This window comes from Rattus rattus, chromosome 10, assembly GCF_011064425.1.
Source record: "Rattus rattus isolate New Zealand chromosome 10, Rrattus_CSIRO_v1, whole genome shotgun sequence".
Taxonomy (NCBI): Eukaryota; Metazoa; Chordata; class Mammalia; order Rodentia; family Muridae; genus Rattus; species Rattus rattus.
This window is the reverse complement of record NC_046163.1, coordinates 36,448,767-36,958,766: the sequence shown is the minus strand read 5'-3', so window position 1 is coordinate 36,958,766 and position 510,000 is coordinate 36,448,767. Positions and strand designations below refer to the sequence as shown.

Here is a 510,000-nt window from a genome sequence, read left to right as displayed (position 1 = left end):
ACTTCACTGAAATATAAAACCACTAGAATTTGACTGCTTTCCCTGGTACATAAGGGATATAATTTATTCCAGTCTTTTGAATGGTAGGTCCTACACAGGCATGCTAAGACTAACCAGGCAAAAATACCTCATCAGGTTCACAGGGAATCGGAGTCATGTAGAATCATGTAGGTAAAAGAGAATTCTCCAACACTAATGAAGGAAGATAAGACATCGGAATCTCAAGTCTCCAGAAGTAAGGGTGACTAGTCTGACAGACCTCCCCTTTCCTCATGATCACTAAGGAAGGAAGGAAGGAAGGAAGGAAGGAAGGAAGGAAGGAAGGAAGGAAGGAAGGAAGTTAGTGGGGACATTCCAGGGCAAAAATGCAAAGAATACATGAAAGACATTACAATATATGTTTCTTTTGTCTTACAGAGAGGCAGTAATATATCTGTTTGACACGGCTCTCTGTACCCAGATCCACCCAGGAAAAGCTGGTCTCTAGGAGCTCTGACACACCTGAGAGCAGAGGTAAGATCACCACTTCTGCTTCAAGGGACCCACCTGGAGCCCTCAGGACACAGGAACCAAGGATCAGTCTGGGACAGGATTCTTCTGGTTTCTGCCCATACCTGGAGCTGACCCAGTGCCACAACTCTCTGTACACAGATCCCCCTGGGAGAAAGCTGGTCTCCAGGAGTGCTGACCCACATAGGCTTACAGGAGGGTCAAGCCACTGTCAGAGACAGCAAGATCACCTAACACCAGAGATAAGCAAATGGTACCTAAGCAACAGAAACCAAGGCCACCTGGTATCATCAGAGCCCAGTTCCCCCACCGCAGCAAGCCTGGGATACACCTACAACCAGAAAAGCAAGATTTGGACTTAATATCAGAACTCATGATGATGAATTTAAGAAGAACATAAATAACTCCCTTAAAGAAATACAGGACAGCATAGGTAAACAGGTAGAAAGAAGCCCTTAAAGAGGAAACACACACACATACACACACACACACACACACACACACACACACACACACACACACACACACAAATCCCTTAAAGAGTTACAGGAAAACACAACCAAACAGATGAAATAACTGAACAAAACCATCCAGGATCTAAAAATGAAAATAAAATCAATAAAGAAATTGCAAAGGGAGACAACCCTGGAGATAGAAAACCTAGGAAAGCTATCAGGAGCCGTAGACGCAAGCATCACTAACAGAATACAAGAGACAGAAGAGAGAATCTCAGGGGCAGAAGACACCATAGAAAACATTGACACAACTGTCAAAGAAAATGCAAAATGCAAAAACCCAAAACATCCAGGAAATCCAGGACACAATGAGAAGATCAAACCAAAGGATAATAGGAATATAGAGCTAAGATTCCCAACTTAAAGGGCCGGTAAATATCTTCAAAAAATTATAGAAGAAAACTTCCCTAACCTAAAGAAAGATATGCCCATAAACATACAAGAAGCCTACAGAACTCCAAATAGATTGGGCCAGAAAAGAAATTCCTCCCATCACATAAAAGTCAAAACGCCACATGAACAAAACAAAGAGAGAATATTAAAAGCAGTAAGACAAAAAGGTCAAGTAACATACAAAAGCAGACTTATCAGAATTATACCAGACTTCTCAGCAGAGACTATAAAAGCCAGAAGATTCTGGGCAGATGTCAAACAGATCCTAAGAGAACACAAATGCCAGCCCAGGTTACTATATCAAGCAAAACTCTGTTCAAAGGATAAACAGGCTGAGAAAGAAATTCGGAAACGAAACCCTTCACAATAGTCACAAATAATATAAAATACCTCGGTGTGACTCTAATAAAGCAAGTGAAAGATCTGTATGACAAGAACTTCAAGTCTCTGAAGAAAGGAATTGAAGATCTCAGAAGATGGAAAGATCTTCCATGCTTATGTATTGGCAAGATCAATATAGTAAAAATGGTTATCTTACCAAAAGCAATCTACAGATTCAGTGTAATCCCCATCAAAATTCCAACTCAATTCTTCATAGAGTTAGAAAGAGCAACTTGCAAATTGATTTGGAATACCAAAAAATACCAGGATAGCAAAAACTATTCTCAACAATAAAAGAACTTCTGGCAGAATCACCATCCCTGACCTCAAGCTGTATTACAGAGCAATAGTGATTAAAAAACCTGTATGCTATTGGTACAGAGACAGGCAGATAGATGAATGGAATAGAATTGAAGACACAGAAATGAACCCACACACCTATCTTCACTTGATCTTTGACAAAAGAGCTAAAACCGTCCAGTGGGAAAAAAAGATAGCATTTTCAACAAATACTGCTGGTTCAACTGGAGGTCAGCATGTAAAAAAATGCAAATTGATCCATTCTTATCGCTCTGCATAAAGCTCAAGTCCAAGTAGACCAGAGACCTCCACATCAAACCAGATACATTCAAACTAATAGGAAAAAAAAGAGGAGAAGAGCCTCAAATACATGGGCACTGGGAAATTTTCCAGAACAGAACACCAAAGGCTTATGCTCTAAGATCAAGAATGGATAAACGGGACTTCATAAAATTGCAAAGCTTCTGTAAGGTAAAGGACACTGCCATTAGGACAAAACAACAACCAACAGATTGGGAAAAGCTCTTTATTAATCCTATATCCAATAGAGGGCTAATATCCAATATATACAAAGAACTCAAGAAGATAGACTCCAGAGAACCAAATAACCTTATTAAAAATGGGGTATAGAGATAAACAAAGAATTCTTAGCTGAGGAATACTGAATGGCCACAGCGCCTAAAGAAATGTTCAACATCCTTAGTCAACAGGAAAATGCAAATCAAAACAACCCTGAGATTCCACCTTACACCAGTCAGAATGGCTAAGATAAAAATCTCAGGTGACAGCAGATGCTGGCGAGGGTATAGAGAAAGAGGAACACTCCTTCACTGTTTGTGTGGATTGCAAGCTGGTACAACCACTCTGGAAATCAGTCTGGAGGTTCCTCAGAAAACTGGACATTGCACTACCTGAGGACCCAGATATACCACTCCTGGGCATATACCCTAAAAATGCTCTAACATATAACAAGGACACATGCTCCACTATGTTCATAGCAGCCTTATTTATAATAACCAGAAGCTGGAAAGAACCCAGATGCCTCTCAACAGAGGAATGGATACAGAAAATGTGGTACAGTTATGCAATGGAGTACTACTCAGCTATTAAAAGCAATGACTTCATGAAATTCACAGGCAAATGAACAGAACTAAAAAATATCACCCTAAGTGAAATAACGCAATCACAAAAAAACACGCACGGTATGCACTCACTGATAAGTGATTATTAGCCCAAAACTCGGATTACCCAAAATACAATCCACAGACCACATGAAGTTCAAAAAGAAGGTTGACCAAAGTGTGGATGTTCCAGTTCTTCTTAGAAGGTGAAACAAAAATATTCATAGGAGGAAATACAGAGACAAATTTTGGAGCAGAGACTGAAGGAAAGGCCATCCAGAGACTGCCCCACATGTGACCCATATATATACACCCACCAAAACTAGATAAGATTGATGAAGCTAAGAAGTGCATGCTGACAGGAGCCGGATGTAGATGTCTCCTGAGAGATACAGCCAGAGCATGTCAAATACAGAGGCGAATGCCAGCAGCAAACCATTGAACTGATAATGGGACCCCCATTGAAGGAGTTAGAGAAAGGATTGAAGGAGCTGAAGGGGCTTGCAACCCCATAAGAACAACAATGCCAACCAACCAGAGCTCCCAGGGACTAATCCAATACCCAAAGAGTACACATGGACAAACCATGGCTCCAACTGCATATGTAGCAGAGGATGGCCTTGTTGGGCACTAATGGAAAGATAAGCCCTTGGTCCTGCCAAGCTTGGACCCCCAGTGTAGGGGAATGTCAGGGGGGAACCAGAAGGGGGAATGGAGAGGAGAACACCCTTATAAAGGAAGAGGAGGGGGATGGGATAGGGGGCTTATGTCCCAGAAAGGGAATAACATTTGAAATGTAAATAAAAAAATATCCATTTAAAAAAAAAGGAGGAGCTCTGAAATGATATAATGAGACAAGGAATTTCCAAAGAAGCCATAAAGTTCATTTCCTGATGACCATCTGCCATTGGGCATGCAGCCTACCCTTATGAGTACTCAAGCCTCTACTTAAATCAATGGAGTTCTCTTAAGTTATTGAATGCTTCTTGGGAATAGTTACATGTATTATCTTAAAAAAACAAAATATAGGTCTAATAAAGATTTATCTTAAACTGTTTGTGTTTTGCTCAAGCTTTGCCTAAATACTACACAATACTAAAACTACCAGGCTACTATGCCTGACCTGAGTGGTCAATGCCATACTTAAAGGCCTGCCTATACAATGTGGTCAAGGGGACTGAAAAGGACAGTATTTTGCCCCTTGACCTCTAAAATTAACTCAGTCCCCAAGGACTACAGAAATATGTCTTGAAGTGTCCTCTATTCTTAATGGTTTATCTGTCCTCTTGTTCAGAGAAGCCATGAATTTTACTAGGTAGACTTTAACCAATGTCCAGTCTACAAAGAAGTTCAAGACAGAGGAAGTTTTCTTCAATGCTTCCAAGAAAAGCCACAGCCAAGCAATGTTTTTGACTTATTCCCAAAAGAAAGAACAACTGATAAAACAGTCTAGAGGAGCCAGAGTTCCTTGCAAATCCAAGTGACATAAAGATCAGATCCTCTACTGTCTTTGACAGTACAAAATTAAATGGACAGTTTGGCCACTGCATGATCTTAAACCCAACAGAAAACCATAACCAAAGACTAAAATAATTGGAATTTTTAATAGTTCAAGAGATTGCAATGCCCAGCCATTAGACTTAAATCCATAAGAGATCTTATTTAGATATTAACTATCTCTCACTAATTATTTCCTTCTTGAAAAGGGCAATGCTGTCCAGACATAAGACACCATGACTTTGGCTCAATTCAACAGTACAGCACTTACCTGAAGTTAAGAGAAATAGGTCCTCTATAGTTTTAAGATAAAAATCAAATTGTGGTTATATGATTATATTTCTTCTCTCTCCCTCTCTAGTACTCACTCAAGTTCAACCTTGAAGGCCAAAAAAACCTATAAAGTAGATAGATGGTCTTATGAGATCATCCAGTAGATATAAGCACTTTAAAAATGTCTTCTGCTATGGGCTTTCCTTGTTCCCTGCCTACGGTTTGTGATGCTGATAACTCTTGCCCTCACTTCTCACTCGTATCTCTAGCCAGGCACCAGTCAAGGACTTCCTTTCCTTACTACGTAACTGACTGTTATAAAAATGTAACAACCGGTGTACTTTTGGGGTCCTTTAGATAGGCCTCTTGGATAGACTACCCCAACTGTCATACCCAGTGCCTCCATTCAACTCAAAGAAGTCAGATTTGTCTTTGCTCCAGTTCCCTCATAGCAATTTGGGTTACCTCATCAGAGGGCAGAATGATGAAAACAGGTTATAGAAATTGACAGCTCAGTGCAGGGACCCTGAAAACAACAGGTTCAGAAATGCCATTAGGGGGCTGGTGAGATGGCTCAGTGGTTAAGAGCACTGGCTGTTCTTCTAGAGGTCCTGAGTTCAATTCCTAGCAAGTGCATAGTGGCTCACAACCATCTATAAAGATATCTGATGCCCTTTTCTGGCATGACTCCTACATTTAAAAAAAACTACATAAGTAAATAAAATAAATAAAAAAGAAGACTCCTAAAGAAAGAGGGGGGAGGAAGGAAGGAAGGAAGGTTGGTTCTTAGGTCTTACTTGGTGACATATGCCTTTAACCCCAGAACTCAGGAGGCAGAAGCTAGAGTATTTCTGATATCTAGTCCATCCTGGTCTACAGAGTGAATTTCAGGACAGACAGGACTATTTAGAGATATCCTGCCCTAAAAAACAAAAGGATGGAGAGAGGGAGGGAGGAAGAGAGGGAAGGAGGGAGGGAAAGAAGAAGAGAAGAAGAGAAAAGAAGAGAAGAGGAGAGGAGAGGAGAGGAGAGAAGAGAAGAGAAGAGAAGAGAAGAGAAGAGAAGAGAAGAGAAGAGAAGAGAAGAGAAGAGAAGGAAGAGGAGAGGAGAGGAGAGAAGAGAAGAGAAGAGAAGGAAGAGAAGAGAAGAGAAGGAAGAGGAGAGAAGAGAAGAGAAGGGAGAGAAAAGAGAAGAGAAGAGAAGAGAAGAGAACAGAACAGAACAGAACAGAACAGAACAGAAAACAGAACAGAACAGAACAGAAAACAGAACAGAACAGAACAGAACAGAACAGAACAGAACAGAACAGAACAGAACAGAACAGAACAGAACAGAACAGAACAGAACAGAACAGAACAGAACAGAACAGAACAGAACAGAAGCAATGGTTCTCTCTGGCCAGGAATGCCAGGATTGAAGTTCTGAGTGAGTTGTTTGATTGCTTGCTGTCTAGCTTGTTGGGGGGGGTGTGGCGTTTTGTTATTAGTTCTTTGAAATTTTCATATAAGAAGTATTGAGCAACTTTTCCAAGATTCACCAGCTCTTCCCTACCCACCCAACTTTCTTTCTTTCTTTTATTCTTAAGGTCATCAATACCAATTTGTGTTGCCCAAATATTCTTGGATGTGGCATTCAGTTGGAGCATGATTAGGAACTACATACACTCTTTGAGAAAACTGAGAGTCCTCAATGAGAACCTCTGCCTGGAAACCATACATGAAGGTGAAAATTAAACTCCACCAAGACATTAATCCCTCTGGTGAACAGTTTTAGAGCTGTATCTCTAGATTACATGGTGACCATAGATAGATAGATGATAGATAGATAGATAGATAGATAGATAGATAGATAGATAGATAGATAGATGATAGATAGATAATTGATAGGTAGACAAACAGATGAGAGAGAGAGAGAGAGAGAGAGAGAGAGAGAGAGAGAGAGAGATTCCACCTTCAACCCATCTCCTAAATGAGTTCAGAGTTACCTCTTGAGAGGCAAGAATGAAATAGCATCAGTAAAGGCCCATTAGGAAAAAATTACTTCTCTCTAGTCAAGAAAATAAGAGAACGAACATTCCAGTTGGGCAGGTCAATGATGTGGCTAAGGGACTACCCATGAAGAAAGTGGGGCCATCCCTAGGAAAGGTAGGTTTACTTAAGCCATGTTAAAAAGAATAACTACTGCTTTAATGGGATAATATACCCTTTTCCCAGAATTCCCTCCCACCCTTGGCACAGTAGTTTACGGAGCTCTATCCATGTAGTTTCACGAGTCTTTCCACTTTCTGGAACTACTCAGAAAAGCATGCTTGCTTTTATAGCTCTATCCTACACAACCTTTCCAGGTACTTCAGACTTCTAAATCCTCTCTCCATACCCACCATGTGGCTGCCTGTCCTCCACATGGCTAGCAGACCTCAGCCCAGCTTAACTCAAATGATGTAGCTTCTATTTACTTTTTCTTCTCCGTTCTCCTCTTCTGGGAAGCTGCTAAGCTTTACAACATGCCTGCTCTGGGGCTGTTCTTTTAAGCACTAATAAAAATCTCTGTGCATTTGAAAGCAAAATAAGAATAAAATTAAAATTAATGAGCAGATAAAGGTATTCATAGACATATACTACTTCAGAACACTTACTCCATGGAACCCATCACTAAAAAACATTTCTTAATTCTAAAGAGAAGATTTTAGTGCAGATAGGTACCATGGGATGGATGTGCAGAGCGATTTAAGATCTTAGTAGTTGTCCAAAGTGAGGCAGGAAAAGAAAAATGACCAAAAATTGATAGTAAACAGGAAACATAGGCTAAAATGGTAAAAGTAAATCTTCATGTTACAGTAGCAGGAAAAACGAGTGCATTCAACTCACTGAATAAAAGGAAAGATTCCAAATTGGGCAAAAACACAATCGCCATAGAATGGCATATTTTAAGGACTACATACAAGTTTTCTTTCTTTTTTTAAAGATTTATTTAATTATTTGTTTTATGTATGTGAGTACATTATTGCTGTCTTCAGACACACCAGCAGAGGTCATCTGCTCCCATTGCAGATGGTTGGGAGCCACCATGTAGTTGCTGTGAATTGAAATCAGGGCCTCTGGAAGAGCAATCAGTACTCTTAACCCCATACAAGTTTCCTAAAAGCATTCTTTATAAAAATATAACAGGTAGCTATGCATAAAGAGACACAGAGTAGCAATATACATCTCAGATGAGTTAGAAAGCAGTGTACAAGACACAAGAGCCAAAGAGAGTATACACTGGCAAAATAAGCAATGAGTCAAATGCTATAACAATAGAATTGCCGCAATTAACTATTACTGCTCATTGACCACCATGCGAGCCCTAATTTAAGATCTTTTCACTTACTAACTCATTTAATCTTCACCACAAGTCAGTGAGACATCACTGCTACTAGCGATCACGGTATCACCAGTTTACATGAAGCAACTAAGACACAATGTATTCCAGAATTATAAATGTAAATGTCACTGATAATATCAGGCGATGACTAATAAAACTAAGGGCAGAAACAAAGAAATCAACAAAATGCAGGTAAAATTTTTAATTGCACCTTCCAAAAATCTATTAAGTCAAGACTGTGCTTAAAGGATCCCTGAGTTCACAATTAGACTAAAAAAGAGACAAAAAGCTCTTGTTTTCAGAACAATACTACCTAATAAATGCAGAAGAAAATAAGCACCATCCACAGCTAATAATAGAATTCTTCAGGTGAAGATCGCTAGTCTATAATAAAACAATTGCTCAAGAAAAAGGAGGGTGAGAAATTGAATAGCTAATGAGCTTAAAGTAAAATCCCACAGCTTTGACTTTAAGGTAGAAATGGCTAATTTATTTCAAAAGAAAGAAAGCACACAACTTCATGATAAAAACAGTGCAGGAGTACATGCCATGTAAATGAAGTTACCAGGGAAGAGACGAACTGGCACCCCATGCCCCTTCATGTGGTGCAATGGAAAGAACACAAGTTTTACCAGAACACAGAGAAATTGTGTGGAATGTGAGAAAGTTGAGCTGCAGTGTCTACAAACCAAAATATGATCCCTGTGGTGGTTTGAATATGCTTGGCCTAGGAAGCAGCATATTAGGAAGTGTGGCCTTGTTGGAGGAAGTGTGTCACTGAATGGATGGACTTTGAGACCCTCCTCCTATCTGCCTGAGGAAAGTTTGCTCCTGGCTTCCTTTGGATAAAGATGTAGAACTCAGTTCCTCCAGTCAACATGTCTGCCTGGGCACTGCTGTGATTCCTGCCAGAATGATAACGGACTGAACCTCTGAACCTGTAGGCCAGCCCCAATGAAATGTTGTCCTTTATAAGAGTTGCCTTGGTCATGGTGTCTTTTTACAGCAGTGGAAACCCTAACTAAGACAATCACTTACAGGGCCCTAGATAAAAATTTAAAGTAGAATAGATATCAATGTACTAAGGAAGAAAATACTGATTGATTGCCTTAATTGGTAATGTTCAGTTCTATTTATAACTTATACATCAGAAAACCAGAAATAAGAAGACACCTTAAGTCAATGAAAGGGTCAACTAAAAAGACTCAAAAGAAACACTTTACTGAATTTCCTTACAACAGAAATATAACAAAGATGCTCACTATTTCTGAAACCACTTTACAGAGTTTCTCGATGTTTTGGCCAATGGTAAATGAAGGTTGCAAGGGAAAAATCAAAACTGTCATTGTTTTCAAATAACAAACAATGGAGGCTAATTTCATAAAGAAAATCTTAAAACCCATTAAGCCATAAATTACAAATGATGAATAAAACCCCAATGCATGTGGGTGATTTAGCATTGTGTAGATAAACTCTCGAACAAATTAACATAAATTTAATGGAATTACAAACAAAATTTCAGCAGAATTTTTAACATCTCATCAAACTAACTCTAAAATAAGGAGAGAAAACAAACATCATGAGTAATGCAGATTACTTTGAAGAAAAAAAAAAAAGAACAGAAGCAGTCATCTTCTAGAATCGATTTAGGGCTGCTGTAACAAATTGTCGCAACAAGATGACCTAAAACAACAGGCCTTTAGTCTCTCACAGTTCTGCAAACTTTACATCCAAACTCAAGATGTTGGCAGGACCACAGTCCATCTGGAAGCACTGTGGGAGAATCCATGCCCTGACTCTTCCAGGGTCTGTGGAGTGCTGATATGTCTTAGCTTTCTTTGACTTGTGGCTACTTCCCTTCAGTCTTGGCCTCCGTCTTCTCATTGCCTCTTCTGTATGGCCACATTGTCACCTCTTCCCTCTTATAAAGGCTCTTGTCATTATAGTTAATATTTACCCAGATAATCCAGGATAAGACCCTTTGTTTAATTACATCTATAAAGACTCTTCTCCATGTAACATGACATTTACAGGAGTCAAAGACTTGAATGTGTACATGTTTTTCAAGGGAGACCAACATTTAACACAGTATACTCTCTCTAACATCTATAAGACATAGTGTGAATTCTATGCTCTAGTTCTGTTATACTCTGCAACCATTCCAAGAGTACAACAGAACAAAATAAAATCCAGAGAGTTCCAAACTAGAAATTGAACGGATGTGCTAACTGATGTCATACCTGGATTTCTGTTGCTCTAATAAACACTATGTCCAATAACAACTTGAGGATGAGAGGTTTTATTTCAGCCTATGCTTCCATATTTATCAAGGGAAACCAGAGCAAGAACCGAAGTCAGAACTGAAGAAGAGATCATGGAGGAATGCTGCTTACTGGCTTGCTCCCTCTGGCTTGCTCAAACTTTCTTATACAACCCATGCCTACCTGCCTGGAGATAGGACCTCCCACAGTATGCTGGGCCCTCCCTCATAAACCAGCAATCCTTAACATGCCCACAGACATTCCCTGATGGCTGGTGTTTCTTGATTGAGACTCTGCCTCTCCAGATATGCCTAGGTTTGTGTCAAGTTGACAAGAACTAACCAGCACAACTGACATGACAAACCAGCTAAATCAAAAAGTAAAACAGTTTAGGAAACAAATTTGAAGAACAAACTATGGGGACATCTGTGTAACTCAGACCTTATTTCATAAATAATGTCAAGCTAAAACTGTAAGTAGATTAAAAACCTAAAGATTAAAAAAAAGATTAAAAATATGTGAGAAGAGACAGAAGCCATAAGGTTAGAAGTTGGCACCTTTTATTACAATGAAGTTAAAATTGTCTTCTTCCTTACAGAATTCCAAACAATATATTTCTGGAAAGTAAAGTTTGATTAACCTTCCTTAACTGTGGGGCAGAATCTAATGATTCATGTTCAATATAAATAAATAAACCATACAAAAGAAATAAAAATTAACTCCATTTGGCCAGGCAGTGGTGGCACATGCCTTTAATCTCAGCACTTGGGAGGCAGAGGCAGGTGGATCTCTAAGTTCAAGGCCAGCCTGGTCTGCAGAGTGACTTCCAGGACAGCCAGGACTACACAGAGAAACCCTGTCTCAAAAAACCAAATAAATAAAGATAGATAAATAACTCCATTATAGGGAAAGCCTAGGACATATCGTATAAAACAAGAATGATACCACCACTGATAAATTTTCTTTATATTACATACCCTTTGGTGTTATCTGATGAGTGGATACATTGGATTTTTTTTTCAGAAAATTCCCAAATCAGAGCCATTCTACAAACTATTTGACCAATTCTCTTTAAAACTCCAAAGATTATTAAACACATGAACACACCCTGAGAAACTGCCTTAGATAAAAAGAGACCAAGGCAACATGGCAGCCGAATGTAATATAGTATTAGACCAATCCAGGAAACTGATGTGAAAACTGGATAGATCAGGATGTCTGTGGTCTAGTTAATAATGTTAAACTACATAACTGCCTTGCTTTTTTGACTAACGTGCCAACTTACATGAAGGTTAGCAACTAGTGAGAGCTTGGAGAAACTAATAAAATTACTCTGTAATTTCTTTATAACTTTTCTGTAAATCCAAATTATTCTAAATTAAAATATTTTGCCATATATAAAAGATTTTCTTCTCAACAAAAAAGGAGATGATTGTATGAGGTAAACAAAATTCTAAAATATACAGAACTCCAGTAAGTTAATGAGAAAGTCAAGAAACTCATCAGAAAAAATTGGGTAAAGCTATGAATAGATGAGTACTGGACTAGAAATCTAAATGATGAATAAATGTATAAAGAGATGCTCTACCTCAGAATTAACCAGAAATGCTCTAAATGGCATCAAAATGCATCTACATCGGTTTGGGAAACTATGTGGGTGAGGATGTGGAAACAGGGAGGCTAACACACTTCTCACAAGACAGGAAGATGGAGCGTCCGAAAGGGTTCTGGGGAGCAACAGTAGCATGCGCAGTGAAGCAGGTGCTCTCCTGTTACCCGTGATCCCATTCGACCGTTAATAACCCAGACGCACTCACCGTGGACTAAGAGAAACAGAAAAGAATGCTCCTCACAGCACGGCGTGTAGATTAGGTCAACAGTGGTGTCTCGAAGTGGGATGGTAAGCAGACCATGGTGGATACACACTCTAGAACATGAGTCAACAGCATTGACTAGATGAGCATTCCTCCACATAGACAAATCCTACAAAGCCGTGCCAAGCGAATACCATCAATGTAAAGACAAATGTAGATGGTACCCATTTATTTAAACGGCATGTTCTAAACTCCTAGTGCATGGCTTTAAGGTATTTCAAAGAACTCAACAGTCATCAAGATGAATCATAATAGAGGGAAACACTACATAAACTAGCAAGTGGGAGGAGGCCAGGCACAGGCAGTCACGGGTGGGGCTGAGATGATGATTTCCAATTTCAGCTAAGATCAAAACCAGGATAAATAATAAATAAATAAATAAATAAATAAATAAATAAATAAATAAATAAATAACAGGGTGAGGTGCTCTGGCAAAGGCTGAAGAGCTTACCCCTGAGCTGAGCACATGAGGTTTATGTGGGTAAACACTGGGATATCTATATTGTGTGTTCAACAGCAGCACTTTTTCTCTCTGTACTGATTACAGAATAAGTCATTTGTTAATGGCCAGATAAATCACCCTCAGATAAGGGAGGCACTGTGGTATTGGATTTCATTACAGTAAGAAACACTGGGAATACAGTCTGATGCTTATGAGTAATTCTTTCTAAGACCTTTATGAATCCCTCAGTTCACAAATAGCCACTATGTCACACATTTTACACACACACACACACACACACACACACACACACACACACACACACATATATATATATATATATATATATATATATATATATAATGAGTAAGGACAATTCTTCTCTAGGGATCTAGGGGCAGGGTATCCAATTCATTTACTAATCATGTAACCCGCCACTAAACTCCAGCATCCCAGCCAGCAAGCATAATTCTAATTCATGCTTCAGTAAAAATACAAATTATAATACAAATTTTGGACCCAGAGGGTCATTTGCAAATAATGAGAAATGCAAATTCTAAATCAATGAAAGTCCAGGGAGAACCTTGGCATGATGACCACTCCGGTTCCCTGGAAGAGCTACTGCAGCCTTTTAAAGTGTTTACTGTGATCTCTGGAACAACGGAGGCCATGAACAAGCCCTGCTCATTTTGAGTGACAATTTAGCCTGTGGCTCAGACCTCTATCGACTCACAGCAAATCAGAGATTGAAATTCTAAAAGAAGCTGCCGGTTCCGAAGCTTTTAATGATTCAAATTTTCAATCAGACGGGTCTTTTTTTTTTTCCCAGTTCATTACCCACAGATTCTATGGATCAGCCAATGGGTGTAGCCCATCTCGCCTTTCCTTCCTCTAGTATACAATCCTGTCCATCATTTTACCGAGCCCTGGAAAACAAAGCCCGAATATACACGTTCGCTTCTCCTTCATTTACCTTGGCAGGATTCCAAAGGCCCAAGAAACAAAGTTGGGGGAAGGGGAGGAAATCCCAACATTTTAGAAAGCTTCTAAAATGAAGCTGACTAAACTGATGGTTCCTTAACGCAGCCGAACTGATGGGAGATTGGGCTGGCAGCCCTGGGACAAAGGAGAGTTGGGTGAAGGAACGGGGGAAGAGGAGAGCGTCTCAGCCTCGAGTCAGAACTGTGTCCATCTCACAGCACCAGTCCGCCTCAGGTTCCTGAAGATGAAAATAACTCCGAAACACACAAGGCTATTGAGGAAAGCAGCTACCAATTACAAGTACGAGGAGGGAAACGGGAATAGGCTCCCACGGTGTAAAATTGCATGTTATTGAATTGATTGAGTTGTCATTCAGAAAAGGTGATTTTTAGAAATGAAGCCAGCAGGCAAATAAATAGAGTAGAAATTCAGATAAAACTCATTCAAGTATCACGGCTGGAATATGTAAAATGAAAGGACTGTGGCTAGTAGAGGTAATGTCATTAAACAATGATCGTGAAGGTCACTTCTTATACCATTTCTTCTTTGACTTATGGGCTATCATTCAGAAAGGCCACTGGCATATTGACTTATCAAGAGTCAGGGCCAGTAAGACCTTGGTAATATTAACAAAATCCCATGTGCCATCCACGACATAACCCAGCCTCACCTCTAGCCTCTTCTGTGTAACACTCCCACTAAGACAGTTCCTGTGGTCGACCAGTGGGAGGCGCTATACAGAACTGGCTCTGTTTCCCTGCTTCTCATCACGCAGAGCCCACTACTAAGTATACATTCTTTCTACTAGCATAAAGAATTAGGTTTCATCAAGGGTGTTTTCCCCCAAAACTACTCCAAGTACACTTTCTATAGATATAGTGCAGATTTATGCTTTGTCAGAGTTAACTGCTATTCAAGGGAGATCAGCCTGGTGTATTGTTTCTGTGTTGTTCCAACCAAAGTGCCCAAAAAAAACTACTTACGTGGGGAAAGGTTCTGGCTTAACAGGTTCAGAGAGATTTCAGTCCGTCCAGCAGAGCAGAGAAGGCACTCAGTCGAACGAAACCTGTGTTGTGTGTATGGTTTGTAGTAGGTTGTCAACAACAAATGCTCTCAGTGAACGAAGAAATGGTGAACCTTGGGCATCTCCCGGAAGGAGCGGGAGTCTGGAGGTGGTGGAATGAAATCCCAGTAATACACACAAATTTGGGATGAGGTCAACTCAGCAAGCTTAGAGGACATATGTGTGCTCAGTGCTCAGAGACTGTGAGCGCTATCACCTGGAGTGGACAGGAAATACTGCAGAGCCGGAAATCCAGGGCCTATCCTGGATAGGCAGAGCCAAAGAGGACTGATGAGCCCGCTCTCCAGGACACGTTTACTCCTTATCCAAACCAGCGCCTGAACGACGAACCTGAGAGTCAGCTGAAGTAGAAAGATTACAGACAAGGATGTTCATTTGAAACCCAGGGTTCCAGCCCCTGCATAACTGGACTGTGCCCTCAAACAACTCGTTTAACTTTTCTAAGTCACAGGTCCCTCCTCATAATTGAGGGCAGCGGTAAGACTGATTGGAGCGTTTGAGAAGAAAAGAGCCTACCCGGATGAAAGCATTCCGCGGCACACTCAATGTGGCTGTTTGTACATTAAGCAGTATTCTATGTGAATCCTAGGCTAAATTTATCGACTCAAATTGTAATTATAGAGCTTCAGCCTTAGTTTCTTGTTAAAATTTTAAACATCAAGCAGGCAAATTGAGTTTTGGAGGAGGCCAGAGAGACTTTCCCTAGACCCCTGAAATTATGCCATCAACTTGGTGCATTGCCTCTTAGCAGAGCAGGGGAGCAGCAGCCTCCGTGCACAGAACATTTAACTGTCTGCTGGAGGGCATGCAAATAAAACCTTCACTAAGGTAAACACTTGTTCAGTTTTACAGCCTACTCACACGTAACTTTTATGCCCCGTTATGATAGATGACTTATATGTGTTGGGAAGTCCTGGAACGTCATTCAATTGCAGAGTCCTCTAAGTGACTGGCCGATAAACAGTTATTTACTCACTAGCTTTCACAGCCCATGAAAGCCTTTAAACCGGAACACTGTCCCTAACTACCCATTAGTGATCATGGTAATTCTCCCTAACGACATGTGAGCCAGCTCATCTTGACAGCCTTAGTGGCATGGGGCAGCAGGTTGGATGGAATGCGGGAAGACCTATGTTCAGCCCAGGGGACTCAGTACATTGTCTAGACCAAAGGTACAAGTGTGCCATGTGCCTGTAATCCCATGCCATGAGAGGTTTAAGCAGGAGTTCCAAACCAGCTTGTGTTCAGCATACAGTCTGTGTCATTAATGTGGGGCCGGTCCAAGAAAGAATGTGAGCGTTAAATGCAGCATCTGCTCCTGGATTAAGTCACCAAGTCCTCAATACCTACTTGCTGGTCTCACACTAAAATAACTGTTCAGCTGCTTGATGGGATCTCCAGGTACAAAAGAGACATGTGCACAGGGAATCCCTTCCCTACATGCACCTGTAATGCTCTGAAATAGGAAGTCAGATCATTGTAGGGCAGAAAAGTCATCCTCGGACTGGTGGCCAAAGGGATCCAGATTTTTACTTGCAGGATTTGTTTTGCAAGACATTTGTACAGTGTTATAATAGAAATTTGGGGGTTAAAATGGTTTTTAATATAACAGTGGTTATTCCCACAGTAACCATAGTGTAATAGTTATTATAACAAAAAGATATCGACTGTTGTTTATTTTTTCCAGGAAATGTGCTAATGTTTCATATAAGCTTTTCACATAGAGCACTCACATGATATAGCAATCCCCTTAAAAATGTATATCATCTGAGACTCAGAAAGACTAAGTAAGTCTCTCCAGTGTTGCAAAGCACTCAGACCAGGGAATGGTTCCACCCACATTTAGGGTGGCCCTCCTCACCTCAGTAAAACTGATGTACGTGTTCTCTCCCATCACAGAAAAGGTTTGTCAGGGACTCCAGGCCAGTGCTTCTCAACCTGTGGGTCATGACATATATGTCAGCTATCCTGAACATCAGAAATTTATGTTATGATTTGTAATAGTAGCAAAATTACAGTTAGGAAGTAGCAACAAAATGATTTTATGGTTGGGGGTCAGCACGACATGAGGAACTGCGTTCAAGGGTCGCAGCATTGGGAAGGTTGAAAACCACTGCCCTGGATCCTGTTTTCAAACCAATGTTAACCATTTCAAAGTGTAACGGTAAACGCTTTGGAGTGTCTAATTAAAGGCTGTGGGCTCAATTCTATCTACTAAAACAATACCACTTTTCACCTCGTGGATTTCATAACATAAAACTGTAATAAATACTAAAATAGCTATCCATCAACTAGAAAAGAAGAGAAGTAATTGTTGGTGACTACAAAGAGCAATTTTTTTAAAGAAATGAGACTATTTAAGTGTCATATTTATAATAAGAATCATCTCTTCCTTTGAAGTAATGAAACGCGATTTTTCACATTTTCAAAATACTAATGATAATTCAGATGCTAAAGTATTGAGAACGCTTAATGGGTGTGAGCAGGGGCCATGTCTCTCACCCTCCCCACCCACCCTGCCTTCTCTGGTTCAGTTCTTACCTTTACACTGGGCTTACAGTAATCCCTAGGAGGGCCTCCAGCCTCAGTTATCATCACTAGGATATTAAAACAGGGAAACGGAGTCAGCAGCTTAATCTGAGGCGTTCTAGAACACTGCCTTTTGGAGACTTCTTGGGTATTCAGGGCTCAGCCACCAGGGAAAAAAGAAAGGTTAAATACCAGGCCCCTCCCCTCTCTCTGGTCATAGCAAGATACTTCCTCACTGAGTACCCTAAGTGTTAGGTACTGTGTTGAAACTGGGGAAACACAAACAGGGCAGATGGGCTCTGTGAAGGTAAATTTTAATATAAATGAATGTAGTAAATTAATAGGGCAGCTGTATTTCTTTATCCTAGCTAGTTCGCCAATAACAACACAGAGAGACCAAGATTTATTTTGAAGCTTCATTTCAATACCTGGGCAGTCTATCTTAATTCCCTAATCTGGCTACCTCCTAGCCAAAATCCCCATAAAATGGCATTTGGGACCTTCCATTCTCCAGCAGCACTCGGTGAACTTCTTCCTCCTTCCTCCTTCCTCCTTCCTCCTTCTTCCTTCCTCCTTCCTCCTTCCTCCTTCCTCCGTCAATCCCTACCCCCCTTTCCCATCCCCCAACTTCCCCTGTCTGATGGAAGTACCGCCCTATTCCCTATTCTGCCCAGCCATTGGGTGCCCAGCTTTTATTGACAAGACAGAATATATGGTTAAGAATGGTTTACACAAACTCGAGACAGCAGGTTCTTGACATACGCATTACAATGCGGTGTCCAGATTGAAACAGGATACGAGGGCAGAGAAATCAGCATTTGGATAGCACAAGGATGATCTGTACACAGAGCACAAAAGCATCATACCTACGGACTCCCACCCTGGTAGAACTTTCCTAGTCCCCGGGGACAGCTGGAGCAGAGCATCTGTGAGTCCTGAGCTGGGACACCTCCATCTTCACACCTTATCCGTACCCAGGCAAGGAAAAGGCCTCCTCTCCTACACCTAACAATGGTAAAGATGTTCCTTTATCTTGGATTTGTTTGTGTCCTGGGGTCACATGCTAATATCCAGTTCATCAAAGGCCTGGCCCCTTGGGCTCATTTCCATCCCCCCTGCAGACATCACAGACATTTACCATAGTACCACGTTCCAACTGCTCGCCCACCCTTCCAGTCTCTTCCTTCCAACAGGCATTTCCTCGTCTCCCCCCCCCCAGGCCCTGACCTCCAGGGTTCTACATTCAAGTGTTCACTTAACCATCACTTCTGAGGGGGTGGATCTTCTCCCCCACAGCAGACTGCACATCTGGCAATACAGCCCCTTAGTGTGGCCTTGTCCCCTTTTCATAGCTCTTACCACACTGGTAAAAATGCACCTGTTGTCTCCTACCCTTCTAGACCATAAACTTTAGAAAAACAAGACTTCACCTGTCTCTCTCCCCACCATACCCCAATCATCCTAGAGCAGGTGCACACTAAGTATTTGTTTCATGAGTGGTAAGCAAGCCACAAGTCAAGTCTTCAGGGAAGAATGAGTCCCATATTAGTCTCCAGTGAGTTTATGGTTAGACACAAGGACCGTGCCTGCTTTATCTCTGTAGCTGTGATGCCTGACATTGTGCTAAAATAATTTAGTTATAGAAGAAGGAAAGGCACAATGCAGGATTTCCTGGCTCTAGATTTCCCTTCCAACTCACTTCAAAAGACCAATTTTATTTCTCCAACCACACTAAACCTTTCTTCTCGCTCCCGCCACAGCTTCCTCGGCTCTCTGCCCATATAACACTTGTCAGCTGCTGTCTTTTCACTGGTTCCTGAAAGGAAAAAAGACATGTCTTCCTTCCTCCAGTCTCTGGGTTCCGAATTCCTCATGCAGAGTTGAGGCTCAAGAAATGTTGACTGATGCTGGTCCTTTACCTTTAATCCCAGCACTTGGGAGGCAGAGTCAGGTGAATCTCTGAGTTCAAGGCCAGCCAGTTCTTCGGAGTGAGTTCCAGAATAATCAGGGCTACATAAAGAAACCCTGTCTCCAGAGAGAGAGAGAGAGAGAGAGAGAGAGAGAGAGAGAGAGAGAGAGAGAGAGAGAAGAAAGAAAGAGAAAAAAGAAAGAATAAAAGAAATGTCAGCTGAGAGCTAACAAGAAGCTAAATTTGTTTCCATATGATTAACTACCTGGTAGATTTTTAAAACAAAGGGTAGATTTCTAGGCATAGTGGTTTGAATATGCTTGGCCGAGGGAGTGACACTATTTGGAAGTGGGGCCTTGTTGGAGTAGGTGTGACCTGGTTGGAGGAAGTGTGTCACTGTGGGAGTGGGCTTTGAGAGACAATCTTCTCCTGTCTGCCTTTGAATCAACTTTCGGCTCCTCCAAGCCCACATCTGCCTGTCTGGATGCTGCCACACTCCACCCTTGATGATAATGGGCTGAACCTCTGAACCTGTAAGCCAGCCCCAATAAAATGTTGTGCTTTATAAGAGTTGCTTGGGTCATGGTGTCTTTTCACAGCAATGGGAACTCTAAGACACCAGGTGTGTGGAAATCTGAGTAGGAGCCTTTCTGCAAACAGTAAACTCTGTGAGTCCCAATCCAAGCCTCAGAGTCTGAAAATACGTATATTGTTGTCACTGAAAAAAAATATTCTTTTTGTCTTCCTTGATCACAGATAAAACCTGGTCCTGCCCGATATAATCATGTTTTAGAAGGCTCTGAAATAAGTGGCAATGCCTACTCTGACATAAGTCAACAGACTACCTTTCTCCCGTTGGGACTACAAGAAGCACCTGAGTGTGGAGCTCGAAGACAAGAGTCTCAGCGTTGGTAGGGAGGATTCATAGCGCTGCAAATGCAACCCTATTGTTTGCTAGGCGGGTCCAGCCTCCATAAGGGTCCCTCAGTAAAGCCCCCATCTCCATACTGACGGGCACGCTGTCATAACCACAGAGAATCTGTGTCATCTTGCCTGGCTTTTGAACCAGCATCGGCCTCTCGGGAAGAGCTCTGCTCTGCTAAGCCTCTTGCCTACTTTTCTCCTGGGCAGAGACAGGAAAGGCCCCCACGCAGAGACCCCTGGGTATGACACTAATCCATTCGCCTGCTTCTATGTCACATTTAATTACTCACTCGATACAGAATTATCCGTACTGAAACTCCAAACTAATGAGATGCTGTGAAGCCTTTGAATTGGGGATTACAAACCGCCGCGTGTCGTACCAAGGTCAGTTTAGATTGTTCTGAAGCCGATTAGTACGTGATCACCTTCTCTTTAACCTGAAACCCCTTTAGTTTTCATTTTTCAAAAAAAAAAAGAAAAAGAGGAAATATCAGAGTGTTTTGGAGGAGGCAAAGGGCGGCGTTTCGTTGTTTGCTTCAGCCATCAATATCTCAATCCTCAGAGCAGCGGCGTTGAAGTTTTCTCTCATAAGCTTCCCAACGGGGTATGTTGACCTTCGCCTCCGGGGGATCGGAAAGCACAACCTCTTGATAGCATTTTTCAGGGAAATGATGCGAAAGATGCATAGACATGGTTTCAGCTAAAGCCATATTCCTGTTTCATAATTCACCACGGCTCCAAGCAGTCTTTCCGTTCAGTTCCTCAGCACGTGCGTGCCTCTTTAAAAGGTAGGATGAGTACATCTCGTCGCGTCTGTTCCTCAGTAGACACGACTTTGACTATGCACTCTGTACACATTGCTATCTACTGCAGCAGCTCGAGCCCACGTGTGACAACTAAGCAGCTGGAACATGGCTAAGCCGAGCTGAGACGCGCTATAACTGTAAAAATAACCACCAGAGTTAAGGTTCAGACTGGAGACAAAACTGAAATAATCAGGTTGGTAATTTTTGCATTTGGCTACACATTGAAGCCCTGGTTTGGATATATTAACAGAATTTCTCAAGCTCAGTTCTATTGATGTTTTGGGTGAGATATTCTCATTATTTGAATCTGTGCCCCACCTCCGCCCCATCCTCTTAATACTCTTGAGTGTTTAACAGCATCCCCAACTTCCACTCACTAAATGTCCTAGCACCTCCTAGTTCTGACAACCAAGAGTTAACTGCCAAGCAACATAGTTACACACAGGCGAAAGCCCCTTGAGGGACAGAATTTTGCTGGCTTGGGGCCCCTGGAATGGGGAAAATATGCTGCTGCAACTATTTGAAAAATTCTAATGCTAAAATTATTAAAACAGTATTAAAATTAGCATCATTGGACTGGAGAGATGGCTCAGCAATTAAGAGCAATGACTGCTCTTCCAGAGGTCCTGAGTTCAATTCCCAGCAACCACATGGTGGCTCACGACCATCTGTAATGGGATCCAATACCCTCCTCCAATACCAGTCTGTCTGAAGACAGTGACAGTGTACTCGAGTGCATAAAATAAACAAGCAAATAAATGACATTAGCATCATTTCATTCATCTATTTTTTAAATATTTATGTATTTATGTGCGTGAGTGCTTGGTCTGCATGACAGAAGAGGGTCTCAGATCCATTATAAATGGTTGTGAGCCACCATGTGGTTCCTGGGAATTGAACTCAGGACCTCTAGAAGAGCAGCCAGTACTCTTAACTTTAAAGTTAAGAATAGCCAGAGAAGTTCTACTTTATCCATGCAGCCTGTATTGGTGGCTTTGTGCTGTACCTTTCTGCTGAATGGTGCTGGCACATACTGTGAACATCTTGCCATTGGGAGACCCCTGACTTTCATGATTACATCTTTAATGCCAAAAACAGAGCCGTTTAGGACCCAGCACCAGGGAAAGTGGTGGACTGCACATTAAGCAATGCTCTCTGGAAGGGTTATTAGGGAGTAGCCCACCGGAGATGTTCAGGAATCTAAGAGGAGGAAATGGGGTAGATACCAGAGGTCACAGATCAAAGTCATGCACAATAGAAGAAAACACTTGCACCAAGTCTTAGAGTTAGAGGAAAAGCAAATTATTAGTAATTATTACAAAGCCACACACTGCCCTTGAAGACACACGGGGCTGTAAATAAGATCACCTCAGCCTCGTCTTGTCTCTTAAGTAAGAATAATTTTATCAGTGTCAAGCAGTAGAGTATCGTGTGTATCATCTGGAGACAGAATGATCACCATCAGAGCACAAGCTCCCAAGTCCACTTGCCATTTTTATATTGCACTTTCCCCTTCTGACTCCCTTGTCCTGCCTCTCCCCAGCCATTCTTCCCAATCCTGACGTTACTTTCCACACATCATGCCCGAATCACAGAACCTCAGAGGTGTGGTATCTTCCTGCTACCCTGATGTCTCCTACCTGCACTAACCTCAGTGCATCTCTCGTGCTGGGAACTCTTACTCATATTTCCACTCCACACCACCAACAGCTCTTCCCAAGTGAACCCCGTTTCCTGGTTCTTCTCTTGGTAGTTAAGTCTCAGCTCTGGTTCATAACTTAACGCACAGCCAACCTCCAAGTTCTCATGAAGAAAAAGACCCTTGGGCATTTTTCCTTTCTCCGTTAAGTTCCCTTTGCCTGAAAGAAACTGAGAGCTCAACCAATCCAATAGATAAGGGGTGGAAAGTCCCAGAGTTAATTAGGAAACTTGAAAAGCTCTTCACTTTACTTGACATTCTCTTTATCTTGAGCATTACTCTCTCCTCTTCTCAAAATGCGAGCAGCAGTTCCAGTGTCCCATATACATTGGATGCCAGAGATAGTCGGGGCAGGATGGGGTTATCATTTCCCCACATCTCTCTATATAAAAAATAAATAAATAAATAAGTTTATTTTATTTTTAAATCCTCTCTCTCGTGTGTGTGTATCTGTGTGTGTGTCTGTGTGTGTATCTGTGTCTGCCTGTACCTAGGTTACGTGTACATGTGATGTGTGTTACCCACAGAAGCCAGAAGGGGACATCCAATTGGATGGAGCTGGAGTCACAATCTGTTGTGAGCTGCCAGATGTGGGTGCTGGGAACAAGCCATAGGTCCTCTGGAAGAGCAGCAAGCGCTCCTAATGGCTGATCTGCCCCACCCCCGCCCCACGTGTCTTCTGAGAAAACCTTTCCTGTAAGCTTTCAATATGTGTTTATATCTAATTGACAAGGAGAAGGGAATCTGCATGATTGGCTTAGAGAAACTGTATTTAAAGAGTAATCCTCAGACCAACAGCATCAGTTACACAATTGGAAATGCATAGTCTCTAACCCATTGCACACCTATGAAATCAGAAACCAGAAGCAGACTTCGTCAGCTGGTGCTGTAAGATGATTTTGTTGTGAGCATTAGAAGTGAAGAAAGAGCCTAATGTAAATAAATAAATTAATAAAAAAATAATAATAATAAAATAATTAATAAAAATGGTGGGCCAGTCAGATCCTCTTTCTTATTTAAAGGTTCGTTCTCCTGAAAGATGCAGTCAGGGATGACTCTTAAGGAAAAAGAGTCACAGTTCTTTCATAAAGCAGAAAGGGGTGATGGAGAGCATGTGCAGTTTAACAGAGAGACAAATTTGTCTCATAACCGGCAAGTCAATTGTTTTCCCTTTTTGACTAGAAAGAGCTCTGGTGCTTCTCTATTGCGCATGCTCCGTATCCAGTAACGTAAGAGGATATTTACAGGGGATATTTTTCAAACAATGTTTTGGATGCCCTTAGAAAAAGTTTGACTATCACCATGCACTACTCAAATAAAACACCAACCCTTAGCCATGCCCGCAAACTCTTTAAAAGAAGTTCTCGTAAAGGGTTTCATAACATCCCCCAGGACGATTCTTTATGATAGATAGATGAATTATTGTTTTTAATTTTCATTTTACAGATGGGAAAACTGAAGCTTAAAGGGAGAAGAATCACACAGCTAGCAACTTCGCGTGCCAAAGCTCACCATGCAGAACTGCCTGAGAGCTTTCTGGAGCGTCTTCCATTAGATTCTGCTGGTGGAAGGAAATGGCCCCCTGCAAAAAAAAAAAAAAAAAAAAAAAAAAAAGTCTTCCATGGAGAAAACCATGAAGATTTCAGCAGCTTTATCTGCATAGCCTGGCCAACTGCAAGACTCTAGAATTCCAACTACAGTACAAGAGAAGTTGACGGTTAAAACGAATGGTAAAGATTTCCCCCACCACTGCTAATTGCATGGCAGAGGAATTGTGCATGCTGCTGCCCTAGAAAACGAACATTTTCATTACCTACTGTAGCTTTAATGAATGCCCTAAGATATAGTTGCAGATCTGCTACCTCGATCACATTGCATTGCCTAACTGCCCATTTTTCTCCAGAAAAATCCAAGAGTTTTTTGTGATTTTATTTTCTTGTGAGCGACAGGTATGAATATTTTTTTAAGTCTTAAAGGAAAAAAAATACATATGGCATGTTGTCTGCTAAAGTAGATTTCAACTGCGACTTTTCAGCTAGGGAGGATGAAAACCAAATCAGATCTCAGTCCCCAGAAGACCACAGAGGGTCATTAGAGCAAAATAGCCCAAGGTACAGAGTTTTCCATCCCAGGTACCTGCTCTGTGCTGCCAGGGATGCTCTTCAGGCCCTGGAGCAGCGGCTCAAATAGCTCTGCCGGGGGATGGACAGATTGCTTGGTGATTACAAGAACTTGCTGTTTTTCCCCCCGAGGACCAGCATTCAGATCCCAGGACTCATGGCAAACAGCTCACAAACACCTAGAACTCCACCTTCCAGGGGAATCCGGTGTCCTCTGAAGCACACCTATGCCCACACACACCAACACACTGAAATAAAAACAGTTTTATAATTGCTCTGCTGAGAATCCTAAGAGGCTCCAATCACTATCACCGCCTGGGTCAACACTGTACGATCCTGAGTCCAGCAAGCAGTAAATGCTATTGGGTGGGAGGTGGCCAGGAGCGAATAAAGGGCAGATGTCAGTGGGGAGGCTCTGAATAAAGGGCAAAGGCAGCATGGTCCTCGTGCCCTTTGCCCTAAACGTCCATATTCTCTAGTTCTAGCCTTCTTGTGGCCTAGTCCTTGCACATCTCCCAGGCCTGCTGCTGTCTTTGTCTGAAAGTTAAACATCTTCCTGTTTCCACCCAGGTGGAGGAAAGCACATTCCTACCTCAGCCCTGCAGGAGCACTGATGTTCAAAGCCCCAGGCAGAGCTCCGCCTAAGCTGGCTTCATGAATGCTGTATTATTGCTCTGCTGAGCAGTTACCCCCATGCCAAGTAAGTCAGAACAAGTCTTCTAAGCTGTGCTGATGGATGTTTGCAGGGAACCCGTGGGAGTTATTAATATTCATGTTCCTGTCACACTTTCCACAAGTAAAGGAAGGTTGTTTTCTGTAACACATCATTAGGTGAGGGAGACAAGTGACCTCCTAGGGTTTTGAGGCAAAACGGGTGGTCACTCCAGAACCAGAGGAGCCGAAAGAGGAACAGACAAGGTGAACCGGTCATAGGCGGTAAACTATCTCCTTCTGGAGATACACCAAAGATCCTTTTCATCACGTGTAGACATTTATAGTCCTCTGCAAAGAGAGGCCATGATGGGATCTGGGGCTGTTGACAGTCTTCCCTCTGAGAGGGACAGCGGGACACGCAGGCTGTGTCTGAGAACACAGCTTTGAGAGTACAGAGTAGGGACTTGGGGACTCTGAGCTGAGCCCCCCTGCTTGCCTGTATAACACAGAAGGGTCTTCAGATTTGGTAACAAAATAGCAGGGAATCTAGTTAGAATGACTGTCATCAAGAAGACAAAAACATAACGAATGCTGACAGTGATGCAGAGAATGGGGAACCTTGGTACACTAGCCATGGGAATGCAAATTAGTACAGCCATTATGGAAAACAGCACGGAGTTTCCTCAGACCGTTAAAAATGGGGCAACCATATGATCTAGTAATCCCACTACTGGGAATATATCCAAAGGAAATGAACTCAGTATGTCAACAAAATATCTATACTCCCGTGCTAATTGAAGCAATATTGACAATACTCAAGCTATAGAATGTCTATCAACAGATGGAGATAATGAAAACATAGTATGCATACTCAATGGAATACTATTCAGTCATTAAGAAAAATCCTGTCATATGTGGCTGCATGAATGATGGGTGGCACTGGGGGACATAGTGTTAAGAGAAGTAGGTCAGGCTCACAAAGTTGAGTGCTACATGATCTTGGCAGTGTGTAGAAAATAAACATATTGATCATATAAAAAGAATATCAGAGGTCAGCAGCTAGGAAGGCCAAGAGAGAGAAGCAATAAAAAGAGAAAAGATAATAGTTATCAAATAGATCATGGTTGTTAGCAAAATTGTCAGATAGTAAAGAATTCTCCTGCCCACAGCACAGTAGCAGGATTCCATTAGCAATTTCCTGTATATTCCAAAATAGCCAGAATAGAGGATTTTAAGTGTTCCCAACACAAAGGAAGGATAAACGTTTGAGGTGATAGAAATGCTGATTACACTAATCATTACATTTGATCATTACACATTGTGCACACATACTCTCAGATTTCAGAATAGCACCTGTCTCAGACCACATGGCCACTGTGTGTTGAACGAATTAATAATCTAATGCTTCGAGGAAGAAATGGAATCTGTATTCCCCAAGGGTGGCAGCACACCTCAACAGATGAAGTTCAAAGCTCGTTCACGGGCACCAATTCTCGATTTTCACGACCAAGCGAGCTTTTGCCTTCTGTTCATTTTATAGCTGAGGAAGTAGGCTCAGAGAAGCGACACGCCTACTTACAGTGCAGCGTGAGAAGTGTTCTGCAGAGTGTGAAAGTGTGAACAAACACAGTAGATCTAGTAAGGTAAATAGTCTCGGGCCTTCTGAAGATTACCTTCCAGGAGTGTTAGGGGAAAGGAGGCTATAAAATAATAAACAAATTAAGAAATAAAAGGTATTGTCGAGCTAGATTAAGAGATGGTGAGTGGGGACCTGGGCCCGTAGAGTAATAAGGAAAGGTCGGCCTGAGAGAGACGCTTTCCTGAGAAGGGGCATTTGCAGAGAGCATGGAGGGTTGAGCTGGGTGACCACAAGGCTGTGAAAAAAAAAGGGTCTGCCAGTGAGAGAGAGCAGGAAGTGTGAAGACTCACACGTTTTTACTGTACCCAGCAGGCACTCACCTCACTGAAATGGAGAGTGTTTCCTTCATCCCAAGATCAGCTTATGAAATGGATTCTCCCACAAAATCGAACTACAACAAAGTAACAACAGTCCTTACTTATCTTGGATCTTGGCTTCCACCTGCTCAAAAAGGACACCCAAGATCTGTTTCTACGCATACATCACTGACCTCTTTCCCTCCTACATACACCAGCAAGACAACATGAGTGAGAGCCTCGCCCTGCGCCTGTCGCGCTGGAAGCAGCTATAGCAAGCACGTGCACTGTATTTGCAGTGTGCAGGAGGCATGACTACGCTGTCATTCTAAGCTTGTCCCCTCGCCCTCCCAACTTTCCAAAGTCCTACAAAAGACAGAAGATGCTGGAAGGGACTGATGCCGTTACTACATGGGAAGAATGAGTAGTGAGGGGGAGGAAAGTTATAATTGATTATTAATGAATTCTTTCCACACCATGCTGAGAACAGTGTGACTTCGGCGATCTCCAGCCTTCTGACTCTGCGCAGTGCCCAGTGGAGGACCTGGCACATAGTAGCTATTCAATAAATGCTTGACAAGAGAAGAAATGGGAGCTAATATCCAGTAGCATACGCCGAGGTTCAGCACAGGCACTCTCCTGGTCTCGTTTCCATGAACCCAGCTCTGCCTTTCAGCCAGGAGGAGCTGGGGACACCCACAGAGCCAGCTTGACAGAGCCCTGGCATCTCGGAAGGGAGACACAGCTCTCTCCTCCCGAGCGCACTCCCTCATGTCCCCCTCACCCCTGTGTCTGTCTGTGGGTGCAGCTGCGTGGCAGCCCGCAGAGGAAGTTGGGGTGATTTTACTGCAGGTTAGCTTCGTTGGCATTTACATCAATCACCCCTCTCTGTAATTTTAAACTCTAGCTCAGCGATCTCAGAGAGGACATAAATTATTAAACAAAAGAAAGCAACCCTGGCTTCAGATCAGAGGGTAATAAGAATCACCTGGTGCGCTCAACGTCCCTTCGTGTGGCCCGTGTGGCAGCAGAACCAGCTTAAGATTTGGCAACGCTGCTCAAGTTCTGGCTGGTGTTAACTGCGGATGTGTCTGGAGCTCACAAGGATTATTGGAGACAATGGCGCTTCTCCCCATGCCTGAGGAAAGAGGAGGGCGGGAGAGGAAGGAGAAGTAAACCTTCACATCGAAACAAAGTAACTCGCACTGGCTGCACGTCTTCTATGTCCTTTGTACGCTATATCTGTGGGGCTATGCTACTGTCTGCATCACGAAGTAGGTGTCCCAGTCTGTTCTGCAGGTGAAGACATCGGGGCACAAAGACATTAAGTGGCTTACCTGAAAGCACGCAATAGATGGAAGAGCTGGAACTGGAGCCTATCCCGTGTCAGCTGTCCCCTCACCACAGGTGGCACCAGGCCCTGTGGGCAGCCATGAAGCCCGTCCTAAAGGATGAGCCCTGGCGTTAGCTTTGTTGTGCGATGCAAGCTTCGAATGACACACTGGGCGAGGATGAGATCATGTACATTCTATAGCATGAGAATCATGTCCTTCCTGTGCAGAAGGGAAAGATGGCATGGTGACAGACAGCAAAAGTCATATGTCCCTAGAGCAGTGCTTTCTGCATGTCCTCTACTGTGGCTCTTGCAAAGCAGTCCCTTAGACATGTTCTTCTGTGAAAACCATGCAAGTTTAACGCCACATATAGTACATATGAGGTATATAGATATAGATATAGATAGATAGATATTGTGTGTGTGACAGAGAGAGACAGAGAGAGAGAGAGAGAGAGAGAGAGAGAGAGAGAGAGAGGGAGGGAGAGAGAGAGAGAGAGAGAGAGAGAGAGAGAGAGAGAGAGAGAGAGAGAGAGATCATGCTTGGTGAACAAGTAATCCAAAACCAATTTCTGTTCCCCTTGGGAATCTACCCTCTAAGCAAGTCAGAGTTGCCATTCTGTGCTTTATTCAACAGGCTCCGGAAACAAGCCCCAGGCTGCATCATCTCCCACACATTCTCCCTCCCGCAATTGAAGAGGAAAGGCTCAGTGAAGTAGGGAGCTTCTGAAAGCTGAGAGAAAGATAAATAGAAGACGTTGTGTCCACCAGGGTGAAGGATCCAACAGGAGCTGGGCCAGAACCCATTCGAATCCCCCAGAACCCTCATTTCCAGATAGGTATCTGCAACACACACCAGAGGAGCACAGGACACCCAGGAGGATTGGTCCAATGTGCCCATCCCCAGGAGCCTGTTAAGTCCATGCTTGTGTTAGACAGCTCCGGGGGATTGGGGCAAGTATTGGTGAAGGGTTGTCTTTGATCGCTTCTAACAGACCTGACCATTTTACAAAGAAGAAACTGACATGCAGAAGGAGATCACTTCACCAAGGTCATAATGACCTCATAGTGATAAAGGAACAAGAAGCCGAACATCCTGGTACCCTTCCCAGGATGTTGCTGCAATTCAACTCTGGCATAGCTCAGCATAAGATGCTGATTGGCCCCAGAGAGAGCCAGGCAGAGATTTAATCGTGCAAATAAAGACCAATACACTGGATTCCACTCTGGAAGGCCACACCCAGTGATCTGACATATTATTTAGACAATACCCAAAGCAGCTTGTGTAGAGTCTCCAATAAATAAATAAATAAATCATAAATACATACATACATACAGTACCCAAGAAGCTTCAAGAAGACTTATCCCTCAAGCATCATTGAAAAATCCCACTTCTTCCAGAAAGCTTCCAATTCTCACTCCCACTCAATTCCAAATACATTCTCCTATCTCTCAAAATCTTCTGGCTTTATTGATTCTGTGGTACCATAAGGTTTGTCAGATAGTTGCTATTGAGTTCTCTTTCAGAAACCAGGTCTCTTTGTTATGGTATTTTATGAGTTCATGCAGCTTAGAGATATATTGTGGAATTCCCCTCCAATACCTAGCACTGAGCCTTGTCCACAATACACACTTAGTAAATATTTGTTGAATGAATATTCTTATGCAAAATCCATCGTGGGAAATAGAAGATTATAGCTGATCCAACCAAACAGGGTTCAAAGAAGAGAAGGCTTTAGGCATAGATATTTCTTCTAATTCCAAAAGCAAATCTCCCTCTTGGAATTCAGAAAGAGATAGGGGTTGTTGACACTGGAATATGGGAGAAGACGTTGAATTAATCAGGTGTTAAACCAGAAATCTTTGTTTGCTGAAGAGCCCTCAGCCTGAGCTGACTCAGCCTGTTGAGATGGAGTGACTTCCCTTCTCAGAGATGTTCCTCATAGGAATGAGGGGGTGGGGGGCTGAAAACGTCCATTTAAAAGACACCACTAGAAAGATGTATTCAGTATAACTGGTCTCGGGAAGGGTCAAGAAAAGAGCAAGAGGCTACATTGAAATGACCCTTGGCTGCCAAAGCAAAACAGACACTCTAAGCAAGAGAGCTGGGTGAGTTAGGAAGAAAATCCAGCCTCCAGGGAACCTAGGAAGTGGCGCTTCCTACCTTTTCTGGAAAGACCACACACTTGTAACTGATGAGAAGGCTCTTGGGCCTGGTAACCTTCCAACAACCCTCGTTGCCAACTGCCTTGCCCTTTGGTTCCCAAGCCACCTGCCTAGCATGGCACAAGCCAGAAATTCCAGCTGTGCATCCCAGAACCGTGGAAGTCCACACTAGCCGGGTGACTTCAGAGCCTGGAGGACGAAGCCAGCTCCAATATTTCTTTTGGGAATCACGCCAAAAAGCAGCTGACTAAATAACAAGCCCCACAACCAGCTCCAGAAAGACCTTCCCTCTCGATGCCAAGGGTCACCTCCACTGCCAGGGAACAGACTACAAAGCAGGAAGAACCGCTCAGACAAAAGAAGCTAAGAATGTTATTAAAGCTATACATTTTCTCCTTGGGAGTTTCAAACTTTCTTGGCTACACCGTCCTAAAGATGTCCTCAGGCACGGCTTCTCTCTGCCATTCCGTAGCCCTCTCATGTTTGCCAAGTAGCTAGAGTTTACCCAACAATCTTATTCACCCAATACTATTCTGGGCATTTGCAAGACTCACTCACTGAATCAAAACAAAAATGAACGTCCTTTAAGGTAAGTAAAAGTATCACTTCTCTATTACGGATGAAGAGATTGAAATCTAGAAGATGAAGTCACCCAAGACCACATGGCTACGGAGGGGTTCAAGCTTATCCACAACTCCTGGATTTTTGTTTTGTTTTGTTTTTTGTTTTCCTTTCTCTGTTGCTGCCACTGATGCAGAACAATCCCTCAGTCTTTACAATGGGGAGCTATGCGAGTTCCTAAGGATTTATACAATTCACACATGCTTTGTGAAAGTCGGAGAAGGGGGAGGGGACAGAGGGACGAGTGGTCTGGAGGAGGGAGTCAGGACCCACTGTATTTCTCTCCGGGGAGGAGATACCTATGGAACAAAGACTGAGAAAGTCCTCAGCCACAGAACGCAGTACAGTGTTCAGTACAGTGAAAGAGTAGCTAAGCACCCATGCCCCTTGAGCGGCTCTCTTCTTGCTTGATCACCATGCCTGATTTTATTTCCAGATTATGTTCCTTACATCTGGATAGCATGGTAAATGAAGCCTTTGGCTTCCTGCTAAGGCCTGTATTCAGAGTCTAAGAAGGAGGACATGACCCATCTATTCTCCAATGGTCCCCTACACTGGCTGGCTCACTGGTGGATTCATTTGCCCTTGAACCAGAGATCAGTAGCTAGGTGCAGCCCTCAGAGACAGGGTCCAAAGAAGCTGCACTTCAGTCTTTGGAACACAAAGTGCTGTGGCTCGTGCATAGTGAAACCAACTCACTTAGACTATGGGGTACACAGGAGGGGGTCCAGCACCCTGTGGTAAGAAAGAGTATGCTCATGTCTGGCCTTGCCCTTGTGTATTCCTGCATCCAAACAACAAGTGTGAACTGTGGCTGAGGGGGGGATCTAGTTTCTAGCACCCTGGGCATATCTATGTCCATCTTTCTTAGGGATACAAAAACCAATGAGATGTGGTCCTGTTTTGGCAGTCCAGGAGAGATAGGCATTCACAGTAGTCAGGAAGAAGGTAGACTGTGCTCTGAAGACAGGGAGACCTCGTGATAGCTTACAACTAAAATAAATCAGAAAAGGTGGAGGGAGGGAAAATAATATATATATATATATGAAAATAATGAAGACCAGTGTTTCTTATACTAAAATAATTGTTTTTAATCAGAAAAGGTTTGGCATGCCTTGGAGGAGGGGCAGAACCCTAGCTGCACAGGAAGGAAACACATCACAAGTCAGAGGAGCATCACAAGCAGAGATGCGGAAGATGTTGTGATTAAAGTGTGAGTGTGGGAGAGGCCTCCTGAGAGGTGAGGCGGAAAGCAGCCCAAACCTTTCATGTATGGAATGGCTTAGCCTTGTCTCTTAACAGATAAGTGAGCATTCGGGTTACAAACACTTGCTTCCGAAGGCTTTCCCTTCTCTTCCCTTGAATCCTAGACTAATAAACCCAATCATATGGGTTTGCCATAACTCGACTTGTTATCAACATACACACACACACACGCACACACACACACATACACATGCACACACACACACACACATACACAAACACACACACACACACACATCTGCGGCCTGATCCGTCCAAGCCAAATGGATGTGTCTTGATTTTTCTCACATGTGCCTTGCTCACCTTTTGCTGCTCGAGCCAGTCACCTGTCAATCATGTTTGACTTCCTTCATTCTCTCACGTCTCACAGTCATGAGCAAATTCAAACAGCTGTAATATAAAAATACATCCAGAATTCAGCCACTTAGCACCACTATTTCCACGGCAACCTCATATACTGTATGATCTTTTACATGCTGGATCATTGAGAGATCTTTATCTCCAAGTACAGTCCAACCCAGAAGTCACGGTGACCTTGAAAACTGTAAGCCTGGACACTCTTCTACAGAAAGCCTCTAAATAGTTTCCCTCTCATTGGGAGGAAAAGCCAGACTCCTTCCCCTGACCTGAGCTCTGCATTCTCCTTTGCTGCCTGCTACCTCTGCATCACCACCAGCATGTTGGCCTCTTTGCTGTCACTCACACACCAGGAACATTCCACCTCCAGACACTACACTTGTGGTTGTCTTGGCCAGGTTTGTTTCTCTCCATGTGCTCACATGGCTTGCCTATAGCTCTCCTCAGGTCTGTACTCACTTCCTGGGCACCAATCTACATCTGACTTCCTTTTAAAGAACAGCAACCCTGTGCTTCTGATCATTTTACTTTCTGATTTATTATGCCTTATTTCTTTGCATGACCACATAGCCACTTTCATCAGACTACCATTCCGCGACAGTGAAGACTTGTCTGTTTTACTCACAGATGACTCTTGATGGCAGGAGAAGTAGCATGTATGGAGTACACAGTGTGCTTTTTTATTTTTATTATTATTATCATCACCACCATCATCACCATCATTCAATGTCTAACTTAAGTAGATGAGTTTCTCAAGTCAGCACGCCCCACCAAAGACCACCAAAGAGGTGCTTATTAAAACGGTCCAAGACAACACTGCTAGGGTCCAGAGCACGGTCAGATCCTAAACAAACACACTCTCGTGTTATAAGAAGTATAAGCTTAGAATGACAGGTGATGTCTTCAAGTCACAGAGGCCCCAGATTAAAGGGAGCAGAGCTTTAACGGAGCTCTATCTTCATAGCAAGCACAGACACAAAGGCTGTAAGGATGGTTGGTTCAATAATCCAACAATGACATCAAGGGCCAGGTTTCTTTTCCATCTTTCCAATTCACATGTAAAGCTAGCTTCACAAAGATCATAGAGCAGATTTCTCCTCATGTACCCTTGGCAGAGCTGGATCCCAGGCCCATTTTTAATCAGTAGTTGGCAAGAGGAATACAACCAGAGCTTAGGTACCTAAACAGAATTGTTTTATTTGGGTTTGGGGGGAATGCTTTTTTTGTTTTGTTTTGTTTTGTTTTGTTTTTTCAAGGAAAAGGGGGGGAGTGGTGCTCTTGTCTATTGTGAGAAGCGGAATAAAAGTCCTGAAAGGTGTGGCTAGATAAAAGAGCATGTACTGCTCTTCCACAAGACCAGAGTTCAGTTCCTGACATCCACATCAGGTAGTTCACAATCTCCTGTAACTCAAACTCCACGGGGGTCTACAAAGATCTGATGTCCTCTGCCTCTGTGGACAGACACATACATATACAAATAATTAAAGTAATAAACTTGCCATGGTAGCCCACTCCTTTAATTTAGGAGGCAGAAACAGGTAGATCTCTGTGAGTTCAAGGCCAGCCTGGTCTACATAGACAATTCAGGCCAACCAGGGCTACACAGTGAGACCCTGTCTCAGATAGATAGATAGATAGATAGATAGATAGATAGATAGATAGATAGACAGACAGACAGACAGACAGACAGACAGACAGACAGACAGACAGAATATTTTTTAATCCTGAGATGTTCAACTCTTAATTCCTAGAACTTACAAAGGTGGTCTTAGATGGCAAACATGAATCAACAGAAATTTCTAAATTAATTACAGTGGACTTGGATGTAATTGGTAAAAAGCTTGTCTAGAATGCACACAGCCCTGGGCTTGATCTCAGTACCACATGAAACCTTGCACAGTGGCACAGGCCTTTCATCCCAGCTCTTAGGAGATAGAAGCAGGAAAATCAGAAGCTCAAGGTAATCGTGAGCTTCACAGCAACTTTGACTCAACTGGGCTACATGAAACCCTGCCTCAAAATAATGAATTAGTTGATTAATTAGTTAATTAAAATAATTTAGAATTATGATGTGGCTTATAAAGGAAGGACGAAGGGAGAATTGATAGAGAGGAAGACAACATGGTGGGAAGCAGTGCTGGTGAACAGGGCAGGGAGCAAACTCTCCTGAGGTCTCGAGCAAGACCCTCCTCACCAATGCCTTGATCTCAGCTCCTCATGAATGGGACTGTGAGATAACAAATGTGTGCTTTATGACAAACACAGAGACAGATGCTCACAGCCAATGATTGAACCGAGAACAGGGTCCCCATTGGAGGAGTTAGAGAAAGGATTGAAGAAGCTGAAGGGGCTTGCAACCCCGTAAGAACAATACCAACCAGCCAGAGCTCCCAGGGACTAAACCACCAATCAAAGACTATACATGGACAGATCCATGGCCCAGCTGCATATGTAGCAGAGGATGGCCTTTGTTGTGCACCAATGAGAGGAGAAGCCTTTGGTCCTGCTAAGGCTCAATCCCCAGTGTAGGGCAATGTCAGGGTGGGGAGGCTGGAGGGTGTGGGTGGATGGGTGGGAGAGCACCTTCACAGAAGAAGGGAGAGTGGGGTGGGTTAGGGGGGTTATGGACAGGAAACCAGAAAAGGGGATAACATTTGAAAAGTAAATAAAAAGTATCCCCCCCCCAAAAAAACAAAAACAAATGTGTGCTTAGAAGTTACAAAGTTTATGGTCACTTGTTCCCACAGCGAATGGAAACTAATACAGCTATGACGCCTCACACACACAGCCAAAGAAAGCCCTGCGGTCCCCTGTACCCCTTACTCTGAAGGTTCCAACAAGCAAAGCGGGGGCGGGAGTGACTTTTCAAAAATCAGCACATGTATGTACGAAATTATCAAACCGTTTTAAAAGTCCTTGCAGCCCCCACCCAACTAGAAATGCTTGGTTTCTCCCACAGCACAGCACCAGGAGACAAGGCCAGGACGTTCCACTCTACTCCATGGGTCATCTTTGTAACAGCTGCTTCAGGAAATACTATTATCAGCCCTGATATACAGAAATCATCTTGGTTTCTCTCCTTTTTTAAAAAAAAGAGCATTAACTTTCTTTCTTTCTTTCCTCCAATGGGAGGAGGAGAAAGAGAAAACTTCATGCCCTGGAGTCAAAATAATTACCTTCAGGACTTTAAGACCGCATCCCCGCTGCTTACTCTGGTCTGATCAAAGCCAGTCATGAATTAAGAATAAACCATAGCCCTCTATTCACTACTTCTTTAAATAATCTTTCTGCCTCTCTTCTTGGAGGAAGAAAAATAACATTAAAGCGAAGACTGGTATTAACCGTAATGATAATGTTTCACATTTATATTCTCAAAGAGGGTTGCTGGTATCATTAGACAACTAATGCATGTGATTCTGTCTCGCCGATGCAGGTCAATACTGTTATATTCTCTCCTAGGCAACAGGGATCCAGGTGCAGCAAGATGCAGCAGTTACAGAGCCAACACTGAAAGCGTTGACGGATAGACAGAATCTTAGATCCTTCCAACATATGTAGACCCAGGTTAGACCAATGCCCTGTGCAAAAGACTAGCAACATTAATCGATTAGTGACAGAATTCAGACAGAGCACTCCCATTCTTTATTCATGATAAGATCGTGACTGATAAACAGGGCACAGAAGACAATGCAAGAATCCAATGCTGATCTGTACACAGTGACAGCAAGAGCTGCAGGAACAGAAGAGGAGTCAGTCTATGCAGAGCCTTGTGCCGATTTAGGGATGGGGAAGGGTTGTTTCTTTCCAGATTTCACACTGACCTGGGCTCTCATAGATTGGAAAAGTACTCTAGAATACACAGAGTGCATATGGGGTCTACCTAAAGACAGACTATAACTACATGCTCAGCAGAGCAGAACGCATTAGATAGTGGCAAATTGGGCCCCTGGGCTTCTCTGGTACTGTGACTGACCTGAATTTAAGAATGTTCTAGGCACTACTACAAGCCTATGACTCAGCCTGGATCCTGCTGTCCATAAACAACACTGACAAGCACTTGTTATCCTTGGAGTATCTTATTTACTGAACCAGGTAAATCCATTTAAGCAGTCCAGTGACTCAATTTGGACCAACCTGTGATTTCAGTGACATTTTTCATAAAGATAGACACAAGTTAATTCAGTGGTCTAGACTTCGGGATTCAGAGACCACCGAAAGGTCATCTGCCTCCTACCACAGGGGAAAAAGTTTCAGGGAATCAACAGGATTCTAGGAATGTGTTGTTTTACTATGTGAGGGCGCATGAGGAAAGAAAATGCAAGCTTCTGTCTACTGGTACCCCCGTTCTTTAAAAGGAAGGTGTTCAAATAGAAGAACCCAATCTCAGAGTTCTGACAAAGTGTGCTCAGCTCTACATAAACATCACATCCTGTTCTTATTCTTATCCTATTACAGCAGATAGTGAAGCCTTCGCTACAGCCTGAGGTCAACAGCAGGCCTGCACTTGTGACCTCTGAACCACACGATTCCTGCTGTCTTCCCAGCAATCCGTGCACCACATCCTGCCCTCCATGTAACCTGCATGCACCGATTCAAGGAAAGCTAGGTGACCTGCCTGCTCTGAGGCCACACTGGCTGTGTCTAAGGGAATATTTCCTCTCTCTTCTCTCTCTCTCTCTCTCTCTCTCTCTCTCTCTCTCTCTCTCTCTCTCTCTCTCTCTCTCTCTCCCCTCATTCAGTCACTCAGTCAGTCAGTCGTTCGGTACTTGAGAAGTACCTGCTCAATACTAGAAAGAGGAATTCAGAAGCAAGCCCCCACTAACGTACAAAGTATTAAACAAAGAACCAAATTGCAGGAAGACATGCAAATTATAGTGACAACATCACCGGACAGGGAGGAAGCATGGGGGGGGTGTGTTCTGGGGGTGGGTAAGGGAAGGATTGAACAGTGCACAGGCTGTGCCTACCGAAATGCTCATCTTTCATTGTACGTCCCCTGGTAGAGACGCTGACAGCCGGCATATCTTGGGATAAGGCAGACAATGATACATCCCACTGTTCTAATTCTGGAGTTGCTGTGCCACCTCATTAATATGAGGAAATGTGTTAAAAAGCTGCTGATAAACAGCTGCACAGAGGCAGAAACAGTGAGTCCCAGCACATGTGCAGCCTTATTGGCTCTCTAACATGGCATGAGAGGCGAGGTTTTGCCTGCATGTATAAACGGAGTAATTCGCTGTAATGTTCCAGTTTATTGGTAGACATTTTGCCATATCATGTCTCCCCAACCACAGTTTAAGGACACTTCTGGTTTACACAGTTCTGTAAACGGCCTCTTTCTTAGAACTGTCATGCCGACTAGCGCAGCTATTCTTACGTTCCAATCTCTCGATAAAGCAGAAGACCGTCTGACTGGCTTCCATGCACCCCGCAAGCTCTAATAAGTAAATTCCTCCTTGCTCAAAGGATATTTGATTAAGAAATTAGCTGGGAGTTGTGTATAAGTCACGGCAAGTTGAATGAAGCGACAGGAAAGGGCATTGTCTTGCGCGAGGGAAGTTAGGTCTCATCCTAATCCAAGACCAGATCCGGAATTGCAAAAGAGGTTTGAACAAAATGCTGCAGCCAAGACAGGTATTCAAACCTGGTGGGCACAAATCCCCAATAACAAAAGCAAAAGTCCCAATTTCCCTTACCTGGGGAAGGCTCTGCTTTGTATTCCTCCAGCTACGGAGGGAAAGTCCCACGGAAGCTGAATTCCAATGACCTCCCTTCTCCTCAGCCCCTCCTTTCTGATGACAGATTGATGGCCTCCTCAGGTGCCTCCTAGGTGCAACCCACGACAGGGGCCAGCAACATTGAACTCACAGAATTGATTTCCACTGGGTCCCTGTTTAGTCCAGGCCCTGTGGAGGTGATTTTCATTACTGACCTCCCCTTGACCCCTCCCCCTGAGGAATTATAGCCCATCGGAGAGCCTTCCCGGCTAGATAAATATTAAACTGTTTTCTCTCTGGCACCAGGTGGCAGCTGCTCCCTTTCTTCTGGGTTGGGGATTATGTATTTGTGTAATTTTTATATTATGTTTGTTTTGTTGGCAGATGGCTTATTATTGGGGTTGCATGGGAAGAGGGGAAGGTGTAACTCCAGGGGCACGTTCTGCTAAATTAGAGGCAGGTAGGGCAGAAAAGTGGGGATTCTTTTTAACAAATAAAATCCAAAACTGTATAATTTAACTAAATGTGAAGAGCCTTAGAGCCTACAATTATCCAAATGATGCTTCGAAAGGGTGGCTTCGAGACAAGAGGGTCCCTGTAGACACGTTTAGGCAATTCTCTCGGTGGCTATTCCTCCTTGTGCCTAGGACCTCTGCTCTGACCTCACCCCACCGTCTTAGAAGAACAGCCAAACAAATTCTGTGTCTGTGTCTCTATCTCCTGGAAATGTGACTGTCTCCTGGCAGCACCAGAGTATGGGGTCTTAGAACTGCCAATATAGCATCAAGTTAGAGCCCTTGATATAAAATTTGACCTAATTAAGACACTACGGGCAAAGCATTCCAACAGCAATTACACGGGTTGTAAAGGGGTAAAGTACCTTTTAAAACCAAGAAATGCTTCTGCCAGAAATAAGTGCCCTGGGGGGTGGGGGTCAAATGAGGAGCTGTAAGAGCAGGACATTGCTTGCCTTGACCTTAAACAGGACACTTCTATCACCTGCCCTGGAAGCTGTCAGCTGGAGACAAAAAAAGAAAAAGAAAAAAAAAAAAGCCAACACAGGGCTCCCACATCCCAGGACCACTCCCATCTCGTTCAAGGACTCTTCCTGAGGATCCGCCACAGCCCTCTGCTCTGTAGTCCTGGCCTCTTACAAAACCATTCATTCATTCATTCATTCTTGTATTCTGTGGCAGACTTCTTGTATCTTTCAGAGATTCAGAGAAGAGTGAAAATGCAGTCACAGGAGGGTCCCACAAGATCATCTTAGACTAGATGTAAGTTGTGGTTATTTTCCCACAAACATTCAGAAGGTTCTAGTTTGGGAAAATGACTCGTCCTTGACTGTTTTGAACACTGGGCTGGTATAAGATACAGGAACTCTGTCAGATGCTGCATTTGCCATATGTCCTTGCCCCTGATAGATCTCAAAGTGGAAAATACATCCATCCACGTGAACACTTGAGATAATGAGGAACATCCCTCATCACAGACGGGTCCAGAGAATCACTTCACCTGAGACAGAGCAAAACTAGGGACAGAGAGACGACTGGTCCTGCTCTGATGTACAGAGCAGATACATGACCCTCAAAATAAGAGGGAAGGTATGGGCTGTGCAAGTGGACTGCACAAGCTGACTCCTAGGTCCTCCACTTACTGGGTGATCTTGGAGAAGATCTTGAAGCTCTCTGAGCCTGTGCCACGAGGCTCCAACACTGAGCTGTCTTAAGGACCAAGGAAGAGGCATCTACAGTGCCCCAAACATATGCCTGCCCAGCTCCATTGCTAGCTCTGGCATGTTGTGCAAGTTACCTGAACTACATGCCCTAGCTTCTTCACAATACCTCATCCCTCCCTAAAGAGATTTAAAGAATGGACACATATAAAAAAATGTTCAGTGTAATATCCAGCAATGTGTAGTGTAATATCTTAGTTATTAGTGTTGTCGTTTTATTACCACAAATATACCCCTCAGTAGTGTAATGAAACAATTCAAATGATGCTCTCACATTCACAGGGAAAAGCCATCAGTTAGGAAATCAAAACTTTAATTAAGAAGATTTAGGAAAATTGATTAACCTCTCCAGGCCATGGGGGGTTTTCATCAATAAAACTGCATCCTCTAGAACCTTCCTGATAAATGCATGTCTGGCAGGTGGAGTCAGGAGTGCCCATGCCACACAGTCCCTGGAGCAACACATCTTGACTGGAACCTGGTCACTTAGTCTCCAGTTCGACTGTGTTTTTCACCTCCCTGCTGGGGACAACACTCAGGAGGCAAAACATAGTCTAAGATAAAGGGTCCCAGCCCATGTTTCTCCAGATGAGGAATAGCAGGGAGCTGGGATGGAGGTTGTGGGATGGGACTGTGGTTCTCAAACTCCTGGAAACCCAGACACCACTGGGAACTGCAAAGAGTTGAGAACAAAGGCTCCCAATCTCCTGTGTACCCAAATGCCACTGGGGACCATGGGGAGGGAATAGGCCCTGGGCCTGAGGGCCAGTAGTACGGATTCTGGTAGAGACTTAGGCATGGCTCTGTATAATGAAGGCCAACCTGTGGGCACTTCTTGATGAAGCAGGCAGCCCTTGCTTGTCCAAACTGCATTCTTTACTCATGGTGAATGAGAATGCGCACGATCTATTCAGGGTGAACCAGAAGCTAGATACCTTTCGCAGGAAGGGATGCCAAGGAAGGGAAACTCATTGACTAAACACTCAGGCCTAACCAGATACCTCATTAGTATGGAGATCTCTAAATTTTGTGCTATGTGCCTGGTTGTCCTGGTCTTCTTAGTGGGGTGTAGTGGTCGCGTGCTCCAGGACAGGACTCTGCTGGGGACTTAGTCTGAACTCCTGCCATTCTCAATCGTGAGCTTTGTCAGGGTTCTGAACTCTGTTACTACCTTACCAGTTCTTCTGTCTGGTGGCCCGGTCCACTGTCCCACAGGTGTGGAGGCCAGAAAATATTGAATATGAGTCGAGCCTGAACAACATAGCAAGTTCAAGAACAACTGGACTAAATAATGAGATCCTGCCTCAAGCATAAATAAATGCATGAAATAAAATAAGAAGTATCAAGAACCCTTATTAGAGAGTAATGCTGGCCCCTCTTCCAGCTGCATGCTATTTCTTATCATGTGCCCCCTCCATGATACATACACTATAGCCCAACCCCATCTGCCACCCAATGACCCAAACATGGCCCTCATTAAGGGACCACCTGACCGCTTTCTTTTCTTTGTGTATCATCCATCTTCAAATAGTTTATTACAGAAATGGAAAACAAAGAAATACAGGCATCCCCATTATAGCAGACACTTGGAAGAAGCCTCAGGTAGCAGCTCATCTATCTTAAGAATGAAACATATAAAGATGGTGCCTACAAATCAGCATCGACCCAAAAAGCCACTGCTAATATTAGCTTCATCCCTAAAGAGGAGCTCCACAGCCAAACTCATGACCTCTGAACTCTGTATAGGACAGAGCGAAGCAGGGACAGAGCCTATGATAGCAGCTTAGCAAGTCTATATCAGGTTGTCAAAGCTCTATCTGTACTGAGAAAACCATGGGATGCTTGACACACCACGGACCTGACTTCATTGACAACATCACCGAACTTGATGAATACGTGGGAAACGTGTGTTCTTCCAGAGACAACATGGCTAAAAGCCCAGGCTCCTGTCACACTACCTGGATTCTAATTACAGCTCCACCCTTTCCAGCAGCATCAACTTGGACATGATGCTACCCTCAGCTTTTGATTCTCTATATCTTGTATGATAGCCTCAATAAATGTTAGTATATTTATTGTTGAAATTCAGAATACCTGACCACCATAGACTCCACCAAAAGACTCCAAGAGTCTAGTTTGATCCTCACTGCTGTGAGGAAAATCCCATTTTGTAAGGTTTCCGTTCCCAAGCAGGAATGTGATCTGTGGCCATTTGGCATGTGACAGAATTCCCGGTGTAAGTGTCTGTTTCCTGTTTTCAAACGTTACGTATTAGTTACTTCTCCATTATTATGACCAAAGATCTGACAAGAATCGACCTGAGGGAAGAAAGACTCATTGGGACTTACAGTTTGAGGAAGGATCTAGTCAGTCATGGCGAGGAAAGCAGGGTCGCTGGAGCTTAAGGCAATTTACTGGTCACACTGGGTCTGCCGTCAGGAGGAAGAGAACAGACAGGACACGGAGTCAGGTTATAAAACCTCAAGGCTTTCCCTGCAGTGGTCTGCTTCCTCCAGCAAGGATCCACCCATTAAAGGTCCTGCAACCTTCAAAAACAGCACGGCCAGCTAGGGGTCAAATGTTCAAGCACACGAACCCATGGGGGCCATTTCATATTCAAAGCACATTGAAACCTTAATGAAAGCTGTGGAACTCCCCTTAAGATTCTTTTTAAATGGCATAGGCACACTCCACAATGGGCAGAAGCCAGGAAACCATCTCATGTTAAAGTAACAAACAGTTTTCACAGGTCAATAAAGTTGACTTAACTGCTGTTATCTCGATCCGAAGAAGTGCTGTTACCTGGAGATGGGAATGTATAGAAAGGAAGAAAGTGTAGGAGGCAGATTCTTCCACTTAGTGGGGTTGTGATGAGAGCATCTTAAACGTGCTATTAATCTTCTTCCAAAATAACTTTCACTCTCATTAAGAAGCCATTTCGGAAGGACCTGAATGAGTGATGGCCAGGTATAAGTACATCCTGAGCATGGGTGAGCATCGAGGGCATGCTTAGGGGCAAGCTCAGTCAAGCACCCACATCCTGCTGCTATTGCTTCCAGACGCATACTGCTGCTTGGGCAAGTTCCAGCTGAAAACAAAAGGCAGATGAGGTAGAAAATGACTTCCACAACTCTCTCGGGGTGGAAGGGTTAGAAACACGTTCTAAGAATAGTGAGAACCAAATCTCATTGTTCTCACCCCCTCTCGAGTGAAAAACGGGGGTTTGCACATTCCCTCTAGGTAGAAAGCACTCTGATTTTGGTCGTGTCTTTTGCCCCTCTTTTGGGTTGCTCAGAATAGAAACCCTCTCCCTCCAAAGTGAAGCTGTCTTGGAGAAATAAAACTCTAACAGAGGCTTTGATCATGGGCAAGCTGAAGCCCAAATTGCATTAGAAGGGGAGTGTACGCGGGGCACGGAGGTGGCAAGCTCCTTCACAGTTTCAGAGCCACATATGAGGATTCCACGGAGGGGTAGGAGGGTGATGAGATGCTGGAAAGACACTTAAATGGAATTTAACGGTTTGTTCTCTTTCAAATTACTGAACATTAAGTTTAAATGTTTCCATATAAGTATTAAATTATATATATACATATATCTGAATCTCGAATTTGCACTTACGACTCAGTTTCACAAGGAAAACATGGCTTTATTTTCCTTCACTAATTTATCCTCCCTCTGAGCTTGTACTCCACTGAGGAACAGGGGAAAAACAAACTTGCCTATTAATACTGTCTCAAGTGCTTCCTTTTAAATGGTGTCTTTTGGCCATTATTTTGTTTAAACATAGAACTCCATTTATAGTCTCTCTCCTCAGATGGCCCTGTGGTGATGCAAAAGAAGGTCTGTGACCCAGTCTCTCTTGCGTTTTTCTCTGTTCCTGTCTAAACCTGACCTATTGTCTTCTGAATACCACTGGTCCCCTCTGGCCTTTTGGGACACAGGGCAATTGTTCCCTTCTAGATTATTCTCTTTTGTGTGGAGCTCTACCTCCCATCACTAACCTGGACATCCCCAGGATCAAGGAACTATGGCCCCAACACACTAGACACAGTAACAAGACAGTCTTTCAGGTCTGCTTCTCATCACTGTCCTGGCCATCCCCAGGATCAAGCCTCTATGCCCCAACACATTAGACACAGTACCAAGCCAGTCTTGCAGGCCCTCCTGGGCTGTGGGGGAGGAAAGGGTCTCCAATACCATTGCTTTCCCATTTGCATGCTACCCTCCCAGCCTGCAAAAGGAAGGGAGAAATATTGTCCTGTTACAGCTGCATTCTGTCTTTCACCACAACTGGTTTCTACCAGCTAGAGCTGTTAAATGACTGTGACCTTCAAGCCACACAGCCACTGCCACACATCCAACGCTGATAAACAATGAAGAACTTTGAGTGACCCCGGTTCATCAGACCTTTACTGAACCTACCTTTCCTGATCAATGAGCAATGGATTTGTTCTAATCAAGGCTATACAGACTGATGGACGCAGTCTGACTCTGCCACAGTGAACACTTTCAATCATGAATTAGCAAACGTATCGTGACCCTCCTCCTTCTCTGGTACATAAAGCATCCTGTCAGTCCCTCCTGGGAAGACGCAGTCAGAGCTGTGTGCTCTTCTGCTGAGAACCTTTTTTTTTTTAATTGGATTTTTTTAATTTATATTTCAAATGTTATCCCATTTCCAGGTTTCCATCCATAAACCCCCTATTCCATCCTGTACTCCTTCTTTTATAAGGGTGTTCCCCCACCCACCCACCCATCCCTTCCCACCTCCCCACCCTGACATTCCCCTGCACTGGGTGGGGTCCAGCCTTGGCAGGACTAAGGGCTTCTCCTCCCATTGGTGCCCAACAAGGCCATCCTCTGCCACATATGCAGTTGAACCCATGGGTCTGTTCATGTGTACTCTTCGGAAGGTAGTTTTAGTTCTTAGGAGCTCTGGTTGGTTGGCATTGTTGTTCTTATGGGGTTGCAAGGCCCTTCAGCTCCTTCAGTCCTTTCTCTAACTCCTCCATTGAGGAGTGTTCTGCTGGGAACTTAAGGCGGCCCAGTGCTTGCTTTCTTGAGCACTGTAGTCACTTCTTTTCTGTGAATGCCCGCACAGAGAAGTAAGGACTTAGGCATAGAAGTTCTTGGCCCTCTTCTTCAGCCTTCAGGTCACTCCACTGACATCTCTTTCATTGGGTAGGACAGTCCCTCTGTTGTTGTTCCAAGGGAACTATGTCTCTGGCCTAGCAAGGTGGCAGATTGGATGCCGAGGGGAAGTGGTTTTACAAGTAAGACCCATCTTGAGAAGTGCTTTAAAACTATCATTCCCACCAGATACATAGATCAAAAATGACACAAGAAATCAGACAGGCATAGGCTGAAGTCCAGTGGTTTGCTTACTAGCCATACACCAATAACTCGAAACACAGTTCTTAGCACGAGCCATTCATACTTCATTTACTTCTAGCACTTTCCCTGTAAGGTAGGTACTATGACTGTTGTGATCATTTCATAGATGAGAAAATTGGCGCCCAGGACAGCCAAGCAACCTTGTCTGTAGCTGCAAGGTGAACTGGGTATGAGCAGAGGATGAGTTTAGACAATGTAGCACCTGGGATACTCACTAGGATAGCTAGGTGTCAGCATACCAAACCTAAGAAACAGCCATCCTCAGAAGGAAAGCTGCACACAGTGGGGACTTTCCAAGTACCAAATGCTTACGTATTCAGTTTCTAATGTCATCTAGGATGAAAAGAACAGGAGACAGAATATGCCACGTTCATCCAGTGAACTGACGAGTTGGTTAGGGGAGCTTTTGTCCGTATTTCTTAAATTGAAAAAAAGATAGCATTAGAGTAGACCTGGAAGTGAAGAAGACCAGTCTTTGATTCTCCATTAACAAAGGGCTCTTTCTAGCTATTCACACCCGATCACACAATGGAACCGTTATTAGAAAGACTTCAGGGAAGAGACCATCAATGTATTTTCTCCCCCTGCAGAAACCAGCCACAGACAAGCATTTGCTATAAAATTATCTGGATTTAATCGCTATCAACATCAGAACCATAGTACATTAAAGTACAAAACTTTTATGTACAATTACACATACAAAAAAATGTTCTTTGTGACGAGCAATTTTAAGCAAATCTGACAAACAGCAAGAAGCATTTCTATTTGAGGTTTGAAAGGAAAAAATGGAAATTTCCAAGACATCTTTCTCCTCCATGGGGCCCCGGTGACCCTCACAGAACATCGATTTGCAAAGGCCTGAGGTAGGAAGGCAGGTATTAGCAATATGAAGCTCCCATTCCTCCCCTCTTATGGAAAGGATGACGTTTTAGGAAACATTTTCCACTATTTATTATACTGATGTTCCATCCATCTGCATCATTAGGTTCAGTAGTTACCATGACAATATGATGCCTACAGCAATCTAACTTGATAGCCAGATGTCAGAATGTGAAAAAAATAGGACCGGCTAAGAAAGTGAGAGAAATATAATTAGTCTGAACCACACAGAAAATGCGCGCAAAACTAGGACCAGGAGGAAAATTGCTGAAATGTCATTGAAAAGGGAATCACTGAAGGGCAGCGATAATCAAATTCAATGTAAAAACTTCACTAACAAGAGCCATAAACTGGTCTTTAAGCGGATCTATGGAGGGAGTCCGAGTTATTCTGGGACGTTGCTCTGAGCTCCTACTGTACAGCCAGGTAGTGTCATCTCCGGTTTTCACCTGGGATTCTCGGGGCCCTCGCTTTCCCAAGGTGCTCAAGCTTCTACCTCAAGTCTGCTGCCATGACACTCTACCATAGACATGGCCCCCATTCCTCCATCTAATGAGACAATTTCCATCACTCTCAAACTAAGCTGAAGACTGGACCAAGTTGTTGTCTAGGATATCCTGTCTCCAATCTCCAGGTATGCCCGTGCAGCAGGCTCACGACACGGGCCTGAGCGTGACGAGGTGAGGTGACACTGAGAAGTAGAAAGCAACAGGAAAGCTGTGCTCCAGAAGAGGAGCCCAGGATGGGTAGGTGGTCATCCTCACGGCCCTGGGACAGACGGTCACTCTCAGCATGGTTGGCTTGGGTAGCGGCGCTGGGCTAGGCGGTTTGGCCGGTTCAGGCTACTAGCAGTGGGAAGCTGGAAAAGAAGAAAAGAGACTACACTGGAGTACAACTACAAGCATGGCTCCTCTTGGGGACTAGTGGGAATAGCAAGGGTACCCTTTCCAACACTGTATTCTAATGGCCAGCCTTCGCCTCTGAAAGATGGTGAAAGGAAGTTTGATTTGATAAAGGTCAAAGGCCAAAGGATGCATCTGCAGAGTCATCTCTAGGTTACTGAGGGGCAGAGACCTAGTTTGCAGGAACCTCGTCACCCCAAGACAGGAGAAGGCACCCACACTAAAATATCTGCATTGTGTCTTTTATATCTCAGGACCAATTACAGGCCAAGAGTAATGTTTGGGGGTGTGATATTTCAGATAGAGAGATAGATAGATAGATAGATAGATAGATAGATAGATAGATAGATAGATGATAGATAGATAGATAGATAGATAGATAGATAGATAGATAGATAGAGATAGCTGCTGTAAGCTTCTACAGATGTAGAAACAATGACTTAAGAGAGACTCAGTAATTGCTCAGAAACTTGCATTCAGTGAGTGGGAAATTGGAACTATGCACTGCCCTCCTTAATCTATAACCTGAACTCCTAGCTCCTCCCCATAAGGCTGGTCCTTACCTGAGGGACCTGAGATGGATTGTAGAGAGGAACAGCACCTTGCAAGGTAGGTGGAGGAGGCAGGGCACCAGGCTGGGAGTAGAACTCAGAAGAAACGCCCTGTGGATGCAAACAACAGAGAATCTGACCCCTGGCCACCTCCTGGTATGCTAAACCCTGCCACAAGGATCACTGTTAGCCAACAAATGGGCTTCTTATCAACCTCAGGCAGGCATAGCCAATGCCGGGACCAGGGATGGCTAAACAGAAGCAAAAGTTCTTACACCCAAAGAAAATAGGAAGAAAAAGTCACAAGAAATTATACCAGATCATAAAAATCACTATTAAACTCTTCAGAAGGCCTCAGATGCTACAAGAGCACTCCAGCCAGGCTTGAAGAAATGGAAACATTTCCCTAGCAATAGACAGGATATCCCTAGCTATATAGACAATTTGTGAAGAATTTATGATAGTCCCAGCCAAGTGCACACGAGTGAACTCCACTGCCTACTAAGACTGAAGAAGAGGCCCTTCCCTGGACTCCATCTAAGCTATACAAGCTGGAGTGTGATTCTCCAATGCATCTGATAAAGCCCCAGTATCTCAGCACGAAAGATAATCCTCAAAGAGGCTTTACAGGGCCCTGCACAACATGTATGATACCATTACAAAAGGAGGAGAGTTAACCCAGACGCATTCAGAGGGAAGACCGGATGATGAAGACACGGGGGAAGGCAGACAGCTGCAAACCCAAGAGAAAACCCTCAGGAGAAATCAGATCAGCCAGCACTGTGACCATGCACTTTTATGCCCCAGACTTGTGAAAAACCACCCTTCCATTGGCTAGGCCCTCCAGGCTGAGGTACTCTGTAGGCCGCTGGAGCCAAGTCATACAGAAGCTTTTTCCGTATCCTGAAGCCATCCTTTGCAGGGATGCTTCTCCAGCCCACTGAAGACATACACACACACACACACACACACACACACACACACACACACACACACACACACATACATATCGTCTGGAGTCCCAGCCCCACGCCCACAGCCTGCTCACCTGTGGCCCCGAGAACCCTCCAATTCCCACGCCTTCAGCCATTCCACTGCTGTTTGAGGATCCCTGGAGACTATTCCCACCTAGAAGGCAAGGAATCCAAGCTGCTTCACGTGCCCAGAGCCGAGGAGTTCCCACTTTCCAAGAGGGTACCCCCCAGCTAAGAGTACCAACAGCACCCAGAAGACTGGAGGCTGGCAGTACCTGTGCCTCTCGGGAAGGTGCTGGCACCTGGCAGAGATGGGGATGAGAGAGGAGGTGTTGGTGAGAGGCCCAGGCTGGCATGGTGAGGTGGTGATGCTCTGGGAGACTCCTGCTTGGTGAGAAAGAGGCAGGAAAGGTGACATTAGTGCTCAGCAAAGTCATGGCAGCCTACATGCGTTCTAGCATCCACAATAGTAAACTCCATGTAGACAACTTCCACTAATACCATTTTGTTCTGTGAGGCCTCTACTAAGGAGGCTGGTCAGCTTCCTGTTGCTGAACCTCTGAAGTAAAAATTCCTCATCTTAATTTTCTAATGTTTCTGCCCACCTCATATCTATCAATCTACCTATCTTCCTCCCTCTCCCTCTCATTCTCCTTCTCTCTCTCCCTCTGTCTTTCCCTCTCTCCCTCCCCCTCTGTCTCCCTCTCCCTCTTTCCCTCTCCCTATCTCCCTCTCCCTTCCTCTCCCCCTCTCTCTGTCTCCCTCTGTCTCTGTCTCTGTCTCTCTCTCTGTCTCTGTCTCTGTCTGTCTCTCTGTCTCTCTTCTGTCTCTCTCTCTCTCTCTCTCTCTCTCTCTCTCTCTCTCTCTCTCTCTCTCTCTCTCTCTCTCTCTCTCTCTCTGGTGTATAGGCATAGCTGCTGTTTTGTCTTATTTTGGTTTTTTTTTTTTTTTTTTTTTTTTTTTTTTTTTTTTTTTTTTTTTTTGGTTCTTTTTTTTTGGAGCTGGGGACCCGAACCCAGGGCCTTGCGCTTCCTAGGCAAGCGCTCTACCCACTGAGCTAAATCCCCAACCCCTTTTGTTTTGATTTTAATGAAGCCAATTTGTATAGCCCTGGCTGGCCTAGAACTCACAGCACTCCTCCTGCCTCAGCATCCCAAATGCTGATTATAGGCATGAGCCAACACGTCTGACTTCTAAGGCCTGTCTGACTCTGCCTTTTGTCTTTACAAAAAGACTTATTTCCAGTGCTCTCCCAGCACAGAGCCTCCCTTTCCTTCAGCCCAAGGTAGAGCATGATGCCAGGGTTGTGTCGTGACTGGATTCCCTCTGGAGTCCACAGGAAGGGTTACCAGTCCATCTGTGGAGGTTACCTCTGAGTCAGAACTGTCCACAGAGTCTTCATCTCCAGAGGTGGACACACTGCTGGCAGGCTTTGATCGAAACCAGCTGAACCAGCCGAATCCAGAGCTCTGAGGGGAAAGGGGAACTGTTAAGGCCAGTGGACTTGTTTCTCTCACCCGCTGTGAGAGCTGTCAGCCAGGCATGAGGTAAGCGTGGAGGGACCAAGGCTTTGGACTGCTCTGCTGTTTGAAGCAGGATTGAAAGGGGGAAAACACAGAGAACAAGTTTCCAACCTTTGTATTCTTCCCATCTCTCGGCTTTTCTTTCTGTGAAGCATCAGGGTGAGGTGGTTTGTCGGCTCCATCAGAAGAGCCCTCCTCATCCTCCTTGGCTGAAATGGCAGAATCCTCAGAAAAACTTCGATCCCTGGGAGCCGGTGGTGTCTGAGATAAAACAACAGAGAATCACATGGTGTTTAACAGGTTACAGACCTCGTTTCCATATGACGTATGACGGCTCACCCATAACCAGGGCTAGCCTCAGAAGAGCTTAATATACTGGGAAGGGAGTCAGGTTTACCCATGAAAATGTTGGTCACAGGAGAGGAGACAAGCCAGGACCTACCCACTCTCCATCTTCTCCCTAACATTAGGTGGGTTGTCAACCATATAACCTCTCTAGGTCATAGTCTCGGAAACCGGGCCGAGATCTAGAGAAGGGTGCATGGAAGTTGCTGCTGGAGATGAGGTTCTGAAAGCAACCTCTGAGAGATCCTCACACTCCAATGCCAGAGAACTTAGCAGCCAGTGACTCTAACCTTAGAGCTCATATCCTAACAGGCTCGCCTAAGAACATAGATGCCATAGGGGAGCCAAATACACCCACACCCGCTTCCCACTAACTTTTCCTTATCGCAGTAAAATATGCACAGCCTGAAGCTCCCTTTAGCCACTTATAGCACGATGTCATTGAGAGTACACACAATGTTGTCCAGCCAGCAGCAGCAGCAGCACCCATCCCAGGTATCTTCTCACCAGAAACACCTATCTCTACTCCCCATCTCCAGACCCTGGTCACCCCTGCCCCATTGTGTGATGTCTTGTTGAGTCTGTCTACACGGTACCTCATGTGAGTGTGATCCTTATATTGTATTTTCATCTCATACTCAAAACAGAACATAATTAATAAAAGCTTTGCAAAAACACTACAGCAAAATACAGAAAAGGCTTCTTTTTTCTTTCTTTCTTTTCTTTTTTTGGGGCTGGGTATAATATTTTCAGTGTAACAGGCACTGTTCTAAGAGCTTCCTATATCATGATCCACTGAATCCTTGCAACAGTACAGTGAGAAATATACTATTATTATACTCTGGCTCTAAATATGAAAAAAAAAGTGTAACAAGGTCCAAATCCGCTCAGCTAGTAAAATGCAGAGAAGGGATGCTAGCCCGGCTTTCCACCTAGGCATTTCTCCTGGCTCCATAAGTCAAGACCTAGGCACGAGCCTGTGCTCTGGATGACCACCAGAGCAATAGTGAAAGAAAGGTGAAAGCACACTGTAGGAGAAGAGGGGGATTGGAAAAGAGAAGGCAGAGAAGAAAGGGCCTGTTTCTAAGTCCTCTCCCCTGTGCACCCTGCTGCCTAACACAGGAACCTCCCTCCATTAATCCAAATGTGTCCACTCAGGGCTCTCTCTACATTGACACCTGTGCCCTTGTCACATGGTTCATTTCCATGTTACCCTCTCATCTCTGCTCAAAGACCTCCACAGAGACACGGCCCTGAGCCATCCCTGCCCAGTGCCCAGTGCTGGTCTGCTCTAGTCACCCCCACCAGTCACAGATGCACAGCCAGCCCCACGACACTGCCCAGCACACTCAGGAGCTTGACAGACACTCAGGAGGGAAAGGAGTACTGACACACAAAGGATCTTGTCATACCATTTCTTAGAAAATATAAATACCAGAAAAAAAATCTTGTATGGTGTTAAATAATGAGTAGGAAATAAACACACCTGTTTTAATTTAAATATATATATATTATATATATATATCCAGAAAAAAAATATATATATATAGAAAAATAATGAAAGAACCAAAACATTTACCATGGAATTCTGCATAGTATTTATTTGGTTCTTCATTTTAGTTTTTCTAGAACAATAATGTACTATTTTTTCTGCAAAAGAAAAATACATTATTTTTAAAGATCCACGGCCCTGGGGCTGGAGAGATGGCTCAGTGGTTAAGAGCACTGGCTGTTCTCCTAGAAGACCTGGGTTCAGCTGCCAGCACCCACATGGTGACTCACAATTATGCGTAAGTTCCAGTTCCAGGAGATCTGGTTTTTTTTTTCTTCTGGCCTCTGTGGACACCAGACATACACATAGAATACAGAAAGACATGCAGACAAAACACACAGACACATAAAAATAAATAAATCTAAATTTAAAAACAAAAGACCTGTACAGCCTGTTACTACTTGAGAAAACTACACGATGCAATCACTTAACCAACGCAGAGCTGCAGAACATCTTGCTTGGCATCCAAGTTAAGGGCTGTGCTGTCTGTCAGCAACTAGACACAATGACCAGACAGCTAGGAGAAAAGCAGAAGAAAAAGACATAAGCCCACACTCTTACCACTGCCAGAGAGATCTGACATTAACCAAGGCAAATGTTAAACCAACACCGATGCTCTTCCTCAATGCGGAAGAAGAGGAAGCAAAAAGAGAGACCCATCCATGCACCAGCTCTACTGCTCTGTCCCTCAGCAGCACAGGTGAAGGGACAGGCGGGGCTAAGCAGACATGAGAACTCAGTCTCCTTCCTGACTCTTGGGGTTTCACATGGAAAGAAAGGAGGATGGGCTTGCGCGAGGCAGAGGAAGGAGTTGCCAGTGCCGGAGAGGAGCTTGGGTGTGACTGAGACACCAGGAGCAGATAGCAAAACGCACACCCATTGGAGTAGTCACCAGTGTTCCTCCTACCTCGTCTGCTCACCTGAGGACTGGAAATGGCTGCTAGACCATCAGGATCCTGCACGGCTTCTTGAGGCACTGTGTTCTCTCCTGAAGCACCAAAGAAAAATGGAGACAAGAACCTCGACTTGGGCCCTTTCTACCCACCTGGCAGAGAGGGAAACAGGGGGCCCAGTGGCCCGAGTGGCCAGAGTTTATACCACAAGCAGGTCACAGCAAAAGCAATGTCCACTTGCTCGGTTCTACTCGATCTATGCTAACTCACGACACACGAGTCAATCCAGTTCTGCCTGCTAAACACCACGACTGTTCCTTAGGTGTGGAGGAAACTACAGCAGTGTGGAGCTAGACCTCAGGGATTCTCCCACCTGAGTGCTGTCTGTCCTACTCTGCTTGCCCCAGTAGAGAGGGCTGGAAGAGAACATGCTCCTTCAGGCTAAAAGAGCAGCCCACAAGTGCCTTCATCAGTCCCAGGCCCAAGTCTTCCAGCAGGTCCAAGTGCCACCCTCACCTGCTTCTTGACCACTAAGACTCCACCCTCCGAGGTACCCAGCCTGGCTGGCAGGTCTTACCAAGGGCAGGATGTTTCTGCAGCATCTCCTCTCCAACCCCTCCTCCAGGAGCCCCTGTCACTGCCACACCGCTGCCACCACTGGAGCCACTAGTCACTGTCAGGTGGGTTGCAGGAACTGAGTAAAGAGGCACTGGGGTCCCCGTGTGTACTGGGCCGTCTCTCTCTGAGTAGGTATCTCGCTGCAGGGGGAAAGGCTGCTGTGGGGTGGGATTGGTCAGGCTTGTCTGCTCAGATGTTGGCCACAAGGCTGAGCTGTACTCAGAGTTTTCTGAGTAGTTTTGCTGGCCGTAAAGATCGAGGTAGGGAGTGTCTAAGGAAGAAGAAGCAGCAGTTACAGACAAATCATTCTTAAACATTCCTGCTCTTGTCTTCTCTAGAAAGCAATCCCACGGGCTGGCTGTTCCATGTGGCTTCCGTTAATTTGCTAGCAAGCACAGCACTGACTAGCTATATAACACCTCTCTGTTGTCTGCAGAATTACGCATTCACTTCTTGGATAATCTCTGAGCCCTTCTCCTGTGAGTGGAGAGGACAGAAAAGACATCCAACTGAACTCTACTCCTTTTAATATTGGATAAACACTTTCTCCTTTAAGGGGACTTTGTTAGACTTTAAAGGCTTACAGTTTTTAACTGTTTTTTTTAAACTCAAATGACACTTTAGAGATGATGGCTTCACTTGGGGAGAGTGAGGATTCATTTGCCCTGGAGGCGGCCTGGCTGATGCTTCAACTAAGGTGTGGGTATATGAAATGCTTGGCCCCGGGGCACAGGAATGTTGTGAGCTGCCAGCCTTCCTGCCAGGGCTGGAAGAACATCATGAGGTAGAGACGCCCAGCCAGGCTCTCACAAAGCCAAGAATCAGAGGCCAAAGCTTCACTCAGCCCATCCAGGAAGTACTAAAGGCTGCAAGGCAAGAGACGGGGGTACCTTGTCTGAACTTCACCCCCAGAGGGGGTGGCTTTGACAAAATATATGGAGGTAATTTGGAATATAATTCCTGCTGACCAGACACTTGGAGGCATTCTGAGGGAGGAGGCTGGGAAAACACTTTAAAATTGATTTCAACTATATGGCCAATTGATAGCTCAAAAGCTTCACAACTCCAATGTCTAGAACACCACGAGAGATACTAATAGTGTGTGATCTCTGGCCTCAAGAAGTATAACTCGCTGGGACAATTAGCTAGCAGTAAAAAGAAACTGAGAAATGATCAAGTGTTTGGGAATTCTGACCTGCGAAGCAGGAAGCCTCATGCTACGGACATTTGGATGTTTCCAGGGTCTGTGAGACCAGCAAGGGCCTATCCAAAGAGGCAGCCTGGATCAACAGGTCTGATTTCCAGAAGAAGAAGGCGCCAAGGCAAAGGAAGTGCGGGTATAGCTGAAAATATTTTAATCAGATAATGGTAGTCAGATCTTACGGTGGGTACCTGTTGTTCCTCTGGCTCCGTAAATATCTGAAGGAGTCAGATCAGGATCTCTGAGGTCTCCGGTTCTACTTTGCTGTTTAAAATAAAGTAAAATCCCTTTAAACAGTATAAAGGAAAATAAGGGCAGAAGACAAGGTAGTGAAAAAATTGAGTCACTAAGAAATGTCTCGGGGGAATGACCAGACACAGGGACCTCCACTGAATGCTCGGAATCATGCAGATGAGATACTGTTTCCTGGGTCTCTCAGCTCTATTCAGAGCCAGGACATAAACAGCCAGGGTCACCATCCTCCCCAAAGTGAGGGTTACCATCCTCCCCAAAGTGAGGGTTACCATCCTCCCCAAACTGAGAGTTATCATCCTCCCCAAAGTGAGAATCACCCTCCTCCCCAAACTGAGGGTCATCGTCCTCCCCAAAGTGAGGGTCACCATCCTCCCCAAACTGAGGGTCACCATCCTCCCCAAAGTGAGAATCACCCTCCTCCCCAAACTGAGGGTTACCATCCTCCCCAAAGTGAGAATCACCATCCTCCCCAAACTGAGGGTCACCATCCTCCCCAAAGTGAGAATCACCATCCTCCCCAAAGTGAGGGTCACCATCCTCCCCAAACTGAGGGTCACCATCCTCCCCAAAGTGAGAATCACCCTCCTCCCCAAAGTGAGGGTCACCATCCTCCCCAAACTGAGGGTCACCATCCTCCCCAAACTGAGGGTCACCATCCTCCCCAAACTGAGGGTCACCATCCTCCCCAAACTGAGGGTCATCATCCTCCCCAAACTGAGGGTCACCATCCTCCCCAAACTGAGGGTCACCATCCTCCCCAAACTGAGGGTCACCATCCTCCCCAAACTGAGGGTCACCATCCTCCCCAAAGTGAAAGTCAAAGGAAGGAACTAAACTGCGGGCCTCAGAGTTTGCTATCCAGGAAGGGAGAAAAGGCGGTGTGCATTTAAAGATCCACTTTGTCCGGCCTTCACAGCAGAGTAGAAGAAAGAAAATGGGGGAGGCCCTGCTCCAATTACTCTTCTGATTATGACCAGCAGCTTTTGCAATTGTCAGAACAAAAAGGAAAGGCCCGGAAGTCCTTTAAGCAATTGCCCTACATTACATGAAAGTGACACAGGTCCACTGTGATCCATTGTTCCTAACAGAGATGAGGGAGCTTTGATGCTCATGAAACACTCTGGGACCTCAGAGACAGGGAGGTGGGCAAGAGTGGTTGGGAAGAGCACCCCCCTGTGGCACTAGGCAAACATAGGAAAATGTTTGCACAGGGCAAAGACACAAGGAACAAAATGTTCTGAATCCCAACATTCAGGGACGCATACCATGCCTCAAAGGCGATAGGAGACACCCACAGTGGGAATTAGCACCTCTATGTCTATCCTATGTCTGGGAATGAAAAGGGGAACACGGGGTACCCAGTGACCCTGGTACCACTGGCCTCACCTCCAGTTCCTTGTGCTTCCTCCGCAGTTGCACAAGCCAATCCGGTTCCAGGACCCTGTCCCCACGGCGGCTTTCTAAAACCAGGGGATCCGACAGCTTCAGTTTCTCTGCAAGCTGAGCCGAGTTTCCAGGCGGGTCAGGGTCAGAAAGTGAGAGAAGAGAAAGAACCGGGCACATGGAAAGACAACAGGGGAGAGAGGCAATAAGAAGGGAGGAGGAGGAGCCATAATTCACTCAAACATCACATAACAAAGAATAATTGAGAAATAACAAATTCAGCAGATCTCCCAAAATTGCAGCATAAATAAATAAGCAACCCATTCTGGCATTATTTCTCCCCAAAATATGAGAGGAAAAAAATAGCTCTTCGGCTTTTGTGTCCCTGCAAAGCTGCCTTCTCTGCAAGAAGCTTCTAGAATAGGAATTCGGGGAAAACTCAAGGACCTTGTTAATATTAATTCTGTGTCTGGTCTGGATGGGGTTCAGATCTACATTGCCCACAACCTGATGCAGCTTTCTGCTTCAAGGGGTCATTATGTTCCCTATCTGGAAACTCTAATCACTCAACCTAGGCCAGCAACCCACTCGCAGTGTGTGCAGGGGCGGGGGCGGGGCGGGGGCGGGGCAGGGGCGGGGCTTGCAGCACGGATTTTATTGGTTCTAGAATCCAGCACTTGGGCCTCATGTAAAGCAATACAGAAATTGAAGCGCATGCTGCCTTTTACTCTCTAACTAATGGAGGGTTTTTTTGTTTTTTTTCCCTTCAATTAATTGGAACAACTATTTGGCCGCCGATTGTTGTTTCTTCCCAAGAAACTATGGGTATGTATGGCTTTTGTTTTCTTTTTTAAATGTCTCCCACACGTGATAAAATATTCCATGCATTTAAAAGTATTTTAATAAGGATCATTTCCTGTTTTAATCACTAAAATCTATTTTCAAAGGCTCGCTCTTGTAATTAGAACAGCTCACCGTAGCTTGCAGTTTAACTGTACCCAGAAAAGGAGATGAGCAGAGCTTTTCAAGCGGAGCGTGTGGTGCCTGCTCTCCAGTCCCCCAGCCCCACTGCCCCCTGCCCAGCCAGTTGTGCTCTGTGCAAACAGGACCTCTGCTTATCACATCGGGGCATGCATACATGGTCAAAGACAGCCGTGGGCTCCAATTTTGCCGTGCGTTCAAAGAGGATGAAATGTGGACTTTAAGCCTCTCTAGAATGGCTCCTCTGAACACTGAAGATAAAACACCTACAGAGACCTCTTTGAGACGCTCACCTTGATGAGCTCCGCTAATAGCACGGGGTGACTGCTCCCTCCCTCGCTCAGGACAGCTGCACCAATGGCTTCACAGTAATGCAAGGCTTGGGATGCCAGGCCGTAATCTGCCAGACGGGAAGCATAAAGGAGCTTATACACCTGTGAAGAGGAGCAGGGCCAGCGATGAGTCCATCCAGGCAGGAGACGGGTAGAAATGCAGATAAGACTTCTTGGAAGTCAGCTGAGTGCCAGTTTCCCTTCACTCTGGCACCCGAACAGCAAGGGCCCTGTGCCACTTGGGGCCATTTATCTGCGTGCGGGCACAACTCCAAATCCAGCCTACATATAGGAACCGCATTATGGAGAAGAGGATTCAGGGATCGCATCAACTCATCTTCCCGGTCTTGGGTCTCCATTGGAAAGGCAGCAGGCAGCCCTTTTATCCAACAGCCCACCTCACAGGGAGCCTGAGCTTGTGAAGTGCAGCCCTGGGGCGGGAGAGCTCACGTGAAGATACAGAACCACACCCTTTGCAGAGGCTGTGAAACCCTGAAGAAAATGCAGACAAACGCAGGACTGGGGAGGAGTTTTCAGAGCAGGAGCTATAGGATGAGTTCAAGCTCATGCTGGGTGTGGGACACTTGGACCCCTTTGTCTCTCTGTGCCTGTTTCCCCCATATAGCCCAGACAAGGCCTCCTATTCCACTAGAAGCTATAAAGATAAAAGTGGGTGATTCACACAAAGCACTTCGAACAAACAGTATGCACACGTGAGCTGGTAACGTGTGGCCAGTCCTTCAAGCCATGCTTACATCATCTGTGAAAGGGGAAACCCCCACAGGACTTAGAAGTGATATTGAAGAAGCATGGTGGCACCGTGTGGGAAACAGTCGGTAAGAATAGCCATGCTATGACTATCAGCCCAGAACAGCGGCTACAAAACATGTGGGTGGGATGAATAATGAAGGGAAAGAAAAGCAACCAAAGTGCCTATGCTGGAGCCCTGTGGAGGAGCAGCTAGTCAGGGCAACGCTCTCAGAGAGGAGAGCCTACATGGGCCATGTGTTCCACAATACAGGGATTCATTCCCACGAAAGGAAAGAAAATCCAATCCAGAGCGGTGAATGGGAGATGGGGGTCTTGGAGCCTGTGCCATGGCTGGAATACTCAGCACAGAGACAAACTACCTCAGTTTTAAGCCAGTTTGCTGCAGGGCTCCACTGAACGTCACACTCCACACCAGCAAGAGACGAGAGAAAAGGCCACGGGGTACCAGGTCTCAAAACACATGGGGGACTAGACTGGAGGAGGACACCACGCCAGCATCGATGGACATAAGGCAGCAATGAGATGCCAAACAGAGGGGCTGAGGGGAGAGAAGAGAGACTGGCAGTGTGGTTACCACCTACCCAGTTGAAACCCTGAGAGGAAAGAGGGAATAGATGAAAGACAGAGCAGGAGGGAAGCTCCTTGAGAAAAGGGGCGTGGTCAGAGGTGAGCAGTCCGTGGGACGGAGGACTGTGGGAGCTGAGGAGGAGCTGAGTGGAAGTGCGGGAGAGAAGAGCCCAGGGCTACAGAAGCAAGGTAAGGGGGGAGGGGGGCGAGGGCAGAACTGCAGCAAGATTTTTCCCTATGGAGTAAGGGAAGAGCCTCCAGCAAATCCTCTGAACCATTTTGCTTTTATATTGTAAAATTCTGACCTTCCGGGAACATAAAAAGAAACCCTAAGCCTTCCCAAACTCCCACTGAAGAGGACAAACGCAGGGGATGACTTGGCCAGTTGTACCAGGGGCCAAACAACAAGGCTAAGAACGTGGCTCCCCACAACCTAAACACAGCATCGCCGGTGCCCCACCCACACCCACACACACCCGGGGTCAGTTACCTGGAAGGACGGGATGAAGGATTTGGGGCGGCCCAGCATCTGGCAGTACTCGAAGATTTCCGTCCGCTGGATAGCCTCAACTGTTGCAAATTTCAAAAACTCTTGACTAAAAGCAGAGAATGACAAGAGCAGAGGTGAGGCGGGCATGCTGCCCGCAGGCAACTCTGCAAGAGGAAAGAGATGGTGGGCCCAAGATGGATGCACTTCCTCCTTGCCCTCCATCTTCTTGGGTTTGGGAACTAAATGAAAGTGCCAGCCATTCTGGAAGAGCCAGCTTGTGAGGAGGAAGTTCTACGCCTCCTTTAAAGTAATATGAGGCACTGCAACTCTCCCTCTTCCACATCCTGAAAACTAGCCCCCAGCCCTCAGCCCTCCCGCCTGGCATGCCCCAAGAAAGGCAGAGCAGCCTTGCCAAGAGCAAAAGATTCGGAAGCTGGAAGCTGTGTAGTCCAGGGGCACCGCAGATGGCCTGGCAGAGAATGGGGAGGACAATCGAGCCAGAAAGAAATGACAGACGGCACAGGAAGTTCAGTCAGTCAGTGAGGAAGAAAACCAGGTGAATGAGATCTCTTTCTCTCTCTCTCTCTCTCTCTCTCTCTCTCTCTCTCTCTCTCTCTCTCTCTCTCTCTCTCTTCCTCTCCCTCTCTCCCTCTCCCCCTCCCTTCCTCTCCCCCTCCCCTCTCCCTCTCCCCTTCCTCTCTCTCTCTCTCTCTCTCTCTCTCTCTCTCTCTCTCTCTCTCTCCTCTCTCCCTCTCTCCCTCTCCCCCTCCCCTCTCCCCTCTCCCCTTCCCTCCTCTCCTTCTCTCTCTTTTCCCCCCTCTCCTCTCCCCTCTCTCCCTCTCTCCCTCTTCCCCTCCCCTCTCTTCCTCTCCCCTTCCCCCCCCTCTCTCTCTCTCTCTCTTTTTCTCAGTCTCCCGCCACAGCTCGCCAAGTGTCCTACATCCCAGTCACCAGAATATTTCCAGAAGCTAACATAAACATGGGAGAGGAGGCATATTAACCTAGGTACCTTTATGGTCATATTTGGCCCGGATAGGCTTCCTTGAGAAGATTGTTATTCTGTCTGAGCCCAGGCTCTCAAGAGAAGAGTCCATGAACTCCCATATAGCTACAGTGGCAGAGGGCTGGGGACATCAGCTACAACTTTGGCTCCTGCAACCTTGCCATCTAGACTCCAAGTCCATCCTGATGGTACACCTGAGATGCTACCTTAGACAAGGCTTTCAATCCCTCTATACCTGGCTTCCCCTGGTGCATTTACCTTTTTATAAGGCAAATCTGTAACAAAGCAAACAGTGCAAAGGCCCTGGAGCTCTGCATCTCAGAAATGTTTTCTTTCTCTCTACTGAAACATGTCAGTAGCCCTGGCTGGCTGGTTGGCTGGCTGGCTGGCTGGTTGGCTGACTGGCTGGCTGGTTGGCTGGCTGGCTGGCTGTCGGGTGGGCGGGCTAGCCTAGAACTCAATGTGCTGCCCAGGCTAGCACTGATCTTGCTACAATCCTCCTATCTATCCCACTTGGCTGCTGGAATTCTAGGAGCACAATATCGTGACTGCTCAGAAATCATAACTATTAAGGAGAAAGGCATAGAAAGATTCAGAACAGTGAGGATCACCCAGGGCAAGCTTATCTGCTTCAGCTCACTCCTCCAGGGTTCTGAGGTTCTTGGGGAATAAAAGGCCAGATATGTGACTACCAGAAAACAAGTGACCAATGTTGAAGGTTCCGAGGAGCTTGTGCCCCAAATTAATGTACTGAGGTAGTATGGAGGGCCCAAAAAGTAGGCTCCTAGAATAAGCTTAGGGCTGCCCAAAATACAGTATTTGCAAACTTCCTCTTTTCGGTTTTCTTTCTGTTATTTCTCGTTGTGGAGCTATGCTGCCACCCGGTGGCCATAAGAGTGCAGTGCATACCAAAGTCACCTATAGCACCAAAGGCCCTCTGGTGGCGTGATGTGGCACCCTCTGGTCACCTTGCCTAGACCAATGCAGAGCAGGAGCCAGTGGTGGCTCCCAGCAAGGGCTAAAGCAACCCATGGAAATCATCTTTGCAGATGTGGCATACCTGTGGTTACTGCCCACCAAGGCCAGATGGTCTGTCTTCACCGTATAGTGGCCGAAGGGCACGTGAGCCATGAGGTAGCAGAAGTGAGATGCCTCCACAAGCCCTTTTCCAGCTGCAGGAGGAGAACAAGAGCCCAGACGTGAAACACAGCCTGTGGGACCCACCGTCTGAGTAGAGCAGATAAATAGTGGAGCCCAGGTTCAAAGAGCAGAAACCTCGTGAGAATAAGCCAGGGGAGTGCTCATGGTACCTCCATCTCCCTCCCCCTGCATCAGCTTTTTTGACCTCAGATACCACAGTTCAGTTCTAACCAGCCTCAACCAGGATACTGTGAGCTTTATCACATCCCCCTGGTGGGCTTTTCATTTGGGGATTTTCTAAAAGTCGCCGTCCTTCCTGAGGCTGAGAAGCAGAAGAGACCCCTGTGCCTAAGTAAAGGGTGACATCACAAATGGATTTCAAACATTCTCGTGGGGTGTGGCTGCTTCCTCCACTGCGGTTGGATAATTGAAGGCTTTTCCTGGGCTCATGAAAAATCGCATCAATTACCAAATTGTTCCTGGTTTTTAAATGTTCTCCGAACATTTTCCACTACCTTAAACTTGAATTAAGTGGGTGTGACTGTTAATTTTCATTGTGAACTTGAATAGAGTATCTTAGGAAATACCGCTGGGCTGGGTGTGGCCTTCAGGGTGTTTCCAGAGAGGTTTAACTGAACTGGGAAGACTCTTTTGGAGTGTGGGAGGCACTATCCTCTGGGGTAGGATCTGGGAGTGAATGAAAAGACGGGGAAGGAGGGAACAAGCTGAGCCCATCACGCATCTCTGCTCCCTGACAGTGAATACCAGGCTTCCGGTCACATCTCACCCTCCTACCCTGATAGACTGTGTTTCCTGTACCTGTGAACCAAAGAAACCCCCATTGCTTAAGTTGGTTTTGTCGGCCATTTTGTCACAGCACAGCTAATACAGTGGGTGAAGTACCGAGCACAGAGTCTGATGCTAAATAAACAGGGATTCCCTCTCAGGCAGGCAGCTGGGTGCCTGCCATCCCTCGTCACAACCCTACACATGTCTACTTCATAGGCCCAGACCACACTTGTGGAGTAGCGATCTGGATAGCCCTACAACGTTACGTACTGGTAAGGCCCTCTTCCCAGATAGATCATAGAAATAAAGACAGAGAGTCACCAAGGTGGCTTAGGCAAAAATGGCATTTCCCATCTGATGGTATACAGCCACTGAAGGCCCCAAGGCAACAGGAAGTGGCCTGCCCCTGTGTTAGCTCTAGGTACAGGAGTCTCACCTGTAAGTAGAAAATGAAGAGGAAGCTAGACAGCAATGGAAACACAAAACTCCCAGAGGGAATTCTGGGAAATAGATGTGGAAAAGCAAACAAACAAAGATAGCAAAGGGAACTCTGGGAAACTGGAGTTGCAAGATCCATGTGCCTTTCCCTGGAGTTTCTTAACCAGGAGGCTAACAGTGTCAAAATATAGTTATGAAGTAACAACTAAATCATTTTATGGTGAAGGGTGGGGGTGGGGGGTCACTACAGCATGAGGAACTGAATCAAATGGTCCCAGCATTAGGAAGGTTGAGAAACACTAGAAACACTAGACTAACGGGTCAGTCATGGAAAGTTGCCGTAGGGAAGGCATGAGCTGATTTCTGCTTACCCAGGGTGTCCCCCATGCTGACAATCGCTCGCTGGTACAACTCCGCGTCTCCGGCCTGATTTGACAGGATCACAGCCAAATGGGGCCGCCAGTCTCCCCACTGTTTGTCTCCACAACACTGAAAAATAATGAGGAATTACAGAACCATTTAGCACAGCCCAGGGTGTAGTTAAGAAGGCTGCTGTTTATAGGTTGGTCTGGAGTTCAGGGAATGTCTGTTATGCTACTGGTGCTATTCACATTCATACTGGTGCTGCCTCACATTGTGTGTGAGGCCATTACTCACTGATTCTGAGTTCACTCTGCCTGAAGCAGCAGCTGTGTGGCCCAGAACAAGTTGGTGACCCACACCTGCAAACCTAGCACTCAGGAGGCTAAGAGAGCATCAGGAGTTTGGGACCTGCTTGGCCCAGAGTAAGACCCTGTCTCAAAATAAAACTAAAAAGAAGGAAAACAACATAAACATACACATACATGCACATACAGATACACACAGAGTCACCCGCACATACAGACACACACAAAAATACATACACATACACACATACACACACTCACACACAGAGACGTAGAAACATAGACACAAAGACACATACACACAGAGACGCAAAAACATACACACAGACATAAGAACACACATATAAAAAACACAGACACACACATATACCCATATACGCATAAACACACATACACACAGACAGACACACAGACACATACACACAGAGATACACATACCTAGACACAAACATACTCATACATACAGAAACACATACACAAAAGCACACAGACACATACAAACCCATACACACATGTACATCACACACAGATACATACTAGTTATAAAGGTGATTTTTTTTAAAAAGATGGCATTATTATCTTACTAATTTTGCAGTTTCGTCCCTGTGCCTTCACTTCAAACATCTAGAGACAACCTCCTCCCCATATCCTGCTGCCCCCTCCCAACACTGCAAAACAACTCTGGTGTTTTAGCGAGAAAGGGAAAATGAAAGATCGATCATCCTTGCCCAGGCTAACCCGGCACAAAGGTCAGGGACTCTGGTTGCTCACAGGATCTTACAAGTGGCTAGTGCTTCCTGGCCCTTCCATACATGGCAACCTTCACAGCGATGCTGTAAAATTACTTCCTATTGCCACTTAAGGAATGAGATGATCAAGCCAGCTTTCAAATGCAGTGGCCGTGGACCCCACCAGGCAGCAGGAGAAAGTCATCAGATCTGTAGAATTTCAAAGCAACCCAGACACATGGCTCTTTCCTCGTGTTCAGATTTCACCTGTCTTTGACCTGTCTGGAGTTAGTTTTTGTGTAAGGAGTTAGACGCTGGTCCAGTTTCATTCTTCTGCATGTGGACATCCAGTTTCCCAGCACCATTTGTTGACAATGCTTCCTTTTCTCGGGCTTATGTTTTTGGCATTTGTGTCAAAATTAATAACTGTGGTTTCCTGTGCTCGTGTGAGGGTCTTTGATCTTGTTCCATTGTCCTACATGTCTGCTTTTGAGCCAGTACCGTATTCTTTGTACTACTGTGACTCTGCAACATACCTTAATATCTGGAAAGATGATCCCTTCAACATTGGTTTTTTGTTTTTTTTTTTTTTTTTTTTTTTGGACCTGGGGACCGAACCCAGGGCCTTGTGCTCGCTAGGCGAGCACTCTACCGCTGAGCTAAATCCCCAACCCCTCAACATTGTTTTTATGCTCAGATGGTTTTGCCTATCTGGGGTCTTTTGTGTTTCCATATGAATTTTAGGATAGTGTTTTCTATTTTTGCCAAGAATGAGGTGGGGATTTTGATGTGGATTGAATTAAAATGTAAACAGCTTTTGGTAAATTGGTTATTTTCCTGACATTAGTTCTATTAATCCATGAACATGGAACATATCCCCACTTTTAATGTCTTTTTCTTCGGAGGTTTTAAGTTACTCCACCCAAGTCCTGCCTCACAGTAGCGGTGTCTTTAATTTCACTGAACCTTGGTTTCTTTGTCTCTAGACAAGAAAGCATCATTTCTACCTGAGAAGATTCCCCATGACAATACAATGAGACCGTTATATGAAGCACACAGCACAGTTCTTCACACTTGGTTTGCACTTTACAAATTTCCCAATAGGCATGAACACACACTTGTGTGTACACACTTACAGATGAACACAGCACAACCTCGGGAGAGGAAAGGTAATTTGTAAACAGTCTACATCAATCCTGTTACACAGAGAGAGAATGAAATTGACGGTAATTGCTAACACTTAGAGTTCCCAACTACTTGTAATTATTGAATGTTTATAATCATCATAAGGAACAAGGGACGCTTTATCCATGTGATATTTGCTCCCTATCTATCTCAACAACACACGTATGGTATATAGATATAGATACAGATATAGATATAGATATAGATATAGATGTAGATAGATGATATAGATACAGATATAGATAGATATAGATATAGATGATATAGATAGATACAGATACAGAGATATCATAAGGTGGTCATAAGAAGTCATCAGACTAATGGTGGTTTCACTTTATTTTATGACAACAGCTTAGAACTTGAGCCACACCCTAGGCTAAACATTTCTTCTGCCAACAACAGCAGACCACAAGGACGTTGCTACTCTCACTTAAACACAGAAGCCAGGCCTCTTCTTGCCCGATCTTCAAAAATATAACAGAAGGGGAAGTTTTTCTACAAAAAGGAAATAATCTTGGAAGTCGTCCTCTGTTTCCTCTCTGGTTTGGAGAAAGACAAGGGTAGTCTCAAGTGTAAAACTAATTGAGGAAGAGAGAGGGACAGAGGGAGAGAGACAGAGACAGAGGCAGGCAGGCAGATAGACATGACAGACAGACATGACAGACAGGGACAGCAGAGAGACAGTCAAAGTCAGAGAGAGAGAATTCATTAACTAATTTTCCTGATGGGATAGAAATGCAAGCATGGGGGCTGGTGGGTTCAGATATTCTCTCCCATAATTCTATTGGCTGGCCATCAAAATCTCCACAAAGAGAAAAACTATCATTAAGTAGCAGCCAAGTCTGCCCAGCAATAATGAGCAACGTCAAACCTAGACATGGAAGGAAACCCACATCTGTTGCTTCTTCCATGACACTACCCGTGTAGAAGAAGGGTGGCCTTGTATTCATTGTGAGAGTTCTCACACTCTAGGATCAAATACTGGCACACTGCCTGCAGAGCCTTGGTCTCTCATCGCAGAGCAGGGGAAATTAGCTAACACTGCCTCGACACTGAGGTCCAATGGACCGCAGGCTGATTATATCACTTCCTCCATTAGGTGCTTCGTGACATGACGCAGTTTCATTGCAGTGCTGAAGCTTCCATTCAGCTGAATTGTGAAGCATACCCTGTCTTCCAAAATAGCCCATTGGTTTAATGATGGGGGACAGAAGGCATCATTTCTCTTTGCTTTGCTTTTCTTAGAATTATCTACAGTAAGAGGAGGGTCAAAGGGGGGGAAATGAGACATTCGTTTTCATTAAAACCAGTTGCTAGCAAAAGCCCAAGCTTTAAATATAAGCTACAGCTGACAAAAGTCAACAGAGATTGAATGGAGATGCATTGAGTGGGAACCGGGATAACGAAGCAGTACTTCTGTGAGGCAAGAACATAGACTGAACATAAAGGAGCTCAGGAGAGAGATGGCACCGAACAGGAAGAGACAAATGTGACCTGCAGAGCTTAGGAAAGGAATGGGGAAACATTAAAGAAACAAAGACAGAAGTGTTAGACCACAAGAGCCAGAGACCCTGGGAGAAAGACCATGAAGGACAGAGACTGGGGCAAGAAAAGGAAAGACAGGAGTGGGCAGAGAAAACAATGAGGTGGAAAAGAACAAGAATATTTTTAATTTAAGGAAAAAGGAAAGGCTTGGTATGGTGGCACATGCTTGGAATCCTAACACTTGCCGGGAGATGCCAACAGGAAGACAGGAGTTCAAGATTATCCTTAGCTACATACTGAGTTTGACGCCAGCATGGATCTCAAAAAGGAGATACCTATATTTCTATAATTCACATGTTTACCTATAGTTTATATGTATGAAATATACATATTCATGGAACTCCTAGAAATGAAACCAAAATAAATACTGGAAAATATAATCCAAGAAAATGTTCCTGAATTCTAAGATATGAATGCGTACATTCAAAAGGCAAGCTATTCTGTACTCCCAGAAAAACAAACAAACAAAAAACCAACCCTAGTAAAGCTATTGGGGAAAAAAAGAATACATTTGAGCAAAAAGATAAGGTCTGTCCTAGTAGAGAAGCTCTCAAGTTTTCCTCAGCCATATTCAACTCCAAAAACACAAAGCCTAACGTGTCCAGCTCTGGAGGACTGATGTACAATGGGTACACTTCCCTCCAGGAACAGAAGGGCAGCCCAGCTGTGGGAAGTCTGAGCAACAACAGCTCTTGTCAATCAGGCACTGTGGGAGAGGCAAGGTCTTTGGAGCCAGACAGACCCGAGCCAGTCATGACCTTACTCCACACTGAGCCATTGTGCATCTTGGCACCTCCATTTCTGTGTCTGCAAAGCAGGGATAATAACTTCCATCTCCATTCATGAAATCAAATACTGTGTATCAAATCATATGTGGGCCAAGCACATTGTAGATAATTAATAAACTATCATTCATGCTTCCTCTTGAAAGGTGTCGCTACCTTCCCAAGCCGTCCCCAACACCCTACTCCCAACCCTTAGGAATCTGTGGTAGAGAAGGAAGCCTGCGACGGAGAGTACCATGGCTGCTTGTGGAATCCTTCCTGACATGAGCTGGAAGAGGGTCTGCAGAGGGTCATTGAGCGCCAGCGTACTGGTGAAGCTGTGAGAAGAAAGGAAGAGTCAGTGGAGACCAAGCCCAGAGGAGACCCGTCAGCAGCACACAGGCCTTGAATATTCCACTTGAGAGGAGCTTCTGTTTTGAAACAAGGCTTCTCTCTGCTCTATTGTGCCTTCGTGGCCTTTGGGGGAAGATCAGCTGCACCTTGACTGAATCACACACCCTGAACAGACTTCATTGGTCAAGGGTATTTTTCTGTATTTTTGCCCTAATGCCTTAACTCTTGGGTAGTCCCTTCTAAACGCCTTCTGTTGGTGAGCTGTCTACCCACAGCTCCAGGTTGTCTGCGTAGCCCAGCAGGAAACCTAGAAGCTCTTCTTTCTGGGCCCCTCCTTCCCAGCTTCCTTCAGTTCCTCCCCACCAAATCCATCCACCAAGCATCATTTTTCTGGCTCATCTCAAGCTGGGTCTGTAGAGCTTTGACTCACAAGCACTAAATAGCCATTTTCAATAACCAAGGAGGTGTGGAAGAGGGACCAGAAATGATCCTGCTGATGACAAACTATGGGATATGCTTAACAAGGATATAATAAGCTCTACAGCTGATTTGAGATTTAAGCATACTCAGTAAGAGATATTTTTCACAATTCACTGAGCCCCATCAAAAATCAATGGCCCAAGGCAAAAATCTGTAGCAGAGATGTAGCAGGGATGTGGGAAGTTCATTTCCAAAACCCAAAGGGAAAATCGTCCCTCAGATCACCATCTTTTGCTTAATAGCACCCTTGCCACGGGAGCTCTGCACACTCAGAATCACAGACAGCAGCATGCCCACCACTCCAGCCCAGGGCCACAATGGTTGGAAGACCGAATTGCTTGTCCCTGGGAAGATGGAGCTGAAGTAATACAGAGTCTCACTGAGACCATCATGAAGAACACACCACAGAGAGCGTGGCAGCCAATAGGAACACAGACAGAACTTAAAGCAGAGAGTATGGCTCCTTATCCAACGGCCCAACAGGACTCAGGGCCAATTCAACCTAAGTTAAGCTGAGAGAGTTGCCTCCGGAACATCTGCGAGCCCTGAAAGATAAACACGCACACACAGCGTCTTTCTCACACTCTGACCCAATCATGCTCCCACAGGAGACCTCCACCTCACGCCTGTCAGCTCTGACGTGCACAGGAGTGTAGAGGACTCATATGGAGACTCTTCTACAGTGTCCATCTAGACCCAACACCTCCTCTTCACATTGGTTCCCCACCGCCATCTTTCACCCCACTTACTCCAGGCTGCTGGTCATGTGCCTTGCTTCTCTCCCTATCTCATTCTGACTTGGTCGTCCTCCCTGGTCTGCCATGGCTCTTGGTTCACTGTCCAGTGTGAGTCCTTACTAAGTATACATCTACCAATATTCCCAATCAATGCCTCTTCTACCACAGCTCATGGTTCTACCAGATCACGTCCCTGTCGGCCTCTCAGTAGCCCCAGCCTCATTGCAAGACCAAGCCCTGGACACTTTCCTAGATCAAAATCCCTTACTTAGCCTTCAGGCTCCCTCAGCTACACTTCATTCCTCCTTCACTAGTGGAACCGTCTAAACCATCCCCCCACACACACACTCACACACCTACACACACACACACACACACACACTCACACCCACAGAGGACACCTACACTGTAGAATATTCTCAATTCTTGGAAACTCTGGTCCTGGGAAGTATTGCCCAACTGTTTCATTCCATTTAAACGGGCTGAAAGGATGCTTCTTTGCCTAAATTATAATAATCTAGGGACCGTAAGATTGCACAGCAGGTAAAGCCATTCGCTGCCAAGTTTAGGTGCCCTGGATCTACAGGAAGGAAGAAGAGAACTGACTCCCACAAATTGTCCTCTGGCCTTCACGGACCACTCTATGACACATGCATACACACAGGCAGAGAGACATACACAATGAATAAGTAAGTAAGTAAATAAACAAATGTTTTCAAATGAAGAACCTTGAGAGCTGAACATGTTTATAATCCCAGTACTCAGTATGCCGAGGACAAGGAGAATAAGAAGGAAGAAAATAGGAGAGAAGGGGAGAGGAAGGTGGAGAGGGGATGAGAGGAAGGAGGGGAGAGGAATCGAGAATGCTATACCCATCTCAATAAAGAGAAACATGGGCAACTGTGTGGAACTTCTCAATGCATTTTCACTTCTCCCCACACACACACACACACACACACACACACACACACACACACACACACACACACACATACACACACACACACACACACATATACACACACACACACCACACACACACACACACACACACACACACACACACACACACACACACACACACACCCACACACACACACACATACCCACACACACATATACACTCACACACACATATACACACACACACACTCACACACCTATACACACACTCACACACCTATACACACACACACACACACACACGCGCGCGCGCGCGCATTGCCTTTGCAAGGGAGGTTTATCTGCTCTTCTGGTCTTCGTAAGCTGGACTCACCCACTCATGACCCAGTTGTAGGTCCTTGGATCCATCTTACTGGCTAGGAACAAGGCATGGCCCCACAAGTGGTTCTTCATAGCCCATTCCAAGGCCTCCTGAGAAGCAAAACACGGCATTCAATAGTACCTTGACCATTTTACCAAGTCAAAACAACCAGTTTCCATACATAGGCATTTCTGTATCCCAAGCCATAGAAAATCCCAGAGAAACGTAGAAAATGAAGAAGGGAGGATGGGAGCATGGGCTCCCCTCAGCGTGCTGCTGTCTCTGCATTGTCCACTCCTCCAGCCATCACCCATGAGGACATCGCATTAGCTTTTCCTCAAACATGGCCACCAAGTAGTCTCATCCCTTCGGTCTAAGTTACAGAATACTTTAAGAACCTATCTACCAAATGTGAGGAAATGAGTTCACCCCAGAGATGGAGTCTCAAGATACAAGTAGTAAAAAAAAAACTGTATTTTTGTAGCCCTACTAAAGGACAGTGCCCTTCTTAACAGATGCAGCAGAGGCAACATTTCCCTTCCTAGGCACCAAACTGGACATTCCCCCCCACACTGCCTGTGAGCTTGCCTGAGTCCAGGGCTGTGGACACCCCATAAATCCATCACACTCATTCCTAAAGTGCCTCACCCCATCAGGTTTCTGGAATGGAAAGGACTCCTGGAGAACCTTGGAAATCCTAAGCTAGAGATGGTGAAGGTCACAGCATCCTCAGTCTGGTGATGTAGAAGAGGGATTACCTACGGCTCATCTGTGTACTCAAGTGATCAACTACTACTGAGCTCCAGCCTGTGCACGCGGGAGCTAACCTGAGAACCTAAGGCAGAGACTGCTCGTTAACGATCAGGCGCTCTCACGGGATAAATTGGTAGCATCGTTGAGTAAGGTGGGTTAAAATTGCAAACTTCAAAGCACACACATAGCTTTGCTTGTTTAATTCAACTTATAGTTGAGGGTTAGAACTGATATTACTAGGTTCTTTGGTAGAAAATAAAAATGATATCTGGCAGAAAGTTGCTAATGGGCTAATTCTACCTCCATGTAGCAAATATCTTTATTACCCCAACACCCCATGTAAGCTTATTGGATAGAGAAGGCAAATTTAATACTCATAATTTGGGAATTCAGCCTCAGATTCAAAGCAAGTGAGAAGATGGCATTAAAATAGTTCTTCAGCTTGCTTTAACTATTTCATAATTCTTTTTAATTTGTTTTTAAAAGAAGTGATTGGTTTGGAATTGTCAGTTGACTCAAAACTCTGCCCGACTCAAAAATATAATTTATGAACAAGAACTTGAGACCTTATATCAAGGTTGGCAGGATTATTAAATCCCAGAAACAATACCTGAGTCAAATATGAATAAAGGTATCTCGATACCCAGTGCCTCATCCATCACCGGCAGTCACCCCACCGCTCCCTCACTCCCTCACTGACTCTCATCTGTCTCTCAGTGTGGTGAGGCTCCCAGAAGCCTGCTCCAGCTCACGCTACCCAGACTCAAGCCCCACACCTAAATCTAACTGCCCAACCTGTAAATCTGTAAAACAAAAATAGAAACACACGTTTCCATGGAGATAAGTCAGATAATGCACAGAAGAGATTGAGTTAGTGCCTGACAGGTAGAAAATAATTTTTTAATCTCTGCTTTTGTTATTGTTGTTGTTATAAGCATTCTTCATCTTTCTTGAAGGAAAAGCTCAAGACTTATTTATCCTCTGTATGCCACACTGGGTGAGAAGTAGTTCTGTGGATAGTTCATTTTATTACTCGCTTTTATTTTTTTTATTGTGCACTCTTTCTGAGGGTGTCAGGTTAGAAGTGGAGTTACAGGCGATTGGAAGCTGCCCTCAGGGTACTGAGAATCGAACCTGGATCCTCTGGAAGAGAAGCTAATGCTCTTAACCATTGAGTTATCTCTCCAGCCCTCTATAGATATTGTTTTAACCGAATAAACGAATCACTGGCAAAATCAAAATTCTCTGCTATATAATCACTGTATAGAAAATGTCTGTAATCTGATATCACCACCATGTCATGTTAAATACAGAAAAAAGTATCCTTTATAAAAACTAAGATAAAAGATTAAAATATCAAAATAGGGACAAGAGAGATGGCTCAGCAGTTAAGAGAACTTGCTGCTCTTGCAGAAGATTCTAGTTCAATTCCCAGCATTCATATGGTGGCATATATATCTATATATGTGTGTGTGTGTATGCATATATATGCACACACATGTGGCACTCATGCATGCATATACAATAAAAATAAATAAATATTTTAAAATGTCAAAGTAAAGTCCCAAAAGTAATTCAACCTCACTTTTATAAATTATTTTAAAAATAGGGGAAAGCTAACTACGACACACCCTGGAAAAGAAAGACTTGCGGTCTGGAATAGAACATATTAAAGATATAAAGGGTGCAAGCAGTTCAGCGTGCGCTGACAAAAGGTTCTACAGGAAAAGGTGGGAAAGGCCACGACAAGAGCTGTTGCAGGTGAAAAGGTAATTTCGTTCATAGTAACGGAAGTGCGATTGTATACACTGAATGGTACCTTTTCACCTCTCAGATCATCACAGATCGCAAGTGTGCAGACACATTGGTGAGGACGTAAAGTAAACGGTTTCACCCTTTGCTCGTGGAGCTAATTGATACATCTAAAGAGGTGACTTTTCAATATCTATCAAAACTATAAACCACACACCCTTTGACCACACTTCTGCTTCTAGAAATGTATCTTACATACGTTATTTTGCAGTGAACAAAAGGACAGGTGATGCCCTGGCTCAGGGATAAAAACACTGTGTGTTCTGCACAAAGCCCCATGGCTTGGTCTCCAGCTACTGGGAGGTAAATGGAGCGTGAGGACTCTAATTTCACAAGATGGGAGGCAATGTATATCTTGAAATATAGCAAGTATAACAAAGAGCGGGTACAGCAAAATATTCCTAAAGCCAGATCCAGAATACTGCCTGTTTGGATACAGTGCACAAGCTCAGAACACTTGCTACATTTTTAATGATCAGAAAAGATTTAAAAAAAACATTTCACTACACAGGTAGTTTGAATGCATGTACCCTGTCGACCTCAAAGTTTACCATCTAAGATATCTTGTTAAATGAAAACTAGGAAATCTATGAAGAAAATGGAATGGGGCCATAAGAAAATAATTATACATCCAAACTATATCCTCTGATACTTTTTAAAGACTTTGCTTTTAGCCGTGTGTGTGTGTGTGTGTGTGTGTGTGTGTGTGTGTGTGTGTGTGTGAGTGGATACAGTTTGTAAACTCACGGAAGCCAGAAGCCAGAGGTGTCTAAGTCTGGAACTTGAGTTACAGGAAGTTTTGAGCTGCCTGACATGTGTGCTGGAAATTGAACTCGGGATCTTTGGAAGAACAATACACATTTTTAACCACAGAGCCATCTTTCTAGCCCCTCCAGCTATTTTAAAGAGACAAATATAGTAGCTGGGGTTGGAAATCGTCCTCTGTTATATTCCTAGCACCTTCTAGTTTTTTTAACTAAAAATTTTAATTGATTTGATTTTAATCGTAATTTTTAAATACTCCAATTTACTTTATGACTTTTATAAAACATGAGCACAACTTCAAAGTAAACAAGGCAACGGCCTCCAAACATTCAGTGTTGACAGGCTCCAGTGACAGGGATATTATTTATAGACAAGATTTCCATAAACTAAGCTGTTGTATATGTGAAGATACACAAATGCAGTATTTAGCCTGTTAATTCCTAGCAAAATGTTCAGTCACATAACTTATAATGAGTAACAAAAATATAAATTGTCTTAGTGTCCAGTAATAGTGAATTTTTCACTATTTTTTATATTTTTTTAGAATTATTTATTTTTCATACGTATGGGTCGCTGTAGCTTTCTTCATGTATGTGAGTACACTATAGCTGTCTTCAGACACACCAGAAGAGGGCATCGGATGCCATTACAGATGGTTGTGAGCCACCATGTGGTTGCTGAGAATTGAACTCAGGACCTCTGTAAGAGCAGTCAGTGCTCTTAAGCACTGAGCCATCTCTCTGGCCTCGTTTTTTTCTTTATTTTTAAATTATGTGTATGGGAGGGGGGTACATCCACAATGATTCCAGGTGCCCATTTAGGATAGAGGCTGGGTTCTCATGGAACTGGAGTCATAGTTGATTGTAAGTTGACCAACATGGGCACTGGGAACTGAACCCAGATCCCTCTAGAAGGATAGAGACATGTGAACTACTGAGCTACCTGTCCAGCCCTAGAATGTTTGCCTGCTTGACTGTAGAGCACTTTGTCTAGCATGTGCAAGGCACTGTGTTAACTCTTCAGTGCTATAAAAATAATAAAATTTCACCACTTGGACATATTTAATGCTATTAGGGTATTTTACCATGTGATATGAAATGTAAAAAGAAATCAGCAATTATCTATGTATTCTTTAGAGTTGTTTGTTTGTTTTGATACAGGGTATCCCTTTATGGTTAGGCTGGCCTCCTACTCAGTCTTACTTCAGCCAAATGAGTGTACCTCCATACCTGGCATATTTATGAAACTTAAACTGATTCTTAATGGGGAAATTCTAGGAGTGAACATATTAAATATAACAGGTGTTGTCTTTTAAAGGTAGGGCAACGTGAACACTGCAGGTGGGAAGAGCGTACACCTATGTATTTTTATTTTTCTTGCTTTAACTTTCTGATCTTTTCACATGATCTGAAAGAAGTTGTATTCTGGCCGTATCGTTGGAGGAGCGGGAGACGGGGTGAGGGATGGTGGTCTCTCATCTGAAGGAAGCCTGAGGGAAAGGCTTTCTCACCTTCTTCCTTCCATAGTAGAGCAGCTTGGTGAATTTCTCCACGATCTGTGCTGGCGTATCCACGTTGGGGGGAATCTCCCCAGTGAGCAGGTTGCGAGTCCCAGAGCTCAGCACCGGCCAGTCCTCGTCAGTCAGGTTGATGAGGTTGGCTACAGGGGGCTGCCTCTTGTACTTCTCCAGCTTCTTGCAGTCTTGCATCAGCAGCTCGGCAATGTCAGACCCCACCATGGACTGCAGGATAAAGAGAATCACCCTGGGGGATGCTCCAACTGCTCCCCAGGCAGGGCCCAGGCTGAAGAAGGAAAGTCAGCAGGGCCTCTGCCTTGTTCCTGAGGCAGTCATGCAAATACACGAGAGATCTTTTATGAGTGACTGAGTTTCAAACATCAGCTTCACTATCATGGGTACTCTCTGCCTATCGGCAGCCATAAAGCTCTTTGGAACCTCTCGCGACTCCGCAGGCTGGTGCAATAATTCAAGGACTGTAAAACAAACCCCAGCCAGCAGGGGGCACTCTCCAAAAAAAGGTTAGCATTGGCACACCAGCGTCGGCACTGGAGCACACCTTACCTCGGGGCAACAGTGCTATGAAGAGACTGCTTTTCTAATTGTGCTATACACCAACTCCCACGAAGACTAAAACTTCAGCCCAGCCTCCATCGGCCCCCTATATCAAAGCAGTGACTCACCCCATTCTGTCGACAAAGGAGAACCAGCAGTTGCCAAAGCAGAGCTGAGTCCCTGCTCCCTGGCGTCTCGGATTTGAGACACTGAGCCGCTTTCTTCTGACAAAATGTCATGATATCCACCTTGTGTATGTCCTCCCTGTGGGGCGATTCAAGAAGTAAGGCCCGAGCAGCCTGACTCTCCCTGTACAGGAGCCCAGGCTCCCGGTACAATGAAGTAGCTAACACGGCAGCAGCATGACGACCCAGGACTGAAGTGTGGAATCACAAGATCATTTTTCTCCCTGCTGAACAGGAAGGAGTTTCAGAGATTCTCTTGTGCATCCTTCTATCTTTTAAACGAGGGGAGTAAGCCCAAAGACCTTAAGCGACTTCTCGGAATGGCACGTAAGGACTCTGTTTAAAGTCAGACAAGACCGGGTCCATGTCTGGATTACACAGACATCTTACTTGTGCCTTGGCGTCATCACTACCTTAAGACAGGACTTTTTTTAAAAGCTGCCTGCATACGAAAAGGGATAAACAAACTGTATGGCATCTATTAAATAAGTGCTCGTTAAATGGATGTTATATTTTGCTCAGAAACATTCACCAAATCAGTGCCAAGTGGGACCAGTGTCATACTATTAATATATAACTTAGTTCCTTGCAAACCTGTAAGACGTAGAGGGTTGGGGGTGGGAGGTTGGTACCTAAGGCATGATCCTTGAGATTGTCCTCTGGTCTCTACATTTGCACACACATACATGTGTGAGCACGTGTGCACCGGGACAAGCTTCAGAATAAGATTGATTGTACAAAGTAGTCATGACATTTAGTGGCCTTCGTATGAATAAAGTCTCTCGGCCTTTGGAGTGGGCATAGCGAGTGCTATGTCACTTCTCAAGGGAAAAACTTAAAGAGGGCTGAAAGCCACTACTTAGTAGGATACCCAGCACGCTGGACGTCTGACACCCACGTCTGGACTCATCACAGCTAAAGCCCACTAAAATGTGGCTGAAATGCTAAAGCAGTTCCAGTTCATTCCTGCAGAGGGCAGACGTTCACAGTGTCAGGGAACTGGAAAACTCCGCTCGGGAAAAGCAGTTTGAAGACAGTTTTCCCAGGCTGTGTTCCATTTCCCCACTAATCTCTAACAAGCACTTGGAACACTGAAGCTTCCTACCGGCTAACCTCTACAAAATGGAACTGTTTTTAGACGTTAACTTGTTAAGCTTACTTTCCTTTCTGCCCTTCAAATATGAACGAGCAGGCCAAAAGGACTCAACTCACCTCTTTTTCTACCTACTGGCAAAGAGAAATCTGTTTCGAATAAAATAGATGTTTTCTTCCCTGGAAACCAAGACCTGGGCAGGAAGATCCCTCAGCTTTCAAAAGCCTTTATTTGGGAGTTGTTGACATAACTTAGCAGCATCAGAGCAGTTGCTCTGAAAGCAAGAGGACATGAAATCAAATTCCAAACACCCACATAAAAGCCAGGCATGGATGCCTGTGTCCTTAAGGCCAGGGTTTGGGGGACAGACAGGCATATCCTGGGAGCTCAGTGGCCAGACAGCCTAGCCAAAATGGCAAACTTTAGGTTCAGTGAGAGACCCTGTCTCAAAAACTAAGAGAACAAAAGAAGAAGATGAGGAGAGAAAAAGAAAACAGTAGATGGGTTTTACAGGTGTATGCATGTGTGCACCTTCACATATGTGTGCATATGACACACACACACACACACACACACACACACACTCATGCACACACCGCACATGCACATGCACACACCCTTAACAATGCTTTCAGTACTTTACCTGATGAGGGGCCCTGGGAAAGCTCTCATCTCCTCTTGATCCTCAAAATCATTAAGTATAACCTGGAGTAGAAAATAAAATTAGGACCTCAAGATTCTTCCAGCCAGTACCCACCAGTCAAATGGAGTCTCACATCCAGGGCTTTGGTCTTATGGTGTGGCTCAGTGCCTTGTGGGGACAGTTATCCTGTTGAAAGATGAGTCACTAGCATCTCAGGGAAAATGTAAATGTAGCATCATCGCTTCCTTCAGAGAAAAGCCCACCCATTCTTGCCCACAATCTAGGGCACGCGTAATTCAATTCCCCCTCCTGGAGACGCCCAGCCTCAAGCAAAGTAAGTGAAAGCCTGAGCGAGTGAGCTGAGCAGTTGAATTGAGCAGAGGACTTGCATCTCCCGGGCCCACCATATTGATTACCTCCATGCTATGCACTTCCACAAGGGCCGTTTGTCCGTCGGCAGGAGAGTTGGGGGACACGCATACCAGCTGGCCTCCTGGCCCAAAGCTCACAGACACGTGGGGAACGTAGAACCTCATGGGTGCCTTAGGAACGGTCGCTGAGGCGTCATCTGGCCATCAGACACACGTAGACATTGTTAGGTTTATTTTCAGTGCTTTTTTACACTGATACATTTTACAGTTGATACATTTCTGTTCAAATTCCACCTGGGCCAAGGTGAGACGCTGGGTGGGATACTTAGTTAGAAAAAGTCACACTCAAGTCCGATTTTACCCTCTAAGAGCAGGTTAGATTATAACGCAAATGGCCTGAATGCTAATGCGCTCGCCTCAGATGATTCTCAAAGGCAGCCAGAGAATGAGCAGCCTCTGCAGCCAGTATTCCCCTGCATGCAGCAAGCCTCCAGACCAGCATTCACACTTGCTGCCTCACCCCACTCCACCCAGTCCTCCCTGGTCCTCATTCCCCTCACGTGTTGCCTGAAACCACTCCAGAGTGCCTCCTGGCCCAACCTAATGATGACTAGGAGCAGTGTTCCTTCTAAGAGCCAGCTATCGGATGCATGCACCATTACTAAAGACAAGGCGGGAAAACGATCCAAAGTTGGCCTCTCTGCCTGAGAGACCTGCGTAAGCCAATAAGGCAGATGTACACCCATTCCTGGTAACACAGAAGGGTGACTTCCCACGTGGCCCAGCCTTTCCTTATCCGAGTTAACCAGCTCCCACGGCCACTTGGTACCCACCAGCTTGAATAGGCCTCCAGGCTGCTGACACCATAGGTTCGTACTGCTCAGGGGCCTCGGACATGTACTGACTGAGCTCGTAGCTACTAGAGCTGAGCCCAGACTCATGCTGTTGGAGAAGGTTGGATTTGCTGGTGAGCGATGGCTGAAGGGGGAGAAAGGAAAATGAAATTACGGAGGAAGGAGTTCCAGAGAGCTTGCTGGTCCTCCCACCTCCAAGTGTTCCTTCGAAGACACAAAGTCCGAACTTCCCACTAAGCACAGTGACGGTGGATTCACAGAGAGAAGAAAGCATTCTTTCCACTCTATCCGGTGGAGCATGGCCCAGTGGGCTCAAGGGACCTAGAATCTGAATTTCAATTTCTATTTCTGTCCCCCTCTGCTAGGACCTTAAACAGGTGACTTGGGCTTCCCTGCTCCAATACCTCCATCTGCAATATAAATTTAAGGTATCTGTCCCATACGTATTACTTATTAATGCACTAGCTACTATGTAATCACATGTACACTCTGGATCATAGCCCGCAGATATGTATGCAAAAATGTTTCATTGCAGGAGAGATGAATGAAACAGGACATTAGAAAGCTTTTGTACGTAGTAAAGTGCTGTTTACACACTGGGGTTTCAGTATCAGTCACCATGACCTATGCCCTATATTATTAAGTAGTAGATAGAGAAAAACTGACGAAAAATAAATCACACAAATCTAATCAGGGAGAAAAAAACTAACCCAAGCCTGCCAAAAAATTAAAAGCTCATCTCTACGACATTCTTGCAACTTTTCTATAAATCTAAAATTATCTCATAATAAAACATTTATATCAATACTATTAAGAGCTCTCTATTTTGTGACCTAGATGTGTGCATTAGGATTTAAAGAAACGAGATTAAAGAGTCAGGAAAGATTTCAAGGCTGCTTTTCAAACCTAAGTTAAAACATTCTAACAACCTTTTATTTCCTAAACCTCTAGTCCCCTGGGGCGCCCTGACACCTAAAACTCGGTGGCAGCCTCTTCACTTTCCAAGCACCTCACAGTAAAGTAAGTCCTTCCCCCTTGACAGAGGGGCAGGGCAGGCCAGGGCCTTGGACTGGTAAGACAGAAGAGGGAAAGCAGGGGAAGGAGGTGTGAGTGGGAACTCTGCTGGCAGCTGCAGAGCCCCATCCCCACCGGCCACTGCTGACAAGGTGGCTTAGTGCCTGGCCACAGGCCTCCAGTCCCCTGCCACTTTAGGTTACCTTTTGTTTCTGGGCTTCACTCTCTGGAAAGAACTCCCCAGGCTGCTCCTGTCCAAACGTGGAAGCAGGGCTGTCTTTGTATGGATTCTTACTGGCAAATCTGCAGCGAAATGACAACAGTGTTGAGACAGGTCCTGGGCAAGCCAACAAGGCTGAAATGCTCTCTGCCAGAGGCAGGCCCGGTGCTAAGTGTGAGCCAGTGTCAGTGCCCCAGCAAAAAGTAGTTCCTCTCTCCCCCACCTCAGTGCATGGACTCTTTGGGTTCCACACACAGAAGAGACCCAGACCTTACGGAGAATGACCAGTCACTTTGGTGACCAGTACAAATGCTTCAGTAATGTCTAGTCCTTCTGTGTCATATGCTAGGAGATGGTTATATTCTTATGACCAGAAAGAGGGGATGGAGAAACACTCCAGCACCAGGAAGACGCCAGCCATAACAATCACTGGGAGACCACATTATTTCTGAGGCCAATATAGGACTTGACTTTTAGATGGGCCTCAAGTAATTTTTTCTTTGTTTATTTATTCGCTTTATAACCCAGTCATATTCCCCCTCCCTCCTCTCCTCCTGGTCCCACCCTCACAAATTCCCCCCTTACTCCCTCACTTCCTCAGAGAAGGGGAATCCCCTTTGGGGTACCCATCAGCCCATCAAGTCACAGCAGAACTAAATGCCTCCTCTCCCACTGAGAGCCTAAAGTAATCTTACAGGGTCTAGACAAATCCTGAATGGGAACAGCACAGCTCTTAGAAATGAAGACAGGCCTGGGCCACCAAGGATTATCCCTATTTCTCTGTGGCTGGAACAAAAGCAAACTGTGTCTTCCACAGGCCTGGGTCCACTACCAGATGTCCTAAGATTGTTCAACGGAGTCTAACGAAATCTTGGCAGCGTGGCTTGCGTTTCCATACTTACTGGAATTGGGTGTCACTGTTTGCTTCAAATGTACTATTGTGCTTTTCCCAATGATGCTCACTGAAGTGCCTTTGGTCTCTGTGATCTTCATGCCAGATATAAGGACTCCCTTGCCTTGCCACTGCACCCTCAGAGGAAACAAAACAGAGACAGGTCACTTGCTGCGTCTGCAAGTCCTTTTGGAAGGATACTAGAGCGCTGTGAGGCTGGGGTATTGCAATACAGTAAGTATGAGAGTGTATTTGCCACACTGAGTCAGTTGATGGGTGAGGGCTAACAATGAGGACCCCCAAGATGCTCTGAACCAGTTTACTTGGCTTTAGATAGTTTCACAACAGTGTGTGTGTACATGCACATGTGTGTGTGTGTGTGTGTGTTGTGTTTTCAATGATGAATCAGTTTCACTATGCTAGCTAGTCATAAACTGTCATAGCACAATACCATATTATGTGGGGATCTCCGGTATGGAACTCCCATTGGTGTTCACCTGCCGCCCCCAGGATAAAATGATCATTGCCTTCCTATTACAGCTCAGCATACTTGAAAGGCTTAAGAACTGACCTTTCAGTTACTTAAACAGTAAATATAACCTTTGCTACGGGAAGGAATCAGAGGAAAATGTGGATGAAGTGTACACTAACCACAGAGCAAGTATCATGGGGGTAGTCTCAGTGTTACCAAAGGACAGGGTCTCCGAACATGATGTTAGTGGCCCTGTCAGTAGGCCACCCATGCATCTCTGGTCCCCAAAGGCTTCTGGAGGTTACTTCATACCTCTTTCTCCTTGCGGCAGCTGTGGATGCCCGTGGTAGTAGTAATTTCCATAAGCGTACTCATCCCTCGGTGTTGGAGTGTGGTACCTCTGATAGGGGTCCTCGTAGCCTGACCTGAGATATGACAAAGACAGCCAGTCATCCACTACTAAAGGGAGAAACCAAAGGCAGACCAGTTGAGCCAGACAACTTCAGAAGACAGAACAACTTCCTAGTTTAGAATCTGCCTACTTAGGTCAGAAATCTGCCACATTAGGCCAGAAAACCCAAAATCAGAACAGGGGCAGCAGCCCTTTGCTTTACAAAAAAAAAGGATATGTCTTTTATAATAAAGCTCTTTTTCACTTTTTTAATTTTTTAAATTAATTTTTATTTATAGGAGTACACTGTTGCTGTCTTCAGACACACCAGAAGAGGGCATAAGATCTCATTACAGATGGCTATGAGCCACCATGTGGTTGCTGGGAATTGAACTCAGGACCTCTGGAAGAGCGGTCAGCATTCTTAACCGCTGGGCCATCTCTCCAGCCCCTCTTTTTCACTGTTTAAATGCTCTTGTTAAAAGGGATTTGTTTACAATTATTCTTATAGCAATATTCTCATCCCCCAAGTATGCGTGTGCAATGCCATCAAAGCTGTTATCTTGGAGACCCAGGTGCTACCTGGGAAAACCCCTTCCTGAGGAAAGCATGTCCATAAATGTCATGACCACTGGAATTCTGACACATAGTATAGACTAAAGGAATGCTATCACCAGCAGGACAGTTTTTATTATCTCTCTCCTTGACATACTCAATTCCTCTTGAGAACTCAACAGTCCAAAAGGGTTGGGGGAAGGAGCATTATTAGTGTTTCTGTCAATTAATAACAACCTCAGAGGAAAATTTCTTTACAATGGTTGCTATAACTTTTGCCTTCAAACCATAGGGCAGATAGACATAATCCCAACCGGAGAGATGGAGAAAAGCGTATACCGCTTCTAATATTCTGTGAAATATTTGGATCAATACTATGAGCCTGGGGGAGCAGGAGTCCGAGATTCTCCAACACAGAATTACCTCTGTGGTCTCCTCCTCCTCACGTTATAGCCTGAAAATCTGTATTTGCCATCTCTGAAATTGAGTTCTCTTAAAGTTCTTATGTATTTTGATCTTTGCATATCTGTCACCCTCCGGGCATAGTACAAGACACTGGGGCTGTTGGTCCTGTTGGTGTCCAGCTATGATCTGAGGAAAATGTGACGCCTTTCACAGAGTCCTAGGGAAAGCTTTTCCACAGCCCACAAATACTGCCTCTCACAGTCCCAAAGCATGGAGGTCCCGTCTGCTCTCTTATATCGCTATCATCCATCCGTCCCTCCATCACAATCACTCTGTGATGGCAGCTATATGAAGTTCTGCTTGGGATATGAAAAACAGAGGGAAACACTGTCACCAGTCACCAAGAAACAAACCAGGCAAGGCAGATTTCATCTAAGCCAATGAAGAAGAATGGGTGCCTCGGTGGTTGTCAAACTTGACCCAAATCTAGACATTTCTGGAAGGACAGAATATCAATTCAGAAAACCCTCCGTTAGATCACCCTGTAGGCAAGTCTGTAGAGCATTTTCTTGACTGATGGTTGATGTAAGAAGACCCAACCCACTGGGGGTGGTGCCACTCGCTGGCAGATGGTTCTGGGTTGGATAAGAAAGAAAAGTGAGCAATTCAGGGCTAACAAGCAAGGAAGGGTCATTCCTTCATGGTCTGCTTCTGTTTCTGCCTCCAGATTCCTGACTTTATGTTCTGCCCTGACTTCTTTCAGTGGTGGATTGTGAAGTGAAAGTGCAAAATGGAATAACCCTTTAACCTTTCCTCCCCAAGCTGGTTTTCAGTCATGGTGTTTTATCGTAGCAATAAAAACCCTAAAACTAAAACAGTTAGGAAGAGGAGGAGGAAGAGGAGGGGAGATAAGAGAAGGGAAGAGATAGAAGAAGAAGAAGAAGAAGAAGAAGAAGAAGAAGAAGAAGAAGAAGAAGAAGAAGAAGAAGAAGAAGAAGAGGAGGAGGAGGAGGAGGAGGAGGAGGAGGAGGAGGAGGAGGAGGAGGAGGAGGAGGAGGAGGAGGAGGAAGAAGAAGAAGAAAGGAAGAGAAATATAAGGATGCAGGAAGAGCCACACAGGATGATTAGTGTGCATGAGAGGCTGTGTGAGGCAGGAGGATCCTAAGTTTGAGGACAACCTGTTCTGTGTATCAAATTCCAGGAAAGGGGGAGGGGCAGGGAGGAAGAAGGAAATGGACAAGAAACAAGAACAGTTCATAATCTAGTCACATGTACTTCGGAGAGATAGGTCCACTGTAACTGTAAACATCATACCTTGAGTATGGGTGACTGGGATAAGATCCTTTCAAGTAGTCAGCTCCAGACACAGGCTGGGACCACTCCCCACTCCTGGGTACATAGTGTGGCTGTTGGTGGTCATCCCTGGGGTTCTGCTGTGGCTTTGAGTTCTTGTGGGCATCCTGCCATTGGTGGTAGTTATCTCCGCTGTACTGAGGGTGAGGACGGGGTCTATAATGTCCACTCTGAAGTCTTCTATTTGCATCCCTTGATGGTCCCGTGGTCCTTCCTTGTGTCTGGGGAACCCAAAGTTCCATCTCTGACCCTTTGATTTTTTTCCCTTTGGGTCTTGAGGTTGTTATGTAATTATTTAATTTCCTGCACACAAAAAGAAAAAAATCATTCTGGAGAGGTGGGGACATAGCTCTGTTAGTAAAATGTGTTTGCTTTTCAACCACCAACATGTAAATTTGATTTTGAACAGTTAAACAGAAAGCCAGAAGACGTAGTAGTGCACACTTGTAATCCCAGCACTGGGCAGGTAGAAATGGAAAGGTCCCTGGGGTTCACTGCACAGCCAACCAAGCCTAACCAGTGAACCCTAGGTCCCAGTGGAAGATCCTGTCTCAAAAAACAAAGTGTATGGCTCCTGAAGAATGCCACTCAAAGTCAACCTCCAGCCTACATGTACACACACACACACACACACATCATATCACACACACACACATCATATCACACACACACACATCATATCACACACACACACACATCATATCACACACATACCGCACACATCACACACATACACACACTCCATACATTTACATATCACACATACATCACATACATACAACACACCATATGTCATACACATACACATCACACACACATGCTATACGCATATATCACATAGCACACACACCCAGCATTTTAAGCCTTTATTCTAACATAGTAGTTGATGAGATTCTGTGAAAAGAGCAACTATGGTTTTCAAAACTGTCTAAAACAAACCATATGAGCACAGACAGAGAGGAATATTTTTTCAAAAACCCCAAACAGATACATTAAATAAATATCAGCCTAGACAATTAGACTGATGCTGACTAAAAAATAAGAAAGTACATATGGAACAACAGCTGTGGGTGGCATGGGAGGCAGATAAGCCCTTGATGCAGCTTCAGAATGCTATCAAGAACTCCCAATTAATGTTTCCTCGTTTATCCCACAGGCAAATATTTATACAACACTTAAAACGGACGTGCTGAGGTACCAGAAATAAAGTAAGCCTCCTGGGGAGCTAGTGAGGGTTCAAATTGCTAATATGTCTCTTACCAGACAGATAATTTGTTTACCCCTCAATGTCCTTTCCCGTGGAGATGTAGATACTATGGGCTAGTGCTTCAGGGTTAGTGTCAGCGTTAAACATGACAGGGAAAGTGCCTAGAACTGCCTAGAACATAGTGATCGTTCAATACATTACAGCGAGTATCTTTGGAAACCAAGGTTAGGACAGTGTGAGTGACTGAAGGCTCTGTAGGTCTAGGGAGATGTGTCACTGGGTTAACCAAGTGTTTGGTGCATAAGTATAAGAACCTGAGTTTGGATCCCTCTCACACACATGAAAAGCCAAGCGTGATGCTGCTGGAACCATCAGTGAGCTTCAGATTTAGTGAGAGACACTGTTGCAAAAAATAAGATGGAGTGCAATAGAGGAAGACACTCAAGGTTGACCTCTGTCTACCCTACACACACACACACACACACACACACACACACACACACACACACACACACACACACACACACACACACATGCACATGCACACACACACATGCACACACACATACATACATCTTACATCACACATGTGCACCCCACACACATGCACACATACATACACACACAATCATGCACATACACATGCACACATACCACACACATGCACACATCAGACACATACACACATCAGATACATACACACATCATGCACATATACACACATCACATATGCACACAACACACACATGCGCACACACACATGCACACACATGCACACATGTATACATACATCTTATACACATCACACATGTGCATCCCACACATATGCACACATGCATACACACATCTTACATACATCACACATGTGCACCCCACACACATGCACACATACATACACACACAATCATGCACATACACATGCACACATACCACACATATGCACACATCAGACACATACACACATCATGCACATATACACACATCACATATGCACACAAGACACACACGCACACACACACACACTGTTTCAATTGATCCCTTAACAGACTTCTCTTCCAAATGCTTTCTTTAATATCTTCTAACTCTTCCTCTGGGAGAATCAACAAATACAGTTTGTGGCAGTTGATATGGGAAAATGGAGAGCTAGGTCTCCCAGATCTTTCTGACTGAAGCTGTGTAGACCTAGAAGTTCCCCTCATACCTGACTAGCATTCTTGACACATTCCTTAAGATAAGAACTAGCTCCAGACACTGGTGTCCTTTCCCAGATCTTCTGCTTGCATGGCAGAGGTGCACACGGCAGAGGGAAAGCCCAGGCAGGCCCTGCTCCTGTTCCCAGAGCCTGCTGGATCAGCGGCATACCCAGACAAGGACAGCCACCACCACCACCACCCTCTCACTTCCCCTTGGGAATGTTGAAAGCAATGTGATCCTAATCGAACTTGTTTGCCTGTTCTTAGACTGGAAGCTTCCAAGTTACCTGAAACTCTTATCAGGTCAAAAGGGCATGTGGTGAAACCCTGTTTGAATACCACAGTGCCAGGGTCCAGAGGAATGAGCCCGGAAGTATGAGACAGCAGAAGAGCAGGCAAGAGGAGGGCCTTCTGCTTTCAAGGCAGACATAACACAGGACTTTGGGACTTCCTCTCTATGCCAGTTTACTTCCTCGAAAAACTCAGTCATATTGAAGTTTGCCAGCAATTCCAGGAAGGGCTCAATACCCCTAGTACCACACAAGGCTCCTTTGCTAAAGGCCCATGAAGCACAACAGTCCTTGAACACAAGTAGGAGAACTTGGAAAGTAACTGATTCACTTGTTCCCAGACTTTGTACTAAGCATCCTGGCCCCGACTACAAAGGCGCAATACACGATCGTTCTGTCACCAAGAGTCACCAACTTCAGCAGGTTAAACCTTGAGTTACAATTAAGGACACTTGTTTTCAAACCTTTAAGAGTCTCCGAATGAAGTAACTCAGAATAACAGTCACGGTTTTGTGTGCACAAAAGTGAACCCCCTGACTCCACAAGGGCAATAGCGCCCTTCCCACCCTGACAGCCCAGCAAACCCAAGGCAAGGGAAAGAAGGGTGTCAGTGCCCCCACGCACCTGCTTTGCTGACTCTCCACCTTCCTTCAGCGCTGCTCCAGGGACCTGCTGAGGACTGCTTTCTCCCCTCTTAGAGACTGACAAAGTCCAGGTGCCACATCTACCGCGACTCACCTGGCCTTCAAATCTACAGCCAATTACTTACCTTTGCAACTGCCCGGCCTCCACAGAGCTGATTCATTAGGGCAAAGTACAGTATAGCTACCACGGGCTGGAACAGTCCCGGCTGGGCATGTAGGGGCTGGTGCTTTTGTTTACCTGGTCATAGACTGAGCCAGCCACACTCCTATGAGAATACATCCAACCCCCTACACACAGCAAATACGGAAGAGGGACACTAGGGAGAGGAAGCCCAGAATGGCCTGAGGCAGCCCGATGTGTAGGGGCAGGGCACCACTTTGGAACTGAGGCTCTGCCAGTGGCTGGCTCTGTCACTCAATGTTCTCTGAGCCTCAATTTCTTTTTCTAACGCTTAGCTGACAAGACTCACCTAAAGGAGCGGTAAAGAGCATGAGCTACAAGCGAGTAGACACTAAGAGAGAGCACGGTCTTTCCAGCCAATCAGAACTGACTACACAAACTGAGGTGGGGGGTGGGGTAACTATTACCTGGATTGTCCGGTCTGGGTTTCCCTCACCCATGCTTTTCACCCCCACTTGGTTCTTGTCATGCAGTCGACTCTGTTTTCTAGCTGAGGGGAATTTGAGTCCCAGTGTTGAACTGAAGGCACTGAAAAGTTTTCTCTCACAAGGAAGGAATTTCTCACATTTGAAAAATACATTTCTCCATGCTACTAAAGTAAGCATAGAGTGCGCTTTATCCTCTGGGATGTGCATTTTACATTTTAAATCCTCCCCTAGACGAGTTGTGTTCTTTCAACAAACGAGTTTGTTTTGTCACACTACATATTAAACCCAGCGATCGAGCTAAGACAGAGCCTTCCCACCGAGCTACATCCTCAGCCCTGTTTTTTTAGGCGGCAATCTCACTAAGTTTCCCTGCCTGGCTTTGAACTCACTCTATAAACAAAGGTAGACCTTGAAGTTACCATCCCCTACCTCACCCCCCTGAAGGGCTACAATTAGAGCCCTCACCAGCAGCCCCAAATCAACAAACTCTTATCTGAGTTCCTGTTAAGTGCCAGCATTTGCCACATATAAATATGAAAAGGTATTGTCCTCACTGGCAGCCCGTTAGAACAAATTAGCCTTTCATGTAGTTCCTGGTCCAGGGGAAAATTCCATTATCAGTTCTTGTGGTCAGATAGCTAACGCTTCTCAGCCTTTCTTTCCCGGCATCTAGCAAGCCTCAGACTGTAGACATTGGTTCCTTACCATGCTAGGCCGTGAGATCTGGCTCACCAGTGGCTGCACTGATGCTTTTGATCTCTCTGGGAAGAGGCACTGGAGAAGGGCACAGACATTGAAGGCAGGAATCAGAACGCTGTTAATGATCAAACAGACTCCACAACGGATTATGTTTTTCTACATCAGAATTCCAGTCATAAAACTCTGACGTAATTCTCGTTGCTTAAAGACGACAGCATTAGACTCAGCTTATCACAGTGGCTGCGTTCCTGGGGTGCTAACAATAAAAAGAATCTGAAGAGATCATCTAAGTAAACTTTACTTTACAAAAAAAAATGATAAAACTAAGAGCTACGGAATAGTGACTTACCCAAAATTTTGCAAAGAAGACCAGCGAAGAAGTGTGTTAGTACTCTAGCTATAGCTAGCTCCCTAATGCAGGGCTTCCCAGAGCTGATTATGAAATAGTCAAGAGTTTTGTGAACTGGTCATTAAGCCAGAGGTAATTTCAAAAGTCACTCTGCTGTGGGTGTCCACACCACAGAAACTGGTGACTGCTGCTCTAAAGGATTGTTTGTTTGGTTTTCAATGAACAAGTTCACCAGCAGACTGAATTAGGCCCAGACTCTTAGCTCTTAATTCCCCATTCCTTCGTTTTTAGAGTTGTCATCCCACAGCTAGCCTTAACTGCACATTTCCGGCTTAAACATCTAGTTCGGTTACTCCAAATGCTCCTTTTGTGGCATCCCAAAGCATCTCTAATTATCTCAAGAGTTATTATGAAACTCTTCAAATACTCACCAACCAAAATTAATTTTAATTAGCTTTAATTATTTTGTATAGACATATGGCATACAACAGTTAAATGGGTCACAGAAGGAAATAGATTGTAGTGGGAATCTCACTGCTCCCAAGCATTTGGGATTTCTCAATCCCTGATTTCTCCAGCCCCAAATACCTACAGTTACTTAGTCTTTCTACCTGGCAGCTAAATTCTTCCTGGTTTCCAGACAAAATTTATCCAGCTCCACAAGGCTTTAGGATCTCAGTCTCTCTACTAAGGGGTGATCTGAATTAGTCCTGACACTCTAGACTCCAGTTGCAATGCCCCTGCATGAACCCATAGATTCCCTCATGCCCAAACAGCTATTTTCTTTACACCGTCCTTGCCTGGTGTCCTGCCCTTGTACCTGATTCTTGTTCTGCTTCCCAGTTATTCACCACGAGGACCTTGCTAACCTGGATGAATTTCCCACAGTCCCTGACCCCTTTTCCAAAGGCTACCCTCTAGGGTCTTGGTTCAAACAAGAGTAGCTACCCAGTATATAGACTGAATGTGGTTTTCTCCAAATATTTGCAAGTTGGAATGCTAAATTCTAATGCGATAGTCAGGAGGTGAGGCAAACAATCATGTTAGTGGAGCCCTTAAATGGCATTAATGCCCTTATGCAAAGGCCCACGGGAACTTTCTCCCTCTCTGCTGTTATGGAAGGATATCATCGGGAAACAGGTCTCTATGAACCTAAAAGGAGGACCTCATCGGACAGCAGATCCGCCAACAAATTGATCCTGGACTTCCGAGGCTCTAGAAATGTGGGAAATAGCATTTGTGTCACTTAAGCCACCAAATCTGGGGAACTGTGTTTCAGCCCCTTGAGCTGGCTAAGACGCTGCCCTGGTGTAAGTGTGTCTGCCAAGAAGGTCATGCCTGCTGACAGTGCTACAGTCTCTGGCCATCTGATGAAGCTGAGAAGAGCAATGGACAGCATGACCAAGAAAAACTGATAATGAGAAACAAGCCTGGGGGACAACGACATGTAGAACCCGGACACAGGAAAGGAGCCTGTGCAAGTGGCGGAAGTTGCGAACGGATACCTTGAGAACTGGAGGAAGCAAGTAGCGGATGGATACCCTGAGAGCTGGAGGAAGCAAGTGGCGGATGGATACCCTGAGAGCTGGAGGAAGCAAGTGGCGGATGGATACCGAGAACTGAAAGGAAGCAGTGCTCCGTAAACCCAAAGAGGGGGTGGCTGCAAAAATAGGCACATCGACAATTCCAAACTGCCGGGAATGTTGAGAAAGGCAACGAGTGAAAGATGTTCTCTGCTGCGTCACTGGATTGGACTATTAGGAGCACTGAAGGTCTTAGCATGCACCATTTCAGTGGAGCTATATTCAAGACAGAGAATTAGAAATGGTGTCATAACAAAAGCAAGACAAAAGAGACAGCAAGCAAACGGCTGTTTGTCCAGGACTAGATGGGCGGAACAGTGCTGGGTGTACAACTGGCATTCAGGTTTTAGATTGGACACGACAATACATATGAGTGTGCTGGATCACGTGGAAGAACCTAGACACTGAAGAGAAGCTGAGGGGAAGAATCTCAGACCCACATGTGGAACCCAGGATAAGGGAGCACACAATTGAACCTCACTAAGGGAAAAAACACATTCCTCTAAGAGAGGGATACAGAAGGTAAAGACCAGTATAGTGTATATACACGTGAGTATATACACATGAGGCTTGAGAAAGAACACTCTTCCTGGAGCAGACTGACCAGTTCTACTGGCTGCCTCTACAGAAACCATCTGGGAAGGGACTTGAGAGATACCACAAGGTTTAAAATGGCCAGTGTGGAAAACATAAGGGGGCTACAACTAAGAACACACCCTCAAGTAGAAAGTGGACTGGAAATACCCCAATATTCGACAGAGAGTCTAGCTTTAACTTCCATAAGGGCATGGGCTTTCTGTGCATACTCCCATATCCCGTGCCAGGCATGTAGTAGCAGCTCATTTAAGTTTTATTTATAAACATCTCGAATGTAGAGCAGCGTTAGCTTCGCCACGATTTCATCCGACCGTTTGCGCAACAAATACAGTTACACTTCTAGACAGAAATTCAAAAACAGTGAAGAGTGTTGCGGCTATGAGTGAAGGGATTTGGCCAAAGAGTGAGTAAATTCTGTCATAGAGACACAAATGAGCAAAGACAGGCCTACATTTTGTACATGTCTTGTTAAACTAGGGTCGCTGGCTATAGTTGGAAGGCACATTCCAAAACAAGAGTAAAAGAAAAACATTAAGCTTCAATAATAATTTTTAAAATTCACTCCAGGTGGGGGAGACTTGATAGCCCCCTAATGTGTTTTTCCAGCGATGTCTGGGGCTCTTTCTAGTGAGCAAGCATCCTACAGTCTCTGACTCCAAGAATGAATCAAAGGGTACAAGGCTCGTGGAGAGCAGCCTCCTGACTCCAGCGAGGCCACCCCCAAATCCGATCTTACTGCTAAGAGTCTTGTAGTCTTCCACTTATTAATCACCAAAGTCCTCATCCTTCCTTTGGGTGAAGCTGGGTGTCAGGAAAGACACAGAAGTATGCTCTGACCAAGAGTTCCAATTATGGAGAGGTGGGGTGCCAGGAAAACGTGGTGCCTGCGCCAAAGTCGATTAGCCTGGCACAGATACTCTAAGTCACCAGTACCAACTCTGGGACTTCCTGAAGCCTTAGAAACAAAAGTTGGCACAATCTGTATTCCACTAAACCATAGAGCCCTATAGATAATCCTTGACAATGGGTTCCTTTTGTTGCCACTTGTCTGGCCTCCCTCAGACCTGTTCTGCCTGTATCCCGCTCTGCCACCAAGCACTAAAGAGACACCCCACCATTCAAGAAGGACTCTAAGCTTCCTTGGCAGCCCTGGGCTGGCAGAGGGGCCCTACTTCTCAGCCACCTAGCCCCCCATTTAACTGGTGCTCTCGGAGTCAGGATGAGTGCCCTGGTAGAGGGATGTATCCGTGACTTTAGACCCTGTGTCAAGTGCCAAGAGGCAGAGAAGATTCACACAGCAGCTAAGGGGAAATAAAAGTCTTTAGTGCTCTCAGAGTACTTTCTCTGCTATAGATCAATGGCTGCAGAAGAGGAGTACACCTCAGTCCTGGAATAATTGAACATGAGACCCTGTTCTACCATCTGCTGACTATATAAACCTGTCAGTAATAGCTATATCATAACGTTCTCTTCATCTGCAGAGATGATCACAGAACCCTACCTTACAGAATTATGATGAAGATAAAAAAATCAGTTCTAAACCCTACAAATAATTTAAATATAGTAAATACACAATAGGTGTTAATAATTGCTATTTCTCTAGATGTGCTAGAAAATGTCCCCACAAAATATTCTACACACATCACCAGTAAGAGATTGAATATTCATTACTGCTGTGAAATCAACAAATCCTCCTTGACACTTAATGTAGTGCCTGCATTGATCCAGGACTTAGAGGAAACAGAGAAACAGTATCACTTGGCTACACAGGGGGAAAAGTGAATGGATTAAGGTGAGACTATCAGCATTCACGACTTTAAGAAGTATGGCCCGGTGCTTCCCGCACAGGAGGCTGGTCGCTCCAGGAACAGGGCAGGATGCCATAGGATGAGTGCGAAGCATTCATTTTCTTTTATAAGCTATTTTCAATAGAAATTTTAATTTAACATCAATATAAACATTTTGAAGGGAAGTTTAAATTTGCAGTGATTTTTTTTTTTTTAGACAAGCATGAGATGTCAAAAAAAAAATATTCCACATTGGCTATGAGTCAGATAAACAGATACATATTCTGCACCCCCAGACTGAGTCATGCCCCGCCACTCAGTGGGGAAGTCTGAGAGACATATTCTGAACAACAGCAGACATTCAGACACACAGAGCCAATGAGCTGGAAAGAGCCTCTGGAAGGAATCCAGCCCTGCAGGTGAAGCCATGACGGTGCCAGTGAGGCTCATGCCAAGGCCCCCGCTGATATAAAGTTCTTTCATTTACAGACCTAAAGCTCTCAATTGCTGGATAAAAATTCTGTATTATATAAGACCTTGAGCACTCAGCCACTGCAGTGTACCAACTCACTAACCATGTTTGAAGAGTCTTAAAGTCTAGGGCTGTTTTGGTTTTCCCGGAACACGTGGTATTTCTTCTCTGAGGAAAGGAGGTCCTCCAGGACCTCACAGAAGAAGATACCAATATTCTAAAGCTCAGATGCCCTGCCTAATGGGTGTCACACAAATGTGTCTCAGAATCCCATCTCAGTTGTTCTAAGACAGGGAGTGCCCACCATGCAGTCAGCAGCCTTCTCCAAATCACACAGCCCTAACCTCGTTCATCAAATTTCCCCTCTTAATCTTTGTGGAGAGTATCAAAGTTCCAAAGAACTGGAGGTTGATGGGACTAGAGAGATGGCCCAGTAACTCAGGCCACTTGAAGAGGGCTGGAATTTAGCTGCTAGCACCCTTGTTGAGCAGCTCACAATCACCCTCAACTCCAGGACATCCGGCATACTTTTCTAGCTTCCATGGGCCCTTGCACACAAGGGTAGGTTGCAAGCGTGCACACACAGAGACAAACACACATGTTCATATGCACATAAATCTTTCAAAAGGGGGAATTGAAACTAAGCTTTAATTGTTTCACTCAGTTACTTCCCAGACATGTACATTTTGGGGGGGAGGGGTATCACTCAATTGTTACAATGTTCCAGATCCTTCATCTTGAAAATGAAATCTTTAAAACGCTACTTTAAAGGGCTGTTATGTGAATGAAATGAAATACCATGTGGATAAGTGTTGAAGGAAGTGCTTGTTAAGTATGAGGGTGAATTTGGAATAAAGGTTTGCCTTTTGTCCAGGTTCTTTATATTCTATAAAGATGTGACAACCTAAGCTATACACATAGGTGATACTTGGTTGGGCCTCATGGCAGAGAGCTCTTCGAACTGTGAGACAAGTAACTTAACATCCCAGGCAAAGTAGCCTTGTTCAAGGATACTGTATCTTGTTCCAGATACCCTTGTAAGACCATGGGAGGCTAAGGGAGAGAAAGCATTGTTTGTGGCATAGACCTAAGGTTTAACTAATATTTTAATAAACAAAGATAAGGTCTAACAGGTGTAGCCAAGCTATTGACCACAAGCCACTTGAGCCCAAGAGTGGTGATTAACCCAGTGTGTAGCAACTGTTAAAAAGTTAGACTCCCCTTGCTAGAAGCACTTAGAGAAATAACTATCACTATCGTAAGTGTTCAGCAAAAGTTGTTATTAAAAGAGTGCAGCAGCCAACAATTGACAGATGAGACTTCATGATGTTGAAAAGCTTCTACGGTGTCAGCAAGACATGGCCAAGTGGGCCAAGGTGCACACCGTGAAGCATAATGATCTGAGTTCAGTCCCCAGACAGGGCAGAAGGAAAGAACTGACTCCCACAAGTTGTCCTCTGACCACTACACAATCACTGTGGCACACACACACACACACACACACACACACACACACACACACACACACTAAAGTGATTTTTTTTTAATTTTTAAAACTTTTATAGAGCGAAAGAAGCTGTGAAGTGAGGAGGCAGCCTCACAAGATGGAAGAAAGTCCTTGCCAACTGTACCTCCAACAGTGGACTGATATCCAGAATAAGAGCTCTAAAAAAAGTAAACAAACAAATAAACAAAAAAAGGATAATTGAAGAATGTGCCATAGTCGTAAACAGATATTTTTTTAAAAAGAAATGGCTAATAAGACTTTAAAAGGCATTCAACATCATTAGCAACGAATTGATCAATCGATAAGATTCCCTCTCACTCCAATGACAATGACTGCCATCATGAACTCAAATTGTCATTGCTAGAAAGAATGTGGGGAAACAGGGAACCTCACTCACTACTGATGGGAGTGGGAATGGGGCACAGTTACTGTGCAAATCAGTCTGGAGGGTCCTCAAAGAGCTAGAAACAGAACTACAAGGCTCACCATACATCTCATAGACACATACTCAAAGGACTCTATATCTTACTACAGAGACACCCATTCAAATGTAGTTGTTGCCTGTCTATTCACAACAGTCAGAAAAGAAAATCAGCCTAGATGTCTGTCAACAGATGAATGAATAATGAAATGGCGATACATTTATACAGAGGAATTTTCATAGCTGTGACTAAAAATGAAACTGCAAGTGAATGGATGGTACTGGAGTGAGGTAACCCAGGACCCAGAAAAACAAACTCTACATGTTCTCTCTTGTGCATGAATCCTAACTTTAGGATCTGTGTGCTTTCCTTGTAGAGGCCAGGAAACTAGAAAAGGGTGATTGGGTCAAGGGCCACCTCAAAGGATGGTGAGGAGCAGAAAATAGGCAATATGAAAACAAAGAGGGAGGGGTTGCTAAAACAGAGATGGAGAAGGAAGAAGAGAGGAGAAGAGGAGGGGGTCAACCAAACTGGAGTATATGGAAAAGCCGTATGGAAACCTACTATTTGTAAACCAATTTTAACATACAGTTTTAAGGATGGTCAGCCTGCGAGCTGGATACTGAACCTAATAGCCATCGTTAGTCACTTAACCAAATCCCAATGGCAGGTGTACCTCCTTATGAGGTCTCCCAAAACAATACAAGCTCTTGTCATTCCTTTTGGTTGCCCATCAGAACTAATTGATAAGATCCTATCGCTGAAGAAATCACATGTCTTGGTGGAAAGATGGAAAGATTTGAGCTGGAACTGGGCTGAAGGCTTCCTCCATGCTGGCTGGTTTTCATAGTTCAGGAAGTTACATAGTGCAGGCTTCAAGGGGTGGGGCAAGAAAAGAGAACAGTGGTCTTACCCAGATGAAAACTCTGTGAATTATAATACCTAGCCAAGTAAGATGTGTCTACTGGCACAATGGTGCTATGATTGTTATGGGGGTAACCATCACTTAACTTGGTTTGGGGACCCAAAGGAGAAATGCATGCCTGGTACTGTAAGCCCGATTTAAAAACCCATGGCTGAAGAGGTCTTGGATATGGGGAAGGGGAACTTGCCACTACTGTTTAGCTAAATTGATACGGTGCCTAACTGCCTTCTAAATATTTATGTCTATACTCTCAGACAAGTGCTATTTTCAGCCTTAATCAGAGAAGTTTCTCTTTCCAATGAATGGTGGTGAATACAGAAACTCAAGGCTGCTCAAGGTGCAGAAAACACAGAATGGTTGAGTGCTTGGCCCTAAAGAAGACATTTACACCACACACTCTTAAGGCTCAGAAAAGGAGAAAAAGGAAGGAATGGAAAAAAATAAAATAGTCAAAAGATAAGGGGAAAGGCAGAGAAATGTTTCTTCTGGGAATAACATAACCAATGCAATCTTGACCTCCCAGCAACCACAGCTGCCTGCAATACGCCTGCATAAGAGTCAACCTGTCTCTACCCTGGGAGCAGCTCTCCTGCCTTGGCTCCTCACCCCTGAAAATGTATGCCTGCCCCAAGTTCGTCTCTACCCGCTCCCTGATCTCTCAGCTCCCGAGACGTCCTCTGTCTACAGTGGAGTTGAAGTGACCATAGATGCCAACAGATGAGGGCCTCAGCAGCTTGGCGGTCCGGCTGCCTCTGACCTTACTTATGCCTAGCCAAAGCTTCCAAACCAGCATCATTTCAAGGGACATCGACACAGCTGCCAAGTTCATTGGATCTGGGGCTGCTACGGTTGGGGTGCTGGCTCTGGGGCAGGGATTGGGACTGTTTTGGGGCATCTCATCATTGACTATGCCAAGGACCCTTCTCTGAAGCAGCAACTCTTCTCCTACACGATTCTAGGCTTTGTCTTTTCTGAGGCCATGGGGCTCTCTTGCCTAATGGTGGTCTTCCTCATCCTCTTCGCCTTGTGAAGCAGCTGTGTCCACCTCCAACTCCCATGGTTCTTCCGTGTCTCCTCTGCCCTATGTGTTCCTTTTCCCGAGCCCTACCAAGAAGTCTGGGGAAAGTGCTTGACTCAGGGTTTGACAGAGAGAAGACAAACAAATACTGTACTAGTAAGATGGGGAAAAAAGATTCAACCTGTCAATAGTCAACTGTGGATCAGAGAGGGACCCTCGAGGCTCTATGCCTCCTGATGGATCCTGAAGGAAAGCAGTCAGTCGTGTATCTAACGATAATGACTCCATCAGATTCCAGTGAGAAACTCTAAACATGTAGCCACACATACGGCCCTGGTTAAACTCAGTAGGGAACAAAACCAAAAGATGTAAATGTGGAAAAGAAACTTATAGAGGGGAAGGGGATCATTAGAGGTAGGAAATAAGAGGGAGACAGAATAAAGAGGGGAGAGTGGCAGTAATTAGAATGGTGTTTGTGTGTGTGTGTGTGTGTGTGTGTGTGTGTGTGTGTGTGTGTGCGCGCGCGCGCGCGCGCGCGCGAGTCAAAGAGCCAATTCAATAAAAGATTTTTTTGAATAAGTTCACCATTTTGCACCAATGGAATTACTTATAAGCTGGCAGTATGACACTCAAATCTCATTTTTTAAAGAAGTGCATGTTTAAAGTTTAAGTCTTACTCAGTGACATCTTAGGATAAACCCAAAATAATCTTCATGATTTTCCTGAAATACAAAATTCTTATTATTGCTTTCCTCAGCAAAATGCTAGAATTGCTTTCTGAACTGTTTAGAGTGTCTTTTTTTATTTAGCTTTTCTCTTTTATTCATAATGAACTTTTCACAGTTTTACTTTATTATTGACTGATAATCTAACCCGGAGTTAACTATTTCCAATAGTCGTTCTGCCCTTTCTCTCATCATAATAACCCCCTGGTACCATATCTTGTCTTCCCCAGAAGTACCCGTGCCTTCTTACTTCATCCTCTAGTGGCATCCGTGGGACTGTTCATGTAAGAAACAATAGAGAAGACCAGAAAGGGTCAGAGATTTTGCCAGGCTCATCCGGTACATCTGCATTAGTCACCGAATGAAGAACTTCACAGCAAATCAATCAGAGGATTTCTAGCCCGATGTTTATGTCCAAAAAAAGAAAAAGAAAAAAGAAAGCACAGTGCTTAGCAATAGGCATGGAATATATTCAATACAAAAAACGCAATTATGTAAAAACTCATTTCATGTGAATACAATGATTACAACCTTCAAAGTCATCAAGCCTGTATAAATAGGCTCATTCAGCCTAATGATAGATTGGTAGGTAGGTAGACAGCTATTCAATGATAAAAATAAGATCTCCAAGATTCATTTCTGTATTTTCTCCTCATCCAATTTGTCAGCCAACAAAGTTCCATTCCACTCTCTGGTGTTCCACTCCTCTGCCCACCGTTCATGTACAGAAATAGTCGGTGAATGCATACACGTGTCTCAGTGGCACTTATGTCCCTTGTTCTCTCGGTCTGGAATTAGTGCCTGCAGATAGAGCTGATCCCCAGGAGAGCTGCTCTGGTACTGAATTTAGCACATTAGGGCGATTTCTGTAGGAACCACTTACGCTGCCAGAAAACAAAGTTCAAACTTCAGTTCTCGAGGACATCGAAGGGCGTGTCAATACGATAGAGTGTTCTTTTCTGAGCACGAAGTCTGCAGCCATCACAGCACAGTTGCCTAGGCTTGTTGTTTGCTGGGGACAGCTTATATATGGCTGCTGCAGATTCTCCATGCGCTGAGCGAACACTACCCTTCCTGACATTGCTTCTGTTTCTCTACAAGATTGCTACCACTGTTTTCTTTAACACTAAGGATACACTTTGTATTCCTCGCGGCATGAAAGACATCGTGTGCTCCTGCTGAACCGGATGTTATTCATCAAATACATGATATCATTAACTGACTCCAACTGGGGTCTAACTCATCTATGGAGAATGAAAAAAAAAAGTAGTTCTTTCATTCAACAAGTAATTATTTTACACAAATATAAATTCATCTGTTAATCGAAATAAAATTATTTCTCTCCCATAGAAGCTGATTCTCCATAGCTCCTATAGTGAAGAAGGTAAGTCCCAAAACTGTATAGAAAGAATCCACAGTTCATGTTCTTACCTAATAACTAGGGAATGCGTGCCTATTACATGCCAAGTTAGGCCATATACAGAGAACAAGGTAAACTTAGTCCCTGCACTCTTGGAGTTTACTTATGTCTGAGGGGTTCTGTTGCTATAATGAAACACCATGACCAAAAGCTGTCTGGGGAAGGAAGTGTTTATTTGACTTATACTTCCACATCATAGTCCATCATTGAAAGAAGTCAGGACGGGAACTCAAATAGGACAGGAACCTGGAGGCCGGAGCTGAGGCAGTGCCCAGGAGGTGAGGGGTGCTTCTTACTGGCTTGCTCCTCATGGCTTTACTCGGCATTTCTTATAGAACCCAGGACCACCAGCGCAGGGACAGTACTACCCACAAAGGGCTGGGCCCTCCCCCATCCATCACTAATTAAGAAAATGTCTTACAGCTGGATCTTACAGAGGCATTTTCTCTACTGAGGCTCTCTCCCCTCTGAGGTAGCTTGTGTAGCTTGTGTCAAGTTGACATAAAACTAGCCAAGACATCTATCTACTGGAAACACAGACAAACTATGACATGAGAGTATGAAGCAAGAGAAATCCATTATGAAGGTGCCACACCCAGTCAAAGAAAGCTTCTCAAAAGAAAAGTGACTGCAGCTGAGACCTGCAAGATCAGGGTGCATGATCCTGGAAGCGGGTGACAGAGAGCAGTGTGCTCTGAAAAGAAGGGTACGCACTGGAAAAAGACTCGAGCAAAGGAAGGCCTAGGGCACACAGCAGCCATGGTCAGTGCTGGGGCTCATAGGCTTGGTGGTTTGAGAGCCTAGGACATGAAGAGCAGCACTGACAGTTAAGACAGCTGAGCCCATCCTAGCTGCCTCACTCAGCTTTGGAGAAAGGCAGGTAGCCCCACCTCTCCTAAGACCTGGTTTTGGTTTGTGTTTGTTGTTTTGTTTTCATTTTTAAGGGGTTTGGTTTTGCTGGGGTGTTTTAATTTTGTTGTTGTTTTGTTTTGAGTGTTTTGTTTGTTTGTTTGTTTGTTTTTGAGACAGCATTTCTCTTTGTAGCCTTGGCTGTCCAGGAACTCACTCCCACTTCATAGACAAGGCTGTCCTCCAACTGCCTTTGCCTGTTGAGTGCCGGGATTAAAAGCATGTGCTGCCAACTCATAGCTAAGACCTGGGGTTCTTTACTTAAAAAACATATGTGCGGGGTTGGGGGTTTAGCTCAGTGGTAGAGCGCTTGCCTAGGAAGCTCAAGGCCCTGGGTTCGGTCCCAGCTCGGAAAAAAAAAAACCAAAAAAAAAAAAAAAAAAAACATATGTGCTCTTTCTGCCTGCCCAACATCCCGTCATTTCTGACAATAATTCATCAGTTTTCCTTTTAAAAAAAACCTCCCTGTCTGTTCTTAACTTATATACCACATATGAGACATAGCCTATCTTTTTTATCTAAGAGTGGGCACAAATATGCAAGCATAAATATAAGAATTTTATATCTCCCTAACCACAGAGACTAATTCAACATCCAGCACATGTCCAAGGACATATCATTCTGAACTGGACCTTGGAGATGGTGATGTCTCCAACCTACAGAAGTTATCCTGAAACCACTGAAGAAGAAACAAATACACCTCCTACTGGGTTAGCTGGGATAGCACGACGCCAATATGGGTGGAGCAGGTAGCCATCTGCTCCCCCATCTATCCACTCGATAATAGTCTATTAAGTAGCGGCTTTGTGCCTTATGATGTTGTAAGCATTAGTATTACAAAGTAAAACACAATTCTGTCTCATACCTTTATAACACCAGGTGGTCAGGCAAATAAAGTAATTCTGGCATTTTGTGAAAGGAATGGTTCCAGAATTCTATACAACAGGCAAGGCTTCAAAGTCAATCAGTAATGCCCTCCTTAAATCAGGACAAACTAAGGGACTGGTGGAAAGGAAGACTGATCTAGGCATGGGCGTCAGATTCAAGAGAGAGTAAGGAGGCAGAATAAGCAGGATCTGGAGGTTGGGTTTCTACAGTCCTGGATTGGTGACTGTGAATACTGATGTCCTAATCAAGAATGTTACTGGGAGAAGTATGCTGGACCATGGGGAGTTTAGTTGCCTTTGGGAATGCTTGCTGGAGGAGTCTGAGGCAGTAAAATGAGTCAGGAGGAGCTCCTAAGAGAAGTCTAAGGAGACATGAGTTTGAGGTGGATGATATTCATCTGTTTGTGGTGCTCCTTGTTTCCCCTGAAGATTCTGTGCTTTAATTTAGGCAGTATCAACACCCACGTCATAATTAAAATCACAGCTATAAATGAGACTGTCAAAGGTGAACACAGGCTTCAAAATAACAGTTTAGGTGAGAAGGGAAGAAAGAAGAGTTGATTACACTGAGAACACAGGGTCAGAACAGCATGGAGGGAGAGGTCTGCAGGAAGGCCAGTAAGTGAGCCTTACTCCAGAGTAACTCAGGAGCAACCTGGGCTACATGAGCTCCTATACCAAACAAAAGGAGAGAGAGGGAGAGAGTCAGAGGAAGAGGAGAGAAAACCATGTAGAAGACCAAGTCCTGTACAAATTTGAGACTGTATCAACTCAATTACATGGGGTTGTTGGGAAGATCAGGACGGAGAGAAGAGAGCAGATGCTGGGACGGAGCGGTGCATTTTCATTGGCTGGTTTGATGATCAGTGAGATGATGTAAAATGGAAGGCACATGAGTTTTTAACTCAAAATGGAAAACCAATGAAAGGAGAGGCTGAAGGAGCAGATAAATAAAGGACTGAGAGATGGACATGGTAGTCCCTGGGGAGGGGACTTGTCCAAGTCAAAAGGACACTTTAGCTTGGTGTAGTATCAAGTACCTATAGACCCAGCACTCGAGAGTCTAAAGTAGGAGTTTAAGGAGTTCAAGGCCAGCCTAGATCATACAGTAAGTTGCAGGCAGGCCTGAGCCATGTAAGGCCTTGTCTCAAACAACAACAAACAACCAAAACCCATGAAGAACCACAATAAATGCGAAAGTACAGACAACAAGAGATGTATGCAGACCTGTGTAGATAGTTTTGTGAGCTAGGCTAGGCAAGGTTGATGGGGGAAAATATGTGTGTAATAATTACGTTAAAGAAATGTATTTCACCTATCATTTCTACTTAAACATCTTATGAATTTCCCCTAATTTCCAGTGTAATCAGTTGATCTATGGTGGTGAGTTTCTGGAAGCCAGGAAACCCCACACAGTCACTAATGTCAGGTATTCTGTATTCTAGTTGAAGCCACAGGCGGTTTGGTTTGGTTTGGTTTGGTTTGGTTTGGTTTGGTTTGACTCAGTCAAATTTTGTTCAGGCCATCTTAAGAATTTTCATTTTGTCCCTCTGTCCCTCAAAAGTCATCAGTAGTAAAGGCTCTTATTCCAAGCACCAGCCACCTGAAAATCGACACCCGGACATCTAAGATGAGGTGGAATAGAATCACTACTGGTCAGGCCTTTCTCTTGAAAGCAAAGCTTGTTCCTAACAATAGCATACTTCGAGTGGGCCCCCTCTAGGAGGATCTTTCCAGACTGTTCCAGAATATCACAGTGTCCTAATTGGTGATGGGTGAGATGCATTCATAAGGAAAATATCCACCCTTTTAGCTGTGGATAAAATCCAGAGCTGTGTGAGAAACTGTTTGGCAAGTGAGAAACTCACACTAGGTGAGAATCAGTCACTGAGGAGCTCATCGATCCCAATGCAGTCACTTCGCAGCACATAAGCGGCAGCCCAGAATGCCATATGGTTCACCAGGACCTGTGCCAGGACCCAGATCTCTCTTCTCCCAGCCCAGTGGTCACTCCTCCTCTCCTAACATCTGTTTTTCCAACTGAGCTGCAAATTCCACCGTGGCCACCACTTCTTCCCCCTTGTTTGCCTAGGTTTTCCCAGCAGAGAGGTTGGAATTAAAAATATCCATTGGCCAATTCATTAACTACGCTCCGGGTAGACAACAGGTAGTCCCTTTTGAGGTTTCCTGCAAAGCTGGTTAGCAGAGAAAAGAGTCTCCATAAAAAAGAAAGAGAGAGAGAGAGAGAGAGAGAGAGAGAGAGAGAGAGAGAAGAGAAGAGGAGGAGAGGAGGAGAAAGAGAAGAAGAAGAGGAGGAGAGGAGGAGAAAGAAAGAAAGAAAGAAAGAAAGAAAGAAAGAAAGAAAGAAAGAGAGAGAGAGAGAGAGAAGAGAGGAGAAGAGAAGAGAAGAGAAGAGAAGAAAAGAAAAGAAAAGAAAAGAAAAGAAAAGAAAAGAAAAGAAAAAAAAGAAAAGAAAAGAAAAGGAGAAAACACCAACCTGTAAACACATGGTTTAGGAACGCTGCAAACACCGGGAACTCTGGACTCGACTTCAGGATATAAACCTTAGGAGCAGAAGCCTCACAGCCACCGCTTGCTCACTGCTCTGTGCCAAGTCCTCATTTGTCACCGTTGGCAGGCACCATGCCCCTAGTCATCTGTATAGCCTGAGAGCAGAAGTTTCCACACTGTCTCTAAGTCGGCTTTAACCAGCTCGAATCCTCCTTAAAATATTTAACAGGCTCCATCTTCTCCCCAAACACTGTAATTGCCAAGACTCCCTTCATCTCGCCATAATCAAACTTGCCTAAATTCCTATGAAAGTTGAAATTACATGCACATTAGCCACGCATTCCATCCAACAAGGGAAGGTCCCTGCCAGGGTATGCAGTACAAAGTGAGGGTCTAAACCAGCCTTAGCCACCATTGAACTTGAGGGTTTTTGGTTTTGTTTTGTTTTTTGTTTTTTGTTTTTTCAAACAGGAGCCTGTCAAGTTCTTCGCTCTGATGAAACCATGTGCTGGCCTGAACGCCTGTCTTCTCTGGTACAAGCTAAATGCTTTTCAACTGAATCTGTTAGAAGGGTCTCTAGTGAAAATTGCATTTCCTCTTAGTTTTCTTCCGCTTGGCTTTGGTTTGGGAGAAGTTGTTAGCGGTGAAAATAAGTACTTACATCTTTGCTCCTAAATCAGGAGCTGCTGCAGCGGCTTCTGCTACATCCCATCCTGACAGCCTGCTGTTACTCACAGCTGGCAGACACTGCAAGCTGCCGTGCCACGTCAGCCACACGGAACCTTTCTGCTTCAGCAACAGTTTCCCCACGGAATAATTTAGTAGCAGCTCCTGAGGCTGGAAACATGATCTGATCACCTCATGGAGACGGTCCCACTAAAAGGGGCACAACTTCAAAGTACAGAGGGCAACCACACAGCCCTCTGAACACCCCCGATGGAAATTCCAGAAGACACTAAACATCACACTGGCTTTCTTAGCAATCATGACAGCAACTTAGTAAGCGGCCCACCTCAAAACTGTATCAGGATTAATGGTAACTCATATTTTAAAAAAAAATCAATGAGTTTAGAATGGCAAAATATTGAAAAGTTTTTGGCTTAAAAATAGGGGCACGATTGAGTAAATTACTATGACTACGTTGTAAGGCAAGTCTAATAATAACGAACATTTCAGAGCTGACCCCATTAACATATGGCATTTTCTGAGTTGTGACATAGAAAAATTGTATCATCCCTTTTCCCATGTTACACACATATACAATTATGTACGATTATGTAAAAATTACATATCAGTTATGTGCACCTACATTGAAAAAGGTCATAAAAGGTGTGTGGTGGCAGCTGCTAATATTTCCTTCCTTTAAGAAAGCATTGGCAAAAGAGAAGCTACTTTTTCAAAGGCTCCAGCGAAATGGCATCTATTATGTCCTGTTTCTATAAAATAGTCTCTTTGTGAGTAGTGTGTGTGCTTAAAAGAATGTACGTTTATGAAGTGCTAACTAGATACCTTAAAGCAGTGGGATTCTAGACGATTTTTCTTTTACTGTATAGTTTTAAGTGTGTTTCAATTCTGCTCCCTCAGGGGAAACTATTTAGGTAATTGGAAAAGAAAAAAATAATAACGGTGTTTTTATTAAGTGAAAACCATTGGCAAGTGGTAGCTTGCCGGAACCCTTATGCTTCTGAAGCTTTTGCTGAATCTTAAATAGGCTTGGGGATGGGGAGGGGCGCTAGCAGTCGTGTTTGTGGGTTCTTTCCTGTTCCAGACACACTCACAAACGCTAAAGACCTTCTGAGACTTTTCTGGGACAGACAAGTCACACCAGGAAGAATGAAAAACACTGATCTAGTCCTGAGCTCTACAACCCTCCCCTTCAGAAAGGAGTTTATCAGAAGCAAGCTATATCCCCTTGCTCTGAGAAGTGAAAAAGGAACCCCAGACCACAGGCCTACACAGGGATAATGCTGGAAGCGGTGTTCAGCCCAGACTACTTCAAATAATGCTGCCAGGGATGGCGGCAGAATCATTTATGGAAATGCCTGATTCAAAATGATGTTTGGCAGGCCATGAACCAAGCCGTCCTCTATTCCAACAGCAAGAAACTGGACAATGTAAATTCTTACTGATAAATAACCAAATAACAAACAAATGTTTCACAACTAGAACACAGGAGAGAGCCCCCCCCCTTTTTTTTAATGAAACCAAACTGGAAGGCTGGAGAGATGGCTCAGTGGTTAAGAGCATTGACTGCTCTTCCAGAGGTCCTGAGTTCAATTCCCAGCACTCACATGGTGGCTCACAACCATCTGTAATGAGACCTGATGCCCTCTTCTGGTGTTTCTGACACCAGAAGTGGTATGCAACACTGTACTCATATAAATAAATAAATCTTTTTTTTTTAAGTGGGGAGGAATTGAGGAAGCAGAAAAACATGATCAAAATGTATTTATGAGAAAAATTGATCGGTAAGTCAAAGGAAGTATGTGGATAGACAAAATTAAATGAATAACAAATTTCTAACGTGGAAAGTTTAGAAAATTCAAGATGTTCAATCACCATAAGGCCGTGTATCCGATATATCAAGTAAACATATGTGTGACTCAGAAGGCACATGTCACATGCGTGTATTGGCTGGACCAGAAAAGGCTCTCTGTGTCAGACCTGCATAAGGAAGAGCTGCAGCTTCAGGAAAATTGATGAGTTATAGAATTCTTCTAAGATTTATTTTTTTAAAAAAAACTTGTGTCCATTATGAAAGAAAATATAACTTATTCACAGTAGTAGCTTACTCTTTTTTTATTCCTAAAAATAACCCTAGCTGACTGACTTATAAACAGAAATTTATTTTTTTCTAGTTATGGAGACTGGGAAGGCCATAGATATAACTTTTTTCTAGTTCTAATTCTGTCGTGGATTTTTTTTCCTTTGGTTGCATAAAATAAACTCCATACTAAAAGTGTAGAGTCTGATAGAAATCATCACAGCTTCTGCCCATCCTGGGTGCCTATCCTAGCCCGTACAGACACTCATTAGGTTGCACAGACTTTGTTTCTAGTTAATTTTGGTGTGTGATATTCATATTTATTTACAAGTCTTTTATAATAAAAATTTATAATGTAAGGTTTTTTTAATGTTCTGTTACTTTCAACTACAAAAATAACCCAAATAAGTGTGAGATGTGGTGACCACACAACTGTCTTTCTAGCAGAGGTAGGAGGACCCAGAGTTGAAAGCTACCCTGGGATACATAGCAAAATGTTGTCTTAAAAAAAAGCAAACAACATCAAAAAACAACAAAAAGGTATTTTAAGTAGTGATGTTTCGGGTGACTTTTACTTTACTCTCTATATTTGAAAGTAAATTTCTTATTTTTCCCTATGAAAAACTAAGTAATCAGAAAGAAATATAAAGATGTTTGTCTTATGTAAAACTAAATAATAAATAATTATTCACACTAGTGATTTGCTTCTTTTTAAAATCCTAAAAATAACCCTAGCTGACTGGCTTATGAACAAAAATTTATTTTTTTCTAGTTATGGAGACTGGGAAAGCCAGGGTGAAGACACCAGCAGATTTGGTGTGTGTGTGTGTGTGTGTGTGTGTGTGTGTGTGTGTGTGTGTGTGTGTTTTATGAAGCACACTTTCCTCTAGTTGGTTGTCTAAACCATAACTTCATACATGTTGGAATGGTGGGATGATAAAGGCTCCCTCTTCCCCCCTTTAAAAGTACATGAATCTCATTCATGAAACCTTTACCCTCAAGTCCTGATCATGCCCCTGCTGCTGAGGTCACCACGTAGGATGTCAGGATTGTTAACACATGAATTTGGGGGTGACATTTATCCACTAAGGTGTCCTATCATTCTAGATGGAAAGAACTGAAGGTTCAGAGAGGTTAAATAACGTGCCCAAGTCCATACAGTAAAACTCAGGGCCTCGAGATCTGAGATCAAGCCATATTTGCTTTTATTATTAAAAGCGAATGTTACTGTGCGGGTATGGCACTGCCACTGTGATGTGGGCCCTCACACATCACTCATTAATCAAAGAAACGCCTGGTGGAGGCATTGCTAAATCAAGACCTAGCAATTCCTGACCAAAACTGGCTGTCACATGCATATTCTCGCTTTGTATGCAAAAAACACTTCCTTAGATTTATGCAGAGAATACTTAAATCTGACTTATATTTGCATCTTGTCTTGCAATCAACTAACTCTTATTTTGTTAATAACCACTCAACTAAATAACATGTATGATACAAGTAAATACCCATGGAAATCAAGAGGTCCGTCAATGTCCCCGGTATATATGCAGCAAAGATGCACCCAGACATTAATGGCCCTGCATTCCCTGGCTCGGATACCTCAGAGGAATTGACGAAGTTATTCAATCTATCCGCTTATTGCTAAACAACTGAGTAAAGACGGAAATGCTATAGCCGATGTTTTTGGAGTGTGCTGCTTGCCCATGTGTTTGCCAGCATCTTGAGCAGTCTGAAATAAAACTCACAACAGAAAATAAAAATAAACATTTCTCCTCAAAAAGAACTCTAAACTCTATCCCCTAGTGTAAGTTCCTAGTTTATAATGTATTAAAAATTCTCACATTTATCCATGACACTGAGGCAAGTGGTGAATACAAGTCCTGACCTCCCTGGGAGCAATGGTATGTGAGAAGCCCAGGTTTAGAGTCGAGGCAGCAAGTGTGGTGGCCCTGTGTAGCTGTGAAGACATGTGACTAGGCAGGGTGCCTGACTCTGACTACCACTCTCCAACTCCATTTAACTAAATCACTGGGTCTCTCTGAGCCTCAGTTTTCTTATCTATTAAATGGGGTTAACAATAGCCACCCCAAGAGGTACTGTGAAATATACTTGAGTAACTTCAGGCAAAACACTCAGAAACCTGTTGCCGTCTGTGGCTCATGCCTGTCACATAGTATTAGGTTACTTAGTGTTTATCTAATGTTTAGTGTGGACAGCTCTGCGCTATATTTTCTATACAGGTTTATGTCATCAATCCAGCAGTGTTGTGTCGTCTGTCTTCTCTATGACAGGTGAGAAAGGAAAACACAATCTTCACTCAGAAGCTAAGTGCTTGGTTCAAAGTCCCACAGCTAGCCAGCAGAGAACCGGATTTCAAATCCAGTAAAGATCAAGAACTGGAAACCTCAATGTCCTAGCTGACAGCTCAAAACTACAGCTCATAGATTCGTTCCCCTGTTTTCCACTGACTCCCTGAAGGCTTTTTGTGTGCCAGGCACTGTGCTGGTATTGAGCCTTGAGAGATGAACCAGGCAGACCGATGGGAAGCCCTTGCAGAACCTATTCACTATAGAAGGAGATAGGAACCCCGACTACAAAAAAGTAAATGAGTAAAAATGATCATCGAATGTCAGATGATGAGAGTGTTAAAAGACTGTGAGGAAGAGTCAGAAGAGGAACGGCCAGGGCGGGGTTGCCAGCCTCCCTTGGGTAGAAGCCTCAGAGAATACTTCTCCTAGGGGAGATGTAGCCCGTGAGGGGTTTCCATGGTGATGAATGGGTGGAAGTGTCCACAGAGAGTGACTGTGAGTGCAAATGTCTGGAAATGGCGTGGAGTTATCACCATGGTGGAGTGAGAAGCCCAGAGACAGCAGAGGGAGTTGTTTGGTAGCCACAAGTTGTAAAACAGCCCCTCAAAGAATGGGACAGCGACTTAGGTGCAGAGAGAGGATCAGCTGGAGCTCTGGGTCATCTCTAGAGTATGATTGTGACAATGTGTGACTGCGACAGTGCACGAGTGCAACAGTGTGTGAGTGTGACAGTGTATGAGTGTGACAGTATAACAATATGAGACTGTGACAGTGTATGAGTGTGACTGTGTATGACTGCAATGGTGTGAGTGTGACTGTGTGTCACAATGTGTGAGTGTCACAGTGTGTGTGACAGCAATGGTGTGAGTATGACAGTGTGTGAGTGTGACAGTGTGTGAGTGTCATGGTGTATGAGTGTCAGAGTGTGTACAACAGTGTGTGAGTATGACCCGTGTGAGTATAACAGTGTGAGTGTGACAGTGCATGAGTGTGACAGTATGTGAGTATGGCAGTATGTGAATGTGACAGTGTGTGTGTGTCACAAATGTGTGAGTACGACAGTGTGGGTGGGAGAAAAGATGACTAGGAACTAAGCAGGTTGGAGATCTGAGAGCCCCAGCAGAGTTGGCTGGGAAGGAAGGATACAGGCTGGCACTTGCTAGCTGGTCAGCATAGCTGGATAGTGAGGTCAATGTGAGGATATGTCTCAAAAAAAGAAAGAGAGAGAGAGAAGAGGGAGGGGGAAGGAGGGAGGGAGAGAAGGGAGAGAAGGGAGTGGGGAGAGAAAAAAGAAAGGAAAGGTGGACAGGGCTGGAGACGGCCCAGCAGTTGAAATGCTTACAGAGGACCCAGCTTCTGTTCCCAGCATCCACATGATGGCTCACAATCATCTGAAACTCTATTCCAGATAACCAGGCACTTCCTCTGACCTCCACAGGCACCAGGCACATATTGTGCACATCCATAGATGCTGGCAAAATACTCATACACATAAAATAAAATAAATAAACCTTTAAAAATTAAGGAAGAGAGCAATCAAAGAAGACACAGGATGTTAGTCTCTGGCCTCTACATGTATATACACACATACACCAGTGCATAAACCACACATGCCCAATACATACACAGAAGATACACACAGAATTGTGTAGGAATCAGAGGCTTGAAGTCTTTTACTTAGGTAATCACCAATAAAGCATGGCAGGATTGTGACTATAGCCCTTCTGGAGACAGGGATAATCAATTGTATTTCTCCCTTGTGTAGACACAATCACATGTCACTTTATGACAAGGCTACATCCTGAAATGTGCTTTGTGAAGTGACAGTGACCACGCAGACACCAAAGGGCAAACACTCAAACCTACATTGTGTAAGTCAATCACTCACTGCGGTTTCTGCCGCAATCAAGAGCTGTGGTAAGGCCTGAGATGTCTGGTAGGAGGCTGCTGCCTACTGTTTACAGAAAACTCTATCCTAAGTGGAAGGAGGACATTCTAGCATAACACTAAGAAGTACGTGTGGTAGACTGACATGAACCAGAAGCAGTCATGTGTCATTGGCCTGTATGACTGTTGTGTGCTGTACTCTATTCAGCTGACATCACAGTGGGCTTGTTTAAACCATCATCACCACGAGCATGTGAGTGACGCGTCATACTATGATGATCATTCCCTGGCCACAAAGTCACTAGGCAGAAACTTTCAATTCCGTTCCAATATTACAGGACGACTCTGACATCTGTGGTCCACTGTGGGCTGGAGGATGTTATGTGAAGCATGGTTGTGTTTTATTTAGAATCCTAGGCATCATGTTAATTTCCTACAGCTTCCATAAACAAAGTACCATAAACACAGAGACGTAAAACCGTAAGAACTGATTTTCTCATTGTTCCAGAGCCAGAAGTTCAAAACCAAACGTTAACCTTGCCTATTCTCCATGCCGGCTGGCTTCCAACCATCCTGACTGTTTTTGGTTCATGGCTGCAACACTCCACTTTCTGTCTCTGTCTTCATGTGGCAATCTTCGCTCTATGAGCATTCTGTGAGAGCATATGTGCGTGCATGTGTGTGTATTAATTACTTTTCTCATCAATGAGACAAAATACCTGACACAGACATAGGTGGCAGTGTTTATGGCAGTGGGGACATGAGGTGGTCCCCTCACATCTCTAGTGGTGGCTAACTGGGAAACAGAAAAGGCTAGACCAGAAGCAAGGTTGGACCATTGTCCTTAAAAATCTGTTCCTATGGCCCTATCTCCATCAGCAAGGTCCCATATCCAAAGAGGTTTCACAACCTCACAAAACAGTGCTGCCCCCTGAGGACTTCAAACTCAGACGTATGAGGCTGTGGAATACATCTGAACCATTACTGCATAAACGTCTCTTTCCCTAGAATACCTAATCTTTACTGGATTATATATGCAAATATACATGTCCAAAATAATGTTATATTCACAGGTTATAAAGTCCTACAACATCCACATATTCTTTGTATGGAACAATTCAACAAAGGGTTCATGACTTAGAGGCAGTTAGGATCATTCTTACAAGAAGAACACGGGCTCCTTGGGCCACAGTGAAATCTCTCTGCCCCCACAGCTAGAAGAGGGTCAGCAGTGGACTCCTTTGCCAAGCAGAGGAAAGAGTGCTCTAGAAGGGAAGCATGGGGGTGGGAGCGGGGGTCCTTAAACACGCCTGAGGGAAAGAATGGCTGATTCAGGGAAAACCCATCCATAGGATCAATGTAAAGTTCCCATTCAGGACAGGTCAGCGATACCTTCAAATACACAAAGAGCTCATATTTGACGTGAAGCCACGAATTGACAAGGTAATGAGAGTCTTAAAGGACTCCCGCTATCTGCCCATTAGCAGAGCATAGTCAGTGCACATGGAGAGTTAAAGGCAGAGGAAATGGCCTGTGTTGTGGACAAATCCCAAGTTTAGTTAAATGGGATGTGAAGTAGAAACTTAAGGGTTCTTTGTAGAGTCAGTTGTGCTGGATGGTGTTTTGCTGGGGCAAACACATGAAAGAGTATTTTCTTGAAGTGGACACAGGTAAAAGACTAAGACTCGTAAAGAAAAGCTTAGCTAAAGCAGACACAGGAGAGAGGACGTTCTGCTAAAACAAACATGTGAAAGAACACATGATAAATGATTCTTTGCTAACAACATGCATGTATCAGTCTGCTTTACATTGTGTCGTCGAGCTCCATTTGTCCGGACTCAGCAGACTTGAGCTGATTGAATACACATGCTGAGACAAGACCCATGCTAAGGCAAGACCTGTGCAGAGGCAAGGCATGGAGGATCCGTGACGTTTGGAGGGCATAAATAGGACTCAACAGAGGGAGAGAGCTTGGCTTGCTGGTACAGCTAGCCGTGCAATGCTTGTGAGTCTCTTTGCTTCCCTGAGGAAGGTACAGGAGAACTTCTCCTGGTGTTCCTATTGGTCTCTCCTGCTGACTTGAACCGAGGCTGTCTCTACTAGGTGATGTCACCGTTGTTGCTAGCCTAACTCTACTGAACTGAACTGACGTGTTTGTGAGTGGATCAAGCTGCCGCTGCCTGCTAACCTGTGAACTGAACTGCCGACTTCCAGACAACGCAGACGAGATTTACTCCAAAAAAAACCTTTCTAAACAAGTCCACTTCCCCTCTATCCTTTCTTTTCCACTGCCTCTGTTGGTGGTAGGCTACAAGAGAGGTTAAAGCATTTAAGAACCATCGTTAAAAATAAGATTAAAAAAAATTAAAGTTACGGCAATGGGCTCCAGCAACCAATTACCAGGGATTAAGTACCTATTCCTGCAACACTGACATAGAAAAAAAAAAAATGCATAGCCCCAGCCTGCAAGGAATTTATGTACCAGATGGGAATGTGAGCAAATTACAGCCAATATCAAAAGTTCAACTGCGGCTGGCCATGGTGGCTCAGTCTCTTAGTTCCAGCCCTCTGGAGGCAGAGGCTGGTGGGTCTCTATGAGTTCGAGGCCAGCCAGTGCTCCACAGAGAGACCCTGTCTCGAAAAATCGACTAAAATAAAAATCCATCTGTATTATGTAGATAGACCAATATAGAAGCTCAAAAATAGAGATTATTGACCCCATGGTTATCCAATTGGACTATCTGGAGTTTGGTACTTCTTTGGGTCCTTCTCTACCAACCAACTTGTCTAGGCAATGTCCCTTGGCCCCCTCACTGTAAGACTCTAGCGTCTCTGTTTTATGGATGGGAAAACCAAGATTCACAGGTGTGAAGTGATTCACCCAAGATCAGATAACTCTTAACTCAGGAGACTCTTGCCCTGAAATCCAGAGCTTCTCCTACGTTACCCTGAAGGATAAGGGGGGATTAGGGAGGAAGAGAGCACAAGAGGAGCGCTTCGCATACGGGAAATAGGATTAATATTTTATTATTGCATTGAGCTCCTTGGCTCCTGAGAGCCAGCCTGTGTCCCCAGATGAGAAGCCGCTGCCAGTCTCTTAAAATACCTGCTCTTAAACTATCTGGGTCAGTGAAGGGGAGCACTGCAGGCTCTCCTTGTGGATATTTTTAACATTTTAAAAAGAACCTCTAAAAGAGAAGATAGAGCTTAAGTCAGAAAGTTTGTCGTCTGAAAAGGAAACTGTGGAGTAAGAAGTGATGGGTGAGCCGTCCTGACATGGGGCCTAGGGCCAGGGTCCCCACACAGTCACAGAGGAGGCAGACACAGGTCTATAGGCTCACTGGTCAACCAGTCTAGCCTAATCAGAAGGGCCGAGATCCCAGAGACAGCCTGTCTCAAAAATCAAGGCAGATAGCTCGCAAAGGACCCCCACAGTTGACCTCTGGTCTTCACATGCATGTGCACATCTGTGCATGCACACCTGCACACACACATGAAAATTAAAAAAAAAAAGCAAGTTAAATTAAGAAGTGACTCCAGAAGGCCAGGGAGGTCATATTTGCAAGTAGGTTCTCTCATTTTCTCTGTACCTGCTACTCTCAGCATGCCCACTTAGAATCCTTCTTTGAATCAGACAGAGACAGGAAGCCCAATGGCCACCCAATCCCCATGACTTTTTCCTTCAAGACACGGACAATTTTACCACATTATTTTAGGTTACTTTTATGATTCCCCCATGAATCTGACCTGTAATATTGTAAATCTCTCTTTGATTTGATTTGAGTCCTGGCAAACTTTGAGAGTAATAAGATCTTTGTGCTCACCATTCCTGTGTAAAAAGAACTACTATTTTTACTTTGCCCTAAAACTATTTCTTTAAAATGATTTTTAAAAAAAATTTTGTCTTCTTAGTTTTATCCACTGGGACTTAATAAGTTCATATTTTTATCCTATGATTTTCATTATTTCATAAATTTCAATCATGCTCTTTTCTTAGCCTGTGGCTTTCCAGAATGAAGAGCCCTAATTCTTTTTATCACCCCTTCCTTTTTAAAAATATGCTTTTTGCACTCTTGATCAAGTGAGATGTCCTTCTCTAGACCTTGACTGGCTCTGGGTATCTTTGAAGTACATCAAATCACCAGCCCCCATCACTTTGTCTATTATTCTGTATAAAGGGGCACAATGACTTCAGCTACAATGTAAAAGCCTTTTTAGAGACATTTTTTAAAAAAATCAAACAGTCCCTTTGCTCTGTGTCGATTCAACATATGCTGAAAAGGCATGCCTTTTCCTTTGATTCTGAAGTGAAGTTAAACGCACAGATACAAGGCAGTTTGCAAAGCCCTTTCCCTACAGCATCTCCTCTGACCCTCACCTGAACCACAAGATGCAGAAGAATACACACCATTATCCTTACAGGCAAAAGGGAAGATGAGTCTAGCCCAAGAGCAAAGAGCTGGGGCTAGAGCTCCAGCCCCTGGCCCTCCCCGCAGGAGATGGTGCTTCAGTCACTACATGGAACAACCGTCCTTATAACTGCTTGTCACTCATTTTAAATCCCAAGCTGTCCCTCTACAGCTTCTGTCAGTGGTCTTCAAAAGGTCCTCAGAGTCTACACACTCCCCCTTTCTCACATGATAGGGCCATCTCAACCACACCGTGTGTACTCAAGACCACCTGCAGGCAAAAGACTCCCACACGCCTCTCTTCAGAGCACCAAGCAGATACCTAACACTCTTGGAGATCTCAATATGTAAGGAACTCCATCTCTTTAATTATGCCCCTCTCCGTTGCCAAAACCCAACTCTTTCATGGTGAAATGTATGTCCAGAAAGTTGGTGTCACCTTGACACGTTTTCCTCCATTCTGTACCTATATCCAATCCAAGGGCAAGTCCCTTCACCTTCAGCCCCTGCACAGCTCTACACTCCTCCCTGATCTGCTCCCTTCACCCACCCCCCAATAGATGGTGGAAATCTAAAAGGCTATTCTGATCACATCCAATTCCTGCTAAAATACTTCATGGGCCTCCCATTGCTCAAAGTCAAAGTCAAAGTCCTCATTAATTGCCTTCAAACCAATATGTGCCCTGGTCTCTATTTCTAGAACCATCTCGCCATGCTCACTGACCCTGCCCCCATTTTACCTCGCCTGACTCCAGGTTAGCTTTGTTGTGTTTTCTTTTGTTTGCTTGAGACAGAGTCTCGTTCTATAGACCAGGTTGGTCTCGAACTTGGGATGATCATCCTGTTTCTGCCTTCCAAGAGTACCACATCTGGCTTGGGTTTTTTTGCTGTGCTTTACTTAGCTATCTCCTTGCTGAGATTTGTAGCTTCTGTCCACCACAGTCCTTCCTGTGCAGTGCTCGGTACTTCGTACTTGATTCCCCAGCAATGAGAGAGCTCCAGAAAGCAGTGTGTGTCCCATGCAGGCCAGCATCGAAGCAATAAGCTCTGAGATAAAAAAGAACTGGAAAAATCAGAATCCAGCACAAAGAGGACTTTGAAAAAAATCACTTTTATTTGATTCCCTTATATAATCCTTGAAGGAAAATGTAAGAAAGAACAGCCTATTTTTCCTCTAATTTAATAAACTTTTTTAAATGAAATCCAGGCGAGTGGATGAAGACATCTCTATTCCTTCACTTGTTAACAACACATTTGTTATCTTTATCATAGATCAAGTAGAAAAGATTGTTTTCTAGCCTCACACATGTGCATAGGAAGGAATATTACCGAGCACACTGGTAGGAAGCAGATAGTAACAGTCCTCGGATCCGAGAGAAAACTTCACTTTGGTTGCTGACCGTTTGTGGGAGTCAGTGTTGGGGATTGAACCCAAGATCTGACAAGTGCCAAGCAATTGCTCTGCCATGGAGCTATACCCCTCTCCCCAGCCTTTTACACCAGTTTGGAGAAAGAGACATGTGCAAGTGGACCAGGAGACCATTGCTGAAAGGAGAGGCAGGGCCATCGGAGTGATTTCTGCAGCAGCCAGTATCTGAGGAAGAATCGAGAAGTCTGTGAATACAGAATAAACACTGTCACTCGGAGACATATTGATTCCTTTTTCATTCTAATGGCTCAGACGGTAGAACCAGCAGACAATGACTAAAATATGAGTCAGATGCTTTGAAGTCAAATCATTTCACAACAGCAGGAAGATGCAGCAGAGAGATCATTAGAGGGTCTAACCAATACCTGCTAACTCTGAAATCCTTAACGACTGCCTCTCCCATCCACCAGGCTGTTCTGAGGTTAGCAGGCTGGGGACATTCAGTCTTGGCTGTCATGGCACCCACTGGTCAGCCATGCTCCATGGAAAGGCAATCCTGGCTAGAATGTACATTCTTCCCCAATTCTGATTCGTCTTCCTTCTCTTCCATGCACCATCCAGTGGGAATATGTCACACACAGCGACACGTGGCAGAGCCTATGGAAGTACCTTGTAGACCCACAGCAGCCATGTGACAAATTTCCACAGCATCCTTTCCACTTGGCCCTCCTGTTATTTTCTAGGTTTCAAATTCTTTCTTTTAAGCAGTCATCCTTACATTGTTCTTTCAAAACTTGTGTGAAAACAATTTTTGCATATGCATGCGTATGTGGTATATGTGTGTGTGTGTGTAGCATTTGTATTCACATGGGGGGTACACATGTAGTATATGTCATGAGTACGGAAGCCCAATGTCAATGTCAGATGGCTTCCCCAATAACTCTCCACTTTACATGTTGAGGCAGCATCTCTCACTGAACCTGGAGCTTTAGCAATCACTGGTCTCTACCTCCCTAGCACCAGGATTACAGGTCAACTACCACAAATGGCTAGTTTCTGTATAAGGATCTGAACCACAAACCCCCAAAAGGTTTTGTCCACTGAGCCATCCTCCTTCCCCCAAAGATGGCTGTTTTTAAGTGATCTAAGGTACCATACAACAAAACCTCTTGCCACATTTCTTGGCAAAGGACCCAATCAATATACAAAAGGACACACGTGTTGTGTCGAGTACCAGTTTATACTCCATCACACCCACTCCTTTTGGATAATTATCATTCAAGTCCTGGGAGAAACCATCTAGCTGTTTCTCCTTCTACAATGAAGTCATGTCTTGATCAACCCGCTGTAAGTTGAAAGTCACACAACTTAGAATTGCGTTTACTACTTCTGACTTACAGATCATCATAGTTCAGCAACAGGACACAGGGGACTGCCTGGGAGCTGCAGGAGCTGCTGTCCAACATGAAGTAACAAGCGTATTGTAACACAGTGTGTATGGCCAGCATGAGAGCAGGTCAAAAGTCAACATTTCAAGTAAGGCGTCTACTCAACACCTACTGCTTTGAAAGCTGTTGTTCTAGGTTCAGTGAGAGACCCTGCTTCACCACGTGGATAGTGATTAAGGAAGACACTTGACATTGACCTTGGCCTTCCATACCCCCCATACCTATGCCCACACACATGGGAATATAAACGCACACACAATAACCACATACGCCACACACATACATATGCAAAAGGTATATAAGTATATAGTGGGGAAATCACAAATCAAACCATCATAAATCAAGGGGTGTCTGCAGAATGTTCAGCACCTAATGGGTAGGTCTCTCCCGGCAGGCCAGAAAGTACATAGAGCAGTGGCTCCCACCCACTGAGCTTGGCACTCTACACAGGCTGCTCTCTCCCCTGAATCTATCCATTTACTTAAAAGTAATAGTAACACATCATTTTATAAAAAGTTTTATTGTGGCAAAACTTGCCGAACACTTACCATTGAACGCTGTTTAAAACAATTGAACGCGCATACTTCAGTAGTTCGTTATGGCAATCACTCACGACTACCACCCATTTCCACTGATTTTCCATCTTCCCATCTTGAAAGTCCACATGACTTAAGTAACTCCATATCTACCCCCAAAGGGGTGTCACATTTACCAGGATATACTCCAAGGGTGCCCCTGATGACCACCATTCCCCTTTATCGCTTGTCGAACTTGATGGGTGACAGAATCTGATATAAGTGGACTTACAGAAGACATGTCTTTTTCTTTTTTTAATATGTTCTATTTCGTGTAGAATGGCCTTAAAGTTGATACATATTGTAGCAAATCTGTGAATGATGTTCCTCTTTAAGGCTAAAAATATTCTGATGTATGCATATTATACAATACCTATGCAAAGTGTGCATATTTATACATTCACCCGTCAAAGGGCATTGGGGTTGTTTCCAGGGCAACATGTTCTTCATTTAATCCCACAATTTAAGATTCCAGATAAATTAAATTGAATAGCAGAAGGTATAGGAAGTCAGCAGGTGATCCAGACACAGTACCTACTTCTCAAGGAACTCACAGTACCTTTTGCTCACAGATAGGGTTGAGTTTAGGCAAGAACCTCTGTGGTCACACTGATTATGGGCAGCAAGAAAGTGGAAGCAAAGGGAACTGACACCAAGACGTGGCACTTGAGTCACTAAGGATGAGCCCTTTAAAACTTGGGAAGGAGGTCAGACTTGGGAGTCTGCCCAGGTCAGGATTTACTTGAGGGACAGGAGCACCTTGCCCGTGGATTTGCGCTGCATCACATGAAGGAAGGCATCGTTGACCTAAAAGAAATCCAAAATGGAATGTGGTCAGACTTATGCACATTTCAGCAGATATCTGACAGATGATCAATTTTTAAATACTGCTATTGAAGTAGCATGGAAGTAGTAAGTTGCATCTCTATGAACTGTATATAGCCACGCAATGCTAATAAGGTCACCATAAATACGAAGGAATACAATATTTAAGAATAACTGATCTACAGAATTTCTCCTCATCTAAGCTTATGATTTTCAGTGTTGTCAGATAAGTGGCAGCAGGCAGAAAGTCCATGAGCCAGTCCTTATTCTCCTGGAAGATTTTGTACCAGCTTTTGAAAGAATGATATGCTTGAAAGAAGAATCAATAATTTTTAAAATTTTTATCATCTTATTATATCAGTTCTTCTACACCTAAAATTGCAATATATTACAAATCTTTTTTTTAGAAATTTAAGGATGTTGTGTATTTTTTTACTATGTTATTGGGTTCTTATACCTCTACCTCCCTTTCAACACTTACCCCATCCTTTCCAAGCCCCGACATTAGATAGGAGAGAAAGAAAGTTGGAGGGAAAGGGGGTGTAGGCCTCTGTAGGCTACTTCCTGCTGATTAGGGACATCGGGTTCCTAGAGACGAGTCTGATCTTTGTCCTCAGAATATCCAGTAGTCTAGCAAACCAGCTAACCAGCTAACCAGCAATCCATCAATTCATCAATTCATCAATCCAGCAATTCATCAATCCAGCAATCCAGCAATTCATCAATCCAGCAATCCAGCAATTCATCAATCCAGCAAACCAGCAATAGCAAATGCAGAGCAGGAGCCAACATACAGTTACAAGGCCAATTATAAGGCAGCTATAGGAGTGAAAGCAGTGTGGCATTGGTAGAAAAACAGAAAAGTAGATCCATGGAATGGGACAGAGGGCCCCAAAGCAGAACCACACATAGTCAACCAATCTTTAACAGGCGTGACGACGGCTCCATGGAGAAGGGAGAGTGCTTTCAGCAAACAGCACTGGGAACACTGCAGACCCGCACTTGAAATCCAAGTGTGTTTCATTCACGAAATTCACAGAAAGCGTTTAAATTCACAAAAATCACCTCAAACCAGGTGATTTCATAAATCTAAATGTAAAACACAAAACTACACAGCTTCCAAAGACAACACTGGAAAAGAAGTCAGGTTCACTTCGGGTTTCACAGTGAGATTTTGGAGAGAGCACTGAAAGCACAACCATGGGGGACCAATTAGTAAATAAACGTCAGCAGAGCTGCCGACCTTGAGGCTGGTGGGACGACTCAACAGGTAGTGGTGCTTACTGTGCACGCTTGCTGAGCTGAGCTGGGTCCTCAGAACCCACATAAAAGTAGGAGATAACTGACCCTGCAAAGTTGTCCTCTGATCTGCCCATGTGCACTGGGACACATGCATCCACACACACATATAATAATTTTTTCAATTAAAATATTTGGGACGCAGAGATGTCTCAGTCAAGTACTTGCCACAGAAGCATGTAGACTTGAATTAGACCCCGGGACCCACATAAAGAATCTAGCATGTACTTATGATCCCAGATGGTGAGGCAGAGTCATTCTAGCCACAGTGAGCTCCAGGTTCAGTACGGGACTCTGTCTCAAAAGCCAAGGTAGACAGTGATACAGGAAGTCACCAGGCATCCACCTTTTATCTCCACATGCATGCACATATGTGTATATGCACCTACATATATACATGCACACATGCACACATGCACATACACACAAAAAAAGAAAATTAAAAATGTCTACACTAAAGAAGACATTCTTAAACACATAAAAAGACAAGGCATATGTGGCCTTGGAGAAAATCATTGCAAAACATTCACCTAACAAAGGGAATAAATAAAGAGAGAGGTGGGGGCAAGCAGACATTAGATAGAAAGAGAATACTTAAAACTCAAAAGTGAGCAAAAGATCTGAGCAGACATCTTACCAAGGAAGCACACAGATATCAAATAAGCACTAAGACACTCAGTAGGCAGAGATTAGAAGCAAGACGAGACCCACTATACACCGATTAGGATGCTAAGAACCAAGACACTACACCAATAGTGTTGAGAGAGTAGAACAGCAGGGCCTCACTTGCTCTTACTGGGTAAGCAAGGTGCAGACACTGTGGAAGGCTGTGTGGCAGTTTCCCACCAACTCAATCATGCACTCACCCAGCAGTCACATTCCTGGGTCTTCACTCACATGAACTGAAAACTAAGTTAACACGAGCGCACACATGAATGCTCTTAACAATCTCACTCACACCTGGGAAAACCTGGGAGCAACTATGCCCTTCAACAGAGAGTTGGATAGGCAACTTGGAAGACAGGGGTAGGCGAGTCTTAGAGGCCAGCCTGATCTGTGGAGTGCATTCCAAGGCAGCCAGGGATACACAGTGTGACAGAAATACCCTGTCTCAAAGGAAGGACTATCAAGACACAGGAGGCGTTGAAGAACTTTAAATGAATATTGCTAGTATAACAAGAACAGCCTGAAGATGGCTCCAATTACATGACACTCTGAAGATGGCCAAAGCTATAGAGACACCAGGAAGATCGGTGGCTGCCAAAGATACAGGATAAGGGGCTGAACCTGAAGATGTGGATCCCAGAGGATTGTTTAAGGAAGCTATTCTAAGGCTATGCAATAGTGGTTACATCATATTGAACATTTAGCAAACCCACAGAGCTGTACCACACAGAAAGCGCAACTTAATGTGCACTCCCCATTGCAATCAAGACCCTTGGTGTGTAACCGTTGGCTCACTGGTTGTAACAAACACACGAAACCATTGCAAGGTGCTAAGTAAAAGTGGGAGCTTCTGACTGAAAATGGATTGTGAACACTCTCTACTTCCTCTTGAACTTTTCTGTACAACTAAACCCACTTTTGAAATGGTCTACAGATAATGATAAATGCAAGGAATAAAATCAAAAAGCAAAGAATGAAATGAATAACACCATCACTTCTGCAGACAGTATAATAATCTACGTAGGAGGGTTGGGGATTTAGCTCAGTGGTAGAGCGCTTGCCTAGCAAGCACAAGGCCCTGGGTTCAGTCCCCAGCTCCGAAAAAAAGAAAAAAGAAGAAGAAGAAGAAAAAAATAATCTACGTAGGAAAATGAATCAAAGCAACAAAAATAGGAAGACCATCAAACCAATGAAATAAAAGCCACCACTGATATTTCTGTCTCTATAGCAGAAATATCAACGAGCAAATGTAGCAGAAGTAAACTATGTTATCAAAAATCAAGAATAGTGACATTTGTGGAAAACTGGAAAAAATACCCCATAAGATCTTACAGAAAATACTTTAAGCTCTCCTAAAAGACATAAAAGATCTGGCTATATAGTTCTACTTACAGATAGGACAACTTAACAAATATGAAAAGCAAGAACAAAGGTATAAGACACATTTCTATACATTAAAACATACCTCAGTGCTCACACATAAGGGCTATAGGATACTAATATACAAACGAGTATTATATTTGAACCAAGAGAAGACAGAGAGCAGATCTGTGTGTCCTGAAACTTGATGAAAATAGCATTGTGAATCATAGAAAAAGACTGAAGGCTGAGAAAGCTTGCTTGCTACAAATAGGAAGGTAAAAATTAGTTAGTTGGATACTTATAGATTGGTGCCTAGCCCAGTTGTCATCGGAGGCTTCCTCTAGGAGCAGATGCAGAGACGCACAGGCAAACATTAGGGAGAGGGAGAGAGGGAGAGAGGGGAGAGAGGGAGAGAAAGAGAGAGAGAGAGAGAGAGAGAGAGAGAGAGAGAGAGAGAGAGAGAGAGAGAGAGAGAGAAATGGAGGTCTCCATCAGGTACCTCCTCTTGTAATTTGGGAAACCCTGTGGAAGAAGAATTGAAGGAGCCGGAGGAATTGAGAACATTAGGATGGCATAGCCCATAGAATCAACTAACCAGGGCTCCTAGGGGCTCACAGAGACTGAAGCAGCAATCACAGAGCCTGCATTGGTCTGTGCTAAGTCCTCTGCATACATTCTGTGGTTGTTTAGCCTGGGGACTTTTGTGAGATTCATAGCAGCGAGAGTAGGGGTGTCTCTGACTCTTTTGCCTGCTCTTGAGGCCCCTTTCCTCCTACTGGCTTGCTTCGTCCAGCCCTGATATGAGGGTTTGTGCCTGGTCTCATTGTGACTTATTGTGCCATGTTCAGTTGATATCCCTGGGAGGCCTGCTTTGTTCTGAAGGAAAACAGAAGAATGGATCTGGGAGAGAGGGAAAGTGAAGAGGGGGGTGGGGTCTGGGAGGAGTAAAGGGAGGGAAATCTGCAGTCGGGATGGACTGTATGAAGGCAGAATAAATAAATAAGAAAAAAAGGAAACAGTTAGCTGAGATACACACATAAGTAACTTCAGATACAGTTAGTCCTTAAGTGAGGCATAGCACTCTAAATGTGCTGGACCCTGCGTGCTATGCCTACTGTCCCAGTGATTCTGGGGGTTGAGACAGGAAGATAGCTTGAGCACAGTTGTCCAAGGCCAGCCTGGGTAACACCAGCTCTATCTCAGTGGTTCCCAACCTTCCTACCACTGTGACCCTTTACTACAGTTCCGCTATGCTCTGGTGACCCCTTGTTGCTACTTCATAACTAGAATTTTGCTACTGTTATGAGTCATAATGTAAATATCTCATATGCAGGATATCTGAGACTCATAGCAGTGAGAGTAGGGTAATCGTTCACAACCCACAGGATGAAACTATCCTACCTCAACAACTCGAACCTATAAAATTAATAAGCGAGAAAATCATTTTGACCCTGATAAGGAAGGACTTCTAAAACAAGTCTTCCAATCGCAACCATGAAACAAAATATGTTAGAGTAGACTAAATGTAGACAGAGGTAGCAAAGTATGACAGACCAGGAGTTTTCTTGAAACTTATCTGCTCAAAGACTACTTCAGGGATCACACCCTTCTGCAATCATGAGACTGGCTCCTGTGTTTATAAGTGCCAACCTGAATGCTAACAGGATTGCCAGGTGGCCATCTGCATGAGAAATACTGACAAGTATGGAGATGCTTGGTCCCCAACTGGTGGCAATACTTGGGGAAATTATTAAACCTTTTGAGGTGGTACCTTGCTGAGGGAAGTGCGTCACTGGGAAAGGGCTCAGAGGGTTTGTAACCTCACCATGACTCTGGTTCCCTCTCTCTGCTCTGTGTTGGCTATTGGATATGCAACCTCTTAGCTTCCTGTTCCGGTCATGTGCTGCTAAGACTCCCTGCCATCACAGACTCTCTCCATCTGGAGCCAGAAGCTAAATAAATTCATTCTTCCATCAATCACTTTTGGTTGTGGTCTTTATCACAGCAACATAAAGGTGACTGATACACTAGATGACTAACACATCAAATTCCAGAAGCACAGATCACACAAAGAATCACACACATTGGAAAGGAGACAGGAGCCATAACAGAAAGAACTAGAAACCTGAACACCCTCTAAATATAGATCGTGTGGGTCTGAAGTTTGTGAAGTGTTTCTCCTGGGTGAGGGGACACAGAGTTGAGGACAAGTAGGGCCACTATGTTATATCCCTATCCCAGTCAGACAGCAAACATACAGAAATATGCCTAAATGCATTAAAGTTAAGAAATACACATTAAAATCATAAGATGCCTCTTTATGCCTTGTTATTTGGGTGAATATCAGAAATATAGACATTGCTGCATAGCAATAAAATGACAAGTAGACAAGAACTGTCACGCATTTCTGGGAGGGACAAAAAACTCACAGGGTCATTCTAAAGAGTGACCAGCCATCAGGATGAGTAAACATGTGGAACGTAACCCAGCAGTCCTGCTCCTAGGAAAACAGTCCCCACAAAATAATTGCACAAGTCCTTAAGTTTAGACCTATGAAGCTGCCTATTATCACACCTACTATGATGTCATGACATCACCCTGAAGGTTTATCGTGAATGTGTCTACAAACCATGGTGGGTGTGCACCACATGCGTACCACTGCCAAGTTCTGGGAGACAATGGAGGACACAGAGAAGCAATGGTGGCAAAATGGAGGTCTTAAGACAGCATGGCCTCCGAAAGTAAGAAGCAGATCAAGAGCACAGCAGCAGTTGCGTATGTTAAAGATAATGCACAAGTGCGGCCATGTGCTTTATAAGGAAACACAAACCCACAGAAATACATCAGGCCTGCTGCAGAGAAGTGCTTGGGAGGAGGGGAAGAGTGAGGATGGGCAGTGGGGGGGGGGGAAGCACACGGGACCAGAGAAGGTAAACATCTATAGGTATACGGATATAACAGCAGAAGATGAGCCTTGCACAGTCCAACAATGAGTATGTGCTTTGAGAAGAGTCTGCTGGTTAAACAACCCTTCCCATTTGAGATTCTCCCCAAAAACGCACACACAAAATAAATAACTAAAAATAAGCAGAGAAATCAATCAATCATGTCACTCTCTGGGCCGAGTGTAATCTCTGCTTTCAAAAACATCTGCACTGTGGGGCTTTGCGCCTTAGGAGACCTTTCCCCTGTGCAGACAGGCTCCCTGGGAGGAGGCGGAGGAAGTGGAAGACAGATGTTGGGACACTCGTTCCCCATGGCTATCTCCAGGTGACTCACGGCTGCATGGCTCTCTCCCTGTCAGGTAGAGCTGCTCATTCCCCACGATTTGTCAGAGCCTCACAGTAGAAAGCAGATGAGAAAAATAAGCATTGTTTGAGGTCGTGGCATTTCATCACTCAGCATCCTAGGGAAAGAAAGACTCCCTGCAAATGAATGTTAACATACAAGAAAGCTGTGGCTTCAAATGCTAAGTCTTGTTTTTAACCATTTTGCATATAAATAAACCTTTTGTAGAAATGAATCCCATATTTACCTGGCTTGCTAAAGAGATAAAAACTATGTGGAAAGTTTAATCTCATTCATCTGTTTTTCAGAGGTGCCATGGCTTTCCATGCCCGGTTGCCACTTCTGTTATGATAGCAATTGCTTCTAGGTTCCCATCCAGAGCTGGGAACCAGAGAAGCCCTGGAGTCTGGGACCGAAAGGGAAGTGAAGGCAATGAAGTTGTCAGTGTGGCAAAGTTGCAAACCCTCCCTTGGAGGTCCGCTGCAGGGGTCCAGGGACACTGCCTACAGGCGGCTACAAACAAGTACAACTACCAGAGTCAGGGCATACCGAGATGCAAAGAGTACCCAGAACATTGGTTCTCTGCCTTGAGGGGGATGAAGCGGTAATTAAATGTCTGGAGAGACACGCAACCTGGAATTTGAGGAAGGGAAAGATAATGCTTTTGTTTTAAGGTGAAGGTTCTGCTTTTGGAATTTTTAATTAGCTCATCAAGTAGGAATAATCAGAGTACTTACAGTTCCCCCAAATATATCATGCTGATTCATGCCTCCCATTAGCACTCCACTCTTCCCTCCCAGCACTCTCCTGAGGTCTTTCCAACTGAAAAATAAACTCAAGGGCAGGACCAAGTCCGACATTTTTATAGACTGTCATACGGAATGTTCTCAGCAAACGATGAATAAAACAAACTCATGAATAAGTGGATGAATGTTCCCGAGACTGAGTGGGACTTTCCGTTAAAAGGCGAAGAGTTTGGCTAATGACACTGCTAAATTATATTCATCATGTCCTTACTCTGATACAAAATTATCTGACTCTTCTTTTTTTTTTTTTTTTTTTTTTTTCTTTTTTTTTTTTGAGTTGGGGACAAACCCAGGGCCTTTGTGCTTAGCTAGGCAAGCGCTCTACCACTGAGCTAAATCCCCAACCCCTGACTCTTCTTTTAAAAAGTCTTTCAATGATAGAGATACAGCCAGTGGAAGGGGTGAATTTCCTAGCATGTGAGAAGTCCCAGGTTCAAGTCCCATGGTATCAAAAAAAAAAAAAAAAAAAGGTTAATCATCACGTTTCACCAAAAAAAGAGATGCAGACCTCATATAAACTCATGAAAAGATACTCAAGGTCACTGATCATTAGGGGAATATAAGTTATGCTCACAAACAGGTAACCTTATACATTTACTATGAAAGTCTCTAAAATTAAACAACTGATACTAATGTTAAGTGTCAGCAAATACAAAACAACTCCAACCCTTGGGCATTATTGGTAGAGAACACAAAATGGCCCAGACACTCTGGAAAATGGTTGGTTTAAAAGTCCAACATAGTATTAGGAAATAGGTAGAAGCAAAATCCCAAAATGTTAGAACAGACATCTCAACTTCCAGCCCACATATCTACCCAAGCACTATTTTCTAGTCCAGAATGCCCTGATCTCAGGAAACCTACAGGCCATGTGGCCTTAATAGGAATGGTGTAAGGTGGCTTTGTCTTCAAAAATCCTGGGAGATGGAGGCTGAAGCAGAATTGCTTCTGAATAACAGAAACAAAGAGAAAGAGATTCTGGGGTCCTCAAGCCTGTTCTTTTCTTAAAGGCATCACACAGCTGCTCCTTTTAGAATTAGGCATAAGTTTCTTTAGAAGCAACTGAAATCAAATCCTGTCCCTATGTCATTCTTGCTTAACAGCATTATTTGGATACCAGTGGAGATGAGGAGAAATAGCAAAGCCAATTAAGTATCTATGTAAATGTTTTAACATTAAAGGTAGACTTAGCATATATCCTAGAAAATTCTACCCTAAAATAAATAAAGTCATATTTCTACATGTACATGAATATTAGTCAAACCTGAAAACAATCCCGTGTCCATTGATTGACAACTGAATAAACAGGCTGTGATATATCCATCCAACGAAACATCACTTGGCTTCTTTATAATAAAGTTTCCACTTAAAAAGAGAAAGAAATATCAGTCCATGACAAAAGGGACTGAACTGCTGATGCATTTAGTCTGGATGAACTTCCAAAGAATTATACAAAGTTAAAGAAATTATGGGGCCTGGAGAGAGGGCTGGGCAATTAAGGGCACTGGCTGCTCTTCCAGAGGTCCTGGGTTCAACATCTAGAACCCACATGGTACCCTAAAACCAACTGTGATGACTCTAGTCACAGGGGATCTGATGCCCTCTGTTCTCTGAGGGCACAAAGCATACATGTGATGCACAGACATACATGTACTTTGTGGTAGTTTGGATAGATTTGGCCTCCCATAGACACATGTGTTTGAATGCTTAGCCCATGAGGGGTGGCACTGTTAGGATATGTAGCCTTAATGGAGGAAATGGGAACTATGGGGTTGGGATTTAAGGCCTCCTCCTATGCTCAAGCTCCACCCAGCATGGAAGATAGTCCCCCCCTGGCTGCCTGCAGAACACAGTCTCCTTCTGTTGCCTTTGAATTAAGATGTAGAATTCTTGACTCCTCTACCACCATGTCTGCCCAAACATTGTCATGCTTCCTGCCATGGTGATAGTGGACTGAACCCCTGAAACTGTAAGCCAACCCCAATTAAATGTTTTATGGATAAAAGTTGCCTTGGTCACAGCAACAAAATCCAATAAAACCCAAACTAAGACACAGTTAAAATATCTGCACACATAAAACATAAATTTAAAAGTAAAATATATGAATAAACAAAAAATAATCCAACAGCAAAAGGTCATGGACTACGTGGCTCATTGATATGATATTCTAGAAAAGCCCAAATTGTAGGGAGAGAAAACAGATGAGTGATTGCTAGGGGCTATGGAGGGTGGATTACAAGGGGGCACATGAAACAAACTGTATCTTGATTTTATGGGTGGCTACATGACTGTATTTGTTCATGAGACTCAGAGAATTATCTGGATATGGTAACATTCACCTATAATCCCAGCTGCTAGGGAGACTGTGGCAGGAGGGTCTCTTCAACTGAAGAGCTCAAAGTCAGACTGGGTGACACAGCAACCGAGCCTAATTCCTTAGAAATGAAGCCTTGTTAAGACACTTCTCTCAATCATGCCATCCTTCTGAGATTCGGAGATCCTTGGAGAAGAGGGGGCAGAAAGACTGTAAGAGGGGTTAGGGGATGTTGGCCTGGAAACCAGGAAAGGGAATAACATTTGAAATGTAAATAAGAAATACCCAATTTAATAAAGATGGAAGAAAAAAAAAAGAGACTGTAAGAGGCAGAGGGAATAAAGGGAATAACATCAAGGAGACACAACAGAACAGATGCACTGATGAACTCACAGAAATGGGGACAGTGTGCACAAGACCTGCACAGGCTGAAGCCAGACACAATTTCAGAATGGAGGAGGGACTGTGGGCTTTAAGTCCCTCCCCTAGCTGAGAAGTTATTTGCACTGTATTGCTGCTGGGAGAAGGAAAGTCCGTTTTCTTCTACTGAGTGATAGATACCTGGTGTATACTACAAGGCCAGCCCCACTCCCAGGAGTAGTCAGCTAACACGAACTGGACTCAATGGGTGTTAAAGGGGTAGGGAGCAGAGGATAAGAGTGAATATGAAGTTGGGTAGGTGGAAAGGTGGGGGAAGATCTGGGAGGAGTTGGGGGAAAGGGAGATAAATAGGATCTAATATATATTTATGAAATTCTCAAAGACTAAATAAAGAAGACATTACTTAAAAAAATAAAATGCTCTCTTTTGCGTGACGCTATCCAGGCAGTTAACCACGTCGAGATGAAGCTGAAAGTCTCTTCCCCAGTCACTAGTCACAGAAACCCATTGAAATGGATGGCGAACATAAACTTCATTCTCTCCACCAGAGGCACGGCCACAGAAGTAGCTGCTGATGCTCTGGGTGAAGGGCGAAAGAAACAGTTGGGTATGTGTCCAAATCAGTGGTGGGAACGACAAACATGGTTCTCCCATTAAAGCAGGGTGTCCTGACCCATGGCAGTGTGCACCTGCTGTCGAGTAAGGACATTCTCGTTATAGATCAGGATAACTAGAGAAAGGAAGCACAAGACTGCTCAGGAGTGCACTGTGGATGCCAAGCTGAGTGTTCTCAACTTGGTTATTATTTTTAAAGGGGGGGTGGATATTCCTGGACTGACAGACACTGCTGTGCCTCAAGGGTGGAGGCCCAAAAGAGCCAGCAGCATTCCAAAGCTTTTCAGTCCCTCTACAATAGATGGCGTCCACCAACATGTTGTCAGAAAGCCCTTAAACAAAGACGGTAAGGAGCCCAGGACTCAATCCCCCAAGATTCAGCATCTTGTCACTCCACGTGTCCTGCAGCACAAGTGCCCTGAGGAAACAACACACTAAGAAGAATGAGGAGGAGGCTGAAAAATGTGCTAAACTTTTAGCCAAGAGGATGAAAAACGCCAAAGAAAAATGCCAGGGACAGATTGCCAAGAGACGTAGGCCGTCTTCACTGAGAGCTTCTACTTATAAGTCTGAGTCCAGTCAAAAATAAGTCTGTAAGGGTAACAAATGATCAGAGCTTGAAACACACACACACACACACACACACACACACACACACACACACACACACTAATACTGCACTAAGGATTGCAATTCCAGGGCTTCAAGGTCAAGGGGAAAGTGAGACTGACCAAGGAAGATGGAAATGGCATGGGGCTGTGTTACAAATCCTCGACTCCAGAGAGATACAGAGCACTGCTCATGTGGGACCTCGACAAAGAAGTCATGCAAAACAATCAGTGGGAAGAAAATAAAGCAATCTACCTCGTCTTCCATTCCTCAAAGCTTGCCCTACAATCTCCATTCCTCACTGCGGTACCAGGCCTCACGCTGTTCCTGGGAAAACAGAGGCTTCTCTGAGTCCATTAGCTCAAGGGTCTGCTCCATAGCTGCAGCAGCTATAATAAGTACATGGAGGCCTTGGCTCTGAGAACCACCTCACTCCAGGGAACGAGGGACTGTCAGTGCTCTAAGGAGAGGAATCCTGGGAATAGCCATCAAGGCTATATGACTGCAGACCCCCTCCCCCCCCCCGGAGACATCCCAGAGAAGTGTGATGAGCAGTCAAGTGGCCAGGGGCTAGGGTGGGTGTGAGGGTATACTGGAGGTGGGGACAGCAGATCTGAGACTCTCCACAAACTGCGTCTGGATCAATGAAATAATCACTACCAAGTCTGAAGTCTGTTTTTAAGAATATTCCACCTGTACAGAGGAACCCTGAAGCAAACAATGTCTACTCATTCATTCTACTCACCTGGTGGCCTCACTTGACCTTTACCTAGGAACACTCTCAGATCTGTTAGATATATTTCAGGTCAGGATATATGTACTCCAGTTTCATAAAGACAACAGACTGCACACCTCAGCAGTGCTATTCTCTGAACGGATCATAGGCCAACATATATGTAATCCACCCAGCACGGCACGGATGTCAACCTACAGTAAATAGTTAAGTTCCAGCTTAAATGTAAAATCTGAAGACTGTGGTTCTAATCCTGCTCTCTGAGATCCTTCATAGGGACAGGAAAAGCTCCGTTCTGTATTTTATAACAGTGCTCTCTTGGGCATTTGGAAGTTAGTAAATTTACTGTTTTTTCCCCCGTAGGTATTATTTTATTTAATTTTCACAACCAGCAGAGCACATAAAGTATATTACTGCCCCACTGTAAATGAGGACGACAGAGCAGAAGATGTCTAATTTCCTCACAGCCAACATCTGGACTCTGGGGCTCTGGCCTCAATAAGTCAGTCAACATAGACATGAGTGGATGACAGCAGCTGGAGTCTCTAGCTACAGACGTCACAATAGCACACAGCCCTACGTGGAGGCTGTGCGCTGCGGGAAGGATGGCATTGAGCAAGTAATTATAGTAAAGGGGAAAGGTATAAGGGTTCAGCCTACTGAACGACCGACAGTGCAAAGGTTATTGGCATATTAATATGAGCTATCAGGTCAACACTGTAAAAGCACCAAGCATTCTGACACTGTATAGATTTTATAAGTTCGGTGGTTATTTTTTAATCCCAACAGGTTTTGACAAATGCTGTTTAAATCAAAAATAAAGTTCAGTAAGACCAATTATCTATTTACTTACTCTTGTGGTTTTAGGCAAACAAAATGTATAAATTGTCATTGCTTAAGTAAATGAAAGAGTCCTGGTCATTTTGATTACAAGATAGTTCTCGCAGTCCTTGCAGATATTTCTGATAGATAATTGTCATATTATAGAATACAGCATGCTCTGGCTGTGGTGGCGCACACCTTTGATCTCGGCACTTTTGAGGCAGGAATGGCAGATGGCTCTGAATTCGAAGACAGCCTGGTATACATGGGAGTTCCAGGCAAGCCAGAGAGAGCTACATAGTGAGACCCTGTCTTAAAAAAATAATAATTTTCTTTAAAAAAAATACAGTATGTACAAAGCCTCTTCTTAGTTCATTTCGAGAGAGTCTGACACGGTCATAAGCAGAGGGATTCCGGTCCCACCGGCTATCTCTGCTTATCAGCTCTGACACAACACATCACTTAGGCAGCTTTCTTGGCTTCTAAGCCCAAGTTCTTCGCCAGTAAAAACTGATTAAACAATGGGTAGAGCACAAAAGAGCTTCTTGGAAGATTAAATCAATTAATATATACAAAGTGCTTAGCCTCTGGTATCTCTCTAAACTGTCTGCCCGGTCGCAGACACAGACACCGAAGAGACAGCAAGCATGTAGATGGGCTTGGTGTTGGTGAGCCTGGCTTGGAAGGCCACTCAAGAGCACCCACAGCAGCAGAGGGGGCAGATCCGGGCAATCCTTGTGAAGGCTTCCTGGGAGGCAGAAGGCAAACGGAAGCTGACAGACAGTAATTAGAGCTAATTCGTGTTTTCAAGGAAAGAGCAGCATGTGGACAACTAAAGTGATTCTTTTTTCCATGCCTCAGCAACACCGAAATCACATTACTGGAGGGAAGAGACCTTCAACTATCACCTGTCTCCCCGATCACACTCTCCCTCTGGGTGTCAGAAAGCCAAAGCCAGAAAGGGACTGGGAAGCTACCAAACTGGTGGTTTTCAACTCTTTAAGCCACAAAACCTTTTCTTAAAAGAGAAGAATGAATAAAAAAAGTGAAAGCAAGCAGCTACTCAGACTTCTGAAGAAACGTGGTCCCAGAGGTGAGCTGCTGTGGTCTCCACCACCCACCCACATCCCTACCACAGCTCCTGAAGCATCGTCTGAGAGCCTCATACAATGACGGTCTCCTTGGTAGAAACTGAACTTCCACATCCTACCGAGGAAGGGCTATTACTGAAGACAGCCAGCCCTCTATCAACAGTCTGCTGCTTTCTTTCTTTTCTTTTTTTTTAAGATTTATTTATTTTATTTATATGAGTGCACTGTAGCTGTCATCAGACACACCAGAAGAGGGCATCAGTTCTCATTACAGATGGTTGTGAGCCACCATGTAGTTGCTGGGATTTGAACTCAGGACCTCTGGAAGAGCAGTCGATGCTCTTAACCACTGAGCCATCTCTCCAGCCCAGTCTGCTGCTTTCTTGATGCACGCACCAGAGAGATAAAGGGCACGCGCTGCTTCACACACAGGTGGGAGGTTGGTGATTCATGAAGTGGGGCACGGAGGGCCTAGCCTCTGCTAATCCACGTGTGAACAGGACATGGCATTTTTTTTTTACATTAAAACAAATTAAGGGGGAAAGTCCTTAGAAAAAGAGAAAGGCCGGCATCACAGGAAACGCCTCACAGAGGCACTCACAGCCGAGCTGCATATGAATGTATGCAGTCCTGCTGGAGAGGAAGCTTGAGCCACAGTTATGAGACTGTGGGGGATGAAAACAGGGAGTGAATAACCACCAGAATTAACTACGGTGACTAACGGATGGATTCGTGTCTTCTAAGGCCCAGCACAATTCATGTTCTGGTCACAGTACTGAGCCGCGCTCATCAGGCTATACTTTGAGACATCTATATTTGAAAAACCAAAGGTCAGGTCAAGAGCTCCCTTCTTGGGACTCTGTGTTGCAAAGTTCAAGGTTCAAGTCAACACTTGTAAATTATTTTCTAAAGCACTGTAACTTCTCTCCATCTGAGTCACCAGTGATTGACAGAGCCCTCAAATTCAGCTTAATCCTGCATCCTTACTGAAAGCCAGGAGAATGGCAGGAGTTGGGACACACGGAAGCCTGTGACACTCCACTTAGCATGGACGTCCCAGCACTCGGGATAGCATGTTGACCTTTTCAGTCCATAAAAGGAGGGTTTACGGGGCTGGAGAGATGGCTCAGTGGTTAAGAGCACTGACTGCTCTTCCAGAGGTCCTGAGTTCAATTCCCAGCAACCACATGGTGGCTCACAACCATCTGTAAAGAGATCCGATGCCCTCTTCTGGTGCGTCTGAAGACAGCTACAGTGTACTCATATACAAAATAAATAAATAAATCTTTATAAAAAAAAAAAAAAAGGAGGGTTTACGGGTCTCAGAGATAAGGCTGCCAGATTCGACACATTCCTTAAGTGTTGTCTCACCTTCTCCAGCTTGAAGACAGCACCAGTGTGTGGGTGGATGAGCCCTTGCTGGCAGTACTGCAGGGCTGTGGACATGCTCTTGGAAAACACTGCAAAGTCCTGGTGTTGGTAGCGACCCCAGTACAGGCCCATGGCAGAGATGTTCTTCAGGAGCAGCAGGTTGCTGGGCACGGATGCGATGTTTCCTCCGGCGAATCCCAACACTACAATCCTGCCCTCCCACGCCAGGCTGAGGACCAGGAGGAAACAGAAAGGTTATGGGAAGCAACAGACAGGGCTGGGAAGACGGCTCAGCCTGTAAAGTGCAAGCCTAAGAACCTGCATTCCCATCCCCAGCACTCATACAAAAGGCCAAGCGCGGCGGTGTGCACCCATAGTCCCAGCACTGATAACAGGGCCCCTAGGCAGCCAGGCTGAGGTGGTGACGTGGTGAATTCTGGGTTCAGTGAGAGACCCTGTGCCCAAAAGAATCAGGTGGAGAGCAACAGAGGAAGAGACCCAATCTCAACCTCTGGCCTCCACACAAGCAACACAGGCAAGTACACAGCCCCCAGTGTGTACACATGCATACACATACATCCTAGAGAGAGAGAGAGAGAGAGAGAGAGAGAGAGAGAGAGAGGAGAGAGAGAGAGAGAAGGAGAGAGAGAGAGAGAGAGAGAGAGAGAGAGAGAGAGAGAGAGAGAGAGAGAGAGAGAGAGAGAAGGGGAGAGAGAGAGAGAGAGAGCGCAATAGGTGTTTATATCCATCAAGATGGCTACTATAGTAAAAAAGAAAGAAAACACTTATTAGTAAATATGTGGAGAAATTAAGATCCTCATGCTTTGTAGGTAGGATATATTTCAAAGTGGGGGGCTTACTATTATGGAGAACAGTATGAATTTTCCTCAAAAATATAAAAATATATTCATTAAAAAATATTCCTAGTATATTTGAGAGAACAGAAAACACACTGTGAGCTCTCTATGCACATCTCTGTCCATGACAGCATCACTTCCAAATAGCCAAAAGCTAAAAACAAGCCCAGAGTCCTCACCAGATGAAAGGATAACACACTCTCTCTCTCTCTCTCTCTCTCTCTCTCTCACACACACACACACACACACACACACACACACACACACACGGAATGGTATTCAGCCTCTGCAAGGAAATAAATCCTGTCACCCATTGTCACAGAAGTGTCCTTTGGGACAGGGTGCTTTAGAGTCGAGGCTGACTCTTCAAATGTGGAAGGATATTGGGTATCAACCAATGTCACTCCATGGGCTGTATGTCAAGACAAGTCAGCTTGAAGATTTGGAACTTAGGCAGCAAAAATAAGGCAGATGATGGAAACAAGGACACTTTAGGACTCCTTAAGGCATGGGATTTCTTTTGAGAATTCTGAATAATCTACAAAACCTCCGGAGGTTTCTGCAGCCCATTGTGAAAAGTTCCAGAGAGCACGACACACGTGAGTCATAAACAACACCTTTGCGTGGGGCTTTGACAGAAGAGGTGTGCATAGTTGTTCCTCTCAGGGTTTGGGGGTTTTGTTTTTCTTCTTCAGAAAGGAAATGAGAAGCTGTTTACAAAACCAGAAGGCAAGATGGGAGGATCGAGAGTAGGTCCACTCGTTCTCCGCTTCCTCCTCTGTGTCTTCTCTGAGCGTAGGACCAGCGTCCTGAGTGATACCACACTCCTCCTCCCCGATCAGGGATCCCTTCTGGATTCTACCCGGTGCTGACTGGATTCCTTCTGTGGGTAGGCAGCTCTTGCTGCTCTGGTTTTTCTTCTTCAAATTGAGATAAATTACAATGTGCAGATGCGAAAAAATGAAAGCAGGCCAGGTGTAGTGACTCATGTGTGCTTACAAACTCAGCACTCAGAGGCAGCGGGATCAGGAGTTCAAGGCCAGCCTTAGCTACAGAGTGAGCTTCAAAACAGCATAGCAAATACCCTGTTTTAAGAAACCCAGGAGGAGAGGAAAGGGGGAGGGGGAAAGAGCAGGTGGGAATGAGGCTTGCAGAGCACACCAGAAACCCTGGGGGAAATACAGAGACTGGTAAGGTAGAACAGTCCCACCAAGTCTCCAGCGACACAGAGTTAATCAGACAAACCAAGGAAGCACACAGCTACTGCAGGACCAGCGCCATCAAATGAGCTTGTACCTTGGTGCATAATCAGCTGGGGAATGAGGAACTACCACCCCAGCCATTCTAGCATCTGAACAATGATCTCCCCGGGACCCCACACCCCCATATATTTAATGCAGCCTAGTGGAGGGCCAGAGAGCTAGATTTAACACATGGATGATTTCTAAAGTCTCCAGTGTTGCCAACTAGAGAGTCTGGAGTCATTTTTTGAATATTTTCCAGTTGGATATTTTGTTTTTACTATATTTAAGCATTTCCTGATTTTCTCTGCTTCTGTTCCTTGTCACCCACCCACTCAGCTATTCTCGTTGACGCTGATGCCTACAGGAGACGTGAGCTGCAAAGACAGAGAGAAACCAAGCTGGGAGTCAGAGCTGTAGGAAGGTTCTGTGGAGCCCCAGCTCTACCCGTTCTGGACAGAGCAGCACACGCACCTGCGGAGAGACTCCAGGAAGACTTCTCCTCCCACCATGTCAATGGCTACATTCACCCCACTGCTGCCCACCAGCTTCTTCACCGCATCCTTCAGGCTGCCCTGGCTGTAGTTCACGCTGGACTGTGCTCCCCTCTGCATCGCCAGCTTGCATTTCTCATCGCTCCCAGCTGCAGCTATGACCTGAGTGAAGACAAGGTTCCCAATGAACCAAATCATGTGGTAGGAGGGGCACATCCCACCAAACTAGACTCCAGTGAAAGCGTCTCTCCAGGAGCTCTTCCTGCTCAAGCATTGGCCTTGATCCCAACACGCCCTCCGTGTACCCTAAGTTCTGAAGCGCACAGTTGGAAAGCAATGGAAGTTTTCTACCATGTAATGAGCACCCCACCATGAGCCACACAGTAAGGACACAAGCTGGACATCACACTTGGAGTCAAGAAAGCAAGATGAGTGTGGCCACAAGCAGGAACCAGAGAGATCCTGGTCTAGATCTTAAAGATCAGGAAAGGTTCCCCAGAGAGTGGGCATAGGCTAGGGGGAAATTCCTGAAGTCAGATAGACCCGGGGTCAAAGCCCGGCTCTTCTACTCACCCGTTGCATCCCACTGTGGCAACTAAAGTTAAGTAAATTGTACAAGGGAGACCACGCAGTCGAGGCTCCCTTAACCCAGACTCCATACACTTAACCTCTGCATAGCCAGACAGTGGCCCTGGGTCTCGGCTACCTCATCCGTCAAAAAAAAAAAAGTCCTTCTAAAGTGAAATGGAACATGTGGAACACTGAATACGAACTTCCTGGGAGGTGAGGGTGGAGTCAGATAAGTTGCAGCTCTTGTCAGACAAGTTGCAGCTCTTGTCAGACATATGCAATCACTCATCCGATTTAAGTGTCAGAGGAACATCACAGGGAAGGCAGAGTAACTGCCACTCCATTAGTGCAGAGGTACAGACTCAGGGAGACGAAGCAACAGAGCCAGGGTCCCCCAAGTAGTGGCAGAACAGCTCTCAAAGCCAGCAGTATCGCCTTACTCCAAAGCACGTGTCTGACTTTTCTCCTCTGTCTTCCTTGGGGGAAAACCATGCCTCAGGCCAAAGGCATATGACACAGACGTGTGGCAAGTTCAGGATCTAGAAAGTTCCAAAGCTGCCAGCACTGAAGCATCATCTAGAGTCTCCTTGTCAGTGAGAACGTCCACCACAAACCTGCACTCACGTAGCCGAAGGCGATTTTGGTTTGACTGTTAGTTGAGGGCCTTTTCTTGTTGTTTTGAGGAGGGTCCCTTGCATGGCTTCTTTGGGACAGGATATTGCTATGCAGTGCAGGCTGGCCCCTAGCTTCCTGTTCTTCCCCAGCCTTCTCATGCTTAAGGTAACAGGAGTGTATTACATACCAGCCTGGAGATACAGAAGCTTAATTTTCTTTCTTTTCCATTTTGTTTGTTTGTTGTTTGTTTGCTTTTTACGGTGCTGAGAACTGAACCCAGGGCCTTGCACGTGCCAACCAATTAACTGCTCTACCACTAAGTTATGCCTGCTAAGCCATGCCTGCGTTTTTACTACAACCTGTCTCACAAGCACAGGTGTGGAACTATCTATCCTCACAGCACTCAAAAGAATTTGAAATTTAAGTACTGCAAAGTAGAGATGTTTGGATTAGGGATATTCCACCTGCACTGCACAAGAGTCTGACCCAGGGCTGGAGAGATGGCTCAGAGATTAAGAGCACTGACTGCTCTTCCAGAGGTCCTGAGTTCAATTCCCAGCAACCACATGGTGGCTCACAACCATCTATAAGAGATTCTGGTATATCCGAAGACAGCTACAATGTACTCATATATACTAAAGAAAAAAAAAAGAGTCTGACCCATAAGAATGCAGTGCCGAGCCAGTCACAGTGGTATAGGCCTATAAATCCATCTGTCTACAAGGCTGAAGTGGGGGATCCAAGAGTCTGGAGGTGGCCTAGACAATGGAGTAAGGCCCAGCCTCGTTACTATTACCCCATCCTTCTGACCATTTTCAACAATCTGTAAACTCATTTCAGCATGGCTCTGTACAAGTGATGGCTAAATTCTCCTTGAGTTAGACATACTTGCTTCTCTGTTAATTGGTTATTAAATAAACTCTTTGGAATGTTTTTTTTTAAAAAAATGTATTCCGATCCTGAAGAACATCAGTGCCCATAAAAGATTTCAACTCACCCATAACAACTTGGAACTGAAAGCTACTTTCAAATGCTCGCTAGTGCACTGCTTAGCACAGCATAGCATACTGGAGGCTATTCCCACAGAGGGCCATGGCGAGCAAACAACAGACGAGGACCAACTACCTGACCCAATGTCACCAGATCCCAGCAAGACCTGCATGAATTACTTTCTCTCCTGATGCTTCACTTTCTTGATCTGTGAAGTCCAGGCAATAAACACTTAGAGGACTCATCTCCCAGGGGCAGAGTGAGGGTAAAGTTAAGATAATTGCTTCGAAAGTACTCCGGAAGCAGCGGGCAACACCATGCCGCGCAGGTGTGACCAAATGACCTTTGCCGTGTAGGGGGCATGGAGACATTTTTAATTTTTATTTTTTGTTGACTTATACTTAAAAGACTTTTTGCTTCAAAAGAAGTTTTAGCTCAGATGAATCTTAACATCCGAATTGAAGCAAATTTTTCTATTTAATCTCTGAGAACTAAATAAATAGTATGATTTTTATCTCCTTTCAAAAATGCTAACTAGACGTGAAGACTAACTGTGATCTCTCTCCCTGAGAGCTAAAAAAAAAACCCTTCCTGATCACATGAAATGTGTTAATATTCCACAAGAAACCTGGTAGTCCCCGAAGTCGTTCTCAAACCTCACGTCTCCTTCGCCAAGGAGACTGAGGTGAGAGAAGAAAGGACAATCAACAACTTCTACTTCTAGGTGCTGTCTCTCCGTCCCAGCCTAATGCACCACAGGAACTCTGCACTCAATGTGGCCAAAACAGCTCTCCTTGTCCGCCTGTGCGCTCAGTCTCAATAAACGGCAACTCCGAAAGTTAACTTCGCTTCTTCCCACTCAGTGTCTAACAATAGCGGGACTTGTTAAAGACACGTACTGACACGCCATACCTCTGATAGGCACATCGCACATAGAATCTCAATATTCCCAGCAGCTCTACAGAAGCCACATTTTACAAATAAGGCAATGGATGCTCTAAGCTGGAAGCAGAGCTGGGATGTGAACCTCCCTCCTGTACCTTTAAGGTCGTCCTCTGACTCATAGGATGCTCTTCCTCAGAGTTTTTCTCTGACCCCTGCAGTCCCAGAGATGCCCCCCACCCCTTTGACCTGCAAAGACTTGGCTCACCTTCCATTCATTTATTCATCACTCATCATTGATTCAGAAAGTATCTGAATAGTATATACTATGTTCCAGGTACCATGGCAGCCCCTGGCACTAGTCATGAGCCATGTAGACATTCCCCTTGCCTTTGTGAGGAACAAGAGGGGGAGACATTGACCCACAGTGGTGGCCCAAATAAGGAGCAATCGCACAGTGAGGCACTGAGACGGAGAAGCATAGGGTGTTATGAGATCACATGTAAAATGTAGGTAGAGGAGACTGACCTAGCCTGAGGACAGAGAGACCTGAAACGGGGACATGAGTTTAAATCTAAATCAGAGCATGGAGGTAGAGAAAAGACCATGTGCAGAGGCCAAGGTGAGGAGGCAGCCCTTGCCAGATTCCAGTACCTGAAGAGCCAAGCCACCCCCTGTAAGGTCTCTGTTTAGCAGGAAAGCAGGCAGGCTGCAAGACGACATTCTAAGTGTTGTATGCCCCCAATGCCCTTCCCATGATACACGATGAGTGAATCCATATATTTTATGCCTAAACACTGGAGTTAGTTTTTAACGGAGAGTCTACAGTCAAATACCTTGGCACGGAATACGTTTGTCGCCACGTCTATCACTGCGAGGCCTGTGGCTCCGGCAGCTGCTGTCACTAAAACAGTCTCTCTGTGCCAAGGGAAGATAAATGTTACTGCAGAAACCTTCAAAGCTCACCCAGGGTTAAGATTCCAGGGACACAGACTAGTGCGTCTGACAGCAAGAACACAAGAGACCCTTTCATTTAAACCTTCATGTAAATCCGTTCTCCAGGCTTGAGGGGCGGGACATGCATATGACTTCCAGATCAGGGCTAATCTAGTCCAGTTCTGGAGCCTTCCTAAGAAGAAAGGACTCTTAAGCTGTCTAGATAGCCTCTCTTTCAAGGCAGTAGCAACAGTTCATCTGGGCAAGCATACCAATGCATGCTTCAGAAATTTCACCCATAGCCACTCTCATACTCAACACTGCCTGATTTAAGAAGGTAGTAATCCTGGAATAGCCACTATTCAAATAACCCTACCAGTGGGGAAGAACTCTGAAAGCCAGCTCTCTGAAGAGATCGAGAGCCAGTTTCCCAAGTACAGGGAAGATCTCAGAACTTTTAAGTTTAAAACATCCATAGTCAGGAGGTGCTAACACACGCCTTTAATCCCAGCATTTAGGAAGTAGAGACAAGCAGATCTCTGTGAGTTCAATATACAGCCAGGGTTAGACAGAGAAACACCGTCTCAAATAAAAGGTACAAACAAACAATCCTATTTGGTACAACCAAGCAAGCCTCACAGAAACACATACGGTAAGTCTCTGGTAAGCCCATGGGGCTTCAGTTTAAATAAACCAACCTCCACCTAGGAAGGATGGTACATGCCTATAATCTCAGCATTCACAAGGTTAAGAATGAAGCTCTTGAGTTTGAAGTTAACCTGGGCTGTATGTGGTGTCTCAGGTCAGCCTGGGCTACAGAGCCAGACCCTGTCTCAAAAAATAAAATAAAATAAAATAAAATAAAATAAAATAAAATAAAAATAAACCAAGTCTGTAAACACGAACTATTCCTATGAATGATCCCCAAAGTGGTCAGATTCAAGAGAACTGCTTTTCCAAATTCATATTCCAAGTTCTACCATTCAGAGGCAAAAAGGATGGCCTATATATACTCAGTCTCCAGTATCCAAAGGTACCTTTCTTTTGCCATTCCTCAATTTAAAGGAACTTGCACAGGGCAAGGCAAGAGAAAAAGAACAGAGAGAGAGAGAGAGAGAGAGATGGAGGGGAGGGGAGGGGAGAGGGGGAGGGAGGGAAAGGAAGAGGGAGAGGGGAGGGGAAGGAGAAAGGAAGAGGGAGGGGAGGGGAAGGGGAATGGGGAGAGGGAGAGGGGGAGGGGAGGGGGCATGCTCTTGTTTGTGGTTTGCTTTTGGCTCCTGTAGCTCGTATTGACATCTAACTCATTATTTGCCAAGGATGGCCTTGGGTTCCTGACCCTCCTGCCTCTCTTTCCAAATGCTAGGAATACCAAGTTCACCATGGTGCTGGGCTTCAGGCAAGGTCCTGTCAGACATTTCTAATATCAGAAAAAAAATGCCACCTAATCCTCTGCTCCTATGTAGTCCTTACCCAGGCTGGATACGGGCCCGATGATCTACAGCCAAAATAGCTGTGCCATAAGATACTGGTAGGACTGCAGCATCTTGCAAAGAGACGTTTTCTGGAATCCGCCACAGGGTCTGTACAAAGAAATAACAGCAATTGGCGGTAAACACGTGTAGCTAGTTACACAGGCTGCCCAGCAAACCTGATGATTTGATTGAGTGAGTGGTTTGCAATGGGAAGCAAACATCTATCATCACCCTATTAAAGAATACAAGTCAGGACCAAGAGAGCCAAGGTAGGGTTTAGGACCTGGGTGTGTCAGACTTCAAACCCATGAGGCTGGCATCTGCTCAAAGAGGAGTTAATTGATGGAGAATAGACTCTGGGTTACCATGCTGTCACAGGTGAATTGTGTGTTATGTAAAACTTATCCCAGGAAAGTCGGATGGGATCCATATAACATGCCCCACTAGGGGGCACCATTCACATCCTGCTCAACCCAGCACAGACCATTTCTACAAGCTTTATAGGAAAATAAGTCCATGATATCCAGTGTGCTAAACCAGGTCTTCAGCCATAACTCACTAAACATGGTCCAAATGGATGGCCAACGAAGAAAAAGAAAACCACTCTACACAAACAAAACTCTCGTGCAAAGGCTGTCAAGAAGTTTAGCATTGGAAGGAAAAATAAAAACCTGCTTAGTCAAGAAACACGGTGAAATGTAACAAATGCAAAAGGAGGAGAGGACGGTGTGAGGAAGAGAGATGAGGAAACTAGAGAGAACAGAGGAGAAAAAGAAATGTCTGTGTGTCCATCAGTGCCGAGAGTCGGAGATACCTTCTGGTCAGTGATGCACTGTTCGGCCATCGCATGGAAGTTACTCACTCCAATAACACGATCTCCCTGGAGGGAAGAGAATGTATGTTCAAATGCATGCATGGCCTTGCATCCCGAACACACATCTCTGACCCATAAGACGCAGCTTGGCCTTAATATCTAATCAGAACTCACTTGGAGTTTATAACCAAATCAGCAATTCTCTCAGTACTGCCAACAAGCTACCAAGCCAACATAAGCACATTTTTCACAACAAGCAAGCCAAGGAAGGAAAAGATAGTAGGAATCAGAAGTCCTGTGACTACTTACTTTCACTTGAGATTCAAACTTAATAGTCCTTTATCTTTTCAGTAACTGAAGACCAAGTATTATCTTATATCCATCATAAAGAGTTTAATGAGATCAGAAACTTCCAAGACCCCCCCATCTCCTCACTCAGAATTCACTCTTTCTCTTCTGATTTGGTCACATGGCAAAAGCCAGGAGAAGCTAGACTTTCTGGGTATAAAGGAGATTAGCACATCTCTCCCAGCTACACACACATTCTGGGGTTTTAACCAATTTACCTTTTTCACGGTGCTGACATCTGCTCCTGCCTCTAAGACAACCCCAGAAAACTCCATTCCTAAAACATTCAAAGATTAGGTTACCAACCAGGCTGTGGTGGCACACATCTTTCATCTCAACCCTCAGGAGTTCAAGGCCAGCCTGGTCCACAGAGCTAGTTCCAGAATGGCAAGGGATACACAGCGAAAACCATCTCAAACAAACAAACAAAACAAAACAAAACAAAAACTGGGTAGTGGTTGAGAGCACTGACTGCTCTTCAAGAGGTCCTGAGTTCAATTCCCAGCAACCACATGGTGGCTCACAACCATCTGTAATGGGATCCGATGCCACTGAAGACAGCTACAGTGTACTCGAAGACATAAAATAAATAAATCTTTTAAAAATCAAAAGAGGTTGGGATTTAGCTCAGTGGTAGGCCTGCCTAGGCGCAAAGGCCCTGTTCAGTCCTCAGCTCAAAAAAAAAAAGACAAAACAAAACAACAACAAAAAAAAAAGAAATGTAGGTTATCTTTGTTTTTTTTTTTTTTTTTTTTTTTTTTTTTTTTTTTTTTTTTGAGCTGGGGACCTAACCAGGGCCTTGCGCCTTCCAGGCAAGCGCTCTACCACTGAGCTAAATCCCCAACCCTGTAGGTTATCTTTGGAACCTGGCAACCTGTACATAGGAAACATGACTGGCAGGCCACCTCCGCTTTTGGGAGCTGTTAACATTTTCGGTGCCCATCATTTTAACTAAGTGTAAAAGGTGGTGCTAAAAAACCCAAAAAATGAGCATAAGATTTCGGGCTGGAGAGATGGCTCAGCGGTTAAGAGCACCCGACTACTCTTCCAGAGGTCCTGAGTTCAATTCCCAGCAACCACATGGTGGCTGACAACCATCTGTAAGGAGATCTGATGCCCTCTTCTGGTGTATCTGAAGACAGCTACAGTGTACTTATATATAATAAAATGAATAAATCTTTAAAAAAAAAAGATTTCATGATCACAAGATGTAAGTTATGGTTGTCCCACTCTTGACCTAGATCATTTCAAGAATGTGTACATAGACTCGCTGGTACACAGGTACTTTTTTTTTTTTTTTTTTTTTTCTGGGGCTGGGGACCCAACCCAGGACCTTGTGCTTCCTAGGTAAGCGCTCTACCACTGAGCCAAATCCCCAACCCCACACAGGTACTTTTGATCCTGAGTACTGGGCCACTGGCCAGTTGGGCCACCCCAACTACCATGATCACCAGATTATATTTATGCCTCCCAAGTGCTAGGGATGTTGCCATGTGTCCTTTGCTGAACTGTGAGGAGGTTCTCAAGGACATGACCTGAGTTTCTGCAGACAGTGTTCAGCTCAACAGGATGCATTACTGTCATCTGCCCTTTCTTCATCCACCTCTGAAATTTATGACCATAATAGCTATACATTTCCTACTTGCTCTGCCAGGGGAATAACTTAATTGTGACATCGTCTGCTGGTCTATTCTTACAGCAAACACAAACAAAGGGAACTGGGTCCTAGTATTAACACACAACCAAAAACCTCAAGCATGACAGCTATGTTGCAATCACGCAATCACTATAATCTTTATATTTATCCCTATAAAATATTCATGTACTATAAACACACTAAGCTCTACTTAAATCTCCTTAAATAAACTTCAACAACAAAAATCAGTCATTCATCCAGGTACTAAAGGTCTAGAAGTAGCTAGGGGTTGGGGGATAGCTCATGCCTTTAATCCTAGCACTTGGGAGGCAGAGGTGGGTGGATCTCTGTGAGTTTGAAGTCAGCCTGGTCTACAGAGTGAGTTCTAGGACAGTCAGGACTACACAGAGAAATCCTGTCCTCGAGAAACCAAAAATGGTCCAAAAGTAACTAAACAGAGCACAATAAAATTCAGACAGTGGGCTGCTAAGACATGTCTAAATGTTTTCCTTCCTCCTCTCCCTTTTGGACCTTTTGCATTGAGCTTCTTAAGGTCTGTGCTGATGAGGCTACAGATAGTAGCTGCAAGCATGTTTGAGATCCTTCGGAGAAAAGCTGACACTGAGGCAACACTGAGAAGGGAAAGGACTGACTAGGGTTAACAGAAAAGAATTCTGGAGAACACAACACTGTGTAAACAGTTGCCCATCTATTCATTTTAAAGTAGTTAGTGAATGTCCTCTTAGCACTGGCTGTCAACGTGACACAGCCCAGAAGTATCTGAGGGAGTGTCAATTATGGGGTTGCCTCGGTCAGATTGGCCTGTGGGCATGTCTGTGGGGCGTGTTCTTGATTGCTCATTGATGTAGAAGGGTCCAGCCCACTGGGAGTGGCACCATCTCCGGGCACAGGGCCCTGGGCAGTAGAAGGATAGCTGAACACAAGCCCAAGAGCAAGCCTCGGTCCTCCACAGTTTCTGCTTGGGTCAAACAAACCCTTTCTTTCTCAAGTTGATTTAGGTCAGTGTAGTTTATTTATCCCAGCAACAGAAAATCAAACCAGACCACTGAGCGTCATCTATGGATGGTACAATGCTAAACTGGGGACAAAACAGGCCTGCACGGGGAAGGTCATGAGGTAGTTACTGTAACAATGATGACGACATAAATAACGGAAACCTCACTGGTCGAGCCTGGCAGAGAGTGAGGAGCAGTGTCTGTGAAGATGCATGTGGCTGTGGAGTCCTCAGAATTCTTCTCTTCCTGAGGTAGTTCCTTGGTCCCCCATACTCACCAGGTGTAAAGGGAAGAGGAGGCTTTTCCTGATACTGACCACGACAGACCAAATTATCAGCAAAGTTAATGCCACAGAAATGAACATCGACTCTGACCTGCATAAGAAACACAGCACAACAAAACATAGAAGTCTACACCCTAGAGACAATGTTCACTCTACAATAATTCATTTTAAAAGGGCTACTGAGTAAATGAATGACAACCATATGCCAGGAAAATGAAGCATGAGCCAGATTATCAGAAGGTGAAATGGACTAAGTTTCTGCCTTTATGGACCTGGAAGTACAACAGAAAAGGCACCAACTAAATAATAATGAAGCTTTAAAAAAAAAAAGCCATATGTTGTTGAGTCAGAATCTCACTATGTAGCCCAGGCTGGCCTCAAACTCACTATGTAGCCCAGGCTAGCTTCAAACTTGTAGCCTCTCAGAATTATAAACCTGAACCACCATGCTTGGCTCATATGTGTTAAATTATAACCCAACATAAAAGTCTTTTTTTTTTTCATCTTTTTTCATCTTTATTAAATTGGGTATTTCTTATTTACATTTAGATTGTTATTCCCTTTCCCAGTTTCCAGGCCAACATCCCCAACCCTCCCCCTCCCTTCTCTATGGGTGTCCCCTCCCATCCTCCCCATTACCGCCCCCCCCCAACAATCACGTTCACTGGGGGTTCAGTCTTGCAGGACCAAGGGCTTCCCTTCCACTGGTGCTCTTACTAGGCTATTCATTGCTACCTATGCAGTTGGAGCCCAGGGTCAGTCCATGTATAGTCTTTGGGTAGTGGCTTAGTCCCTGGAAGCTCTGGTTGGTTGGCATTGTTGTTCATATGGGATCTCGAGCCTCTTCAAGCTCTTCCAGTCCTTTCTAAGATTCCTTCAATATAAAGTCTTAAAGACAGGAGAAAGCACATGATGAGGGTATGTGAGTGAAGAAATAAAAAATTCAATAATAAGTAATAAGCCGCCTAGCTACCCAAAAAGAAGAAATAGGGTCTGTGAGGACATGAACTTTTCACCCTCCCTTGCTATACAATAGTTCCCGAAACATTCTTGCATGAAAAGTTTCCTGGAACAACCATTAATGACCCATAGCCTCCGGGCCAAATGACCCCACGGCCCTGTAAAATGTCACTACCCCTAATCACAATGTCACAATGCCCTGGGTGTGTTTGCTTAGTGTTGTACATGACTAGCATGTGATCTAACTGTATGGGCTGTTTATGGTTTTAGAATTCCCCTCCTCCCTCCCTCTTGCTCCCCCTGGTTTGTGGTTTTTTCCTTTATAAGCTCTGTGAAAATTCAGGTCGTGGTCGAACTCCACTGCCCCTGCGTGGGATACGAGTCTCGACCCCAGTGCACTGGTTGCTATCGATAAACCTCATGTAATTACAGCAAGGACGGTCTTGTGTGAGTTCTTGGGGGGTTGCGTCATCCCGAGACTTGAGTGAGGGTCTCCCCGCTCTGGGGGTCTTACATTGGGGGCTCGTCCGGGATGGGTGACCACCCTCGTCTCCAAAGACCCACTTGGAGGTGAGATAGCATCTGTGTCTTTGTCTGTGTCTGTGTTTTGTGCCGCTATACTCTGGGTCTGTATTTGCTACTCTGGGTCTGTATTTGCTCATGAGTTCTGAAGTTCTGGTTTCTGCAGTCACTCCCATCTCGGGCTGAGAGGGGAGGCTCGTTTCTCAGGAGAGAGAAGCGAGTGTGGCGGTAGACGTGCCTGGGGCTCACTGATTGCACTGCCCTGGGAGACGTCCCAGGAGGTGAGGAGGGACCCCAGGGACGCCTGGGAGATTCCCATCTGGGTGCTTGTGAGGATTCAGTGATTCTCCTGGGTTGGAGAAAAGACCTGCCCTCCTGGCCATCTGTATTTCCAGAGTGGTTTTTGTCTGTTGTGTCTTGTCCTGTGAACGATCGATCAATAGGCTCAGATCTGGGGACTATCTGGGCGGGCCAGAGAAGGAGCTGACGAGCTCGGACTTCTCCCCCGCAGCCCTGGAAGACGTTCCAAGGGTGGTTGGAGGAGAGGGAGATCCGGATCCGTGGCACCTCCGTCCGTTTTCGGAGGGATCCGCACCCTTGATGACTCCGTCTGAATTTTATTGGAGTAGAGGATCCAAGACCCTCGCTGACTCCGTCTGAATTTTTGGTTTCAGTTTGGTACCGAAGCCGCGCGGCGCGTCTGCTTGTTACTTGTTTGACTGTTGGAATTGTTTGTCTTCTTTGTGACCTGACTGTGGTTTTCTGGACGTGTTGGTGTCTGTTAGTGTCTTTTTGACTTTCGTTTCGTGTTTGAATTTGGACTGACGACTGTATTTAAAATCTTGGACCGACGACTGTGTTTGAAATCATGAAACTGTTTGCTTTGTTCGTCGAAGAGTTTTACTTGGTCTCCTTAATGCTTAGTGAGTAAGAAACTTAATCTTGTGGACCCCGCTCTAGTGGCGGTGTGTTGGTTGATAGCCAAAGTTAATTTTTAATACCAGCACCTGTGGGGGTTGGGGATTTAGCTCAGTGGTAGAGCTCTTGCCTAGCAAGCGCAAAGCCCTGGGTTCGGTCCCCAGCTCTGAAAAAAGGAAAGAAAAAACAAAACAAAAACATAGTGTTTTATCTGTGCTTGTGCTCGCAGCCAGCTGTGATTTAAATTTTGCTTGGGAGTAAGGAATCTTAAAAGCGGAGTTTCAGCCGGTATGGCACTTAGTGCGTAGCTGCCTAAAAGATCAGAAATGCTGTCAACAGGCTATAAAAAAAGGGACAGGCGGTGTTAGAAATGCTGCGGGAAGAACGATCTAAAAAGGCTGAGAGCGAGGTGGGAGAGGACTATAAGGAAAACAAGAAAGGAATTTCTGACATTTGCTCACAGAAGGAGAGCACTTATTAAGAGAAGTTCTTTAAGGAAGCCTGCCTTATCTGCTGTCCTTATTCCAAGGGAGGAGTCAGTCTCCAACATTAAATTACTTTTATCGCTGATCATCATTAACATGGAGAGTGCCTTTGGTCCTATCCCCACAGCAGCCAGTACCTGCCCCTATGGTTAAAATGCCCCAGGTTGGGGGACAAAAAGAGCCCCTAAAATAGTTTCAAAGAATCTACAACAAGCTGTAAAGAACTTTGTTTTGTTTTGCCAGTCAAAATTTAGAATTCAGGCTTTGGCGGTGGTCAAGGTCAGAATTAATGTGTTCTTTTCCATGGGCCTTTAAACCCAGTGAGACAGTTTGGTAAAGGGCTGCTACTGAGGTCCTGATAGCCCCAGGTGAACTGGTTACAATTCTTTTGTCAGCTGCTTAGTATCTAGCACGCAGGTTCTAACCATCTCTCCATCCTTTTGTTATTAGTTGTTACTAGAAGCCTAGTGTCATTTGGAGGCTGGTTCTCTTGAGAGGCAAAGCCACCAAGCTGACACTGAAGAGAGGTACTCCTTAAGGGAAAATCTAAGTCCAGAGAGACAGCCGGTAACAGATAGGCTGCCCCTCTGCTCGCCTTTCTGTTTCATAGACAAAGTTGTGCTTATATTTACAATGGCCTTTTTGTCCCAAGAGAGCCTCCTGGTTTAGCTGTGTGACTAAATGCTGTTTGCCCTCTTCAATAGACCTCTATTCTCAAGATTCTCTTGTTTTCTCACCATCCCATTTGAGATGCTTGTTAGTAGCTGTTACAGGTCTTCTTTACCACTGAGGAAAGACGGAATCCTACTAGAGGCCAGAAAAAAATGTTCCAGACACGGATAGAAGGCCCTCACTTCTGCCTGCTCTCTTCAGACGCCTGAAGGTAGGGAGTGCTCCAGGTCTGCCGCCAGGCTCCAAGGGTGGGTCTCTGAGGGGCTGGAAAGTGCCCCACCAATCTGGCCAAGATAAGGAAAGGATATGAAGAGAATGTTACAGAAACTTGAAGGGTTAAGTTAAGTTGCTGAGAGTTAGTATAAGTTACAGAGAAAGTAAGGTTAAACAAAGAGAAAGAGAAAGAGAAAAGAAGGTAAAAAGAGCAGAAAGCTAGGGAAGAAAGGAGACAAAAAGAAGAGGAAGTTAGAGAGCTAAAGAGAGATAAAAGACGGGAGAGGAACATATACTGGCCACAGTAGTTAGGGAACCTAGGAAGATAGTACCTGGCAACAGAAGAGAATTACTGGCTAAAGATCAGTGTGCCTAATGCAAAGAAAAAGGACACTGGGTCAGGGACTGTCCAAGAAAGAACAAGAGGGGCCACTGGAGAGCTTCTTGGTCCTAGAGTGCTGGCTATGTACAGAGATAGAAGGGAAGTGTGGATACAGGGACCCAATGCTCTGTGCTCCTATGCCCCCCAGTGGGCCAATATCCAAAGACCTTGAGTGCAAGGGGCTACTGGCAACAAACAATACTTATGGACTGCCCGAAGAACAGTGGACCTTGGCGTGGGCCGGGTAACCCACTAGTTCATAGTCATCCCTGACTGCCCCCATCCCTTGCTCATGAGAAAATTGCTCCCCAAAATGGCTTGCGTGGGCTGAAATGGCTGGGTGAGGCCATGTGTATGCATATCTACAGACTGTGTATGTGGAGCTTAAGACCTGTCTCAGTGCACCAGAACCTGATGCTGGGAGATGAATGGCTTAGTGCTTTTCTGCCTGGAACACACCGTTCCTGCCAGCCGGGCACTAACAATTATCACCCAATCCAGGACTTAAACTGTGATAGAGTGGCTGAGAGTGTCCCAAAAGATGGGACCACTGGTCAGCTGCCATGGACTAGATTCTCCACTGGTTGGGGACAATCTGGTCACCTTGCTGCCCAGTCCGGACCTGGAGCCACCACAGCATGAGTGTCAAGCACTGACAGAAGCCCATGGGTGGAGGAAAGACCTCTGCGACTGGCTGATTGACCGCTTCTGAAAGCCGAGGACCTTGTCACAGACGGGAACAGTTCTCTTCATGAATGAAGGTCAGAGATAAGTGGGTGCTGCCATGGTGGACAAAACGATGTCATCTGGGATGGCTGAACTTCTACACCCCCAGCACATCAGCACTGCAGATGCCTTTGCCATCTCTTGGATGCCCTGGTGAAGCCAACAACTGTGAGTACTATTCATTGCCCCGGAAAACAGGAGGGAAGAGATTCAGTGACATGGGGCAGTAACAAAGCAGATAAAGTGGCTCGAGAAATGGCTATGCAGGAGCCTATCCTGGTTACAGGCCTGCAAGAGACAGCCACTGAGAACTAGGATCGGACTAAGGGATGGCCTCACTTAGAAAAGGCCCAAATTGCTTAAAAGATAAAGGACAATGAATGGCACACTTGAGGGGAAAGCTATACTCCCCAGAGAACAAAGAAAAAACTCACTTTGCCAAATACAGATATGGACACACTTAGATAAAAAGTTTGTCCAAATAGTTAAGGTGTATGTAATAGACTTTAAGATTTTAGCCAGAGAGACAGTAGAAAGTATAAGGTATGTCAATAAGTGAATGCTTAGCAAGCAAACAGGGCAAAGAGACCTAGAGAGTTTAGTGAAAAGTTGAAGTGAACTTCACTGAGATAAAACCAGAAAAATATAATCACAAGTATCTCCTAGTGCTTGTAGATACTTTTTCAGGAATAGATAGAAGCTTTCCTCACCAAACGAGAGACGGCCTCTGCAATCATCAAGAAGATACTGGAAGAAATCTTTCCCCAATTTGGAATGCCTAAGGTAATCTGGTCAGACAACAGCCCTACTTTCGTTGCCAAGGTAAGCCAGGGTGTGGCCAAGTATTTAGAGGTCGATTGGAAATCACATTGTATTTACAGACCTCAAAGTTCAGGACAGGTAGAGTAAATAAATAGAACTCTAAAAGAGACCCTGACCAAATTGACCATGGAGACTGGCACAGACTGGGTGATACTCCTTCCTTCTTGCTCTCTTCAGAGTAAATACCCTTCCAGATTCAGCCTTACCCCTTTGAGATCTTAAATGGGGCCTCAGCTCCCCTGACTGTATTAGTTGATGTTACTGAACCAACATGTCATAGTGCCATAGTAATAATGATTTGTGTGCCAGGCTAAAAGACCTACAGGTGATACAGAAAGAAATCTGCTCACAGCTGACAGCAGCCTATGCCCCGGAGACCCCTGAGACATCCCATCAGTTCCAGGTCGGAGACTGCAGCTACACTAAGCCCAGACATTCGAGCCTCGCTGGAAAGGACTGTACCTGGTGCTGCTGACCACCCTGACAGCTGTCAATTCTCAGCCCTCACCAGCCGTGTACTAGCTGTTGGGGCTGAGAGCTGGGACCTAGAGGGAAATTCAGTCATGTTTGTCCTGGGTTCTATCAAGATAGGTGTGGGATAGGCTTGATTTCCATTACAAATGATATAACATTGCATATGTTAGTACTCTTAACACTTCTTGGGACTGTGCCTCAGGGATCACAATCTATATAAGTTTAGAAGTTCTAAAAGCTAGTCATGACCTTGGTGTATAGGTTTAGATAGTGTCCAGATTGGAATCCTGATGCTAAAGACTTAGTAAGACAAAAAAAAAAAAGGAGTTGAAAATTACTTAGGGCTAAGGCTATCGAGGTGCTGCAAGGGCAGCACAAGGACATCTGCTGTTACAATACAAGGCTTATAGAGAATTCAGAACTGCCATTCAGGAGTAATTAAAGACTCCATGAATAAACTTAGAAAAAGGTTAGACAAAAGGCAGACAGAGAAGCACATCAGGGATGGTTTGAAAGTTGGTTTAATAAGTCCCCATGGTTAACCACTCTCCTCTCTACTTTGGTTGGGCCCATTATAATTCTCATGCTTCTACTTACTTTCGGGCCATGTATACTCAATAGGCTGGTGGCTTTTACAATGGCTCTAAGATTAGAGCCAATAAAAAAGAAGAAGTGGGGAATGAAGAAATAAAAAATTCAATAATAAGTAATAAGCCGCCTAGCTACCCAAAAAGAAGAAATAGGGTCTGTGAGGACATGAACTTTTCACCCTCCCTTGCTATACAATAGTTCCCGAAACATTCTTGCATGAAAAGTTTCCTGGAACAACCACAATGACCCATAGCCTCCGGCCACAATGACCCCACGGCCCTGTAAAATGTCACTACCCCTAATCACAATGTCACAATGCCCTGGGTGTGTTTGCTTAGTGTTGTACATGACTAGCATGTGATCTAACTGTATGGGCTGTTTATGGTTTTAGAATTCCCCTCCTCCCTCCCTCTTGCTCCCCCTGGTTTGTGGTTTTTTCCTTTATAAGCTCTGTGAAAATTCAGGTCGTGGTCGAACTCCACTGCCCCTGCGTGGGATACGAGTCTCGACCCCAGTGCACTGGTTGCTATCGATAAACCTCATGTAATTACAGCAAGGACGGTCTTGTGTGAGTTCTTGGGGGGTTGCGTCATCCCGAGACTTGAGTGAGGGTCTCCCCGCTCTGGGGGTCTTACATGAGCTCTTGAGGAATGCCAAGAAAACCAGGAAAGTAATCCTTGTACTAGGAGGTGAGAGCTTGGCATGGACAAAAGCAAAGGTGGGTGCAAATGCCCTGCATGAGGGACAAAAGGAAACCGAGCAAGCCTGGGGCAGGAAGAGGAGACAGACAAGGAGGGAGAGCTCTACACTACACTGAGATTTGTAGGTCTGAACTGAGGATCTTGGCTCCACGCTGGGAACAACAGACTGTCGGTCACTAAGCAGGGTGTCGGGGCATTATCTAAGCAAGGGCAACTATGCTTGTAACTTGAGTAGCTGGGATCCAGGAAGAGAGCCTAGATCCCTGTCTTCTGTGCTCTTGGCAAAGCCATCACTGAGGAAGAATTGCAACCACAGGGCCAGTAGTTTCTCTAGAGCAGGGTTCCCAACCCCCTTCATGCTGCGACCATTTCATACAGTTCCTCATGTTGTGGTGACCCCCCCCCATAAAATTATTTTCATTGCTACTTCATAATCGTAATTTGTTATTATTATGAATCATAATGTAAATGCTTGATATGCAGGAAATCTGATATGGGACCCCTGTGAAAGGGTCATTCAACCCCCCAGAGGGGTCACAACCCACAGGCTGAGAACCACTGCTCTAGACGTTTCGAGGAGCCAGTGAGCTTCAAAAGCTGGTTGGTCCTGGACCATCACTGGCATCCTCTGGGATTTGGTTAGAAACTCAAACTTCCCCATGTATGGAGGCATACGCCTTCATGACAACACTGAGAAGACAGAGAAGAGCGGGTTTCTGTGAGTTCCAAGCCAGCTGGGGATACATAACGAGACTCTTGTCTAAAAAAAAAAAAAAAAAAGGTAAGAAATTCAATCGTTCAGGCCACACGCCATACTGAATCATACATGGGAAGGCTCGGCTTGGCAATCTGTCTGAACAGGCCCAGATGACTGTGGTGCTCAACAGAGAACACATCCCAGCAAGGGGTGGAATCCTAAAAGATGCCAGTGGGGATACCAAGTCAACGTTCTTTACTTGTTTAAGGTTAGTGTAGCGGTGGAAGGTTGGTGAGACGCCATTTTCTAATCTATCAGAATCATTCATTTCTCCGTTCTTTAAGTATGTGCCACATGCTGGGGCCCTTTCCAAACTCCAGGGATTTAAAGGCCCATAAAAATAACATAAACACAGCTTGCACGAGCTCACCCCTTACAATACAAAAAGCAAAACGTTGGAGCCCTCAGCATCCAAAACCTGGAGTAGTTATTGCCTGGTGGATAGCATGTCCACTGTCCTCAAGTCACCCCATCTTGGTTTAAGAACCAACTTAGGCAAGAGTGGTGAGGCATTTTTGCACTCTGGAGACTTGATGTAAGAAGATCGTAAGTTCAAGGCCAGCCTGGATGACACGGTGTCCTCAAAACAGCACCGATTTCCCAGAAATGAATGACTCGAGATGGGAGAAGCTGAGTGGCTGCGATCACGTGCTCTTCCAATAATCTGTTTTAACCACAGGCCCCATTCGGGTGACCTTTAGGCTGTAGCTGCATCTCCGTCTGTCATTCATGAGCAATTCCTAACATCAAGATACTCTTGCCTACTCCACTCAGTTTCAAATTCTCGGTCTGTACTACCCATGTGTCACACACTGTCACCAGAGTGGTCAACAGGCAAAAGGCAAGGTGACTTTCACATTTCCTGGCAGAAGCCACAAAAGAATCCCATCCCAAATTACTGCAGGACACCAGAGCCCCCCCCCCCGCCCCCGCAGGTATTCTCATGAGATAGAGTGGGACAGGGGCAATGGCCTAGGGGAGAGGGAACCGCAGATAACTTGATACTGACACTGAAGGGGGCTAAGCAAAGAATAAGGGTCCTTTTATCTGTATTGTTATGCAAAGTCTTGTGTAAATCAGATGCTGTTTCTAAGGCAACGTCTCTGGAGCTTTCTAAAGAGGCCCATACTTTAGTTTTGAGGGAGGGCTTCCTTAATGCTTCTGGCCTTTCCATGAACCTTGAAAGGGCTTGACCTTCCAGCCTAAAGTGGGTGCGCTCCAGCCTCTGGGTCGCCCCCTAGGCTTGGGAACTAGGATCTTGATTGAAGCAGGAAGCAGTGCTTGGCTAAGAAAGGCAGAGGTTCTGAACTATACAAGGAGGCATCCCGGGGTCAAGCTTGTCACCCTACCTCCTGTGGCCCGATAGGGCGAGGAGCCACCTCTTGAATGGTCAGGGGCTGCTTCAACTCGGTGCAGACTGCAGCTCGGTAGTGCCGGCTTTGGCCCTGCCCGGCTTGCCTGCAACAAAGAAAAGGGAGCTGGTTTGCTCGGGTGTACCCCGGGGCCTGCGCGGGGGAACTTGGGGAACAGTCGGGCTTGCACCTGCAGAGCCACGCCGGAGGGAGGCACCGCGCACACAGCCGCGCCGCCATGACCAGCCGATGTCGCGAGGGGCGTGGCCAGCGGGTGGCAGGAAGAGCCCAGGGGAGAGCGGAAAGGCGTCCGAGGACGCGCCCGCTCTGACCCCTTAACCCGATAGGCAGGCGGAGTCAGTCTGTCTGTGCTGGGGACTGTCAGCCCCACCCTGCTTCTAGGGCTAGATCACGGGATATACAATCCTTGAGCCCTTCTTTGGTTCTAGAAAGCAAAAGGGAAGCATGAGGAAAATGATTCGATTGCTCCAGATTAAGACAGAGTCTTCTGAGACAGTGTCTCACCACGTAGCTCTCACTGACCTGGAGCTCACTGGATTGACCAAGCTAGCCCTAGAACCTGTGATCTTCCTGCCTCTGTTTCAGGAGCGCTGGGACTACAGGGTGTGTCTGGAAGACATTTAAATCTGTTTGGCAACATTTCAGTAGTAAGTCTGAGGTTCTCTCTAAGAAAGGAGTCCTAAATGCATAGGTGAATCCTTTGATGTCTACATTTGAACATCTTGCTAGAGTTTTCTTGCTACTAATTTTCTCACACAGGATTAATTATGATTAAAAAAAAAAAAACTAAACTGTTACTAATGGTTTGGTGTTAACTGATCCTAAGCAAATCCGAAGAGAATGTCCAATTAAAGACAAGCCAGCTGGGCACACGTCTGTAATTCCAGGACCCAGGAGACAGAGGCAAGAAAATTGAACATTCGAGTCAACCAGAGCGACATAGTAGACCCTGTCTCTGATAAAAATAAAAATAAATTAACATGATGACACATGCCTTTAATCCCATTACTCAGAAGGCAAAAAAAAAAAAATAAATAGGTGAATCTCTATAAGGTTAAGGTCAGCCTGGTCTATATAACCAGTTCCTGGCTAGCCAGGACTACACAGAGAAACCCTGTCTTAAAATATTAGTTAATGAAAAAAAAGTCAGGCCAAAACTTAATGATTCTCGTATTCCACAGGCCTGCCTATGTTAGGGCTGACACTTAATAAATGTGATCCAGTGACTACATAATCCCTAGTTGCACAGGTACACCCTAGAAGAACCAAAAACAACACTATTGTCCATATGACATATTATATAAAATTGCTCAGGAGTTGGCAAGATGACTGAGAAGGTAAGGGTGCTTGCTACCAAGCCTGACAAACTAAATTCAATTTCCAGAACCCACATAGTAGAAAGAGAGAATCTATTCTCCAAAACTGACCCTTAACCTCCAAATGCTGACCTCATGACACATCATGTACCATGCACACACACACACACACACACACACACACACACACACATTAGCACACATAGATATATTTGACTATTTAAAACAGCAGTGAACATGCACCAGCTTTGTATGTGAGGCTTGTGCTATGCTGGGAAGAATGGAAGACTGTATCATTGGATAAATAGCATTTAATAACTGCATAGTGTCTTTAGAAGACATCTGGTCACAGAGTACAGGTCCCAGGTTGAAATCCAGCTCTAGGGGTTGGGGATTTAGCTCAGTGGTTAGAGCGCTTGCCTAGGGCAAGCGCAAGGCCCTGGGTTGGGTCCCCAGCTCGAAAAAAAAAAAAAAAAAAAAAAAAAAAAAAAATCCAGCTCTACTGTCTCTTTGACCACCTCCATTAACTCTTCCATAAAGAGAAGGCATTGAGCAGGAGGGACAAACAGCCACTAATGAAGGGACACTGTAGAGCAAACATGAAGTAAGGATGCATTTCTGAGTTCATGACCTAAGAGGCCTTGATGGCTGAGGAACCCAAGAGCAAATGACCCCCTCAGGTGTGCAGCAGGCACTGTCTTCATAATAACACCCGCTGGGCATTTTTAGCTCCACATACATACAACTGAAGGGAAGCAATGTCTACAATGGGGGGTGATTTTTAAAGACCCCTGCTTCCGATGAGACAGGCATGAAAGCCCTTTGTAAACTGCATATACACCAAGCATGTAAGAGGAACTCGGGACCTGGAGATGTAGCTCTGTGCTATGGTGCTCACCTAGTAAGCTAGAGGCCCTGGGTTCGATCCTCGGCCATGTGAAAAAAAGGAAAGACAGGAATAGTGGAGAAACCCATGTCGCCACCAAATGGTCATTCTTAGGCCTGTAGTGTAACTCCAGAGTAGAGCACCAGCCTAGTCTGTGAGGCCCTGAGTTCGAGCCATAGCACGGGGGTGGGGGAGGGGGTTCCTGGTCGCCAGGAAAGTCAACAACAATAAATCTCTAACTTATGAAGTACTTAGTGAAGATTGTTCTGAGTATTAATTGTTATTGCTATGTAGACCAGGCTGGCCTCGAACTTAGAAGAGCTCCAACTGGTACCTCCAGAGTGTTGGGATTAAAGGTATCCACCACCAGGCCTAGCAACCATTTCTTAATCTTGTTTCATTTTCAGAATCTGTATAATGCATGACACTTTTCAGTATTTAATAGATAATGTATCTAATAAATTATTGAATGAGAGCTCAGTTACCTAGTATTAATCTTCCAGACAATTGGAAATAACTCTAGGTATTAAATCTTTTATTTGTAATTAAGTGCTGTTATGGAAAGTTTTTCATATGCAAGCATATGGGCCAGCAATGTATGTGTGGTATAAGTTCATTTATGTATAAGGGCGAACATGTCTATACTCACACAGAGAGCACAGGAGGCTGTTGGTTGCTCTCCATTCTCTGCCTTTTTCCTTCAGGATAGGGTCTCTCATTGGACCTGGAGCAAGGCTGGCATTAAGCAAGCCCCAGGGATTCTCCTGTCTTCAACACCCCTCCCCCAAAACACACACAGTTCTGGGGGTGGAGTCATGCACACAACCACTTCTAGCTTTTGAGGAAGATGCTGGGATTGAACCCTGGTCCTCCTGCTTGTACAGCAAGCACTCTTACTCACCAAGATGCCTCTCTGGCCGCAGAAAAATGTGCTATTAATGTTTTCACAATATTCTGCCATTCTCAGAGAATATGAAGATCAAGGAGTGTAAAGAAGGAAATCTTTCAATACTGCATTTAACATTTATGAAAAAAATCTGAAAAAGAAAAAATAGTAGAAATCTATTTAAGAAGAATCTTGAGAGCTGGAGAGATGGCTCAGCGGTTAAGAGCAGTTAAGAGCACGGACTGCTCTTCCAGAAGACCTGAGTTCAATTCCCAGCAACCACATGGTGGCTCATGACCATCTGTAGTGCGATCTGAGGCCCTCTTCTGGTGTGTCTGAAGAGAGCTAGCTACAGTGTACTCAAATAAATAAAATAAATAAATCTTTTTTAAAAAGACAGAGAATCATGAAAGGTGTTGAAAATATTTTAGGTAACTGAGGTGATTTGAGCACTTATATGTAAAGTAAGTTTGGCATTTACAGAGAGCAGTCAAAAGATGTGACAGGGTGTTTAATAGTTACCATAGTAGCAAGAAAAACAGCGAGCCTGGCCATCAGGCATTGCCACCACACCTTGCTGTCTGCGTTAGGCTATTGTTTCTTGTTCCCCTGGTTATTTAGTTTTATTTGGGAGTGAGGTGGCAAGAAGAAACAAGAAGAATAAAAGGTGAGTCCTGCAGGAGATTAACATCAACCAGCTAAATCTGAACAATCAGTCCTCTCTAAAGGAGGCAGGAGATCGATCACTGCCCCCTAAACCAGCTTGAACCAGCTTGAGGCTCATTAGGGAAGTAAAAGAGTAACAGATGAGTCTTCCTTCTGGTGCAAACCACATGGAGAGATAATATTTAACATCCAGAAGCTGCTGGAGGGCTGGGGGGTGAAGAAGCAAGCCAAAGCCTGATACACAAACCTCTCTGTTTTCACAGAAGAGTGGAAAACAGTATAAGCTCAGCCTAGGACGAGGCTGGGAATGTACAAGAATCCTCCAGAGTAAAAATGCACTATCCAATAACACGGCTTAAGAGGAAAGGCTGTTGCTGCTGCCTCCAAGTTTACCTCCGCGTCTAGCACATAGCAAGTACTCAGTGAATGCAAGGGGGTGAAGAGCAAGGAGCTCTACCAGCTGTATAGGAGAGCTGCTGGCCCTACACAACTGAAGCCACAAATCCCAAAGGTTTATCAATCATATGTCTATCCATTGATCCATCTATCTATCTACCTACCCATCTATCTATGTATCCATCCATCTATCTATTTATCTATCTACCTATCCATCTATCTATCTATGTATCCATCCATCTATCTATCTATATATATATATATATTCACCTATCCATCTATCTATCTACCTATCCATCTATCTATCTATCCATTTATCCATCTACCTATCTACCTACCTACCCATCTGTTTTGTGTGTGTGTGTGTGTGTGTGTGTGTGTGTGTGTGTGTGTGTGTGTGTGTTCATTCATAAGTTCATGTGCAGGAAATCATGGAGACCAGAAGAAGGAGTCAGATGCCCTAGAACTGGAGTTCCAGGCAGTCGTGAACCCTGTGGTGGCTGTGGATGGACTTCTGGACGAGCAGTAAGTGCTCTTAACTGCTGAAACATCATCCTTCTGGCCCCATTTTAAGGGCTCTTGCACATGCTTTCTTACCTGAGTTTGTGGCTACTGGGCATAATTTGGTCTTCATGTAGATCAGTTACTGTAGATATCAGTTGTCATTGTGTGACATCCTCCAAAATCCCCACGATGTGTAGGAAGGGTTTGCCTCCTCAGTAATCCCCCCTGAACATTACTACCGATCACTACAGTGGAGTTAGCTTTTATCTGCTCCAGAGATGCTCTTGCCGTTGATCTGTGTAATGGCCAGTAACTACTTCTCCATCCCAGGAGTAATCTAAGGTTGGCTATGCAAGTTATTTTTCCGACACCCATAGAATCAGGGTTTCTGATCTGAGATGGAATTCTGGGCAATCTTATCATCAATCCCAGTACTTGGGAGGCACAGGCAGGAGTTCAAGGCTAACCCGGACAGCCAGGGATATATAACCAGGCAGTCTCTCCAAATAGAATGACAACAAAAAGGGGGCATCAAACTGGCACCTTTGTAAGAAACAGAGTCAGTGGGGGTCTAGCTCAAAGTCACATTGCTGGGTTGTGGTAGGAACAGCATTAAGATCAGATTTCCTGTCTGCTACTCTTTCTATCATACTAGGTGAATCTCATTTCTCCACGTATCATCATCTACATCATCACCACCGCCGCCACCGCCACCATCATCACCATCATCCTTACTTCACTTCCTCATGGTGCTTCATAAGTTTTAAAGCACTGTCACCCAAACAGCTTCATTATCAATAGTGAGAGTCATGACGATTAGCATTAGAATGAGCAATTGTTGGTTTCTCAGAGCAGAGCAGTTTCTACGAGCTTTTGCACGGTTTCATTAGCCCTCACGGCGGTTCTGTATATCAGAATAGTAGCATACTATTTTTTCCCACACTTTTATGGATCCGGAATATAGGCTGAAGAGGGTTAAGGAACTTGCCCAAGGCCACACATCTAGGAAATGGAGCAGTTCAGCATCGTCCTAATTGCCTGCTGCCAGAGACCCCCTAACAGTCTCCAACCACCCACTGCGCTTCCCCCCAAATGCCCTTTGGAGTAGACAAAGAAGGTATTATACAATGCATTGTGAACCCAGGCTTCGCTGGGAGTTTTAAGCTTGGTTTTATAGGAATTTTACAGTCTCTCAGGCCCAGAAAAGAGAATAATTCCCCCAAAGAAAAGGATATAGTGAAAGCAGCCTCCAGGGACGCCTGCAGTTAAAGGAGAAGAGCAGGAAAAAAAAAAAAATGCTAGCATATAATTAGGAGATACTTCCCTGTTCCAATAGCCATGAGCTTGAAAACGCACTGGTTTCATTCAAAAGTGTACTGTGAAAGACGTAAAACTGTGACTATGTAAAGCAGTGTTCACACACACCCAGGGATGCACAATGTGATTAAGGAAACAATGTTCTGACTGGGTTGCCCGGTTACAAGTTGTTACTTCAGCGGGTACCAGCAGGCCTTTGGGCTAAGTTCTTGGCATCTAGATGGAACCACTCCGAAGCAGGGATGACCCAGGGTATGGCACTAAAACCGAACCCAAGTATTTGACGAAAACAGCTATTTCCCACCTTAAACCATCATTATGGAACTGGGGAACAAATCCCCAAACATCCTAGAAATATTATGTAAACTTTTTAGTTCCCACCTTCCCCTGGGGGTGGGGGGGGAGAAGTCCTCTCCTCCCAACGCCCCCCCCAAAAGAAAAACCTTTATACAAACGTTCATTAGTTCTCCAGTCTCTGTGCTCGGGTTGGCGTGCATTGCTTTATCTGCACTGCCAAGCTGTGAGCAACACAGATAATTCCAAGAATAGCGCAGTGACAGGAAAGGAGTTTGGACTTTGGAATTTCTCACACCTGCACTTGGTTCCTGGTTTAGCTACTTCCTCATTGTAATCTTGGGGAAATTGTTTAAATTCTCAAAACTTCCACTTCCTCATAGGTAAAAGCAGGCTTAAGTATGGTTGTGAGGATTAACTCAGGTAAGCAAATAAACAGGGATGTTCAACAAGGAGTTGTCACTAAGAAGACACACTCTCTGCCCTTAAGAATCTCACCATCTGGGGTTGGAGATTTAGCTCAGTGTTAGAGCGCTTGCCTAGCAAGCGCAAGGCCCTGGTTCGGTCCCCAGCTCCGGGAAAAAAAAAAAAAAAAAAAACAAAGAATCTCACCATCTAGCTAGTGTGAGTTCAAGGCCAGCCGAGTCTACAGATTGAGTTCCAGGACAGAGAAACCCTGCCTCAAAAAAAAAAAAAAAAAAAAAAAAAAAAAAAAAGTCTCACCATCTAACGAAGTGGAGCACAGCCCATCCTTTGCGCTTTGTTCTGTGATAGAGGGGTACAATGAGGGTTGTGGGATCACAAAGGAAGATTAGCCCACCCCAGCCTCATAGATTTTTTTTTTTAACTGTATTAACCAGCCAGAAGGCACAGCCAGCATTGTCCTAGGTAAAGTATGGCACACAGGAGAATATGGTAAGTTCAAGGTGGTCCAGTTCTGGTTTGAGCCAACGAACCGGGAAAGATGGGGTTGAGACAGAAAGAGCGGACGCTTTAGAGTCAAGCCGTGAAGAGCGCCAGCTCAGTCACTTTCCAGCCCCACGTTCTCAACCAAATGACTTCTTCCTGGATCTCAGTCTCCCCATTTATAAAATGACTGGGATCACAGATACCACGTATGCCAGATGCCTGACACGGGATATGCTTCCTAAAATCATGTTGATTGCTCTCTATCACTCTCTACAAAAAATCTTCATGGCCTATATAGTACACCCGCCTTTTCTTTCAAATCAATGGAAACATAAACGGATGAATTGATTCGCTTAACACGTATTTATTAAACACCGCCATGTGCCAGACAGACGCTGGTCCTGGGAATGCAACACGGAGCAAAACAGACAAAACCCTGCCCCGGTGGGACTTACAGTTCCTAAATAGAGATGGGCGGGTGGCTCACACGTCTGCGAGAGGACAGCCCACTCCGTGGCCCTCAAGGCTCTCCAGTTCCGTGATTTAAAAAAAGAGTTAATAAACCGGGAAAGCAGAGTTCCCAGGAGGTCTAGATGTTAATCCCACTTCCTAACAACAACGGGGAGCCTCCTGCCCTCCCCCTTAATCGCTTCTTGCTTATCAAGCTCCGGCATCCTGTTGTGACCCAGGGGAACGGGTGAGTTGTGTTGTTTGGCAGGAAGAAATGTCAAGGAGGGCTAAAGCGGTTCGTGGGCTCCAGGGCCTGAAGTGGTGGCTGGAGGAAATGGAAAACAGCACACACACACACACACACACAAAGGCTAGCCAGGCTGCGAGTTGCCTATCTCGGCTGCCGAGCGATAAGCCAGCTCACATGCCTTGTGAGGGCGCAGAGGGCCTGTTATTTCAACAGCAGGATAATCATACTTCACAGGTATGACTATCTTTAAGAAAGGCCTCACGACAGGAATCTCACATAATCCTCAGATTCTGTGGGGTAGGAATTAACCCCATTAATCCCACCTTGCCCTTGCAAGTTAACTTTTCCCTCTCCACTGCCTCCTTCCACATGGCATATGACTACCTACATAATTAAGTCATACACGAGGAGGAGGAGGGAGCTCGAGGAGTGGGGGGGATTCTTACCTCATTCCTTATCCCTCCCTACGAATCAGTCAGCCCCTCACAGCTGAGTCCACTAAACTTTTCAGATAAGTTTATTAGCTTCCCTTCCATCCACCCATCCCATTGTGCACCAAGCCCAAGTGCCACTGTCCCCAGTGACCTGTTGTCCCAGTCTCAGACACTTGTCAGTCTCTATCAGGGCTGGCTTGTTACAGTTTCTGAAGCCAGTCCTCTGCTTGTTCTCCTTATCCTGTTCCCGTCCTGTTTTCTGAGTCTCCTCTGCCACCTCAATGCTTTTAACCACATCTGCACACCTGTCTGTCGTCTGTCTCTCCCTTTCCTTAAGGGAATTCTTGTTCCTCAAAATCCTATTGCAGCTTCTGATTCCAGGCCCTGCTTCCTAACTTGGTCTCGCCACCTGTGACTTCTCACCCTCCTCCTCAACCTTAAAGACACGCTCTAGCCTGGCCCCCTGCTCTCATGTGACCCGATAGGTGGAGTCCATAAAGCACTTAGCATCTGGTTTTATGACGTTCTCTTCGCTCTGAATGAAGCATGAAGAACTTCAGCATAGAGGTGCTGACTTCTCAGGGTCTGCCTTCTGAGTGCCTGGCTCTGTGCCTGGGACATGGCAGACACTAAACTTAGAGGTGTTTGGCAAATTCTCCAGAGTCAAGCAATTGGAGGGTGTAGCTAATTTGGTCTTCTCTGACTGTCAGCCTCAGCACCAAACACAACAAGGTTACAAGAATTTTATTCTAAATACCTAAAACACTTGTAAGTCAAGGGGCAAGATATCGGGGAGGATTTCCTTTTCCACAAGCGCGTGGCTCATTTACCAGACGTGGAAGGTTTAGTATTTGTGTAGCCTTCCTTCCACACTCCCCAGGATAAGAGAGGAAAAGGAAAGAAAACAAAAAAGAAAAGAGAGAAAGACCCACCTCCCATCTCTTCCTCCCAATGGACAGCACCGCCATCACTTCCTTTCGAGCCAGGAGACAGGAAGCCTAGATTAGCTCATGAAACTCCCAGTTAGCCTTAGGTTTCCTCACAGATGAACGTGTTAGGGGATGATCTAAGAAGACAGTTCACAGGATTAGCCATGAAGATATACTGTCTACTACCCTCCTGAAGTAACATTCCCAGAGATGCCCCCTACCCCGCAAGGAAAAGGAAACTTTGATTTCCCTGGGATAAACAAGCTTTCTAGAGAGAGGTTCTGTCGCAGACAATGTGTGCACTTGCCAAATTACAAGCTCAAGTTCCACCCAAGTACACACAATCAAAGGCTTTACCAAGGCCATCATTACACAGACACGGGTTTCCTGCTGTTTGGGTAACATTTTAGCGCTGCAGCGATGCAGGAAAAATGTCATCAAAGCATCGAGGTAGAGATGGCTTGTTTGGAGTGGCAGGGTCTTTTTTTTTTCCACCCGATGGCTTACTTCACCTTGTCCTTTTAACGCCACAGCCTGGGAGGGAGCGAAGGAAACCAAGAGGAAAAGAGTGGGCTGCGTTGTGCATGTAATTTGTCTCACCATTTTAGATGGCTTTTTAATGAGCTTTCTCATTAAGGGCTCTGTGAGTCTATGCTTAAAGTTTTCCGGAAAAGCCGATTAGCAGGCTGAAATCGGATGGCACCTTCCCAGCCAGTGGCTTGTTTTCCAGGGACTGTAAGGGAGGGAGACTATGTAAGAAGAGAGACCTGACCTAGCAAACATGAAAGCAAATGGTGTGACGTTAACCAATCCCTACGAAAATACTAATGGTCATCAATTATTAGAATATCGGAGGCATCTGTGATAGCTTTGCTCCGTTCAACTTGTTCCTGAGAACAGAGAGGATAATTGTCTTGTGCTATCCTAGCCCTGAGCTCGTATTTCCTGTAGGGCACGCATTATATTGCATCAAAGATAAAGTGCTCTCTGGGCTCTGACCCCTGAGAGATGGCACTAAGTCTTACCCAGTCCTCCTTCCCATTTCCAGGGCCCAGCGCAGCAGCGTGCAGCTCCAGTGTTGTATCCAAACCCACTAAACGTGGCTCGCCGTTACACCGCCTCGGTGAAGCGCCACCAGCACATGAACGAGCGCATCAATGATTTAGGCGAGTGCCAGGCTGCACATCAGAGTACTTGATCGAGTTGCAGGACTCCGCAAACATTTTAATGTACTGACAGTCCCTAAGTAGGGCGACAGCCTTCAGTTAAGTTTGTCCAGAGGGAGAAACGTATTGAGAGCCAGAGAGACAACTGCTTTGTTGCTATGAGCATCCTCTGTTGGGCTTCTGAGTATGAATGGCTCCTTTTCAGAAGGGAGAGATGGATGTGGTTTTTGCTTTGTTTGCCTTGCCAGTGAGTTTACTTAGCAGAATCCAAGCACAGATGCATGAAAGTGAATCCTAGCTGTTGCCTATGCTTGAACCGACTGTCCAGTGCGCCCCCACCTCAGCTTGGATGGTACAAAGAATGCCTTACTCCCAGTGCCTCTAGAGAATTCAGGGTGTGATATATTTGCACAGCCTGACACAATGTTGGCCATGAGGATATGTATCATGGGGTAAAAAACAAGGAGAGGGGCTGAGGCTGCCCCTCATTACTGATTCACTAGACTGGGTATAAACATCAAGAGAGGGTGATACAATCCTTCCCAAAATGTTTGCTGAATGATCCAGAGCCCCATTCCATCCCTTTATAAGGCTGGTGAAGAATAGTCTTGTGTCTATGCCAGAGATGCTCACTCTCTCTGACTCTCCCCATCTCCTCTCTTCTCTTCTCTTCTCTTCTCTTCTCTTCTCTTCTCTTCTCTTCTCTTCTCTTCTCTCTCTCTCTCTCTTTCTCTCTCTCTCTCTCTCTCTCTGTCTCTCTCTCTCTGTCTCTCTCTCTACACACACACACACACACACACACACACACACACACACACCTTCATACACAGGCACTGAGGAATGAATGATCCAAGCCCAGGGACATCAGAATGAGCGTGAATGTTCTCAGATCAACTATGTAAGCCCTTTGCAGTGCGATCAAGGACAGCAGATCCCTGAAGGTGCTGATGAAGAAAAGAGTTGATCTTCCAACTGGTGTGGCATCCTATTGGATGGCATTTATAGTTTAGGCAAACTCCCCTGAGATTCCACTTCCTGCTGAAGTTCAAGGACTTCTGGCCTAGCGGAGTCTCGGGTCACTAGAGGGCAGCCTGGAACAGCCTTTTCTCATCACTCCTCTCTTGCCTACTGACAGAGCTGCGGCGCCCACGTTGTTCTGGGCAGTAAGTAGCTTGCCAGCCCATCCTGGAACCGGTTTCCTTTCAGAAACTTGTCTCGTTGCCACATCACCGAATATATCCTGCATGCATTTCACAGTGTCACTATAAGAAATCTGATTCCCAGAGAAAAATAAATCCTTAAAGGTGTACAGATTATATGCCCTCGAACATTAGATATTGAAAGAATCGAAGACATTCTTCCTATTCCCAAAAAGTTCAAAGATAAGGCAAAACTATAAAGAAACCTCTTTAAAAACCAAAATTAGTAGCAGTTTTCAAATTAGTAGAATAAAGTAGTAAGTTAGATATAGACAGATGCTTGTCTGTTCATCAAGGAGCCCCAGGTCCAAACGGAAGGGGATCACTGTAGGCTAAGATGTTTGTAAATTATTGTGGGGAGGGGAGGGTAAAAAGGGGCCTCAGAACAAAGTGAGCCAAAGAGATCAGGGCAGCCTAGTGTCTAACTCAGGGCCCTTTCCTGGTGCCTCAGCAGGTACTTTAAATATCATCAGCCATCAACTTTCATATTGGCACAGCGTCCATGTATTCAATACAAGCTTGCACAGCACTACTGGGTGCCAAGCCCTGGGAATACAACGGCAGACAAGACAAAGACCTTCATACTGGCCTCAGCTATTTACGAATGTGCAATTACGAAGCAGCAGACTGAGTGACAGGCAAGGTAGGGTCTGTGGATGTGCATAGGAGAGAAGCCTAACCCAGGGTACAGGTGAAGAAAGAAGGAAGGCTTCCTGGAGGTAGACTCCTCCAGTGGGAGCATTCAATACAGGAGTTAGAAGCAGAGAGAGAGAGAGAGAGAGAGAGAGAGAGAGAGAGAGAGAGAGAGAGAGAGAGAGAGAGAGAGAGAGAAAACTGGCATGGTTGAAGGTCAGTGGAGAGAGGAAGCAAGGCCTATTTAAGGAACTGAAAGAAAAGCAGTGACTCGGGTTAAATGAGCGAGAGGGAGCCCATGATGCAGAGCCCAGCATTTAAGAAGCCTGTTCTAATGGGGATGTTCAGTAATAACCCTTGGGGCTCTGGGGAGTCACCAAAGGCTCAGGCGTAGTGGTGGTAATCAGGTCCCCCTCTTAGGAGGGCCTGCTGATGCAGGGTCAATGCTACCTCGGAACATTAGTAAAATAAGTCTGAAGGAATCTGCCTTTCCCTTTAACTGGACCTTTCCAGTTTCCTTCCTCTGTCCGATTCACCAATTTTTCCTGAAACACTTACAAAACAGAGTTCTATTTTAAGGTCATCTTCACTGGAAAGGAAGCAAGAAGAACCTAGAAATGTGACTGCCACACTTGCTGCACTGCCTGTCCTTTAGTCCCTGTGTTCCTCGCAGCAGGTAATCACTAAGGAGGTCCCTGGACAGAGGGAGGCAGGGGGATGCCAAGTCCCAAACCTGGTTTTTTTTTTTTTTTTTTTTTTTATCATTCATGCAAGACACAGAAGAAAACACAGAATCTTTTTGGGTCCCTGCTGAGAACATATGCAAAATGTACAGAGAGGCCTTATCTCCTGCGTAGTTAAAAACCCCTAATCAAGCCCCCTGTTCTGGTTTACAGGTTGCCAAGAGGCAGGTGGTAACAGTAAACTTTAATGGCCAGCAGGAGCGCCTTGTGGCACAGCTGCGTAAGCCTTATTTAATTAAAGTCTAATTCCAGACTTGTTTGCCTAAAGACTGATATAAGAAAGCACCCACCACCGCCATATTTAATGGACTCCACCCCACGTCTATCCCACCGTAGCCTACACTCTATTCTTATCTCCCAAAAATGGAGAATAAGCCCCTGGGACAGGAGGCTCACGCCCAGTTTTCTTTCCTTCAGAGCAAGGAAGAGTCTGTGCTGTGTGCAGGGCCTGGAGCCTCTGGTCACAAAAATAAACCGCTGGAGTGCGTGGACTTTCCTTTTCTGACAGTGAGCCTACTCAGGAAAAGGCACTTGCACAAGATATTTTCCCCTGTTTTTCAAAAGGCATTCAATGGATAAACAAAAGGGTGGAAAGAAGCCTTCTCAAACCATCTTCCTTATTCCCCAACACAGGCTCTGGTGAAGCCATCCCTACCCCCACCCCCGTAGCTCCCTTTTTGGTGTACACCCACCCCTTCCCACCCCAGCATACTTCCAGATTCCTTTTGCACAGTGCTCCGTCGAGTCTTAAAAGAACCACGGTCTCTCTGATTGTTGGGCTCATAACTGAAACTTCCCACACAGCAATATGAAGAGACGTTATGATTCAAACCTCTCCATTCCAGAAATATTATTAGTCTCGGGGAAAAAAAAAAATAGGGGCCTGCTCTATGTCTGTCACCTGAAATAAACTCCCAGTTTCTTCCCCTGCTTCCCAGATGCTCGATTCTAAAGATTATTCAAGCTTCTTTTACCACCCCCAGGTTCTTTACCGCAACAGTTCCAAAGAGAGGGAGGAGGAAGGTGAAGCCCTCAGACATTGCCCCCCCACAGGGGGGGCTGTTTGGGGGGTGGAATGTGGTCACATGGAATGAAAATGCACTGGCCTAACCTCTGAGACTCCCTAGAGAATCCAGTTTGTGTCTCTTTGCAGAGCTCAGAACAGCCTGTATGTTCTCCTCTCCCTGTTGTGTGCTTGGCGCTTCCCCAGTGAGATATCTCCTGTAGAAGCTTTTCCTGTGAGGGGTGGGGAGCTTTTGTTCTCGTCAAAATCTGGTGCAGCTAATTAAAAGCATTGTCCTGAGAGGCGGGAAGTGGAGGGCTTCCAGGGACCTGTGTTTTTACACAGGGAAGAGTGGCTGCTGTGTGCTATTGAAACGTTCTTGATCTCTTGGCCCTGCTGGGCCAGCCACTTCAGGGGGAGATTTCGATAAAGCCCAGTAAGGTAAAAATAGACTCGTGAAGCCACGCTCTCCCTTTCTTCCTTTAGCTTGTGTTCTGAGACGAGCCGGGTTGCAATTACAAACCATTTCAGAGAAAGACCCTCTAATAGTTGGGCTTTTGACTCCTATTGACCCGGAGTATTTTGGAGGTCATGGGACCGGTTGCCTTCTTCTGTTTCACCCATTTCCCGACCAATTGCATACAGGCATGTTGCTGAAGTAAAATTTCTAGCAACGTTTAGCAATTGGTTGACAGTGGTTAAACAGTTCTTGGTTATTGATCTTTAAAAACGTAAGTGGTTGGAGCTGTAGAAATGGCTCGGCAGCTAGGAACACTGGCTGCTCTCCCAGAAGAACTGAGTTCAATTCCCAGCACTCATGCGGCAAGCTCTCAACCATCTGTAACCCAAGTTCCAGGAGGTCAGATTCCCTCTTTTGACCTCCAAAGGTACCAGGAATGCATGTGGTACACAGGCATACATGCAGGCAAATGCTCACACACATGAACTAAAATAACAACAAAAATTAATAAAATGGGAACGTGGTATTATCAAAGATAGCATCATACAAGTCTTAAATTATATAATCTAGGACGGTCCCCACAGTGGCAAACCCAACTAAGACCAAAGTTTCGGTTTTTTTTTTTTTTTTTTTTTGTAAAGATTTTTTTATTTATTTCATGTATGTGAGTACACTGTTGCTCACTTCAGACATGCCCATTACAGATGGTTGTGAGCCACCATGTGGTTTCTGGGAATTGAACTCAAGACCTCTGGAAGAGCAGTCACTGCTCTTAACCACTGAGCCATCTCTCCAGCCCCAAGACCAAAGTTTGATGAGGCAACATTCATTCATTTGAGGAGTACCACTCCCCTGGTTTGTGCTCTCTAGAATCAAGAAGCTTCATTCGTTCAGCAAATGCTACAAATATGTGCTGGGCATGGACTATATGCCCGGCAGTACTCTGGACCCCTGGTATGAAGAATTGATCAAGACAAATACAGACCATATGGTGCCTGTGGCCAGGGAAAATGAATAATAAACAATGTCCAATAAGGAGATTATAAAGTATATTACATAGTGATAAGGGCCTGGAGTTGGGGAGTAGATTAAAGTAAGGCCACCTGGGAGAGTTATGATGCAATTGAACAGAGATGTGGGAGTGATAGAGTTTGCTTGTGGTTCCCGATGGAGAAAAACTTAAAGAAAGGAAGAAAGAAAGAAAGAAAACAGAAAAAAAAAGGAGGCGCTGCCAAGGACCCGCCGGAGATGAGACCATTCCGACAAGGGGGCCTCTGTGAATGCAGTAGTGAGAGACAAGAGGAGAAAGGAAGAGGGGAATGTTCTAGGTCAGCAGAGTCCAGGTTAGCATTATAAGGATGAGGGAGCAGCTGGGGGTTTTGAAGCCCAGGCATGAAACTATCTGATTCATGTTTTAACAGAATCATCCTGGCTGCTGTGAAGAAAATACCCTGTGAGGAAAAAATCAGCATCAGAGATGGATGAATCCTTAGTGTAAACAATCCCCCATCCCCACCCCTTCCCCGGGTAGATTTTGAAAGCAGAGCCTACCAGATCGAGGATAGATTAGATATGGAGTGTGAGAATAAGAGTCAAGTTCAGGCCAAGGCCATGACTCCGGGCATGCAACCGGGAAGAAGGAAAAAGCGTCAACCGAGACAGGGAAGGCTATGCCAGGTCAGTTTGCATCAATCTAATAGGAGTAACTTTATCTGTGTTTCTCATCCAGTGTGCTCATGATTGTCATAAGGGGCACCCACACCAGTGACATCAGAGACTCTGCACACCAGTGACCTAAGAGACTCTGCTTAATAGACCTGGAGTGAGGTCCAACAATATACATTTACTGTACCTATTAAATAGTGAACCACTGAGTTGTTAACAAAAATGCTGAGAGTCTATGTGCTTAAAATTCTGGATTTCCAGCTGGAGAGGTGGCTCAGCGGTTAAGAGCACTGACTGCTCTTCCAGAAGTCCTGAGTTTGGGTTGGGGATTTGGCTCAGTGGTAGAGCACTTGCCAAACAAGCGCAAGGCCCTGGGTTCGGAACCCAACCCCAAAAAAAAAAAACAAAAAAAAAAAAAAAAAGAAGTCCTGAGTTCAATTCCCAGCAACCACATGGTGGCTCACAACCATCTGTAATGGGATCCGATGCCCTCTTCTGGTGTGTCTGAAAAGAGTGACGGTGTACTCACATACACAAAATAAACAAATCTTTTAAAAAGGGACATTCTGCACTTCCTAATGAAACACATGAGAGGATTTAGAGACAATTCTCCACTCTATGATGAACTATAGCTGTGGGTCCTCCTTCGAAAATATATTCTAAGTGAATTGTTTAGCTTATTACAAGTTAAGGCCAAAGCAATTAAAACATGCATGATCGTGCGTGCACACCAACAGAGAGAGAGAGAGAGAGAGAGAGAGAGAAGAAGAAGAAGAAGAAGAAGAAGAAGAAGAAGAAGAAGAAGAAGAAGAAGAAGAAGAAGAAGAAGAAGAAGAAGCAGCAGCAGCAGCAGCAGCAGCAGCTGGGAAGATGTGAGGTTAACTTTCTCTTTCTCTCTCTTTCGCGCTCTCTCTCTCTCTCTCTCTCTCTCTTTGGATATTTTCTTTGTTTACATTTCAATCCCCATCAAAATTCCAACTCAATTCTTCATAGAGTTAGAAAGAGCAATTTGCAAATTCATTTGGAATAACAAAAACAAACAAATGAACCCAGGATAGAGAAAACTATCCTCAACAATAAAAGGACTTCTGGGGGAATCACTATCCCTGACCTCAAGCAGTATTACAGAGCAATAGTGATAAAAACTGCATGGTATTGGTACAGAGACAGACAGATAGACCAATGGAACAGAATTGATGACCCAGAAATGAACCCACACACCTATGGTCACTTGATCTTTGACAAAGGAGCTAAAACCATCCACCGGAAAAAAGATAGCATTTTCAACAAATGGTGCTGGTTCAACTGGAGGTCAGCATGTAGAAGAACGTAAATTGATCCATTCTTATCACCCTATACAAAGCTTAAGTCCAAGTGGATCAAGGACCTCCACATAAACCAGATACACTCAAACTAATAGAAGAAAAAGTGGGGAAGAGCCTCGAACACATGGGTACTGGAGAAAGTTTCCTGAACAAAACACCAATGGCTTACACTCCAAGATAAGAATTGACAAATGGGACCTCATAAAACTGCAAAGCTTCTGAAAGGCAAAGGACACTGTCATTAGCACAAAACGGCAGCCAACAGATTGGGGAAAGATCTTTACCAATCCTACATCCAATAGAGGGCTAATATTCAATATATACGAGGTTAATTTTCAATCTCCTCTTGTGGGAAATTAATATACTGGTTACAGGACAGTAATTTGACTAGTAAATTAAGGTAGTTTTGGCATCATGTAGTTTGACCTATCTGAACATCAAGCCGATCACCATACTTCCAGCAGCGATGGGAAAAGAATGGGGAAAAAAAAACGTTTCATTGGAAACAAAATGGAAAGACAGGGTGAGCGTCTCCAGAGAGCCGAGTATAGTGGTGTACATTTGTAATGCTGACCCACCGGAGGCAGAAATAAGAGGACCACTGTATGCCAGAGGCGAGCCTCCTCTACCCAGCAAGTTCCGGACCAGCCAGTACTACACAGTGAGACCCTATCTCAAAAAACAAAACCAGTAACAGAAAGATAATCATCTCTAAGGACATTGCTAGCCATACTTCAAAGGGGTTATAATGTTCTAACTGAAGCTAATCTAAGAGACTTCCTCTAAAGATCCCAGTTTCCAGATTTGAAAACTGAGACTCAAAGAAGCCAATCACATTCGTTCTTACATTCAGCAAGCAAGTCTGGAGATGGGACTGGGTTTCTGAGCGGCAATCAAAGGCCAGCAAGGCTGGTTCCCAGGGCTGTCAGCACTTGCTCGTCACAATTGGTTCCACCAGGGGTTGGAATCCCCTGGTGAAAAGAGAGATTGCATAATGAAGCCACATTCAATAGGGGCTCGCTATTCAGTGTGCCTCCTGACTGGATCGCTCTTTTATCCTGGATCATTTTCTCCAGCTATTTATTTCTGTGCGGTGGTGGAAACATTGACGACAAAATGGCACCTTCTTACCCTCTTGCCTGTGCTTCTGACTCACACCTGCTGACAGGACCAAGCCAGTCAGCGGCGTGGTTCCCCGGGGAGCCGGAGGTGGGTATTAACTCACCCTTACCCTCCCCATCACCGTCATCAAGACTGTCAGCTGAGTTCTGGTTTTTAAAAAAAAAACAACAAGAAAAGAGAAAGAAACAAAGCAACTGGGCAAACCTTTATTACTCAGTGGGTCACTGCAGGGAGAGAGAGCAGCTCAATTTTCCAGTCTCACGTGGGAGCTGCAGGCTGGCAGTTGAAAGGCCAGCTTTTGACTTGTAAAACAGCAGCTAACTTGGCCAATAGAGGCACTTCTGCAGAGGGAACAAGGTGCCCGCTTCTCCATCCGACGAGAAGCGGCAAACAGTCTCTTCAGCAGGTGGAGCATCTGACGGAGGAAATTTATTTGGGGGAGTATTTAGAATGCTTGTCCTTTCAAAATCAAGCATCTGTTTGATCTAAACAACAACAACTATGATCATGACGATGACGACGACGTTCACATCCATTGGAAGGAGAAGACAAATTGAAGCATTGTCCCTTTCTCATTTCCAGGAGGCTGTGACATTGACTAATACTTTGTTCCTTATTAACGACAATAGACAGGCTGGTACTCAGTTCCCATTTTTTTTTCCCTGCCCCACAGTCTCTAGACCACAACTCTTGCAAGGCAGCTGTCCCATGAGTAGAGATCGCGTTATTACAAAGAGCAGAGGTGTCTAGTTATTTATGGATTAAGCCCCTGACCTTATCTTCCTTAGCCTTGCTCAATGTCACCCACACAGAGATCATCTGCCTGTGGGATCTACTCGGATTTAGCTGACCTAAGGAAGCAACTTAAGGCACAAGACTTGGAGTACTTTTTATTATTGTCGTTTTGAAATATATGGGTCTTTGCTTGGATACTCATTAAACGGCTAGCGGTGGTGCGGATTTTTTTTTTTTTTTTTTTTGCCTCTCCTGAGGTTGTTTTGGGATATTGGGAAAGGGGAACAATGAAGAACAAACTGCTCTGATTAATAATGTATTTATAGTTCAGTCTGCCGGGTGATTTCCCAGAGTGCCAGCTTTTCTTTAGGAGGCTAGAAATACTGTATCTGTGACTGTCTATCCCTACAATAGGCAGCAGCCAGAGGCGAATACAGGAGTGGGATGCCCTTTTATTTACATGCATATTTATATATTTGCCAGGATGGCGATATAAATACACCCAGTCCAGCTTTCCCTCCTACTCTAAAACTTGCCTCAGGTCATCCCAGTTCCCCCTAGACGGTGCCCTTAGAAACATATCCACGCTTGTTAAGCAACTTTATTCTACTTCCCCCAACACACACACACACACACACACACACACACACACACACCACCACCACCACCACCACCACCACCACACATAGGGAGCACCTGGTGGCATGGTTTCATTATGAAAACTTTAACTTTTAAATCACACAATCTGTCCAAGTTTTGAACCAAGGTCTGGCTTCCGTGACACTCTAGAAATAGAAAGCACCTTTGGAACCGGGGGAGATGTCAGGTGCTCGTCACGGTGGGATTCAGGGAGGGCCCAATGGTCTTTAAAAAAATTGGAAAACAGGTTGGCACCGTCGCTGTATTGTTTACATGACTTTAATAGTCATCTTTATGTCAAGAAGACATTACCTCAGACTCAGTCATGATGCCTTCAGGAACCTTGAGGTGCCCTGTTTGCTTCAGACCTCCTTCGTACAGGGAGGATAATTCCCAGAGTCCTTGGGTAGAAATCAAATGACCTCATTTCCAAGAGCTCCTTGTGACCAGTGACTAACTTTGTAATCGCTCCTGCTCTCTCTCTGTTAGTCTCTCTCTCTCTCTCTCTCTCTCTCTCTCTCTCTCTCTCTCTCTCTCTCTCCCTCCTTCCCTCTCTCCCTTTTGCCTTTCCATTTTCCTTCCTTTTTACTTTTTCCTTCCTCTTGTGGTTCTGGGGGTTGAACCCAGGGCTTCATGTACACCAAGCTTACCTTTTACCACTGAGACAGACTTCCCACACTGGCCCCCAACGTGGAATGTTTCTTCAAGGTGCTTAACGTAATTTACGTCATACTTGCATATAGGCTAATGTTAATAATTTTGTGGTTACTTTCAGAAGCAACGATTTATTTGTGAGGTCATTTCACAGCTATGGAGTGAGTAGCTACTGGGCTATACCTGCCTTTACAAGTTGTAACAACCAGAATGCATGGAGAATGCTACATTCTAGTTTATGGGTTTAACATAGCTTCTCTCACTGCAGTCTCATGCCATGCCGGGAAGAAAGCATCCTTACAATCTCTGTTTGGAAGGTAAGAAAACTGAGGCACAAGTCAGCAACCTTTCTAAGGTGGCAGACCTGGGATGTTGCTGAGCCCGGATTTTTTTTTTTTTTTTTTTTTTTTTTTTATTTTTTTATGTTAGCAACTCTTGTTTATTATTTTTTTCTTCCATCTTTATTAACTTGGGTATTTCTTATTTACATTTCAATTGTTATTCCCTTTCCCGGTTTCCAGGCCAACATCCTCCTAACCCCTCCCCTTCCCCTTTCTATATGGGTGTTCCCCTCCCCATCCCCCCCCCATTACCACCCTCCTCCCAACAATCACGTTCACTGGGGGTTCAGTCTTAGCAGGACCAAGGGCTTCCCCTTCCACTGGTGCTCTTACTAGGCTATTCATTGCTACCTATGAGGTCAGAGTCCAGGGTCAGTCCATGTATAGTCTTTAGGTAGTGGCTTAGTCCCTGGAAGCTCTGGTTGGTTGGCATTGTTGTTCATATGGGGTCTCAAGTCCCTTCAAGCTCTTCCAGTCCTTTCTAAGATTCCTTCAACGAGGGTCCCGTTCTCAGTTCAGTGGTTTGCTGCTGGCATTCGCCTATGTATTTGCCATATTCTGGCTGTGTCTCTCAGGAGAGATCTACATCCAGTTCCTGTCAGCCTGCACTTCTTTGCTTCATCCATCTTATCTAGTTTGGTGGCTGTATATGTATGGGCCACATGTGGGGCAGGCTCTGAATGGGCGTTCCTTCTGCCTTTGTTCTAAACTTTGGCTCCCTATTCCCTCCCAAGGGTATTCTTGTTCCCCTTTTAAAGAAGGAGTGAAGCATTCACATTTTGGTCATCCTTCTTGAATTTCATGTGTTCTGTGCATCTAGGGTAATTCAAGCATTTGGGCTAATAGCCACTTATCAATGAGTGCATATACCACGTGTGTTTTTCTGTGATTGGGTTACCTGAGCCTGGATTTTAACCCAGGTGATTCTATACCAGAAACAGAGTTCTCGACCAGTTATGCAGATTCACCTGCTTTGGGCTCTAAAGAGAGAAGACAGATGTAATATGGTTGTAGGGTGTGTGGGAAGTTAAGAGAACTTCCAAGAGGTATGTCGAGCCAAGCTCTCCACCACCTAGCATATAGCTTTAGCCAAATTCCCGTTCATCAGGAGAATGCTTCATTTCCATAGTAGATAAAATCATATCACAGAGACATGGATTAAGTAACCTTTTTGCCAAAATTCTTGGTAACACAAGTATTTTATAGTTCATCCTTTTCTATTTGGTTTGGGAATATTTGCATAGATACAATTTGATATGTGGGGATGGACATAGGGCTAAACACAAAATATTCCTTTATCATAGATAAACCTTTTATATTCAGGGCCTGATGGTAATTTAGTATTTACTGGCTTAAAATAATTTTAAAAAATTATTTTGTGCAAGTAAAACAAGTTTCTAAGGTTTAGAATTTTCCATGGTGGCATCTCGCTGATACTCAAAAAAAAGTTTTGGATTTTGGAATATTTTGGATTTTCAATGTTCAGATTAGGCATAGCCAGCCTATATGTGGATAGTTGGAGGGGAAGAGGTCTCCCAGAGCCGTTATCTAGGCTTCATTTTGTTGGGACTAAGAAAAGTTCTTTACCAAAGAATCCAGAATCAGCTGACTGAGGTTGACTGGGAGATTTCAGGCTAGAGTTGTGAAGAAAACCATGGTAAGAGTGGCTAGGCCACAGTAAGCCAGCCACTCACACTATGCCAAGGGTTATGGATCTATCCTAAGGGATTTGTTTTTTTAAAAGATCACTCTGACTCCAGGATGGAGACTAGGTTAGAGAAGAACAACGTTAGAAACAAGACCAGCCAGAAGACTCTTGGGATAATCCTGCGTGTGAAAAGTAGACTTTTTGATATGAGAGAGAAGAATTTAAGAATTAAGACTAACATTACCAGGGCTGATGGCTCAACGATTGAGAGCACTCATTGCTCTTCCAGAGGTCCTGAGTTCAATTCCCAGCAATCACATGGTGGCTCACAACCATCTGGGATCCGATGTCTTCTTCTGGTGCATGTGACAACTACAGTGTACTCATATAAATAAATTAAATAAATTTTTAAAAAAGAAGAATACAGAAAAAGTAATCCTTTAAAAAGCTAAAAAAAGAATAACATTCCCATTTCTGACTTGGACAACTAGTCATATAAAAATGTCACAGAGGTTGAACCACTCATGAGTGTGTGCTCAAAGGACATTAAGTCAACACACTACAGAGATACTTACACATCTATGTTTATGGCTGCCCCATTCATAACAGCCAGAAAGTGGAGCTGGCCTAAGTGTCAATCGATAAACGACTAGAGGAAGAAAATGTAGGACAATGGATTTTTATGTAGCCACGAAGAGAAAGGAAATCATGACATTTGCTTGCCAATAGGTGCAACTAGAGATCGTGGTGAGCAAAATAAGACAGACTCAGACATACCGAATTTTCTTTCATATGCAGAACCTAGATTTGTGTGTGTGTACGTATGCGTGTAGGTAGGTAGGTAGGTATATGTATAAACGGACTCTTGAAGGGGAGAGAGAATTCTTAAAGGAGGTAGAAAACAAGGTAATTGATTGCATGTGGCCATAAAGCTGAGGACAGAAGGCTGAAGAGATGAAGCCATCAAGTGTAAGCCCTTGATACCTAGGTCTGAGGACCGAAGTTCAAATCCACAGAATCAGCCCCTGGTGCAGGGCCTTGCGAAAAGCCAGACACAGTACTCCACACATCTATAATCATGGTGTTCCTGTTGGGGGATGACAGACACGACACAGGAGAATCCCCAGAAGCTCATGGGCCAGCTATCTTGGCATACACAGCAAGAAAAACCAAAACAAGAGAACCTGTCCAAACAAGGTAAGGACTGACACCCAAGGTGGTCTTCTGATCTCCATACACCAGCTATGTGACAGAAACACATCCATATTCACACCCACAAACACCCATGTATGTGCACACACTCACACACAAGCAGTAAATAAATACAAAAGAAAGCCAAGGTGAGAAGTAACTGGGAGGAGAAATGGCATGAGATGGGAAGGAGCAGCAGGCAGAGAGAAAGGCAGTGGGGGGAGGGGAACAGATGAGAATAAAGCATAGGACACACTTATACGAGGACGTCATGATGAAATCCATTACTTCAAATGTTAACCTAAGTAAAAACCTTTAAAACAGGGCAGGAGAAAGAGCGACCTGAGAGGGAGAAGCAGGAGGGTTTGGAAAGATTCTGCTGACATGACATCCAAGTAGAAACAGCCGGGAGACAGGTTGGTATATTCAGTTGGGAGTTACAGGCTTGGAAGTATCAGGGAGAGGGATGGTAACTAAAGCCAAGGGAGTGTATGCGCCCACTTGAAAGTGTGGACACTGAGAAAGGAGGAGGCCAGGGCCTGGTACAGGGCCTCAAGGAAAGGGATAGCCAGTTGTTGGAGACATCAAAAGAAGCAGACTGAGGAGGCAATTCAGTTGGTCCAGTGCTTGCTTAGCATGCTCAAAGCTCTGGGCTGGATCCCCCATCATGATCATTTGGGTGTGGTCACAAACACCATCCTTCAGGAGATGGTGAATGCAAGGGGATCTGAGATTCAAGGTCATCTTTGGCTGTGAACTGAGTTCAAGGCCAGCTTGGGATGCAGGAGCCATTGTTGAAAACAGAAAAGGAAAACACAGAAGGAAAGAAAAACTCAGTCAAACAAAGGCAGTATTTCAAGAGACTGAAAAACAGTGTCAAACCCCAACATGTGAAGAAATCAATGGAGCGAGGGCCCTGCATTATCCCGAGAGTTTGTGTTAAGGATGTTACTGTTGCCCTTGGTGATAGATGATTGACAGAGGTATAGGTGGCATGATCCAAGATGTGGTAGAGAGGACCACGTGGGAGACTGAGGAAGTATGATGCCAGGTATAGACGATTCTGTGACTGACAAGCAAAGTAAAAACAAGGGCAGGGATCTGGGAGAGTTTGGGTTGTTTGTTTGCTTGTTTGTTTACCTTTGGTTCCATAAACACAGACTTGGATATTTTAGATATTAATGAAAAGACTTAGTAGGGGAGGGAAGAGAAAGTTACAAATGAAGATAGAGAAGGCTAGCTGGGCGGTGATGGTACACAAGTTTAATCTTAGCATTTAGAAGGCAGAAGGATCTCTGTGAGTTCCAGGCCAGCCTGGTCTACACAGACAAACTCTGTTTAAGGGAAACAAAAGAATAAATAAATTTAACTGGGAGGGTTGGGGATGCAAAGGAGAGGCCCAGGTGTAGCTATAGCCAAGAGGAATGCAATGGGTACGGAGGGAAGTTAGGCTTTGGGCTGTGGCAGTGGGAAGTCTGGGAAGTTGAGGTTACCACAGGGCGGCAAGTGCTTTCCCTGCCAGTGGGTGTTGAGCCATTTGCTGAGAGTGAGGAGGAAGGGACGGTGTGGGTGGGAGACATGGATGTCTGAAGATTAGCCGAGTGGAGAATGCAGTATAGCTGCTTCGCAGAACGGAAGGGAACACGGTACAGAGTCCCAGCAGGGGCTGGAGAAAAGTCAGAGAACATCCCCCACTGTGGTGAATGCTTTGAGCCAAACCTCCTGCTGAAACCCAGAAGCTTGCCTGGAAAGTACCTTATTCTATTCCACAGAGACATCAGGGGGTGGAGGAGCTGTATTCACATATAGAGCAGTTATTTGACTGAAGAGAGCATAAATAAGTATTTTTTACAGTGAATATTCATTGATACTCCATTATAACTGCTATGTTTACCAGGAGCACACAGTCTACACATCTCTTCAGTATGGTCTACGGTCGAATCAATTTAGTTGTCAGAAAAAAGCATGAAAGGGTAGATTTGCCAAAAAGAAGCAGACTCTGGAGCTAGCCAAACATGGGGTTTGGTCCTGCTTGGAACATCCAGCAGCTGTGTGATCTGAGGCAAGAGAACCTCTTGTTTGTAAAATGGGAATACCAATAACTGCTGCTTGGAAATGGTCTATTTGGTAGAATATCATCTTTTTTAAATGTATTTATTTGTTTTAAATATGTGAGTACATTGTAGCTGTCTTGAGACACTCCAAAAGAGGGCATCAGATCCCATTACAGATGGTTGTGAGCCACCATGTGGTTGCTAGGAACTGAACTCAGGACCTCTGGAAGAACGGTCAGTGCTCTTAACCACTGAGCCATCCAGCCCGAATAGTATCTTTACAATATTAACTCTTTTTCTTTATTTTTGAGATTGAATCTTGCGACGTTGTTTAGATTGGCTTCGAACTCCTGGGTTCAAGTGATCATGCCTCGGTCTTCCTAGTACTTGGGATATAGGAAACTTACTCAGCTGGATCTCTTCCTGGAAGAGAAATTGGGGTAAAAAGGCAAAGAGGAACAGAGTGTTAAGGCCTAGGTAAAACAGTAAGGCCTAGGTTAAATCTTAAAGCCTAACTGTTACCTGGTTAGCTTGCCATTTTGTGCTGTAACTAATATTATAAGGAAACTTTCTCATATGTTGTTTCTGCTGTTACTAGGAAACTTTCTTGTGTCCAAGTTGATTACATGTTTCTGCTATGTTCTGTGCCCTTCAAAACCAATCACGATAGAAGTCAGTAGAACTGCTTTGTATAGAAACCCATAATAAACTTGGACCGGAACCAACCACCCAGTAGCACATCCTGCACCTGTGTATAAGCTTTTATGGTATTTTGTGGTATTTTATGGTATTTTGTAAGCTACCCCTAGGATGAACCCCAACATAAGAGAGACAGACACCTGCATCAATGTAAGAAACTACTTGAAATATGGCTTCCATTTTGAATAGGAGTCAAGTAAAGTTTAAGTTCCCAAGATCTTCCTGGGAAGTGACATCCTACTGGGAAGAAACAGATATGTATGTGGGTAACTGACATTTTGGTTGGCAAGCTAAGACCTGAATGTTAGACAAGGCATGTCCCCTGCCACAGTTGAATATCCCAACCATTGGAAGCAGGATAAGTGTACAACAATGACACGTTCCTAAGAAAATCCCCTATCCCTCAGTCCTGATGGGTGGAATAACTTGACACAGATGTTCGGAGATCTCAGGCTTGTGAAGCCCCATAGCATCTTCATTCAACATCATGATTTAGCTCCTGAGCCTGGAACTCCGTCTTAATAGATCAGTCTTGGGGTGTTTGTTCAATAAACCCTGGCTTTGTGACTGAGATTGGTGTTTGAGTGGTTTGAGGGGTGATTCCCAGACACCAACGTAGAGCAGAGGGGCTGAGTAGGACAACTGAGACAAAAAGGTGCGTCTACAAAGTCACCCTAGTGAGAACAGCCCCTCACCCCACAGAGACTGAGCCAGGCAGTGGATCTCAAGCCAATCCTAAGAGGGAATCCCTTTGGGACAATAGATTATTTGTTAAAAAAAAAATAGAGAGAAAAGAAAGAAGCTGAGGGGTGGAGGTCAGTGTGTGTGTGTGTGTGTGTGTGTGTGTGTGTTGGGGGTAGAGTCATTGAAGGGATGTCCAGATTCATCAGAACTAAGCCTGCAGGGTAAGTAACAGTTTATAGAAGACACTGCTACTTATTTCTCAGGAAGAACTCACTCCACGACTTCATAGTCAAAACAAATACCATGTTCCCAAATTTAGGAGGTCAGAATCCGGGAGTAGTTTTAGCTCTAGGTCTTTGATAAATTGAAACAAACCAAAGGCTGATCCTAGACATCTGCAGACTTTATTATAGCCAAAGTCTCTTCTTCCACACTGGCATACATGGCTGTAGGCCTCCGTTTCCATTCACATGGATCTCTCTGTAGGAGTGCACAGAGCATGTACATTCCATCCCATAGAAGATCTAAGGAAAGAAAAGAAAACAGAAGAAGGGAGAAGAGAGAGGGAAAACGAATAACTGGATCCTTCTAACATAGTTCTGTATCTATGATTTTGGGCCAGTGAGATGTCTTAGTAAAAACACCTGAATGACTTGTGTTTAACGCCCAGAACTAACTCTACATGAATATAAAGTATATGTATTTAGTATAGATCTCAGATCTGGTAAAAGTACAATCAATGTTATAATTACTAATTTTTCTACTTTGAAGAAAAAGTGCATTTCTAGATTCAGGACCTAAAAGAGTAGGCACAGTCATTTTGAGAGCACACAATTATGATTGGTGACATTTATTACAACCTGACAACCATTATGACACACAAGCCCACTCTGTTACTTAGTGATTGGCTATGACCATTTGTTTTGCATTCTCTTTGTAAAGTCCTTTAACTAAGGTTATTCTTTTTTTTTAAAGATTTATTTACTTATTATATATAAGTACACTGTTGCTGTCTTCAGACACACCAGAAGAGGGCATCAGATGTCATTACAGATGGTTGTGAACCTTCATGTGGTTGCTGGGAATTGAACTCAGGACCTTTGGAAGAGCAGTCAGTGCTCTTAACCACTGAGCCATCTCTCCAATGCCACCCTAAAGTTACTCTTTATAACATAAGCTACCTTTGTATCTGAGCTGTAGCCCATACAACTGTCTTCCTAGAGGGGATGAGACAGAGTGGCTTCTGCTGGAATTCTGTTTAGACTCCATGCCCAAATCGAGCTGAATGACCTTGGGCAAGAACTCAATGTCCTAAGAGGCTGTCTTCCTTTATCTGGTCTCATGGGAGGATTAAATGAGATAAGACATAGTGAAACATTTAGTACAGTGTTTATCCTGAGAAGGCTACCCATGGTTAAATGTCATTTTCCTTTTCCTTTTCCTTTTTTTTTTTTTTTGTAGGATTTGATTTCTCAGTCACTGTTGGGTTAAATAACTCTTGATCATACAGATTTATGGCACCTGCTATCTACCATGTGATACTTATTTTTGTCCAAGGTGTTGAGGGTTGAATGGAGGGCTTTGCTCATGTTAGAACAAATTACTGCTGGGTGTCATTCGAGTAATTCTACTTTGTTTCGTTTGAGATAGAGTTTCCTTGTGTAGTCCAGACTGGCCTAGGATCACATAATCCCCCTGCCTCAATATCCTGTTCACTGGAATTATAGGCACATACTGCCATGATCAGCATGCTCTATAGTTGGGTTTTATTTAGTATTTTTAAAAAATAATTGTATTTATTTAACAGGGACCTGTGTGTCTCTCTCTGTGTGTGTGTGTGTGTGTGTGTGTGTGTGTGTGTGTGTGTAAGGACAACTTGCAGAACTGACTGCTGTCCTACTATGTGGGTCTTAGAGAGAGAACTCAGGTTGCCAGTCTTACCAGCAAGCACCTGCTGAGCCATCCTTCTAGGTAGTTTTGCTCTTTTATGTGATGCTTAGTTTGAATCCAGGATCTTGTGCATGATACCCACATGATTTGCCACTAAGCTGCACCCATAGCCCTATGAGATGATAGGTAGCCTTCTCAGTTGCCAAGTCAGTCTTCCTGGACATATTTCTTAATGGCAAGAGCCATTTCTTGTTTATATTTTTTGTTCCCTATAGTGCATAGCAAAGGGATGATGCACAGCGATTGGTACTTTTGTCTTTAGTTGCTGACCAAACTAAAATCAGAAGGGGTTGAGATTAAAACAACATAGGAAGACTTTACAGTGGAAAATGAAGTAAATTTTTTTTAAAGATTTATTTATTCATTATATATAAGTACACAACACTGTAGCTGTCTTCAGACACACCAGAAGAGGGCATCAGATCCCATTACAGATGGTTGAGAGCCACTATGTGGGTGCTGGGAATTGAACTCAGGACCTCTGGAAGAGCAACCAGTGCTCTTAACCGCTGAGCCAACTCTCCAGCCCGAAGTAAATTATTTTGAGGAAGAAAAACTGGTGTTTCCAGGTGACAAATTGTGTGAATCGATTAGACTTTTATATTGTATTATATAATGCTCTGTATGAATATATTAAAAATTAAATGATATTTCAAATCTTTAACAAGATAACAGTGACATAAATACATGTTTGTAAAACATTTAATATTTTATTTTATGAGTATAAATATTAGAGCATTAATCAAACAAATGATTTATCTGGCCTCCCAGGGTGTTTAAGCTCATTGTTGCTTAGAGAAATATTAGAGATAAGAAGGACTTTCTATGAAGGAAATGAGTTTATATTTTCTCTTCAACCATGGGGAGCAATGAGATAGAACATTTAGACCCCTGATAATATCAGTGCGAGAAAAAAATGCAAGCAATTTAATATCCTTGTTCCAGTCACATCTGGATGACAAAATATCACTGTTGGATCAATTCAAAAGTTAGCCAGTTGGGGTTGGGGATTTAGCTCAGTGGTAGAGCGCTTACCTAGGAAGCGCAAGGCCCTGGGTTCGATCCCCAGCTCCGAAAAAAAAAAACCAAAAAAAAAAAAAAAAAAAAAAAAGTTAGCCAGTTAATTTCTCCATGTCTACACCTGTCACTTGGCAGCCCGGGGTGACTACTTCTTGTTTGAGTGAGCAGTACTGTGACTCTATTAACATTTGTGCCCACTGGCACTGCTCCAGTGCCATTCAAAGGCCCATGGCCTGTGTCTTACTTTTCTATTGCTGTGATAAGACACCATGACCAAGGCAACTTACTGAAGGAAAGGTTTATCTGGGCTTATGGTCCCGGAGGGGTAAACGTCCTTCCTGGTGAGTAATTGGCAGGCTTGGTAGCTGGAACAGCAAGGTGAAAGCTCACATCTTAAACCAGAAGCAGGAAGCAGAGAGAGCATACCGTGGTTGGCACCGTGGCTCTCAAAACCTGCCCCCAGTGACACAATTTCTCCAGTAAGGCCATACTTCCTAAAACTCTCCAAATAGCACCACCAACTAGGGACTAAGTATCCAAATATCTAAGCTCAAGAGGGACATCGTCTTTTAAATCACCCTGTCACAGAAATGCCTGGTCACACACAGCTGTGACAGGTTGTGACCCATAGCAGGACTCCTGCTCTAAAGATGTGTACTCTATCTCAGTGAGAGATCCTCCAACATTCTTCAAGAGGCTGGAGATTCTGGATAATTCAAGCATAGTCAGTTTTTTTTCTAGAATCATTTTTGTCTCTTCAAGTTGTGTTAGTGAGTTGGGTCCACCCTTCCAATTTCTCCTCTCCTTGACAGGGATATTTTCTTCGATGACACTATCTTCTCTGCAGCCTGGCTTCCAGTATAAGGAACAGATAATTAAGAAGTCATCTTCTAGACTTACCCACTAGGATGAGCTGGGTGGGGGCTCAGGGAGTGGGTCGGGAGTTCTGACATGTATGTTACTTGTCACTTTTATTTTCTCTTTGTACGTCAAACGTTTATTGGTTTGTTTTTCGGCAGAGTCAAAAAGTTCCCATATCAAAAGAGCCACATCAAGGCAGCCACATGAAGATGTTTCTGGCATCGAAATGACTGTATCAAAGTCGCATGTCGGCAAACTAACTACGACAGAACAGCACGCGTCAAAACAGATGACTTCCCAAATCAAGATGACTGTGACTTTCATTGGTATAGCCTGAATTCACCATCAAGGGAAATGTGCTTGAATATCACTGCTGTCTATGGTAGTCGAGATAAAAACAAAAGGCTGCCTTTCTTAGCACCAGTCCTTCTGGTTTCAGCTAGAAACGAGACTTACTCACCAGGTGCTGTGTGACAAAGGCATCGTTCCTTATTCCTAATGAACAACACATATCATTAAAAAGAAACCAGGGGCTGGTAGGATGGCTCAGTAGATAAAGGTATTTGCTGTATAAGCCTGTTGACCTGACTTCTACTACCCAGAGCCCTCATAGAGGTGGAAGGAGAGAACTGGCACCACAAAGCTGTTCTCTGACCTCAACATATGCACCATGGTACACCCACCCCCAAAGAGGCATATGTGCACATCATACTAATAACACATTAAAAAACCCCCTAAAAGTAGGTACGAATTTGCAGGGCTGATCCTGCTTAGCATAGGAATTGTGAAACTCCCATACTAATTTTATAATCAGGCTTTTACACTTTGTTCTCATCACAAAAGCTCTTCTGGAATCATCTACTCAGAATCAGCCAACAAAATTGATGCCAACCTCGAGGCAGCCCAGAGCCGCTCACTCACTGCCTCCAGCTTCGTGTTCAGTCACAAGCCTGGAAGAACCATTACACATGCTAAATGCCTTGATCTGATTTTTTTTTTTTAATCAGATACCCAGTTAGCTTGCAAAATCTTCCCCGAAAGGTTTGATGCAGGAAGCCATTCTCTCTCTGTTCCTCCAGCTAAGGAAGCTTAGAGACTGGGGAGAATCTCGCGCCGGACAGGTGATGAACAGTGGGCACGGATTCCTGGCCCTCACTTAGTTGTTGAGCAACCCTTTCCTGGTTTTTGAGGTGTCACTGTTTCTTAGTTTTAATCCTGCCTCGCTGGCTGCTTCAACGCCGGGCCTTTTTAAGTCTTGTATTTCTGTCTGACCTTTAAATGTTGGAGTACTTTGCTTCTCAATCCCCAGTCTTCTTTAAGCATAACTTTTCATAACAGCTCAGGGTTCAGAGACGGTCTCCCAAGATGCCTGCAGAGCATCGCCTCTGTCCCAGTTTGTTCATTATGTTGAGCTTCTCCGTCGAGTTCACTACAGTGTGTAATGCTCTAGTTCGCTCTTATCAGCTCTGCTCCCTGCTAGGATATCCTCCACAAGAGCTCTTCTCCATTTAGCCTCCAGGGACTAACGCGGCACCTGACTCAAAGTCAGCTCTTGACAAATATTTGCCAGAGAGAATGAATTCAGGCTTTTAAAAGAGGAACTCCATTAAGGAGCCTAGAAATTTCTAAACCATTAGAATACGCCGCTGTTTAGAAACATTCCATTCACAATGATCACACACATGTATATAAACTCAAAGGAATGCTATGTAAAGGTAATAATTTGGGAACATTTTGAGGCTTCACTTAAATATAATTGTATCCGATTTACTACTTAGATTGCTTCAGTCCGAGCATCTGAACTCTGGAGTGACTGTCCATCTGGTTCAGGGATTGGTCATCAAAACCAAAGGTGTTCTTTTATATACAACTCGCTCATAAAACAAATGGTTTAGTTGAGAAGAAATAATCGTGTGGAGTGAAATGATCAGGATCAAGGAAAGAAGCAGTATAAAGATCACGAAACCGGGGCTGGGGATTTAGCTCAGTGGTAGAGCGCTTGCCTAGCAAGCACAAGGCCCTGGGTTCGGTCCCCAGCTCCGAAAAAAAGAAAAAAAAAAAAAAAAAAAAAAAAAGATCACGAAATCCTTCTACCTAAGGCATGATTGGGCAATCTGGGAAGAAAACAGACCAGGAAGTGTGGGAGAAAAGGCTGAGCAAAATGCCAGGAGGCTTTCACTTAGCTCGGTGGGGACAGAACGAGAAAATCATGTGTTCAGTTTTGAATTGGAGGCTGAAGAGCCTTGCACATTTGCCACAGAGCTCCTGTCACCGCTGAATGGCAAACACTATCTTTGAATTTCCAGGAAGTGCCTACCACACACAGCTGCCGCTCCTGCATTTGGGGTGGGAAATCAAGGAGGGGCTGAAACTCAACCTTGGGTCAGCGCCAAAAGAAGATAAAGGAACAGCTGCAAGACACCGAGCGAGGAATGGGAGCTCCGCAGAGGCAGACCTCACATCCCGAGCCTGCCATGGCACGGTCACCTCGGAAGCACTGCCTGGAGTTTGTGGGGGAGAGCATTGGCTTTCCCCGGAGACATGCAACGGGTTTTCTAGATAAGTTCATGTAAACTTTACAGCTAATCCTCTGACAGTCTGAGTCTGCTGCTGCTCTCAATCCCTCCTGAACAGAGCACTAGCGAAGACTCTGCAGGAGGAAGGCGTGTGCAGTAGAATACATTGCTATCTATCCATTGAAATCCAATCCCCTCTGTGTATTAGGAACTCGTTTGGGGGAGGTAATCAGGTCATGAGAGAGCAGCCCTCATAAATGACATTCGGGTCCCTGTAAAAAGGATTCAAGAAGCCCTCCTGCCATGTGTGGATACAGTACCACAGAGTAATCAGTAACCAGTAGGACAGTCCCAGCCCGGCCAGACTGAAACAGGCTGACATCCTCCTTCAGGACCTCATGCCTCCAGACTTGGGAAAACTCAATTTCTGTTGTTTATGTTATCCAGTCCACAGTACTTTGGTATAGCAACATGAATTGGCTCTCTCCTATCCACACTGTACCTTGCTTTCCATTTTCCTATATGATCCTTAGTCTTACCCTAGACTTTGCTACCTGTGGTGGTTTGAATATTCATGGTCCCCATAGGCTCAGATGTTTGAATATTTGATCCCAGTTAGTGGCACTGTTTGGGTAGGCTTAGGAAGTTTGGCCTTGCAAGATGTTGTGGGAAGGAGAGGGGGGTGGCTTTGAGCTTTCATAGCCATATGCTATTCCCAGTTCTTTCTCTGTGCTACATGCTTGAGGTTGCAGATGGGGTCTTCTCTGCTTTTTTGTTCCAGGCACCATACCTGCTACTTGCTACTGTCATTTTCTATTAATGGTCTCTTACCACCCTGGAACCATAACCTCTCCTTCTATATGTTGTCTTGATCGTAAAAAGTTAGTAATATACAACTCGTATTAATAGATCACTTTTTGGCATTTTAAAAATTACACTTTATTCTGTGTTTGTATGTGTAGGTATATGTGCATACCATGGCACATGCATGGTGGTCAAAGGACGGCTTGCAGGAGACTCCTCCGTCAGGTGGGTCCCCAGGGATGGAACTCAGATCATCCAGACTTAGCAGCAAGCTTCTTTACCCACTGAGTCCTGTCTTCAGGACCTAGGTTCTAGATGTAAGCATGAATAAACTCAACTTCTCCTTTTGCTGAGTTACAGTTCAGTGGGGATATACAGACAATTACAGCCGAATACAGTGAGTGCAAACTATAAAAATAATCACGGCTTTTATGAGATCATTAAAGGGAAGCACTTAGCGAAGTCCTCAGAAGCGGGTCAGTTTCTAAATAAACTGACAGGTGAGTCAGATCTTAAAGGACGTGAAGAGTTAAGCAGAGAGAGGGAGGCAAGCTAGAATGGTGTTGGAGACGGGAGGAGGAAATGAAAGGGGAGACATACCTAGAAAGGACAGATTTCTATGCAAATGAGTGGAAAGGAAAACAGACAGACTAGTGGGCACCGGAAGGCTTGAGTTGTTAGAAGGTTTAGCTAGCAATAAGAGCAGGTTAGATGATGGCAGACTCAGTCTAATATTAAAGGCGCCCACCATCTTGTCTGGGGAAGGGGTTTAGGTCAGAAAGGAGCATGGCAAGACCAGAATTTAAATAAGTTACTTCTTTGTGGAAAGAAGAGCATCCACTAGCAGGTTATAGCTGCACCCGTACTTCATGAAGAAAACAGAGGAACTTTGTTAGCTCATTGCTCTAGTCCAGGTGAAAGCTGAAGAAAGCATTAACTGTGGCATGGACAGTGAAGGACAGAGACAGGGGCAGCTTTGTCACTGGCAACGGGCTGGGATGGAGGAAACTATCATAGAGTTCCTTCCTGGATCACAAGAATGAGTAACGGAATCATGGGTTAAGATTTTGTTAATAGGAGGAAGGTGTGTGTTCAGTGGAGAAAATGATGAATTCCATTCTAAATTAGCCAGAACAAGGTAGAAAAATCTAGAACGGAGAGGAGAGATGCAGACTAAAGGCATAGCACTGGAATTCGTCTTCATACAGGTTAAGTACTGAAATACCAAGGGCACCTCAAATCACGTGGGGGACATCCGTGAGGTGAGAAGAGTGGTCAAGAATTCCAGGGTGAAGGTAAGAACACAAAGAACTTAGAGATATATGAAAGAATGCTAGAAGTATGGTGTTGTTAAAATAAAGAATGCTGAGAGAAAGAGAGGGGGTGGAGAGAGAGAGAGAGAGAGAGAGAGAGAGAGAGAGAGAGAGAGAGAAGGAGGGAGGAGGACAGAGAAGGGGGGAGGGAGGGAGGGTGGGAGGGAGAGAGAGAGAGAGAGAGAGAGAGAGAGAGAGGGAGAGAAGGAGGGAGAGAGAGAGAATATATCTCCCCTACATTGTTCAGGCATCCCTCAAATTCCTGGCCTCAAGCAAACCTGGCACCAACCTCCTCCACTGTGGCCATAGGAGCACAGCTATATCTACCTTTGTCTTAGTTAAGGTTTCTATTGCTGTGGCTTTTTTATGACCAAAAAAGCAACTTGGGGAGGAGAGGTTTATTTGGTTTATGTTTCTACAGCAGCTCATCACAGAAGGAAGCCAGGGCAGAAACTCAAACGGGGCAGGAACCTGGAGGCAGGAGCTGATGCAGAGGCCATGAAGGGATGCTGCTTACTGGCTTGCTTCCCCTGACTTGTTCAACCTGTTTTATTCTAGATCTCAGGACCGCCAGCCGAGGATGGCACCACCCACCATAGGCTGAGCCTTCCCTCATCAATCACTAATTAAGGAAATGCCTTACAGCAGGAGCTGATGGAGGCATTTTTTTCAGTTGAGGCCCCCTCCTTTTGCATAACTCTAGTTCTTGTGCCTAGTTGACATGACTAGCCGGCACAAGCTTCAAGAATACACTTTAAGGAGATGATCAATTATGCTAAATGTAATGCAGGGTGTGGTGATTTAGAGCTGAAAGACTTTAAATGTATCTACTTAAATATCATTTTGACAGCTGGAGGCAACTCCCTTGACTCCTAGGAAGAATATTCAAACAAAATAAGGGCAGTGCCTGAAGAGAAAATCATTGACCACTCACTCACACATATAAATATAGAGACATAAAAGCTAAATAAAGTACTCATTGACAATACAATATTATTAAGGAGGGTTTAAATTCCGGAAGTGAATGACATTTATTTTTGACATCTATCAATGTCATTCACTGACAGTAAATTAGGGGAGAAAATTAAATGATTATCTTATCAAATACGGGGTGGGGGGGGAGGAACCCAGTAATAGTTAACACTCATTTTATGATTTTAAATGTTTTTTAGGAATCTAGAAATATAGTGGACCATCTGAATATACTTAAAAGCCTAGAGCAAATATTGCAAAATAAAAAAAAATTCTCTGCTCAAAGCCAGGAACAAGATATAGATGTAATTCTTCAACATTGTTTTGGACTTCCTGACCAATGCAGCAAGACAAGAAACAAGATGTACAGACATTGAAACTAAGCAACAAAAATAAACATTATATGCAGATAATAAAAATTTCTCAGGCTGGAGAGATGGCTCAGCGGTTAAGAGCACTGACTGCTCTTCCAGAGGTCCTGAGTTCAATTCCCAGCACTACACGGTGGCTCACAACCATCAATAGTGGGATCAGATGCCCTCTTCTCGTGTGTCTGAAGACAGTGACACCGTACTTATATATATAAAATAAATCTTTAAAAAATTCTCTATATAGTATATTTGAGATAATCCTTTGATATTGCATACTTACAAGTTTTTCAATGTTGATGGACCCATAATCAATAATCAAAAATCACGTTTCAGCACAACTGCAATAAACAATTTCAAAGTACAAGAACATCATCTAGTTATAACAAAACCAATAATGTACCCAGAAACAAATTTAGCAAAAATGTTGGCACACACACCCCCACACTAGGAATATTTAGTCAAAATAAAAAAACTTTGGTTTGAAAGAAAATTGATAGAACTGGAGACCATTGTATGCAGAATATAGATTTTTTTTTTTTTTTAGAGAGACATGAAAGACGAAAGGAAGAGCAGCAAAAAGTAGAGGGAGACAAGAACATATTACATACGCTTGTGAAAATATAATGAAGTATATTATTTTGTACCACATTACCTGGTGATAAAAAAAACTGAAGAGATGAGGCCACAGTCAGTATATAGGGGAATTTTGTTTTTATATATAAATCACAGAAAAAGACAAAATTGAAGTTGAAAAAAAAATCAGCAAAGAATGCAATTAGGTAATTCAGACAAGTAAATATTGAATAGACAAGAGCACATCAAAAGGAAAATGTAAAGTAAGTTGAATTGCTTTTCATGTATATTAATTTTAAGACCTATTTGTGTGTGAGAACTCTGTTTGTAAGCTACACATCAGATGATTCCATTACATTGATCCCATTACAGATGGTTGTGAGCCACCATGTGGTTGCTGGGAATTGAACTCAGGACCTCTGGAAGAGCAGCCAGTGCTCTTAACTGCTGAGCCATCTCTCCAGCCATTCATAAGAATCTCAAAAAAAAAAAAATTGAAAAAAAAAAAAACCCCAAAAAAAAAACAAAAAACAAAAAACATGGATAATGCTAAATATTGATATGATATGAAGAAGAAGAAACTCAGCTCCTGTAACTTGAGATAGCTATGCCCATCAGTATTTTCTGGCATTGGATATAGGAAACTGTATATTATGTCAATTCATTTGAAACATATGGTAATGTCAATCTATGAATAATGAGAAGTGGTTTAATGCTACTGTGATAGAAAGTGGAAACTCAGTAGCAGACTGCATAAGTGAATGGTAGATTCTTCTATGATTATATATAAAAATATATGTAATACTGTTAAAATTAATACTGCACACAAAAGGTAACTACCAGGACGTGTGAAATGCACGCCAACATTAGAACATCAGTGCTATCTTGGTCGCTAGAAGAAAAAGGGGTTGGCTGGAGTGTTAAGGGGATTTCAACTAGAACAGCTTATTTCTTTCTTAAATATTTGAAGAGAGAGAGATACCAGAAGGGAAGGAGGTAGTGGAGCCAATGAACACGGTCTGGTCTTTCAAAAGTTAGGAGAGAGAGAGAGAAAAAAAAAGAGGGATTGATGGAAGCTTCAGGAAGATACTGGGCCAGAAGGGTTACTCAACCAACACTTTTTATTATAATTTTGTCATAGGAATGACTCATTTACTGGAGGCCAGGGCTGCTCAGACGGTAGCACTTCTGTGGTCTTTCATTTCCTTCAGCCTCCTGATGGCCAGTTTGACTGACAGCAGAAGTGGTGTAGTAAACCCCGGACCCACCAGCCATTGTTGTCATGAAGGAACCACAGTGCCAGATGACAGTGGCCCACATTATCTTGGTCTTGCCACAGAGGATCCTGGCGTGCTGGTTGATTTTAATTTTTGTCACCATTTTTTGGAGCGAGGCAGCACAATGATCCAGACCTTCTTGGTGCTTTTAGCCATGTCAGTGACTGACCTAGGTCTGATCTTGGAGAGCTATAATGACAATTTAAACAGAAAGTTAAAACAATTATATTGTGGATACCCATGGACCTGCCACCTACATTCTCCAAATAGCATTTGACTTTATTTGGTTTATTACATATCCATCCATTCATCCATCCATCCATCCATCCATCCATCCATCCATCCATCCATCCATCCATCCAGCCTGTGTTTTGGGTACACTTCAAGTACAGTTTTGAACATTGGTGGACTGCATTAGTACAGAGCTTTTTGGTAAGACGGAAGAGAAGGACACATGGACTCAAAGAAGGAGCCGTTATTGAAAGCGCAAGTGAAAAGAAATACTAATTTAACACTTGAGAGAAGTAGGAGGATCCAGCCTCTGAGGGAAAAAAAAAGGAAACAAAAGATGGGAGAGCTATGGGGAGACTTAAGGAGATCTTGCTTGGTGACCTAGTTTTTATTCCAGAAGTAGGAGGTAGAAACGTTTGTTGAAGACGAGAGTTGGGTAGGTCTAGAAGGCAGAGGCATATACGAGGTATATCCACTGGGAAAAACTGGATGGTGACTATCACTGAGAATGAAAGGACTGGTGGGAGGTTGAGCTTGAACCTACAGCATCCATTCTTGAGTTGTCAATTCATTCAATTTGTAATATTTGTGTACGTCCCTGCCCCCACCCATGACCTACTCCAATCTGCTTCAGTTATCTGTTGCTTTCTAGACTATACTGTCTGGCCATAACATCTCGGTAGAGTCAAATTCCAAAGTCATTTTTCTGACAACTTGCTTCTAAACTCTTCTTGTGTTGCAGAGGATGTCTTTTTGAGACCAAAACACCACTACCAAGAACTCTTTAGACTTACAGATAATATATTGGCACTTTTCTACAAGAGCCAGAGGGAATTATAAACTACATATACTGGCCAGTTAATACGATATTGTTCTCAAGGGTACCAAAAAGACAATGGAATCATGTTTAAACCTCTCCTTTAGTGTCACTGGGCTCTGATTTTTAAAATTTCTTTTCTTTTCTTTCTCACCCCCCCCCCCCACTGGAAACCCATCAGCACTGCAAAGCTAAAGAAGTAGTCATTTTGTTTGGTCAGGGTGAAGTACCTTGGTGTCTGTAGTTACTAGAATAACATAGACTAGTTTGCTAAATATGACATTAGGCTGTGTAAGTCAATAGATGCTGTCACTCTGCATTGCAAGCAGAGTTGTGTCAGTCAGCAGATGTGTACAGGAGCATTAAAAGCAAAGCAAAACGAAATGAAAACAACCCACGAAATGTACGTTTTATATTTGCTGTCCCTGGGACAGATTCAGTAGTTGTCATCTCTGGGGTGGGGGAATCCTAACTTTGTTGTTTTCCTACACTTTGCCATTTATTTTTAAATTACACCGGGTGGAGCTGGGCACCTTATTATTTCCAGTGCTTTAGATCTTAAGAGATTTTAATTAGAGCCTGATGTCAGAGGCCATTGTGGTTCCCACTGTTTTTATTCCTTTTGAATTCCTAAAGTTGAATGCTGAGGTGAGGTCATAATTTTGAAGGCGATTCTGCCAAGAAGAAGTCACTAGTCACTGTTTGTCTCTGGCCTGCTCCATGGCTTTTCCAAACAACGGTGTCAGCGGCTGCTACAAGCAGTGGCTCTCTCTTAGGGCGCTTGGACAAAAGGGTTCTCTGGCGGTCTTCCTTCCTTCCTCCTCTCCACCCCCTCCCTTCCTTCCTTCCCTTTTGTCCTGATTCCTACCTAAGATCATGGAGTCTCTGTGTTTTAATCATTATCAAATGTTGCTGTGAGGCCCCAGCCCCCTTACTTGCATTTACTTTCTTTTACCCGATCCAAACATAACTGAATAGTTCAGCTTTGGTTTTTCACTGCATCTTCTACCAAGAGACAGTGACAACTACCTTAAGCACGTGAGACTGGCTGGTCTCATGCTCTAGAACAAAGGGACTGAGAGAGTGGAGAAATAATAGTTCCTTTAAAACCCAGAGCCCTTTTAGGAAGTAAGGAATGCATGTTTCTTTTATTACATTAGGTTCTGCTTACAAGCCGGGATGCAGGATGCTATCTTGACGAGGGACAGACAAGGTTGAAAAGGGACGGACTGAGCAATGGGCAACAGCTGAGAGCTACAAAGATAGGGCTGTGCTCGTGTATAAATAGAAATGTTGCTGCTGCCCTGATGAATCAGACCAGATGTTTCTCTGATGTCTCTGTTTGGTCCTTTGGTTGAGGAAAAAAAAAAAGTATAATTTTGCTAAAATTATATGTGGGGCCAGGAATGTGGCAGGAATGCTTTAAGCTTAAATCATATGCAAAAGAGTAAAATTGTTTTAGTGAGAGAAAACCTTTATAAATAAGACATGTAACTAGAAAGGGCCAGGAAAAAGTGGGAAGCAAGCCTTTGGCTGGTGAGTTTGAGACTCGGAGGATTCTAATTTGACTTCTTCCTATGTCTCTAGTCATATGATCTTGGGTGAGTCAAGTCACTCTTTCGGGGTCTAGGTATGTTCATTCCGATTCACTTTCGAGCTTAGGCTAGTCTCCAACTTAGGTGGTCCTCCAGGGGCTCCTTAGGTGACTTAGCTCCAACTTAGGAGACTCCTCAGTAGCTGGGACTTCAGGCATTCACCCTCATACTTAGCAAGGTATGCTTAGTTTCAACTGAAGAGGGGCAGGACAAAAAATGAATTGAATGACTGGACTGATTAAACTTGTTTAAAATGTCTTTTGCAGTCCACACACGTCTAAGAACAAAACAAGGTTTTCTCTTTCCCTTACTCTACCTCCTTGCTTCGTGGGTTTCTGGTATCATTGGAAGGTTGATATGAGAAAGACATTGTGGGGGAATAAAAAGGTATATAATCCAGTCTCTGCCTTCATGATGTTTATAACCTAGTTGTGGACATTAAGGGTTGTACCACAATATTTATTCAGTTGATCCCAGAAGTGAAACAGGAACAAATGGTTCGGGAACTGGGAGGAAGCTGGGGGTCACTGCTGGCTTGGAGAATAAGGAAGGGCTTGATTAAGGCCATCACTTTTGATGGGCTTGCCCTGCAGTCAGGAGTAAACAAAGAGCTAGGCATTTTGGGAGTGAGCTATGCATATGGGCAAGGGGTGGGGGTTGGGATCATATTTGAGTCATCCTTTTGGATGTGGGAGGGTTCTGCATTTTTAAATAAAAGTCAGTTTTAGATGTGATCTGTTCGGAACTATGCTTTATGATAAATCACCTATAAGGAAGGTAAGACAGAACTGAAAGCAGAAAGTCCTCAGGGGAAAGAGGACAGCTAATCAGGTCTGCTGTGGGAGGCAATCAATGACTGGATTTCTGTACGTCTTAAGTAGGATCTACTAGCTCTTTTACAATAAATTAGAGATGGGGAAGCTGTTTGGGTGAGGGAAATGGGAAACAAAGAGATTTGGGAAGCATTGAGTCTGAAATCCAGGAAATGCCATCTTGGTAGATGTATTCAACATTTATAAACTCCTGATTAGACCTCAGCACTGCAGACAGGTTGGAGGCAGGCATCCTAAACTCAACATTATTCAGCTCTCACTATAGTCACAGAAATGCTTGGATCATCCGGGGATTGGGGATCTAGGGGAAGGCTGAAAACTTCCCTGTATCACCAATATTGTATAACAGTTGAGAAAGTGCTAGGCCCTTATGCTCAAGAAGAAAGGGAGTGAAGAAAAGAAGTGCTGACAGGCACGGCTGACAAGCTGATTTCCTGACTTCCTGTTTATGGGATTATCTGCTGAGAGAAAAAGGGAGGATACTTACATAGGCTATAAAGAGGTAGGTGGGACCGTCTGAAAGTATGTGCAGTTTCTGACAAAGGGAAGACAACACACACACACACACACACACACACACACACACACACACACACACAGCCTTTAAATTGTGTCAGCCAAGATTCAAACCCTCCTCTCCCTTTCAGATTAGCGAAGCATACTCACGAGCTGTGACCTCTTTGTCTTAGAAATCGCAGACTGTTCCTAGATTTTGACTTTTAGACCACACACTGGGCAACTCCTCCCCTCAACCCTCACTTCTTTCCACAGGTTCCTAATTTCAGTTCCCACTTGTCCTAGTTGTTGGCTTTGGTTTTGGGGGCCAAGAGCACCAGTGATTTTGCACCTGCGGGGCATCTCTAAGCTCCAAAGTAGAGGGGAGAGCAGGAGGGAGGCCGCAGGGAAGGAAATGAATCTTCAGTTCTTTCATAGTCACAGTATTTATTCAGAGACTCAGGTAGCCAGGTTGGTCTCCAAACCTCTATGTACCTAAAGGTGATCCTGACATTCCTGCTTCTACCTCTGATAGGGATTACAGGCAGAGGACATCCTTTCCCGTACAAGGCTCAAGTTTTCACTTAGTTATCTTCAGAAAGACTGTTTAATAGTACTCTGAACTTCATTATTTTTCCCTTGGCTCAAGACTATTTTTAAACTTCTGTTTCTGTTAGAGAATTATTTCCTCTCCATGTTGTGGGAGCATTTTCCTTTAAAGGTAGAGACATTAGATACATTCCAGTTGTATGGATGTTGACGTGCAGCTGGTATAAGCTCAGGATGCCAAAGTGAAGTAGTGACCAGCGTTTTAGTTTCTGGATGGAAACAGTGGTTACTAAGGAAGCAGGGTTAGAGGCATCTGACAGAGCCTTTCCCTTAAAGATACAAGATGACACCGAAAGCAATGTTGGAAAACCTTTTCCCCCCTGCGTTTTATATACCATTCCTAATGCTGCTTTGGGGATAATAGCGTGGGTAAATACATTCCATATATATGAGTAGATACTTCGATTTGTATGTCTGATGTCCACAGGCACTCACTCTTTGAGACAGCAACAATAATTCAATACAAATGAAAATACTATGCCAAGGGTTTTCTCTCACTTCTTCCTTCCCTCTACTGCAAAAGAGCAATGTCCCTTCAAAGGCCTTTACAAATTGGAGTTGAGTTGGGTGTAGTGTCAGACACCTTTAATCCCAGCACTTGGGAGGCAGAGGCAGGCCAATCTCTTAGAGTTTGGAGCCAGCCTGGTCTACAAAGTAAGGTCCAGGACAGCCAGAGCTGGTACACAGAGGAACCCTGTCTTGAAACTAAACCAAAGGAAGGAAGGAAGGAACGAAGGAAAGAAGGAAGGAAGGAGAAAGAAAACACTAGATTTGCTTAGGGCTGGGTCCTGTAACTTCTAGCTTCAACACCTCTCATTTACTAAAATTGAACAGCTGACCATGCAGTCAGATAACAAGCAAGTGGGCTTCTACATACTGAGAAGGATTACTCCACTACACTGCCAAGCAACAGATTAACAAACAAATCTAATCACAGAGTTCTTGAAGGATCAAAGTTGAAGAAATCAGTGTCACTGAGTGCTTGTAAGATGTACCTGGTGCACCGGTGGCTGCTTTGTCAGGTAACCTGGACTGTCCTGTTTGCACCTGTTAAACAAGAGGAAGGGTGAGAGGAGCTTTTAAGGTCACTACTTGTTTTAAAATGCTATTACTCCATGTAAAATTTGGGAGAAAATTATAAAATGCACGCTCTAGTAGGTGGGCACAAAGCTCAAAAACACATGAGAATGCACAAAACCTAGAAAATTAGATTGACCTCTTATAGAAGTTCAAAGTAGAGAGAAATGAGGGCTGGGGTGTGTTGGGACACAAAACAAAAACCCTTCCCCAAAAGATTTTTTTAGCATCTTCTCATTATGTAAAACTTCTGTTTGGTTTGAAATAATCATGTTCATAAATTGTTGAAAAATCTACTATTTGTCAACACAATTTAAAGTGGTAAATTTCTATCCGAAATTATTACTATTATTTTTGCCTGCAATCTCTGAAACTGGATTGGTGAATCCCGCTTTGGGTGGGCACAAAATGAAGCCAACGTTAAGGAGGAAGACAGTTTAAAAATAGACCAAAAATAAAACACAAGTGACATTGTTAGAGGAAAAGAGAAGCCAACAGATTGCACAAAGATCAAAGGCAAAAAAAGAGAGAAGCTTGTTTAGTTAATGCCGGGGCTTTGGGGCATTTCATGTACTTGCGGGGCTCGTCCATCCATCCACACCACACATCGTAGCCATGCTATTCTAAACTGATGATAAATCCAGTTCCAGGGCGGGCAGGGCGCAGAGCCGGGATCTCGCACTGATCTCAGAATCCAAGACCGAGGGCCAGATCTCCCTTCTGGAAGAACGATGGCGTTTCCTCCAAGGTGACTGTTAGATAAAGCAGCGTCTTCATGCTCTTCGTCCAAGAAAGAAGCATTGGTCCAGAAATCAACAGGAAAGGGGCTAAGAAAAAAGGGAAGCGCCTTTCCCATCTTTTTAAATTTCCCGCACCCCCTTTTCTCTCCGCCTCCCCACACCGTCTCAGCTTCCACCAGCAGCTCGAAGATCCCGCACCGAGAGGCGGTCCGAGCGGGACAGTCTTAGGAAAGTAGGCGGGCCTGGCCCGATGAGTATTTCGGTGCCCGATTTTTGCTGTCTTCGGCGGCAGTTCCTCCTCCGCTCGGTTACTGGATTGCACACGCGGCCGTGCTCTCGGCTCTCGATTGCTCCGGCCTATCACCCTGGGATGCCGCCTGCCGCCGCCGCCAGCGCCGCGGCTGCCGGGCTTGTGGGTTTCTCAGAGGAGCGCGAGCCGGAGCCCGAGCAGCGGCTGGAGAGGCGGCCTGAGAGTTAGCGGGCCGGCCTGCGCGTTCCGCAGGAGCAAGCAGACGCCAGGCGGAAAGAAGCCGGGCCGGGCGCGCCCCTCAGGCTGAGGGAGCCGGCGCTTTGAGCCCCTGAGGCGACGGCGGCGGGAGCCGGTCAGAGGGGGCGGCCCCTGGTGGCGACGCCCCCGAGCCCAGCCCTGCCTGGCCGCGCTCCATCCTCAGCCGGAGCCCGGGCCGCCTGCGAACGCGCCCGCGGGGGCTGAGCAGGGCTGCGTGGGGGCGGGAGGTGAGCCCGCGCTCCCCGGTGCACCGCGTCCGCCTCGGACCCGCACCTGAGCCCGGACCCGCCTCCGCTCCAGACCACGCTGGACCCGCCTCCCGGTCCCGGTCCCACCCTCCGCTTGCAGGTGGGCTGCGGCGCCCGGCCCTTGGGCAGTGGGCGGCGGGGAAGGAGGTGAGCGGCGTCCGCGCCGGCTGCCGTTCGGGTGCTGGTGGCCGCGCCGTCGTCTCTTTCCCGCAGCCGGGGAGCCCGCCCTGCCGCCGCCGCCGCCGCCTGCTCCCTCTGGGACACCATGGAGCTTTCCCCGTCGTCCGGAGGAGCCGCGGAGGCGCTGTCGTGGCCGGAGATGTTCTCGGGGCTGGAGTCCGACTCGCCGCTGCCCCCGGAGGATCTGGACGCGGTCGTCCCAGTCAGCGGAGCAGTGGCCGGTGGCATGCTGGATCGGATCCTTCTGGAGTCAGTGTGCCAGCAGCAGAGCTGGGTCCGGGTGTTCGGTAAGGATCACAAGTCGTCTGCCTGCAGAGGGTGGCGTTTCTTATCTTTTCCTTAGGCTCTGATGCATTCCGAGTCCCCATCTATCCTGGGTCAGCTGCCCACATCCCTTTTTGTTGCAGGAAATGCTTTTTGACAAGTTTATCCAACATAGCGCCTGGTTATGTGACTCAGTGAGGTCTTTGGACCTCTTTAGATATCCACAGTAAGTTTATAGAGTTGAGCTATCCGGACGTAATTCTTAGGTGATTAATTAAAGACACTTGCTGCCGAGTCTTCAGGAGGGTTGGATGGAACAAGGCACAAAACCAAGTGAATGGGATTTCATTTCCTTCCTGTTGTGTGAAGCCAGTGCTGAGAGGAAGATAGGGAAGGCTTAGTAGAAGATGAGCTAATGAATGAAAAGCAAAACAAAACAAAATCGAGGGGGGTGGGGGTGGCGAGATGGGAAGAGACCCAGCCCTAGTCCTAGCCCTTGCACCAGCCCCAATTCAAGTGTTTGGTAGCAGTAGATTTACCTATAGCTTTTCCTTGAACCTTACTCTCCACTTGTCCTGAGTGTGTAGATTGTTTCAGATTGCACTATTGTTTCTGGTTTTCATTGTGAAGCTACCCGGTTGCCACTCAGCAGGTTTAAAGTGATGAACACACTAAAAACCTTTCCCTTTCTGCATTCCCCGGTAACCATCTTTTAAATTAAAACTGAATGATGAGTTTCTATTAAGGAAAGGCTGTGGAAACATTGAACATGGTGGGTTCATGGTTTAGCTGTGGCTTTCCAAAATATCAAAATATCTGAGTGTTTATCACTTAGCCCACATGACCATAAACGACATAAAGTGTAAGATGACCAGTTTGAAGCATCTGGGATCAAACTGTTGAGATGCTGCCCTGCAGTCGTGTGCATCTAACCCTGCTGGTGATTGGCGTATTATGTTTCTGCTTTCATACTCCAAGGAGAGTTTATAACTCAAGACCACCCTTTTCATGGTCTGTAAGTTATCTTTTGGACAGTTCAGTTGACTTCAGGTCTTTAGGCCCATCTTGGAGAGAAAGATCTCAGACATTTGAGTTCTTGCCTTAGTTCTGTCACTAAATTATTAAACAATTTAGGGCAGATAAGACCACCTTTTTGCCTCAGATTACTTATCTGTAAGATGAGTGGACTGGATTAAATAATCTGTAAAGGTGTTTTCAGTCATAAAAATCAGCCACTTTTCTTATGGCTAGTTCTTAGAAATTTATGTATTTTGCTGGTATTTCTAAGTGGTTCCCCACCCCCACTCCCCTAGCTAAATGAAACTGGTGCAGAGTTGCTGAATTCATTCTCAGCAGGTTGGATTAAAAGCTTTGCTGCCCGATAGTCCACCTGACTGTTAATTCAGTTTAGCTGATCACTTATAACAAAAGTTGATGAGAGTTTAAAAATGACTATAAATTGGAGTACATTGTGATTCCATTTTATCTTCTTGTCTGTGTACACTTTCACTTAACTGTTTTTATACAATGTTAGGGGACCACGTTAGAATATGGGCTTTCTAGGCCTTATTGTAAGTATCCCTCACATGTAACCCATGTAAACTTTCACTAATGTTTGGTAGTCTGTTCTAGAACTGGACTTGTCATATGCACATCTTTGCACACAAACACACCCCAGCACGTACATCTAAATATGTTTGAAGAAACCTAGAAATTAGTAGCATACAGCTAGGGCCAAGAACCTGATAGTTTTCTTTTTGGTTTTGCCACAGCTTTGCTGTCATTTAATTTTGTGTGAGTCATTTTCATCTCCCCATCCCAGGCTTCTGCATACATTGTGGAATCTGGAGTAGTTGGCTTACATGCACATAAATTCATACACAAGAAGTTATTTTCTATGTTAAGTGGTAGAATTCCCACTGCATCATCTTTTTGTGTTTTTAAATGTAGTGATTTCTGCAGGTAATTAAAACTCATTTTTATTTACTGTTTAATGCTGCTGCTTTTTCTTCTAAGGATTTTACCCTGGAGACTGCTTTGTTGTCCATAGTTTGATACAAATCAAAACTAAATGGGTCTTGGTTGTTTTAGGTAGTTTTAAAATTGTTTATTGTATGATTCTTTGAGGTCAGAATGTCAATGTGGAAAATCAATTTTTTAAAGATTTATTTACTTATTTATTTTATATTGAGTACCCCGTAGCTGTCTTCAGACACCAGAAGAGGATATTGCATCCTATTACAGATGGTGTGAGCCACCATGTGGTTGCTGGGACTTGAACTCAGGACCTCTGGAAGAGCAGTCAGTGCTCTTAACCACTGAGCCATCTCTCCAGCCCAGAAAATCAGTTTTTAAAAATTATTTAGGCAGGATCTCACCATGTAGCCCTGGTTGGCCTGAAACTTGCCACATAGTCCAGGCTGGTCTCAAACTCATTGAGAACTGTTTGCGTCTACCTCCAGAAGTGGCTGGATTAAAGGCATGAACAACCATGGGAAAATAAACACTTAAGGAATATGTTTGTTTTTCTTGTTTCTTGTCTGCTTTGTGTATTCAAAGCTGATTCTCTGGGGTTATCTTTGATCTTGTACATAATTTATAGAGACTTTTTTAAAAGTCTGATCCACCTGTTTGAGAGAAGTTTTTAATTCCTTTCCTTTAAGTATGTGGATTAAATATGGACTGTGGTCTAATCAGTCCCATTATTTAACTACAACTTGGCCATCCTGACAGATTCCATCCTGACTTTTGAAGCTAGTAGTTGAGCAAGCTCTCAGTTCAGCACTTTTTACCTCATCGTCCGGAGGACTCTATTTTCACAAGTTAGGAAGGTGGAGATAAGATGCTGGTCAGGTCTGGTTTACACAGTGTGGAGATGGTTTCAAAGGCTAATTATACTGAGACGTATTGAAGGATTCTGGATGCTGGCTAGCTCACATCCTCTTTTTGAAATCATGCAAAAAAAGAAAAAAACCTAACAAAAATATTTGTCCCTTCTTAAGGATATCTCATAGAAACTTTGAGGAGCAGTATTTTCTTAGTTTACTTCACAGATTGGAAGGCTGGCACTGTTTTTATTCTGGTTAACAAGTTTGGCTCTCTGCTTGATAATATATTCAGAGCTTTGTGTATTACCATGATTTGGAAAACTTCTTTGGAATATGTTCAGAACTTTGTAGTAGGTGGGTCTATATTTAGAGCACAAACAAATGCAAGTCTTTGAGACACAGCTAAGAGAAAATGTTTATGCTGTCCTTTGTTTGAGTAAAATGTTTCGTTCCAGTATTAACAGATTGTGTCCATGTCCTGTCAAGAGTATAAAGTTTTGACAATAGTCTGTCTGTCTTGTTTATAGTCTTCCTTTACTACCTCCTTTATTGTCATCAGGTCTAGCAGATTGGTCTTCTGCCTCATAGTAAATAGGTATTAAATGTTAATTCGTCTTCCGTTTGACCATTTAGAGCTCAACCTGATTGATTTTATGGGTGGTAGAGTAGCTTAAACAAAGACATGCCACAAACAGCTAAATATGGACGCAGAATCTGCGAGCATCAAATGCAGAACATTTCCCAGATATTTATAGCGTCAAAGCAAAGTCAATTGCCTGCAAAAGCTCAGCAAGCTAGCAAAAGGAAACGGGAGCAGCAAAGCTAGCCTTGCTGTCTATGCTTTCTGGTAAACAATGAGAACATTAAAATGAACTACTTCACCCTGAGTGAGCGGATGGCAAGAGTAGGATACCCTGAAAGGGATTCGAGCTCCTCTGAACTGTCTGTAGTAGTGCTCTGCTCTCATCTGTGTAACAGGTTTTGCAGGGTGTGCACTGATCACTCTTGGAACAAGTACACTAAAGAGTCAGCAGATATCTTGTACTTTACAATTTTAATACTTCCATTAGGATTTATCTAAAATATTCAGTTAATAAAATGAGTAGCAGCATTAACATTAAGTTAGTGTAGATCTCTTTTTATGGACTGCAAAAGGAACCTTCTGGAAAGTTTCAAAAAGTTGGTAGGTACTATTTCATATCTCAGCAAATACAAAATAAAGGAAGGGAATTATACTTCATTAAGTACTAAGACTTCTAGAAATGGGACAGTGGGAGCTGGTAAGCATTTCTCATGTGAGCTGATAGGGTGGAAGGCCTATGTTGTAGTATATAATATTGAATATTTCAGGAGTTGAGTCAAAGATGAAGTCTGGTTTTTGCACTTCTAGAGACTACGTTTTTGTATTTATTTAAGATATTACCAGCAGTGAATCCAGGAAGTTGTTTCATTTTGGCCCATTACAGTTTTTTTCTCCCCCCAGACAGGGTTTCTTTTTGTAGTTTGGATGTCCTAGAACTTGCTTTGTAGACCAGGTTGGCCTGAACCTCAGAAATCCACCAGCCCTGTTTTGTGAGTGCTGGGATTAAAGGCATTTTGGTTCAGTATGAGTTTAATGTGGTTCACTCACTGGCTCTTTGTAGGATGTTTTTATTTAACTTTAGAGATTATTAGTGGATTGTTCTTTTTTCCTTCTCCCCTGCCTTCAGTCTCTCATTCTTACATGCTTCAATATGTAGCCTGTTTTGTATTAATGTATACCTGAGTAAAGTTGTTCAGTCAAGACTGAATGTTTTCGGTGCTCTATATAATTAGCTGGTAGAAGAAAGATCAGTGAATGTGTGTCATATTCATTCCAAAACATGTTCACATTGCTTAAGTGTTTGAATTTTCTCACGATTATTAGTTAAACTATCACAAATAACTACTAATATTGTAGAAATTCTTTGAATTTTAGGCTTCAGTTTAGTACTTATATTATGGCATAGGTTCTGAATGTTGTCCAAATTCATTTGCGTGTATATGTGTGCATTATGGGGGAGCAGAACTAGATGTGGGCTCTTTATGGCCTTGAGATATTGCCTCTCACTGAGCTTATAGCTAGGTTTTGTTAGACTAGCTGGCTGGTCAGATAGCTAGTGAGCTCTCAGAGACCTTCCCGTCTCTGTGAGCAGTGCTGAGGTCACAGACATACAGCCATGGCTGGATGTTTACGTGAGTGCTGGGGATTGGAAATCAGTTCCTCATCCTTGCGGAGGAAGTATTCTAACCCGCTGAGCTATCTTCTTAGTCCCTCCAAATTCATGTTTTATTTATATGTATTAAGAGTTCTTTATCGATTGTATGTGGCTTTACATATCTGTAATCCCAGTATTGGGAAGGGTGAATTCAAGGTTTGTACATAATAAGAAACAAATAAGTGAGTTCTTCCAGATCATAGGGACTTTCCAAGAAAACTTTATGTAATTTTAAATTCAAATAGCCCCATTTTCGTGAGAGAAAAATTCTCATTTACATGTTCTATTACTGTTCAGTCCATAAACAATGGTGAACAATTTATTTTGTTATTTTAGTATAGTTCTAATTTTTATCATTGGCTTATTACTACTTTATTTTCAGAGAATTATAGTATTTTTCACTGACTCAAATTGTATATTTATAATCTCTTCTATAGTAATTGGACTAGAGTATTTTAGATTTAAAAACTGAATTTGGAAAACTGATATATACAGTGTATATACAGTGGTATAAAATCCCTACTGACATTAAGAGGAATCATCAGGAGTCAGTCATGTTAATATTTTTGCAATCAAGCCAAGTGCTCTCAAGACTATAAATAACCACATTAGTGTAAGTCAGAGACTAATGTGAGAGAAGGTTATCAGTAAAGCTTAGGGCTTCAGAGTTTTGTGGATTTACATCACAGATTTGTAAATAAGGATTTATATAACTTTCCAGCATGAGCAATGTGAACATATACAGGAATTGCCTCAGCCTTTTTCAGTTGTAAAACTGAGTGCTGTTGAGACTGAGTCTTCCTCTGCATTTCAGGCTGACCTGGAACTCACTATATAGCCCAGAGTGGCTTAAAATCTGTGAACATTCTCCTGTCATGGATTTCTGCATGGTGGGATTATAAGCATAAGCTACCATACTCAGCTTTTGAGTACTCATAATGTTAAAACAAATGTACAGTGGTGTTCTATACTGTTAGGTGAAATAAATGACTGTCATTATTGAGAAAGAGAAAAGGACCTCACATGACTAAGACAGTAGGCTTGCTGAGATTACTGAAGTGGCAAGGCAGTGGCTTCTGATTCTTTGTTTTTATTAGGAAGAAGGATGAGGTAAGTTGGAGCAGAGGGTTTTATGTAATTGTTCTTTACAGTTGCTCTCTTCAGTAGCAAAGTGATTTGATCACCTTTTAAGTAGGTTAACCACGAACAAGCATCAACTAATGTCTTGAGTTAATCCAGGAAAAAAAATCTAGCCATTTGCTCTCTTATTCTACTTTATTAAAAACAACTTTCAAGTAACTAGAGATGTTTGGTCTAGTTAACTAGGAAGTTTGAAGTATGCTGAGGGCACTACTGAAATTGCTTCACTGGTTTTGGCAGAGGGAAAATTGCTCTCTGATGTTTGTGAAGAAAAAAACAAAAGCAAAAACAAGCCCCCCCCCCCCTTCCTGAAGGCTACCAAGTACTGCAGAAGAACAGTGGTTTATCTTCTGGTGAGAAGGCAATCTTGAAGAAGTACATGAAGGAAAGTAGAAAGAAACAGCAAGATGTTTATGAATATAATAAGAAAACACAGCCTCCTTTGTTAGATTGCTGTATTTTGTTTGTACATATGTTTTGCCTGCATGTGTGTGTATGTACCACATGTGTGCCCGGTATTGTGGAAGTCAGCAAAGAAGTTGCTTCAGCTCCCCTGGAACTGGAGTTAACGGACGATTGTGATTCATATGTGGATGCTGGGGATCAAACCCAACTGATTTTCTACGAGAGTAACAAATGTTTGTAACTCTGAACTATCTCTGCAGTTCCTGTTTGCTAGATTATTATATAGAAGTTGTTATCTTTCTGCTGTAATTCGGATATTTTAAATTTTCTTTTTCTTATCCAATTACTCTTCATTTGCTTTGCTTCTAAGGTTCTATTGGACTGTATACATTAATAATGATCTTCAATATGGTTCAAGCTCTAGTCTCTATGTTGCCTGCATTTCTGAGGCTAAGGGTTTGATAATACTTATGTACATAAAGTGGGATTGTGGACCATTTAGAGAAGAAATATCTAACAAAACAAAAACCCAAAATTCAGAATAGTGTGAAAAGTTAAAAAGAAACTTTATTGACTTTCAAGTCAATAGTTCTGAGTCTGTCAAAACAGTTTTAAAAAAATGTCCTTGCCAGAGAGAAACTGGCTTAGGAAGTCCAGCTTATTTCCAAAATTGGAGACAAAGTCCACAATTTGTCAGGATTGGAACTCTTAACCTCGGATTCCTTAGCCTCCTGATTTAGCTTCTAGATCTCACTGCTTCCCTTAGGGAGATGACCTTTCAAAGCTGAAGGTTAGGAAAACTCTACAGTGAGAAATACCAGATTGTGAGTTTCACAGTCTTTAAGGGAAATGCTAGAAGTACCATTACCTAGGTAACAGAAAACAAAAATGAACAAAACATCCACAAAGGAGGAGGAGATGATAATTGCAGCAATCCTTTGGAGGTAGACAAGGCCCGTGCTTTTCACCTCCTGTATCTTAGTTCTTTAGGCTTAGATTCTTTTAAACTGTGATCTGAACTGATCCTTTAAGGAAGGACAAATGTTATGTATGTGATGGGAAAACTAGATATACCTAGTTAACTTTTTACCTTACCCTTTAGTTTCTAAGTTCCAGGACACATAATCATTACATTTAATATTTTGTAATTGTAAATGGTAAGTTGCTTAATGTGAAAAATTTTGAAATTTGTAAAATCCAAAGAAAATTTAAATCATCTGCAAATCTGTTTCTCAGAGGTAACTATTCTATAATGTTTTATTCCATTTTTTTTCCTGTGTACATGTTTGGTGTTATACTGTGTGTGTAATATTAAAAGTATGTTTTCAAATATACTTTTAGTTGAATTTTTTTAGAAAATAGGCAATACTTTTTTGTTTCAAAATTTAACAAGAATAAATGAGTATTTCTTGAGTTGTCACTTACCCCTTCTGACTCATCCTTCTGCTTGCCTTCTCTAATCAATAAATCATTGAAAACTTATCTTCCTGCTTCAAGTCAAGTATACAGAGGGAAAACTTAAAATTCTGCATTAAATAGAAACCAAGAAATTTAGTTAAAACAACAATAATAACAAAACAGAAACCTGGACTGGAATGGTAGTGCTGTTATCTGTAATTTCTGTATTCGGAAATCATCTGTAAAGACTGATGCAGGGGAATTGCTTCAGGTTTAAGGGCAAACTAGTCTACATAGTGAGTTCCAGACCAGCTTAGATTATACAATAAGACTTGTTTTTATTTTTTTTTTAAAGCATGATTTTCATTTCATGATTATTTTATTTCATGGTGAGCCAACAGGAGTGCAGGGGTCTGGAGTGAGTTTTTAATTGCTTTATATTTGGACTGATAGCACCATAAGATTTTTACCGTTTATATTCAATATGTGACAATTCATTACAAGGATTGATTCGATCTATAGTTTAACTTATTCCTCTCTCCCTAGTTAATAATATGTTTGGTACATATATTTTCTATCACTTTGTGAAGAGATTCCTCTTTTTTTTTTTTTTCCAAGACAGGGTTTTTCTGTGTAGCCCTGGCTGTCCTGGAACTTACTCTGTAGACCAGACTCGCCTCAAACTCAGAGATCTATCTGCCTGTTCTGCCTCTGCTTCTTGAGTGTTGGAATTAATGGCCTTGTGCCACCATTGCTTGGCTGAGTTCTCAGTTTTTAAAGGATATAATGCATAGGTGAGTCACAGTCAAGAGATTTAGGGAACATAAGTCATTTCTTCACTTGGCTAGAGAAGTAATTAATCATGCAAAAGTGAGTCCTAAAGATATTTGGTAAAGTGTGGTGGTCAGTAACTGAGCTCTGATGTAGTTTTTTCTTTTGACAGAGAATGAATAATACCATTTCTACTATCTAGTTTGTGGTTACATTTGTTATAACATATTTGTTTTCAAAGGTTCGTCTTCTTGTTTTCTAAATGGTTTTAGCAGCATTTTTTTTTAAAGATTTATTTATTTTACACATATGAGTACATGTACGCTGTCTTCAGACACCAGAATAGGGTATTGGATCCTATTACAGATGGTTGAGCCACCATGTGTTTGGTGGGAATTGAACTCAAGACCTCTGGAAGAGTAGTCAGTGCTCTTAACTGATGAACCATCTCTCCAGCCCTAGCAGTATGTTTTAATCATAGCTTCTCTGCCTTTTTCAGAACTGATACTGAGTTCTTCATTTATAAACTGCAGGAATTAAAATGAAGATGCTAAAGTAACAAGTTCTTCTGTATTAGTTCGTTGTTATTTTGAAATATATATTTCCAAAATTTAATCTGTTAGTACAATTTTAGTGATATTGAAATACTCAAATTGTATAATTATTACACCATCAGTATATACTTAAAATCTTTTTATGATCTGCAACAAAAATTCTGTACCATTAAATAATAATTCTGTCTTGCATATCTTCATCCTAAATGCTGGTAACCTTTGTTCTAGTTTTTGTGTTAGTGAGTTATCTATTTTATGTACCTCATATTCATAAAATTATATATTTGTTTTCTGGTCATGTTTACCATGTCTATCATGAAGACTCATTTTATCAAAATTTATTCTTTATCATGACTGAATTCTATTACATATGCTGCATTTTGCTTTTCCATTTATCTGCTGATGGACACTTGAGTTGTGTTCACATTTAAGTCACTGAAGTGCTGTTATAAGCTTTGGTATATAAATATCTGTTTGATTTTCAGCTTTTCATTCTTAGGTGATAACCCCCTATGACTGGACTACCTTTATTTTTCTAGTTTGTAGATGTACCTAGAGGTAGGTTTGAATATACTAACTTGGGTTTATGGTGGTTCTGTTTATGGTTCTTTTGTAAAACTGCTAGCTTTTCATAGTAGCTGAACTGTTTAAAAATCTTGTCAGCTATAATATATAAGGACTTTAGTTTGTCCCCATCATTGTCAACTCCTAGTATTTCCTTTTGATATTAACCATCTTGAAACAGTTTTGATTGTTCCTATGTTGACTATTACTCATGAGTATTGGTCATTTATATGTTGTTTAGAAATTGACGATTCAGTCCTTCTGCATGAATTCTTGTTGGTGTTTTTCAAATTGTCAGGTATAGCATTGATTTATGTATTAATCTAATCTCTAGTCACAGTCACAATCATGAGCACGATCATAATGATGAGTGAAATCATGGAGTGTTCATTATGAACCAGCTGCAGTGCCGAGTGAGTACCTTATCCCTATCGTAGTGGATTGTTTTTAAAGACGTTAGAAATACTATGCAAGCATGAATGTCACAACAGTTTCCCAGGAATTGACTTTCCTTCTGCCACGTGAGTCCTGGGGATTGACCCTAGATTGTTGGCAGGTGCTGTGACTCAAGTCGAGTCGTTCAGCTGCCTAGTTTAATGAGTCTTTGTAAGTCATTGTCAGAAGAATAGTGTTATTACCATGTCCCATAGATGAAAAGTCAGAGGCATGAAGATAAAAGTTAACTTGCCAAGAGTGACACAGCAGGCAAGGGACTGGTGTGAAAAACCCGGGTTCTTCCTGAGAGACACAGCCAGAATACAGCAATCCTGAGAGACACAGCCAAAATACAGCAAATACATAGTATTTGCTGAACTGAACTGAGAACGGGACCCCCGTTGAAGGAATCAGAGAAAGGACTGGAAGAGCTTGAAGGGGCTCGAGACCCCATATGAACAACAATACCAACCAACCAGAGCTTCCAGGGACTAAGCCACTACCCAAAGACTATACATGGACTGACCGTGGGCTCCAACCTCATAGGTAGCAATGAATATCCTAGTAAGAGCACCAGTGGAAGGGGAAGCCCTTGGTCCTGCCAAGACTGAACCCCCAGTGAACATGATTGTTGTGGGGAGGGTGATAATGGGGGGAGGATGGGGAGGGGAACACCTATATAGAAGGGGAAGGAAGGGGTTAGGGGGATGTTGGCCTGGAAACTGGGAAAGGGAATAACAATTGAAATGTAAATAAGAAATACTCAAGTTAATAAAGATGGAAAAAAACAAACAAACAAACAAAAAAACCGGGTTCTTCTTGGATTTGTTTATAAACACTGTACAGTTTGGCTCCTTACAAATAACTTTAAAAATTTGTAAATTATAACAAGGAAACTAGTGTATGTTAATTTAGAACTCGCTACTGTAGTTCACTTGTGAGTTTTAGTCAGCACCATTACTGCACAGTAAAGCCATTGATTATGCTGGATGTGTTTTCAAAGCCATGGCTCCATAGAGCATCTTCATGGACTGTGGAGGATTTATCATGTAGGCAATATGAAAAAGCTGTGTGTGGGTGAGTGGTACAGAAAAGGTTCTCTAAAATTCATTTTTTATTCATATTGTAAAATATTCTTATATAAAAGCATATCTTTCTAAGCCTCTTTGTGTTTAATCAAACTAGTGAAAGTACTGATCATTTAGAAGGTATAAAATCTTAAAAGACCCTGAGTTGGTTTGTCTTAGTAATAACTGTGGCCAGTTCAATAATAGGAAGTAAGTTAAGAATCTAATTTTCTGATTAATTCATGAGTTTTAAAAAACTGTTTAATAAGAAGAAATTGATAGAACAAACCACACATGTTTAGAGTATAGCAATGTATTTTAAAATATGTAAGTGACCCTGAAATCATCCATACAATCAAGAAGGAAACATCTGACTCTTTTCCCCTGTTTTCCAATTCCAATTTCCCAGTCTCATCTTCAGCCCTGTAGCAGACTACTTGGAGGGTTTTGTCCTTTCCTCTGACCCTACTTATTCCCTGGGGACCTTGCGTAACTTTGTGACAGATCCAGCTTTTCTCCATCCTATGGACCCTTTCAGTGTCCCCTCCCCAATTCTAGTCCATTCCCATTCCTTTGTGTCAGCCCACAACTCTAGAAATATGATCTAGTTCTACCTGGGACCCCCAGTGGCTACTTCTGTCAGGGATCCAGAAGCTCTCTGTATCATGCAGCCCATAGCCACAACATTCTGCTAAGATTCAGAGAAGGCAACAGAAACAAAGGAACAGAAAACCTACCCAACAAAGATAAGACCAGATATCAGTATCACAAACATCCCAAAATCAGATGCCTAGACACCAGCCCAGAAACACAATCAATATTAATCAGTATACCTCCATCAGAACCCAGCAACCCTCAGGCTCTGAGAAACACAATATACTTGAAACATAAGACAAGGACTTCAAATAGCTATTAAAAAGATGCTCAAGGACCTTAAAGAGGAAGTGAACAAATCCATTAATTAAATCTATGAAAATACAGTGGGATGAAGGGAAGAAAACAGTTCAAGACATGAAAGTAGAAATAGGGCCACTAAAGAATATCCAAACTGAGGGGATACTGGAAATGAAAAATTTATGAAGTTAAAACTTTAGAGGTAAGTCTAACTAACAGAATATAAGTCGTGGAAGGGAAGAATCTGGGACATTGAAGATAAGATAGAATAGATGAATACCTCAAATAATGTTAAATATAAAAAAATCCAAGTACAAAACATTCAGGAAATTTAAAACAACATGAAAAGACCAAATCTGTGATTAATAGAAATAGAAGAAATGCAGGTCAAAGGCACAGAGAATACTTTCAACAAAATCATAGAAGAAAATTTCCCTAACCTAAAGAAGGAAGTGCACGTCAAGGTATAAAAAGTACACAGAACACCAAATAGACTGGACCAGAAATGAAATTCCCCACAACACATATTAGTCAAAACTTTAAACATACAGAACAATAACAAAACGAATATTAAGTCTCAAGGGAAAAAGACCAAGGACCATATAAAGGCAGATGTGACTTTTCACTAGATACTCTAAAAGCCAGAAGGGCCTAGAAGGATGTTCTATAAACTTTTAAGAGACCACAGATGCCAGCTAAGAATACTATACCCAACAAAACTTTCAATCACAGTAAGGAGAGAAAACCAAAATAGAATAACATTCCATGATAAAACCATCTTTAACCAGTAGCTGTCTGCAAATAAGTTGCTAGAAGGAAATCTTGGACCTAAAGAGGTAAACCATATCCAAGAAAACAAGGAATAAATAATCTTAGACCAGCAAATCAAAAGGTGTGTGGGGGGGGGCATACTGTAAAATTGTAGGAATCAATAAATACAGCCCATTGGTAACTCTCAGGATTAACTGTCTCAATTCTCTAATAAAAAGACATAGACTAACAGATTGGATTTGAAAACACACATAGGATCCATTCTTCTGTTGTATCCAAAAAACATACCATAACATCAAGGATAGAAATCACCTTAGGGTAAAAGGATAGAACAAGATATTCCAAGCAAATGGACCCAAGATGCAAGCTGGTCTAGCCATTTTACTATCAGACAAAATAGACTTCAAACCAAAACTGAACAGAAGAGATAAGGAAGGGCACCATATACTCATCATAGAGCGTCCTTCTCTATCTCTTCTGTTTATCTCTTGGGTTGCTTCTAAATATGCCCCAGTTTATTAATGTAAAACTAGTACAGCTTAAATCACATATGGTCCTTCACACAGTGATAGAAGGTGACTTCAATACCCCACTCTCATCAATCAATAGACATCCAGTCAAAATCTAAACAGAGAAATGCTGGAGCTAAATTATGTCACAAACCAAATGGACCTAACAAATATTTACAGAACATTTTGCTCCAATGCAAAATAAAATACCTTCTCAGCAGCTCATGGAACTATCTCAAAAATTGACCATATACTTAGACACAAAGCTAGTGTCAACAGATACAAGAAAATTGAAGTAACATCCTGCATTCTATCTGACCACCGTGGATTAAAACTGGATATCAGCAAGAACAGAAAGCCTACAAACTGATAGAAATTGAACAACTCACTACTGAATGACAAATGGGTCAAGACAAAAATTAGGAAAGAAATTAAAACATTTTTAAAAATTGAATGAAAATGAAACCACAACATACCCAAACTTAAGGGACAAAATAAAGGCTATTCTAAGAGGTAAGTTCAGAGCACTAAGTGCATGTATATCATATGCGCACGCGCGCGCGCGCGCACACACACACACACACACACACACACACACACAAACACATATTTGGGTTGATCTCATACTAGTAACTTAGCACACTTGAGTGCTCAGGGCTGAAATCAATAAAATACAAACAAGAAACAAACATGCAAATTATCAGTGAAACGAAGAGTTGGTTCTTTGAGAAGATCAGTAAGGTTGACTAACCCTTAGCAAAGTTAACTAAAAGGTCAAAAGAGAATGTCGAAATTAACAAAATTAGAGCTAAAAAGTGGGTCATAACAACAGACATTAAGGAGATTCATAAGGACATACATTAACAACCTATACTCCGCCAAATAGTGAAATCTAAACCTTTTACAATAGCCTCAAATAACAAAATATCTTGGTGGTAACTCTAACCAAACTTTACATGATAAAAACTTTAATTTCTTTAAGAAGGAAAGAAAATATCAGAAGATGAAAAGATCTGTGTTCATGGATCAGTAGGATGAATACAGAAGAAATAGCCATCCCACCAGAAGCAATCTACAGATTCAGTGCAAGCCCCATCAGATTTCAACAAAGTTCTTCACAGATCTTGAAAGGACAGTTTTCAGCATCATATGGAAACAGAAAAATCAGGATACTGAAAACAATTCTGAGTAATAAAAGAACTGCTGTCACTATTCGAGATCTCAAATTGTACAACATAGTTGTAGTAACAAAGCCAGCATGGTACTGACATAAAAGCAGACATGGTTTTTTTCCAACCAACTTTAATATTTAATTATAAAATTAATACATCATTCAGATAATCAATTCTACTAACATAAAAATAGAATGATCTAGTAATTAAACCAAATATTTTAACTTCTAGTGTCTGCTTTTTAAAAATTATTTATTTTTTACTTATTCACTTTACATCCTGCTTATTGCCCCCCTCCTGGTCATCCCCTTCCACAGTCATTCCCTCCATGCCCTGTCCCCTTCTCCTCTAAGTGGGTGGGATCCCTCATGGATATCCCCTGACACTGGCTAGGTGCTTTCTCATCCACTGAGGCCAAACAAGGCAGCCCAGCTAGAAGAACATATTCCACGTATAGGCAACAGCTTTTGGGATAGCCTCCGCTCCAGTTGTTTGGGACCCACATGAAAGCCAAGCTACACATCTAAAAGTAGACATGTTAATCAATGGAACTGAATTGAAGACTCAATGAAAGTCTACACAAGTATTGGTACCCGTTTTAATTAAGTCAGAAATGCACATTGGGACAAGATAGCATCTTTAACAAATGGTGCTGGTCAAAATGGATGGCTGCATGTGGTAGGATGCAAATAGATCCATACTTAACACCGTGCACAAAATTCAATCTGATATAAGAGAACACAGTGAATAACAATCTTGAACTCGCTGACATAGGAAAAGACTTTATGAGCAAGACACCAGTAGCACAGTCACTAAGAACAAAATTAAAAACAGAACCTCAAGAAACTATTTTGACAAAGTGACAGGGTACAGAACGGAAAATATTTTTACCAACTACATATTTGAGAGGTCTAACACCTAAAATATATAAAGAACCCAAAAAACCTGACATCAGGAAGATAACCTAATTTAAAAATGGGGTACAAATCTGAAGAGAATTCTCAAAAGATGAGAGGCAGTTAAATGAGCAACATCCTTGGTCATCAGGGCAATGCAAATCAAAACTGCTTTGAGATTTTATCTTACACCAATCAGAATGACCAAGATCAATAAAACAAATGACAGCTCACTGTTGTGAAGATGTAGAGTAAGAACACTCATCCGTCACTGATGGAAGTGCAAACTTGAGCAGCCACTGTAGAAGTCAGTATGGCGGTTATTCAAGAAGCTGGGAATGGTCTACCTCCAGACCCAGCTATACCACTTTTGGCATATACCCAAAGGACTCTACCTTCTCCTGCAGAGAAACTTGTTCAACCATTTCATTGTTCTTCTATTCATAATAGCCAGAAACTGGAAATAGCCCAGATTTTCATCAATGGAAGAGTGGCTAAGGAAAATGTCATACATTTACTCAGTAGAATGTTATTCAGCTGTTGAAAAATGAAATCATGAAATTCATAGGTAAATGGATGGAGCTAGGGAAAAAATCATCCTGAGTGAGTTAATTCAGATTCCAAAAGATAAATATGTATATATTTGCTTTTACATGGATGTTAACTGTTAAGTCTTTGATAAGCAGGTGACATATATAGCCTTAAAGAGTAAGGGACTTGGGGGAGGGGATGAATCTCCCTAAGCAGTGGAAATAGAATAGAAACAGTCATGGATTATTGGGGTGTATGAGGGCAGGACTAGAATGGGAAGATCAAATGAAGAGAGATAAGGGAGGGACAGGTAAAATTAAGGGCCATTTGAAGAGTGTATGAAAACCCAATTCAGTAGAAGCTTCTTAAAATATATACATATGTGAAAGAAATCCAAATGGAGTCACAAATAACAGAGAAGACAAAGCCCCAGTTAGATATCTCTTGTTACAGAATGAAGCTTTCAGTTCTGGGAATGGGTTGCATATAATTGCTGGTGAAGGGGGTTCTATGGACACCCCCAAAAAACCCATGCTATTGTCAGGGCTATTCTGGCTATAAACTGATGCTGTGTTGCTGAAGACAACATCTACACAACTCATTGAACAGGGAGAAGTTGAATTGATGCCTATTCTTCATATTGATTTCTAGAACATTTCATGGTTCTAGAAAATACTCTAAAGCTACAGGAGGAGAAAGATAAATGCCAATCCAGCTACAAATCCTTCAGTTTACAATGGCAACCTACCTGCAAGATAATGCTGATGCAGTAGCGCCACACAGCTTGGGGGAGTAACCAGCCAATATATGGTGGAATTTAAGACCCACACCATGGATAGAACCCGTTCCCATTGCTGCTTGGCTGACCAAGAACCTGAGACTACATATCCCAGTGGCCTAAGCAAAACCAAATACTACTGTTTTGCTAAAGTAGTGGTTCTCAACCTGTGAGTCGTGACCACTTTGGGGTTGCCTATCAGGTATTCTGCATATTAGATATTTACATTATGATTCATAGCAGTAGCAAAATTACAGTTATGAAGTGGGAACAAAATTATTTTATTGTTGCAGCATTAGGAAGGTTGAGAATCACTACTTTAAAGGAACACAGCAATTAAATGACTCCTAATGACATTCTGCTATACTCATAGATCTATAGATCATTGTACACATCCCTTATCAGAGAAGCTTCCTCCTGCAGCAAATGGGAACCAAAGAGAGACTTACATTGAGACAGTATGTAGAGAATGAGAAACCTTTGAACCCTACTTTCTTTTTTTTTTTTTTTTTTTTTTTTTGGGGCTGGGAACCGAACCCAGGGCCTTGTGCTTGCTAGGCAAGCATTCTACCACTGGGCCAAATCCTCAACCCCCTGAACCCTACTTTCTAAATGGGATGTCTCCATTAAATCCTTCCCCTTAGAGCTCAGGATCCTGTGGCAGTGGAGGTGGGAAGGTTTTAAGAGCCTGTGGAGATGGAAGAGTCTCAGGAAACAAGGCCTTCCAAAAACACAGTAGGACTGACACACAGGAATTCACAGAAACTGTGGTAGTATGCACAGGGGGGCCCGCACAGGTTTAAGCCTGATGGGGACTAAGCATTGAGAGTAAAAGTGCACCCCAGCTGCCAGCCCTACCCCAGAAGCTGCCTCCAGCTGATAACTTCGCAAAGAGAAATTTAGTTTTTTCCAATGGAGTTTCACTGAGCTGCAAAACTAAGCTACTCTTAATGGGCAGGCTCCATACCTCGCAGTAGAAGGCCAACACAGACTAACACAGTGGCAGTTTTGGAGGTTCCTTGTCTCATAATGTTTTGCCTGAGCATTATTTTTATTTTAATTAATTAATTTCCTTATAGGCCTTTCGTGTATGTATTATGGGTTTCAGTGTTGTGATTTCATGGGATTTCTCTTTATGTGAGTGTGTGTGTCTCTATGCTGTATGTGTTTCCTTGTGCTTTTCCTTCTGTTTGTTTTGTCCTATTTCAGTTTGTTATTATTTTGTTTTATTTTTTAGATGTGTGTTTGTATTCTAATGAGGAAAAAAAAGGGCGTATATTTTGATTGATAGGGAGTTGGGGAGGATCTGGGAGGGGTTGGGGAAGGGGAAACTATAATCAGAATATATTGTATGAAAAGCATTTTCATACAAAAACAATCATCTATGTCTAACATTTTGTGCATGTGTGCCTATGTGTGTGTGTGCATGCATTTGTAGGACAGAGGCCAACTTTTGGGAGTTCTCTTCTTCTATCATGTGGGTCTCTGGGATTGAACAAAGGTCAGACTTGATGGCGAATGTCTTTTCTCATTGTATCGTTGTTCCATTCCTAAAGAATTTCAGACAGGTGAAATATGATATAGATGCTCACTTCCGGTCTGTCCTTTAGGACATTTTGAGATTGAGCTGTCATATATAACAATAGTTAATTTCTTTGGTTATATAGAATTTAACTGAATGGGTATTGTTTTTGATGAACTTTTTGCTGTTAATTGTAAGTATGTTAGGTAATAATGAAAATGTTTGTTTATGTTTTTTAAAGATTTTCTTATTTACTATATATAAGTACACTATAGCTATCTTCAGACACACCAGAAGAGGGCATCAGATCCCATTACAGATGGTTGTGAGCCACCATGTGGTTGCTGGGATTTGAACTCAGGACCTCTGGAAGAGCAATTAGTGCTCTTAACCACTGAGCCATCTCTCCAGCCCGAAAAATGTTTAAGTCTTTCTATTGACATGCAGATTTTTTTCCTCTCTGGAGATGGAATGTAACAATAAACTGGTGAGTTATATGATAGTTTTATGTTTAACAATCTAAGAAACTACCAAATTGGTTTTTAAAGAAATTGTACCATTTTCTTACCAGCAGTGCTCAGTTCCCAGTCCACATCCTCCTCAACATTTGGCACGGCCAATATTGTTTTTAGCATTTCAAGAGGTGTGTAGTAATATTCATTGTGGTTTTAATTTGAATTTCCCTACTGGCTAACATTGCTGAACATCTTTTCATGTGCTTTCCCAGGCATTCATATATCTTCTCTACTGACACGTTACATCTAAATATATGAGTTGTGTGGCTTCTTCATATATCCTGGACCTAATTTATTATATATGTGATCTATAATTATTTCTTCCCTTTGGTGTCTTGTCTTAATTGTTTTAGAAGTGTCTTATGAGGGATGGAGAGAACACTCATTTGGTAAAGTACTTGTATTGCAAGCATTAGGACATGAGATTGATCCCTGGACCTCACATAAAAATGCCACGAGTTATAATATACAACTGTAGTTCTATCTCTGGAGGAGGATGCCAGGGGCTTGCTGGCCAGCCAGTCTAGTCTCCTGAACCTACTCGTCTTATAAATGGACGAGTAATTAAAACTGGAACTTTGTATTTTAATTGAATACATCACTGAAGTGCTTTCTCCCATCTTAAAAATTGCTGTCTTTCAGCAAACCAAGTCATTTCTTCTGGGATTAAGGTGAACTTCTCAGGCTCCTTACTAACAGCTCCTGAATAATACTATTAACCTAGAAAAGGGGTGATTTTCTAAACAGATGATGAGTTTAGAGTAGAAGGACCTGGTCAGGGAACAGGCATGTGTTGTACCACAGGCAGGACATTGATTAATGGTTGTTTTTATTGGCTTATTATTCATGAAAAGAAAGTCTTTAAGTAAAAATAGGTATGTTAGTATGATAAAAGGCAAAATTATTTATCAGCTTAGTCCTGATAAAGGAGTTTTTGTTTAGTCATGTAATCATGATAGATAAACAGAAAATAAACATAAAATTGTAACTTTAAAAGCTCTTTAAAAGGAAGCATTTTCTTCTTCAAGAATGGGGATCAAATTTAGTGTAACGTAGTAGGGCAGACCTTCTTTAGGAAGTTATATCAGCACCAAGTCCTAAAGGGTGAATAGCTGTTAATTAGGAGAAGAAAATTAGCAGCTAAACGTTCTAAATCAAAAGGATAGCTTGTTTAGAGGTCCTGAGTGAACATGACAATTTTAAGGATGGTCATAAAGGCTAGAGTGGATGGAACAGAAGAATTGTGAGGGCATATAGTCTAAAATGAGGCTAGAGAAAAACCCGAGTCAAAGATGTAGAACTAGCAGTGACAGTGAAATCTTAGCCATTGAAAAGACCTCTCTGGATTCAGTGTGGAAGACAGATGTGCCTGCTGGAAGACAGTCAGAAGGCTATGCAGGTAACAGATAATGGTAATTTGGGTCAAGGAAATGATGAAGAGAGAAATAAACAGATTTATAAGATACTTAGATTAAAATTAGGAAGAGTTGGTAAAAAAAATGGATGGAGCAGGAGATGTGGGGTAGTATAGGGAGATTTGTTATGTCTTAACAGTGAATAAACACTTAGAGAGGATGCTGACATTATTTGCAGATACAGTTTTCCACAGGTGAGCTGGAAGCATTTCTTTTCAGAGAATTGTGTATTTCATCCATTATAACCCTGTACAAGTCAGACATTTTCCTTGAAATAATTTTCTTTCTTTTTCTTTGGTGCTGTGGATTGAGTTCAGCGTACAGGGGGATAGCTTCATGCTATGCTATAGAGATACACCTCCAGCCCCTTTGCCTGTTTCCCTCTGTGGCTAAAAGAAATGTTCTGTTCTCTACCAAAATTTACTTAGGTATCTGTTATATAACTTTCCATTATCTGAGCCTTCTATATATTGTACATGTGACTTTTTTCTTTGTTGTATTAAATATTGCTTATTGAAAGGGAATTTTATTCATTTTAATATGGTTACAGTTAAGCTTACCTTCAGAGGTGTTGTGAGTAAATTCTTACTGCCTACTCTAATTTTCTGGGGTTTTTTTTGTTGTTGTTGTTGTTTGTTTTTTAATGAAAACTTCTCATTGTGTTTACAAGTGTTTCAGGAGCTTTGGTATATATAGTACATGAAATCATCATGGGCATTTTTTTGAAGTTCTTTATAGCACTTTTGTGAAATAGGTACAATTACTGATGACTAAATCAAGGCTCAAACAGGTGTGGCTTAATCAGAGACCATTTTCTAGTCAGTTCTCTACTAGCAGAAAGCTTGTATCTCTTAATTTCTCTGTCTCTTACACTTTATTGTAGCCTTTTCCTTAGGCCTCCAAACCTCTCTCTACCTGATTTATATTACTTTGTGTGTCACTGAAAACAAAAATAGAAACAAAAAAATTGAAAAATAAAAACGAACACCATCAAACCAAACAAACTTGGCTGGACCCCTCCCCCCCAATTTTATTTAGCATTTTTCATTCACATTTTATTTTTGGGTTTACCTTGCTTTTGTTTTCTGGGTTTCTGTGGAAGCTTTGAGAGATAGATGTCTAAGAGCCAAGCCTTTCTATAGGACTAAGTCATTATTAGACTGACTCTTTTTATTTATGGTCTTTTGTACCTTGAAGACAAAGGGCACCCTGAGTCTTGTCAAAGGGGCATGGAGTCCATGGAGCTGACTCCTGTTGTTACTGCTGAGATAATGGCTGGATGTGCCACCAGCTTCATTCACAAGATGTCCAACAGAATGAGTTTGAAGTGTTAGGTGATGGGAAAACATCAGTATGCTTTATCAGCTGTCTGGCTTCTTCTGATTTGAGGAAAACATTAGACAAATATAAGTTTGCTCATCTGTCTTACAAAGCCAGCACCAGAGCTGACAAAAATTTGGGAAGTCCACTGAGTCAGAAAGAAACTGATGCTGTTTGCTCTGACTGTGCTCCTTTCAAAAAGAGCGCAGATCAAATGGGTATGAGGTTTGGTAGATATTTTTAGGTATTTAGCAATGAACAACAGTGATGATTACGATCAGTAATAGCACAAAAGGTGTTTATCTCTTCTGTCCTATGTGCATTTTAATGAGTATGCAGGAAGAAAATCAATAAAAAAAGGCTAGTTTGTAGACAAATCTCTGTATATATGAAAAATGTGTCAAAGAGCCAGGGTATTCAGAACCATGAAATATTTTGTTTTGATTTCTTTTGGGCTGAACAAAACACCAATGACTCATGCTCTAAGATCAAGAATCGACAAATGGGACCTCATAAAACTGCAAAGCTTTTGTAAGGCAAAAGACAGTGTCATTAGGACAAAACGGCAACCAACAGATTGGGAAAAGATAGAGGGCTAATATCCAAAATATACAAAGAACTCAAGAAGTTAGACTCCAGAGAGCCAATAACCCTATTAAAAATGGGGTACAGAGCTAAACAAAACATTCTCAGCTGAGAATTATTGAGTAGCCAAAAAGCACCTAAAGAAATGTTCAACATCCTTAGTCATCAGGGAAATGCAAATCAAAACAACCCTGAGATTTCACCTCACACCATTCAGAATGGCTAAGATGAAAACTCAGTTGACAGCAGATGCTGGCAAGAATGTGGAGAAAGAGGAACACTCCTCCATTGTTGGTGGGATTGCAAACTAGTACAGCCACTCTGGAAATCAGTCTGGAGGTTCCTCAGAAAATTGGACATTCCACTACCTGAGGACCCAGCTATACCTCTCTTGGGCATATACCCAAAAGATGCCCCAACATATAACAAAAACACATGCTCCACTATGTTCATAGCAGCCTTATTTATAATAGCCAGAAGCTGGAAAGAACCCAGATGACCTTCAACAGAGGAATGGATACAGAAAATGTGGTACATCTACACAATGGAATACTATTCAGCTATCAAAAACAATGACTTTATGAAATTCATAGGCAAATGGAATGAACTAGAAAATATCATCCTGAGTGAGGTAACCCAATCACAGAAAAACACACTTGGTATGCACTCACTGATAAGTGGATATTAGCCCCAAAGTTTGAATTACCTAAGATGCAGTCCACAGACCACAGGAAGCTCAAGAAGGAGGTTGACAAAAATGCGGATGCTCCCACTCCTTAAAAGGGGGAAAATATCCATAGGAGAGGATGGGGAAACAAAGTTTAGAGCAGCGACTCAAGGAATGGCCATTCAGAGCCTGACACACATGTGGCCCATATATATACTGCCACCAAAACCAGATAAGATTGATGAAGCTAGAAATGCATGCCGAAAGGGACCAGATATAGATCTCTCCTGAGAGACACATCCAGAGCATGTCCAATACAGAGGTCAATGCTAGCAGCAAACCACTGAACTGAGAACAGGACCCCCTTGGGGGAATTATAGGAAAGATTGAAAGAGTTGAAGGGACTTGCAACCCCATAAGAACAACAATGCCAACCAACCAAAGCTTCCAGGGACTAAGCCACTACCCAAAGACATACATGGACTGACCCAGGGCTCCAACTGCATATGTAGCAGAGAATAGCCTTGTTGGGGCACCAGTGGAAGGGGAAGCCCTTGTTCCTGCCAAGGTTGGACCCCCAGTTCAGGGGAATATGGGGGGGCAGTAAGGGGGATGGTTGGGGGGAATACCTGTTTGGGGGAGGGGGAGGGAATGGGGGCTTATGGACAGGAAACCGGGAAGGGGGATAATGTTTGAAATGTAAGTAAAGAAATATGTCTAATAAAAAAAAAAACCCAGAAAAAGTAATTTGAATTTTTCAAATTTTATAGTCAGATATTCATTCAAAAAACTGAACATGTAATACGTTTTGTTGTTCACAAAATAATTTTGAAGATTCTACTTAAATTTATTTTTAGATCTTAAGCAAGTCTACCACAGGCTCATAGAAATGCTAAGTATTGTGTAGTCTATGATGGAGAATACCAGGATTTCATAGTAAGCAGATACAACACGGGTACCAGACTCAGTTTATTGACCATTAGTTTTCAATTCCTGCAGATCACTAAAACAATTTCCGGCCATATCTAGTAAAAACACAGATGCCCTTGAATTTCCCCCTCCTCTCCTGTGTTAAATCGCTGCGTTTTGACGAGTGCCTAGGTGATTTAGGTGTGCGCTAGGGTTCGAGATCCCCGGTAGAGAAGACTGCTCTAGTTGCATATATTGCTTTCCTAGTTACGGTGGCTAAGTTAGGAGACCTCTGTAGATAGCAAGAATAAGTAGATATATTTGAAATTATTTATTTACTTTATGTATGCTGTCTTCAGACGCACTAGAAGTGGCCATTGGACTCCATTACAGACGGCTGTGAGCCACCATGTGGTTTCTGGGATTTGAACTCAGGACCTCTAGGAAGAATAGCTAGTGCTCTTACCTGCTGAGCCATCTCTCCAGCCCAATCTGTTTTTAATGTAAGAATCAACTAGAACTTAGAGGCTTGAAGTCAGCCTAATATGTAATTACAGCACTAATGTTTTATTAGTTTCTCCTGAGGCTGAAACTTGGACTTGTATAAATTCTGTTGTTTGACTCAGCACTGTAATGCTTCTAAAAACCGTTTAGTTCCTGTTGAAGTAAGGAAATACAGATAAGCCATGTGTTCAACTTGCCTCTGATCTGCATTTCCTTGTCCACTCTCTTAGCCTTTTTAGATGCCACTTCTTCAAACATTGGCCTTAATCTAAAGCGTAGGAAGAAAGGGAAGATGTGAGGTTTCTTAGCACTTTATAGAAAACTCGGGTGTGGTTGATATGCTATTTTATATGGCCATTGGTTTGCAAGGTAAGCTTACAAGTCATATCTGTTCGTCTTAGCCCATTCTTTTCAATTTCTTGAAGATTTACTTAATCTATCTTATTCAGATTCTGTGTTTAACTTGTTGGCTTTGGGAATAAAACGCACATGGAAGAGAAAACAAAGTACATGTTTTCATTTTTGTCTTCTAAGATCTGGAACAAGGTTAGATGGCCAGCTGTTTCTCTTATTGAATAAATTTTAAGAAAACATACTGTAGAAGCAGAAGTTTAGGTTGATGGTGGTATTTTATGTATTTGTTTATATATGTATATTTACAAATAGTAAAGCTTCTCTTTCTATATGTATGATAAATGAACTTGGTCAAATGATACATTCATTTAAACTCTTATGATCCAGTGGAAAAAAATTTTTGATTATTCCTAAAAGTACCCTCATGCTCCTGTATAGTAGATCTGCTTTTTTTTTTTTTTAAATCCTCAGCCATTGGTAACAATAGATCTAATTTCTGTTATACTTTTGCATTTTTGTTCAGCTGTGTCCTAGATGAAATAGTAAGATTCTTATCTTTATTGTCCTGGTTTTATTAATTTCATGTGTTTTTAGTTAAGAGTTTTTCCATTTTATTTTTATTTTATGTTTTAGTATTTTCTTTTTATTGCCAAGCAATACTGTTAATGGGAACTTATTGTAGCTTGTTCATTTACAAGTTAATGAACATTTGCTTTATTTTATACAGTTGTGAATATACTTATAATCACTGATATGCCAGCTTTTGTGTGAACAAACATCTTTTTTTCTTGTGCAAATCATTAGGAGTACAGAGTTACTGGATTACGTGATAAAGACTATATTTAACTTTATTCATTGTTTGCTTGCTTGTCTATCTTTAGGCAGGCTCAGGAAGCTCTATGTGGACTTGAATTTCTGACCTTACTGTCTCTGCCTCAGTGTCTTAGGATTACAGGTGTGTACTATGACATCTGCTATATATTTAATTTTATTAGAAATTGCCAAACCACTTTCCAAAGGGGCTATTGCATTTATGTGTGACATTACATTTTTAAAGAATAAGTATTTGTTGAATGAGGTAGCACATGCTTGTAATCTTAGCACTTTAGGGGCCAAGGCAGAAAAAACATGAATTTAAGGCCAGTTTGGACTACATACTATGATGAGGCTCTGTTTCAATCAATCAGTAATAGTTACATGTCATATAAATGTGTCATGAATAAACTTATTATATACTAGAATATATAGTGACTAATAACAGTATAGAAAGCATTATTTTGATTGGCTCGAGGTATGTAGTTATTGCCATTGAGTACCCTTCAGACTTGTGCAGCCTATAGTGTCATCTCCACAAGTGTTTTATCTCCATAAACTGAAACTCATTGTCCATTAAATAGTAAATATCCATTATCTGCTTCCCACAGCTCTTGATAACTACGTATTTGAATTTCAATTAATTTAAAGATTGTTGTGGATACTTTCAGAAAAGTAGAATCATACAATATTCATCTTTTTATATTTAGGTTATTTCACTGTGTAAAATGTTTTCAGGGCTTATCTATATTGAAGTAAGTGTCTGAATTCTAGTCAGTATAAGACTGAATAATACTCCTTTGTATGTATTGGCCATAATTCTTTAGACATTGATTTGCTGCTGAATGCTTTGGGTTTTAACACTTTTTGGTGTTGAGCATGTTGCTGCTATCAAAATTGGTACACAAATAATCTTTCAATTCTTTGAGTTTTTGGGGGTATACTCAGTAGAATTGCTGGGTTATATATTTTATTTTATTTTTAAGAAATGAGATCTCAGTACAGTGCCAAGGTTGGCTTTCAACCCCTATGCTCAGCAGTTCCTCCTGTTTAAGCTTTCCAAGTAGCTGAGACTTTGGGTGTGTGCCCTTTGCCAGGGTCATCATTATGGTTTGATAGCAATTTCTATTTCTGTTTTTTAACATTATGAAAAAGACCTAAAAGGATTCTGGTTTGTTATTTAGAATTAATAATCTACTTTACTTTTTAAAAGAATAGCATTTTCTCCCCTTCATTTTAATATTCTGTGTGGGCAAGCTTAAAATTGCATTGTCTGATGTGTAGGTTTTTGTGTGGACTAACCTTTTTTTCTTGTACAAATCTCTAAGGAGTGCTGAGTTACTGGAGTATGTGATAATCCAGTTTTCTCAGACTTAACAGCTAGGACTGTCAAACTGAAACAGAAATAAACTGACCCCTTTGTTCTATTACTTAGTTATTTTTCAGTTGCTTTTAAAATATGCTGAAAATGAGGGCTGTGTGAAGTTATCCTTTAGGATAGTTAGCATCCTGAGGAAATTAGGAAGGCATTCTAGAACAGTAGAGATTATCGCTCACAAATTCTACTGTCACGGAGAGAGAGCATATTGCCAATAGGTTGATTCTTGAGCTTCTAACAAAACTTCTTGCCTAGGGTTTATAGGGATATAGATAATTACAATAGTTCCTACTGTTTGTAGGAACTTATATTTTATTGCTCTTAGTTTTTACAATATCACGTGCTGTTATTTCTGGTTTGCATTTGAGAAAACAGGGGTGTATAAAGGGTTACTAGACTAGTGGAACTTGTATTTAAAACTCAGTGTGCCTCCAGAGCCTCCCTTACTCTCTCCTGTATTCTGTACTAGGAGGTAGAAGATGTGACTCATGCCCTCCAACAGTTGTCTACTTGAGATGTTGGGCCTCAAAAGAGTGTGTGTGTGTGTGTGTGTGTGTGTGTGTGTGTGTGTGTGTGTGTGTGTGTGTGTGTGTGTGCATGCATGTGAAGAGACTGGAAGTGGACATTAGAAATCTTGTTTGCGGGGTTGGGGATTTAGCTCAGCGGTAGAGCGCTTAGGCCCTGGGTTCAATCCCTAGCTCTGAAAAAAAGAAAAAGAAAAAAAAAAAAGAAATCTTGTTTGCTCACTCTTTACCTTATATATTTATTTAGTGTGTATGTTTGTGTGTGGTGTGTGCACATCTATGTACATGTATGTGTACATGTGGAGGCCAGGGGAAGATGGCTGGTTTTCTGCTTTATTACTTTTTTTTTTTATTATTATTATCCTTTTGAGATAGGATCTCTCACTGAACCTAGAACTGTGCTGTTTGTCCAGCAAGTCCCAGAAATACTCCCATCTTCCTGTCCTCCCCACCACCATTAAGTTCAGCTGTGCTGGCTTACATGTGAGTGCTGAGATTCTTAAATCAGTCTTTATGCTTGCACAGCAAGTGCTTTTCCCACAGAGCATCTCCGCAGCACTTCACTGTACTCTTTTGAGATGGTTTGTTGCTGACCCTGAAGCTCACTGATTTGGCTAGACTGGCTGGCTAGCATGCCTCAGGGACACTCTTGTCCCTGCCTCCCAGTGCTGGGCAATAGGTGCATGCTTCCATGCCCTGTTTTGTTTTGTTTTTGTGTTTTAAATGTGGGTGTCTGAGATAGAACTAAGGTTCTCATGCTTAGGCTGTAAGTGCTTTACCAACTAAGCCATGACCTCAGCCCCCTAGGTATATAACATATATGTTTACAGGTATAGAGTGCAATAAAATGCTGTAAGTAGAAAACTAGTCCATTTTTTTTCTGACTTAGTTGTCATAGTAAGACACAATCAGGATTCTAAACTCTAGCTGGATGGTGGTTTTGACCTTGAGAAGCAGTTTGGACCGTGTGCTGTGCATTATGCGTTCTTTAATGGGTAAGAGACAAAAACATTCTTTTAGTACATTAAAGAAAACTTAGCCATGTATCTGTAGATAAACTGAATTTTCATTAACATTTGTTTTTGTAAAAATTGTTTTTAAAAGAAATTGCAGAAAGTTTTAAGAATGAATGCTATTGTACAGCTTTCTTGACTTTTAAAGAAAAATTTCCTTACGTTTTGAAAGTTCTTCATGAATTATGGGAGATGATGGGAGGAGGAAAGAGAAAGAAGCAATTAACATTAATTTACTTCCTATAAATAGCTTTTATTAACTTTTTTTTTTTTTTTTTTTTTTTTTGAGATAGGGTCTCCCCATGCAGCCATGGCTGTCCTGGAGCTTGCTACTAAGATCAGGCTGGCCTGGAACTCAGAGTCCCTGTCTTGCCTCTTCCTGTCAAGTAGTAGGATTAAAGGCGTGCACCACTGTGCCTGAACTTTAATAACACTCTTAATGCTCAGGTTTATGCTGAGAAAACTCTGTGTCATTCATTACACAGCATGCTGTCATTTCCAGCCTGTGGCCTCATGACTTCCTAAGGTCAAACTGATTCAAGTCCTGAAGCCTGAGTCAGGCATCAGCACAGGAGAAGACAACACTTGTTATTAGATCACCACGGTAATGGATCTCCCTTTGTGAGATATGTAAGGCAAACCATAGCCTAATGCTTTGGTTCTTCTTTTGCAGCTTCTTTTGGCTCCGTCACGTGACCTACAAGTCGCAGGCTGAGTTAAGCTCACCCTACAATGGTTAATTTTAATGTTTGTAGTTTTGTAACAGGACAGTGGTTTGAAAGCAGACTTCTCAGGAGTCTTTAAGGCAGTTGTTACTGTCCAGCACTTAATGATAGTATAGTTAGGGATGCTTAAGTTTTATCTCTTGCCTTGGAGTTGTTTTGGAGCTTTAATGCGTATATATGTAACTTCTTAAAAAGAGGCCATAGGGAATTGTTCTCTCTTCTGAAAGGGTAGCATTTAAGGGTTCAAGGAAGTGGCAAAGTTTGCCTGTGAGAATAACAAAAGTAGTATCAACTTTGTGCTGTAATAGAAAGAATCAAAACAGCAGCATTCCGGTCATTGGTAGCTTTCTATGGCTTTTTTTTAGAAATTCAGGCTAGATTATTGAGTACACGTTTCTTGAAAGTTACAAGTATTGCCTGATAAATGCAGTGCAAATTTTTAAAAGGAAACAGTGAAAATTACTTCTGTAATTTTGTTATTTTTACTGTTGTGGCTTTTCTCTAACAGTCTGTAAATGGCTGTTAGTGTTTGCTTTAGTTTTCTTTATACTTCTGCCATAGTGTAAACTTTCCCTCTGTGTACAACCCCCATTCTGGGAACACACTTCTCATTCTTTGATCAGGAAGCTTATGTAAAGATAACATCAGTTAAATTGACTAATGGATAAAAGGGCAAGATGGAAAGCACTACCTCTGTCCTGCCTGTTAGTAGATGCCTTAAAAAATGACAAGGAAGCAAGTGATTGTTATGTTGACTAAATTACTAAAGCTACAGAAAACTTGCTGTGAAAATGTCTCCTCCTTATTTTGTTGAAGATTTCATTTTGTAGAACAAAACCGGAAGGGCCTTTTACTATTCCCCAGTTCAGTGCTTTCATTTTCACTAAAGTTTTATCAACTTTGGACCTCAAGAAAGTATTCTTCCTTAAGGCACTACCAAACTTGGTCTCTTTGGTATGTAAATGATTTTTTGCCATTGAAAGTTGCATAATTCAAAAATATTAACCCATGTACCAAATATGTATTGCATTTTGTAAAGGAATGAAAATTCTTGTCATTTTTTTTTCTTTTCTTTTCTTCTTTTTTTTTTTTTTGGAGCTGGGGACCGAACCCAGGGCCTTGCGCTTGCTAGCAAGCGCTCTACCACTGAGCTAAATCCCCAACCCCAATTCTTGTCATTTTTGTTTGAAGTTAAATAAGCTGAGATTCCAGTCTTGGTCCTGGGGTTGGTAACAACTACTGGACTACTGAACCTCAGCTTGTTTCAGTCTTCTGATTGGGACCTAGTGATAATAGAAATACTCGTTATCTTGTGACGTTTAAAAAAAAATTACCAGGTGTCTCAAATTAGTAAATTATAGGAGAAAGAAGAGAGCCAATTAAGTTTCTATGATTTGGAATATACTACTGCAAATTCTTTTCTGGGGAGCAGCTTTATTGAAGTGTAATTTACTTACTGTTCGCTCCCTTCCTTTCCTTCCCTCTCTTCCGTCCTCCCTTTTTCCTTTTGCCCCCTCTTTCTCTTGCTTTCTTCTTTTTCTGTGCTGGGTTTTAAACCTGTAGTCACAGATATGTGTACTCTACCATTGAACTACTGGCCACCACTTCTTTTCAAAAATGACTGTCTTTGGGGGATACAGTGTGTTATGCTATTTTTATTTTGTAATATTCTGCTTAGTAATGATGTTGAGTACTGTTTTTTTTTTTTTTTTTTTTTTTTTAGATATGTGTGTAGCTATTCACTAAAAGAATGAAATGTCAATTTATATATATTTTTTCCTATTGTAAATTTGGGTGGTGTTTTTATCTTGTAGAAATGTATTCTATATGACCTGACAAAGTGAACTGAAGTCTGTTTGTGTGTTCTGAAATTTTATTTTTAACATATAAATAAATCTTTTCAAAAGAAGAAAATTAGAACTTAGTACTGTACAAGTAGTACTGTACCTCAGGAAGTCTTGTGGAAGAGTTGGGGGAAGGACTGAGGAATCCAGAGGGATAGAGACTCCACAGGAAGACCAACAGAGTCAACTAACCTGGACCTTTCAGGGCTCCCAGAGACTGAACCACCAACCAAAGAGCGCAAAAGGACTGGACCCTAGCTCCCTGCACATATGTAGCAGATGTGTAGCTTGGTCTTAGTGCAGGGTCCCCAACAACTGGAGGAGAAAGGTCTTACTGAAACTGCCCTCCTAACTGGGCTGTCCTGTCTGGCCTCAGTGGGAGAGGATGTACCTACTCCTGCAGAGACTGGAGGTGCTAGGCTGGGTTGGTACCCAGGGAGGACCTCCCCCTTCTCAGAGGTGAAGGGGAGGGGCATGAGGGGGAGGAGCTGTGTGAAGGGGGACTGAGAGGAGAGGAAGGGACTGCAATTGGGATGTAAAGTGAAGAAATAAAGAAAAAAAGAAAAAAAAATCAACTTTCTCCAAGGCTAGAATTTAAATAAGTCATTCCAGTTAGTATATTTCAAGAAGCCTGGGTGCCATCTAATTCTGTCAAAGCATCTTATCTCCTTTGTGATCCTCTGTCTCAAGGGGACCTCATTACTTTTCAGCAAATTATGTTCTTTATCAGTGACTGTCAAAACTGGGAGGGGTAGAACAAGATAATGTAGGGGACCTTTCTACATAAATAGCTGTCCTGATTCCTGGGATTTTAATGAGTCCTAAGAAAGGAAAATGATTGAGATGAAAATAATGTGATACATGTAAGAGTTCAGTGACTCCTTAATCCTTTCTTTGTTGCTGTTTAACAAACTACCCCAGAACTTAACTACTTACAAAATCAATGAACATTTATTAGTCGACAGAGTTTTAGGAAATAGAAATTAGAAACTAACATGGTTGTTAAGGAGTCTTACAACATAGTAAGATATGACCAGACTCTAATCATCTTGAAGGCTTGTATAGGTGAAAGGATACTCACATGGCCATCGTTAGCAGACCACTTCCTCACTGGCTGTTACCATGGGGCTTTGAGTGTTAGTCACACGGCTGTCTTCATAGAGCTGGTTGAGTAATTTTGGGACGTGGTTTCTAGTGTTTCATCAGGTGATTGATTCAACAGCAACATCAGTAAAAAAACAGCAAGGGAAGCTGGGATTCTTCTTACGATCTGGTCTTAGAAATCTTATGCTGTCACTTCTGCCTGGTGCCTTTCCGTAGGAGTCACTCAGCCAGTTTATCCTCAAGGAGAAGGGAGTTGCATTTCATACTTTAATTTCAGTTTTGTGTTGTATTGAAGATGGTACCCAGAGCCTTGTACATGCTTAGTGCTGTACCACTGAGCTACATACTCCTAGCCCCAGGCTCCATATTTCTATGGGGAGAACGCTAAAGGAATTGTAGACATATTTAAGACTGGTATGAGGCATATAAAAGATGAGTGGTTCCCTTTTTAATGATTGCCATTTAAAAGTACATTTGAGGGCCTTCCATGTGCAAATTATTAGAGCTATATTGAGGATAAAGACACTACTATTTAAAATTTTATAAACAGTTGAAAAGTTAGACATATTTGTAAATAAGACCATAAAGTATATTTTCAGAATACTTGTGAACTTCATTTTCAAATTAGTTCCAATCTATTTAAAACTAAATGGAAATGTAAAAATTTTGTCTTTTTTTATTGAGAACAAAGCAAATTTCTAAACTAACCGAGTATGTATTAATTGAAATTGTTAGGATTAACTCAGAAATTTTGTAATATAGCTACTTAACCCAAATATATAAGATCTCTATAAATAAATACACATATCTTTAATATATACATAAAATATAAACATATACATCTTCTATAAAAGAGATGCCCTGGGAGAAAGCTCATTTTGTAAAGCACTTGACAAGGCTGAGGACCTGTGTTTGGACCCCCAGCATGTACCTAGAAATCAGGGTGTGACGGTGTACACGTGTGCGTGCTTGAAGTTCAAATCCTGGCCGTGTGGAGCCCAGGACATTGCTGGAGCTACTATCCAGATTGTAAGGTCCAGGGTCAGTGAGAGACCCCATTTCAAAAAATTAGGGGAAAAGCAATTGAAGAAGATGACCAAAGTAAACCTTCCACATGCATATACCCATGTGCACACATATGGCAAAGTTTAGGAGAGAAATATCATTTTCAATATATCTTCTCAACATTTTGAGCCAGAGATAGCCATTTTTCTTTTAAGATAGCAAATTGATAACATAAAAGAAACAATATATCAGCAAATGAGAGTTTTAAGTGTAGAGTTAAATATTGCAGATTCCAAGTTTACAAGTTTTCGTGTAATCTTTTTGTAGCTATGCATTTAATTAAGCATGTAAGTAAGACCCGCCTCCCTCTGCCTCCTGAATGCTGGGATTGATGGTACTGGCCACCACACTTTAGTCTTTGATTTGTCATCTCTGAGGTTTATGAAGATTAAATGAAATAATAAGAAGGCTTGTTCATTGTTTGAAACTTAATAAATCTTTTAGAACTACATTTATTCATTTATTTGTGCCAGTGTGTGTGCAGGAGTAGATTTTCTGTCTACTCTCTAAGTCTCAGTGACTGCACTCAGGTGGTGAAGCTGGGTGTAACCACCATTACCTGCTGAGCCCTGTCGCTGGCCTCTTATACATTTTAACTGCATCTTATTCCTTTTCCTTAAAGAATGAAAAGGCAAAACAGGCTTGGGGAGGGGTGGGTGGGTGGAGGATAAGATTGGGGTTATTGTAAGTATCTAATTCTGAATTTGGTGAAATCAGTCAGTTTAAATCTATGTGTGAAATTTGATTTCTTAAAATTTGTAAATTGCAGTTAGCCCCCGTGATGGGCTTCCCCCCCCCCCCCCCAGAATCTAAGAATGTAACACTAATAAGTTTTTAGAAGGGATTTGTGCTTGTCTCACTGAGAACTTACCAGTTCACCTGCAGGGACTGATAGAATCTTAGTCAGGGTACCTGATTAAACTCTTCGCCCAAATCAAAGTACTCTGTATGTGATTTTGTATTTACTTTGTTCTGTGTAACTTTCACTTGTTTCCTACTTTTAATTTTTATTTATTTATTTTTGGTTTTTGGAGACAGAATTTTTCTGGGTATCCCTGGCTGTCCTGGAACTCATTCTGTTGACTAATCTGTCTTTGACCTTAGGAACCTGCTTGCCTCTGCTTCCCAGATTAAAAAGGCTTCAGCACGCCTGGCCCACTCTGTGTAACTTTTAAACACAGGTATTCTGGGTGATGTGTTCTTGCCTACATTTTCAGTATACAAAGAAGTTAAAGGTCTATTTTTCACAAATTTTTACTCCATCCTAATGCTTTAAAATTCTATTTAACAAATTTTCAACTAAGTTGGTATTGCCAGATACAATGGGACACATTTTTCCCTTGTCCTATTTAACCTGTTCAGCATAAACAGATTTTATTTACCACTCCCTCTTCTCTGTTGCATTCCCTACTTTCAGTTGTATGTTTCTCCTGAGCCTTTGGTTACTCTTGATTTTAAAATACTTTGAGAACCAATACATTAATCTGTGGATTTAGTTTAGTAGTCTATTAACAGTGCTACTGCTTTGCACTTCTTTTCCTGTAGATTGAAAGCTTTATGCATTGAGAATTACTGTGCATTGCTTATCGCTTACAAGTAACTGCTTGACATGTAGTAGGTGATTCCTAAATGTTTGAGAGTGAAGGAATTATTTAAACCTGCTTATATGACATTTTTAGATATAAAAACGCCATGACATATTTAAAAATAATTTTTGCCATTTGTTTGTGTTAGCAGGTATAGATGAAATAGTAAATGACTACTGAGCAAACCGTTGTTTATATGTAAAGGGCTTTGTTACAGTGAACAGCTAGTGATTACCAGGTTAAGGAAAAAGGTAAGCACCATTTAAGAAGAAGTACATGTAGGGGTTGGGGATTTAGCTCAGTGGTAGAGCGCTTGCCTAGGAAGCGCAAGGCCCTGGGTTCGGTTCCCAGCCCCGAAAAAAAAAAAAAGAACCAAAAAGAAGAAGTACATGTTAAACTTTTCCTAGAATAGAATCATTCTGGGATACTTTTTCATGGGTTTATGTGTAGCATCCACAGGCATACATTTTAGATGACTGGAAAGATTCAGTAATCTTTAGAGCTGTCATCTAGAGACCAGTTGCATATTTATACAGTAAGAGTTGAGTTAAAACTGTCCTTATCAAGCCCCCCCCCGTGTGTGTGTGTGTGTTTTGTGTGTGTATCTGTCTGTCTGTCTGCGTTCCTCTTTATCTTTGTGATGTTGTCAGTGGAACTCAGGGCTTGCCATGTGCTAGTAAATGAGTGTTCTCTGCTACTTAGCTATGCCATCTAACTAGCTCTCTTCTTTTTAAAAAAAATTGTTTCTAAGATAGTAGAATCATTGGGAATATATTCTAAGTCTTAGGCCATTGATATTAATGAAAAAATTACCTATTTTCATTTTCCATATCAAAATTACTAAAGAAGTCCCAGGAGTGGGTGTTTTATAGCAAATATAAGGAAAAACTAACTTCCAGGATTTATTTTCTACTATGAATGATAATCATTTAATTCTTGGCTTTAGAAATAGTTGAAAACTTCATAGTTTATTTGAAAAACAGATATTTGACTCATGTTACAGAGTAAAACCTTAACAAATATTTTAGAAAACTAAAGAGTGCATAAAAGTATTATTGAAACAATATTAGTAAATAATGCTTTTAATTTTTAAAGTTTTTTCATAGAAACTTACTTTATAATACAATCAAGTGAGTATTAATGGAAGGTATAATGGAGCTATTAATGGAAAATATTTTTTTTCTTAGTTTTGATGTGTTCATCTAGGTCAGCAGTTCTCAACCTGTGGGTTGCAACCCTTTGGGGATTACATATTAAATAGTCTGCATATCAGATGTTTATATTATGATTCATAATACTAGTAAAATTATGGTTATGAAGTAGCAACATAATAATTTATGGTTGGTGTGAGTCATGACAACATGAGGAACTGTTTTAAAGGGTTCCAGAATTAGAAGGGTTGCGAACTGGTCTAGGTGATTTTTTTCCTTATTGCCCTAGTAACTTTTACTGTTTGGTAGAGAGAGTTAAATTTTCATTCTCAAATTGATAACTTTAAAACTTTGTTTATTCATTTCCTGGCTCTGAACATGCCTATTATTTTAGAGCCTAAATTATGTTTTGGCAAAAGAAACTAGTATCACTTTGAAGTCTGAAATCATAAAAATAAAAAATAAAAGTGGCTTAAAAATATGTTTGAAACAATGCCAAGCAACTAGAGTTTCCAGGGACTAAGCCACTACCTAAAGACTATACATGGACTGACCCTGGACTCTGACCTCATAGGTAGCAATGAATATCCTAGTAAGAGCACCAGTGGAAGGGGAAGCCCTGGGTCCTGCCAGACTGAACCCCCAGTGAACGTGATTGTTGGGGGGGAGGGTGGCAATGGGGGAGGGTGGGAGGGGAACACCCATAAAGAAGGGGGATTAGGGGATGTTTGCCCAGAAACCGAAAGGAATAACATTGAAATGTAAATAAATACTCAAGTTAATAAAAAAAAATATGTTTGATAAAAACTGCAGGTAGAGAGGTACCATAATCAAAGACCAGTCTTTGCTGTCTTAGGGCATGGTGGCTTCCCTACTTTGGGGGATCTTACCAGCAACTATGTGGAGGGGAACTTCAGCTATTATGTTTGTTATTTCAAGAAAGGGAAGAGCTGGAAGAGGTTACCTTTCAATTAATCCTACCGTGTAAGCAACCTTACTGGAATGTTTCTGTCATTAGCCAGAACTTAGAGACATGGCTATACCAACCTGTAAAGAACACTGGGAATCTAAAGTAGCCATATTGCTACTCTAGGTAGAACCAGGGTTCTATTGCTAAGAAAGGCAAAGTGCATGGGTAAGAGTGTAGCATCCTGTACCTTAGTGAAGAACGTTTCTATGGAGAAAATGTTATTGACTATGAAGATTTTCAGTAAATATTATTATCTATTAATACATGCCCTTTTATGTATTCCTTATTATAAATGTAATTGTTATATACTTGTACCTGGAGAGTTTTTAAAACTGGGAATAAAAGCAAGTTTCCAGACAGATACAGACTCCCACAGCCAAACAGTGGGTGTAGCTTGGGGCCTCTATGGAAGAATAGGAGGAAGGGTTACAGTCCTGAAGGGGATAGGAACTCCACAGAAAAGACCAACAGGGTCATCTAACCTGGACCCTTGGTGCTGCCCTCAGAGTCCGAACCACCAGCCAAAGATTGTACACAGGCTGTACCTAGGCCTTCCCACTCAGACATAGTAGATATGCAGCTTGACCTTCATGATGTCCTGAGCAGCTGGAACAGGGGCTATCCCAAAAGCTGTTGCCCGTATGTTCTACTAGCTGGACTGCCGTGTCTGGCCTCAGTGGGAGAGGAAGCACCTAGCCTCACACGGACTTGAAGTGTCAGGGTGGGGGAGATATCCAGGGGGACCTATACACTCTCAGAGGAGAAGGGGAGGGGGACAGGGGAAGGCTTGTGGGACAGGGTGCAGTGAGGGGGATGTAAAGTGAATAGATAAAAAAATTAAATTAATAACAAGTTTCACTTTGATTTTTCACTATTGAGAGGAAAGGAACGTTCCTACTTTTGAAATTCAGCATTTAGAAACTTAAGGAGATTTTGAGAGTATTGCTTTGTAAATTGATGTAAGTGTATTGTTATAAGCTTAATTTGTTATTTAATGCTTACCAATTCTAGTCACGATGCATCCTTTTCTCCTTAATGCTTAAAAAAACTTAGAGGATGTGTGGGATATATAAATTACTCCATGAGACACTAAAAAACTATTAGATGGCTCATTTTGTATGTAATCATATTTTCAAAGTGGTTACAAGTTTTATTTCTCAGAAACTTGGAAAACATGTTTCTGTCCTAATGTATTATGCTTAGATGACTGAGCTGGAAGTGTTCGTGCAGCCCTTAGAATGGTGACTTATTGGCTGAGTATGTGTGCCTGCTGTTGCCTTTGGCATTTGAATAATGGATTAGCACGTAGGTGGCCATGGGAAGAGAATGTTATGAATGGACTTTGCCTACACTTTTTTGAATAGCAAATTGAATTGCTGTGCCATACCTTATTTCTCCAACTGTTATAAAGCTATTAATTTTCACAGTGATGGATGGCAGTAACCTTTTTCCCATAGTCCTGCTCTCTGCATGGTGTGTGTCAGGCCAGTCTGCAGGTGATGTCTGTATAAAGGTTTGGAATGAGTGAAACATCTCCTTTAGGATAGCCTTTGGCTATTTTCATCTATCTTAAGATCGATTCATTTATTTCTTATAACTTGGGTTATTAATTTTTAGTTGTGGATCACTGCTGTAACACTTTATTTTTTGCCAAATTAGGTGCTTAAGGTTAACAACACATTGGGAGTATTGAATATTTTGTCTTTTAACTTTCATTCTGTTGTTAAACTAGCTTAGTAAGCAGGTAAATGAGTAAGTGAATATGAACAAACTATTAAAATCTGTATGACTACCCAGACTCCCTCTGTCACACAAATGGGATTATATTAGGCAAGATGCTTATTATAGGTGGTCTGAGACACTTGTAATAATGGAACTGGGATATATATATATATTATATATATATATATTAAAATGGGAGAAAATTTGCCTCATTGAGCAGCTATATTTCTACTTTTACTAAACAGTATTGTTAGTATGTCATAAGCACCTATAATGCTTTTTTACTTTTTTACTCATTTAAATTTTATGTTCATTAATGCATGAGTGTGTGCGCGTGCATGCATGTATGCATGCATGCGAGGGTGTGTGTATGTAAGGGGTTATGAACATGTGCCAAGGTTTTGAAGTCAGATAACAACTTTCGGGAGTTGGCTTTTGCTTCTTACCAATGGTTTCTCTGGTTTCTGCTGTGCTGCATACCGCAAGCTAGCTTCTGGGTGGTTCTCCCATCTCTGTCTTCTGTACTAGATAGGGGTCCTGGGATTACCAGTGTGTGCCACCTCATATAGCTTTCTTCACGAGTTCTAGGGCTTGAACTCAGTTTGTCAGGCCTGTGCAGCAAATGCTTTTATCCAGTGAACCAAATCCCTAGTTCACTTTCTATTCACCAAACAAGAAACTCCAAAACCCTGATACTGCAAATGTTTGTGTGCCTCACAGTATTCCATAAGTATTTTTAATTGTTGGATCTATTAAAAATAAGTTTAAATGTTTTAGGAATGTGATGATATCCTACTCCTATAATTTACGCATTACCTTAAAAGAAAACCTACTGTCTCACGGAGCACTTTTTGTTGTAAAAGCATCCTCCTTTGTCATCCATGCTGAGGGATAGATTTTAGATCACTGTCATTTACCAATTTTAATTTCTCCCCTTTCTCTTCAGACAATTGCTGGGCATGTTGTACTTCCTCTCTTGGTTCTATTTAGTGCCCGTATGAATGACTTGACCATCTAAGACTGTCTTTAATTGACTGTGGTTGTGCTTTGTAGGTGTAGGCCATAGAACTTGGATCTTTCTTAGAAACACTTGAAATAGGCTCTAATATGTCTCATAGTCTCTATATGACATGCATATCTAGATTGTCATAGGAGTTCTTAGAATAAAGATATCTTCTTTGCAGTAATTAGTAATCTACTGGTTGCTTTAATTACTTATAGAAACCTATTAGAGTGTTTAGTCATTTGACCCTTCAGTAAGCCTTGTATACTTTGTCTTGTTTAATGATGACTAGGCACTTAATTTTAAGAGTATTTTGTTCAGTTTATTGCATAGCTAGGTGCTTATAATTATAGCTTTATGATAGAAATTTGACATTCAATAATAACCTAAGTGGAAATTAATTATTCCATTTAAGGCAAATTAAAGGCATTTTAAAATACCAGGTTATTTACCAGTTGCTGACAAGAGCATATAAATAAATACAAAGATAGCAAACAATTGATTAATGAACAATAGTGATATTTTGCTGTTTTTAATTTCTTTTCATTTTTCCCAAATTTAACTTCTATTTGTACATTTTAAAAACTAACTCTTAAGTAAGCAATAACTATGTTTCTACTATGCTTGTTTTTTGTTAAACCAGGTTATTTTAAATGATAATGATAATGTTTGGTTAGTAGGTTTCTTGTAAACAGTAAACTTAATATATGATGGTTGTGTTTTATTTCATATCGGTGGCAATAACAAATTTTAGATAAGATTTGGGAAGTGTATATTTTTCATTTTCAGAATGTCAGTTGGGTTCACATTTTTATATGATAGAAATACATGTAAAAGTGTATGTGTGATAGTGAGTGACAGGTGTTATTTTAGAACTATTCACGTGTGTGTGTGTGTGTATGTGTGTGTGTGTGTGTGATGGCTTTTGGGATGTTTGGCATATGACATGTCTTATTGAATAGGAGGAGAAGAGAAAATAAGAAAAAGACATAAAGCATCATTAGACACATTCTAATAACTCCATAACCAGTCAAGTTCAAGGGTCCGGGTAGGTAGGCGGGCTCAGCTAGACTTCAGGAGAAGATGCAGAGAAAAAGCAGGGTCACTCAGACTTCTTGGTGTCCTTGCGCTTGCTGTTTGAATTTAGCTCTTTTTCTTTCCTCTGCTGTGATCTCCAATAGATTCCCACTGGAGTCAACATTGCTTTGTTTTTTGAAGTAGTTATAAGAATAGGATCAGTGCTACGAAGGATCTGATTTGAAAGTGCTCCTGATTTGGAGTAATCTGGGTCTTTACTCCTGGGAATAGGATATTCCTTTACTAAAGTATATCTCTTCTATTACTGATTATTTTGGCGGTGTTATTTAATCAAGTTATTTTTCCAGATCTCTGTCTGATTCTCATGCGTTACTGATACTTAATGATAAATGGAATGATATCCTTATTTTTAGACCGCATGGTTTTGGGGTTTGATACTTTAAGATTAGGTTGGCCAAAGCACTAAGACACATTTCTATTATGTTTTCTGGGGAAATAGGTATTTCTTCTATGATGACACTTGTTGTGTTGGAAACTGTAGTGGAGCTGATCAAGAAAAGTAGACACAATGTATCTATGCAAAGGTGTCAGCTGTGAACCATTTTATACATAGCCTGCTTTGTAATTCTACCTTTCCCAGTTGTTGGCTATTGCTTTGATCTTTGGAGGTCATCTGAGTATTCTTTATCTTTGAATTGTCTCTAGCGTATCTCTTCCATTAGAAGATTCTGTCTCGATCGATCCATGGTTATCACTCTGTACAAAGCTTAAGTCCAAGTGGATCAAGGACCTCCATATCAAACCAGATACACTCAAACTAATAGAAAAAAAAGTGGGGAAGCATCTCGAACACCTGGGCACTGGAAAAAATTTCCTGAACAAAACACCAATGGCTTATGCTCTAAGATCAAGAATTGACAAATGGGATCTCATAAAACTGCAAAGCTTCTGTAAGGCAAAGGACACTGTGGTTAGGACAAAACGGCAACCAACAGATTGGGAAAAGGTCTTTACCAATCCTACAACAGATAGAGGGCTTATATCCAAAATAGACAAAGAACTCAAGAAGTTAGACCGCAGGGAGACAAATAACCCTATTAAAAAATGGGGTTCAGGGCTGGAGAGATGGCTCAGTGGTTAAGAGCCCTGACTGCTCTTCCAGAGGTCCTGAGTTCAATTCCCAGCAACCACATGGTGGCTCACAACCATCTGTAAAGAGATCTGATGCCCTCTTCTGGTGTATCTGAACACAGCTACAGTGTACTTATATATAATAAATGAATACATCTTTAAAAAGAAATGGGGTTCAGAGCTAAACAAAGAATTCACAGCTGAGGAATGCCGAGTGGCTGAGAAACACCTAAAGAAATGTTCAACATCTTTAATCATAAGGGAAATGCAAATCAAAACAACCCTGAGATTTCACCTCACACCAGTAAGAATGGCTAAGATCAAAAACTCAGGTGACAGCAAATGCTGACGAGGATGTGAAGAAAGAGGAACACTCCTCCATTGTTGGTGGGATTACAGACTGGTACAACCATTCTGGATATCAGTCTGGAGGTTCCTCAGAAAATTGGACATTCCACTACCTGAGGACCCAGCTATACCTCTCTTGGGCATATACCCAAAAGATGCCCCAACATATAACAAAGACACATGCTCCACTATGTTCATAGCAGCCTTATTTATAATAGCCAGAAGCTGGAAAGAACCCAGATGCCCTTCAACAGAGGAATGGATACAGAAAATGTGGTACATCTATACAATGGAATATTACTCAGCTATCAAAAACAATGACTTTATGAAATTCATAGGCAAATGGAGGGAACTGGAAAATATCATCCTGAGTGAGATATCCCAATCACAGAAAAACACACATGGTATGCACTCATTGATAAGTGGCTATTAGCCCAAATGCTTGAATTGCCCTAGATGCACAGAACACATGAAACTCAAGATGGATGATCAAAATGCCAATGCTTCACTCCTTCTTTAAAAGGGGAATAAGAATAGGGAGGGAACAGGGAGGCAAAGATTAAAACAGAGGCAGAAGGAACACCCATTCAGAACCTGCCCCACATGTGGCCCATACATATACAGCCACCCAATTAGACAAGATGGATGAAGCAAAGAAGTGCAGGCTGACAGGAACCAGATGTAGATCTCTCCTGAGAGACACAGCCAGAATACAGCAAATACATAGGTAAATGCCAGCAGCAAACCATTGAACTGAGAACGGGACCCCCGTTGAAGGAATCAGAGAAAGGACTGAAAGAGCTTGAAGGGGCTCGAGACCCCATATGAACAGCAATGCCAAGCAACCAGAGCTTCCAGGGACTAAGCCACTACCCCAAGACTATACATGGACTGAACCTGGGCTCCAACTTCATAGGTAGCAATGAATATCCTAGTAAGAGCACCAGTGGAAGGGGAAGCCCTTGGTCCTGCTAAGACTGAACCCCCAGTGAACGTGATTGTTGGGGGGAGGGTGGTAATGGGGGGGAGGATAGGGAGGGGAACACCCATAAAGAAGGGGAGGGGAATGTTGGCCTGGTACTGGGAAAGGGAATAACACTCGAAATGTAAATAAGAAATACTCAAGTTAATAAAAAAGAAAAAAAAAAAAAAGAAGATTCTGTCTCAAGACTAGTACTTAACATCAATCAAGTTTGCATTCTGTATTTACTGTCTCAGTTCCAGAAGCAGCCGGCAGTCTCTTTTTGGTCTGTTTTGCTGTGAATGATTTCCACCAGCTTGGTGTTTGTTTCTTCTGAATTTGTGGCAGTTGGAGTTGTTTCTGGACTTGGTCTGGCACCCACTCTGAGCCTGTTCAAATTCCAGCGCTTTTGTTACTGCCTCCAGTAGTCTGTTTCCCCTTATGAAAAAAGCAAGTAGGTTGTTATCTCCCTTCTAAAAGGTATCCATCTCATTTTGGTTTTTCTAAAGTCATAGGTTATGGGCAACATACAGATCTTAGAGAGTTACATAATTGTTTCTTGGTAACATTTGAATTTTAAAGCTTGTATTCATTATAATATTGTATAATCTTTCCAAAATACAACCATTGAAAGGTCATAATTATATTGGAATCAGTGGGACAAAATCTTGAAATTTAAAATATAAATAACAAGTAATTCAGAAAATATTTAGAATGACTTGTGCTATTTGTTTCAAATTAAAATTGTGATAATTGTTATTATACTGGGTATTTTAAATTTTGGTTTTCAATTCTGTTCTTCATATTTTAGTCTAAATCATATTTGATATGAAAAACACTGCTCATGAGATACTCCAGTGGCATCCACCCAATGATGCTTGTCTTGGATTGTCATGGATATGTTTTCTAACTGGGCCAGTCACACAATACAGAAGGATGGCCTTGACTCATCTCATTTCACATTAGTGCCCAGACTTTGTCTCAGGTGGCCAGACAGTCCCTTACCTTTTTTACTCCCTAACAGTTTCAAATGAAATGATTAAAACAGAGCGATGCAGGATGTATTTCAAAACTGATTTACATATTTGCCTATTCTGGTTCTCTCATTTATTAAAGTTATTGGCAAATTAAAAAACATTCTTTTTAATTTTTATAATTTATAGTTTCAGAATAGAAACATATAAATTTGCCTTTTTTAAAAAACATTTACTAATTGTGTGTGTGCATATATGCATGAGCATGCTACTTCAAGCATGTGGAAGTCAGAGGACAGCTGGTAGGAGTTTGTTCTCTCTTGACAATGACTTTAAACTTTTCCCTTTCTACTACCTAAGTGCTGGAGATAATAGGCAGCCACCACATCCAGCTTGAAATTCTTCATATGTTTATCTTTATATCTAGGTATATATGTATTGATCTCTTATATGAATAAAACTACTTCAGAATGAAAATTTGAAAAACCCAGCAACTTAAAATTAGAAACCAGCTATAAGAGAGTACTTTTTATGCTAGTTGCTATCACATCTTATTTTTTGTGGGTATGCAAACATGTGGTGCTTTTCTGAGTGCAGGACTTCAGTTATTCCTACTTCCATCTCTGCAATCATTTTGTCAACAATCAACCAGATTAATCTTTTTTCTAGTTGTAATTATTGAAATACTAGTTAATTGTAGATAAAATAGTGCCAACATTCATGAGAAATGTCTTTATTTTTGAGCATCGCAGCAGGACTGCAAATGATAAGCAAAGTGTTCATTTAAACTATATTTCCGGGGTTGGGGATTTAGCTCAGTGGTAGAGCACTTGTCTAGCAAGGGCAAGGCCCTGAGTTCGGTCCCCAGCTCCGAAAAAAAAAGAAAAGAAAAAAAAAAAAAAAAAAACTATATTTCATATATATATCATTTAAATAGTTGTTACAAATAAACTACCATCAGTAATTTGTTAATGCCGTTTTCCTTTGAGTATCGAATTTTTTCTCATTTTATTTTTTAAATTAATATTTAAAAACAGGCACATATATATGCACACAAAAGAAAATCACACACATATCACATATATGTGATATATAAAAATCATATATAAATATACATTGATGCATGTATCTGTATATACACACATGCATGTTGTATATGTATATGTATGCATACTGTATATCTTCAGATGTCCACAGAGGGCATTTGATTCTCTGAAACTGGAGTTGGAGATGATTGTGAGCTGCCCAGTGTGAGTTCTGGGAAACAAATCAAGAGAATCAAGTGTTCTTAACAACTGAACCCTCTCCCCACTTCTCGTTTAAAAAGCAACAAAAAATTTCTATTGTGTATACTGAGTGTAGCAGTAAAGCTTGTTTGTGAGTTTTGGTGTGCTTGTTAGATATCTTGATATTTTATTTGTAAGCCTTTAATATCTGATCTAGTTCTTCAGCCGAGATTTTTTTTTTTTTTAATGTATATGAGTAGACTGTAGCTGTCATCAGACACACCAGAATAAGGCATCAGATCTCATTACAGATGGTTGTGAGACACCACGTGGTTGCTGGGAATTGAACTCAGGACTTCTGGAAGAGCAGTCAGTGCTCTTAACCACTGAGGCATCTCTCTAGGCCCCAGATATCTTATTATGATGGAGAAATGTTTTCACTTATTATTTTTACTTGATGAGATTAAAGCTTTAGTCTTTTAGAACATACTCTTTATTGTTTATATGTTTTTGCAGATGCACATACTTGAACCCTCATCTACATATGTATTATTTAGAGCCAGTGAATGTGGTGATTAAGCCAAAGTATGTTATTAATCTTTATGTCCCTAACTGGTGAGATTCAATTAATGAGTGAGGGTATTTCTACTAATTTTGCAGGTGAATGTGAGTCCCAGTGGGAATTATAGACAGGAGAAATGATAAAACATGTTGCCTTGCTTAGTGAGTCTTATAATCATGACAAACATCACCCTAATAGTTCGTGACATGATGTCTTTTGAAGACTTTTACATAGATAAGCAGATAAAAAGTACATTAGTAATCTTCCTCTTTCCTCCATTTGATGCAGAGGTACACATATGTATACATGTTACCAAATGCATACCCTCCATTTGTATTTCTGGTGTCCTCAAACACAGTATTCTCTGAAGTGTTCATTGACCTCATCAGCACCAAACTGATCTGTTTTCAGTTTCTTAAAAGCAAATAGCACTTTGTTCCTTATATTAATTTGTAAATTTTGACTTTCTTTTATGTATCTTTTATGTATGTATAAGTAGTGTGTGTGTGTGTGTGTGTGTGTGTGTGTGTGTGTGTGTATGTGTGTGTACATGTGTACCCCTGTAGTTGTGTGCACTCATGCAGGGGGAGGTGGCACAATGTTAATGTGGTTGATTAGCTAATGGTTTTAAGGAAATACACTTAAAATATTTCAAGTATTGCTATCCATGTGGCAACAGTTTTCATGTGAAAACCTTATTTGAATTGCTATGGGACTTAAATACAGTGTCTAATATGTTTAAGATGTGGTTAAAGTCTTTGCAGATTTAGGGGGTTGGCAAGATGGTATAGTATGTAAAGATGCTTACGTGTTGGCTGTCAGAGTTTGATCTTCAGGGCTTAGGTGAAGAATGGAGAGAAGTGATGCTTGCTACTTGTCTTCTGATGTCCTGTCTACATATAAGGCATGGCACATGAGCACACTGCACACACACACACACACACACACACACACACACACACACACACCCACACACACATACACACACACACAAAACTAAATGTAAAAAATTAAGAATTCTGTGGTTTAGACATAAGTTTAGCTATCTTCATATTCATGTGTTTATTAAAGAGAGAACTGCAGAATCAGTTTTTAACAGTCATTAGTATGTGTCATGTCATTTTAAAGTTTAAAACCTTAGGTATAGGAATTTTCATAGCATTTCACTACAGTTCTTTCTAGAGTGTATTCTGAGGAAGATACTTTAGTTACTCCAGATACCAAATGGAAAACTTTCCAACTGGTAGATCGAGTGAGAGTTCCTGGGATAGGGACTGGCAATACAGTTTCCATTTGCAGAGTTTTGTTTAGGGGTAAGTAATGTGACCAGCATGTAGGGTGTGTGTGGAGTGATATGGTAGCTTGAATGAGACTGGCACCTATGAGTTATAATTTTGAAATGCTTAGTTACCAGGGAGTGTCACTATTTGAAAAGATTAGAAGGATTAGTGGATGTGGCCTTGTTGTAGTGGATGTGTCCTTGTTGGAAGTATGCTACTAGAGTTGGGCTTTGAGGTTTAAAAAGCTCAATCTCTCTCCATCTCTCCATCTCTTCCTCCATCTCTTCCTCCCTGTTCACTCTCCCTCTCTCTCCCCTTTCCTCCCTCCCCTCTCATGGATCAGGATAGCTCTCAGTTGCTTCTCAGCACTATGCCTGCCTGCCATCAGGCTCTCTGCCATGATGATAATGGACAGCGTAAGCAAGCCCCCAATTAAATGCTTTCTTTTATAAGAGTTGCCTTTGTCATAGTGTCTCTTTATATCAATAGGACAGTGACTAAGACAGCTGCCATTTATCAGTGTTATACAAAGCACATGATAATGGGCCTTATCTTTGCCCAGGAAACTTGGAAGTTTAAATTAGAAAGACAGTGAAATGGGTAATTTGGTTTTGGCTATACTTTTTTCTGTATTATTGGTTGATGGTTGTACAAGATAGTAATGACTTAAAATGTAAATTATATACTTATTTGTCAGATGGTGAATTAAAATAATATCTATCAGTTATTTATAGAAACTATTTAGATCAGATATATGCATTAATTTAGAAAAATAGTGATCTGAGAAAAAGTAGACAGGACACTACTTTTAAGAATATGTGAGAACATGTTAAAGATAAGAGTTCCTCTTGGACTTACAGTGTGTTTTCAGTGTTAGCCACACAACCAGATTTTCTTGTCAGTATTGAAAACTGCTGAAGGTTTATTTGATTTATGGCACAAGCAAATGGTATCTTACTGTTAGCAAAGGGGGCAGGAAACTCCTCAAGCACCTACCTACCTGCATATGCCTTTCTAAAGTTTTGTGCACTTTTAAACTTGAACAGCTCCCAGGTTTAGTAAACACAGTTGAAGTTAGAGACAATACACAAATAATTGATTTAATCTCATTTTTGGTTCTGTGACTGAGTCCCAAAAGAAAACTAGCCCTGGTGTTCTATGTCTGACCAAATACTACATCTGTATTATATATAGACCTAGATATGTAAATATATCCACAAAGGCAAAATATACCAGAAATAATCATTGCTATATGATATAACCCCCTTTTCCAATTTCATGTCTTCAACTCAATTTCTAGTGGTTTAATTTCTGCAAAATTCTTTATAAAGATCTAAAATTTGTAGTCAGTACAACACTGGTACTCTGAAAAGGCTTCTCTTAGACATATGCTTTACATGTCTTAAAACCTGAGAACAAAGCAGTCTAGAACACTAATAGCTTTGTAGGATAGCTGTGATGAATACTGGCCTCTGTATTCATGAGACTTTTGCCTGTAAGTTTATGTTTAATCTTAGTACCTGCATCACCATACAAGATGTGGGTTAAAAAGCACACTGTTGACTTATTTTGTAGCCAGTTTTGTTACTGTGTGTTAATTTGGATTTGACACCTATCTGGGAATGGTAGTGCATGACTTTACTCCCAGCAGAGGCAGAGGCAGAGGCAGGTATATATATATGTGTGTGTGTATGTATGTATACACACATGATGCATACATACATAGGCTATGTCCAAGTTGTGCTGCCCTTATATTCATGAATATGGGGTCACGTACTTGAGCATGGTCAACCTACCAGGGGCCATATTTCTGAAGAAAATAGAAATATTCTTCCCCAGAAGCCATCTACTGCCAGTAGCTCCCCAGTAAGTGTTGGGGGAGAGGAGCTTGGAATGTTAACTCATTGGTTTGATCTCGTGTAGTGAGATCAAAGATCTGCTGTGAGTTAATGCATGGTCCTGTCATATCCAGAAGCCAGTGTTTCACCCTGATCTTTCCCAGCCTCTGACTTTGAAAACCCTCTCCTCTTCATGCCATTGGTCTCTGAGCTTTGGAGTTATGGAGTGTGCTATAGATGCTTCATTTATGGCTGAGCAGTACATGGACACTTACTCTCAATACTTGATCAGTTGTGAGTTTCTATCTTAACTGCATTCTACCGGCAGAGAAACTTCACTCATGAGGTCTGAGAACTATACTGTCCTGTGTATACATTTAGAGAGCAGTTTGATATAAGGTCTGCTTCTCAAGGGAAAACACATGCATAGTGCTGTAAATCAAGAAACCATGGCTAGGAAGATCATCGTCCAGGGGTGAATCTCCTATCATTATTTTGCTAAATGGGCTCAAACTCTAATCCAGTTAGTATTGCCTGTATGTTTATGGATGTGGTGTCATCTACTGGGATGTGGGTATCTTGCCAGTGGCCATATCCCCTATCCAAAAAAAAAAAAAAAAAAAAAAAAAAAAAAAAAAATCTAGCCCTCTCCCTCCTCTAGTGGCCAATAGTGCCTCAGCTGGGGAGATGCTTTGTAGGCATCTTGGAATTCTATTGCTTTGATCTCGTGCTGGTCTTGAGCACAGAACCTTAGCAGCCCTTAGTTTATGAGTGTAGTGGTTATGCTCTGTGCAGAATGTAGTGTTTGACAGCATTGCTCCCCACATTCTGTGTCTTAGAGTTTTTGTCTCCCTCCTTACATGGTATTCCCTGAGCCTTGCTGGTAGCGGGGCTTGATAAAGACAAGGGCTAAACCCTCACGGTCTCTCATTCTCAGCACATTGACCAGTCATGGTCTTTACATGAACCACTACCCACTTCGAAAAAAAGCTTCTGTGACTGAGGCTGAGATCAGCCCAGAACTATAGGTATAAATACTTAATAGACAGCCGGACAGTATTATCACTTAGCAAAGCATACTGTTGTTGCATGTTGTTTTCCTCCATCTCCCTAGGAATTAAGACTCCTCAGCCATGGACTGTAAGTAATTTCAAAGATAGATTTATTTACTTTTATTTTATGTCTATGAGTGTTTTGCCAACATTCGTTTGGGCACCATGTGCATCCCAGATGCCTACAAAGTCTAGAAGAGGGTGTTGTATTCCTTGGAACTGGAGTTATAGGTGGTTGTGAGTCATTTTGTGGGTGCTGGGAATCAAACTTGTGTCCTTAAGTAGAGCAACCAGTGCTCTTCCATATACATGTATGTACATACATGCATACATGCATGCATACATACATGCATAGGCTAAATATGTATACATAACATCAACTGGAGCCATCTCTCCAGTCCCCCAGGTTTGAACTTGACCAGATTTACAGTAAAATAGTAATTCTTAGCAGAAAGCCTTATTTTGGTGTATAGTCTACTTTTCTATATCTTTTATATTAGGCATTGATTGGCTTACCCATGAATTAATTCACTCAGATGACTTCATTTTTAAAGATTTTCTTTTTAGTCATTATAATTCACAAAGATTGTCTTCTCTTAGGTGTATGATGAGAATGATGATTATTGGAAAGGTCTAAGAGATTTTAGTTTTTATTTTTTCATAAGGTGTAAGCTAGTGGACATTTCAGCTTTACATTTCCTAATTGAAAAAAATCTCTTTACAACTTTCATATTTCTATTTTCTTCTGCATCGTCTATATTATTGAATAGCAACTAAATGTGGATTTCTTATTGTAGAGAACAGTTGCAAATCTATTTAGAATTTTTAAGAAGAGAGAGAGAGAGAGAGAGAGCCATTCCTCCATCCATCCATCCATCCATCCATCCATCCATCCATCCATCCATCCATCCATCCATCCATTATATTTGGGCGCAGTATGGTGTTAAAATGAGAATGGGGTTAGGTGGGCAGGCCCTTGCAGAAAAGCAGCTTGTAAAAATCCTGGGATATGCTTGCCAGAGTGCTGACTTGACATACTACTTCATATTTTATAGAAATACCTGCCATGAAAATGTTAAAATAGATGAGGAGTTCAGCTATGTAATTAAGAATATGTTTATTTTGACTCTTAAATTCTTTAACAGATGACTGTATCCTTCTATATCTGCCCACACTTTTATTTTAGGTTGGTTGTGTCTTTTTTTTTCTTTTAAATTACTCTTCATTTCTAGATAGGGTAAACTATTAATAGGCAGAATTCAGTGTTACTTTGTTTTGAAGGAAGACTTAGATTCCAAAGCAGATATTTGATTTCTAGAAAGTAAATTGTTGGATAGAGGATTAAACATTATGAAGTAGGTTAAGAGATTCCTTTCTGTATTCTAACATTTATAAAAAATATAGAAAATCTTACCTGAAACTAAATTAAAATGGAGAAATTCTGTGGTCTTGCCCTAGAAAAAAAAAAAAGTAAGTAAAGACACTATATATACACATTTGTTAGAACATAAAAGAGGAAACTGGCGTATGGAAAGAGCTAAATCATAGTTACTTTCTCATTGCAACAAAGCAAGCAGTTAAAAAAATGAAATATCTAATTAGAAACAAAATATTTATGCTTAAATGTAAAAACAAATCTTACTATATTTATTTTATTTTATATTTTATATTTGTTTCATCTCTGTGTGTGTGTGTATCTCTCTCTCTCTCTGTGTGTGTGTGTGTGTGTGTTTGTGTATGTATGTGTGTGTGTGTGTGTGTGTGTGTGTGTGTGTGTGTGTGTGTGTGTGTACTATGTGTGTGCATAGTGCCTGCAAAGGTCAGAAGAGGACATTGTATCCCCCGGAACTGGAGTTACAAATGGTTGTGCACCTTGTGGGTACTGGGAATCCAACCCTGATCCATTGGAATAGCAGGCAGTGCTCTTAGCCAGAGCTAAGCCATCTCTCCAGACTGAATTAAAAGTTTTAATTTATAGTGTTTTCTTCTGTTTGCTTTACACTTTTGGTTTTTTGAGACAGAATTTCTCTGTGTAGGCTTGGCTGTCCTGGAATCCATAGACCTGGCTGGCCTCAAACTAAAAGATCCCCTATCTCTGCCTCTCAAGTGCTAGGATTTAAGGCATGTGCCACCACAGCCTGACTACTTTATATCTTTCAAAAGGAGTTCTCACCTAGTATTTTCTTAATAATTCTCCTGTGTTTAATTCAATTTGTTTGCCTTTTTCTTCTGAAAGACAATATGTTATCCATTCTTATTTCATGATTGGCTTATGAGTGAAGTCTGGTTTATCTTTAGCCCCTTTTCATTTCTCAAAGCCTTTAAATCAGTAGTTCTCAACTTGTGGGTCATGATCCCGTTGGTGGCTGGGGGGGTCAAACAACCCTTTTATAGCATTGCATAAGACCACAGGAAAACAAAGATATTCACATTATGATTCATAATAGTAACACAACTACAGTTATAAAGTATCAATGAAAATAATTTTATAGTTGGGGGTCCCCACAACTTGAGGAACTGTATTGAAGGGTAGCAGCATTAAGAAGAAGGTCGTGAACCACTGTTTTAAATGCTTAGTACATCAATGTTTGTTATATAATTATAGTTATGCACACATACACTTACCAGCTTGCATTTTTTTTTTAACTTGGAGATGGCATGATTTATTTATAATCTCTGGTATTTAGCCTTTTTTTGGTTATTTTATTTATTTACATTTCAGATGTTGTCCCCTTCCCAGTTTCTCCTCAGCAAATCCTAACCCATCCTGCTTCCCTTCTGCTTCTGTACAGTGGGGAGCTCCCTCACCCACCCACCCACTCTCACTTCACCACGCTAGCATTCCCCTATGCTAGGGCATCGAGCCTCCACAGGGCCGAGGGCCTCCCCTCCCATTTATGCCAGATAAGGCCATCCTCTGCTACATATGCAGCTGGAACCACAGGTCACTCTATGTGTACTTTTTGGTTGGTGGTTTAGTCCCTATGAGCTCTGGTGGGGGGGGTCTGGTTTGTTGATATTGTTGATCTTACTATGGGTTTGCAAACCCCTTCAGCTCCTTCAGTTCTTCCCCTAAACCCTCCATTGGGGTGCCTGTGCTCAGTGATGATTGGCTGTGAGCATACACATATGTATTGGTCACGTCACGCTCTGGCAAAGCCTCTCAGGGGACAGTGATACCAGGCTCCTGTCAGCAAGTGCTTCTTGACATGAGCAGTAGTGTGGGGCAATCTCTGGGTGACCTTTCCTTCAGTCTCTGCTCCACTCTTTGTCCCTGCATTTCCTTTAGACAGGAGCAATTCTGGGCTAATGTTTTTGAGATGGACAGGTGACCCTATCCCTCAACCAGGGGCCATGCCTAAACTCTGGATATAGTCTCTACAGGTTCTCACTCCCCTCTGTTGAGTATTTCAGCTAATGTCATCCCCATTGGGTCCTGGGAGCCTCTTGCTTTCCAGGAAGAGGGAAAAAGGGGGGTAGGATCATGTGTGGGAATAGACCAGAGAAGCAATGAAAATAGTAGGTTATCTTAGAGAAGACTGTCAAAAATACTGATTTGGAAAATGCAGACTTAAAGTCTGAGTAGTTTGTAGTTTCAAGGGGGAAAAAGAGGTTGACTGTTTCGAAAGTGGGTCACTTATGCTTTGTGAGTCTTTCTAAACAATCTTTTACCTATGTTGTTGGAGTGACTCAGTTACTATAGATCAGATCCTGCCACCTTTATGGCAGTATTCTTTTTTTAAATTCAATAATTTTTTTTATCGAGTCTTTGGGGGTTTCATATCATGTATACTAATTCCTTTATCCCCAGTCTTTCCATATCTACCTTCTACCCTTATAACACCCCCACTCCACTGAGAGAAAGTAAAAATAAAGATTAGAAAGGAAAAGAAAAATGAACAAAAGCAAAGCCTTCATGCTGACCCAGCGCCCCACCTGCTCCTCTGTCACCTGCAGCCTTTGCTTTGTGCATGTGCTGTTTGCTCTCCTATCTTTCCTGCCTCTCCATCATGTATTTATCTGTTATAGAAGCATTGGAACTATGAGTGTTCATAGTTATTCCAGTTCAAGTTCTCTAGCTTCTACATCATCAATTCTGGACCCTCCCAGAGACTCTCATCTCCTGCTGCTGTTGCTCTGAGTTGTAGAGATCTGTGGCTGTGGATCTGCAGGACTAGTCCCTACATGCATTCCAGCAGCTCATAGACGGGGAAGATGTTGGTTGGGGTGGGCCAACTCAAAGCCCTGGATCTGGAGCTGGATGGAAGCTGAGTTGGTCAGTCCACCAGTTCTCCTGTGCACACACCACTGGAGCTGGGTCTCTCACACTGTCCAGGCGAGGGGTGAGGTCCACTCTCCTGCTCTTCCATGCCAGTGCTTCCTGGTCCAGCTCGCCTATGCTGCCTGGGTGAGGGGTGGGGCCAGCTCTCCTGCATCCACACCAGCAGGTTCAGTTTTTCTGTGCTGCCCAGGTAAGATGTGGCAACGCTCTTTACCTATCGCTTTCTAGAAGCTATTTTAATCAGATAGTCTCTTTGAACATTTTTTGGTATGGAGTGGAATTAGAGAATAAATTGCTGAGAGTAGTAACCATGTCAACTTTTAATTGTTTTTTGTTTTGCATTATTCTATGGGAAGAAAATAATGGATAGATCATCTTTAAGCTTGCATATATAGCTTGCCCAAGACTTTCTTAAAGGATTATTGTGCTTAATAGTTTCTGGGTCATTGACAACTTCATGTGTATGCGAGTTTGATCTATTCCTAGAAACTTTTTTTAAATATCCTGTTTTAAATTCTGTCTTCTAAACTTTTTTTTTCTTCCCTTCCATAGTTCTCTATATTCTGCTCATTTATAACAATTCTTTTCAAAGTTTGAAGGGTACAAGGCTTTAGGTTTAAACCATTACTGAACTTTTTCCTCATGGAAAACCACCTTGATAAACTTAAAAACAAATCATACAGTCTTTATCTGTTTATTTGGTAAGTGCATTGCAAGAATTTCAGTATATTATAAATTGGGCAAAAATGTCTATCTTCATGTGTAGAGCAGGCTGTGTAGTTCTGAGAGGCATTTTGCTGGTGGTAGGACATTCTTTACTTGGTTCAAATATCCATACATTCATCAACATTTCACATACAGATCCCTTTATCCATCTTTACCCAGAATGAGGAGAGAAGAGACAGCTAAACTTTAGTACTAACCACTAGTTACATTGATAATGAAAAAGAAAAGAAAACAGCTCACAAATTTCTTCTAGAACAGTAGTTGTTCACAGGGGCCACCTAATACTATGGGAGAAACATAGATATTTACATTACAATTCATAAAGTACCAAAATTATGAAGTAGGAAATAATTTTATGGTTGGGGTCATTGCAACATGAGGAACTGTATTAAAGGATCACAGCATTAGGAAGGTTGAGAACCACTGTCTGGCGGGCTTTGGCTTCTGATTTGAATTTGTCTTGGATGAAAGACCAGTGAGAAAGCTGCTGACTGTCCAGCATGTCTCCATGATGCAGTATGGGTCATTTCAGTTTTCATGTTTCCAGAGGAAGCTCAGAGTTTTTGCTATAGGATGCATAAGATAAAATAATCACAGAATGTTATCATTACATTGTAACATGCATCTATATAGTGATTTTGCTTTGGATGGTGGAACTGTATAAACTCATTCTTTCTTAGGCATAGTCCTAATGCAGTAGATGGTACTCCTGGAAATTATACAATTCATACATATCTTCATATGTGCATTTATCTAATCGGAATGTTTTAAGGCGGTTTCTCAAGGAACTCAAGGTTATGATGAGCCTCTTTAACAGGGAGAATAGCCTATTGTTTGTGAATGTTGGACCATTGACTGAACATAGATAGATAGATAGATAGATAGATAGATAGATAGATAGATAGATAGATAGATAGATAGATAGATAGAAAGAAGCTTTACCCATGCCATTACTACTTTCTTTTTATATAGAATGAATATATGGAGATTAAAAGCCTGAAACTGAGAATATTTTGAAAAGCAAGATATTTCAAAGTGCTGGCATTAAAACTTAGAGCTAATGTGTCCTTGAATCTTTCTTTATCCTTTTACATTATAGGAAAAGAACTTAGGAAATTTTTTTTCATACTATCATCTATGAAAATTCAGTCTCTCTCTCTCTCTCTCTCTCTCTCTCTCTCTCTCTCTCTCTCTCTCTCTCTGTCCTCCCCCCACCCCCTGCCTCTCCCCTCCCCTCCTCCCTCCCTCCCCTCCCCTCCTCCCTCTCTCTCCCTCCTCCATGGTGTGTGTGTGTGTGTGTGTGTGTGTGTGTGTGTGTGTGTGTGTGTGTGTGCCTATATCTATATCTAACTTTATATCTATCTATCTATCTATCTATCTATCTATCTAGGTACATGCATTTATGCCTACAAGTGTATGTGAATGTGCATATATGTAGAGTCTAGAGGTGTCAACGTCAATATCTTACTTAATAACTCTTCATATTATTATTATTATCATCATCATCATCATCATTATTATTATTATTAATTGCATGCTTGTGAATGTGTGTGATATATGCATTTGGGTGCAGGTGTGCTTGCTTTGTGTAGGGGCCAGAGCATGATAATGGGAGCTTTTTGCAACTGGTGTTTTATCCTTCTAACCCTTATTCCCACAACTACTGAGCACTTCACAACACACAAAAACAGATCAACAAAGTAGCTAATGCTGATAACAACATCTTAGTCTTATAACAAAACAAATAACTGTAACTTGGGCTAGACCAAAGCCAAATATATTATGATATATTGAACATTTAAAAAATTGTTCATTGTTAAAAATAGCAAAGGGAGATAATTTTCAGAGCATATCTAATGTAAGAGTGGGGTTGATAATTCATTTGAAAATTTTCAATTTGATGTGGAAATCTACTAATGTAATATTAATGTATAGTTTTGAGGCAAGTTGCCACATTAAAACTTGTCACACAAAAAATTTATTCTTATAATAGCCATGTATTTTACTGAGTAAATTTGAATTATTTGGTGACAGCCTTGATTATTATTTGTTCATTGGTTTTTGAAACAGGGTACCTTTGTGCAACCTGGTTTATCCTGAACCCCACTATGTAGATCAGGCTGGCCTTCAACCCACAGAGATCTGTTTGCCTCTGCCTCCTGAGTGCTGGGATTTAGGGCATGCACCACCATGCCTAGCATTTAGCTATTTTTATAATGCTGTGAAGCCAAAGTTGAACCAGACAACTCACTAGAAAGATAATACACTATTAATCACTCTATCTTTCCACTCTTGTAGATTACTACAGAAACTTGGAGAATAAGAGTAAGAGTAAAGGAAGGTGGTATTTCTTTTACTAAACCACCCAATTTTAGCTTCTTCTAGAAATATTTAAGATGTTTATATGTAAAATATATGTGGTGGTTTGAATGAGAACCACCATAGACTCCTGTGTTGGAATTGTTGGTTCCCAGTTGGTGGACAATTTGGGCAAGATTAGGATGTGTAACTTTTTGTTAGAGGTCTCTCACTGGGGTTGGGCTTTGATGTTTCAAAAGCTTAGGTCATTCTTAGTTACTGCTCTACCTCATACTTCTGGATCAAGGTGTAAGCTCCAAGCTGTTCTGTCACTATGCCTTTGCTCTGCCATTGTGGACTCTCATCCTCTGAAACTGTGAGCCCAATTAATGCTTTCTTTATAAGTTGCATTGGTCATGGTGTTTTGCCACAGCAATAGAGAAGTAACTAAGACAATATGAAATGAATTCTAAAAGAAACATAATATTTTTTTTACTCTATGTATAAATATGTGTTCTAACTAGACACATAAGTTGAAGATGAAGGGAAGAAACCTTTGAAATGTAATGTTTTGGAGTTTTCCTGTCCTATAGCAAATACACATTTCTTTTAAGTTATTGAGTTAGTGACTTAATGCTATTTATAATATTCCTTCATTCTTTTATTAAGAACACAGTTTCATCTATGATATTAAAATTTTGTATTTTTTCTTTTTCCCAACTTGGCTAGAGATTATTTTGTTTTATAAAATCTTCAAAGGGAACCACGTTTTTATATTTCTGTTGTTTTTATGATCCTTGAAAATAAAATTTTAAGAATGAGATGATTTTGAGAATAATTGCCAGAAAATAGTAGAGAGTTTCCATTAACTCCACATACACATTTCTTATTGTTATTCAATTTGTCACCATTTCTTGACTAAAGTTTGTTTCATTCATATGTCTTTAATTTTTCCCTTTGTTTGTTTGTTTGCTTGAGAATGCCACTCAGAATACTATGTTACTTTTCTTTGTTACATCTTAGATAACTCTTAGTCTTTACAGTGTCTCAGACTTTAGGATGACCTCAGACTTGAATAATTGTCAGGTCTTTTGTAGATAATGTGCCTCGTGTGATATTTGTTTTTTTCTCACAGTTAGACTGGGCTTAGGGATTTGTTTGATATTTGAGGAAGAGTCAGAGCAAAATGATCTTTTCATATATACCACTAATATTATTTAACACTGTTTAAGACAAAAGATTTATTTTATTTATAATTATGTGCATGTAGCTATGCACCTGTTCTACACAGTGAATTTCAGGATAACCACAAAAAAAAAAAAAAAAAAAAAGAAAGCCAACCAGAATATTTACCCTGAATCATCATTATTAAGTGTGATAATTGCTTTGTTTTTCAAGAAGAGGTTTTAGCATTTCTATTACATGTATATTACAGTGATAATGTCTAGTTTATAAATGACATATATGTCAGAAATACAAAGAGTTTGAACAGCCCTCTGTAAATCAGTAAGTGATTTACAGGAATCCCATCTTCTGTCTGCTTGTAATTCCTGCCAGTTGTTTCAAGATGTTTTAACCATATCCACATCTGTATCCATATCACTGGGGGAAGTCCTTTATGGTTCTGAATAAATGGATTGGCACATTTATTTGCGTGTTTTTTCTTGTGGGTGGGGCAGCCCTCAACTGGTGGTTTTTGGTTTTATAAGAAAGCAGGCTGAGTAAGCCATGTTGAGCAAGCCAGTAAGCAGCACTCCTCCATGGCCTCTATATCAGCTCCTGCCTCTAGGTTACTGCCTTATTGGGGTTCCTGCCCTGACATCCATTGATGAACAGTGATAAGGAAGTTATCAATTACAAAGCCTTTCCTCCCAACATGACCTTTTGGTCATGGTGTTTTTGTCACAGCACTTGTAACCCTAACTAAAACAGTACATATTAGGAAAACAAACTTGGACATTACCAATCTGTACAATTGAGCAATGATTCTGAGTAGAGGCATCTAGAGACACTTTGATTGTTATGACTGAGCTTGCTGTTGCCATCTAATAAGAGAAGGTAGGAGTGCTTCTGAACATCCTGGTGTTTACAGGTCACCCTCCTTTAGTCAGTATCCCCAAAGAAATGGGTGTTTTAAAGTTAGTCCAAGAAATCCTGTTATTTTCTGTGTTTCTTGTTCCTTGATCAGCAAAGCTTAGTTTATATTAATTTTCTTTTTTCACCTCACTGTAGATTATTTGACTTCCACTGTATATGTTTGTGTTTTCTATCTTTTTGATAATAGGTCATTCAAAAGAATTGAAATTTTCTTTTGTTTTGTTTTTGAGACAGGGTTTCTTTGTGTAATCCTGACTGTCCTGGAACTCACTCTGTAGATCAGGGTGGTCTTGAACTCAGAGTGCTGGGATTAAATGTTAAGCTACCACTTAACCATTGGCTGGCTGAATTGAAGGTGTTTATCCAGATGTGTTTGAAGCCAAAGGATAGTTAGAACAGTTAGTGGAAAAGAGATGATAAAATGTGTAAGGTCTTAACTACAATATCTTAAATATTATTGTGTGGTGTTACAGTTCTGAAATCATCTCTATGTGTTTGCTAAGGTCTGTTTTATATATTGTGATTTCTACCTTTAACATTTTTATGAATTATGTTGGTGTATTGATTAAATTTAAAAGGAAATTAGCTATTGATAAAAGTGATAAGAAGCATCTAGCACTTGCTGAAATGAGCTCTGTGTGAGACACTGACTTTAGGTTTTTAGTTTTTTGTTTGTGTACTTCTGATATATAAACTATGTATATTAAAAATGCTATAATTGCATAGGGTAAAAACTTGTATTCATAGTAGGAATAAACATTCACAAAATTTCCAATGTTGTATAATAAGTTTTTTAATAGTGAAGACTTCTTGAGTTTGTAAGTTAATCAAAAATTTTCTACACACTTGTTTTTTTTAAACAAAGAAATACAAGCACTATACAACAAAAATGTGAATAGTATTGGCTTCAAACTACAATACTATTTTACAATTATCTTTTAATAATATGTACCAAAGATCATGAACCAGATTTGTTTAGTACACTGAGATGGCTAAATCCTTTGGCTACAATAGTAAAATAATGTGATACTTAATTAAAATGGATCATCACCTAAATGATTTAAGGTATTTCTGAGTTGTGGAATACCTTTTAGAATGTAGTTTAGATCTGAAAACCAGATTAAAAGCTGGAACAACCTGTGCAAATTCAGAATTCAGTTCCGTCAATAATAGTCCTTCTCAAACTGTTCTTTTTAAATTTTTGATGTGTTATGATCTACTACTTTTGTAAAGTTCAACAAATATGAATAACTAGATAAATGAAATAATAAGTAAGCTATGATCGTCGTTTTAGCTCCAACAAGGCATAATATTATCCTGTCACATTGTTCGCTATGTTTCTTACACTCATCTTTATATGCTTGTTAAACAATTTTTGGCCCACCCGTAGACTATGAACTAAACTTTGAGTAGCACTGATTTCAGAAGAAATTACTTGAAATCTTAAATTTCTATTATTTACATGTTAATGTTTGCTAAATACAAATTCCTTTCTATTTGTCCTTAGTTGAAATATTGCCTTCTCTTCATGCTGACTTGAACAACCTATTCCCTATACTCTAGCTGCATTCCAAAGGAGTCTTCAGTATCAATATATTATAGCTAGTATATTATTAATTATTTTATCATTTATTTCATTTAAAGAAAAATATTAGTTTTTAAAAGGTAAGAACCTAGGAAAGTATATGATACATAGAGATAATAAGTAAAATATGTTTAGTTAAAGGAACTAAAATATGAATGAATACATTTCAGGAAAATATTGTGACTTTAATATCATATTGAATAAAGGAAAACTTTATTTTTATAAAAAGAAGACACTTGTCAGTCTCAAAAGCTATATCAGTGTGAATCAGCTTATGTAAAAACACCAAATGGAAAACCAAATACATACACATAGTTCATAATTGTGTAAATCAGTTAGGGGACGTCTTAATACAAGACAAATTTAAATTTGCTGGCATTACTAGCTCAAATAAATTTTACGAACGAGAGGCTAAGAAGTAGGGATGTAGAAGAAATCGGAAACAAATGTCCTCAGGGTTTTAAGGTATTCTGTATTCTGTCAATATCGTTTTTTCTTCTTTCTGTACTTCCAGCTGTAAAGATTTAGTATCTTGTGATACAGTTAAGGTTTATTTTGGTGCATATTTGGTGACAGGGTACTATGTACTCTGTTAGGACTTTGAAGAATATAAAGCCTATTGGTGAGGAAGAGATTCCGATCTTATAAGTTAGAAATATTTCATCTTAAAGTACAAAATAAATTCATTAGGGAAAGAGTACAGAATTATGAATAGAGATGAAAATTAAAAGTATATGCATTATTTAAAAACCTAAACTTTTTAATTATAGGTCGTTAATGAAGTTTTTATATTTTGTCCGTATTCTTATAATAGCTGTTACCTTCATCTTTATTAATATGCAATAGCCTTCCTATTATTCTGTGAATAATAAAGCTAGTATTGGATGTAGTCTACCACTTTGGCTTTCCAGTCTGGGCAAAATCAATAAAAACGAACAAGGCAATTTGATACCTCTAGTTTTCTGCTTTCCTGTCTGTCTGATGAGGACATTTTTGTATAATCTCATGACTCGCCCTGTGAGGTCACGCAGCTGTTTCCTTTGCCTCCATCTTCTATGATGGGTTAGAGTCTGGAGGCCTCGGACAGTGGCTGACAGGCTTCTGGGAAGGTTCAGCTCTTGCATCACTTCTTAGGTATGTGCACAGCTTGAGTTCCCACAGAGAAGCTGATCCCTGGCAGAAAGCTGATAGCTACAGTCAGACTGAGTCAGAACCAGGAAACTATGAAAATTATTTTCATAGGAGGGAAGATCCTTAGTAGGCTCAAATTTTTATAAACTTATTGGAAACAATGAAAAGCTATATTTAAATCAGGATTACATATGAGGGAATACATCCCAGTAATTTCAGGTTATTCTGCTGCGAGAATTAAGATTATTTGGTAATTTACATGTATTGATTTTCCTTCACAAACATATAATGATAATCTTCTGGTCTGACTCATTCAACTCCATTTGCCAATAGCATAATTCTTTGTCAATATGATTATAGGATAAGCCCTGCAGTGGGGCTGGTCAGTAAAGTGTAAGCATGAAAATCTGACTTTAGATTCCCAGCACTCACATAAAAACCAGGAGTCATGGCTTTGCCTGTAAACCCTAGTGCTAATGTACAAGGCAGAGACTGGTGGATCTCTGTAACTACTTACAGCCAGTCCAACCAATTCGTGAGCTCCATGTTCTATGAGAAATCCTGTCTCAAAAAATAAAGTGAGTGGAAAGTGAGAGAGAAAGACAACTGACATTGACCCGTGGTATCAACACATACATGCGTGCATGAGCATGCGTGCACACGCACACACACACACACACACACACACACACACACACACACACACACACAGAGGCATATGTCTGTCTCCTTCCCCTACCCATCCCCTACCCAACCCCCTCCCTCACACACACACACTCCACAATAAATGACACAAATAATACTATCTTTTTTGTCCCTTTCCCCCCCTGATTTGAAGTTTGATAGAAAAAACCTTTTTTAAATAAATAACTTGTATATAATTAAAATACTTTTATATCAACATAAATAGAAATTAATCAGCACTATGGAAAATCTGAAAGCAAGATACTTAATTTTGTTCAGACAGTCTTTTACCTTTAATTTTTCCTGCTTTTTTTCATTTCATTAAATTTATTTTTTATCCCTCCCTCATTTCCTTCTTAGGTGCTAGTATAGATGTTGAGTATGTTACTTTCTTTTGTAGGGTTAAGTGTCTTCTTTGAGAGGTGCTTCTCTTAAATCAACATTGTGCATGTTGTGTTAAAAGTAGCTAAGCACAGGAGAGCACACATGTTGGTAGAACTATTATACAGGGAATATGCAGGGACCACTACTGAGAATTCTATTTCCTTAGCAGAACTGATCCTTTTTCAAAATATTCAATCAGCTCAATTTGAAGTGGTCCTTTTGTTTTTGTTTTTTTTAAATGTCTGGCCAACTTGCCCTTCTTTTTGTTTTTTGTTTTTTTGTTTTTAACTTAATTTTTTTTTTTTTTTACACTCCAGATTTTATTCCCTTCCTGGTCCACCCTCCAACTGTTCCACGTCCCATACCTTCTACCACCTCCCACCCCAGGTATCCACAAGGGTGTACCCACCCACTACCCCACCAGTCCTCTAAACTCCCTGTGGCCTCCAGTCTCTTGAGGGTTAGGTGCATCTTCTCTGACTGAACCCAGACCTCGTGGTCCTCTGCTGTTTCACAAAGGAGGGATGGTACAATTGCATTTTCTTAATTCCAGGGACAATTTCCAATTTATACAGTGGCAGTGTCCTCTCAGTTCAGTCTTGTTTGTGTTCTCATTTTCAAGTTCTTTAGTGGAGCACTAAGTTTGTGGAGTGTCCTACCATTTCATAGTCCATACAAGCCTGCAGGCCAGAAGTCTTGGAAGCAGAGCCTTAGCACCAGTGTTTGATACTGGAGCAAAAATAGTGTCATGGCCAGGAGTTAGTCTCATGCCCCTTCTGCAGCAGGCAGTGAAATGGTGACCATGGAGGAGGCTTCTCTCTGGCACATTTTTAAAGTTTGTTTAGTTTAGACTGCAGCAACCAGTCTCTGGCAGAGAAGGCTGTGAGATTCTGAGCCCGAGGATCCTGGCTGAACAGAGGGCTTAGTGGCTGTGTGAAACCACAAGCTGCTTGGGACCAGTCATGTTCACAGTAGATTGTTCCCCTGCTTTAGCCTTGTTGTTGTCGTCATTGCTGTTGTTGTTTTCACGTTGAATTGTTCTTTTAGAACTTCTACTTCCCCTCTGGCTGCACATATCAGATGGCCTTTTACCAGATCAATAGCTTGCCTGGTTTTGTTGTCCATAGCCACCACACTTGTACCAGAGGTGTGAATGAATCAGACCCCAATCTTCCAGAGTAGTGTATCTTTGCGGTACTAAAGTAGAACTTTATTTAGTGGAAAAATAGTTACACGGAATCTTTTTTAAAGATGGTGATTTGGGGGCACTGCAGAGATGGCTCATTGAATGAGAGCACTGGATACAGTTGGAGAGAACCCAGGTTCAATTCTTAGCACCCATACAGTGGCTCACAGCTGCTGCTGTTCCTGGGATCTGATATTCTCTTCTAACATCTACAGGAACCAGGAACACATGCTGAGCAAACATACCTGAAAGGTAAAACATTCACACGTAAAAGTAAAGATGTAAAAAGAAAAAATACATTAAAAATAAGTAAAAGGTATTAACTTTGAATATTTGGTGATTCAAGACTTTTCAGGCTAATCGTACTTCAGTATTCAGGTCAGGTTGGTTGCAAGGATGTTAAGTCATTTGTAGAAAGTCGTGGTTTTGATATATAACCTATGCACATCTTTTTGTATATTGTATCTACTCTATTTACAGACATTGAAATTCTCAGTTACATTTTCCGTGGTTAATGGACCAATTCTATATCCAGTTTTTGCTTTACTCATTTATTTAAAAGCCTTACTCAATTCTCACTCCCATTCTTCTCAGTACAAATATCTATATACAATGAATTTCTACTATAGATTTTTATTTGAGTGTAAAATAAGGCCAAGAAATACTAAGTACTTAAGATAGGGCAGGCTGGGATCAATTAGATTTCATATTTTTACTTCAAAGCTTATATTCTATAATTCTAATCATTTAACATTTACCAATAGTCCACATACTACTCTCCCCATTGTAGAAGGTCATTAAACACTTGTGTTAAATCAACTGCATTTGGATGCCTACGTGTGATTTTTAAATAATGCATGAGTAGTACAAGGGCCAAGAGTTATAGGCTTTGTTGAATTGTTGGTGTATCTGTTTGTCTACCCAGGACAAATGTGACTTTTAGAGTGAACTTCATTTCTGAATTAATGAGACTTACCTCATAGAATGCTCTGAGAATTTTAAAAGGTAATATACGTAAGACATTCACTAGGAGTAAGTATCTTTATTAGATACTTACTAAGTGATAAATATTGCTTTTTTTTAACAAGCTTGGTATCTTCGAAAATACTGACAGGGAAGATGAATCACTTTTTGCAACATCGTACTAAGAAAATTACTCATCAAACTAACCATTGTATTTGATATTTCATGAAACATGATATTTCTTTGTCTGAGGATGGCATGGGAGAGGGAGATAGTTATGATAGTATCTGATTTATATACATAGGAACCATTATCCCAAGGTTGTTGTTTGATTATAAAGGTATAAATGTTATTGATAGTGTTTCTTTTATCCATGCTTTTTGTATATACAGTGTATACATAGTTTGCTCTGCTCCATATTATGTAAGATAGAAATCTACTGACCCAACCCCTAAACAAGAACATTTTAGATTTCATAAAATCTGAGATGAGTATAGCCATATCAAAACAAATAAATGAAAAAGAATATATAGACTATTATAGGCATGTAAATTTTATTTATTTATTTTTTTGTGTGTGACAGAGTTTTCCTGTGTATGCTCTGGCTGTACTTTAACTCACTCTGTAGACAAGGCTGTTCTTGAAGTCAGAGATAATGTGTGCTTCTGCCTCCCCAGTTCTGGGATTAATGGTGTGTGCTAACACCACTGAGCCATAGGCATTTAAGACATAAGGGAGTAATAATCTCTGATTTTCTTTATGGTGCTTTTCATTTATTAAAAAACATTGTCTAACAAGTCTGGATGGGGTATTTGGAGGCATTCAGACTCATTAAAACATGTTAAAAAGTAATTGTAGCATCCTGAAATTAAAAATCAAACTGCAAAGCAATGCATAAACATGATCTGTAGTACATACTCTGCTGCACTTACTCGGAGACAGAATTTTAGCTCAAACCACCAGGAGGAGCCTTATGAAAGGGAGCCAGGGCACTACACTGAGACTTCTAATGCTCTCCCCTCTCTGTTTCTTGTGATGATTTGACTTGGTTCATTAAGGACACACAATAGACCATGCACTCCATACATGGTGATTCAATATGCAATATTCTAAACTGGAGGATTTAATGTTTCCCAAAACAAAGTATTTGTTTATGTCAATAATAGAATTAAAGGATTGAAAATAGAGATGGTCTTTAAGCCAATTATTGAAAAAAATTGCATAAATTAAAAAGCTGAATTTTGAATCTTGAATATCTTGTTTTTAGCCTTGAATAAATCTATCCTATCTATGGTGTGTACACAAAGAATAAAAACAATTTATAAAATTATTTCATGGGTTTTTCAGCAAATCTATAAAATGTTTATAAAGTTACAAGTAATCATTTGTCATTTTAATTTTTCATGTGCTTCCTCAAGAAAAGAGATATATTACGATGTTTTATAAAGTAATATGAATTGTCTACACATAGTCTAGACCTGTCATCTATCATCACAAAAAGGGAAAATACTGAGATTATCTGTTGAAAATATTATCTGATACATTATTATTATCTGATATAATGCTAATATTAATTAAGAAATTAATAAAAAGCCAGTTACACATAGGATCTTTTCATCTTTAATGTGCCAATAAGAAAACTAGTCTGTCTATGAAAAAGTAGTTGTTTTTATGAAATAGCTGACCATATTAGATCTTAGAGAATTTTTAAAGTGGCTTCCTTTCCTAAATGTTTAATCTAACTAAAGAACAGAAACAGTCATGAATCAGGCTACTTTTATTATCAGCATCTCTCAGCATCTCTCAGCATCACTCAGCATCTCTCAGCATCACTCAGCATCTCTCAGCATCACTCAGCATCTCTCAGCATCACTCAGCATCTCTCAGCATCACTCAGCATCACTCAGCATCTCTCAGCATCTCTCAGCATCTCTGAGCATCACTCAGCATCTCTGAGCATCACTCAGCATCTCTCAGCATCTCTCAGCATCACTCAGCATCTCTCAGCATCACTCAGCATCTCTCAGCATCTCTCAGCATCTCTCAGCATCTCTCAGCATCACTCAGCATCACTCAGCATCACTCAGCATCACTCAGCATCTCTCAGCATCTCTCAGCATCTCTCAGCATCTCTCAGCATCACTCACTGATACCACTGACATCTTTACTCCCTTTCTTTAGATCACTTCAGTCTTGTATTTCATCATAAAACCTATTATACCTTTTAACTTGTTACATATAAATTCAGTACTATGCTTACATAAAATAATTTACAGAATATCAGTGCACTTAATTATTTGTAGTTTTCTGATAATTTTTGTTTGAATTTTATTGCCTTATGTGCTATAATTAAATAATTATATAGACTTTATGATTGAGCTATTTGATCTCTACCAATATTTTATATTTTTATAGTCTGTTGATTTTACTTGTAGTGCTCATAATTTCTTTTCTTCTCATTCATTTAATTATCTTTGTGTGCTGGACATTATTCAGAATTAGTCCTTTATTTGCAGTTTCAAAATTAATCAAGTTCAAACAACAAAAGTTTTTCATGGTTCATTTGTTAGGCCAGCCTGCTATGAGGTGACAGACAAAACAATATATTTCTGTTTCATTTAGTAGTGTTATATTTTGTTTACATTGATAATAGGTGTTGCCCTATCATATTGCTCTTATGTTATAACATATAGTATAAGTATCAGATTCTTGTTCTGAAATCGGAAATCTTGTGAGTTCTGAAACATATTTGGCCTGAAGGTTTAAATCAGTAGAATCCAATCATTTGGCACTGCAATATGATATTATCATCTACAAATATGGTGGGCAACATTTACAGATAATCCTGAGATGTGTGCAGTTAATGCACCACAGGTCAGACATGTTTGTGGTTTGAATAAAGACCAGTGGAAAGGGCCATTGCTACTAAGCCTGAGGACCAGCTATTCTCTGACCCTATATTACACCACGACACTTGGAAGTTACGTGCTCATCTTTGTGCACAAAATTAACCAAAATAAAAATATTAAAAGTTCATTTTGATCTTTTAGTTCTAGAACTAATTTTTTGCCTTGGGATAATACATTTCTCTGCTTGCTTCCGCCAAATCACAAGGACTCTCGTAATACAGGATAACTATGACCCATTCTTCAGCTTTAAGATACTTGACGAATTACCTAGAAGAGGTGAAGTTCAGCCTACCTCTCATTTACTTGTTGTATACTTAGGGTATAACTGTTGGAGTCCAAGTTCAAGATGGACTAAAAGGAAAGGGGTACACTGACTGGGATTTTCAGCTCCACCAAGTTTTAGCTTCTGACTTTTTATTGCTCTAGCCTTTAATGCCTGTCAAAAGCATGTTTCAGTTTCTGGGACCTCTTCTGCAGTGCCAGGTTCAGTTGTCTGTCTGTCTCTGTCTGTCTGTCTGACTCCATCTCTCTATCTCTCTTTTGTTTTTCAAGACAGAGTTTCTTTGTGTAGCCAGGCTGTCCTGGAACTTGCTCTGTAGACCAGGCTGGCCTTAAACTCAGAGAACCACCTGCCTCTGCATTTCGAGTGCTGGGATTAAAGCATGTGCCGCTATGTCCCGATAGATTGTTGTCTCAACAAAGTAGTTGATCGTCTGGTTAGGTGTTCCTTGTCTTTCTGTGTCTTGGCGCCAGCAGTGGAATCACTGGCATTCTCTCACTATAGGTTCTTATCATTTAACCTTTGATAATATCCTACATGTTTTCCCTCTATTGATCCTTATTTCTTGCTAATCTAATTTGCTAACTATTAGCAGAAGGATCTTCTTTAAAATCACCAACATGATCACATTTCTAGTCTGCATAAACTTTCTTGTACTCTCTGTTTTATCATATGTTTCTGAAAGTCTTTAGGAAGACTCATTTACTGTTCTGTTGGTGTACCTCAGTGCTCTTGTATACCATTGTAACTATTCATGTACTGCACCTAGATATTAGTCTCTGAAATATATTATATGTTTTATGCCTTTATCTTTTCCTGAAATATTCTCAGCTCGGAATCATTATTTTCATCTTCAAAGTCCATCTGCAATTCGAAGCCCTTTCATAACTATTAGACTTGGGAAAATTGTTTTGTTTTCTTCTTTAGAGCGTCATTTGTCTGTTTTCCCAGCCCCTCATTCTCTATCGATATACTATGGTTTTTAATTGTTCTCAGTATATTTTTATGCATATGTCTTTTCCCAAAGAAACCGAAGTAATGAGTGAATATTAAAATCATTATTCATCCTCAGTGAGTACCACTCCAAGAAAATAATGAATCACTTCAGCATGTCTGTCTGTTGAGCTCATTGAACAAATATTTGACCTGATGTTTTTAAATTTTATACTTCACTGTGAGCTATAAATAAAATGAGGATATATTGTATAAGGCTTCTAAGGACCTTTCTTCTTGACTTCCAGGATTCTAGTTCATGTAGAGATTATCTAGGCTTTGGGAAATAATGATAAAGTGAAATGTTAAAGTGAACCTGAGAAATTGTCGAAGTTAACAGAAAGGCAGAATGAAAATTTAACCAATTTACTATATTACAAAATAGCAATACAATAAATATGATAAATACTTTTTTTTAAGTTACAAAAGACCTTACCAAACTCATAATGCAGTGAAAAGAATAAGTAATTGAACAGGTAGCCATATTCAGTCAGTATTTTTTGGAGCTGAACTATTAAGGTGTTCTCTAAGTCTTACATATTTTACAGGATTCATTAATAACTGATGGACTTTTGAAAATTTTTGGACATTTGCTTCTTTATTCTGTCACACAGAATTTTTTTTAATCATTTCTAGAATTTTTTTGGTAGAGTTTTGGGATCTCTGATGTGTACTATCATGTCATCTGTGAATAAGGATAGTTTGATAACTTCTTTTCCTATTTGTATCCCTTTAATTTTCTTCTCTTGCCAGATTGTTCCAGTTAGTGCTTTGAGCACAGTATTTTGGCTAGCCCAGCTAACCAAAAGAATGAAAGGACTGGAATCATAATAAACACAAGGAAACATTATAACACTAAAGAAGTTCAGAATGTTATAGGGAAATACTTTCAAAGGCAGTACTACATTAAGAAGGAAAACCTTAACAACTGAATTTCTAGATTTAGCCAAACTTCTAAAATATGCCAAACAAGTTAACAACCTAAACAAACATAAGAAATGAGAAGATTGAAGTAGTAATAAAAAATCTTCCAACTGCTCGAACTTACAAATGGAATGGGGGTAGTTGGATATCCCTCTAAATTGTTCATGACAACTACATACATAGGAGCTAACATGAAGGGATAGAAAAGAAGCAATATTATACAAGTGAAACGAAGAGATGCATGCCAGAGTTGTTAATAATCCAAGGAGTTAGCAGCTGTCTTATTGATTAGGTTTTCAGTCACCAGCAGGGTAGCAGTAGTTAATGTTTTGAGGAGTGAAAAGTTACATATGAAATTTTGACTAGTTAATCAAGTTAATATCCCTAATCCTATGTTGTTTAAAGTTCAATAGTATTTTTTAAAATACAAATATAAAAATGTAAGTGGAGCTCTTTCTTTTGAGGTGTTTATTGCCAGCACTGTTTGCTTAAAGGCTTTCATGTTTGGGCATTTCAGTATACTGTAGAAAAGTTGAATGGGGCACTCCTTTATTTCCAGGAGAATTTCCACCCCCATTCAGACAGTGCGATTTGTGAAGGCTTTACCTGCTGCTAGGATTAGTTGGCTCCAAGGTTGCCTTTTTGCCCTGTAATCAGAGCTACTTGAGGTTTTCTTATGTATTTTTGCTGCCTTGACTCAAACCGACTAGTATGTCTGTTTAATGTGAGTTTAAGCATTATAGTATTGTGAGTATTGAAGCTATTTGAATCTCTGTTGATGATATTTAAGATAATAAAGCATTTTATTTAGTCATAGGTAACAAATACTGTGATGATTGCATAAGGAAAGCTGTGAATGCTTTGCTGGCTTTGACAATACTCTCCAAGGTTATTGTTTAGCTAGATTCCCAGCTAGACATGGGCACTTCGATACTGGTACATATGACAGCTTAGATAATCTCAGTCAGTGATGCCCCAAATAAGCAAGAAAAAGAATACCGTACAGTTTTCCTTATATCAGCTTAGACAGATGAAAATAGCAGTAACCTCTCAATTTGGGGGATTGGGCACAATTGCTTGGATTTGGGTTGCTGAATGTGAGCACTTTCACTAGGCTGAAGAAGGTATAGACGAGCCTTCTAGTGTGCAAAATAAAAAAATCTGTATTGGATAATGACTAAACACATACATCTAAGGACTTCTTGAACTATGTGCTTTGGATAGGTAGACTTTATTATATGTATAATTTCTACCTTACAGAAAGAATACAAAACTGAACCCAAAAAGAATATATTTTCACCCAGAGTTAGGGAGCCAGACAAGAAGAGTGAAGACAAAGTGAAAGGTGTTTGTTTTGGTAATACTAACTATTGAGTCTACACACAGTGTAACTTTGGTTTATTTACAATTTCCAGTTTTGGAAAAATCACTTAGATAGGTCATAGAAAACACTTGAAAGCTAAGCCAAAGATAAAATCAAACACTTTTTTTCTTTTTTTTTTTTTTTTTTTTTCGAGCTGGGGACCCAACCCAGGGCTTCGCTTGCTAGGCAAGCGCTCTACCACTGAGCTAAATCCCCCAACCCCAAATCAAACAGATAATATTGCACAGAAGATATGCTATTGGTTTATACCCAATAAAGGCCATCCGAGCTTATAATTTGGTAAGGTTAGCTCACTTCCAACTGCATAGCATGGTAACTGGGGCATACTGTTCACCTGAGTTTTGAATTTATAGGTGTCTAACCTTTTCTGTAATGATATCTTTGCTTTTTCTCTTATCCAGATATTTTCAAACTTCTTTTTAGCAGTGGAACTTATTCTTCAAATGTGTGAGCACAGTATCAAACAGTGAAAAGTTAAACATGAGCAGTGAGACTCGCTCAACTGTAGAGCACTTATTTGGATTATGCAAAGCCCTGGCTGGCTTCAGTACCAACATCATAGATAAACAAACAAGTCAATAAAGAAATGAAAGGGGGTTGGGGATTTAGCTCAGCAGTAGAGCACTTGCCTAGCGAGCGTAAAGCCCTGGGTTCGATCCCCAGCTCCGGGGGAAAAAAAAAAGAAAGAAATGAAAACTTCTGGCTTACTACCCGTCCCTTTTGATCTGGTACTATTGTTGCAACTTAGAACTTTTAAACTTAAATTCAAATAGTAACTTTATTTAATCAGTAAATTTGTATATTTTAGTGACATGTATTTAAACACTGTCAGGACTTACTCATCATCAAACCAGTTTGTCTCTGCTTACTCTGGCTTTGCTGCATTACTTAGCCTCTTTGGCTAAAAGCTGTAGCCATGTATCTTGTGTTCTAACTAAGAGAGCTTAGTTGTAACTAATTTATGTTACTTGTAGTCTGCCACTTGTAGGTGATTCTTCCATTTCTTCCTCCTGTACATTTGATGGGGAAGCTACAGTGGAGGAGTAGGAGCCTGAATGTCCCGTCAGACATTCCGTTGTGGGACTGTACTGTAAATAAGCTTCTGTTTTGTGCTCTCCCTGTTTGGCTGTTAAACAGGTGGTATTACTTGACTTGCTAGTATTCCAGGCCTATCTAACTATGAAACTTGTACCAGAGTCTCAGGATACAGGGACTTTGCTACTGTATAGGAAGAGTAGAAGGTCTCAGTAAGTCATAAAAATAGTTTCTTCTCCCAGCTCTACTGTTCTCCTAAATAAAGGTAGGGTGGGTGAGGAAGAAGAGCACTATGAATGTTTATTTTTAAATTTCCAGGTAGGACAATTTAGGAGCAATTTCACCTTGCCTCTAGTTAATGACACAGAATTTTCACAAAATTAGTAAGTATGAATTAGACCAGAGGACCTCTCCAACATCCTTCTAGCTTTAACTAAAGTTCAAAATATGAATTATTTATATGGAAAACGATCCAAGAGAATAAAGATTTGTCTTTTACAGAGTGATTTCAACAGAGCAACTAAGTCTGTATGATTATATTTTTCTGCCCTTTAGCATAGAATCATAAATAATTATTTAGAAGAATTAAAATGCTTTTGGATCTTTTTTATGTTAACCATTTAAGAATTAAAAGAGAAGGCTGGCTTAATTTTGAAATCATAAGAAAGATAAGGTCTTATTTTAGTTACAGAATTTTATACTCTTAATACTGTCTCTTAACTAAGCTTAGTTTGCATTTTCTATTTTTGTCTTCTATATGAAGGGCTAGAAATCAGATGTAGAAATATATTTATGTTTTTATGCCTTAAAAAAGGCTAAAAAACCCCATTGCTATATATTATATTAATAATGATACTGATACCATAAACCACAGAAGAGTATTTGGCCTTTTATATTCTATTCCTGATGGTCTGTGTTTACTTTCTAAACCCTAAATTCATAATTGAAGAAGACATATGTAGATATATAGATTGCTGTGACTATAAAAGGGACATTTTAAAATTAAAACAGCAATATGATTTTTGGCTTAAAATAAAATATTTAGTCCAAACAGTTAGAATGAAAGTCATTTACTCAGCTCTGTAGTTATTCATGTCTAATGTTTTTTTCTTTTTGGTTGCCAAATTCTGAATATCTGATAGAGGCAATTGCTTTATTTTTGTTGTTTGGTTTTAAGCCATTCTTTTGAAATAAGAATTCATTAATTTGCATGTAAGACTATACTCAGCTTTAAGAAAAGTATGTGTTAAAGACTGGGACTCCAGATCAGTTTTAGAAGATTGCCTTGCATGTCCTAATTTTATCCCCAGTAATGTTAAAAAGGGTATGTTTTAGTGTTTAGGACATTAGTGTATTAAAAGACAACTTGGATAGAAAAATGCAAGATATTATTATGTACCTCTGTTCATAGGTTAGCAGCATGTCATGCAGCAATTGTCAAGTCTTAGCATAGATAAATTAACAACATTGATATTGTCCTCATAGAACTCAAAGTTCATAGTCTACATAAGGTACACTTGTCTTATGATGTATGTATTATACAAATATATACTAAGTTGTATCCATGATTACAATGTCAGTGCAGGGTTTTCAGTGTTCTAAAAGTCACCTGTGCTCTTCTTGTCCATTCTACACGACCCTTTATAGGTCCTAGCAAACACTGATCTTTGTATTGTCTCCAGAATTTGCCTTTCTAGAATGCTGTTATTGAAAACATAAAACAACGCTTTTTCAAATGCTTACTAACATGCATTTTAAGTTTTTCTATGGGTAGATAGTTCATTTCTTTTCAGAACTGAATAATGCTTCTTTATACAGCTGTATTCCAGTTAACTTGTGCATTCAGCTAATTAAGGACATTGTGATTGCTTCCAAGTTTTAGCAATTATGAATGAAGTGGTTTTAAACATCGATGTGGAGATTTTTGTGTGGACATAAGTTTTCAGCTTGCTTGGATAATTACCAGCATGAGTAATTGCTAGTTTGTTCATTAAGACTGTGTTTAGGCAGAACATTCCTCATTGGCAATTACAGAAAATCAGGGAACACTGGCTTTTCTAGGGAATAGAAGCTGAACATCTGTAGAAAAGCTGCCCTTCGGGCATTTTATGTCCCCAAGCAGACATTATAGACTGTTCTAGAGATCTGGATCTATGGCAGAACAGTTGGTATCAGCACTGTCAGAGGAGTCTGCAGAGAAGTAAAGCCATGTTGACTCACTTCCAGTAGAAATCCTGCTTGCCCTAACCTTGACTGTAGGCAGCATGGAATGATTGCAGCAGAAAGCAATCATGGTTGGTTCTAGCCTGGTTAGGAAAGACTTGCTGCACAAAATCATGCTTCAGCTAGAATAAGAAACTAGATTGTAAGGAACTGAGGATCCTGAGAATCCTGTGCCATCTAGTTGTAGGGTGTACAGTGTGAGCTAGATGCCTGTCCTCAAAAGGAGAGTGGTAAGTAGGAAGGACCAGTAGACTGATGTGTCTTTAAGGAGCTTGAAGCTTAGGAATAAAAAAAGGCCAGGCTATACGTTAAAGAATTTTGTGTCATCAGAAGGATAATAGGAGGCCACCAAAAGGTTTAAACAAGGTAGAGTGATTGAAGTTTTAGTTTTTTTAACAGTAATTTTCTGTCTGTGCATCATTCTTGGGGTTTTACTGCTATGAAGAGATACCATGACCAAGGCAGCTTCCCCGACTGGGAACCGAACCCAGGGCCTTGCACTTGCTAGGCAAGCGCTCTACCACTGAGCTAAATTCCCAACCCCAGCTTTTTTTTTTTTTTTTTTAAGATTTATTTATTTACTATCAGACACACTAGAAGACGGCATCAGATCTCATAGATGGTTGTGAGCCACCATGTGGTTGCTGGGATTTGAACTCAGGACCTCTGGAAGAGCAGTCAGTGCTCTTAACTACTGAGCCATCTCTCCAGCCCCCAAGGCAACTCTTATAAGTATGTTTAATTGGGCTGGCTTACAGGTTCAGAGGTTCAGTTCATTATCAAAGTGGAGCATGGCAGCGTCCAGTCAGGCATGGTACAGGAGGAGCTGAGAGTTCTATATCTTCATCTGACAGGCAGCTAGAAGATGGCTTCCAGGCAGCTAGGAAGAGGGTCTTAAAGCCCATGCCCATAGTGACATACCTACTCCAACAAGGCCATACCTCCTAATATTGCCACCCCCTGGGCCAAGCATATACAAACCATTACACCACCTGTCCACCAACCTATCTTACACACACTTTTCCCTCTCCCTCTCCCCTCTCCCTTCTCCCCTTTCCCCTCTCCCCTCTCCTCACTGAGGTTGGTCTCAAACTTAGGAGCTCAAATAGCCCTTCCGTATCAGCTTCCTAAGCAGGTGGGATTATAGGTATGCTTGCACACATGTATACACCTATCACTGGGAGAGATTCACACTAAACAGTGCTTTACATGTGGCTAATTTAGACACCTACTGTAATCGAGGGAGAGATTATCTTGTGTTGATTTAGAGGAAATGGTGAAATGGTTTAAGTAAAACCTGGGAGAGACTCACATAAATACTGAATTGTGAGACAAGAAAAATCACTTAAAACAGTGTGGGTGTAGAGCTGGCTGGATATAGAATGAGAAGAAGGCCAGATTTCTAAAAGCAAGAATACAGGTTAGATTTTATGCATTTGAATCAGGAATGTCAGAAAATATTAATTTGAATAAATATTGATGCAAGTTTTAAACTGGCAGTATAAATAGATGTGGCAGTGATGAATGATAGTATTCAAGACGTGAAGCTTTGAAAATTCTAATTATTTAGAAGTGGAAGAAAGAGAAGATGAGATTGGAGGCTGGGGGAACAGTAGAAGTTTTTTGGGGAAGGGGTATTTAATCAAAGAATATAGTTTGAGGATTAGGAGTTATCCAGGTTTGTTTTTATTTAAAAGAAATATATTTAATTTTTTTTAAATGTCAGGGATTCTTACTCTTGTCAGGGATTCTTCTGTCTGTTTAAAAATCAGTGTTCAGTTCTTCTAGATATTTTTGTCTCTTAAGGGAGGAGCAGATGTGTACGTGTAAGGTGTGCCTCTTAGATCTGATCCTTAGAAAGGAGGAAGATTTTTTTTTCTGCCACAGGAAGTGCTCCACTGGGAAGCAGATGTGCCCCAGTGATAGGGGATGGGAAGGGGATGTTTTGTTGTTAATTACTTTGCTTCCTATAAACAAGGACTTTGTAATTTTGAAAGAGGTCCTTAGGGGTAGTAGAAAATAAATCCTATTTTTAAAGCTTTCTGTGAATTAATATAATAAGTATACTTTCTTATGTTATAGTAACAATTATATTGTTAATTTAGCAAAGCTTATGTATTTTAACACAATAGAGTTTGTGGGATAAGCAGAATAGAATTTTTATCACAAAAATATGTTATCAGATAGGAAATAGTGGCAGACTATTTGTAAATTAAGCAGTTTCCATTCTGTTTTTCATCTCTGTTTTCCTTAGTTGAAATAAATCTATAAAGATATCATGAGACACTCATATTCTATTTTAAACTAGAAAAATTATAGATTCTAAACCAAATATGCTAGAATAAGCTAAGATTTAAAATCATAGGTATGTTGTTTAATTCAGAATTTCTCAACTGTACTTATAGATTGGTTTAAGAAAAAGTTACTTATGCATGTTCTACATTCCTAAAATGAAAATTAGGATATGTTTTGTGGGTTTACTGTTAATTACATTTAGACAGCAATTTCTTTGTTTCTGGCCTTGTTAGACTATTCAAAGACTTGGTTAAGATTGATCTATGATGACTTGTTCTCGTCTCCACCCTCTAATTCTGATTCTGTAGTTTACTTAAAGTTTTTACTTTTTATGTGAATAGATTTTTGCTTTTGTTTTTGAGGCAGGGTTTCTCTGTAGCCCACGTTGTACTAGAACACTCTGTGGACTAGGCTAGCCCCAAACTCATTGATCTATCTGCTGGCCTTAAAGGTGTACATTACCACTGCCAGGCTTACTTAATTTTTAAGTATGTGTTTATTACGATTTTATACTTTCAAATCCAGAAAAACATTTATTATAAAATTTGGTATAAAAATTAAAATTGAAATTCTGCCCCAAATCACAGTTTTTTCTTTTGATGCATATTATTCTAGCATGTTGACACACTGTTGACCATCTTTAACAAAATCATGCTGTACTTAAATTGTATATGTATGGGTGTTTTGCCTACATGTGTATCTGTGCATCAGTTGGGTTCCCTGGAACTGGAATTAGAAACAGTTGTAAACTACCATGTGGGTACTAGGAATTGAACCCAGGTCCTTTAGAAGAGCAGCCAGTACACTTCTCTTGCCCTAAAATGAAAATTTTTTAATGTTGATAATAATAGCTGGTCTATAATGTGTATTAAATTTTGTTTATTTTCCCAAAGTTGTTTTTCATAGCTAGTTTTCTACATCCAGAATGAAATACAGATTATGCATTGCTTTTAATCATCCATTTTCAGTTGCTTTAGTAAAAACCGAGTTCCATAGTTTTTGTGTTTCCATATCTTGAGTTTTTGAAGGAAGGAATTATTTTTGTAAAGTGAATTTATTACTTTTTTTTCCCTTTTCTTTAGGAAGGCTATAAGGAATCCAACCCAAGGCTTTGTATAAGCTAGGTATGCATTCTGTTTCAGAGTACACTTGTAGACCACCCCTCAGTATGTCTTTCAACTTGGTGTTGTCAATGTGTTTTGCTTTAAGTTTTATATATTATATCTTTCACAGTTAATTATCTCAGGCTGCACACACTGTCGGTCTGTTTCATTAGTGAGATTCAGTTACTTGTTCACTCTTTCATTTGCCCACGCATCTGTTTTTTTCAATGTAAATCAAACTTCCCACAGACCTTGGACACACAGAGTGTGGTTATAGCATTGCTAGTCTCTGATACTGGATAAGCACAGCCAATGACTAGAATTCAGTCTTGCTTAATTTTTTAAAAAATATAATATTTAAATCGTAAGCTAATTCAGTTAGATGAGTCATTATGGGTTAACACTACCTTTTTCACTGGAACTGCTTCTCTTCCTTTCTTTCCTCTTTGCCTTGCTTTCTGCCTTCTTTCCTCCGTGTTTCTTTACTTTCTACATTTTTTTAAAAATCAGATTAATAATTATACTTAACTGAAAATTTTATGGCGTGTGTTTTCTGTGTTCCTTTGTTGGAATAGTATCTGTAAGATTCACCATGTTTTATGAATTAGCTGCCCTTTTCTCCAAGCTGAGCATTGTTCCATTGTATGACAGTACCGTAATTTACCTATTTTATTGCTGTACACGTTTGCATTCTTTCAGTCTTATAGCTGTTATAAATAAAGCTGCTGTGGTAATAGAAATTCAGGCATAAGCAGATGTATCTTAAAGGTGTTTTAAACAATACCTACAGCAGAGTTGGTTAATTACACTGTGAGCGCGTGTTGAACGTAATTGTGTTGCCTGTGCTTCTGATCCCAAGTCTGACAGGTCTGCCTGCTGAGCCTTCTTCCTTTGTCTTTGGTTTGCATTTCTCTAACTGCTAATGAGGTTGAGAAATTTTCCATGCGTTCATTGGTCATATGTTTTTAAAGATCGAGACCTAAGTTCACTGTTTAGCTCGTGGTATTCCTGAACTCACATCTTTCTCATTTGGTTTCCCAAGTGCTAGAATTTCAGGAATGTTCCATCCTGCCTAGCTAGGTTTTCTTAGTAAAGGGTTTTTATTTACTTTTAAAAAAGTTAGTTTTTCTCCTTATTATGTTTGTGGAAGAAAAAAACAGTTTGGGATGTTTATATTGTGAATGTTGTCTGCCATTTTTGGTGTTGCTTCTCAGTTTTATCAATGGGGCCTCTTAGGGAGCACAAATTGGTAAATGTATGAACTCATAATTATTAAGGATTTCCTGTACCTACTCTTGCTTTCTGTATCTTCAAAGCTCTTCGCCTTCTTGCAGGACATAAAAACATCTTCTTATTCTTTCTCATCTTCCCAAGGCTGACAGTTACATTTAAGTATCACATTATCAGTGCTGTGTACACAGAGCAAGATTGGGGTATAATCAATTGTTTCTTTGTATAAATTTTTATTTCTTATTTTTAAATGCAGATACATTTATATGATTCAGAGACCTTCTAATTTGGTATATTGTGTATTTAAGAAACCCAAGTAACTCAACTTTTCTTGTTACACAAATGAGCAAATTTGGAGACTGTAAACAAAGGAAAGTGAATTCTATGTTTTCCTAGAAGTAATAGAACATTTGATATGTTAAAATGAAGAAATACATGAAATTTCCTTACATTCCTCACCAGAATAGTAGAAATAGCATGACAACTGTTTTTTATTTTATAAATAAATGGACAGTTTTAAGTTTTCCAGATGAAATCTTTTTAAATGCAATTTACAAAGTGACTTTGATTGCTCTGCTATCTCCCTTTTATTGGTGGTCTGAAGTCTGTCAAGCTTTCCATTTGAAACCCTTATTTTCAGGGGTTTATGGGCAGACTGTTGAGAAAAATACAACTAGCCAATATTTTGGCAGTCATGATCTTGGTTCAGTAGAAGGTACTTGCTTTAACAAAATGTTAAATAGTCAGCTCTTTTTAAGAAGCAGAAAGAAGAAAGGAATAACTTAGGTTAAATGATACTGTTTTTCCAGCTAACTTAATCTAATTAGATTTGCATAGCAAATTTTTCCCTTGTACAAATTATTTAAGTATGTCTGTTCCATACTTCCAGTTGCCACAGAACTTGCCTCAAGAGTTTCTTTTTAGGGACTAGTGCTGTATCAACAGTAGGATAGTTGCCTAAAATATGTCAGGCAGTTGGGTTCAATTTTTCTTTTTCTCTACAATGCTTTGATATCACATGTCCTCAGTTTCTGCCCCTCTCCTCCCATTTATGCGTTTTGTAATGCATTTACATTTAATATGTCCTGAAATTTTGGCACATGCGCACACAAACATATGCACCGCTACTGCAGTGCTCCCTTGAAGCTGTGGTTTGACGTGTTAGAAGACAGTATGTATTAACCTTGCAAGAGGTATATAATAAATAGTCTGTTTGCTTTAAATTACATTTCTGAAATATAGATTTAAAATTATACTAAGGGGCAGCTACTCTACAAACAGACGGTTTGTGTGTGTGTGTGTGTGTGTGTGTGTGTGTGTGTGTGTGTGTATGCATGTATGTGTGGTATGTGTGCATGTGTCTGTCTTGTCTTCCTTAAATACTCATTCTACAATTTATTTTTAATCAATTGTCATTCGCACAGTACATTAATTGCTATTGGTTCATAAAGGTACTTGTGACTTTAGGGGGGGGCACATCTTTCCACTTTTTAGTTTAAAAATTATTCTCTGATATAGGATGGGCATTATAATAGAGATTATTTGGGAAACTTCTTTCTACTCTGAAGAAATTTTGTTTCAGGCAAGAGGTTTTTAGGTGCCACTAGAGGGTTGAAGATCTGGGAAAATGGGGTAATAATATGACACCAACTCTTAAGCAGCAACATCTGCTGTGGTTCAAAGCCACACAAAAGCTGCTTAAACAGGCAAATGTTTTGGACTGCACGGACAAGTGTGGTTCAATGGTAAAGACTACAGGGCAGAAGAAACTTAGCCTAGAAGGGTTGAAAAATGGAGTCCTGGAAGATAAACATCTTTAAGAAACAAACCTCACCTTGTCCTCCAAGCTTTCGAAGATCTTTGTCAGAACCTGCTTATGCAAATTCAGAGATAGGAACAACTTTAAAGATTTATCCATGGTGTGGTTCAGTCAAAAGCAAGAGGAAGAAAAATGAATATGCTGTTTCCAATCTGGAAAAGCCACTGGAAGCTTATCGGTGGCAGAAGCAGCTTGTCTCTAGGAAGAAAGGGAGCAGAATGGAGAGACTGCAAAGTAACAATGGAGACCTGGATGAACCCCAGCAAAAGGTCCTGCCAGAGACACTTGGGAATAATGCCTCTTCGTCTGCTGATGAGATCCTTGGGACATTAACAGAGAAACTGAACCTGGTCAACAACACCCAGTCACTTCGGGCTCCATTTCCCAGGTCTGTTTCAGAGCCAGAAGCCCGTTGTAGTATCAGGTCTATGAGACCATGGCCGAGTTCACTGGGGTCAGAGGAGGCTGGACAACAGGGCAATTCCATCTGTGGCGTTTTCTCTCCTTTTCCCAGTGGCTTCTCCAGGATGCTGAGTCTAAAAGGAGAACCGACCAGTAAGACAGTAGAAGAAGGTATATTATGGTGAATAAGGGTAGTGGGGAGGAGGACCACATACTTAATTACTATTGAAAATTTGATTTTTAGGTAAAGCTAAACTATTTTTATTTACTTATAAGAAAAATTTATTTAAATAGCACATTTTATACAGGATAATCATAGCTTCCAAAAACGCTTTTCAATAAATGATAATGAATAGAGTTGAAATGGTTGGGTTTGGTTAGGAAAATTTTTATGATAAAAGTTTTAAAACTCTACTTTGAGACCTATTAAGAAGTATTCTATTATTTCCACAGACCGTTTTCTTCATGTAAAATATTGTTTAGAATCAGAATTTTCTCAGAACAGTTGAGAATTAAAAACATTTTTATTTTTTCCTAAATTTATTTAAATCAATAAATATTATTAAGAAGATCTCTTTGGATAGTTTTACCCTGATAGCTGTTAATCCATTGGAGTTTTGATTTACCTGTATCATAAAATTTTTATTTGAATATGGAAGATGCAAATCTTCAGTATTTTTGTCCAGATGACACAAATACAAATTTGTGTCTGATAAATCTTTTTTCAGATGTCGGATTATCATATTAAAAAACCATTTAGGAATTTTCTAAATTAACAACTATATCTCTTATTGACATAGTTTTGATTATAGTTTTGTTAAATACAAACAACTCTTTTTTTTTTTTTTGGTTCTTTTTTTCGGAGCTGGGGACCGAACCCAGGGCCTTGCGCTTCCTAGGTAAGCGCTCTACCACTGAGCTAAATCCCCAGCCCCACAAACAACTCTTAATTGTATCATCTTATTGATTTGGGAATAGTTGACCGAACCTTATGAGTCGAGTGAGTTGTAACTTCAAACCACCCCTTCCTTTTTTTTTTTTTTTTTTTTAAAGAAACTAAGTCTTAGAATTTTGATTATATTTTCATTCAGTTGAAATCACTTTTCTGATAATCTCTTATAAGCTTTTAGGTAATCACTCATTAGTAGATTGACCATTTCAATAAAGGTTTAAACTCGTACATTGTGAGTACTGTTGAAGAATTTTATTATTTAAACTTGATTTAATTTCTTTTAAAAATAAAATTGAAGAATGCAAAGTCATTGCATATCTGTGAAAACGTGCTCTTCTAAGTGCCTGAGAACTCGAAATTTAATATTCTAAACTTTGTCATCTTTAAATACACCCTTCCTTTGCAAGTTTTAATGAGGTATCAAGTATATGTATTTTCTTCTTCCCCTTGGCAAGTAGATAATTACCAAGAGGGAATCTTCCTTGATACTCCTCTAAACAGTCCATTACAATTTTGATGGATTCAGATGCTTAAGCCTTGTAGGTCCTAGTAGGTCTGTGTAGTTGCTAGGTGACCACAGATAACCTAAATATTGGAGTGTCAAAGTAAAGTAATTTAAAATAAATTTAGAAAATTGCTGCTTCTTAGCAATTAATGTATACATTTGATGGAAGAGCTGTAATTAGGATACACACATATATACATTTGGGGGCCTTTTCAGTTTAAGTTTTTGACAATTAAACCAAGGTGGTTTTTGAGTATTTACAATGTATATTGTAAAATTATATCCCTACTTCTTATACATTAATGATCTAATGGAAACCTAGAATGTTTTGACTTACTTTTTTTTTAAATTCACTTTACATACCAATCACACATACCCTCCCTCCTCTCTTCCTGTTCCCACCCTTACAAATTCCTCCCTCCATTATTCCCTCCCCTTCTCCTTAGTGGAATGGAATCCCCCTTGGCTACCACCCTAGCAGGTTTAGGCACATCCTCTCCCACTGAGGCCCAAGCAGGCAGTCCAGGTAGGGGGAAGTGGATCTAATGGCAGGGAACAGAGACTAAGACAGCCCCTGCTCCAATTGCTAGGCTACACACATGAAGACCAACCTGCACATTTGCCACAAATGTATAGGGGGTCTAGGTTCAGATCCTGCACTCTCTCTGGTAGGTGGCCAAGGTAAGTTGACTCTGTAGGGTTTCTGTGTTATTGACCCCTCTGACTTGCTCACGTCTATCCCCACCTCTTCCACAAGACTCTTCAGGCTCTGTCTGATGTTTGGCTGTAGGTCTCTGCATCTGCCTCCATATGCTGCTGGGTGAAGCCTCTCAGGAGACAGATATGCTAGGTTCCTGTTTGCAAGCGTAGTAGAATATCATTAATAGTGTCAGGGGTTGGCTCTCTCACGTGGGGTGGGTCTCAAGTTTGCCAATCACTGATTGGCTGTTCCCTCAGTCTCTGATCTTTATCCCTGTACATTTTTAAGCAAGACACATTTTGAGTTGAAGGTTTTGTGGATGAATTGATGTCCCCCTTCCTCCTATAGAAGTCCTTCCTGGCCATAAGAGGTGATGACTTTAGTCTCTGTATCTCACCAAGCTAGGGTCACTCCCATATATACTATATCATCTCTCATCCTAGGCCTCCAGCTAGTCATCAGAGATGCCCACCCTCCCTGGAGCTGATTTCTATTCTTACACCCAGCATTCTTTCACCCCTATCCCTCACCTGATTTACCTACCCAGATCCCTCTCTCCATCTACTTCCGATGACTATTTAGTTTGCACAGCCTTCCCTGGGACCTCCTTATTACCCAGTTTCTTTGGGTATATGAATTATAGCATGGTTGTCCTGCACTTTATGGATAATGTCCATTGGACTTATAAGTACATACCATACATGTCTTTTTGACTTTGGATTATCTCACTCAGGCTCAAGTTCCATCCACTTGTCTGCAAAATTCATGATGTCTTTGTTTCTAATAGCTGAATAGTATTTTATTGTATAGATAGGTGTACTACATTTTCTTTATATATTCTTCAGTTGAGGGACATCTAGGTTGTTTCCAGCTTCTGGCTATTACAGATAAAGTTGATATGAACATAGTTGAGCATGTAAGTGTCCCTGTGGTATAGGGGGCATCTCTTGGGTATATGCTTAGGAGTGGTATCTAGAGGTAGAACTATTCCCAGTGTTGTGAGAAACTGCCAAATGGATTTCCCAAGTAATTGAACAAGTTTGCACTCCCACCAGCAATGGCAGAGTCTTCCCCTTGCTCCACATCTTCACCAGCATGCGCTGTCCCTTGAATTTTTGATCTTAGCCATTCTGATGGGTGCAGGAAGGTGGAATCTCAGGGTTGTTTTGATTTGCATTTCCCTCTTACTAAGGACATTGACCATTTCTTTATGTGCTTTTCAACCATTTTAGGCTCCTCTGTTGCGAATTCTCTCTTTAGCTTCTTATCCCATTTTTTGATTGAGTCGTTTGGATTGTTGGTATCTAATTTCTTGAGTTCTTTATAATTTAGGATATTAGCCCTCTGTTGGATGTAAGATTGGTGAAGATCCTGTCCTAATCTGTAGGTTGTCATTTTGTCTTAATGACAGTGCCCTTTGCCTTACAGAAGCTTTTCAGCTTCCTGAGGTCCTGTTTATCAATTGTTGATCTAGAGCCTGAGTCAGTTGTGTTCTGTTTAACCCTCCCATTGTGGAATGTATACTTTTTCAGATTGTACAATAAATGGGTAGGTGATAATATAAAATAATAAAACTTCTTACAGTTTTTACTAATGAAAATCTTGGGCTGGAGAGATGGCTCAGTGGTTAAGAGCACTGACTGCTCTTCCAGAGGTCCTGAGTTCAATTCCCAGCAACCACATGGTAGCTCACAACCATCTGTAATGGAATCTGATGCCCTCTTCTGGTGTGTCTGAAGACAATGACAGTGTACCCACATATATGAAATAAATAAATATTAAAAAGAAAAAGAACTTGCTAACTGTTGCCTTACTTATTTTAGATTTTTTCATGGGATATAAATCATGTCTTACGTCATAATGTTAGTTGGTTTTTTATTTGTTTGTTTGTTTTTTAAAGAAATGTATATATTTGTACTACCCATAGCACAACTGTCCCTGATGACTTTACCAATTTTGGACTTAGCCTTTCTTTTAAATTGTTTTCTTGTTAACATAGCATAGTGTGAGGGAAAGGAGATACACTTTGGAATTATACAAATGATTTCAGATTTTATCCATGTTGTTTCTAGTGATATAACAAAGGATTTTTCTAACCTTTGTGAGCTGTTTCTTTTTAAGTAAAATATGAGATGCTAATAAAACACACTTGTTTTCATCTCTCGGTATATGCCTGGGTACATTCCTATGTGGTATATGAAAGTCAGAGGCAGCCTTTGGTGTGTGTCTTCATCTTCTACCACGTTTGACACAGGATGTCTTTTGTCCCATCCTGCCCTTGTCTACACCACTTCCGTGTATGCCAGGCTGCTCAGTATCCTGCAAGCACCTAGGGATTCTTTGTCTTTACATTCATCTCCCCGTCGGAGCCCTTGGAGTGCATTGGGTCCTGTGTTCCACTTTCTGTGTGTTCTGAGAATTGGACAGGTCCTTATGTGTGCAAGAGCTTTATACATCGAGCCATCTCGCCAGCCCTGCTACTAGTAATCTTTTAGGACTGTTGTTAATAGTAAATGAGATAGTTCCATAATATTAAATTTTTAATTATTAAAAGCTCTTAGGAGTATTAGTTAAATGGGTATAGAATATTAATATAAAATGTAAATTTGAATAAAATCATTACTATTTTATAGAATATTAAATTTATAATTTATTAGTAAAATAATTTCATTGTTATTTCTATCATCATCATCACCATCATCACCACCACCACCACCACCACCACCACCACCACCACCATCATCATCATCATCATCATCATCATCTTTATCATCATCATCGTAGATAGGGCCTCACTATGTAGACCACTCTGGCCTTGAACTCACGGAGATATGCCTGCCTTTGCTCCTGAGTGCTGGGTTTAAAGGGTATGCACCATCACTTCCAGCCTTTGTACTATTTTTTTAAATGTAATGAGTACTCCGTCTGCATTTGCACTTGCAGCCAGAGGAGGGCATCAGATCCCAGGATAGATGGTTGTGAACCACCATGTGGTTGCTGGGAATTGAATTCAAGACCCTTGGAAGAGCAGGCAGAATCCTCAAAGATATTTTCATATAAATTTTGAGTACGTTTAGGAATATTTATTTTCATTGGTATTAGATGATTGCTTAAGTCATTTATATTTGTCTCAGATATCCTTGTTTTAACTCAAGTTTGAGTAGGTGACTGTTTCTTTGATTTTAAGATGTTTTAAAAACTTGACCTATTACTATTTAATCTCTTTTCTGCTTATTTTATTTTGATGAAGTATTTTTATTTGTTTCTAAGTTTTTAATTTGGATTTTCATTCTTAATATATAGTTATTAAAAAGTAACTTGCTCTTGTTCTCTTGTTCCTCTTTCCTCTTCACCCTCTCTCCATTCCCCTCCCTCTCCACGTGCTCCTGCTCATGCCTGCTTCTACTCCTCCCTCCGTCCCTCCCCCCCAGCTCCCCTCCCCATACTTTTAATAAACTCTTTTTTTTTTAAAAAGGAAAATAACTTGGTTTTTAAAATTTTCTTCTGATTTAAGAACGAAGTAGATAAGTTTCCAGCTGATTATTAGATATAAGTAATGTAATATTACATAAATATTTTTGTTTATTTCCTCCATTGAATTTATGTCAAATGCTATAAAGAAAAAATTTTTTTTTCTTTTTTTGGAGCTGGGGACCAAACCCAGGGCCTTGCGCTTGCTAGGCAAGCACTTTACCATTGAGCTAAATCCCCAACCCCTATAAAGAAAAATTTAAAAGCATATTTTTATTTTTTATTTTACATTTTAATTAAAATATATTTATATTACTTCTTTTCTTTCTTCCTTCAGCTCTTTTCATGTCCCATCTTTTGTTCCACTCTCAAATTAGCACCCTCCTCTTTTTTGATCATTCTTGTTGCATATCTATATCTCTATATATATGCATATATATATAACATAGATATATATATATAACCAGAGAAGTCCATTTTTGTTGTTTGATACATGATTTCAACCAACAGCTTTGTATTGGACAAGCAGCCATGGGGCTTATTCCTGGGGGAGGCTAGTTATCCTTCATTAGTTGTTTGTAGTTCTTTGTCCTAGGGGCAGGAGCCTATGCAGTTTTACCCTTTCCTGTTGGCATGTCTATTGATACTGGCATCATTAAGATCTTGTTTGTATTGTTCTTCCTAAGAGGCAGAAAACCTGGTATTTTGACTCTTAAAATCTTCCTGCTGCTTCTTCCAAAATGTTCTGTAAAGCCATACATGCCAGAGCTGTGCTGCAGAGGTCTCCATTGGGGTTAGGTACTCCATAATCCATTGATCTTTTATCTCCAGTTGCAGTTTTCTGTAATGATGTCTATTTGCTATAATGAGAAACTTCTTATTGAGGGGTACCTATACTTATCTGTGGGTGTAAGGATAAAATTTAGAACATGGTTACTGAGTTCTGCTGGTCTAGGAAAGTGAAGGAAGCAGATTTCTTTTCCGATCCGTGACCTCGGTAGCCATAGGTAGTTGGGTAGGTTTCTAGTACCGGGCCTGATTTCTCCCGTATTGAGTGGACCTTAGACAGCGGTTTGTTTCCAACAGTGTGTGAGTGCTGCTATTTCACCTTTACAGATACCTTGCTTGGTGGTCTTTGTGGTAGTTCATAGTATGATATACACAGCTGGGTAGAACTATTACCTGCTCTCTCCCTTGGCAGCTCACATAGTCCTTTCTGCTACCATGTACCACAGGAAAGAGGCTTTCAGGTTAGATCTGGCCTGAATAATCTGTGTCTCAGTGTGCTGCAGTGTCTTGGGATTTACAGTCAATCTCTGAGAGGCAACCAAGGACAACAGCAGAATCCTACATTGTTTGGGGAGCCATTTGAACTGCTCTGACCAACTTCTTGAGAGGTTTCTCATGACTGGTGGTTTTTGCTAGTCTGTGGTTCTTGTGGGGACCAGGGACATCTATCCCAAGTGGCATAATTTTTTTTGAAACACACACATACATACACATGGGGGGGGGAGGAGAGAGAGAGAGAGAGAGAGAGAGAGAGAGAGAGAGAGAGAGAGAGAGAGAGAGACCATGTCCTACCAAAGTTCTTTTGCTTAAAATACCTAGTGTATATCTGTAAGAATTATTCGGTTTTTATCTACCCTTTCAAGCAGTTACTCTCTTTGTTCATTTTCTGGAATTTTGAATCAGAGTTTGATTGTCAGACTCTTAGGTAAGTATAAGTTATTCTACCAGGTATGTGATATATCATCTTAAAAACCACTCAGTCCAGTAAAAATAATAGTAGCAAATCTGATAAGTAAACATTTTTTTCTTTTGGGCTACATAGTTAGCCTTAATTACCCCAAGACCACTGATTGGGCATCGTAGCTTTTCTATGCTGTGTAATAATATTGCCTATTAGTCTTACCCTCTATGTTTGAGTAGAACTCATTTTCTCTTAGTTGTTGTTCAGGGTACAATAACACAAAATATGCCTGTCTCTCAGCTTTTTCCTTGTACTCAGTTGCCAAAATAAGAGATTCTATTTTCTTTTAGTTCCAGGATATTTATTGAAAACCTGTGGGATTTCCAGCAACATCCCTAAATTACTCATCAACCAAATTCCAGTCAACCCCTCCAAATTATTTTTTATGATATGTTAGATATCATATTCTATTTTCACACATGCTTGGCCGGCAGCATACCACTGAACTGCACTCCAGCTATGAAGTGGTTTGTTCAGTGGAAGTTGGAACTTAGATCATTCCTTTGCTTCTCTACCCTATAAAGATGAGTAATTATAATTTCTTGGTTTTCATAGTTTATGGCTTTTTAGTGATGTTACAAAAATCAAAGCAATACTAGAAAACTTTTCTTTTGAATGCTATGATTGGTAGTATAATTTACTGGTTAAAATTTGAGGTTGTCGTATGTGGAACATAATTAGCCACTATTTTAGATGTAGCTGGTTCCCTTCATTCTTATTGAATCCCTCCTTTTTTTCTCTCTCATTGAACACTGAGGATGACACAAATTAATATAACCCATCAGATTCATTCTAGGACAGTGAGTCACAACCCCCTTGGGGGTCAAATGACCCTTGCACAGGTTGTCTAAGACCATCGGAAAACAGATATTTATGTAATGATTCATAACATAATTATAGTTATAAAGTAGCAATGAAAATAATTTTATAGTTGAGGGTCACCATAACATGAGGAACTGTTAAAGAGTAGCAGCATGAGGGAGGTTGAGAACCACTGTACTAGGAACTCATTGTTTTTGTCTTGCTCCTCAAATTCTGTTAGTCTACCTCAGAGATACTTTTCACTTCCACCTCTTATCTCATTTATCACACAAGATCAGCAAAGAACTAGAACTACCAAGCCAAGGAACAATCCCCTATGAGGTTTGACTTTAAGTTGATTTGAAGTAGTAAAAGGCTGCCAGGGTAACAAAAGGAATAGAGATTGTTCTAGCAGAGAGAACAATGGGAAAGATTGAAGTCCATCTGGAGAAGTTTGTTCATAAAGTAAAAAAAGTGAAAGGTGGGTGGGTACAGGTAGATGTGGCTGGAGAGGAAGTGGAAAGTTGGTGTTTAAAGGGTCCTGTGATAACACCAAGCCAAAGCTTTTGGGATTCAGTGATAACAAGGGTTTAAAGGATAAGATGCATTCTGGTTTTGTTAGGCTTTTGAGGACATAATTTTATGTTAGTGTAAATGATGGGCTAATGTTAGAGAGGATTCTGTTGTACTGAGGTTTAAGTTAGATGATAAAAGCCTAAATGTAAAACAATGCCTGTGATAAATGAGGTAAGAGGTGGAAGTGAAAAGTCTCTCTGAGGTAGACTGACAGAGTTTGAGGAGCAAACTGAAAACTGAGTTCATAGCATAGGAAAGTGTGGATGCCTTTAAGATCAGGATAAAGAGGAAGGGGGTTGGGGATTTAGCTCAGCGGTAGAGCGCTTGCCTAGCAAACGCAAGGCCCTGGGTCCGGTCCCCAGCTCCAAAAAAAAGAAAAAGAAAAAAGAAAAAAGAAAAAAAAGAGGAAGTCCATTGCACACGGGAGCGAGCATGAGTTTGGAATGTTTGTATGGGTATTCTGTAGGTACGTACCTGGCCTAATCTTGTGACTCCTTCACTGTTATTCTCACTGTCAAATCAAGGAAGCAGAACTTCAAAGTTTCATTCACGGTTTGATACTAGATGATTAACAAGGACTGTCTCCCAGGTCTCACTGCCTCTTGCGTGTACACATGTTTGAGTGCCTTTATCTCGGAGCACGTATGTCTAATGGGTATTCATAATTAGAGGGACTAGAGTTCAGGAGCAGCTGTTGCTTTCTGTGTAAGGATACCCATTTGGAGTCATAAGCTTGTGGACATGGAAGGCACAGGAAGAGGTGAAATTTCTCAGGCTGGGAATGTACTGTATGGTAGTGAACATGTCGAGACTAATGTTCTGACCTGGCACATCTGGTGACTCATTCCATACTAACCAGAGTTTAGAGCAGAGCCACAGAGCTTTTATGATTACAGACTTGTAATATAACTGTTGAGGTGACATCTTCACTAGTCTTACTTTTATAAACATTCTATTAATAAATTATACATTATTGTTTATATTAAATAGCCTTATTTGTGAAAGAGCGAATGGGAAGTCTCTGTGCTTTCCCCTCAGTTTTTCTATGAGCCTAAGACTGCTCTGTAAACCTCCTTTCAGCTTGGGTGGGGAAGGTGGCACAACTGGTAGAGTGCAGAAATCCTTTCTTTGCTCCTCTGGTTTTGGGCCTGGGATAGCCACTCACCTTCCCTGCTCTTTTGTGTTGTCTGCAGTGCTTGGAATGGGGATTGTAGTATCTAGGTCGGTGTTGCTGTGAGATGGACCAAGTAATACGTGTTAACAGGTGGTAAAGCTGAGACCCAGACCGTAGGCACAGCAGTGGAGGCACTAAAATTCATTAGTACTGACTGCTCCTCAGCACAGATGAAGAGAGAGTAGCTTAAAGGTAGGGGTGTGTGTGTGTGCGTGCGTGTGTGCGTGTGTGCGTGTGTGTGTGCGTGTGTGTGTGTATATGTATGTGTGCGTGTGCGTGTGTGTGTGTGTGTGTGTGTGACACACGCGCGCATTCACCTTCTTAAAGATCACTTTTTAAAAAAAATTGTGGATACAAAAGTGGGGCTATTTTAAGCATATGGTCCAATGGCAATGATGCTCTCATGGCTAATCATGTTGTAGAACCTGCCAGTATTTCTTTTTATGATTGAATAGTATTCTGTTCTATAGGTTTATAGGGTATTTTATGTTAGCATTCAGCATTTGATAGATGTTTGGTTTGTTTCTACTTTGTTACTGTTCAGAGGTATGCTGTTACAGATTGACAAACTAAATTTTATCTGTACATAAATTTTTATATCTCTTGAGGATTTACCCTCATATTTTGCACACAGTATGTTTGTCTCATAAATAATGATTTGCTGTTTTGAGATCTTAAGTCACTTTGGTTTTCTAGTTATCTAAGGCTCTAATAGTCTTGGTATTTTTATTTCTGTTTTATGTCCACATATTCAATTTGTATTTGTATATACATGTTCTTATTTAATAATCTTATTTATTGAGATACAATTCACATTTTACACAATTCACTTTCTTAAAAAAGTTTTTTAAGATTTTGAATTTATGTGATTAATGAATATTTTGCCTACATATATGTATGTGCACCACATAAACACCTGGTATCAATAGAGGCCAGAAGATGGTGTTGGGTCCCTAGAACTGGACTTAGGAATAGTTGTAAGCCACCATGTGGGTGTTGGGAATTGAACCCCGGTCCTTGGGAAGAGAAAAAAGTGCTTTAACCATCTCTCCAGCCCCACAACTTGCCTTCTTATAGAATATATTTAGGCTTAGTTAATTTTTTTTACTAATTAGCAATTTTCTACAGCACTACTGAAAATATAAATATGGATACCTTTGTATTCAGTGTTATCTTCTGTAGTTTGATTACAAAGAATAAGGAGATTTGTCTACATTCCCAAGATGATAGTCATGTTTTTATTTTCCTGAAGTAATTTTTAGTTGGTTTCTCATGATCACACCAGTGTGTGTGTGTGTGTGTGTGTGTGTGTGTGTGTGTGTGTGTGTGTGTGAAGAAGCAAAAAGAAGATTTGAGTAATGACTCTGAATATATTATTATGAAACCAATCCATACAAGTACATAGGTTCTTAGTGGCTGAGCTTTAGTCAGAAACCACAAGCATTTTCCTGTGAAACTCACATTGCAGTATCCTAAAAAGCTGGTTTACAAAGTAGAAATCCTATGTTCTATTTGTGTTTTTAAATGTTGTTTCCAGAGTATCAAAAGAATTTGAAACTTAGAGGATACCAATTCAATTATAACTTAGTATGAAATATAATCATAATGGTGGTAAAAAATAAAGGGTGTTTCGAATGCCATGTATGTGGTTTGTTGTTTTGGAGAAAAATGGTATCTGGTGGTTAGAACATAGGAGTTGCTGTCAGCATTTGTGGGTTTTATTCCCAGACCCAGGCTTTTTAAAGAAGAAAGACATGGTCTATGCCTAGTCCATTGTAGTGTAATGCTTCAAGTGCTGTAGATAGACTAAATGTTAGTGAAGGCTATATACTACTGCTATATACACTGAGTAATGTATAACAAATTGCTCAAAGTACATAAAATTATTCTAAAGTTGTCGTTTGAAAAGGTGGTGTTATTAATAAACTAACAAAGATGCTTTCCTAGCTGATTAAAAGTAAAACAGTAAGTTGCTCGGTGTGATAAGAGTGTAGGGGCAGTAGGAGGTAGTACCAGGAGAACACCTACGACTCCTAGGAAGAATGAAGAAAACATCCACGAGCAGAGTTAAGTAAAGATTCCCAAAGACCTGAAACCGCGGCCTGTGGATTACTAGGACTTGATCACTGGACAAAAGACAACTATTTAATCTCCCTTCCAAGAAGAGTGTGGGTTCCATTTTGGAGGGTTCCACAAATTTTAAGAAACACGGGCCTCTAAGGAACACAGATAATAAAAGAGAATGCTGTTAACTTATGGCAGGGATAAAAAAGAACACTTCAAGGTAATTCTGGGCACTCAGCTAATCTGCAAATTTGAGACTGCAGAATGCTGAAATTGTTCTACACCTAAACCACAGGTGTATGGAGCGCCACATTCATTGAGATTATTTGTGCAAATTGGAGCAACGTTGGCCTATACAGTTCTAGATGAAAAAAGTCTTGTTTTATTTCTGAACTATCCTCATGATTTCATTTCAGTATCTGGTGCAGAATTCTGCACCTTTGTTAAGTGCCCGTGCTTAGGAAGTGGCTCCTACTGACTGAGTTCCCTCTGATAGCCAGAAGAGAGACATGCTTTCTCCCATTCATCCTTGGATCTCTTGTACAAATGATGTGCTTTGAAGATGATTAGTATATAACAGAATTGATGTTTTTCTATTGGATTTAAATAAAAAATACAAGGTAGTACGCTTCTTTTTTCTTTTTTCTTTTTTTCATAGTTTCTAGAGTGTATTCAGTGATGGACATCAGGGAGATACTCTGTAGAGGGTTTTAGTGCTTGCTTGACCAAGCTGCTTTTGACTATTCCTTTGACTCTGCACTTTTATAATATGTTAATGTTCTGATTCATAATGCCAAAAGTTCAGTTCACTGTAGATAGCCAAATGCTCATCCACCTGGATGGTTTTGTTTTGTTTTGTTTTGTTTTGTTTTGTTTGTTTGAGGGTGGGCATTGCCTCTTCTTTAATGGTGCTTAAGAATTCCATCCATTGCAAGTCATCCATATTGTTCCTTAGGCATTTTATTTTTGCTCAGTTATTGACAAATAGTGACTTTTTCCATGGCTTTTGTATTTCTGTGTAGTGCCTGCCTTAACATGGTAGACAAAATGTATCATGTAGCTACAGTTTCATGGAAAAGTCAGTCTTGTAGGAGTTGTCTTTCAGATCTTCAGTAAACGTTTTCTTTAAAAAAGAATGATATGCTTTTCAATTTAACATTTTCAGTGAACATTTAATATTTGATGCTTTGCTATCCCTTAGTTTAAAACTACTTTTTTCTTAATCCAGCTGTTTGTGTGGGGGATGGGGTAGGGATGGGGCTAGGTCTCAGGTAGCCCAGGCTGGCCCTAAACTAATCCCTAGTCATAAATGCTGTTGTTGAGCTCTTGTACACCTCTTTTCCCAGTGCTGAGATTACAAGAGTATGTTACCATGGCTGACTTTGATACAGTTTCTACTTCATGCCAGCATTTTGTAGTTGCTTTTTGTCCTGACTTTTCTTTAGGACATTTCTTTCTGAACACACCATTTTACTAATACTTGTTGTCCACTGAAAGTAGGAGGATTCACTTGGTAGTGGTTTTATTAGTCTCCTTTAGCCTGGTGTAAGTTACCACCGCCTTGGGTGTTGCTATTACTCCATTTACTTAGACTGTACCCCTTAAAAATGCTCTGTTCTCTTTATAGAATTTTAGGTACATTTTATCTAAAAAAAACTTAATATTTCATGTCAAGTTTATTTCTGTAGTTAGTATTGTATTTGTCAAGTCTGTAAGCAGATTAATAAGTTGATTTTGCTTAATTTAGCCTTGTTTCAGCATTACGTTTCATTTCAAAATTTAGGTTATTAAAGAGAACTTTTATTCATCAGCAAATGGTATTGGAAAAAGACTATATATAAAAATAATTGAAAACTATCAAAATTTCAGAGTAAATAATATATATTTATGTGTATTGCTTGAGATGATAATATGAAAATAAAATACTTGTGAAAATAAATATTGTAATCTTTTAAACAAAACTTAGGTATCATTGCAATTATATAGTAATTATTAAAAAGAAATAAAAGCCAAGTTTTGCATGGAGTATTTTTCTGACCAAAATTTTGTTATTGTAAATTTGTATTCTTTCTTTGAAGAATTATTTTATTGCAGGATTTTTTTCTTTTTGGTAATCATTATAGGACTTTTTTTCATTACTAATGTTTCTTTTAGAATCTTTTGCTCACACTTCTATCTGTCTGTCTGTCTCTCTGTCTACCTATGTATGTATGTATGTATGTATGTATGTATGTATCTATCTATCTATCTATCTATCTATCTATCTATCTATCTATCATTTTTCTAGGAACTCTTTTATTCATAAAAAAACAAGGTCTCCTTAGGTAGGTGGGTTCCTTTGCCATATGTCCTAAAATTAAATCAGTTTAGAGAATACTAAAACATGAAGTAGCATTTTGAGGAAATTGGTTTATACATAAAATGAAATGAATTTTAAAAATACCCAACTATTCAAATTGTTGTAATCATGCTTCCTTCTGGAGGCTATATAATTTGTTTTTGCTAAATGAGTATTACTGATTTAGTTTGTATTGTATTTGGGCTAAAATTATAGCAAGAGCTAACCATTAAAGAATAAAGTATTTTCTGTGTGTACAGAAAGATCTCTCAGCTGTGCTGTAAGATAAAGAATACAAAGATTATGTAATTTTGTTCTGTTTTGAAACTTGTTTGCTGTAGGTTTATAACATATTTCCTAGTACATGTATTATAAAGAAAGTAATAAGGTCATATTATGTGTGAGGTGACATGTGCTGATAAATATGATTTCTACTTCAAAGTTAGCAGAGGCTTTGGAAATAGAGTCAAACCTCAGCCCTCCGTGATCTATTGTACTCTTCTTTCTTTACCATAACTCTAAGGAACACTGGTCACAGGTTTATGTCTTCCCAGATGGAAGTTGTCTCCATTCTTTGTGTATCTGTCTGCCTTCCTTCTTTCTGGAGTTCTAATGAAATGACTTTTGACTCTTTTGTCGTTACAGCATGTTTTGCATCTTTGGTCTCTTCACTGATTTTTTTTCCAGTCTGTCTCTCTTGCATTTATATTCTATAAACTCTATTGAATTGAAATTAAACTTACTGATACTGTCTTCTGTTATTTCTATTCTGACAGAATTTCAGTATTTTAGTTTTATTTATTTCCACAGAGTTCTTTTTTAATAGCCTGTTTCTTAGCCAAAGCCCCTAAACGTTTTTACTTGGCAGGGTCTCCAGGAGTCTAGTTGGGCCTAAATTTTGTTCTATAGCCAAAGATGACCTTGAACTCCTTATCCTTCTCTTAAATTTGAGTGGCTGGGATTATGGATGTGTGCACCACTACCCCTAGTTGTATTAGGTGTTGGGAATCAAACCCAGGGGTTTGTACATTCTAGACAAAAACTACCTAGTGACACAAAGCATTGTGTGATGGCTTTGTGGATGGGGGTCTGTTTAGGCTTGAGTTCTATCTTCAAGATAACATTAAATATATTCAAACAGCCTTAAAAATTTTAGAATGCAGATGGTGGTTTTTAAAAATGTCATCTTAGATAATTTCAACATGTGATTCTTTTCAGTTTAATTATCCTTTCTTAAGTAGTGATTTTTCTTACCTTGTGCTTTGACTGTTAGGAAGCGATGGGTCTTACTAATCCTTTATGTTTACATGTAGTCACTATATTTCAGTTTCATATACAAGTAAGGCTATTGTTTCAATGACAGTTCTGGTTTTTGTTTGTTTGTTTTAGCTTTTGCACTGTTATTTTGGCTCCCATTGTTTAACTTGGTTTTAACTAGTGCTTTCTGGAGCTGCTGAAAGCTGGAATCAGTTTCCCTGAGACAAGCATATGGTGCCTCTGCAAGACATGGTAGTCTTTGTCCAATGGGGGAAAAATTCTGGCCAGAGTTTTTTGTTTTCTTCCTCCTCCCTTCCTCCCCCCTCCCTCCCCTCCCTCCCTTCCTTCTCCTTCCTCCCTTCCTCCCCTTCCTCCTTCCTCCCTCCCTCCCTCCTCCTCCTCCTCCCCCCCTTCTTCCTCCTCCCCCCCCCTTCTCCCCTCTCTCCTTCCTCCCCCCCCTCTCCCTTCCCCTCTCCCCCCTCTCCCTCCCCTCCCCCCTCCTCCTTCCTCCCCTCCTCCCTTCCTCCCCTTCCCTCCTCCCTCCCTCCTCCCTTCCTTCCTCCCTCCTCCTCCCTCCCTCCTTCCTCCCCTCCTCCCTCTCCTCCCTCCCTCCCTCCTCCTTCCCTCCCTCCCCCCCCTCCCTCCTTCCTCCCCTCCCTCTCTCCCCTCCTCCCTCCCCCTCCCTTCCTCCCTCCCCTTCTCCCCCTCCCTCCCCCCCTCCTTCCTCCCCTCCCTCCTCCCCTCCCTCCCTCCCCCTTCCCTCCCCCTTCCCCCTCCCCTCCCTCCTTCCTCCCCTCCCTCCCTCCTCCCTCCCCTCCTCCCCTCCCTTCCTCCCTCCTCCCTCCTCCTCCCTCCCCTCCCTTCCTCCTCCCTCCCTCTCTCCCCTCCTTCCTTCCCCTCTCCCTCCCTCCCTCCTTCCTCCTCCCTCCCTCCCCCTCCCTCCCTCCCTCCTTCCCTCCCTCCCCTCCTCCTCCCTCCTCCCTCCTCCCCTGCCCTCCCCTCCCTCCCTCTCCTCCCCCTCTCCTTTCTTTCTTTCTTTCTTTCTTTCTTTTCTTTCTTATTTGTCTTGGTTTTTTGGTTTTTGGTTTTGTAGGATCACCCTGCTCATAAAAACCTTCCTATGGGGGTTGGGGATTTAGCTCAGTGGTAGAGTGCTTGCCTAGGGAGCGCAAGGCCCTGGGTTCGGTCCCCAGCTCCGAAAAAAAGAAAAGGAAAAAACAAAACAAAACAAAACAAAACAAAAAAAAAAAAAAACCTTCCTAGCCTAGTGTGGTTGCACATCCCTTTAATCTACACTTGGGAGACAGAGGCAGGTGGAGCTCTGTAAGTTTGAGGCCCTCCTGGTCTACAAAGCCAGTTCCAGAACAACTAGAGATGTTACAGTGAGAAACCCTGTTTAAAAAGAAAGGAATGAAAAGCAAAAGAGGGAAAGGGGGGAAAAGGAAAGAGAAAGGAAAAGGGAAGAAGAAAGAGAGAAAAACCAAAACCACTCCCACACAGAGCCCCTGACTCCCTATTGCTTCCTGTTAGGAAGAGGAGATGCAGGGTGCTGTCTGAGACCTGTTCTTTTCTTCTAGGCTCCCCACTATCCAGTGAAGGTGCTCCAGTGGGGCAGGAATCGGGAAGCAGGAACTGATGTAGAGGCCATGGAGGAATGCTGCTTTTTGGCTCCACCTGCTTTCTTATACCATAGAGGTCCACCAGCCCAGGGGTGCACCGCCCACAAAACATTTATCAATCAACAAAATCCTATGGAGGCATTTTCTCAATTACGCTTCCTTCTTCCCAGATGACCTTACAGTGTGTCTAGTTGTCATGACAACTAGCCAGAACAGACCTTAAATCTTCCCAGTCAGTGTTCTTACTTTATAAATAAGAAAAGAGCTTTTAAAAATCACAAGAAAATACAAATTACTAAGAAAATACTAAGAAATTATTAAGGTGACTGCAATTTATACTTTGAATTGAGATTTCTTGAGGTTTGAAGGTAGACACTGTGACTGAGCTGTGGTTCAGTGGTTAGGACTTACTGCCCTTGCAGAGGCTTGGGTTTGATTCCTAGCACCCAAGTAGAAGCTCAACCACTTTAACTGAAATTTAAATGGGGTCTGCTTTCCTCTTTTGGCCTTTGAGGGTTCCTGCACACAAGTAGAATTCATAAACCCACACAGGCATGTGCAGGCATTTGAGTGCACTACACACACTTAATCAAAAATAATAAATAAAAAGTCTCGGAAAAGGAAGGCAGCCGCAATTAACAACTTCTTTGGAACAACTGGTATCAGCTGAGATAAGAAGGTCCTTACTGCTGGTAAGTACCAAACTAGTGCAGGACATCTTGAACCTCTTACGTCCTGTGGTCAGCCAGGATGCAGACAACATAGTGATTATGATTGTGACTACCTGGATTCCAGTGCCTTTTCTACTTCCACACAGTGTCACCGTGACTCGTCACCCAGATGCCCTCTTCTTCCCTTCCCTTTGTCCAGCAGGGGAGTGAGAGTGGTCCTCACTTCACTGTAAGGCTTGGCCAGCATTAATGAGTGACATTTCACTACTGCTAATACTGCTGTTGCTGTCACTTACAGAGTCCTAGGCCAGAAGGGCAGAGATTAAGTGAGGTCTGGTAGTTTTTTATAAGACTAAGAGTCAGGGGCTAGAAAGATGACTCTGTGGTAAAGAGCACTGACTGCTCTTCCAGAGGGCCTGAGTTCAATTCCCAGCAACCACACGGTGGCTCCCAACCATCTGTAATGGGATCTGATGCCCTCTTCTGGTGTGTGTGAAGATGGCTACAGTGTGCTTATATATAATAAGTAAAAAAATCTTAAAAAAAAAAAGACTAAGAGTCAGGAGTGCCTTTTGCTCCTCATTTGGGTTATTCAGGAAACTACTTTTATTTGTCTCTGGATCTTTCCATCCAATACTTGGAGAATTTTGTTATCAGGTTACTTCATGGAAGACGCCTGGAGATCTGTTTTAAGTAGAACAGCAGTGTGAGTGAGCAGGTGTCTTTGTAGAAGATGTAGCTCCTTTGGGGACACCCCTGAGTGGAGTAGTTCGCTCGTACTGAAGTTCTGAACTTGGCTTTTTGAGAAGGCCCCACACTGACACACACAGTGACGTTATCATTGAGAGTGACTATACGTTCCTTTTCTCCCACATGCTCGCCAGCAGTTGTCATTTGTTTTCCTGAAGATAGCTATTCTGACAAGCATAAAATGCAGTTTCAGGTAGGGTTAATTTTCCACTTTAAAAACCATTTATTAGACATTTGTTGTTTCTCTTGAGAGTCTGTTCAGTTCCTCAGTCCATTTCTTGGTTGGGTTGTTCTATTGTCTTTACTCTTTTTTGAAGTTATATGCTCTAGGTAGTAATACAACTAACAGATCCATACCTGGCAAAGGTTTTCTCCCATTCTGAGGGCTGCTTCTTTAACTCAGTTAACTGTTTCCTTATTATACAAAATGAATAAATGCATACATTAATTTAACAAAGCGCTTATTGCATACTATGGCTGTAATGTTTTTAGTTTGGGCATAATTTTTTTTCGCCTTATTTACACTGCTTGGATACAAGATTTGTTCTCATCAAAGGGTTTACCAACCTCAGCATGTAATTTTTTTCTTTCATTATATTCAAGACATTTATCTTTTTACTAACTTGTCTTTGACATGCCTAAACAGCGTCACTACTCTGGCAGTTTAGAACCATTATTACATCAAATAAAGTTGTTTGAACAACCAGTGTGATGCTGTGACAGCCTGATATGACTACTAAATAAAATGCATGGTTAGCATATTGCATGGATCTCTTGGGCAGAGCGAGACCCCCTCACATCCCTACCAGGACTGAGATTTTATCATTCAGCTCACACAAATGTAGTTTTTTATCTAATAGTTTTGTACCATGGTTGACTGTAAATAACTAAAAGTGTAGAGAGGAAAAGCATGGACAAGGGGAAGACATGGACTCTATGATTTGTTTTTTTAAGAAAAATGGGGTTTATTAAAGATATTTTACAATGAACGTTAAGTGTGACGTTTAAGAGAAATGTTCATGTTTTGATGTGATAGATGAGGTTTTCTGGAGTTAGCATTCATTAGGCCTTAGAATACAAATACAACCTTAGCAGTTAGAGTCACCGACTTTTATCTTTAAAATTACCTAAAATTTGAAAATTTTTTGGCTTCGTATTAGGTATAAATTTTGCTCTCCTGAAAATAGTTTTCTATGGAGCTAGAAAGATGGCTCAGTGGGTAAAAATGTTTGATCTGCAAGCATTAGGATCTACCTGAGTTCTAGTCCCCAGCACCAACATAAAAGGAACAGCACTGTGCACTTATAATCCAGGCTGGAGAGGTGGAGACAGGCAGCTCTCCTGGGCTCAGTAGCTAGCCATCTAGCCAGAAGTGCAAATTCCAGGGTTAGTGAGATCCTACCTCAGATACTAAGTAAGGTGCAGAGCTGTAGAGAAAGACACACGTGCATGCACATATATTCTATAAACGCACACACACGGGCACGTGTGTGGATGCACGCACAGACACACATACTCCTAGCATATTTTCTTATGCATACATTTTATTTTTCTTTTTCACTTTGTGTTAATAGTTAAAGAAATTTGATTATGAGTTTTATTCATTATAAGTGAAATTGTGTCAGACTGACAAAAATAAGACTAGTTACCAGTTAGAATTGCAATAACGATAGTGAAAGACTAAATTATAATAGACAAGGATTTATATTATGCTTTACAAAATGGACTCATCAGGGAAGTTGCTGTTTAGATTTCAGTAAAGAGACAGCATAATGTTGGCTAGCTTTTAGGGTTTTTGGGACCCCTTCCCTCAATTTTCTGTGATGAAGGGATATTGATTACAAGTTCATATTAGCCTAAACTTAATTTTGCTACAGACATTTAAAATCAGATGACAGATTCACATAACTATACATTGTAAAGACATATATTTTATTTATTCCTTGGCAGTTTTACCATGTATATAGTGTATCCTGATTTCATTCACAGGTGTATAGTGTGTCTTCACTATATTCATGGGTGTATAGTGTTAATCTTGAGCATATTCATCCACTTTTCCCTCCCATCCCTAAATACCCCGTACTCTTTTTTTTTTTTTTTTTTTTTTTGGTAGCCAAAACCAAACATTGAAGTGAACTTACAAGGAAAATGATTTTGCATTGTTCCCCTAAGTCACGTTCTGTATGTATCATAATTAGCTTCATAAAACATTTGGAATATTTTGTTAAAAAAAACTTGCCAAGTTCACAGAAGTGATTGATTCCCCAGATTTCTCCAGTTCTTTTGTGAGTCCTTTTAACTGATGTTTGTGTGCCCTGATCACATATCAGTGTTGAAAATTCAACAAAAATCAGTCATGCTAATTCCCTAACCTGCATTCTCTACTTGTTATTGTAATTATAGAAATTCATAATGTCTCATAAATTGTTGATATTAGAATACAAAAACTTGTTTACATTAAGCTAAATTTTGAAATTGAGGAAAAGCTCAATTATGAGATTGCTTGTAAATAATAGTTTTGATATAGTAAAACTGTTACAGAAAATTTAAGGGCAAGGGAAAAGACTCATGCTAGGTGGGGCAGATACCTAGAAGGACTGTGTCTTAATCAGAAGTGGACATGGATTACTAATGGTCTGTGAAGCGATCCTAGATAGAACTCTCACTTTGCAGATTCATTTTTCGGATGGCTTTCTATAAAAAATATTGGTAAATGAACTTATTGTAATATTAAAATTCATTTTCAGAGTACAATGAATATGACTTTTGCAGTACTCCAACCAACCATCATATAAAAAAAAGGCATCTACTATCGTTTGTATCTAATTTCCTAATGTGTCACTAGAAACAAGAAGTTTCTTGCCAAGCGTTCTTTCTCACCCGTAATGTGCACTGCCTTTTCCTCACCTCCAGTGCCTGTGGTTATTATTCCCTCTGCTCGCTTGTTTACCGCACTGCTTATTCTTTAATGCATATTATACTGTATTGCCATTACCGATTACATATCAATTACAGTGGCGTCTGTAATGTCTAGCACAAAGACAGTGCATTTACAGTAGCAAGTGCACTTATGGTATCGCTCAGCAAGTTTCAGTGGCACACAGAAGATAGTTTTTCATATTTACATTGTTAAACATGTCTTTGTTGGTTACAGTTGTCAACAACAGGTAGCTTCCTCCTTTGCCCCAGGGAATTTAAGTTTAAATATATACTTAAGGAATGTTTGCCAATATATAGTATATGACTCTATATACACCTGATCATATAGTTGCTTATTTTGGAACTTATACAAGTAGTAACCAAATACCTGTGCTTTAGTGTTATTTTAAAGGTACTATTTGTGTATATGGATGTTTTGCCTGAATATGTTTGCATACTACATATGTGACTGGTGCCTACAGAAGCCACACACCACACCAGTGTATCTTACCTGCTAAAAGTGGAGTTACAGACGGTTGTAAGCATATGCATGTGTGTTGTGTGAGTATGAGCATGTATGTCTGTACGTTTGTGTGTGTTGCGTATGTGTTGTGTGCCTGAGCACATGTGCTGTTATTCTGCAGGTGGTGCTAGAGCTTGAACCAAAGGTCTCACACATGTTAGGCAAGATTCTCCCACCGAGCCCTGAGTATATAGACTTACAAAAGTATATATACAAATAAAATATTTAATAATAAATCATAAATTCATTTTAAAACAATTCTTTGGTATAAATAATTTTACCATTTGTTAAAGATTAAAGCAAATTTGTTTCCAATAAGATAAATATGTTTTGCTTATATATAATATGAGTTTTTCAGGCAGTGTATGACATGGACTACATGCTCAGTGTAAATTGTGCATATTGTGTGTTCAGAACCAACAGCGTGATGAAGTCATGGTTGCAACACTTGTGAATGTTGCCAGGATGTGTTGATTGTACATTTGATTTTTGAATTAGTTTTTGGTCATCGCACATTCAGAAACCTTTTACTCTTGCCACATTTTTGTGACCCCTACGTGGAGTAGCAGCTGACAGTTTAACAGGCTGTAGCCTGTGGAATGTGGAAATGTATTTGCAAATAAATTTTGGCTTGATAAAGATACATAGCTGGAAAAGTTCAGCTTGACAGTGACTTAAACATCCCAGAACCCATGATCTTGTGACTGATGCTGAGAATTGTCTTTCAAACTTTCTTTGGCTTGAACAACTTATTACTTACTTCTATCATCAAATTTAATTGGTACATGGGACTCGGCTCTGAGAGAATATATTTGTTAGTTATGGAGGCTCTAAAGAACTTGGCTCTTTAGAACATGGTTTTCTAAAGTTTAAAATTAAAAGGATAATTTTATCATTTCTCTTACCCTTTCAAGATCCTATAAATAGTTCTTTATATATACAAAGCAGTCCTCCGCATTGCTGTTTATTTAAAATGTTTTTTTGCTTGTTTTGTTTAAAGCTGCTACTTAGACACCCTCCTTTCATTGTCCTAAAAGCTTGGCATTGTATGAAACTGAAACATATAAGGAACAAACCAGAAAATGTCAAACTTTCAATTCACATAGGTCAGATCTCATGCTTAGTCATTGTCCAATAGCCTTTTGGAAATTATTGCATGGATTCTTTGTATTCAAGTCTCTGTGGGCTCTGTTTTCTTTTAAGTTTCCAATTGCTTTTTTGAGAAATATGCACTTAAAATATTTACTACCTAAAATAGTGTCCAGAATTTCAGTGACATGAAATTAATGAAAAACATACTCCAGAACCAGATTTGATGTGGACATATTTAGTTACAGAAGAGCTTGGCTTGTATGCTACATTGCTGTGCATAACCATCTTTCCCTCCCTCTTTTCTCCCTTTTTTCTTTCTTAATTTATTTCTTTTATTCTTTATTTTTATTCTTATATTCTTTTATTTTATTCTTTATTTTATTATTCTTTTATTCTTAATTTTATTTTTCTTTCTTAATTTTTCCTGTTCCTCTTTTCTCCTCTTTGATTTCTCTGTAGCCTTGGCTCCCTTGTGAACTTGCAGTCCCTTTTTTGGGTACTGGACTTACAGGTGTGCTCCAGCACCCCCCCCTCTCCATTTTACATGTGTATGAATGTTTTGCCTACATATATGTATATGTACCACAGGCATACTTGGTACTACGGGGGTCAGAAGAGGGCATTGAGTCCCTAGGAACTATTATTTGGGTGCTGAACCCAGATCCTTTGCAGAAACACCACTGAGACGTCTCTAAGCTCTTCTAGCTTACCTCTTAGCAAGAGACTTGTGAAACTTCTTAGACTTTTAACAGTCAGGTAGTTAATAACCTGATACTCATCCTATACTTTAACTCTAGCTAGAATAAACATTAACTTTATACATGAATTCAAGTCTATCAGTAGGCAGTGAAAAAAAACTTTCAGGAATGGCATATGACTAGGAAATCACTCTTTGTTTTTCTGCACAACACAGAGGAATATAGATGTTAAGGATTAATTTGCACTGTTTGTGTGCTTTACATTAAGGCATACAATGATGTTTCATGTAATTCTTAATTTTTTTTCTAGGAATATTGAAAATATAAATGAGAATAATTGAATGCTTAAGGGACATTATTATTGTTTGCAAAATTCCTGTTCTTTCTTTGATAGAAATTGCCTAAGAGAGAAAGAGAGAGTGGATAGGCTTCTTGTGTTAGTTATAAGATCTGCTCTTGGGCATTGTTTAACCATAGGGTATTCCATAAAGTTGGTATCCTTGGAAACTAACTGCTTTTTATACCAGTGGTGCCTCTGTTTCAGTGCTTTTGTACAACTTATAGATACACACAATTATTATCTTGTATTTGGATATATAGAGGAATTCATATAGTTTTTAGGATTTCAAGCATGTAGACATATATGTGCATGCTTGTTTCTCTCTCTCTCTCTCTCTCTCTCTCTCTCTCTCTCTGTGCTTGTGCGTGTGAGTATGAGTGTTTATATGTGTCTTTTTGGCTTTCATTTTAAGTAGTGAAAAATCTTTCTTTTGAGTTTGGATTCAGCTTAAATAATACTGTTCCCATATTTCTCAGTGCTTTATGCTCTTGTGATTGCATATGAGAAACACACATACTTTTTTTTTTTAAGCTAACTGAAATTTACTTAGGATTAGTTACTCTTTTTAAGTATAGTTGTCATCTGTGGTGTGCTTAGAGGCTCATACAGCTAGGAAATTTGGAAGCCATTGGTGAGATTAAAGCAGCACCATTAAAAAGATTGTTCTCCTTTTTCCTCATCTTCTTTTCTTCCTCTCATCTGAGAGGAGTGAGTAGGTTAGTAAGCTGCTGATTCTTCCCTTATGCAGTTTGCATCAGAACGATGCACAGGTTTCTGGTGCAGTAGTTTACCAAGGTCTATTTGATGGAGTCAGAGTAGTTTTCTTTTAGCAAAACAAACCTATGCAATATTTTCCCCAGATTATTTTTAACAAACAAAACCAAACTGTGTTTATATTCATTATAGGATCCTGACAAATTTAAAACTGTATTCTCATTACATACACATTTTGCTCTGTTTTTAGCGTTAATATTTTTGATAGGAATAGTAAAGAAATTCATTTTATTAGATATATAAAGTAAAAAGACTAGTTGCTCACTCTTCTGAGGACTCAAATATACCAGGCACTATTTTTAATGTTTGATATTTGCCATCAATTCTTATATATCCCTGAGAGGTTAAAACTAAGTTGTTCTCATTTTAAAGTTGAGAAAACTGAGGGTCTGAAGTGTCTTGACTGGCAGTCATAGTTGAAAAGTGGCACCACAGAGATTCCTTTTCAGGTAGTCGGGCTTCCAAAATCTTTTCATAAGCCCTTGGCCTTGGTGCTGCTGACCACCACCAACATGATTCCTAATACTGACCACGTCTCTGTGTTCCAGAAGTTACTGTTAACTTTTTCTAATATGTGAAGTACCTTCATAAATAATCAACAGTGGGGATGTAGGTCTTGCCAGGGCTCCAACTTAACCTTGAGCCTTGTACTGCCAAAGTTCTGTGCTTTGGTAAGCTATTGTAACCTCTATGAAGAACATTTCTATATGCTGAAAATCAGTGATGTAACGAGTTGTATTGTGTAGCTCTGTTAAGAATCTAAGGACATGCCATCTCTTTTCCAGTTAATATCACCTCTGCCACAGTAAAGCACTCTATGATTCATCTTTCAGGAGAAACAAACCTCACAGAGCTACACAAGACATTTAAGTTTCAACCAGTTGTCTCAAATTCTACTTACCTATTTATAAAGAAGATAAAAATCTTGTAAGCAGCTTCTCTCTCTGTGGTGGTTTAATTAAGAATGTCCCCCATAGGCTCCTATATTTGAATACTTAGTCACTAAGGAGTAGTACTTTTTGAAAGGATTAGAAGGATAAAGAGGTATGGCCTTGTTGGAGGAGGTTTGTCACTGGTGGTGGGTCTCAAGGTTCCAGAAGCCCATGCCAAGCCCAGTCTCTGTCTCTCTGTGTCTCTCTGTAATTGACACATACTCACGTTCCCCCCGACATAGCTAGTCCTCAGCTACTGCTCCAGTATATGAGTGTCTCCATGTTTCCCACCGTGATAATAAACTAAACTTCTGAAACTGTAAACAAGCCCCACCCCCACCCCAGTTAAATGCTTTCTTTTATACTAGTTGTCTTAGTCATGGTGTCTCCTCACAACAATAAAACATTAGGATTAGGTTACTCTCCGTTTGAGAAGCTTTATTCTATAACATTTAAGGGAGGCTTCAAATTCATGATCCTCCTACCTGACCCTGCCAAGTGCTGTAATTTTATGTGTAATTCTATTTACATATATATATATAATTTCTATTTTCTTTAAGTAGATTTAAACTAACCTCAAATATGCAATGTCCTAGTCTTATTGTTATAAATAATGATAGTGAGGTTAAAGACTCATGTAGAGTTAGTTTTTGTATATCATTTATATTCTGCACCATAGTAGAGAGGTGAAATTATAGAGATATTGAGGGCTTTAATGTTTGTTTTCTTTTTGTTTGTGAGGTTGACATTAAGCACTGTAATTTGGAGTTTACTTTTAACTATTTTGTAATTTGTATTCTCTAATAGCAGGACCTAGCTATTAAGGTAGACAGTGCTACTTTTAAGTTTAATTTTAATATAATCAGTGATGTACCACTCCAGTCCCATGAATAAAAAAAAAAAAATCTCGTTTTCCTACTCACACATCCCATTACCATCCCACCTCTGACCGTGAGGTATTGACCTCCAACTCTTTCATAAGTTTTATTTTCTACTTGCCTTTGTATTTTTAAGAAACCCAGGTATTCACACATGTACATAAGTGCACATAAAACTATAGGCTAACAGCTTCACACATCGTTTTTTTATTTGTTTCCTTTCTTTCTTTCTCTCTTTCTTTCTCTCTTTCTTTCTCTCTCTCTTTCTCTCTCTCTTTCTTTCTTTCTTTCTTTCTTTCTTTCTTTCTTTCTTTCTTTCTTTCTTTCTTTCTTTCTTTCTTTCTTTCTTTCTTTCTTTCTTTGAGGAAAGTTCTCTCTGTGTTGTTCTGGCTATCCTGGAACTGCCTATTTAGACTAGGCTAGCCTAGAACTTACAGCCATTTTCCTTCCTTTGCTTTTGAGTGCTGGAATTTGAAAGACCTCCCTCTCTGAGTAAAACATCCTTTTACTTTAAATCATGTTTTAAAGGAACATGCCACTCCTTTATAAAAAAAAAAAAGAAAGAAATAAGAAAATAGTCTCAGAAAGGTTGAGGGGCGTGGGGGACAAACTAACTACCAACAGCTAGTTTTATAGTCTCTGGATGTCCCTGGTTTCCTGACCTTCCATTAGGTCTTGATACCCCCTATCTATTGTTGTCAGGGATTTTGTAGATTTAAGAGCTCAGTTCTCAGTTTCTTATACCATTTGCAATTCCTGGGCCTCTGGTACTTATAACCAATCTGACTACAGAAATCAGAGGCTGTCTCCTGTACCGTTTTCAGATTTTCTGATTTGTTATAATGGTTCACAGAAGTCAAGAAACAGTGCTAGTTGGGATATTATAAAAGATTGAAATGATCAGGAGATGTAGAAGTATATAAGGCAGGGTCTAGAAGGTTCTCAAACAGTTTCACCAAGTAGCACTAAGTATTTAAAGAGAGGCGGCCACGGAGGCCGTCCCCATTCAAACCACAAAACATTTATTTTCGCCTTTACTCCCTGTGACCTTCACACATCATTTCTTTGTTACGTTCACTGTTTCCTTATTCTCTATGAATATGTGTGTTCATACTAAAACTTTATTATATAAATATTCACTATACTAAATTGGATTTTTTTTTAGCTGAAATTAACTAGTAAAGATCAAGTATTACTAAAAGCAATCCACATGTGTACTTTGGCTCCAAACCATAAATTATTCATGATCTAGGTATGTGCAAAGACAGGAGGTGGACTGTTCTTTAGAAGCTCTTTTCTGTAAAGGATTTTGGTTTTTATGATTTTGTTGTTTAAAAAATTTGTGCAATATCTGTCTGCTATCTATCCACATTCAAGTTAGTCATGGACTTACTGTGTAGCTCCAGCTGGTCTCAGTCTCCTAAGAGGTGTGGTTCTAGGACTAAGTCACCATACTTGGCTGCATCTTCTTAAATAATGAGAAAAAAAATGTAAGCCTAGGAGTGGAAAGGTTCCTTCTTGGAAGAAAAGAGAAAGCTAATGAGGTATCAAAGGCAGAAAAACAGAAGCTCTAACCTGGGCCATGCAGGGGTCCTCATGTACTCTGCACATGCATGTTTTGTTTGTGAGAAAAAGTAAAGACAACTCTAATCATGGTGCTTGTTTGTTTGTTAACATTCATCATTTATATTTAATAAATTGTTACTGTTGATTAATATTACAGTATGTTTGCAGCGTAGAAGGGGAACTTATATCTGATACTATAACTATACCAACACATTCATTAACCATAAAAGAATTTGTGTTGGCATTTTAATATGAAATCCTTATGAGTTATATAAAACATTAGTGATACTCAATATTTTGGGGGAAATTAAGAGTTTTATAAGACCTTGTTAAATTTTATTTTCTCATTTAAAATCATAGATAGATCACTTCCTCCTGTTAGGATTTGCCATCTGGTACATTTTCAGAAATGGAATAGGTTTAAGAAGAATGTCTGTTCGATATCGTTACATTGTATATCACAAAGAAAAAGCTGAATGATGCTTTTTACTGCTTTGTAGCCTTCTCTTATAGATGTTTGTTCCCTTTCTCTTATTTCTAGTTTCAATTTTTGTTCCTGTTGGTTTTGTTTTATAAAAAAATAATTTTTCACTTCTAATCAGATCTTTGCAAAGCTCATTGAATTGGGTTGTTCTTTACAATGAGTGACTGATTATCGTTTTTGTTATTCATGCAGTGATTTGTGATTGAAGTGGGTTACAATTCAGGAAAGATGATTTTCTATTAGTTGGTAGTGTGCTTTAGAGAGAGGTAGAGCCATTAAGCAGCCATGTTGCCAGAGCTTTGCAGCTCGTCTGCTTTCTTAGGTGGAGATAATGTCCCGTGCAGGCCGGGTAGCCAGTTTTTAAAGCTCAGACACTGATAGCTGGATAGTGATGAACTACTTATCTTCCCCTCCCGACTAGGAATCACATTCCCTTACAAGCGCTAGCCTTCCCCCACAGCATCTGCCTCCACAGAGAAGTGAGAGGAAATTCAGAAGGATGGGATGTGTAAAATAGGAAAAGCACTAAATATAATACAGTGGATGCATGTGACATGCTTTGAGATTCTGAGTACAGTTCATTTTTCTACCTGTAACAAATTAGTTCATCAAAAGGACCTAGAGTTTTGGTCACTTTATAATAATAACAAATCACCATGGTCATGTTTTAAACAACCAGACTAGTATTTTTTTATACTTAGTACAGTATTATAGTTTAAGAAAAAAAGTACATACAGACTATTTTTCCCTCTTAGAGTTAAAATATAGATTGTTTTGTGCATTTTGAGTTTTCTATTTAAGAGATTTAATGGGAACAACAGGTGTATTTAATTTATTGCAATTAAAATATAGACTACAATAGACTGCCGTTTAACACCTTGACATTGGCATCATTCATAAATTCAATTTAGTTATCAAGGTCATATAGTTTCTTAAGCAGTGCTTGACCCAGTGTGGGGGTTATGAGGCTTAATCTTTCTAATGCATGTCGGAGAAGTGAAAGATGAGTGTGTAATTGTCTCTTCCTGCTGTTGACAGCTGTGTGATCAGGGGCAGCGCACAACTAGATGTGGAAGAAGCAAGGTAGGACCATCATAGGAATTGCTTCAGATCCCAACTATCTTAAAGTACTTAAAATAGGAAATTCAAGGAGTTCTTCTGTTTAGGGAAATGCTTCCTTCATCACAATGAAATTTTCTTAAAGACAAAAATAAGTTCTCTCCTCACAGACCTTAATATTTGTTATTAGAGAACTCATTTGTCAAGTTCTGTGCTGCGTTATCCTAGTGCTGAGACTCAGAGTGAAGCCACAGAGAGCCTCCAACTGTTAGACTAGAGGAAGTACCAGAAAGAAGTATACTACACCCTCTCTCCTGTCTTCCGTCTCTCCCCTGTCTCTGCTGTCTCTCACGTCTCCCCTCTTCCCTATCTCCCACCTCTCTCTTCTCTCCTGTCACTCCCCTCTCCCTTTTATGAAGGGTAATGGTGAGCATGGGGGTCTTACTGACTCATTGCTTGTATCAAGTAATATGGAAACTAAGACTATGTGGTTGAGAAATAAGATGGTTTTGTAAGGCACAAAGACGTAATTTATTTTAACAAATCGTCTGATATCATAGTGAGCTTTCAGTAATGTAGAAACAGATTTTTGACTTGGTGAGTTTGTATCTTAAGCATATTGGCTTATCATTAAAGTCTTTATTTCTTAAGTTTCACTGTCAGGACAAAGTAAAGTTCACAGGTAACAAGTGTTACCATTCTGACAAAATTTGGGTGTTCTGGTACCAGGGAACTTTCTGATATTTCAATAGAATAGAGAGTAGATGGTAATGAAGAGAAAAATTAAGTTAATGACCTGAATGGTTTGACTTTTCTTTCTATGTTTTAAGAATTTTAAAAAATGAATTAAATAAAGGAGAGGGGCTATGGAGATTGCTCAGCAGCTAAGAGCATGCAGAGCTCTTCCGAAGAACCAGAGTTAGGTTCCTAACACCCAGGCCAATCAGAATCTGAAAGCCTCTTCTGGCCTCCAAGGGCACTCATTCAGGTGCACACCCACTGCCCTTCTTAACTCCACCCACAATACATAATTTAAAATAAAGAAAAGGGAAGATAGTTCTGTCAGTCAGGCTGTTCTGAGTTAGAATTCCTAGCACATATCTAATTGTCATCCTTGGCTACCTGCACCTGCAGTTCCAATTCCTGGGGATATGGGGCATACGCAGGTCCCTGGAGCTCACTGGCCATCTAGTGAGTCAACGAGTTCTAGGTTTAGTAATACACCTGGTGCATAAGGCAGAGGGCCAGTGAGATGGCTCAGAGGGTAAAGGTGCATGCTGCCAAACCTGGCAACCCCAGTTCAGTCCTTGGCACCCAGATGGTAGAGGGAAAGGACCAACTGCCACGAGTTTGTCCTCCAACCTCCATATATACATTGTGACATGCGTGTACATGTGTATAGACATAAGTACAGAGAGAGAAATGTCATCTAAAAGTTAAAGTGGGGAATGATTGAGATAGACACAAGTACACCTGCACACATGGGTACATAGATGAGTACATCCATACCTTAGCATAAGTATAATAAGAGACTGACTCATCGGTACCTATAGGAGGTTGTAAGCAGATGCCATTAATACAGTAACTTAAAATGATCTGACCATCTCTCTCCATCATCTTAGACTGCCCCTGAGCAGCATGCTGTAACTGCCATTGCTAAGTCAGCTCTAGGGACCAAGAGTGTAGTGTAGGGATAAAGCGCTTGCATAACAAGCACAGAGCCCTAACTTGAGTCCTCAGCACTGTGGAGGAAAATTGCCTATAGAATACGATCAAAGGTAGAACAGTTTTTTTTTTTTTTTAAAGCTGCGTGACAAAGATGTACTATCTGTCAGGGGGGAAATTGCTTCTAAAAATGTATCTTGTAAATTAACTTGCTAAATGTATTATGAATGTTGATTAGAACTGTTTTGAAAATTTGGGTTAAAAGAAATATACTTCTTTGTATATTTAAAGCATTGAATGTTCTAAGCTAATGTAAGTAGCATTGTTCTGTTTTAACACTATTCCATTGTGTTTACTTCCATAACAAGTGATTACCCAAATTTTGGGCCTTCTAAAGTATTTCTTGTTCTTTGAGTTTTTGAACCCAAATCATGGGCATTGAATTTCAGAGTTCATAACAATATACCACCTTCCAAGCCAGGTGAGCTCAGATAGGAAAATAAAAACACACATAAATGAAAATATAGGCCAACATTTCCTTAACAGGTTTTGATAGTTATTAGCTCAAATTGCATTTATAAAAAGCTTAACCTAAATAGATAAATTCTCCCAAACTGTTTTGTTTGTTGTTAGAGTGTATGTGTGTTGGGGGGGGGGTTGCTTGTTTGTTTTGTTTTTATGCATGAAGAGCAGGTGAAAGGTGTTGCGGTTGATGGAAATGTTAGTGTTTATATTACCTGGACGAGTCTTTGTAAAATTCCTCTAAAGCTTAATTGGAAAGGAAATAACTTACAATGAATCTTGTTGGTTAAATCCTAATTACAAATTTGAAATAAAAAGTAAAAGTCTGAGTGTAAATTTTAATTTAAAAGCAACTCTTGTGAGTTTTAAGAAGCTGTGATATACAAATATATTTCCCTCAGCATGTCTTTTTTGTCTTTCTTTTCCTTTCTTTTCTTTTCTTTTCCTTTCTTTTCTTTTCCTTTTTTTCCTTTTCTTTTCCTTCCTTCCTTCCTTCCTTCCTTCCTTCCTTCCTTCCTTCCTTCCTTCCTTCCTTCCTTCCTTCCTTCTTTCGACATTACCATATGGGTCTTAGGCTTGTCCTTCCTTCTTTCCACTCCTTTTTCACTTTCAATCACATCTCTTTGCTAACTCTTCTTTGTGATGGTTTTAATTATTTTATACTTCTCTACGTGTGAGGGGGGAAAGTTAGGTTTCGTTAGGCACTGTTTGTGTCTAATGAAGCGTGTAGCTTCATCTTTATCTTCTGAGATGCCATGGTACTCTGTTGCCTCATAACAAGGAAGGGCTAACACAAGATAGGATTAATTTCTTGTTAGCTAGTTAGGCATTTGCAGGAACCCAGGGTCTGAGGTTTAGATTTACTGGTAGACCAAATACCCAGAATTGTAAATGCTATTTTGAAATTACTTGGAAATAATGGATTGCATTGAATCTTTTAAAATGGGCTTCCCTTTTAGGTTCTTTTTTTTTTTTTTTTTTTTTTTTTAAACTGTGTTGGACTTCTGCTTTAAAATTAAAGCAGAGTAATAGTTATACTAGTTACTTTATGAGCATTTATTAGTTTGTCTTTGTACTCATTGTTCTTTTATTTTCTCATCTCTTTTGTGCTGATCTTCCACCACAGACTGCAAGAGAATTTATCTATCCTGATTCCTGTTTCAAAATCTGGATCACATAAGCTTTATCATACTATTTCCACTTTGACCAATTGAGTGTGGATTCTTACCGTCTAGCATAGTAGACCAGCCTATTACATTAACCTCCCATTTGTCAAAACCTCTGTTCCTTTATCACTCACTTGATTTAATAGTTCATGGCTCGGTTTTCTTAGAACTCTTCATTGCCTTCTTATTGCCATATGGATGGTTGATTCTAATGTATGATCTGTGGAACCCTTTAGTCCCAGGCCCCCCTTTCTTAAATTAATGTTATTTTCAAAAGACTACAAGATAGTTGGACAAATTCCTTCCCTGGAAAACTGTCAACAACACCTACCACATCCTTATTAAGCCCAAACAGCAAATCAAAGTACAGTTTCATCAGAAGCTAAGTAGCTTAGGGAAGGGTTGAGTTTGGGGGGGTTACTAATAGAACGTGGATAAGGGACTTCTTTCAGGAGCATTAGGACCCTAAAGCAGCAGCACTGGAAAGTCTTCTAACAAACATGGCTCTTGACTTCTTTATAGCTGCCTTAAGTGGAGTTTCCCCTTCTGTCAACTCTTTTCTTTTCTCTATACCCTTAATGCTTCCCCAAACCGGAAGGCTACATGCAGTTAGAACAGAATTGCTTCAGATAGACTGGAGACACTGGAGGAGTTGCCAGAACCTCAGACGAGGTTTCAGTGACCTGCCTCAGCCCCTCCTTCTATGAGGGGGCATCAGTAATCAGCAAGCCCTATGTTAAGCAGAGGTCCCTTGAAAATGGTCACAGCTGTTCCGATTTAGAGCAATGTTGTTACACTCAGAGGAGAACATTCTACAACAGATTATGGTCATTCCATATATGCTGTAGGGCAGACATTTTCTGGAAAACCAAAGATACAATCCTGTTATTTCAGGGGAAATAACCAATAGTATTTATTGCCAGAGAAAAATTCATGACCAAAGTGAAAATTAGAGCTCTGGATAATGTCTGTCTGTTCACCTTGAGCTTGACATCTTTCCTGAATTCAAAGACATTTCTGATCACAGCAAGATGATTGTAAAGAATGATGAATGTAGATATTTTTATAGTATATAAATGTCATCATTTGGAAGGTTGAAAATCCTAGATAACCAGTGGTTTTTAAGTGATTAACACATAATGTTTATAAGCTCATGAGTTTGGGATAAAAAGAGCTACTCAAAAGAAAATATAAAATAATTATTTTAAATTTTTTTAAATGATTTATTATTTATTATGTATACAATGTTCTGCCTGCGTGAACAAAAGAGGGCCTAGATCTCATTATAGTTGGTTATGAGCCACCCTGTAGTTGCTGAGAATTGAAGTCAGGACTTATGGAAGAGCAGCCAGTGCTATTAACCTCTGAGCCATCTCTCCAACCCTAAAAATTTAGTTATTTTTATTTTTTTACTTATTCATTTTACATTCTGCTTACTGCCCTTCTCCCAGTCATCCTCTCCCATAGTCCTTCTCCCATGCCAGAACCCCTTCTCTTCTGAGTTGGTGAGGGCCTCTGTATATCCCCCAACCCTGGCCATGAAGTCTCTGTGAGGCTAGGTGCATCCTCTCCCACTATAGAACAGTTATTCAATGTATCCATATGAAAAGTTTGTTGCTGTGGTTTGAGATTCCACATTGTACTGACTCCTCCTACTTATTTATCCTAAAATTCCTTATCAGTTTTTGGTATTATATTGAAGAATGCCTGTAGTTATTTTAAAACACTATTAAAATACTACTGTAGTTTCAAACCTTCATATCTAAGTCCCGATTTTCTCTCATATATCAACCAAAATAATAGAAACATAAATGAACTAGTCTGTCTTTTATTCAGCTAGTCCTTGAGGACATTTGAAAATAATATAAAAACAGCGCTGTTCTTTTAGATTTTTATTAAAAATGGTTGTTTCATTAAAATGCATTTTAATATCAGTATGTGGTAGATTTTAATTTCTAATATAATACATGTTGACATAACCTATATAAATATATTCTCAGTAGTTTTTCAGTCTCACGAGATCTAAATATAAAAATTTGATAATATTTACGGCTACAATGTCCAGTCTTAAAGTGCTTTCTGTAGAAGTTTACTTTGGATTCTTCTTAATGTTTCTAAAATTATTTAATTTTTGAAATGAGGCCAGCATGTAATGTCCTTGGTATTCTCAAAGGAATGGGACACAGCAAATCTAAAATTGTTTCTAATTTTGCTATTAAGAATCTTCTTTGTGACTCTGTTATGCTTTTCTCTAGTGAATTTTAGGTACTAAAAATAATTGGAAGTCAGAATTAGAACTAAGTCACTAGAGTCAGAAATGAAGATTGGTGATAACTGTTAAGGTGAAGTAGGGCAGTGATCTGAGCATGCTCTGTTCTTACAATTCTCTATGCACAACATGATAGACTGAGTGAGTCAAATCCACAGCCGTCTAAATACATCAGGGATTGTTGTTTTGTTAAAGCATCTTAAATCTTAATCCAGTTATACTCAACAAAAACAATCACTTATTTCTCTGTCTTCTTCTATAGAATTCATAAAGCTACCAAAATTGCTATAACAATAATAATGCTATAATAATGGAAATTGCTATAACAATGAACAATACTGGCCTCTGGGATGACTCATCAATCTGTCATTATAGATACAGTTTTTAAAATACTTCCTGTTCATCCTGAAATTAGCAATGAACTAAAACGATTCTAGGAAAATGCTTTATTGTTGACTCATTTCTCAGCACAGTGGAGAAACTAGAAGAAAGTTCAGGGTTCACAGACGAAGAACATTGAGAGACTTAAGAAAAGTACTCAGGATCACACAGATAATTCAAGTTTTCTCAAGTTTAGTACTGATACAGATTTATCTTTAGCAGGAAACATGGACTTTGTCATAAATACAGAGCCTCAAATTCTAGTTTTTAAGGGTCTGTCAACTCCATCTTTAGTGTAAGTCCTAAATTACAGTGGACAGTTTGGGCTGGACATGGCTAACTTGTGTAACTCAGTCAGTCACCTGAGTAAAACTTGTGTGGGTTACCGTGTTTTTCCACTTATGTTTTCCTACTATTTCTCTGTGGAATTAAGCCTACATTGCAATAAAATATAACTCATTTGTCTAAATCATATGACTGCAGTCAGTTTTGACAAAACTTTTGACTATAGATAAGAATATTATAAACATGTTCAAAGGTTAAGAATTTATTTATATGCCTTGTGGTGGTAGCACACACCTGTCCTCCCAGCATTTGGTAGGCAGAGGCGGTGAATCTCTGAGTTTGAGGACACCCTATTCTATAAAGCGATTTTCAAGACGGTCGAGGCTATCCAGAGAAACCTTGACTTGGAGAAAGGAAGAAAAGGAGAGAGAGAGAGAATAGGGGACAGTGGATTTAAAGGTTTTCATAATAATTTTGAAAAGCTTTAGGATAATTTAAGATGCAGTTCTAAATTAAGTAAAGATGCTTAGAATACAAAGGGAAAGTTATCAGTATAGAGTCAAGATTCTGTAGTGCCACATGGAGCTATTAAATACTTTATAGAACAGATAGAAACAGAAAAAGTACAGGAGGCTGAGGCAATGGGTGCCTGTGAGTCAGCACCAAGTCTAGCAAACTCTTAGCTTACTGGCTCTTAGACCTTAAACTCTTTTTGGAGGGAATTGGTGAGTTCCCTAAAATAAGACATATTTAAGTAGATTCATAGAGGCTAAGGATTTAAGCCAGAAAAAAAATGAAGGTAATGTTGACCACTTAGAGGATCCGAGAGGAGACATGTGACTTATGTTCTCCGATCAGAGTTGTAGCTTCTGCACATATCTGCCTGTGACTCTGCATATTTGGATAATTACAACCTGGGATGATTAGAAACTACTTCCATTTATTGAAGTCAAAGCCAGTTATAGCTTGTGGGTGTTTGCTTTCCGTCACAGTTTGGATTGCTCTTGTAGCACATTTAATGGTAGTAAGGTATTTGAAGTAATTGCTTTAGTGTATTTATAAAGGAAGTAGTCCTTTGTGGCTAGATGACTTTTAATACATCTAAGGAACTAACATAAAAGTTATATTTAATCATCTAATATGTAGTTATTATTAAGGTATGTTTGTCATTTCACAGTACAAATGAGTCAGCAGTTCATACTAAGCCATTTTAAAGGAGCAAAGGATAATAGTATGGTTTGGGACTTGGGAATTGTTAGCACATATTACTTTAATGTTAGGCACCCTCACTTCCAAGAGATCTTTCCTTGAGGAAATACGTTTTGTATGTTTTAAGATCTTAGTGGCCTCTAGTGGTAATGTGATGCTATAGTTTTAGTTCCAATTCCTAGGACTATAAATCCATTTTGTAGATGTAGTCACTCAGCTCTGAACCTTGCTGATTCAATTCTTGATTAATTGTATTCTCAAATCCTCATCATCCCTAGACTAGAAATCTTTGTTCCTTCTTCTTTCCTCTGCTTTCCCTGCTCCTGCATTTTTAGTAATATTGGTTTAGTGCTGAAACAGCCTCCCATTGCCTCAGTGTAAACTGTGTTGGCTGCTTTATTAGGTTTATGATAAGTTTTCATCTTAGAATGCTTGAGCTGCTCTGCAAATTGTAGGACCAAGTCTTTGTTTCCCCATTATAACAGTTTTGAAGTAATTTCAGTTCATTGAGATTCTTGTTTAGAATCACTTCTATTAATTCACCATATGAGAATCTTGTATTTCAAATATTGGTGTACTAGGCATGAGAGTGGTCCATTAATTGGTGTTTCTATTTTGCTACACAGATGTAAAAGGCCCACCAACCCACCGTCTGTCTTGTGGTCAGTCACCCTACACTGAGACAACATCATGGGAAAGGAAATACTGCATCCTCACAGACAGCCAGTTGGTGTTGCTCAACAAGGAGAAGGAGGTGAGATACAATGCTACTACTCATTTCTAAGCACATTTCTGAAATTACATGCCTTTTAGTTGTATTTTGATAAAGTTGCATTGTAAAATATAGACTCTAGCAACTGTAAGCTGTAGTCTAAGTGGGTGCTATTGTCATAATGATATGTTGCTGCAATGAAATAGCAAGCTCCACAGGCAGGCCTGGATACTCAGTAGGAAAACAATCAAAATCACACTGAGTTGATAAATTTGGAATGGGAAGGCATTAGGTTGTGGAAATCTGGTCCTGCAGATAGTCTAGATGGGGAAATTGTCTGGTTTTCTTGTGCTAACTAGCTAGTTTTATGTCAGCTTCACACAAGATAGAGTCATTTTGGCAGACAGTGCTCAGTGGAGAAAATGCCCGCATCAGACTGGCCTGTGAGGAAGCCCTTGGTGCATTTTCTTGATTGATGTTGGAGGGGTTAGCTCACTGTGGGTAGGTGCCAGCCCTGGACTGGTGGTCCTGAACACTGTAAGAAAGCAGGCTGAACAAGTCATGAGGAGCAAGACCATGAACAAGGCCTTCCTCTCTGGCCCCGGCCTCAGCCTCTAGGTTCCTGATGTCCCTTGGTGATGCACTATAATTTGAAGCTATAAGCTGAAATAACCCTTTTTTTCCCATGTCACTTTTGGTAGCTGTGTTTTATCATAATAGTAGAAACCTTTAAGTTAGACAAAACCCAATGAAAGCATATTGAATAGGGGAAAGATTTTGATAAATTGACAAATTAAAGTACAGGAAGAATAAGGACCTTATGGAAATGTGGAGAAGTACCCATGAGCTAGCAATAGCAGGAAGCAGCTATAACTGTAGTATCTAAAGTAGTGGATAAAAGCAGCATTTCTATAGGCCAGTGAGATCAGTGTTCCTACTGGCCAAATCTTATTTAAAGGTAGAAGATTGTTTCGATATGTTCTATAACATCCAGCTTCTAGAAACCCACAAGAGAGCAGTAAGCAGCGTGCGCCTTGGTCTGAGGCATATAGAATGTAACATACATGGACACCATGTGCTAAGGACAATTTCTATTCTAGAGTACTGGTTCTCAACCTTCCTAATGCTGCAACCTTTTAGTAAAGTTCCTTATGCCGTAGAGACCCCCAACCATAAAATTACTTTCATTGTTATTTCATAACTATAATTTTGTTATTGTTATGGATCATGTAACTATCTGATATTTTTGATGGTCTTAGGTGTAGCTGAACCTATTTAAATTAATCCTTGCCTAACTTACAAGTGAATGAGACTCAGACTATGGTTATTTTATTTGGCTTTGAGAATTACTAGAGGTAATTTCTAATCCCCGTTGGCCTACGGATACCATTTTTATTCAAACTACCACAAGTATTCCTTTCTGGGTCCTCTTCATTTTCTTTAGAATATCATATGTCATTTTCCTTTTTGTATGGGTGCATGCACGTGCATCTGTGGGGAGTTGTGGATGAATATTGGGAATAGAACCTAGGAAATCCTGTGTATTAGTCAACTACTTTACCACTGAACTGCATCCTTAGCCCATTTATCTTCTGATGCTAGCTGTTATAAGTAATTTTAGATGTCTGAGAACCTTCATTTTCTACATTTAACTCTTGCTTTGTGTCTGTGTATTACCACTTTCTGACCTTCTCTTCACTCAAACTTCCTACCTCTTGAAACAATCCATTTCCTGCTACAACATAGGATAGAACTGCTGTTTCTTCTACCTTGTCTCTGTAGGGGTCTTTTAACTTCGTGGTTGAGTAATACAAGTGTATGTGCCACTTTTTTTCTTTTTAAATCTATCTAGCTTTTGATAGATACCTGGTTTTAGTACTAGAAAACCTGAGGAATCCCATCTGAGTTGCCAAATGTTTCCAGAGAAGTCTGGATCCCTTCTTGGGCTCTTAGTCTTCTTGATAAAACAATATCAAGAGCACACTCTGAAGGAAGCTTGAGGACAATTTTAAGTTTCAAATAAAAAAATCCCAGAGCAGGCAAGCTACAAATCCCAGGAGCCACTTAGAGGAGGAAGATGGAGAAGAAAAAGGAAAAGTCCTTCTATTGCCACATGGTGAGGGAGGAGAGTGTTAGAAACAGAGTAAGGAAGTCCAGAGTACCAGAAAAAGCAAACTTAGGTGCTGGTCAGCATCAGAAAGAGACGGGAGAAAGAGGAGGAAGAGGAGGAGAAAGGAGTCCGAAAGGTGGGAGACCAGCAGACCCTCATGGTGCTCTGTAGGGGTTGGGTTTAGGGGTGAGAATTCTGAGAAGGAAAAGTACACTATCTCATTAAAGGGACAGTTATTCCTCCTGTCTATTTAGCATTTCAGATTAACCTTAGGATGGTTGTGCCTTCGGGTTGGGTGGTCCCTGGTCCAGGTGAGTAACTTTTATCTCGAGGGGATTGCATTCCTTTGAGTAGCAGGCGACAGCTTTCCCTTTATGGCTCTTCAGTGCCTCCATAGCAGTCTCCTTCCCTCTGAGCCACTGTGCGCACTGTTCTAATAAGTATGTGAGTGCAGAGAGCACTTGCAGTGGTTAACTTTCCTCTGCTCATGTACTTAGTATTTTTATCTACAACTTTCGATATAATTGCATGACTTTACTTTTATAGCATATCACCTTATAAAATAGTAAATAATTTATTAAGCTATTACCACTTGTTCTACTTTAAGCTTTAAAACAGGGTTTTTGCTTGGAGGTGTATCCCCCAGTGTTTATACGTTGATGACGAAGGAAGGAAGGAAGGAAGGAAGGAAAAGAGAGTAATTGTTTTGGGAGTTTTTCTTTTGTTTTGTATATAAATAATGGCCTAAAACTTGCTTGTTAAGCCCAAAATAACCTCAAACTCAAGATCCTCCTTATTGAGCCTCGTAAATGTCAAGATTGCAGGCATGGGCTATCACAACTGACAGTAATTACTCATATGCATTTATGGAACAAATTTTACAAAAAACAACAGTTTATAAACTTTGATCCCAAAATATCTGATTCTTTCATATATCCTTGATCTCTTTCTTCCTTTTCTCCTGCCTTTAGTGTGTTAGTCCACTTTCTGTTTATACAACAAATACTTGAGATACTAAACTTCCGGAAGGAAAGGGTTGCTTTGACTCATAGTTTTGGAGGTTCCACTCCGTGGTCAGTTGTATCTGGGTGAGTAGTGAGGCAGCAGCACATCGTGGCCACAATGTATAACAAAGCAGGACTGGTTACCTTAGGGCTGAGAAGCAATACAAGAAGATGGAGTCCATGGTCCTTGCCACCATTCCCTTTTTGGGCATGACCCCCCACTAATCTAAAGACCCCTCAGTGGGCCCTACTTCTGAAAGTATCCACTATCTCTGATTCTGTAAACACTGAAGAATTTATACTATTGTATAAGCCTACTCAGATCATGAAAGCATTTTTTTCTAAAGCTAAGTTATGTTCCACAGTGTAGTTCACAATCCTGTATTATCAACAGTTAACACAGCAATGTGTGTTCACAAAGGAGCAGGCCCATTGCAGTGCGTAAGGTAAAATCATCACTACTTCAAACTCGATAGAGTAGTAGTTCTACACTGTTCTGTATGGCTTAATGCCATCGAACTATTCACCTTTTAATGCTAGATTTTATATGAATTTTATTTCATTATGTTTTAAAATTATTATAACTACAAAGGAAATTTTAAGTGAATTCTTACTATAGGTGGGTTAGATTTATAGTAGAAAATATCAAAAAGTGGTTTTACAGAAGTACCAGTATCTTCTCCTTGTTTTAAGGGAGAAATAATAGTTTACCAGGAGGGAACACGGGATGACCAAACATATCTTGATAAGGATACCTCATCCAGAAACATTTGGCAAACAGTAAAACATTAAGAGCTTTTGGAACAGTTTGCAAAATAAAAAGTAATAGCCAGCAAGAACCAACAAATCAAGAGTAATGAAGGCTGTGATAAAGATGTCTTTACCAAGTCTTTTTTAAATGATCTAAATCATGGAAAGTATTTATCAGATTAATGATATCGTCAGATTTGCCTTCCATCTTAGGGTTTTACAGCTGTGAACAGACACCACAACCAAGGCAACTCATAAAGAACAATTTTTAATTGGCGCTGGCTTACAGGTTCAGAGGTTCAGGCCATCATCATCAAGGTGGGAGCATGGCAGCATCCAGGCAACATGGTTCTGGAGGAGCTGAGAGTTCTCCATCTTGTTCTGAAGGCAAAAAGAAGACTAGTTTTCAAGCAACTAGGAGGAGGGTCTCCAAGCCCACCCCCTCTGTGACACTACACTTTCTCCAAGGCCACACCTCCTCCAACAAGGCTATACCTCCTGATATTGTCATTCCCTGAGACAGGCATATTCAGACTACCACACCTCATAAAGAATTCTATTTGGTCATGTGGAACAATGAATAAAGGAGCGTGGGAACAAATAGTTGAGCTAGAAAAACTATTTCATTCAGCCAAGTAAGGAAGGCTGGAAGGATGATGCATTTGGTTAAAATAGATTCTACTGCCCTGAGAGAGGCAGCTTGTTCTTCTACTATTAAATCAGGAATGTTTAATTAAGTCTCTCTCTCTTTTTTTTTTAAAGACCATTGTTGTACCTGGTACTCAAAGAAGTTTTAAATTTTGTTAATTTTATTAGAGGAAATTATTGGAAATTCATTTTTATGGAATGATTGTGATATAATACTTTCTACCTTTTATTCACACAGAATTATTATAATGAGGATAATATATTTGAAACTTCTTTTGATAATTGACAGATTCTTGAAAAGCTTAATGACTTTCCTGCTAAAATGATCTCAAAAGGCTGTTTTAAACTTTAATCGCTTGTTATGTCTGTGTTTAAAAGAAAAATCAAAAGAACCGTGTAAGAATTTAAGCTGAGGGGGCTGGAGAGGTGGCTCAGTGGTTAAGAGCACTGACTGCTCTTCCAGAGGTCCTGAGTTCAATTCCCAGCAACCACATGGTGGCTCACAGCCATCTGTAATGAGATCTGATGACCTGTGTCTGATATATTCACATATATAAAATAAATAACTTTAAAAAAAAGAATTATTAAAAAAAAAGAATTTAAGCTGAATCCTTAGCTAGGCACTGCTGGAGTATGTGAAGGATGTAATTGTCTAGTATCACACACACACACACACACACACACACACACACACACACACACACACACCCCACAGGTTTTTAATGTCCTTTTTTATCTCTGTGTGTTTCTTCTCAGATTGGATAAAGTCTGTTTGAGGGATATGCATGAAAAATGTTAAAAATACCAAATAGAGCAGAAGGGTAGATCTGGGCAAAATGATGAAAAAGCAGTTTGCCAAAAATGTCACCTTGAAAGATAACTTACTGGTTCAGTGAATTGCTTGTGTGCAAATTGTATGCCAGATGAATATTGCGCATGTGTTATGTTATTTATTTTCTTGCATAGGTCCAAGGAGAAACCCAAATGACTTGATCCAAAGCCAGTTCAGAGAGGACATGTGAAGCCCTTGAGAAACTCTTTGAGTTTTATTTTCCCTTCAAGAGATAAGAACAAGTGAACTACAGACTAAGGAATAGAGGGAAATGATAGAGAGACCAAAAAAACAAAGCAAAACAAATATGCCCCTCTCAGGTTTAGCCAGCATAAACATACAGAAAAAGCCCGAGTTTGTACGTTTTTAGCAATAGTAACCTATCAGAGTAAATCAAGCTCTGTTTTGTTAAAAACTATCTGTCTTCTGTGTTTTGGATTTTTTAAAAAAGATTTGTTTATTAATTTACATTATTTGTATACATGTTTTGTATGCATGTATATCTGCACACCAGAAGAGGGCATTTGGGTCCCCTGGGACTGTAGTTACAGACAGTTGTGGGCTGCCATGTAAGTGCTGGGAATTAAACCTAGGACCTCTGCAGGAGCAGCCACGGCTCTTAAACACCAAGCCATCTCTCTGGTCCCCATTGTTTGAGATTTTTAAGGCTGGGTTCTAGTTGTGTAGGCAACAAGGCAGTCATCATGCAATTTAAAAACATTTCAATATAATTTGCTTGAAGATATATTTATCCTTGTATTTATTGATTGTAAGTAGCAGTTGGACTTTATACAAAACAGCTGAAAATTACCTGCCATTTATCCTGGAGTTCGATACCTGGGGCATATTTCATTCAGAATAATTTTCTAATTTTTTAACAAATGTTATGTTTCTGTGTTAAGAATTACAAGGATAAAAACACAGGTTTTTTTCATACCAAACTTGGTGATGGAAAGAAGAGAAAAAGTGAGGCTGGAGAGATGACTCAGTGGCTAAAGGGACTCACTGCTTATGTATGCAAAAGATCCATGTTCAGCTCCAGGCCCAGTACTGGATGGCTCACAACGATCAGTAACTCCAGTTAAGGGGACTTTTCTGCCCTTTGTGGGTATCTGTATACAGGTAGTACACATACACATAAAATAATTAACCAAATGTTAATATTTGAGGAAGAACTGGAAATTAGAAAATATTCATTTACTAAAGAACCTTGAGTTCATTAAATCTATCATTTTGAATCTACTGGCAGTGGGGGGTTACCAAAGAATGCTTAATTAAAAGAGGGCTTGATTTTAAAAACAAGGGCTCTGATTATTAATCTGTAGTATATATTAAAAGAAGAAGCAATTAGAAGAAGGAAGACTAGTCAAGAGCCTACTATTTCACATATCTAAAGCCTTGGTTGGCTTCCCAATGCCCCTTGAAATATATACATAACCTGTGGTGTTTTGTGTGGGCATGATATACTTTGGTGTTCTACCCTGCTTTAATATCTCTCTCTCTCTCTCTCTCTCTCTCTCTCTCTCTCTCTCTTTCTCTCTCTCTCTCTCTCTCTTTTTTGGTTCTTTTTTTCCGGAGCTGGGGACCGAACCCAGGGCCTTCTGCTTCCTAGGCAAGCGCTCTACCACTGAGCTAAATCCCCAACCCCCTGCTTTAATCTCTTAAGAAACTCTACCCAATTTGCCTATTCTTCGTCCAAAATGCATTTTAAAAAAACAAAAAGCCTTCCATGCTAATTAGCCTCTTCCCTAAATGCTTTTCCCTTTGCCTAAAATGGTCCTCATCCTATCCATAAAAGATTTATTCATTCATTTGTGGGTTGTGGCTACTTTAAGATTTAGGGAGTAGCTAGTAAGGTACAAACTGTTAATTTATATTAAATTAGTTGAAAGTTATAAATTAGTATAATAATTAGAGTGATAAAATGTTGTTGTGGGAGGAAACTAAGACAGTTATATTTTAATGGCCAATTAGGGCATTAGTGCAGAGGGAAGAGTCTGGGAAGTGTCAGTTTCTCTTGAACCTGAGGATGAGGAGGAGTTGGCTGACAGGTACAGAATAGAACGAAATGAGCAACTGCATTTAAAGCTGAGAGAATAAATCAAACAGGGGCACTGAACTGTAAAGTGGGGACTGTGTTAGGGCAAGCACTTTGGTATTCCTGGACTGTAAAATCTGAAACTGGACATAGAGCAAGTGGCTAGATGTGGGAGACCTGTGTTCTATTGGGGGAGTTTGCACTTTATGGGGTAGTACTTTTGAACAGTATCATTGTAAAAAAAACAAACAAACAAACAAAAAACTATGTACAATTCCTAAAGAGCAGATAAACAGGATTGTGTTCTAGTCGCAGTAAAAAGGTTCTCCTCCATCTCCTGCAAACACACCTCTCCTTTGAAAATCACTGCTAGAGCAAGGGATGACCACGGAAGGGCAGTAAGTCTCAGGATAACATGATCACATTTGCTTTTGAAACTACTCATAGTAGGGGGCAAATACCAGTGAAGAGACTGTTTAAGAATTTGGATAAAAGAAAATAAGTATGTGCTATGTTAGAATAATTGATAGAAGACTAATTCTATTCTGTATACAATAAAACCAGCCCCTTCCACATGCATATATATTTACTCACTGGCTAACAGGCAGCTTAGCACTGAAATGTTCACTTTACTGCAGGTATTTTCTATGAACCATTTCCTGGTTGGGGAACATCATTTTGAATTTCAAGCTGAGGAAGTAGAGAATCTCTGGAGAAGTTCAGTCCTACTGAACAGAATATCCAGGAGACTTTGACCAAGGGTTCTCCTATGATTTTCCAGGGAAGGTTTTTCAGAGGACAACTAAAGATTGAGAAGACAAGAGATACTCACTGGTAGGCTGAGCAAAGAGGCCTGACCTTGCTAGTGAAAGACTTGTTTAAAATCTCACCATTCCTGGAATCAGTGGAAGGCCACACCTCAAAAGCACAGAAATTAATTTAGTTGATTGGTTTACTTACTACTTCTGACCAAGATTTAAGAAGAAAATAGACATACTGAGAATAGATTTAGATAAATTTAGCAGTCCTAGATAAATTTGTCTGCCTAGAATGGTCCTGTTTCAGACTTCCTGGGTGATTATAATTTGCGTAATGGCTGAGAGCCTCTGTATAGATGGCACTTTGAGATGCTTATCCATAGTAGGAAAGAGAGAACACTACACCTTAAGGCAGTGGCTGTCAACCTTGTGAGCATCTGAATCTTGTTAAAACAGTGTTGGGCTCTACCACTACAGTTCTAATTTAGCAGGTGTGGCAGAGCCTGATTTATAAAAGTTTGTTGAGCTCAGAATAAATTGAAATTAATTTCCATATGATACTAAGCAAGGAGACAGAATTTTATAGGAAGCATATGTGTATGTATGTGAATATGTGTAATACAAATACACTTGCTCTCCGGGTGTCATAGACAATTACCAAGAGAACAAAGAATTTGCATTTTGTTTTGTTGTGAACACTTCTTAGAAACTATCGAAGCCACTCATCCCTTACAGTTTTCTGCCTCCTCTACAGGAGATAAGAATTGAAGTACTTGGTTCTTTTTTTCTTTTTCTTTCTTTTTTCCATTTTTTATCGGTTATTTTATTTATTGACATCTCAAATGTTATCCCCCTTCCCAGTTCTCCTCCCCTCTCCCTTCTACCCTCTTCCCTTCCCTTCCCTCTATGAGGGTGCTCCCTACTTGCCCACCCACTCCTGCTCAGTGCCCTGGCATTCCCCTACCCTGGGTCATCTAGCTTCCATAGGACCAAGAGGCTCCCCTCCCATTCATAAGGCAGACAAGGCAATCTAATGCTACATATGTGGCTAGAGCCATGGGTCCTCCTATGTGTACTCTTTGGTTAGTGGTTTAGTCCCTGGGAACCCTGGGGCGGGGTCTGGTTGGTTGATAATGTTGTTTTTCCTATGGAGTTGCAAACCCCCTCAGCTCCTTCAGTCCTTCCCCTAACTTTTCCTTTTTATTGAATCCAGAATGATTCAGAAGCCCAGTCCAAGATCAAAGAAATGTTAAAAAGCATTCTTATGTCATAGAAACTGGGAGATGTGTGAGTTCTTACGAAGTTTTTAAACCAGAATATGAAATGGTAAAATAAATTTAGGACAATCAGAACAGAACAAATTGATTTCTGAAACTGTTTTTGACTTAGCAGAATGCTAAGATTTGTGAATTCTTAGTTTGGTTCATTTGAATGGAACAAAATTAAGAAATATAGGGAGACCGGAGAGATGGTTCAATGGTAAGGAATAGTTGCTGCTGTTACAGAGGATCTGAGTTCAGGTGCCAGCATTCAAGATAAGGTAGTTTACAGCTGCTTTTAACTCCAGCTTCAGGGGCTCTACCAATGCCCTCTCCCACTTCTGTGGGCATGCAGATCCCACAGGAATACATGTACACATGCTCACATTAAATGAATAAATGCATAAATAAAATTTAAATAGAAATTTAAATTTAGGACAAAAATTCTCATGGTAATCCACTTTCTTCGAATCAAGAATAAAATCGCCTAATTTTTCAGAATAAATACTTTAAATAAAATGTATGATCATAGTTTAAGCATTAGAAATGCAGCATCTATGTTAAGACTTGAAGAAAATACTTGATAATAAATTTGGGGTCCAAATAGCAAGACTGATGTATTTTCTTTCTTTCTTTATAATAGTGAAAACCAAGCATATAGAACCAAGAGAAGTTTTTTCATGGATATGGTCTTTGTAAATTTCTACAGGTGTGTGTGTGGGGGGGTGGGAGAATTACCTCCTCCTGCGATGCTTAAATGCCTGTTCAGGTAATAGTCAATAGAAAACCACAACAGATAGTTATGTTTATTTGCTCAGTGATCCAATTTTTTAAAAATTTACTCCCTTAGTGTCTACTTTTGAAACAAGTAAAAGTTACTTTTGTTTTTTAAAGTGAAAGTCACTTAACCTTTCCATACCACTCCTTCATTATTTAAGTAGAGACAGTATAGTTTACTACTGAAAGGGATGGAAGACTTAGGTTACTTACTGTTCATGGAGTTTGTATTACTTAGTATTTTAGAAAGAGTTTTGTCTTTGTTGATTATACGATTTCTGTCTTTATAATTTTATCTTTCTTAATTCTGCTCTTTGACTTTTGAATGTACAAAGAGTAAGTTTAGTTAGAGTCATAAAGGGAGAGTACTGTGTAGTCCTGTAATGAGCGTGCGAACTTTCAGTACTAAGCAAGCTTGCATATCCATTCTTCAGAAGTTCCATATGGAACAGAAAGCTATAACGTCCTTGACCCCAGTCACAGGGGTTGGATGACTGAGCATTGCATGAGTCAGGTACAAGCCTACCTGCTTCTGTTTTGTTGGAACATTTGATGTGATGCTTGTCGATTGCTGTCCTTGGAATACCAGGTGTCTCAGAGGAAAATCTTAATGTCTCTTCATATGCAGGATTATCCATTTTCCCTCTATTGATTAGTGTTGTCTCCTGTTAAAGGCATTTTCCCCTATGCAAGATTAACATAATACTGTTCTGCAACCTTATTTTGTTACTTTTCTCTTTTACATCTACAGCACATTCTGGAACAGGTTTCCTATGTGGTATAAGGAATAAATCAAGTCCTACCAGCCTTGCCCCTCTTAAAGATAATCTCCTTGACTTAGCACCAGTGCCTGGAAAGACCCCTTCTCCCATGCTCTACTGTGCTTCCTTTGTAAATGATATATATCCTATATTTTCCTAGTAAGAATTAAATGTTAGTCATTATTAACTGCGATTTCTTAAAAGCTATTAAGAAGAGTAAGAAATTTATTACTGATTATTTATTGACATACTTTACCAAACTAGTACAGTTTGTGATGAAGGTTAGAAAATATCATTTGTAGGGCTGAAGAGATGGCTCAGCAGCTAAGCACACTGGCAGCTCTTCCAGAGGAACTGAGTTCATTTCCCAACATCCACATGGTGGCTCACAACCATCTGTAATGGGATCTGATGCCCTCTTCTGGTGTGTCTGAAGACAGCAATAGTGTACTCATACAAATAAAATAAATCTTTTAAAAAGAGATAAAAATGTAATGAAGTATATTGAAACATGGCAGGGAATGGAGAGAAAAGGAGGAAAGACACTCTTGTAACGTTATATGCTGTTCTGCTTTATCTTTGTTGTTCGTGTCTTACTGTATGAAACCGTAAAGTTTATCATAAATGCTTTAGGGGAGAACCTAGTGTTTACAGGGCTTTGTCTGGCTCTGCTTTCAGGCCTCAGCTGACTCACTGGGGCTTTGGACTTCACATCCAGTAAGAGTGAGGAAACTACTAACCCTGCTCGCCGAGGAAGAAACTTGACGCCATCGATTATTCTACAAAATTAACCTGTTCCATCAACTATACTTAACTATTTGATTCTTATACTGAATAAAAGTTGTGTGATCTTCTTTAAAATCTTTGACAAAACCAACCCCATTTTCAGAGAATGTTTGAAGCTTAATTTTTATAGTCAGTTTTTATTTCAATATTTGCCTTTTTGAGCATTGGATAAAATTAGAGCTTCTAAAGCAGTTTCTGATACAGAGGAGTGTCGGTGAGTCAGCCGAGGCTCGGAGCCCAGCTACGCTAAAGCCCTGCACACACACACACACACACACACACACACACACACACACACACACACACACACATGTTATGCTGTAAGTCACATATAATACATGAACGATAATCAAGCAAACAGCACATATAAAGTCACTGGAATTCCTTGTCTCCCTTCCCTTTCATTTGTCTGGGTGTTCTCTGAGCTTCCGGAGCAGGTGCACACTCAGATAGGATTGGACAGACTCCAGGTCAGCTAATTTACATACTTGCCTTTCCTGATCCTTCTGTTTTCTTTCTAAAGAGCAGCTTCCTGCTAAGGGGTTGGTAATCCTGTAACATCTTTTTTACTTCATTTCTACATTCCTCCTACTTTCAAATCCCATTCCACACTATCTTCATTCATTAAAAACAGTCAGTAAAAGTACGTAGACACATTCATTATTTTGTTTTCTCTGTGTCTCTTGGCTACATAGATACCTGTGGATGGACAGGATCAACAGGCAGATTCCACCAAAGGGCGATGCCTGAGGAGAACGGTCAGTGTTCCTTCAGAGGGTCAGTTTCCAGAGTACCCACCAGAGGGCACCGCTAAACTAGGTAAGCTAAAGAAAGGAACGAAGTGCCTACATTTGATTGGATGACTTAAGCATTTGTCACTGCTACAGTAAAACAAAGTATTGTATGTCTCTCCTTAAACCATTGTGTTGAAATCAATAGCCCCAGATTTAAAGTTCATCAGAGTTCTATCCAAGTACAGCAGTTATGTGCTAATAAGGTCGATCCTTGTGCCACCTCTGTCTTCAGAACATTGGAGTATTGTTTCAGGCCCTGTGGGAGTGGCTGACACACCCTTTTCACAGCTGCTGGTGTTACTGTGGATGTTAGAGTGGGCTAATTTAACTTTGCATGGTCTATATAAATTATTTTCAGACTCATGGTTTGAGTAGATGACGAGAGGCGGGATGTTAGCCTCTTCATTTCAGACTGAGAATAGCTTAGTTATAGAATACTTGTCTAGCATTTGTCCACAATCAAACCCCCCCAAAACAGCTAACCTTTCCCCATTTTATATTCTATATATAATTTTATGTTTTGTTATTGTTTTGCAATATTTAAATAATTAAACTGGAGTGATAAAGGAATACACATACAATTTAAAGTAATCAAGCAATTTGGAAACCTCTGCTTTGGGGTTTTTACATTACATTATTATGTATTTAATAAACCATAAACATTTAGTCATGGGTACATGGTAAGTAAATAAAGTCATTTGTGTCTATTTTCCATATTGTCTTATAAAACTTTCTGCCTTTAAAACATATTAAGTTAGCAAATATTCTCTCCCAAGTTTACTATTTGGAGAAACCATATTCCAGTCATCGTGTTTACTTGAGCCACATTAGCATATGTTGAAACTACTTTAGGTCCTCATGATATGAGAACTTGTTGGACTGTAAATGTTTATAGCCTGCTTTATTTCACATGCACTGGTATTCCATATATACAAACTGGCCAAGAGCCACCATCTTTCATTCCCTCTTCTTTATTGTCTCTGCTGTACTGAAAAGTGCTCAGGTTTTAAGGACATATAACCATCATCTGAAGAGTTAGTACAGAGCTGGAGAAGAGACAACTAGTGACTACATAGTGAACTGTTAAGAGTCTATGGAGTTCCAGGTACTGTTCCTAAAGACTGAATAAGACAGTGGCTAGCAGAAGTACCTGGTTGTGAGCCATTTTCTGGCTATTATTCTAGACAGGTCTGGCAGTTGTCCTGACTGATGAGACTTAGGGATTCAGAGTAGTTTCCTAAAATTAGCACTAAAATTGATTCTCAATATGAGAGTGTCAAAGCTTATCTCTTGAAGAGATTCTTCTCTTTCACGTCAGTTAAATCTTGAATTACATAGCTTGTTTTTTCTTTCCTGGTGAGTTTAGGCAAGTTACCTTCTATTGAATGTTGCTTTGAATACTTGTTTGTAAGTATTTAGTAGCATTTGGTACAATTTTAAGAATAAAAAAGACTATAATAGGATTTTAGTAATTTTTTAACTTAACAAGATAGAACAAATACATGTAGAAATAAAACTATAAGTATTTAAGATTAATTGTTTTTATTGGTATTTTTATATGCTGGCAAATAGTCATTGAAAAATTAGTATGCTTAATAGAACATCACAAGACAGTAACTATATATGCTAGGAAACAGAAATCTAATGTGGTGTGCAAAGCTTCTGCACAGAAAATTATAAAAAGGATTTAAATAAAGAAAGTCTAGGAGATAGAATCGTGCTGAATGTTCGGGCGCTTGTTTAGCATGGATGAAATATTAGATTTAATTCAGACTGGGAAGAGAGAGACAGATGGAGACACACACAGAACACCACTTTTATATATTAGAAAACAGTATTATTTCATTTCTCAGGATCACAGTTAAAGAATGATATTCCTATATTCCTTTTCAAAGTTATCATATGGATTCTTAATTTTACCTAGAAATGGCATAGACCAAGAATAACTGGGGTATCTGGGAATGGTGGTACATACTTTTAATGTCAGCACTCTGTAGGCACAGGCAGATGGATCTATATGAGTTCAAGTATAGCCTGGTCTTCATAGCAAGCTTCAGGCCAGCCAGGACTACATAAGAATCCCTGTCTCAAAATAAACAACAACAAACAAAAGTAAGCCAGGGTATGGGAAAATAAACAAAAATATGTAACCTCTTGATATCAAGATTTTAAATCTAATTGAATAGGATTAAGAATTCTGAAATTGTTGTGCTTTTATATAAGATGTATATTATAACAAAGTGGGCCTAGTGAAATAGTGAGGGGGTCACTCTTTCAGCCTGTTGTCCGGTCAGTCAGATAATATTCATGAAGAGCAAGGGCATGTGTGTCTTCACTTCTTCCCTAAATCATGACAGAACCAATTCCTAATGCACTATAGGTCTGAAAGAGAGAAGTAACATGATAGGCTTGTAGAATGGTTTTGTGCTGATCTTGGATAGAGGGCAACATCTTTAGCAGAAGATAAATAACACTAATATTTAGGGAAATAACTGATTGATTCAGTTGATAAAGGTTAGAAACTATGTATCAAAAGACTGTTAAAAAAGTGAAAGTGTGGAGCAGGACAGTGTGTTTCTAAAGACCTAAGACAGGAAAGGGTTAACCTGATACATATTCAGGTTTCCTAAGGAACACGAATGAGAGGATTGGCATAGTATTTACTGAAGAATTCACTGAACAATACACCCAATGATACCTGCTGTCCCATCCTTTTAAATAAAGCTTCAAGTTGCAAAACTGATGTGCAGTGTCAGATGTCAGAATAGTGGTTAGTTTCAGGGAAGAGGTAAGAATGAGGGAACAGTATGACAAGCTCCTGGGGTGCTTTCAGTGTCCTTTTTATTGACTCAGGCAGTGGTCACACAGCTTACATCTACTTTGGGATAATTCGTTAATCTCAGCATTATTCATTTGAGCTCTATGAGTGTTAACTTACCAAATTGAGGGTAGAGGGAGCCAAAGATCATGTTGTCAAATATATGGACTAAATAATTGAACAAGAGGGGATAGTTAAGAACCACCATCACTTCTGCTACATGCTACTGAGGGAAAGCTACGATAAGGACTAAAAACAAAATCCTTACAGGATTTAACAACATTAAGGGCCTTAGTGAATTTAGTCGAAAATAACAGTTTTAATGGAATATAGTAGCAGAAGCCATACTGAAATGGCTTGAGAAGATAGTCTTTTCAGAGATGAAATTGAATAGCAAGAGACAGATCACTTTAGATATTGCCTGTCAAAGGGATGGAAGGCTGATAGATACTCCATAAATACTGAGTGACTGCATGAGTGAGGAAGACTAATGAGGAATAATGATGGGGAAGGATAGAGGACAGGTATGTCTGTTAGTCAGTCTTAGTGACAGTGTTAGTGTAGTAATATTAATGATCATGTCACTTTGTCTTTCTTAGAACTTGAAGCAATTCGTAGTCTGGTCCCACTCCTCTGGTTCTCAGGTTAATGAGCCCCGGGAAGTGCATGTGTTGGGATTTACATTAATTTTGAAAAGATGCTATTTCAGGTTGTTTCTTGTGTGTGTTTTGTTACAATTTAATATGACCAAAATTTCAATCTCCAGAGCTAGAAAAAAAGGTCTATTAGGTGGATATAATTTTAAAAATTCTGTTGTCTCCAGTATCCCTGAAAGGTACATTTTTACTCCGTTTTCCCAATAAGGGCATTCTACTGAGAATCCCCTAATCAACTACCAAATGTTATTAAAATAAGATGGAGGAGGGAAAATTCTGTTGCCTGTTTGGAAAAGGTATTGTTTATCTTGTTTGTTTTAGATGATCATTTCAGTAACACTATTCGATATTTAAGTTTTAGAATCCATTGTAGGCTCTGGGGGTTAGAATTGGAAAAAATATGTATATAAACACTAATTTTGTGAGTTTGTTTTCTACTAAGGAGTCATAGACAATGAGCCCAAGTAAAAAGTGATGTCATATTGCCTCATCTTGACAAGAACAAAGCAGAAGGGAAGCCAAGGTGTCTGGAATAATCATTTTCGTCTCCCATGAAAGCCCTAACTGGTGTTTGTAATTACCTGACTGACATGTAATTAGTGTGGATGTCATATGTACAGAAACTTAGGAATAGGGAACTCAATAAGGAGAGCAGTGGAGGAACAGCAGATAACCCCCGGAGACTAGAGGGGAGTGAGCAACTAGGACAGACAGGGTGGTGCCACGCTCGCGGTCAGTGCAGGAATGGGGATCCAGACACAAGTCAGGATGCTGCCATTACAGTCCCCTGAACAAGAACGATAGCAGCCTGAGTATTAGCTTTCCCTCAGCATTAGTCTCACGTTCAGCAGATTCCAACATTGATTTTGTTCCATCAAATACTTAAAAAAAAGATTTATTTACTTATGCATATGAGTAAATTGTGTTGTCTGCATGTACATTTGCACACTAGAAGAGGATATCAGGTTTCACGGAACTACAGTTATTAGGTAGTTATGAGCTGCGTTATGGGTGCTGGGCATTGAACTCAGGACCTCTGGAAGAGCAGCCAGTGCTCTTCACCTCCGAGCCATCTCTCCAGGCCCTCAAATTATTTTTTTGTGTGTGTGAAAATATGTTTTCTGAAATACTCATTTCAAGATTTAGAAAATCTAGTAAGAAGAAATACCCAATTTAATAAAGATGGAGGAAAAAAAAAAAGAAAATCTAGTAAGTAGTAAGACTACTTTTCCCCTTAACAATTAAGGGGAATTAATTAAACCTTTCCAGGTTTTAGCTTATTAATCAAAAGATTATAATTGAGACCAAAGAGATTGCTTAGTAGTTAAGAGCACTGATTGCTCTTGCAGAAGGCCCATATTTGATTCCCAGCACCCACAAGACAGATCACAACTCCAGGTAAAGGGATATGACACCCTCTTCTGGCTTCCATGTGTACCAGACATTCACATGATATACAATCATACATGCAGGCAAAACATACATACACTTCATATTTTTTTTTAATTTAAAAGATTATGTTCAAACTGTTCAGAGTTTTCAAAAATGAACTGGCTTCTTCAGTTGACAGTATTCCTTGTCTACAAACAGTAATGGGAGCTGATTAGTTACAGGAACATAAGAGCTGGAATTTAGTAGATGTTTATTTTTAGTGTAACTGTAACCTATGAAGCCATCCTTTTAAAAGAAATATTTCTATCATGCAGAACTCAGGAAAAAGAGGAAGGTAAAGGGTTAGCAATGGACGGTTTTATAAGCTTCCCATTTCTTGATACTGCCATACAGTACTTCCTGGTATTTATCATAGTTAGATCACAAGCAACTCTACATTCCTGTTATGTGCACTTACTCCCTAAAGTGTGTCAGTTATAATGGAACACTGACATTCTGCAAGGCAGCATAATAGCAGAGGACTTGTACCACCAGTCCTATCGGTGTGCCAGGTGACCAGAAGAAGCCTCTCTGATTTTTCTCTCTCATCCTCTCTATCCTGGCTCAATACATTGTTCGTTTCTGTGAAGGTGACTAAGGGCACCTTTCATTAAATTGTTATACAGTTTGCAGTTATTTTATAGTTTTCCAGCAGATGGCAGTAAAATGTCTCAAGTAAAGAACAATTTTATTCAGGTCCTTTGTATAGACAGGGTTGTTGTTCCCAGTTTGCACATTCAAAGTACAGGGATCGGCACATAAGAACAAGGTAGTAGAGTCCTCCACAATGACCCCTGGCTATTGCTTCTCTTAATCACCTAAGCATGGTTAACGGATTATAATGTTAGTGTATGCTAATTAGTAATATTAGTACCCATTAGCACATTAATATTAATAAAACACTATTGTGATTGGAAGATGAGCTATGAAGAGGATGAGTAGATAAACAATCAGGAACAGCTTTTAGATTTGTCCTAGATATCTAGGAATAGAAATAACACATTGAACTTAAACTTCTAATTTCCTCCTTCTACAGAACAAGTAAAGCTATATACTAAAGGATTTTACTGTGAAGACCTAGTCCTTCAAGCATATAGAAAACAAGAAAGGCAAACGTGTGCTTGTGAGTGCACACTGTGCGCATGCCCATGCCCACACAGTAAAAGCTAGTAGTCGTTAGATTGTGGTAAAAAGGCATTTGAAAGAGCCAGCTCTTGATGTAGTAACAAAGAAACCACCCGTCACTCTGATTTTTTTCTGCAGAATTTGGAAGCAGATGGTATCATAGGATGATTAATTCATGGGTCATGTTCTCTTTTCCATTTTACTGCTTTTCCTACTTATACATCTAGTTATATTTTTAGGGAGGAAAAAAAGCACCCAAATCCCCAGAGTATCTGGATTTTTGAGATACCAGGAAAATTAAAAGCAAGTTACCTTACCATATACAGTGTGAATAAACAAATATTTGAACATTGAAGGATAAGATTTTTCCTTCCTCCTCCCCTCACTGTCATTACCCCTCAAGCAAATGTTCAGACCAACACTCTCCTGGTAGTTTAATATCATAAAAGTAGAGACATAATGTTGCTAACTTTCTTTATAATTAGCAAACATGAAGTAAAACAAAAGACAGACACTAAAATAAGCAAGCGAACAACAGAAAAACAAACGTGAAAACAAAAAGTCAGCGGGAAATTTAAAAATAATTGTCTCTATTTGCAGAAAGATAACCTACTATATGCATGTTGCGGGATATTTGATCACACTGTGAACCCCTAGATAGTGTTTCTTATTTGGAAAAAACTTTCTAGTTGTGGTGTGGCTCAGCCCTTAGCACACACCTTTAATCCCAAGGGTTGGAAAAAGACACACCCTTAGAATAGACCCTAAGTTCCAAACAATAAAGGTAAAGTTAGTTTGTAGAAGGAAGCTCCCCTGTTCGAAAGTGATGTCTAATTTAGTGGCAAAGTGAAGAATCAGAGAAAGCTTTGACAGAATAGGATACGCCCCTCTCAGGAGAACAGAGAGGAAAGAGGCGACTTAAAAAGGAACAATGCAGAGGGAGACAGGAGTGCAGCAGCTTTGCCAGGAGAGTTTTACAGAAACAGGTTGAAGAGAGAACTGATTAGACTCAGGTAAAGACACACTGAGCCAGAGAATGAGAAGGAGCCAGAGGATTAGCACAGACTGTCAGGCTTAGTTTGAGGCCAAGTAGAGCAAAAAGTCACAGGCTGAGTGAGAACCAGATTGGATCAGTCAGTGTGGAGAGGAGTTGGAGCCAGAGCAGCTGAGGTGGCCGGCCAGCCGAATTCCAGAGGAGCCAGAAAGGGAGAGCTCATTCAGCAGTGAGTCTCAGAAGCTGGAAACATTCCAGGCTCAAGTAAGATGGGTGTGGAGTCTGGAGGCTTCCAGGATGAGGCCTAGGTTAGTGGACAGAGGCAGTAAACCTGGGAGACAACATTTACATCAGCAGAATAACAGATACATTTACATATGCATGTAACAAGAACTGAATGCTATGCAAAACACTTCTTTTCTTGTGTAATTTTATTTGGTACATAAATGTAAACACAGGACACATTAATGGACTTGGATTTTAATAAACATGTTTATTGCATTGTGTTTAAAAGTAGGCTAAACGGGCTGGAGAGATGGCTCAGTGGTTAAGAGCACTGACTGCTCTTCCAGAGGTCTTGAGTTCAATTCCCAGCAACCACATGGTGGCTCACAACCATCTGTAATGGGATTCGATGCCTCTTCTGGTGTGGATATAAATAAAATAAAAATAAATCTTTAAAAAAAGTAGGCTAAACACACTTACGTCTTCAAACATTTGTCTATTTTTAATGATGTAAACTTTCAAAACTCTTCTAGCTTTCTGAAATCTAGAGTGAACTGTTTTTCTGTAGTCACCGTACTGTGTTAAAGTACACCTGAGCTTGCTCACCTCTAACTGTGACTTAACACCCATTGGCCAGCTACTCTCTTACCTGTCTAGTCTACATAAACATACACCCACTGGCAACTTTATTGAAATCCAGGCTTTTAATTCTACTGCGATTGAGATTATTTGTATTAGAAAATGAGAGAGAAATCAAACCAGAATAGTGTTCAGCCATATCCTGTCAATTGACTCAACAAGGAGGATGCCCTATATGGCATTAGATAAATACTTCAGATAAATACCCTGTACAATTTAACTTATATTTAGAATCTTCAAAAACTAAATACCTAAAAGTTATGCGTAGAATAATAGTTACCTTAGGTGTGGGAGTGGGGTCGAAGGTTGGAAGGGGTGTGAGGAGAGTTAGAGAAGAGTAAGTTACCAGGTTCTGTAGCACAGCAGGGTAAACAAAGTTACATAGAACACATTGTCTATCTTTACATAGTCAAAAGAGGATTTCAAATATTTTCATATAAAGAAATGATAGTGGGTGATGAATATTCTGATTATCCTGAGGTGATCATTACTTTGTGTATATGTTAACTAAACATAACTGTCTACCTCATGAATACATACAAGTATGTCAACCAAAAGTAAAATGTTTAAACTTGGGATTGTAATTCAGTTGGTAGATTGCTTGCCTAGCGTGCACAAAACACTGAGTTCAGTCTCCAGGACCATATAAAATTGGGGGTAGAACACATGCTCAGGAGATAGTGTAATAAAGATGACATGACATGGCTTTTTAAAAAAATCAGTAATGATAATGGTAATACTAATAAAGATGTTTTGCTATGCATGGTGTTAATTCCTGTACTTCTAACACTGGAGAAATTGAGATAGGATGATCACTATGTTCATGGCCATCCTAGACTACTAAGTATCCTCTCATTAATTTTTAAAGCTTTTTATTGATCTCTGTGAATCTCACATCCTGTGCTCCAATCCCACTCATCTCCCTGTCCCTTCATACACACCCTCCACTCACACATATACACATACATGTGTGTGTACATGTGCATGTGCGTAAAACATGTAGTCATATATTTAATGTATGAGGCTAACTATCAAAACATAGCTAAGCAGGGTAAAAGTCGTTTCCTCCATGAAGAAAATTTGGTTAGAGGGCTGGTGAGATTGCTCATCAGGTAAAGCTGCCTGCTATCAAACCTCACTTAGTGGATTGATTCATGGAAAAAGGAAAGAACTGACTCTCACATGTTGTCCTCTGAACATGTACATACACTCATACACACACACTAAAATATAGTTCAAAAACAATTTAAAGTTGTTTAAACATAGGACTGTTGGTTATTGTTTTAGCAACTGTATAAAACCAATGAGCTCTAAACTATATACAAATATTATTAAGTTTATATACTGCTCATAGAAAAGAATAAGTCACTTAGTCCGTATGGACAAATAAAAGCAAATTAGAACAATAGTGGGCTGCTAATTTTTACACATGAAATTATCAAAATAGGTTTCTAGGAGGATAGGATGAAACAAACATGACAGTCCATTAATGCCAAATTGCCCTTTTGGAGGTTAGACATGTGGAGTACATGAACTCATGCAAGCTCATACACATCCTCATAGAAATAGTAAGTAAATCTTTAAAGTGGAGACCTGAATTTGGGTAGTCTAATATTACTTACTAGACTCATGGCTATTAATACTTGAAAAACTGATAAAATGACATAAACAATTTTTCCACATTCTGATTACCCCACAGAACAAGAAACATAATAAAATTATTACTTACCAGGGTAGGAAAAAGACATTCTCAGGTCTTGTCATGTGAGAAAAGCTTGTTGTGAGTCTATAGACCACATGTAGCTTTTAATGTTTGAATTCATTATTAGAAATGTGAGCAATCAGAACAATAGGTTAAGTCACAGGCACAGAATTTATGATTCATAGAAGACTTGCTCTGTAGCCTTCATTAAGTTTTATTTAGCAAAGGGACAATGAGAAGAAAATGTCCTTTACAGCATTCCTGAAGCATGAACAGAGGATATTTCTCTAATCTTTAGACTATAATAATCTACTCTAAACTTGTCAGCAAGGTTGTAGTCAGGCATAGTAGTGCTTGCTCTTTAATCTCAGCACTAGGGAGGCTGAGGTGTACAAAGATGTGTGAGTTTTAGACCAGTTTGTTCTGCATTGTGAGTTCCATGACAGCCAGAGCTACAGAGTAAGACCTTGTCTAAAACGAACAAATAAATAAAATCCCATATTCAGTCTACTTCACTTACTTTGTCTTTTCTGTCCAGTTATTTCCCCCTGTTTTCGTGCTTCCAAACAGTTGTGTCTGTATAGATAGCTTTTAAGTTTCTATTCCTGGCTTCTTCTTCTCCTCTCAATTCAGAGCTGTAATCCCAGGTGGATGCCCTGGACATCTGTCCCAGCGTGATAAAACCAAAACCACTGTCCTGTGTAGCTTCCCTCTTCCTCGCTTCCTCGCTTCATAACTGGTTATGAAGTTAACAGACATGTTAACTGTCTGTTAACATGACTACTGTATTTGCTACCTCGATTTCTTCCATTTAAAAATTTTTGGCATTTCCTTAGAGGACTAGTTGAATCATATTTCTTTGGTTCAACCTAGCTATCTCAGGTTCTGGCCTGACTGAACTGCTTCAGGTTTTCCAGGCAGCCTCAGACACAATGGCTTTGCTCACTTTGGCCATCAACCTAGAGTGCCTTGCTCTGTTCTTCCACCTTTACCCTGTCCTCTTCTGTGTGGAAATGTGCTCTGTCCTAAGGCCCAGATCATCTCCTGGCAATCTTTCCCTTCATTCCACCAGTCAGCATTCTCTAGTAAGAGAATTTACCCATGCTAAATTGTACTAATATTTGGACGTGTGCCCTTATGTTTTCATTAAGTTGTTGGTGTGTATCTTCATTATTAGATGGGACCTTGTAGATGATGACAGGACTGTGATTTAGGCACTCAGGTTGTTCTGAGGTAGCTCGGGCTAAGCAGTTTGTAAGTTGCATGCAAGATACGCACTGAACCTATCTTGGAGCTCTCAGAAAGCATTCTATTTTCTCTAGCTCATGATATCTCATATTTCTTTCCATATTTGTTTGCATAGTTGGAAAAATTTTTCTCCTCTAAAGTGTGGGAATAACTCAACACTCTGTTGGGTGATGAAGGTAGAAAGCAGGGATGGAGTTATGATGTACTTTGAGGTTTATTATAGAGACTTGACCTAGATCCATAAGGACTCAGGGTCTTTTCTGAAAGGAAAAGGAAACTACATGACTTGGATAAGCTGAGCAAAGCTACCTAAGTACCAGTGAAGGTTGAAACCCACTTCGTCTTGAGTGCCTCCCCATCCTACCCATGAGATTCAGATGTGTGATTAGGAACCAGAAGTAGGAGCAGAGGGCTAAGAAACCAGCACATTGGTGCCAATGAAAGTAAGAGAAAGATGTACTTTAAAGCCCCATGTGATTAAGAGCACATCTAACAATTGTATGGAGTGAGTACTTAATAGCTACCGAATTCCACAGTGGTAGATATGGCTCCCAGGGTGAAAAATGCTTGCAGACTAGGAGAAAAGTTTTCCTGTTCTGATAGTTATTTGACATCAATGATATACCATGAGGCTGAAAGTCAAAGATGAGTTTTATTTACCTTGTTAATAAATTGAATTGTGTTTTCTTTTGATTTCTTGGGGTTTAGCAGTGACTCTGAACTGTTACATTTAGGCTGAAACATTTAGGTTTAATAATAAACCTTTCAGTCTATTTCTCTTCTGACTCTTAATTGATGTAACAATTAAAAAAAATATCAGCTTTACAGACTCACATGAACTGTTTTCAAAAAGACTGGTTTGTGTTTTCCTTAACAGGAATGGAGAACTATAGCTCAGATACAGGCATGATGTATCAGTTTTCTAACAGAATGAAGATTAGTTCAACATTTCATTAACAAATATCTATTTCCTCTCATTATTGAGTAAAACTAGTAAGGTTTTAAAAGAAACACTATTACTCTCATTTTTCATAGGTGTTTGTTTTTCAAGTTTCATTTCACTGTATTTTTATCTTATTGGTGATAATGGACTCTTATTAGAGTTGATAATTGTAGTACTATTTTTATCTTAGAAAAGAAATATTTAAACATTTATTCTTGTAATGAAAGCACATTTACCTGCTGATTCATATCATAACTCTTCACAAAAAATTTTAAAGTTTATTTTTGTATGTGTATGATGTGTGCATGTGGGCACATGTGCAGTGACATGCATGTAAAGTTAAGAGGACAACTCCTGTGGACTCATCTCTCTCCTCCCATTGTTATATGGATTCTGGGATTCAAATCAGGTTGCCAGGTATGCCCAACAAGTGCTTTATCATTGATCTCAAAGTCTATTTGATATTTAAATACTGATGGTTATTTTTCCAATTGACATACATCTGGGGAAAGAAGTGTGTAATTTAAGGAAGCAATTCTTTTGGATATATCAAATCAGCTTAATAGTTCCTACTTCACAGAATTCGAAAGCGGTCAAATGCAGATTCCCTAGCATATTGCTGGTGTGTCTGTAGCAGGTGAACATTAAACTCTTTCTTTCCCTTTGCCACTCTTACTTTATAGTCTTTCAGAAACAGAAAACAAAAACAAGAGGGGGGAATCAAGTGCAACTTTATTGTTTTTCTCAACTGCTTCTGTCTACATTCTGTGTTAACATTTAGCAATATTTAGGTTGACATTTATTATACTTTTATTAAGTCTTTGTTGACCATACTATATACTAAACTGCCTTTATTAAACAGGACAGTTGGGGAGTATTACTGTATACTAAAGTTAAGGCATTGATTTGTATTATAGGTCCATGTTACTGCAAATTGTTCGCAGATGACTAGAACACCTTGGACAAGCCTGCTCAGAAATCATTTGATAAGTTAAGTTTAGGATAGTAGATGTGGATGAGTGGATAGAAGAAAACCAAGTGATGTGTTACAGTGTCTGAGCATTGCACTGGGAATGTGTACCAGATTATGGACGCTCCTGACTCTATCACAAGAGTGTTCCATTTGTTCTCTTCCTCTGGCCATTTACAATGTCATCATTCCTATCAAAGCCTATATGACCATAATATAGATTTTATGTGTGCCTTAGTTTTAGTACTCTGTCATGGAACAGACTAGATATAGTCTTGGTAAAAAGGAGCTCATAAACAAAATCTGAGTTTTTCACACTTTTTGTTGTAATGTTTTGTATTCTGTTTAGTGAACACTTTAAAAATATTGCCTAGTAAAAGAAACAGTTCTACAAATGTAAGCAAAAGAAGACTTCAGAGAGTCTAAGACGATAATAGCTTGTGAGTTCTAGTGCATGAAGAAATCCGTAAAGGTATTTATACCTTTATCATAGAAAAGAATATTATTTTAAAGAAACCATGAATGATGAAAGTTTAATTTTCCTTTTTACATTTTCTATAACTGTCTGTGTCTCCTCCCTTCCTCCCTCTTCCCACTCCCATGAGGCAGATGCTCTTATTATCCCTCTAAGTCTGTTAATACTCAGGGAAACTGAGGCACTATTTGTCTAAGATCTCATCACTGGCAAGTGGCTCAGCTGGTGTTTGAACTTAGTAGTTTGTTCCTAAGGTGAGTCCTACCCACCATTCTCTTCCACATACAAATAGCACCTGAGAAGTTCTAATTAAAAATTTTGAGGGTAGAGAGAGCACATTGGTCAGGAATTTTTGCTGCCCTTCCAGAGAATTCTTCTTTCAGAAGACCTGGGTTCAATTCCCAGGTTTAGTTCCCAGTACTTAATAGAGTGGCTCACAACCATCACTAACTCCAGTTCCAGGGGAACTGACACACCTTTCTGGTAAATATTGGCCTTGCAGTTGCATGTACATATGCATGTGCACGTGCACGCACACACACACACACACACACACACACACACGCACGCAAGTATGCAGAACAACATTTAAAGTGTCAGGATTCTGTGTTCTTCATCCCTGTGAAATTGTCAATGTTTGAATGTCTTACAAACATGAGTTCATAAGCCGTATTCTGTTTTACTGTTAATTAGTGGGAAGAATGTGTAGTTTTTGTGTCTGTTTGTGTTCCCTGTATGGCCTTCTAAGAGCCATGATAGTGTCCTCTTTCTCCAGACTCCAGTGAACACTTCCCTAGGAACATACACATCTCTTTCTCTCAGTTCTTGTCTTAGTAAATATCATTTAAGTATTGAACTTTCCTGAGAAAGAAGGGGCATTGGATCTTCTAGAACTGGAGTTACAGACAGCTGTGAGGTATATTATAGATGCTGGGAATTGAACCCAGGTCTTCTGAAAGAGCAGCCAGTGCTCTTAACTGCTGAGCCATTAATCTAATCCTCTGCAGATATTGAAATGTCATATTAACAAAAAGTAAGTGGAAGATAATAAAAGTAAGTGAAAAGTAGCTTTATCTCAGGAAAAATAGAAACCAGAACGAACACTACCCAATTTGTTCTATGAGGCCACAATTACGCTTATACCTAAACCACACAAAGACCCAACCATGAAAGAGAACTTAAGACCAGTTTCCCTTATGAATATCAATACAAAAATACTCAATAAAATTCTCGCAAACAAAATCCAAGATCACATCAAAACAACCATCCATTATGATCAAGTAGGCTTCATCTTAAGGATGCAGGGATGGTTCAATATATGGAAATCCATCAACGTAATCTACTATGTAAACAAACTCAGAAAAAAACCACATTATCATCTCATTCAATGCTGAGAAAGCATTTGACAAAATTCAACACCCCTTCATGTTAAAAGTCTTGAAAAGATCAAGAATTCAAGGTCCATACCTCAATATAGTAAAAGCAATTTACAGCAAACCAGTAGCCAATATCAAACTAAATGGAGAGAAACTTGAAGCCATCCCACTAAAGCCAAGGACTAGACATGGCTGCCCACTCTCTCTTTACCTATTCAGTATAGTACTCAAAAGTCATAGCCAGAGCAATCAGATAACAAAAGGAGATCAAAGGAATACAAATTGGAAAGGAAGAGGTCAAAATATCTCTATTTGTAGATGATCTGATAGTATACTTAAGTGACCCCAAAAGTTCCACCAGAGAACGACTAAGCCAGATAAACAACTTCAGCAAAGTGGCAGGGTATAAAATTAACTCAAATAAATCCTTTACTCAAAGGATAAACAGGCTGAGAAAGAAATTAGGGACTTGACATCCTTCACAATAGTCACAAATAATTTAAAATACCTCAGTATGACTCTAACCAAGCAAGTGAAAGATCTGTATGTCTCTGAATAAAGAAATTGAAGAAGATCTCAGAAGATGGAAAGACCTCCCATCCTCATGGATTGACAGGATTAATATTGTAAAAATCGCCATCTTGCCAAAAGCAATCTACAGATTCAGTGCAATCCCCATTAAAATTCCAACTCAATTATTTATAGAGTTAGAAAGAGCAATTTGCAAACTCATTTGGAAAAAGAAAAACCCAGGATAGCAAAAACTATTCTCAACAATAAAAGAACTTCTGGGGGAATCACTATCCCTGAACTCAAGCAGTATTACAGAGCAATAGTGATAAAAAGTGTATGGTATTGGTACAGAGACAGGCAAATAGATCAGTGAAACAGAATTGAAGACCCAGAAATAAACCCACACACCTATGGTCACTTGATCTTTGACAAAGGAGCTAAAACCATCCAATAGGAAAAAAAGACAGCATTTCCAACAACTGGTTCTGGTTCAAGTGGAGGTCAGCATGTAGAAGAATGCAAATTGATCCATTCCTATTGCCTTGTATGTGGATCAGGGACCTCCACATAAAACCAGATAAACTGAAACTAATAGAAGAGAAAGTGAGAAAGTGCCTGGAACACATGGGCACAGGGGAAAATTTCCTGAACAGAACACTAATGGCATATGCTCTAAGATCAGCAATCTACAAATGGGACTTCATAAAATTGCAAAGCTTCTGTATACGGCCAAGGACACTTGCCAGTAGAACAAAATGGCAACTAACAGATTGGGGAAAAAAATCTTTACCAGTCCTACATCTGATAGAGGGCTAATATCCAAAATATACAAAGAACTCAAGAAGATAGACTCTAGAGAATCAAATAACCCTATTAAAAATGGGGTATAACTTCTAGCATTGACCTCTGTATTGGACATGCTCTGGTTGTGTGTCTCAGGAGAGATCTATTTCCAGTCCCTTTCAAGCATGCATTTTTTAGCTTTATAAATCTTATCTAGTTTTGGTGGCTGTGTATATATGGACCACATGTGGGACAAGCTCTGAATGGCCTTTCCTTAACAAACCCCTGAACTGAGAACAGGAGCCCCCCCTTGGGGGGGGATTAGAGGAAGGATTGAAAGAGTTGAAGGAGCTTGCAACCCCATAAAAACAACAATGCCAACAAACCAGAGCTTCCAGGGACTAAACCACTACTGAAAGACTATATATATGGACTGAGCCAGGGCTCCAACTGCATATGTAGCAGAGAATAGCCTCATTGGGGCATCAGCAGAAGGGGAAGCCCTTGGTTCTGCCAAGGTTGGACCCCAGTGCAGGGGAATATGGGGAGCAGTAAGGGGAATGTTTGGGGGGAATACCCATATAGGGGAGGGGGAGGGGAGGATATTGGGGCTTATAGACAGGAAACCGGGAAGGGGAATAACATTTAAAATGTAAGTAAAGAAATATATTTAATAAAAAAAATTTTAAAATGGGGTATAGCAATAAACAAAGAATTCTCAACTGAGGAATATCAAATGGCCACGAATTATCTAAAGAAATGTTCAACATCCTTAATCATCAGGATGCAAATCAAAACAACTCATACCAGTCAGAATGCCTAAGATAAAAAACAAAGGGGACAGCTGGCAAGGATGTGGAGAAAGAAGAACATTCCACCATTGTTGGTGGGATTGCAAGCCGGTACAACCACTCTGGAAATCAGTCTGGAGGTTCCTCAGAAAATTGGACATAGTACTACCTGAGGACCCAGCAATACCACTCCTTGGCATATACTCAAAAGATCCTCCAACATATAACAAGGACGCAAGCTACACTATGTTCATAGCAGCCTTATTTACAATATCCAGAAGCTGGAAAGAACCCAGATGTCCCTCAGCTGCGGAATGGATACAGAAAATGTGGTACATTTACACAATGGAGTACTACTCAGCTATTAAAAACAATGACTTCATGAAATTCATAGGCAAATGGATGGAACTAGAAAATATCATCCTGAGTGAGGTAACCCAATCACAAAAAAAGCAAATATAGTATGCACTTACTGATAAGTGGATATTAGCCTAAAAGCTAAGGATTGCCCAAGATACAATCCACAAACCACAGAAAGCTCAAGAAGGTTGACCAAAGTGCAGATGCTTCAGTCCTTCTTAGAAGGGGGAATAAAAATACTCATAGGAGGAGATTTGGAGACAAAGTTTAGAGCAGAGACTGAAGGAAAGGCTATCCAGAGACTGTCCCACCTGGGTTCCCAGCCCATATGCATACAGCCACCAAACCCAGACAATATTGCTGATGCCAAGAATTGCATGCTGACAGGAGCCTGGTATATTTGTCTCCTGAGAGGCTCTGACATAGTCTGACAAATACAGAGGCAGATGCTGTCAGCCAACCATTGAACTGAGAACAGGGTCCACAATGGAGGAGTTAGAGAAAGGATTGAAGGAACTGAAAGGGTTTGCAACCCCATAAGAACAATACCAACCAACTAGAACTCCCAGGGACTAAACCACCAACCAAAGAGTACACATGGACAGACCCATGACTCCAGCTGTATATGTAGCAGAAGATGGCCTTGATAGGCAGCAATGGAAGCCTTGGTCTTGCCAAGGCTTGATGCCCCACCATAGGGGAATGTCATGGCATGGAAGCAGGAAGGGATGGGTGGGTGGGTTGGGGAATACCTTTATAAAAGAAGGGGGAGAAGGGATGTGATAGGGTGTTTATGGATAGGAAACTGGGAAAGGGGAGAACATTTGAAGTGTAAATTTTAAAGATCCAATTCAAAACAAAACAAAAATAACCAGGACGGAAAGGTACTTTCCACACTGCCAGAGGAGAAGGGTAAATCCAAACCCAGCTATAAACCCTCTTGTCTACAGTGATGTCCTGCCTGCAAGGTACACAGGTGCTCTAGTGGCGCAAATGTTGTGGTAGTAACCAAACACTAGATAATTGGAATTAAGGCCTGCTCAATGAAAAGGAACCCTTGTCTGATACTGCCTGGGAGGCCAAAGGTCTAAGACCAGGTAGGTCATGGACCCAGTGAGTGAAACCATATAATACTGGTTTGCTAAAATGACTCCTAGCAACATTCTGCTATACAGAAAGATCAGCATCTTGCTCAACTATTATCAAAAAATGCTTTCTCCTGCAGTAGATGGGAACAAATACAGAGACCTGTATATAACTGGACAGTGTGCAGAGAATAAGAGACCTTGGAACATTCAGCCCTAAATGGGATGTCTCCATCAAGTCCCTCCCCTCAGATCTCAGGGAACTTTGGAAGAGGAGACAGAAAGATTTTAAGACCCAATTTGGAAGAAAAACACCAAGGAAATAAGGCCTTCTAGACACAGCAGAAACTATTGCAGCACACACAGGTCTAAGCCAAATGGAGTCCCAGTGCTGAGAGGGGAAGTAGACACAAGCCCCCATCTCTACCTAAAAGCTGTCTCCAGTTGACAACCATTCCCAAAGGAAGAACTAATTTTTCTCCATCCCAGTATTACTGGGCATGCAAACCAAAGCTAAGGGCCCATGCCCAGGAGTAAATGGCCATCACAAAAACACACTCAGTATTTTTGGAGTGGATTTTTTTTTTTTCTCACAATGGTAAGGTTGAGAGGGAGGGAAAGAGGGAAGGAGGGAGGAGTGAATGGGTAGGTAGATGGAGGGACAGATGGATGGACTGGCCAACCAACCCACCAACCGATCATTTGCTTTTGTATTATTATCTGTTTCTTGTGAGTTTTCTTTGGCTTTTTTTCCCCTATTGGGGGTGTGTGTGTGTGTGTGTGTGTATGTGTGTGTGTGTGTGTGTGTGTGTGTGTGTGTGTGTGTGTGTATTCTGGTTGTTTATATTTATTTATTTTTATTGTTGATTTTAGAGAAAAATAAGGAAAATATGTGTGGATTTGGGTGGTGAGGAAGTGGGAAAGATCTGGTAAGGGGTTGGTGTGGAAACCATTATCAGTATATACTATTAGGTGGGGGACTCTATTTTCAGTTAAAAAAGAAAAAAGCAGGGCTTTGTTTTAAAAATCCTTCTCTTAAGAATAATATTCTTATTCTTTTTCAGAAAGAAGTAACAAAATACATACAAAACAATGACACTGTATGTATGTGTAAGCAATACAGTGTATGTTTCTTATAAAAGATATGCTCTAGTTAAATCTATTATCCTGTTCCAGTAAGAATGTCTTAAGAGATAAGGAACAAAAGTACAAACATAAAACTGAGGAAAAGAGGTTCCCATTCTCTCTTGAATGTATTGCTTGTCAAGAATACACGGTCTGGAACCAAAACTTTTTTTACTCATTACATTGCATTCTGCCTTTAAAAGAAAGCAAAATTCCTGGCAGCCCCCTTCCAGGCCCTCCTAAGAGAGCAAGGGTTTTGAATCTGCTCACATATCTTTCAGAAACAATCTTTTAGATTCTGGCTAACATAAACCTCTTCATTGAAATATATGGAAATATATATATATATATATATCCTTTTCAAAAACTCTACATAAATTCTTCTAATATATAGTATATAATTACACACTAAAGAAAAGAATTTCTGCTTATAAATCAAATTTTATACAATGTGCAAACTCATATAAAATTAATATAGAAAAATTGGGAAGTAGAGGAAGCTATGAAGAGGCAAAACAAAGCCGCAAATGCCAGTCAAATAAAGACTGTGGAGTAGTTTAGTAGTATACCACAGTAGCTCAGGAATAGAATCCAGTTGCATAGGAAATTAGCTTTAGAACTTTCTTTTAGGTTATTTCCCTTTTAAAAATTGCTTTTTTGGGACTAAAGATGGCTCATCCATTTAAGGCTAGGCTCACAACTAAAAATTGCAATATAAAAGGTTTTATGACTTAGTTTTTATTTCTGTTGAAATTTAGTTTGTTTCAGTTACTTGTAAGGTAATTATAGAAATTGAATGAACTACTTGATGAAGTATTTTGATCTTTGTGTGTTTGTGTTGTGTGTGTGTTTATGTTACATGTATATATACAAATGAAATGCCAAAGACTTACTGTAGCAAAAAGCTTAGTCTTTTATCTAGATAGATTTTTGTAGACATAGAGACCACTTACCCATGACCATCCTTTGTACTGAAAGTAACTTGTGTTCTGTGTTTTATAAGAAGACTGCAATAATGTCTGAGTTAAGATTGCAGAAAGAAACCTGACTGGCAGGTTTGTGTTTGTTTTTAAAGCCATTGAGGAATATGAGTTTCCTAAGATCATTCTTTAAAGAAACAACAAGATCCTATTTAATTTATTTTAGTGTTTTGTGCGTGCGTGCGTGCGTGCGTGCGTGTGTGTGTGTTCGTGCGCATGCACGTATGAGCAGTTACATACAGAGCCTAGAGCCAACCTCAGATATCATTTCTTGGATCTGTCCGTTTTGGTTTTGTTGACAACGTTTCTCACTGGCCTGAAGCCTGTCAGCAACCTGAAGTACCCAGTAGTCAAGAGCGCCTGTTTCCACTTCCCTGACACTGGGTTCTACAGACCAAACTCCAGTTCCTCATGCCTACAGGGCAAGCACTTAGTAACTAAGCTGTCTTTCCAGTCCCAGGACACCTTCTTATAATAGATGGAGAGAGTCAATATCGTGAATATGGTCCTGGCTGTGTGAGTATACTCAGAAATAGTATATATTATTATTTATCACTATCTCCAGAATAATTTTAGATACCTTTTGTTGTTTATTACCTACATTTTCCATTTCCATCATTCTTACAGGATATTCTTCTCAAACGATGATGTAAAATGAAATGTTTTCCTTGTATCTATCCCACTAAATATTTTGCCCAATTTTCTTTGCAATACTGTTTTGTTCACTTAAGAAACCGAGTTAAGGGGTTGGGGATTTAGCTCAGTGGTAGAGCGCTTACCTAGCCAGCTCAAGGCCCTGGGTTCAGTCCCCAGCTCTGAAAAAAAAAAAAAAAAAAAAAAAAAAAAAAAAAAAAAAAAAAGAAACCGAGTTAAAGAGCAGTCAGATAGGGCCTTGTCTCTGTACTACTTTTCTCCCAGCCAGTTGCCAGGAAATGTATTTTATGCAATCATCTTAGCTCCAAGAGGAAGGTAATGCTCAAATTTTAGTAGTAGTAGTAGTAGTAGTAGTAGTAGTAGTAGTAGTAGTAGTAGTAGTAGTAATTGGTTGTTGTTATTGTTGATGTTTTTCTTTTTACAATAAGGTTTTTCTGTGTAACAGTCCTGTCAATCCTGGAACTCACTTTTGAAATCCCAGAGCTCTACCTACCTCTGCCTCCTGAGTGCCGGGATTAAAGGTGTGCACCACCATATCTGATTTCAGATTCTTAACCTGAAGTTTAAAAGGAATCTGTGACTGGCCTAATTTTACTATACTTGTCATGTGCCCTTTCAACAACCATGTGGATACATTGCTGTTCATATGACTTATTGGAAATTCTGGTCATCTAATGCCTTTTCATCAAAGTGGAATGAATAACTAATGTTTAGTGTCATTTCTGAGCAAGTGGGTGATTTTGATATTTGTCATAACAATTCTAAACAATGATTTCTTTGTCTAATATGAACTCTTAGAAGAATTCAGTAGGAAGGCAGCATTACCAAAATGCCTTTCCCTGTAAGGCAACATTAAAAGAAGCTGTGTTTGTGGTTAGAAAAGCTGTGTGTTTTAACCCATCTGCTGTTTAAAAGAGGGAATGTTCCTAAGTGCAAGAGCTAGATCTGTTCTGTTTGGTGTACACCTCAACCTGGTTGCTACTGAGATGTGTTTCTGATTGGAAGAGTAAAGGATACGTGTTAAGGAATTGCTTGCTTCTTGATCTGTTTGAAAATGAGTAAATTTGGTGTATACATTTTTGATATGTGCAGCTAGCTAAATTGTGATCTTTTTGGTTTTTAAAAACAATGCATTTGTGGCACAGAAAATGACTCTTGGCCTTTTATTAAATACAAAATTTATTGATAGGAATTTTGGAATCATTCCAAGATAGAACTTTGGGAGTCAACTTTTGCCTGTGCTAAACTGTTTACTATATTCTTGACACAGTGGTTACAACAGTGAATAGACGTGTGTGTACTCCTCGCCTCCGTGAACTTCCCTGAATTATAGTGAGGAACATTTGAGATTCATTGTAAATAATTAGAACTATATTGTTTCAAGATGTTTAATAAGAAGGTATTATATTAGTCTGTAATAGGAATACATTGAGACTGACTTACGATATTTATTTTGTTTGAATTATAACATTACAGAATGGAGTCTGGAAGATAACTTTATAGCCATGTAATCAGCTATTCATAAAGTGCTTAATTAATATTATTCATTGACATTTTAGTGTTGTTATGGGTTTGTTTGTTTGTTTGTTTGTTTGTTTGTTTTGACTGTACTGAGAGGTAGGACCTGTGCCTAGCATAAGCGTAGGATGTACTCCATCACTAACCTGTAGTTAGCCTTGAGTTGCCATGTTTTACTTAGAAAAACGCATTTTCATGCAATTTAATACAAACATTAGGTATCATTGCTGGGTCTGGACTGTGTAAAATTAGTCACCTATTCAGGGTAATACATGGAGCCTAATAATCCCAACATAAATAAAATGTCTTAAATGGCCTTGTTTATCCAAAGTGAACATGGTCACTGCAAATGGAGTGTTCTGAATTGTGTTATTTTTTAAAAAATAAAAATAAAAACTCCACCAAACTCTAGAAGGCCAGAGAGGGATTTTCTGTGTGGCTATGGATGTAGGTACTTCGTAGATTATTAATGACTGCATGGTGAAGCATGAACTTATGCTTCCCCATTTAAAGACTCTCTAGTGCTACTATAGAGGATTAAAAGTTAATTGAACTCTTAAGTCTCTACTTCAGAAGCTGCATTTCCCTAACCAAGGCAACATAGCAGCTGAGTAAGGCTTCTCAACAGGGAAATACAGTGGTGATACTCCTGGGAACTACCTCTGCTGGCCAGAATTTTACCCAGTAGGTCCTAACTGGGAAACTATCTTTCCTTGATACTTAAATTATGCTGCCTTCAATTGGCTACTTCAATTAGACTGTCACATAAGAAGTGGAAGTGTTATTATCCCTGTTTTAAAGTTACTCCAGAGTATACTGGGTCTAGATATTTTTTTAAAAGTTCTAATAAATGACATATATTCATCCCTCTGCCTGTCCCTCTATCAGTTATTAAGCTGATGTCATGCATATTTTTATAAGGTTTGGAGATGGATGGAAAGCCAGATGAAAGCTCCTACCATCTTCATTTCCTGGAACGGATCTCAGATTGTGGGTAGAGATAAGGCACAGAAACATCAGAATATACATGATACAGATAAGGAAAGATCATGAGGACTGTGAGGAGTAGTGAAGTCAGGAAAATAGACACAGTACAGGAGGGTGTGATCAACTCTAGTTATAGAAAGAAGTTATGCCTTACATGGTTGTGAGTCTGGATTTTGAAGAGTAAGTAAGAAAGCAGACAGGACTGGCAGCGCATCAAGAGCTCCAAGGCTGGGGCACGTAGCATGGTGTCAAAGGTAGTAGTACAGTTATTGAAGCACGATGTGTCATCTCCTTTTAAAATTATTGAATAATGGAATAGCATATTTAAGAAAAATTTTCTCTACATGGGATCTTGGATTTCCTCAAAATTTTTCTCAAGTATTAGAACTGCAGAATGTAAATGGTTTTGTAGAACATTATAACTTTCCTTTGGACATGTCATTATTGACTTGAGCTCACTGCCTAAATCAAAGCTTTGTAAAAATAATAAACATATTTCAGAAGGAAACTTCACAGTTTAGATTAGATGGCATTTAGAAAAGATTGCTGTATCCTATTATAAATAATATACTTCTAATGTTTAGGATTAGCAACAAGGTTTGAGAACTGCTAAGTTACAGGGTTCCTGTCACATGCACACTCTGTGGGGGAAGTAGTTGGAGCCCACTCTCTCTCAGAGAGCCACTTCTGTAACTCAACAATTCTGATTTCTGTTTTGTTATTTTGAGCTGAAATCTCTTCCTGTGACTTAAATCACTGTAATTCGCTTAAAAAAGAACTGGGGAAATAACTATTTATCTCAATCATTGCTATGAATAATTGATTTCATCCTGCTTTGTGTGCTCTCAGATCAGCTATAAGCAGCAATTTACAGTGTTGTTACTATGTTGTCTAAGGGTTGATGCTTTGTTTTGTCTTATAGGGCAGGGTAGCAGTCTGGAGTTCTAGTCTATATGCAAACAATCAGTTGAAATGTTTCTGTGGATATTTGCTTATGATTTTCTTCCCTTTCATATTTGAATAGCAGTAGGGATTAAAAGGGTAGGTAGTTGATGTGAAGTGGAAACCAGAAAGTAAAGGCAGACAAAGTGTAGTCTAAGACTAGATTAAGAAAACTAAATTTTGATGGAATTAAAAGAGAAATTTTATCAAGGGAGAGTAATGAAGATATAGATATGAGCAAAATATAATGTACTTTGTATAGTAGACAATGTGATGTGTGTATATATATAGTTAAATATAAAGAAACCTATTTTATTGTTTTTTTCTTAAATAAATGTTACTTAAATCACTGAGACTTAATTAGAAAGGTAAAGGACTGCTAAATGATTCATTCCCTCACACATATTTGGATACATGTCCCTATGTATGAGTAGCTGATGTGAAGTTCATATACTACATTTAACCCCCACATACTTATAGATAGGACACAGAGTGCAGTGGGAATCCATCACTGGTAAACAGCCCTAACAGATTGACTTCTTTCATTTCTGCTCCACTCCCTGACGTGGCATGAAGTCTGCTGTGATCACCTGACATGCTAGTCCCAGCAACTGAGTGGCAGTGTAATGCATCAGGTCCTCATGCCAGTACTCATGTTCACGCTATTAACTCGCCTTCCTTTTTTTTTTTTAAGTATACTGAGTGTAGAAAACACCCTGAGAGGTGTCTTATTTTAGATTCAAATGATAACTAAGTGCATGATGCTATATAAAGTTTCATCAGACCGAGTAGGAAACTAGTTTAGTAGAATCTCTTTGTTTAAAATTATTCTTCAGTTACTATTCTTTGTATTAAAATGAAATTCCAGTTTAAGATCTAAACAAAGAGTCTTATGGAAGTAAAATATTTTCTACATGCAAGATATTTCCATCATGAGGAGTGAAATTGGCATGATTAATAAAGTGATTTAAAAGATACTGGTATGTCTGTGTAAAATACAAATATTTACTCCATTTTGCATACTTTAAAAGTTTAGGTTTAGTACAGTAACATTCCAAATAGCTTTATTTTTCCAGCCTAAAATGGGACAGAATTTTGAAGTAGTTTTTTAAAATTACTTTTTAGAATAACCAAAAAGAAGTACAATCTGTCCCACCCACCCTTGGAACAGAAAAAAAATGAGGTACCTCGCTGGGTAAATCGCATTGCTTCTCCTGACATTTTTTTGTGCTCAGTGCTAATGAAAGAGACTGGGTGGTGAGTGAACAAGGAAGAGCGGCCATTGTTCAGCGCTCTCCAGCACAAGGAAGGAGGGGGTGGATTGAGTTTGACTGGCACTGGCTCTGGCTTTTCTGCATTCCAAACTGTCTGAGGCACAGAGTGAGAGCAGAAAGGGAGAGAGACCAGGGGAGCAAGCACAGGCGAGTACTGTACACAAGTGTTTGGAGCTTCTGACCGATGCTGGAAAGATCATGTTAGCAACACCCAGAAACTTCAAAGAATGCAGACCCCAGGTAAGAACTGCCGGGAATTAAACGTTTGTATATAGTTAAGAGAATCTGTTTTTGTTATATAAATGTAGTAGTTGCTATCATGAGTATTTTTTTTTAAATCAAGCTTTTTTTCACTTCTGTATGTTTACAGAAATTTGTGTCGAGAGTGTCAATATTCTAGCACAAATTCCAACCCAAAAACATCAACTCTGGAATTAAAAGAATAGTAAACATAGCAGAGTACTAACACAACACCATTTACTGCTCTTATTAATAATATAATATGAGATTTATTTGAATCTGCCTCAAATTCTTCACAAAATATAAAAATACCTGGAAATCGATAGAACTCGTTTCTGAGAGACAGAATATACTTAGCATTCAGTCTGAATCTCAGTAGAATATAATCGTCATTCAGAAAGTTCAACAGGTTAGATCCATAGACAGCAGTAAGAGCATTCATATGGAAAGTGTGCTTGTTCTGATTACAGAAGGTTGCCTTTAATATTCTCTACCAGCAGATGACAATTTAGAGATTTTAACTGGTTGACTCAATGAAAGTTAAGTCTGGGGCTTTAAAAACTACCTATATAGCCCATTCTCCTCATTTTCAGTGAGAACACTGAAACCTAAGGACTTTGGTACTTGGTCAAATGAAAACCTAGATTTCTTAATTCTTAGGTAATGCTTTTTGGTTTATTTGTTTGGTTTTGGTATGATGCCGTTTATGTTTAGATCTCACATTTTTATCTATACTATACTTGGTAATCTCATAAATGATGAGTTATTGCCTAAATAGAGCAGATGGATTATGAACCCACATTAAAATCTTATGGGGAAAATATTAAGGATTATTATTAAATTAATACTAGTACATGTTCTTGAATTATGTATTAACCAGTTATAAATTAAATATTTACTAATAGATGGCTTATAGTTATGGAAGAGGCTAGCTTGTATTGCTATTTTTAATAAGTTATACATTATATAAGTAGCATTTTGTATCTGTATATGAAGTTAAAACTCTTAAAATTGAATATAATTTCTTTTAAAGACTTTAAGTCTTAGAAATGTTTTGTAAAAATGAATTTCCTATATAGAAATAGCCATTTTATGTGCATTATCTTACTTATTACTTCTCTATGTTCACTTCTTTCCTATATTAATTCAAAGAAGGATAAGATAGAGTTTTTGAAGTATTCAGCCATTTGGAACAGTTGTTTTTCAGTGTCCAAGTCTGTTTCTCTCCATTCATGAGAGTTCTCTGTTTTTAACCTCATGAATTATCTCAAAGGAATATTTAAATGGAGGACCTTGAAAGTCAAGGCATCTGTCTTTATACATTGTCATATCATCTCTTTAACAAGTTGCTGCCCCTTCCATTTTTCTGGAGACCATTGTGATGAAAGCCACGCTATTCTAGTGAGCTAAATAATGATAGTCACTGCCAGAACCATCTGCCATGGCTCTTTAGAACTCCTGGGAACAAGTTAGTCTGATTTAGCTCTAAGCACAGTGAACTCTTTTGTGTTGATTCCTAACCTGCTCACTCCAGTATGGTGCTGGATCTGTGTGAGTTCAGTGCTGATTTCCAAGTGTGTGGGAGATGGGCAGTAGGTTGTAAGGGATAGCTTCAGGATTGCTGTGGGCTATCTCAGAAACCACTGCAAAGTTAATACTCCACCCCGTAGGAAACAAGAGCTTGTTCACTGTCTTACTGCAGAACCCATTACTTAAGCTTGTAAGAGGTCTGACGACTGGAAATAATGACCGATAATGCATTCAACATTCAGTAATACATTCAAACATAGTATTTACGTTTAACTGTGTAAGGCTTGGGGTTTTGTCTTCAATTTCATCCTTAGAATATATGAAAGAACTGCTGTGGTATATAGGAATATTACAGTTCATGTGTACATCACAGGATGAAAAGAGTAGGGGAGATTAAGATGAATCTTTGACCTGAATGTTGTTTCCTTATGCCTGGAATAATGACAAGCATATTCTCTGGTAGTATTTTACTCACGTAAGTGGGAATAAACCGTTATGAGCCAGCCTAACCCCAAACTAATAAACTTAACCATTATGAACTATACACTGTGCCAATAAGGGAAGAAAGTGCCCTTTTCTCTTCCGCTTGTGAATTCAGACAGTAAAGGGTTAGGCTTTGTAGAATAGCAAAAAGCAACTCGGTATGGGTTTACAGTGGAAGTGGAGTGCGACTGGGCAGTGGGGCTGAGCAGAAGGGAATCATGTCTCTGGTGTAGGAGGCAGTTGAATGAGTATGTCCTAGAAGGGCCATTTCCACTATTCAAGACACCCCCTTATTATTAGTTTTATTAAAATTTTAACCACATATATCTCCATAAATGCAGGTTATGTAGTAAGTTCCCAAAGAAGGAAAGCCATTCTGTAGTCATTTTTTATTATAGTTGATCAAAACTCCGAGTCACTCAAAAGATTTCTTTTTTTTAAGCAAATTTACTTATTTGTTTTATGTATATGAATACACCATAGCTGTCTTCAGATACCCCAGAAGAGGTCATCAGCTCCCATTACAGATGGTTGTGAGCCACCATGTGGTTGCTGGGAATTGAACTCGGGACGTCTGGAAGAGCAGTCAATGCTCTTAGCTACTGAGCCATCTCTCTACCCAAGATTTCTTCTTTGTACTGGTTCCTTAAATATAATTTTATTTTATGTTCTAGTAAAATCTCTAAAGATTGTCTCTTCAAATAGAATGAAGGCAAAAGATCAGGGGCACAGACATGAAGCTGAGCATATGTAACACCCTGATCTGTGAAGTTAATTATTTACTCATGAGAGGTATATGATTATCCACACAGAGCTCCAGGAGTCCCTCCTCAGAAGCTGCCTGTTTGCCATCTGAACAGGGGTGCTGCTTACTACAGCTTTGTCTCTTTTCTGTCCTTTGATGCCCTCTGCTCACTGTTCATGATTGTTCTTGTTTGCATTGCTCTGGGTTCCATTTTGGTGAAAAGTAACTCCCGTGGATAAATGTTGACACCATTTTACACTTGAGAGATACAGGGGGAAGAGTTGTGTCTCTGTGCCCTGTTGTGGTCACGACTCTACACTCAGTATGAATTCTCCTGAGATTTTCAAGTGCTAGGGGTGTACTAAGATTCCCGTATTCCTGTGACCATGGTCAGCTTGTGTTCAGAAGCCTTCAGAAACACCACTCATATTCTATACGTACTTGACAGAAACTTAATTGAATCAAAAATCAGTTCACTTGAAGCACTTTGTCTTCTCTGATGCATTCTTTCCCCAACCAAGACTCTGTTATTGAGTTGAATCAGAAACTCTGAATTTAAAGGTAAGGAGATCTGCCAGTGTCTTGACTCTGGATAGCACAGTTTTTATTCATGGGTCCATAGTGTTTATAAGTAATGGGTTACTGTAGAATGCTGGAGAAATTGGATGTTGCAGCCTTTTTCTTTGAAGAACAACAACTCCCTGTTTCTGCTTGCTCTTTTTCTTGCCTGATCTTAGAAAATAAGGCATTCGAGCTGCCAGGAACAGACATTGTCATTCAGTTTAGAGGTCTTTGCTGAACAGGGGACAACATGTCGGACAATTGGCTGTGACATCTTAAGGGCAGTTTGAAAAGGCTGTGCAGTCCACTATCCCTGCTTACTACTTCAGCTATCTGAAGACTTGAAGTACTGCTACTTTTCTTTTCCCTAAAATACTTCAAATGAGTTTGTATAACTGATTTGACTTTTGAGTCAGAACCAAACCAAAATGTTTGGTTCTGTACGTAAATAGTTTCCTTTTTCAAGAACACCTAGAATACTAAATGCCTAGTAAATAAATGAAATGGGATTTATAAAGAGGTGTGCTGTGGTGAGCATATGAAGAGCCACAAAGAACCCCCACCTGTATGAAAACAGATGCAGGTTAGGGACATTGAGTCCAGAGCAGGAGGCAGGTGCTGCCTGTGGGGCAGGGAAAGCAGTCCGCGCAGAACCTGCTTTCCAAGAGTTTCTAGTGAACGCTTCTCATCTGTGTTGTCTCAGAGTACAGAAAAGCAGCGGAACAGGGAGTGCGGCACACGTAGCGTGCTTGCTGTAGTGAATCTCCAACAGGGCTAGAATTTGAGACTCTTAACAACTTAAGAGTTAACAACTTTATTATATATGTATATGCATACATATATATCATACATACAACATCTATATTATACATATTAACAAATATCATGAGGCTTCTTTGGAGCCTTTTGCCACACTTGAAGTCCAATGAAATGTTCCATACTTCCCTGCGGTGGTAAGCACCACATCATTTTACTTGTAGCTATTTGCCTGCCCATAACTGCTAATATTTTTACAATATGTCTTTAGTATTCTAGATTTATTTTTCCCAATTTTTATGAAAATAGCATTCAGTAAATGATTGATGATCATTTTTGTAGGTAAATTAGCAAAAAAGGGCAAACCCCGCCCCATTAGAGTCTGCCATTCTCATAGCCATCTCCAGAAGAAAGCCCAGGAGCTGTTACTGTCAACAAAAGAAAAAGAACTAATGTCCCTTGAAGCAGCATTTGCAAGACCATGCAGACCTTCCATGCCTCTGTGGAGCTTCTTGGGGCTGGCCTTGATGACACCGCTTTAGTTTGCTCACCTTGTTTGTCAAGTGCTAGGGCATTTAAAAGCAGAAGCCAGGTTTCCATATAGTTCTCCTTAGGAGAAAAATCCCGCCAATTATATCATCAGCCTTCCTCCCTTCCCCAGAAGAACATCTTACAGTGAATAGCTGCAAATTTTATTTGACAGTGAAATTTTAATTAAATATTGGTCCTGGAAAGTCTGACTTTCTTGTTGCTCTAACATACTGTGACTTAGGACAGCTTCTCAGTAAGTTTCCCAGAAAGTGTAATAGTGTAACATTTAAGTGTAGACTTTTTGTCTTCATCTATGTTAAAGATGTATAAAAGGGTAGAAAGGATTTGAAGTTCTGTGGGTTTAGTCTCTGTCTTATATTACATTTTCTTAGATAGCTTTAAACAAAAGACATTTGAAAATTCTAACACCAAGTACACATCTGTAAGAAAAAAACAAGACCAGAATGTGCATTTCAAGAGAGGCCATATAGACTTATGGAGAGAAACTCTCAACATAGAACCATGCCCCATCCAAATGGCAAAAATAACACAAACAGAAAATACCATGTGCTACTTAGAATCTAGACCAAAGAAACAGTACATATGACTGTTGAATGTATAAACAGGGATGTTTACTTTGGAGACTCTTTGAAAGGTTCAGAGTCAAACAATGCTCTGTGACCCAACAATCCTGAACAGAAGTGTAGTACAGAAATGGTCACTGAGGAACCTGTACAAAACTGCATATAACTGCACTGCTTTTGAAAGGTAAAATTTAGAAACCACCCAAATGTCTGTCAATAGCAGAATGGACACATTTTGATTTGTTTGCATAGTGGAATTCTATACAACAATGAAAATGAACAATCTATGCCTTACACAACAACAACAACAACAGCAGCAACAACAAAATGCAAGGAGGGCTGCATAAAGCCTCAGAGGACGACCTCTGCTTGTCGGGCAGGATCTGTTATTTTGCCACTGTGCTTAAAATTCTGGCAAGTTGGCGTTCAGGTGATTTTCTTGTCTCTGCCTGTCATTAAACTGTATGGAGTTGGGAGTATATATGTGTTCTGCCACGTGTGGCTTTTACCTACTGAGCCATCTCTCTGGACCCTATATTAATTTTATATTGTCATATAATCATATACTAACAGCTTAGCAATACCTATTTACCTTTATTATTTTCCAGACTAGAAGCCCAGATAGAGTCTAGCTTATTCTCTGCTGAGAAGATTACAAGGCCAAACTAAGAAGTAAAGCAGGTTGTGTTCTCTTCCCAGCTAGATGCTCAGTCCTCCTCAGTACCTTGCAGCCTGTTGAATATAGCTCTGAAATCTATGGCCATTTTTGCTGGCTGTTAGGAAAGGGTCATTATTATTTGCTCCTGAAGACCACCTTTACATTCTGTTCTCACACCTGCATCACAGCCTGGCAACTTCTTTAAAGTCATCAAAATATCTTACCATATTGAACTGTCATGGAGTAGAGTATGTAACATCTGCAATCCAAGAGTAACTATACCATTACTTTTGCCATGTAATGAGTCATCATGGTTCTGATTTGTGTTTCCCTGATAGTGGTGTTGCTGGATATTGTTTTGAATACCTATTGGCCTTTCCTCCCCTTTTTTTCTGTTAGCCCATGCGTGCCCATGTGTGTGCAGAGATGCATGTACCCATGAGTGTATATGTAGAAACTAGAAGTTGACATTGGGTGTTTTCCTGTATCGTTCTTTGTTACCGTCAGTTTCTGTGTGGGTTATGCATGTCTGCTGGTGTGCGTGGATCTATGGAGGCTAAAGTGTAACATCAGTATCTCTCTTTGCTGTTCTTCCCTTTTCTTTATGCCAGTGATCTCTCCCCGAACCTGAAGCTCACCTGTCCAGCTAGCTGGTGTCTGGCTGGTGAACACATCTTAAAGACCTGCCTGTATGTCTTTATAGCACTAAGACTACAGGGTGGGCTGTTGTGCCCGTCTTTTTACATGAGTGCTGGATCTGAACTCAGGTCCTCATGCTTGCACAGCAAGTCAGCCCATCTCCCCAGCCCTACTACTAGCCACGTATATGTCTTTTGAGAAATGTTCATGCAGGCTCTTTGCCAATTTTGAATCAGTTTATTCCAGTTTTGTTGTTGAGTTTTGTGATTAGTTTTTGAATATTAACCCTTTCCAGATATTTAGTTGGCAAATATTTTCTCACAATAGATAGACTGTCTTTTCACTTTCAGTTGTCTCTTTGCCTGTACCCATAACTTTCTCTCGGTATCACAGGTCTAAAATGAATTTTTTTCCCCCTTAAAACTGTATACTACTAGATTTTCTCCTCTAAATATGTTGTGTACCATTACTTTAAATATGCCACTTACAACAATGGTAAAAATGGACACTGGTTTCCATCTTTGAGGTTGGTGATGGAAAATTTATGAAACATAGCAAAGAACAGCCTCCTTAAGTGTCTTTAGGTCAAACATCCTTATTAGACACAGAAATACACTTATCCATTCATTCAAAACAAAGCTGTACATGTGACTAACTATATGTAGTAGTAATGATTAATGAATTTCTGTGGGTAAGACTCGAGGAAAAACAATGTAACTTTAAATTCAGTTTGACTTTTATTATTTTTACATTAAAAACTAGGTGTTCTGGCTGCTTGTTATTTGCAACTGACCCCAACTTTAGTGAAATCATTAAGGAAGCGAAATACCTTAAATCACAAATAGAGACTATTCACCTTTTCTGTTTATACCTCATCCTAAATAGCTGGAAAAAATGATATTTTAAAAAACCCTCTATTATAGAAAGGATATGGATTTTCTCTGGAGTAGAACACCTACTACTCCCCTTCACAGTCAGTATGATTTCATCATTTAAATCTTGGCTTTCCTGTTTGTGGATGAAGACATGTTGAGTCAGCCTCCTGCATTGTAATAAGGAGTTCTGAGGTTAAACATGGGAATGAGCATCTGACCTGTTTACTTTAAGTGACACAATCACTTCAAATACTGTTTGGCCTCGAGATAGTTAGAGGAGATATTATCCTATTTTCAGGTTTTTAATAGTCATAATGACGTAGATACTCCTGTTTATTTACACATTCAGTAAATATTAAGTAGCTACTATTCACTTTATATTGAATGGTAAATCTTATACTTCAAGAATTGTATATTATTTGTGTAATTGATTAGAAAGTTTAATTTTATTTTAGGGAAAAAATTTAAAATTATATATTAGCTACTTCCTAGGGTGTTTTGGAGAAGAGTTTTCTGTTAATTAACTATAGTTTCCTTTTAATTTTTTTTTCTTCAAAGTGTAGCTTAAAATAATCCGATCACCTTCACTCTGAGGCTGCCCTCAGCTTCCTTAAATAAAGTCAGCCTTTTTTAGTATTTATGTTCTATCTTACCTATTTTGTTTCCTCCTATGTAAAGTCATATCAGGGAAGGATATCAGAGCATCCTATGTATAGATGTGCCTTCATGGCAAGGCTGCAGCTCCTGTTATTACTAATATCCTGTTCCTCTGTGGCTTTGCTGTCTGAATCCAAGTAAGAGAAAGTTCATCTTAGCCTCATGAATTTCATCAGCTGTAAATACAGAAGGAAACTGGGGAGCACGTGACATAGTGAGAGAGGCATGGCGTGCAAAGGACTTGAGCTGGGGTGTGTGGGTAGAGTGAACTGGCTCCTACAAGTTGTCCTTGAGCTGTCACCTCATGCGCATGCACGTGTACAAGCACACCAAAGCAAATAAATAAAAACTTTAAAATTTAGTCTCTTAAAAATGTTTAAAAAGTTACAGTTTTGCACTCAATTTAAGCTTCTTAGGGAAGAATTTTGGACCTAGCCAAAGCAGTAGCAAGATGGAAGTGTAGCCACCATCTTGTGGTCAGTTTTCTCGGAGACGGTTGCTCTTGTAGCTCTCTCACAAGAGTGCACTGAACGTCAGTATATTCAGAAATCCCTCAAAATGTAAAACATTATTTAGACATATATAATTTGAAGCATTATTTAGACATACACACACACTATACTTTAACTTATACTTGTATTCAGTTTTTAATGATTTTATAAGATAATTGGATTTTTATTTTATACCTATATACTTTAATTTATACTTGTACTCAGTTTTTAATGATTTTTATAAGAAAATTGGATTTTATAAGTGTAGGTATTTTGCCTGTATGTATGTCTTGCTCACCATGCAATGCCAGCTGCCTGCAGAAGCCAAAAGAGGGCACGATATTCTCTGGGACTGGAGTTAAAAACAGTTATGAGCCTCCACGTGGTAGGCAATTGAACCCAGGTCCTTTGGAAGAGCAGCTTCTGCTCTTAGTTGCTGAGCCATCTCTCCATTTCCAGATAATTTGTTTTCAAACAAAAGTCTATGATACAAAGTAAAATTCATGGTAGACTATACACATAGTGGCATCTTTAATTTTATTCTTAAAATACCAATGAATGCCAATGTTAAATTTCATTATTATTATTATTAATAATAATGTGAGAGATTTTCCTTTGTTTAAGAAACTTCCCTGAAAATAGTTTATGGCTAAGGACATAATGTCTCTAACTTCCATAAATGATTTCCAAATGCACATATATGATACATACACAGAAACTGAGGAAGCAAAGGTAGAAGCATGTAGATAGCTGGTGAGTCTTTAAGAGGGGTTTCAGTACACTAGTCTTGGGCCTATCGTTACATGTGAACTACATAGAAATACAGTCTTTCCGCTGCTTTGCCCACTTAGACGTTACTTTAGAAAGATGATCTGCCATCTGTTACCGGCCACCGCTCATCATTACTTAGTGTTCACCTTTACCCATGTGGAGAAGAACACAAAAGGGAAAAAGAAACTGAGTCAGAGGATTTAGTTTCCTTAAGAAAAATGAATCCCAAAAGATTTAGGAGGAAAAATAAAAATGAATGATCGTTAGATGGGAAGATAAAGCTTAATAAAAAACAAAGAACATCTTATTTTGATATTCTACTAAAATGCAGGCCTCCACATAAAAACTTATGTACAGTTTTTCATGACATCATTGTTTGTAATATTGGTAAGCATAAACAACCCAAATACACATGAGCAGGAAGTAATACAGTACCATACTTGCAAAGTATGGATGGCCTCAACCATAAGAAAACAAGCACAGACTTACTCTCTGAAGTCCAAACTAGGCAATAGCTTAGTAATGACAGGCGCTCAGGAGTCCGGACCAGAATGGAGTGACCGACAGTGATAGAGGTTCTTTTGGAGGCAGCAGAAAAGTTCTGGAATTAAGTAATAGTGAGGGCTGCACAACTTTTTGATTGTTCTAAAAATACTCTAAAACTGAGGGAATTAGTGTGAAATGTGTTTAGTCTAAGGCACTGGGTTCAATGCCTAGCACCAAACAAAATAACAACTTAGCTCAAGAGGAATAATGTTGATGGTATGTGAGCTGTATTTCCAACAGCTCTCACAACAAGGCAGTCTCATGTAGCCCAGCAACCCCCAGAATTGTTCCTTTAACTAAGGCAAAGTGCCAAAGACCTTGAAAGTTTACATGGTGAAGGATCCAGTTACGATGGACCTGACCACCTTCTACTTTCTTCCCATTCCAGTGTAGCTGTGCCACCTTCTTCTTCCCGCTGCTAAGCTTAACTGGTCCTTGCTTCTTCCTGAGAGCCACTACTCTCACGCTGTCGCCACCTGGTGGTGTGGCTGACTAACTACCTGCTGTCTAATTAACTCACTTCTTTGTTTTCTTTTTTGTGCTGTTTACCATGAAATATAGTGTGCACTTTGCTTTTTAACCTTGCCTGTTACTTACTACACTAACAGACACTGTGAGCCCCTTAGGGCCAGAGATTTTGACTGTCTTGTTTGCAGCTGTCTCTATCTCAGGGCTTAAAATAGTGCTTGGCTTATATCAGCATGAATGTAGAATGAATCTAAACATGTAAGTACAGGCAGCTGTGATGAAATACGGGAATATCAAGTAATTGAGGGAACAGTGTCTTTGGGTAAGTTTTATTTTTTTATTTTTAAGGACAAAGGATGAATGAAGCCATGCTTAAGTTATGACGGTCAATGGGGAAAACCAGTGTGGGGCTTTACATATGATATAGTCTCAACAGAGAACTTCACTTTGGTCCCTTATTCACTCAGTTTACAGGAGAGATTCATAGAGCAGAATTGTTTTCCTGATATTGTAAGTCTGTACTTTTCTTTGCTTAGGTAAATAAGATATAACTTAAGTCGGCTTTATTTTGATTGTTCATATGAAAATGTATGTCAAGGAACTTTCAATCAAGAATATGTAAGATTATTTAATATTATCATCTTTTATACAATAAATACAACCTCACCTTCAGAACCTCACCTTCAGTAATATACCATTGAGTAAACATGACATCCATGTGCTAGACATTAATTTTTTAATTAATAAAATAGGTTTTGCTTCCCAAAGGCATGAGGTATAATGGGAAAAATCACTATGTAAATAAGTGCAGGAACAGGAGCACTTACAGTGAAAATACGGTAAGTCCTACTGCTAGGTGTAGGGAGAGTCTGAAGTACTAATTTCAGCTGACTCTCAGTGGGTCAGCTGGCTGGCCAAAACCTCCTCGCTCTCTCTCTCTCTCTCTCTCTCTCTCTCTCTCTCTCACACACACACACACACACACACAGAGAGAGAGAGAGAGAGAGAGAGAGAAGAAGAGAGAGAGAGAAGAGAGAGACACACACATACACACAGAGGCACATGCAGACATGCACGCACCCTTTCTTTCTTCCAAAGAAAGACAGCTATTGACTGGAAGCCCAGAATTGCCTCCAAGTTCCAACCACCAGCTCGAATTCTTATGAAGCGGACTTGTAATATCCTTAATGTTGCTGTTGGCAGTCTGTTACAGATTCCATTATTGTCGATCAATGCAGTCGCCATGTGAGGTGGGGGGAGGAATGGAGGAGGAGGAGAAAGGAGAGATGAGAGCTTCCTATTCACGGATTTATCAACCTGCCTTTGCTCACAGGAAATCCTCCTGGAGGGGGCTGGGATGCTGCTGAAACAGCCAAGGCAGGAAAGGGCTAGGGAGCTGCAATTCTGACTGAAAGGAAATTTGAAAACCTTTCTTTTCAGAAAAACAACAACAACATGCTGAGTTTGTTCTTGTATCTTTGTTTTTGTTTGATGATGTGCTTCACCTAGCTGATTAGCTATTGTGCTGCCTGCTTATCGAAGCTGTTTCCAGTGTAGGACACCCCTCTCCTTTTATTTTCTTTGAGTGTCTTTATTCTTTATTTCCCCATGCTTTCTCCTGTCATTAAACACACATCATTATTCAATTTTGTTCTGGCTTTCTCTTTCAGGCTACAGCTGAACAAAAAAGAGCCAGAGGACAAATCTCTCTTTCCTCTATCCTACACCCTCTTTTAACCCTTTCTCTTCCCTTATCGTTCCACCCCCACTGTTGTGTTAGATTGATGTCACAGAGACAGAATTCAGACTGGAGGAAGGACCACATTTTCTTTCATCATTACAGCCTAACCCACAATTTTAGTATTGGACCCCGCCAGCCACCTCCAAGAATTTAGTCTCTTTATTCATTTCTTCCCACTTCATCATTCAGTAATTGTGTTCTGTATGGAAAAGTTTTCTGGCTGGAGAATGAGTCTCCTTTCCCCTGGTGATGTGTCGGAGTGGTTGGATAGTAGCACGGAAGAGGAGAAGAGCCTCCTGTCATTTCTGGGTAAGGTAGGGCTTTCTTGTTCTTGTAACCCTTTGTTGTCCAAACTTTTTATACTTTGGGGAACAACACCCCAAATTTTCTAAATCTAACTTTGTACTTTTAAAAAAGAAAGAAGTGAAAAAATGTGTTTGAGTTGTGTGTTACAAGTTTTTTGTTGTTGTTGTCTGTAGACGGATCCTACCCACGCTGGCTGTGAGAAATAAGGACAGTTTGTTTGCTTTAACAAAGAGTGGTGGCTCTGTACAAGCTCATCATGTCATCTCGCCTTCTGTCCATGTGTAGATAACTTCTAATAGCCAGAATGTACTATTAATTTACACTGCTCTCAGTACAGTAACAGTGAAGCTTGCCATCGGAGAGGGAGGAAAATGCTTTTGTGTGTGTAAAAAAACCATCAAGTAGCTTTTGTGCAGAGTGTACTTGTAGTGATCATAAGGGGTTTCTTCTGAGCACATAAAATTGGATGTATGGAACAGAAATTACTTTAACTTTGTACTTACACATGCATTTTAATACATTTCTAGGTGGCAATTATTAGTCTCGGAGTTGTAAATACAATAGATAACTAGAAAAGTTGCTTTATTAATCTTTATGTGCCTCTGTGAGTTCTTCCGCTGGTTAGGATTGCCATCAAATGTATCATTTTTATTAATTTTATTCATATCATATGTTTGTGTACATATTGGTATACTGTTACTATAACTGAGCGAAATCCGTGCCTTCCAGTTAATTCTTTATAAATATTATTTTAAGACCTATGAATAGTCTAATGCCAGTTCCAAATATACCTCTACTTACACATCTGTCGTAGTTAGCATAACTTTCCTTTGTTTTATTTAATTCATTGGTTTCCAACCTTATCTTTCTATAGCTGATTCCTTTTTCCTACAGTTGAGAAATAAAGGAGTCATCCAAATCCATTCTTTCCAGTTCTCCCATTAGGCAGACATATTTAGATGTTTACCCTACTCTTTGTTTACCACGGTCTTACTAGGTTAAGTATGTGTGTAACTAAAAACTATGCACACCTCCTACCATGTGGTGTCTTTGGAGTCTGGTCTCATTCTACCTGTCTCCTGTTCATTTGCTCCAATACATGCACATACATATAGGGACACATAAGTTCAGAGAAGTAAATACTGATATTTTTCAGTAAACCAACAAAATGACCCAGTGCATCATAAGAAATGGAGACAGAGACATTTTCAAACATTGTTTCCATGCTATTTAATAAATTTATGAATTCTAGTTATCAAGCCTAGAATCTCAATTGTTCAGTTTCTCTCATTCCTCTCTCTTTCCCTCTCCTCTCCCCCTTTCTCTTTGTCTTTATCTTACTATACCTAAAAAGAAGGTTAAATAAAGCTGTTTAAATAACAACTTTAAAACAATATTACAGTGGTACCCCTTGTCTACCCTTGCTCCTGTCCTCTGATTAAGGGAATTATTTTTCTGTAATTCATGTTTGCCCACAAGTAGAGGTGATAAGGACAAGGATACTATAACTTCCTTAGAAGGGAAATATAAATCTGTGTACACTGAATTGATGTCTGCATAGATAATTTTCAGCTGTCTACCTTGTTTTACTGAAAGGGCATTTAGCTGGTATAATGAGTGCACCTTGCTTGAGGGCCATGAGGAAAGCCTTAACTGCTGAGTGAGTACACAGGCCTGCATCCCATGCTTTGCTGTGCAGCACCGAGCCCTGGATGTAAGGCAGTCATGGGCTGGGAGTTGGCTGGGTGTTTTAAGATAGACTCAACCCTATAGCATTGACTGGCTTGGAGCTTACTGTGTAGCTCAGGTTGGCCTCTAACAGGGTCTTCCTTCAGCCTCCCAAGTGCAGGATTACAGGTGTGAGGCATCACATGCAGCTAATAAATCTAAGCTGTAGGAGGAGCGCTCCTTCCATGAATTTATATTATTATAAATTATAAATCAGCATTTACTGAACTCTTCAAGAACAACTAGAAGCAAAATTTTCAGGTACAGCTTGTACTGAGTTGAGGATTAAATAAAACCCTTGTCATTTGCTAACATATTTGCCATCCATGAAAACATGTTATGCTCAGTGAGGATGCCAAGGAAAAAATTAAAAACTTGAATCTCCTTTAAGGTAATAAAGTATGAAAGAAAACAAGACTCTGTGTTGGAGAGCCTTTCCTTTTTTTTTTTTTTTTTTCTTTTCTTTTTTTGAGAGCCTTTCAAACTATGCTTTTTTCCTTGAAGATTTCAAATCAAACTTCTGTCCAGAAATGATTTAAGAGAAATTGTTCATGCTGTTAGACTATAGTACGTCACTTAAAAAAAAAAAAAAAGATTTATTTATTTATATATAAGTACACTGTAGCTGTCTTCAGACACACCAGAAGAGGGCATCGGATCCCATTACATATGGTTGTGAGCCACCATGTGGTTGCTGGGAATTGAACTCAGGACCTCTGGAAGAGCTATCTGTGCTCTTAACTGCTGAGCCATCTCTCCAGCCCTAGTACGTCACTTTTAAACAGTAATGTTCAGATATGTTTATGCATTTGACACATTGCTAAGTTGATAAAACTTCATAAAACTATACTTGTTCAATAATTCAAACTCCATGATTTGCATTTCACCAATCAGACAGAGTGAAAATCCCTACTAGGAAACTTTGGCATTTCCTCCTGACAGTCCACTCACTGCTCATTTCAATGGGACCTCAAAATCTGTAGGCCTACTAACCCCACTGACTTTCCACTGGCCAGATGCTTTTCTTTGTACTTGCTCTGTTTCTTCTCTCAGCAGAGTTCAAAGAAATAGCGTTCAAGACACTGTTAGGTATTGCGTTTGGACACAAAAAGAATTATAAGATAAAACTGTACAAGAAACATAGAGTGTTGCTATGAAGTAAATATGAATTCTGAAGGAGTTAAATGAGAACAATGATAATTCAAGACAACTATGGCCATAAAAGGGCAGTGGCTAGTTATGAAATTATTTATTCAGGTGAAAATTGCTTTGGGCCTTTGAAGAGGCAAGAATTCATTTCTCATTCTAAATGCCAAATGGAGAGGATTTAATATGACTCTCAAAAGGATCAAATAGATATTTATTAAAAACAGTAGGTTTTCCTAGTATGAAAACCGTGTCATGCAGAACATTAAATTATATTCGGGTCCAGTGAATAAACTGAATTAAGAGGAATGGGATTTGTATAGAGAAGTAATGAAAGATACAGAAGAGTATTTAGGGCTTACTGGAAAACTTGGTGTAACAGGCTAATGAGTGACTCACTGACGGTTTTATCCTGAAAGTTGTTGAAAAGAATTAAAAATACTTGAGAAAAAAAAGTTGTGCATTCAAAAATATAATTGCTTATTCAGATAGTATCTCATGTAGCCTTATACCATTGATCTTCCTACCATTAACTCTCAGGCACTGGATTTTAAATGTACTACTATGCTGAGATTAAAATAAACTTTTAGGAAGACATAGATCTAAAACTAGTATTATGAGAAAAAAAAACAGAGTAAAAGCAGTTAAGTATGTGTAAATTCTTTAATAGTAAGCCACTATGCAATACGCGTTTCTGTTCTAATACTCAGCGTCCATACTGTAATTATGGTTTTGGACATTAAAAGTAGATTACAAGGAGCTGAAGTGATGACTCAGCAGTTAAGAGCAGAGGACCTGGCTTCGATTTCCAGTGCTCATATAGTGGCTTACAACATCTGTAACTCCAGACCCAGGTCATATGATGCCCTCATCTGACCTCCATGAATACCAAGTATACACATGATGCACAGACATGGACATATATATATAGGAACAACGCTCACACACAAAATAAAATGAGTAAGTCTAATAAAAACTTTTTAAAAAGTAGATTACAAAAGAGGTTTTAAAATGTGTATTATTATTGTTGTATGGGGATCTATATGCATACGCACCTATACTATACAGGTAAGGAAAGTTTCAGGAATTGATTTGTTCCATTGGAGTGCTGAGGTCACAGATGTGTGCCACTACATCTCACTTTTTGGCCCTTTTTAAAAAAGTGTTTTTTTTTTCTTTTCATTTATTGAATATTTTCTGTATTTGCATTTCAAATGTTATCCCTTCTCCCAGTTTCCCCTCCATAAGTCCCCTATCCTGTTCCCCGTCCCCGGCTTCTATGAGGGTGCTCCCCCACTTCATTCTGCCTCCTTGTCATGGCATTCCTCTATACTGGGGCATCTAGCTTTCACAGGATCAAGGGCCTCTGCTCCATTGATGCCCAACAAGGCCATCTTCTGCTACATATGTGAGCCATGGGTTGCTCCATGTGGTTGGTGATTTAGTCTCTGGGAGCGCTGGGGGATCTGGCTGGTTCTTCCTATGGGGTTGCTAACCCCTTCAGCTCCTTCAGTCCTTTCTCTATTTCCTCCATTGGGGACCCCATTTACAGTCCAATGGTTGGCTGACAGCATCTGCCTCCGTATTTGTCAGACTCTGTCAGAGCCTCTCTGGAGACAGCTATATCAGGCTCCTGTCAGCATGCACCTCTTGGCATCCCCAGTACAGACTGGGTTTGGTGACTGCATGTGGGATGAATCCCCATGTGTGACAGAGGATGGCCTTTTCTTCAGTCTCTTCTCTATACTTTGTCTCTGTATTTCCTTCTGTGAGTATTTTGTTACCCCCTGCCCCCGCTAAAAAGGACTGAAGCATCCACACTTTGATCTTCCTTCTTCTTGAACTTCATGTAGTCTGTAAATTGTATCTTGGGTATTCTGAACTTTTCGGCTAATATCCACTTATCAGTGAGTGTATACCTTGTGTGTCCTTTTGTGATTGGGTTACCTCACTCAGGATGATATTTTCTAATTCCATCCATTTGTCTATGAATTTCATGAAGCCATTGTTTTTAATAGCTGAATAGTACTCCATGGTATAAATGTACCACATTTTCTGTATCCATTCCTCTGTTGAGGGACATCTGGGTTCTTTCCAGCTTCTGGATTTTATAAATGAGGCTGCTATGAACATAGTGGAACATGTGTCCTTATTATACGTTAGAGCATCTTTTGGGTATATGCCCAGGAGTGGTATTGCTGGGTCCTCAGATAGTACTATGTCCAATTTTCTGGGGAACCTCCAGACTGATTTCCAGAGTGGTTGTACCAGCTTGCAATCCACACAAACAGTGAAGGAATGTTCCTCTTTCTCCACATCCTCATGGAGTGTTCCTCTTTTTCCACATCCTCACCAGCATCTGCTATCACCTGAATTTTTGATCTTAGCCATTATGACTTGCATGAGGTGGAATCTCAGGGTTGTTTTGATTTGCATTTCCCTGATGACTAAGGATGTTGAACATTTCTTTAGGTGCTTCGTGGCCATTTGATATTCCTCAGTTGAGAATTCTTTGTTTATCTCTATACCCCATTTTTAATAGGGTTATTTGGTTCTCCAGAGTCTATCTTCTTGAGGTCTTTGTATAAATTGGATATTAGCCCTCTATTGGATATAGGATTGGTAAAGATCTTTTCCCAATCTGTTGTTTGCTATTTTGTCCAATTGACAGTGTCTTTTGCCTTACAGAAGCTTTGCAGTTTTATGGGGTCCCATTTGTCTATTGTTGATTTTAGAGCATAAGCCATTGGTGTTCTGTTCAGGAAATTTTCCCCTGTACCGATGTGTTCGAGGCTCTTCCCTTCTATACAGTCCTATAACCCCTAAAGAAATAGAAATAGTTATTAAAAAGTCTTCCAACCAAAAAAAGTCCAGGACCAGATGGATTTAGTGCAGAATTCTATCAGACTTTCAAAGAAGACATAATACTAATTACAAACTATTCCACAATAGTCTTCAAACTATTCCACAAAATAGAAACAGAGGGAACACTACCCAGTTCATTCTATGAAACCACAATTAGGCTTATACCTAAACCACACAAAGACCCAACAAAAAAAGAAAACTTCAGATCAATTTTACTCATAAATATCAATGCAGAAATACTCAATAAAATTCTTGCAAACCGAATCCAAGATCACATCAAAACAGCCATTCATCATGATCAAGTAGGCTTCATCCCAGGGATGCAGGGATGGTTCAATATATGTAAATCCATCAATATAATCCACTATATGAACAAACTCAAAGGAAAAAAAAACACATTATCCTCTCATTAGATGCTGAGAAAGCACTTGACAAAATTCAACACCCCTTCATGGTAAAATGTCTTGGAAAGATCAGGAATTCATTACCTCTACATTGTAAAAGCAATATACAGCAAACCAGTAGCCAACATCAAACTAAATGGAGAGAAACTTGAAGCAATCCCACTAAAATCTCAGGGACTAGACAAGGCTGCCCATTCTCTTTCTACCTATGCAATGTGGTTCTCGATGCCCTACCCAGAACAATTACACAACAAAAGGAGGCCAAAGGGACACAAATTGGAAAGGAAGAAGTCAAAATATCACTATTTAGCCCTTTTTTTAAAGGTGCGTCTGATGGTCCAACTCAGGTCATCAGACGTACACAGTGATTGCCTTTACCTGCTCAGCTATCTCTTCTGCCTATAAATCGCTCTAGAAAGAAGACTTAATCACCTCTATCTTCCCACCAACTTAAAAACTTAAATCCAGTTGAATATTTGCAAAGCTTGAATTAAAAGCAGAGATGAAAAAGTGGAGAGCTATTACAAGATTATGTTGGCAAAACAGGTGGAAAAATAATAATAAAATGGGTCAAAATCAAGTTGAGACAGGGAGCCATCATCCCATGAGGTACACATACAAACATGCAGGCAAAACAGTCATACACAATAAATAAAAAAAATCTTTTATTAAAATTTATTTTTAAAATGTGGGATTTATACAGAGTTTGGGTGAAATGGAGAGCGAGTCATTGATTTTTCACTAGAGGAGAGTACCTGAGAGAACACCGTCTTTCGTGGGCTCATGGTGGAGGATGCAGTTAAAGCACAGGATTAATGTTTTGGCAGAAGAAACCAGAAACCAACATCGCATGCAGAAATTCAACAACCGGAAATGAGAGGAATGAGGAGATGACAACTCTCGTTCTCCTTTGGGTCGTTTGTTACACCCCAGCATGTGCTGCAGTTTGTTTGTACCTGTGTACACTTATGTAATATCTAATACTCTTCTGCTAACAATAGGGTGGGGTCTTAGCACTGAAGTTTTATAAAATGTTTTGTCTGAACCAATATTGTCTAAAATTGTGGAATTGCTCCTGTCAGATAGATAATCCATTTTCCTCTCTTATTTTTCTATTGTTTTTATAATTTCTACAATATCGACATTCTGGAGGCTGAGGCAGGGAAATAACAAATTTGAAGCCAGGCTGGCTACATATTGAAACTGTCTCAAAATAATAAAAATAATAATAACAACAACAACAATAATAACAACAATAATAAAGCAAACAACCAACCCCAAGAAAACAAAAGCTGTGAGATTTTGCTGACATTTTTAAGTTCAGCCTATTGTAATGTTGTAGCTAGTTGTAATACAGCCTATTATATTGGGAAAAAATATTAAAAATTAATGAGCTAAGTGTTTAATTCACTATTTTAGAAAAAAGAATAAGTCACTCCAAAGAAAGTTTTTAAAAAGATATAATGAAGATGAGACAAATAATAATGAACTAAAAAATACAAATAGATAAGATAGAATCAATAAAGCCAAGAATTGTTGCCTTAAAAATCTAAAGAAAATAGATTCAAATGGCAAAATTTGATCAAAATAGGATCAAACAGTTAAAACAGAAGAAGGAACTATTGGAGAAAATTAAAAACATAAAAGTTAGAGATTATGGGCTGGAAAGATGGCTCAGTGGTTAAAAGCAAAAATAATTTTGAGTGATTGTTGAGTTCTTTGAGTTTTCTTCAGTTCTTGTAGAGCTCCTGAGTCCAGTTTACCACCAGCGTCTGGTGGCTCACATCACCTGTCATTTCAGCTCCAGGGGATCTGACCTCACTGTCCCCCATGAGCCCCTATACTCAGATATACATATCTCACACCCAGACACACAGACACATAATTTAAAACAAAGTGCTGTTAAACTGGAGCCTGTCATAAAAATCTCTACAAATGTATGTTTGAAAATATAGACAAAATGTAAACAACCCACAACATCTGATAAACCTAAGCCTGCCGGTCGAATCGTGTTGCACCTCACAGGTTGTCAGTTACTTTGGATTTTTAATCTTCGAATGTTTAGGGAATTTGTTTGAGGAAGGGGAGTGGGGGGACAAATGTTTTTTCTAAAAAGTTCTTGATTGGATGAGTAATTATAAAAGTAAAAATAAAAATAACTGGGTAGGTATCTAAAGAAAATGAAATTTAAATTAGAAACTATCAAAAATTAAACTTGATTAATTTATACTTAAGTATCCTTAATAAAATTTGGGACCGTGTGGATTTTTAAATGAATAGTACATACATACCGAAGCATTCAGATTTTATTCTTGACCTCCCATGACGCTTATTTATCAAAATCTCAATTCAAGTCAGTGAATGTGGAAGCTGATTGTTAAACCTATCCAGATGGTAAAATCAATTCCACTTTAGATTGGGAAAACTAAAAATTGAAGTTAGTTCCATTTGGAAAGCTGAAAATCTACCTTTTGTTTTTATAACAAGATGGCAGTCCTGTATAGTTCATCTGAATAAAATCCTAAGTATATATGTCTAGTAAAAAGGTTAAGGCATATACAGACTCAGTATTTGTAACTTTAAGTTACTTATCTTTTATTCTAGTTTAATAAAAGCAGTTATGGATAGAAATGTAAACATTGTAAAAAATACCTAAAATGGATGTGACTAGTCATTTTGTTTGTAATGTAGACCAGACCATTACTGAAATGGGAGTGTAAGACCTCAGCTGCAAAGCACTAGTATAGCTGGCAGTACATGTAGCGCAGTGGGGGAAACTGCAGAGCATGTAATCGTGCAGTATGAGCTTAGAGATGTATGTGAAGTAGGTAGGCCCAGCTTAGAGAAGTGGCTGAACTGAACGTTACCTACAATTTGCTAAAAGGGTAAACACTCCTAAGGGAAGGCACTAGAGAATGAGTGTGACCAATTTCACAAATTGTCAGACTCAAGCAGTGTGTAAAGAAGGCATTTGATCTTTTTTCCCTAAATGCCTGATTCTGTAAAGATCTGTAGTAAAATAATTCCATCGAAAAAGCAGTGTTTAGGGGAAATTCCTTACAGTTGTACACAGGATAGTATTAAGTAGATGGAAACGTCGGTTATCCCAAGTAGAGATAGATCCCTGTCACAACTGCATTGAAAGCCCTAGGTTAGGATGTTAATGGCTGGCTAAAATGAAGCTGATTGTTATTTCAAAGACAGCTGATTCTGAATGAATGCTAAAGGAGATAAACCAACATTATGGTCTCCCCATTTCTGTTACCTTCAGTGGTTACTTACCTTATAGTTCAGTATCTTAGCTTTGCTGTTACACCATGCTGTGTCCCTGTCTTATTCTCAAATGATTGTTTCATCTTTATATAAAGGGCTGTACATTTGTATTCATATTCTCTCACTTTTTTTTCCTTTCTCTACCATTTCTCTTCCATGTCCCTTCGTCTCTCTTTTGTAGGATGGGGGTCTTTTTATATTGCTTAGGTTGACCTCAAACTTTTAGGCTAAAGTAATCTTCCTGCTTCAGCTTCCCGAATAGCTGGATTTTTTCTTTTTACTACGTATTCTATTAATGAAGTTATATGTGAGGGAGAATTAAACTGTTCCTAAAATGCCTTGGCATAATAAAAAATCTGTCTATTTTTTTAATTATCACTAAATGCTGAAATCATTGTTTCAATAAATTTAACTATATACCTCGTTACATTACTGACTCACTTATAGTGTAATAACTTAGAACATATCTATATAAATTACTAGGAAGCTTATTGATAAGAAGAACAAATTATTAAATCAGTTTCAGGAAAACCTAACACAGGACAGATACAATGGCATACACCTATAATCCAGCATTGTGTGAGTGTGAGGTGAGCTTGTGCAAGACCTTGTCTCTGAAAAATAAAAATGAAGAAACACCAGCAACAAAGGAGAGTAGGCTAGAGAGGTCTTAGGGGCTGTCTATCAATAATGTCTTCCAGAGTTGACAGCATATAAAACCCACCAAAAATATGATATTAAAAATTCTTATACATAGATTAAAATGCTCAAAATGGTCATTTTGGGCTAAACAATACTGTTAGTTAGAGATTATTCTTTGCAAGGCCTAAAACCTTGATTAATTTAGTCAAACTCCTAGAATTTGTAGAGGTAGTTCTCTCATATATTGAAGATTTCTTTATAGTGTTCAAGGGCATATTATCTTCTAGAAGGCTTTTTCCCCTTGTGTTTTAAGGTAAGAAATAAGTTTAGGGTATTCTTAATTTTTCTTGTCACTATTACACTTTGTTATTAAATCACATGCCTTCCTCCTTTGTCTCAGTGACTCAACTCTGTGTATTTTGACTTGGAGAGTCTTACTAGCCACAGCATTCCAGACTTGTGTCTTCCTTGATAGGCCATGTTTGGAATAAATGCTTAGAATGCATGCCTTAGTTTTGAAACACAAAGAATTGTGAACATACTGTTAAATTATTTTAGTTATTTTTAGGAACAAATAAGACAACTAGAGTTTCTGTAGTTATAGTTTCTCCCTCCATTATAATCTATTATGTAAAACACACAGAGAACAAAGTAGCGTGCCTGGTGGTTAAAAGCACAAGCTCTAAATGCAGACTGTGTGGATGCTAATCCTCATTCTGCCTCTTGCTTGCTGGGCATTCATGGCAGAGTACTAGAACATCTTATTTTTCTGTCTGTAAAATCGGGAGGATAATTCCAGTTCCAAAAAATTATTGTCTAGATTAAAGATGTAATTCATTTAAAACACGTCTTTGAAATAAAGCATAATATGGCTTTATTTCATAAAGCTTGGTATTATAGCATTATTGTTTTTTTTTGTCATTGTCAAAATGTCTGGCTGTTATCACTAAGAACCAGAGATACCCTTTGTATTGGAAACTTAAGTTAAAACCTCAGTCTCTTTAAAAATCCACTTTTTAAAAGTCCAAATTATTTCCGTTGTGGGCTTTTGTACAGTAAAAAGTTAGATAATTCTTATCCCAAGAGGTAGGAACCAGAACACAGATACAATCAGATCAAAGAGAAACAAACTATCCAGCAGTATAAGTAGTTCATTGTCTAACATCTGGTCTCAACTGCAACCGGGACTGCCCCTTACCAGTGTTCTCTGCTAGCCTCTCACAGTGCCACCTCTCAGATCCTCTCCATGATATTTCCATCCTGCAACATTAGTGCCACAAAAACAGTGTGGAAGACTCCTACACTTAACCAAGTTCAGCTGTCAGCTCAGGATGCTGCCTTGGCTCTTCTGAACCATAGCTCTATGTGCTGACCCTGAAGAAATACTTCCTAGAAGATTGCAACTCAGTCGTGCTCGTCTCTTATTAATCACAGCCGATTTTCCAGCCACCTCTAACTAGCACCAATTGTCCCAGTGTAGCGAAGATCTCACTTTAGTGTTGCCAGTCTTTGGCTAATCACAGCCAACTTTCTATCTCAGTTGACCAGAAACCTCAAATTCTTGTCACACAAAGAGCCCTGAGGCTTTGCTTCCCTCTAAACTTCACAAGCCTGACCTCGGTCATCTGCATTGCATAGGTACACACTCATACACAGAGCAGGGCCTGCCGGGGACTGAGTAATCCAGCCAGCTGCCAGTCAGCCTCCTGTTGAGACTACTGTCTTCTTTCTAAGTTAACATTGGTCTTTAGGGGTGCAAACCTTGTGAGAAATAAAACTCATGGTCATTCAAGCGGTTATTTTATACCACGAGATAAATCATGTTGTAGAGGGGCAAGAAATTAGTGTAAAGTACTGAACCCTATCACTGGTTCAGTTTCTTCAAGAACAATTTAATTACATGCATTGTTTGTTTTCATCGTATGGAGATAAAAAGTATAGTAATTAACTATAGTTTCTGGGTTTTGAAATCAAGTTGCTCACTTTAGCCAGTCCAATTCAAATAGTTAAAGCCTTGAAATATATTTGCCTAATGAGTTCATAAGCCTGAAACTAAAATTAGATGTTTGGAAGAAAGTGAGGAAATGAGTTTCAATTTTTTCATTAACCAGAACATTACATACTAAGGAAACTGTTTCATTCTATTATTTTATCCTAGCTAATTAAACTTATTTTTCTCCCAGTTTGCTTTCTGTCATTTATCCAGAGATTAAAATATCTGCATCTTTGAACCTTGATAATTATCAGAGAAAATATGAGGTTTTTCCTCCTGCCTTACCAGCTCCTCTCCCAACCTGCCTTGTTCCCCAATTTTAGAATCACCTGACTTGGACACATCACTGTTAAAGTCATGTCTTGACATCTGAAGGCCTCGCCGTGTGGTGTACTCCAACAAGCTGATTTGCTTAAATTCCTTTGTGCCATTCCCAGGAATCTGAGTTAATTATACTGCCATCTTTCAGAGATGTATGTTAGAAGTCACATGTGCCTAATTCTGAAAATGACTTCGTACATTAAGACTCATTTATCCTCTGATGGTTAGAGAGGAGCCGAGACAGTTACTGGTCATAAATTTAAAATACAGCAATAGCATGGAACTGTCCTCTACTGCAGGCATAGAAGCTGCGGCACCACCCTCTCAGTCATTAGGAATATTGTAATTTGGCTAATATCTTAATGTCAGGATGCCACAAGGAGATGAAAAGGAGACCTGTATCCAACATGCAAACAATGATAGGGTAAGCACTTCCAGTTGGCTTTTCTTAGGCAGCATTGATTGGCGTGCATTACTGGGTCTGTGTAAAATGGTGTCCTTTTAACACTAGCCGAATTTAAATATAAGTAATTCTTTTTTCTGCTGCAGATTAGTGTAATACGGAGAGATTTTCTGTAAGTGAGGGGAAGCAGTGGACGCCTGTTAATAGCCTAAAAGTAACTAACGAGGATGTGCAGTCAGACGATTGATTGAATGAATAGCTGCAGTCCTGTGTGTTTCTTCCTCGCTCGCTCTCTGCAAGCTGGAGAGAGAGAGGGAGGGGGAAGAGCAAGGCAGGGAGGGAGCACGAGAAAAATGCTTTCTCTTAAGTGGAAGTAGCACGGATCCCAGGGGCCAGGAGGCCAGAAATGGAAGTTTAAACTGCATCTATCTTTTAAAGGCAGAACAGCAGGAGTCAAAATGTCAGTCTCCGGAGTCATGGTTTACTCTTTATTTTTTAAGATCTGGAAGATAACACAGAATACTTTTTTTAGGATGTGTTTTTTTTCTTGTCCATGTTGAGATTATCTAATGTTATCTGAGACGCTGGATTCCTATCTGTCTGTCAGTTGAAGTGGAGATGGGAAGCAGTTGTGATAAAGGTATACTATATATAGATATCTGTGTGCATGTATATATGTGTATATCTATGTATCACTATGAAAAATGTTTAAATGTAGCATGAGTGTTTATAGCTATTAAATTAGAGCTCACATCATCTGCAGATTCTTAGTCTTGTTAGGTCATTTGAAGATTTATGATTTCAGAGTAAAATGTGGGTAAGGTCAGATAGCCAGATCAAGGGGAAGCTGGTCTATTTTTATATCTGCATAGGCATGTATATTCTTTTATCCCGCAGCACCTTTCAGTCTTCTTACAGCTTTTGCTACAGTCTGATGAATCATGTGAATAGAACCGAACTTTGACCTTGGTTCAGACAGTGTCAGATCATGTACAACGCTACTATTTCTGGTTCACAAGAATATTAGCAATGTCTGGTTCTCTTAACTTCTAAATAGCTGAGAGAGAAGTAGAGCCATGTGGTACAAGATCTAACTAGTAAGTGAACCTGAAAACCTTAGCCACATTACAGCTTAGAAGAATTACTAGTTCTATATGCACACATGAAAACAGAATCAATTCTTAACCCTGACCAAGTTTCTTTGTCTTTATAGGTCAAACATCACAAAAATATCTAAAGCACATTGAGATAAAAATGTACTGGACCTTTGAAAAAGCAGCTCTTTGTGTATGTGTGGAAACCAGCAATGTTATAGTTTAGGGAAAGTCTGAAAGTTTGGATCCTTGATGTTTCTATTTCCTCCACTTTTCCAGAGGTACCAGCAGAAAGGTCCCCCCGCAGACGGAGCATCTCAGGGACCAGCACATCAGAGAAACCCAACTCCATGGACACTGCGAATACCTCTCCTTTTAAAGTACCAGTAAGTGTTGCTTTCCCCTAAAAAGAAATATTGTTTTTTTTCTTTTGAGAGTTAAAGTAATCCATATATTTTGTTCCTCAAGAATTTCATTACAAAACTGAAGGTAAAGACCAGATGTATAAATTTATTTTGATTAACTGTATATTATTATGTCCAGTATGAGGTCTACTAGATTTTAAGAAATATTTTGCATGGGAACTATTTAAAAAAAAAACCAAGTATCTTAAATATAAATTTTTCTGAACTATAGAGTACAAATCTTTGCAGATGTCATTTAATTATTAGATAAAAATATATTAATATCAAGTACAAAAGTTTGCCAACAGCATTCCGAAATGGGAGAACCATAGTGGAGCAAGATAGCCAACCATATCTCACTGTAAAACTCGGTGTGTAGCCTTGTGTTTGTGTGTGAGTTTGTGTGTTTGTGCGTGTATAGATATATTTATGCATGTATGTATTTGCCATGATGTACATGTGGAGGTCAGAGGTAGAACTTTTTGGAACCTGTTCTCTTCTACTTCTGTATAGATTCCAGGAACTAAATTCAGGTCATTGGGCTTTGTGGCCTTAACCTCCTGAACCATCTTGCCAGCCTCAAATAACTCAGTTGTTTTTTTTTTTTTTTTTTTTTTTTCCGGAGCTGGGGACCGAACCCAGGGCCTTGCGCTCGCTAGGCAAGCGCTGTAACTCAGTTTTAATCATCTTTCCTCTTTGAATATTGGGTCAGAAATGCACCTATTTTGTGAACATATTAAAATTTGTAGTGTTTAAAGGGCACATTTGAAGAGAATTGCTTTAAGAGTTTGGTTATTTTAAGTACAATGAAAATCAGTATAAATTATAAATAAACTTTTTTATTTGGGGTTGGGTAGGCTTTTTCCCTCTTAATAAGGCCAAACTGGTATGTTCTTATTTTAATACTTTTAAGTTGAGATGGTTTTTTAAGTAAAACTTTTTTTTCAGATGTTTGATGAATGTTCGTTAACATATTTTATTTCTGTGAACTCTGAAAGCAATATAATTACCTCTTCTACATTAAATATGGGCAGGGTTTGGATATCCATTTCTGTAAGAACCTTTCAAAACTGTACAGATTTGCATAGACTGTGAGTGCTAGATTAATATTGTAACCAGAATCTGGAAGCTTTTTAAGAGTATCCAATTTCCTCTCTTACTAAATCTCCTAGTTCTATAGGCACAGCTACATATGTTTTGATATTTATAAATGAAAATCATCCTTTCACCTCTTTTTTTTTTTTTTTTAAAGAAGTAACCAGTATAGCTTAACATGTATTAACAACTGTGCTGATTGGTTTTTGTCAACTTGACATATCTAGGAGGGGAATATTGTGAGAAAATGTCTTCATAAGCAAGTTGGTGGAATATAGTCTTGATTAGTTGTTGATTTTGGGGGCCCAACCTATTATTGGTGGTGTCGTGCCCCAGTTGGTGGTCCTGGGGTAAAAGCAGGCTGAACAACCAGTAAGCAGCATGCCTCCATGGCCTCTCCATGAGCTCCTGCCTGCAGATTCCTATCCTCATCTCCCTCTGTGATTGGAGTATGATGTGGAACTGTAAGCTGAAATACACTCTTTCCTCCCCAGGTTGCTTTTGGTCATGGTGCTTTATCACAGCAATAGAAACCCCACTAAGACAGTAAACTCTGAAGTATATGATCATATGTCAATGTGTATTGTATTATATAGCAGTTCAGAGACAACAGTGATCCTAAATTAAGAAAAAGTAAGAGATTTTTTTCCCATTAATTATTCATTTAAAAGATGAGATTTTTTTTTGCTTTTTTTTTTCAGGGATAACTGGGTATATTATATAACAGTTAACAATATTTAAAACAACTCATGGACAGAGTTCAGTGATAAACTTGACTGTATTGAGTTCCAATTCAAGATTTTCATACTTGTCTAGCTGGAACCAAATGGTGACTTCTTGCATATTTCTTAAAGTACCCAAATGAGAGTATCCCTCTCTACATTATGATAGCAATGAAAAATGTCTTAAATTATGTGTGAAGATTTATATTCAGGCTTTGTAAATTTTAATTAAGAACTTCAGCTTTCACCCATTTAAATAATAAATTGGTAACTAATGTTAGAGTTATCTTAATAAGACTATTGTTAAGTAGAAGTTTTTGAAGCAACAAAAGGGAAGTACTTAAGACCAGGCACTGCCATGTATTCATTTGATAATCATAGAGTAATGAGGGAAAGGAAAGGTTCCTGACCAGCAAAATCAGTCTCAAAGTCATGTATTTCTAGAATGTCTAGAATTTCCACGCACAGCCCTAGTCAGTGTTCTAGAATTAGCTATCAGAACAGAACCCAATTTTTCATCAACTCCCTAAAAGAAAAGACTAGCATCTCACATGGTTTAGTAGCCCAGGAGCATGCCATCAGACCTCAGAGTAGTACAATATACACAGAAGTCAGCACTGATAACAGGGCACTGATAAAGTGTATTTGTTTCATTTTTTTAAAGTGTAACTGGGTATATCATTTGAGGATACTTTAAATCTTAAAGTTAGAGGATCTTTATAAAACTTATTGCCCAGAAAGGTCTGTTTCATGCTAGATAACTAATATTTTTATTTATTGTGTGACAATTTCATACATGTATCTAATGTATTTTGATCATTTTCATTTCTCATTTTCCTTACTTTTACTTTGTTTGTGCCTTTGTTCCTCATTTAAGAATGCCTATCCATTCTGACCGTGCTTGTAACCACCCCAGTTGCTCTGTGCAGTACATTGTACATAACAAACATCAATCAGATAGTTGTTGAGTGGATAAATACACAGGATTTATACGAGGATGCAGACAGAATGAGCGTATCTCAGACCTACTCTCTCAGTATAACTCACAGCGTTGTGCAACTGTGATAATGAACATTTCATAAGAGACCGTTTGAAATGAGTGTGCCTGTGCAAGACAGAAGGTCTTCCCTCAATAAAGAGAAACGTTTAATTAGCAGATAGGAATTGTGTCTAGAGTATATTCAGTGTATATTTACATCTGGAAATTGAAACTAGTTAGAATTTTTATTTATTAATTTCTTTCCTGAGATATTTCTTTGAGACTTAGATACCATGCATATGTACAAGCTCATGCTGTTTTTGGTACTTGCTGAGTTTTTTCCTAGATTCTTCAAACAATTGCAATCATTTCAATAGCTTTTGCCTCTTAAAAAGAACATTTTTGTTTGCTTTTTCCTTTTACATTTTGCTAGGGTGTTTGCCTTGGTATATTTGTGCTTTCCTCTGTATAAAACTTTCTTTGTACATTTTATACATTGCTCATGACATTTAAGTGACTTTATGGAGAACTGAGAACAACTGAGTAAAATAAGTTCTCTCTCTACATTTAATTCAGAAAGGAAAACTATTGTGTCCTCTGTTGTATATAGTTGTTTCCTACACGGTTTCTGAGGTTTTGGAGCAGGCTTCTTTATATTCTATTTATAAAGTGACTATTGATATTTGGGATTTCTGTCTGACTTCTACTCAGATGATACCATCCATTTGGCATTTACTAAGAGAGAGCTGCTTGTTTTCCGGGCCAGGTGTTCAGCTTGGTGTCCTCATTTCCATAGCACAATGATCTGATTGGCCTTGTCTATGACACAATACAGTCACAGCTGCTCCATTTGTTTTGGCTTTGGGCTTAGCTCTGAAAGAATTCAGACACTAAAAATTATTTCAAGATGCCCAGAAAGCCTAGTTGAACTAAGGCAACAGCCAGATATTCCTGTATAACCTTCCTTATTGTCTTGATACGGTAACATGTGACCACTTCCAGTCAGACAAATGCATAAATCTAAGAGATTGTCAAATGACTAATCTTTTGTATAGTTTTTTTTAAATTCTGGGAAATAAAGTGAAGACTATATTAAAGTCACGAGTAACAAGATATTGGGGCTGGAGAGATGGCCTAGCTGGAATACCAGCTGGTCTTCCAGAGGACTCACGCCCAGTTCCCAGCACCCTCAGTGGTGCTCGCAGCTAACCATTGTACCTTTACTTCCAGGGGATTTGATACCCTCTTCTGGCCTATACACATGTGTGTTGCACAAACATCTATGCAGACAAAAACACTCATACACATAAAATAAAATGATAAAATTTTTTAAATGTTTCTGAAACATTTATTTAAAAGTCAGTACCCCCTTTCTTAAGTATCTTCCTGTCAAGACCAGCTGGTATTGGTTTCTGTTGTATCTGATGTCTTATATATATATATGTATACACACACACACACACACACACACACACACACACACACACACACTCTCTGTATAAGTACTTTCAAAATTAAACAGACAAGACTAGAAAGTGTTCATTGTCCAAACCAGTGGTTTTTAAGTCTAACTAGCCATAAAATTTACCTTTCATAAAATACACTGATGCTTAAAGATGAGCCTAATTATCTGTGTTTTTGGGTTTTGTCTTTTTTTTTTTTGAAGTGGGGGAGGTCTTATTGTGTTATTGTTTTGTTTTTTAATATTCCCAAATGTACCCTGAAATTGAGAATTGTTTGCCTTCAGGATTTGTAAAATATGAACTCACTTGTGCCAGTCTTATCTGTAAATATCAGTGCTTTCTTTTGTATCTTCAAGTCTGACATAAGAACCGAGTGAGCAGTGCTGGCCCTGTGACCTGCTGCTGCTCACGTGTAAACTGCTCTGCAGTGCAGTAATTGATTATCTGTGTGTTTGCCATGGTTGGATAGACCGCCAGTCTCAATTTACAAACTGTCTACTGTGACACACTGGCCAGTGTAAGAGTCTCCTCTTAGAAGTGAAATAATAACATTGGAGTTACTGTATCCAAGCTGAAAAACTATTTTAATTTTTATATCTTCATTGTTTCTATGTTCTAGAAAGATAATTACAGCCATTTCTCCTAGAACTTAGAGACTGTATCCATCTCGTCTCCTCCTTTTCACTACCCCTTCATTCAGAGTTGAAGTCTGTCATAGAATCACTCTGCAATGACTCCTCTTTTAATAAAGAATGTATTTGTGCTCCTATTGCATGAATACACATAAAGGCATAAATAAAAATGTCATTACCAAAGGTAATGGTAATGTACTAAACAGAGATACTAGAAAATGTGTGATACAACATTAGAAATCCAACTATATCTTTAAGTCAGTTTAAAATCAGGATACAATTTAATAATAGCCTTAAAAGTTTGAAATTTTGGGTTGGGGATTTAGCTCAGTGGTAGAGCGCTTGCCTAGGAAGCGCAAGGCCCTGGGTTCGGTCCCCAGCTCTGAAAAAAACAAAACAAAACAAAACAAAAGTTTGAAATTTTGTATCTTGGAGTACAGGAAAAAACATAAGGTTAGTTACAACTCTTTGAAGAATAGAATCTAAGAATAGAGATTTATAGATACCAGGAGATAGGAACAGATTTGGCAGACATTGTTAGGAGTCTAACTTGAAAGAATGAAAGAATGATGTGAAAGAAATACTCATCAATCTATGGTAATCCTTAGAAATTAACATACAGCAGCCTCAGCACTAAGGAGTCTTGTTTATCCCACCCTGGAGAAAAGGCATAATAAAGAGGATAAGGCAGTCACCTATATATAGCAATTCTTTAGATAACTGCCCTTCTTGTCCCAAGAAAAGCTATTTCTCCTTGCCTTCAATGGGGGAGAGAGGCACGATATAATTTCCTTTATAATTAAACACAAGTGTTTTAAACTAACTTAAGAATTGGTTAGTCATTAAGCATACCTAATATGTAAAGCAGACATCAAATGCTTCCCTCCTATATAGGAATTCAGAAGTTAATGATGTAGAAAGAAAATGTCACCAGTGTCATGATTTTGCTAAAGTAAACTGCGCAAAGGGTGGTTTTTGCCCCTTTCTCTAAAACATTGCAAGGTTCAAGCACCGCTGCTAAAGAATACTCCTGAGGTGACTTCTAGCATTGAACTCTTTAATTCTATATCCAATGCCTCTGCTCTTCTGAATTGTTCTAACAGTTTGTATAGTTTGTATTAATCATCTACTAATTTTAGCTTAAAGGATACCTTAGTTTAAATTTAAAAAATTTTTAAAACCCTCCTAAAAAGACCCAAAGAAGGTAAACAGTGGTGCTTATATACTTGAAAAGATGCTCCATATCAACTCTTAAGAAAGTTCACATTTAAATGATGCATTGCTACGTGTAAGATAGCCATGATCAAAACAAGGAGACAATAGTATTATTAAAGATGTGGAGAGGGGTTGGGGATTTAGCTCAGTGGTAGAGCGCTTGCCTAGGAAGCGCAAGGCCCTGGGTTCGGTTCCCAGCTCCGAAAAAAAAGAACAAAAAAAAAAAAAAAAAAGATGTGGAGAAACTGAAACTCTTCATATATTGCTGGTGGGAATGTAACTTGTGTCCATTTTTTAACAAATAGTTTAATAGTTCCTCAAAAGATAAAAGTTGAGGAACTTTTTCCAATTGACCTAACAATTCTACTTCTAGGGATGTAAAGAAAATGGAAAAACATACCTTTACAAAAGGACACAAATGTTCATATTATCATTATTTATAGTAGCTACAAAGTAGCCACAGTGTAATTATCAGCTAGGAAACAGATATTAAAAGTGTGGCCAGTTCATATAAATAGGACATTATTACCCTTAAGAAGAAATTAAACAAAGGTGTGAGCTACCATATTGGCAGCGCCTACCCCCTACAAAAGCTAGAAAAGTCAAAAACAGAAATCCATATGTTTTATGGCTGTTTATATGAAAAGTCCAGAATCTTAGAAGCAAAAGAATTCTAGAATTAGACTGTGGTGATGATTATATAATGTTCTTTCTCCTCTCTCTCCCTTCCCCTCCCTCTCCCCACCCCTATCCCCCGCCTTATCCCATGTGCTAGGATTATTACAGTCATGAGCTACTACTGTACCCAGCTCAACTTTTTGAATACACAAAAGCCATTAACTTGTACACTTTTAAAAGAGTAATTTTATAGCATATAAATTACATACTAATAAAGTTGTTATAAAAATTAAAATATGGGCCTGTAAGACACTATAAAAGATATAAAGTCTTATTAATACTTTTTAATGTTATAAATTGAAGCAATAGTATTTCTGATATACTAGATTAAATAAAGTATATTGAGGGAAAAGGGCAAAGAAGATATATGGAAGTACATTGTTATATATTAGCTGTTTATTGTCTACAAAGTTCTTAATCAGGCATTAATGATGCTTTGAATCATTGCATTTTTCCAAACTATCATAACTTTGCCTTCTACAGGGGAAGTAATATCATATAGTTTTTATTTCAGGATATGGGAATAGGAAACATAATATTTTATAAGAAAATAAAGCAGGGATGCTTAATAGTTAAGAGTCCTTACTGCTCAAGTTCAGTTCATAGCATCGACACAGCAGCTCACAACCGCCTGAAACTCCAGTTCCCTGGGAACCAGTGCGTCTTCTGGCCTCAGCGGCTCCTGCATGTACACAGTACATAGTTACACAGGCTCAAACGTTTTATCCGTTATCAGCTTTGCACATCTGAAGAATGATTCATTTCTTATAAAATGAGTCATCAAGTCTTGTCTGCATCTTTTCAAACCCATCAATCTCCTCTTCTCAGCCCACCTGCCATTCACTGCCTTCAGTTACCAGTGTTACTCCTCCTTCCGTGGACTGGTATGAGCCAGCTCTATGGAGAGGAAACCAGTGCAGTATCTAAGCACTGCACTCAGAAAGTCCTATGCGTGGAGCTGAGTGCTTTGTGGTTAGAAGAGTGAAATCCCCGCCCCCTTTTTGTATATATGTACTGTGTTCTTGTATGTGAACATAGGAGAATGGCACATGTGTACATATGTGTATTTGTATGCAAAGGTCAGAGGATGTCAGATATATTTCTCAGCAGCTCTCCATCTCAGTTTATTTTTTTTCTGTCTTTTTCACGTGTGTACCATCTATATAGACTTGTGTGTGCTGGACCACATGTGTGTGACCATGCATGTAAAAGCTCAGGATTGATACTGAGAATCTTTCTAGACCACTGGTCCACTTTATTCTTTGAAGTGAGGTCTTCCAGTTAACCCAGAGTTGGCTGATAGAGCAAGTCCTGCTAGCAATCTAGACGTAGGAAGTGCCTTGTCTACCATCTTCTGAGGCTAAAATTAGGGGCCAGGTATCATGTCCACCCAGCATTTATGTGAGTTCTAGAGATCTGAACTCCAGTTCTTTTGCAAGTGCTTTAACTATTGAGCCATCTTTATTTTTTTTTATTACATTTTTAGAGAGAGGAGAGGGCAGGGGTCAGAAAACAACTTTTTGAAATCACTTCTCTCCTCGTCAACCCAGGCATCAAAGTCGTGTTTTGAACAGTGGCATTCTTTTCCGGCACTTTGAATGGTTGCCTGCATTTAGACTGAGACACACTAATTGTGCTGCCAGTCCTATGTAGTGCTTTGTTAACTCACTCACCTCTACCCCCAGGTCCTCTGCATGCTCTCTAGCCTTCACACTGCTGCCAGAGTGCTTTCTTTACAAAATTTAAACTTGATTGTTCTTTTCATATCTCAGACTTGGCAGCAAGTGCCTTCACCCACTGAGCCTTCTCACCAGCCCACACCTTATCTTCTGAAAAATGATCTGTCACTAAACTTGGAACTTGCTGATTCAGCCAGGGATGCTGGCCACAAGACCCAGGGATCCTCCTGTCTATACCTTTCTAATACAGGGGTTAGGGACACCTGCAGCCAAGCCTGGCTTTTTTTTTTATAGATGTTAGGAATCAAATCCAGGACCTCAGGCTTTTGTGATAAGCACTTTACCAACTGAGCCATACCCTCAACCCTACAATCTTGAAATACAGTCTTGAAATTCTTATTACTTGACTCACTCTGTCTTCAAATGAGAAAGTTTTCAAGTAGCTCAAGTAGTACGTGACCAAATCTTACACAGTTTAGTTGGCCTGCCCAGATTACTTCGGAGTGCAGAAATGATGAATGTTTGAGTCATCATCTTTAAATTGTGGTTATTAAATGTTCCTACGTCATACATCTGACTATTTTATTAAGTAAACACTAAAATAAATACTCAAGTATATTTTATTCTTTTTATAGAATCAACAGAGTTTAGGCACCACTTTTCTTGAAGCCCCAGAGTCCTTCTTCAACTTGTAACGGCAGCATCAGACTGTCCCTTTTCCTATGCTTCTGATAGCTCACTTAAACCTGTGGGTGGTGTGCATTATCCTCCACTCCACGCAGAGTGTGAGTGCACTGTTACAGCATGTAAGTGCATGCGTAGCAGCCTGGTCATTGTCTGGTGGTTTTGAGTCATTCAGCTTTGTGAGCTTTTTGTTTTTTCACGATTCTTCAGTGATCTGCTAAATGAAACAATTAGAAAGGATGGAATATAGTAAATAGAAAAAACATGTTCCTCTGTGGAAGCACTTTGAACATAAGAAAGGAAGGGATGACTTGTGAAGAGTATTTTTCCTATGTTTGCCCTTCATTCACGATATTAGTTGACTGTGTAGGAATGTGGTGCCTTTCAGCTCTTTAAAAATCAAACAAGGAAAAGACAATAGTAACCAACAGAACTGAAGAGCAAGGTCTGATGATCTGTCCTACTTCCCTACATTTTATGCAGTCAGCGAGATCACTTTCACTCAGAAGCACCTTTCTTAGATCAGATGGTTGTAGTTGGGGGAAAAATCTGAACTCTTCTCAACATATGATCTAAGAGGCTTGCATCATCCTGCCCGTCAGGCTATCAATTCATGGATTACACATTTTTGGCATTTAAGGATTTGTTTCTAGACTAAGCAAAAGAGTGCTAACTCTATTTTGGCCAACAACACAGCTCAGTAGATGGAGGCACTTGTTACTAACCCTAGAGACCTCACTTTGATTATTGGAACCCACATAGTGGAAGGAGAGAACCAACTCTCATAAGCTGTCCTCTGATTTCCACATGTGTACTGTGGTGTACACACCAACACTCATACACTCAAATAAATGAGTTCTTTAGTAAAGAACTGTATGCTGGGTGTGATGACAAACCTTTAATCCCAGCACTCCGAAGTCAGAGGTAGGTGGATCTCAGTGAGTTCTAGGGCAGCTACAGGACTGTATAGAGATACCTTGTGGGAAAAGGAGAGGGAATGGGGGAGGAAAGGAAGAAAAGAAAGACTGAAGAGAGGAAAGAAAGAACTGTAGTTTTTTTACTATATGATCTTAACCTGTTTGACCAAGAACAAGTTGATTGCCCTCATCTCAAATCTTTTATTATTTGTTTTGTTTTGTTTTGTTTGTTGAGACAGGGACTCACATTGTAGCCCACACTAGCCTAGAATTCACTATGTAGCCTCAGCAAGCCTCAAACTTGTGGTAGTTCTCCTGCCTCAGCCATCTTTTCATTGCCTAAACAAATGGTGCTTAAGTGTGTGTGTGTGTGTGTGTGTGTGTGTGTGTGTGTGTGTGTGTGTGTGTGTGTGTGTGTGAATGTATTGAACACAATCATATTGAGAGAGGTAAAACCTGGAAACACTATCCACCTTGTTGCTGAATAAAACAATGAATCTCATACCTCACAAAAGAGTGATCTCCAAGTAGACTAGAGACCTAAGTAGAGGGAGGTGATAGAAGCAGGCTAGGTATCTGCTAAAGGAAAACGGTTGCATTCTTTTACCCTTAGCACAGGACACGTTTTTTAGTTTTAAAAAAACCTAATAAATCCAAGTTTACAAAAAATGTTATTAGGATCAGACTGGGTAAGAGTGCTTGCTCCAAAAGGCCAAGAAAGGCAACAGCTTCATCAGTGAAGCTGTGAGGAACAGACACTGTTATATATTTCTTATAATACTATAATATATCAGAATATTAAGGTATGTGGAGGTTTGAAAATAAAAATGAGACTGGGAATCAATGTGTTAATATTTTAGTACCTTAACTCATAGTACATATTTGTAACATTAGAAACAATACAACTAGTAAATACTCTCTAGAAGTACTATGCCTAATAAAATCTGCAATATGTTTTTCCATTTCTACTTCTTTCTTGTTTGTTCTGTACAGAAACAAACCAAAAAAGAAAGAGGATAACTCAACCGACATTAGTGAAGAGTGACTGTTACCCATAGCTTACTATTATCCAGAATAGTGATTTTCAGTACATTTCATTTCACACAAGGCAGTAGGAATTTTATTTTTTAAAATAACTAATAGTCTCCACTCTCCCTCCATCTGTGATCCTGTTATTCTTAGAGTCCTGGAAATAAGAGGCAGAAATTTTCAATTAAACTCATCTAGCCCATCTCCCTTGACAATGAAAAATGTGTTTCACATTGTATTAGCTAATGCTTTTTGGGGCTTCCATGATAACCTCTGGGAGACTGTCCAATGGACTAATAGGCTAATAGACCTCTCTTTAGGACAGTGTTCTCTCTCTTAGTTTGACCCACCATTTCTCACTATTTCAGGTCTTAAAGCTATCTTGTTTAATATTCATACTCAGAACTTGAGATCAGCTCAAGTCACTGTCAGCAATAAGGAAAGCCATGTTTACATGGTTAACAGTCCACATACCAAACAGTTCCTTTAAACAACAGGCTTGGCATTGTTTAATGAATTGGATTCCTCTTAATAAATCAGACTACTTACTATCTTGTTCTATTACAAAAATCAAGAATGATTTTTCTGAAACAGAAAGGTTGGTATTGATCTAAGAGATATAGGGATACCCATGGAACCATTAGGAAAAAAATTAAATATGTATATCCGTCCTCACAGTGGCTCTAGGTGACTAGAGACCCATAGGTAGGAAGGTAATAGAAATAGCTCATGTAACTCCCGAAAACAACAATAACAATAACATCTTAACAGCATTCTATACCTCAGCACAGGGCAAGTTTTCCATCATGGATACCAAAAATCCAGAAGTAGTTAAAAAGTATCACTTAATATAACCACCCACAGAAAACAAAAATGTTATTAGGAGCTGGCAAGATACTTCAGCTTGTCACTAAAAGGGAGTGGCCTAATCTGAGCCCCAGAACCCATGCCAAATCTGAGGGAGAGAGCCAGTGCACAAAGCTGTGCCTTTGAGTACTAAATGCGTGCCATGGAGCAGACACGCCCACAGTAAAAATAATAATAGAAACAAATAGTTATAAAAATATCTTTAATGGCATAGTATAAAATGCTACAACAAAGAAAAAGATAGCAATAAACAGAAATATTAACATATTTTAAAACGACCGAAAATCTAAAAACAAATGATCAAACCACAAGATATTTAAAGATGAGGGGATTTGAGGAAAGACATGAACAAGTCATTTAAAAAAAAAAAGTGTGTGCGTCTGTGTGTGTGTGTGTGTCTGTGTATGTCTCTGTGTGTGTGTGTCTGTGTATGTCTGTGTGTGTGTCTGTGTGTGCGTCTGTGTGTGTGTGTCTGTGTGTGTGTCTGTGTGTGTGTCTGTGTGTGTGTCTGTGTGTCTGTGTGTGTGTCTGTGTCTGTGTGTCTGTGTGTGTGTCTGTGTGTGTCTGTGTCTGTGTGTGTGTCTGTGTGTGTGTCTGTGTGTGTCTGTGTGTGTGTGTGTTTGTGTGTGCGTCTGTGTGTGTGTGTCTGTGTGTGTGTCTGTGTGTGTGTCTGTGTGTCTGTGTGTCTGTGTCTGTGTCTGTGTGTCTGTGTGTGTGTCTGTGTGTGTCTGTGTCTGTGTCTGTGTGTGTGTCTGTGTGTGTGTCTGTGTGTGCGTCTGTGTGTGTGTGTGTTTGTGTGTGTGTGTCTGTGTGTGTCTGTGTGTGTCCTTGAGTCTTTGACAAAGTATGTGTTTATGAGCCAAGGTGCCTATGGAGGCCAGAAGAGAATGTTAGATCTGCTAAAGCTGCAATTAAAGGCAGTTGAAAACTGTAAGACATGGGTGCTGAGAACCAAATACAGGTTCCCAGCTCTTGAGCAAGTCATTCTTTAAGGAAGGAAGGGAAGTAGAAAGAAAAACCTAAAAAGTATTCTAAATGTGCAAAACACTGTTCAAATTCACATTCAGAGGAATGGAAACCTGGATATACCATCCACCCTTCAAGCTGGTAGAAACAAATCAATAACTGTTATTAGTGAAGATTTGGAAACAGACAACATCACAAATTGTTGATAGAAAGGCAAGCTGAACAACCCATCTGAAATGTGACTAAGAAAATATTCTCTAAATACATTTTGATCCAGAATCTGGCAATCCACCCTTTAAGATAAGCCACTGACATGAAAATATATATGCACAAAGTTATTCATTGCAGCAATGGTTATAATTTTAAAACACTGGAAATAGCATAAATACTTAGAAAAAAATAAACTACTATAGAGAAAGAAACTAAAATAATGTATCCCACCCTCAAAATACATTACCACAAAGTTGGCTAAGTGTTCTTATACTCACTTAAACAAGGAGCAGCTCCCTTAGAATTGATGTTGAAGATTTGTAGAAGCTTACAAGATCAACTTCCTCTAAAGAGAAACAGTTATTTGGAACCAAGATTTTGAAGCAGAGGACCTAACTGCCTGAGATTCTCAAAGCAGGAGTTTATTGCCGGAGCTTTAGGGTCCCAACTCTCAAGAGCTAGAGTTACAGCTCCTTAGCAATTATTTTGAGGACTCTTGGTTCTTGGTTCCTGGTTCTTGGTTCTTTAACCATTGGGATAGCTCAGTAACTCTTCTAGCAATGGGAATTGTATTTTTTTTTTTTTTGGTTCCCACCTTTTGCCCTTTGTGTCTTCTACAATTTCAGTTTCTCCACCCTTTGTCTTAATACTTCCACCAACCTCCTTAGTTTCTTATACAGCCTGCCCTTGATACTCAGAGAACTACTCAGTCACCTCCTACTGTTACAGTTCTAGATTTCAGAAACCAGGGTTCTGAATTCCCAGTACTCTTTCAAGCACTCACCTCCAGTTAGTGGTAAAACCCTAAGTTTTGCTGAACTGGACCCTTTCTCTCAGTAACTCTGTGGGATCCTCAGCCTCCTCACTATCACTCCTGGGGCTAGAAACCCTGCGTTCTAATTTATTCTTTGTGCAACCAACTGAACCTGCTTTACCAGGTACAAAAACTACAAGAAGGTAAACGACCATCTAGAAGAAACCTTTATTGTGGTTAGTCGTTACAACATAAGGGAGGAGTTAGTAGTTTATAGGAGAGCAACCTCCCAGACTACCTCCTGCATGCACACATGCACACGCACTAAACCATACCATACTTACATAGCTAAAATGGGATGCCTACGCTCAGATTGTAAATCTCCCAATCAGAAGTAAGTCTCATACAATGTCCACTCACTGGACTCACATAAACACCGCCTTATTTCTGTATCTCACAATCTTTTTTTTTTTCAGTCCAGCTGTTGCCCTCCTCCCAGACCCCCCTCCCGCAGCTCCTTACTCCATTCTTCCTCTCCCTGTCTCCAAGAGGATATCTTCCCTCCAACCCCTGCCACACCCTTGCAAGGTCTCTTCACTCCCTGGGGACTCAAGCCTCTCAAGGATTAGGTGCCTCTTCTCCCACTGAGGCCAGACCAGGCAGTCCTCTGCTATATACGTGTACTGGGCCTCAGACTAGCGCCTGTATGCTGCCTGGTTGGTGGCTCATTATCTGAGAGATCTCGGGGGTCTGGGTTAGGCTCATTATCTGAGAGATCTCGGGGGTCTGGGTTAGGCTCATTATCTGAGAGATCTCGGGGGTCTGGGTTAGTTGAGACTGCTGGTCTTCCTATGGGGTCGCCCAACTCCTCAGCTTGTTCCCAACTTTTCCTAATTCAATCACAGTGGTTGGACATAAGTATCTGCATCTGTCCTAGTCAGCTGCTTGTTGGGCCTCAGAGGACAGTCTCCTGTCTATAAGCACACCACAGCATCAGTAATGGTGTCAGGCCTTGGAGCCTCCCCTTGAGATGGATCCCAAGTTGGACCGGCCACTGGACCAACTTTTCCTCAGTCTTTTCTCCATTTTTGTCTCTAGTTCTTTTACACAGGAATTATTCATCATCAGAATTTTTGATCATAGCAACCTCATCCCTCCACTTGATGCCCTGTCTTTTTACTGGAGGTGGGCGCTACAAGTTCCCTGTCCCCACTGTTGGGCATTTCATCTAAGGTCTCTTCCTTTGAGTCCTGAGAGTCTTTTACCTCCCAGGTCTCTAGTACTTTTTACAGAGTTCCCCCACCTCCCACTCCTCAAGGTTGCATATTTCCATTCTGCTGGCCCTCAGGGCTTCTCTGCCGTCTCCCCCTACCCCCAACCCCATCATGTTCCCCCTTTCCCCTCCACCTCCCCTCTCCCTCCCAGGTCTCTCCTTCCCTCTGCCTCCTGTAATTATTTTCTTCTCCCTCCCAAGTGGCATTGAAGCACCCTCATTTGGGTCCTTCTGCTTGTTGACCTTCTTGAGTTCTGTGGGCTATATCCTAGGTATTCTGTACTTTTTGGCTAATATCCACTTAATAGTGAGTACATACCTTGCATGACTTTTTAAGTCTAAATCTCCTCACACAGGATGATATTTTCTACTTCCATCCATTTGCCTGCAAAACTCATGATGTCCTTCCTTGTTCTTAATGGCTGAATAATGTTCCATTGTGTAAATGAGCCGCATTTCCTGCATCCACTCTTCCTTTATGGAGCATCTGGGTTGTTTCCAGCTTCTGGCTATTAAAAATAAGGGTGTCATGAACATAGTGTGGCACATGTCCCTGTGGAACGGTGGGCATCTTTTGGGTATGTGCCCAAGAGTGGTATAGCTGGGTCTTCAGGTAGATCTATTTCCAATTTTCTGAGAAACCAGATTGATTTCCAGAGTGGTTGTACTAGCTTCAATCCCACAGCAATGGAGGAGTGTCTCTCTTTCTCTACATCCTTGCCAGCATGTGTTGTCATGAGTTTTTGATCCTAGCCATTCTGGTTGGTGTAAGACTATTAGGGCTGTCTTGATTTGCATTTCCTTTATCTCTAAGGACTTTGAACATTTAAGTGCTTCTCGACCATTTGAGATTCCTCTTGTAAATTCTCTGTTTGGCTCTGTATCCCGTTTTTTGATTGGGTTGTTCGGTTTTTTGTAGGTTAGTTTCTTGAGCTCTTCATATAGTTTTTATATTAGCCCTCCACCAGACTTGGGGTTAGTGAAGATTTTTTCTCCTGATCTGTAGGTTGCCGATTTGTCCTATTGAATGTGTCTTTTGCCTTACAGAACCTTTTCAGTTTCATGAGGTCCCATTTATCAATTCTTGATCTTAGAACCTGAGTCATTGACATTCTATTTAGGAAATTTCCCCCTGTGCCAATGAGTTCAAGGCTCTATCCTACTTTTTCTTCTATTTTTCAGTGTATCAGGTTTTATGTTGAGATCCTTGATCCACTTGGACTTGAGCTTTGTGCAAGGTGACAAATCTGGATCTATTTTCATTTTTCTACATGTAGACTGCTTGTTATACTATCAATTTTGATGGGGATTGCATTGAGTCTGTAGACTGCTTTTGGTAGGATGGCCATTTTTACTGTTAATCCTACCAGTTCATGAGCATGGGAGATCTTTCCGTTTTCTGAGGTCTTCTTCGATTTCTTTCTTGAGAGACTTGAAGTTCTTGTCATACAAATATTTCGCTTGTTTGATTAAAGTTACACCAAGATATTTTATATTATTTATGACTATTATGAAGTCTGTCATTTCCCTAATTTTTTTCAAAGCCTGCTTGTCATTTGTATAAAGGAAGACTACGAATTAGTTTGAGTTAATTTTATATCCAGCCACTTTGCTATAATTTGTTTATCAGCTGTAGGAGTTCTCTGGTCAATTTTTTGAGGTCGCTTATATATATTATCATCTGCAAATACCTTGACTGCTTCTTTGACAATTTGTGTCCTCTTTATTTCCTTTTGTCTTATCGCTCTCGCTAGAACTTCAAGTACTATATTGAATAGATATGGGGAGAGTGGGCAGCCTTGTCTTGTTCCTGATTTTAGTGGGGTTGCTTCAAGTATCTCTCTATTTAATTTGATATTGGTTTTTGGCTTGCTGTATATTGCTTTTATTATGTTTAGGTATGGGTCTTGTAATCCTGATTTCTACAATACTTTTAACATGAAGGGGTTCAGAGAGCCAGGAGCATGGCTCTGTATTGTAGCTTATCTGGAGGGTCACAGAGGTTTGTTATGTCTGAAGCAAAGTTTTCTAGCTCTGTTGTGGGCTAGAACCATTATCATCAGAACAACCATTATCATCAGGTCATCTGAAGTAGAAAGTGTGGTCTCAGCCAACAGCTGAGAATACAGTTCCCTTTATAGCCATAGTATAGCCACATTTCATGGAAATGTTCAAAGCAACTAGGTTGCTCTAATGACAATATAGCTAGCTGCCAGAAAGGAACTTACAGATTGACAGCTCCCTGGTCAAGGCAACTAGGCAAAAGGGAAAGCTGCCATTCATGAGCAGTGCTGTATATTCACAGGAAACGTTAAAGTAATCATGAAAGATGTTTACCATAAAGAACTATCCTGGCAGTATTTAACAGTGCTTTACTCTTAGCCAAATACACTCAGAGAGTTCAGGGCATTTGATCTCAGTAATACATACTATAGTGGTGCTATAAAGCTGGCTCAGTGGTTGCTACCTAAGCATCCCAGAACTCACACAAAAGCTGGGAATTCAGAGTATACCTGTAATTCCAGCGCTGAGGAGGGGAACAGATTGTCAGCCTAGCCAAACAACTGTCAGCTCCAGGTTAAGGAAGAGACCACCTTCAAAGAAATAAGGTGTGGAGGAGTGATAGAGGAAAACACCTAACACATTTCTCTTCTCTGGCCATTGCGTTAGCAAAGGCATACATACCTCACCACACAAGCGCATCCATGCAACATACACATGTGCAGGCAGAAAACACTAGGAACCTCTCACTAGCATTGCTGCTTTAAGAAGATGAAGGAACAGACTATAAAATAAAGAATATGGATGTCCTTATAAGGTAGAAAAAGCAAGGACGTGATTCTCCCTTAAGGCTTTCAGACACCTTGATTTCAGCCAAGACAGCTCTGACAAAAATGTACGAGCTTGTATTGTTGAAGCCAACACCATCTCCGCGGCAATGTTAAGTAGAAAATTAATGCAGTTGAAAAGCTGGTCAAATTCCAATTTATAAATTAGGTTAATGTGTCTTCAGTGTTAAAGTTTCCTAGTGGCTGGTGAGATGGCTCAGTGGATAAGAACACCAACTGCTCTTCCAGAGGTCCTGAGTTCAATTCCCAGCAACCACATGGTGGTTCACAATCAACTGTAATAGGATCTGATGCCATCTTCTGGTGTGCATGATAGCTACAGTGTACTAATAAAGTTTACTAGTCTTTATAATTATACATTTGTATCAATATATTACAGACAATAATAGTAATTAAATGGTGAAATTTCAATTTGTAGCTAGATTTGTATGGTACCTATATTATTTTCATAATTCTTCGCCTCTTCGTGGCCCACTGGGCTCAGGTCGGCATTGTACCAGCCACTGAAGCGGTTCTCCAGGTTCCAGGCGCTCTCACCACGCCGGATCAGCACCAGCTTGTAGGCAGCCATGGCGACTGGCAGAAGATGCCGCGGTAACTGAGGAAGCTTCATTCTTAACAGCCACAAATGGCAACAGCTTTAACACACTGGCCAATTGGTAGATGGCTGAATAAATTTGGGCACCATAATACAGTGAAATAAAAAGACACAAATTTGATATATGTAATAATGTGGGTAGATTTCAGAAACATGCTAAGTACAGGACTGCTTACTGTATGATCCTGGTTATATGACATTGCAAAAAAAAATAGATAAAGCTATTGGCACCAATCAGACTGGTGGCCTCAGGAGCAGAGGTTGAGACGAATAGGCCTGATGCAGAGGAGCAAGAAGAGATTGTCGCTGATGGACGTCATTTCTTAGTTAATGTGTATTGATCATCAAGCTAGCCACATCGAGAAAGAGTACATCTTTATCAATTATACTTTAAGAAACTTATTTTAAAAGAAAAGATATTTTAACATAGAATGCATAAAGGATATAATTTAAAATATAGTACATAAAGCTTGAGATAATTTGATAGAAAAATAATCAAAAGAAATCTAATAGCAATGTGTTCTGACAAACAAAAATGAATCTCTACAGTTTAGAATATCATTAGTGATAAAGGTATATTACATACCTTCCCATTTGTGCCTCGGTAAAATTGTAACATATCAGTATATTTCATATAAAAGTTATGGCATCACATATTTTTAATTTAAATATAATTTTTAATTAAAAACTTATTTTGTGTGCATATGTGTTCAGAAGACAACCTGCAGAAGTCTATTCACCACAACCGCCATGTGGGTCTCATAGACACAACTCAGGTCTCAGATTTGGTAATAGACACCTTTACCTGCCGAACCTGTTTTTATATCTTAGTGTATAAATAATATCAACCTGTTAACATTGGTTCCATCTGATTAATAGTTATGTGCTTATTGATTTCTGAGCTTTATATTTTAAAATTTAATAATATTTACTTTGCTCATAAAATAATAATCAGTGAATCTTATGTAAAATGTAGATCTCTTGTCTCAGAGTACAGATCAGTGGTAGCACTCTAGCCTAAAATGCACAAGGCCCTGGGTTTGATCCCAAACACAGCAAAATTCAAACAAACAAACAAAAAAAAATTATAGCTAATTCTCCCCAAGACTCTGAGATTCTGATTAGTCAGCTATAGACGTAGGAAAACAATTTTAGTTTGATATTTGATACACTTTTTTCCCTCTCTCTCTCTCTCTGATGCCTAAATTGGGGGAGGGTGATACCATGATTGAAACTGTATTAATATTTACCTTGTCTGGCTTTAGGGGACAATGAATGAGCCAGTATTCACACAGTGAATGCCTCACTGTGGGCTCAATCCCCTAGTAATTGATTTGATACAATGACTCTAATACCAGTTTTGTGATAGTTTTTATTACTATTTTTGTTCTGTTTTTCCAGACAGGATTTCTCTAGATAGCTGGGGCTGTCCTGGAAGTCTGTAAACCAGGCTGGCCTCAAACTCAGCTCTATTCTGTCTCTACCTTCTGAGTGCTTGGATTACAGGCATATGCCACCAACAACCAACTTAATTGAAACTATTTGTTAACGATAAAACACTTTGCAAGTGTTTTTAACAGTACCTTAAGTTTCCTATGCGGTCTGGGCTTTCATTATAAAGGTAAAACTGTGATGGCTGGAAGGAAGGTTTAGGACTTTCAGTTGTTCTTTCCCCTTTCTCTTACTAGTTTTTTAATCAACATTTATTAAATATCTAACAGGTTCCTAATATAACTAAGAGAGAATGAAAGAGAATAATGTAGATACAATTTAGCCTTTCTAATTAAACGAATTACAATTGATGAAATACATAAAATAAACAAAAATCATTTACTGATTCCTCTGCAACTTGAGAAGCAAGAATAAAAGCTCTCACCTGAGCCTCTCCTAGTAGACAAGGTGACTTTCTTAGTGAGTCATCCACATGTTAAGGAAATGCTATTACATTTTCCTAATCGTTTGGTTTTGAGCAGAGGTTTATTGATACCCGTTTTCCAGTGAAAGGTGATAACGTGTTTCTGTCTCCACTTCTCCCTGTCTTAAGGGAGCAGCAGCAGTGCCAGGACACCCACTTGTCAGCGCCTCCTGCTCCCTCCACTGAGGCTTTGGAGAGCCGTTGCATAGCAGCAGTTTTATTTCCACCACCAATCACCGCCAGATAGCCAAGTTCAGTCTTCCGGGGTTACTCTCATTTATAAATGGTAGACGACTTTTGTTACCAGGTTTCTTTCATCTACCAAACTCCAGAGAAAGCTGGCATTGGGTTTTTATTATGTCAGCAGTTGCTGTTTTTCAGCCTTTATTTGAAGGAAAACAGTGATCACCAGTTAATTAAAGTAAGTCATTTTAGAGCTATCCATTGGTTACCTTGGGCTTCTTCAACTGGCTTTGTGCTATATTTTAAAATTATGTACTATAATTCTTGCTGTAATTCTACCTAAATTGAGTATGGTTGGAATTTCTGGGTTGTTTTCTTTGTTTTTGAGTGTTTAATTAGAATATCAGTTAAGGTTAGTATCAGGAAGAGACTTGATGTGTATAGCCCTTCTTTATTAACATTTTCACTGTTGAATCTTTGTTGTAAACATACAGAAACGACTTTTATACTCTTTATTTTTCTTATGTTGGTATTCATCTGTCTTTAAATTTTATATATAAAAGTTGTTTTGTTTTGTTTAAATACTCAGCAATTCCAGGATTAGGTACATGTAACAGTAGTTTTAGCAGTGTTTTCTTCAGTAGCTTGTACAGATAGGAAATGCATAACAGATTCTAAGTCAAATTAACACTGCGAATTGTTGCTGCTTATTTTCTCCTCTCTTCCATAATGTATGCTTTGTCACATACAATTTTAATATATGTGATAGTACAGTACATATGTGGAAAATGCATTACAGTGTTTAGGAAGCCGAAAAAAGAATTAGAATATGGAGAATTAGCATCACATGGTAGTTAAACAACAGAAGTTTGAAAGTCGGGCTACTTGATCTGAAAATCTGCCTGTTAGCAACTGTGTGACCTTAAGAGTGGCCCCTATCTTCTCTGTAGGAGATAGTCTGCTGTTAATAAGAGAAGTTGACGATCAGTTGCACATTTTTGTTCCAGACATAGTAAGTCACTATGCCTATCTGTTTTTCATGAGGAAGGATATTTTTGTCAGAAAAATTCACCCATCATTATTGATTGGGCATGGCTTCCTCTCCTAGAGTAAAAGACTCTAGAGATTTTTGTAGGGCTCTACAGGATCCACACACTATTACCCCATCCCCCTGCCTCTTCAGGGAGCAGCAACACTTTACTCCTCTGTGGGTTCTGCTTTCTTCCCACTATTCCCTCCACCCACCACACTGACTTCCTGCCTCTTCCTTGAACATAGTAGACAGGTTTCTACTTGAATCCCTGCTGGCTGGAGTGCCTTTCCCTCTAATACAGGCAGTTTTGCCTTCCTAAGTCTTAGATGTGGTCCTCCCTATTGGGCCTTCCCTAACCACTTAATATCACCAAAGCCCTATGCATGGCTCTAATTTACTATAGTATTTGCCTTTTACTTACTATGTTCTTATTTATTCTTTATCTCTTTCTACTGGTTCATAATTTTAATGAAAGCAATATTTTAAATTTTTACTTTATTCACTGGTATGTCATATAATTCAGGTATATGACAAGTAATAGATATCTAATAAAATACTAATAAGTGAAACATTTTAAATATTTGTAGCATGCTGGGTTTAAATCTTAACTCAGCATCAACTAGCTCTTTAAACTGAAGCAAGTTATTGACTATTCCATGGGTTGCTTCATAGATTAAATGGTTTTATAGATTAAAAATATTGGAAAAACATCTACTCTAGCCCAGTATGCTATGCACAAAGCTTTCAGTAAATTAAGTTGACAAATATTTAGTGAGCACCTACAGCATACAGAGTATCAGTGTGAACACCAATGGACACATCTCTAAACAAAACCGGAACAAATCTCTGAGCTTTCAAAACCTTATTTCTAGATGTCTTTCTTTATTCTGGTTTGATAGTTTCTGGGAGAAAAGCTTGGTTGGATCCATGTTCCTATTCAAAGGGCTTTTACCCTGGATTCATATTCAGTTCATATTAGTATTAGATGTACTGGGGGCACCAAAGAGAGATAAGGGATGCTGAATCACGATGGTGTAAGCCTCAAATATACTTTTACTCCAAGCCATAATGGAGTGATGTTGAGACAGCCATGTAAGAAAGAGAAAGGTCCCATCATTTCTACTTCCTGTGTACCACCAAGTATCAAGTATAGGAGATGATCTACCATATTCTCAGGTTAATATGTTATTTAAAAGCAGCTATAGTATGAAAGAAGGCAAAAAGAGAGGCTTGATCTGACCTTAGGCAAGACCATGTTTATTCCTGGTGAGGGGCATCTTTGTCACCTACTGTGTAGATGGCCAAAATGCCTATAAAGGAGGATGGAATGTGGTCTCTTAGGGGGCACAAAATGGGCAGAAATGACTTATGGAGCCTGCAGGGAAAGGGGAAACTACAGTGTTTCAGTGGGGAACTCGTTCCCTATGAGTATATAAGAGTATGTGGCCGAGGGCAGTTCTAGCTGCTTCCTGCTGAGAAGGGTCTTTGTTACATGGTGTGGTTCTGGGTTCATTGAAGAGGGATTCTGCAGTCTTGTAGCACCGGGATAGTTTTAACTTGATCAGCTGCAGTGGATCAGGTCACTGTCATTCTGTAGGTTGCCTTTCCATAAAGAAACTTAGAACACAATTATTAGAGGGCTAAAAGCAGATGGCTTGATTGTAGAGTGCAACTGAGAGATTTTCTGGAAAAGATTAGGAGAGAGAAGGAAGCAAGAGAGACAGAGCAGCCCAGGGAGAGAATGTGAACATAGCGTTGATTCAGAGTGACGTTGATTGCCAGGCTGTTGCACCAAAATCAGCTAGCAAATTAGAAGGGAGCTACAGACAAGACAATCCACATAAGGGAATGGTAAAAATGAGGATTAATGTAAAGGGATGAGGGTCCCTTGTAGCCAGAGTTTCTCTGTAGCATCTCAAAGGCCTTTTGTAGATGTAGCAGGGACAAATTGAGCTGTTGGAGACCTGTTGGAAGAGCTTACATGGAACATTTTTGGGGGGTGTTGGGTGAAATTCAATAAGTAAAACATTTAAAAGACAGAGACCCCTGGGAGCTCCCAGAGACTAAGCTGCCAACCAAAGAGCATACATGGGCTGGTCTGTGATCCCCAGCACATATGTAGCAGAGGACTGCCTTGTCTGGCCTCAGTGGGAGAGGATGTACAGGTGCATGTCTTTTCTGTAACTGCTTCCTGGCTGACAAAAGGGCAGCAGAGGGAGCAGTAGTTAGACTCCCTCAGAAGAGTGTCAGTCCAAGGGGCCATGATAAAGCTTAACAGTTGGCCACAACCCACAGTTTAAGCCAGGAGGTAATAACTGTACAACTTTATGGGAAGCATTAAAAGACAAAGTTACATGAGGAAAATTGTTATCTCAAAATTAGCATGAGTTAAATGAAATTTTACAACTGGCCCATGTACTAGAATGGTGTAGAAGCATAAGGTAACTGTTATTAGCTGTTTGTCTACACCAGCATAAGCACCTGGAAGCTTTGTAAATGAAGTCAGTTTAGGTCAGCATCCAAGAATAGACAGAACGTGTCTAAGTCATATTCCTTGCTTTTAAATATGATGAACTTTGTATATTCATATTAAATATTAACAATATCAGCAATTATGAAATGAGCAAAAATATAATTGTCTTAAGTAAAACAAAATTTGGGGTTAGAAAAATTTGTTAAGTTAATAATTTTAATAATCGGGACTGCTACCATAAATGGCCATGTCTAATATTTAAAACATAACTTAATAATATTTTGTTAGCATCACATATTCCAAGAGACAGTTTAATTTTAAGTTGTATTCCCTGAAAAGAAATGGTTTTCAATTTCCAATTTAAAAATAAATACCCAGAGACAGTGTCTGCCTTAAGAGTAAATGATTCATTTTACAAAGTTTTCTAAAATTAATCCTGGTAAATCCTTGAAAATCTGTACATTTTTTTCAGTATACTCAGCCAACAGATGAAAGCAGTCACGTTAAATCTGTAACAAATAATTTTCATGCAACATAAACTGCCTTAACAAAGGAGGCAAAATCCAAGACTTTACTCCTTTTGTCTATGGATAGCTCTCTAGTTCACCACATTCTGACAGCAATAAGTATATTTTTAACATCATTCTATTTAGAAATAGATTGGTTGTTCAGAAGCATAATTTTTAAAGCAATTATTATTAATTAAATGACCTATATATGTTGTCAAACTTAAGCCTTGAAACAAGTAAGTCAAAACAAATTTAAAATAAATGTTTGTTTTGTGTAAAATAATATTCAAAATAAGGTATATTTTTTAAATAGATATAAGTAGGTGTCTCCCTCTAAGTGACTGAGAATCTCATTTTTCTGATCCTTTTATAATGTATTTTTACAGAATGCTTGTTTTGTTTCATTTTGTTTTGTTTTGTTTTAATGACTCAATTCAAAATAACCTATTTTAGAAGCCTGGTGTTGCCTCTTTAGTCTAATAAAAGGGAGCTACAGTGATCAGGCGAGGACTCATTTGGTCTAGTTCAATGGTTCTTAGCCTTCCTAATGCTTTGACCCTATAATACAATTCCTCATATTTATGATGACCTCTAACCATAAAATTACTTTAATTGCTACTTCATAACTCTGATTTTGCTACTGTTATGAATTGTAATATTTATCTGTGTTTTCTTAGGTTTTAGGCAACCACTACTAAAGGGTCATCTCACACACACACACACACACACACACACACACACACACACACACACACACACACACACAGGTTCTTCACCCCACAGGTTGTTGAGAACTGCTGATGTAATCATTCTATGGATACTTCTTTAGTTTATTTATACCGCATGGTCACGTTAACCAAGATGTCAGGGAAATCACATGGCAAGCCCTTCCTTATCTTATAAAGATAATGGCTAAGGACCTAGCCGTCAAGATGGCAGCAAGCCATATGATGCTCCAAGTGAGCCACCGATCAGGCACTTACTCTTTTCCTAAATAAGAGTTGGATCCAAGTTACATACATGGTGTGCTGTAGCAAATTAAGATCGTCTGTACATAAACTTTTTAACTGTTGACCCTTTTTGTTACAGATTTTAAGATAAGTTTGTGTGTTTTATGTTTTAGTTTTTATGTTTTATGGAATTTTATAGCCTTTTAAAAACACACTTACAGACTTTGTTAACGTTAATAAACGTTAGAGATATAAGAGGGGGTGGTATTCGGAGAGTTGAATAAAAACAAGAAAAGGAGCATGAAATCAGCAGCAGTAATGCCTCTTGGAAGTAGTTTACATTTTAGCCATTTTTAAGCACATCGTGTCTTTTCCTAGGTTGATCTCCTTTTCCCAATCACAGTCAGATGGCTGGACTAACCCAGGCAGAGACTCTGGAGGAAACTTTTAAACAAACATGCTTGCATCTGGGATAGATGAGTCAAAATCCAACTCCAGAGCCAGCGTTCTCAGTAGAGTAGAACAGCATGAAATAATGTTTCAGTGTTATCTATAACCAGAGACATTTGAATTTCTGTAAGACTGAGCTCAGTGACCTATATATTCATAACCAGTGTGCGTGTGTCTAAGGATGGGAAAAGAAGACACGAATAGCTCTTAAAGATACAAGTAGGATTTTCTAGGTTTAGAGGCATAGAAACACATATAGGGCCAAAAGCATCAGGCAGCAGAAGAGTTCTACAAACATGCAAGTTTGGAGGCCTTCTTTAAGTTAGCCCTCAAACAGGCCGAAGGAGTGTCTTTTGATATAGAAAACTTGGAAATCATGTTTGGGCCCAGGACCAAGGACAGATAAGGGATTGATGTTCAGTTGATCTACGTATGAAAATGGCCAAATGTGCCTGAAACATAATGAGTGAGATGCCCCCAGTATACAATTCCAGGTTTAAAGAGCCACAGAACTACTGAATGGTTGTCAGGGCTTTTGACTAAACAAATGGTCTTGTAACCAGTGGAAAGTCTCCTGTATCTTCAACTAAGTGAACCTTAAGAAAGTCCCAGTAAGCCCCAAAACCTAAACAGGTACCTCCGAGTTAGGTCCAACAGATTACCTTGTCCCAGTGTTTAACTATGGTACATTTGTGTTCTGGTCAAATTCAGTGTGGCCCCCACCTAGGTCAGACTGTGTCTGGGCATTTCAGACAGTACAATGAAAGAGAACAAGTGGAGACAGAAAGGGAAAAGGCTATGTGGTTCTGCCTGGTTCTCTCCAGCTAGAGCAGGAAGCATGTGAAAGCAAAGGAGGTCTGTCCACAAGTAGGTTTGAGCCCCCAGTGGTCTCATATTTTCTGTCTTGGGTCTTCAGTACCACATGTTATATTATTATAAAAGGCAGCTGTAGATAAAGAGAAGGAAGAAAGAGAGACTTAGGTGGGACCATGTTTATTCACAGCAATGTCTTTGTCACCCATGTGTGCACATGGCCAAAATGCCTACAAGGGAAAATGGGGTGAGGTTTCTTGTAAGTTGAAAATGGGTAGAAGTAACTTTCATAGTCCTCAAGGGAATCTGGGAAGTGTAGTCTTTCAATAGGAAACTATCAGTATGAAAAAGGTGAACAAAGATTCTACCACATCCGCAAACAGAAGATCCCCCTTTTCTTCTGACAGAAAAGGGAGAGGGGATATTTTGAAGTAAGACGAAGTATTCTGTCCTTAATGAGGTCTTCTCTGAGGAGAATCTCTTTATCTGCCTAACTGGCCTGGGGATGGGAGAGGGCATGAAATTGTTTTGTTTTGTTTTTTTAAGAAATATATTATTGAGCTGGCAAGGTAGCTCAGCAGACAAAGATATTTGCTGCCAAGGTTGAGCATAAAGGTCCAATCCCCAGGACCACAGCTCGGCTCCTACGAGTTGCTCTCTTGCCTGTGTATATCAACCACGGCACACTCAGAGAAGTAAACAAGCTTTTTTCTTTTTTTCTCACTTTTTATTTAGTAAAAAGAGAGTATGTTATTTAATCTAGACATTTTCAGTCATCTTTCTTTTACTTAGTAGTAGTTTAATAATTCCATAGTAGTTTGAAAACATTCATTACATGATTTCTATTCTTTTAAATTTGTTAAGGTTGGTTTCATGACCTAGCATATATCTGTCCATGGATGTTCAATCAGACCCTCAGAAGAATTTATTCTGCTATTATAGAATGATGTGCTCCATATGTGTCAGCTATACTCAGTTGATTGATTGTGGCATTAAGTTGTGACCTCTGACTTCCTGCCTGTAAGACCTGCCCTTTTCTGATAACAAATGTCCACACTTCAGTTATAACACTTCAGTACAGTCATCATCTAGCAGTTTTATCAGCTCTGCCTTGTGTTCTGTGATGCTCTTGTTAGGCATACACACATGGGCTCTGTTGTCTTAGGGGATCTCTACCTTTTTATTGTTCAGTCACCTTCCTGATCTCAGCACTCTCTGCCATCTGCTGTGTCTGAGACGGGTGTAGCTGCCCGCTTTCTCTGGCACTGGCAAGTTACATCTTTACAGCTCATTTGCCATTCATCTGTTAGTATTTATTCTGTATGAACTTCTCTAAAAGCATATGGTTTGTTCCTGTTGCTTTGTAACTGATACTACACTATTAATATTAAATGATTTTTGGTGGATTACCATCTAGCATATTTGTTACTATTTTCTGTTGATTATCCTTGTTCTGTGTTCTTATTTTTGTCTCTCTCTGCCTTTGATAGTTTTGAGTAAGCAAATGATTGTTTTCCTCTTTTGTCCTCCTCTGTAGTATGTCAGATGTACATTACTTGTGTGATGGTTATTTTCTTCTCCACCTGACTTCTTTGGCATTTCTTTTCAGCAGGTCTACTAACAACAGATGGAATGTTTGTCTTAGAAACTCACGTCTGCTTCTTTCTTCACTTTAGAAGAATAATTTTTCAGGTGTAAAATTCTAAGTTAGTGGCATTTTTTTTCTCTTACCTGTTTAGTTTGTGCCATGTGTCTTGTTCCCATGGTTTCTGAGAAGATGTATTTCTTTTCCTATTTTAGATTTAAAATTCTTTTGCTATGCTGGGCTTCATAACGCCATTTTGATGCAAGTCGGTAACACACTTGGAGCATTCAGCTGCTCGTTTCCTCAGTCATCTGCACTCAGGGAATTTTCTTCTTCAACCCTCTGAAATTTTCTTTTCTCAACATTTATTCTTTAATTTCCTTTGATTTAAAATATAGCTAATTTGGGGCTTGAGAGATGGCTCAGGGGTTAAGAGCTCTCGTCTCTGCAGAAGACCCAGGTTTGGTTCACAGCACCAACACAGTCGCTCAAAACCATCTGTACTTCCAGTTCAGTAGGATCTAACACCCTTTTCTGAACTGTGGTGACATTCATGTAGTACACATACATGCATGCACACAAAACACTCATACAAATAAAAACAAACTTTAAAAATGTAAGTGTAATCTTGATGTCTTTAGTTTGGGGTATTTCTGCTGCTTGCCCTGTGGATCTCGCTTTACTCTCTGATATTAATTTCAGAAAAATCAGTTATTTCATAAGTTTCTTCTGTTTTGGAGGTGTTTTTGTTTGGTTTGTATTTTTTCTCTCAGTATTCCATTGTGCATATGTTACTTCTCCTGGACTTCATGGTCCTTGACTATTCTGTTTTGGTTTGTCAGTCTTTGTTCTACTTGATCTTAATTTTAGAGGTTTCTGATGAGGTTTATCTCTGTGCTCAGAGACCTTTCCTCGGTCATTTCACATCTTCTAATAAGGAGATGGATAGAGGAATGGATGGATGGATGGATGGATGGATGGATGGATAGATAGATAGATAGATAGATAGATAGATAGATAGATAGCAAATTCTATATCAAATTACAAACTCCTTTATGGCAGAATTTATATTTGTTTTCGCTTTATTTTTCTTACAACTTTTTTATAAGAAATAAAGTAAGTTTTATTAAATGAGTATTACCATAAAGTAGTATGGTGAAATAAATGTCAATAAAAGTAAAATTCAAAGGCTAGAAAAATAAACATCTATTAGGTTATTTTTTAGTCACCTGCATAACTATATTTTTATTAGAAATATATTAGTATTTAGTGAAGTCCTTGGCCTGTATCTCATCCAGCCCTAACAGTCCATCTAGAATTCTGCTGAATACATTTCTGAACACATGAGAAATGCTTCTCAACTTGTGTGTCACAACCCCAAAGGGGATCAGATGTCCTGCATATCCGATATTTACATTACATTTCATAACATCATCAAAAAATCAGTTATAAAGTAGCAATGAAATAATTTTATGGTTGGGGGGGGTCACCATAGCAGGAGGAACTGTATTACAGGGTTGCAGCCTTAGGCAGGTTGAGAACCACCAATGAGGGGGACCATGACGAGACATAGTTAATAAGGCATAGCTCTTGAGAGCTAATAGCAACTGTATCACAACACTAGCACTGTACAGCAGATCAGGCAAATGACTGTTTAAAGAATTTTTAAAGATAGTTTTTTATCTTTCCTCAAATCTGTAACTACTTACCGTAATAAATGTAGATAGTTGTATCTCTATGGTATTTTTCTGAGTTTACCACATTCTTTCATTTTCTTTTAAAATTTTGTGTACTTAGTTTTTTCTTGCACTGAGATTGATCCCTGGACCTCACACTTTCTAAACTTCTGAGCTACACTCTGAGTCTTACCCACACTTACCTTTCCCCTAGCAAGAATAACCAAATATAACATATGCATTTTTCTTCAGTCATTAAATAACTTTTTTCATCTTTCTTTCCTGAGTGGCTAAAGACCTAGTGTTATTTATAGATGATAGATGATAGATAGATAGATAGATAGATAGATAGATAGATAGATAGATAGATAGATAGATCGATCAACTTATATAAGAGGAAAACACCAACTCCCTATAAAGGTAGAAACACCAAAATAATATCACCTCTGTCCTAAGTAAACCCAGATGCCAAGAACTGTGTAGAATGGTAGATTTTAGGCCCTGAAATAGTATCTGCTGACTAAGATTGCTGTGACAAGAAAAGCCATATTTTTTAATAAAGGAGAAATAAATATTTCAAGAACAGCAAAAACTCAGTTTATGATCACCAAGCCATCACTGCAGAGGGAAAGGAATGTTATACACAGAAGAGGTAGGAGTGGAGTCTCAGTCACAAGAGCATGAAGACAGTATGATTAAAGGGGTGATCAAAAAGAGCGAGCCACAGTTACTAACAGGGGAGAAATAAAGAGCAAACATTAACCCAGCCAATCAGAAACGAACAATCAGAACTACAGGATTAGTGAACATCTCTCAGTAATCACCTTAAAGGTAAATAGCTTAAATCACCAATAAAGAGATATATCCTGGGTTAAAAAACTAGTTCAACTACTTCTGTCTCAAAAGAAAAAAACAAAACAAACAAAAACCCCAAACCATGCTTTACTGGTCAGGATGGAAAGCCAGAGGATAGCAAACAACCTGCCAAGTTAGCAGCAGCCAAAACCATGCTGGTGTAGTTCTGTTATCAGATCAAGTAGACTTCAAATCAAGGGTAGGGAGACAGAGAAAGAAAGAGTGAGGGACTAATCTGAAAGGACAGCAGAGAGGGGCTGTGTGGGAGGAGGAGAGCTGGTCAGTGTTGGGCAAGGAGGAGGCCAGGACAACAGGGAGAGAGGGGCTGATTGAGAACAAGGTATAGAACATACACAGAGCAATGCCAGAATGAAGCCCATGGTTTTGTATGTCTTGTAAATCTTCATTCGTTCTTGAATTTATGCAACTTTTTATTGTACGTTCATTATTTGCAAGGTGATGAGGCGTTCTCTGTTGTTTGGTGGAGTGTCAGGAGGTCACTGAAAAAGATACTTTTCTTCTTTAACTTTCAGTGCTTAAATCATTACATAGATGATCTGTATTTCATGTAAAATAGCTGATCTGCATTTGGATTAACTTTATAGATAACAATATGGAAAGAGGTATGACAAAATTGTAATAACACTTTGGAGGCATACAGTCCTGTACTAATTAGCGCTCCGCACGCTGCTCCTGCATCGTCTTTGGTGTGTCTAGTACCCAGACACCTTCCCACTTCCGGGACTTGCACATGTTGTTTGTTCTGCCTAGCCATTTTTCTTAGTTTAGGAAATTAGGAGGTGTCATTTCTGTTGCTTTCAAATTGCCGGTAATGTTTTCTTAGAAAACAATGTATTTGTCTGTTTTATTGCTGATTTAAAAGTCTATTTGTAAACTTGTATTTTTTTCTGCCACAACTATTATAAAAACTAAGATTGGTGCTATCAACAAGTTTAATTATCTCAGTTTTTTACAGTAGAAAAACTCTTTCATTACATTACCAAGAAGTTTCAAACAACTAGCATTTATAAAATTAAAAAGAAAAAAAGAAAAGGAAGCTAGATCCTGTCCCAGTCCTTTTTCAGTCTCCACTCCATTTGCAGGTTCATTGCAGAAGGCAGTGTTCCCGAATAGTTCTCTCTCCCACCGCTCTGCCTTTTCATTCTAGGGCTTCTTCAGCAAGCGCCTGAAAGGTTCCATCAAGAGGACCAAAAGCCAGTCGAAGCTTGACAGAAACACAAGCTTTCGACTTCCATCCCTCCGCAATGCAGACGACAGGTAGGACATGACTTGTTTAAAGCAAGGGCACGAATGGTAGAGTGGATTGTTTGCTTACCTAGTTTGAGATAGTATCTCAGTCGGCCTCAGCTCCAATTGGCCTGGAGTTCAGGATGATAAACCAAGTTGGCCTTGAATTGCAGAAATCCTACTGCTTCTGCTTCTCAAGGGGTAAAGGTGGGCACCCCATGCCGAGCATAGAGTGGATTTTCATAAGGCTCTTGAACCTTCTATACCTTTACATTAGTGACCGAACAATCCAGTACAAAATTTACCTTTTCTTGTCTTGCTTACATTGAGACAAGTTGCAAAATGTTGGCTCAGCAGTCAACCAGTGTAAAATGCATGCTAGTGCTTGGGGTGTGTAAGTTTTTAAGAGTTAGAGGTACTGTTTCCGTAAAGTAGCATTGTGCTGGTTACAGGTAGATTCTTTTTCAATCAATTCTAAGGGATAACAGACATAACTAAAAAATGTTGAGTACTATGTAGGATACATATGATGATCTTATTCAGTTTCTATAATAACTTTACATGATAAATACGTTCTGCTGATCTTATAAATGAAGAATCAGATGCACAGGGATAATAAATAATGTCCAAGGTCAGACAGTTTGTAAATAGTAAAACTCAGATTCGCGTGTGGGCATTTTAGTGCAAGGAGCAGCTTCCTTGCTCTTTGCTACTCTACTGGTCTGTGTGTAAAATCCGTCTTGGGTTTGCAGACACTTCAAGACGATACATAGTGGGAAGAAAGTGTGGATTTCAGTAGTTAGAACTGCTAACAGTAAATTTTACATGTTTAACTCACTAAAGATGGCATGATTGTGAACTGCTGCGTACATGCCCATACATATCTGCATATTGCACAGTACATGGTGTTAGAGGTGATGCTGCTGGGTCAGCACAGGTTGGCCACGCCGGTGCACAGCGTTTTTTTTTTTCTCTAGGTAGTGACACTGTTTTCTGTTACTTTCCTCACAATCAGAAATTAAAATAATAGATCTATCAGGCAGAGAATTTTCAGTTTATTTTAGTATTGTCTCCATTCTGAGTTTTATCAGATCTTATATGTGGACCACATAGAAAATAGTAAAATTTAAAAGTCCGTCTTGATGTACCCACTGGGACTAAGACAACTCTGTATTAGATTAGTTGTGGGTTTCTGTAATGGTCTCTGTTGCAAAGAGCTTTCTTGATGAGAGGTGAGGACTGACATATCTGTGGATATGATAATCAACGTGCTTAGGGATTACAACAGTTTAGTAAAGTAGTTGCATAGGAGCTTCTCCAAGACCCCTGACTTCACTAACTCTGGGTAGTTGACTAGGTTACCAGTACCAGTTGAGTGGGCCGTAAGTCCAATTAAAGAGCTGTTGGTTACTACTCACATGTGCATATTACTACTGCACCTTCAGAGTTACCAAGATGGTTAAGAGCCAGAGACTCGGAGTTTTCTGTGAGGCTGTCTTTATTAATATCAAATAGTCTGCCCCAGTGAAGAGCACGCCAGTTGATTATGCGATGCCAAATGGTCATCCCTGAAAATATGCATACAAAATGCATTATTCAGTCCAAGCAAGTTATATTTAGGGTGTGTGTGTGTATGTGTGTGTACAATTAGTGAAAAATGAGACAATGTGGAAGTGAGCAAGGAGGATCATATTCGAGGGTTGGAAGTGAGGAAAGGGAAGAAGGAAATTATATTCAAAAATAAAAGTAATGAATTTTTTAAAGAGAGGAAAGAAGAAAGACAAAATAGTTGGATCTAGAACTTACTGTGTAGCTATTTTCACAATACTAATCCTGCCAACCCATGAGTAGTTCTTTAAATCCTCTGTTATTTTCTTCAGTTCCTTTCTCCAGTGTTTTAAAATTTACATTTTAGATACCTTTCATTTCTTTAGTTAGGTTCATTCAAAATTTGTGGTGTGGTTTTGTTTTGTTTGAAGCAATTATGAATGGAATTGTTTCTCTGATTTCTTTTTCAGTATATTTAACATTGGTACATAAGAAAGCTGCTGTGGTTTTGCATGTTAATTTTGGGTTCTTCCATTTTGTTAAAAGTGATAAGTAGACTTCTGGTAGAGTCTTTAGGGTCTCTTATATGTAATATATTATCTACAAGTAAGGATACTTTGTCTTAATTTTCTGTATGTGTCCCTTTTATATCTTTCTCCTATTTTTGTTGTTGTTGTTGTTGTTCCAGCCAAAACTTCAGACATTATTGAATAAGAGTAGAGAGTGGAAACTCCTGCCATTATTTTGATTTTAGTAGACATGCTTTTAGATTTTCCTCATTTAGAATAATGCTACCATATATAGCTTTTATTATGTTGAGATATGTCCCATCTGGTCTAGTCTCTGGATTTTATTAAAAGCCTCTGAATTTATTGAGATGATGTGTAATTTCTATCTGAATCCATTTGTGTGAAATACTATGTTCCTTCATTTGCATATATTGAGCCATTCCTACAATTTTGTAATGAAACCATCTCGATCTTGGTGAATTATCTTTTTGATGAATGGAATTCAGTTTGCAGGTATATAGTTTTTGCTACTACATTCATCAGAGGTAGATTGATGTATTTATTTTGTTGCTGTACCTTTATCTGGTTTCAGCATTAGGGTAATACTTGGTTTGTAAAAGAGTTCAGTATATATCCTTCCTTGTTTTCTATTCTATGGAGTAGTTTGAGAGTCAGGAATGTTAGTTCTTCTGTAAAGGTCTGGTAGGATTTGTATCCACCTGGGTCTGGACTGCTTTTACCTGGGGGATGTTTTATTACTGCCTCAGTCCCATTGCTTATTGTAAATGTATTTAGTTTTTCTCATCTTGGTTTAATTTGAGTATGTCATATGCATCTAAAAATTCATCTGTGCATTTTACATTTTCTAGTTTAGTTGAATACAAGGTTTTAGGTATGTCCTTATGATTTTCTAAATTTCTTCTGTATCTTTTAAAATGCATCCCTTTTGGTCTCTGTTTTTTTAATTTATTTTTATGTTTATGAGTGTTTTGCCTGCATGTATGTCTGTCTCTGTATCACAGGTGTGCTATGCCCGCTCTTCCTCCCCTTGGTACTGGAGTTACAGATAGTTGTTAACTACATATGAGTGCCAGAAATCAAACCCAGGTCCTCTACAAGAGCAATCATTGCTGTTGACTACTGAGCCAGCTTTCCAAACCTTTAATTTTATTAAACAGGATCTATTCTTTTTTTTTTATTTTTGGTTACTTTAGCTAATAATTTATTGATCCTTTTCATCTTTTCATTGAACCAGCTTTCCCTTTCATTGATATATATTCATTCTCTCTCTCTCTCTCTCTCTCTCTCTCTCTCTCTCTCTCTCTCTCTCTCTGTGTCTGTGTGTCTGTGTGTCTGTGCGTCACGTTTGTATCTGTGTGTGTGCATCTCATTACTTTCTGTGCAGATCTTACTTGCTTCATTACTGAAAGAAATGGAGTTTAGCTTGTTCTTGTTTTTCCAAAGCCATAGGATATACTGTTATTTATTTGAGAACACTCTGATTTTTTTAATGTAAGTACTTTTAGATGTAAACTTTCGTCTTAGATCTGCTTTCATTGAATCACAAGGCTCTAGTATGTTGTGTTTTAATTTTTATTCAATTCTAGGAATATTTTTCTTCTTGATTTCTTCCATTAATAATTCAAAAGTTTATTATTTAATCACCATGTGTTTGTACATGTTCTGGAGTTCTTGTTGGCTTCTAGTTTTAACTCCATTATGATGACATAGACTACAAAGGTATTTCAATATTTCGCTATCTAATGCTATTCAATTTGAGTCTCAATGTATGATCTGTTTTTGGGAAAAGTTCTATGGGCTGCTGAGAAGAATATTGATTCTTCAGTGTTGGGATGAGATATTTTGCATCAGCATCTATTAGTTCCATTTGACTTATGATAAATAACTCAATGTTTTTATTTTTGTCAGACTGTCCTGTTGTTTGGTGAGGTGGGGCACTTAAGTCACCTGCTATTATTATATTACAGTTAATATGTGGGTATATATCTAGTATTTGTCTTATGGAATTGAGTGCACCCATGTTTGGTGCACATTCTTTTTTGGCCCTCTGTTGCTATGAAAAAACCAAACTGACCAAAACCAGCTCTCAGGAAGAAAGGATTTGTTTCAGCTTTTACTTTATAGACCATCTATGATGGAAACCAATACAAGAACTCAAGACATTAACCTGCAAGCAAGGACTGAGGCAGAAGCTGTGAAGGAATGCTGCTTACTGGTTTGTTTTCCATTGCTTGCTCAGCCTGCTTTCTTATACTACCTAGTGCCCAGGAAGAAAAAGAGATTCGATTTTAAAGGTTATACATAAATGTCTTCTTTTTGTCTTAAAAATTACACTAGAAGCACTAATGTGAATGCTAATAGAACTAGAAAAATCTCAGTCATAAAGTACTTAACAAGTGAATGATCAGATACAGTTGCTGTGCAAAAAGGATTTCTGAAGTCTTATCACTTAAGCTATAAATGAACTACTAACAGATACATAAAGTAGTAAGCACTTGAACAAGATGCATTTTCCCCCTCACATAAAAGTCCAAGTCTGCCATTCTCAGGATCTTCAAGGAGCTCTTAATGAACACAAGATAATTGCTTTAACTTTGGGTATGACATCCATGTTTCAGACATCAGAAAAGGGGGACCCTTTTAAGGGTATTGCCTACTACCAATTGAGTTATCACACTTTTAAAGCATTTCCATGAAACGGTCAAAGGACCCTTGGTTATTCATTACTAACTTATTTTTGCAAGGGAATCTGGAAATTTTTATGTTCGGTTTTACTGTACCCCCAGTAATGCAAGTATCAGTTCTTAAATTCAGAGAAAAGGATAGATAGTGAGAAATAGTCAGCTAGCTAGCATTTGCCATTAATGATTAGTTTAGCACAGATACTCCCAGAATTCTGGAAGAGTTTGGCCTGCCCTACTTTAGGAGACTTGTACTCAAGATAATACTTACCATGTACATTGGGAAAAATGAAAGTTCCCCAGAGAGATTTATAGTAGTGATGTTTGTGTTTCTCTGTTAAAATCCTAACTGGTTAGTACATGCCAGATAAAAACATATCCATACAAATAATGGATATAAATGTATACGGCAGCATTATTCACAGTGATTATGATTACCAAATGACCATCAACTGATGCATTTACAAACATAATATATCCACATAATATTAGTCATCCACAAGAGAGAATGGAATACTAATGTGTGCTACCATGCACCTGACTGTTTAACCTTGAAAGCATGAAAATTGAAAGAAGCTTGTCATGGACTATAGACATAGCCTAGGGCTACATACTGCCTTTCATACATTTCATTCTCCCAATCTAGATGATAAGTGTTGTCTTGAATACTAATTCTAAATATTGTGTTTCCACTTGTAGAATATGGAAGTGTCAAGAATAGGAAAATGCATTAGAGATTAATAGTTGTCAAAGACTGAAGATGTGATATAGAAAAAGCCAATGAAAGGAATAACTGCAGAGGGGTTTTGACTTTTGTTTTCAGTGGCTGAAAAGATTTTAGGCCTAGATTGTGATAATGACTGCATAAATCTGACTGTACTAAGAACTGTGTAAACTTAAAATGGGTAGATTGTGTTGTATGTGAATTACATTTTAATAAAGATGTTTGAAGAAAAGAAAGACAGCTGGCCAGGAAGTACTCTGCAATCCAGCTCATTAGTCTGTGAGCTCATTCCAGGAACAGAGTTTCCACTGAGCTTTTTAATGCTTTGCTCTTAAACATATAACCAAATGTCTTATAAATACCAAAGGAATACTCCAAAATGAAAGACAGAGACCAAAATAACCAGGTAGAAAGAGTAATGTTCAGGGGGAAAAAAACTTCACAAGTAAAATAAATATTTTCCAAAACAACTAGAAAGAACTTGAAAGATAATATGAAAGATAAAGTCACTATTGGAGGAAGTATGACAGAAGATGGACGAATCAGACTGGCAAGATGGCAGAAGCCAGTGAGCGCACTTTCCCACAGGACCTGGTTTCATCCCTAGAGCATTCATGATGGGAAGACAGAACACATTTTTACAAATAGCCTTCTGACTTCCACATCCCCCTATATGGCAATAAATAATATAAAGAATGAAAGAGTCCATGAACAATATTATAGAAAAGGGAACAAAGACTTTAGGGAGACAATTATCAAAGGAATAACAGAAGAAAATGTTCCCAGATAAGAAAACAAATGTCCACCCAGATTCTAGTACTGTAAATGGTAAAGGCCCCTAAACAGAAGGCATATCAGTCTGTAACATCACAGAATATCAGATCACCAAGGTTTGGAGGGGCTGTTTGTTTGTTGCATGCAAAGAATTGGGCGTAGAGAGCATGGTGGTGAAATGGGACCGCATTCTAATTTTTGGTAAAATTACTAAAAACCACAAGTCTGGGGGAACATATCTTTAAAGTTATAAGAATAAATATTTTTAGCTTAGTTCTCTTAAGTTCTTAAATGTCAAACTGAGGAGTGTGGCTCTAGTCTATGAACAGTAATGAACCTTAAACAGTTCTTAGCAAACGACGTAGAGCAGTGTTGTGGTTGAACAAACCCAGCACTGTAGAGTTTGGAACTCCAGATCATGGAGACCATGTTTGGGAGGCCAATTATCATAAAGTTACTGTGAGATATAATGAAGGCTTTAAGGAAGATAATTGGAAGTGGAAATGCAAAGTCAAAAGACAGGATACAAGGAGCACTTTAAAGAAAAAAACAATAAAATGTTACAAAGTCATTATTTAAAAGACAACAAATCATTTAAAATCTAGCAAAATCATTTCCTATGATCCATATTGGTTACATTTTGACATTGAAAGTTTGCATGTGAGAAGGCATGGGACCATGAAAAGACTGATTGTTTTGTAAGTGCCTTTTGCTCAAAGGCACTTAAAATTAGGGAATGATGAAAAACATTGCCAGATTTCAAGAACTTGTTGCCACTGCTAATCGTTTGGATTTTGGGTGAGTAGGCACAGGAACACTCTAGTACCATCTTAGCTTTACTTTACGGTCTGTGGACCTGGTTGTATCCTGCTTCTTGGAGGAATGCTTCAGGAATTTTTCATCTCTGAAGAGGTTCTCGCCTATAGATTGATTCAAGAAGTTCTATAAAAATTAGCAAAGGCATGAAGGCCAGACAGCGGTCACATCAGGGATCTTTCTCTGTCACTATCCGCCATATTTTTTTAAACAAGGTCTCCTCTTAAACCTGGAGCTCACCAGTTGGCTAACTGCAGTTCCGTCTGTCTCCACTCCTGTCATTGAGACCATAACCATGCACCCCTGTGCCCAGTCCGTTTATATGGGTACAAGGTTACAGAATTCAGTTCTCCAGACTTAAACAGCAAGCACTTTACACACTGAGGCATCTCCCCAGTCCATTCTGAGAAGAAACTTCGTTATTCTGGTCTCTTCACAACTACAAAGAACATTCGTAAGATTTTCGTACTGACAACCATTAGAAATCAGGCATGCAGACCATTCCGAAAGTCTTAACATTCTTGTTCTACTTAAACCTTACCTCATTTCCCCTACCTATATATATTATAGAGAACAGTTTTCTCAAAATTCACTCTGACAAAAGTCTTGACTTTTCCAATCTCTGGCCATTCTCCATAGTCTTGATCTAATTGAGGGGTTCAAAGTAGTGGAACTAGTCCTAAAACATTTTCTTTATAAACACTACTTTTTGTCTGGTACCTCTCTTTGGCATAGTTCCTCTTTATCTCAGTATCACAAAGGAGATTTCAATTGTAATATCTTACTGCATGTGTGTACTTTTAATAAATCATTAGCATAGCATGCAAAATGCAACAACATGGCCCAGTCCTTCCCTAACTCTCAACATGATCTCTTATCAACCCCACAGACTCTTACATTTACAATAATTCCCATGGTATTTTGCATTGTTGTTCTGCTTTTGAATGTGTTCTCTCTTCTCAAATAACATTCCCTGTTCCTATGCTCCGCCCTGAGCCTGGCTCATGTGCTAAAATACCATGACTTGTCTAAGCCCTTAGTCTAGCTAACCATTGACCGCCCATGTAGATGACTTATTATAGCACCAACTATATTGTATTAGATATGCACCTGTATTTCTGCTTGCTGTACTCCTTGCATTCTGATAATCGTGGTTCATAGGTGTTGTAGCTGGCTAGGATTATTTAATTTGCTTATCTCCCTTGGCAGCTTGCATAGCATTTTCTAGAACCATAAAAGCTAGACCACAGGAAAGAGGCTTCCAGGTCAGCTATAGCTCAAGGAACATAGTAGAAGAGTAAGGCCAGAATCCCAGGAAGAAAAAGACAGAAACAACAGTCATGTCAACGCACATTTTAATGTGGAATAGAGAAATTTTACTCCTAGATTAAGAATTACAGGTAACTATTGACTACTGGAAGCAGAATTAGTCTCTCTCAAGGATGAGTCTTCTTATTGTTTGCCTAGTGCAAAGTGATCAGTCTTGAAACCATATACACAGTGTGTGTGTGTGTGTGTGTGTGTGTGTGTGTGTGTGTGTGTGTGTGTGTGTGTGTCTGTACACACATAATGAAAAAAAGAGAGGATAGCAACTTGAGAGTGAGGAAGCCTTAGGATTCTGGGAAAGGTAACTGCGGGATGGGGCAGGGGTTAAGGAGAGGAAAAGGAGGGGAAAAGTGACATGATTCTATTTCAATTAAAAGTATTTTTAAAAAGAATTTCCACCCTTCATCTGGTTATTAGTTGAGTTGGATTCTGGGTGTAATTTGGTTTATTTATATGTCCGCTTAATTCAGCATATCTGTGTTTATATTTATTTGATTGGTACTAGTAGATTATAATACATTTGCAATTTAAGGACCAAGAAAGGTATATTATAAAATGGTACGATTTCTATTAATTTTCTACTTCTCTAAATGTACTTTGATTTTTCTAGTCTCTTTCTATGCCCCCTTTATTGAATGTGCACATGAATACATGTTGAAGTTGCTTTGTTTCACGTTTCTGTGGGATGGAGAGCCATGAGGTTTTTATTTCAAATGATGACTCAGACTACAGAAACCCTCCCTATTTTATGGGTAGCTTCTAGGCTCATCAGACCATCCTGTCTGTCTGGAGACTTGTGCATTATGTACTGTGCTTCCATAAGTAGCTATGTGTGGCTAACATAAAAATCAACAGCATAAGCAGTAAGGACTGGCTTCAATACAGACGCAGGCCTGTGCAGATGGAGCTGAGCTGTGGAGACTCAGACAGTGGGTTTTGAGTGCACAGTAGAACCCTAGTTAGTGAGTGCTATATAAAGCCTGAGAGGGAAAGCCAAAGTTACAATACAGGAGACTTAGATGGTTTTCAACAGATAGAATCCCTTGGAAATGTTCATGATGTATCTGATCAGTAGAATCCAGGAAACAGGGAAAAAAATCTTTTCTTATTGTGAAATCTCAGTTTTAAAATGTGTTGAAAATGTTGAGATACCCAGGTTTGCTAATTACTCTTTGGGACATTTTCAGAGTGACTGCCTTAAAACGCATAGTGGTTAAAACAGGAGTGTCCTGCAGTACTCAGCTCCTGGCTCAGCGTCTCTTCAAGAATTCAGTGACACAGTTCAGAGCCATAACTGCCAACCAAGCAGAAACTCACCTGCACTGAGTCCAAGATTTGTGTGGCAATAAGCATTTTTAATTAAAAGTTTCCCAATTCCTAAATTTGGAACGGAATCTGTAAACACGTGGCAGATTGAGCTAGCCAACCAAGCATTATTGGAGCTGTTGGAAAATATGGCTTTAAAAAATTGGATGGGTAAGCTGAGAAAATCCAGCTGTGTTTATTTCAAATCACACTAATCAGGGTTCTTTTACTCTTTTCCTTCTGCACGAGTGCATCTACTGGTTTGTGTGTGACAGTGCCCCATCCCCCAGCCATTCACTTTTCTAAGACCGATTTTAAGTAGTGATGAATGTTGACGTAATATAAAGGCATTTACTATGGTAACAGAAAGCCTCTCTTGCCTGGTAGTTTATATTCTCAATAAGTCAGCAAGTAACCTTCATCAACAATTAGATTTTTAACCCATGCTAACCCTATCCTCACAGTCCATAAATTGACTAAATGTAGATTATGGCATTTATTAATTCAATGTAAAAAATCAACCTCTAAGAAGCTATTTCCCAGTTAAATTAAAGAACAGTCACATTGGAACCCTGGATTATTCCTCTACGATGCTTATTCTATTGGTACAGGGCAAAGGAGAACAGTCAGGAGAAGAACCTGGCCAGCAGTCAAGGAATGCACATTATCTACTTTTAAGGCCAAGTCAGGTTTCTTGATGAAAGTCCTTGTCAGGCTCACCTTGGAAAAGTTGCTTTAAACTCATTATTCTCCCAATAAATCCCCATTCTGTTCCATTAGAGGAGCAAACTGGTGGCACCAGGCTCTAAAACTCAATAATTAGAAGATCTGTGGAAAATCAATTCATGTGAAGACACAGGAAGAAGTAAACATGATTAGAGGTGACCTGGGGTTTCTAATGCCATACTGAAATACTGCCTCCTTCCCTGCTCTTGCCTTGAGACATCCCCAGGCTGTTTGATCTTCTGTTTACTGTAATCATGCTTCTGTGGGAATTACTTCTCAGAGACACTACCTTCTCAATAGAGGAAGAGCTTGTTTATTTATTCAGTAGTAAGGTTGGACATATTAGACTTTGGCTATCGATTCTGTGTATATCCACATTTTGAACTAAAGAAGATTCTGAACTATATATTAAATATTGAAATTTCAGTAAGTAGCATTTTAAATTATAATTCCAGATGGCTTGATTAGAATGAATTTTTATAGCTGCTATTAGAAGTTAGACTATACTGGAAGAATATTGAAAAATACTGTATTTAACTTATTTTAAAGTTAGAAAATAACTTTAAACCAGATAAATCATGCAAAAAAAAAAAAAAAAAAAAAAAAGCTACTAGGATGGGCACTGCAAAGGAAATACCAGGTATGAGAGATTGTACTTGCAAACAGAAATATGGTGAATATCTAGTGGGAGGGTAGCTGGCTGGCAATCAAATGAAACAAGCATCCTACATCTGTCCGTAAGTAGTTTTTAATAAGAGATCATTCTCCACTTCCAGAGTTGCCTTTGACTGAGAATTTAATGGGACTGGGCCCTCGCTGTTCCTTCCCTGCTGTTTGAAGCAGTCACCTTCGCCACAGTTGCAGAGCATGCTCCCTGCGCCCTGCCAGCTGCAGCTTCTCCCTGCTGCCTTCCAGCTCTAATCTCCTTAAAGGTGTAGCACCATGGCAACAGGCCCAGCCTAGAGCCCTGGAACCTTGTTTGTGTTACCTGAGGGGCTAGATGCAGCCTGCAGGAACAGAGGGACATCACCTGCACTGCAGGCCTTGGATAGAGAGGACTTGTTCAGTTGTTTGTGCTTCTGTCCTGCATCTGTTGAAGACTTGAGTAACACCTGAAAGGCTTTTTATGCGGCATCAGTAACTGGAGGCATCAGGGAAATCATACTCAGTTGGTTCCTGTCTTCTAAAGAGACTCTTCTGAGATGTAGTCCAGGAAGTGACTTGCTACATACCGGGACATGTGGCACCGCTATGGTTTGGGGCTGCACTGCCAAGTGGCTGTACAGTTGCTTCATGTAGGTAGACATTTATTTTGTTTTAAATAAAAGCAATTGATATTTTAATTTTTTGGAGATTATAAAAAATAAAAGAAACTTTGTTATGACACCTTATACTTTAAATATATCTTGGTCTTTCCCGGTGATCTGATCATCCCTGAGCTAGAGCGGTTTTCCTCCAGCAGTTCCTGAGAAAGATAGCTAGAATTGTTTTCTGTTTGTTTAGTGAAGATTGTGGTGTTCTGTTTCTTCAATCTGGCTTCTCAAGAAATTCAGTGTATTGAGAAGGGCTGCATTGTGATAAGTTACACACTTAGTTATTTATAACTGTATTGTACTGTATTTACCCCACATAACTTCAAACATGTTTTCTTATCTAGAGCAAAGAGAAACGAATACAACTGTTGCTTTGTCATATTTTATGTACACTATTTTTTTGGTGGCTTTTGTCCCTTTTTGTACATACTTTGCATTATTAATAGGAAATACTATGTTGCCTTTTTTACTTAAAAAAGATTGTTATCAGAACACAGTATTTTTCAGCCTAAACTTTAGATGGTGATTATTGTTTGTTGGTTTGCTTTTGTTGTAACAGCAGGCTAACTTATCCTTAATGCTTAAGAGTTTCCTATTTACAGAGTGTATCTAAGTAGAGTGGAGACATAAGATAGTGACCCTAGTGTGAGTTTCCACTATCGTATTGTTTAATAATTTAGACCCTTCTGGCAGTAAGTACTAAAGCTCTCTTCCGTGTTATCCTTGTTCCTAGTAAATGAATAAAACTGCTTAAAACCTTTTATCAAAACAAATGTCTTTTACATAGACATTTCTTTTTAGATCTATTATTAAGACCTTCTACTTGAAGCATATGGTTGTTTCAGTTAATAAGTATTTGTATTGATCAAAACTGCATGGGCATACATTTCTGAGTTCATGAAAATTGTATTCCATCGTTTGGTTCCCTGATTTTATAATTTACAGTAGGAAGACGGTGAAGTACTAGCTCCTGTAGTGACAGGGGCTGGGATGCCTAACAACCTACACTCAGCCAAGATGCCTGCCAACAGTGCGAGCCGTCTGCACACTTTGGCTTTTTTTTTTTTTTTTTTTTTAATTCTATGAGAAGTTTCCTCAAGGCATTCTATTCTTTATTCATATTTATGTTGCAAAGCATTTATGGAAGTCAAAGTTTACAAAAGAGAATTCCATATTAAAATGGTAACAAGGCTTTTTGAAAGAAAATCTTTTGCTGGAAAGTTTTTTTTTTTTGCTGTTACTCTGACTACTCCTGCCTGCTTTCTCTTGCTGGATGTGTGGGGTTGGGGTGGGATCTACTATCACACAAGGAAGCAAGCTGAGATGATCCAAGAAGATGATTTGTATCCTCAGCAAGAATGTCTCGACAGGGGGCTGGAGAGATGGCTCAGCGGTTAAGAGCACCCGACTGTTCTTCCAGAGGTCATGAGTTCAATTCCCAGCAACCACATGGTGGTTCACAACCATCTGTAAAGAGATCTGATGCCCTCTTCTGGTGTATCTGAAGACAGCTACAGTGTACTTATATATAATAAATAAATAAATCTTTAAAAAAAAAAAAAAAATGTCTCGATAGTATTTCTGCATAAAAAGTGATATGCACTTTTATGTATACCACACGTATGTAGTTGCTAATACTCTTAATATCATAGGATATTTATATGTTCCTCCTTTATTTCTTTCCCTTCCACTTTTGTGCATTTTTGTTCGTCTCCTGTCATCAGACCTCATGTGACACTGCCTTAAGTCTCTTGTACTTTTAGGTCTCGTGGTCTGCCTAAACTGAAGGAGTCGCGTTCCCATGAGTCCCTGCTGAGCCCATGCAGTGCGGTGGAGTGTTTGGATCTTGGGAGAGGGGAGCCGGTCTCAGTGAAGCCACTGCACAGTAGCATCCTTGGACAAGACTTCTGCTTTGAGGTAAAACGGGGAAAAAAACATAGAAAGAAGGGAGGATAGTTGGTAATGATTTAATAATTTCACTACCATGTTTCTGATTTGATCATCTTAACTAGTTTTCAGTTCTTGAATTTTTTTTTCTTGAAAGGGAACAGTTAAAAATCTGTTAATAGAATTATATTTGCAATTGAAGTTATTAATAATTCTCATGCCTTTGCTTTCAAAAACATGAGCACTTAGTACATTCTCTGTATAGGTTACAGATGAACTATAGCTTCTCAGATTATTATGCTAATCTTTAATATTGATAAAGATGCCATATACTAGTATTTAATCCTTAATTTTAAGGGAATTTTGAGAAAAACTCACCAAAATCACAGTTTTATAACTATAACATGAACAGTTCTTGACCAAGGACCATATTTTGTTCTTGTAATCTCCTGTGTGTTCCTAGATCAACAGCCTCATTTCAGGTCCTCACTGCCCTTCTGAATTAGGAATCACTAGAGCACACTGTCTGATCTGATTTATAGTATTAATGAACTGGGAGTGATAGAACACAGCAGTTTGAGCAGGTCATTTATATGTTTTTATAATTAATAAGAATAAGGTTATTGTTGTTCAGTAGACTTTATTATGGACATAGTATACTATGTCCAGTGTTATAAATGACTAGAAATCAGGGTTAGTTGCCTCCTGGAGGAGAAATGGATTCCAAAGAGTGATTGAGTTGTACTGATGCTTTTCAACTTCATTTAGTAGCCTTCCGGTAGCATTGTAATGAACCAATCAGAAGAAAGCAATGATTTTATAAACATTTTCACTTTTTAGTTAACTTTTATTAGTTCAAATGAACATATTCATTTACAAGTTATTTTAGATGTGTCAAATTTTCTTAGTGTTGTATTTTTCTGAACCATAGGCAAGCTAAATTGTAAATGAGCTTTGTTCTCATAGCTCAGAAGTATGCATGCTACTTAGAGATTAAATTTTAAGTAAAGGTATGACAAAGCTAAAACAACTGTTTTAGTTTTACATGGGAAGATTCGAGTTCCAAACACGTCCCTAAACTATTGAAATTACAAGATAAATCTCTCTCTCTCTCTCTCTCTCTCTCTCTCTCACACACACACACACACACACACACACACACACACACACACACACACAGAGTCTTACATCATCTCTAATCTTTGTGTTGAAGGTCACCTACTTAAGTGGAAGTAAATGCTTTAGCTGTAACTCCGCCTCAGAGAGAGATAAGTGGATGGAAAACCTTCGAAGGACAGTTCAGCCAAATAAGGTAATGGTGGCTTTGAATGACAAAAATGCGTCACAAACAGTACATTTATACCACCCCATCTAAGACATATATGGACCATGTCAGAAGAGAGAGCAGAAGTATAAATGCAGGAACACTAAAGAAGGATTGAGAAGCACACAGCCAGTGTTCTCATCACCTCAGAGCTGGTGTGGTAACAACCCACACAAAGCTGGGTCTGTCCTGTCAGCAGTCAGTCATGCCTTACAAGAGTCTCAAAGGCCCTACCCCTCCCTGCTGAACTGTTGGCTACTTGCAGATTTAGGGGAAGAGCAATTGCAGGTTTCAGTTCTATACCCACCACAGGAGCCCATCAGGCTCTAGTGGACGACTCTAAACACATGGCTGTACATATTTTCTTGATTAAACTCAGTGGGTCTCAGAAGGGGGGGTGGTAAAAGGAATTTGTAAGGAGGGGAATAATGAAGGTGAGAAGAAATTTAAAATGCACATTATACATGTATGAAATTGTTAGAACCAATTCAATAAAAGTCTTTTTAATACATCACTGTGTAAGCAGCAAGTCAATGAAAGACAAATGTTATAATATCTTGATTTTATAAATCTTTGTAACTTTTCGTTATTGAAGCAGGGTCTCAGTGTGTAACTGAGACTGGTCTTAAACTTGCAGCCGTTTGTCCCAGCCTTGCAAGTGCTGGGATTGTAAGCCAGTGCCACCACATCTGGCTTAGAGCGTGATCGTACTGAAAATAATCTTACTGGAGAATGATATTGTCATTTTACCAATGTGAATGCAGAGACTCAAAAAGCTAGGTGACATGCTCTGCCAGAAGAAGGCAAGGTTGTTAGCGGCTTTTTTTCCTATTAATTTTTTCTTAGTAATTTCCTAGAAATTATTCCAGCCTCATATAGCTGGCTATGGAGAACTTATATGCTGATATTTTTTAACCCAAGTAAAACAGAAAATATGTGGTTCTGTAAGATTCTTTTAAAAGTATTTTTGATTACATTTATTTGTTTATGTACGGTGTGTGTATCAGACAGGTAGACAGACAGACCGACAGACAGACAGAGAATGGGAGTGATGAGCACAGTGTGTGTAGGGAAGTCAGAGGACAATCTTCAGGAGTTGCTTCTTTTCCTTCCACCATATGTGTCCTGGGATCAAAGGCAGGTTGTCCAGCTTGGCAGCAGGTGCAGCTAATGACCACCTCACTAGTGCAAGACTCTTCTGCAGAGCTCTGTGATCCTAAGCAGTGAGGTGGGGTTCCTCTTCCTGTATGCTGGCTGTTCTTAGCAGAGGACCATTAGTAATCAGCATTATTCTGAGAAGAAAACATTTTCTTTCTGATATGTCAGCTTTAAATTCAACTTCATTGTCTCTCTTTAGGACAATTGTAGACGAGCTGAAAATGTTCTCCGTTTATGGATCATTGAAGCCAAGGACCTTGCCCCTAAAAAAAAATATTTCTGCGAACTGTGCCTTGATGATACCCTCTTTGCTCGTACAACCAGCAAGACCAAAGCAGACAATATTTTCTGGGGTGAACATTTTGAATTCTATAGCCTTCCGCCTCTTCATAGCATCACCGTTCATATTTATAAGGATGTGGAAAAAAAGAAAAAAAAGGACAAGAATAATTATGTAGGGCTAGTCAACATCCCCACTGCCAGTGTGACTGGTCGCCAGTTTGTAGAAAAATGGTACCCAGTGAGTACACCCACACCCAACAAAGGAAAGACAGGAGGACCTTCTATCCGGATTAAGTCACGTTTCCAGACTATCACCATACTGCCTATGGAGCAATACAAAGAGTTTGCAGAATTCATCACCAGCAACTACACCATGCTGTGTTCTGTTCTTGAGCCAGTAATTAGTGTGAGGAATAAGGAGGAGTTGGCGTGTGCCTTAGTACACATTCTTCAAAGTACTGGCAGAGCCAAGGTAAGTCAAAAGGGGTATGTATCTCCCTTAAGTCCGTCCCTACCATGTACAAGGGGAAAAGAAGCTTTTCAGAAAAAGAAAGGGAATTAAGGGTGACTTAAGAAAACCTATTTGCAGATCTATAAGAGACTGAGATTTTTAACTAAAGTGAGTGGGAGAACTAGCAAACACTTACTTCTAATTGTTTTTTTTCATGAGGTAGGTAACATGGATGTAGTTGCTATAATAACCCCACAACACATTCAAACTCTGGTGTTATTGTTGTTTTCTCTTTGAAACATGGTCTCACCATATTACTCATGTCTAGCCCCAAACTTGTGATCCTCCTGCCTCAGCCTCCCAAATCCCAGAATTAAAGGGATGATACAGGTGTGTACCATCATGCCTAGCTAAAGTTTGTCTGGAATCTTTCTGGAGTACTTTCTGACTGTTTATTAAGGTTAACTGCTAACTGTATCCCTGTGGTACAGAAGGAGATATTCAAGAAATGTGTGAAGTGTAGATCTTCATGGAATTAAAATCTGAATCTGAACTGAAAACATCAAGGAATGTTGTACAGTTACTTGGCAGCTGTTTCTTGGTAATCTTTCTTCTAAATGGAGATGAAAACTGGGAAGATAAAATAGCATCCAACATGTGCCTGTAACTTTTAGATGCTGAAGTGTGTCCTTACTATATGTGTTGAACAAAAATAAACACCATTCTTGGCCTCATGGAGCTTTCAGTTTCTGGATCACACAGTATTAAGTAACTGAACAGTAAATCTGTGATTATAGTGAGACGTGCAGAGGGCAAAATGGAAAATAGTACTACGGAAGTGTGCGAAGGAGGGACTAGCAGGTGAGGTGCTGGAGTAATCTGGGTCCAGGAGGAAGCAGTATATGAACTAAGATCTAAAGGTTTCTAGAAATTTGTTTTATGATATGGCAGAGGTGAGGGTAGGAGAACAACTGCGAACAGCATTTGCAAACATTTCTTGTAGTGAATAAAAGACGTTGTATGTAGAAAGGCTATGCGAGCGAGCTAAAGGACAGAAGAACCAGAGCAGCGTGCAGAGACTGGAGCAGAGAGAGTGCACTGGGTACGGTGGGGGCAGGGCAGGGAAGAGAACTTGGAGATGCATTCAGAAAAATTTTCAAAAGTGCATTAGAAAATGTGAAGGAATTCAGAAAATAAATTTGCAGCTGGCGATACATAAGCTTTGTGTCCTGTCTGCCTTTTCTCTTTCCGTGGAATTTGGTGACTTAGTTTTAAAGCAGTGTTCCCAGGATATCTGCTATTTCCATCTTTTCTAATGTTGTTACTTAACTCAGTTGCTTTCTTTCTGACCGAACATTATTCCTCCAGGATTTTCTGACTGACTTAGTGATGTCAGAGGTAGATCGTTGTGGAGAGCATGATGTCTTGATCTTCAGAGAAAATACCATTGCCACTAAATCCATTGAGGAATACCTCAAGTTGGTGGGACAGCAGTATCTTCATGACGCACTCGGTATGGAAAAGGAAGAATCTGTCTTCTTTGTCTTTCTGTTTTAACTTTTTGTTTACCTTCTAGGACAGACAAATTGAATCCAGACTCTGCATGCATTTAGTTCATCTGACTTGAGTGATTCAGATTTCAACTATAAACTGTCCTTCCCAGCACAGTAACCACACACATTCACTGTAACATTAGTCAAAGTAGAAAACCCATCGACGTATACACTCATCCCACAATCTTGCATTTCTGATCCTAGGATATGTAATATTATTGATATATTTCACCACTAGAACTGAGGTGTTCTATTGCTCCTAACACTATTGGGTATTCATATTGTGATATGGCTATATTACCTCAATCTTCAAAGGATCGCCCTACCATTTATTATCATGCATTCAAAGCTCTCCTCAGAAATTAAGAAATGTTTTATAGTCCCTATAGTTCTACACTTCCGTTTTAAGATCTTTAACTAGTAACTAATTTTTGTCCAATCATTACTTGTTGATGACTAAGCCACTTACTTAAAGATCTAGATGTGGTTATGAATTGAAGTCATTGCTGATAGAGTAAGGCATAGTAACATAAGATGATGGAATAATAAAGTGGGCATGGGTTCCTTCAAGAAAACAGTGGTGTAGACTGTTAGTCTGTCATAGCCTCAGCCGACCTTGTTTTCATAGCAGTCCCCCTACATCAGCCTCCCAGTACTAGGATTATAGACATGAGCCACCATGACCAGCAATTTTTTGTATCTCCATACTCTTAGCTCTGCACATAGAATGTAGTACTGTACAAACATAATGGTAGCCACATATGTGTGTGATATTATGTGTTTGTTATAGTACATATATTATATAGTATATATATTGAGGTATGTTGAATGATTATAGGGATTTTTATTCACAAGGAGTTTATAATATGAGGAAATAAGATAAGGTCTGCTTAAGCAAGAGAAATCCTGTGTTTTTGCAGAGGATTTGCAAGGACAATTAGAGATTAGCATAAAAGTAAAAAAGAATGAGACATGAAATAAAAAGCCTGGAAATGAAGGAAAAATCAAGGATGCAATAAACCTTTCAGTGGAAAGGGAGCATGAGAGTAAAACAGTGAGATGACTCTGTGGTAAAGGCGCTTGTCACCAATGCTGGTGACTCAGATTTAGTTCCCAAGACCCATATGATGGAAACAGTGAGCCAACTCCTGCAAGTTGTTCTCTGACTTCCATACATGTATCATAGCACTTGTGGGCAGGTGCTCAGGCGCGCGCGCACGCGCACGCGCACACACACACACACACACACACACACACACACACACACACACACACACACACACACACAGCTTGATATCATGCAGTTATGGCCTGCCAGATGTAAATGTTGGGAACCAAACTCAGGTCCTCTGCAAGGGCAGTGCATACACTTAACTGCTTAGCCATCTCTCTAGCCCCTTGATTAGATTCATAACAGAAATCATGGAAGTAGTAGGCTTGAAAGGGGGGGAATTATATGTTTACCTTATATGTATTCACCTGAAGTTCTAGGAATCTTCGGGTGTGTTTCAGTAGGAAAGCAAGTGAGAACATCTAGACTCAGGGTGTGAAAACTCAGAGACTAATTCCCGTAGAAGTGTTAAAGCTAAGAAATTACCAAAACAGAAAGGAAAGAGCCAAAAACATACCTCATGATTCATGTCTGCTGAGAGTGTAAAAGGACAATGAGAAATCAAGAAAAATGATCAGAGAAAAATGCAGAAAGAGAAAACCAGGGACACACAGCCCTGACACTGATAGAGAAGATAGGAAGAGAGTTGGGGAAGGGCTCTTTTTCTGGGAGGCTCCTACACAGTCAGCTGTATCAGGGTGAAGTTGAATACGTCAGAAACTCATTGAAGTGGATAGTGGATGCAGACTTCATACTTACTGTGAGAAGCACATGGATGCAGATGCTCTGGGTGAAGAGTAGAAAGAAGGGTTATGCAATCCAAGTCAATGATAGGAACAAGGTTTCCCTAGAAAGTGGCGTCTCCCCATGCAATCAGTCTGCCTGCTCATGTAAGGGGCATTCTGGAAGAGCATGGCTGTTCACAGATGCACTGTGGAGGCCAAGCTGAGTGCTCGTTCTCAGTGTGGTTATTGTTAAAAAGAAAAGGAGAGAAGGGTATTTGCCTAAGAGAACTAGCAGAATCCGCAAACCATCAGTCTCTCTAAAGGTGATGACGTCCACAACACGTTGTCAGAAAGCCCTTAAACAAAGACGGTAATGAGCCCAGGACTAAACCCCAAGATGCAGCATCTCGTCACTCCAGGTGTCCTGCACGCCGTGCCCTGGAGAAACAGCACAGTGCGAGGAATGAGGAGGAGGCAGAATGCTAAAGCTTGGGCCCAGATAATAAAAGAAGCCAAAGAAAAACTCCATGAGCAGATTGCCAAGAGACGTGGGCTGTCCTCACTGAGAGCTTCCACTTCTGAGTCCAGTAAAAATAAAGTCTTCAAAAATCATAAATAGTCAGATGTTGGAGGCAGGGAGAGTCAGAGAAGCAGAAGATACAGCTCAGTGGTAGCACATTATTAAGTATTCATGATGCCCTAGATTTAATCCCCAGAACTACCTTTTTTATTCTTACATTATGACTTACTTATGTTTGAATGTATGTGTGTAAGACAGAGACAGAGAACAAACACAACTTGTGGTTGGTTCTCCCCTTCCACTATCTGGGTGCCAGGGATCCAGCTAAAGTCCATCGAGCATTGAGCAAGTGCCTTTGCCCGTGGAACCATTCTGCTAACCCAAGACCACCTTTGACAAAAAATTCAAATGGTAAGAAAAAGCAGTTGTCAAATTGTTTCACAAGTTGAACATTACTTGTGGTGCTTCACATCAGTGAATCAAGAAGAAAGAAGCCAGACAGTGTGGCACATGCCTTTAGTCCCAGCACTTGGTAGGGAAATCCCTGTCAAGGCCTGGTCTACAAAGCCATTTCCAGGACAGCCAGGACTACACAGAGAAACCCTGCCTTGAAAAATGAAAAAAAAATTCAAATGGAAGGAATCCTAACTGGTAAAAAAGTAATGGCTGATTGATTGGTCAGGAAGTAGGTCTGTGTTTCTGTGAAGCATGCCTGCTCTAGGAACAATTAATTCCTACTCTGACAATTGGGTTTTTTTTTTTTCCACTTCTGTTACCTTGAAACATACTCAACTGCTTTTATATAAGATCTAATAGGAATTATGAGGAAAAACAGTTGATTTTCACTGATATTAGAAAAGATACCATTAATCACATTTACATAGGTACTTACTATAATTATAAATTATATGTAATGGCTTGCTTTAATAATTTACGTTATCTAATAAAAGGCAGCAGTGAAGCATCTCTAACAGTATTCTCTATTCTGTGAACATGAAGGTGAGAATATTGATATTATAAGATCTATTTGCTTAAAGGGATTTCTGAATTAAATGTCCAAAATGATAAATGAATATCAAGTCCTTTGATACAATAATGAATAATTAAATAGCTAATGAGCTTAGCAAGGCGTGAAAATTAATTCATTGAGCATGGGAAACAATTCAGATAACCTACCAAAGATCTCTTTTAACATTCTGTAACTTAAGTATGGGCTAGGGTAACGAAAGTGGTTGTAGCTTCCAAGAACATGAAAACAATTAACTCATAAGATCCTCCGTACTGAAATTGGATTATCGTCTTTTTTTTTTTTTGTATTGTCGTCATCTTAATGAAGTTTTGTTGTATGTCATACACTTTGAGCAAAATAGAAAAAAGAGGTGCTATTTCCAAATTGCTTGAACTCTTTGATTTTAGAAACTGCCAATCAGGCCTGAGGGTTGTAGTTCATTGGTAGAGCACTTTCCTGGCATCCATCAGGCCATGAGTTTAATATCCACCCATCCTCAAAGAGAGTTGCCTGTCATAATGTATCATATCATCTAGCTTCGTAGGCTGCCTTGATCTTTATGAAAGCATTACTCTCTACTGAAAAAAATAAATAAATAAAACTCTGCTTTATCTAGGCTTAAGTCTTCCATCTGTTAGCTCCCTTTACCTGACTGATTTAAGTCAACTTCTTGTCGGTGTCTGTGACACAGAAGAAATGCCATCTGTGAAACATAAATCTCTCGGAAGGTATAATTTCCATGCTGGTGTTGGAAGCAAATGCCTTTCAGCAGTAATGAATCAACACCTGTTCACTCACGCCTACACATGAATGTTAATGATGGTAACATTCAAAAATGGTGGTTTGCATAGGAACATCTAACAGAACTGAGCATGGCGTTTTTATTCTATCCGTTTGTATTTTATTCTATCATGTTTGTATTCTATCAGTTTGAAGGTAAAGGCAGGACTGCTTGATGAGTGCGTGGTCAGCCCGCTGTACAGGAGATTTCTCCTGAAAAGGGGAAAGTTTGGCGTGATGGCTCAGTGGTTAAGAGTGCTTACTGCTCTTGCAGAGAACCCACATTGGGTCCCCAGCACCTGCATGGGGGCTCACAACCATTCACAAATCCAGTTGCAGTGAATTTGATGTCACCTTCTGATCTCCACTGACACCAGGCACTTGGGCAGTGCACATACAGACATATACACATAAAATAAATTAATTTTTTTTTATTTAAAAAGTGTTTTCTAAAAGGGGCCGGAGAGATGGCTAAGCATTTAAGAAAACTTGCTTGCTGAATAATCACGCGGACCGCAGTTTGGATAACACCACCCACATAATATCTAGGTACCCACAAACACCTATAACTCCAGCCCTCAGGAATCTGACACTCTCTTGTGGCCTGCATGTGCAAAGACATGCTCATTGGCACACATATGTGCTTATATTCATGCAAATACAGATGAATAAATTAATTTTTTTTACATTTCAAAGAAGAAGATATAAAACATTCTGGATACACACTAATTAAATATGTAGATCCAGTGATTGCCCCCTGAGGCTCTTATTCTTTTCTGGTACAAAGCAACAAACTCCGTTCCAAATAAGTGTCTTTTTAGGTGCAGACCTATTCTAAACAGCATCATCATTGCTTCAGCACACTTCACATTATCACATACAAGCTATAACTGCAAACGGGGAAACAATTCTGGATTTTAATAATGTTTTTAAGGTATCTCATCTTTTAGGCCCTAAAGTGCTAGTACAACAAACAATTTGTATCTAGACCCTGAGTAATTTATTGGACTATTTACTTGAAGAATGAAAGAAAAATAGTTAATATTTATATTATTAGTATTTTCCTGGAATATTTGTGACCCAAATGAACACCTTCAACAAAATATTAGATTTCCAGTTTGGCCAATTATTACTGAGATATTTGAAACCCATAGTTCTAAGTTTACATTTATGTACCTTTAAATGAAACGGATTGTGTGAAAACATGAAATGAACATAATCTTATGGGAATTCTTAACAGTTTTAATAGTGATTTTTGCTTTATTAAAAGTAGCATATTTTGTACATAATAATACTTTCTATATGGAGCCGAACTAAGTGACAAGAAAAGTACCACATGGGGGTGAGGATTCCTTATCACAAGTCTACAAGACAGATCTAATGCTAATAATGCAACCACTGTTGTCGTAAGAGTATTTCTTGTAAACAGCATTTTCCATCTTCCATGATGACTTTTTAGAAAGTTTTTCTTTACCTCAGTAAAGAAAACATTTTGACAGAAAGCATGTTGTTATTTTACTTTTGCTACTTTATTTTGTAGAAATTACTGTTCTCCTCCAAAACCTGTTATGGCTAACCTGAATGTCAAGTCAGAAACCTTTTTGAGCTCAAGAAGTAACCTTCTTGAACCTCAACAAGGATCTTGAAAAGTCCACTTCTCTTTAATAAAGAGAGATCTGTAAGAAAACAAACTATGTACTCCGTCTCTCATAAAAACCTAGTAAGCTCCTAGATTGCTTTCTGAGAGTCGTTCAAGGGGGTGGGTTTGAACATGCTTAAAATCTGCTTCCTAATATTTAAAGGTTTGTCCTACACGTGAGATATGCATGTGAATAAATATGCACAAGAGAGTATAAAGCATGCACTCTTAGTAGGTATTGAAGAAGCATATGTAGGAGAGTTAAACAGAGAAGTTGATGTCAGAGAATATTACACATATCTTTATAGACAGGCATTTTGGCCAATGCTTGTAAACCATTGTCCATGGAAAGCATATAAGGTAAATATAAGAAGAAATTCTGCCGTTGTATGTGGAAGGTTGAATTACTGTCCTCAGTGCTAGTGGCATGCCTGAAGAACCTTGCTTGGATCTGTGTTTGACACCAACATTACTCCTAAAACCTTAGTTGGGTCCCTGTTCAGTCGAGCTTGGGTTGAGGGTTTTACCTGGAATGATGCTGTTACGTAAACTACTAGGGAGGGCTCTGTTACAAGTTCATGATAATTAAATATGTTTCAGGTTTCCAATAAAAGGTACTATATTTTTACATCAAATTGTTGCTGTTTTTATAAATAATGATGATGCTAGTGACTGGTTGTGCCCTGCTTCCAGGATTGAGAGAATAAACATAGTACATGGGTGGTGTGGCTGTCAGGTTCTAAAGCAGTGGTGCGTCATGGTCGCCCCATGCGGGCTGTGAGGAAAGACTCTCAGGAGAGCCCGGCTGTTCCGTTTCTGTTTAGGAAGGTGGAGTATTGTTACAGCACTTGTCTCCTGTTCTCTTTGATCAGGGGAGTTCATCAAAGCCTTGTACGAGTCAGACGAGAACTGTGAGGTGGACCCCAGCAAGTGCTCGTCCAGCGAGCTGACGGACCATCAGAGCAACCTGAGGATGTGCTGCGAGCTGGCTTTCTGCAAGATCATCAACTCATACTGGTGAGCCTGTGTCCTCCACAGAGAGTCAGACGAGGAAAGGCCTTGAGGAGACTACAAAATCCCTTCCTTAGCGCTGCCTAGCATGTCACCCTTCCCTGTAAGCAGGACGTGTGACCGCCTCTCTAAAGCACCTCTCCGTCTGTCAGCAGTCTACTTCCCAACACCTAAGAGTAGAGGGTGGAGATGTAGGGCGGGGCTGTTTGGTTTGGTTTGGTTTTTACTTTTTAAATTCTTAGCTAGTGTGGAACAGGTATTCATAATTTTTTTTCTCTATCACAAGCAGATGGTGACTTTGGGAAGATTTTTCGTGATTGACCTTTAGAGATGTAATGGCGAGCTGTGTACAACCAGATAGTCAGGAACCTTATGCCATTTTCCCACTTAGCTAAACTAAATTTGTACTGATCCAGAGGTTGGTGACTTTTCAGTTTGAAATCGTCTGGTCCTCTGAATTTCCCACAGCTCGTCAGCCACTACTCAGGCTGATCCCCATCCCTAGGTGTCTAATGAGTCCTCCTCCTAGCTCAGCTCTAGGCCAGTGGTATTGTGGGATAAAGCGGGGTCATGACACTTTTATATTTATTTTATATTTTTATATTTGTGTGTGTTTTCCATTTTCTGTAGTGTCTTCCCTCGTGAGTTGAAAGAAGTGTTTGCATCGTGGAAGCAGCAGTGCCTGAACCGAGGCAAGCAAGACCTCAGCGAGCGGCTCATCAGTGCCTCATTGTTTCTCCGTTTTCTTTGCCCAGCCATTATGTCTCCCAGTCTTTTCAACCTGATGCAGGAGTATCCTGATGACCGCACATCTCGGACACTAACTCTTATTGCCAAGGTCATTCAGAACCTGGCCAACTTTGCCAAGTAAGGGAAACCACTACCCTAACCCTGAAAATACTTGGTTTAAAAAACACTTGAGCGTTTGGATGAGGCCAGGGAGCCACATACCTACTTTACTAGGTTTTTATTGTATGTCAAAATTTCTAAAAGGGAAATAAATATTAAACTCTGGTACAAACATTTATTAAAGATTTATAACAATTTAAAGTGATTTTATAAAAAAATCCAATGATATGAAAAATGCCAATAACTAGATTAAAATACTAATTAAAAGATAGGATGTCAAATGATACATATGCTATCATTTTAGCAATATGATAAAATAATGCAGGTGTGAGAGCATTAGGAAAAGGCTGGTAATATGCTTACATCATGTGTACAAGTATTTTCAACACTTGAAATTTATTTATGTTTTAAGTTAGAGGTAGCATCTATAATTTAGTTTAAAATGGTTCTATATAATAAAAAAGTAAGCAAACCTGCTCCCTTCCCCAAAAGCTAGGAGTTAGTTGATACAAATGAAAACCATATGGGTGTTTGTTATTCTTTCAACTTTTCTATACGCTTAGAGAACTTTAGTTAAGAAACTAAAAGCAGTGGCTCACACCTTCAATGCCTGCACCAGGAGGTAGAAACAAGTACATCTCTGTGAGTCCAGGGCCACCCTGGGTTACATAGGTTATAGGACAGCCAACCTGGTTAACTGGTTAATAAGACTGTCTCCAAAGGGAGTGGGGGGGGGGGACAAAAAGAAGGAAAAGTTTTCACACGTTGCAAAATTGATTACAGGTATATTTAATATTGAAATACACAAGCTTATACCAACAGTGTGTGGAAGAACAACTGTCAGTTAAGCAGATTGCCTTCTCATATATTATTTTGCAGTTTTTTAATTTTTTATTTATTTTTATATGTATGGGTGTTTTGCTTGCATGTATGTTTGTGTACCACATGCATTTCTGGTACCTGCAGAGTCCAGAAGAAGACACTGGATTTTTCTAGGACTCCAGTGAGAGACTATTGGGAGCCACTATGAATGTGCTAGGAGTGGAGCCTAGGTCCCCTAGAAAAGCAGCTAGTGCTCTTCATTTCTGAACCATAGACAAAATCTAAAGGGACAGAAATTTCTTCTCCCATAAAATAAAGAGCAGAGACTTGGAAAAGAGCCCACTTCTATACAGTCTCCCCTTGTACAAGAACTGCAGTCCACAGTTTTCGTTACCCGTGATCAACTCTGGTCCAAAAATATTAAAGGGGAAGTTCTAGAAACACACCATTCTAAGTAGCAAACATTTCATGAAGTCCAGCTCAGTTCAACCCAGAATATCAATCATCCTATTCTATATATCCATGAAGTAGGTGCCACCTGTTAATAGACGCCTTGTTTTTATGCTAACTAATGAAGTATCATAATACTTATATTAAAATAACCTTTTATTACTTAATAATAGTCCCCCAAAAACAGAATAGTTTTGCTGGCAGTTTGAATGTGCTAAATAAAGAAAAATTTTAAAGTCATTTTTAGGGTGGTCTTCCTGGGGTTTTGTTTTTGTTTTTAATAAGTGCATGGTATAGAGTAAAATATAGCGTCCCATCATATGTGTAGTTTTCAGGCATCAGTTGGAGGTCTTCATTATGAACCATGGATAAAGAAGAGACTACTATGGAATATATTTGGAAACTGAAAACAGTTAAATTGACAGTTGTCTTGATGGGCATTTGGTAAATAACTAGGGGTTATATTATATGAGAATTTTGAAGGCCAAAAAAAAAGCATTTAGTTTCTACTCTTGAGATTTTTCAACATGAATTAAAGTAACACTAAAAAGTAAATTCGATTATGTGGCTGACTCAGCCGCAGCTGCGGTGTGAGGCGCGTGTTCGGGCCTTTGCACCCACAGGGCAGCGCCCCTACCCCCGCCCGCCCCTCAGCTAGCCTCCAGGAGAACACCCACCACAGCCATGCCGCGCATCTACATAGGACTCCTGAGCTAACGTCTGCGAAAAGGATATCCAGCACTTTTTAGTGGCTATGGCCGCCTCCTCTAAATTGACCTTAAAAATGGGTATGATTTCATGGAATTCGAGGACTCCCGTGATGCAGACGATGCCATTTATGAGCTGAACAGCAAGTTACTGTGAGCGAGGCGAGCGCAGGATCGTGGAGCACGCCCAGGCCCATGCTGTGCCTCAACCGGAAGCCGCAGTGGTGGAAGTGGCTACAGCAGGCAGAGAACTGGCAGAGACAAATATGGACCACCTGTTCTACAGAATACAGATTTATTGTAGAAATCTGTCTAGTCATTGCAGTTGGCAAGACTTAAAGGATTTTATGCGGCAAGGAGAGGGGACTTATGCAGATGCTCACAAAGAACGAACAAATGAGGGTGTAATTGAATTTAGTCCTACTCTGACATGAAGTGTGCTTTGAATAAACTGGATGGCACAGAAATATTAAGCTTATTGAAGATAAATCACAAACAAGCCATAAGCACTCTTACTCTGGAAGTAGATCCAGATCATGGTCTAGAAGATGATCTCGGGGTAGGAGTCTCTGAAGCAGCCACAGTAGATCTCGAAGTATCTCAAAAAGTCGCTCCCCATCTAGGTTTCAGAGCAAAGGTCGATCCCCATCCCACCAAAGGGCAGGAAATCCAGATCAAAGAGCAAATCTAAGCCCAAGTCTGATCGGGGTTTCCATTCATACTCAAGAAGCAGATCTAAGGTTAAGTATGGGAAGTCACGAAGTAGGTCACGTTCTCGGTCCCCCAAAGAAAATGGAAAAGGAGATATTAAGTCAAACTCCAGATCCGGGATCCACTCTCGATCCCATTCGCCTCTGCCTGCTCTACCCTCAAAGGCTTGGTCCACGTCCACTCCGCCAAAAGAGCTTCAAGGTCCTGTTCTAGATCCCGTTCCAGGTCCAGATCTAAGTTCTAGAGACTAACCCTGAACTCTACATTCTTTGCACACTATAACAGAACACTTTCCTACTGGCTAGGCAGTCACTCTTCCGAGTTTGTACTCGGCCTCTTCTTCAAGAGGATTTCCTGAGAAGGGAACACAGAAATTTGATTTGTGGCCAAATTTAATGAGAAAAAGATGAAGTTCTAAAATGGTATGAAGCCCTCTCCCTTCTTTGTAGAATTAAGATAATTTTGATTTTGTAGCCTTTGAGCTAAAATAACTTTTGTAAAGATTAAGCTGACTTAGATTTTTTTTTTTAATATTGCAGCAAGATCTGCTGCAGGGTTCTGTTGTCTTGTTTTACTTATTTTTAAATTAACTGTTCAAGCTTTGGATACTACAGGCTTTAGAGGGAGAACCCAAATTTTCAACTATGTTGGCTTTTTATAAAGCTTGAGTTATGTAAGATTTAAATAAAAGTTTGCTGGGGAGGGGGATTTGTAGCAGTTATCACTTAAAGAAACAAAATCATTATCACAAAATAAAAAGAAATTATACCTATTTGTAAATCAACTTAAAATGTTAATATGTCTTTTCTTAATCTCTGTTCTTTCTTATTTGTTTGCCTAACTCAGGTTTGGTAACAAAGAGGAATACATGGCATTCATGAATGATTTTTTAGAACATGAATGGGGTGGAATGAAGCGGTTCCTTTTGGAGATCTCAAATCCTGACACCATCTCAAACACCCCAGGCTTCGATGGCTACATTGATTTGGGCAGAGAGCTGTCAGTTTTACATTCCTTGCTTTGGGAAGTAGTTTCCCAACTGGATAAGGTAAAGTAAGAGGGAGGGTCATGGGAAATGGGAGATGCAGAACCTTAGTGTCCAGATTCTAGCAATCATCCATGATGATAACACACAGCCTTCTGCTGGTTAAGCAGCCCTACTTACTTTAGACATCTAAAAGTAAATGATTATCATTGAGTGAGTGACGCACAACCAAAATTCCTAGAGAGCCATGGTATCATTAGCAAATGCTTAGTTATATGAGCTAAGGAAACATTTCTATAAATTTATAGAAAGAAAGTTTTCAGGTATGTGCATGTGTATACATATCTGAAACATATATATACATGTATACCCTGCTGATGTATATATATGTATATGTATATGCATATATACATGTCTGAAAGCTTGCCTAGAAACTATTACCAAATACTAGAGTGTGCATCTTTATTCATGTGGGAGAAACTTCATCTGGTAATTTCTAAGGACAAGATCTTTTTTAAAAATACAGATTTATAAAATATTGTTCATCATATTTAAGTTAATCCCACTTAGAAGTTGTTTTTCCTACTATGTATGTCAGACTTGGATATCATTTTTACCACTGAAACCAACATAGAATCCAAAAATGTGGATGTTTTCTTTATCAACCAATATGAATTAAGAATATAAAAATAATTTATTTTCTAATGACAAATGGACTTCATTATTTTAATAACTGAATGTAAAGTATACCAATCATTTTCTTCATTCTGGGATCTTAACAAAGAGAAGTAGATTCTGTAATAGAAAGTACTTCAGTAATCCTTGTTATTTTTCTGTGATAAAGACTTGTTTTCTTAAATTTTCCTCATCTAGGAAATGTTATATATAATAATGCCTAGTAATAAACTTTAATAAATTTTACTTTCTAGAATAAATATATGATAGGAGTATGTCAACTGGTACTTAAAATGTTTATAAAACCATTAACCATTCCTGTTCTTAAGAACTACATCTTCACTTTGAGAAATGCTAGGTAGATATTAAGTTAAAGTTATGTGGACAGTAAATTCTCCTTATATGAATCTTAGCTTAGCACTCTTGAGCAAGTAAAGGCAATTTCCAGATGACATTTGCACTCAGACAGAGCAGAAGAGTCCTCTGCTGACTGGAGCACGTAGCTCAGTGTCAGGGCCTGCCTGACAGGCACAGACCTCAGGTTTGAATGCTAGCACTAAATGCATACAGTATAATTCCATAAGAATACCTTCCTGCTATGAACAGGGCCCTGGATTTGATTGCCAGACACACACACACACACACACACACACACAAACACACACACACACACACACACAATCTTACTGATCTTTGAGATGCTAAATAATACCTACAGGCAACCATGACTATTGGCCTAACTGCATACTGGTTGAGTCTTCCATGCGAATCCATGAGGATAAGAATCCCGTTAGGAATGCTGGATGGGGTGGCACACACCTTTAATCCCAGTACTCGGAAGACAAACAGGTGAATCTACCTGACCTTGAGGCTAACCTGGTCTACAAAGTGAGTTCCGAGACAGGTCAGACTACTAAAGCAATTATTTTAAAAGTTGTTAGATAGCTACATCAATAAGATACTAATGCAATAATTTTTTAAATAGGTCTCATTTATTCATGATCAAAGTCTTTTAACAAATTTTCCTGTGTTAAATGCATTTCTTCATTTTTAATCTTTAGTCCTGGGAACTAGAAGTTTATCTAGACATATGAGAAGAGTAGAAAATGATATGATTTTACTGGTTTGGTTTGGTTTGTTTGGTATGGTTTGGTTTGGTGTGGTTTGGTTTGGTTGGTTCGGTTGGTTTGGTTGGTTTTGAGCAGACGACTCAGGTGGCAGTGAGTCAAGGTTCCCAAGACTGAGTGGGTGGTGGTTGTGGTGTAAACTAACCGCTCACCCTGCTCTCTCGGCCCTGAGTGCAGCACCTCCTGTATGTTGGCATGCTTCCCTCACACAGTCCTTCTTCTTTGGAGGTCTCATCACACTAGCCATCGTCTGATCCTGACGTTTCTTTTGGTTAGAAGGTGTTTGGTTCTTCAATCTCCCTCTCCGTCTTGGTCTGGTAGCCACTCAAAGCCTTAGTGTGCTTTGCATGCATATTTTAGTCGGAATGGCAATAGTTTGTTTTTTTGAGCATGTCTTTTAATTTTTATTTGCATAATCCTAATTTCTATTTCTTTCTTTCCTCAATGTCTACTGCACCTTGTTCCGCCTCCTCCATTCATCTCGACGCCATGGTTCCGCTGCTCCATAACAATGCATTATGAACTTGCCACTCCCATATGCAATACCTACCCTCCCTCCAACCTACATCCTTCCATCAATGGGCATCATTGTCCCCAAAACAATATGTTGTGGATATCACAATGCTTATTGTCCAATTAGGGTGAAAATTCCTTCCTACAGGCAACTGTGGCAAAATTGGGACCTCTCCCTCGTGTTCTTGCTGATATTACCAAGTCTCTGACTAACCCCACGCCAATACAGCAGCAGCTAAGACGCTTCGCTGAACACAGCTCCAGTCCAAATGTCAGTGGAAGCCTCTCCTCTGGACTGCAGAAAATATTTGAGGACCCCACTGACAGGTATGGAGGAGAGAGTTTGAACGCTGCTTCCCCAACAGATAATGTTTTGATTTTGCAGAAACCTATTTAACTTATTTTTTAAGTTTGTAACTTAAATTTATAAGCAACTGAAAAGAAAGAATCACGAGATAAATCCAGTTATTTGTCACAGTGCACACAGTATTTCTTAATTTCTAGGATGATACTGTAGTACTTTATAATGTAAGTATACACAGATCACTCATGTTTCATAGAAGATGAAGGGCTCTTATAAAATTCATACTTTCATATTGTCTCCCACTCTCTAGACCAGTGGTCTACTTCTTACGTGTAATTTTGCTACTGTTAGAAATCATAATTTAAATATCTAATATGCAGGATATCTGCATATCTCAACCCATAGGTTGAGAGCCTCTACTCTAGACCCTCAGTTGAAACCATTTTATGGTTCTATGTATATGTCTGCTTGTATGAGTCAATAAAACGTTGAGCCTTAGACTTTGTGCTCTGAATTGGCAAGGTTTGAAGGTTTAGACAGAACTAAATATGAATTAGAACATTTGGGAGAATGTTCTAACTCAGTAAAAGTAGAAGACAATGAGTGTTATATTATTTCTACTTTTGAGAGAAAACTAGCAATGCTAGATTTTATTCTAAGAATTGTGATGAAATCTGATTTTCTATAGAAATATTACTTCCACATTGAACCTGTGAAACTTCAGAAGAGTTCATATGCCCAAACGGAAGAACTATTAATTATGTTGAATTTGCTTCAAGAGTAATTAAGGGGCCATTCTTTTTCCACAGTGATTTGCATAAACTAAAGTCTCCAAGCCAGGATAACACAGACAGCTATTTCAGAGGAAAGACGCTGTTGTTGGTTCAGCAAGCCTCCTCCCAGAGCATGACGTACTCTGAAAAGGATGAAAAGGAAAACAGCCTTCCTAACGGTCGGAGCATCTCCCTCATGGACCTCCAGGACACCCACACTGCTCAGGTGGAGCATGCATCTGTCATGCTTGATGTGCCTATGCGCCTTGCAGGAAGCCAGCTCTCTATAACCCAGGTAGCTAGCATAAAACAGCTTCGGGAAACCCAGAGCACTCCCCAGAGTGCACCTCAAGTGAGAAGACCCCTGCACCCAGCCCTGAACCAGCCAGGAAGTCTCCAGCCCTTGTCATTCCAGAACCCTGTCTATCACCTCAACAACCCAGTTCCAGCAATGCCAAAGGCCTCTGCAGATTCCAGTTTGGAGAACCTAAGCACTGCCAGTTCTCGAAGCCAAAGCAATAGTGAAGACTTCAAACTCAGTGGACCCAGCAATAGCAGCATGGAAGATTTCACCAAAAGAAGCTCACACAGTGAGGACTTCTCCAGGCGGCACACTGTACCAGACAGACACATACCTCTGGCTCTGCCACGACAAAATAGTACTGGGCAGTCCCAAATCCGAAAACTGGACCAATCTGGGCTGGGTGCCCGAGCCAAAGCACCCCCTTCTCTGCCACACAGCGCTTCCTTGCGTAGCACGGGGAGCATGTCCGTGGCATCTGCAGCCCTGGTGGCTGAACCTGTGCAGAATGGGAGCCGGTCCAGACAGCAGTCCTCTTCCTCCAGAGAAAGCCCTGTGCCCAAAGTGAGAGCAATCCAGAGACAGCAGACACAACAGGTAGGGTGTACTAAAAGGCCTTGGCCTCTGCGTGAACAGCTGCATTGGCCCTTTGTATATAAGCTGTCCAGAACTGAATTGACACTTAATAATGTCTCGACAACCCTTAAACAGAAGAAAGGAAAGGGGTTGGGGTTCTTCTGGATAGGTGAGAGCAGAAGGGAGCTTGACTCGTTAGGAGACACAAACACTCAGGAGGCTTTTCTTTTCCATGAGGAATGGCGCCTTTTCTTCAAGGTGTGCTTAGAGCACAGCTGTGGCTTTGGGTGAATAATTGCACAGTTAAATAGGAGATCCATAGTCAGAGTCAACTGTACTTAGGGAATCTGGAAATTAACCCTCAATTTCTTCCTTAAGCTTCCAGAGTAAAGTTTTACATTCTGAGCTTACAGTTTACCATAACTGCTCTCCATCCCATCCCCCACCTCCCTGTGGAAATGCCACGTCCCATGTGCCTTTTCCTGGAAATGGCTAGAATAATAAACAACTGAACACCTAGAGAGCAAGTGAAAGAAGGACAAGATACAAAACCACAGATGGTCGATAAGTACTTGAAATATTTTCACATTTCTTACATTGTTGCATACGTGAACAAGTCAAGCTTGTGTCTTATAACATTTTGAAATTTTATTTACTTGCCCAAAATGTAATCATTCCTTTCTTAATGTATGACAGTTTGAACAATTTATATGTATTTTGTCCTTATGTATAAACTAACTTTAGAGAGATCGCTTTTTTCTTCCACTCCCCTGTGTGTGTGTGTGTGTGTGTGTGTGTGTGTGTGTGTGTGTGTATGTTTCATCTAAAAGAGTTTTTTCCTAAAAACTCTTTATTTTTAATTTTTTATTTTTATGGAGTTTTTAATGCAATATTTTTATTTTATTATTATTTATTTTTGGAGGCAGAGTCTCACTGAGTAACCGTGGCTGGCCTTGAACTCATAGAAATTAGCCTGCCTCTGCTTCCCTAGTGTGGAAATTACAACCTTGCACCACTATACCTGGCTTGAATATTTGTATTCTTTAAGAATTGATCAAATCTAACCATATTCCCTCCCCTCCTGCTCCTCCCCTATTATTCAACACCACTTTTCTATCCCAGTTTAATGTACTCACTCTCTATTGAAAAAAATTAGTCCACTTAGGGCTATGCATGCGTTCATGTGTGTGTGTGTGTGTGTGTGTGTGTGTGTGTGTGTGTGTGTGCATGCATGCACCCACTTATATCCCTTAGGTACAGGCTCCCTACTGGAGCTCGAGTAGTTCTTCAGGAATGGTATCCCTAAAGCCAACTTACTCTCCCTCCCCTGGCAGAGACAGGTGCCAATGGCTTCTCCACAATTAGAGCGGACTTCATATTCCCTTCCCCTGTCACTGTTGGGATTTCAAGTGGCTTAGTCTTATACCTACAGACATAGCTGCTGGAGTTAATGGGTGTAGTAGTTCTGTCATGTCCAGCATATAATCGACATTAGTTTCACAAAATCAGCTATATCTGTTAATTATGTTCCTTCTGCCCCCTTGAAGGGAGGTTGTGTGTGCTATTGATTTAGAACAGAACACTCCACAATCTTCATTCTCTTCATACTGACCAGTTGTGGGTCTCCTTTCAAGTTCTGGAGGGAAACTAAGAGCAATGGCTATAGCCCCTGATGTTTTGCTGCGGTCTGTGGGATCCCACTGACCCACATTTCAAAAGGGTTACCTGACTTGGCACTAGCCCTTTTATTTAATAGCTAGCATCTTTGAGAGCTTAGGATAGCCAGAGGGCAGTAAGGATGAGATAGAAGTAGAAATATTCTCACTGATTAGGTTCAGCCCTGAAAGGAAAAGGGAAAGTAAACATCTCTTCTTGGCTCTTGCTATTTCCACCCAAGTGCCCCTTGCAATATATTAAATCAACTTTTCTTTCAAAACCGTGCTTTAAATTTTTCTCTTCTTCTGCCTTCCCATTTCTCTTTCCTGTATCATGGAGTCCTATCATGTAGTATTTGTGCTTCTAATTCTTGCGCATTTCCCTGAGACCAGTTGTTATTTACTCAAGTAAATTGTTATTGCCTCAAGCTCTACAGTGAACTGAATTTTCTACAGTGACTTTTTCTACCCAAGAAGTAAAGGGTTCATCCTTTTGCACTTGTTACTTTTTCTTCTTATCTTTCCATTTCTTTTGTTTTTTATCTTACATGAAGCCTCTAGTTCTGTATAATCAGCACATTTTAAGGCAAATTCCTCTACATATTTTAATTGCAAATTGTGTTAGGGAATTGTTTTCTTTCTCCCAACCTAGAGGATTTCTTTGTGGAGATTGCTCTGTAGGCAGCTATAATTATCAGTGGCTTTGTCCATGCAAATTCCATTTGTGTCTTAGCACAAAGGAGAGGCCTTTGTTGGCAGTGTGACTGGCTTCATTCAGTCTTCTCAAATACCGAGTAGGAAGGAAATAAAATCCTAGTGAAAGACTTTACTAAGAAATAATTCTTTTTCAGAAAATTCTGAATATTTTGACCCCTATGAGCCACTGTCTAGATTTCTTTTTTCTCATTTTTTCTCTTTTATTTTTTTATATATCAAGTATCTCATATAAATAATAGACTTTATTTTAAATATATGAGTCGTTCAGACTTAATGTGTCAGAAATTTGAATTTGAAGAGGCCTTTTAAATAGGCTTGTGACAAGTCCTTAAGTGTCTGCTGCTCTCTGGTTCTCACATGTTGATTTGTGGAGACCTCTTCTAACAAATCTCCTCTGAACTCTGAGATCGTGTACTTTGCTGTTGATACCAGACTGGTTGTTCACTTATGAGAACTTATTTCAGACTGTGAAGAAACTGAGTCTACATCTAGTAAACACCAGCAAGAAGCAGGGGAACTGGCCTGTTACCAGCTGTCCCGACAGAGCCAGACCATAAGTGACTGTGGGTATGGGAGCAGGGGGGGGGGGTCAGGCCCTTTTGCCCTAGAGCATTGTTTTTTCTTGTTTTTCCCAAGGAAAACCTACCCAGTGTCAACTCAGAGGAGGTTATAGGATACCCTCCTTTTTATGTCTTTTTTCATCCTTCATTTTTGTCATGGCTTCTTAAAAGTTAAGTAAATATAAATTTCCCCTCAGGCTGTAGCTAAGCAAGAGCCACTCCGTTTCTTTGACTATAAATTAGAGATAATAACTTTTGTTACATATCCAGCTTATCAAAAGGAAATGGGATGACTGTTAATGAAAAGCCTTTGATGGTCTTCCAGAGAACTAAAGGAAGAACAGTACCCTACTCTACACAGTGTATTTTCTAATCAGTGAATTCTAATGAGAACTTGGTGTTAATATATAAAATTTTATTGAGCTTTTCTTGTACATTGAATTAGTCACTGTTCAGAAGAATTTTATGATATAACGCTATTAGTTTGGTGATGTAATTGAGAAGACCAGCACATGTGAGACCAAAAAAGAAAAAAACCCTAAATAAATAAGAATAACTTGGTGGTTAAGAGCATTTGCTGCTGCTCTGAAGAGGGCTCAGATTGGACTCAGCACCTTTGTGGCAGCTCGAAACGGCCTGTAACTCCGGTTCCTAGGGATTCCACTCCCTGTCTTTTCGCCTCCTGACAGCTCCTGTTTACATGTGTTACACACACACCTACAAAAGCAAGCAAGCATACACATTAAATAAATAAGCATTTCTTTAAAAGGAAAAACTGTAAAAGATAGATTTTTCATGTAGTGTACATATTCTAATAGTTTTGACCCAAAATTACCTTTTATTTTCTTCCATTCTAGTATAGTAACTACTTATAATTTCCTCAATATTGTTTTCTACTCATGGTTTTTGAAGGCTGTGACACAAACAGAAGGAGTAAAGCTGACCTGACCCATCTTGTCAATTTTACTTATCTTTTTTCTTTTTTAACAGCTTCCCCCAGAGTGAGATTCAACCCCAAAACTAGGAAGAGAGTTGAGATGTCCTGTTCCACTTCACGATCTGTCACAGTTCACTGGGTGTTACTAGTTCTCCTAAAAATACAGCAGCAGCACCATCAGCAGTGGTGCCAACCAACCCTTGCTTTAAAATCTCCTCATTAACCTTCCAGGCCTAGACCATCCATGTTGTTTTTAATGTTTTTCAAGCCAAGATCTTCTTCCTTTGTATGTTCTTAGGCACACCGTTAGTTTAGAACTAAGGAGCTTTATTTTATAGATAATGAAGTTATCCCTAACAAATGACAGGGAAAGAAAGTTTATTCAGGTAATATCTCATTAAACATTGAAAGCAGGAAGCTATTGAGTGGCTGCCTTAAGTAAAAAGTTCTTAGTAGTGAGTTATGAGTTCAAATAGTTACCTTATCTCAAACTGCTGCTGAATAGACAATCCTAGTCAAGCACTTCCGTGTACCTCATATGCTAAAGTGATGTGATTGTAAAACCAAAGGCTGCTGTCTTCTTTAAATGTTGATAATCTATGTCTTTGAGATCCTGTGCTACACTTTTTGTTTTATAGCAGATAATGAAACCCAATATTTCTGTTTCTCTTAATCAGTACAGAAATAGTTCATTGCACTTTGCTTTTCATATCTGGCAGGCAGAAAATTACACGTGTATTTTTGTATAAACTACTTGCAATTTATGAAGTGTTCTCACTTTCTGTCTTGTTTTTCTTATAACTTGTTTTTTGGGGGTTTTTTGTTGTTTGTTTGGGGTTTTTTGTTTGGTTGGTTTTTTTGTTTGTTTTGTTTTGTTATGACAGGGTCTCTCTATGTAATCCTGGCTGTCCTAGAATTCACTATCTAGACAAGGCCATCCTCAAATTCACAGAGATGCCTGCCTCTACCTCCCCAGTGCTGGGATTAGAAGCATATGACACCATGCCAACTATCATAACTTTTTATATGAATACTTCTGTTTTTTCGTAGATGACATTATATTCTTTAGGCCAGAGTTCCCAAAGTATGATGTTTAAAAATGAATTAAGTTTACAGGGGTATCTACATAGCCATATAAATAAAATATAACCATTGGAAAAATATAATCATTAATATCTGAATATATAACATAATTATATAGTATCAAATTCATGTGCTGACATTGCTTAGGATGAGGACTAACTGTGAAAGGTTACATTTAAAGGAGATAAATGTTAGGGTAGACAGAGCAATCACTGACACAAATAAGGTATAAGAGTTTAAGGGTACTGACGTTGAAGAGTAAAACATGCAAATGTAAAAGGTCACTTTAGAGGAGGAATTTCTACATTCACAATCTCTGTGTGTGTGTGTGTGTGTGTGTGTGTATGTGTGTTTACTTATGTAAACTTCATCCTTCCTCAGGCATCAAGCTATTCTTACTGAGCCAAGTTCTTCAGACCTTTAAATGGTGGCATACACACAGCTAACCCCTGTCCTAGAGTAAGAAGGTGAGGGGTACTGTTAGCATTTCTTTTTTTTTTTTTTTTTTTTGGAACTGGGGACCGAACCCAGGGCCTTGCGCTTCCTAGGCAAGGGCTCTACCACTGAGCTAAATCCCCAACCCCCAGACCTTTAAGACAGCCCGTATTAGTCCTGAGTGTATTTAGAAAGTCTCTTGCAATGCATCTCTGAGCTCTCTGCAGACAGGTTTTTCATCTCACCTTCTAAACCTCACAGTCATCAAAATCCCCTTAAAAGTTTAACTGAGTTTTAGTCTAGAGTGTCATAAAGATTCTTAAAGTCTACAGCTTAGGCAAGGGGGAAAATTCTCTTCAATTATTAAATTTAGAGTTGTTCCTCAAAATATAAATCCATTGTAATTATAAAAAAAAGCTAGCAAAACATACAGATTTTTCTCACTCCTGCTCACACACACATACACAAATCTTCTTTCCCATATTCACACACACACACACACACACACACACACACACACACACACAATGTGTACATTTACTTCCTGTCTCTAACAGCCTAGAAACTAACACTCTTAAGTTACCAAAGATCTTTCACATATAGTGTCCTACAATCCTCAAAACTCCCTGTGAGATAATTAGGTAGGGAATGGGAATGGTACTGGTAGTGACAGCTTCATTCAGTAAATGAGGAAATAGAATTTGAGATTAAGTACAAAGTTTTTAAATGCTAAGTGGCAGCGTTGTCTCTCAAGACTAGAATTTTCTAACACTCTGTATTGAGAGAGGACCATTTATCTTGCTATCCTAACTAGACAGAAACATGCTTTAGAGGCTTAGACCAGTAGAGGAATTCATAGTTTGATCTTAGGTTCTCCACACACTTTCTTATATAGTGCTGAGGACATAGTTTAGCGGTAGGACGTTCGCCTAGAGCATATACAAAGCTCTAGGTTCCATGGCTAACACAGCTAAGGAAAACACAGACTCTTGAATGGTCCTAGCACACCAGGAAGTCAGTGTTTTAGAAAAGTAGTAAATGTCACTTCTTTTCCTTCTCTAAATAGTTAATATAAATCTCAGTATTGGCATTCTGACATGTACATCTGTGAGCTTGCTTTAGCATCAGCCAGTTCTTTAATCCATGGATATCTGGTTCAGCAGACATCCCGTCACCGGAACATGCAACCTGTCTTTCTGTTCTGTCATCATAACTGCCACCGGTTCACATCACAGCCAGCAACATTTGTTTGGCTGATCAACTTAGTAATGTTAAGGCTTTCTTTATAAGGAAAAAAGAAATTTTGTATGTGAATTCAGAAGGGTTTGTCCTTACACAAATGTGTATTCTCTGTCCCTGACATTGGTAACTATTCCCTAAAACTGAAAGCGTTAAGCATGAAGAGTGATCTCCGTTATGGAATCGTCTGTATGAAGCATAACTAGTGTCTTAGGAAATGGTAATGGAAATCTTTGTCATAGGTTCAGTCACCTGTGGACTCTGCCACAATGTCCCCAGTAGAAAGGACAGCAGCCTGGGTTCTGAACAATGGACAGTATGAAGAGGATGTGGAAGAAACTGAACAAAATCAAGATGAAGCCAAGCATGCTGAAAAGGTAGAACATAATTTGTCCCTGATGACAACTGATATAGGTGATTTTAAAAAATAATTAAAAAACAAACCCTATGGCCTGGGACTCACTGTGTAAGCCAGGCTGTGGTCTCTACTTCTCGTGATAGCCACCATCCTATCTGTATATCATAGGCCAGTGGTATCTCTGTCGTGTTGAGGAGAGGAAGGGGCTGACAATTTTTAATGCAGATTGCTTTAATTTAAAGGCACTGTGATACTTGTTTCTAATCATTTTATATGAATGTTAACTATTTCTATAAAATCAGGTCTTCAAGTTCACAATTACTTTAGGACTAGACTATATCTTGAGAACAATCAGTTTATATTTTAGTGCTGTTGTGGTTTTTACATTTTGTGAGTGAAGACTACTTAGCAGTACAGATAATTAAATTATTATCCCTCTGTCGTTGAGGGATTTCATATGTATTTTGAAGGGTATATGGGTGGGTAAGTGGGTGGATGAGTGGGTGGCTAGGTTGGTTGGTTGGTTGGTTGGTTGGTTGGTTAGTTGGTTGGTTGGTTGGTTTGTTTCTGAGACAGGATCTTATACATAACCCCAAAATGACCTCAGATTCACGGTCTTCTGGCCTCTACCCCTGGAGACAAACCTAGAAAAACTTAAGCAATAACTTTACATTTAATTGACCACCAGAAATTAACCTTTCTTTTGCTAGAAAAATCATTAACGTAGCCTAATAACGTAGCCCAACCTTTCAGAGCTGACCTAAGACTTTCGGCTTTGGCTTTTTATATTAGCCAGCAACATCTAGAGCAGAGAAGTGGATAAGTAGTAGTTATTGTCTTTTCACCAGTTAATGACACGGTATTTTAAGTTGTATTTTCTAAAACCCCATACATATGTATCATCAGTTTACTAATGACTATGAAGTAGCCCATCCAATTGAAGGAATCTTAGAAAGGACTGAAAGAGCTTGAAGGGGCTTGAGACCCCATATGAACAACAGTGCCAACCAACCAGAGCTTCCAGGGACTAAGCCACTACCTAAAGACTATACATGGACTGACCCTGGACTCTGACCTCATAGGTAGCAATGAATATCCTAGTAAGAGCACCAATGGAAGGGAAGCCCTGGGTCCTGCTAAGATTGAACCCCCAGTGAACGTGATTGTTGGGGGGAGGACAGTAATGGGGGGAGGATGGGGAGGGGAACACCCATAAAGAAGGGGATGGGGAGGGGCTAGGGGGTTGTTTGCCCAGAAACCGGGAAAGGGAATAAAAATCGAAATGTAAATAAGAAATACCCAAGTTAATAAAGATGAAAAAAATTTAAATTCTAAGACTATAGCAATGAATAGAATATGCCAGCATCTCAGGTTCAGTGAATCCACATAGATTTAAAATATCCATTAATAAAATTTAGTTTTCAGTGCAAAAAAAATTGAACACACAAGGGTTCAACTTAAGATTTTTAGGGTCAGAAAACATGTGTCTAAGTAGTGTGTACAATACTCATCAAAGACGAAATAGCCTTCTTTTGGATCCCATCCCTTGCTTTCTGAAGATTATGCAGGACTGCATCATTTGTCAAGGCCTCTTTTTTTAAAAAGTTAAAATATAGAGCTGTTGGATTGATTTTGTCTATACAAAAACATAAATAAATAAATAAAAGTAGCCCATCCAAGACGAAGGTCATGATTTCCACCTTGCCTGTACAGTTTGACTTTAGTCGCATTAACAACCCTGTCCACAGGAGCTAGTACATGAAGGGCTGAGTAGCCAGCTGAATGACAGAATTTGCAGAAGGCCTAGTGAGAATGTGTATGGATTCCAGCAGGTGGTACCACGTCAGGCTGATGAAACCACATCGTAGAAATAGGGCAAGAGATATGATCATTTCCTCCTTGAGAAGAGGCGAGCCCTTTGTCAGTGCTATGACGTGAATATTTCACACTCTCATAATTAAGGGGAAAGTAGTAATGGCCTATTCTGTCATGAAATTGTATTAACTGATTTAATGGCTTAACAGAAATGTTGCTTTACTCTGAGTTGTCTAAAGGGTAAATTCTAGTGGAGTAAAGATAATCTAATGAGCCCCAGTGTCAGAAATCCTGCAGTACAAGTAATAACATATAAGCCTTTCTTTTGTGGACAGCTAGTTTTTAGCTTAAGATATTTGTCAGGCTTCTATTGGATGTAGCTTGCCACAACTGATAGTTTAGTGTGAGGAAAAGTACATAAATCTGTAGAATTCATAATGACAAGTTAAGATTTTAAATGTAATTTTAGACATGACAGTGCTTCCTTGACATTACTTTTATATAACCCATGTAGTAGTGAGAGCATGGCAGGTCAGGGAACATCTACCATGTCGCCTGGCATTCTCTGGCTAGTAACTCCCAAAGCCAGTATCATCCCTATCATTCATGTATTTCCCCTTTTGCCAGTATGAACAAGAAATTAGCAAACTGAAGGAGCGTCTGCGGGTGTCCAGCCGGCGGCTGGAGGAGTATGAGCGCCGGCTACTGGTTCAGGAGCAGCAGATGCAGAAGCTGCTGCTGGAGTACAAGGCCCGGCTGGAGGACAGTGAGGAGCGACTGCGCAGACAGCAGGAGGAGAAGGACAGCCAGATGAAAAGCATCATCAGCAGGTTAGAGGACCACCTGCCATCTGGTCACCTCTAGTTAGCTACAAAGAAGTGGGGACATGTTCCAAATACTCTCAAAAGAATACTTGGAAAAACTTTCATCCATGTCTATAAATATAATTTGTAGTACTCAATACAGATGTAATGACTGTGTCTCTCAGGTATAAACCAAATGAGATCTGGGTTACTTCCTATGAAGGTAAAGTAGGGCCTTTTCTCTTTAACCATAACAGTATTGGAGGGAAAAAGGAAGGGGAAACTAAGAAGTTACTTTGAAGTTTTAGGTGAAGATTGGGTTTTCAAGATCTATAATATCTAAGTTTTAACTCCAAAAACGAAGAAGTCTTGCTGGATGTCTTTAGGGCCAGATGACCAAAAAGCACCATAGTGGCCCAAAAAGGACAATAAGGAAGCCCTCCTAGCTGCACTGCAGAGCACTTGCTGTGGACCAGGTGCCTTTCTAATCACCTCGTAAACAGTGCTTTGTCTTCATCATCACTCCTATACGACAGAAAAATTGTCAGTACCCGCATGCCCAAGGTAACATAGTCAGTGGAGACCTAGGATTTGAGCCAGGCATCAGACTTCAGACTCGTAACCACTAGCTTTTATATTACCACATGCTGTGGACAAAGAGAACATAAAAAGGGTTGCTATTCAAGTAGCCTGGAAGTGAGTGACCTCATACTGAGAGCCATGAGAGTAGAACTGAGGAAGTCTGCATACGTGGGCTGAGATTCGAGGAGGAAATGAGAAACAAGATCTACTGGAATGCCCTGTAGGAAACATCAAGGGAGGAGGGAGACAGGATGGTAACTGCAGTATAACTCGAGAGGAAGAGGACATGGTTTGCAACCAGGCATGGTGGTGCTTTCCCATACTAACTTAAACATTCAGAAGGTAGAGATAGGAGTGCCAGGAGGTTAAAGCCAGCATCAGCTTCATAGCAAGATTAAGGCTGGTCTAAGCTATATGAGACACTCTCTCAATAATAAATACTTTAGAAAGTAGACAGCCTTTTTGTTTTGTTGGTTTTATTTGCTATTTTAAGATGTTTGCTAACAGTGTGATCCAATAGGAAAAAGATGATTACTAGAATAATCTTCTGAAGGAAATGAAATATTATGGACCCAGCCACAGGTAAAAGACTCAATTTAGGATGTCTTCTTTCAAGGGCAGATAGGAGAGGAGAGGAAAGAAAAGGCTAGTACAATAAAAGAGGTCTCGTGTAAGGAAGCACAAGCTGTAAGTTCCTCCTTCTCTGTATCGTCCAGCCCTGTCTTTGTAAATACTGACGCCTTCTTCCCACCACACTCTAGGCTGATGGCTGTGGAAGAGGAATTAAAGAAGGACCATGCTGAGATGCAGGCGGTTATTGATGCAAAGCAGAAGATAATTGACGCACAGGTGAGCAGACCTGAGGTCGGTAGGGAACACTTGCTTTAATTGACTTTCTGACTTCCCACCCTGGCAAATGGCAAGTTAGTAGAAAACAATATACTGGAAGTTTCTTGCCGTTATCCTTTGAATATTACATGAGTTTCCATATGAGCTCCACATTGATATAGCATTAATGTGAGTGTAAATAAAGTACTGTGTATTTAGTGTAGTTGTTTGACAAGGCTTAGTGCAGTCCACGATGAGGCTGGTTTCCTTCCTTGAGGAAAGGGAGGACATTCTCTAAGAAGGTAACTGTAGGAAAGTGTACTGCATGTATCTGGGTTGTGACCTCCACTAACCATTGCTTGGCTGTGTTCTTCACGGTCTTGTCACTCACATCCATGGCTATCGACACCTAGTCACAGCAAAGGAATGGTAGAGGAAAGATACGGTTATAGAAGATGGCTTTCCTTGTTATCCTTTTGGTTCAGGGTTTGGTATTGCTGCTTGGAATGTGCTTGGCTGCCCTTCTGTGTTGATGCTAGGCTTAGAGAATCTCTAGATAAAACTTGATTTTAAAAAAAATTGATAAAATTAGAACCTAGGTTTCTGTTGATGATAGCTTACACCTAGGAGTATGATGGTCTCCAAGAGCCAGCCCTTCATAAGGTCGCACTCCAGTAATCAGAGCAAAATCTAGGATGTATGAAATATTTCCCATTCCTTGTTGCTTTACCACTGTAGAGTATGATTTACTTCTTATATGGACATAAGTTGCAAAGGCAATTACAGTTTTGATACAGTGGTCCATCTAACCACATTGAGTGTTTCGCCTCTCTGGGCACAGACTAGCTGAGTTTGCATTTGTCCTCTTTATGCTGTGACATAATAATGAGCACATTCTACGTTTTAGTATCTACGAGAGCCCCCAGTATTCTTACACAGCATTTCAACAAGCAAGTTTCCTCATGAGCTCAGTGTAAAATGGGGTTTATTTGTCAAACTGGGAGCAGAGCCATAGGAAGGATGCTTCCCAGGCTTCGTCTGTCTTAAAGCACACTAGGCTTAGAAAGTGGTTGTGGGTTGTGATGCTTTCTTACACACATAGCTCCCAAAATGTTTGAGATTCAAATTCTGAATATTTTGACCTCTTTTGAGCCAGAGAAATATATGCTATAATTACTTTACTTGCCCTTCTTACTCTTTTATTCTTTCGAGGGTAAAGTTACTTCCAAGGTAAGTTAGGGGAAAATAGTAGAAACAATATATAGCCATCTTGCTATATTATCATATTCTAAAAAGTCACTCCTTAAGCTTAAATGAAGATAAAGATGGTAGATAAAGATGGTGATTTCCTCAAGAAAACTAGTGCTGAAAAGTTCCCCCTTTAGATTCTCAGTGTGACAGTGTGAGCCTCATTAGGAATCACACGGAGATCTTAGTGCTGAAATAGAACAGATTTCAGCCACTGTAATGCAGTCAGTCTTAAGCAGAGGGAACTTGCCAGCCGCACAGTATGGCTCCATGTATGCTAGCTGACAGGACAGCACCACCACTAGTTTCTAGGGAGCTTCCTCTCTACCTGTCCCCAGTTTTGATCTAAGAATAAAGCAGAAGTTGTGGTCAATAAAATGAAATCCAGGAAGGGAATTTGATTGACCAGGAGTCAAAAGCTCTCAGAGGTGGAAGCAATGGTATCCTCAGAGCTCTCAGTCAGATTTATGGTCTGGCTGATGGCAGTTTGATTTTCCAATGGCTTGCTTCTCTGGACTGTTTCCATTGAACCAAGGCACTTTCCATAAACCAATGCTCTCGCTGACTGTGCAACCATGAAGACCACTCTTAACTAATGGGTCAGAACAGACTGGGTTGGGTTAAATGTGATATGCTTCCCACTAAAGCATAGGCTTATTATAGTATAAGTCCTTCTATGAAACCTAATATAGATCCATAAAGAACACTCAGACTGGGGGTTGGGGATTTATCTCAGTGGTAGAGCACTTGCCTAGCAAGCGCAAGGCCCTGGTTTCGATCCCCAGCTCCGGAGGGAAAAAAAAAAAAAAAAAGAATACTCAGACTGGACCACATTTGAAAACTACTACACAAACCATAAATACATAAAGGCAGTTCAAAATATAATAGTGTCTTAACAAGATTCTCAGTCCAAGCTATTGGCTTACTGGTACATAGAATCATAGAATAGCAAGGCGGTACATCGTTATTCATTGTAATGAATGATGTTTTATCAGATTCTTTTCTGTAAGAATAAATTTCATCTCTTAGGCGATTGTTGGAGCAGAGTAGCCCTTTTGGCTTCATTTATTAAATGATAGCATGTTTGGGAATAATAGTCTACCTAGGGGGCAATCCATAATTTTATATCCCAGGCCTGTGTCTTCGTGTCAATAATAGTAAAAAACAAAAAATGTCTAAATGGAAACAGTTACTTTCTTTGTGCTAGGATTAATTCTATCACCTCTCAGAACACTAATACCCAGGTACCCCAGGAGCAGTTTTCATCTCTCTCAGCAGCCCGTGCTCCTTGTTGTTAGGGAGTTCAGCTTCTCCCTCTCCTCGAGTTAGTTCATGCTGCAAAGCACAGGCTCACATCAGTCCCTTTCTAGCAGAACTGCAAACAGATGAGTGGCAGAATCACCAGCCCTGATCCTCACAGCTCAGACCTGAGGTCACAGTGATGGCACCAAAGACTCTTTATATGAAGTGTGGCACCTTTCACCCATGTGACTAGATGGAGAACAGAGAGGGGCTTCTTCCTATGAGAAACAAAGCAGCTGCCTAGTCACTATTGCAAGTGATATCTCCACTGTGTTAAATTTCAGGTCATAAATGGAAATGAGATTGTTCAAACAGGCAAGTAAACCCTGTCCGTCCTCTAGCTGAGCAGTTCCCAGCCCTGGCCAGTGCACTGGCCTCCTACACATTCCAGCTCCTGCCACTCCCGTGTTAAGTCCTTCCTGTCAGGAATGTTAGATTGCTTTGCGTTCTAATTCAGGCAGAATCAAATGTCAGAGCAACCTGGCCAACTGTGCCTTAGTTTTCTGTTTGAGGTTGTTTTGGGTTGGGGGGGGAGTATTTTTTTATTCCATTAATTTCTGTTTCATTTTGAAAGTTGGCAGTGAGGAAAACTACAAAGGGAGTTTCTCTGCTTAGAAACTTCCAGATATCTAGTAGGGAGGTTGTTTGATATCGGTCATTTGCAGGTAATACATCATTGCAATCCTTCTCAGGCTCTTTGACTCTTTACAACTGAAGTTAGTTTTTAAAGGAGCTGGGGGATTGTCTTGTTTGTTTTTATGAATGCTTGATTTTTTTTTTAATGAACCCCAAGAACAGTGCTTTCCTTAGTATTGGCACCTTATTGTTTGTCCCAATACTGAAGTACCTTTCCTTGCCTATTCTAAAAAATTACCAGTTATGCTACAATTTTTTATTTATATAATACACAAGAAATTTGATACTGATAAAAAAGAAAAAATATTTATTTGAAAATTTAAATACCATTTATTCTACTTAGGGGTGATTACATACTGTGAAGAGGGGCATTATACTTGGAATCTACCTCTTGTTTACTTACTATCTTTGAAAAAAATGTATTTGTTCTCCCAGTAAATTCCACTAGTTATAATTTTTAAGTAATTACTATTTTTTTAAAAGTATAACAAATCATGTCTTTGAGTTTCTCCTGTCCATAAAACAAGCCATCTTTGTTTTATTTTTTCTTTTTTGGGTTTTTGGGTTTGGGGTTTTGTTGTTTGTTTTGTTTTTGATTTTTTAGACAGGGTTTTTTCTGTGTAACCCTGCCTGTCCTGGAACTTAGTCTGTAGACCAGGCTGGCCTCAAACTCACAGAGATCCACCGCCATTACTGCCTGAGTGCTGAGATTAAAGACGTGTGCATCCGCCACCTCCTAGCCACAAGTCAGCGTTTAAAAAGAAACACCTTGTATAGTAAATGGATAGTTAATGATACTGGTTCTGTATGTCTTACCACCTGAGTTTTGCACCAGAGAATGGGAATTATTTTAAGGAATAATAATAGCAATCGTTGGGTTGTTTTGTTTTTTCAAACATTTAAACGGAGGCCACCAACCCCTACTGCCATAAAGACAACTTCCTGTTTGCAACAAATTGAAAAATAAAGGCAAGCATTACTTGATGCTGTAGTCACCCAGACTCTCTCACCACCGCCGCCACTGCCACCACCCCAGTCCCCTGAACATCATAGCTAGGCTTGCTCTTAGCAGCTGTGTCCCGCTGAAGTAGGACTAGGTCCCCAGCCCTGTGTAGCTTCTGCTTTCATAGCAGGAGCAGCAGCAAGGCTCAGCCCTCTTGCTGCTCTCTGAACCTTACCATGACTAAACCTTATCACATGTCTTCCTGGTAACTCAGAGCCTTCCAGTGTTAGGGACGATCCTCGTGGGCTATTTCCTTTTCAGTTCCTGAGGATAGGACAAGATTTCTTTGACTTTATTTTCTGAAAAAAAAATAAGTAATTCTTGTTTTTTGGGCAAGTCCTAGGATGTAGAGAGGAAAGTCTCCTAGTTTTTGTGAGCCTGACAATGTTTTATCCTACTGTAGAACATTTTGGGGAGGGGGGTTTGTCCATCCATCCCCTCTCTCTGGTGGATATGTGAAAATTCAACAACCCATAATTCTAAAATATTATCTCTAAAGCATTGTTTTGTTTTGTTTTATTTTAAAATTCAAGAGTGAGATGAAAGTGTGCCTGTTGCTGGGCATCCTTCCTGGAGTTGCTGAGCTGGAATGGGTCTAGGAGCCTGTGTTCTCTGTGTGCTCATGTGTTGTGTTACAGCTTCCCTTCAGCCACACCCCTCCCATACTCAAACACTCCTCGGTCTGAGCTTCTGGCTGCTCTCACCTCCCGCTCCTGCACCCTCACCTTGTTGGTGACTCTAGGCTGCCACCATGCATTGTTTAGTTTTGAGCACAATGTGAGCTCTTTCCGGATGTGACTGCTCTGCCCTCTTTGGGAGGTGCATCCATGGATCACGTGCACTCTCTTCTGGGAAATGAAACCTCTGGTGCTTCTTTCTTTGAACCTAATTTCATGTTTCCGTTTTGACAAAAACACTTACTGCGTACATGAGGCAGCTTGACTTAGGGTGGCATTTTCATAGCCAGCCTGGTAATGCCACAGAGATTGTTGGTAAGAAGATTGTTATGCAGAAATGAATAACAGGGTGATTGAGGGAGGAGGTGCTGAGCCTAACCAATGTGCGGAAAGAGGCAGAGACGTTCCATTTGTTTGGGGAGCACCATGTGTACCATGCTGTAAGAGAAAGTACTGGACTGTTCATTCAGTAAAGAAAGTGGCTTCCTCCATGCAGCCTGAGTAAAGCCATGATTGGTGTGTTGTAGGAAAAGCGGATCGTGTCCCTGGATTCAGCCAACACGAGACTGATGAGTGCGCTGACACAGGTGAAGGAGCGATACAGCATGCAGGTCCGCAATGGCATCTCTCCCACCAACCCCACCAAGCTTTCCATCACGGAGAATGGTGAATTCAAAAATAGCAGCTGCTGATGGCCTTCGTGACTGTGGGAGGAGGCAGGAGGAAGTGGCCCAGCTCTCCTGTCCCCAGCCCTTTAACCCTCCAGGTTTACAGAATGTTGCTTCAAATGGCGATGTTGTGAGAAACTCTTAAATGAAGAAAGGAACCTTTTCTTTCAGGGCTTAAAGCAAAGACTTCAAGTTCAAGTTCGATGCTTTTCCCCAGTGTCTCTATGTACATAGGGAACCTAGTTCTGGGCCATGTACAGAAATACCACTGTAATATACCAAAAGGAAGTTAATAATGTAGATTGCCTTTTTAATTATTGCTATTTTATTATTGTTTTTCTCTTATTGAAAGCACTGCAGTTATTAGTGGAGGAAAGGTAGGAGCCAAGTGTGAGTGAGAAATGAGCCTCTTGGTTCTGTAGCTAGAGTCTATGTATTGGATAGGAGCACGTGGAGTGCAATAGGACCTTGTCTGATGGACGTTTTCAGGGATTCATCTGCCAGTTTAAAGCCCCACCCTGTCCTTACCATTAGGAAAACATGCAAATACCAAGATCCATATGAAACAATAACTTATGCCACTGTCAACCAGGATGCTCCCGGCAGACTGCAGCCTGGTTTGCAGAGCCACCATTTCAGAGGACACAGGTAAACGTGACTGACTGTACCAAAACCAGACTAGGAAGGATTTCTCTTAAACTCCTCCGTCTATAATGGACACTTTCTGTCTTAGATGTGGGACTTTGATTATACTTCAACTTTTTTAACTGCTCTTTAGAGTTGACAGAACTATAAATACTGTGTCTCCATCTACTGTCTTCGTGTTCACTTGTCCACTGTCCTCTCCTCCCCATGCTGGGAGCGGGCAGCACCAACAGGACTCACTCTCCCCTGGAGAGTGGCCATTCAAGTATACCACTCATAAGCCATCTGACTAAACACCCTTTCTTCCACACAGAAAAGGGCTAACTACAAAAGAGCAGGAATCTCTGAATATCCCACTAAAATTTTTCTTCCTATTTGTCAGTTGTATTTTTCCTTAGGATAAAGGTTTTATCTACTGTACTAGCAAATCTGTGGGGAGGGTAATTCCGCCACCACTTTTAACATTCGAATTGCTTCCTCTTTCTATTTATCCTCTCCATAAAATTTGAGAAACTATCTAAAACTGAAACATATCCCTTAAAAATGATGATTAATCTTGCCAGAGAAAACCAAAGTGTGAGGACAGCACATTCTGGTTGTTATTCCACCCTCCTGGTAGACTCAGCAAGAGTGATCCAGCTTATTATTAATGACTTTAGTAGATGACAGAAAATCTGTGTTTCCTCCAGAGTGCGACAATGTCATCTGGAATGCAGGCTTGATTACCAGAGATATGGAGAGTTAGCTGCAGGTTAAGCAAATATATATATATATATATATATATATACATATATTCACACATGTACATACAATGTGCACATCAAAAATGTTCATCTTCTGTGCTGTCAGATATACAGAGACAAATGTTTAAAAGGGTCTTGAATCTGTTTAAGCAAGACCTACACAGTTTTACATTGGGAAACAAAACAGCATTTCTCAAATAAGTTGATGTTTTGATTTTTATGTTATAAACTTTAAGAATTTTTTTTTAAGTAAAGGATTCGGAGGGAGACATAACGGAGCCATATGCATGGAATATGTGTTTCTCCTTAGCAGAAAACTTTTAAGGAAACAGGAGAACATATGTAGTTCCCTCCTATTTGAAGCCCAGGAGTAGATACCAAGACCTCCTTCCCCCTAAGTCCCAGGCATGCATTTCAAGTGACACTTGCTCCCCTATTGACCTTTGGCTCTGACCTTGTACTTCAGCCACCTCACCAGAGCCCTCAACCTGCAGCCTTTGAGAGGGTCTCTTCATAACTCTTGAAAGCAGGAGCATGCCACTGTTCTTAGAGCTTCAGGCTCCACACCGACTCGAGCCTTCTCCTGTCCTCAGCAGTTATTTCACATCTTATCTCTTCCCTCCAAGCTGAGGTCACATGGTGGTTAAAATTACTTCCTGAAAGAGAAGGTTATTGATTCTGTAGTAATGCTTGTATTGAGTGAGGGGGGTATAAACATAGATCTTTTCATGTTTGCAGCCTAGCAGTATTTTTTTCATTCTTCAAAACCTTTCAGTACTACCACACAGAAACTAGTCAAATCATTAGTCTTGGTGGCCCGAAGTATATAATGTGGATAATGGCTTGCTTCGAGGCTGGGAAGGTCTTCAAGTGCAGGTTATAGATTACAGAGAGCTGGTCCAATAAGAATATTAATGAATGCAGTACAACTCTTAACACTGTGGGACCTTCTTAGAGCTTGTCTGCATTATGAGATTGAACGTCAAAGACATTAAGACATAGTACAAGGTCCTGTAGGTTACCAGGTATGAAGAGAAAAATATATAGCAGTCATAAGAGAGTTAGGAGTTGAAAGTTCAGCATTATTGCCAGATAGGAAATCTTAGATTATCCTTTGAGCCTACTCAGTTCTTTAGCCTATCAGAAATATTCTGAGCTGGAGTACAGCTCCGTTGGCAGAGTGCTAACCTAGCATACCAGAGGCCCTAGGTTCAAACACTAGCATGGCATGAATTGGGACGGTGGCACACAGGCCTGCAATCCCAGCACTCCAGGGATAGGAACAGGAGGACTCGGAGCTCCAGGTCATCCTGCCTTAGAGGTTTCCTGACCAACCTAAGCTACTTGAGACCCTGTCTCAAAAATGATAACAAAATGTTTTTTGAGTATTTCTTTAGAAAATGTTGCAATCCTATAAAGTTTACTTTGGAATTTTTTGAGTACAGAAGAGGACATCAGCAGGCATTTTCTGTGGTTTTCTTTACTCTCAATAGGTTTCTTATCCTGAACAAAAATCATTTTGCTTTGCTAGGAGGAAATGTGTGATTTTAAAAAGCTGGTGGATCTTATGATCCCTGTGTTTGTCAACATATCATCACAGTATGGGGTGTGATTAGGGCAGGCTCAGGTGGATTTGGATTTGCATTCAGTGCTTGTGAAGCTTTTATCCAAGTGAGGTGGACTCGGCCATTCATTACCAAGGGCAGTTTCATAGGACTAGAAAGGGGCTTCTTGTTTACCTCCTGTGTCACTTGAAGCAAGAAGATTTCAGAACAGCAAAAAGTCATTCCCATAATACTAGCATTACTTCAGTGGCTGTCCCCTGTGTCCTGCGTGGGTCTGGGGCAGTCTTTCTTGGAATGGAAAGTGAGGCCATATGCTACTGTAGCTTTTCTTGCTTTTTCACTTATACCGTGTGTTCTCACTGCCACCTTCTTTTTTCTGCTATAGAGTTGGACAGTAAAGAAAGCGTAAGTGATTCTCAGACTAAGTGAACCTTGTGTGTGTGCACTGGGGCTGAGCATGATTTCAGAAGCAGTCTGTGCCAGCAGCTCTCCAGAGCCCTGGCTCCCACTGCGTCCATTCGTCTCCTCATTCAATAGACCAAGTAAGCCCCAGGCTGGACCATAGACTAGCCGTGTCACTGACCATCTCACAGCTTTACTTCATTCTCAGCAGCCTTAGGGGCTGTCTCCTGCTGCAGATGGAGCAGGGTCAAGGGACAGTCTGCTCTGTACCCCTGACTTTCTTAAGTCAGCAATGAACTCTCCTGCTTGCCTCAGCAGGAAAATACCTGCCCCATACCTGGGATACCTTTTTAAATTATTATTATTATTATTATTATTATTATTATTATTATTATTAATTTAAAGGACTTTTTTGTTTGTTTGTTTTTGAGACAGGATTTCTCTTCATAGCCCTGACTGTTCTGGAACTGTTCTGTAGACCAGGCTGGCCTTGAACTCAAGAGTTCCACCTGCCTCTGCCCCAGAGTCCTGGGATTAAAGGTGTGTGCTACCACTGCCTGGCCATACATGTTTCTTAAAGCAAGTAATGGTTAAGCCCATTTCATGTTTGAATAATTGTTCTTCTAGAGCATTCTCCTGTCACTGACCCATCTAGGAAAGCACTTGAGCTTTGAAAGGACAAGAGTGGTGAAATTTGCATGAGAGAGAATAAATTTCTTTCAGAAAGATCCTGAGGAAGACATGTGATCCAATGGATTTGGTTGCTCAGAAGTTCAACAAACAAGTGGAGTGGCATCCCCTGGCTCCCCCTAGGAGATTATACATATGTAAAGACGGCTCCTGAGACAACATGGAACATACCTACAGAAATACCACTCTTAGGGCATCCCTTTAAAAAAATGTTAATCCACTTCATAAACCAGTAATTCCTAGACTTTGTTGAGGTTTGGTTTTGTTTTGTTGGTTTTAGGTTTTATAACATTCTGTTCTCTTGGAAATGTACTATATGTGTTATATGTATATATAAGTTATAGTGACTTGAACTCTGTTTGGCATAGGTTGAGAACTATTGCTGGTAGCATTGAGTGTATAGCGCAGCCGCTGACTGTCACCATCTGAGAGCAGGGTACAGAAAGGAGTTTGGTTCCTCAGCAGTTAATGCCCAGGTGCTTGAGCGTCAGCCCAGCCCGCCTCAATGAGTGCAGCCACCCAAGGAGAGGACGAGAGAACCTTGACCCCCTGTTTCAGCACACAGTTTTAATTTTGTACTCTGTCATTTTTCTATCAAATGCCCTCATTATTCCCTAAAAAGTCTTGGAACTGAAAACCAGACTGAACTTTTGGTGCAGTGACATTTCCACAGCTGTGCTTTAGGGGTTTCTATCCTCTGCGTGTGGTGCAAGTATTTAAAACAAATAGCATGGATATGTCATTTCCAAACCCGCAAGGGAAAATTACCAATTTCCACTTTACTAACAGATTAAATGCTATTGACTGGATGCCCACCATCCTACAGGAAAACCACAGTGAGTGCTGAGGGTGGGCGTGGCTGGTGCTTGGACACTTCTTAGCTGTGTTAGATCAGCTCAAGCAGCAGCGCTGTTTACCTGGGTCACACCTGGGAGGGACTTAGCTTCCAAATCTGGTTTTTGCTTTTCATCTCCAGGGCCTTAATAAGAGTGTGTTAATACACATGACTATTTTACAGATAATTCAAAATAATTTATTTTTTATTTGAAGAAAGCGGAAATCCACCTTGAAAAAAACAAAACCCAAGATTTTATTTTATTTTTAAAGCCATATTTTTGTGCTTTGTAGCACTTAGATTGTTCCATATGTGATCCATATCTGCATTTCATTACCTGGGTTCTAAAAAAGATTTATTTTTGTTCTGTGAATAATTTTTGACGGTTCTTGTACATGTACAGATATAGATACGTTTGAGGTCTTTTATTGATATTCCTACAAAAAATACAAATAAACTTTAACTTTAAACATTTCAGACTAAGGGTTGCTACTGTCTTCCTCATACATGTGGGTGCTTAGGCACTTGGAACACTGGAATATTGTTCTGAAGATGCATGCTACCCTAGGAGCATCATGCCTCAGACTTGACATCTTACAGGGAGAATACTTAGGCACAGGGTAAGTACCTGGCACTGGCATCTGCTGTGCTGTGGCTGTGCCCTAGAAAGAAAGCTTCCTACAGCTCACCTAAGCCACTGTTACACACACACACACACACACACACACACACACACACATTTCTCTTGTCTGGTTCAGGGAACAGTTGTCTTGTTCTCCATTGTCAGGCCCTGCTCTCTTCATCTTACCCTCCTCATCAAATAAAATCCAAGGACGCGCATTCATACATCCTTTTCTTTTGTGCTACATGTAAGCCTGTTCATCTTAGAATATTTGAAGTTATTTCTAACCTTGTGCTTCTTAGGAATTTAAAATGAAAAACCCGAAGACAAAAATCCGAAAGACCACCTGGAAGAGCATCTAAGGAAAGTGAAAGCGAGCGGGTTTGCTACTTTTTGTTCACTTCGGAGCCGATCCATTTCAGGGTGAATTCTTCGTGACCTAGTATAAGCTTTAAGACTTCTTGGATCTGAAATATTAAGAGAGAAGTGGGGTTGGGATATAATTCAGTGAGATCCAGTCCCTAACCTAGCACCACAGAAGGAAAAAGAGAAAGGACCGGTGCTACGTCCTGACCCTGTGGTTCACTTAGCTCTAAGTCACCAATGCTCTATACACAGACCTTTGATGTACATCTACACCATTTATTGCTGAGCCTTCCTTGACCTGTCTGCACCTTGTCAGGAGCACCACATTGCTCAGTAGTTCTCAGTCTAAACTGAGCATCAGACTTGTTTGGTAAATTTAAGCAAACACACATACACAAATACACATATGTACACGCATATATTATGCACTATGTATACACACAGAGACGGCAGTTGCCTCTTGAGCTTCATTGCTTCATATTCCCCTCTGAACACTGTGTGGGTGGGGTGTTTGTAACTGTGTCTTTTACCACCATTCCTGAACTTTGGTTAAGGTGTTTCCTTACTTTATATTTGAATTTTAAATACTGTTAAAACCCCATACATACCTTGTTGCTATCAACTCCATTCCTTTTATATCCATGAGATACGAAGTCTGTTGCATGCTTGCCCCATAAGTTCTTTTACCTTAGTTTTCATTTTCATAGTGCTAGGGACCAATCCCAAGGCCTAAGGGCCATCCCATGTGTAGAACAAATACATTCTGACAAAGCTAGAGGTGGGATTTAGCAATTCAAACTCAGTTTTCACATCTGCTCTAGTTTAATGCATAAAATAGATGCTTCCAGTTTAGCATCTAAAGTTTCAATCACTGCTCCAGCAAGCACATAAAAGCCCAGGCTAGAACCTGAGAAAATACCTCTGAACTTAAAAAGAAAACAAAAGTAAAACACCCAAAACTTTTCCCCCACGTCCTTTGTAGTGTTGTGGTTTTATCCCCTGAAATTTAGCTGAAAAACTCACAGGGTGCTGGATTGCATCATTTCCGTTTGTTGTTCTTTCAGTAGCAAATGCATCTGTCTCCCAATTCCCCACCCTACCATTAGCTAGCAGGTACTTGAGCCTCCACAGGCTCAAGTTGGTCCTTCTAGAAATCCTAGAAAGGATCACCCGTGTGCTCCTTCTCTGTGCCTCTGAATACGTTGCAAAGAACTGCTAGGTAAATGTCAGTGTCTCTTATCTATAAAGTTAGGATTTATAGTAGATCATATCTAGGGATAAACGATCTGTAGAATACTTTAACCCTTGAGAAATGTACTCTCAGGTTATATTCAGTAATCTGTTTCATTATTGTAGTGATAATGCTAAGAATAGCTAATATCGATGATAGAATACCAAGTGTGAGCCAAGAAGTTTGCTAAGCTTTTATACAGAATGAATAACTTAGTTGTGATACTGACCCTGTGAATTTCTTGAGGAAATTGGGGTTTAGAAAGACTTGACTTTCTCACCCAGATTACACAAAAAATAAGTGCAAAGACAAGACTTAAACTCGGGTCGTCCTGACCATCCGGTCGTGAGTAAATGAAGAGCTCAGGAAAGTGTTAGGCTACAAAAAACTCTAAAGCAATGCCAGCATTGCTGTAGAGCACAATGAACTCAGTCTCCAAAGCTTTTCCTGTGTGCATGTGTGTGTGCGTGTAAGGAGTAGGCTGTGCATGCTAATGTATACTTATGCATGTGGGAGCCTGTCTTTCTCAGTGGCCCTCCATCTTATCTTCTGATCTGTGGTCTCTTGCCAGCCTAGAGCTCACGCATTCAACTAGAGTGGACAGGGATCCAGTGCAAAGGCAAGCATAGGGCATCTCTTCAGCTCCAATTCTCTTACTATACTGGTTTTTAACAATACTGCTTTGCATTTCCATCCCCTGAATGACCAAAATTCAAGAAGCTAGACATCCCACCTCGCTCAGAAGTTGGTCTTTCATCTCTTCTGGATCCCTCAGTGCTGGGATGGCAAAATCTGCTTTCAGGATTCCAAAGGAGTGCTCTGGAAATACATGTTACCTGGTTCAGAAAAGTGTTACCCACTGCCACCTGAATTTCCCAATTCTTGGAAGTTAGGGGTATCCATTGGATACCATAGGTGCTACATGGTAACAGAGGATGTCAAGGAGAGAAAGAGGGAAATGGCTGAGCAGGACAACGCTTGACCAAAATTAATACCAGCAACCCCACCCCCACCCTGCAAGAAAGTCCTGTCTTAGAACTCTCTTTCCACAGCCTAGGTACCCATCAGAAATTACTTCTACCTCTTCTGTTCCCTCTTTATAAATCTACTATACAGATGTCCGTGGCCGTCTGTTCTTGCTGGCATTTTATACTCCCCCCAGAAAACCCCAAAGAAGTTCTCTGAACTAATAGGGAGTCCACCCTATTAGTTTGCTACATGTCCACAATAATCATGACAAAAACTACAGCCTCACAGTAGGACATGCATTTTGCATAGGTTTTGCTAGCTTACAAAGTCCCTTTGCCTAAGTACCTTGGTATATGGTCAACAACTCTATACTAGAGGGTAGTTTTTACTGAGCCCCTTTGGAAGAGAAGAAAGACTACAGAACTGAGGATGCTTGCTCCCCTCACTACATTTTAGTCACACAGCTTAAATACAGAATCTACACCTTCCTTCCTATCCCTAGTGCCAACATTTCATGCTGTCTCTCCTAAGAAGCCCCCCCCCCAAGTGTCCTGGTTGGCAGATGGTGAAGTTGGCAAACAAGCAGTTACCTGATTCTGATGCTGCCGCTTTCTTTTTAGACTCTGGGTACTTAGGTGAGCATAAATGTTGAGCCTCAGTGGCAGAAGTTGTGTCTCCTTTATATATGCCGCCCTCTACAGTGGTCATAGCTACAGAAAAGAAGAATAAAGGAATTACTGTAAACGTAGCCAGGAATCAAGAAATCGGACGCTGTGACTGACTGAGTCAGAAAGCAGGCAGGGGCAGCAGCCCTGCTGTGCACAGCTGTGTGCTCCTGCCTGTCGTCCATCATCAGGCCCTGTAAGGCTCGAAGCAGTAGTGCGAGGTTTGCTACAAATGAACAAAGTTCTGGTTTGTTTTCTTTTAGTAGTACTCAGTCCAGAAAGCCCAGTGCTCTAGCATGACCTGGCCTAGCCCTATCCATAGTGTATCTATCCAGGGTGGCCTTGACATCTCCACCAAGGCGGCAGAACCCCACACCAAGCTCAGCCTCCTCTGAGCATACACTAGGCACTCTGGCCAGAGACCAGGAGTCCTCAGTTGCTGCCCACTTCAGTCCCCAAATCCTGTGTTTCTCCTTTTCTCATAATTGCCCAGCCTCCAAATGTGGGCATTATCCTATTATTTAGAAGTCTACTACTATAAATTATTTAGGAAATAATTTCCTGAGGTCCCAGCCCTGGGGGGGGGAAACATCATTAACAGTTTACTAGACGATATTTTTCATGGGTTGAATTTATTTAAAATGCAAAATCTACCTTACCTTCTAAAACACTCCATAGTAGTTCACCGAGTGTGGCATGACTGACTTAAGCAGTCTTCTCTCCATAGACAGTAGATCACTTCTAATTTTTAATATAAGTAATGTTCTGTGTGTGTGCTGCGTGTATGTGTGTGTGTGTGTGTGTGTGTGTGTGTGTGTGTGTGTGTGTGTGTGTGTGTGTGTGTGTGTGTGTTGGGCGCTTATATTGTGTGATGGTTTGTATATGCTTGGCCCAGGGAGTGTCACTATTTGGAGATATGGCCTTGTTGGAGTAGGTGTGTCACTGTGGATGTGGACTTAAGACCCTCATCCTAGCTGCCTGGAAGTCAGTCTTCCACTAGCAGCCTTTAAATGATGGTGTAGAACTCTCAGCTCTTCCTGCACCACGCCTGCCTGGATGCTGCCATGCTCCTGCCTTGATGATACTGGACTGAACCTCTGAAACTGTAAGCCAGCCCCAATTAAATGTTGTCCTTAGTTGCCTTGGTCATGGTGTCTGTTCACAGCAGTAAAACCCTAACTAGGACACTTTGTATTCCTATTCCCTTTATCAGTTTCTAAGTGTAGATTGTCTGTGGGAAAGGACATGCCCATTTTAAAGCAGACACACCTCGCCAGCATGCAGCCCCACTTGACAGCCTACAGTATTGGTCACGTCTGTTCTTCCCGAATTCTCATGATCACTGCCTTACATCTTTGCCAAACTGTTGTTAGGCGAAGAAATAAATTTTAAAATAAACCTTAAGTTCATTTTTTTAAAGTCGGATTTATTTCTGTGGTTTCATGAACAAACAGTTGTTTAAATGTTTTTGCGTTGAGTTTCTTGACCCGTGTCATTTGTGGCTAATCTAGATCTTGTCTTCATGTCCCTCATTTCACTGCTGCCTCAGCCTGCTCTCAGGCTTTCTCTCCTGGTGGGCCTTCTCTCCACAGCCCACTTCTCCTCATCCAAAGATTTATAAATCTCTTTAATAAGTGAACACATTCGTAAGATTCAGAAACACAGAAGTGGGGGGACACTCACAGGCACACTGCTACAAATTTCCTTCTAATCTATTTGTTAAACCTTCGGTTGATGCTTCTCTCACTATTGAGACTGTGTCATACATATGCAGAATCATGCATTTTCCTTTAGCATCCTAATGCAAACATGACCCCATGTCACCTACCACCTCTAGTAACTACCGATCTTAGCATTTTGCTCCTTTTCTGAAACCCTCTGTTGGTCCTCTTGACTGCAGGTTCAAGGCCCTCAGAATGTGGCCACAGTCCTTTCCCCTTGTCCCTGCTACTACTCCTCTAAATGTAACCCATTAGCTAAGGACGTCAGCCTGCTTAGAAGTCATTACACCTTTGTCCAGAGAAGAAGTCACTTTCTGCTCTTGGTTCACACTTGACACACTCACAAGCTGTTTCAGTTGTCTATACCTGTTCCTATCAGATTGCCTCTGTCTAAAAGCAGGAGGCAAGTCCTGCTCACCCCAGTTGAGATGTGCAGTATCCACAGTTCAAGGCGAAGTGGGATTATTGCATAGGATAGAGCTCAAAGAGTGGGGATGGGGTTGGAAGGAAGTACAAATGGCCCCTGTCTGGGAGAGTCTGTAATATACACAATTCACAGCTGATCATCTGCCATCGGGTGCGATGATATAAGAATGAGCCTTGCAGATCCACTAAGCTAAGGACACTAAGTGTCACTGTGAGTTGAGATTAAGAGGTTAATAGCTATATTTACTGTCTGCTGGAATGAGAAATTGAGAGGTACTGTATCACACTGACAAGAGGAATGAGATTCAGTGAGGTTAAGAAAGTTGTGAGCCAGGTGTGGTGGCACACGCCCTTATCTGGGCACTTGGGAATCAGAGGCAGGTGAATCTCTGTTAGTTCGAAGCCAGCTTGGTCTACAGAGCTAGTTCCAGGGCAGCCAAAGCTGCACAAAGAAGCCCAGTCTCACAAAACAGGAGGAGAAAGAGGAGGAAAGTAAGTTATGGGAACAGATACAGTGATTCATTTCTGCAATCCCAGCACTTAGGAGGTCGAGACAGGAGGATTGAAATGAATTGGGGGCCAGCTCGAGCTATATCTCAAAAAAAAAAAAAATGGAGGGAGGGTGGGAGGGAAGGAAACTTGGTTGTCTAAGGCTGTATACAGTAAATTACAGAGCCACCATTCCAATCTTGACTGTCAGACTTCAGCTCCCAAAGGGGAATTCTCCTAAGTTGTACCACCTTACCCCACCCTTATCCTTCCTGATCAAGGGAATGGGTTTAGGTGCTGGAACTCGCCAGACAGGATTCCCTATAGAGAGGCTTGCCCTGCCCAGCCCATGTGACTCCTGCGCTCAGCTCTACATTTTGCAACTTGGTATTTGGCTGCTGATGCCCCAGAGCAACTTGTGGGCAAGGGGTTCCCAACCCCCTGTGAAGCACATAAGCACCTGTAGTAGTTCCTGGCAGGCTCCCAGCTGTCCCAGTGCTGGTGTCCGGGTTCCAGGCTGCAGGAACACTGGTCCAATTTCCTTGGATCTCTGCTGTGCTCCCTGAGACAGATGCCTCCGTAGTTCGCTCTTTGGTCTCTGCAAAGTTCCACAGAATCTGATCTGTGGGAGTCCTGAATGGGAATAGCTGAAACATTGTGGGTGGAGCTGAGCCAGGGCCTTATGGCTACCTCTACTGTACCCACTATGGGTTATAGGAACCCCTGGTACATGGGTTTTGCAGTACCATTTGCAATAGTAACCTGGGGGCCCTGGCCACTTCCTGGTGAACTGATCTACTTTCTCAAGGCACAGAATCAGTATGGGCTAGTGTCAAGGGTGCAAGATCCAAAGATACACTGAAAAATGGCCATGAACTGAAATACTGTCCAGGGATCTGAGATCCAGAGATGTGGTTCTGGCCACACCAGTGGTGTTGTAGACTTTTCTTCCAGAACTCAGTTTTCCCTAAGGGCCCAAGGTTCAAGGACAAGATCTGAGAAATTAGCAGTGGTGTCCTAGGCCCTTCTCCCAGAACCAAACAGCTTCCCGGGTGCTCAGGGTCCAAAGACAAGCTCTGAGCAGTGACCAGTGGGCACGTGAACCCTTCTAAAAACCAAGGTACCTCCTGAATGTGCAGAGGTTGCCACAGGACGTATTGAAACCATCCCTTGAGATTGGAGAGCTGTGAGGCCCACGGTGGTTGGGGCAGGAGTGGTGGTGTCACAGGTTCTGAAGCCACAGGTTCCAGAGCTGACCACAGTTGGTTCATGACTCACTTGCCGTGGGATCCAGGATGCTGAATCCAACACTTGGGAGGCACCTGTGGAGTCAGTGCTGGTCCCTATGGCAAGAGACAAGAGTTATGTGGAGTGTACTGGGCACAGGACCTTTTTCAAAGCCCTAACCACAAGTCAGGAACTCCTACTATCCCCAGTGAGGCAGATAAGAGAGAAGATCATAGCTCCAGGCCCTGATTTTCTTCCATATCCATGGTATCCACCCACTGAAGACAGAGCTGAGCAGAGAGGGCTCTCTAAACCTATTTGAGTCAACACAAGTAAACAGTAAGCCTGAGACAACTGGATGGATGCCAGGTTAGACCTTAACAGAAAAGCGGAAGGCAGTTTCTCAACCCAGCATTTCAACCAAAAGGAACCATTCCTCTAACAGCTCTCAGTGATGACGTCACCACACAAGCATACTGGCAGATCCCCTCACCTGCCGTCCCCTACCCAACAACCTGCCAACCTCCTCATCCTTCTAGAATCACTCCAAAAATCCTCCTGCTATTCCAGTGACTGGATGGCTCCTGTTCTCTGTATGTTCATCCTGCCTCTGACTACCAGCCTTCACCTGGCTGACTGAGAACCATCAGAATGAGCCTTGCCTTTGCTTTGTTCATCCCCCATTGTTGGGTCTTGAACAATTACCCTAATTTATAACCACATCCCAAAACCTCTCCCAGCAGGAGCCTGCTCTATAAAGGATGATGGATCTCCTGTGTTGGGTTTCCTTTCTGTGGCTGCTGAACCTCCAAGGCCTCTCTGGTGAGCCAGGTGCATCACTCAGCCATCTGTCCCTTTGGGCCCTAGGCCTTTATTTCTTCTCTTGAGAGACTGCACAGCTTCTCTTGGGTCTCCTGACCCTAGAGCTTCAAATTCAGAAGCCCACAAAGGAGAATGTCTTTGGTAAACCAGTTCCTTAGTTTCCTATCTTTGGTTAGCCAAGCAGTATAAGGAGGACCAAGAGGAAAAGGAGGAGGAAGTGATTCATTGGCGTAAGTAGTACTTGATTGCCAAGGATTGGTATGCCCCATCTCTGTTCACTCACTAGCACTTCATGGAGGGATGCTCACATGGGTAAACCAATCATTTTCCTAGTTTTGTAGGCCCAGAAGACCCTAGACAAAGCCAAGAACAGACTCGGAGTACCTGTGTTTGGCCTAGAGGTTGTCCTTGTAGGAACTTTTGGGTGCTGAGTCACTCTAGGGGAGGAAGTATCAATGAGTGAGGGTATCTCTGCTGACTGCCGATGTCCAATGGAGGGGTCTGTGAGAAAACACAGAGTGTAAGTGCAGGCCCTCTCACACCAACCCTAAGGGAAGTCAACAGACACTGCCAGGCAGCCTCCATCAGAGCAAAACACTACTGCACACTGTGAACAAACCACTGGGTAAGTCCTCTCGCCTTTAATCTTCACAACAATTCATCAAGGAGCATTTACAGTTTTAGAGATAGCAGCCAAGATTGTCTTAAAATCCGAGAGGAAAAGAAACAGCTACAAAGAGGCAAACCCATAGAGACATAAGTCTATTTTGGTTGCCAAGGGGAAAATAGGACATGACTAAGCAGTAAGGACTTTGGAGAGTGATGGAAATGTCCTTAAACTGGACAGTGGTGATAGCTGAATAGCATGCAAACAGTAAAACCCACTGAACTGTACACTTCAAAAGGTTGTCTTAACGTACTTGGGTTCTCTCTAAACAAAGGTATAAAAGACTGAAAGCAAAGGGCAAGATAGGAGGGCTGCCCCTGAGGAAGCACATCATATACATACAAAATACAGAATCCCCTGCTGCCCTCAAGTTCATAGCGATCATAGCTGCCATTATTAGCAAGGCACTTGCTCTATGTCAAGATCTCCAGTCATTCAGTCTTCAGACATCCTACGAGGTAGATGTCCTCAATCCCAATTTGTAAAGTACATTTTCCAGACGAGGAAGGACAAACTCAGATCCTGTCTGTTTTCTAGAGGGTGGTAAAGTCTACCTGCTTGTAAAGAGCAGGCTTATGGTTATTTATTTCTCTGGCGACTAACTTGTTACTAATACTAATAGCTAATGTAATGATAAAGCTGGATGGGTTCCTTCCATCCTTTGAAGATCCCCAGGATTTAAGAAGTACAACCCCCTTAGAAGTTTGTTTTGTTATCTCAAATCAGAGTCCTGTTGTAAAATTCTGTTGTCCTCAAAGCCTCCAAGTGCTTGCTTAGGTCTACCCTAGGTATCCCCCACTGTCTAATAAGTTCATTTTAACCTCAGTGAGCCAAGGACATTTCTCACATACCGTTGAAACAGATAAAAGGTTTCAGATTAGGACAAAGCAGTGCATAAATCTGAGGTGGGTGATTTGCAAAGGTACGAATTCCTGCACACAGTCCTTGACCAAACATAGGTATTTCCTGTAGCCACTCGGGGATGCTGGAACCCTGGTCACTGGACCAGGTCAGATGGTTGATCTTTACATTGAAGTAGAGACCAATCCAGGCATCATCACCATTTATGACGGGCTTGAGAATGTCTTTGTCCTTATCGGTAACTTTCTGCAGATCGGCCAGGTCTGTGTAGTGGTTGCGACAGTAGGTCAGAGCCGAGAGCCACGTCATGGTTTGTTTAATCCGAATGAAGGTCTGTCCACCAATCTTGACCTCAGCTGGAGGCAAAGAATACAGAGACCACAGGCCTGAGATCCAGGTTCTCTGACCTGTACCATCAGGGGTTAGATTTCATCAAAGCCACCATTTTACAGGGAAAACTACCAAGTTGGAAGAATGAGATATCGTAGCCGCATTAGTTGGTGTGGGGGGAATCATTGAAGGAAGGGTTCTTCTTACAGCTATATGATTTTACAAGTTAAATTTCAGTTTCAATCGCTTCATCTGTCCAATAGAAATAATACTGAGAATCAGGATTACATAAAGGCACACATTAGCACAGAATAAAATGATAGACAACCATTTGAGAGATAGTAGTGGGTCATTTCTGTTAGGAGTAAGACAGTCTTGGCTTAGGGTTAGTCTCATTTGTGATCCACCACATACAATCAATCTCTCTCTCTCCTCTCCTCTCCTCTCCTCTCCTCTCCTCTCCTCTCCTCTCTCCTCCCTTCCCCCCGCCCCCCGTGTATGTGTCTGTCTATCCGTCCATCTGCATGTCTGTCTGTCTGTCTGTCTGTCTCGTGGATCTCTTAGGAGCCAACCACACCAGCTCAGCTCCGGTGGGCAGGAAGCATAGCAAACTGTTTCCAGCAGATCTGCTCCTCATTAGCTCAGAAAGGTAAGATGAGAGTCTCCCATACACACTACCTCCCTTCTCCAGGCTGAATTCTTCTGGTTTCAGAGGCCAGTTCTACCCTGAGAGGCCCCTTCAAGCCCGAGCCTCTCTGACTCCTAGCAATGGGAGTTTTGAAGAGGATGTAAGCTACTCCATCTGTGTTGGTTCTAGAGGTTTGGATAAAGAAAAGACTGTTTGCAGAATCTGGAGTCATATCCTCCCATTCAAACAAGAGCCCCTTCCTACTCTCTGGCATGCACCTGCTCACCTCAGCCCATTAAGACAAGCTTATTTCCCTGTCTAAATGGATTTTTGGTTGCGCTTCATGACACGGCACGCACATGAAGGTCAGGAGGTACCTTGCAGAAATCAGCTCTCTGTTCTATGTGTCCCGGTGACTGAACTCAGGTCAGCAGGCTTGGCGGCAAGCTCCTTTACTCACCAACCGAGCCATCTCACCAACCCCAAAACTAATCTTTTAAAGTTATATTATGCCCCTCGCCTGTGCCAGCCTTGCCCTGTGCCTTTGACTTACATGGCTTCTTGATGTTCCCTGTCATCCTGAGAAGTAGCCATTATTAATCTTATTTCACAGCTTAGGTAGAAGAGGTGATAATTCACCCCAAACTCAGTGTCAGGATGTGATTAAAGCACAGGTCTGTGTGCCTTGAGAGCCTTTGCTGTTTCACTCTGTATTCTAGAACACTCAGAGAACCAAAGCTAAATGTAGAGGTGTTGACTCTACAACAATTTCTTTGATGTCCATGGGACAGGAATCTTGAGGGAAATACCCTTCTAGGCAGAGACCTGTGTTGGGAAGAAGTCCTACCCACTCATCACCCCAACTCCTAACTCCCAAAGGAAGACCCATTGTCAGGATTGCAACACTGCCAGGAGACTCAGAGATAGTTACCCTCCACTCTTTTTATTTTCCAGGCATTGGTACCCTCAGTCCATGGGTTTTCAGCCTGGGGACCCCAATGCAAAACAAGAATTCAGGCAGGGCTGGGGATTTAGCTCAGTGGTAGAGCGCTTACCTAGGAAGCGCAAGGCCCTGGGTTCGGTCCCCAGCTCCGCCAAAAAAAGAACCAAAAAAAAAAAAAAAAATTCAGGCAAAAAAAAGGGAGGAGCAGAGGCAACCATAGTGATCTATACCTGCATGCTGGCTCAGGGAGATGAGCCCAAGGCAAAGTAAGTCAAGATCCCAGGAAAGGGAAGGCAGAGCCAGGTGTTTTACCTTCCTCTGGAAGAGTGGTCAGGTCCTTGAGAGGGGACACCAAGGAGATGCGGTGTCCTACAGCAGGGTCTGTGAAAACAGAAACAGACTTCAAATTATGAGGTAGGGAATGAGAACTGCCCAGAAGCCACCAGGTCGGAGCCAAAAGACGTTCAAAAGTAGCCTCATCCATTCTATATCCAGTAAATATAGATTACACTCCTATTGTAGGCCTGCGCTACTCCCTAGGAAAGTGATATAAACACAATAAGCAGAGTCTTTGCTTTTGAGACTATGAACTACACGGTCGCAACAGAGTGAGAACAGCAGCAGTCAACTGCAGAGAGGAGCTGTGTGAATTGGGAGACAGAAATAAGTCAGTACACCACAGTTAGAGAAAGGGCTGAGCAACGGGGTCAAAGACACCAGGCAGGACATGGTTGTCTATGAAAAGAATATCCCAAGTGCTTTGAAGGTCTGCTGAGTATTTTGTATAGAAGTTATCCAGTATCTGTTAAAAGTCACTCTGTTCAGACAACAAACGGCAGTGGCCACAGGGAGACTTAGAGAAATGAATGGCAATTTGGCCCATGCACTCCCAATGGGCCTGCAGAACTGGAGAGAACGGGGTGATAGGAGAGTCTAGTAGTTGAGTTCTAAAACAATGAATGGAGGGTGCTGGAGGAAACCATCATTCACAGCTCCTATTTCTGCAGGGATTCCTACCGGACGCCCTGGCCATTCCTGGAGATCGTTATGTTCCCTTGGGATCTAGAGTTAAAACCAAGGCCATCACAGGCTTCTGTTTCAAGGACTTCGTGGTAACCATGGCTATGCCTTGGGGAAATGGCATATTGACCTCCATGCCATATCAGGCACTAAGAGTGGCACAGAATTGTGTTGAGTCTTCGCTAGCCAAGGAAGGCAGAAGTTGGTACTTTTACCAGGAAACTGCAGCTCTGTCCACAACCACCCCTCTGTGTGACCTCTCAGCACCAAGTTGGGGATACTAGTAGGAGTGAGGACTCCAAGGGCAGATGGCATAGGTAGAACACAAAGATGGGACATTCCCCCAGCAGCCAGCACCATAATGTGCTGATGGCTGATCTCCAGTTAGTAGGGTTGGTCCTTATCAACAACTGAGCAAACAACAAAAGGTCTCATGGAGCAAATGTTCTACCCTCTGCCATCCAAGTAAGACAGTAGAATGGACCCTGTGCATTGTAAGTCGAGACCGCGAGTTCTGCTCACATTTCCGCATAGGTCAATAGGCCCTTCAGCCTATGGTCCCCATTGTCTTCCTTCCTTAAATCTTTAATTGACAGATGGAAGAGATTTAGTGGAACATTCCAGATTTTATTTTCTCTCTCCTTATTTACACCCAGATCCTTGGTGAGGTATTGGGAGTTGAGTAGGGAAAGACTAAGGTCACAGAGGAAATACGAAGAGGGTGAGGAAGCTACTCTTATAGATGTCCTACACACACACACACACACACACACACACACACACACACACAAAAAACACCCCCCAAAAAAAAAAAAAAAAAAAAAAAAACAAAACAACCAGTCCTGAAGAGAACGGGCCCAGAATATTATTCTGCACACACCGAAATAGCAAATGAAGGGCTTCTGGCCTGTGCAGGAGGCAGCTCCCAGGGCAGGTACACCGTACCATGAATACAGAGTAGCACAGACTCCATCCTGGAAGACAGGCAGCTCACTCCATGTCGGCATAGTAAAGACGGAACCACTAGACCAGCTCAGGCCAGAGATGCGCACATCATAGAAGAGGCCGATCCATGCCTGGACACTGCTGGTGTAGGAGTAGACCACCATGACGCTCACTAGACTGTTCATGCTCTGCAGGTCAGCGAGGTCTGTGTAATGTTCCTGGCAATACCACATGGCCTCTCTCCAGGTCCGCGGCTCATCCACCCGGTAGAAGGTCTTGCTGCTGCTCACCAGCTGGAAGGCTGGGGCAGGAGAAGCTATCACTACGTGACTACCTACCCCCGCTTCACCCTTGTCCCCAACAGATCTCAGCCACACCATAGGAGGTCTCTTTTTTTTTTTTTCCAATATACCCCCGACTTCTGACCTCTACTCATAGGCAACTCTACCTCTGGGCCTTTCCATAGGCTGCTATCTCGGTTCAGAGGGACAGCCCATGCTAGTTCCCTATTCTGTTATTCTTTGACCTTCTCCTCTCCTTTGCCTGGTGAATGACAATGTTCACCAGTGTTTATTACACATGTGCGATGTGCCACTTAGCTCACCGAGGTTTTCTGAGGACTGTCTGAGATGTCATTATATCTGTTTTACAGATAAGGACTCCAAGTGACATAGAGTTGAATGGATGACTCAGACCTAAGACCACTAAATGGGGAGTCGAGAGAGCCAAGACTCCAGAACACTGGCGTGTGGCTCCCGTGTCTAAACCCTTAACCACAGCATAGCATAGCTGCTGTACCAGGAATTCTAAGTGGGATTGTACATTAGAATCACCCAAAAAAGTATTTCAGGTGTGCTCCAGCGTTGAGCAGGGATATGCTTGAGGGGACAACCAGCATCTGAGTTCTTCAGACGCCTTTGGGGAAGACAGCGTTTTCTATTTGCCTTGTCTCCACCAGCCAACCTGGGAGACAGAGCAAGCCTTATTCACCATTATCTCCCCAACCCTGATCTAGATGCACCAGAAGTGCTCCATGTGCTGAGGGAGAGTGGAGAGAGAGAGACAGAAGGCAAGAGGCAGAAACCTTCTCCCAGGAATCCCTCCCATACCCTAGCATCCCAGGATTTACCCCTTCCTTCCCTCCCTGGCTCCACTGCTGCCCGGCTTCTAGCATAGGAGTGTTTATCCATGCTCTCTACCCGGCAGAGTAGTGGGACTCAGGGGCTTGCTGCTGAGGTCTTGGGGAACACGGAAAACTAGCCTTGAGTCTGGAGACCAGACTAGATACCGAGCCCCATGTATGCAAGACAGAGCAGGGACACGAGAGAACTGACAGGCACCCGCCAGAGCTACTGAAGCTGCCTGTCACTGAGTACAGCTGGAGGATCCCTATGCCCAAGAAAGAAGGGAGAAAAACATTTTTTTCTATTCATTTTGGTAGTATATATGATTCACTTTGTTTTTTTTTAATGTTACTTTAATTTTTAAAGCTCTTGCTGTGACCCACTAAATTGGCTTTAGGAGCTAATGGATCACACCCAGAAGGTTGGGGAAAAAAACCATCAGCCCCTCAAAAGCTACAACAAGCCTCTTTCCATCCATGAGCCAGGACCCTCATTTTATGGGGTCCAGGCTCAAGTGGGCCCTCCCAATTTAGTCCCTGGAATCTAATCTCACAGCGAACGCTGTCAACTATAGCAAGCTTTCTGGAACTCTCCACTTCTAACTGTGCCTTCTGCCACCTGGGCCCAGGCTGTCATCTTCTGCAGGTCCAATGGCTCACCCAGCTTCCATCTGGGGTTCTCCACATTTTGTGCTCCAGGCTTTAAGTGGGGACCATCCTGCCACTCTCATTGTTCAAGTCCTGTGCTCAGTGAGGGTGCTTTCTAAGAGGATCATATACCACTCCCATGCTCAGCCCTGGTCTCAGTCCAGAAGTAAACCCAGCCTGTGTCATGCACCTGCACCTGCCAGGGACCTGGTCAGCTTCTTCCTGTGCTGTACCTTCCCAGGCAACCCACACCTCCCCGCCTCAGAGAACCTCCCCAGCCCAAAGTCCCTCACAGTGCCGCGCCCCAGGACTGGCCCTCTGGACATATTGCTTTGGCTACAGTTCTGTGCAATGGAAGCTTGTGGGAGTGGGGAAGGTTACCTCACTCCCCAACCTTGGAACGATGGCTGAAACTCACTTATCCCTTTCCACTTTTTCTCCCAACCAACCTAGACATCTGAGGGCCTCTAGGGGGGTGCATGGAGCAGATGAGGTCTCACCTATTGTGCAGAGGGAGAATAGCAGCCATGCAGACAGCATGATGATGGCCCAGTAGAAGCTTCTAGAGTGTGCGCCCTTCTGTAAAGGTTGTCCCTAGTGTGCTTACTCTGTTCTTGCTCTCTTCTCTTTCCTATCCAAATTGACAGATTTAGCTAAGCAAATACTAAGTGCCTGCTGTTTGCCAGGACACATCCTGAATAAAGGTGGAAACGCCCTTTCCCTAGACTTTGCAAAAGCACCACGGGCCCTACCACTAATAAGCACAGGGGTGAGGAAGAGCCCATCCTTGGGGCTGGCTGCCATTAGAAGAGGGGAGTAGGACAACAGATTGCCAGGTTAGTAGACCCTTGAGGTCCTGGGGTTCAGGGGGAGCTAGCAACATAGAAGAAGGAAAGAGGGAACAAAGAGAGAAAAACGAAACTCACCACTCCACTGCCCTCCTCACAACAATCATACCAGAGACGCCGTCATCATCTCTTTGTCCCCTGTGTACAGGAAAGACTGCTGTGTCTCTGATATAGCTTGATCAAAACATCATAGAACGGACCAGAACAGCGATTCAAGCATAGGTCACTGAAAAGCATGAAATGGGATGATGCCCCCCACAAGTCCCACACACGTCACACCAGAGCTCCAGCCCAGCCCAAGTCTAAGATCTGGATCCCAATTCAGCACAGCCTGGAGGCTGAGGAATTTGCTCTGGAAAACCAAAGCAGCTTGCTTGTATTCTGTCCATCCCACCCCCACCCTCATTACCCCCAAGATCTCTCTCTGTGTCCCACCATGGGCTGGGTTTTTTTTTTTTAAATAAAGCCTAGAAGACTCCTCCCCCGCCCCCTGGCCCCTGCCACTTTTGTAGAAGCAGCAGTGTACACAGACCGGCTAAATGGGCAAAAAGGAAATAAAACGCAGATTGTCAAAGCTTGAGCAATGATGCTGTACACACAATGATGTGTGTTCCACCAGTGATGGTCTCAGGCGATTTCATCCCAGTGGTAGAAACAGCTCATGTCAGGGGATCTTTGAACCACCCTCTAACGAGAGGCAAGCTTGACCATCTTGGTCTGGAAGACACTGGCTCCAACACTTGCTCTAACAGTGCCATTCGCGAACGCGTCTGCTGTGTCTTCAGTGAAGAACACCGCTAAGTGCCAGGTTTCTCATGCCCAGAGAGAAGTGAAGTGAGGGTATAGGGCCTGTACCGCATGCCCCAGGGCCATCAAATGGCACTCCAAGTGGCAATTCAACATGCCTTCTCTTTCCTTTAGACCTCTTGAGAAGAGGGACTGTGCCCAATTTACAAAGCACTCACCTACCCTACTACCCAGCGCTGGATTCCAGAGTCCATCTGCAAAGACTTTCGGGGCCAACCAGGAAAGCATCCAAGAAGTCAGACTTTGTTCCTTCCTTAGGGGCAGGTGAAAGTCACTCCTTAACAGTGACAGCCCAAGGTGTCTGGCTGTGCCTTAGCCATGCCCCCATCCAAAGGAAAACACACACCACAGCCTGGCCTCAAATGTGCGTTAGCCACACTGTACAATCAGTCAAAGAACAGACATGAGGGAGACTGGCCTTGGGCCACAGCCAAAAGGGGCGGAGGCTCCGTGCTGGAGTTCACAGTCTTGAGTGTAATATGAGGAAGAGCTCAGGAGGGTGACCGGTATAGCTGTGCCTGAGGCCTCATCAAGGGAATCTGGAAAACAAGAATCGTCCTCTAATAGAATGAATGTTGCATGACTTTTTCTGGAGAGATGTGAAGAGTTGTTTACCCAGTACGGGACACCGACGACAGACTAAAGAACCATTCCACACAAGTCTAGCTTAGAGCACCAGAGTGTCTATTTGGGGTTCCCTGCTTTGTCCTGGGTTACTCAGAGGCAACTACATCAACTAAGAAGGTTCACCCCAGCATGGGTGACAACTTACAAAACCATACCCCTGGAGCTGCCTTCAAAACCTGCAGACAGCTTCTTCCCCAGAAATTATCACTGCTCATGTAATCATAGCAAAGGCCAGGAGCGGCAAGACTGAGAAGATAAGGGATTAGCTCCAGGAGGCAGGAGAGACAGGCCATGGGAGGAAGGGCAGACAGTACAGAGAGGTCCAGTAGAGAACAAGAAGGCACAGAAAGGGCAGTCACCAAGACAGAGCCCATGAGGAGTCTCTCTGATGTCAAGAACACAGCATGTGGACGAAGCCCAGGATTGTTCTACGTGGGAATTTTCCATTACTTCTGCATCAGGAACCCACAGGACCATTGGGAACAGAATGTGTTATCTGTAGAGATTCAAACCTAGTGAAGCCAATTTAGCACACACACCCAGCTCAGGGGATACGTAGACTTAAGTCCAGTCCTAACTGCTGTTTCAGTGAGGCCAGAGAATGGTGCACTTGGAGAGATGGAGGAGACAGAGGATTGATCTGGTATGCAACACACATGCTGGGACAAGCTAGGCACTCCGTGTGCTGGAAGGAGGTATAACAGCATCCTTTGCACTTAACCTGTACTTGAGTAAAAATAACTAACATTTTTATGTGGGAGACTTGGCAGATGAATATGGCCTGCCCTGGTGTTAGACTCAGAGTTATCTTTCGTGGATCTCTCTGCACTGTCTGCCCTGGGCCTGTCTCTCCTGACTCCTGGAGCACCTCTCTTCTCTTCCCCAGTCGTGTTGCTCCTGGCTGTGGCACTTGTGGCCTGATGTCTGGGTCAGTTGCAGGATCTTTCCCTTGACTTTGCTTCTACTCATCACTAGATGAGTCATGTCTCTATGCCACCTTTTCCTCAGCTTCAAGTTGGAGCTCAGAGCCCCAGAGGGTTTCTCACATATCATACAGTCCGTGACTATGTTAGCTACATGGGGTAGGAGTGAAAGAAGGTAGGGGAAAGACTCCAGGATAGGCTCAGTGATTAGAACAGGGCTGCTGGCAAAATGTACTCTGGAATGAACACACAGGGTGTGGAGAAGGCTGTCCTGAATGTCATGCCAGAAAAAAAAAGCTGATCTGCTCAGTGAAGGCTTAATGAGAAAGGCACTAGATCCCCTTTTTTGAATGGCCACTCATTTTGAAGTGACAAACCTGAGAATCTATGACTTGTCATTGTCCTAGTTAGCTTTAACTTGGCACAATCTAGAATTTTCTTGGATGAGAATATCAATGAAATATCTAGATCAAAATAGCCTGCAGGCAGGCCTATCAGGGCTTGTCTTAATTGTTCATTGATATAGCAGAGTATAGCCCACTGTGGGTGGCACCATCCCTTAGGCAGGTGGTTCCGAAGTATGTAAGAAAACAAACAATATAAACCTACCTGCCATCCAGCAAAAAGCATCTCCCATAGTTCCTGCTGAGCTTCTTTGGCTGTGAAATGAGTTTCTTGGTGGAAGTAACGCTATGTGGAATAGCAATTGGGATTACTTTCAGGTTTCTGCCTTGAGTTCCCTCAATGATGATCTGTGACCTGGAATTATAAGGCAAATAAACCCTTTCCTCCCCTTCTCCCCCATTGCTTTTTGTCTTAATTACTATTCTACTGCTATGATAAAGTACCATATCCAAGGAAACTTTGTTTTAAAAAAGCATTTAATTTGGAGCCTCATGGTTCCAAATGGTTAGAGTCCATGCCCATCGTGGCAGGAAGTGTGGCAATAAACAGGCAGGCAAGCATAGTGCTAGAGTAGTAGCCTAGAGCTTAACATGTTGAGGCAGCAAGTATGGGGAGGGAGAGGCAGAAGGAATGGTGTGAACTTTTGAAACCATCAAGCCCACCTCCAATGACACACTTCTTCCAACAAGGCCACACCTCCTAATCCTTCCCAAACAGTTCAACCAACTAGGGACCAAGCATTCAAACATATGAGCCAATAGGGCCATTCTCACTCAAACCATCACACTTTGGGTTGGGTATGTTTTATCGTAGAAACCTGAGTGAAATTGAAACAGTTACTAAATAGAAGTCTACAGCATTTCCACAGGATGTGTCCTCATGGGTCCTACACATACAGGACTTAACAAAGATCTACAATTAGCAGGTACATACGAGTCCGTACGTGGCGGGTTTGACTGCTGGGAGGGCAGCAGCAGAGGAAGGACTTCCAGCAACTGTCAGAGCTAGTTAGAGAGGTGCTGACTCAGATGCAGCTGATGCCAAAAACAGCACCTGCTCTCCACACACCCCAGCATCAAGGAAGGTTCTTCCCAGTGGGACTGGGAGCCTAGCAGATGCCAAATTCATTTCCAGCTCATCAACGTGGATTTGGGTGTACAGTGTTTGGCTCTGTTAAGTCTGAACCACGTTACAGCAGCAGCACATTTTGGCATTAAGTACAAATCAAATTTGAAATCTATTGAATGCAAGCTCCAGAAAACCAGACAGCCTCTTTGTGAGCATCCTACCAATGCTTCCTGCCAGGAGAAGGAAAGAGACTGCAGCCTGCATAGAGCCAAGGAACAAGCTTGGTCGGAAATACCTAATTATTTGTGTGCAGAATCTCCCATCCACAGCTCTGTCACCTGGGGAGCCTCCTGATTGGCATACCCATGTTTGCATTCTCTCTCTCTCTCTCTCTCTCTCTCTCTCTCTCTCTCTCTCTCTCTCTCTCTCTCTCTCTCTCCCTCCCTCCTCCCTCCTCTCTCTCCCTCCCTCCTCCCTCCCTCTCTCTCTCCCTCCCTCTCCCTCTCCCTCCCCCCCTCTCTCCTCCTCCTCTCTCTCCCCCTCTCTTCCCCCTCCCCTCCCCCCTCTGTCAGTCTGTCTATCTGTCTTCTCACTCCTCCTTTGGCCCTCTCTACAGTGATGCTCAGAATTTGCATTGGCTCCTCTGACTCTATCCACCTGTAAACATTAACTCAGCTCTTGTGACTCCGGTCTCTACCACCTCCTTCCCCTTCACCACCGCCATGACTTTAAGAAAGATGTTCTCCATCCCATCTCCATCCCAGCCGAGGCTCCAGAACCCCTGCCAAGGGAAGAAGACTCACGCCTTCTGGAGTCCTTCAGATCCACGCACCCTCAAGGTGCTGAGGACCTTAGTGGTAGAATGTTCTGGAGAGTAAGATGATCCAGATGTGAAAGTCAGTGTCCACACTGACGGACAGGAAGCCAGCCAGCAGCCAGTCTTTCTGGGAATGACTCTCTAGAACAGATCTAATGTGTGCTCTCCTTTGTACCCCACCAGCTGTAAGAAATGATAACACTTCTCACCTCAGCTCAAACTCTTTTTCTTCCCACTTTGCCTGCCAAATCAGAGACTAGCTTGGAGCACAGCATGTGTACGCCTTTTTTCTCCTGATACTTTGTCCTTTGAATTCCAAGTTCTTTCTGGGAGACGAAGGGTCTTGCTTGTACATATCACCCACAGCAAAGACCTCACAACTGCTGACACAGTTTGCTTACAGTCTCATCCTCTATGGGCTACATTCATGCATTCAAATACATCCTTAAACCTGAGTACTTTAGGGGACTCTCTATACCCACATGGCAGACCCATCCACCACAGAGGGCGTCTACCAACCTGGGACTCTCCCCAGGGACACTCTACTCTTAGACACAAGTCTTGGTTATGTGTCCTATCACCCATAGCAGGGCACATGCAACTGTCACTACAGCCAAGAGACACAGCATACCATATCCCATGGGAGAAGGTAGCCACATCAGGATTGCTCCTGTGAATACCACCCCTCAGAGGGACCATTCCCTTTGCTCCCATCGTCATCCAATCGCAGAGACCATGCAGTCACCCCTGCCAGACATACACCTGATTCTGTTTAGGCACCAATCGTGCTACATGGCTTATCTAGAGGAGACATGAACAAACATGGTTTTACCACAGATGAGGCATCAATGACAAATCAAGAACACTTCTACCCAAGTCTGGCTTGGTGAAACAGAGTTCACTGGAGTGCTAACAGGAGCTCGGGCAAGAGTGTATTTATAGTTACATGGATAACTTAACAGCAGCTGCATACCGAAAAGTCCACTTTAACATGAGGGGTGACACAAAAGCTGTATCCATGGAGATCTCTGCTAAGCTAGCAGACAACTTCCAGAGGTCTCTCGTTTCTCAGCATTATTTATATAACCGCGAGGGAGCAGGAATTGATAGTATGGTAACCTTAGGCTTCCTCAGCTTAATGCAGTTCATTAGCTTCCTAGTCTTTTAAATATATATAAATATAAAAATATGTATATATTTTATTTATATTTAAATATATAAAAATAAATATATAGATATGTAAATATCTATATAAATAAAATTTATATATATAAATTTTATATATATATATATATATATATATATATATATATATATATATATATGGGTATTTTGCCTGGCTGCAGATCTGAGTACCACATGCATGTAGTACCCCCAGAGGCCAGAAGAGAATGCCCTGAGAATGAAGTTAAAGAGGGTTTTGAGCCACCATGTAGGTACTGGGAATTGAACCAAGGTCTTCTGTAAGGGCAACAAGTGCTTCAAACTGCCCTCTCTTTAGTGTCTTTAGTCTTAAAAGCCTCTCTTCTCCCTTGAGGATTGAATGTTGCTGTGAATAGGAAGCCCCACCTTATGTCGTAGTTGGGCATTGAACTTGTGACCATCTTTGTGTCCACTTGCTAAGTACAGGCATGAGCCACCCCACTTGGTTTCTTTCCTCTTTCTTAGGAAAAGCATGGCCACATTTCCCAATCTCCTATGTAGTCAGCTGTGGCCTTTCACTTAAGTTCTGGCCCCGGGACAGATGTGAACGTGACCCTGAAGGGTAAGTCGGATTGCTACCAGGACAAACTATGGAACCCTCCCACCTAGGCTCTTCAGTGAACGCCACATGAGACAGTCCCTTAAAGCCTAGTCCAAAGATCGTGGTGCCACTCACTTATGTTATTTCAGCGACAAATGGGAATTTGGAAGTGTGCAGGGTTAAGGAGAAGTAGGGACAGGGACAGCAGCGGTGAGCTTTCCAGAAAGGAGCCTGAAAGAGGTAGACCGTAAATAAATGCTATATTCTCCTTGGATCCTGTCCAAAGGCAGAAGATGAAGTCAGGAGGCCCCAGGAGTCACACTTGTCAGGGGACGCTCTGGTCGCTGGGGGCTCTTGTATCATCCTGCACCCCAGGCTGTAGAGGTTGGTTGTGAAGCAGTAATGGTTCCCCTGGGACCTGGAAGGCCTGGCAAACCTCCTCGGCCTGGTGAATGCACCAATGTGGATACCAGCAATCCTCCCCAGACACCTTTACTGTGAGTGTTCACCCTTGAGGAGCAAGTGTGCAGAAAGAGCAGGGGATTTACAGTGGACTGTGTGCACCACGCTTGTTTCTAAAACCGTTCAGATAATGTCAGCAAATAGAGTATTGTTTTTTCCTGCAGGAACAATGTCAGCAGACTGTAACTACAGATGGCCTAATCATCTATCTATAGGAAAGATCAGAAGCTGCATACTAATCGAAGTGTAAGTGATAAAAGATATCTTCACATGGCACAGGATAAAGCTTTCTAAGTTGTCTGTAAGTCAGAGTAGGACAACATGGGAATCACCTCATGTAATCTCTACCAAATGTACATCAGGAGGTCCCCAGCCTGGGAACTGGAGTCACTCTGGCCAAGGGGGACCATCGGGTACTGCAGGGCATCAAGCTGTGGATTGCCAGGATGCTAAGGCAGGTTACTTCAAGGTCGAATGGAGACCATCAGGATTCTGGGAACTTTTATGAAATGGTCCATCCTTGTTGTGGTCAGTCAGTGGCCAATCAGACCCCTGGGCACACATGACATGCTCTCTCATTCTCTGGGGCTCTGTGTAGGTAGTGGCTGAAGATAGCCGTGTGTGTGTGTGTGTGTGTGTGTGTGTGTGTGTGTGTGTGTGTGTGTGTGTGTGTGTAGTGTGTATTTATTTATTCCTGGAATCATAGAGTCATTTTCTTTTTTTTTTTTAGATTTATTTATTTATTATCTCTAAGTACACTGTATCTGCCTTCAGACACACCAGAAGAGGGCACTGGATCCCATTATAGATGATTGTGAGCCACCATGTGGTTGCTGGGAATTGAACTCAGGACCTCTGGAAGAGCAGTCAGTGCTCTTAACCACTGAGCCATCTCTCCAGCCGAGAGCCATTTTCAAATGTGTCCATTCAGCCTCTGCCCATGACATTATCCCCTGTCTTAGTACAGAGAGACTGCTCTGAAGGGTTGCTGGGAAAGACCTTCTGGTATTCTCAGGTCAGGGCAGTGTACAGGAAACCCAAGTTAGAACAGGGATATCCAGTGGCAAAACACTGCCTTCCTCCTCAGGCAGCTTCAAAATCTTATACCCAGGTGTGGTGGCTCATGCTCATAATCCCAGAGTTGGAGAGGCTCAGACGTGAGAAGTTCCATGAGTTCAAGGCCAGCCCGGGCTACCTGGTTGTGGTGGTTTGAATTAAAAATGGCTCCGGTAATCTTGGGGATGTGAATCCTTGGTCCCCAGTTGTGGGTGCTATTTGGGGAAATTTGGGTGTACAGCTTTGCTGGAGGAAACGCTGGGGGCAGGCACCTCCACCTCAGCCACTTCTCACTTCAGGCTTGCATTTGAAGAAGTGAGCACTCAGCTTCCTGCCCCTGCCGCCATGCTGTCCCACCCTAGTGAGCCCTAACTCTCTGGAACTGTAAGTCCATATAAACTCTCCCATATGTTGCTTTTGGTCGTCGTGTTTTATCACAGCCACAGAAAAGGAACAGTAGCGAATCCCAGGTCAGCCTAGGCTACAAAATGAGACTCTTATCTTAAAATAATAATAAACTCGAGGAAGAGGAGAAAGTGGAGTGGGGAGAGGAAACTACGTTATTTAGGTTCACAAATTGATCCCCCAGCTTTTCAAGGACATACCAGTAACAACAATGATGTGTTTGAGTGCACCATGAGAAAGTAAAAAACATGGCTCTGTGTGTGTGTGTGTGTGTGTGTGTGTGTGTGTGTGTGTGTTCGTGCACATGCCCGCGGTGTTTTTTTACTCTATAAAACAGTGATTGTCTTCTATCTACCTGTCTGATATACAGTCTGGTATGCCCATATGTGTATGCATGCTTTGCTAGAAGGTAGCTCATGTAATACCTGTCCTGCTGAGCAAAGGGGTCCTTACAGCTCTCTAAGGCTCTTGGGCCAATGGAAAAGGAGATGGCCTTGACTACAGGTCTTGGAACCATTCAGCTGAGCGGTGCTTCATTTATATGTGGGAAATGGGCCTGGACAGCTCAGCCCACATTCCCCGCCCCTTGCCTGGACCAGCCTGAAGTATAACATTCTCCTTTGGTTGGAAGCGAGTGAGCTCCAAGGTTCTCAGCGGGGAAGGGGCTTCCTTGGAAATCACTACCTGGGAGATGCATCTAACATGGCTGCAGGCAGCTCTGGAGGAAGCTGACCCGAGGAGGACCCAGCAGCTGCATGAAAGCAGAAGTCAGTGTGGTGAGTGGTACAAGGGTGGCACATAATTCACACATATTCTGGGTTACTTCCTGTGGGCTACCTGCCCTTAGAATGCCCAGGCTGACTCCTCTGTGCCAACTGTAGCCCGTGAGACAAGAGAGAGGAAAATGGAATCCAAGTGAGAAGAGAAATCAGGTTCCCCAACCCAGATTCTGAGTCGTGTGAGGCCCCAGGAGATGCCACATGCCTCCCATTCTTCATGTTAACACAAATCTCAGTTACCCTCTGTGTTACACACACACACACACACACACACACACACACACACACACACACACACACACACAGTCTTCCTGTCTTAAGCACTATTCAATATTTCTTCTTGCTCTAACCCTCTTCCGCATGAAAAAAACGAGTCAAGAGAAGAGATGGGATGGAGGCGGATATGGAGCTTATAGGAGTGAAGAAGCGGGTGTGAAAGAGAAGCCAGCCATCTGCAACAGCTTCTCCTGATCTGCGGGTGAAGCCTCCTGCATCAGGAACCAAAACTCGACTTCACCCAAGGTGTGTGTCTTAGTTAGGGTTTTACTGCTGTGAACAGACACCATGACCAAGTCAAGTCTTATAAAGGACAGCATTTAATTGGGGCTGGCTTACAGGTTCAGAGGTTCCGTCCATTATCCTCAAGGCAGGAGCATGGCAGCATCCAGGCAGGCGTGGTGCAGGCAGAGCTGAGAGTTCTACATCTTCCTCTGAAGGCTGCTAGTGGAAGACTGGCTTCCAGGCAGCTAGGAGGAGGGTCTTAAGCCCAAGCCCACAGTGACATACTTACTCAGGGCCACACCTACTCCAACTAGGCCACACCTCCTAATAGTGCCACTCCCTGGACCAAGCATATGCAAACCACCACAGTGTGTCTGTGCTTCCAAATGGCTGGCTGAGGTTCTCAGCATTCCCAGGCCTAAGGCCTTTTGGCTTTGGAATCTGATGAGAGCCTTTGGTCTCAGGGGCAACAGCAGACAGACCCAAAGCTTGCCAGCATACGAGTCCTGGCATTGTGACCTCAGCTGTTCCGCCCACAAAGAGGTGATCAGCCCAAGCCTGTAAGTTATATAGGACGGTGGCCTGGTCACAGGGGGCTGTTGTAGGGAGGTTGGGAAGTTGAAGAACATCTGGCCCTTCCATCATGTCAGCCAAGAGGAAAACTAACCTGGTAAAGGAAGAGTATTGTTGGGCACGGTGGGGCCTCTGTGTGCTCTTACCGAATGTAGGCAGGACAGACTGGCCACTGGAAGTAATCCTGTGAGCCTTCCAACTTTCTTTCTTTCTTTCTTTCTTTCTTTCTTTCTTTCTTTCTTTCTTTCTTTCTTTCTTTGTTCAGGGCACAAAGCAGCCTCTTGCCTGGAATGGTTCCCTAGCCTTGGGGTGGGAAAAAAGAGGCCCACACTGTTCCCATGTAAGACCCACTGCTCTTCACCACTGCACACAGTCCAAGTCCCCGCCAAGGCCTGTGTCTAACTGGTGGACCTAAGACTCAAAATAACCTTGATAGATTATTAGGCCCACTTCATAGAGGAGAAAATGGAGGCCCTGGCACTCAGTAAGATGCCCACATTGGTATTAAAAGAGGGGACAGCTGAGATTAGAACACAGGACACACTCTTGAAACAACCTTCTGGGGCTTTCCTGAAAGCGGTTCAAAAGGACTTTCTCTAGCTGCTGGATAGGCACATGCATGCTCATTAGAAACAGATAACAAGCCCAGGTTCAGTGGCCAGAAGCAGACAGCATGCTGGGACTGTGTGAGCCTGTCCTCAAGGGCAGATCACAGAGCTGGTTACTGGGGGGGTCTTCCCCTAATCCTGAGATGTGGCCAACTATGGCCTCCTCTCTCTGCAGAAAAAGAGCTACAAGGCCGTTTGCATGGAACTGAAGCCAGAGCTGACACAAGTAAGCTGGTTTGAAGTTACGCTAGCAGCCAGGCCTGAGATCCATGGGGAGGTCACTGGAGACAGGGTCAGCTTCTGTTCTTGGTGTCCAAAGCCTGCCTATCCTACGTGCTGGGGCACATAAAAGAGATAAGTTCCTTGTCTTCATAATTCTTCACCCCGGCAACCAATCAGACTCACAAATGACTTAGAATGTCAGCTGTGTTGCCTTTGACACTGAGAATGAATATTAGGAGACAGGGGAAGGCCTCCCCTGAAACAAGTACATGAGGACATGCTGGCAAAGCAGAGTCTGAGAAAGGACCTTCTAGACAGAGGGAAGCAGCAGCCTGAGGAGGGAAGCTTGGCTGTGCAGGAGAGCAAGACAGGCAGGAGGAGTTGGGGCCCCGCTGAACCAAAGGAGGAGTGGAACACACTGAACCCATCGAGGACAGAAAAGGGTGGAGGAGACATCTGCATAGCCAGGACCACCAGCTTTTGTGTCCTGTCTCCAGGGAGGCACAGGATTCAGGATGGTCTCCCTAGCCTCCATAATCCCACCCACATGTGTCCAGGGCTTCTGTGTTTCTGTTTCGATCCACAGATATATGATGTCAAAGGACTTAAACAAGAAGGGCTATGCATCAGAAAAGGGATGACACAGGAGCTGAAGGTCAGTGCTTGGGCCTGGTGGCTTGGGGACAGATCAGCATGGTGAAGGGGTGGCCCAGTCAGCTAACGTCTGAGTGTTGGTCCCTGCTGGCACCTGCAGCCTGGAGACTTCATTCATTCAGGTGTTACTGTTTAATGCTGTTAGTTTGAAGCTATTTGAATTACCTAGAGCTGGCAAAGAATGGCATATGGATTCTAGTACACATTTCGCCCAGCTCCCCCCAGTGCTGTCAGTTTATCAATCACTCTATGTTGCAGTAAAAATAAAAAACAGCGGAACAGGCTTATACCCTGGCGGTCACTAGTTCTGGCTCCAATGGGTCACTGGAACTAACGCTAATGTATCTCAGATTAGCATCTCTTCCAGCGGCTCTCTGCTAACCACGAACTCTCTGGTTCCAGCTACCCAGTAAAATCATGGTTCTAGAAGTCTAGCGGTGGCTGGCCTATCGTGGCTTCCTGCCACAGACTCTACCCACGCTCTCTGCAACCGCCCCCTGGTAGCGAAAGCAGAAACTCCCAGTAAAATCAAGACCCAACAGACTGTAACCCAACAATCAGATTTACATGTTAAATTCTCAATCCACACAATACATTCACTGCCAGTTAATAAAGATATAAACTGTCCACCCAGACAAGATAAAAATGACTTAATCCACCTGGACCTGGATCATCCTACTCTGTCGTCTCCATTTTGATTCCTTCGCTTCTCCTCCCCCTTCCTAGACTTTTTCCCCACCTACCCTTCCTTCTCAGCCAAAGATAGGCTTCGCCTTATCCTGGACCCACCTTGCTGCATAAAGACATCATCCTACAACTTTATTTTCTGTTTCTGTTTTCCTTTCTACACACACATATGTACACAGAAACACACACACACACACACACAGAGAGAGAGAGAGAGAGAGAGAGAGAGAGAGAGAGAGAGAGAGAGAGAGAGAGAGAACCCTCCATGCTTTTAATTCAACCAACCTATGATTAAAAATATTTGGTAAACGTTACATATATTGTTCCATCACTTTCCAAACAAGACAACATAACAATCATTTGCTCCACACTCACTTGCATTGTGTATTTAAGTGCTCCAGGAATGATTTAAAGTGTATGGTGGGGGGTGCTCAGGATGTGGGGGTGCCAGCATTGGCAGATTTGGATATCTGCAGGAGTCCTAAAGCCAGTTCCTCTCAGATGCCCAGGAACTGCTGTGGGAACTTCCCCTTCTGGATAATGATGGGTGGGTATCTAACTGTATCTATCTCCCTTTCCTGGGCTCTTCCCTTGACCCTCATCATGGAGAGTCCTGAAACCAATCCTCCACGGATACCCAGAATTAATGGCACTGTATATTTTCTGAACCATTTGAGAGTTAAGTTTACCTACACTTTTAATGTTTACTTTCTAAAGTCAAGCATGTTCTCTAACACATTTTCCTGTGTAATTATCCAAATTAAGTCATTAACAAAGCCTTTATTTTGGTGTTACTGGCTGTCTCATTACTTTAACAACAAAATCAACTGCCCTGGGCTCTAATCCCTCTCATGTCTATAGTCTACCTATAGTCTCTCTCTCTCTCTCTCTCTCTCTCTCTCTCTCTCTCTCTCTCTCTCTCTCTCTCTTCTCTCGTGTGTATGCATACACACATGCATGTTTTATCAGTGTAAAGTTAGAGTTTCAAGTATTTATAAGCCTCCAGATGTTGGTATTGGGAATGGAACACAGATCCTCTGATAGAGCAGCAAACATTCTTTTTTTTTTTCTTAATTAACTTGAGTATTTCTTATATACATTTCGAGTGTTATTCCCTTTCCCGGTTTCCGGGCAAACATCTCCCTCCCCCCTCCCCTTCCTTATGGGTGTTCCCCTCCCCATCCTCCCCCCATTGCCGCCCTCCCCCCAACAGTCTAGTTCACTGGGAGTTCAGTCTTAGCAGGACCCAGGGCTTCCCCTTCCACTGGTGATCTTACTAGGATATTCAATGCTACCTATGAGGTCAGAGTCCAGGGTCAGTCCATGTATAGTCTTTAGGTAGTGGCTTAGTCCCTGGAAGCTCTTGTTGGTTGGCATTGTTGTACATATGGGGTCTCGAGCCCCTTCAAGCTCTTCCAGTTCTTTCTCTGATTCCTTCAACGGGGGTCCTATTCTCAGTTCAGTGGTTTGAGCAGCAAACATTCTTAACTGCTAAGACATCTCCAGCCCATTATGTCTCTTCAGTGTGAACTACCCTTTCAGAGATAACTTCCTGGAAACTGACAGTTTGGAGGATTTATTTTACTGAGGGGCCCTTTCTATTTTTTTGTACAAATAACTTTTATTCTCCTGATGTAATTATGCTCACTGCCTCTGTCTGCTAACCTAGGCCTAGCCCTGGATCAAACTCCTCTCCAAGCTGACTGATTCAATCTGGCTTCTCTCTCTTGGCCTCTCCTGAATTGCTCTGCTTGGCCTCAAACAAACTCTGGCAATCTTTTCTGATTTTCTGCCTCCTTCTCGCTCTGGCCCATTCTGTCTTTACCTGTGTCTAACTTGTTCTCTCTTCAGCCCATCTTTCTATCACTGTCCCTATAAAACTGCCTCCCTTTCCTCCCTCTTCTGCTGAGAATTGGGCAGATCCTATTCTGTCATATCTTTCTCTGATTCATCACTTTGTCTGCCACTCAACTATCACTGTCAAACACAGGTGCTTCCTTCTACAAACAAACTTTGCCTTCATTGTTTGGGATTCAAGGTTCATCTGTATTCCACCCAGAGGGATTAAAGATGTGTGCCAAGGGCTAAGGTACACAACTAGAAACGGGGATTTTCAGTAAATAGCACAGTCTCCAGATCAAATATCCTGCAACAATCTGTCTGCTATTTCTAGGTTTAGGCTGGGTGTTTTAGACGAGCCTTTTCAGTGTCTCCTCTGCAGGACTTCCACAGTCCTTTCCCTTCCTCTATTTCGTAGTGCCCCAAGGACCTTCCCTTGTCGACTTCGCTGTGTGTGTCTCACATTTATTTCCCCAGAATGGACTCAGGGAGGTGAGAGAAGAACTCACAGAAAAAATTGAAGAGATAAAACAGGTAACAGCATAAGGCTTTGGCCAGAGAAGAGAAGCTTTAAAGGAGATAGAATTTGCTAGCTCTGAATAGAAAGGCAAGGAGGACTTCCGTGGAAAAGCAGAAAACCTAACTGGCACCTGGCCCCCACAGTGTTTCAACCCTCGTCAGAGTAGAATGTTCTTTCTTCTTCCATGCCTAAGCCCACTTTTGAATCAGTTGAGGACTCCCCGCTAGTGTGCGAAGGTTGGTGGCAATGTAACTTCAGCAATGAGAGTGAAGAGGAGCTGACTAGGAATCTGGAGACGGTCACAGATTAACCATCTTCCTTACACATCGTATCCCTATGATACGATCACCAGCAGCTTACTGAGGGAACAGGGCATAAGCTAGAAGGTGTGATTCAAGCTGTAGTCTGAGCTCCACAGGGAAACCCTGTCAAAGCTGACCATAACAATGGCTTGGTGTAGCCTGTAGCCCCAGCCTGGCACAGACTTCTTGGAAAGAAAGTGGGCGATATAGCCTATTGTTCATCTCTTCCCAGTATCCAGCTGCTGTCCTTTACTTAAGATGCCCAGAAGGTCCTCTGGCTGGCTTCAGTAACACACGTGGTGCCTTGTTAAATCGTGCTTTTCTTCCTCACTAGATAAAGAGTTTAATGGACAAAGATTTCGATAAACTTCATGAGTTTGTGGAAATTATGAAGGTAAGCTTTCACTGTATGCCTGCAGTGGGTCACCTGGGAAATGATGGGAGAGAGGCCAGGCCCCTGCCCTTGAGGTATCTGTAACCCACTAGATAGAACTGGATGTTAAGTTACAGGCTGTCTGTTAATTAGGGGTTTAGAAGTAGGAGTAATGAGTGAACGTGGGGGTTAGGAGAGAAGTCCTTAGGGAAAATGTGAGCCTTAAGGCTCGATGATTATGTTGGGAACTTAATATGAGTGTAACAAAGGCCCACAATGACTTGCAATAAGAGCCCTAGGTGTGAACGTTCACATAGGGCCTGACCCCCTCCCCGCACCCCCATAGAACCTTGGGAATCCCTGATTAGAGCAATGGCTCGAGTGTTTTCAAGACTTCTAAGGGACACTGGGCTTACCAGATAATTGAAATTCATGCTAAACCTACAGTCTACAGATCAGAGTGGTCCGTGATAAGCAGAGAAATGAATATGCACCCATAATTCTAGGGTGGCTTCTTCCCATCTTAAGATGGATGTCCTAAGAATCCCCTAAGAGCATATTAAAAACATCCATTCTCCCAAACTCTATGCTGAACAAAAACTTCTCCGAGGTGGAGTTAAGTGCCCACAAATGATTTTAAAATGTATATATGTGTTTCCATATGTGTATACGTATGTGTGTCTGGAGATGTACAGATACATAGTAAGATAGTCTTTGTAGCCCATGCTGGTTTCCAACTTTTGATTACTCCTGCCTTACCCTGAGTTCTGGGATTGCAGGCCCACCTCCCACACTTGGCTTCTTCGCACAGGATCTGAATGTGTGCTCTCAGATGCAAACCAGGTCCTAAACTTGAGCACATTCATCAACCTGCACATTAAAATGAGGTCAGAGAGTCCTGTCTTACTGCCAATGCTCCGCCCCCTTAAACCCAGGCTCTCCTCATAACAAACAGATCAGGATCTTTGAGGTTGAGGTCCCAGCAGCAAGAACTTAAATTTCTTCAAGGCTGAGAACTGTATAGCCATAAAGTTTTAAATATGATAGAGGTGAATTTCTTTTGGTGGTATA

The 510,000-nt window shown here is 41.0% G+C and overlaps 4 protein-coding genes and 3 pseudogenes across 9 annotated transcripts in view; 5 read left to right on the top strand and 2 right to left on the bottom strand.

Annotated features, from left to right (window-relative positions):
• Positions 1–46,771: 46,771 nt before the first annotated feature.
• On the bottom strand, positions 46,772–85,599 carry Sec16b (SEC16 homolog B, endoplasmic reticulum export factor). Its single transcript, XM_032915366.1, has 25 exons — positions 85,284–85,599; positions 82,931–83,043; positions 82,157–82,277; positions 81,238–81,337; positions 80,000–80,144; positions 79,212–79,363; positions 78,796–78,857; positions 77,003–77,138; positions 76,314–76,544; positions 71,486–71,583; positions 68,895–68,976; positions 64,120–64,237; positions 62,442–62,553; positions 60,379–60,484; positions 58,512–58,652; positions 57,241–57,354; positions 55,791–55,863; positions 54,358–54,669; positions 53,808–53,875; positions 51,102–51,251; positions 50,838–50,936; positions 49,743–49,851; positions 49,542–49,621; positions 48,506–48,604; positions 46,772–47,899 (listed from the first exon to the last, which is right to left on the bottom strand). The coding sequence occupies exons 1-25, from the start codon at positions 85,562–85,564 to the stop codon at positions 47,828–47,830; spliced, it is 3,174 nt and encodes a 1,057-aa protein (XP_032771257.1). The 5' UTR covers positions 85,565–85,599; the 3' UTR covers positions 46,772–47,827.
• Positions 85,600–98,217: 12,618 nt separating this feature from the next.
• On the top strand, positions 98,218–98,636 carry LOC116911450 (annotated as a pseudogene).
• An 18,907-nt stretch (positions 98,637–117,543) lies between these two features.
• On the bottom strand, positions 117,544–158,092 carry LOC116911377 (quinone oxidoreductase-like protein 2). Of its 2 annotated transcripts, XM_032915318.1 has the most exons (10): positions 157,942–158,092; positions 157,749–157,857; positions 148,171–148,267; positions 145,460–145,518; positions 144,894–144,959; positions 144,078–144,187; positions 142,508–142,589; positions 138,595–138,776; positions 136,023–136,251; positions 117,544–120,647 (listed from the first exon to the last, which is right to left on the bottom strand). In XM_032915318.1, exons 1-10 carry the CDS (start codon positions 157,989–157,991, stop codon positions 120,579–120,581), a joined length of 1,053 nt encoding a protein of 350 aa, XP_032771209.1. In that variant the 5' UTR covers positions 157,992–158,092; the 3' UTR covers positions 117,544–120,578. The 2 variants fall into 2 exon arrangements, with proteins under 2 accessions (XP_032771209.1, XP_032771210.1); XM_032915319.1 differs by lacking the exons at positions 145,460–145,518; positions 148,171–148,267 and having other exon boundaries at positions 157,942–158,091.
• On the top strand, positions 127,713–131,985 carry LOC116911378 (annotated as a pseudogene).
• Positions 158,093–203,936: 45,844 nt separating the features above from the next.
• Positions 203,937–473,405, top strand: Rasal2 (RAS protein activator like 2). 2 transcript variants are annotated; one of them, XM_032914830.1, is made up of 18 exons: positions 203,937–204,247; positions 324,223–324,350; positions 336,727–336,850; positions 389,170–389,276; positions 421,515–421,624; positions 435,101–435,254; positions 436,438–436,536; positions 437,906–438,460; positions 439,808–439,952; positions 446,649–446,793; positions 447,418–447,654; positions 451,173–451,374; positions 453,775–453,953; positions 454,740–455,601; positions 462,449–462,583; positions 465,007–465,209; positions 466,526–466,613; positions 471,986–473,405. In XM_032914830.1, exons 1-18 carry the CDS (start codon positions 204,046–204,048, stop codon positions 472,148–472,150), a joined length of 3,840 nt encoding a protein of 1,279 aa, XP_032770721.1. In that variant the 5' UTR covers positions 203,937–204,045; the 3' UTR covers positions 472,151–473,405. The 2 variants fall into 2 exon arrangements, with proteins under 2 accessions (XP_032770721.1, XP_032770720.1); XM_032914829.1 differs by having other exon boundaries at positions 453,754–453,953.
• LOC116911064 lies at positions 449,593–450,714 on the top strand (annotated as a pseudogene).
• A 30,158-nt stretch (positions 473,406–503,563) lies between the features above and the next one.
• Positions 503,564–510,000, top strand: part of Tex35 (testis expressed 35) — a 12,061-nt gene continuing 5,624 nt past the window's right edge. For 3 of the 4 annotated variants that reach the window (XM_032915212.1, XM_032915214.1, XM_032915213.1), the window contains exons 1-5: positions 503,795–503,821; positions 504,508–504,558; positions 505,141–505,209; positions 508,212–508,268; positions 508,891–508,950. In XM_032915212.1, coding sequence (XP_032771103.1) covers positions 503,795–503,821; positions 504,508–504,558; positions 505,141–505,209; positions 508,212–508,268; positions 508,891–508,950 — 264 coding nt within the window. Of the gene's footprint in view, positions 503,712–503,794; positions 503,822–504,507; positions 504,559–505,140; positions 505,210–508,211; positions 508,269–508,890; positions 508,951–510,000 lie in introns of those variants that run through there. The other variant, XM_032915215.1, reaches the window with a different exon arrangement.

Excerpts from the sequence above, each read along its gene's own strand:
- LOC116911377 (XM_032915318.1), bottom strand. The coding sequence starts at position 157,991 with ATGGCGGCGCGGCTGTGTGCGCGGTGCCTCCCTCCGGCGTGGCTCTGC. Across the intron at positions 144,188-144,893 it reads AGTGCATCACTGACCAGAAG|ACCCTGTGGCGGATTCCAGA; the intron begins GTATCTCCGACT and ends TTCTTTGTACAG. Across the intron at positions 142,590-144,077 it reads CGGGCCCGTATCCAGCCTGG|AGAGACTGTTTTAGTGACAG; the intron begins GTAAGGACTACA and ends CCCTTGGCACAG.
- Sec16b (XM_032915366.1), bottom strand. The coding sequence starts at position 85,564 with ATGGAACTTTGGGTTCCCCAGACACAAGGAAGGACCACGGGACCATCA. Across the intron at positions 77,139-78,795 it reads TTCCCAGGGCCCCTCATCAG|GGAGGACATACACAAGGTGG; the intron begins GTAAAGTACTGA and ends ATCGCCCCACAG. Across the intron at positions 49,622-49,742 it reads CACCTTCCCGAGAGGCACAG|GTGGGAATAGTCTCCAGGGA; the intron begins GTACTGCCAGCC and ends CTTGCCTTCTAG.
- Rasal2 (XM_032914829.1), top strand. The coding sequence starts at position 204,046 with ATGGAGCTTTCCCCGTCGTCCGGAGGAGCCGCGGAGGCGCTGTCGTGG. Across the intron at positions 436,537-437,905 it reads GGACAGTTCAGCCAAATAAG|GACAATTGTAGACGAGCTGA; the intron begins GTAATGGTGGCT and ends GTCTCTCTTTAG. Across the intron at positions 455,602-462,448 it reads AGAGACAGCAGACACAACAG|GTTCAGTCACCTGTGGACTC; the intron begins GTAGGGTGTACT and ends TCTTTGTCATAG.